Below are 576716 nucleotides of genomic sequence, written 5' to 3'. Positions count from 1 at the left end.
CCTTAGGGTGTCTACTTTCCGAAATGGGGTCATTTGTGGGGTGTTTGTACTGTCTGGGCATTGTAGAACCTCAGGAAACATGACAGGTGCTCAGAAAGTCAGAGCTGCTTCAAAAAGCGGAAATTCACATTTTTGTACCATAGTTTGTAAACGCTATAACTTTTACCCAAACCATTTATTTTTTTACCCAAACATTTTTTTTTTATCAAAGACATGTAGAACAATAGATTTAGAGCAAAATTTATATATGGATCTCGTTTTTTTTTGCAAAATTTTACAACTGAAAGTGAAAAATGTCATTTTTTTGCAAAAAAATCGTTAAATTTCGATTAATAACAAAAAAAGTAAAAATGTCAGCAGCAATGAAATACCACCAAATGAAAGCTCTATTAGTGAGAAGAAAGGGAGGTAAAATTCATTTGGGTGGTAAGTTGCATGACCGAGCAATAAACGGTGAAAGTAGTGTAGTGCCGATTTGTAAAAAAGGGCCTGGTCATTAGGGGGGTATAAACCTGTGGTCCTTAAGTGGTTAATACTGTATTACAAAAACAATTGATGTCATTTTAGTTGCATTTGGTTCTTTAAAAAGTCCTTGTAAGATTTCATTCTGAACACAATTACAAATGTACACTAAATTCCCTAAAACCCTTTACAGCATTGGGGGTTGAATAATTTTGAACACAACTGTATAAGGAGCATTTTGCAGACTGCACCATAGAGCATATACTCCCATATAAAAGCATGAATAAGCAAGAATGTATGTTCCAATGGAATGTGTATCCACCGTGTATGCAAAACGGCAGCACACTAATTGGTCCCCAGGTCTTGACAGTGCAGTCTGCATCTGTAATGAGTACACTGCAGACTACACTGTAGAGCATATATTCCCATATAAAAGTATGTAAGGAATGTCTATTCACTGTGTATATAAGACGTTAGCACAGGGTATGGTCCCCATGCTTTGATTTGCGCCGACTGTAAATTCAATACTAATTTTATGGACATCAATAGTATAGTAACTAGGTATATACGGGCCTGGACATGGTATATATAACTAATTCCCCCCCCCCTCTCTCTCTTTCAATTCCTGAACAATCGCTCTATAGCGTTCAGGACATACAGGGTTAATCTATAGGTAGCTAGTGGCATCTCACATTCTTCCCTTAAATCAAAGCCGAGCCCAGAATGACACCGAGTGATCATAAACAAGGTCTTGCTGTACGGAAGATCAGCCGGGGACGCGGTGCTAGGTCCCCATAGCAACTAAACACGACCACAAACCATGTCACTTCCGGTCAGTGACGGAGCACAGCGAGCCCGGCCTTGGAAGGAGGCGGTACCTCGTGACACTGTGTCTCCGTCTGGATTGGACATGCAATCGTGGGGGGAGTAACCAACGTGCAGCGCACGAACGGGGCCTACTGGCCAATCTAACTGTGGGCGGAGCGGCGCGCATTTAAAAGAGACGCAAGAGCATTACCAGACTGCCACTGCCGTGAGATGAAAACAGGTGCACAGCCATCCATATCCCTGATGAGCCAAGTCCCTACCTGGCGACACGCGTCGGATGATGGTACAGAGAAGATCTACTAGGGAGGTAAGAGCATAGGGATTTACAGTATAGGCCCGAGGTTCCTGAGGCTGGGGATCGTCCTTCTAAGGACGAGTGCCCCGACTACAGCCATTGAGGTATTCATACTCATAAGACTAGGCCAAGTAGGGTGAGCACTCAGGGTGAGTTACTGGCCTCATCAGCAGGCTCCTCCCCACTACTCCCCCTCCTTATACACTAGGAACTTAACTAGGCCTATTCTGTATATATAGACCCTATCCTCCCTCCCTATATAAACGCAGGAGTTCATTATACTCTATTGTCTTATTTATATTAGAAGACACTAATAAAAGTTAAATCTTAATTTAAATACAAGAAGGCATACTCAGTTCAGCAAACATATATTTAGAGACCACTGAGATAATTCACTAGTAGGTCCATTAACTGTAGACCCCAACTAAAAACGTATGGTTTTATATGTTACTTGGTTTTTGTACATTTACTTGCGTGTGCTAGTTGAGACCTGCTGTGATTGGGTTTTAGTTAGTTATTAAATGCTAACATGACAGTTTTTTGGTTTTGCACATTATTGATGATTGTATTTCATGACTACTCTTCTAAGGGTATTGCCTTCCTTTATACTGCAGTTCTCCTGTACCACTCTGACTGCGACTTTTAGCAGTTTAAGCAGTAATTTATGATTTTCTTTTGCTCTCAATAAATCTTGTGTAAAGGGAATCTGTCACCGGGATTTTGTGTATAGAGCTGAGGACATGGGTTGCTAGATGGCCGCTAGCACATCCGCAGTACCCAGTCCCAAAAGCTCTGTGTGCTTTTATTGTGTAAAATAAAACTATTTGATACATATGCAAATTAACCTGAGATGAGTCCTGTCCGTGAGATGAGTCAGGAACAGGACTCATCTCAGGTTAATTTGCATATGTATCAAATAGTTTTTTTTACACAATAAAAGCACACAGAGCTATGGGGACTGGGAATAAAAGCACACAGAGCTGTGGGGACTGGGTATTGCGGATGTGCTAGCAACCCATGTCCTCAGCTCTATACACAAAATCCCGGTGACAGGTTCCCTTTAACGGGAACCTGTCATGTGGATATTTGATTATATTCTAACTAATTATATACAATCATTAACTACTAAAAAGTGCCTTAGATGTATTCACTTACTGGTGTGACAGATGGTTACCTCATAATATACACACAAAGATGCCACATGCCGCATGCTAATGAGCTGATTTGAGTCCAGCGTGATGTCAGTGAGTCCAGCGTTTTTTTAATTCAGAGATATAGCCACTCCCCTGCCCACCTGCTGCTGATTCATATGGAAAATAACTGTCAATCAGCAGCAGTTAGGCGGGAAGAGTCAGGAGCTCATGAATATTCAGGACTCATCATTATGAGCTGGAGCTTTTCAATACAAGATGTTGGCAGATTGACTGGGTCAATTAAAGAAAGTGACCCAACATTTTGCTAAGAGAATCAGTCACTTATTTATGTTGCCCTTAGTTAGGACACCATAACACTGGTGACAGGTTCCCTTTAAGCATAAAAAAAAGAAAAAAAGGTTTTTTTGACACTCGCCCTGAGAGAAATTTTACCTAGAAACTCCACTGAATAAAACCAATTGTTTAATGAATTGTTGTGGGACCTAACTATGTTCAGTCCTCTAATTTAACATCCAGCAGGTGAGAAATCTGAATGTGAAGGGAACCTTAAATCCAGTGATCGAGTGCATCTAAAGATACCATCCACCTACCTTATTCATCCACGCTCCTATGGAAAGCGTTTGAGCTGCGCGGTCTTTTTTTGTACAAATGTGCATAACTATTCATCCCCCTAAGGTCAATACTTTGTAGAGCCACCTTTTGCGGCAATCACAGCTCCAAGTCGCTTTGGATAAGTCTCTATGAGCTTGCCACATCTTACCACTGGGATTTTTGCCCAGTCCTCCTTGCAAAACTTCTCCAGCTCCTTCAAGTTGGATGGTTTGCGCTTGTGAACAGCAATCTTTAAGTCTGACCACAGATTTTCAATTGGATTGAGATCTGGGATTTGACTAGGCCAATGATGGCGAACCTTTTACAGACTGAGTGCCCAAACTGCAACCCAAAACCCACTTATTTCTCGCAAAGTGCCAATATGGCAATTCACCCTGAATACTACAGTCCAGTCTAGTATATCTTCCATGTACTTTATCACTTAGCTATAATAGCTGCCTACATACAATGCGCTGCCTGCGCTGTTCATAGTGTGCTGCCTGCGCTGATGAATGGCAGGAGAAGTCTAAGGCATATTGGTATGTCATAGACTGTTTCCACGTGCCATAGGTTCGCCACCACTGGACTAGGCCATTCCAACACATTTACATGTTTCCCCTTAAACCACTCAAGTGTTGCTTTAGCAGTGTGTTTGGGGTCCTTGTCTCAAATCAGGCACAGTGTGGTACAGGTTTTGCTCAAGAATATCCCTGCATTTAGCACCATCCATTTTCCCTCAACTCTGACCAGTTTTCCAGTTCCAGCTGCTGAAAAACATCCGCACAGCATGATGCTGCCATCACGTCTCACTGTGGGGATGGTGTTCTTTGGGTGTTGTGATGTGTTTGGTTTGCGCCAGACAGTGTTTTCTTTTATGGCTGAAAAGTTCAATTTTAGTCTCATCAGACCAGAGAACCTTCCTCCATACATTTTGGGAGTCTCCCACATGCCTTTTCGCAAACTCACAACGTGCCTTTTTGTTTTTAGCTGAAAGTAATGGCTTTCTTCTGGCCACTCTGCCATAAAGCCCAACTCTATGGAGAGTACGACTTATTGTCGTCCTATGAACAGATACTCCAGTCTCTGCTGTGGAACTGCAGCTCCTCCAGGGATACCTTAGGTCTCTGCACTGCCTCTCTGATTAATGCCCTCCTTGCCTTTAATAACCTAACCCTGACTTGTACTTCTCAACAACATTGTCCCTTACTTGTTTGGAGAGTTCCTTGGTCTTCATGGCAGTGTTAGTGATGCCTCTTGCTTAGGTGTTGCAGCCTCTGGGGCCTTTGAAAAAAGGTGTGTATATGTAATGACAGATCATGTGACACTTAGATTGCACACAGGTGGACATCATTTCACTAATTATGTGACTTCTGAAGGTAATTGGTTGCACCAGAGTTTTTTTATGGGCTTCCTAACAAAGGGGGTGAATACATACGCACAATTTTCTGTTTTCTATTTCTTTTTAAATCAGATACGTTTTTATTGATTTATGAAAATAACCATTGACATGTTACAATTTTTTGCATCAGTTGCTTTGTTCAATACAATTCGAAGACAATATTTGTAAAATGCAAAACAGCCAACATATAAAATTCTTTGTATACACACCCCAACAGAATACCCCCCAATCCATATTGAGACACTTACTATGAAAATGAGACAACCATCTTATGCCTATGTATAAAATCCCAACTATGAGATATATACTTCATATTAAGAAAGAACATAAGCAATAGCCGACTAATATGCCATTTTCTGAAGATTATTTCAGAAAAATTCTGTACATATATCCCCAAACAACCTTTACCTACCCCCACCGGTGTCACCTGGTAACAATCCTGAATCCACTGTGGAAAGTCAGCCATGGGCTACAAACTCCAGATTTGTCCATCCATGGGCCCCAGATATTTTCATACTTTGAAAGGCAATTACGCTTCATATAAATTCCCCCTTCCAACCGTATAACTACATTCATTCTTGCAATAAATTCAGAGATGCTCGGGGGAAGCGGCTATATCCATTTAGCAGCAAGAGTTCTGCGTGCCTGATAGAAAATTCTATTGATTCCAACCGTAATATACGGTTGCAAATTATCTGATTCAAATATCCCAAGTAAGCACAATCTGGGATCCAGTTTATAATAAGCACTATATATTTTGTTTATCAGATTAATTACACCTGTCCAATTTCCCTGCAAGGCATTGCAACTCCACATCATATGGAACAAAGCAGCCCCTTCCTCCCTGCATCTCGGACAAAAGGAGTCAGACCTATATCCCACCTTCCATAAAAAGATTGGGGTTCTATACACCCTATGTACCATAAAAAGTTGGGATAATCTAGCTGCTTCAATGAGGGACAAAGTAGGAGTCAGTGCAAGTATCTCCTCCCATTGGGTATCCGTGATGGGGCCTACATCCTTCTCCCATTTCGCCTTAACCGTAAGTGGGAAGTTTTTCAAATATTCACTTTGTAAAGCCTTGTAAGTACTAGATATAGCTCCCTTCGCAGAGCCTGGTTCCACCAATTTTTTAAAGGATTTGGTGAGAGACAAATTGCAAAGAAGACGCTTTAAGTCTTGAATTTATAGCATGTATTAGCTGAAGGTATTTATAAAAATTAGTAGACTCTAAAGTAAACCGAACTCAGAGCAGAGTTGCATGAATTGTTTCAGGAGGCCTTGAGAATAAACTTGCCCCATATTCCATAACCCTTTTTGCTCCCATACAGAGAATCCCTGTAATTTGGAAAGTTCAATTAAGTTAGAATTATTCCAAACAGGAGACAAATCATGTAGGTCCAAGACTCCCAGAATTTCCCTAGATTTTCCGCATTAATCTAATAGTTGGGAGGGATTTGAAAGGGTCAAGTAAGTCTTTTTCTAAAATTGAAATAGGAGGGCAATACCCAGATGCCCACTTTACCAGTTCTCCGCTCCTTCCCACCTTTCCCGATACACCCCAACCTTTAAAATGTTGCAATTGAGCCAGGAAAAATAGGAAGGGGTTGGGCAAAGCCAATCCCCCCATTTCTTTATCTCGCTGCAACGTTTCATACCGGATTCTACTATGTTTATTTTTCTACAACAAAGATCGGAATATTTGTTGTATCTTATAGTAATATTGCATGGGTATCCATATTGGTGAGTTATGTAGGATGTAAAGTAGCTGCGGCATTAAAATCATTTTAAGAAGATTACCTCTACCTATTATATAGATAGTGAGAGTTTATGCCAAGTAGCCGTTTTCATTTTAAACCTAGCCAGTAACGGTGGAAGGTTGTCTATAATGTATGGCATTCAAATTATGGGTTCATGAGACAGCAGGTTTTTATTTAATTTAAAATACCATAAAAAATATAAATGAGCATAAAATAATAGATAACAATACTATAACAACAATTAATGGCTATAGGCTAAAATAAAACAGTATTAATATTATAGCAGCAATATCATAGAAACAACAGTTAATAAATAGCAATTAATAAATAGCAGCAATGTTAGTAGCCGTTGAAAGCAATAAGTAGCAGCTGTTGAGAACAATAGGTAGCAGCAAAAGTCTAAACAGCAACAATGTATCAGTAACAATGTAGCAACAATGTTCTTAATTGCAGCAACTGTGGGATTAGAGGTAGCTGAAAATGATAGCTTGATGTCTCCTTTTTCCATGCGGTAACAATGTAGCAACAATGTTCTTGTTTGCAACAACTGTGGGAATTTCGCTATTTAGAAGTAACTGCAAATAATAGCTTGATGTCTCCCTTTTTTCTTATGCGATGCAGATGATTTTTGCTGCTACCTATTGTTCTCAACAGCTGCTACCTAATGCTTTCAACTGCTACTAACATTGCTGCTATTTATTAATTGCTATTTATTAACTGTTGCTATGATATTGCTGCTATAATATTAATACTGTGTTTTATTTTAGCCTATAGCCATTAATTGTTGTTATAGTATTGTTATCTATTATTTTATGCTTATATATATTTTTTATGGTATTTTAAATTAAATAAAAACCTGCTATTCATGAATCCATAATTTGAGTGCCTGCCCTCCATTATTCTATTTTTTAACATATATACAATTGACGAGGGTGAGCCATATTGGGCAAGAGCACCTATTTCCAGAAAACCAGTGGAGAGACGCATTTTTTTGTTATACTGTCTATAATGTATAACTGGGGATTATAATATTAATTCCAAGATAATTGAAGGAGGAGACTACTTTCAAATTAGTGTGGTCCAAAGAGTTTGCGGAATGGGGGACAGTGGAAGGATAACAGACTTGTTCCAGTTAATATGTAAGCCAGATTGTCTCCCGAAATCTGATATTAATGATATAATGGGATCTATAGATGAAGCCAGATCACACACATATAGCAACATATCATCCACGTATAGCAAAACTTGTTCCTCCACATCCCCTCTTCCCAAGCCTCTGTTTTCTATTTCTAAACAAGTTTTAATTATATATTTTTCTCATTTAACTTCACCAACTTAGACTATTGTGTTCTGATCCATCAAATAAAATTCAGATTAACAAAACATTGAACTTAAGGCTGTAATTAACAAAATACGAAAAAAAAGTCAAGGCACTGTATATATAGGCACTGTATATATATATATATATATATACACACACACTCACACACTCACCTAAAGAATTATTAGGAACACCTGTTCTATTTCTCATTAATGTAATTATCTAGTCAACCAATCACATGGCAGTTGCTTCAATGCATTTAGGGGTGTTGTCCTGGTCAAGACAATCTCCTGACCTCCAAACTGAATGTCCGAATGGGAAAGAAAGGTGATTTAACCACCTCAGCCCCCCTAGCTTAAACACCCTTAATGACCAGGCCACTTTTTACACTTCTGACCTACACTACTTTAACCGTTTATTGCTCGGTCATGCAACTTACCACCCAAATGAATTTTACCTCCTTTTCTTCTCACTAATAGAGCTTTCATTTGGTGTATTTCATTGCTGCGGACATTTTACTTTTTTTGTTATTAAATCGAAATTTAACGATTTTTTTGCAAAAAAATGACATTTTTTCACTTTCAGTTTGTAAAATTTTGCAAAAAAAATGACATCCATATATAAATTTTTCTCTAAATTTATTGTTCTACATGTCTTTGATATAAAAAAAAATGTTTGGGTAAAAAAAAAAAATGGTTTGGGTAAAAGTTATAGCGTTTACAAACTATGGTACAAAAATGTGAATTTCCGCTTTTTGAAGCAGCTCTGACTTTCTGAGCACCTGTCATGTTTCCTGAGGTTCTACAATGGCCAGACAGTACAAACACCCCACAAATGACCCCATTTCGAAAGTAGACACCCTAAGGTATTCGCTGATGGGCATAGTGAGTTCATAGAACTTTTTATTTTTTGTCACAAGTTAGCGGAAAATGATGATTTATATTTTTTTTCTTACAAAGTCTCATATTCCACTAACTTGTGACAAAAAATAAAAACTTCTATGAACTCACTATGCCCATCAGCGAATACCTTGGGGTGTCTTCTTTCCAAAATGGGGTCACTTGTGGGGTAGTTATACTGCCCTGGCATTCTAGGGGCCCTAATGTGTGGTAAGTAGTTTGAAATCAAAATCTGTAAAAAATGGCCGGTGAAATCCGAAAGGTGCTCTTTGGAATGTGGGTCCCTTTGCCCACCTAGGCTGCAAAAAAGTGTCACACATCTGGTATCCCCGTACTCAGGAGAAGTTGGGCAATGTGTTTTTGGGGTGTCATTTTACATATACCCATGCTGGGTAAGATAAATATCTCGGTCAAATGCCAACTTTGTATAAAAAAATTGGAAAAGTTGTCTTTTGCCAAGATATTTCTCTCACCCAGCATGGGTATATGTAAAAAAAAAGACACCCCAAAACACATTGCCCAACTTCTCCTGAGTATAGGGATACCAGATGTGTGACACTTTTTTGCAGCCTAGGTGGGCAAAGGGGCCCACATTCCAAAGAGCACCTTTCGGATTTCACAGGTCATTTACCTACTTACCACACATTAGGGCCCCTAGAATGCCAGGGCAGTATAACTACCCCACAAGTGACCCCATTTTGGAAAGAAGACGGACATCTGAATGCAGCCTTACAGGGGGGTGATCAATGACAGGGGGGTGATCAGGGAGTCTATATGGGGTGATCACCCTCGTCATTGATCACCCCCCTGTAAGGCTCCATTCAGACGCCTGTATGTGTTTTGCGGATCCGATCCATGTATCCGTGGATCCGTAAAAAACATACGGACATCTGAATGCAGCCTTACAGGGGGGTGATCAATGACAGGGGGGTGATAAATGACAGGGGGGTGAACAGGGAGTCTATATGGGGCGATCACCCCCGTCATTGATCACTCCCCTGTAAGGCTCCATTCAGACGTCCGTATGTGTTTTGCGGATCCGATCCATGTATCAGTGGATCCGTAAAAATCATACGGACGTCTGAATAGAGCCTTACAGGGGGGTGATCAATGACAGGGGGGTGATCAGGGAGTCTATATGGGGTGATCAGGGGTTAATAAGTGACAGGGGGGGGGTGTAGTGTAGTGTGGTGTTTGGTGCTACATATTACTGAGCTACCTGTGTCCTCTGGTGGTCGATCCAAGCAAAAGGGACCACTAGAGGACCAGGTAGCAGGTATATTAGACGCTGCTATCAAAACAGCGTCTAATATACCTGTTAGGGGTTAAAAAAATCGCATCGCCGCTGGCAGGCTGGAGAACCACTCGCTTACCTTCCGATCCTGTGAACGCGCGCGCCTGTGTGCGCGCGTTCACAGGAAATCTCGCGTCTCGCGAGAGGACGCGTATATGCGTCCAGGAGGAATGAATCAACCACCTCCAGGACGCGTCGCTGCGTTCGGCGGTCCGGAGGTGGTTAAGCAATTTTGAGCGTGGCATGGTTGTTGGTGCCAGACGGGCCGGTCTGAGTATTTCACAATCTGCTCAGTTACTGGGATTTTCACGCACAACCAGCACCTTGTTGAATCAATGCCACGTAGAATTAAGGCAGTTCTGAAGGCAAAAGGGGGTCCAACACCGTATTAGTATGGTGTTCCTAATAATTCTTTGTGTGTGTCACTGCTTGAGAAAAATCCCATTGAGAGGATTGAAACGTCGCATGCTTGGTGAATAAAGCTTCTGTTTACTTTTTCATTATCTGGATGTGCTGCGGAGTTCATTTTTTCTATATATATATATATATATATATATATATATATATATATATATATATACACATACATACACACACACATACATACATACACACACACATTATATATATATATATATATATATATATATATTATATATATATATATACATACATACATATATCAAAAAACGGAACAGCACCTCCTGTGACAAATCGCAGGTGCAAGCTACCCGGCAATAATACAGCAAACAAAAAACAGTAGCAGCACATCACTATATGCGCTAAGAATAAGTGAACAGGTGAATGTGTGAACAGGGTCAAATACATGACGCCATATAGTTACTGCAAAGCAGTGGAGAAGCTCTTAGCGCATATTATTGATCAAAAATATGTCGGGCCCACCTACCAGACGGCAAGGTCGCTTCTCATCAGGTGGGACCTACTCTAACACGGAATGTCCAGCTCCATTGTTTCTCTGATTAAAAGCACCAAGGGGTGGGGGATGGGCGAGGAGTGCTAAGTTCCACAGAGGATGCCTAGTCCTCTATACTATATATATATATATCAAAAAACGGAACAGCACCTCCTGTGACAAATCGCAGGTGCAAGCTACCCAGCAATAATACAGCAAACAAAAAACAGTAGCAGCACACCACTATATACATATATACATACACACACACTCACCTAAAGAATTATTAGGAACGATACTAATACGGTGTTGGACCCCCTTTTACCTTCAGAACTGCCTTAATTCTACGTGGCATTGATTCAACAAGGTGCTGATAGCATTCTTTAGAAATGTTGACCCATATTGATAGGATAGCATCTTGCAGTTGATGGAGATTTAAGGGATGCACATCCAGGGCACGAAGCTCCCGTTCCACCACATCCCAAAGATGCTCTATTGGGTTGAGATCTGGTGACTGTGGGGGCCATTTTAGTACAGTGAACTCATTGTCATGTTCAAGAAACCAATTTGAAATGATTCGAGCTTTGTGACATGGTGCATTATCCTGCTGGAAGTAGCCATCAGAGGATGGATACATGTTCTCATTCTGTTTACGCTAAATTCGGACTCTACCATTTGAATGTCTCAACAGAAATCGAGACTCATCAGACCAGGCAACATTTTTCCAGTCTTCAACAGTCCAATTTTGGTGAGCTCGTGCAAATTGTAGCCTCTTTTTCCTATTTGTAGTGGAGATGAGTGGTGCCCGGTGGGATCTTCTGCTGTTGTAGCCCATCCGCCTCAAGGTTGTGCGTGTTGTGGCTTCACAAATGCTTTGCTGCATACCTCGGTTGTAACGAGTGGTTATTTCAGTCAACGTTGCTCTTCTATCAGCTTGAATCAGTCGGCCCATTCTCCTCTGACCTCTAGCATCCACAAGGCATTTTTGCCCACAGGACTGCCGCATACTGGATGTTTTTTCCCTTTTCACACCATTCTTTGTAAACCCTAGAAATGGTTGTGCGTGAAAATCCCAGTAACTGAGCAGATTGTGAAATACTCAGACCGGCCCGTCTGGCACCAACAACCATGCCACGCTCAAAATTGCTTAAATCACCTTTCTTTCCCATTCTGACATTCAGTTTGGAGTTCAGGAGATTGTCTTGACCAGGACCACACCCCTAAATGCATTGAAGCAACTGCCATGTGATTGGTTGACTAGATAATTACATTAATGAGAAATAGAACAGGTGTTCCTAATAATTCTTTAGGTGAGTGTATATACACACACACACACACACACAGTGGATATAAAAAGTCTACACATCCCTGTTAAAATTTCAGGTTTCTGTAATGTAAAAAAAATGAGACAAAGATAAATAATTTCAGAACTTTTTCCACCTTTAATGTGACCTATAAACTGTACAACTCAATTTAAAAACAAACTGAAATCTTTTAGGTAGAGGAAAGAAAAAAATATAAAAATAAAATAATATGGTTGAATAAGTGTGCACACCCTTAAACTAATACTTTGTTAAAGCACATTTTGATTTTAGTACAGCACTCAGTCTTTTTGGGTATGAGTCTATCAGCATGGCACATTTTGACTTGGCAAGATTTGCAAAAACACGCCAAACCTGTCAGATTGCGAGGGCATCTCCTGTGCACAGCCCTCTTCAGATCACCCCACAGATTTTCAATCGGATTCAGGTATGGGCTCTGGCTGGGCCATTCCAAAACTTTAATCTTCTTCTGGTGAAGCCATTCCTTTGTTGATTTGGATGTACGCTTTCGTTGTCATGCTGAAAGATGAAGTTCCTCTTCATATTCAGCTTTCTAGCAGAAGCCTGAAGGTTTTGTGCCAATATTGACTGGTATTTGGAACTTTTCATAGTTCCCTCTAGCTTAACTAAGGCCCCAGTTCCAGCTGAAGAAAAACAGCCCCAAAGTATGATGCTGCCACCACCATGCTTCACTGTGGGTATGGTGTTCTTTTGGTAATGTGCAGTGTTGTTTTTGCGCCAAACATATCTTTTGGAATTATGGCCAAAAAGTTCAACCTTGGTTTCATCAGACCATAACACCTTTTTCCACATGCTTTTGGGAGACTTCAGATGTGTTTTTGCAAAATGTAGCCTGGCTTGGATGTTTTTCTTCATAAGAAAATGCTTTCGTCTTGCCACTCTACCCCATAGTCCAGACATATGAAGAATACAGGAGATTGTGGACACATGTACCACACAGCCAGTACTTGCCAGATATACCTGCAGCTTCTTTAATGTTGCTGTAGGCCTCTTGGTAGCCTCCCAGACCAGTTTTCTTCTCGTCTTTTCATAAATTTTGGAGGGACGTCCAGTTCTTGGTAATGTCACTGTTGTGCCATATTTTCTCCACTTGATGATGACTGTCTTCACTGTGTTCCATGGTATATCTAATGCCTTTGAAATTCTTTTGTACCCTTCTCCTGACTGATACCTTTTAACAATGAGATCCCTCTGATGCTTTGGAAGCTCTCTGTGGACCATGGCTTTTGCTGTGGGATGCGACTAAGAAAATTTCAGGAAAGACCAGCTAGAGCATCTGAACTTTATTTGGGGTTAATCAGAGGCACTTTAAATGATGGCAGGTGTATGCTGACTCCTATTTAACATGATTTTGAATGTGATTGCTTAATTTTGAACACAACTACATCCCCAGTTATGCACACTTATGCAACCACATTATTTTAGTTTTTTTTGTTTTCTTCCCTCTACCTAAAAGATTTCAGTTTGTTTTTCAATTGAGTGGTACAGTTTATACGTCACATTAAAAGGTGGAAAAAGTTCTGAAATGATTTATCTTTGTCTCATTTTTTTTTTACATCACAGAAACCTGAAAATTTAACAGGGGTGTGTAGGCTTTTTATATCCACTGTAATTATATATATACTTACATACATACAGTACAGACCAAAAGTTTGGACACACCTTCTCATTCAAAGAGTTTTCTTTATTTTCATGACTATGAAGGCATCAAAACTATGAATTCACACATGTGGAATTATATACATAACAAACAAGTGTGAAACAATTGAAAATATGTCATATTCTAGGTTCTTCAAAGTAGCCCCCTTTTGCTTTGATTACTGCTTTGCACACTCTTGGCATTCTCTTGATGAGCTTCAAGAGGTAGTCACCTGAAATGGTCTTCCAACAGTCTTGAAGGAGTTCCCAGAGATGCTTAGCACTTGTTGGCCATTTTGCCTTCACTCTGCGGTCCAGCTCACCCCAAACCATCTCGATTGGGTTCAGGTCCGGTGACTGTGGAGGCCATGTCATCTGGCGCAGCACCCCATCACTCTCCTTCATGGTCAAATAGTCCTTACTTTCAAAGTTTTCCCAATTTTTCGGCTGGCTGACTGACTGACCTTCATTTCTTAAAGTAATGATAGCCACTCGTGGTGAGCTACGCGTGCAGCATGATGTGAGCGTGCTGCGGGCTCCGCCCCCCCCCTCCTACCTCTGACCGCTCGACCTCTCCCCTTCCTTGCCGTGCTGACCAGTGTGCGGCTAGTTGTTAGTAACGGGATGCCGGTCTGAACGAGGTGCCGCTCCTGTGTTGTCCTCCTTCCTTCTCGCTTCTTCGCCGCAGCTGACTGAGCGGTGTGTGTCGGGCTGCCGGGCTGATTGGAGTGCCGCCCTCTGCTGCTGATGTCTGGTTCCTGAAATCGGCTCTCCACTGGGTAACCTGCGGTTTGGATGGTTCGGGGGGCTGATTGAGCGGTGGGTGTGGGACGTGCAGTGTGGCGTGCAGTGGGAGCTCACTGAGACCGGCCAGCATTATACAAGAATCATTAAAGAACCCCAGGAGGGTGGAAGTGACCATCTGTGTGCGGTGAGAGCGCACTGCAGCAGGCCTCCGTGTCGTAATTCCCTAGGGAAACATTAATCTGCTGCATGGACGAAACCCACCAGTACGTACCGGAGTAGTGAGATCCTATGATCATAATTTTCCCGTCTTATCATTACAGAAGACAGCAGAACCCAGAGACACCGAAGAGTGGGACCGCATCCAATGTCTGTAAAGTGGAGCCATTTACGGGTTTGAATTCATGGACTGGCTGCGCTTAGGATGGGCAAGTAGAGTGAAAGTCACTCGTTTGACTGTTTAATATTGTCAGTATTGTCAATAATACCCGATAAATTCACTAACCAAAAAAAAAAAAACCTCTATTATAAAGTCACCATGGGTAACCCCTTAACAATACTAACAAAGTTACACTATTAAATGATCTAAGGGGTACGATTGACTCCTTGGTTCCAGTTTGAGGGACCAATTATTATATCCAAGGGGACATTCTGAAGGAGACGTGGAGTCGGGTGGAACCACCGGGACCTGGGCCAGACTGCGGAGTTACTGCTTTGGAGTGTTGCGGCCATTCAAAGATCTGATTATGGCCCCTAAAGCCCCAAACAGGAAATCTGTGGGCACTATGTCCCCAAAAGGGTCAGAAAATAAAAGCCCTAGACAAAACATAGAGAGGTATTTAAGAGCTTCCCCTACAAAAACAAGAGGAACATTGAAACCTATTGCCCGCCAAGAGGAAAAGGAAGAGCCTAGAAAAACCGTAATGCCCTCAGACTATAGCTATAAGGAAGACATGGATACTCGGATCCACTCGCGTATGGAAATAATTGAGCAAAAATTGGGGGATATTCTGGACACTTTAAAAATTACCAATCAAGTCTTAGGAACGCTTACAACTACCGTATGCTCTATGCAAACTGACATCTCTCTCCTTAGGGACGATATGGACAAAATCCGCGGTAGCGTAAATGAAACCAAACAATCCCTAACTGACACTAAAAATGAAGTTTCCTCAATGGGGAAAAAAATTGAAAGGATTGAGTTAGAGCATAGGGCCCTCAAAGAAAAATTGACCGATTTAGAGGATAGGTCACGTAGGGGGAATATCTGATTGATAGGCTTCCCTGAAGGATCAGAGGGGGACAACCCAGGGGGACTTATACAGAAATGGTTGGGGGACTCCCTGGGCCGAGATTCCTTTTCATCATTATTTATGGTTGAACGAGCACATAGAGCCCCCAACAAAAGACCGCCCCCTGGCGCCCCGCCCCGCGGCCTTCTTGCTAAAATTCTGTGCGCTAGCGACAGAGACAAAATATTATGCCGAAAAAGAGAGCTAGGCGATTTGGTGTATAATGGGAATAAAATCTCGATTTACCCTGATTATTCCTTCTCCACCCAGCTTAAAAGAAGGCAAATTGGGGAGGTCAAGAAACGCCTTATCAACGCTAATATTAAATATTCAATGTTATTTCCGGCCAAATTAAGAATAGTATATAATGATTCTGTTTCCTTTTTCGCAAGCTCTGAGGAGGCCTCTGCTTGGTTGGATGCTAGGGGGATATGAGATGAGAGATATGAATACTCGCTCTGAGGCGTCTGTCTTTCTTTCTCTTACCTCTCTTTCCCTTTATGGCTAAACATGAAGCATCTATTCAAAAGCCGCCATTTTGTTTTGGGGTTTAAGTTGCTGTCTTTCACTGTTTATATGGTGGGTAAGAAAGGTGAGGGATGAGGGAAGGGGGGGGGGGGGGGGTGGGGGTGGGTAAGAAAGGTGAGGGATGAGGGAAGGGGGGGGGGGGGAAGGAGGGGAGAGGGGGGGAAGGAGGCCTAGGCGATGTGTAAGAGGAGCATGGGTCTTAATTGTCCCGTGCACCATGGGAAGGGGGGATTGGGGTGGGAAGGACTGTTTCACTGCTGCGGGATATAGAGTCAGGAGGGGAGCGGAGGGTATGGACCAGCCTCCAAATCGGGGTAAATGGCACGTATTTTGACATGGAATGTCCGCGGATTGGCGGACAAACTCAAACGGAGGGTGGTCTATGATACCATCTTTAGACATTTACCTGCCATCGTGGGGCTGTTGGAGACCCATTTAACTGCTGAAAGATTGTACTATATGCGAAAGTCTTGGACACAGTACGAGTACCACTCCCACTATTCGGCCTATTCGCGGGGAGTAAGTGTCTACATCCACAGAAATGTGGACTATGACCCATATAATCAATGGATTGACAAAGAAGGCAGATTTGTATTTCTGTATGGCCGATGGATGGGACTGGTGTGCGTGCTCGCGTTTGTATATATCCCCCCCCTCTTTTCTTCTGAGGTGTTGAGGAAACTTGCAGAATATATTGGGAAATGGGACCCGTGTCCCATATTAGTTTCGGGAGATTTCAATGCCGTTATGGATAATAGGGACAGGGTATCCATGATTAGTGGAGGGGGGAGTGTAGATGATCAGTCTACGGCCCTAAGCAGGATCTGCCAGGAGTTAGGCCTTATAGATGTGTGGCAGTCTCTGTATGGAAAAAAAAAAAAGTGCCTTCTCCTGTTTTAGCAGATCCTGCAGGGTCATGTCTAGGATAGATATATCCCTGGCGACCCCAGGATTTTTGGAACGGATACAAAAAATGAAGTACGAGCCACATGGTATATCCGACCATACTCCAATGCTGTTATCAATGTTCGATTCTGCGCAAAGGGGCAGAAAACCTTTTAGGTTAAATCCACATTGGATACATCTGGTTGGGGACCAAGAAAGTATTGGGGAGGATATTTCAGAATTCTGGGGATTAAACTATGGTTACACACATATACACTTTGTATGGGATTCCCTGAAGGCCATGATAAGAGGGATATATTGTAAGAGGATTAAAAGAAAAAGGGCGGAATACGCCAAGACGGAAAAAGAATTGGCAGAGGGGGTTGGGGCTTTAGAGGCAGATTTGGCCAGACAGAACAGGGAAAGGGCTCGTATATTATTAATAGAGGCTAAGAGGGAACATCAGATTTTCTTATATGAAAAAGCGCAACACAAGGCCTTTTTTGCAGGACAGCGTGCCTTTTTTGAAAAAGGGAAAACAGGCAGATTGCTGGCATCTGTAGTTGCTAATCAAAAGACCCAAACCCTGATAAAACAAATTAAGTTACCTTCTGGCGCCTTAACTAATGACTACCTGTGATGCTGCTGAATATCCTGTCAAGGGATTTTCAGGGGCCATATGGAGACATTTTCTCTATTTTGGAGACTGGGCATCCAGGAAAAAGAAAAAAACAGTGTTTAATCAGTGACACGTTAGATAGGGTCTGGAATAAAACTAAAAAGATATTGGGTGTAAGCAGCCCCACACTTTTTACTCCACTTTGGCATAATTACTATTTAAAAGAGTTCAGGTTAATTGAAGATTATAAGTATTGGAATTCACGCGGTATTAACCGCTTAACTCAAATAATGTTACATGGAAGTATTATCCCTTTTGATGAATTAATAAAGGGTATAAATGTCACCTCTTTAGATAGATACAGATATGCACAAATTAGACACGCATACACGAACACCCAGGATAAAGATTCTTTCATCACCAGGGCAAATTCCTTTCTGGATTATTGTTTTAAATTTCGGGATACACAACTCACTCTGTCACAAATATATTGTAGATTCCGGGACTGCTTAGGAGAAACAATATCAATATCCCAAAAATACAGATTAATCCAGTTCAGGATTGTACATCGCCTGTATTACTCCCCCGCCTTCCTCGCCAAAATATATAGAGGAAGAAGGGATACGTGTTGGAAGTGTTTGGCTGAAAACGCAGGTTTAGCTCACTTGCTATGGGATTGCCCAGAAATAAATGGATTTTGGACCAGAATATATGAAGAACTATATAGTAGATATAAGATTAAACTGAACCGCTGCTTTGAGCAAGCAATATTAGGTCTTATCTCCCATGTGGATTTAACGCCCTATCAGACTAAAATCTCCTTGGAGAGCTTTATGGCCGCAAAGGCCTTGATTCTTAAATATTGGGGCACAAAAAATAGCCCTACTTACTCTGAGTGGAGGGCTCGGATAGAAACCATTGATGTTTATAGAAGGATGGTAAGAAAAACAGAGTAGTCCTGGAAGGGGCAGGTTTTTGACACCTCTTCTTTGCCTCCTCTTTGCTCCAAATAGCTTGACCGTTTGTGGTATTGATCATGAGAAACAATGGGAGACGGTTGGATCCCGCAGCAGTGAATCAAGGGATGGGGGGAATAACGGGGCCAACTATGTGGATTGATGTATGATCATCTGTTATTTTTAAACTATGTGTAATGGAATTCACACTTTTTGGTTCAGAAAAACAATAAAGAATTTATATAAAAAAAAAAAAAAAATGATGGCCACTCGTTTTTCTTTACTTAGAATTTGCATTATGGCAAGAAAAAAGCAGCTAACAGTCTATTCAGTAGGACTATCAGCTGTGTATACACCTGACTTCTCAATGCAACTGATGGTCCCAACCCCATTTATAAGGCAAGAAATCCCACTTATTAATCCTGACAGGGCACACCTGTGAAGTGAAAACCATTTCAGGGGACTACCTCTTGAAGCTCATCAAGAGAATGCCAAGAGTGTGCAAAGCAGTAATCAAAGCAAAAGGTGGCTACTTTGAAGAACCTAGAATATGACATATTTTCAGTTGTTTCACACTTGTTTGTTATGTATATTATTCCACATGTGTTAATTCATAGTTTGATGCCTTCAGTGTGAATGAGAAGGTGTGTCCAAACTTTTGGTCTGTACTGTACATACATACACACACAGTCAGGGATATTTGGCTTTCAAGTGAAATTAATGGAAACCGTGAAAAAGTTCACGCTACAGTGATATTATATCATGAAAGTAAGGCATTTAAGTAGAAGAATGCAATGGTGATTTCCTCATCTCAAACAATTTATTGAAACAAAAGCCAACAACAGTGGTGGGTATACCCCCACAAAAAATGTCAGTGTCTCAATAACTTGTCATGTGGTCTTGCACATCAATTACAACTCGACAACGACGTCTCATGCTGTTCACAAGTCGACTTATTGTCTGCTGAAGCATGGCATCCCATTCTTCTTGAAGGGCAGCCCTCAGGTGATTGAGATTCTGTGGTACAGAGTCACAAGCCTCTACACGGCGACTCAGCTGATCCCATAGGTTTTCAGGTCTGGAGAAAGTGCAATCCACTCCATTTGAGGTACCCCAGTCTCCAGCAGCCATTCCATAATGATGCGACCTCGATGAGCTGTCGCAGTGTCGTCCATGAAGAAGAAATTAGGCCTGTGTTATTCATGCAGAGGCACAACTACTCCTGACATGCCTGTTTTAATAGCGTCATGCATTCCCCATTTAACAATTCTGGAGCATCTATTCTTATGGCTCTATGTTGTGCTATTCCTTTATTATTTCTCCTAGAAGTTATGAATGAATTGCTAGCAGTCTGCAGTAAGGGTACAGAGGGGTGGTTACAAGTTAGGGGGGGGGGGGGGGGGGTACCTGCACAGTCTGCAAATGGCACCACTGATTGGAAAGGGAGAGTCTGTGCAGGTAAAACACCCAACTGGATACCACCCCACTTAGAGTGCAGACTACTAGCAATTGGTGAAAGGTTCTCTTTAATGATGTTATTCAAGTTGTATGGGCTTGTCACTGTACCATTCACAATGTATAGGGCAGTCGTGTATTTTCTAGACACACCTGCCCACATTGTAACCCCACCACCACCAAAGGCTTGTCTGTGGGTTATGCATGGTGCTCTCCATTATGTCTTCAACATAGTTGGCAGCCATCATTTCTGCTCAGTGTGAATCGACTTTCATCAGTGAACGGCACTGAGGCTCACTGGTCCCCTGTCCAGCGTAGATGCTCCCTGGCTCATGCAAGACAATGATGCCTGACCTTGGTGGTGTGGTCAGGTACCCTTGCAGGTCGTCTAGCATGCAGAGCACACTTATGTAAATGGTTTCAAATGGTCAGACGTGACACTTGGGTGCCTCTCGCCTCCCTTAAATGTGCCTGGAGCTGAGTGGCATTCAGCATCCGGTTCCACAGGGCATTGTTCACAATGAAGCAGTCATCGGTGTGGGATGTGGCCAAAGGACGTCCACTTCTATGCCTTTCTTTGACTCTTCCAGTCTCATTGCATCTCTGTTGCAACCTGCTGATAACACTGACACTCTAAGCTCAGTGGCCACTTCTGTCTGTGAGGCTTCAAGCAGGATTTTCTCAATAGCGAGGTACCGTTGATCAATTGTTAGGGGTCGTCTTGGTCTCATGTCAAAATGTGCACAGCATGATGATGACGATTGTTGCAATACCAATTCTAATTGAACCAGGAAATTTACTGAGCAATTTTTGTTGGATCAAACACCGGTTGTAACATTTTTTTGTTAAGCTCCTTGTTAGAGAACAGCAAGTTGTGCAAAAAGTACTGAAACTTTGAACAGTTGGACATGTGCTCTCAAAAGTTAGAGAAGGTCACCTGTAAGGGTTAGAGTGCATTTTATCCGCAAGCCAAATATCCCTAGTGTTTTGTGAGTAGTGTATGGTGAATGTTAATAAGTATTTTATGAGGTATCACTATCTGTCTTAACCGCCTCCGGACCGCCTAACGCAGGATTGCGTTCTGGCGGCGGTCGATTTGTTCCTCCTTCACGCATCGGCGCGTCATCTCGCGAGACGCGAGATTACGTGCATAGCCGGCCCGCGCATGTGCAGTGCGGGCCGGCAAAAGTTACAGGAGGAGTTCGTCACCAGCTTGCCAGCCAATGATCATCGCTGGCAGGTTGGTGACTTTAAAAAAATCGAATCACAAGCCATTTAACACATTATATTTATAAATATAATGTGTTAAATGCCTTCTGTGCTCCTCTGCTGGTTCCTTTTCGTCGGTTGGTCCCAGCAGAGAGCACACATCACTGTGAGTACACCAAGCACAACACATTTAGCCCCAGATAACCCCCCGTCACCCCAATTAACCCCTTGATCACCCCTGTCAATCACTAGTGAAAGGGAAAAAAGTGATCATTGTAAACTGTCACTTTTTTCCCCCACCAGTATTGACTGTTAGGTTTAGGATAGTTTAGGTCCCTTTGGTAGGTAGTTAGCGTCAGTTAGCGCCCAGCCCACCGCACCGCAGTCACTGATTTGCTGATTAGCGTATCGCTACTCAGCATTGCTACTTTTATAGTATCTGTAAGTGATCAGAACTGATCACAGTCAGATCTATAATAGTATTAGTGTCACCTTAGCTCGCCCTCCACCCAAAACGCAGTGTTTGCCCGATCAGGCCTGATCGGTCGCCCACACGTGCGTTCACCCGAGCCCGCAGTGACCAAATTTATTTATTTTTTTTAATCACTGCACATTCACTACACAAGCGCTGCGGCGATAAAAAAAATCTGTTTTGATATTTTTTATCAATTGCAGCGGCTTCCTGTACTTCACTAGCCTCTCATTTGTAAGACAGGCTTGCTTTTTTTCTTGGGTAGTCTCAGGGAATACCCCCTAAATTTAGTTGACCAAATGGCAAGTAAGGGGTATTCTTCTGTAGAGGCCTACAGGCTTCTGACCCAGTCGGATGAGGAATGGGAACCCTCATCTGACGAATCCAGCGGGTCAGAATACGAACCTGTAGAAAGCAGTGGCAGTCTGACCCAAAGTTCGGACGATGAGGTTGAGGTCCCCGATACCACCAGGCGTACCCGGCCCCGTGTTGCTAGACCACAGGTTGCACAGGATCCGCTTCAAGGGCAGCAGAGTGGGGCTGGCGCTGTCAGATTACGTGGTGAGGCATACACCAGCAGCGCAGCCCATCCTGGACCTAGTACCAGCACTGCCGTAGAACATGGTGAAGTGGCGAGCACCAGCAGGGCAGTTGAAGCTGGTACGGTGGCACGTGCAATAGTTACCCCGTCGCAGCCACCGCACAGAGAGGCCCGAGAGCCCCTAGAGTCCCTGAGGTGCTGGCAAACCCTGATTGGCAGCCGCCAACTTCAGCTGCACCAGTAGTTCCCCCTTTCACCGCCCAGTCTGGAGTTCGGGTTAAGACAGCTCAGATCGGATCGGCACTGGGGTTTTTTGAGCTGTTCTTGACTGCGGAGCTCTTGGACTTAGTCGTGGCAGAAACAAACCGGTATGCCACTCAATTTATAGCCGCAAACCCGGGAAGCTTTTATGCCCAGTCTTTCCGGAGGAAACCCGTCCAAGTTTCCGAATTTAAAACTTTTCTGGGCCTTCTCCTCAACATGGGCCTGACAAAAAAGCATGAATTGCAGTCATATTGGTCCACGAACCCAATTCATCACATGCCGAGTTCTCTGCTGCCATGTCCAGGACACAATTTGGGAGCATCCTGCGTTTCCTGCACTTTAGTGACAATAGCACCTCTCATCCCAGAGGCCATCCAGCTTTTGACCGGCTCCACAAAATTCGGCCCCTCATAGACCACCTTAACACCAAAATTGCAGATTTGTATACCCCTGAGCAAAACATCTGCATAGACGAGTCCCTGATACATTTTACCGGGCGCCTTGGCTTCAAACAATACATCCCAAGCAAGCGCGTCCGGTATGGGGTCAAATTGTATAAGCTCTGTGAAAGGGCCACAGGCTATACGCACAAATTTAGTGTCTATGAGGGTAAAGATCAGACCCTGGAGCCGGTCGGTTGCCCTGACTACCTGGGGAGCAGTGGGAAGACAGTCTGGGACTTGGTGTCACCCTTATTTGGCAAGGGGTACCACCTTTATGTGGACAATTTCTACACAAGTGTGCCCCTCTTCAGGCATTTGTTTCTAGAACAGATTGGCTGCTGTGGCACCGCGCGACCTAGTCGCCGGGGCTTCCCCCAACGGCTCGTTACCACCCGTCTTGCAAGGGGGGGGGGGGGGGGGAAGAGGCTGCCTTTGGTAACGAAGAACTGCTCGTGGTGAAATGGAGAGACAAGCGTGACGTTTACATGCTCTCCTCCATTCACGCAGACACGACAATCCAAATTGAACGAGCACCAGTGTCATTGAAAAACCCCTCTCAGCCTATGTCCTGGCAGATGCCTTTCCCCTCCCTTTTTTTTTGGGCAGAGATTTTTTTCATCCACATTGATCGATCGAATGAAAAAAATCTGTGGCTTTCATTTTTCTTCAGCCCAGAGGCTGAACGGAAAAAAAAAAATCTCATTACCCATATGCTCAATATAAGGAGAATAGCAGAAACTCCTAATGCTGGCCATACATGTAATGATTGCGGAGACCCTCAAATGCCAGGGCAGTACAAACACCCCACAAATGAGCCCATTTTGGAAAGAAGACACCCCAAGGTATTCGCTGAGGGGCATATTGAGTCCATGAAAGATTGAACTTTTTGTCCCAAGTTAGCGGAATGGAGACTTTGTGAGAAAAAACTAAAAAAATATAAATTTCCACTAACTTGTGCCCAAAAAAAAATATCTTCTATGAACTCGCCATGCCCCTCACGGAATACCTTGGGGTGTCTTCTTTCCAAAATGGGGTCACATGTGGGGTATTTATACTGCCCTGGCATTTTAGGGGCCCTAAAGAGAAGAAGTCTGGAATCCAAATGCCTAAAAATGCCCTCCTAAAGGATACTCATTGGAATTTGGGCCCCTTTGCGCACCTAGGCTGCAAAAAAGTGTCACACATGTGGTATCGCCGTACTCAGGAGCAGTTGGGCAATGTGTTTTTGGGTGTCTTTTTACATATACCCATGCTGGGTGAGAGAAATATCTCTCTAAAATAACAACTTTGTATAAAAAAAATGGGAAAAGTTGACTTTTACAGAGATATTTATCTCACCCAGCATGGGTATATGTAAAAATACACCCCAAAACACATTGCCCTACTTCTTCTGAGTACGGCGATACCACGTGTGACACTTTTTTGCAGCCTAGGTGCACAAAGGGGCCCAAATTCCAAAGAGTATCTTTACGATTTCACAGGGCATTTTTTACGCATTTGGATTCCAGACTTCTCACGCTTTAGGGCCCCTAAAATGCCAGGGCAGTATAAATACCCCACAAGTGACCCCATTTTGGAAAGAAGACACCCCAAGGTATTCCATGAGGGGTATGGCGAGTTCATGTAAAATGTTATTTTTTGTCACAAGTTAGTGGAATATGAGACTTTGCAAGAAAAAAATAAAATAAAAAAAATAAATCATTTTCCGCTAACTTGTGACTATGGATAGTTTTATTTGAAAAATTTTACAACTGAAAGTGAAAAATGACATTTTTTTTGCAAAAATTTCGATTAACAAAAAAAAGGTTAAAATGTCAGCAGCAATGAAATACCACCAAATGAAAGCTCTATTAGTGAGAAGAAAAGGAGGTAAAATTAATTTGGGTGGTAAGTTGTATGACCGCACAATAAACCGTGAAAGTAGTGTAAGGCAGAATTGTAAAAAGTGGTCTGGTAATTAAGGGGGTTTAAGCTAGGGGAGCTGAGGTGGTTAAAAGGGTTCTCTGGCACGTACTTTAAATTTAGGCCATCATAATTACCTGTGGAAGGAAGAATATTACAGGTATACTTACCCTCTGCAGCGCAGGATCTTCATGGGTACAGGACTACTCCTGCAGCATTATCGGGTCTTCTGTTCCCTCTCTATATTCTCGTCTTCCTCTCTGAAGGCAGGAGACGGCGCATCATCGCTCATATCATTTCCTCCTGTCGGCCTTCCCATGTCCCTGCGCATGTCTTTTGAGTGTACAGGCCTTTATGAGAAGCCTGTACTGACTCATATACAGAGCTCTTACATCACGCTGTGTGAGTGTCAGCATAGCGATCAGTCACAGAGGTTGATCGCTATTCTGTGCATGTCACTGGAGCACTGTAGATGGCAAAAGGGGCACTGGATGGCACACAAGGGGCACTGGATGGCACATGAGGGGCACTATGGAAGGCAGTAGTGGCACTGGATGGCACACAAGGGGCACTGTGGATGGCAAAGAAAGCACTGGGTGGCACATAAGGGGTACTCTGGATGGCAAAGCAGGCACTGGATGGCACAGTATGGCAAATGAGACACTGGATAGTACATGAGAGACATTGTGGGTGGCAAAAGGGGAACTGGTTGGCACGTGAGGGGCAATGTGGATGGCAAAGGGGGCACTGGATGGCACATATGGGGCCCTGTGGATAGCAAAGGGGGCACTGGATGGCACATGAGAGGCCCTGTGGATGGTGAAGGGGGCATTGGATGGCACATGATGGGCCCTGTGGATGGCAAAGGGGGCACTCAATAGCACATGAAGGGGGACTTAGGATGGCATTGGGGGCACTGGATGGCACATGAGGGGCAATATGGATTGCAATGGGGGCACTGGATGGCACGAGGGGCACTATGGATTGCAATGGGGGCACTGGATGGCACGAGGGGCACTATGGATTGCAATGGGGCACTGGATGGAACAAGAGGCACTGTGGATGGCAAAGGTGGCACAGGATTGCAAACAAGGGGCACTGTGGATGATGCATGAGGGGCACTGTTGATGGCACATGAGGGGCATTGTGGATGGCAAAGGGGGTACTGGATGGCACCTAAGAGGCACTGTTGGTGGCCCCCTGAGAAAAGTCTCCTCCACCCTGTACCGATGCTATTAATTAGCATACAGAGTGCCAAAACAGAGGGAGGGGCACAGCACCAGAACGGATCATCAAGTAAAAATCTCCTAATCATAAGCACCAGCCTGATGTTTTGATTTAATAAAGTATAAATTGGGCTAATTGATAACAAAAGGACTATATTGGATTTTTTTTTTTACGCAGCATAAAATCCCTTTCTCGTTCATTGGGGGACACAGCAACGACCTTGGGTATAGCTGCTGCCACTAGGAGACGGACACTAAGCAAAAAACTGTTAATTCCTCCTACCAGCTACACCCCTGCAGACACTGAGCTAATCAGTTTGTACAGAAGCAGTAGGAGAGAAAACATGAGCAATAAGAAAAAAAACTATGCAACCAATAATATGTTCGAACCAAAGATAAAACAACCCAACAAGGGTAACATGTACAGAGCACCGTGTAGAGAACAGAAAGTATGCAAGAGGGGTGGTTGCTGTGTCCCCCAATGAATGACACGAGTAAGGGATTTTACAGTGATTAACAATGCACTGCTGCAGATAGACTTTTAGTTCCCAGACCACGTCCAACGTGTGAAGTGCATTTTCCCTGGGATGAACTGGGGCTGGACAGACTGAAGAGAGGATTATCTCCTCGTTCAGATGGAATGAGACCACCTTTGGCAGAAAGGAAGGAACTGTTTGCAGGACGACCTTGTCCTGATGCAGAACCAAAAACTGACACTTAGCAGAGACCGCCACAACCTTGGAAACTTGCTGTATGGACATGCTGGCTGCAAGGAAAGCGACTTTCCAAGAAAGACTGCAGAGGGGAATCTCCCAGAGGGGTTCAAAGGGGGACCGCTGCAGAGAGTCCAGAACTAAATTGAGGTCCTATGAAGGGATAGCCTAACAGTATGGGGGGTACCAGTCAGGTAACACCCTGGATAAAAGGTATGGACTGCTGAGGAAAGGACTGATAGCTGGCCTTTGAGTGTTTGAGTGAGCTGAGGGCCAACCCCAAAACGAGACCTTCCTGAAGAAAGGCGAGAATACGAGGGATAGAAAAATAAAAAGAGGATGAAAGTGCTGGCCCTCACATCAGCGATAAAAAAAAAAGATCTTCAAGTGCCATTGTATATCTTGGAGGAGGTCTAATTTCTAACTCTTACCATTGTTCGGATCACCAATTCCTTAAGATGATGGTGGATTCAACTACCACCCCGTCAAACGAAGTGTGACTGAATGCGGGTGGAAGATCAGATCCTGAGAGAGAAGGTCCTCTCTGGCAGGTAGTGGGCATGGGGTGTCTGCCAGCAGGGCTACCAGAACGACTGCCTGGGCCAAACCACAGTGATGACAATTGCTGGGACAGCTTCTGCATGGAGCTTCTTAAGGACTCTGGGGAGCCACGGTGGGGAGGGGCTTCGGGGAAAATATGTACAGGAGCTTGAACTTGTGCCAGGGAATCACCAAGGCATCCACCGCTACCACTTGGGATTCCTGGTAACGGGCCACGAAGTGTGGCAACTTGTTGTTCAGCCTGGAGGCCATCATGTCGATGTCTGGTCTCCCCCATCTGGAGCAGAGTTAGTCAAAGACTTCAGGATGGAGGGACTATTCTCCGGGGTCTATACATTCCCAGCTCAGTAAGTCTGCTATCTAGTTGTTCACTCCCAGAATGTGGACTCCTGACAGAGCTGGAGCAGTTTTCTCAGCCCACTTGAAGATCTTTGCAGTCTCTTCCATTGCAGCTTGGCTGCGAGTTTCCCCTTGGTGATTTAGGTAGGCCACCATAGTTGCATTGTTGGATTGAATCCTGACTGGGAGGCCTGTCAACAGCCAAATCCTGTGTCTGAGAGGTAGAAGAATCGCTCGGAGCTCCAAAATGTTGATTGGCAGCCATTATGCAGGACCACTGGCCATGGACTATGTGGTCGAGAATGACCCCTCCGCAGTCACTTAGACTTACATCTGTAGTTATGATCACTGAGAGAGGAAGGAAGGATCTGCTCCTGGATAGGCTGGAGCCACTAGTGAAGAGAGTGTCGAGCTGCCGCTGAAAGAAGCATGGAACGATCCAGGGAGGTCACGGGTTTGTCCCAAGAACAGAAGATCCCCCTATGTAGGGGACAAATGTGGAACTGTGCGAAAGGCACAGTTTCCATTGACTTCACCATGAGACCTAAAGTTCACATACACTTGCTAATTAGGTTTGGGTGAGGTGGCAGAACTGCCTTGACCACTTCCCTGAAAGATTGCCGTTTCTCCAGGGTAAAAAGGACCTTTATTGACTGTGTATCCATAGTCATCACCAGGAATGTGATGGAGATGGATAGATGGAGAGACAATTTCTTGTGGTTCACAATCCAACCGAAGCGTACCAGGGTGTCCAACATAATTTGGGTGCTTTCCAAGTTGGTCTTCTGGGTGTGCACCTTGATTAAGGTGTCGACGAGGTAAAGGATAACTGTTACCCCCCTGGCATGGAGAATAGCCATGACTGGTGCCAGAATCTTTGTAAAGACCCTGGGAGCCATTGCTAAGCCGAAGGGCAGGGCCACAAACTGGTAGTGATCTTCCAGTATGGCGAAGTGCAGGAATCTCTGGTGGGTGAGTGATCCCGATGGACACGTGGAGATAAGCATCTTTGATCTATACTGAGGACACAAATTCCCCATGGAGGCTCATTGATTTCAAGAACTCCATTATGAAGAGGCGCAGGTTAACAAATCGGTTAAGACCCTTGAAATCTAGTAGTGGCTTAAATGATGGCCTCTTCTTGGTCTCCTGGGTATTTCTTTTAGAGGAAGAGCCTGGGCTGGAACAGCGACGAAAGGGGTGAATGCACGATCTGGACCGTGATGGATTTTTCTCATGAAGCAAGATGCTGTGGCGTCCGAGATGATTTCGTCCAGGTGGGAACCGAACAAGCGGTTACCCTGGAAAGGTGGGCTGTAAGGGACTTCTTTGATGACTGATCCGCTGCCCTGTCTTCTAGCCAAGGAGTCCTACGAATGGTCACAGACATAGCTGATGCTCTTGCCACCATCCTGGCCACATCAAGGTAGGCCTCACAGATACACACTAGCCTGTGTAACCTGGATTGCTAACTCAAACAAATCTTCCCAGGAAGTAGTGGCCAGTAGGCCCTGCCTAAGCTGTTCAGCCCAGTCCATGGTAGCCCTGCTGCTCCACGAGGAGGCAAATATTGGGAGGGGTGCTGACCTAGTTGCCTCAAAGGAGGATTTAGCAAAAGACTCAATCTTTTTATCTTTTGGGTCTTGGAAAGAGGTGTTGCCAGCAAGGGGAAGGGTGGTGTGCTTGGACAGGTGTGAGACTGGGGGGACTCTACCGATGAGGGCAAGTTTGTAAAACCTTCACCGGGAAGGAGTACATGAGATCCAGACACTTAGGTTTAGAGAAATGCTTATCTAGGACTGCCTACCCCTATTCCATAGCCGACTCGAAGTCCTGATGAGAGGAGAAAATAAAAAATTACTCTTACCGGTAATTGTTTTTTCCAATAGCCTCCACAACGGCACTTATTGGAGGAGTGTCCCCGCCTCGGACAGGAAACAACGACGTAGAAGCAGAAGATTTAAGAACCTCCTCCCCCTTTACCTAGTCAGTCAATAAGAGAGGACACGGAAGTGATGCCAAAATAAATCATGTATTAATAACCAAGGACAATTACATCATTTAAAGAAACAATAAGTTTTTTCAAAACTTAGACCCAAGTAATAATATATCAGGGAGGGAATCCCAGTGCCGTTGTGGAGGCTATTGGAAAAACCAATTACCGGTAAGAGTATTTTTTTATTTTCCCTAACGCCTCCACAACGGCACTTATTGGAGGATTAACAGAGTAATAGGATTCAGGGAGGGACAGCAGCAGAAAGTACCCTGCGCCCAAAGGATAAGTCCTGGTTCTTAAGGATATCTAACCTATAGTGATTGGAAAAAGTCATAGGATTGGCCCAGGTTGCGGCTCTACATATCTGTTCTAATGATACTGATGCTGCCTCCGCCCATGAGGATGATACTGCTCTGGTGGAGTGAGCCCTTATTCCAACCGGGGGTTGGAGATCTTTCTGCAGGTAAGCTAACTGGATCATATTTTTTATCCATCTGGATATCGTAGGTTTGCTTGCCCCGTGACCTTTGTTGGGCCCTTAGTACTGTAAGAACAGTTGGTCTGAGTGCCTGAAAGATGAAGTTCTGTTGAGGTAGCAGATTACCACCCTTCTTACATCCAAGTTGTGGTAACTCTTCTCCTTTTCAGAGGTTGGTGAAGGACAGAACGAGGGCAGCGATATTTCTTGTTCGCATTGAAATCTTGACACTACCTTAGGTAGGAAGGCTGGGCAATGTTTCAGAATTATGCGATCATCGAAGATTGTTAGATAAGGAGGTTTATATGACAAGGCTTGTATCTCCCCGACTCTTCTAGCCGTTGTAATGGCCGTAAGGAATACTGTCTTCAACGTTAGAAGTCTCAGGGATATATCTTCTATAGGTTCAAACACAGGAGACATAAGTACAGACAGCACTAAGTTGAGGTCCCAGGGAGCAATGGTCGGACGGGCTACAGGAGACTTTCTCGTTGTGCCCTTGACAACTTGACGTCCAAAAACACACTTAGGGCTGATACCTGCACTCTAAGGGTTGCTGGCCTGAGGCCTTTGTCAAGTCCGGCTTGAAGGAACTGCAGAATTTGAGGAATGTTGGGCAAACCCGCGTCACCCGCGAATTTCTAAAAGGCTTTCCAGGTCCGCAAATAAATTCTGGATGTTATGGGTTTTCGGCTGAGCATGAGAGTAGAGATAACTGAATCCGAGAGTCCCTTCTTTCTTAACGTGTTGCGTTCAGTCTCCAGGCCCTCAGATTCAAGTTTTTGACGCTTGGGTGATCTACTGGGCCTTGCTGAAGGAGATCCGGAATGGATGGGAGGACCCAGGATTCCCCTGCTGAAAGGTGAAGTAATAAGGGGAACCAGGATCTTCTCGGCCAGTGAGGGGCTATAAAGATTACCTTGGCCTTCTCTTCCTGTACCTTTATCAGAGTCTTTGATATTAGGCTGAAGGGAGGAAAGGCATAGAGAAGGCAGTTTGGCCATGGTCGGGATAGGGCATCTATCCATAGTGGCTGGTCCCTTTGGGAGAGGGAACAGAACTGTTTGGTCTGTTTGTTGGACCTTGTCGCAAACAGGTCTATTTCTGGAGTCCCCCACTTGAGACACAATTGGTGAAATATTTGTGGATTTAGGGACCACTCTCCTTCTCTCAGAGTCTGACGGCTGAGGAAGTCGGCCAAAGTATTTTCTTCTCCTCTGACATGTAAGGCTGTAAGGGAAATTAGGTTGCTCTCTGCCCAGGAGAAGATTTTTTCGCTTACGGCTGCTAGGGAGCGACTCCTGGTTCCTCCCTGTTTGTTTAAATAGGCGACCGTAGTAGTATTGTCTGAGAAGACTTTTATACTTTTTGGTGATGCGGGCGTAAAGAGAGCGACCATGACCTTGTATACCGCAGAGTGTTCTTTTAAGTTGGAGGAGGCTTGTAGTAGATCCGCTCCCCAAGTGCCTTGGACCACTCTCCCGCCTGAGTGACCTCCCCAGCCGATGCTGCTGGCGTCTGTGGTTATGATCATTTGATCTCCTTGTCTCCAGGAAACACCCGTCTGAAGGTGTTTTCTGATTCTCCACCACAGAAGAGATGTTTTTACCGATTTCGGAATCAACACTCGCTTTTCTAGGGCCGAGGAGGTGCCATCCCAGGAAGATAGGAGGAACGCCTGAAGTGGTCTTGTGTGGTGTTGGGCCCACCTTACTGACTGGATCGTGGACGTAAGGATACCTAGAATGGTCATGAGGTTCCTTATCGTTGTGGATCTTTGACTGCAGAATAGTGAGACTTTTTCCTGGAGCTCGATCTGTTTGTTCTGTGGAAGAAAATCGATGGGAATCTAATGTTACCCCTAAAAAGGTTTTCCTTTGTGCTGGATTCAGGTCTGACTTTTTGAAATTTATTATCCATCCTAGGGTGGTAAAAAATTTCTGAACGTCTGCTAGGTGGGACAGACTCTCCCGCCTTGGATGGTCTTGGGGATGACGGCATTCTTAGGTCTACTGCCGCATTCACTTCTTCCTTAATTATTGACCTCATGGACTCGAGCAGGGAAGGGGATTCCTCTGAGACAATTTTTTTTGTGCATTTGGGGCACAGAGGTTTTTTTGATTTGGAGGAGAGTGCTTTGCGACAAATGGCACATTTTTTCCGTGCCAAATCTCCACCAGGCGGTTTCAGGGTCGCGGTCTCTCTCGTCTAAGATCAATTATACAAAAGAATGGGGCATATTTAGAGACCAGTGGCTTAGAAATTGTTTAGGAGGCCAGACCCTTCACCGGTGGTGGAAAGCAGCAAGCACCAAGTGTGTACATACTTTAGGTAAGAACAGAAACACACACTATTAAGCATATCTCTCCTCTGGGAGGAGGATTACCGGGCTGAGGGCAGAGGCTGAAGGATCCACTGGTTTTCTAGCGGTGTCCATATCTCCAGGGCTTTGCATCGTCCTCGTAGCACGAGGACGCTGTGTCTGAGGAACTCTTTTTAAAATCTGCGCCGCTGGAGCTCCGCCTTCTCGCGAGATTCTCCTGTCCAAGGAGAATCTCACCCGCTGACGTCACACGCCGGATCCCGCGATAGCTCCTGGCAACTACCGCGCATGCGCCCGGGGACGCCTGCAACCAGGACTTACTCCAAGGAACAGGAAGGGAGGCCATGCGTCCCCGTTCCCTGCTCCAGCCCTCCCACATGAAGTGGGGAGAACCCCAGGATCGAGGTGAGGCTGGGCGGAAGAAAAGTTACTCCTGCAACAGGAGCGGCTTCCACGTCTTCCGTCGGACAGGAAACAACGACTGGCTAGGTAAAGGGGGAGGAGGTTCTTAAATCTTCTGCTTCTACGTCGTTGTTTCCTGTCCGAGGCGGGGACACTCCTCCAATAAGTGTCGTTGTGGAGGCGTTAGGGAAAAACCTATGCTCCTTGTGAACCTGGACGTGCAGGGTGTCATTTGCTGCCGCAATAAGGCTGTCTACCTTAGAAGCGAGACTAGAGGATTGATCCTCCTCTAGGGAGTCGTCCGAGTCAATAACCTCTCCATGGGAGATGTTGCCATTTCTGTTTTACACATCAGCTCAGCTCTCTAAGAGCAGGTGTAAAATAGAGGAGGGAGGAGACGCAGATCTCGAGATGACACTGGGGATCTGGTCCGTTTACGGCAAGGATGGCGAACCTGTGGCTCTTCAGCTGTTTTAAAACTACAATTCCCACCATGCCCTGCTGTAGGCCGATAGCTGTAGGCAGCCTGGGCATGCTGGGAGTTGTAGTTTTGAAACAGCTGGAGAGCCGCAGGTTGGCCATCCCTGGTTTACGGGATCGGTCCCTGGGCAAAAACTTAGCGTCCCGTGAAGAAGGGGCCTGCTGCGAGGATTATACAAGGAGTGCACATATTCGAGTTCCGGACCCTGGGAGTGAGGTCGCCAAATTTTAATTAGCTAAGAACCAGCAGGGAGGAGGGGAGCCACCTAAGGCAGAGCCTAAACGTTTGTAGAGCTGAGGGTCCCAGGAGCAGGCCAGAACACATGTACCTTCAGCCAAGAGGAAGAGAAGCCAAAAGGGAGGTGGAGGCAAGGACCAAGGACAAACCAATCCAGGAGTGATGTCTTGGCACTCTGGCCGATAGGTGGAGCTGTGCCAGGCCCTCCCCAGCGTGGGAGGGGCCTAGGAACCACAAAAACACTGCAGGAGCCAAAGTGGTCTAGCCGAGGAGGAGGCTGGGGCCTAAAGTAGGTGCTGGCGGGCTGACTGAAAGTGAGGGTTAGGTGGTGTCACGGCATAGTTGCAGGAGCACATAGTATTGCCAAAGCAAAGGTGAAGATGGCAGAAATAAGCCTGGGGGGGGGGGAGCTATGGGGGGTGGAAGGGAATTGGTGGCGGTCGGGGCTTTGTCTCCATAATCCTGATTCCTAAAGTCCAGTCTTTGTTTCAGCAAGGTCCTTTCGACTCTCAGGTCGCTCCCTTTGGTGGGGAAGGACCGGTGCCATAGGTAGAGCAGACCCGAGGCTGGCAGGCGGTGGAGGAAAATGTCCTGGCCACTAGGGATGTTTGGAGGCATCACGCTGTGTTGCCAGGTGGGTAACTGGGGGACCATTCCACCCTGGGCCCAAGTGTGAGAAAAAAATGAAAACCGGCAGAGCAGTTGTCTGCCTCCTACTGACACTAAGCTAAAACAAATTGATTAGCTCAGTGTCTGCAGGAGGGGTATAGCTGGTGGGAGGAGTTAACACTTTTTTTCCTTAGCGTCCGCTGCCTAGTGACAGCAGCTATACCCAAGGTCTTTGCTTTGTACCTCAATAACACAAAGAAAAAAGGGGTTATCTGATCCTGTAAACACCCCCTGAAATGCCCGGGTCCCTCATACAGAACATACTTACCTGGTGATGGGGAGATGCAGCGGCAGCTGTGCAGGGATCCAGAGGGATGCAGGCAAGTATGTTCTGTATGAGGGATCCGGGCATTTCAGGGGGTGTTTACAGGATCGGATAACCCCTTTAATGAAATATGTATTTTTAATGCTTTTGTATGAAGTACGGTATATTTATTCAATTATTCTAAGAATTAGAGGTTATTTATAAATTATATTACAATTATGGAAAATGCAAATGCACCTACATACGGGTTGTGCTGACTCAACCACCCACATTTTTTATATTACAATTATTTTGATACGATGTTGGTATTTATTATATTAATGATTAGCTATAAATACTCTACCTCCTCACACATGAGTAATGGTGCATGTTCGTCCAAACATCATGTGGCGGTGGAGGTGGTCCGAGCGATGTTCATCTTGGTGTCCCTCATGGTATATGTTTCTATGGTAGAATGGACTTTTATAAATCAATAAAGAATACGATGCAGTAGATACAGTTGTGTTGTTCGGGTGCCAGGAAAACGGCAGAACAGCTAATCAGTGGCAGTGCCAGGTGTTGGACCCCCGCCAGTCTGATACTGGTGACCTAGCCTACGGATAAGCTACCAATATAAAAATTCTGTGAAGCTCCTTTAAGCATTGTATGTACTTTAAAAAAAAACTTCAAGACCGGGCAATTCAATTATTTTTTTTGTACTTCCAGCCTTCTGAAAGCTTTTTTATTTTTCTATTCACATTACCGTATGTGGGCTTGTTTTTTGCATGACAAGTTGTATTTCTAATGACACTATTTGCGGTTGAATACAATGTAGTGAGAAAAAAAAATTCCAAATGGGGTGGAATTACAAAAAACACAATTCTGCCACAAATTTATGGGTTTTATTTTTACAGTTCCCTATGCAGTAAAACTGACCTGTTCCCTTCATTTTCTGGGTCAGTAAGATTACAATGTTACCAAATTTTTTATTCTTTGCATGAACATATTCTGACCCCCATAACTTTTTTTTTTATGTGTGTGAGGGTTAATTTTTTGCGGAGTGATCTTTACTTTTTACTGATACCATTTCGGAATGAGTATAACTTTTTGATCACTTTTAATTCAATTTTGTGTGGGAGGTGAAGTGACCAAACAATGGCGAATCATTTTGACTTTTTTTCCCCCATTTCGCTGTTGGCCATACAGGATAAATATTTTTATACTTTAATAGCATAGTGTTTTCACATGCAGCGATGCCCATAATGTTTATTTTTTTTATGTTGATTTGAGGAAAGGGAGGCGATTTGGATTATAATTATATATATATATTTTTTAAACTTTTTTTAGGCTCTCGATAGGAACTAATGCGCAGCAGTCTCTTGTCAGAGGCTGCTGCACACACACCCCTGCTCCGCTGATCCTGTTCACTTGAATGGAGCTTAGCCCCGCCCACACTAGTTGATACTAGTCGTGACGTCAGTGGGCTGGCGGTAAACAGTGAGAAGGCCGCGCCACTGCCTTCTCAAACAGCTGATCGGCGGGGGTCCCGGTTGTCGGACCCCTGCCGATCAGAAGCTGATGATATATCCCGGGGATAGATCATCAGTTAAATGAAAGTGCAGAACCCCTTTAAAGAGTTTTTCCAAGACCTTTTAAAAATTAGCACGTAGCTGGGGGCTTTCTAAAGAAAAAGCCTTACCGTATATACCGGCGTATAAGACTACTTTTGAGCCCTAGAAAATATTTTTTAGAGTGGGGGGGGTCGTCTTCTACGCCGCAGGGGGGGCATATGCCGTGGGTTACATCGCAGCTCTCAGCTGCTGGGGATACAAGGCAATAGCCCGGGCTCTCTCTGTTGATAATTCGGGCGTCCCGGCACTGCAGCGCCGGGTATGGCGGGCGCTGCAGTGCCGGGACACCCGAATTATCAACAGAGAGAGCCCGGGCTATTGCCTTGTATCCCCAGCAGCTGAGAGCTGCGATGTAACCCACGGCATATACCGCCCCCTGCTCTGTACCTTGTATGCCTCCCCCTGCTCAGTACCTTTGTGCTCCTTGTACCGCCATCCTCCCGGCCGCTCGCATCTCGCTCCTACGCATGTGCGAGCTTTCATGCGGCAAACGTGGATACACGGGATCCTCACGGCCGCTCGCATCTCGCTCCTGCGCGAGATCTCCGTGCGGCGTATCTAAGTGCGGCGCATATGTAAATGTGAATATGAAGAATAACATAACAAAAACATGTTCAGGGTATAGGTGGCACATGTTTAGGGTCTGGGAGGGAGGACAAGGAAGGTGGTGGGATGCAGGGATGGTGGTGATACCTAGGGATGGCATGCAAACAGCATGTCATACTTATTTGAATTAAAATTACCATATTGAAATCAGATCTAATGCTTTTTACATTTTTCTTTGGTGTGTGTTGAAAAAGGGGTAGTCTTATACGGCGAGTATATCCCAAACTCTATATTTTCAGTGTAAAAGTTGGGGGTCGTCTTATACGCCGGCATATACGGTACTTTTTAAAAGCCATGCCACTCCTGTGCCAATTGTGCCAGCCCCTGCTGGTTTTGCAGTGATGAAGTTGTGTCCATAGTTCACTGGCCACAGAAGTCACATTTATATGAACAGTACGTGACTGGCTAAGGCCAGTACTTGCAAGCAGTGGTCTCCTGTATGATAGACATGCATGACCAGTGGATAGCAGAGTGCCTGCGATCAATGAAGTGGTACTGAATCAATGGCATAACGGAAAGGTGAGAAAGGGTTTTGTTCTATATTTCAGACAGCCCCTTACTATTTGCTAATATTTAAAATCTTAGAAAAAGCAAGTTGGCGCATTCAAACTTTCTTCTCATCTGTTTACTGAGAGTAACACTTTATGCTTTAGGAGAAATAATGAGACAAACGTTGCATTTGTTGCCTGATTAACAGACTAGGTTACTTGACATTTATAAGTACAGTCACATTTAAAAAATCAAATATGAGAACTTATATAAAAAAAAAAAAGAAAAACACTTAAGACAACAATGTCCCATTAAAAAGTAAATCCAGAAGATGTACATCACTTCTAGCCTTCCCACTACAGAGGTATTATACATTATCAGCTGTTAACTTGTGGAGAACTTTGTGTCTAAGCAGATTTGACTTCTGTGTAAAACACTTGCCACAATCAGGACAAGAGTAGGGCTTCTCACCTGAATGAACTCTCTGATGTGCTAGGAAACTTGCTTTCAGTCGGAAACTTTTGCTGCAATCTGAACATTGAAAGGGCTTTTCACCAGTGTGTATTGTGAGATGATGAAGGAGGTTGGTTTTCTGGTTAAACCGTTTGCCACAATCAAAACATGAAAATGGCTTCTCACCTGTGTGAATAATCTCATGCTTCATGAGCTCTGATCTGTACATAAAGGACTTTTCACATTGAGAACAATGAAAGGATTCCTCACGGGCTGGGACCTTGTGATTCATAGAACCGTTTGACTTCTCACAATTCAAGCCCTCCAAACCTGTGTGATATTTTAGGGGTTCATCAAGAGAATCCCCATCAATACCAGACTCTTGGCACTCTGGACAAGACATTGGCTCCTCCTCTTGACAGTTTGATGCTTGCATAAATTGTTTACCACAATCTAAACAAGAAATGGTCTTCTCATATGTGTGTACCTTTTGATGCATGACAAGTCCTGACCTCTGGGTAAAAGACTTCCAACATTTAGAGCATGTAAACGGCTTCTCTCCTGTGTGGATCCTGTGGTGCTCCACAAGAATAGACTTGCGCGAAAAAGATTTTTTGCACTCAGAACATGAATACGGCTTTTCACCGTTGTGAATTTTCTCATGGGTGTTAAGTTTAGATTTGTTAGTAAAACACCTTCCACACTCAGAACACGTGAATGGCTTCTTGCTTACGCCATGTTCTACAGATTCTGGCTTCTGTGTAGCCTTCTCCCTGCAGTAAAAGCAGGAGATCTCTTCCCCCTTTGTGTAACTATTCAATCTCTCTGTAAAACCTTTCCCGCAATAGGAACAAATAAAGGATTCCTCTTTTGCATGGATGCGCTGATGCACAGCAAAACTTGACTTCTGCGTAAAACGTCTACCACATTCACCACACAAAAATGGCTTCTCCCCTGTATGAATTCTCATATGCTCCACAAGGATTGATTTGCGTGTAAAGGATTTACCACATTCAGAGCATGGAAAGGGTTTCTCCCCTGTGTGACTTCTCTGGTGCCTAATAAGTGCTGCATGCTGGGTAAAACATTTATCACATTCAGTGCATGGAAACATTTTACCACCATTGCTACCACAGTGTATAGTCTCCACGTTACTGTCAACACATTCATCCTGATCAGAGAGATCCGTGTCCTGAAGGACTGAATGGGAATACTGCATGAAGTCATCATCTTCTATCTTACAGTTCAACGTGAAAGAAAGTTGGCTATCCGAGGAGCTCCTGCTGTCCTCCAGATGTTCTTCTGTTGGAAATACAATATAGATTTATATACATATAAAAGTATGGAGCACCTGGAAATTTGTCATGGTCACATGATTTCTGAGCTTCAGCATAGTAAGAGACCATCTTTACTAATCTCATTTGCACTGCATTGACCCAATATACTAATTCTCATCCGTTTTTAGACCAACAAAGAAAGTTATGACAAAAATTATGGAAAGTATGCAATAGGATTACAGGAAGACTATATTTTAACTAGCCAATAAACTGTACATACAAGCACTATGTTTATGCTGTGGGTATGTGTGAACATGCCCTAAATTAGAGGTTGATTCTGTGATACCTGCCATGGTCTGCACAGCTGGGACATGCTCTAAGTAGGACACATTTGTAAAAAAAAACTAAAACAATGGAAATGCTATGATGAAAAAAGACTGTGTGAAGGAGCTGTAAAAGAGGCTACTGATGCTCTATTTAATAATGTTTCCTAAAATGTGTACCAGCATTATCAGATACATAGGAGGGTGTACAATAAGAGATTTCACCTTGCTAGAGTAAAGCATCAAATTACCTATCTGGCTTTTCTATGCTTAGCTGTCCAGTGTGCAATCCTACTCAGTGATTTGTGCATACAGCGATAGCTGCCAGTCATGCAGGGGAGACTGTCCATCAAAAAGTAGGAACGCCCAAATGACACCCAAGCATAAAAAGAGCAAATATTTTAATAAAGTTCAGATTATCCTGAATCTTTACCCACAAAAATATATTTCAATCTACTCAAATATTCCTACCATATAACATGTTACCTACAGATTGGACTGCATGTTCATGGCAACAAGTTCACTTTAACTTCTTATTCCCACTAGGGGAACTTCATTGCAATGTATCATGCCTTTGCCATGGCTTAATAAGAGTAGAAATAATGACAGACCTGTGGGCTATCGTGTAAGCCCATCTGCAAACTCTCTCTCGACTGTTTAATCACTTAGATGCTGCAGTCACTGGAGCTAACTCCCACCATGACCGCTGCAGCAGGGTGTCAGTGGTAGGTCACAGCTGCACCATGAATATATACCGTATGGCAAGATAAACCGTATGGGAATGCCATGAGCCATTACATACACTGCCTTGCAGAAAGTGGTAAATGGTCAGTACTCACCTCTATCCATATCTCTAGTTGCTTCATCCTGTTCAATGCAAACAGGAATCTCTTCTTCTTCATTTTTAATCTCTTCTTTAATAATGATGTGCAAACTCTGAAGACCATCATCCTATTTAAAAACATAAAAATAATGAAAGCATGAAGTCACAACACAAAGTAAGAATTTGTTATAATGTGAAGTTCTGTTTACCTCATCGTCTGGAAAATCTTGGGAGGAAAGAAGATTAGAACATCTCTCTGGGGAGCCGTCTGGAAGAATAACGGAATCATTTTATTTCATTTCCAGCAGTAGCTTTAGTTTTGCTATAAACCTTTGTATTAACTTTAGGTAGCCTTCAACCTAACTTTGCAGATTCCACATGTTCTGCCTACTCCATACAAGTCCAACACTGAAATATTGCTAACTAATATGTTTAAAGGGTACCTTAATCTTTATGCAAAGCACGAAAGGAACGTCTCCGAATAATCTATATTTCACTTGCATCGGCTCTGATCTGAATTTGCAGCATGTGGGAGTATGGATCCAAAGATTGTATACAGAATCCATGCTCTGAATGGTGTAGAAGCAGAACAGGACCAATGCAAGTGGAAGGTGTAGATCACTCCAACATTTGCATGAATGTTTTGATACCCTTTGAGGCCCTATTAGGCTAAACGATATTCGGAAACTGTGTAATCATTTGTAGAACTGAATAAGGGTGGTAAAATTGCAATCATTCCTCCCACATTAAATTGGCCTGTGTAACGTCTCGATAGATGTGCTCATCATCCATCAGCACTTATCTTGTCCGCATCTGGGACAGTCTAATATGGTCTTTAGGATATGCTTGTATTTTCTTAATATTCTTTTCAGAGCAGTGAGCACCACCTTATCTTATCTATGTTGTCTAAGTAATACAGACAGTGTTGTACGTGCATCTTATAAAGCATCTGTCCTCAGGATCAACCCTCTTAAACCAGAAAATGCCTGGTAGAGAGCAGCTTGCTGAGGGAAATGACCAGTCTGTTTAAATTTGTGGTCCCATGTTTGATCTGGTAGAGAGCAGCTTGCTGAGGGAAATGACCAGTCTGTTTAAATTTGTGGTCCCATGTTTGATCTGGTAGAGAGCAGCTTGCTGAGGGAAATGACCAGTCTGTTTAAATTTGTGGTCCCATGTTTGATCTGGTAGAGAGCAGCTTGCTGAGGGAAATGACCAGTCTGTTTAAATTTGTGGTCCCATGTTTGATAAATCTGAGTTTTATTGCATAAGCTAACGAGGTCTTCAAGGGTGGGCCTAGCCTTCAGAACACCGATTCACTGCCGCCAATACTTTCCCCTCCTCTTGAGCAACAGGGCCAGGCATCTCATGCGTGCCCCTGTAAATGTTCAATTAGTTCATGCAATGTACAGTTCACTCATCTTTCCCTGAGGATGAAATCCAAACTGTGCATACATCGATTAAACATGCATTGGCGCATGAACAGTATTACAGGGCCAGACAGTAAGACAGTGTTCTGTTCTTGAGTACAAGTACTAGTCAGGTGCAGAATGGCAAATGAACGCAGCCAGCGCATGAGCAGTTACAGGCGGCAGAAAAAGATGCTCTTTTATATACTCTGTTGATACTGGGGCAGCTTCAGTAAGACTGGGGGACAGCACAAAGGCATGCATGCTTGTATAGATCACACAACTGCTTATGGCAATTTCAGAAATGCCACTGAAAATTGGTCAATCTTTTAAAAGAAGGAAAACGAAAGTCTGCCGTACTAACCAATACATAAATGTCAGTGCTTGCATGCACGTTGCCCATGGTGATTAATAAAGCCTGAATTCATGGATCAGTGAATTCGGCAGGCTCTCGTTTTCTTAGTGGTGACAATGTGTGCACTCTACCTCTGTGACTGCCATAGTGTGGGAAGAGACTGCTGGAGCCTGGAATAGCTGATCTTTTTTGCCCTTACACATTAGACTGAGGTCAGCTGAACATTAATTTGGTGAGACAATCCAACCAGCTATATGTGTATGAGATGTTCAGACAATTTATTTGGCATCTGACAGGGTGAGAAGGAAACTGGGCAGGTTGTCTGGCATCAGCCTAGTCCCCATCACATGCCGGCTCATCCAAAACTAATGTGTATGGGGTTTTGTTAGGATTAGCCAGACAGGTACTGAAAAAGTGTATGGCCACCTTTAGATTCTAGAATGGACAATGTTTTGCTTAGTGTGACCAAAAATTAGATATATGCTTGTATATGGCCTCCTTTATCACTGAGCCAGGGGACCTTGGATGTAAATGCACAATACTAGTAGGTTTTATAATCTGGACTGATCAGAAGACTAGTTGTCCAAGGAGTTAAGGAACATACAGTATAGGAGTGAGGTAATAGCTAACTGAACCTAAGAAGGCAGCAAGTCAAAGAAAAGGAAACACAGAGTTGACTTCCCTGACTCCCAGTATGTCTGTGTTGGAGATCAACCTTTCACATATCAGGCTCTCCTGAATTTCTGGCAAAAAGTAACACATGGCAAAAGTAACCTAGTAAGAACATACAAAAGAACTCAAAGTGCAATGAGAACTGGAAAGATAAATTGAGACATCAGTGATCATCAGACACCACATTACTGTTCTCTCCTTTACCATCAATGATCACCTCTTCATACCTAGTGATGTGAGAAGTTTGCGAGTCTCCATCATAATGTTCTTTTTTAGATCCTTGTGTCCTTCTGAATACTCCCATTCCTCCATGCAAAAAGACAGTGACAAAAAAAAAAAAAATGAAAGCAGTATACATATTCCAAAAGTATATGTACATAAAACAAAATGAAAATCATATATTGTATAGTAGATGACAACCTCTTTCTAACAAAGCTAGAACCAGCCCTGTACCTCACATGGATCCATAGATCTCCTCATTCATCGCTACAATTGCCCTGTTAGTTAGTTTTATATCAAGCTGAAAGCTCAAGCGAAGCATCTCTTCTGCGGCAGCTCAGGCGGCGTGTCTTAGCTCTCCCTATCACAGCTCAGGAGGCAGTCAAAGGATGAAACTGAGCATGTGCGGCCATCTCAGTGAGCAGGACAAAGAAATAAGAAAAACAAATGGCAGGTGGCGCTATACAGATACATTTTAATGTATATCTCAGTGGCTAAGTTTTTAATTACATGCAATTACAAAATAATTCAGATCTAGGTGCTGGTTTGAAAACTGTAGAATATTTTTCGTGGGACAACCCCTTTAACTACTCTAGAGGTCGCAGTCCTGAAGCCTTTTGTGTTTTGGTTCATGACCTACCAGCTTCAGTACAGTGACTGGTATATTAGAGTAACTTTCCTCCTTCCTAAAGTGCAGAAATTATGCACGAGGACCAAACAGTGGAGACAGAATCTACTCTTCGGTGTCCTGGCCCTCTAAATACTCCAAGTCGAGTCTGTCCCCAGTTCTGTTACGTTACTCTGCACTCAATCCTTGCCCTTGTCTCTTCAGTTTGCACTAAGGCCACCCTCAGACATAGCAAAATACCTACGTTTTTTCCACAAGGATTCCCAATGTGGAAAAACCGCAGTGTATTGCAGTACCAGCAGAGTGGGTGAGATTACACAAATCTCGTGTACACTTTGCAGATTCTTTCAGAGCAGAAATTGACCTGCAATGCAGTTTTCAAATTTAATAGCATGTCAATGATGTTTGCGGTTTTAGCTGTGGAGTTTACAGCTTTCAATGGAAGATTGAGATCTGCAGCAAAACCACATGACATCTGCCCAAAAAACGCTGTTAAACATTGCGGATTCTGGTGCAGATATGCTGCAGAAAAGCACATAAATCTGCATGAAAATTTGCAAATCTTATGTGCTTTCACCCACATTCGAGTGCAGGTGGCCTAAATATTGGCTTCATTAGAGACTGAACCTGCCCCAATTGTGAAGGAATAGACAGGACCCCAGGGTTTTCTCTTCCGGTTTTATAATGGACACAGACAAGCCAAAACCAAACACCACAGATTATTCTTTCTGTATTACAACTGGACACACACCGCTCCTGTATTATAATCACTAGACAGGATAGCAGATCTGCCCCTTCCATGTTATATAACCGCACACAAGCCTGTATTATACACCACCATAATTTACACTATAGCAGTAACGGAGGGTGTTACATGAAGTGTCAAAGTTTCAAGATCCTTACATTACATAAAGATGCTTCACAGACTTGTCTGGCATCACAATTCTGTCTTTCGTCTTCTCTCTTACAGGACTGTTGATTGGGTATTGTTGAAGTGTTCAGGGTGTCTGTTAGACCAAGTCGAGCACCACTTGTGCAAATAACGGACTTTGAAAAGGGCCAAACAGTGGTCAAACGAGGGCAATCAGACAAGTAGTGGGTTCTGGATGGTCTAGACAGACCGAGGCACACCAAGATCACCATAGAAAAGCTGCTGTATGTGAAAGAACAGTCAAGGCATCAGAAATTGGTTCTGCAGTAGCCCCTGTAGTGAACACCCGGACCATTAGAAACAGTCTACTTAAGCAGGACTGCATTCACGCACTCCACTAGCTTATTTGCCACTGACCTCATCTCCAAGAACACCTGCACCGGTGCAGTGAGAAAGCCGATTGGAGGCATGAATGGCAAACAATAGCGTTCAGTGTTGAAAGAAGGTTCTGGTACTAATGATGGCTGCATCAGAGTTTTGAGGCGGACTGGGGAGCGGCAATTACCATCATGCGAAGTGCTGAGACACACAGGACCAACATCAGGTGTCAAAGTGTTGAGCACCATTAGCTACTATGGCTGATCCTGTATTTGTGGAGGGAACATTGACGAGCCTTCAGTAGATCCAAGACATCATGGAAGCAGTACTGCCTTCTGTGACTTAGTTAGGTGACATGGAGTTCCAACATGATAACGCTCGTCTACACACTGCCCGCACTATACAACATACTCTTCGGGATATCAAGCAGTTCCCCTGGCCAGCTCAATTGCCACATCTCTCCCCTATTGAGAACGTCTAGAGCAAAGGATCTCCGATGCACTGCAGCCAACAACCATCTTGGCTGAACTGGTTGAAAGAGCTTGGAATGACATACCACAGGAAGATAAAATGCCAGACTGGTAGCCTGCGTCGCAGCAAAGGGAGATACTGCCCAGCATTAATGTTACCCTGAAACAACACGCACCCAGCTACAGAACTCAGAATAAAGGGGCACCAACTTGGTTGTGAGATAATTAACTAAGCACTAGTGTTGAGCGAACTTGTGTTTTAAGTTCGGCGTCTAAAATTCGAGTTCAGGTTATCGAAGTATCCCGTTATGGATTCTAAATTCCGTTATGGTCCATGGTAGCGGAATCTATAACGGGATAATTCGATAACCCGAACTTTAGACGCCGAACTTAAAACACAAGTTCGCTCAACACTACTAAGCACCACCGGCAGGTTATACGTTAGCAATCTCAGCTCAATCACATTAAGTATTCCAAAAGTTTTATTTTCATTTTCCAGAAGTATATAATGTTAACTAGCCACAGAAAGGACACCAGGGTCTGCTCCTCCTGTATTATACAGACAGGACACCAGGGTCTGCTCCTCCTGTATTATACACCTATAGACAGGACACCAGGGTCTGCTCCTCCTGTATTATACACCTATAGACAGGACACCAGGGTCTGCTCCTCCTGTATTATACACCTATAGACAGGACACCAGGGTCTGCTCCTCCTGTATTATACACCTATAGACAGGACACCAGGGTCTGCTCCTCCTGTATTATACACCTATAGACAGGACACCAGGGTCTGCTCCTCCTGTATTATACACCTAAAGTCAGGACACCAGGGTCTGCTCCTCCTGTATTATACACCTAAAGTCAGGACACCAGGGTCTGTTTCTCCTGTATTATACACCTATAGACAGGACACCAGGGTCTGCTCCTCCTGTATTATACACCTATAGACAGGACACCAGGGTCTGCTCCTCCTGTATTATACACCTATAGACAGGACACCAGGGTCTGCTCCTCCTGTATTATACACCTATAGACAGGACACCGAGTCCGCCTCACCTGTATTATTGGACAATGGACGCCAGGGTCTGCTTCTCCTGTATTATACAGACAGGACACCAGGGTCTGCTCCTCCTGTATTATACAGACAGGACACCACAGTCTGTTTCTCCTGTATAATACAGCAACAGACAGGACACCACAGTCTGCTCCTCCTGTATTATACACCTACAGACAGGACACCAGGGTCTGCTCCTCCTGTATTATACACCTACAGACAGGACACCAGGGTCTGCTCCTCCTGTATTATACACCTACAGACAGGACACCAGGGTCTGCTCCTCCTGTATTATACACCCATAGACAGGACACCACAGTCTGCTCCTCCTGTATTATACACCCAAATACAGGACACCGAGTCCGCCTCACCTGTATTATTGGACAGTGGACGCCAGGTTCTGCTCCTCCTGTATTATACACCTACAGACAGGACACCACAGTCTGCTCCTCCTGTATTATACAGCCACAGACAGGACACCACAGTCTGCTCCTCCTGTATTATACAGCCACCGACAGGACACCACAGTCTACTCCTCCTGTATTATACACCTATAGACAGGACACCACAGTCTGCTCCTCCTGTATTATACAGCAAGAGACAGGACACCAAGGTCTGCTCCTCCTGTATTATACAGCAAGAGACAGGACACCAAGGTCTGCTCCTCCTGTATTATACAGCCACAGACAGGACACCACAGTCTGCTCCTCCTGTATTATACAGCCACAGAACGGACACCACCGTCTGCTCCTGCTGTAATTTACACCTATAGACAGGACACCACAGTCTACTCCTCCTGTATTATACACCCAAATACAGGACACCGAGTCCACCTCACCTGTATTATTGGACAGTGGACGCCAGGTTCTGCTCCTCCTGTATTATACACCTACAGACAGGACACCACAGTCTGCTCCTCCTGTATTATACACCTATAGACAGGACACCAGGGTCTGCTCCTCCTGTATTATACACCTATAGACAGGACACCAGGGTCTGCTCCTCCTGTATTATACACCTAAAGACAGGACACCAGGGTCTGTTTCTCCTGTATAATACACCTATAGACAGGACACCAGGGTCTGCTCCTCCTGTATTATACACCTATAGACAGGACACCAGGGTCTGCTCCTCCTGTATTATACACCTATAGACAGGACACCAGGGTCTGCTCCTCCTGTATTATACACCTATAGACAGGACACCAGGGTCTGCTCCTCCTGTATTATACACCTATAGACAGGACACCGAGTCCGCCTCACCTGTATTATTGGACAATGGACGCCAGGGTCTGCTTCTCCTGTATTATACAGACAGGACACCAGGGTCTGCTCCTCCTGTATTATACAGACAGGACACCACAGTCTGTTTCTCCTGTATAATACAGCAACAGACAGGACACCACAGTCTGCTCCTCCTGTATTATACACCTACAGACAGGACACCAGGGTCTGCTCCTCCTGTATTATACACCTACAGACAGGACACCAGGGTCTGCTCCTCCTGTATTATACACCCATAGAAAGGACACCAGGATCTGCTCCTCCTGTATTATACACCTACAGACAGGACACCAGGGTCTGCTCCTCCTGTATTATACACCTACAGACAGGACACCAGGGTCTGCTCCTCCTGTATTATACACCTACAGACAGGACACCACAGTCTGCTCCTCCTGTATTATACACCTACAGACAAGACACCACAGTCTGCTCCTCCTGTATTATACACCTACAGACAGGACACCACAGTCTGCTCCTCCTGTATTATACACCCATAGACAGGACACCACAGTCTGCTCCTCCTGTATTATACAGCCACAGAACGGACACCACCGTCTGCTCCTGCTGTAATTTACACCTACAGACAGGACACCACAGTCTGCTCCTCCTGTATAATACACCTATAGACAGGACACCACAGTCTACTCCTCCTGTATTATACACCCAAATACAGGACACCGAGTCCGCCTCACCTGTATTATTGGACAGTGGACGCCAGGTTCTGCTCCTCCTGTATTATACACCTACAGACAGGACACCACAGTCTGCTCCTCCTGTATTATACAGCCACAGACAGGACACCACAGTCTGCTCCTCCTGTATTATACAGCCACCGACAGGACACCACAGTCTACTCCTCCTGTATTATACACCTATAGACAGGACACCACAGTCTGCTCCTCCTGTATTATACAGCAAGAGACAGGACACCAAGGTCTGCTCCTCCTGTATTATACAGCCACAGACAGGACACCACAGTCTGCTCCTCCTGTATTATACACCTACAGACAGGACACCAGTCTGCTCCTCCTGTATTATACACCCATAGACAGGACACCACAGTCTGCTCCTCCTGTATTATACAGCCACAGAACGGACACCACCGTCTGCTCCTGCTGTAATTTACACCTACAGACAGGACACCACAGTCTGCTCCTCCTGTATAATACACCTATAGACAGGACACCACAGTCTACTCCTCCTGTATTATACACCCAAATACAGGACACCGAGTCCGCCTCACCTGTATTATTGGACAGTGGACGCCAGGTTCTGCTCCTCCTGTATTATACACCTACAGACAGGACACCACAGTCTGCTCCTCCTGTATTATACAGCCACAGACAGGACACCACAGTCTGCTCCTCCTGTATTATACAGCCACAGACAGGACACCACAGTCTGCTCCTCCTGTATTATACAGCAAGAGACAGGACACCAAGGTCTGCTCCTCCTGTATTATACAGCCACAGAAAGGACACCACAGTCTGCTCCTCCTGTATTATACAGCCACAGAACGGACACCACAGTCTGCTCCTCCTGTATTATACACCTATAGACAGGACACCACAGTCTGCTCCTCCTGTATTATACAGCAAGAGACAGGACACCAAGGTCTGCTCCTCCTGTATTATACAGCCACAGAACGGACACCACCGTCTGCTCCTGCTGTAATTTACACCTACAGACAGGACACCACAGTCTGCTCCTCCTGTATAATACACCTATAGACAGGACACCACAGTCTACTCCTCCTGTATTATACACCCAAATACAGGACACCGAGTCCGCCTCACCTGTATTATTGGACAGTGGACGCCAGGTTCTGCTCCTCCTGTATTATACACCTACAGACAGGACACCACAGTCTGCTCCTCCTGTATTATACAGCAAGAGACAGGACACCAAGGTCTGCTCCTCCTGTATTATACAGCCACAGACAGGACACCACAGTCTGCTCCTCCTGTATTATACAGCCACAGAACGGACACCACAGTCTACTCCTCCTGTATTATACACCTATAGACAGGACACCACAGTCTGCTCCTCCTGTATTATACACCTATAGACAGGACACCACAGTCTGCTCCTCCTGTATTATACAGCAAGAGACAGGACACCAAGGTCTGCTCCTCCTGTATTATACAGCCACAGAACGGACACCACCGTCTGCTCCTGCTGTAATTTACACCTACAGACAGGACACCACCGTCTGCTCCTCCTGTATAATACACCTATAGACAGGACACCACCGTCTGCTCCTCCTGTATTATACACCCAAATACAGGACACTGAGTCTGCCTCACCTGTATTATTGGACAGTGGACGCCAGGTTCTGCTCCTCCTGTATTATACACCTACAGACAGGACACCACAGTCTGCTCCTCCTGTATTATACAGAGAGGATAGCACAGTCTGCTCCTCCTGTATTATACAGAGAGGATAGCACAGTCTGCTCCTCCTGTATTATACAGAGAGGATAGCACAGTCTGCTCCTCCTGTATTATACAGAGAGGATAGCACAGTCTGCTCCTCCTGTATTATACAGAGAGGATAGCACAGTCTGCTCCTCCTGTATTATACAGAGAGGATAGCACAGTCTGCTCCTCCTGTATTATACAGAGAGGATAGCACAGTCTGCTCCTCCTGTATTATACAGAGAGGATAGCACAGTCTGCTCCTCCTGTATTATACAGAGAGGATAGCACAGTCTGCTCCTCCTGTATTATACAGAGAGGATAGCACAGTCTGCTCCTCCTGTATTATACAGAGAGGATAGCACAGTCTGCTCCTCCTGTATTATACAGAGAGGATAGCACAGTCTGCTCCTCCTGTATTATACAGAGAGGATAGCACAGTCTGCTCCTCCTGTATTATACAGAGAGGATAGCACAGTCTGCTCCTCCTGTATTATACAGAGAGGATAGCACAGTCTGCTCCTCCTGTATTATACAGAGAGGATAGCACAGTCTGCTCCTCCTGTATTATACAGAGAGGATAGCACAGTCTGCTCCTCCTGTATTATACAGAGAGGATAGCACAGTCTGCTCCTCCTGTATTATACAGAGAGGATAGCACAGTCTGCTCCTCCTGTATTATACAGAGAGGATAGCACAGTCTGCTCCTCCTGTATTATACAGAGAGGATAGCACAGTCTGCTCCTCCTGTATTATACAGAGAGGATAGCACAGTCTGCTCCTCCTGTATTATACAGAGAGGATAGCACAGTCTGCTCCTCCTGTATTATACAGAGAGGATAGCACAGTCTGCTCCTCCTGTATTATACAGAGAGGATAGCACAGTCTGCTCCTCCTGTATTATACAGAGAGGATAGCACAGTCTGCTCCTCCTGTATTATACAGAGAGGATAGCACAGTCTGCTCCTCCTGTATTATACAGAGAGGATAGCACAGTCTGCTCCTCCTGTATTATACAGAGAGGATAGCACAGTCTGCTCCTCCTGTATTATACAGAGAGGATAGCACAGTCTGCTCCTCCTGTATTATACAGAGAGGATAGCACAGTCTGCTCCTCCTGTATTATACAGAGAGGATAGCACAGTCTGCTCCTCCTGTATTATACAGAGAGGATAGCACAGTCTGCTCCTCCTGTATTATACAGAGAGGATAGCACAGTCTGCTCCTCCTGTATTATACAGAGAGGATAGCACAGTCTGCTCCTCCTGTATTATACAGAGAGGATAGCACAGTCTGCTCCTCCTGTATTATACAGAGAGCATAGCACAGTCTGCTCCTCCTGTATTATACAGACAGGATAGCACAGTCTGCTCCTCCTGTATTATACAGACAGGATAGCACAGTCTGCTCCTCCTGTATTATACAGACAGGATAGCACAGTCTGCTCCTCCTGTATTATACAGACAGGATAGCACAGTCTGCTCCTCCTGTATTATACAGACAGGATAGCACAGTCTGCTCCTCCTGTATTATACAGACACAGACAGGATACCACAGTCTGCTCCTCCTGTATTATACACCTATAGACAGGACACCACAGTCTGCTCCTCCTGTATTATACACCTATAGACAGGACACCACAGTCTGCTCCTCCTGTATTATACACCTATAGACAGGACACCACAGTCTGCTCCTCCTGTATTATACACCTCCAGACAGGACACCACAGTCTGCTCCTCCTGTATTATACAGACAGGATAGCACAGTCTGCTCCTCCTGTATTATACACCTACAGACAGGACACCAGGGTCTGTCCTCCTCCTGTATTATACAGCCACAGACAGGACACCAGTCTGCTCCTCCTGTATTATACAGCCACAGACAGGACACCAAGGTCTGCTGATCTAGTATTATAAACACATAGACAGGACACCAAGGTCTGCTCCTCCTGTATTATACACCTATAGACAGGACACCAGGGTCTGCTCCTCCTGTATTATACACCTATAGACAGGACACCAGGGTCTGCTCCTCCTGTATTATACAGAGAGGATAGCACAGTCTGCTCCTCCTGTATTATACAGAGAGGATAGCACAGTCTGCTCCTCCTGTATTATACAGAGAGGATAGCACAGTCTGCTCCTCCTGTATTATACAGAGAGGATAGCACAGTCTGCTCCTCCTGTATTATACAGAGAGGATAGCACAGTCTGCTCCTCCTGTATTATACAGAGAGGATAGCACAGTCTGCTCCTCCTGTATTATACAGAGAGGATAGCACAGTCTGCTCCTCCTGTATTATACAGAGAGGATAGCACAGTCTGCTCCTCCTGTATTATACAGAGAGGATAGCACAGTCTGCTCCTCCTGTATTATACAGAGAGGATAGCACAGTCTGCTCCTCCTGTATTATACAGAGAGGATAGCACAGTCTGCTCCTCCTGTATTATACAGAGAGGATAGCACAGTCTGCTCCTCCTGTATTATACAGAGAGGATAGCACAGTCTGCTCCTCCTGTATTATACAGAGAGGATAGCACAGTCTGCTCCTCCTGTATTATACAGAGAGGATAGCACAGTCTGCTCCTCCTGTATTATACAGAGAGGATAGCACAGTCTGCTCCTCCTGTATTATACAGAGAGGATAGCACAGTCTGCTCCTCCTGTATTATACAGAGAGGATAGCACAGTCTGCTCCTCCTGTATTATACAGAGAGGATAGCACAGTCCGCTCCTCCTGTATTATACAGAGAGGATAGCACAGTCCGCTCCTCCTGTATTATACAGAGAGGATAGCACAGTCCGCTCCTCCTGTATTATACAGAGAGGATAGCACAGTCCGCTCCTCCTGTATTATACAGAGAGGATAGCACAGTCCGCTCCTCCTGTATTATACAGAGAGGATAGCACAGTCCGCTCCTCCTGTATTATACAGAGAGGATAGCACAGTCCGCTCCTCCTGTATTATACAGAGAGGATAGCACAGTCCGCTCCTCCTGTATTATACAGAGAGGATAGCACAGTCCGCTCCTCCTGTATTATACAGAGAGGATAGCACAGTCCGCTCCTCCTGTATTATACAGAGAGGATAGCACAGTCCGCTCCTCCTGTATTATACAGAGAGGATAGCACAGTCTGCTCCTCCTGTATTATACAGAGAGGATAGCACAGTCTGCTCCTCCTGTATTATACAGAGAGGATAGCACAGTCTGCTCCTCCTGTATTATACAGAGAGGATAGCACAGTCTGCTCCTCCTGTATTATACAGAGAGGATAGCACAGTCTGCTCCTCCTGTATTATACAGAGAGGATAGCACAGTCTGCTCCTCCTGTATTATACAGAGAGGATAGCACAGTCTGCTCCTCCTGTATTATACAGAGAGGATAGCACAGTCTGCTCCTCCTGTATTATACAGAGAGGATAGCACAGTCTGCTCCTCCTGTATTATACACCCAAATACAGGACACCGAGTCCGCCTCACCTGTATTATTGGACAGTGGACGCCAGGTTCTGCTCCTCCTGTATTATACACCTACAGACAGGACACCACAGTCTGCTCCTCCTGTATTATACAGCCACAGACAGGACACCACAGTCTGCTCCTCCTGTATTATACAGCAAGAGACAGGACACCAAGGTCTGCTCCTCCTGTATTATACAGCCACAGACAGGACACCACAGTCTGCTCCTCCTGTATTATACAGCCACAGAACGGACACCACAGTCTGCTCCTCCTGTATTATACACCTATAGACAGGACACCACAGTCTGCTCCTCCTGTATTATACAGCAAGAGACAGGACACCAAGGTCTGCTCCTCCTGTATTATACAGCCACAGAACGGACACCACCGTCTGCTCCTGCTGTAATTTACACCTACAGACAGGACACCACAGTCTGCTCCTCCTGTATAATACACCTATAGACAGGACACCACAGTCTACTCCTCCTGTATTATACACCCAAATACAGGACACCGAGTCCGCCTCACCTGTATTATTGGACAGTGGACGCCAGGTTCTGCTCCTCCTGTATTATACACCTACAGACAGGACACCACAGTCTGCTCCTCCTGTATTATACAGCAAGAGACAGGACACCAAGGTCTGCTCCTCCTGTATTATACAGCCACAGACAGGACACCACAGTCTGCTCCTCCTGTATTATACAGCCACAGAACGGACACCACAGTCTACTCCTCCTGTATTATACACCTATAGACAGGACACCACAGTCTGCTCCTCCTGTATTATACACCTATAGACAGGACACCACAGTCTGCTCCTCCTGTATTATACAGCAAGAGACAGGACACCAAGGTCTGCTCCTCCTGTATTATACAGCCACAGAACGGACACCACCGTCTGCTCCTGCTGTAATTTACACCTACAGACAGGACACCACCGTCTGCTCCTGCTGTAATTTACACCTACAGACAGGACACCACCGTCTGCTCCTCCTGTATAATACACCTATAGACAGGACACCACAGTCTACTCCTCCTGTATTATACACCCAAATACAGGACACCGAGTCTGCCTCACCTGTATTATTGGACAGTGGACGCCAGGTTCTGCTCCTCCTGTATTATACACCTACAGACAGGACACCACAGTCTGCTCCTCCTGTATTATACAGAGAGGATAGCACAGTCTGCTCCTCCTGTATTATACAGAGAGGATAGCACAGTCTGCTCCTCCTGTATTATACAGAGAGGATAGCACAGTCTGCTCCTCCTGTATTATACAGAGAGGATAGCACAGTCTGCTCCTCCTGTATTATGCAGAGAGGATAGCACAGTCTGCTCCTCCTGTATTATGCAGAGAGGATAGCACAGTCTGCTCCTCCTGTATTATGCAGAGAGGATAGCACAGTCTGCTCCTCCTGTATTATGCAGAGAGGATAGCACAGTCTGCTCCTCCTGTATTATACAGAGAGGATAGCACAGTCTGCTCCTCCTGTATTATACAGAGAGGATAGCACAGTCTGCTCCTCCTGTATTATACAGAGAGGATAGCACAGTCTGCTCCTCCTGTATTATACAGAGAGGATAGCACAGTCTGCTCCTCCTGTATTATACAGAGAGGATAGCACAGTCTGCTCCTCCTGTATTATACAGAGAGGATAGCACAGTCTGCTCCTCCTGTATTATACAGAGAGGATAGCACAGTCTGCTCCTCCTGTATTATACAGAGAGGATAGCACAGTCTGCTCCTCCTGTATTATACAGAGAGGATAGCACAGTCTGCTCCTCCTGTATTATACAGAGAGGATAGCACAGTCTGCTCCTCCTGTATTATACAGAGAGGATAGCACAGTCTGCTCCTCCTGTATTATACAGAGAGGATAGCACAGTCTGCTCCTCCTGTATTATACAGAGAGGATAGCACAGTCTGCTCCTCCTGTATTATACAGAGAGGATAGCACAGTCTGCTCCTCCTGTATTATACAGAGAGGATAGCACAGTCTGCTCCTCCTGTATTATACAGAGAGGATAGCACAGTCTGCTCCTCCTGTATTATACAGAGAGGATAGCACAGTCTGCTCCTCCTGTATTATACAGAGAGGATAGCACAGTCTGCTCCTCCTGTATTATACAGAGAGGATAGCACAGTCTGCTCCTCCTGTATTATACAGAGAGGATAGCACAGTCTGCTCCTCCTGTATTATACAGAGAGGATAGCACAGTCTGCTCCTCCTGTATTATACAGAGAGGATAGCACAGTCTGCTCCTCCTGTATTATACAGAGAGGATAGCACAGTCTGCTCCTCCTGTATTATACAGAGAGGATAGCACAGTCTGCTCCTCCTGTATTATACAGAGAGGATAGCACAGTCTGCTCCTCCTGTATTATACAGAGAGGATAGCACAGTCTGCTCCTCCTGTATTATACAGAGAGGATAGCACAGTCTGCTCCTCCTGTATTATACAGAGAGGATAGCACAGTCTGCTCCTCCTGTATTATACAGAGAGGATAGCACAGTCTGCTCCTCCTGTATTATACAGAGAGGATAGCACAGTCTGCTCCTCCTGTATTATACAGAGAGGATAGCACAGTCTGCTCCTCCTGTATTATACAGAGAGCATAGCACAGTCTGCTCCTCCTGTATTATACAGAGAGCATAGCACAGTCTGCTCCTCCTGTATTATACAGACAGGATAGCACAGTCTGCTCCTCCTGTATTATACAGACAGGATAGCACAGTCTGCTCCTCCTGTATTATACAGAGAGGATAGCACAGTCTGCTCCTCCTGTATTATACAGACAGGATAGCACAGTCTGCTCCTCCTGTATTATACAGACAGGATAGCACAGTCTGCTCCTCCTGTATTATACAGACAGGATAGCACAGTCTGCTCCTCCTGTATTATACAGACACAGACAGGATACCACAGTCTGCTCCTCCTGTATTATACACCTATAGACAGGACACCACAGTCTGCTCCTCCTGTATTATACACCTATAGACAGGACACCACAGTCTGCTCCTCCTGTATTATACACCTCCAGACAGGACACCACAGTCTGCTCCTCCTGTATTATACAGACAGGATAGCACAGTCTGCTCCTCCTGTATTATACACCTACAGACAGGACACCAGGGTCTGTCCTCCTCCTGTATTATACAGCCACAGACAGGACACCAGTCTGCTCCTCCTGTATTATACAGCCACAGACAGGACACCAAGGTCTGCTGATCTAGTATTATAAACACATAGACAGGACACCAAGGTCTGCTCCTCCTGTATTATACACCTATAGACAGGACACCAGGGTCTGCTCCTCCTGTATTATACACCTATAGACAGGACACCAGGGTCTGCTCCTCCTGTATTATAAACCCATAGACAGGACACCAGGGTCTGCTCCTCCTTTATTATAAACCCATAGACAGGACACCAGGGTCTGCTCCTCCTGTATTATACACCTACAGACAGGACACCAGGGTCTGCTCCTCCTGTATTATACACCCATAGACAGGACACAGAGTCCGCCTCACCTGTATTATTGGACAGTGGACGCCAGGGTCTGCTCCTCCTGTATTATACACCTATAGACAGGACACCAGGGTCTGCTCCTCCTGTATTATACACCTATAGACAGGACACCAGGGTCTGCTCCTCCTGTATTATACACCCACAGACAGGACACCAGGGTCTGCTCCTCCTGTATTATACACCCATAGACAGGACACCAGTCTGCTCCTCCTGTATTATACACCCATAGACAGGACACCACAGTGTGCTCCTCCTGTATTATACACCTATAGACAGGACACCAGGGTCTGCTCCTCCTGTATTATACACCTACAGACAGGACACCAGGGTCTGCTCCTCCTGTATTATACACCTACAGACAGGACACCAGGGTCTGCTCCTCCTGTATTATACACCTACAGACAGGACACCAGAGTCTGCTCCTCCTGTATTATAGTAACCAGACACTAGATACCATAGTCTGCTATCCTTGTATTATAACACCAGATACAGGACACCAGAGTCTGCTCCTCCTGTATTATACACCTACAGACAGGACACCAGGGTCTGCTCCTCCAGTATTATACACCTACAGACAGGACACCAGGGTCTGCTCCTCCAGTATTATACACCTACAGACAGGACACCAGGGTCTGCTCCTCCTGTATTATAGTAACCAGACACTAGATACCATAGTCTGCTATCCCTGTATTATAGTAACCAGACACTAGATACCATAGTCTGCTATCCCTGTATTATAACACCAGATACAGGACACCAGAGTCTGCTCCTCCTGTATTATAGTAACCAGAAACTAGATACCATAGTCTGCTCCTCCTGTATTATAGTAACCAGACACTAGATACCATAGTCTGCTATCCTTGTATTATAACACCAGATACAGGACACCAGAGTCTGCTCCTCCTGTATTATAACACCAGATACAGGACACCAGAGTCTGCTCCTCCTGTATTATAACACCAGATACAGGACACCAGGGTCTGCTCCTCCTGTATTATAGTAACCAGACACTAGATACCACAGTCTGCTATCCCTGTATTATAACACCAGATACAGGACACCAGGGTCTGCTCCTCCTGTATTATAGTAACCAGACACTAGATACCATAGTCTGCTATCCCTGTATTATAGTAACCAGACACTAGATATCATAGTCTGCTATCCCTGTATTATAACACCAGATACAGGACACCAGGGTCTGCTCCTCCTGTATTATAGTAACCAGACACTAGATATCATAGTCTGCTCCTCCTGTATTATAGTAACCAGACACTAGATACCATAGTCTGCTCCTCCTGTATTATATAGACAGGACACCAGAGTCTGCTCCTCCTGTATTATAGTAACCAGACACTAGATACCATAGTCTGCTCCTCCTGTATTATAGTAACCAGACACTAGATACCATAGTCTGCTCCTCCTGTATTATATAGACAGGACACCAGAGTCTGCTCCTCCTGTATTATAGTAACCAGACACTAGATACCATAGTCTGCTCTCCCTGTATTATAACACCAGATACAGGACACCAGAGTCTGCTCCTCCTGTATTATAGTAACCAGACACTAGATACCATAGTCTGCTATCCCTGTAGTATAACACCAGATACAGGACACCAGAGTCTGCTCCTCCTGTATTATAGTAACCAGACACTAGATATCATAGTCTGCTCCTCCTGTATTATAGTAACCAGAAACTAGATACCATAGTCTGCTATCCCTGTATTATAACACCCAGATACAAGACACCAGAGTCTGCTATCCCTGTATTATAACACCAGATACAGGACACCAGAGTCTGCTCCTCCTGTATTATAACACCCAGATACAAGACACCAGAGTCTGCTATCCCTGTATTATAACACCAGATACAGGACACCAGAGTCTGCTCCTCCTGTATTATAGTAACCAGACACTAGATACCATAGTCTGCTATCCCTGTATTATAGTAACCAGACACTAGATACCATAGTCTGCTATCCCTGTAGTATAACACCAGATACAGGACACCAGAGTCTGCTCCTCCTGTATTATAGTAACCAGACACTAGATACCATAGTCTGCTATCCCTGTATTATAGTAACCAGACACTAGATACCATAGTCTGCTATCCCTGTATTATAGTAACCAGACACTAGATACCATAGTCTGCTCCTCCTGTATTATAACACCAGATACAGGACACCAGAGTCTGCTCCTCCTGTATTATAGTAACCAGACACTAGATACCATAGTCTGCTCTCCCTGTATTATAGTAACCAGACACTAGATACCATAGTCTGCTCTCCCTGTATTATAACACCAGATACAGGACACCAGAGTCTGCTCCTCCTGTATTATAGTAACCAGACACTAGATACCATAGTCTGCTCCTCCTGTATTATAGTAACCAGACACTAGATACCATAGTCTGCTATCCCTGTATTATAGTAACCAGACACTAGATACCATAGTCTGCTATCCCTGTATTATAACACCAGATACAGGACACCAGAGTCTGCTCCTCCTGTATTATAGTAACCAGACACTAGATACCATAGTCTGCTATCCCTGTATTATAGTAACCAGACACTAGATACCATAGTCTGCTATCCCTGTATTATAGTAACCAGACACTAGATACCATAGTCTGCTCCTCCTGTATTATAACACCAGATACAGGACACCAGAGTCTGCTCCTCCTGTATTATAGTAACCAGACACTAGATACCATAGTCTGCTCTCCCTGTATTATAGTAACCAGATACAGGACACCAGGGTCTGCTCCTCCTGTATTATAGTAACCAGACACTAGATACCATAGTCTGCTCTCCCTGTATTATAACACCAGATACAGGACACCAGAGTCTGCTCCTCCTGTATTATAGTAACCAGACACTAGATACCATAGTCTGCTCCTCCTGTATTATAGTAACCAGACACTAGATACCATAGTCTGCTATCCCTGTATTATAGTAACCAGACACTAGATACCATAGTCTGCTATCCCTGTATTATAACACCAGATACAAGACACCAGAGTCTGCTCCTCCTGTATTATAGTAACCAGACACTAGATACCATAGTCTGCTATCCCTGTATTATAGTAACCAGACACTAGATACCATAGTCTGCTATCCCTGTATTATAACACCAGATACAGGACACCAGAGTCTGCTCCTCCTGTATTATAGTAACCAGACACTAGATACCATAGTCTGCTCCTCCTGTATTATAACACCAGATACAAGACACCAGAGTCTGCTCCTCCTGTATTATAGTAACCAGACACTAGATACCATAGTCTGCTCTCCCTGTATTATAGTAACCAGATACAGGACACCAGAGTCTGCTCCTCCTGTATTATAACACCCAGATACAAGACACCAGAGTCTGCTATCCCTGTATTATAACACCAGATACAGGACACCAGAGTCTGCTCCTCCTGTATTATAGTAACCAGACACTAGATACCATAGTCTGCTATCCCTGTATTATAGTAACCAGACACTAGATACCATAGTCTGCTATCCCTGTAGTATAACACCAGATACAGGACACCAGAGTCTGCTCCTCCTGTATTATAGTAACCAGACACTAGATACCATAGTCTGCTATCCCTGTATTATAGTAACCAGACACTAGATACCATAGTCTGCTATCCCTGTATTATAGTAACCAGACACTAGATACCATAGTCTGCTCCTCCTGTATTATAGTAACCAGACACTAGATACCATAGTCTGCTCTCCCTGTATTATAGTAACCAGACACTAGATACCATAGTCTGCTCTCCCTGTATTATAACACCAGATACAGGACACCAGAGTCTGCTCCTCCTGTATTATAGTAACCAGACACTAGATACCATAGTCTGCTCCTCCTGTATTATAGTAACCAGACACTAGATACCATAGTCTGCTATCCCTGTATTATAGTAACCAGACACTAGATACCATAGTCTGCTATCCCTGTATTATAACACCAGATACAAGACACCAGAGTCTGCTCCTCCTGTATTATAGTAACCAGACACTAGATACCATAGTCTGCTATCCCTGTATTATAGTAACCAGACACTAGATACCATAGTCTGCTATCCCTGTATTATAGTAACCAGACACTAGATACCATAGTCTGCTCCTCCTGTATTATAACACCAGATACAGGACACCAGAGTCTGCTCCTCCTGTATTATAGTAACCAGACACTAGATACCATAGTCTGCTCTCCCTGTATTATAGTAACCAGATACAGGACACCAGGGTCTGCTCCTCCTGTATTATAGTAACCAGACACTAGATACCATAGTCTGCTCTCCCTGTATTATAACACCAGATACAGGACACCAGAGTCTGCTCCTCCTGTATTATAGTAACCAGACACTAGATACCATAGTCTGCTCCTCCTGTATTATAGTAACCAGACACTAGATACCATAGTCTGCTATCCCTGTATTATAGTAACCAGACACTAGATACCATAGTCTGCTATCCCTGTATTATAACACCAGATACAAGACACCAGAGTCTGCTCCTCCTGTATTATAGTAACCAGACACTAGATACCATAGTCTGCTATCCCTGTATTATAGTAACCAGACACTAGATACCATAGTCTGCTATCCCTGTATTATAACACCAGATACAGGACACCAGAGTCTGCTCCTCCTGTATTATAGTAACCAGACACTAGATACCATAGTCTGCTATCCCTGTATTATAACACCCAGATACAGGACACCAGAGTCTGCTCCTCCTGTATTATAGTAACCAGACACTAGATACCATAGTCTGCTATCCCTGTATTATAACACCAGACACTAGTTACCATAGTCTGCTCCTCCTGTATTATAGTAACCAGACACTAGATACCATAGTCTGCTATCCCTGTATTATAACACCAGATACAAGACACCAGAGTCTGCTCCTCCTGTATTATAGTAACCAGACACTAGATACCATAGTCTGCTATCCCTGTATTATAACACCCAGATACAGGACACCAGAGTCTGCTCCTCCTGTATTATAGTAACCAGACACTAGATACCATAGTCTGCTCTCCCTGTATTATAGTAACCAGACACTAGATACCATAGTCTGCTCCTCCTGTATTATAACACCAGATACAGGACACCAGAGTCTGCTCCTCCTGTATTATAGTAACCAGACACTAGATACCATAGTCTGCTATCCCTGTATTATAACACCAGATACAAGACACCAGAGTCTGCTCCTCCTGTATTATAGTAACCAGACACTAGATACCATAGTCTGCTATCCCTGTATTATAACACCAGATACAGGACACCAGAGTCTGCTCCTCCTGTATTATAGTAACCAGACACTAGATACCATAGTCTGCTATCCCTGTATTATAACACCAGATACAGGACACCAGGGTCTGCTCCTCCTGTATTATACACCTATAGACAGGACACCAGGGTCTGCTCCTCCTGTATTATACACCTATAGACAGGACACCAGGGTCTGCTCCTCCTGTATTAAACACCTATAGACAGGACACCAGAGTCTGCTCCTCCTGTATTATAGTAACCAGACACTAGATACCATAGTCTGCTCTCCCTGTATTATAGTAACCAGACACTAGATACCATAGTCTGCTATCCCTGTAGTATAACACCAGATACAGGACACCAGAGTCTGCTCCTCCTGTATTATAGTAACCAGACACTAGATATCATAGTCTGCTCCTCCTGTATTATAGTAACCAGAAACTAGATACCATAGTCTGCTATCCCTGTATTATAACACCCAGATACAAGACACCAGAGTCTGCTATCCCTGTATTATAACACCAGATACAGGACACCAGAGTCTGCTCCTCCTGTATTATAGTAACCAGACACTAGATATCATAGTCTGCTATCCCTGTATTATAACACCAGATACAGGACACCAGAGTCTGCTCCTCCTGTATTATAGTAACCAGACACTAGATACCATAGTCTGCTCTCCCTGTATTATAACACCAGATACAGGACACCAGAGTCTGCTCCTCCTGTATTATAGTAACCAGACACTAGATACCATAGTCTGCTATCCCTGTATTATAGTAACCAGACACTAGATACCATAGTCTGCTATCCCTGTATTATAGTAACCAGACACTAGATACCATAGTCTGCTCCTCCTGTATTATAACACCAGATACAGGACACCAGAGTCTGCTCCTCCTGTATTATAGTAACCAGACACTAGATACCATAGTCTGCTCTCCCTGTATTATAGTAACCAGACACTAGATACCATAGTCTGCTCTCCCTGTATTATAACACCAGATACAGGACACCAGAGTCTGCTCCTCCTGTATTATAGTAACCAGACACTAGATACCATAGTCTGCTCCTCCTGTATTATAGTAACCAGACACTAGATACCATAGTCTGCTATCCCTGTATTATAGTAACCAGACACTAGATACCATAGTCTGCTATCCCTGTATTATAACACCAGATACAAGACACCAGAGTCTGCTCCTCCTGTATTATAGTAACCAGACACTAGATACCATAGTCTGCTATCCCTGTATTATAGTAACCAGACACTAGATACCATAGTCTGCTATCCCTGTATTATAGTAACCAGACACTAGATACCATAGTCTGCTCCTCCTGTATTATAACACCAGATACAGGACACCAGAGTCTGCTCCTCCTGTATTATAGTAACCAGACACTAGATACCATAGTCTGCTCCTCCTGTATTATAGTAACCAGATACAGGACACCAGGGTCTGCTCCTCCTGTATTATAGTAACCAGACACTAGATACCATAGTCTGCTCTCCCTGTATTATAACACCAGATACAGGACACCAGAGTCTGCTCCTCCTGTATTATAGTAACCAGACACTAGATACCATAGTCTGCTATCCCTGTATTATAGTAACCAGACACTAGATACCATAGTCTGCTATCCCTGTATTATAGTAACCAGACACTAGATACCATAGTCTGCTATCCCTGTATTATAACACCAGATACAAGACACCAGAGTCTGCTCCTCCTGTATTATAGTAACCAGACACTAGATACCATAGTCTGCTATCCCTGTATTATAGTAACCAGACACTAGATACCATAGTCTGCTATCCCTGTATTATAACACCAGATACAGGACACCAGAGTCTGCTCCTCCTGTATTATAGTAACCAGACACTAGATACCATAGTCTGCTATCCCTGTATTATAACACCCAGATACAGGACACCAGAGTCTGCTCCTCCTGTATTATAGTAACCAGACACTAGATACCATAGTCTGCTATCCCTGTATTATAACACCAGACACTAGTTACCATAGTCTGCTCCTCCTGTATTATAGTAACCAGACACTAGATACCATAGTCTGCTATCCCTGTATTATAACACCAGATACAAGACACCAGAGTCTGCTCCTCCTGTATTATAGTAACCAGACACTAGATACCATAGTCTGCTATCCCTGTATTATAACACCCAGATACAGGACACCAGAGTCTGCTCCTCCTGTATTATAGTAACCAGACACTAGATACCATAGTCTGCTCTCCCTGTATTATAGTAACCAGACACTAGATACCATAGTCTGCTATCCCTGTATTATAACACCAGACACTAGTTACCATAGTCTGCTCCTCCTGTATTATAACACCAGATACAGGACACCAGAGTCTGCTCCTCCTGTATTATAGTAACCAGACACTAGATACCATAGTCTGCTATCCCTGTATTATAACACCAGATACAAGACACCAGAGTCTGCTCCTCCTGTATTATAGTAACCAGACACTAGATACCATAGTCTGCTATCCCTGTATTATAACACCAGATACAGGACACCAGAGTCTGCTCCTCCTGTATTATAGTAACCAGACACTAGATACCATAGTCTGCTATCCCTGTATTATAACACCAGATACAGGACACCAGGGTCTGCTCCTCCTGTATTATACACCTATAGACAGGACACCAGGGTCTGCTCCTCCTGTATTATACACCTATAGACAGGACACCAGGGTCTGCTCCTCCTGTATTAAACACCTATAGACAGGACACCAGGGTCTGCTCCTCCTGTATTATACACCCATAGACAGGACACTGAGTCTGCCTCACCTGTATTATCGGACAGTGGACGCCAGGGTGTACTCGCCTAGTTTACCAGCAACAGAATGGAGGTCAGTCTGTCTGACCAGATACATGCAGTGTGCGAGAGCCTGCACTTTTTACATTACAGTAACCAGAGGCGGACATTGCTCCACACACTGCGCCTTCTGAACGAAAAATCCCCCGCTATCCTTGCAGGATATAATAAAATGATACAACAAGAAGAATCACCTTCCGCCCTGCTCAAGCAGTACTGACTAGAATGGAGTTGCTCCTTGTAGGCGTGATGTCACAGGAAGAGGCGGAGTCTCTGCGGCTAGTGGGAGGGGCCTCGCTATGGCCGGAGAAACTTCAGGCACGTGGGTAAAGAGGGCAGCTGTGGTTGCTGCGTAGTATGTAGATATGTACACAATGACTATTTTTTTCTTTTCTTATACTTGGGGCCATTTTTCAGATGGTTGAAGAGGAAGAGTGATGTTTATTTCCACACATATATATATATATATATATTATTTTTTTTACATGGGACTGTATGTCAGAGGGGCTGCAGGGAGGGGAGTGATGCATTTTACATGGGACTGTATGTTGAAAGGTGAAGAGGGGGAATGCTTTTCTTTATTTATTTTTTTTACATGGGACTGTATGTTGCAGGGGTTGTAATGTGATTTTTTTTAATATGGGGTTAAATGCAGGGGGTGTGGTGTCTGTTTGCTTAAAAGGGATTTTTAAGACCTTAAAGAGGACCTTTCACTAGAATAAAACATCTAAACTAACTATACAGACATGGAGAGCGGCGCCCGGGGATCTCCCTGCACTTACTGTTATCCCTGGGCACCGCTCCGTTCTCCCGGTATAGCCTCTGGTATCTTCATAGTTAGGCTCCACCCAGGAGAACCTGCCGGCGTCTCATTCTCCCATGCTGTAGCGCTGGCCAATCGCAGCGCTCAGCTCATAGCCTGAGAGAGAAAAAAGCCTCTCTATGGATAGAAACATAGAAACATAGAATGTGTCGGCAGATAAGAACCATTTGGCCCATCTAGTCTGCCCAATATATCTGAATACTATGGATAGCCCCCGCTCACAGGAACGGAAGGTAAGAGTTGATCTCCAGCCTGCCAGCGGCGATCGTTCGCTGGCAGGCTGGAGATGTGTTTTTTTTTAACCCCTAACAGGTATATTAGACGCTGTTTTGATAACAGCGTCTAATATACCTGCTACCTGGCGCTCTGGTGGTCCCCTTTGTTTGGATCGACCACCAGAGGACACAGGTAGCTCAGTAAAGTCCCACCAAGCACCACTACACTACACTACACCCCCCCCCCCCCGTCACTTATTAACCCCTTATTAGCCCCTGATCACCCCTGATCACCCCATATAGACTCCCTGATCACCCCCCTGTCATTGATTACACCCCTGTCATTGATCAACCCCCTGTAAAGCTCCATTCAGATGTCCGCATGATTTTTACGGATGCACTGATAGATGGATCGGATCCGCAAAACGCATCCGGACGTCTGAATGAAGCCTTACAGGGGCATGATCAATGACTGTGGTTATCACCCCATATAGACTCCCTGATCACTCCCCTGTCATTGATTACCCCCCTGTCATTGATCAACCCCCTGTAAAGCTCCATTCAGATGTCCGCATGATTTTTACGGATCCACTGATAGATGGATCGGATCCGCAAAACGCATCCGGACGTCTGAATGAAGCCTTACAGGGGCGTGATCAATGACTGTGGTTATCACCCCATATAGACTCCCTGATCACACCCCTGTCATTGATCAACCCCCTGTAAAGCTCCATTCAGATGTCCGCATGATTTTTACGGATGCACTGATAGATGGATCGGATCCGCAAAACGCATCCGGACGTCTGAATGAAGCCTTACAGGGGCATGATCAATGACTGTGGTTATCACCCCATATAGACTCCCTGATCACCCCCCTGTCATTGATCACCCCCCCTGTCATTGATTACCCCCCTGTAAAGCTCCATTCAGATGTCCGCATGATTTTTACGGATCCACTGATAGATGGATCGGATCCGCAAAACGCATCCGGACGTCTGAATGAAGCCTTACAGGGGCGTGATCAATGACTGTGGTTATCACCCCATATAGACTCCCTGATCACCCCCCTGTCATTGATCAACCCCCTGTAAAGCTCCATTCAGATGTCCGCATGATTTTTACGGATGCACTGATAGATGGATCGGATCCGCAAAACGCATCCGGACGTCTGAATGAAGCCTTACAGGGGCATGATAAATGACTGTGGTTATCACCCCATATAGACTCCCTGATCACCCCCCTGTCATTGATCACCCCCCCTGTCATTGATTACCCCCCTGTAAAGCTCCATTCAGATGTCCGCATGATTTTTACGGATCCACTGATAGATGGATCGGATCCGCAAAACGCATCCGGACGTCTGAATGAAGCCTTACAGGGGCGTGATCAATGACTGTGGTTATCACCCCATATAGACTCCCTGATCACCCCCCTGTCATTGATCAACCCCCTGTAAAGCTCCATTCAGATGTCCGCATGATTTTTACGGATGCACTGATAGATGGATCGGATCCGCAAAACGCATCCGGACGTCTGAATGAAGCCTTACAGGGGCATGATCAATGACTGTGGTTATCACCCCATATAGACTCCCTGATCACCCCCCTGTCATTGATCACCCCCCCTGTCATTGATTACCCCCCTGTAAAGCTCCATTCAGATGTCCGCATGATTTTTACGGATGCACTGATAGATGGATCGGATCCGCAAAACGCATACGGACGTCTGAATGAAGCCTTACAGGGGCGTGATCAATGACTGTGGTGATCACCCCATATAGACTCCCTGATCACCCCCCTGTCATTGATTACACCCCTGTCATTGATTACCCCCCTGTAAAGCTCCATTCAGATGTCCGCATGATTTTAACGGATGCACTGATAGATGGATCGGATCCGCAAAACGCATCCGGACGTCTGAATGAAGCCTTACAGGGGCATGATCAATGACTGTGGTTATCAACCCATATAGACTCCCTGATCACCCCACTGTCATTAATTACACCCCTGTCATTGATTACCCCCCTGTAAAGCTCCATTCAGATGTCCGCATGATTTTTACGGATGCACTGATAGATGGATCGGATCCGCAAAACGCATACGGACGTCTGAATGAAGCCTTACACGGGCGTGATCAATGACTGTGGTTATCACCCCATATAAACTCCCTGATCACCCCCCTGTCATTGATCACCCCCCCTGTCATTGATCACCCCCCCTGTCATTGATCACCCCCCCTGTCATTGATCACCCCCCCCTGTCATTGATCACCCCTCTGTAAGGCTCCATTCAGACATTTTTTTGGCCCAAGTTAGCGGAATTTTTTATTTTTTTTTCTTACAAAGTCTCATATTCCACTAACTTGTGTCAAAAAATAAAATCTCACATGAACTCACCATACCCCTCACGGAATCCAAATGCGTAAAATTTTTTAGACATTTATATTCCAGACTTCTTCTCACGCTTTAGGGCCCCTAGAATGCCAGGGCAGTATAAATACCCCACATGTGACCCCATTTCGGAAAGAAGACACCCCCAGGTATTCCGTGAGGGGCATATTGAGTCCATGAAAGATTGAAATTTTTGTCCCAAGTTAGCGGAACGGGAGACTTTGTGAGAAAAAAAATAAAAAATATCAATTTCCGCTAACTTGTGCCCAAAAAAAAAAATTTCTATGAACTCGCCATGCCCCTCATTGAATACCTTGGGGTGTCTTCTTTCCAAAATGGGGTCACATGTGGGGTATTTATACTGCCCTGGCATTCTAGGGGCCCCAAAGCGTGAGAAGAAGTCTGGTATCCAAATGTCTAAAAATGCCCTCCTAAAATGAATTTGGGCCCCTTTGCGCATCTAGGCTGCAAAAAAGTGTCACACATGTGGTATCGCCGTACTCAGGAGAAGTTGGGGAATGTGTTTTGGGGTGTCATTTTACATATACCCATGCTGGGTGAGATAAATATCTTGGTCAAATGCCAACTTTGTTTAAAAAAATGGGAAAAGTTGTCTTTTGCCAAGATATTTCTCTCACCCAGCATGGGTATATGTAAAATGACACCCCAAAACACATTCCCCAACGTCTCCTGAATACGGCGATACCACATGTGTGACACTTTTTTGCAGCCTAGGTGGGCAAAGGGGCCCACATTCCAAAGAGCACCTTTAGGATTTCACAGGTCATTTACCTACTTACCACACATTAGGGCCCCTGGAAAATGCCAGGGCAGTATAACTACCCCACAAGTGACCCCATTTTGGAAAGAAGACACCCCAAGGTATTCCGTGAGGGGCATGGCGAGTTCCTAGAATTTTTTATTTTTTGTCACAAGTTAGTGGAAAATGATGATTTTTTTTTTTTTTTTTTTTCATACAAAGTCTCATATTCCACTAACTTGTGACAAAAAATAAAAACTTCCATGAACTCACTATGCCCATCAGCGAATACCTTGGGGTCTCTTCTTTCCAAAATGGGGTCACTTATGGGGTAGTTATACTGCCCTGGCATTCTAGGGGCCCAAATGTGTGGTAAGGAGTTTGAAATCAAATTCTGTAAAAAATGACGAGTGAAATCCGAAAGGTGCTCTTTGGAATATGGGCCCCTTTGCCCACCTAGGCTGCAAAAAAGTGTCACACATCTGGTATCTCCGTATTCAGTAGAAGTTGGGGAATGTGTTTTGGGGTGTCATTTTACATATACCCATGCTGGGTGAGAGAAATATCTTGGCAAAAGACAACTTTTCCCATTTTTTTATACAAAGTTGGCATTTGACCAAGATATTTATCTCACCCAGCATGGGTATATGTAAAATGACACCTCAAAACACATTCCCCAACTTCTCCCGAGTACGGAGATACCAGATGTGTGACACTTTTTTGCAGCCTAGGTGGGCAAAGAGGCCCATATTCCAAAGAGCACCTTTCGGATTTCACAGGTCATTTTTTACAGAATTTGATTTCAAACTCCTTACCACACATTTGGGCCCCTAGAATGCCAGGGCAGTATAACTACCCCACAAGTGACCCCATTTTGGAAAGAAGAGACCCCAAGGTATTCGCTGATGGGCATAGTGAGTTCATGGAAGTTTTTATTTTTTGTCACAAGTTAGTGGAAAATGAGACTTTGTATGAAAAAAAAAAAAAAAAAAAATCATCATTTTCCACTAACTTGTGACAAAAAATAAAAAATTCTAGGAACTCGCCATGCCCCTCACGGAATACCTTGGGGTGTCTTCTTTCCAAAATGGGGTCACTTGTGGGGTAGTTATACTGCCCTGGCATTCTAGGGGCCCAAATGTGTGGTAAGGAGTTTGAAATCAAATTCTGTAAAAAATGACCTGTGAAATCCGAAAGGTGCTCTTTGGAATATGGGCCCCTTTGCCCACCTAGGCTGCAAAAAAGTGTCACACATCTGGTATCCCCGTACTCAGGAGAAGTTGAGGAATGTGTTTTGGGGTGTCTTTTTACATATACCCATGCTGGGTGAGATAAATATCTTGGTCAAATGACAACTTTGTATAAAAAAATGGGAAAAGTTGTCTTTTGCCAAGATATTTCTCTCACCCAGCATGGGTATATATAAAATGACACCCCAAAACACATTCCCCAACGTCTCCTGAATACGGCGATACCACATGTGTGACACTTTTTTGCAGCCTAGGTGGGCAAAGGGGCCCACATTCCAAAGAGCACCTTTAGGATTTCACAGGTCATTTACCTACTTACCACACATTAGGGCCCCTGGAAAATGCCAGGGCAGTATAACTACCGCACAAGTGACCCCATTTTGGAAAGAAGACACCCCAAGGTATTCCGTGAGGGGCATGGCGAGTTCCTAGAATTTTTTATTTTTTGTCACAAGTTAGTGGAAAATTATGATTTTTTTTTTTTTTTTTTTTCATACAAAGTCTCATATTCCACTAACTTGTGACAAAAAATAAAAACTTCCATGAACTCACTATGCCCATCAGCGAATACCTTGGGGTCTCTTCTTTCCAAAATGGGGTCACTTATGGGGTAGTTATACTGCCCTGGCATTCTAGGGGCCCAAATGTGTGGTAAGGAGTTTGAAATCAAATTCTGTAAAAAATGACGAGTGAAATCCGAAAGGTGCTCTTTGGAATATGGGCCCCTTTGCCCACCTAGGCTGCAAAAAAGTGTCACACATCTGGTATCTCCGTATTCAGTAGAAGTTGGGGAATGTGTTTTGGGGTGTCATTTTACATATACCCATGCTGGGTGAGAGAAATATCTTGGCAAAAGACAACTTTTCCCATTTTTTTATACAAAGTTGGCATTTGACCAAGATATTTATCTCACCCAGCATGGGTATATGTAAAATGACACCTCAAAACACATTCCCCAACTTCTCCCGAGTACGGAGATACCAGATGTGTGACACTTTTTTGCAGCCTAGGTGGGCAAAGAGGCCCATATTCCAAAGAGCACCTTTCGGATTTCACTCGTCATTTTTTACAGAATTTGATTTCAAACTCCTTACCACACATTTGGGCCCCTAGAATGCCAGGGCAGTATAACTACCCCACAAGTGACCCCATTTTGGAAAGAAGAGACCCCAAGGTATTCGCTGATGGGCATAGTGAGTTCATGGAAGTTTTTATTTTTTGTCACAAGTTAGTGGAAAATGAGACTTTGTATGAAAAAAAAAAAAAAAAAAATCATCATTTTCCACTAACTTGTGACAAAAAATAAAAAATTCTAGGAACTCGCCATGCCCCTCACGGAATACCTTGGGGTGTCTTCTTTCCAAAATGGGGTCACTTGTGGGGTAGTTATACTGCCCTGGCATTCTAGGGGCCCAAATGTGTGGTAAGGAGTTTGAAATCAAATTCTGTAAAAAATGACCTGTGAAATCCGAAAGGTGCTCTTTGGAATATGGGCCCCTTTGCCCACCTAGGCTGCAAAAAAGTGTCACACATCTGGTATCCCCGTACTCAGGAGAAGTTGAGGAATGTGTTTTGGGGTGTCTTTTTACATATACCCATGCTGAGTGAGATAAATATCTTGGTCAAATGACAACTTTGTATAAAAAAATGGGAAAAGTTGTCTTTTGCCAAGATATTTCTCTCACCCAGCATGGGTATATATAAAATGACACCCCAAAACACATTCCCCACCTTCTCCTGAGTACGGAAATACCAGATGTGTGACACTTTTTTGCAGCCTAGGTGGGCAAAGGGGCCCATATTCCAAAGAGCACCTTTCGGATTTCACAGGTCATTTTTTACAGAATTTGATTTCAAACTCCTTACCACACATTTGGGCCCCTAGAATGCCAGGGCAGTATAACTACCCCACAAGTGACCCCATTTTGGAAAGAAGAGACCCCAAGGTATTCGCTGATGGGCATAGTGAGTTCATAGAACTTTTTATTTTTTGTCACAAGTTAGTGGAATATGAGACTTTGTAAGAAAAAAAAAAAAAAAATCATCATTTTCCGCTAACTTGTGACAAAAAATAAAAAGTTCGATGAACTCACTATGCCCATCAGCGAATACCTTAGGGTGTGTACTTTCCGAAATGGGGTCATTTGTGGGGTGTTTGTACTGTCTGGCCATTGTAGAACCTCAGGAAACATGACAGGTGCTCAGAAAGTCAGAGCTGCTTCAAAAAGCGGAAATTCACATTTTTGTACCATAGTTTGTAAACGCTATAACTTTTACCCAAACCATTTTTTTTTTACCCAAACATTTTTTTTTTATCAAAGACATGTAGAACAATAAATTTAGAGCAAAATTTATATATGGATGTCGTTTTTTTTGCAAAATTTTACAACTGAAAGTGAAAAATGTCATTTTTTTGCAAAAAAATCGTTAAATTTCGATTAATAACAAAAAAAGTAAAAATGTCAGCAGCAATGAAATACCACCAAATGAAAGCTCTATTAGTGAGAAGAAAAGGAGGTAAAATTCATTTGGGTGGTAAGTTGCATGACCGAGCAATAAACGGTGAAAGTAGTGTAGGTCAGAAGTGTAAAAAGTGGCCTGGTCTTTCAGGGTGTTTAAGCACTGGGGGCTGAGGTGGTTAATGATGCTTAGTGTTGAGCAAGTTCGGTGTACAGGGTTCGGGTTATCTAATTATTCCGCTACCACGGACCCTAACGGAATTCTATGACGGCATGCGCCACGGAAGCCTATAAGAGGCATAATTCCGCTATAATAGAAGTCTATGCTGGCCATTGGCTTCTGAGGTTTATGCCATCATAGAATTCCGTTAGGGTCTGTGGTAGCGGAATTATTACATAACCCGAAACTTGTACGTCGAACTTGAAAACACAAGTTCACACAACATTACTGATGTCCTCTCCTCAGGGAAAAAAACGGGACGTCACACAGATATCGTCCATGTGGCCAGGCCCTAAGTGATAGAACCTGTCCGATTCTTGTCTGTTTTGTGGACAAAAATAAGCTTTTTTTTACAGTGATGTATGTTACCTAGGACTTTATGTTTTGAGGGGCTTAACGCTGAAAGGTGGAATTTTTTTTTACATGAAAAGGTATGCTGGAGGGGACAAAGGCAGGGATGTCATGTTATTTATACATGGGACTGTCATATGTGATATTTACATGGGACTGTATGTTGGAGGGGAGTGATGTTATGTGGAACTGTATGTTGGTGGAGGCTTGAGGGAGGGGAGTGATGTTATTTACATGGGACTGTACATTGTCGGGTTTAGATGTTTTGCAGAATGGGACTGTATATTGGAGGTGGCCCACAAAATGGAGCTGCTTTAGATTGGTATAAAGCAGGGGTGGCCAAACTTACGGACACAAAGAGCCAGAATTCTTTTTTTTTTATGACTACCAGGATCCACAAGCTATACATCGCGCGGTTGTGATTTATTTTTTTCTGTTACGGCGTTCACCGCATAGGAAATATTTTTTAATATTTTAATAGTTCACACTTTTTCGGACATGGCGATATGTAATATGTTTTTTTTTTTATTGTTTGTAAATTTTATATGTAAAATTGGGAAATGGGCGTGTAACGTTACATTACCCTACTTCGGGAGATTTCCCTACCTCCTAACTAACGGTCGCACCGCTAATGACGTGAGGAGGCGTTCCTGAGTTTTGATGATCTGCGCATGCGCAAACGGACAGTTTAGGGAATAATCTTACAGCGGAGTTCAGCTGCAGTGTCCCACTGCGCATGCGCCGGAGAGCCTCAGTAGGGAAATATTACGGCCCATTACGCAAGCGCTGCTAACTCCAAAACATCCATTTGATCTCCGTGCCTGCGCAGTGTTGGGGGTAGGGAAAATATGGCCATGAGATCTCCCTACCCCCACACTGCGCAGGCGCGGAGATCGGATGGATGTTTTGGAGTTGCTTGCGCACTGGGCCATAATATTTCCCTACTAAGGCTCTCCGTCGCATGCGCAGTGGGACACTGCAGCTGAACTCCGCTGTGAGATTTTTTCCTAAACTGTCTGTTTGCGCATGCGCAGATCGTCAAAACTCAGGAACGCCTCCTCACGACCGGAAGTTAGGAGGTAGGGAAATCTCACGAAGTAGGGTAATGTAACGTTACAGGGGATTTAAACTTTTTGTATTTTGGTGTGTGTTTTTTTTATTTTATTTACTATTAGCCCCTAGAACCCTTGTCCTATTCACCCTGATAGAGCTCTATCAGGGTGAATAGGACTTCACACTCTTCCTGTTGCCCTGTGCATAGTACACACAGCAGCAGGGAGCTGACTATGGCAGCCAGGAAGTCTCACCTGTGGAAGCACTAGATTTCAGGGCTAAGCATCCGAACAGTGAGAATTCCTCACCCTGTAATCATGCCATGAAGGTGATTGCAATGAGGGGGGATAAGGAGATCAAGCGGTGCTTGGAGAGACTAGGCCAGCTCCCCAGTGCTCCAAACACGAAGGATGAGCGAACTTCAGTTTTTGAAGTTCGGGTATATGCTGAATTGTGTTATGGATTCCGTAACCACGGACCATAATGTAATGCCATGATAGAATGCACAATGTAATGCCTCTAAAGGCATAGTAGAAGTATATATACACTGCGTGCAGAATTATTAGGCAAATGAGTATTTTGACCACATCATCCTCTTTATGCATGTTGTCTTACTCCAAGCTGTATAGGCTCGAAAGCCTACTACCAATTAAGCATATTAGGTGATGTGCATCTCTGTAATGAGAAGGGGTGTGGTCTAATGACATCAACACCCTATATTAGGTGTGCATAATTATTAGGCAACTTCCTTTCCTTTGGCAAAATGGGTCAAAAGAAGGACTTGACAGGCTCAGAAAAGTCAAAAATAGTGAGATATCTTGCAGAGGGATGCAGCACTCTTAAAATTGCAAAGCTTCTGAAGCGTGATCATCGAACAATCAAGCGTTTCATTCAAAATAGTCAACAGGGTCGCAAGAAGCGTGTGGAAAAACCAAGGCGCAAAATAACTGCCCATGAACTGAGAAAAGTCAAGCGTGCAGCTGCCAAGATGCCACTTGCCACCAGTTTGGCCATATTTCAGAGCTGCAACATCACTGGAGTGCCCAAAAGCACAAGATGTGCAATACTCAGAGACATGGCCAAGGTAAGAAAGGCTGAAAGACGACCACCACTGAACAAGACACACAAGCTGAAACGTCAAGACTGGGCCAAGAAATATCTCAAGACTGATTTTTCTAAGGTTTTATGGAAAGATGAAATGAGAGTGAGTCTTGATGGGCCAGATGGATGGGCCCGTGGCTGGATTGGTAAAGGGTAGAGAGCTCCAGTCCGACTCAGACGCCAGCAAGGTGGAGGTGGAGTACTGGTTTGGGGTGGTATCATCAAAGATGAGCTTGTGGGGCCTTTTCGGGTTGAGGATGGAGTCAAGCTCAACTCCCAGTCCTACTGCCAGTTTCTGGAAGACACCTTCTTCAAGCAGTGGTACAGGAAGAAGTCTGCATCCTTCAAGAAAAACATGATTTTCATGCAGGACAATGCTCCATCACACGCGTCCAAGTACTCCACAGCGTGGCTGGCAAGAAAGGGTATAAAAGAAGAAAATCTAATGACATGGCCTCCTTGTTCACCTGATCTGAACCCCATTGAGAACCTGTGGTCCATCATCAAATGTGAGATTTTCAAGGAGGGAAAACAGTACACCTCTCTGAACAGTGTCTGGGAGGCTGTGGTTGCTGCTGCACGCAATGTTGATGGTGAACAGATCAAAACACTGACAGAATCCATGGACAGTGTCCTTGCAAAGAAAGGTGGCTATATTGGTCACTGATTTGTTTTTGTTTTGTTTTTGAATGTCAGAAATGTAAATTTGTGAATGTTGAGATGTTATATTGGTTTCACTGGTAAAAATAAATAATTGAAATGGGTATATATTTGTTTTTTGTTAAGTTGCCTAATAATTATGCACAGTAATAGTCACCTGCACACACAGATATCCCCCTAAAATAGCTAAAACTAAAAACAAACTAAAAACTACTTCCAGAAATATTCAGCTTTGATATTAATGAGTTTTTTGGGTTCATTGAGAACATGGTTGTTGTTCAATAATAAAATTAATCCTCAAAAATACAACTTGCCTAATAATTCTGCACTCCCTGTATGGCCAGCATAATGGATCCGTCTAGTTCCCATTATGCAGGACTCTCCTGCATATACCTGAACTCGAATTTCAAAACTTGAAGTTCACTGATGCCTACCCATCACCTAATTTGAAAATGAATAAAAGTAAAGATTTTGCAGCGACAGTACATCTTTTAGCAGCAATAGAGGGCTCATTTAATTTACCATGATCAATTCTACCAGGCACTATGCCTGCTTTAAAGGAAACCTGTCACATTAAGGCTGCATTCACACGTCCGTGGTGTGTTGCGGACCCGCAAATTGCGGGTCCGCAACACACTATCCCGGCACCCCCATTGAAATGCCTATTCTTGTCTGCAAGCTGCGGACAAGAATAGGACATGCTCTATCTTTTTGCGGAGCTGCGGACCCAAAGATCGGGGCCGCGCACCGCAAATGCGGACAGCACACTGTGTGCTGTCCGCATCCATTCCGTCCCCATAGAGAATGAATGGGTCCGCACCCGTTCCGCAAAATTGCGGAACGGATGCTGACCCATTTTGCGGACATGTGAATGGAGCCTAAACGTGGTGTATGAGCTGGAGGCAGAATGAGCTGAGCAGATTGATATATAGCTTTTATAGGAATAGATTCAGTATAATTTGTAATGTATACATTTATAGCTTTACTTATTCTGAGCATTGAAGTTAATGAGGTGATAGCCTCCCCTCTATGTGCATACACAGAGAGAGCTGTCAATCACTGATAGGACTGCTTTCTTGACTTCAGAGCCCAGAATAAGCAGAGCTATAAATGTAAAAAATTACAATTTGTACTGAATCTATTCCCATAAAACTACCATATTTTTTGCCCCATAAGACGCACACACCCCTACACAAAGTGGGGGAAAAATGTCCCTGCGTCTTATGTGGTCAATACTAATGAGCGCTTCCATTATGGAAGCGCTCATTAGTACCGGAGGACCATGAAGCGGTGAAGGCTCTGTACTCACTGCTTCCTGGTCCTCAGCTGTTTTGAGCTGGAGGGCGCTCTGTGACCTTACACTGTGCGCGTCGGGTCACAGCTGCGGCAGGAAGGAGAGAGAGAGAGGTGGAGGTGAGAAGTGGTGGCGTCTGGAGCAGGAAAGGTAAGTGTATTTTTTTATTTATATTATGTGCTCTGTGGTATGGGGTGCTCATCTGAGGTCTGAAGGGGGGTCCTTATTTATATTGGGGCTCTTATCTGAGGTCTGATTGGGGGTCATTTACATTGGGGTCTGAGCTGAGGTTTGATTGTGGGCTTAACATTGGGGGTCTGATTGAGGGTCTTTTTAATATCGGGCGTCTGATTGGGGCTGTGAGCTGAGGTTTAATAAACATTGGGGGTTTGATTGCTGGTCTGATCTGAGGTCTAATGAAAAATATAATTTCTTATTGTCAGGGGGAGATGAAAGGTCCTTAGAAATGATTTTAGGGAAATAGGAGAGAAGCTCAAGTTCAGAAATGCTACCAGTGCCATGCGCGTCACTAGAGAGACCACGGGAGCTTAGGGAGTTAAATAAGTGGCTCAGAAGCTGGTGCAGGAAGGAAGGGTTTGGGTTCATGGAGAACTGGGCCGACTTCTTTGTCGGTTACAGGCTCTACTATAGGGACGGGCTGCACCTTAATGGGAAGGGTTGCTCTGGGGGAAAGAATGTTATGATCCTAAAATTTAATATGGAAGGATCCGCATGGGATTTTGATCATGACAAGGTCATTAGGTGAGGTTTTGGCGGGGGGTTTTCCCGCCGAAAGTGGTGGCCAGGGTGGCTAATTTTAGCCAGTGCTGCTGGGGGGAGGTCAAGGGTTGGGGATTGGCTAGTTAGGGTACCTATAGAGGACGGTTGCTGGGCAGTTTAATTGTTGATGCCCAGCAACAGTTAGGGCATTGGATGTTGATTTGTGGGGATGGGGTCTGCCTGTGTATACAGGGTGGGCCATTTATATGGATACACCTTAATAAAATGGGAATGGTTGGTTATATTAACTTCCTGTTTGTGGCACATTAGTATATGTGAGGGGGGAAACTTTTCAAGATGGATGGTGACCATGGTGGCCATTTTGAAGTCAGCCATTTTGAATCCAACTTTTGTTTTTTCAATAGGAACAGGGTCATGTGACACATCAAACTTATTGGGAATTTCACACGAAAAACAATGGTGTGCTTGGTTTTAACGTAACTTTAGTCTTTCATGAGTTATTTAGAAGTTTCTCTTTGTTTACAGCCATTGACATGTCGCCGAGGTTAACACGTGAGGAGCGGATAGAAATTGTGTTGATGTCTGGTGAACGCAGTAACCGGGTCATTGCAGCAGATTTCAATGCAAGACACCCTACGAGACCACCCATCTCCCATGCTACAGTTAGCAAACTGCTTGCTAAGTTTCGTGAAACTGGTTCAGTGTTGGATTTGCCAAAATGTGGAGGCATGAAATCTGTCTCTAATGAAGAAACATCAGTGGCTGTCCTAGCTTCATTCAGCAAGAGCCCACAGCGTAGCACTCGCTGCATGTCACTGGAGAGTGGCATTAGTCGAACATCCCTTCGGTGGATATTAGCTACTCACAAATGGCACCCTTACAAACTCCAGCTACTGCAGCATCTCAACGAGGATGACCCAGATCGGCGCACTGAATTTGCAGAATGGGCAAAACAAAAATTGGAACAGGACCCTCAGTTTACGCAGAAGATTTTGTTCAGTGATGAGGCAAACTTTTATGTGAATGGTGAAGTTAACAAACAAAACCACTGCTATTGGTCTGACACTAACCCACATTGGATAGATCCCTCCAAGACTGTTTGATGGTATGGTGTGGTATATGGGGTACAAAGATAGTGGGGCCATTCTTCATCAATGGAAACCTCAAGGCCACTGGATATGCGAAATGCTACATGATGATGTGTTTCCCTCTTTATGCACTGAAGCTGGCACGTTCCCTGAGTTTTTCCAGCAAGATGGTGCACCACCACATTATTGGTGTCAGGTCCGAGCATTCCTAGATGAACAGTTTCCTGGAAAGTGGATTGGTCGTCGTGGGCCAGTTGAATGGCCCCCGAGGTCTCCCGATCTGACCCCCTTAGACTTTTATCTTTGGGGTCATCTGAAGGCAATTGTCTATGCTGTGAAGATACGAGATGTGCAGCACCTGAAACTACGGATACTGGAAGCCTGAGCTAGCATTTCTCCTGCGGTGTTGCTATCAGTGTGTGAAGAGTGGGAGAAGAGGGTTGCATTGACAATCCAACACAATGGGCAGCACATTGAACACATTTTATAAGTGGTCAGAAACTTGTAAATAACTCATGAAAGAATAAAGTTACGTTAAAACCAAGCACACCATTGTTTTTCTTGTGAAATTCCCAATAAGTTTGATGTGTCACATGACCCTCTTCCTATTGAAAAAACAAAAGTTGGATTCAAAATGGCCGACTTCAAAATGGCCGCCATGGTCACCACCCATCTTGAAAAGTTTACCCCCTCACATATACTAATGTGCCACAAACAGGAAGTTAATATCACCAACCATTCCCATTTTATTAAGGTGTATCCATATAAATGGCCCACCCTGTATATTGCGGTGGCTGTCAGTGATCCAGCTGTCAGCCAAGCCGCAAGTGTGGAGCTGCACCCGCCCGCCCAATTTTGCGATATTGTCACGCTTTATTAGAAGGAGGGGTAAAGTCGCTCACTGAAATGGTGAGCGGACGAGTTATTCGGGTATTTAGGCCGAGCTTATGGCTGGTCTAATCTATGGTTTTAAGCTGGATGGTCCGAGCTTATGGCTGGGCCGTTATGTGGTTATAAAGGTTATATTGGTACATGGTTTAATGTTTATATGGTTTAAGCTGTTCTTTAATAAAGCTGGTCATGGCCAAAATCTTCCACCATATAAGTTGTCCACGTGTCTTATTTATTTATTTATTTATCTCAGTTGTATTGGTAAGAAGTTTAGATGCGTGTTTTTGTATGATCTATAATCCCATAGTTAGACGGCTGGGGGAGCCTTTAAACTATGATCTGGGGGAGGCAGGGGGGTCATATTAATAAGGGGGTAGATAGAGAGTGGGATATAGGTGGGGGCTGGGGTTAGTGAGTAAAGTAGGCAGAAGACTGGGCAGAGCTGTACACAGATGAAAAATAGAGCCAAAATTCCCAGATATTCACTTTATAAGTAATAGTAATTTAAAATGTGCTGGAGGCTATGGTACTAGAGGAACACAGACGTAGTTGGTGTGGCTGAGATATGGTTGGACTCTTCGCATGACTGGGATGTTATTATTTAGGGTTTTACACTATTTAGGAAAGACAGGGTCAATAGAAAAGACGGTGGTATATGCCTGTACAGTATGTGAGGAGTGATCTGAAGGGGAGTGTGAAAGAGGCAATTGTGGGTGAGGATGTTGAAACCTTATGGATAGAATTACAAAGGGGTATCAACACTAAAAAAAATAATACTTGGTGTAATCTATAGACCCCTTAACATCACAGAGGAGATAGTAGTTCAACTGTATAACCAAATAGAGTGTGCTGCACAGGCTGGTACAGTGGTCATAATGGGAGATTTTAACTTCCCAGACTGACTGGGGTCATGGTTCTGCCTCAACTGCAAAGGGGAGAAGGAATCAGAGCATCATTGTTTAAGCGTGAGATGTTTAATTCAATATCTGCAGGTCACGCAGCCATGGAGGTCTTCCTCCCGTTTGTTGCTTTGCTTTCAGGGTAGTAAGAAGGACTCTGCTGCATCTTCCCAGACTATCGCTAGATGGATTAGGCAGGCTATTTACTTAGCATAATCTTCCAAGTGAGCTGTTCCACCATCGGGGTTCTGGGCTCATTCTACTAGATCAGTCTCTACTACGGAGAAATTTTATCCAGCTCACCTTCCTGGTGTGGTATATAATCCCGGCTCCAGAGGCCCTGGGGGAGTTCCCGTAGCAGGCTGCAGACAAGTGAAAAAAGGTTCCGGAGACAATAGAGATCCTCTTACAGCTCTTCTTTATTGGTATTCATATATAAAAACGGACATAGCCACTTGATACACGGCATGGGCGTTGACGCGTTTCCGGTGAGTACCCTTAGTCGTAACACTTTGCTATGTGTGACCCCACAATATAAAGAAGCTAGAGTGCGCCTCCTCCAAAATCCAGAGAGGAAACTCTAGCCCCATAGGCTGCCACAACTGAGGCACACCTCTTCATTTGGTTCATCAATTACAGGTATAATTAGTAACACACTGTGGAGGCATTCTCAGAACATATTAACCCTGGATATACCAAGGTGCTCACTCCTTACGGGAAAAGCCGCACAGTGTGAATATACTATTGTTCAACAGATTAAAAACATATAATACAAACAACCAAAAAATGGCCCTTTATCCTGTAATATATTACAGTAGATTGTAACCCGACAATTGCATAAAAATTGTTATGGAAAACATAGTTAAAGACAACGGCGGAAACAGATTGATATTAAAGTACTTGTTGCAAATTAGGATATCTAGTAACATAGTACATAAGGCCGAAAAAAGACATTTGTCCATCCAGTTCGGCCTGTCATCCTACAAGTTGATCCAGAGGAAGGCAAAAAAACCCTGTGAGGTAGAAGCCAATTTTCCTCACTTTAGGGGAATAAAAAATTCCTTCCCGACTCCAATCAGGCAATCAGAATAACTCCCTGGATCAACGACCCCTCTCTAGTAGCTATAGCCTGTAATATTATTACACTCCAGAAATACATCCAGGCCCCTCTTGAATTCCTTTATTGTACTCACCATCACCACCTCCTCAGGCAGAGAGTTCCATAGTCTCACTGCTCTTACCGTAAAGAACCCTTTTCTATGTTTGTGTACAAACCTTCTTTCCTCCAAACGCAGAGGATGTCCCCTCGTCACAGTCACAGTCCTGGGGATAAATAGATGATGGGATAGATCTCTGTACTGCCCCCTGATATATTTATACATAGTAATTAGATCTCCCCTCAGTCGTCTTTTTTCTAACGTGAATAACCCTAATTTTGATCATCTTTCAGGGTACTGTAGTTGCCCCATTCCAGTTATTACTTTAGTTGCCCTCCTCTGGACCCTCTCCAGCTCTGCTATGTCTGCCTTGTTCACAGGAGCCCAGAACTGTACACAGTACTCCATGTGTGGTCTGACCAGTGATTTGTAAAGTAGTAGGAATATGTTCTCATCACGGGCATCTATGCCCCTTTTGATGCAACCCATTATCTTATTGGCCTTGGCAGCAGCTGCCTGACACTGTTTTTTGCAGCTTAGTTTGCTGTTTATTAAAATTCCTAGATCCTTTTCCATGTCAGTGTTACCGAGTGTTTTACCATTTAGTATGTATGGGTGACTTGCATTATTCCTTCCCATGTGCATAACTTTACATTTGTCAGTGTTAAACCTCATCTGCCACTTATCTGCCCAAGCCTCCAATCTATCCAGATCCCTCTGTAGTAGTATACTGTCCTCTTCAGTGTTAATTACTTTACACAGTTTAGTGTCATCTGCGAAAATTGATATTTTACTATGCAAGCCTTCTACAAGATCATTAATAAATATATTGAAGAGAATAGGGCCCAATACTGACCCCTGAGGTACTCCACTAGTGACAGTGACCCAATCTGAGTATGTACCGTTAATAACCACCCTCTGTTTTATATCATTGAGCCAGTTACTTACCCACTTACAGACGTTTTCTCCGAGTCCGAGCATTCTCATTTTATATACTAACCTTTTATGCGGTACAGTGTCAAATGCTTTGGAGAAGTCCAGATACAGGACATCCATTGATTCGCCGCTGTCAAGTCTAGAACTTACCTCCTCATAGAAACTGATTAAATTAGTTTGACATGACCGATCCCTCACGAAGCCATGCTGATATGGCGTTATTTGCTTATTTCCGTTAAGATGCTCTAACATAGCATCTCTCAGAAAACCTTCAAACAGTTTACCCACAACAGATGTCAAACTTACCGGCCTATAGTTTCCAGGCTCTGTTTTTGGACCCTTTTTGAATATTGGCACCACATTTGCCATGCGCCAATCCTGTGGGACATTCCCTGTCAGTACAGAGTCCGCAAATATCAGAAATAAGGGTCTGGCTATGACATTACTTAATTCCCTTAGGATACGGGGGTGTATGCCATCCGGTCCTGGCGATTTGTCTATTTTGATATTTTTAAGTCGCTGTTGTACTTCTTCCTGGGTCAGACAGGACACTTTTAATGGCGAATTTATTTCAACCTTCAGCATTTCATCTGACAGTTTATTTTCCTCAGTGAATACATTGGAGAAAAAAAATATTTAACAGCTTTGCTTTCTCCTCGTCGCTCTCTGCGACTCCCCCCTCATTACTCTTTAAAGGGCCGACACCTTCAGATTTATACTTTTTAACATTTATATAATTGAAGAACATTTTAGGGTTAGTTTTACTCTCTTTGGCAATTAATCTCTCGTCTCTAGTTTGGCCGCTTTTATTTGTTTTTTACATGTTCTGTTTTTTTCCTTATAGTTTTTCAGTGCTTCCGTGCTACCCTCCTGTTTTAGTGTTTTATATGCTTTCTTTTTGTCATTTATTGCTTTCTTTACAGTTCTGTTTATCCACATTGGTTTCTTTTTGTTCCTTAACCTTTTATTCCCATACAGTATGTACCTCTCACAATGAGATTTTAGGATGTTTTTAAAGATATCCCATTTTTTGGCTGTATTTTTATTTTTGAGGACTCTGTCCCAGTTAGTTAGGCCTATGGCCTCTCTTTAGCTTTTTTGAAGTTTGGTATTTTTGTTCCTCCCTGTAGGAACGCTCTTTTGAATGATAATTGGAAGGTTATTACTTTATGGTTTCTATTTCCTAGGTGTCCCCCAACCTGCACGTCTGTTGTTCTGTCAGGTCTATTGGTTAATATTAAGTCCAGTATGGCCGTCCCTCGGGTCCTGAACCAGTTGGGAGAGATAATTGTCTTTGGTTATTGCCAAGAATCTGTTTCCTTTATGAGATATACAAGTTTTAGTTTCCCAGTCTATATCTGGGTAGTTGAAGTCCCCCATAATAACCACCTCATTATGATTTGCCGCCTTGTCTATCTCGTTTAGTAGTAGATTTTCTGTGGACTCTGGTATATTAGGTGGTTTATAGTAGACTCCTATTAGTAATTTATTGTTGTTTTTAGCTCCATGTATCTCTACCCATAGTGACTCCACATGTTCATGTCCCTCACTTATATCTTCACGGAGTGTGGGCTTTAGACAAGACTTTACATAAAGGCAGACCCCTCCACCTCTCCGGTTTTGACGATCCTTTCTAAACAGACTGTAACCTTGTACATTAACTGCCCAGTCATAGCTATCATCCAGCCATGTCTCAGTTATTCCCACTATGTCATAGTCCTCCTCACACATCACTAATTCCAGTTCACCAGTTTTATTAGTCAGGCTTCTGGCATTAGTATACATACATTTGAGAGGTTTATGTATATTTTTTACCCTACACCTTTCCTTCTGAACTGTTCTAGTCCCTCCTTCCATTCCTCCCCCAGTCCCACTACCTTGCCCCCGGTCTCTATCTGCACTATCTTCCCCTTCTATAGTGTAATTACCCTCCCCCCCCAGTCCCTAGTTTAAACACTCCTCCAACCTTCTAGCCATCTTCTTCCCCAACACAGCTGCCCCTTCCCCATTGAGGTGCAGCCCGTCCCTACGATAGAGCCTGTAGCCGACAGAGAAGTCGGCCCAGTTCTCCAGGAACCCAAACCCCTCCATCCTACACCAGTTCTTGAGCCACTTGTTAATTTCCCTAATCTCCCGCTGCCTTTATTGTGTGGCCCGTGGTACAGGTAGTATTTTGGAAAATACTACCTTTGAGGTCCTTGCCCTAAGCTTTTGACCTAAATCCCTGAAATCATTTTTAAGGACTCTCCACCTACCCCTAACTTTGTCATTGGTTCCGATATGGACCATGACCGCTGGATCTTCTCCAGCCCCTCCCAGTAATCTGTCAACCCGATCCGCGATATGTCGAACTCTAGCACCAGGAAGACAGCACACTGTTCGGCGATCACGGTCTTTGTGACAGATTTCCCTATCTGTTCACCTAATAATTGAGTCTCCCACTACCAGCACCTGTCTGGCCTGCCCTGCTCTCCTGGTCCCCTGCTTACCGGAGCTGACATTCCCCTGACTGGCAGAGGAAGTGTCCGGCTGCGGCAGTGCCGTCCCTGGACTGATATCCCCCTCATCTGCCAAACGTGCAAACTTGTTGGGGTGTGTCAGATCAGGGCTAGCCTCCCTGGCACTCTTCCCTCTACCCCGCTAGCTACCTCACTTTCCTCAGCCTCCTCTCTGTCACCCTCCCCCTCATCTACCCCAAAGAGTGCTTGCTCGGTGAGAAGCAAACTTTTTTGCAAATTGTCAATGCCTCTCAGTGTTGCAACTTGCCCATTTAGAGACTCGATTAGCAATTCCAAACGGGTAATTTGCTCACATCTTGAACAAAGATATACACCCTCGAACGGCTGTTTCAGGACTGCATACATCATGCAAGATGTGCACTGGACTGCGTTGTCAATTGTGCAACACATACTAAATGGGGATTACACCACAAAAGCAAAAAATACAATACAATGTAGTAATAAGATACAGGCTAATTGCAGTCCCCCACTGAAGACCCTGAATCTAAAGTCGCTTAATCTTAAGTCACACACTTACACAACCACACTTAATCAACCACGCGTCGCGGTCAAACTCGCGTTATATATCTGCTTATATTAATATAAATGCAGCTCACTGCACCAGCCTGGTTTGCTTCCCCTCTGGAATCAAAAAGGCTGTGCTGCTCTTACTGCTGAGTTTTTAAAGTCTCCTAATTAGACAGCCACACCCTAATTAAACAGCCACACCCTAATTGCTCACCTGTGCAACCCCTGGAGAAGGAAAAAAAAAAGTGTTATCACAGCACAAAATACAGTCAAACACAGCCCCTCTGGAATCAAAAAAAGGAGTGTTCACGGGCTATACAGTCTGAATGTAGGTGACATGGAAAAGTAACTTCCGACTGACCCTAGGTCCGCCAGATCAATTAGTGCTGCGTGTAGATCAGACTGGGGGAAAAGAACCGCACCATGTAGCCAGCGTCCTGAGCAGTAATGAACAAATGCGTGTACTGCCTTCGGACAAATCCAGTCTTGCTCTACCTTATCTAGTGGGGGAGATTCATCCGGTAAGCATAAGTTAAGCCTTCATATTAGACTTTCAATAGGTGTGTATATCAAATCAGTCCGCATATTCAATACGTCAATGGTAAATATACATCAGTTCTTTTTTCAAGTTGAGACCTACTGGAATCCTAGAACCAAGTCTAAAAATCCAGTAGGCCTCTCGGAGAAGGATTTTTTTCCGATGGTCACCGCCCCTTCTGGGTGCCAGGACTGTTTCTATAGCATATGCTTGAAAAAACGACACCTGACGGGCATGTTTTTGTATGAAGTGCCTGGCTATGTTTGAAATATTGAGGATGTTCGGGTTGCTAATATAATTCAATAAAGAAGAGCTGTAAGAGGATCTCTATTGTCTCCGGAACCTTTTTTCACTTGTCTGCAGCCTGCTACGGGAACACTCCCCCAGGGCCTCTGGAGCCGGGATTATATACCACACCAGGAAGGTGAGCTGGATAAAATTTCTCCGTATTTCTTAAGTGTTGTTTTCCGTGCTACGCCTCTGGTCTCCCGAAGAGATGATATTACCTCTGGCTCTATAACCTATTTCTTATTACGGACTGCCACTGATTGTACACGTGCATACCTGTCATAATGGCCTTTTGTATCCTGCCGGATCGACAATCCAAGGCGGATTCAGTTTTCTCTGTTGAAGACCGGACTGGTTCCGGTGATCTGGACTTAAAAAGTGCAATGATTAATTTGGAACGGTTATTGAACCAAGAAACCCGTGTTTGGTGGGACTGTATCACCCTCACAAAATATAAAGAAAAAAACATGATCCCACGGGGTCTAAGAATTAAAAAAGTTCCCACCACTGTTTTCTCAGATGACTTTGTGTGCAGATGGAACAACATTTTGTCGGACTGTTCGATTGAACTCATGAAACTTATCATAGATTTTGAAAATAAAAAGCTAACAGTATTACAGCGGAAGATTCAATCTACCAGAGAATCACTTGCCAAATACAGCAGCAATAAGGAATATACTTCAATGGACGAAGATATTAAGTTATCCATCACCAAACTAGAGGACACTATTATGGAGTATAAACATTCTAAATATCAACGGGATTTGTATGATTACACCCATAACCAGGTTTATGAATGGGGGAGGAGGGATAATTTCTATTCCACACCTAAATCTATCCTAAAAAAGAAAAAGAAAATACCCAAACGAGTGTCCAGGGTCAGTTTCTCCTCAGATGCAGAGGGGTCTGAATTTTCACATGCGGCCAGTGAGTTGGAGCCGGGATCCGCCCTTCCTCTTGTACCTGATGAGATTAGCAATTTTGCTTCCTATTATAAAAGGTCCAGAATAGAAAAGGACAAGGGAGATACGGCAAATACCTCAAAAAACGTGGAACCAGGGGTGGACGGAGGCATCGGTCAGCGGCATCCAAGATCCACCCGATTGCAGATGAAACAAAAATAAATTGTGAACAGCTAAGTGTTGTAAATTTATCTAGTGTTGTCCTGAGCAGTGAACAGAGGTGTGTACTTTCCCTTGGTCTTAATTTTGCACCAACAGGTCATTTTGATATGTTTTCTACTTTACTTGACATTAATAAATTTGTACGCAATATTACGGTATCCCGACATTTTCATGACATTCCATCTTCTCCTGACCCCCCACACGACAATACACAGACCTATGAAGAAAATTCATTAAAGACCTTTTGTTTAATGAACAGGTAGCATTGTGTTGTCTTGAGGGTCTTCAGGAGGAGCAGGGAATTAGGGATTTACCCAAATCCGCAAATAAATTCCGTATACGAAATGCGAAGTTTTACCCTGTTATGTCGCGCACGGGCAGTATGGATGTTTTCCAGGAGGTCCTGGAAAAAGAATTAAGGAGAATAGAATTAGATAGTAAAAAAACCAATAATCATAATAATCTTAGTGCATCCCAAGCCCAAGCGCTTCAGCAACTACAACAGTGTGATACTTTGGTTATTAAAATGGCGGATAAGGGGGGGGGGGGGGGCGGTGGTCGTCATGGATAAGGAAACTTATGGCAATCAATTACGGGAGATGCTGGCTGATACATCCACGTACAAGAAATTATTGAGAGATCCGTTACAAGAATATATGGATAGCTATATGTCATTTCTACTGAAAGGAAAGGAGTTGGGTGCTTTCGGTGACAGTGAATATAGATACTTGTGCGTGGATGTTCCAGTCACCCCTATTATGCATGCTTTGCCTAAAATCCATAAAGGCGTCCACCTTCCCCCCCCCCTCCGCCCCATAGTCTCTGGCATGGGTTCTCTGATGGAGCGCCTGGGCAGTTGGCTGGACAATATTCTCCAGCCTCTGGTCAGGCGCACCCCAGGGTTCCTAAAAGATACTTCAGATGTATTACGAGCTATGTATAATTTTATGTGGAAAGAGAACTATAGGTGGATCACAGCGGATGTTGTTTCTCTCTATCCCTCTATTCCCCACGGGGTTGCTCTGCTGGCAATGGAGTACCACCTCCATCGATACACTGGATTTAATCCTGGTTTTATTGATTTTGTTTGTGAAGTCACATCATACCTGCTGACCCACAACTACTTCATGTTTGATGGTGTGCACTACCTATAGACCCGCGGAGTGTCAATGGGGGCCAGGTTCTCACCATCATTGGCCAACCTGACAATGTCTTATTGGGAAGAAAAGTACATCTATAGTCTGGACAATCCGTTTGGGCCTGGTTTGGTCTGGTACGGCAGATACATCGACGACGTGCTCATGGTATGGGCGGGTGGTGTGTCTGCCGTCCCAGACCTCCAGGCTTATTTAAACAACAACGATTATAACTTACAATTCATTTGTTCAGTACATGAATCCCATACTAATTTCCTTGATTTGGCACTCCGCGGGTACCCAGGGGAGGCGGTGCACACCCTCACATACAGAAAGAAGGTGGCTGGTAATTCGATTCTCAATGCGAAAAGTCACCATCCAATGCATACCATCAGAGCAATCCCCGTGGGTGAATTTGTGCGTACCGTTAGAAATTGTAGTGAGGCAGAGAAACTAGAGGAGGAGTTTGATAAGGTAGCTCAAAGACTGAGGGACAGGAACTATCCAGCTTGGATGATAAAAAGGGGGAGAGAGATTGCATTACAGAAGGACAGAAAAGACATGTTATTTGGAAAGCCAAAATACAAGCGAAATAAAAGGGCCCCTGCTGGCGGTTTAGTGGTATGTGGAGATAGTGACCAGGACAGCGTTCCTATTCTATCTTTGACATATAGCAGTGAATTCAATGCAATCAGTTCTGCAATAAAAAAATGTTTGCCGATATTATTTGACGACGATATATTATATCAAGCTCTCAAATCTGGTTGCAGAATTGTTTCCAGAAGAGCTACTACTCTGTCCTGCTCGCTGTCTCCATCCCTCTATACTGCCAGCAGTATAGGAAAAAACTTCAAACCAAGCTGGCTTTGTTACAAAGGATTCACAAAATGTGGAGGTAATCCTTGTAAGACTTGTAATTACGTATTGCCTACTAAATCATTCGACAATTCAACACATACATGCAAATTTCCCATCCGTAGCTATATTAATTGCAACACGGAGGGTGTTGTCTATGTCATCAGATGCACCCATTGTGATCTGATGTACATAGGCAGCACAGCCCGTAAATTCAAGAGTCGTATTCTTGAACACTTGAATTATATTAGCAACCCGAACATCCTTAATATTTCAAACATAGCCAGGCACTTCATACAAAAACATGCCCGTCAGGTGTCGTTTTTTCAAGCATATGCTATAGAAAGAGTTCTGGCACCCAGAAGGGGCGGTGACCATCGGAAAAAAATCCTTCTCCGAGAGGCCTACTGGATTTTTAGACTTGGTTCTAGGATTCCAGTAGGTCTCAACTTGAAAAAAGAACTGATGTATATTTACCATTGACGTATAGAATATGCGGACTGATTTGATATACACACCTATTGAAAGTCTAATATGAAGGCTTAACTTATGCTTACCGGATGAATCTCCCCCACTAGATAAGGTAGAGCAAGACTGGATTTGTCCGAAGGCAGTACACGCATTTGTTCATTACTGCTCAGGACGCTGGCTACATGGTGCGGTTCTTTTCCCCCAGTCTGATCTACACGCAGCACTAATTGATCTGGCGGAAGTTACTTTTCCATGTCACCTACATTCAGACTGTATAGCCCGTGAACACTAGATATCCTAATTTGCAACAAGTACTTTAATATCAATCTGTTTCCGCCGTTGTCTTTAACTATGTTTTCCATAACAATTTTTATGCAATTGTCGGGTTACAATCTACTGTAATATATTACAGGATAAAGGGCCATTTTTTGGTTGTTTGTATTATATGTTTTTAATCTGTTGAACGATAGTATATTCACACTGTGCGGCTTTTCCCGTAAGGAGTGAGCACCATGGTATATCCAGGGTTAATATGTTCCGAGAATGCCTCCACAGTGTGTTACTAATTATACCTGTAATTGATGAACCAAATGAAGAGGTGTGCCTCAGTTTCCTCTCTGGATTTTGGAGGAGGCGCACTCTAGCTTCTTTATATTGTGGGGTCACACATAGCAAAGTGTTACGACTAAGGGTACTCACCCGAAACGCGTCATCGCCCATGCCGTGTATCAAGTGGCTATGTCCGTTTTTATATATGAATACCAATAAAGAAGAGCTGTAAGAGGATCTCTATTGTCTCCGGAACCTTTTTTCACTTGTCTGCATCAGTCTCTACTACTTAGGCCTCATGCACACGACCTGTCCTATTTTTTTGACGGACAACGGTTCACGGACCCATTCAAGTCAATGGGTCCGTGAAAAAACACGGATGCACACAAGATTGGCATCCGCGTCCGTGATCTGTGGCCGTAGGCTACTTTCACACAGACGGATCGCAGATCCGTCTGCATAAAAGCTTTTTCAGAGCTTCGTGAAAACTCAGATCCGACAGTATATTCTAACACAGAGGCGTTCCCATAGTGATGGGGATGCTTCAAGTTAGAATATACTAAGAACTGTGTGCAAAGAAAAATTTTTTTAGCAGCTCTCACCTCTGGCCACCTGCGTGAAACACGGAAGGAAAGTGACTTGAACCTAGCCACGCTTGATGAGTCCAAAAAACAAAGAGGTTGATTCCAGCTTTTGACATATAAAAAGTATTCTTTATTCGGCTTGCAGTATTAAGATCCAACAAATGTCACATGGAGAGACACAAATAGATTGTGACGCGTTTCGGGCTATGGTATTGAGCCCTTCATCAAGACATCAAAAGCTTTTTCAGAGCTTCGTGAAAACAAAGATCCGACAGTATATTCTAACACAGAGGCGTTCCCATAGTGATGGGGATGCTTCAAGTTAGAATATACTAAGAACTGTGTACATGACTGCCCCCTGCTGCCTGGCAGCACCCGATCTCTTACAGGGGGCTGTGATCCGCACAATTAACTTCTCAGGTGCCGCACCTGAGGGGTTAATTGTGCATATCATAGCCCCCTGTAAGAGATCAGGTGCTGCCAGGCAGGAGGGGGCACACCCCCCTCCCTCCCCAGTTTTAAATTCATTGGTGGCCAGTGGGCCCCCCTCCCTCCCCTGTATTACTGTACATTCATTGGTGGCCAGTGCGGCCCCCCCTCCCTCCCCTGCATTACTGTACATTCATTGGTGGCCAGTGGGCCCCCCCTCCCTCCCCTGTATTACTGTACATTCATTGGTGGCCAGTGGGCCTCCCCTGTATTACTGTACATTCATTGGTGGCCAATGGGCCCCCCTCCCTCCCCTGTATTACTGTACATTCATTGGTGGCCAGTGCGGCCCCCTCCTAATTAAAATCCCCCCCCCCCATCATTGGTGGCAGCGGAGAGTTCCGATCGGAGTCCCAGTTTAATCGCTAGGGCTCCGGTCGGTAACCATGGCAACCAGGACGCTACTGCAGTCCTGGTTGCCATGGTTACTTAGCAATTTTTAGAAGCATTATACTTACCTGCGATGTCTGTGACCGACCGGGCGCTCCTCCTACTTGTAAGTGACAGGTCTGTGCTCTAAGCAATGCGCAGCACAGACCTTTCACTTACCAGTAGGAGGAGCGCCCGGCCGGTCACAGACATCGCAGGTAAGTATAATGCTTCTAAAAATTGCTAAGTAACCATGGCAACCAGGACTGCAGTAGTGTCCTGGTTGCCATGGTTACCGATCGGAGTCCCAGCGATTAAACTGGGACTCCGATCGGAACTCTCCGCTGCCACCAATGATGGGGGGGGGGATTTTAATTAGGAGGGGGGGCCCACTGGCCATCAATGAATGTACAGTAATACAGGGGAGGGAGGGGGGGCCCACTGGCCACCAATGAATGTACAGTAATACAGGGGAGGGAGGGGGGGCCGCACTGGCCATCAATAAATGTACAGTAATACAGGGGAGGGAGGGGGGCCGCACTGGCCACCAATGAATTTAAAACTGGGGAGGGAGGAGGGTCTGCCCCCTCCTGCCTGGCAGCACCTGATCTCTTACAGGGGGCTATGATACGCACAATTAACCCCTCAGCTGCGGCACCTGAGGGGTTAAATGTGCGGATCACAGCCCCCTGTAAGAGATCGGGTGCTGCCAGGCAGCAGGGGGCAGTCATGTACACAGTTCGTAGTATATTCTAACTTGAAGCATCCCCATCACTATGGGAACGCCTCTGTGTTAGAATATACTGTCGGATATGAGTTTTCACGATCTAACTCAAATCCGATGGTATATTCTAACATAGAGGCATTCCCATGGTGATGGGGACGCTTCAAGTTAAAATATACCATCGGATTGGAGAAAACTCCGATCCGATGGTATAATAGGGACTCCTGACTTTACATTGAAAGTCAATGGGGGGACAGATCCGTTTCCAATTGCACCATATTGTGTCAACGTCAAACGGATCCGTCCCCATTGACTTGCATTGTAAATCACGACGGATCCGTTTGGCTCCGCACGACAAGGCGGACACCAAAACTACTTTTTCCATCCTGTCCGTGGATCCTCCAAAAATCAAGAAAGGCCCACGGAAGAAAAAACGGACACGGATCATGGACCTAAGGACCCCGTTTTTGCGGACCGCAAAAAAAAATGGTCGTGTGCATGAGGCCTTAGGCAGAGAGGGCTTCCACTTCTATAGAGCAGATTTGCAGGGCTGCCACATGGAGTTCCCCACATACTTTTTTCAAACATTATAAACTTCAGCTGCATTCTAATGAAGGCCTGATATTTGGCCGTAAAGTACTTCAGGCCGTTGTCCCACCCTAGATAGATCTCGCTTATATCTCCATGGGTGCTGTCATAGGCGAGGGGCAAAAATTAGATTGCACTTACCAGTAATCGGTTTTCTTTGAGCCTATGACAGCACCTGGCTAATTCCCTTCCCAAAAAAAAAAAAAAAAAAAAAGATATGTATGTCTTAGTTCTCGGAAAAGGACTGGAGGTGGAGAGGGTGGTCCCTCTTTTAAAGCGGTTTCTATTTCTTGTCCTGAGGAGTAGGAGGCGGTCTCTCCATGGGTTCTGTCATAGGCTGAAAGAAAACCGAACCAGTAAGTGTAATCTCATTTTTTCGAGAAACATCTTCTAATTGTGACCACTATATAATTATATTCCCCTGAACTATAAGAAGCAAAATCTGGCTGGTAGAGCAAAAACAATGAATTTTAAAAAGGCCAATTTCCCCAGTTGAGGGCAGCATTTCAGGACATGGTTAACCTATACAAATATATAAATGGGCCATACAAAAAAATACAGTGAAAAACTGTTCCATGTAAAATGCCCTCAAAAGACAAGGGGGCACTGCCTCCAACTGGAGAAGAAAAAGTTCAGTCCAGAAGGGTCAAAGTTTCAGAACTGTGAATCTGTGGAATAGACTTTATCACAGCAGGAACAGTGGACAGTTTGGAAAAAGGGCTTAGATGAATTCTTTAAAGTAAGGCTACTTTCACATTAGCGTTTTCAATTCCGCTAATGAGATCTGTGATAGGATCTCTATAGCGGAATAGAACTATACTTCAGTTTTGTCCCCATTCATTGTCAATGAGGACAAAACTGAACTAAATGAAACTGAATGTACCAAAATGCATTCCGTTCCGTTTGGTTGCGCTCCCATCGCAGACAGAATAAGGCTACTTTCACACTAGCGTTCGGAGCGGGTCCGTCTGATGTTTCATCAGACGGATCCGCTCCTATAATGCAGACGTTTGCATCCGTTCAGAACGGATCCGTCTGCATTATAACTTTGAAAAATTTCTAAGTGTGAAAGTAGTCTGAACGGATCCGTCCAGACTTTACATTGAAAGTCAATGGGGGCGGATCCGTTTGAAGATTGAGCCATATAGTGTCATCTTCAAACGGATCCGTCCCCATTGACTTACATTGTAAGTCTGGACGGATCCGCTCGCCTCCGCACGGCCAGGCGGACACCCGAACGCTGCAAGCAGCGTTCAGGTGTCCGCTTGCTGAGCGGAGCGGAGGCTGAACGCCGCCAGACTGATGCATTCTGAGCGGATCCGCCTCCACTCAGAATGCATTAGGGCTGGACGGATGCGTTCGGGGCCGCTTGTGAGACCCTTCAAACGGAGCTCACGAGCGGAGCCCCGAACGCTAGTGTGAAAGTAGCCTAACGCTGCAAGCAGCTTTTTTCTGTCCGCGTTGTGTGGAGCAAGACGGATCCGTCCTGACACACAATGTGAGTCAATGTGGACGGATCCGTTTTCTATAACACAATAGAAAACAGATCCGTCCCCCATTGACTTTCAATGGTGTTCATGACCGTAATGGCTATAGAAGACCTAATACAACCAAATCCGTTCATGACGGATGCGTGCGGTTGTATTATGGTAACGGAAAAGTTTTTGCAGATCCATGACGGAATCCGCAAAAAACGCTAATGTGAAAGTAGCCTAAATCACATTAATGCTTATGAAAGTGTGTAGAAATCTCTTGCTTCCTTCTGGGATTCACATCTCCACCTATCCCTTGGTTGAACTTGATGGACTTGTGTCTTTTTTCAACTGTATTAGGTATGTAAATATGTCCTACTCTAAAACCTAGTTGCCTCTTATGGGCAGGTGCGCCCTATAGGACAAAAAATACGGTACATACCAGTTAAGCAACTTCTGCTCTATCACATGCTGCCTGGCAATTACTTCAAATTTTTATGGTGACAGATGCTCTTTAAAGAGGTTATCCAATACTAAGAAAGTGGTCCAGACCTGCCCAACCCAGAGTGGGAGTGATGCTCACCTGATCCCCGCCGCTGGATCTGGTCTGTTTGCCGACACTTCCACTCCCACGTGCGCTGAGGACATCTGTCGACGGAAGCACATGTGACCGCTGCAGCCAATAACAGACTGCCCTCCCACCCCTGTCGAAGGATGTTGTCCTCGTAACAGCTTGTCCGGGAGCCGAACAGACTGGATCCAACCAAGTGAGCATCAACCGTACACTGGGTAGGGCAGGTCTAGGCCACTCTTTTACAGTTGGATAACCCCTTTAAGTATTACACTTAAACATATTTCTATCTTTCCAATGTGTGGTTTGTGGTTATATATTTTAATAAAACAGTTGAAAGTTTAGATTTTTCCGATTTTATTACAACAATAAAGCTGGAATGAAACTAGAGTGAAAATATATGTTTTTCAGAGATCTTTTTACTGATGACCTATCCTGTGGATCCCCTCCTATCAGCTGTTTAACCACCTCAGCCCCCAGTGCTTAAACACCCTGAAAGACCAGGCCACTTTTTACACTTCTGACCTACACTACTTTCACCGTTTATTGCTCGGTCATGCAACTTACCACCCAAATGAATTTTACCTCCTTTTCTTCTCACTAATAGAGCTTTCATTTGGTAGTATTTCATTGCTGCTGACATTTTTACTTTTTTTGTTATTAATCGAAATTTAACGATTTTTTTGCAAAAAAAATGACATTTTTCACTTTCAGTTGTAAAATTTGCAAAAAAAACGACATCCATATATAAATTTTGCTCTAAATTTATTGTTCTACATGTCTTTGATAAAAAAAAAATGTTTGGGTAAAAAAAAATGGTTTGGGTAAAAGTTATAGCGTTTACAAACTATGGTACAAAAATGTGAATTTCCGCTTTTTGAAGCAGCTCTGACTTTCTGAGCACCTGTCATGTTTCCTGAGGTTCTACAATGCCCAGACAGTACAAACACCCCACAAATTACCCCATTTCGGAAAGTACACACCCTAAGGTATTCGCTGATGGGCATAGTGAGTTCATAGAACTTTTTATTTTTTGTCACAAGTTAGCGGAAAATGATGATTTATTTATTATTATTTTTTTTCTTACAAAGTCTCATATTCCACTAACTTGTGACAAAAAATAAAAACTTCCATGAACTCACTATGCCCATCACGAAATACCTTGGGGTCTCTTCTTTCCAAAATGGGGTCACTTGTGGGGTAGTTATACTGCCCTGGCATTCTAGGGGCCCAAATGTGTGGTAAGGAGTTTGAAATCAAATTCTGTAAAAAATGACGAGTGAAATCCGAAAGGTGCTCTTTGGAATGTGGGCCCCTTTGCCCACCTAGGCTGCAAATAAGTGTCACACATCTGGTATCTCCGTATTCAGTAGAAGTTGGGGAATGTGTTTTGGGGTGTCATTTTACATATACCCATGCTGGGTGAGATAAATATCTTGGTCAAATGCCAACTTTGTATAAAAAAATTGGAAAAGTTGTCTTTTGCCAAGATATTTCTCTCACCCAGCATGGGTATATGTAAAAAGACACCCCAAAACACATTCCCCAACTTCTCCTGAATACGGAGATACCAGATGTGTGACACTTTTTTGCAGCCTAGGTGGGCAAAGGGGCCCATATTCCAAAGAGCACCTTTCGGATTTCACTCGTCATTTTTTACAGAATTTGATTTCAAACTCCTTACCACACATTTGGGCCCCTAGAATGCCAGGGCAGTATAACTACCCCACAAGTGACCCCATTTTGGAAAGAAGAGACCCCAAGGTATTTCGTGATGGGCATAGTGAGTTCATGGAAGTTTTTATTTTTTGTCACAAGTTAGTGGAATATGAGACTTTGTAAGAAAAAAAATAATAATAAATAAATCATCATTTTCCACTAACTTGTGACAAAAAATAAAAAATTCTAGGAACTCGCCATGCCCCTCACGGAATACCTTGGGGTGTCTTCTTTCCAAAATGGGGTCACTTGTGGGGTAGTTATACTGCCCTGGCATTTTCCAGGGGCCCTAATGTGTGGTAAGTAGGTAAATGACCAGTGAAATCCAAAAGGTGCTCTTTGGAATATGGGCCCCTTTGCCCACCTAGGCTGCAAAAAAGTGCCACACATGTGGTATCTCCGTACTCAGGAGAAGTTGGGGAATGTGTTTTGGGGTGTCTTTTTACATATACCCATGCTGGGTGAGAGAAATATCTTGGCAAAAGACAACTTTTCCCATTTTTTTTTAGACAAAGTTGGCATTTGACCAAGATATTTATCTCACCCAGCATGGGTATATGTAAAATGACACCCCAAAACACATTCCCCACCTTCTCCTGAGTACGGAGATACCAGATGTGTGACACTTTTTGCAGCCTAGGTGGGCAAAGGGGCCCATATTCCAAAGAGCACCTTTCGGATTTCACTCGTCATTTTTTACAGAATTTGATTTCAAACTCCTTACCACACATTTGGGCCCCTAAAATACCAGGGCATTATACCTACCCCACAAGTGACCCCATTTTGGAAAGAATAGACCCCAAGGTATTCGCTGATGGGCATAGTGAGTTCATGGAAGTTTTTATTTTTTGTCACAAGTTAGTGGAATATGAGACTTTGTATGAAAAAAAAAAATTAAAAAAATAAATCATCATTTTCCACTAACTTGTGACAAAAAATAAAAAATTCTAGGAACTCGCCATGCCCCTCACGGAATACCTTGGGGTGTCTTCTTTCCAAAATGGGGTCACTTGTGGGGTAGTTATACTGCCCTGGCATTTTCCAGGGGCCCTAATGTGTGGTAAGTAGGTAAATGACCAGTGAAATCCGAAAGGTGCTCTTTGGAATATGGGCCCCTTTGCCCACCTAGGCTGCAAAAAAGTGTCACACATCTGGTATCTCCGTACTCGGGAGAAGTTGGGGAATGTGTTTTGGGGTGTCTTTTTACATATACCCATGCTGGGTGAGAGAAATATCTTGGCAAAAGACAACTTTTCCATTTTTTTATACAAAGTTGGCATTTGACCAAGATATTTATCTCACCCAGCATGGGTATATGTAAAATGACACCCCAAAACACATTCCCCAACTTCTCCTGAGTACGGCGATACCAGATGTGTGACACTTTTTTGCAGCCTAGATGCGCAAAGGGGCCCAAATTCCTTTTAGGAGGGCATTTTTAGACATTTGGATACCAGACTTCTTCTCACGCTTTGGGGCCCCTAGAATGCCAGGGCAGTATAAATACCCCACATGTGACCCCATTTTGGAAAGAAGACACCCCAAGGTATTCAATGAGGGGCATGGCGAGTTTATAGAAATTTTTTTTTTTTGGCACAAGTTAGCGGAAATTGATATTTTTTATTTTTTTTCTCACAAAGTCTCCCGTTCCGCTAACTTGGGACAAAAATTTCAATCTTTCATGGACTCAATATGCCCCTCACGGAATACCTGGGGGTGTCTTCTTTCCGAAATGGGGTCACATGTGGGGTATTTATACTGCCCTGGCATTCTAGGGGCCCTAAAGCGTGAGAAGAAGTCTGGAATATAAATGTCTAAAAATTTTACGCATTTGGATTCCGTGAGGGGTATGGTGAGTTCATGTGAGATTTAATTTTTTGTCACAAGTTAGTGGAATATGAGACTTTGTAAGAAAAAAAAATAATAATTCCGCTAACTTGGGCCAAAAAAATGTCTGAATGGAGCCTTACAGGGGGGTGATCAATGACAGGGGGGTGATCAATGACAGGGGGGGTGATCAATGACAGGGGGTTGATCAATGACAGGGGGTTGATCAATGACAGGGGGGTGATCAATGACAGGGGGGTGATCAATGACAGGGGGGTGATCAATGACAGGGGGGGTGATCAATGACAGGGGGGGTGATCAATGACAGGGGTGGTGATCAATGACAGGGGGGTGATCAATGACAGGGGGGTGATCAATGACAGGGGGGTGATCAATGACAGGGGGGTGATCAATGACAGGGGGGTGATCATGGAGTCTATATGGGGTGATAACCACAGTCATTGATCACGCCCGTGTAAGGCTTCATTCAGACGTCCGTATGCGTTTTTGCGGATCCGATCCATCTATCAGTGGATCCGTAAAAATCATGCGGACGTCTGAATGGAGCTTTACAGGGGGGTGATCAATGACAGGGGGGTAATCAATGACAGGGGGGTGATCAGGGAGTCTATATGGGGTGATCACCACAGTCATTGATCATGCCCCTGTAAGGCTTCATTCAGACGTCCGGATGCGTTTTGCGGATCCGATCCATCTATCAGTGGATCCGTAAAAATCATGCGGACGTCTGAATGGAGCTTTACAGGGGGGTAATCAATGACAGGGGGGTAATCAATGACAGGGGGGTGATCAGGGAGTCTATAATGGGTGATAACCACAGTCATTGATCATGCCCCTGTAAGGCTTCATTCAGACGTCCGGATGCGTTTTGCGGATCCGATCCATCTATCAGTGCATCCGTAAAAATCATGCGGACATCTGAATGGAGCTTTACAGGGGGGTGATCAGTGAGTCTATATGGGGTGATCACCACAGTCATTGATCATGCCCCTGTAAGGCTTCATTCAGACGTCCGGATGCGTTTTGCGGATCCGATCCATCTATCAGTGGATCCGTAAAAAATCATGCGGACGTCTGAATGGAGCTTTACAGGGGGTAATCAATGACAGGGGGGTGATCAATGACAGGGGGGTGATCAGGAGTCTATATGGGGTGATAACCACAGTCATTGATCATGCCCCTGTAAGGCTTCATTCAGACGTCCGGATGCGTTTTGCGGATCCGATCCATCTATCAGTGGATCCGTAAAAATCATGCGGACATCTGAATGGAGCTTTACAGGGGGTTGATCAATGACAGGGGGGTAATCAATGACAGGGGGGTGATCAGGGAGTCTATATGGGTGATCAGGGAGTCTATATGGGGTGATCAGGGCTAATAAGGGGTTAATAAGTGACGGGGGGGGGGGGTGTAGTGTAGTGTAGTGGTGCTTGGTGCTACTTTACTGAGCTACCTGTGTCCTCTGGTGGTCGATCCAAACAAAGGGGACCACCAGAGGACCAGGTAGCAGGTATATTAGACGCTGTTATCAAAACAGCGTCTAATATACCTGTTAGGGGTTAAAAAAAACACATCTCCAGCCTGCCAGCGAAACGATCGCCGCTGGCAGGCTGGAGATCAACTCTCTTACCTTCCGTTCCTGTGAGCGCGCGCGCCTGTGTGCGCGCGTTCACAGGAAATCTCGCGTCTCGCGAGATGACGCGTATATGCGTCCACTCGGAATAAATCAACCACCTCCAGGACGCGTCTGTGCGTACAGCGGTCCGGAGGTGGTTAAGAAGGCACTCGCATGCTGTGGCCTTTAACTTCAATCGGGCTGAGCTGCTTCTAGGCCATGTGACCAATGAACGTGACATCAGATGGCCTAAGGAAAACTGAGAAAGCTACTGTAAGCGTCAGTGCCTTCTCATACAGCTAATTGACAGGGGTTCTGGGTGTTAGACCTCCATCGATTAGATACTGATGGCCCCTTTAACGTCCAGTAGGATCTTTATTATTGATGTTTGTGGACATAGGCTCCTTTCCTTCACGTACCATTTTTCTGGCATGTGTTTACGCCTAAAAGTGCTTGTATTATATATTTTTTGTGGTACCTGTGGAGATTTTTTCAGACATTTTCACACAGTGTGCCCAGAGCTCCAGCATGCTGTAGTTGAAAACACGTCAGACCAAAAAATCCCATCTAAGGGTACTTTCACACTTGCGTTGTTGGATTCCGGCCTGGCAATCTGTATGCAAACGGATACCATTTGTAGACGGATCAGTCTCACAAATGCATTGCAATACCGGATCCATCTCCCTGGTTGTCATCTGGAAAAACAGATCCGGTATTTATCTTTTTCACATTTTTAAAGATCTGCGCATGCACAGACCGGAAAAGCGCATTTCAATGCAAAATTATGCCGGATCTGGCATTCCGGCAAGTGTTCTGGAATTTCGGACGTAGAAAATACAGCCGTACAGTGACTGAACTGAAGACATCCTGATGCAGACTGAACGGATTGCTCTCCATTCAGAATGCATTAGGATAAAACTGAGGTTTTTTTCCGGTATTGAGCCCCTAGGATGGAACTCAATACCGGAAAAGAATAACACTAGTGTGAAAGTACCCTTATTAACACAAAATCCAGGAGCACTTGTGTGTGCTGTGTGTTATATTTTCCATGGACCTTCAGCTAACATCTGGGGCTAGTGGTTTTACCACAAAAATGCAGGTGCAAAAAACAAACAAAAAGAACCACAAAACTGCATTTCAGGGAAAGATCCAAACTGTTAGGGCTGTTTCACACGAGCGGATGCTGTGCGTGTCATCCGCAGCGTGAATGACAGCCAAGCACTGTTCCAGACAGCAGAGACATGGAGCGTTAACATGGTTGATAATGCTCCGTGCCTCTCTGTGATCTTTTTACTACAAAATCACAGTGAGATAAAGTTGTCACTGTGATTTTGTAGCAAAAAGATCACAGAGAGGCAAAGAGCATTATCAATCATGTTAATGCTCAGTGTCTCTGCTGTCCATTGCGGGGCTTGGCTGTCTTTCACACTGCGGATGACACGCACGACATCTGACTCGTGCGAAACAGCCCTTAAATAACTGCAAATTACCTGAGAGGCTCTTGAGCTTGATCCACAATTATTACCAGGTTTGCCTAAAATACCAATAGTTTCTTAATGTTCTGCAATTTTAAAGCAGGTCCACCCGTCAAGAAGAGTGGGATGCCATGCCTCAGCAGACAATAAATCAACTTGTGATCAGCATGAGACATCGTTGCCAATTGATTCTCAAGGCCACATGACAAGTTTTTGAGACACTGAAATTTTTTGTGGAGGTACCGTATACCCACCACTGTTTTTGGCTTTTGATTCAATAAATTGAGATGAGGAAATCACCATTGCTGCTTCTACGTAAATGCCCTACTTTCATGATATAATATCACTGTAGCGTGAACTTTTACGTTTTCCATAAATTTCACCCAAAAGCCAAATATCCCTAACTTTTTGTGAGTAATGTAGAAAAAGAAGGCTATGGAGAAAAATGTGGTTAAAATAACAGGGTAATTATCCATGTTGTCTGCATAGGTGTAAATATGTAGAGCAGGGTAAGGAATTTACCATATAATATTCAGACAAAACATATAAAAACTGAAATATGTGAATGTACCTATGTTGTCTATTCTAAATGGTGGGCTGCAAAGAATGGAGGCTGTACCACCCGCAAGCTAAAAGTAAGAGAAAGTGAGCGTATAGCTAATACCATTCCCAAAGTGTTTGACAGAAACTTGTCAGCAGAGTCTAAACACTTCAGAGATTGTCATTTGGTCAGCTTAAAGGGGTTCTGCAGGTTTTTTTTTTTTTTTTTACTGATCCCCTAGATCAGGCATGCTCAACCTGCGGCCCCCCAGCTGTTGCAAAACTCCAACTCCCAGCATTCCCAGACAGTCTACAGCTATCAGCCTGCAGCAGGGCATGGTGGGAGTTGTAGTTTTACAACAGCTGGAGGGCCACAGGTTGAGCATCCCTGCTCTAGATAGATCATCAGCATCTGATCAATCAGCTGCTTGAGAAGGAAATTCTCTGTTTTCCTCAAGTTCAGTGATGTAATGACTAGTATCAATGGCCTTGGTACGGCTAAGCCCCGTTCACTTGAATGGAATTTAGCCGCGCCCAGACCAGTGATACTACCGTGTTTCCCCAAAAATAAGACCTAGCCCTATTTTGCAGGGTTTTGGGAGTAGGGCTTATATTTAAGCCCTACTCCAAAAATAAGCCCTAGATAAATTTTATATTTATGGAAGTGTGGGTGATTCAGCAGCTCAGGAGCGCTCACTAATGGCTCCTGAGCTGCCAGGGCGGGCAGGACCTCGGCGCCGGAAATCTCCGCTCTCCCAGCTGATCGGAGGCAGGCAGGAGTTACAGTAGCGCAGGCTGCGCATACATCGCGGCTGGCGGCTTCACTAAATGCTAAATTATGCCGGCAGCCGCACTTCCATCTACCGTACGGGTACATCGCTGGACGGCTTCTCTACCCTGTACTGCCGCCAGCCCGCACGTTCTAACTTACCCCTACCGTAGATGAATGACGCAGCCGGAGGATGTCCTTCTCCGCTGCCAGGAGCTGGCAGTGCTGATTGGTGGTGAGCGCGTCCTGCTCCCTCCCCCGCCTTCACCGATCAGCACCCTGTCATCTCTCGAGCCAGATCTCCCTGGTAACGTACACATTGCTGCCTAGGGGTTCAGGGGCAGTGTACGTACCAGAAAGAAGTGTGGCATTGCCTCCCAGAGTACTGTACCGGTATCATAGTACTGTGCCACCTACTGATATTACCGTACACCATCCATTGTAAGTTACTGTAGGGTTATGGTTACTGACAGTTGCGTTGCCAATGCGCTACAAGCAGGCTACTTGGACAAGAGGTGCACATTTCAGGAAAGCGCTATAGCTAGACATGAGAAGTTGGGGCCAATGCTTTTGAAGGAAATGGAGAGTATGGAGAGTTATGCTGTTTTTCCAGAATGTGATGACCTGATTATACTGTATTTGAATAAATCTAGATTTTTTGTTCAAGCATAAATGTGTGATTGTTGTTCATGGAGCCAAAATAAGCCCTACCAGGATAATAAGCCCTAACCCTTTTTTCGGAGAAAAAAAATTATATAAGACCCTGTCTTATTTTTGGAGAAACACGGTAGTCGCGTCGTCACTGGGCCTGTGGTAAACAGTGAGACGGCTGAGACGCTGCTGGAGTGCTGCTACCTTCTCAAACAGCTGATTGGCGGTGGTCCCGGGTGTCGGACCCCGCTGATCAGCTGCTGATGATCTATCCAGAAAAGCATTTCAAGCTTTTGCTGGAGATCAGGTGACGTATGGGGCTCTTCATGGGTAAGCTAGACGAAGGCTTCCACCTAGCAGCCCAGTGACGTCACCGGGAACACTGCTAGGCGGAAGCCTCCACATAGCAGTTAAGACTAGTTTCACACTAGCAGCAGCCTTCTCAAGCAGGTGAACAGCCTGTCTAATCCATGCTGCCGCTGATGCACACGTGCCGCCGGAGGTCCTCTCTGGCCCTATTGACTATAATGGGGGCGGGCCGGAGTTCCGGCGGCAGCACGGCAAACATGCCGAGAGGCAGCCGGAATAAAACTACGACACGTATCCGACAGGCTGTTCACCTGCCGGAGAAGGCTGCCGCTAGTGTGAAACTAGCCTTAAAATTGTAAACTAAAAAGCCCTTGCGCGCAGGGCAAGTGAGAGCATCGGAGTCAGAGGGGCTGAGTGGGGGAAGAAGGGGATATGTCCGGGTTCAGCTGTGAACCTGGACATCCACTTTAAATTTCAAAACAGATCTTATGTATTTGTACTAATTAGTAAAACATAGCTATCCACATGTCTAGTGATTATTTGGGAGAGGTTATGTTTGCAAAAATGAGTTAAAGGGGTTCTCCGGGAATTAAAAAAATGAAAATACTTAAATATTACTTTATTATAAATATATTCCCAAATACCTTTCAGTAGTTATAATGGCTTATTTTGTCTAGGGAGCAATCATTAGGATTAATAAAATGGCCGCCGTCGTATTAGTACACACAAAACCTGTCCTAATCACACAGCAGGACAAGTTACTTCACAACACTGAGGTAAAGAGCTGCCTCATCCTCCTCTCTGCTCTACTTGTCAAGGATTATGATGCTGAATACAGTTTAATATGATCTTCAACTGAATCTCCATGGGAATGGAGACATGAAGTACAGAGAGGACGGACAGGACAGACTGTGGTAAAGGAGACTGCATACAAGTGCTACTGCTCATTACTACTCCTCATGAACTGTATTCCTACATAGATTAAGCTGAAGACCATATTAAACTATATTCAGGATCATAATTTCTGACAGTAGAGCAGAGAGGAGGATGAGGCAGCTCTTAACCTCAGTGTTGTGAAGTAATTTGTCCTGATGTGTGATTAGGACAGGTTTTGTGCGAACTAATAGGACACTAGCCATTTATTTTCCCTGATGATTGCTCCCTAGATAAAATGAGTCATTATGTAATGAAAGGTAATTGGGAATATATTTATAATAAAGTGATTTTCATTTTTGTATTTTCATTTTCTTAATTCCTGGAGAACCCCTTTAAGTCCCACCTATTTGTGCTTTGAATATCAGCACAGCTGCCATAACACTTCAGGCTATTATTACGAGATCAGTGGGTTCAAAACACGTAAGTGGTTTTATGGGTTGTGCACCGCAGCTATGCTTTAATGAAAATACAATAAAAATGTTGGTTTTAACGCAAGAGTCAGTGAGCGCTGAATGAAGTCTCTTTTTTGGTCCTTGTGCTGACAGGCGGCTCCCATGTACACATGCCAATCCTGCTCTAACATGAAGGGACATGAGACTAGGTCTAGGTTGACAATTATCCAGATATTCCTTGACAGTAAACTTGCAGGCCTTTTTCTATTTCCATAAAAAAAATAGATGTTTCCATGATTTATTTTGGGTTGGTGGCACTTGAGCGTGTATTTAACAGCTCACACTAAATGCTGGTAAAATGTTCAAATTAATATATTGAACTATAGATATGTATTACCATATTTTCCACTTTAAAAGACACATTTTTTTCCTCCCAAAAGTGAGCAATAGTACATGGCCGGGACATCACAGGCCGTGCTAAGCTGCATAGGCATAGAGGCCTATGATGTACCAGTTACACATGTGGTACATAGGGCCGCTATCAGGTGCCTGGTCAGAAGCTCCAGGTCGGGGGGGACCTGGAGGCAGAGCCTGGCGCAGTCAGAGCAGCCATCACATGTAAAATCTGATCAGTTCATCCCCTAGCATTGGTGCTGCATTGCTAAACTAATCACTGAGCTGTAAGCAGTACTCACTATGAAAGCATCGGGCAGGTAGGCAGTGTCACATCACTCATTAAGTCAGTCACGCTCCGCCCACTTCCAATAATTAAGTGGGTGGAGTCTGAGTGTGAATGCCCAGTGTAATTCCACAGATCCCCCATAATACTGCTTCATCCACAGTTACCCCATAATACTGCTTCATCCACAGTTACCCCCATAATAGTGCTTCATCCACAGTTCCCCCATAACAGTGTGTATTCCAGATTCCCCATAACAGTGCGTCATCCACAGACCCCCCCCCCCCCCCTTTAGTTCAAAAACCACCATAATTTGGTTCAAAATATTTTTTTTTCTTATTTTCCTCCTCAAAAACCTAGTTGCATCTTATCATCAGTTGTGTCTTATAAAGTGAAAAATATGGTACTTATAATCTTTATCTTTCATTATGGTTTTCCAATTTATGACAAATATAATGTTGGTTGCTTTTTTGGGGGTAAATTTATGAAAAAATCACAACGAATTCAATTTGGCAACACTGGACTATACCCAAACATAAGCAGCCTCCATTGAGCAACACTGTGCATGCACTACTTACCCAACAATACGCTGTAGTAGGGCTAATAACATCGATTGAAAAGCATAAAAAACCTCTTCTGAATTTAGGTAATTATCAAAAAGGCTCAGATATACTGGCTTGGCACAGTATTGTCAGGATTAGGCCTCCTGCACACGACCGTTGTGTGCACCCGTGGCCGTTTTCCGTTTTTTTTTTTCGCGGACCCATTGACTTTCAATGGGTCCGTGGAAAAATCGGAAAATGCACCGTTTGGCAGCCGCATCCGTGATCCGTGTTTCCTGGCCGTGAAAAAAATATGACCTGTCCTATTTTTTCACGGCCAACGGTTCACGGACCCATTCAAGTCAATGGGTCCGTGAAAAAAACACGGATGCACACAAGATTGGCATCCGTGTCCGTGGTCCGTGGCCGTAGGCTACTTTCATGCAGACGGATCCGAAGATCCGTCTGCATAAAAAAGCTTTTTCAGAGCTGAGTTTTCACTTCGTGAAAACTCAAATCCGACAGTATATTCTAACACAGAGGCGTTCCCATACATGACTGCCCCCTGCTGCCTGGCAGCACCCGATCTCTTACAGGGGGCTGTGATCCGCACAATTAACCCCTCAGGTTAACCCCTACAGACCCCCCTCCCTCCCCAGTTTTAATTTCATTTGTGGCCAGTGTGCGGCCTCCCCCGGCCCCCCCTTTATTGTATTATCATTGGTGGCCAGTGTGCGGCCCCCCCTCTATTGTAATATCATTGGTGGCCAGTGTGCGGCCTCCCCTCCCTCCCTCTATTGTATTATCATTGGTGGCACAGTGTGCGGCCGGCCCCCCCTCTATTGTGTTAATATCATTGGTGGCCAGTGTGCGGCCTCCCCGCCGATCATTGGTGGCAGCGGAGAGTTCCGATCGGAGCCCCAGTTTAATCGCTGAGGGCTCCGATCGGTAACCATGGCAACCAGGATGCTACTGCTGGCCTGGTTGCCATGGTTACTTAGCAATATTATAATATTAGAAGCATCATACTTACCTGCTGCGCTGTCTGTGACCGGCCGGGAGCTCCTCCTACTGGTAAGTGACAGATCATTAAGCAATGCGCCGCACAGACCTGTCACTTACCAGTAGGAGGAGGCTCCCGGCCGGACACAGACAGCGCAGCAGGTAAGTATGATGCTTCTAATATTGTAATATTGCTAAGTAACCATGGCAACCAGGCCCTCAGTAGCGTCCTGGTTGCCATGTTTACCGATCGGAACCCCAGCGATTAAACTGGGGACTCCGATCGGAACTCTCCACTGGCCACCAATGTATTAACACAATAGAGGGGGGGGGCTGCACACTGGCCACCAATGATATGAATACATAGAGGGGGGGCCGGGGGGGGGGCGCACACTGGCCACCAATGATAATACAATAGAGGGAGGGAGGGGGGGCCGTGGGAGGCCGCACACTGGCCACCAATCATAATACAATAGAGGGAGGGGGGCGCACACTGGCCACCAATGATATTCAAACTGGGAAGGGAGGGGGGGTCTGCCCCCTGCTGCCTGGCAGCCCCTGATCTCTTACAGGGGGCTATGATACGCACAATTAACCCCTTCAGGTGCGGCACCTGAGGGGTTAATTGTGCTGATCACAACCCCCTGTAAGAGATTGGGTGCTGCCAGGCAGCAGGGGGCAGTCATGTACACAGTTCGTAGGATATTCTAACTTGAAGCGTCCCCATCACCATGGGAACGCCTCTGTGTTAGAATATACTGTCGGATATGAGTTTCACGATGTAACTCAAATCCGATGGTATATTCTAACATAGAGGCGTTCCCATGGTGATGGGGACGCTTCAAGTTAAAAACTCCGATCCTATGGTATATTAACTCCTGACTTTACATTGAAAGTCAATGGGGGACGGATCCGTTTGCAATTGCACCATATTGTGTCAACGTCAAACGGATCCGTCCCCATTGACTTGCATTGTAAGTCAGGACGGATCCGTTTGGCTCCGCACGGCCAGGCGGACACCAAAACGACTTTTTTTTTCATGTCCGTGGATCCTACAAAAATCAAGGAAGACCCACGGACGAAAAAAACGGTCACGGATCACGGAAAAACGGACCCCGTTTTGCGGACCTTAAAAAAAACGGTTGTGTGCAGGAGGCCTTAGATTCACCAGCTCAGCAGGCAGCATCACATAGGTTAGATGGATGTATTGACTCAGTTGCAAGTATCATACATACTTAGGTACAATGAATCAGATGGATGATGAGATTGAGAACTGTACATCTGTGTGGTCCTCTCACAAACTCCCACAAATAATAATCATACACCTGCTCAGCAGCAAAATATCACAGAGACACACCTGGTGGCCACCCCAATCTTCACTTATTTTGCTAAGGCCATAATTTCCTTCACATTGTATTTAGTCAAACAAATGTTTAACATCCACAATGTATAAATTACCTTTTTTGGAAATTCAAAGAATAGAGAAAAATTCAAATACAGTTTAAGTCTACTTTCACACTGGCGTTTTGGCTTTCCGTTTCTGAGATCCGTCATGGGCTCTCACAAGCGGTCCAAAACTGATTAGTTTTGCCCTAATGCATTCTGAATGGAAAAGGATCCGCTCAAAATGCATTAGTTTGCCTCCAATCAGTCTCCATTCCGCTCTAGAGGCGGACACCAAAACGCAGCCTGCAGCGTTTTGCTGTCCGCTTGACGAAAATGAGCCAAACGGATCCGTCCTGGCACACAATGTAAGTCAATTGGGACGGATCCGTTTTCTCTGACACAATCTGGCACAATAGAAAACGGATCCGTCTCCCGTTGACTTTCAATGGAGTTCATGACTGATCTGTCTTGGCTATGTTACAGACAATACAAACGGATCCATTCATGACGGATGCATGCGGTTGTATTGGGGTCCATTCACACGTCCGCAAATGGGTCCGCATCTGTTCCGCAATATCGGGAACGGGTGCGGACCCATTCTTTCTCAATGGGGCAGGAATCGATGTGGAGAGCACACTATGTGCTCTCCGCATCCGCATTTCTGGAGCGTGGCCCCGAACATCCGGGACGCGGCTACGCAAAAAAAATAGAACATGTCCTTGTCTGCAATTGCGGACAATAGGCAGTTCTATGGGGGGTGCCGGTCGGGTGTATTGCGGAACCGCAATACACCATGGATGTGTGAATAGACCCTTATTGTAACGGATCCGTTTTTTGCAGATCCATGACGGATCCGCCCCAAAACGCGAGTGTGAAAGTTTTAACAAGCCTAATAATACTAGTACAATAATCCTAAAACAAAAATCAACTAGAATGAGTTTCACCGTTTTCTTCAAGATGGTCTCATCAGACCCAAGTCCAAAGTTTTGGGGCCACTTGTTTGTGACTTCCCACATATAAATTCTAAAACCCTCTGGATTATCGGTGCAGATGCATGTGTATTTTCTGATGACGGACAATGTCAGACTTGAGTTTGAAGCATTTCCCGCAATAACAACATGTGAATGGTTTCTCCCCTGTGTGAATAGTCTGATGTTTGAAGAGGATGGACCTCTGGGTAAAACACTTCCCACACTCTGCACAGGAGAATGGCTTCTCCCCTGTATGTATCCTCTGATGGTCGAGAAGGCTGGCCTTCTGGGTAAAGCATTTTCTGCAGTGTGAACAAGAAAATGGTTTTTCACCCTTGTGAATTCTTTGATGGGCAACAAGGTTTGGCTTATGAGTAAAGGATGAGCCGCATTCTGAACAGATGAACGGCTTTTCTCCTGTGTGGATCCTCTGATGCTTTACCAGATCTGGTTCCGTATGAAACATTTCCCACAGTCAGAACATGTGAATGGTTTCTCTCCAGTGTGATCCTCTGGTGTTTGCTCATATCAGACTTCCGGGTGAAGCATTTCCCACAATCAGGGCAAGGGAAATGGTTTTTCTCTGGTGTGAAATTTCTGATGGGCAACCAATGTTGATTTCTGGGTAAAGCATTTGCCACACTGCAGCAGGAATATGGTTTTTCGTTGGTGTGAATTCTCTGATGGACAACTAAATCAGATTTCTGGGTAAAACATTTTCCTCACTCGTAGCAGGCAAATGGCTTCTCCCCTGTGGATTCTCTCATGCCTGATAAGTGTGGCTTTCTGGCCGAAGGTTCTCCCACATGTGTAACACGGAAACTGCTTTTCGGTTACATGGAGATTCTGTTTGGACATTAAGTTTGTGTTCTGAGGAATACACTGAAACATGCTATCTATATGAGGTACTCTGCATGCAATAATGGAGTCATCACCATTATTAGCATGAGCTGGAGAGAATTCTGTAACAGGATGTTCTTCAGCAGATTCTTGGGCAACATCAATACCATCCAATTCATTGTCTGAAGATGACTCAAGATGTCTGTCCGATAGGGTCCATTGGTTGTGCTCTTCTACGGAAAATAAAAAAGTAATGTTAGGTGAAAACAGACATGAAATTGAAACAGTAGAGGCATTTAAAGTGAATGTCTTATCAGAAAAAAAGACATGTTTGAATCAGGGTTGTATGATATATATGAGGTCATATATCAAACTGGTATAAAGTAGAACTGGCTTAGTTAGATTCTCCTTTCATTTTCAAAGGAGCTCTCCAAAATAAATGGTGGAATCTGATTGGATGCTATGGGGCAAGTAAGCCAGTTTATACTTTACAGTTTGATAAATGTCCCCCATAGTTAAAAAATATATTGGCTGTGTTTCTATAATACCTATATAAAATAAACCCTTAACCCCTTGACGACATGTGTTACACACAGCAGACACCCAGGGCTAATGTCTGTGATCGGTGATAACCCCACAGATGCTGTGGTCAATTGTGACCAATGGCTTTGAAATGTATACAGTCACAGAATGAGGAAAGTCATCTTTTTCTCATTAAAAGGCGGGCAATTTAACCCTTTCCTGACATCCACCATACATATATGGCGCAGCAGGCAAAGAGTTCCTGCTTCACGCCATACATGTACAGGGCAGCGACCGGATGGCACAAGAGATGTTATTGACACCCAGGCCCCTGCTGTAACTTCCAGTGTCTCCAATGCCGGCCTTTTAACCCCTCAGTTACAGAGGTCAATGCTGACCACCACACCTTAGTGATTTAAAGAGGGAGGTGGCTCCCTCTCTCAACCCATCGCCTCCCCACGATGCCGATGGTTGTAATGGCAGCTGAAAGCCTTATAAAGTTATCCAGGTCTGCCAGCTACAGATGCCATTCAGGCATAGTGTCAGTGTAAAACTGACAGTTACAATGCCTTATTATACAGTAAGTATTGTAATGCATTGTACCAGCGATCATACCATCAAGTGGGACTTAACTACTTAAGGACACAGACTTTTTTCACCTTAAAGGATAACTGTCACACTTAGACCCTAATTTCAATTTTCATATATGTAGTTACTAATAACATGATATTCCAGAATCAGTTACCATTAGACTGACTTACCCCATATTTAATAAGATTCAGCCCTTAGCAACCAGTCTGCATAAAACTGCAATTTCACTATTCAGTTAAGATGGCCGCCACTGCCCTCACCCTGAGGCTAATCCCGCCTGCCCTCACTAGCCAGTAACAATAGCCCCCCCAAAAGTGTCAGTAACCAGAGCCCTCCCCCCTAAAGGGTTAATCTCCTGCAGCACAAAGGGGTCCTCTTACCACATCTTGCTTTCATTTATACACTGAGCACATGGCAGATCTCCCTTCCCTGGTCTGCGATGATTCAACTCTACTTCTCTAGCTCTGCTGAGTGAGGGAGCGTCTGCCAAGCGCAGGGACAGGGAGAAGTGCACACAGCCCAGGCACTGTTATCAGCTGCTGGGGAGGACCTGGCTTTAATCATTTACTTACAGTCCCTGGATGTCAGCTGCGTGCTTTTGCGTCCTTCAACAGATAGACGGACCATGCCTAGCAACCCTATTTTAAGCACAGGTAAAAGTAGGCAGTACAGGGAACAAAAATGTGGAATTAAGGGGTAATTGAATACACAGTGAAAAGTTGAAATAGGGCCACAAAGGTGATATTAATCACCACAATCCAATACTCCAAAAAAAAATAATATATGACAGTTATCCTTTAAGGACCAGGCCATTTTTGCAAATCTGACCAGTGTCCCTTTAAGGCTCCATTCACACGTCCGCAAAATGGGTCCGCATCCTTTCCGCAATTTTGCGGAATGGGTGCGGACCCATTCATTCTCTATGGGGACGGAATGGATGCGGACAGCACACAGTGTGCTGTCTGCAGGCGCAATTGCGGAGCGTGGCCCTGATTTTGGGTCCGCAGCTCCGCAAAAAGATAGAGCATGTCCTATTCTTGTCCGCAGCTCGCGGACAAGAATAGGCATTTCTATGGGGTTGACGTGCTGGTGTGTTGCGGACCCGCAATTTGCGGGTCCGCAACACACCACGGACGTGTGAATGTAGCCTAAGTGGTGATAACTTTAAAACGCTTTGACTTATCCAAGCCATTCTGAGATTGTTTTTTCGTCACATATTGTACTTCATGACACTGGTAAAATGAAGTAAAAAAAATTATTTTTATTTATTTAAAAATACCAAATTTACCAAGAATTTGTAAAAAATTGCAAATTTCCAAGTTTCAATTTCTCTACTTCTATAATACATAGTAATACCTACAAAAATAGTTATTACTTTACATTCCCTATATGTCTACTTCATGTTTGGATCATTTTGGGAATGATATTTTATTTTTTGGGGATGTTACAGGCTTAGAAGTTTAGAAGCTAATCTTGAAATTTTTCAGAAATTTTCAAAAACCCAATTTTTAGGGACCAGTTCAGGTCTGAAGTCACTTTGTGAGGCTTATATAATAGAAACCACCCCATTCTAGAACTACACCCTCAAGGTATTCAAAACTGATTTTACAAACGTCGTTAACCCTTTAGGGTTTCCATTTTAATAAATTTTTTTCCAGTAACAAAGCAAGGGTTAACAGCCAAACAAAATGCTATATTTATTGCCCTGATTCTGTAGTTTGCAGAAACACCCCATATGTGGCCGTAAACTACTGTACGGGCACACAGTAGGGCGTAGGGGGAAAGGTGCGCCGTATGGTTTTTGGAAGGCAGATTTTGCTGGATTTACACCATGTCCCATTTGAAACCCCCCTGATGCACCCTTAGGCTACTTTCACACCTGCGTTTGGTGCGGATCCGTCTGGTGTCTGCACAGACGGATCCGCACCTATAATGCAAACGCTTGGATCCGTTCAGAACGGATCCGTTTGCATTACCATGATTTTGTTCATGATAATGCAAACGGATCCGTTCAGACTTTACATTGAAAGTCAATGGGGGACGGATCCGTTTGAAAATTGAGCCATACTGTGTCAACTTCAAACGGATCCGTCCCCATTGACTTACATTGTAAGTCTGGACGGATCCGTTCGCCGCCGCACGGCCAGGCGGACACCCGAACGCTGCAAGCAGCGTTCAGGTGTCCGTCTGCTGAGCGGAGCGGAGGACAAACGCTGCCAGACTGATGCATTCTAAGCGGATCCGCCTCCACTCAGAATGCATTAGGACTGGACGGATCCGTTCGGGGCCGCTTGTGAGAGCCTTCAAACGGAACTCACAAGCGGAGCCCCGAACGCTAGTGTGAAAGTAGCCTTAGAGTAGAAACTCCATAAAAGTGACCCAATCTAAGAAACTACACCCCTCAAGGTATTCAAAACAGATTTTTGCAAACTTTGTTAACCCTTTAGGTGTTGCACAAGAGTTATTGGCAAATGGGGATGAAATTTTGAGAATTCAATTTATTGGCAAATTTTCCATTTTAATCTATTTTTTCCAGTAACAAAGCAAGGGTTAACAGCCAAACAAAATGCTATATTTATTGCCCCGATTCTGTAGTTTGCAGAAACGCCCCATATTGGCCGAAACTACTGTACGGGCACGACAGTAAGGGCGTAGAGGGAAAGGTGCGCTGTATGGTTTTTGAAGGCAGTGGGATAATTTTAATTGCCATGTTACATTTGAAGCCCCCCGATGCCCCCCTAGAGTAGAAAACTCCATAAAAGGGACCCCATTTTGAAACTACGGGATAAGGTGGCAGATTTATTGGACTAATTTTTAGGGTACATATGATTTTTGGAATCTGAAATTTCATCTCCATTTGCCAATAATTCTTGTGAAACACCTAAAGGGTTAATCTACGTTTGTAAAATCAGTTTTGGATACCTTGAGGGGTGTCGTTTCTTAGATGGGGTCGCTTTTATGGAGTTTTTATTCTAGGGGTGCATTGGGGGGCTTCAAATGGGACATGGTGCCAAAAAAAAAGGGCCATCAAAATCTGCCTTCCAGAAACCATACGGCGTTCCTTTCCTTCTGCGCCCTGCTGTTTGGTCATACAGCAGTTTACGACCACATATGGGGTGTTTCTGTATACTTCAGTATGAGGTTAATAAATATTGAGTTTTGTTTGGCTGTTAACCCTTACTTTGTTATTGGAAAAAAACTGATTAAAATGGAAAATTTGCCAAAAAAATTGCTTTTTTGGCACCATTTTTATTTTTTATTGTGTTCATCTGAGGGGTGTGGGGGGGGTATTTTTATAGAGCAGATCTTACGGATGCGGCGATACCTAATATGTCTTATCTTTTTATTTAAAAAAAACACATTTTAATATCTCCATAGTTTAAGAGTCATTATTTTTTAGTTTTTTAGGGGCTCATTTTTTGCAGGATGAGAGGACGGTTTTATTGGCACTATTTTGTGGGCATATGACTTTTTGATTGCTTGCTATTACAATTTTTGTGATGTAAGGTGACCAAATTGTAAGGTGACCAAAAAAAACTTTTTTTTGCACCGTTTTTATTTTATTTTTTTGACCGTGTTCATCTGAGGGGTTGGGGGGGTATTTTATAGAGCAGATTATTACGGACGCGGCGATACCTAATATTTATTTTAGTTTTACTAAATAATATTTTAGAATTTTTTCTTTTTCGTTTTAGTGTCTCAAGTCTGAGAACCAGTTTTTTATCCGATTGTCAGTGGCTAAATTGGGATATAAATTTAGTACTCCATGGAAGTGTGGTACTCCCTGAAGCAACCAATAATGCAGAGGCCCCGATGATCGGGGCACATGTCACATTGAGTAGTGGTGTCCTTCCGTATCCCCCTCCTGTGACACACTCTGCACTTTTTTGGGGTCCGTCCCTTCTTTCCAGTATAGGGGACCACACCTGGAAAGTGTTGGCCAGGGACGATCCAGGCGCCTACAGTTCCCGAGGTACTCCGGCCTGCTGTTTTCCCGGTCAGAAAAGATCAGGCCTTGCGGACTGCCTCATAGAACTGAATGAATGTCCCTGTGTTGCCAGCGCTCCGGGACAGCACAAATCAGTTGTACAAGGCAACCTGTACAAAGTAGACCGCAACTTTTTTGTACCATGCCCGGGTTTTGCACATGGCGTTATATGGCTTGATCACAGAGATCAACTCCTCCCATATACCGATTGTAGTCGACGATACAATCGGGCTTGAGGACCGTTGCCGCGGTACCGTCGCACAGGGACAGGGGTGATGCCATTACCATGAATTGTGGACAGTACAAGGACATCCCTCTTGTCCTTATATCTGACCAGCAACAGGTTTCCAATGGTAGGGGCATGGGTCTCACCCCTGGGGATAGGTACCTGGAGGGGGTAGGTAGAGAGCCGCGTTGATTTTTCTGCACGGTCCCACAAGCGGACGTGGATCTGGTGGCGAGGGACTTGAACAAGGGGATACTAGTATAAAAGTTATCCACGTACAGGTGGTAACCCTTATCTAGCAGTGGGTGCATAAGGTCCCACACAAGTTTCCCGCTAACACCCAGAATGGGGGGACATTCTGGGGGTTGAATACGGGAATCTGGCCCCTCGTACACACGAAACTTGTAAGTTGTACCCTAAGGTACTCTCACAAAGTTTGTACAGCTTCACGCCATAGACCACGCCCGCTTAGAGGGAACATACTGGCGGAAAAGGAGTCTCCCCCTTGAACGCAATGAGAGACTCATCAACCGCGACCTCCCTTTCAAAGTGATCGATGACCGGCCTGATTTTGTACAGGCGGTTATAGGCAGGATCACCTTGGGGGGGGGGGACATGCTGCATTATCTGAATATGCAGACATTTCCGGATGGCCTCAAACCGGGAGCGTGTCATGGCCGTACTGTAAAGTGGGGCCTGGCCTGACACTAGGTTTCTTGACTAGGCCCATATGCAGCACGAGGCCCCAAAATGTCCTCATCTCGGCTGCACTGACCGGAGTCCAGCCCCCGGGCCTAGCCAAAAAGGAGCCCGGGTTTGAGCAACAAACTGTTGGGCGTACAGGTTTGTTTGCTCCTCCATTAGATTTACAAAGTGGTCACTGAAAAAAAGACTAAAAAAGTCATATTCAGTGAAGCCCACTGTGGAAATCTGGATTCCTGATTGGCCTAAAAAAATCAGGAATCACGGGCTCATAATATTCTGGGGTACACCAGACAAGTTCACCGGCAGGGGGCTCGCGTGGATTTAACTGGTGGGCCGGAAAACTAGTACGAGCCCAGAGCTGCTCCGTACTAGGGTGGGCCACAGGGAGGGATCATCCTTGTCCTCACTGGGACTCTCGGACTCGGAGGCAAGCTGGGCGTATGCCTCCTCGGCCGAGAACATCCGGCAGGCCATAGGGGAGTGTGTGTTGCGTGTGTGTGTGTGCGGGGGCACGAGTGTTCGCGAACTCACCCTAACCTAACAGACAAAAAAAAAAAAAAACACGAGAATTTTTGTATTTCTTACAGTAAATCTCTTTCTCGCTCTTCCTTGGTGGACACAGGAAACCTTGGGTATAGCTCAACTCTCTAGGAGGCGTAACACTAAGTGAAAACTGTTAAGCCCCTCCTCCAGCAGCTATACCTTAAGCCTGGAGAGAGTGACTACCAGTTGTGTGTCCAAGTAGTGAAAGAAAGGCAATGACCAACCATGTAAAACCAAACAAGTCAACTACCCGACAGGGGCACTAAACCGTAATGGTAAACCAGAACAATGGGTGGGTGCTGTGTCCCCCAAGGAAGAGCGAGAATGAGATTTTACTGGTAAGTTATACAAAAATCTTGTTTTCTCGCCCAATTCCTTCGGGGACACAGGAAACCTTGGGACGTTCAAGAGCAGTCCAAGAGGGGAGGGACTACAGCCCAAGGCGAAAACCACCGGAGGTATCAAGAAACGCCGCCTGCAAGACCAGGCGGCCCAAAGCAGCATCCGCCGATGCATAGGTGTTCAGCCTGTAGAACTTGGTAATGGTGTGCAAGGAAGACCAGGTGGATGCCTTACACAGTTGTTCAGCCGAAGACCGATGCCTCTGAGCCCAAGAGGCACCGACCGCTCTGGTAGAATGAGCGGTAACACCAAAAGGCGTCTCCTTGCCTTGGTGCGGTAAGCCTCGGCAATAGCCATCTTGATGAAGCGGGCAATAGACACCCTGGACGCCGCCAACCCCTTGCGCGGGACCTTCCGGAACCACAAAGAGTTCGTGGGCCGAAAGGGTCCGGTGACTTCCAGGTAAATCTTCAGGGCCCTAACAACATCCAGGCGGTGAAGCTCCCGTTCTCGAGGATAAGAAGGAGACCGACAAAGTGAAGGGAGGACGATGTCCTTATTAAGCTCAAGGAGGAGAGCACCTTCGGGAGGAAGGAAGGAACCGGACGGAGAACCGCCTTATCCTGGTGGAAGACCAAAAGGGGCTCCGTGCAAGAAAGTGCCGCCAATTCAGACACCCATCGTAGGGACGTGATGGCTACAAGGAAAATGACCTTGCAGGACAAAAGGCGAAGAGAGACCCTCCGCAACGGCTCGAAGGGGTTGGACTGGAGCGCAGAGAGCAGAACATTAAGGTCCCAAGGTGGAATGGGTGAGCGATACGGGGGGAACAGAGTGAGCGACTCCCTGGATAAAGGTTTTGACAGGTCCGAGAGGGGCCAAAGGACGCTGGAAGAGGATGGAAAGCGCCAAGACCTGACCCTTTAACAAGCTGAGACCCAGGTCCAGACCAGACTGTAAGAAGGACAAGACAGTGGGAAGGGAAAAACGAAGGGGATGAACATCCAAACTCAGGTAAGACCGCCAAGTCCGGTAGTAAATCCTGGATGAGGCCGGCTTCCGTGCGCGGATCATGGTACGAACCACATCCGCCGAAAACCCCCGTCGCGTCAAAACTGCGGTCTCAATAGCCATGCCGTTAAACGTAGCGACCCTAAATGCTGGTGGAAGATCGGCCCTTGAGAGAGGAGGTCTTCTCTTAGAGGCAGCGTCTCCCAGGAGCAGCATTAGGTCGGCGTACCAAGGCCGGCAAGGCCAATCCGGGGCTATCAGGATCGTAGGCATGCCCTCTGTCGCGATTTTCCGGAGAACCGGTGGCCGAAGAGGGAGGGGCGGAAACACGTACAGGAGGGAAAATTCCGTCCACAGAAGAACGAGAGCGTCGGCGCCGTACGCCCTCGGGTCCTTGGACCTGGACAGGGAGGTGGGGAGCTTGTGGTTGAACCTGGAGGCCTTGAGATCCACATCCGGACGACCCCAACGGAGGCAAATGGACTCGAACACGTCGGGATGCAGAGACCACTCGCCCGGGTCGATTGTCGTCCGGCTGAGGAAGTCCGCAGCCCAGTTGTCCATCCCCGGGATGTAAACTGCCGACAGGGCCGGAACATGAGTTTCCGCCCAGCGGAGGATGTGAGACACTTCCCGCATAGCCGCTGCACTGCGAGTGCCCCCTTGATGATTTATATACGCCACAGCCGTGGCGTTGTCCGACTTGACATGGATGGGATGGCCCCGAAGCAGTGGAGTTCAGTGCCGGAGCGAGAGGAGAATCGCCCTCAGTTCCAGAATGTTTATCAGCAGTTTGGACTCCGATGGAGACCAAGTGCCCTGGACGGACCGGGGAGGAAACACCTCTCCCAACTCTGCAGACTGGCATCGGTGGTGACCACCAACCAGGTCATCGGCAGAAAGGATTTTCCCTGGAGGGGAGTCCGTAACCACCAGAGGAGGGAGGTCCGAGCATGGGGAGGTAGGAGGAAGGGCCGGTCCAGACTCTCCAGGGACTTGTCCCAGGCACACAGGATTGCCGTCTGGAAGATGCGGGAGTGATATTGCGCGAAAGGAATCGCTTTGAAGCAGGACACCATCTGTCCCAATAGCCGCATGCTGGACCGGAAGGACGGACGGCGGTGGAGAAGGAGGGTCCGAACCGAACGGTGAAGGAGCAGGCGCTTTTCCGGTGGGAGCCGAACCTCGGCCGCTTCTGTATCCAGTAGCATCCCCAGGAAGACGAGTTGTCTGGAAAGGGTAAGCGAAGACTTGGAAAGGTTGATTATCCAACCGAACCGCTCCAGGGTTTGCAGCGTGAGGTCCACGCTGGTGGACGTCTGGGAAAAGGAGGGCGCCTTGATGAGCAGATCGTCCAAGTAGGGAAGTAGAAAAACACCCCTGGAGCGGAGCAAGGCCAGGACAGGGGCAAGCATCTTGGTGAACACCCAAGGAGCCGTCGCCAGGCTGAAGAGGAGGGCGACAAATTGATAGTGGTCGTTCCCCACCGCAAAGCGAAGGAAACGCTGGTGACACCGAGTGATCGAGACATGGAGGTAAGCATCCTGGATGTCGATAGACGACAGAAACTCCCCTTTTTCCAGAGAGGCCACCACGGATGTGAGGGACTCCATCCTGAACCGACGAAGACGGAGAAAACGGTTTAATCGTTTGAGCTCCAATATCGGTCTTACCGAGCCTTCTTTTTTGGGGACCACAAAAAGGTTAGATTAGAACCCCTTGAATTTGTCCCTTGGAGGAACGGGAGTAATCACTCCCTTGACCAGAAGGGTGCGAATGGCTTCGGAGAAGGCGGCCGCACACTGGGGGTCCCTCGGGGCACGGAACCGAAAGAAGCAAACTGGAGGGAGGGACGCAAACTCGATTTTGTATCCGGAAGACACAACCTCGAGTGCCCAGGCGTCAGAGACGTGTGCCTGCCAGATTTCCCTGAACAGGAGGAGGCGGCCCCCCACCCGGGTGTCACGGATGTTGTTACAGAAAACTAGAAGACACAAATGAGATCCGACTGACTTGATCCAAAACTAAGGAACCAACGGGTAAGCCCTGTAACAACGCTAGCTCTCTCCCTTACTGCTCAGCCTATGCAAAAATCTCAATAGTAGAAATTTGCATACCCTCGTTCCTCGACTGTATGACACCTGAACACCCTATAATAGTGAGGGGACACGAACACCGGCTCCCTACACTTAATACGGAGGGAGTCAGGGTCACCTCGGATCAAGCAAACAGGAAAACAAAGATAAATGAACAGACTTATCTGTAGAAGCATCAGTTATAGCATCCAGCATGCACACACTCCAGGAAGTTGTATAAACGCAAAGTGATGCAGTATGGGAGGGGATTTAAAGGATGCAATCAGTGCAACTAGATGACAGCTGAAAGAGGGAAACAAGATGACAAAAGGAAAGCAAAACAAAAGAACCTCGAGCAGGAGGTTCTGAAGAACGTCTGTCAGAGCTTCTCAGATGTCTGGCGGTGACAGTACCCCTCCTTCTACGAATGGACTCCGGACACTCAGAGCCCACCTTCTCAGGATGGGACCTATGGAAAGCCCTGATGAGACGAGTGGCCTTAATGTCCGTCACTGGGACCCACATCCTCTCCTCAGGACCATAACCCTCCCAATGAATGAGGTACTGGAGAGAACCGCGAACAACATGAGAATCCACAATCCTAGAGACCTGAAATTCAAGATTACCATCAACCACAATCGGAGGAGGAGGCAAAGAGGAGGGTACAATGGGTTGGACATAAGGTTTTAATAGGGACTTATGAAAAACATTATGGATCTTCCAAGTCTGAGGAAGATCAAGACGGTAGGCAACAGGATTGATGACGGACAAGATTTTGTAAGGCCCAATAAACTTAGGACCAACTTCAGGAGGGAACCTTCAATTTGATATTCTTAGTAGACAACCACACCAGATCACCAACATTCAGGTCCGGACCAGGCACACGTCTCTTATCCGCCACACGCTTATATCTCTCACTCATGCTCTTTAGATTATCCTGAATCTTTTGCCAAATAGATGACAAAGACGAGGAGAATCTCTCCTCATCAGGTAAACCAGAAGACCCCTCTCCAGAGAATGTCCCAAACTGCGGATGAAACCCATATGCACCAAAAAATGGTGACTTATCAGAGACTCCTGACGACAGTTATTTAAAGCAAACTCAGCAAGGGAGAGAAAAGCACACCAATCCTCCTGATTCTCCGCCACAAACAGCACAGATATGTCTCCAGATTCTGATTGACGCGCTCCGTCTGGCCATTCGACTGTGGGTGGAAAGCAGAAGAGAATGAGAATGACAACCGAACCCCCAAGCGAGAACAGAAAGCCTTCCAGAATCTGGAAACAAACTGCGTGCCCCTATCAGAGACTATGTCTGAAGGAATACCATGCAATTTGACAATGTGATCAATAAATGCCTGCGCCAGCGTCTTAGCATTGGGCAACCCAGGAAAAGGAATGAAATGCGCCATTTTGCTAAAACGATCCACCACCACCAGAATCACAGTCTTCCCCGAGGAACGAGGCAGGTCCGTAATGAAGTCCATGGACAGATGTGTCCAAGGACGGGAAGGAATGGGTAACGGGAGGAGAGGACCTGATGGCCGTGAATGAGGGACTTTGGCACGAGCGCAGGTCTCACAGGCTGCCACAAAACCCTCAACCGACATACGAGGCGCCGGCCACCAGAATCTCCGAGTGATGAGATCCACTGTGGCTCTACCCCCCGGTGCCCAGCAAGGACAGTATCATGGTGCTCCTTAAAAACCTTGCGTCTTAAAGCGAGAGGCACAAACAACCTCCCAGGAGGACAAAGATCAGGAGCCTCTGCCTGGGCTGCCTGAACCTCTGTCTCCAATTTAGGATAAAGAGCAGAGACCACCACACCTTCAGCCAAAATGGGACCTGGGTCTTCAAAATTCCCACCTCCCGGAAAACAACGTGACAGGGCATCCGCCTTCACATTCTTAACCCCAGGGCGGAACGTGACAACAAAATTAAACCTTGAAAAGAACAAAGACCATCTGGCCTGTCTCGGGTTCAGACGCTTGGCTGACTCCAAGTAGGCCAGATTCTTATGGTCGGTAAAACACGATAATAGGGTGTCTGGCTCCCTCTAGCCAATTGGCGCCATTCCTCAAAAGCTAACTTTATGGCCAACAACTCCCTATCTCCCACATCGTAATTTCTCTCTGCGGAGGAGATTTTCTTCGAGAAAAAGGCACACAGTCGCCATTTGGCAGGAGAGGGACCCTGAGACAAGACCGCACCCACACCCACCTCAGAAGCGTCCACCTCAACTATGAAGGGCAGAGAGATATCAGGTTGTACCAAGATGGGAGCGGAAGCAAAACTCTCCTTGATGCTAGAAAAGGCCTTACGTGCCTCTACCGACCAGGAAAGAAAAATCTACCCACTTTCTAGTCATATCAGTGAGTGGTTTAACAACAGAGGAATAATTCAAAATAAACTTCCTGTAATAATTGGCAAAACCCAAAAAACGCATCAGCGCCTAATGATTCTCAGGAAACTCCCACTCAAGCACAGCGCGGACCTTCTCGGGGTCCATGCGAAAACCAGAAGCGGAGAGAAGAAACCCCAGAAATTGAATTTCTGGAACCGCAAACACACATTTTTCCAGTTTAGCGTATAATCTATTCTCCCGCAGGATGAGCAAGACCTGACGTAGGTGGTCCTTATGAATTTTGAAATCAGGAAAAAAAAAATCTAAATGTCATCTAGATACACTAGTACAAATTTCCCCATTAAATGATAAAAAAATGCTGTTCACAAAATGCTGAAAGACGGCTGGAGCATTCATCAAACCAAAAGGCATAACCAAATTCTCAAAATGGCCCTCAGGGGTATTGAAGGCCGTCTTCTATTAGTCTCCTTCTCTGACCCTGACCAGGTTGTATGCCCCTCTTAGATCCAACTTGGAAAAAACTTTAGCCCCAACAATCTGGTTAAACAGGTCCGGGATCAGAGGAAGCGGATAAGGGTCATGAATTGAGATACTGTTCAGCTCCCTGAAATCCACACATGGTCTTAAAGAACCATCTTTTTTCTTAACAAAGAAAAAACCAGCGGCAACAGGTGACTTTGAGGGTCGTATGTGTCCCTTTCTCAGGCTCTCAGAGATATAAGCACGCATAGCGACCCTTTCAGGTTGGGAGAGATTGTATAAACGAGATTTAGGCAGCTTGGCGCCTGGGATGAGATTAATAGGGCAATCGTACTCCCTGTGAGGGGGCAGCTCCTGAACACCACTCTCAGAAAACACATCCGAAAATTCAGAGAGAAAGATGGTACAGTCTTAGTAGAAACCTCTGAAACAGAATCAATCGAAAAAACAGGTATATCCTTTCCCAAAGTGCATACCTGGAAACCATGTGTTATAGCAAATTCATTATCAATGAGATTGACAGCTGCTCCACTATCTACAAAAATCTCACAAAAAATGTTCTTGCTCTCTAGCGCCACCCAGGCAGGTAGGACAAACGGGAACTACAAGCAACGGAAAACCTTCAATTTCCGCATCAACCTTGCCAATAGTAACAGATGGAACGTTTTTAGAGGATTTTTTTCTTTTTGTTTCTTTACTACTCTCAAATAACTGCCTGAATCTCCTAGAGGGATAAACATTTGCCAAATGATTTATACCTCCACAACAGAAACAAACCCTCCTCTGAGAGCTGAATCTTCTATTGTCAGAGGCAAGCAAAGCCAGCTGCATGGGCTCCTGCTCAGAGGGGATTGAGAGAGACTGAGACCCCTGCGCACTGAAAGAGACCGCTGCACTGTCCTTGGAGTGAGTATGACAGGAAGGGAGTGATCTCTCCTCTCTCTCTAAGACGCCTGTCAATACGAACGGCCCGAGACATGGCAGAGTCCAAGGAGGTAGGTCTCTCATGAAAGGCAAATGCATCTTTCAATCCCTCTGAAAGACCATGGCAAAATTGACTTCGGAGTGCAGCATCATTCCAACCAGTATCAGCTGCCCATTTCCAAAATTCTGAACAGTATATCTCTGTGGACTGTTTACCCTGGCATAAAAGACGTAGTCTAGACTCAGCCAGAGCAATACGATCCGGATCATCATATATCTGACCCAGGGCTAAAAAAAATTCATCCACTGAACGGAGGGGCCGTGCCCCCACTGGCAGTGAAAAGGCCCGGGACTAAGCGTTATCCCTGAGTAGCGAGATGATGATCCCCACCCCCGCTCCTCATCACCAGAGGAATGGGGAAGTAGGCGAAAATGGAGTTTGCAAGCCTCTCTAAAACAAACAAAATTCTCACTACCCCCGGAGAACGTATCCGGAAGCGAGATTTTAGGCTCAGAACAAATTCCACGAACGCAAGCAGAAACGGTCACCTCAAACTGAGAGACAGTTTTCTGGAGATCTGCTACCTCCAGTGAAAGACCCTGCATGCGGTCAATCAAGGTTGAAACCGGATTCATGCTTAAGACGGTTTTGGCGGTTTATAATGTCACAGATGGTATTACAGAAAACTAGAAGACACAAATGAAGATCCGACTGACTTGATCCAAAACTAAGGAACCAACGGGTAAGCCCTGTAACAACGCTAGCTCTCTCCCTTACTGCTCAGCCTATGCAAAAATCTCAATAGTAGAAATTTGCATACCCTCGTTCCTCGACTGTATGACACCTGAACACCCTATAATAGTGAGGGGACACGACCACCGGCTCCCTACACTTAATACGGAGGGAGTCAGGGTCACCTTGGATCAAGCAAACAGGAAAACAAAGATAAATGAACAGACTTATCTGTAGAAGCATCAGTTGTAGCATCCAGCATGCACACACTCCAGGAAGTTGTATAGACCGCAAAGTGATGCAGTATGGGAGGGGATTTAAAGGGATGCAATCAGTGCAACTAGATGACAGCTGAGAGAGGGAAACGAGATGACAAAAGCAAAACAAAAGAACCTCAAGCAGGAGGTTCTGAAGAACGTCTGTCAGAGCTTCTCAGATGTCTGGCGGTGACACCGGGTGGGTGGGGGGCGCACCTTCAGGCGGGGGTCTGCTTGGCCGTGGGAGGGCGAGCAGGTTGGAACTTAGGCCAAGAGGGTTGAGTCCGAAAAAAAAGGCTTTTTACGCCTATCCTGGGAGGAATTAGATGACGGACCGGTCGCGGATCGAGGGCCGGAGGACCTAAAACGAGAGAAACCAGGACGGCCTTGAGTGGTGCTCTTGGTCCTAGGCTGGGGAAGATGGGTGCTCTTCCCCCCCGTGGCTTCAGAAATGATCTCATCCAGGCGGGTCCCGAATAAGCGGGAGCCCGCAAAGGGAAGGCCAGCAAGAGACCGTTTGAAGCGGCATCCGCTGTCCAAACCTTTAGCCAAAGTTCTCTCCTGGCTGAGACAGCCAGAGCAGAGGAACGGGCCATGAGGGCACCCGCATCAAGGGAGGCCTCACAAATAAATTTCCCTGCCTAAACAACGAGCTGGGCTAAAGAACTGAGGTCCTGAATGGAGACGTCCTAATCAAGTTCCTGATCCAGCTGTGTAACGGACCGTTTCAGCAGACAAGGGGTTAAAATCCGTTTAGGCGATAAGCCCCTTTCTGAGAGACAGGCACAGCTACTGCAGGATACACCAAACTCCCGAACTGGATACAAAATAGCACTCCGAACTGGAACCTCACGAATAGCTGCTAGCAGACGAACAGGAAAAGCATACAATCCTGGCAATCGGTCTTCTAACAGCATACAGTGAATCCCCCCAATAACGAGACAAGGCTCCGTGTTGAGGGTCAAACAGTGGTCTGACTGTACTTCACGTACAGCCTCTTTTATTCATAAACCACAAACATAGTACTGCCCACAGGGGTTTGAAATACAACCAATCAGTAATTTACAACACATACAATGATACAACAGCAACCAATCGTTCACGCCCCCAGAGGACCAGAATGAAGACTGACATAGGACAACATATCCCCACAATGCATCATGGTCTCCTCCCCTCTGTCTGGAGACAACCTGAGGAGCAATCCAATTATCTCTCAGAACAAAGGGAGATCGCCAATACACATGTAGATACAACAGGACAGACATCACCATTTAAACACACAATGGCACAATAGAAACACACTCAGCATTTTCCTCCCAAGCTGACAAGTTACAATTATTATAGATTGTTTACAACTTTGTGAGTTTACATTGGCCATACATATAACTTACATTAATTCAAACAGTATAACGTGGGGACAAACCTATCCAAAATTCACTTGAATCGGTTCAGGGGTTTAAAAGTTAGTATATGGCCCATAATCCTGGGGCAAGAGGCCAGCAGCCAGTCCTCTCCAAAACCCAGTGGCGAGGTCAGTTTCGCCACAAGCTGGGAAGCCCATTCCGAGACCGCTTTCCCGGCCCAGGCGGAAGCAAAAACTGGCCTGAGGGCTGAACCAGAGGTGGCAAATATGGCCTTTGTAAGGGATTCCTTTCGCCTGTCCTCAGGGGACTGAAGAGAGGAGCCGTCCGCCACAGGAATGGTCATGCTTTTAGAGAAGCGGGCAACGGAAGGGTCGACTTTAGGCGGAGACGCCCAAGTGGAGATGCCATCCGCCGGGAAGGGATAACAGATATCTAACTTCTTAGGGGGGGTAAAGCGGGCATCAGGACGAGACCAAGCCTTATAGACCACCAACGAGAAGTCGGCGTGGAGGGGGAATACCGTGAACGCCTGCTTGGGGGGGAAAAACGACACACCGGCCTTGTCAGTGCTGGGAGGGTCGTCGTGAATTTTAAAGGTGGACGGTAATGCCGAGTCCATGTCCCAATCCGAATCCACTAATTCTCCCTCTGAGGGCATGTCCTGTGAGGAGGAGGGGGCCGACTGAGACCGTACCCTTGGAGGTGACAGGGATGCTTCCGAGGAAGACGCGCACTCCGCCCTGGACCGCTTCTGGAGGTGCCGGGCCCTGGAAGTGTTGCTGGGAGCGAGGGACCCAGACGGGTCGGCAGAAGTAGTGGACCCATAGGGTACGGCAGGGGGTGTAGCAGGCTGCGTATTTGCAAGGCGGCCCACGACATGAGTGAGGCTTTCCACGGCCTGAGACAGGGATCTTGCCCAATCAGGAGGATCCAAGAGAACAGGGGGCGGCACAGCAAGTGGCGGGCCCTGTATTGGGGCCTGGCATGCAGAGCAATGCGGGTCTGATTGCCCCCGTGGAAAGGGTGCTTCACAGGCGATGCAGGCGTGATACCAGGGACTAGAGGCCCCTGAGGGGTCAGACATGTTGGCAAAAAATGGGGATGGCCGTCCAGGTTAGGGGCTGCTGGCACTAGGAAGGGGTTAGCAGTCCTACCAGACCGAAGATCTCAGGGCAGTCCGCAGAAGGAGCAGCTTCGACACGATATCTCCTCAGGGGAGAAGCGGCAGCAGCGGTTGCTGGTCTCCTGGGATGATCAGAAGGTGGGATAATAGAGGAGCGGGAAGCGATAATAGAGAGAAAGGAAGGGACGGCCTGCGGCGCTGTAATGGCGCAGTGGATGCAGACTATTCTCTAATGTACAGCCGCCGCGTGATTGAGATAGAGATGAGGAGGGGGGGCCTGCGGGCTGTAATGAATGGTATGGCCGCCGCAGAAGAGATAATGTCCGCCCCCGCAGATAGAGCGACGCCGCGATCTTCCTGTGCGGCCGTCGCGATGCCGGCCGGCAGTGAAAGGGTGCCGGTCGTCCGATACTGCGGCAGGCCTTGCCTGCCTGCGATCCCTGGGTGCCGCTGCTGCTGCCAGCCTAGAAGGATTAAAGCTCTTCCCCCTGCCCTCTGTCACTGTAATATCACCCTCCTGAAGAGAGGCACCTAGCCTGAAGTGGGGTGATATCAGGGCGCTCTCTGTAGCCCCAGAACTTCTGTATCCAGCATACCAGACAGGAGAATGGAGGCCTTGGGTGCAGGAAGGGGGGGGGGAACAGCCACTCTCACCATCCCGACGTCTTCACCCTCTGTCCATTCCAGCAGGGTCGCTGGGCTGCCCTGGTCCTCCTTGTCTTCTGTGGGGGAGGCAGCAGTGCAGATGACCGGCACTGGCGCAGCTCAACCCCGGGAGAAACAGAGAGGTCCAGGCGTCTCTGTTGTCCCTGTGAATAGTAAAAAATAAAGAAATTTAATTAAAAATTTAAAATGAAGGAGAAAAAACAGCCCTGCAAAGCAGGGAGTGTCTTGCCTCCTTGGACACTAAGCAAAAACTGGTAGTCTCTCTCTCCAGGCTGAGGGTATAGCTGTTGGAGGAGGGGCTTAACAGTTTTCACTTAGTGTCACGCCTTCTAGGGAGTTGAGCTATACCCAAGGTTTCCTGTGTCCCCCAAGGAATTGGGCGAGAAATAAAAATTCTAAATCGCTGATCAACCGTCCGAAGTTGATCAGCGGTGGGGTGTGCGATGCGCTAACAGTGGCCGGACGCTAAGAGTGCTGGCCACAGTCAGCGTACGCACAAAAAAAACAACTGCCTGCACCCCAAAAAAGTTGGAGGGGGGGGCAAGCTGCAGCACCCCTGGGGGGTCTAGGGTCACACAATTTAGGGTGATGCAACCAAAACATTTAATTTTTATTTTTTTCTTCAACTAACTTTCCCTAAATATCCCTGCCTAATCTAACTTGTCCCTAGCCTTTCCCTAAATACCTGGTGGTGCTGGGGCACAGATGGGGTGCTGGCTGGATCCTGGGCTCTGAACAGATGGGGGGTACTGGCTCTGAGACACGACGCAGCGCTGCGATGATTTGAATGAACCGCCCGCCGAGCCGACTAATGAGAGCGATCCAGAGAGGTGATGTCACCATAACCTCTCAGGATCTAAGAATGGTGATTGGTGGTGTATTATCACACCACCGATCACCATCCTGTTCTGGGTTATCGGTGGTGTCGGTTATCGCCCTATGTCCGGAACAGGTTAAAGGGCCCATCTGGGAATTAATATTGATGACCTATCCACAGGATAGGACATCAATATCAGATCGATAGGGGTCTGGACACCCAAGACCCCACCGATCAGCTGTTAGAAAACTCTGGGGTGCTCGATGATCTTCCCCTTCTGAACCCTGCAGCGTACCCAAAACAGCAGTTTTTTTTTTACTCGTTTTATTGAACGAATTATCAGAAAAGTTCAGAGAACATCAGTATACATGAAGGTCGATAAGACATTCATGAACATAAACAGTACCATATACATACCATTATCAATAAAGGTGAGATGGCAATTCACGTTTGTGAAACATGTACAAATCAATTATATTTGACATAACACATGTGTGTGGTGGGCACATATCCATATTATCCTAGCACTGCGTTGGGATTATCAGAAAATCTAGGAGCTGAGTACATAGTTTGCATAGATGAGCACCATGTTCCCCATACCTTACCAAATTTCTGGGGACAACCTCGGTTTTTGAATACAATATTCTAATAGGATACCACATTATTCACTAGTATCTTCCATTGGTTGAGAGAAGGGTGTCTCTCACCCATCCAACGGATTGCAATTGCTTTCCGTGCGAGAAACAGTGTCTCTCTCAAGAAGATTCTAACATAGTGGGAATATACCTCTTCATCAACTATACCAAACAGGCATATTTGTGGAGTTAGTGGTACCGGGTGGTGTACAAGTATAGAGAGAAAGCTTGTAACATCAGACCAGAAGGTTTGTATGAATGGACACTCCCATATAAGATGCCAGAAAGCTGCCCCTTCTGAGTCGCACCTATGACACCTAGAGTGTGACAGTCTGCCCATCTTTTGTAACCGGACGGGAGAGAGATAGCTTTGGTGGATAATACATAACTGTATAAATTTATTGTTAATGGATGGGGAGACCAGTGCAGGAGATTCCAATATGTCACTAATTTCCTCATTTGTAATATCAGGGATTAGAGTTTCCCATTTGTAGAGTACTAGGAGGGGAGCTTTGTGCATTTAGGTGTTCAGTAAGTGAGTGTAAAGAGCGGAGATAAATCCCCTGGGGCCTTGGGAGCGCATGACACCGATCAGTGGGTACTCAGAAATTGTTATTGGGGTACCCCTAAAGTGTGCATTCATAGTATGTCGCAGTTGAAGGTATTTATAAAATGTGGTTCTAGGCAGGTCATAGTGGTCTTTCAGTTGTTCAAAGGTGTTAAACATATTATTAGTAAATAGGTCACCCAGAACGGTAATCCCATGATCCTTCCAAAAATGCTTATCCATCCCAGCCTGGAGAGAGGGGAACATAGGATTTTCCCATAAGGGTATATTGGGAGCCATTCCTTCATAAGAATGTAACCTCTTACTAGTATCCCAGACCTGAGTAGCTAATTTATGTATGGGCAGCCAAAACAGCAGTTTACTGCCATATATAGGGTGTTTCTTTATTAAAGAGAAAATGGGTAACAAATCATGGGGTGCTTTTTCTCCTGTTACCCCTGGTGACAGGAGAGAAAAACAACATTATTTGGTAAAAATTTAATTTTTCATTATCACACCTAAGTGTTTCTAAATTCAATGAAACAACTGTGTGATCACAGAGCTCAATACAAGGCTCAATAAATCTTGTGGGTGTAGTTTCCAAAATTGGTTCACTTTTTGGACATTTCCAATTAAGAGGTAGCTCAAGGTCTCTTCAAATGCAACATGGTACCCAAAAACCATTCCAGCAAAATCTGACCTCCAAATGCCAAATTACGCTCCTTCCCTCCTACCGGGTGGTTTATGACCACATATGGGGGTTTTTATGTAAACTGCAAAATCAGGGTAATATATATTGAGGTTTGTGCTGTTGTTGACCCTTGATGTGTAACAGAAAAATGGACTAAAATGGAAAATCTTAAAAAAAAAAAATAATACATTTCACCCCCGTTTTGCTTTAATTCCTGTGAAACACAAAGGGATTAACAAAGTTTCTAAAATCAGTTTCGTATAAATTAAGGGGTGCAATTTGTCATTTATGAGAAGTTTCTATTATGTGAGAGTACTTTCACACTAACGTTAAAGTTTTCCAGTATTGCGTTCCGTCCTAGGGGTTCAATACTGGGGAAAAAACGCTTCAGTTTTATCCTAATGCATTCTGAATGGAAAGCATTCCATTCAGTATGCATCAGGATGTCTTTAGTTCAGTCCCTCTTAGGCCCCTTTCACACGGGCGTTGCGGATTGGGGCCGGATGCGTTCAGGAAAAATGGTGCGATTTTGACACTAAAACAAGTCAGTTTTCACTGCGATTGCGTTCCATGTTTGCGTTTTTTCCGTGCGGGTGCAAAACATTGTAATGCGTTTTGCACGCGCGTGAGAAAAATCGGCATGTTTTGTACCCAGACCCGAACCTCTTCACAGAAGTTCAGGTTTGGGTTAGGTGTTGTGTAGATTTTATTATTTTCCCTTATAACATGGTTATAAGGGAAAATAATAGCGTTCTTAATTCAGAATGCATAGTACAATAGGGCTGGAGGGGTTAAAAAAATAATAATTAACTCACCTTAATCCACTTGATCGCGCAGCCCGGCTTCTCTTCTGTCTTCTTCTTTGAGGAATAGGACCTTTGATGACGTCACTGCGCTCATCACATGATCTTTTACCATGGTGATGGATCATGTGACGGACCATGTGATGAGCGCAGTGATGTCATCAAAGGTCCTTTTCCTGTGCACAGCAAAGAAGAAGACAGAAGAGAAGCCGGGCTGCGCGATCAAGTGGATTAAGGTGAGTTAAATTATTTGAATTTTTTTTTTAACCCCTCCAGCCCTATTGTACTATGCATTCTGTATTAAGAATGCTATTATTTTCCCCTATAACCATGTTATAAGGGAAAATAATAATGATCGGGTCCCCATCCCGATCGTCTCCTAGCAACCGTGCGTGAAAATCGCACCGCATCCGCACTTGCTTGCAGATGCTTGCGATTTTCATGCAGCCCCATTCACTTATATGGGGCCTGCGTTGCGTGAAAAACGCAGAATATAGAACATGCTGCGATTTTCACGCAACGCACAAGTGATGCGTGAAAATCACTGCTCGTGTGCACAGCGCCATAGAAATGAATGGGTCCGGATTCAGTGCGGGAGCAATGCGTTCACGTCACGCATTGCACCCGCGCGAAAACTCGCTCGTGAAAGGGCCTTACGGTATTTGGCCGAAGAAAATACTGCAGCATGCTGCAGTATTTTCTCTGGCCAAAATTCCGGAACACTTGCCGGAATGCCGACATTAATTTCCTTTGAAATGTATTAATGCTGGATCCGGTCTGCGCATGCGCAGACCCTTAAAAATGCAAAACAAGTAAATACCGGATACGTTTTTCCAGATGACACCTGAGAGACCGATCCAGTATTTCAATGCATTTGTCAGTCGGATCCATTTCCGGATTCGGCAGGTAGTTACAGCAACGGAACTGCCTGCCAGAATCCTCTAACACAAGTGTGAAAGTACCCTAAGCCCCTCAAAGTCACTTCCTTCTAACATCCTAAAAAATAAAATGACTTTTATAAAAAACGATGCCAACATAAAGTAGACATATGGAGAATGACAAAATCAATAACTATTTTGTGAGGTATCATCTGTCTTAAAAGTAGAGAAACGCATAGGGACGAACAGGTCCGACACTGGGGTCTCCCCCCACCTCTATTGACGAAGCTGGGCAGTCACTAGGCTGTATAGGGGAATTGATAGGGATACCCAGATAGGTGAGTTTTATTTATCCACTGAGGTCATCCTCAATAGGGTGATCATGGTGCTCCTCTGACAGGTATAAGCCCAGGTCAAATAGGGTAAGATAAGGGTCTGAGACCCAGCACTGGAATCACGGAGACCCCAGTGGTGGCACCACTTTAAAAGACTGTGGTAAGACTGTTCCTCTTTTACTGAGCACTGGTAATTTAGGCACATTCGTGCAGCACATATTCTTGTCCATTATTGTACTTATGGACTATTATTTTATATCTAGTGTTGATTAAAAGTTAAGCTTTAACAAGGTCACCCATTGTTGTTGTAATACATTGTGTGACAAAACAATCTCTCCTATCACTTGGATAATTAAAAGCATTCCAAAGCTAATACAACATAAAGTGAACTTCATATTTGCAAAATTAGGCTATTTCAGGAAGGGGAAACTGTCTGTGTCTGAAAGGGGTTAATGATGGCTCTAATGTATTGTTGGAAACCTGGATAAGGTGGAATAATAACACTATACGGATAAACCTATGTTTGTATCTCCTCTGGTCACTGGGGCTACACGCCATCCCTTCGTGAATAGTGTAAAATTCCTGTGTGAATTGACTCTCATTATGGGGTTTTCCGAGACTTTAATACGGATGACCTATCCTCATGATAGCTTGTCAGTATCTGATGAGTGACGAAACGTTCATTGTTCACACGGCCTAGGCGCAGCTCAGCCCCATACAAGCGAATGGGGCTGAGCTGCGATACCAAGCACAGCTGCTATACTACCGATCAGCGAAAATAGCCATGGAGCGAGCTGGGAGGAAACTGGCATCGGAGGCCAGGTAAATATGCACAATGTCGCAGGTCCAGGCATTGTAGTGGGGGTTATTCAGTCTTGGATAACCCCTTTAAAGGGACATTGTCACCTGGATTTCACTTACAGAGCTATTAACATCACCACATCAGTCTCCACGATTTAAAAATATACTAGTATTACTGTCCTGTGTCTTGTAATTTGACTATAAAATCGCTATTATTAACCCTTTCGCTAGCAGCGCTCGCGCGTGCAGTGGGCATCATGGCCGGCAAGTCTCTGCTTTTTCAAACATTACGCTATGAAGAAATTCAAAACATTAATGCTGCAATTCTTATGGCAGATGGCAGGCCAACATAAGAAATCAGCAAAATGCTAAGAAATTGTCATTTTCTAAAGGGAGTCTGTCATCAAAGTTTCACCTTTTTAAACCTTCCCATAGCTTTCTAGCAGCCTTACAGTTAATAAAAACATTACCTTTATGAGCAATCCTGGACTTATAAAACCGGCAAAAAACATCTTAGTAGCATATGCAAATGTGGGCTCGCAAGTGCCCAGGGGCGGCGTTACCCTCGTAGGTGCCCAGCTAGCTCAGCCTTATCGTCGCTTCCCCCGCCCATTTTTTCCCTCTGCCCGCCCATCCTTTCCCTCTGACCGCCCATCTACTTACTTCTTGTTTCGCCGAGATCCCGCGCCTGCGCACTCAGTCCATCGGCCGGCGCATGCGCACTGCAATTCCCATTCCTTGTATGGCATCACAGTAATTAATGCGCATGCGCCGATGGACCGCCTCCTTTGTAGTGCTTTCGCGCTGTTAGCCGGTGCATGCACATTAATTACTGTGATGCCGTACAAGGACTGAGTGCGCAGGCGCGGGATCTTAGCGAAACAAGAAGTAAGTAGATGGGCCGTCAGAGGGAAAGGATGGGCGGGCAGAGGGAAAGAATGGCCGGGGGAAGCGACGATAAGGCTAACGTTTTTATTAACTGTACGACTGCTAGAAAGCTATGGGAAGGGTTAAAAAGGTGAAACTTTGATGACAGACTACCTTTAAATCGCTTACAGATCAAAATGTAAAATTCAAAAACAATATTTATAAGATCATTTATGAGCCTTAAAATGATGATAAAAAAAAGTTTAAAAAAAATATATAAAAGTTTAAATCACCGTATAATAATAATAAAAAAATAATAATACCTAAATAACAATAAATATAAACATCCTGGGTATCACCGCGACCGAAAACGCCCATAATATTAAAATAAAAAATCCAATACGGTGAATGGCGTAACGGAAAAAAGGGTTAAAATGGCCGATTTGCCATTTTTTCATTGCTTCTCTTACCCAAATTTTTTTTATAAAATGTGATCCAAAAGTCATGCACACTCCAAAATGTTATCAATAAAAACTATGAATTGTCCCGCAAAAAATTAGCCCCTAAACAGCTCAGTAGACTTAAAGGGGTTCTGCACTTTCATTTAACTGATGATCTATCCTCTCCAGCAGCGCCGCGGCCTTCTCACTGTTTACTGCCGGCCCACTGACGTCACGACTGGTATCAACTAGCGTGGGCGCGGCTAAGCTCTGTTCACTTGAATGGAGCCTTAGCCGCGCCCACGCTAGTTGATACTAGTCGTGACGTCAGTGGGCCGGCGGTAAACAGAGAGAAGGCCGAGGCGCTGCTGGAGCGCCGCTGCCTTCTCAAACAGCTGATCGGCGGGGGTCCCGGGTGTCGGACCCCCGCCGATCAGAAGCTGATGATCTATCAAGAGGATAGATCATCAGTTAAATGAAAGTGCAGAACCTCTTTAAGTATAAAAAATTTAAATTTATTTTTTACACTATTTACACATAAAAAACCTATACATATGGGGTTTCATTGTAATCGTACTTACCCAGAGAATGAAGGGCATGGGTCAGTTTTGCTGTAAACAAAACGCCGTGGGAATAAAACCCATAAAACAGTGGTGGGATTGTGTTTTTTTTTCAAATTCCACCCTATTTGGAATTTTTTTCCCGCTTCCCACTACCATTTATGCATTAGAAAGTACAACTTGTCCCGCAAAAAAATAAGCCCTCATACAGCTATGTGACTGGAAATATAAAAAAGTTATGGCTCACGGAAAGTAGGGAAGAAAAATGAAAACGCAAAAAAAGAAAAACACTCCGGTATCCTAAGGGTTAACCCCTTAAGGACTCAGCCCTATTTCACCTTAAGGACGTGGCCATCTGTTACAGGACTGGCTTGCACCCCCCTCACCCCAGCAGAAGTGCTGGGATCAGTGCAGAACGCCGCTGGCCCCCAAGTAGCCCCAGCGGTTTGCCTAGCACACCAAGGGGAGACAGTAAGCCCCACAACAGTGCAGATGGGACCGTAGTCTCTGTACCTACACCACTGGGGATAGGGACAGTCTGGTGTCCTGGTCCACAACAACAGGACAATGTATTGAAGGAGAGGCAGTCTGTTTTCCCCTACAACAAGGGAGGGTGTCGCAGAGAGAGGAGGCTGTTACCCCTTCCCCCCAGCAACAGCTGTGTTCAACCAGGGGAGAGGGCACCCTGGTTACCTTTCCCCCAAGCCATGGATCTACAACTGGGCACAAGCGGCAGGGGGCCATAGGGACAACTACACCCTTTGAGAAGGCCGGCTGACTATCAGAGCCCCAAACCGCCTGGAGGTCTGGAGTCTGGATAGTCTCAATGGGAAAGGGGAGAAATGTGGCGGGGGGGGGGTTTAAAGTAGGTGTGCTGTTTTAACCCTCAAGGTGAAGTGTCGTCTCATTCTTGGGGGAGGATTTATTGCATGCTTGTCCCAGTTTGACTGCTAGGAGTGTAAACCTATTCGTATGGGGTCCTATTCAACTGTCTACAGCATTCAGATGCTTGAAGAGGATTTATAGGCTTCTTCGGTTCGTGATTGTGGTGTCTGCCAGAGTGCTTGGAAACCTCAGGAAAACGCTAGGAAACCTCCGTCAACGGAGGTACTCAGTCGGGGTGCCAGGTGATCCGTTACACCATCTTTTGCAAATCTGACCAGTGTCACTTTAAGTGCTGATAACTTTAAAACACTTTGACTTATCCAGGCCATTCCGAGACACATATTGTACTTCATGACACTGGTAAAATGAAGTCAAAAAAATAAAAAAAATTTATAAAAAAATACCAAATTTACCAAACATTTCTAAAAAAATTGCAAATTTCCAAGTTTCAATTTCTCTACTTCTATAATACATAGTAATACCTCCAAAATAGTTATTACTTTACATTCCCCATATGTCTACTTCATGTTTGGATCATTTTGGGAATGATTTAATTTTTTAGGGATGTTACAAGGCTTAGAAGCAAATCTTGAAAATTTTAAGAAATTTTCAAAAATCCAATTTTTAGGGACCAGTTCAGGTCTGAAGTCACTTTGCGAGGCTTACATAATATAAACCACCCAGATATGACCCCATTCTATAAACTACACCCCTCAAGGTATTAAAATTGATTTTACAAACTTTGTTAACCCTTTAGGTGTTCCACAAGAATTAATGGAAAATAGAGATACAATTTAAAAAAAAATTTTGGGCAGATTTTCCATTTTAATAATATTTTTCCAGTTACAAAGCAAGGGTTAACAGCCAAACCAAACTCAATATTTATGGCCCTGATTCTGTAGTTTACAGAAACACCCCATATGTGGTCGTAAACCGCTGTACGGGCACACGGCAGGGCGCAGAAGGAAAGGAATGCCATACGGTTTTTGGAAGGCAGGTTTTGCTGGACTGGTTTTATTGACACCATGTTCCATTTGAAGCCCCCCTGATGCACCCCTAGAGTAGAAACTCCATAAAAGTGACCCCATCTAAGAAACTACACCCCTCAAGGTATTCAAAACTGATTTTACAAACGTCGTTAACCCTTTAGGTGTTCCACAAGAATTTATGGAAATAGAGATAAAATTTCACATTTTTTGGCAGATTTCCCATTTTAATAATTTTTTTCCAGTTGCAAAGCAAGGGTTAACAGCCAAACCAAACTCAATGTTTATGGCCCTGATTCTGTAGTTTACAGAAACACCCCATATGTGGTTGTAAACCGCTGTACGGGCACACGGCAGGGCGCAGAATGAAAGGAATGCCATATGGTTTTTGGAAGGCAGGTTTTGCTGGACTGGTTTTTTTGACACCATGTCCCATTTAAAGCCCCCCTGATGCACCCCTAGAGTAGAAACTCCAAAAAAGTGACCCCATTTTAGAAACTACGGGATAGGGTGGCAGTATTGTTGGTACTAGTTTAGGGTACATATGATTTTTGGTTGCTCTATATTACACTTTTTGTGAGGCAAGGTAACAAGAAATAACTGTTTTGGCACCGTTTTTATTCTTTGTTATTTACAACATTCGTCTGACAGGTTAGATCATGTGATATTTTTATAGACCAGGTTGTCACGGACGCTGCGATACCGAATATGTATACTTTATCTTTTATTTATGTTAGTTTTACACAATGATTTCATTTTTGAAGCAAAAAAAACATGTTTTAGTGTTTCCATAGTCTGAGAGCCATAATTTTTTCAGTTTTTGGGCGATTACCTTGGGTAGGGTATGATTTTTGCGGGATGAGATGACGGTTTTATTGGCACTATTTTGGGGTGCGTGTGACTTTTGATCGCTTGCTATTACACTTTTTGTGTTGTAAGGTGACAAAAAATGGTTTATTTAGCACAGTTTTTATTTTTTATTTTTTACGGAGTTCATCTGAGGGGTTAGGTCATGTGATATTTTCATAGAGCCTGTCGATACGGACGTGGCGATACCTAATATGTATTATTTTTTTTATTTATGTAAGTTTTACACAATAATATCATTTTTGAAATAAAAAAAAATCTTATTTATAACACCAAAGGAGAGAGAGACTAGCACAAATTACAAAGAATATTAACTTTATTATAGTCTCAAAAAAGAGACAGAGAATCCAATAAAATGAAAAGACAATACAATGGTGAATGGAGAACACACAGGATGAAAACGGAACACCACTAGGTAAGGCAGTGCTTCTCAATTATTTTCTGTCATGCCCCCCCTAGGAAGAAGAAAACATTTTGCGCCCCCCGCGCGACTGTAAATAGTATCATTTGTCTATAAAATTGTTATAAGTACACCTCTGCATAACACTGTATCCTTATTAACGTATAAGAGAATAAAAAAAGAAAGAAATGTGGATCGGACACACACTTATGGGGGGATCTGTGGATGATGGACACTTATGGGGGGATCTGTGGATGACGGACACTTATGGGGGGATCTGTGGATGACGGACACTTATGGGGGGGATCTGTGGATGACGGACACTTATGGGGGGGATCTGTGGATGACGGACACTTATGGGGGGATCTGTGGATGACGGACACTTATGGGGGGATCTGTGGATGACAGACACTTATGGGGGGGATCTGTGGATGACGGACACTTAGGGGGGGATCTGTGGATGACGGACACTTATGGGGGGATCTGTGGATGACGGACACTTATGGGGGGATCTGTGGATGACGGACACTTATGGGGGATCTGTGGATGACGGACACTTATGGGGGGATCTGTGGATGACGGACACTTATGGGGGGATCTGTGGATGACGGACACTTATGGGGGGATCTGTGGATGACGGACACTTATGGGGGGGATCTGTGGCTGGCACTGTTACAGGGGGATCTGTGGCTGGCACTGTTATATATGTGCCATCCACAGACCCCCCACCCCATAACAGTGCCATCCACAGTGCCCCCCCCAGCCCATAACAGTGCCATCCACAGACCCCCACCCCTTAACTGTGCCATCCACAGATTCCGTGTGCCTGCCGCCGCCGTTTAAAGTTATTAAACATGCCCCCCTCACTCCTAATAGTACCGTATATCCGAATTTCTTCTGTATAATGCCGGCAGGCGGGCCGGGCGGCCGGCGCGTCCCTCAGTGACATCACTTGTCTGCGCCGCCTTCTTCATTCATAAAGCAGGCGGCGCAGGCACGTGACATCACTGAGGGACGCGCCGCCCGGCCTGCCTGCCGGCATTATACAGAAGAAATTCGCACACCCCAAAGGCCGGCCCTGAACGAGCCCCCCTTTACGGAGCCTGGCGCCCCCCACTATTTGAGAAGCACTGAGGTAAGGGATACACCAAAGTTGGGGAGGTCATAGAGATGCTACATAATACATAAATAACCCAGAGTGGGCATATAGTATATAGACCCAGCCAAGGCCGTCAGCACAATACTAAAACCAAATACAGTACCTAGATACAAAGTGCAAAGTACAGAGTACATAGATAATATAATGAACGGTTACTGAGAAACCATGGCATGAATACCTGAGTGGTGAACCAGAGAGCCCCGACGCACGTTTCGCGTAAGCTTCCTCATGTTTTAGTGTCTTCATATTCTGAGAGCCATAGTTTTTTCAGTTTTTCGTAGATTATCTTAGGTAGGGTCTAATTTTTTGCGGGATGAGATGACGGTTTTATTGGCACTATTTTGGGGTGCATATGACTTTTTGATCGCTTGCTATTACACTTTTTGTGTAATAGCAAAAATGGTTTATTTAGCACAGTTTTTATTTTTTACGGTGTTCATCTCAGGGGTTAGGTCATGTGATATTTTTATAGAGCCGGTCGATACGGATGCGCCAATACCTAATATGTATAGTTTTTATTTATTTATGTAAGTTTTACACAATAACAGCTTTTTTTTTTTTTTTAAATGATGTTTTAGTGTCTCCATATTCTGAACCATATTTTTTTTTTGGGTGATTGTCTCAGGTAGGGGCTCATTTTTTGCGGGATGAGGTGACGGTTAGATTGGTACTATTTTGGTGGGCAAACGCCTTTTTGATCGCTTGCTGTTGTACTTTTTGTGATGTAAGGTGAAAAAAAAATGGTTTATTTAGCACAGTTTTAATTTTTTATTTTTTACGGTGTTCATCTGAGGGGTTAGGTCATGTGATATGTTTATAGAGCCGGTCGATACGGACACGGCGATACCTAATATGTATACATTTCCCCCCCCCCCCCTATTTTTTGCCAATTTTTTTTAACTTTATTTGGGGAAAATGACGTTTTTAGAAACATAGAAACATAGAATGTGTCGGCAGATAAGAACCAATATATCTGAATCCTATGAATAGTCCCTGGCCCTATCTTATATGAAGGATAGCCTTATGCCTATCCCATGCATGCTTAAACCCCTTCACTGTATTTGCAGCTACCACTTCTGCAGGAAGGCTATTCCATGCATCCACTACTCTCTCAGTAAAGTAATACTTCCTTATATTACTTTAAACCTTTGCCCCTCTAATTTAAAACTGTGTCCTCTTGTGGTAGTTTTTCTTCTTTTAAATATGCTCTCCTCCTTTACAGAGTTGATTCCCTTTATGTATTTAAAAGTTTCTATCATATCCCCTCTGTCTCTTCTTTCTTCCAAGCTATACATATTAAGGTCCTTTAACCTTTCCTGGTAAGTTTTATCCTGCAATCCATGTACTAGTTTAGTAGCTCTTCTCTGAACTCTCTCTAGAGTATCTATATCCTTCTGGAGATATGGCCTCCAGTACTGCGCACAATACTCCAAGTGAGGTCTCACCAGTGTTCTGTACAGCGGCATAAGCACTTCACTCCTCCTACTGCTTATACCTCTCCCTATACATCCAAGCATTCTGCTGGCATTTCGTGCTGCTCTATTACATTGTCTTCCCACCTTTAAGTCTTCTGAAATAATTACTCCTAAATCCCTTTCCTCAGATACTGAGGTCAGGACTGTGTCAAATATTCTATATTCTGCCCTTGGGTTTTTACGCCCCAGGTGCATTATCTTGCACTTATCCACATTAAATTTCAGTTGCCAGAGTTCTGACCATTCTTCTAGTTTTCCTAAATCCTTTTCCATTTGGCGTTTCCCTCCAGGAACATCAACCCTGTTACATATATTTGTGTCATCAGCAAAAAGACAAACCTTACCATCGAGGCCTTTTGCAATATCACTTATGAAGATATTAAACAAAATTGGTCCCAGTACAGATCCCTGTGGAACCCCACTGGTAACATGACCTTGTTTTGAATGTTCTCCATTGACTACAACCCTCTGTTGTCTGTCACTCAGCCACTGCCTAATCCACTCAACAATATGGGAGTCCATGCTCAATGACTGCAGTTTATTGATAAGTCTTCTATGTGGGACAGTGTCAAAGCCTTACTAAAATCTAGATATGCGATGTCTACTGCACCTCCACCGTCTATTATTTTAGTCACCCAGTCAAAAAAAATCTATAAGATTTGTTTGACATGATCTCCCTGAAGTAAACCCATGTTGTTTTTCATCTTGCAATCCATGGGATTTTAGATGTTCCACAATCCTATCCTTTAATAGGGTTTCCATTAATTTGCCTACTATTGATGTCAGACTCACTGGTCTATAGTTGCTCGATTCCTCCCTACTACCTTTCTTGTGAATGGGCACGACATTTGCCAATTTCCAATCTTCCGGGACGACTCCTGTTACTAATAATTGGTTAAATAAATCTGTTAACGGTTTTGCCAGCTCACCACTAAGCTCTTTTAATAATTTTAGGTGTATCTCATCAGGCCCCTGTGACTTATTTGTCTTCACCTTAGACAGCAAACTTAGAACATCTTCCTCTGTAAAGATACATGCATCAAACGATTTATTAGTCATCCTTTCTAGTGGAGGTCCTTCTCCTTTTTCTTTTGTAAAAACTGAACAGAAGTATTCATTAAGGCAGTCGGCTAGCCCTTTATTCTCTTCTACATACCTTCCGTCCTTTGTTTTTAATTTAGTTATTCCTTGTTTTAATTTCCTTTTTTCATTTATATATCTGAAGAATGTCTTATCCCCTTTTTTCATAGACTGAGCTAGTTTTTCTTCTGCCTGCGCTTTAGAAGTTCTTATAACTTGCTTGGCCTCTCTCTGCCTAATCTTGTAGATTTCCTTATCTTCATTGCTCTGGTTTTTTTTATAATTACAAAATGCTAGCTTTTTATTTTTAATGATTTGGGCCACTTCTACTGAGTACCACAGTGGTCTCTTCCTTTTTTTTGCTTTTACTGACAAGTCTAATGCAATTTTCTGTTGCCTTCAATAATGCACCTTTTAAGTAGTCCCATTTCTCCTGGACTCCATGTAATCCGTTCCAGTCTGATAAGGACTCATTTATGACTAATTTCATTTTTGAAAAGTCTGTTTTTCTAAAATCTAAAACTTTAGTTTTTTTGTGGTTGGACTCTTTCACAGTTCTTATATTAAACCACACTGACTGGTGATCACTAGATCCCAAGGTTTCGCCTACAATGACATCATATACCGAATCCCCATTTGTGAATACCAAATCCAAAATGGCCTCCCTCCGGGTTGGCTCCTCAACCACTTGTTGTAGAGATAACCCCAGTAGGGAATTTAGAATATCTGTACTCCTGGTAGAACTTGCTATTTTGGTTTTCCAGTTTATATCTGGAAGATTGAAATCTCCCATAATGATAACTTCTCCTTTCATTGTCATTTTAGCTATTTCTTCAACTAGAAGATCATCTAGTTCTTTAACTTGACCAGGTGGTCTATATATCACACCTACACGAGTTACTGCATGGTTAGCAAACTGCAACGTAACCCAAACTGACTCTATGTTGGCCTCACCAACTTGTATTAGGTTAGATTTAATGCTATCTTTCACATACAGGGCCACTCCTCCTCCTTTCTTGCCTTCTCTGTCTCTTCTGTATAAAGAGTACCCTGGTATGGTTATGTCCCAGTCATTTCTTTCATTAAACCATGTCTCCGTAACAGCCACTAAATCTACATTCTCGGATGCCATTATTGACCCAAGTTCATAGATTTTTTTACCTAAACTGCGAGCATTTGTAGACAGGACTCTGAGCTTATCATTTCTTAACCTCTGTGCTTCTGACCTGTTCTGGCATTGTTTCGGGGGGCAATTGGACTCTTATTTTCACTCTTTTGCCCCCCCTTCCTAGTTTAAATACTCTTTCGCAAATTCTTGGAGTTGTTCACTAAGTACATTTGTTCCTTTGAGAGAAAGATGCAAACCATCTTTTTTGTACAGTTCCTTTCTATTCCAAGTAGAGCTATCATGAGAAACAAAGCCAAATCCTTGCTCTTGACACCATTTTCCAAGCCATATGTTGAACTCCTTTATGCGCCTCTGCCTATCATTCTGAACATTATGCACAGGCAGAACTTCAGAAAATGAAATGGTGGATGCAAAATCCTGTACGTCATTACCAAGTGTGATAAAAGATTTTTTCACCTCTGACACTTCATTGCAAGCCAGGTCATTTGTCCCTAGATGGACAAGAACATCCACGTCCCCTTCCTGCTTTGCTTGCTTAACAATATTAATAATACGTCTTCTATCTCTTCTAGCAGTAGCCCCAGGGAGACATCTCACAAAACCATTTTCTTTAAGCTCCACACTTCTTATGATTGAATCACCCAGCAACCGCTGCTTCCTTTGAGACTTCACTTTATCTTTTTTGTTGCATACATTAGACATAGGAGTCGATGGTTTCTCACCCTCTGTGCTTGAGTCCATATCCATGTTGTCCTTACATTCTGAGAGTGCTGCAAATGAATTATGGAGAACCACCGACTGTGGGACATGTCTTCTATCCACCACTCTAAGACTTCCCGAACCTACAGTAACCCATCTGCCATTTCTGGGGGTCCTCTGTGGCAGTGGCATTGCAGCAGTCCTAGCTGGAGTTTGTTTAACAGATAATTTAAATATTTCAGATTTCAAAAATGCAATTTCCTGCTGCAGTAAGGAGAACTGTCTACAGATCTGACAGCATCCGAATCTCCAAAGAGTGGAACATGAAATAAATGCACAACAATTCCTGCACTGAACCAAGTCTGCCATTTTAAAGAGGAGAAAAAAAAAAAAATTTTGGGGGGGAAACTTAATTTTTTCTATTTTTTTTTCACTTTATTTTTTGTCCCACTTTGGGACTTGAACTTTTGGGGGTCTAATCCCCTTTACAATGCATTCCAATACCTGGATAAAAACATGGTGCCAAGGGGACTGCGGTTAAGAAAAAAACCAACCACGATTTACTCTGAATCTTTTACAACACAATGGTATAATACTTTATCAGAATGCTCCATTAAACTAATGGAATTAATCATTTCACATGAAGAAATCACCCTGAAAGAAACCCACAATGAGATAAAAATACTGCAAGAGGATTTAAAACACCATGAATTGACTGAAAGCTTCCAAGAGATGGATGCCAAATTAAATGAAAATCTGAATAAATTGGAGGACATGCTCATTGGATTCAAACAGAGCAAATTCAATCGTGATCTCCTGGACTATAGCACAGATTCAGTGTACACCTGGTCCAATAATAAAACAGGAACTCTCCGATCCATTCTCAAAAAAAATGAATCGGTTCAAATCCAGAGCAAAGCGAAACACAGGTGTGTCATTTAGTTCTACAGATATGGACTCCATTGAATCCAATTCAGATAATGCGGAGAGCTCCAGCATTTATGTGGAGGGATTGACAACAGGAGGCACCTCTCACCGAATCCAAGCAAATAACGCAGGGCGGGGAGAAAACACCGAAAAAAGCAGGCGATATCCGAGCCGCAAGAAATAGCTGAGGATATACAGGTGATCAACCTCTCCTCAAAGCCCATCTCCCTTTTACAGGAGAGGGTTTTGAGGAAGGGTTTCTCTTTCTCCCCCTCCCGCAACTTTGATTTATACCATACAATCATAGATGTGAACAAACTTGCCAGGAAAATGACGTTAAAGAAACATTTTTCATCTATTAATGAGGACATTGGTATTGAAACAGAGAATGTATTAAATGAAAATAATGCACCTCATAAGGATGAGATGAAAAATGTATGTCCATGCTTTACTTTTGCTGACCTGGTACAGATCTCTTCACTCCAGGAGATGTGTGGGGTCTCGGATGGGGACTGTGTATATAATAGATCTATCACATATAAGACCTCTAATAAGAGCTTTTACCCTATACAGTCCCGATCCGAGGTCCTTGACAGATTCCAGGATTTGGTTCAGAGGGATCTTTGTGCTTTGAAAGCCATTTCAGATAAAAAAATGTATAAAAATAATCTTACGAAAAATGAATATAAAGCTTTTGAAGAGTTACAAAATATGCAAGATGTTGTCATACGGAGAGCTGACAAGGGAGGAGCGGTAGTGATCCTAGACAGCGAGCTATATAAAAATCTGATTCTGGACTTATTGAAAGATTCCAGTATCTATCTCGCATTGGATTGCAATCCTCTCCTCCCTTGTCAGAAAATGCTCAGTGCAATTTTGAATAGGGGCCGCTCCTTGGGCATTCTGTCTAAAAAAGAAACTGAATTCATATATGTGGAACATGCAATTACACCCATATTTCATGCACTCCCTAAAATTCACAAACCAGGTTTCCCTCCTCCATTACGCCCGATTGTGGCAGGCATCGGCTCTTATTCCGGAAATTTATCGGAATGGGCAGATTCCCTATTACAGCCACTTGTGCCACTGTTACCGGGATATTTGAGGGATACTGGTTCGGTTTTGGGCAATTTTCTTTCTTTTGACTGGCATAAGGATTACATATGGGTAACAGCAGACATCTCCTCATTATACACGAGCATACCTCACAAATCTGCCATTGTTGCTTTAAAATGGTTCTTAGAGTGTTACAGCAACTACACTCCAGAGCTGCAGGAATTTTTATGTTCATGTATAGATTTTTTGATGAAACATAATTTTTTTATGTTCAATAAAAAATATTACCTCCTGCAATCAGGATCCCTATGGGAGCTAAGTACTCACCTTCAATCGCAAATATATACATGGCGTGGTGGGAGAATAGATTCCTCTTTTCTGACAAAAATCCATATGGGGAGGATATAAAATGGTATGGTCGATTTATCGACGATATGCTGTGGGTATGGCAGGGGGACAAAGAGAGAATAGTAGAGTGCATAGAGTACTTGAATCACTGCACTACATCAATAAAATTAACGTTTTCCAGCGATCCGGAAAAAAATGTTTTTCTTGATCTCTGCCTGGAAGTGGATAATGGCACCAATAGGGTGGTTACATACACCCACAGAAAGCCTACAGCTGGTAATACTATTCTCTCTGCCTCCTCCTGCCATCCACCACACGTCCTAAAAAACATCCCTAAGGGAGAAATGATAAGGGCAAAAAGAAACTGCTCCACCCAGGAACTCTTTGAAAGAGAGGTCAAAAACATTGCAGGCAGACTTAAAATGAGAGGATATACCCAAACCAGTATAAACAGAGGTATAAATTTTGCTAGATCTAAAAATAGAGAAACCCTCATTTTTCCTGAAAAAAATAAAAACAAAAACAGGAATAAAAAGGAAAATGTCACTAATAAAGAGGAACCCATTACTTTTCACCACAAATTATAGCAGAGATTATTTTAAGATTTGCAAAATTATACGAAAACATCTTCATATTCTGAACTTTAATGAGGATTGGAAAAATATAGCATCCACAGGGATAAGATGTGTAGCGAAAAGAGCTCCCACAGTGGGCCAAAAAATTAGTCAAAGCCTATTCAGGGAAAATTTTCCTAGAATAAGCACCTGGCCAAAAACTAACGGAAACTACAAATGTGGCAGCAAAAAATGCATCTGCTGTCGACACATGCTCATCTCAAAAGAGGTCACATCTATGGCCAACAACAAACAACATATGTTAAAACAGTACATAAATTGCAATACAGATCATGTGGTATATGTTATAACATGCAAAACATGCAGTTTACAATATGTGGGCTGCACCACAAATGATTTGAAGGTGCGTATAAGAAAGCACTTAAGTGATGTCCCTCATTTTATGTCTCGCAATGTCTCAGCGGCAACAATGCATTTTGCCACTGTTCACAAGGGTGATATCTCTGCGTTTTCTGTACAGGGGGTGGAGGTTGTTTCCGCACCTATCAGAGGAGGTGATCGGAAACAAAAGCTTCTAAGTAGAGAAACATATTGGATGTTCATTTTGGAAACTTGTATACCAAAGGGTTTGAACAGGAAACATGATTTAACCTTGCAGTACATGTAATTCATCAGTATGTGATTTTGAATGTATAACACTGATTTACTGCTTCCCCGCCCACATGTTCCTGGGAGGATCTCCTAATCCTGGAACACCTGGGCCTGGGACGCAACCTCCATCCAATTAGAGAAGGAGGAGGAACCCTCCTGTGTTGTATATAAGTACCTGTTTTTAGCACACTATGTATTGTCTTGAAGAAGAGCTCAATACCACAGCCCGAAACGCGTCACAATCACTTTGTGTCTCTCCATGTGATATTTGTTGGATCTTAAACTATGCAAGCCGAATAAAGAACACATTTTTATACGTTAAAAGCTGGAATCAACCTCTTTGTTTTCGGACATTCCAATACTTCTGTATTGGAATGCATTGGCTGTATGAGTAATACTGTGTGTATTACTCATACAGCTTCTGGCCTGTGAGATCCAGGGGGCTGGATCTCACAGGCTCTTCACCGGAAGGCAGCGCTGATGCCTAAGGAAGGCATCACGCTGCCTTCCATGCCATCGGGTCCCCCCTACAGCCGCATGGGGACCTGATGGCACCACCCGCCGCAACCGCAGGTAAAAGCCGCAAACCGCAGGTCTGAATTGACCTGCGGTTTGCTGAGATCGCTGATGCGGGGGGTCACATGACCCCCCCAGACGTTGTGACAGGATGCCCGCTGAATGATTTCAGCGGACATTCTGTTCCGATTAACCCCCGTCACGCCACAATGTAGTTTTAAAGTTAAGACGTACCGGTACGTCCTGGGTCCTTAAGGACTCGGCAAACATGGCGTACCGGTACGTCCTAAGTCCTTAAGGGGTTAACCGCCTCCGGACCGCCTAACGCAGGATCGCGTTCCGGAGGCGGCAGCTGCAGGCAGAGTCACGCATATACGCGTCATCTCGCGAGACGCGAGATTTCGCTCAAAGCCGGGCCGCGGGCCGGCAAAAGTTAGAGGAGTATTTCGTCAGCAACCTGCCAGCCAATGATCGTCGCTGGCAGGTTGATGATTTTTAAAAAATCTATTCACAAGCCATCTAACACCTTATATTTATAAATATAAGGTGTTAAATGGCTTGTCTGCTCCTCTGCTGGTCCTTTTGGTCGGTTGGTTCCAGCAGAGGAGCAGACATCACAGTGAGTAGCCACCAAACCTTACACTTAGCCCCAGATCACCCCCCATCACTCCAATTAACCCCTTGATCACCCCTTGATTGCCCCTGTCAATCACCTAGTGAAATGGAAAAAAGTGATCAGTATAAACTGTCACTTTTTTTTTTCCACTGGTATTGACTGATAGTTTTAGGATAGTTTAGGCCCCTTGGTTAGGTAGTTAGCGATCGTTTAGCGCCCAGCCCACCGCACCGCAGTCACTGATTCGCTGATTAGCGTATCGCTAATCAGTATTTTTACTTTTATAGTATCTGTAAGTGATCAAAACTGATCACAGTCAGATCTATAATAGTATTAGTGTCACCTTAGCTCGCCCTCCACCCAAAACCCAGTGTTTGCCCGATCAGGCCTGATCGGTCGCCCACATGTGCGTTCAACCACGCCCGCCCCGCCGCAGTGACAAATTTTTTATTTTTTTTTATCACTGCACAAGCACTGCGGCGATAAAAAAAAATCTGTTTTGATATTTTTTATCAATCGCAGCGGCCTCCGGTACTTCGCTAGCCTCCCATTTGTAAGACAGGCTTGCTTTTTTTCTTGGGTAGTCTCAGGGAATACCCCTAAATTTAGTAGTCCAAATGTCAAACAGGGGGTATTCTTCTGAAGAGGCCTACAGGCTTCTGACCCAGTCGGATGAGGAATGGGAACCCTCATCTGACGAATCCAGCAAGTCAGAATATGAACCTGTAGAAAGCAGTGGCAGTCTGACCCAAAGTTCGGACGAGGAGGTTGAGGTCCCTGATAGCACCAGGCGTACCCGGCCCCGTGTCGCTAGACCACAGGTTGCGCAGGATCCGCTTCAAGGGCAGCAGAGTGGGGCCGGCGCTGTCGGATTACGTGGTGAGGCATACACCAGCAGCGCAGCCCTCCCTGGACCTAGTACCAGCCAGCACTGCCGTACAACATGGTGAAGTAGCGAGCACCAGAAGGGCAGTTGAAGCTGGTACGGTGGCACGTGCAATAGTTACCCCGTCGCAGCCACCGCACAGACAGGCCCGTAGAGCCCCTAGAGTCCCTGAGGTGCTGGCAAACCCTGATTGGCAGTCCCCAACTTCAGCCGCACCTGTAGTTCCCCCTTTCACCGCCCAGTCTGGAGTTCGGGTTGAGACAGCTCAGATCTGTTCGGCACTGGGATTTTTTGAGCTGTTCTTGACTGCGGAGCTCTTGGACATAGTCGTGGCAGAAACAAATCGGTATGCCACTCAATTTTTAGCCGCCAACCTGGGAAGCTATTATGCCCAGCCTTTCCGGTGGAAACCTGTCCAAGTTTCCGAATTAAAAAAATTTCTGGGCCTTCTCCTCAACATGGGTCTAACCAAAAAGCATGAATTGCGGTCATATTGGTCCACAAACCCAATTCATCACATGCCCATGTTCTCTGCTGCTATGTCCAGGGCACGATTTGAGGCCATCCTGCGTTTCCTGCACTTTAGCGACAACACCACCTCCCATCCCAGAGGCCACCCAGCTTTTGACCGGCTCCACAAAATTCGGCCCCTCATAGACCACTTCAACAACAAATTTGCAGATTTGTGTACCCCTGAGCAAAACATCTGCGTAGACGAGTCCCTTATACATTTTACCGGGCGCCTTGGCTTCAAACAATACATCCCAAGCAAGCCCGTCCGGTATGGGGTCAAATTGTATAAGCTCTGTGAAAGGGCCACAGGCTATACCCACAAATTTTGGATCTATGAGGGTAAAGATCAGACCCTGGAGCCGGTCGGTTGCCCTGACTACCTGGGGAGCAGTGGGAAGACAGTCTGGGACTTGGTGTCACCCTTATTTGGCAAGGGGTACCATCTTTATGTGGACAATTTCTACACAAGTGTGCCTCTCTTCAGGCATTTGTTCCTAGAACAGATTGGCTGCTGTGGCACCGCGCGACCTAGTCGCTGGGGCTTCCCCCAACGGCTCGTTACCACCCGTCTTGCAAGGGGGGAGAGGGCTGCCTTGTGTAACGAAGAACTGCTCGCGGTGAAATGGAGAGACAAGCGTGATGTTTACATGCTCTCCTCCATTCACGCAGACACGACAATACAAATAGAACAGGCAACCAGTGTCATTGAAAAGCCCCTCTCAGTCCACAACTATAATTCGCTCATGGGAGGGGTGGACTTCAATGACCAGACGTTGGCTCCTTATTTAGTTTCCCGACGCACCAGACTCTGGTATAAGAAGGTGTCTGTATATTTGATTCAATTGGCGATGTACAATAGTTTTGTTCTCTACAGTAAGGCTGGGAGAACAGGATCCTTCCTCAAATTTCAGGAAGAGATCATCGCGAACCTCCTGTAGCCAGGAGGTTCCGTGGCCCCAACCACCAGTGTAGTGAGCCGTCTACACGAGCGACATTTCCCCAATGTCGTTGCTTGCACCTCAACCCAACCGTCACCTCGAAAAAGATGTCGTGTCTGTAGCAGGAGTGGAATAAGGCGTGACACCCGCTATTTCTGTCCTGACCACCCTGCCCCATGCTTAGGGGAGTGTTTCCGGAAGTACCACACACAGGTACACTTAGCATAGGGATTGCATCTCACAGGACAGGCACACAGGGCTATTAGGGCCCTTTCACTCACAGCTGCTGCAAACCTCTCCTTTCACCTGGGATAAAGTGCATAATGTACTTCGCCACATCTTTGGGTGATTTGCGCTTTGCACATTGTCCCATGGGGAAGGAGAGGTTTGTCCAATAAAGGTAAAAAAAAACAAAAAAACACCGGTAAGCAAAAAAATTTACGTTCTGTTCAAAAAGTTAAATAAAGTTTATATGTCCCGTTCAAATGTTATTATAAAGTTAATAAATTTATTGCGTTGCGGCCTGGTTTTTTTTTTTTTACCTTCCAGTTGGACCAACCGATCGACTAGCTGCAGCACTGATGTGCATTCTGACAGAAGCATTGCGCTGCTGTCAGATTACACAAAAGTCGGTGTATGCGGCGCTGCAAGACGAGATTTCTCCTCTGCAGTAAAAGATACGTTTGCCGAGGCATATGAGCTGAGGAGGCGGCGGTGTTCATATACTTTGGCAAACACTTTGTATATAAAAAAAATAAAACATCCCGGCAATGATTTATTCATCCACATCGATTGATGTGAATGGAGAAATCGGGTTTGCCAGGGCATACGGGCTAAGTGGGTATGGATGTTGGGCGGAGCTCCCATGTCCTGGCAGACGCCTTTCCCCTCCTTTTTTTTTTTTGGCAGAGATTTTTTCATCCACATTGATCGATGCGAATGAAGAAATCTGTGCCGTTAATTTTTTATTTCAGCCCAGAGGCTGAACAGAAAAAAATATATCTCATTACCCGTATGCTCAATATAAGGAGAATAGCAGAAACTCCTAATGCTGGCCATACATGTAATGATTGTGGAGACCCTCAAATGCCAGGGCAGTACAAACACCCCACAAATGACCCCATTTTGGAAAGAAGACACCCCAAGGTATTCGCTGAGGAGCATATTGAGTCCATGAAAGATTGAAATCTTTGTCCCAAGTTAGCGGAAAGGGAGACTTTGTGAGAAAAAAACAAACAAAAATCAATTTCCGCTAACTTGTGGCAAAAAAAAAAGAAATTCTATGAACTCGCCATGCCCCTCATTGAATACCTTGGAGTGTCTTCTTTCCGAAATGGGGTCACATGTGGGGTATTTATACTGCCCTGGCTTTTTAGGGGCCCTAAAACGTGAGAAGAAGTCTGGGATCCAAATGTCTAAAAATGCACTCCTAAAAGGAATTTGGGCCCCTTTGCGCATCTAGGCTGCAAAAAAGTGTCACACATCTGGTATCGCCGTACTCAGGAGAAGTTGGGGAATGTGTTTTGGGGTGTCATTTTACATATACCCATGCTGGGTGAGATAAATATCTTGGTCAAATGCCAACTTCGTATAAAAAAAATGGGAAAAGTTGTCTTTTGCCGAGATATTTCTCTCACCCAGCATGGGTATATGTAAAATGACACCCCAAAACACATTGCCCAACTTCTCCTGAGTACGGCGATACCAGATGTGTGACACTTTTTTGCAGCCTAGGTGGGCAAAGGGGCCCACATTCCAAAGAGCACCTTTAGGATTTCACAGGTCATTTTTTACACATTTTGATTTCAAACTACTTCCCATCACTGGTGTATCTAATCCCATCACTGACCATTTGCAGGCTCTTCCCTCACCATCTCCAGAGAGTGAAAAACAGCTTGAATCAGCAAGCATATCCAATCACATCTCTATCTAATCCTATTCTGTGTGATACAGCCTGCTGAGCGGTGTATCTAATCCAATCACTGACCGTTTGCAGGCTCTTCCCTCACCATCTCCAGAGTGTAATAAACAGCTGGAATCAGCAAGTACATCCAAACACATCTGTATCTAATCCTATTCTGTGTGATACAGCCTGCTGAGCGGTGTATCTAATCCCATCACTGGCCATTTGCAAGCTCTTCCCTTACCATCTCCAGAGAGTGAAAAACAGCTTGAATCAGCAAGCATATCCAATCACATCTCTATCTAATTCTATCCTGTGTGATACAGCCTGCTGAGCGGTGTTTCTAATCCCATCACTGACCGTCCACAGGCTCTTCACTTACCATCTCCAGAGAGTGAAAAACAGCTTGAATCAGCAAACGTATCCAAGAACATCTGTATCTAATCCTATCCTGTATGTGTGCCTCATACACATCCTGTTCTGTGCGATACTGCCTGCTGAAGTGTGTATCTAATCCCATATTCTATGATACTGCCTGCTGAAATGTATATCTAATCCCATATTCTATGATACTGCCTGCTGAAATGTATATCTAATCCCATATTCTATGATACTGCCTGCTGAAGTGTGTATCTAATCCCATCTTCTATGATACAGCGTGCTAAAATGTGTATCTAATCCCATTTTGTATGATACTGCCTGCTGAGCTGTGTATCTAATCCCATTTCGTATGACATAGCCTGCTGAGGGGTGTATCTAAGCCTATCTTGTATGATCCTGTCTGCTGAGCTGTTTATCTAAACCCTTATGCACACGACCGTATCCATTTTGCGATCCGCATTTTTTGCAATCCCATTAAGTTCTATGGATTTGATGTCCTAATTTTGAAGACCAGAATAGGACATGTTCTGTCTTTACTGGAACTGATATACGGATGTAAAAAACACACTGATGACGTCCATGTGCTTTCCACATCCGTATGTCAGTTCTGCGAAAGATAGAACATGTCCTATTTTGGTCCTCATAATGCTGATCTAAAACCCATAGAACTCAATGGGACTGCAAAAAAAATGTGAATCGCACACGGACAGTAACCTTATTTAGTGGATCTGCGATTTGCAGTCCGCAAAACAAAGACGTCCACAGTGCCCCCATAACAGTGACGTCGACAGTGCCCCCCATAACAGTGACATCCACAGCGCCCCCATAAGTGACATCCACAGGTGTTCCATAACAGTGACGTCCACAGTGCCCCCCATAACAGTGACGTCCACAGTGCCCCTCATAACAGTGACATCCACAGCGCCCCCATAAGTGACATCCACAGGTGTTCCATAACAGTGACGTCCACAGTGCCCCCATAACAGTGACGTCCACAGTGCCCACATAACAGTGACGTCCACAGTGCCCCCCATAACAGTGACGTCCACAGTGCCCCCCATAACAGTGACGTCCACAGTGCCCCCCATAACAGTGACGTCCACAGTGCCCCCCATAACAGTGACGTCCACAGTGCCCCCCATAACAGTGACGTCCACAGTGCCCCCCATAACAGTGACGTCCACAGTGCCCCCATAACAGTGACGTCCACAGTGCCCCCCATAACAGTGACGTCCACAGTGCCCCCCATAACAGTGACGTCCACAGTGCCCCCCATAACAGTGACGTCCACAGTGCCCACATAACAGTGTCGTCCACAGTGCCCCCATAACAGTGACATCCAGTGCCCCCATTTGTCAGCAAGTGCCCCTTTGTGCCATCCAGTACCCCTTAGTACCATCCAGTACCCCCACTATGCCATGCAGTGCCCCCTTGTTTGCCATCCAGTGCCCCCTTGTGCCATCCATTGCCCCATTGTGCCATCCAGTGCCCATTTTTTCCATGCAATGCCGCCTTGTGCCATCCAGCGTCCCCATTGTGCCATCCAGTGCACTCATTGTGCCATTGTCACGACCCATGGTCATGGTTGTGACTCTGGAACCGCATGCAGTTGCCTGCGGTCTTGTCTTGTCGTCAACCACAGGTTGAGGGCTGTAGTATGTTGCCTCGCCTGTGGTTGCCGCTGGCAACATGATGTATTTGGCAGTTTGGCAGCCCGAGCTGGTGCTGGGCAGCTTGCTGTCAGGTGCATGCGGTTACACCTGGTTACTGTCACGGCTGAGGATGGGGGAAACCCTCAGCCGGGCAATGTCTCTCTGAAGTATAGCTGATAGGCCAGGACAGGAATCAGGGAGCTGGTCACCTCCTATCACATCCCTAATTCTGACCCTGTCTCCTAGCCGTATGAGCCGACCCTGATGGTGGGAGGGCTCATACACTGGAACCTGTAATTCCTACTAGCCCTCAGGGTGGCCCTGGACTAGGAGAAGGGTAAGACGACCTGTTCCTCCTAAACACGGAGCAACAGGAGTCTCACTGGCCAAGCTATAAAGGAGAAGGGGAACATATATAGACATATGGCAATGGCAGGTAGTTGAAACTAGTATCACACCTACCTGCCACAGACACACAGCCTGGAACCCATGCACAAGTGCTGCAGTCCACAACAACATAGACGGACACAGCCCACACCACACATCACACAGGAACCATAAGCTGCAATAAACATAAAGACACCACTAGACATATAATATGAAAGAACAATAATGTCTAACATAAGTTTATGACCACAAGGGTGGCCCTCACTGGCAGATGGTAAATACAAGGAGGGTGCCTCCAGCTTACAAACAAGGCTGAAGTACCCCTCAGACATCAGGTCTCAACTGAGGCTATATAGCCCAAAGTAGCCACACCCATACTCAGACACACCCAGTGTTCACACATAGAAGGAAATTAACCCTTCTCACACCAGGGAAGGGAAGACAGCAACTTAAAGGGAGAAAGTGCACACAAACACACTCACCTGTTACCGCCGGCAACGGCATGCGTGGCAATCATGTCCTGAAGAACAGCCAGCAGGCCGAGACACTGCCACCACATGCACACAACACCAGACGTTGCCGCGGACAACCACAAATGAAGGGGGGTGTCACAGTGCACACAAACACAACCTTGTGGACAACAAACAGACATAAAAAGTGCACACATACACACACACCCAACCAGGTGTAACCGCATGCACCTGACAGCAAGCTGCCCAGCGCCAGCTCAGGCTGCCAAACTGCCACATACATCATGTTGCCAGCGGCAACCACAGGCGAGGCAACATACTACAGCCCTCAACCTGTGATTGACGACAAGACAAGACCGCAGGCAACTGCTTGCGGTTCCAGAGTCACGACCATGACCATGGGTCGTGAAAGCCATCCAGTGCCCCTTGTGCCATCCAGTGCCCCTGTTTGCCATCCAGTTCCCCCATTGTGCCATCCATTGCCCCATTGTTTGCCATCCAGTGTCCCTGTTTGCCATGCATTGCCCCCTTGTGCCATCCATTGTCCCCATTGTGCCATCCAGTGTCCCCATTGTGCCATCCATTGCCCCCATTGTGCCACCCATTGCCCCCTTGTTTGCCATCCAGTGCCCCCGTGTGTCATCCACTATGTCCCAGTGAAATCCAGTGCCCCCATGTGCCATCCTCATTGCCCCAAAGTGCCATCCACAGTTCCATAATGCCACCCCATGTGCCAGTCAGTGCCCCCAGTGAGATCCACAGCATAGCGATCAGCCACTGTGACTGATCGCTATGCTGTCACTCCTGCACAGCGCTTACATTGCGTTGTGCAGGAGTCAGTACAGGCTTCACATACACTGTGTGCACAATTATTAGGCAAATGAGTATTTTGACCACATCATCCTCTTTATGCATGTTGTCTTACTTACTCCAAGCTGTATAGGCTCGAAAGCCTACTACCAATTAAGCATATTAGGTGATGTGCATCTCTGTAATGAGAAGGGGTGTGGTCTAATGACATCAACACCCTATATTAGGTGTGCATAATTATTAGGCAACTTCCTTTCCTTTGGCAAAATGGGTCAAAAGAAGGACTTGACAGGCTCAGAAAAGTCAAAAATAGTGAGATATCTTGCAGAGGGATGCAGCACTCTTAAAATTGCAAAGCTTCTGAAGCGTGATCATCGAACAATTAAGCGTTTCATTCAAAATAGTCAACAGGGTCGCAAGAAGCGTGTGGAAAAACCAAGGCGCAAAATAACTGCCCATGAACTGAGAAAAGTCAAGCGTGCAGCTGCCAAGATGCCACTTGCCACCAGTTTGGCCATATTTCAGAGCTGCAACATCCCTGGAGTGCCCAAAAGCACAAGGTGTGCAATACTCAGAGACATGGCCAAGGTAAGAAAGGCTGAAAGACGACCACCACTGAACAAGACACACAAGCTGAAACGTCAAGACTGGGCCAAGAAATATCTCAAGACTGATTTTTCTAAGGTTTTATGGACTGATGAAATGAGAGTGAGTCTTGATGGGCCAGATGGATGGGCCCGTGGCTGGATTGGTAAAGGGCAGAGAGCTCCAGTCCGACTCAGACGCCAGCAAGGTGGAGGTGGAGTACTGGTTTGGGCTGGTATCATCAAAGATGAGCTTGTGGGGCCTTTTCGGGTTGAGGATGGAGTCAAGCTCAACTCCCAGTCCTACTGCCAGTTTCTGGAAGACACCTTCTTCAAGCAGTGGTACAGGAAGAAGTCTGCATCCTTCAAGAAAAACATGATTTTCATGCAGGACAATGCTCCATCACACGCGTCCAAGTACTCCACAGCGTGGCTGGCAAGAAAGGGTATAAAAGAAGAAAATCTAATGACATGGCCTCCTTGTTCACCTGATCTGAACCCCATTGAGAACCTGTGGTCCATCATCAAATGTGAGATTTACAAGGAGGGAAAACAGTACACCTCTCTGAACAGTGTCTGGGAGGCTGTGGTTGCTGCTGCACGCAATGTTGATGGTGAACAGATCAAAACACTGACAGAATCCATGGATGGCAGGCTTTTGAGTGTCCTTGCAAAGAAAGGTGGCTATATTGGTCACTGATTTGTTTTTGTTTTGTTTTTGAATGTCAGAAATGTATATTTGTGAATGTTGAGATGTTATATTGGTTTCACTGGTAAAAATAAATAATTGAAATGGGTATATATTAGTTTTTTGTTAAGTTGCCTAATAATTATGCACAGTAATAGTCACCTGCACACACAGATATCCCCCTAAAATAGCTAAAACTAAAAACAAACTAAAAACTACTTCCAAAAATATTCAGCTTTGATATTAATGAGTTTTTTGGGTTCATTGAGAACATGGTTGTTGTTTAATAATAAAATTAATCCTCAAAAATACAACTTGCCTAATAATTCTGCACTCCCTGTAGAAGCCTGTACAATACAGAGAGCGGCCGGTCCTGCACATGCGCACTAGCATTCAGCATAGTGCGCTCGCGTGGCGAGTGAAGACGGCTGCCCGGCGCTTTCTTCAGCAGGAGACGGTAACGTCACTCGTAACGATCCATCTCCTGCTCAAGAAAGGAAGAGAAGACAGAAAGACAAGAAGACGGACTTCGGTCGGAAGAAAAGAAAAGCCACCTGGAATGTGACCAGGAGGCAGATCTCAAGAACGGCTGCACTCTGGAAGGTAAGTATGGGACCAATAATCTTTCCTCCACAGGTTAGCGTTTAATACCCAAAAAAAGGTTAAGCCCAGAGAACCCCTTTAATATGCTATTTAACGGTTGGAGCACAGCCGTTCCCATTATCTTGGAGCCCAGCACCGCCCCACTGCTAATTTATTCACTGCTCATCGCCGACCTAATGTTTTTTATTTGTGCCCGAAATCTCGCGCATTTCCGGGTTGAGCAAAGCTGGCCCATGCGCACTTCGTTCTGTGAGGCCGATGCCAGGACACCTCGCGGGCGTTGACATGACTATCCACGGCGTATGTGCGAGATTTCGGGCACAACAAACACATTACGTCAGCGATGAGCAGTCAATAAATTAGTAGTGGGGCGGTGCTGGGCTCCAAGATAATGGGCACGGCTGGGCTTCAATGGCCGGAGGGACAGCCCCTTGGGCTCTTAATTGAGACTTGCCGGCCATGACGCCCGCTGCACGCGTGAGTGCTGCTAGCGAAAGGGTTAATAATAGCGATTTTAGACAGATTACAAGACACAGGGCAGTAATACTAGTATATTTTAATATAAATCGTGGAGACTGATGTGGTGATGTTAATAAGTAAGTATTTCTGTAAGTGAAATACAAGTGACAGTGTCCCTTTAAATAGACATCACCTGTTAAATTCCAACTAAAGTACAGTGATTCGTTTAAAAGATGCTCATTAGCAATCTGCAATTTTTATCTCTACACTCACTTCCCCTCCTGCACATAATGGAGAAGACTCCATGAGTAATTCAAAGGACGCATCACATGCCCTGTTAGCTGGCCCACAGTAGGTGAATGTTGGCAAGTATAAAGGTAAAAATTACAGAACTGAAATCCGCCAAGCCTGTTCAATATATGATGGATGCAGGCTCTGTAATTATCCACAGCAAAAAAGTGATAGGCTGACCATCCATAGGAAATATTCCAAAGTTGCCACAAGGTGCAAGGAGGAAACTACAATCCTGGGTAGACCACAGGTAAATCATCATTTTCCCAAATATCCATAAACCTTCAGCACTCGATTGAAAGTCCATGACCTTTATTAGTATGTTTATAAAAACATCAAGGTCATCCGCCTGAGCTGCTTATGCTTATGGTGTGGAATTTAGATATATCCTTACTCCTATACTAAAGGCATGTGCATCACAGGTGATGTTTTTAAAGAAAATACTAGTACAGCACTAAAAATGTACTAATGAAGATCATGGTCTTTAAATTAAGTGCTAGAGGTTTATGTAAATTTCGGAACCCAACAGGCTGTGTAATGTTGCTGACACCCATTAGATATAACTTTGACCCCATTAACTAGAATATTCCACGGTAAATAATGATTGTGCCATCTGACAGGTTAGTGAGAGGGAGGGGCTTCCTCTGACTTCTGATTGGCACCTCTGTGGTGAAATTGTGGTGTGCCAATTGGTTGCTATGGCACCCTGGGGCCTTGTGAAGGCTCCCAGGCCTGCCATAGTAACATAGTAACATAGTACATAAGGCCGAAAAAAGACATTTGTCCATCCAGTTCGGCCTGTCATCCTACAAGTTGATCCAGAGGAAGGCAAAAAAACCCTGTGAGGTAGAAGCCAATTTTCCTCACTTTAGGGGAATAAAAAATTCCTTCCCGACTCCAATCAGGCAATCAGAATAACTCCCTGGATCAACGACCCCTCTCTAGTAGCTATAGCCTGTAATATTATTACACTCCAGAAATACATCCAGGCCCCTCTTGAATTCCTTTATTGTACTCACCATCACCACCTCCTCAGGCAGAGAGTTCCATAGTCTCACTGCTCTTACCGTAAAGAACCCTTTTCTATGTTTGTGTACAAACCTTCTTTCCTCCAAACGCAGAGGATGTCCCCTCGTCACAGTCACAGTCCTGGGGATAAATAGATGATGGGATAGATCTCTGTACTGACCCCTGATATATTTATACATAGTAATTAGATCTCCCCTCAGTCGTCTTTTTTCTAACGTGAATAACCCTAATTTTGATAATCTTTCAGGGTACTGTAGTTGCCCCATTCCAGTTATTACTTTAGTTGCCCTCCTCTGGACCCTCTCCAGCTCTGCTATGTCTGCCTTGTTTACAGGAGCCCAGAACTGTACACAGTACTCCATGTGTGGTCTGACCAGTGATTTGTAAAGTAGTAGGAATATGTTCTCATCACGGGCATCTATGCCCCTTTTGATGCAACCCATTATCTTATTGGCCTTGGCAGCCGCTGCCTGACACTGTTTTTTGCAGCTTAGTTTGCTGTTTATTAAAATTCCTAGATCCTTTTCCATGTCAGTGTTACCGAGTGTTTTACCATTTAGTATGTACGGGTGACTTGCATTATTCCTTCCCATGTGCATAACTTTACATTTCTCAGTGTTAAACCTCATCTGCCACTTATCTGCCCAAGCCTCCAATCTATCCAGATCCCTCTGTAGTAGTATACTGTCCTCTTCAGTGTTAATTACTTTACACAGTTTAGTGTCATCTGCGAAAATTGATATTTTACTATGCAAGCCTTCTACAAGATCATTAATAAATATATTGAAGAGAATAGGGCCCAATACTGACCCCTGAGGTACTCCACTAGTGACAGTGACCCAATCTGAGTATGTACCGTTAATAACCACCCTCTGTTTTCTATCATTGAGCCAGTTACTTACCCACTTACAGACGTTTTCTCCGAGTCCGAGCATTCTCATTTTATATACTAACCTTTTATGAGGTACAGTGTCAAATGCTTTGGAGAAGTCCAGATACACGACATCCATTGATTCGCCGCTGTCAAGTCTAGTACTTACCTCCTCATAGAAACTGATTAAATTAGTTTGACATGACCGATCCCTCACGAAGCCATGCTGATATGGCGTTATTTGCTTATTTCCGTTAAGATGCTCTAACATAGCATCTCTCAGAAAACCTTCAAACAGTTTACCCACAACAGATGTTAAACTTACCGGCCTATAGTTTCCAGGCTCTGTTTTTGGACCCTTTTTGAATATTGGCACCACATTTGCCATGCGCCAATCCTGTGGGACATTCCCTGTCAGTACAGAGTCCGCAAATATCAGAAATAAGGGTCTGGCTATGACATTACTTAATTCCCTTAGGATACGGGGGTGTATGCCATCCGGTCCTGGCGATTTGTCTATTTTGATTTTTTTAAGTCGCTGTTGTACTTCTTCCTGGGTCAGACAGGACACTTTTAATGGCGAATTTATTTCAGCATTCAGCATTTCATCTGACAGTTTATTTTCCTCAGTGAATACATTGGAGAAAAATATATTTAACAGCTTTGCTTTCTCCTCGTCGCTCTCTGCGACTCCCCCCTCATTACTCTTTAAAGGGCTGACACCTTCAGATTTATACTTTTTAACATTTATATACAGTGGGGGAAATAATTATTTGACCCCTCACTGATTTTGTAAGTTTGTCCAATGACAAAGAAATGAAAAGTCTCAGAACAGTATCATTTCAATGGTAGGTTTATTGTAACAGTGGCAGATAGCACATCAAAAGGAAAATCGAAAAAATAACTTTAAATAAAAGATAGCAACTGATTTGCATTTCATTGAGTGAAATAAGTATTTGAACCCCTACCAACCATTAAGAGTTCTGGCTCCCACAGAGTGGTTAGACACTTCTACTCAATTAGTCACCCTCATTAAGGACACCTGTCTTAACTAGTCACCTGTATAAAAGACACCTGTCCACAGAATCAATCAATCAAGCAGACTCCAAACTCTCCAACATGGGAAAGACCAAAGAGCTGTCCAAGGATGTCAGAGACAAAATTGTAGACCTGCACAAGGCTGGAATGGGCTACAAAACCATTAGCAAGAAGCTGGGAGAGAAGGTGACAACTGTTGGTGCGATTGTTCGAAAATGGAAGGAGCACAAAATGACCATCAATCGACCTCGCTCTGGGGCTCCACGCAAGATCTCACCTCGTGGGGTGTCAATGGTTCTGAGAAAGGTGAAAAAGCATCCTAGAACTACACGGGAGGAGTTAGTTAATGACCTCAAATTAGCAGGGACCACAGTCACCAAGAAAACCATTGGAAACACATTACACCGCAATGGATTAAAATCCTGCAGGGCTCGCAAGGTCCCCCTGCTCAGGAAGGCACATGTGCAGGCCCGTCTGAAGTTTGCCAATGAACACCTGAATGATTCAGAGAGTGACTGGGAGAAGGTGCTGTGGTCTGATGAGACCAAAATAGAGCTCTTTGGCATTAACTCAACTCGCTGTGTTTGGAGGAAGAAAAATGCTGCCTATGACCCCCAAAACACCGTCCCCACCGTCAAGCATGGGGGTGGAAACATTTTGCTTTGGGGGTGTTTTTCTGCTAAGGGCACAGGACAACTTATTCGCATAAACGGGAAAATGGACGGAGCCATGTATCGTGAAATCCTGAGCGACAACCTCCTTCCCTCTGCCAGGAAACTGAAAATGGGTCGTGGATGGGTGTTCCAGCACGACAATGACCCAAAACATACAGCAAAGGCAACAAAGGAGTGGCTCAAGAAGAAGCACATTAAGGTCATGGAGTGGCCTAGTCAGTCTCCGGACCTTAATCCAATCGAAAACCTATGGAGGGAGCTCAAGCTCAGAGTTGCACAGAGACAGCCTCGAAACCTTAGGGATTTAGAGATGATCTGCAAAGAGGAGTGGACCAACATTCCTCCTAAAATGTGCGCAAACTTGGTCATCAATTACAAGAAACGTTTGACCTCTGTGCTTGCAAACAAGGGTTTTTCCACCAAGTATTAAGTCTTTTTTTGTTAGAGGGTTCAAATACTTATTTCACTCAATGAAATGCAAATCAGTTGCTATCTTTTATTTAAAGTTATTTTTTCGATTTTCCTTTTGATGTGCTATCTGCCACTGTTACAATAAACCTACCATTGAAATGATACTGTTCTGAGACTTTTCATTTCTTTGTCATTGGACAAACTTACAAAATCAGTGAGGGGTCAAATAATTATTTCCCCCACTGTAATTGAAGAACATTTTAGGGTTAGTTTTACTCTGTTTGGCAATTAATCTCTCGGTCTCTAGTTTGGCCGCTTTTATTTGTTTTTTACATGTTCTGTTTTTTTCCTTATAGTTTTTCAGTGCTTCCGTGCTACCCTCCTGTTTTAGGGTTTTATATGCTTTCTTTTTGTCATTTATTGCTTTCTTTACAGTTCTGTTTATCCACATTGGTTTCTTTTTGTTCCTTAATCTTTTATTCCCATACGGTATGTACCTCTCACAATGAGATTTTAGGATGTTTTTAAAGATATCCCATTTTTTGGCTGTATTTTTATTTTTGAGGACTTTGTCCCAGTTAGTTAGGCCTATGGCCTCTCTTAGTTGGCTAAATTTAGCTTTTTTGAAGTTTGGTATTTTTGTTTCTCCCTGTAGAAACGCTCTTTTGAATGATAATTGGAAGGTTATTACTTTATGGTCACTATTTCCCAGGTGTCCCCCAACCTGCACGTCTGTTGTTCTGTCAGGTCTATTGGTTAATATTAAGTCCAGTATGGCCGTCCCTCTAGTCGGGTCCTGAACCAGTTGGGAGAGATAATGGTCTTTGGTTATTGCCAAGAATCTGTTTCCTTTATGAGATATACAAGTTTCAGTTTCCCAGTCTATATCTGGGTAGTTGAAGTCCCCCATAATAACTACCTCATTATGATTTGCCGCCTTGTCTATCTCGTTTAGTAGTAGATTTTCTGTGGACTCTGGTATATTCGGTGGTTTATAGTAGACTCCTATTAGTAATTTATTGTTGTTTTTTGCTCCATGTATCTCTACCCACAGTGACTCCACATGTTCATGTCCCTCACTTATATCTTCACGGAGTGTCGGCTTTAGACAAGATTTTACATAAAGGCAGACCCCTCCACCTCTCCGGTTTTGACGATCCTTTCTGAACAGACTGTAACCTTGTACATTAACTGCCCAGTCATAGCTATCATCCAGCCATGTCTCAGTTATTCCCACTATGTCATAGTCCTCCTCACACATCACTAATTCCAGTTCACCAGTTTTATTAGTCAGACTTCTGGCATTAGTATGCATACATATGAGAGGTTTATGTATATTTTTTACCCTACACCTTTCCTTCTGAACTGTTCTTGTCCCTCCTTCCATTTCTCCCCCAGTCCCACTACCTTGCCCCCGGTCTCTATCTGCACTATCTTCCCCTTCTATAGTGTAATTACCCTCCCCCCCAGTCCCTAGTTTAAACACTCCTCCAACCTTCTAGCCATCTTCTTCCCCAACACAGCTGCTCCTTCCCCATTGAGGTGCAGCCCGTCCCTACGATAGAGGCTGTAGCCGACAGCGAAGTCGGCCCAGTTCTCCAGGAACCCAAACCCCTCCATTCTACACCAGTTCTTGAGCCACTTGTTAATTTCCCTAATCTCCCGCTGCCTTTCTTGTGTGGCCCGTGGTACCGGTAGTATTTCGGAAAATACTACCTTTGAGGTCCTTGCCCTAAGCTTTTGCCCTAAATCCCTGAAATCATTTTTAAGGACTCTCCACCTACCCCTAACTTTGTCATTGGTTCCGATATGGACCATGACCGCTGGATCTTCTCCAGCCCCTCCCAGTAATCTGTCAACCCGATCCGCGATATGTCGAACTCTAGCGCCAGGAAGACAGCACACTGTTCGGCGATCACGGTCTTTGTGACAGATTTCCCTATCTGTTCCCCTAATAATTGAGTCTCCCACTACCAGCACCTGTCTGGCCTGCCCTGCTCTCCTGGTCCCCTGCTTACCGGAGCTGACATTCCCCTGACTGGCAGAGGAAGTGTCCGGCTGCGGCAGTGCCGTCCCTGGACTGACATCCCCCTCATCTGCCAAACGTGCAAACTTGTTGGGGTGTGTCAGATCAGGGCTAGCCTCCCTGGCACTCTTCCCTCTACCCCGCTTTCTAAATGTTACCCAGCTAGCTACCTCACTTTTCTCAGCCTCCTCTCTGTCACCCTCTCCCTCATCTACCCCAAAGAGTGCTTGCTCGGTGAGAAGCAAACTTTTTTGCAAATTGTCAATGCCTCTCAGTGTTGCAACTTGCCCATTTAGAGACTCGATTAGCGATTCCAAACGGGTAATTTGCTCACATCTTGAACAAAGAAATTCACCCTGGAACGGCTGTTCCAGGACTGCATACATCATGCAAGATGTGCACTGGACTGCGTTGTCAATTGTGCAACACATACTAAATGGGGATTACACCACAAAAGAAAAAATTACAATACAATGTAGTAATAATATACAGGCTAATTGCAGTCCCCCTCCGAAGTCCCTGAATCTAAAGTCACTTAATCTTAAGTCACACACTTACACAACCACACTTAATCAACCACGCGTCGCGGTCAAACTCGCGTTATATATCTGCTTATATTAATATAAATGCAGCTCACTGCACCAGCCTGGTTTGCTTCCCCTCTGGAATCAAAAAGGCTGTGCTGTTCTTACTGCTGAGTTTTTAAAGTCTCCTAATTAGACAGCCACACCCTAATTAAACAGCCACACCCTAATTGCTCACCTGTGCAACCCCTGGAGAAAGAAAAAAAAAAGTGTTATCACAGCACAAAATACAGTCAAACACAGCCACTTATCAATGTCCACAAATAATTTAGCTCTCAGATACTCCCTCACTTAATCTTAAGTCACACACTTACACAACCACACTTAATCAACCACGCGTCGCGGTCAAACTCGCGTTATACATCTGCTTATATTAATATAAATGCAGCTCACTGCACCAGCCTGGTTTGCTTCCCCTCTGGAATCAAAAAGGCTGTGCTGTTCTTACTGCTGAGTTTTTAAAGTCTCCTAATTAGACAGCCACACCCTAATTAAACAGCCACACCCTAATTGCTCACCTGTGCAACCCCTGGAGAAAGAAAAAAAAAAGTGTTATCACAGCACAAAATACAGTCAAACACAGCCACTTATCAATGTCCACAAATAATTTAGCTCTCAGATACTCCCTCACTTAATCTTAAGTCACACACTTACACAACCACACTTAATCAACCACGCGTCGCGGTCAAACTCGCGTTATATATCTGCTTATATTAATATAAATGCAGCTCACTGCACCAGCCTGGTTTGCTTCCCCTCTGGAATCAAAAAGGCTGTGCTGTTCTTACTGCTGAGTTTTTAAAGTCTCCTAATTAGACAGCCACACCCTAATTAAACAGCCACACCCTAATTGCTCACCTGTGCAACCCCTGGAGAAAGAAAAAAAAAAGTGTTATCACAGCACAAAATACAGTCAAACACAGCCACTTATCAATGTCCACAAATAATTTAGCTCTCAGATACTCCCTCACTTAATCTTAAGTCACACACTTACACAACCACACTTAATCAACCACGCGTCGCGGTCAAACTCGCGTTATATATCTGCTTATATTAATATAAATGCAGCTCACTGCACCAGCCTGGTTTGCTTCCCCTCTGGAATCAAAAAGGCTGTGCTGTTCTTACTGCTGAGTTTTTAAAGTCTCCTAATTAGACAGCCACACCCTAATTAAACAGCCACACCCTAATTGCTCACCTGTGCAACCCCTGGAGAAAGAAAAAAAAAAGTGTTATCACAGCACAAAATACAGTCAAACACAGCCACTTATCAATGTCCACAAATAATTTAGCTCTCAGATACTCCCTCACTTAATCTTAAGTCACACACTTACACAACCACACTTAATCAACCACGCGTCGCGGTCAAACTCGCGTTATATATCTGCTTATATTAATATAAATGCAGCTCACTGCACCAGCCTGGTTTGCTTCCCCTCTGGAATCAAAAAGGCTGTGCTGTTCTTACTGCTGAGTTTTTAAAGTCTCCTAATTAGACAGCCACACCCTAATTAAACAGCCACACCCTAATTGCTCACCTGTGCAACCCCTGGAGAAAGAAAAAAAAAAGTGTTATCACAGCACAAAATACAGTCAAACACAGCCACTTATCAATGTCCACAAATAATTTAGCTCTCAGATACTCCCTCACTTAATCTTAAGTCACACACTTACACAACCACACTTAATCAACCACGCGTCGCGGTCAAACTCGCGTTATATATCTGCTTATATTAATATAAATGCAGCTCACTGCACCAGCCTGGTTTGCTTCCCCTCTGGAATCAAAAAGGCTGTGCTGTTCTTACTGCTGAGTTTTTAAAGTCTCCTAATTAGACAGCCACACCCTAATTAAACAGCCACACCCTAATTGCTCACCTGTGCAACCCCTGGAGAAAGAAAAAAAAAAGTGTTATTACAGCACAAAATACAGTCAAACACAGCCACTTATCAATGTCCACAAATAATTTAGCTCTCAGATACTCCCTCACTTAATCTTAAGTCACACACTTACACAACCACACTTAATCAACCACGCGTCGCGGTCAAACTCGCGTTATATATCTGCTTATATTAATATAAATGCAGCTCACTGCACCAGCCTGGTTTGCTTCCCCTCTGGAATCAAAAAGGCTGTGCTGTTCTTACTGCTGAGTTTTTAAAGTCTCCTAATTAGACAGCCACACCCTAATTAAACAGCCACACCCTAATTGCTCACCTGTGCAACCCCTGGAGAAAGAAAAAAAAAAGTGTTATCACAGCACAAAATACAGTCAAACACAGCCACTTATCAATGTCCACAAATAATTTAGCTCTCAGATACTCCCTCACTTAATCTTAAGTCACACACTTACACAACCACACTTAATCAACCACGCGTCGCGGTCAAACTCGCGTTATATATCTGCTTATATTAATATAAATGCAGCTCACTGCACCAGCCTGGTTTGCTTCCCCTCTGGAATCAAAAAGGCTGTGCTGTTCTTACTGCTGAGTTTTTAAAGTCTCCTAATTAGACAGCCACACCCTAATTAAACAGCCACACCCTAATTGCTCACCTGTGCAACCCCTGGAGAAAGAAAAAAAAAAGTGTTATCACAGCACAAAATACAGTCAAACACAGCCACTTATCAATGTCCACAAATAATTTAGCTCTCAGATACTCCCTCACTTAATCTTAAGTCACACACTTACACAACCACACTTAATCAACCACGCGTCGCGGTCAAACTCGCGTTATATATCTGCTTATATTAATATAAATGCAGCTCACTGCACCAGCCTGGTTTGCTTCCCCTCTGGAATCAAAAAGTAAACTACCTACTAAAACCCTGCCTTACACGGGGCTTAATAGGAAGGTCAGAGAATTCTCATAGGCTGCAATAATATACTATTGCATTCTAATGTGTAAGCAATCCAATTCTATTGCATTCTAATGTGTAAGCAATCCGATTGTTGCATGTTCAAGTCCCCTGGGGAGTTTCCAAAAATATTAAAAACCCTGAACAATTAAAATTTCAAATCCTCCCACTTTCCAAATTTCCATATAAAATGCGATTTAGGGCTCTTTCACACTTGCGTTGTTGTGTTCCGGCATAGAGTTCCGTCGTCGGGGCTCTATGCCGGAAGAATCCTGATCAGGATTATCCCCATGCATTCTGAATGGAGATAAATCCGTTCAGGATGCATCAGGATGTCTTCAGTTCCTTAAACTAAACGTCGTTTCGGCGCATTACCAAATCCGACGTTTAGCTTTTTCTGAATGGTTACCATGGCTGCCAGGATGCTAAAGTCCTGGTTGCCATGGTAAAGTGTAGTGGGGAGCGGGGGAGCAGTATACTTACCGTCCGTGCGGCTCCCGGGGCGCTTCTGAGTGACGTCAGGGCGCCCCACGCTCATGGATGACGTGTCGCATGGATCACGTCATCCATGCGCATGGGGCGCTCTGACATCATTCTGGAGCGCCCCGGGAGCCGCACGGACGGTAAGAATACTGCTCCCCCGCTCCCCACTATTACTATGGCAGCCAGGACTTTAATAGCGTCCTGGGTGCCATAGTTACACTAAACGCATTTTGAAGACGGATCCGTCTTCAAATGCTTTCAGTTCACTTGCGGGCACCTCCGACAAATGGAGTGCACGACGGATCCGGACAACGCAAGTCTGAAAGAGCCCTTAAAAATACATAATAGGTAGAGTATGACAATTATGAAAATGTATCCTGTACAGTGAATGCCATAACAGGAAAAATTTCCCAAATTCAAATTTTCCACTGAATTTGCCTTGTCTACTGAAAAAAAAAATGGAATAGACAGTGACCAAGAAGTTATGTGGAACCCAAATTGTAAAATAAAAATTATATATACAATTCTTATGATTGCATTATACTAATTTGGGGCTAAAAATCATTTTTTCAATTTGTCTTTATTAAAAATATTGAGCTGTTCTGTCACAAAGGGTTAACTGGTTTTCTAGCTGTGTGCATCCTACTTTCACTTTGTGACAGTCATTTAATAACCCTTATCTCTAAATTACTAAGAGGTCATAAACACAGTCTTATGCTTATAAAGATTGAGCTTTGATGAGTGTTTATAAGATCTGAGAGCAGAGCTAAGGAACCCGTCAGCTCCCTGCCTGACGGAAGAGAGAAAATTCTGATCCTGCTAGTACAGCAGCTCAGCCCTGTACAGAGAAAAAGATTCCATCTTTTTAATAAAGACCTATTGAAAAAAAGATTTTTACCTCATAATCAGTACATTGCACTAATTAAAGAAAATTGTCCCCAATGGTGTACATAGCCTTTAAGTGTTTATGACCTCTTAGTAATTTAGAGATAAGTTTTACTAGATGATGCACACAAAGTGAAAGTACCAGTCATGCAGCTAGAAAAACAGTTTAGGCTACTTTCACACTAGCATTTCTATTTTCCGGTATTGAGATCCGTCATAGGATCTCAATACCAGAGAAAAACGCTTCAGTTTTGTCCCCATTCATTGCCAGTGGGGACAAAACGGAACTTAACAGAACGTAACGCTCCAAAATGCATTCTGTCCCGTTTGGTTGCGTTCCCATACTGGAGAGCAAACTGCAGCAAGCTTGGGATGTCGGATCAGGCAAAAACACAAGTGTGAAAGTAGCCTAACTCTTTATAATAGAACAGCTTAATATTTTAATAAAGACCAACAGAAAAAAATGGTTAAGGCTACTTTCACACTAGCGTTGTTTTAATCCGGCGTTCAATTCCGACACCGGAACTGCCCGCCAGATCCGGAAAAACGTGTGAAAACGGATTACATTTCAATCCTGATCAGAATTTTGATCACAATGAAAAAATGCATTGGAAAAAACGGATCCGCCATTTATGGACTTTAACTTTTTTTTCACATTTTTCGGGTTTAACATGCAAAAGCCGGATCCGGTTTGACTGAACACACAGTGCCAGATCCGGCGTTAATGCAAGTCAATGGGAAAAAGACCGGATCCGGCGTTCAGTCAAAGTGTTCAGGATTTTTGGCCGGAGGTAAAAATACAGCATGCTACGTTTTTTTGAAAAGCCTGATCAGTCAAAAAGACTGAACTGAAGACATCCTGATGCATCCTGAACGGATTGCTCTCCATTCAGAATGCATTAGGATAAAACTGATCAGTTCTTTTCCGGATTTGAGCCCCTAGGATGGAACTCAGCGCCGGAAAAGAAAAACGCTAGTGTGAAAGTACCCTTACCCAAAAGGAGTAAAATGCAAATCATAAAAAAAAAATTGCACCCAAAATTGTACATAGCCTTTAACCCGCCCTTAAACAGTGCCCAGTGTTCCATAATGGAAATGCAAAAAAATCTGGGAGGAAAAAAATGTCAATTGCATATACAGAAAGAATATAGTATATAGTTAAGCAGTAACTACCTCTCCTACCCGTAGTTTTTTTTTTTATCTCCGTATGTCATTTACCTCTATCCCTAGAGACGTATGAACAATGATTTTCATTAACTATTTTGCCTTCTGGCCATATATAACAGAGGGCACCACATATGATATGTGTGATGCTAGACAAGTCCAGGAAATGTGCTAAGATTTTAGTTACCTATACTAAGTAAAAATAACATGTCAGTTTAAGTGAGGCAACAATAGCCTATGGTGACGGATGCTTCTGTATGGCCTCGGCTAAAGAGATGCCGGAGAAACCTCCTGCGATCTCACTGCCCTTATATGCGAAGACTGCAGAGGGAGTAGGCCGAGTAATGGAAAGCAGCGATGTGCATGCATATGGGATGTAAGGGACTGCCTGTTTCCAAGGTGTAGAGCCTCTAGCAGATGGTTGGTGGCTATTTAACTGCAGGGCTGCTTTATAATGGGGGGGAGGCAGGGCCTGAACACACTACATTATAGCTTTGATCTTCTGCTGCCTTTGGTGGGGAAAAGGTTAAGTGAGGGAAGCAGAGGCTCCTCATGCGACTCCTCTGCTCTCCTACCTATTCAGTGCATGGGTCCTGGGTGCCATGCAGGGAACTCCTGGAATGTCCTTTGATGCTGTGCTCTTGATCCTCAGGACTGGTAAATGGGGGAAGGGATGTATGGGCAATGCATCCCATTGTATGCCTCTGACGAAGGCTCAAAACGTGATGTGACCAGTCCTTTAGATGAATTCTTGGGATTAAGTGACATTAAAGCAGCATATTCTCAGTCACTGCTAGAATATGCCATCAATGGCAGATAGGTATCTACCTCAGGAATGGGCCCCCTTAAAGTGAAGTTGAACGCACCTATTTCCGGCAGTCCCATAGAGGTGAAAGGAGAGGTCGCTATGCATGTGCTGTGTGCTCTCCATTCACCATATGGAACTTCCAAAAATAGCCGCAGCTCCAATGGCAGTGAATGGAGAGCACGCTGTGCATGTGTGGTGCGCTCTCGTTCACTTTGGGGGCCCTGTTCTTGAAATAGGAGTGGGTCCCAGAGGTGGGACCTGCACCGGACATTGATAGACATATCCTAGCGATATGTCATTAATGTCTAAGATGGGTATAATCCTTTCATGCTTGTGAAAATGGGTAGAATCCTGGTCTCTAACTCACTTTCCCTTATTTCACATCCCCTCTCATCCCCTTGGTTAACTAAGGCTACTTTCACACTAGCGTTTCTGTTTTCCGGTATTGAGATCCGTCATAGAGTCTCAATACCAGAGAAAAACGCTTCCATTTTGTCCCCATTCATTGTCAATGGGGACAAAATGTAACTGAAGAGAACAAAATGCTCCAAATGCATTCCGTTCCATTTGGTTCTGTTCTCATACATTTCTTTCCGTCATGGGATGCGGAGCAGGCGGATCCGTCCCCCATTGACTTTCAATGGAGTTCATGACGAATCTGTCTTGGTTATGTTAAAGATAATACAACCGGATCCGTTCATAACGGATGCAGATGGTTGTATTATCAGTAACGGAAGAGTTTTTTTGCTGAACCCTGCCGGATCCAGCAAAAACGCTAGCGTGAAAGTAGCCTTAAAGGGAACCTGTCCCTGGGATTTTGTGTATAGAGCTGAGGACATGGGTTGCTAGATGGCAGCTAGCACATCCGCAATATCCAGTCCCCATAGCTCTGTGTGCTTTTATTGTGAATAAAAACGATTTGATACACATGCAAATTAACCTGAGATGAGTCCTGTCCCTGACTCATCTCACATACAGGACTCATCTCAGGTTAATTTGCATACGTATCAATCGGTTTTATTCACAATGCACAAAAATCATCTGTCAGCAGCACATCGCCCTGTGTAAGTAGGGATATGCTGCAGTCAAACCATGCAACTGTATGGGGAATTAACTCTCCTTATGGAGAGAGCACCTTAATCAGTGTGAGGAGACTTATAGGCCATACATGCTCCTCTGGAATTCTGGGAGGGAAGGGATGCAAATGAGCTCTTAACAAGCTCTGCCTCTAATGCCACCAGATGTAAGGCTCATTTGCATCCCTTCCCTCCTAGAATTCCAGAGGAGCATGTATGGCTTATAAGTCTCCTCACACTTATTAAGGTGCTCTCTCCCTAAGGAGAGATAGTACCCCCCCTAACCCTGACAGGCCTCTCACCCAGTTAAGCCAGTACTCTCTGCTCTGCACTGATGAGGAACAAGCACCCCGAAACAGCTGCTGGCTTATTTAATATCCAGGTCATGTCTCATAGAAACATAGAATGTGTGGGCAGATAAGAACCATTTAGCCCACCTAGTCTGCCCAATATACTGAGTACTATGGATAGCCCCTGGCCCTATCTTATATGAAGGATGGCCTTATGCCTATCCCATGCATGCTTAAACTCCTTCACTGTATTTGCAGCTACCACTTCTGCAGGAAGGCTATTCCATGCATCCACTACTCTCTCAGTAAAGTAATACTTCCTGATATTAGTTTTAAACCTTTGCCCCTCTAATTTAAAACTATGTCCTCTTGTAGCAGTTTTTCTTCTTTTAAATATTCTTTCCTCTTTTACCTTGTTGATTCCCTTTATGTATTTAAAAGTTTCTATCATATCCCCTCTGTCTCGTCTTTCTTCCAAGCTATACATGTTAAGGTCCTTTAATATTTCCTGGTAAGTTTTATCCTGCAATTCATGTACTAGTTTAGTAGCTCTTCTCTGAACTCTCTCCAAAGTATCAATATCCTTCTGGACATATGGTCTCCAGTACTGAGCACAATACTCCAAATGAGGTCTCACTAGTGCTCTGTAGAGCGGCATGAGCACCTCCTCTTTCTACTGGTAATGCCTCTCCCTATACACCCAAGCATTCTGCTAGCATTTCCTGCTGCTCTATGACATTGTCTTCCTACCTTTAAGTCTTCTGAAATAATGACCCCTAAATCCCTTTCCTCCCATACTGAGGTTAGGACTGTATCACAGATTTTATATTCTGCTCTTGGGTTTTTACACCCCAGGTGCATTATCTTGCACTTATCAACATTAAATTTTAGTTGCCAGATTTTTGACCATTCCTCTAGTTTTCCTAAATCCTTTTCCATTTGGTGTATCCCTCCAGGAACATCAACCCTGTTACAAATCTTTGTGTCATCAGCAAAAAGACACCTTACCATCGAGGCCTTCTGAAATTTCGCTGATAAAGATATTAAACAATATGGGTCCCAGAACAGATCCCTGAGGTACCCCACTGGTAACGAGACCATGGTCTGAATATACTCCATTGACTACAACACTCTGTTGTCTGTCCCTCAGCCACTGCCTAATCCATTCAACAATATGGGAGTCCAAGCCCAAAGACTACAACTTATTGATAAGCCTTCTATGTGGGACAGTATCAAAAGCCTTACTAAGGTCCAGATAAGCGATGTCTACTGCACCTCCGTCACCTATTATTTTAGTCACCCAATCAAAAAAAATCAATAAGATTAGTTTGACATGATCTCCCTGAAGTAAACCCATGCTGTTTTTCATCTTTCAATCCATAAGATTTTAGATGTTCCACAATTCTCTCCTTAAGTATGGTTTCCATTAATTTCCCCACTATTGATGTCAGGCTTACTGGCCTATAGTTGCCCGATTCCTCCCTACTACCTTTCTTGTGAATGGGCACAACATTTGCCAATTTCCAATCTTCTGGGACGACTCCTGTTGCCAGTGATTGGTTAAATAAATCTGTTAATGGTTTTGCTAGTTCACCGCTGAGCTCTTTTAATAGCTTTGGGTGTATCCCATCAGGCCCCTGTGACTTATTTGTATTCATTTTAGACAGCTGACTTAGAACCTCTTCCTCTGTAAAGACACATGCATCAAAAGATTCATTAGTCTTCTTTCCTAACTGAGGTCCTTTTCCTTCATTTTCCTTTGTAATAACTGAACAGAAGTATTCATTGAGGCAGTCAGCTAGTTCTTTATCTTCTTCCATATACCTTCCTTCTTTTGTTTTTAATTTGGTAATTCCTTGCTTTAGTTTCCTTTTTTCATTTATGTATCTGAAGAATGTCTTATCGCCTTTTTTCACTGACTGAGATAATTTCTCTTCTGCCTGTGCTCAAGGCTTATTTTAACCACCTCAGCTCCTATAGCTTAAACACCCTTAATGACCAGGCCACTTTTTACACTTCTGACCTACACTACTTTCACCGTTTATTGCTCGGTCATGCAACTTACCACCCAAATGAATTTTACCTCCTTTTCTTCTCACTAATAGAGCTTTCATTTGGTGGTATTTCATTGCTGCTGACATTTTTACTTTTTTTGTCGTTAATCGAAATGTAACGATTTTTTTACAAAAAAAATGACATTTTTCACTTTCAGTTGTAAAATTTTGCAAAAAAAACGACATCCATATATAAATTTTGCTCTAAACTTATTGTTCTACATGTCTTTGATAAAAAAAAATTTTGGGGTAAAAAAAAATGGTTTGGGTAAAAGTTTTAGCGTTTACAAACTATGGTACAAAAATGTGAATTTCCGCTTTTTGAAGCAGCTCTGACTTTCTGAGCACCTGTCATGTTTCCTGAGGTTCTACAATGCCCAGACAGTACAAACACCCCACAAATGACCCCATTTCGGAAAGTAGACACCCTAAGGTATTCGCTGATGGGCATAGTGAGTTCATAGAACTTTTTATTTTTTGTCACAAGTCAGCGGAAAATGATGATTATTATTTTTATTTTTTTTCTTACAAAGTCTCATATTCCACTAACTTGTGACAAAAAATAAAAACTTCTATGAACTCACTATGCCCATCAGCGAATACCTTGGGGTGTCTTCTTTCCAAAATTGGGTCACTTGTGGGGTAGTTATACTGCCCTGGCATTCTAGGGGCCCAAATGTGAGGTAAGTAGTTTGAAATAAAAATCTGTAAAAAATGGCCGGTGAAATCCGAAAGGTGCTCTTTGGAATATGGGCCCCTTTGCCCACCTAAGCTGCAAAAAAGTGTCACACATCTGGTATCTTCGTACTCAGGAGAAGTTGGGCAATGTGTTTTGGGGTGTCATTTTACATATACCCATGCTGGGTGAGATAAATATCTTGGTCAAATGCCAACTTTGTATAAAAAAATGGGAAAAGTTGTCTTTTGCCAAGATATTTCTCTCACCCAGCATGGGTATATGCAAAATGACACCCCAAAACACATTGCCCAACTTCTCCTGAGTACGGAGATACCACATGTGTGACACTTTTTTGCAGCCTAGGTGGGCAAAGGGGCCCACATTCCAAAGAGCACCTTTCGGATTTCACCGGTCATTTTTTACACATTTTGATTTCAATCTTCTTACCACACATTTGGGCCCCTAGAATGCCAGGGCAGTATAACTACCCCACAAGTGACCCCATTTTGGAAAGAAGACACCCCAAGGTATTTCGTTATGGGCATAGTGAGTTCATGGAAGTTTTTATTTTTTGTCACAAGTTAGTGGAATATGAGACTTTGTAAGAAAAAAAAAAAAATCATCATTTTCCACTAACTTGTGACAAAAAATAAAAAATTCTAGGAACTCGCCATGCCCCTCACGGAATACCTTGGGGTGTCTTCTTTCCAAAATGGGGTCACTTGTGGGGTAGTTATACTGCCCTGGCATTCTAGGGGCCCAAATGTGTGGTAAGTAGTTTGAAATCAAAATGTGTAAAAAATGGCCGGTGAAATCCGAAAGGTGCTCTTTGGAATGTGGCCCCCTTTGCCCACCTAGGCTGCAAAAAAGTGTCACACATGTGGTATCTCCGTACTCAGGAGAAGTTGGGCAATGTGTTTTGGGGTGTCATTTTACATATACCCATGCTGGGTGAGAGAAATATCTCGGCAAAAGACAACTTTTCCCATTTTTTTATACAAAGTTGGCATTTGACCAAGATATTTCTCTCACCCAGCATGGGTATATGTAAAATGACACCCTAAAACACATTCCCCAACTTCTCCTGAGTACGGCGATACCACATGTGTGACACTTTTTTGCAGCCTAGATGCGCAAAGGTGCCCAAATTCCTTTTAGGAGGGCATTTTTAGACATTTGGATACCAGACTTCTTCTCACGCTTTGGGGCCCCTAAAATGCCAGGGCAGTATAAATACCCCACATGTGACCCCATTTTGGAAAGAAGACACCCCAAGGTATTCAATGAGGGGCATGGCGAGTTCATAGAAAAAAAAAATATTTGGCACAAGTTAGCGGAAATTGATTTTTTTGTTTTTTTTCTCAGAAAGTCTCCCTTTCCGCTAACTTGGGACAAAAATTTCAATCTTTCATGGACTCAATATGCCCCTCAGCGAATACCTTGGGGTGTCTTCTTTCCAAAATGGTGTTATTTGTGGGGTGTTTGTACTGCCCTGGCATTTGGGGGTCTCCGCAATCATTACATGTATGGCCAGCATTAGGAGTTTCTGCTATTCTCCTTATATTGAGCATACGGGTAATGAGATTTTTTTTTTCCGTTCAGCCTCTGGGCTGAAAGAAAAAAATGAACGGCACAGATTTCTTCATTCGCATCGATCAATGTGGATGAAAAAATCTCTGCCAAAAAAAGAAAAAGGAGGGGAAAGGCGTCTGCCAGAACATAGGAGTTCCGCCCAACATCCATACCCACTTAGCTCGTATACCCTGGAAAACCAGATTTATCCATTCACATCAATCGATGTGGATGAATAAATCATTGCCGGGATTTTTTATTTTTTTTATATATACAAAGTGTTTGCCAAAGCATATGAACACCGCCACCTCCTCAGCTCATATGCCTCGGCAAACGTATCTTTTACTGCAGAGGAGAAATCTCGTCTTGCAGCGCCGCATACACCGACTTGTGTGTAATCTGACAGCAGCGCAATGCTTCTGTCAGAATGCACATTAGTGCTGCAGCTTGTTCATCGGTTGGTCCACCTGGAAGGTAAAAAAAACTAAAGAAAAAAGAAAAAAACAGATCGCAACACAATAAATTTTATTAACTTTATAATAACTTTTGAACAGAACATATAAACTTTTTTTTAACTTTTTGAACTGAAGTTAACTTTTTTGCTTACCTTTTTTTTTTTTTTTACCTTTTATAGGACAAACCTCTCCTTCCCCATGGGACAATGTGCAAAGCGCAAATCGCCCAAAGATGTGGCGAAGTACATTATGCACTTTATCCCAGGTGAAAGGAGAGGTTTGCAGCAGCTGTGAGTAAAAGGGCCCTAATAGCCCTGTGTGCCTGTCCTGTGAGATGCAATCCCTATGCTAAGTGTACCTGTGTGTGGTACTTCCGGAAACACTCTCCAAAGCATAGGGCAGGGTGGTCAGGACAGTCAGGACAGAAATAGCGGGTGTCACGCCTTATTCCACTCCTGCTACAGACACAACATCTTTTTCGGGGTGACGGTTGGGTTGAGGTACCAGGAACGACACTGGGGAAATGTCGCTCATGTAGACGGCTAACTACACTGGTGGATGGGGCCACGGAACCTTCTGGATACAGGAGGTTCTCGATGATCTCTTCCTGGAATTTTAGGAAGGATCGTGTTCTCCCAGCCTTACTGTAGAGAACAAAACTATTGTACAGAGCCAATTGAATTAAATATACAGACACCTTCTTATAGCAGCGTCTGGTGCGTCGGGAAACTAAATACGGAGACAACATCTGGTCATTGAAGTCCACCCCTCCCATGAGCAAATTATAGTCGTGGACACAGAGGGGCTTTTCAATGACACGGGTTGCTCGCTCAATTTGGATTGTCGTGTCTGCGTGAATGGAGGAGAGCATGTAAACGTCACGCTTGTTTCTCCATTTCACCGCGAGCAGTTCTTGGTTACACAAGGCAGCCCTCTCCCCCCTTGCAAGACGGGTGGTAACGAGCCGTTGGGGGAAGCCCACGCGTTTAGTTCACGCGGTGCCACAGGCGCAAATCTGTTCTACAAACAAATGCCTAAAGAGGGCCACACTTGTGTAGAAATTGTCCACATAAAGATGGTACCCCTTGCAAATAAGGGTGACACCAAGTCCCAGACTGTCTTCCCACTGCTCCCCAGGTAGTCAGGGCAACCGACCGGCTCCAGGGTCTGATCTTTTCCCTCATAGATCAGAAATTTGTGGGTATAGCCTGTGGCCCTTTCACAGAGCTTATACAATTTGACCCCATACCGGGCACGCTTGCTTGGGATGTATTGTTTGAAGCCAAGGCGCCCGGTAAAATGTATTAGGGACTCGTCTACGCAGATGTTTTGCTCGGGGGTATACAAATCTGCATATTTCTGGTTGAAGTGGTCTATGAGTGGCCGAATTTTGTGGAGCCGGTCAAAAGCTGGGTGGCCTCTGGGACGGGAGGTGGTGTTGTCGCTAAAATGCAGGAAACGCAGGATGGCCTCAAATCGTGCCCTGGACATAGCAGCAGAGAACATGGGCATGTGATGAATCGGGTTCGTGGACCAATATGACCACAATTCATGCTTTTTAGTTAGACCCATGTTGAGGAGAAGGCCCAGAAAAATTTTAATTTCGGAAACTTGGACTGGTTTCCACCGGAAAGGCTGGGCATAATAGCTTCCCGGGTTGGCGGATATAAATTGTGTGGCATACCGGTTTGTCTCTGCCACGACTAAGTCCAAGAGCTCCGCAGTCAAGAACAGCTCAAAAAATCCCAGGGCCGAACCGATCTGAGCCGTCTCAACCCGAACTCCAGACTGGGCGGTGAAAGGGGGAACTAATGGTGCAGCTGAAGTTGGTGACTGCCAATCAGGGTTTGTCAGCACCTCAGGGATTCTAGGGGCTCTACGGGCCTGTCTGTGCGGTGGCTGCGACGGGGTAACTACTGCACGTGCCACCGTACCAGCTTCAACTGCCCTTCTGGTGCTCGCCACTTCACCATGTTGTACGGCAGTGCTGGTACTAGGTCCAGGGAGGGCTGCGCTGCTGGTGTATGCCTCACCTTGTGATCCGACAGCGCCAGCCCCACTCTGCTGCTCTTGAAGCGGATCCTGCGTAACCTGTGGTCTAGCGACACGGGGCTGGGTACGCCTGGTGCTATCAGGGACCTCCACTAAATTGAACATCAAATAATAGTCGGCTATAACACCCCAAATACTGTTCCCCCTCCCCCCCTACGAGACCATCACAATGACAGTTAGATTGTACAAGGATCCTTGCAAAAGGATAGAAACAGAACCCCAAATGTGACTCCTTGAGCGAGAGGAGTGACAATCGGAAAGCTGTTGCTCCCCCGGGACAGCGGCACACCCCAGCAATCAAGCCACAGTCAGAGTTTCATCTTCTCCAACTCCCAGCCTCAGAGTCTCTTCTTACTAGAGGTGTACAGCTACCCTAGCAAGTGCCAGCCACGGACTACAAAGACCGGATCTGTCAATCCAGGGTCCCCATATAGCCTTAAATTTAAATTAAAGCCTTGAAGCGGATCCTGCGTAACCTGTGGTCTAGCGACACGGGGCTGGGTACGCCTGGTGCTATCAGGGACCTCCACCTCCTCGTCTGAACTTTGGGTCAGAGTGCCACTGCTTTCTACAGGTTCATATTCTGACCCGCTAGATTCGTCAGATGAGGGTTCCCATTCCTCATCCGACTGGGTCAGAATCCTGTAGGCCTCTTCAGAAGAATACCCCCTGTTTGACATTTGGACTACTAAATTTAGGGGTATTCCCTGAGACTACCCAAGAAAAAAAGCAAGCCTGTCTTACAAAGGGGAGGCTAGCGAAGTACCGGAGGCCGCTGCGGTTGATAAAAAATATCAAAACTGATTTTTTTATCGCCGCAGCGCGTGTAAAGTAAATGTGCAGTGATCAAAAAAAAAATATTTTTTGTCACTGCGGTGGGGCGGGCGTGGGTGAATGCACGTGTGGGCGACCGATCAGGCCTGATCGGGCAAACACTGTGTTTTGGGTGGAGGGCGAACTAAAGTGACACTAATACTATTATAGATCTGACCGTGATCAGTTTTGATCACTTACAGATACTATAAAAGTACAAATGCTGATTAGCGATACGCTAATCAGCAAATAAGGGACTGCGGTGCGGTGGGCTGGGCACTAACTGATCCCTAAACTACCTAACCAAGGGGCCTAAACTATCCCTAAAACCTAACAGTCAATACCAGTGAAAAAAAATAAAAAATCACAGTTTACACTGATCACTTTTTTCCTTTAACTAGTGATTGACACGGGGGCGATCAAAGGGGTGATCAAAGGGTTAATTGGGGTGCAGGGGGTGATCTGGGGCTAAAGTGTACTGTTGGTGCTACTCACTGTGAAGCCTGCTCCTCTGCTGGATCCACCCGACGAAAAGGACCAGCAGAGGAGCAGACAAGCCATATAACAGATCATATTTACTAATATGATCTGTTATATGGCTTGTGATTAGTTTTTTTGAAAATCGCCAACCTGCCAGCCAATGATCGTGGCTGGCAGGCTGGTGACGAACTTGTCCTCTAACTTTTGCCGGCCCGCGCTGCGCATGCGCGGGCCGGCTTTGAGCGAAATCTCGCGTCTCGCGAGATGACGCGTATATGCGTGACTCTGCGCAGCGCTGCCGCCTCCGGAACGCGATCCTGTGTTAGGCGGTCCGGAGGCGGTTAAGAGCTGAACATTAACTTATAGTATAGCTGCCTTACATCTGGTGGCATTAGAGGCAGAGCTTGTTAAGAGCTAATTTGCATCCCTTACCTCACTGTATGGGGACTAACAACCGTATGTAGCAGCGTTCAAGACTGCATGTAAATGCAGTTATAGAGCAACCAATGATCACAAATGAATACTCCTATGAAAGTGACCTTACTCTTTAACCCTTTCAAGACTGAGTGATTTTCCTTTTTTTGTTTTCTACTCCCAGCCCTCCCAAAGCCATAACCTTTTTATTTTTCTATTCACATCGCCCTATGGGGGCTTGTTTTTTGTGGTACAAGATGAACTTTCTAATGGCACCACTTACGGTTGCTTACAATGTGGTGGGAAACTAGAAAAAAAATTCCAAATGGGGTGGAATTATAAAAAAAAAAAAACACCATTCTGCCACAGTTTTATATAAAAAAAAAAATTGTATCAGATATCTTTTTATTAATTTTCTTTCAGGTAGACAAATAAAATACACATTATGTTCATAGTTGCAAGCATAATTTAGACACAATCAAGTACCACTTTTTTTGTTTTAACATAACAAACTAAATTGAACATCAAATAATAGTCGGCTATAACACCCCAAATACTGTTCCCCCTCCCCCCCTACGAGACCATCACAATGACAGTTAGATTGTACAAGGATCCTTGCAAAAGGATAGAAACAGAACCCCAAATGTGACTCCTTGAGCGAGAGGAGTGACAATCGGAAAGCTGTTGCTCCCCCGGGACAGCGGCACACCCCAGCAATCAAGCCACAGTCAGAGTTTCATCTTCTCCAACTCCCAGCCTCAGAGTCTCTTCTTACTAGAGGTGTACAGCTACCCTAGCAAGTGCCAGCCACGGACTACAAAGACCGGATCTGTCAATCCAGGGTCCCCATATAGCCTTAAATTTCCAGAGGTTGTTATGCTTAAGATAGACCCCTCTTTCCAATCTAATAACTGTATTCTGTCTTGCTACATATTCAATAATAATAGGAGGCGAAGGCTAAATCCTTTTTGCTGCCAGTGTTTTACGTGCTTGATATAACACCCTTTTGATTCCCGTATTAACAGGTGTCTGTAAATGCTCAGAGTCATAGATACCGAGCAAACACATCTTTGGGTCAGGAGAGAAATTTGCACAATACACCTTATTAATGAGTTGCATTATTTCCCTCCAGTATATCGTCAATGACTTACATTTCCATAGCATATGAAACAGACCAGCTTCTGATTCATTACAATCATAGATTTCCCTATAACCAATTTTAAATATATATCAGAGTTTTGTACACCCTGTGGATTAAAAACAACTGGGATAACCTGGCAGCTTTACTAAGGGATAGATTCGGGGTAAGCACCAGCATCTCCTCCCATTGGGTATCAGTAATGGTCCCAACGTCCCTTTCCCATTGCATCTTAACTTTAAGGGGTGAGGCCTTCAAAAATTCCCCATGTAGTGATCGATATATATTCGAGATAGCTCCTCTTGCAGATCCAAACACGCTACAGCAGATACAAGCTTCTGGTTGGAAACATATTGCAGTGGTGATAATTTAGACTGGGCCTCTAGTGCATGTCTTATTTGCAAGTATTTATAAAAGTGAGCAGAGGGTAGGCTAAACTCAGAACACAATTGTTGAAATTGTTTTAGGAGACCCTGAGAATACAATTGTCCAATACTCCAGATTCCTTTCTTTTCCCATAGGGAAAATTCTGTCAGTCGTGAAAGTTCTGGCAAAGCAGGATTGTGCTATATGGGAGATATGTTTAAAAGTCCTGTGACCCCTAGAAGTGTTTTGGTTTTAGTCCACACTTTCTTCATTAGTTCCAAAGTTGGGGGCGGATCCTAATCCTGAGTCTACCTCCTCTTCTATTGCCGCTAGAGGCGGGGAGCGTCGCGACGCCCACTTCACCAGTCTGCCACTCCTTCCTGTCCCTTAAGCCACACCCCATCCCTTAAAATGTTGGAGCTGAGCCGATAAAAAATATAATAGAGGGTTAGGCAGTGCTAGGCCTCCCGAGTCTTTGTCCCTTTGCAGCATCTCATACCTAATTCTACCCCTTTTATTTTTCCATAATAAAAAACGGAAGATTTGTTGTGTTTTATAAAAGTAGTGCATTGGAATCCATATCGCCCTGACACATCGTGCTGCCTTCCGGTGAAGAGCCTGTGAGATCCAGGCCCCTGGATCTCACAGGCCGGAAGCTGTATGAGTAATACACACTGTATTACTCATACAGCCAATGCATTCCAATACAGAAGTATTGGAATGCATTGTAAAATGGATCAGACCCCCAAAAGTGGGACAAAAAATAAAGTAAAAAAAAATTGAAAAAATAAAGTCCCCCCCCCCCCCAAAATTAAAAGTTTCACGTAAAAATAAACAAAACATTTTCCCCAAATAAAGTTAAAAAAAAATTGGGAAAAAATAGGGAAAAAAAAAAAGTATACATATTAGGTATCGCCGTGTCCGTATCGACCGGCTCTATAAACATATCACATGACCTAACCCCTCAGATGAACACCGTAAAAAATAAAAATAGTACCATTCTAACCGTCACCTCATCCCGCAAAAAATGAGCCCCTAACTCAGAATATGGAGACACTAAAACATCATATTTTTTTTCAAAAATGATATTATTGTGTAAAACTTACATAAATAAAAAAAAAGTATACATATTAGGTATCGCCGCGTCCGTATCGACCGGCTCTATAAAAATATCACATGACCTAACCCCTCAGATAAACACCGTAAAAAAATAAAAATAAAAACTGTGCTAAATAAACCATTTTATGTCACCTTACATCACAAAAAGTGTAATAGCAAGCGATCAAAAAGTCATATGCACCCCAAAATAGTGCCAATAAAACCGTCATCTCATCCCGCAAAAATCATACCCTACCTAAAGTAATCGCCCAAAAACTGAAAAAATTATGGCTCTCAGACTATGGAAACACTAAAACATGATTTTTTTTGCTTCAAAAATGAAATCATTGTGTAAAACTTACATAAATAAAAAAATAAGTATACATATTAGGTATCACCGCATCCGTGACAACCTGGTCTATAAAAATATCACTTGACCTAACCTGTCAGATGAATGTTGTAAATAAAAAATAAAAACGGTGCCAAAACAGCTATTTCTTGTTACCTTGCCTCACAAAAAGTGTCATATAGAGCAACCAAAAATCATATGTACCCTAAACTAGTACCAACAAAACTGCCACCCTATCCCGTAGTTTCTAAAATGGGGTCACTTTTTTGGAGTTTCTACTCTAGGGGTGCATCAGGGGGGCTTCAAATGGGACATGGTGTAAAAAAAAAAATAGTCCAGCAAAATCTGCCTTCCAAAAACCGTATGGCATTCCTTTCCTTCTGCACCTTGCCGTGTGCCCGTACAGCGGTTTACGACCACATATGGGGTGTTTCTGTAAACTACAGAATCAGGGCCATAAATATTGAGTTTTATTTGGCTGTTAACCCTTGCTTTGTTACTGGGAAAAATGGATTAAAATGGAAAATTTGCCCAAAAATTTAAATTCTGAAATTTCATCTTATTTGCCAATAACTCTTGTGGAACACCTAAAGAGTTAACGACCTTTGTAAAATCTGTTTTGAATACCTTGAGGGGTGTAGTTTATTAGATGGGGTCACTTTTATAGAGTTTCTACTCTAGGGGTGCATCAGGGGGGCTTCAAATGGGACATGGTGTAAAAAAAAACAGTCCAGCAAAACCTGCCTTCCAAAAACCGTATGGCATTCCTTTCCTTCTGCGCCCTGCCGTGTGCCCGTACAGCGGTTTACGACCACATATGGGGTGTTTCTGTAAACTACAGAATCAGGGCCATAAATATTGAGTTTGGTTTGGCTGTTAACCCTTGCTTTGTAACTTGAAAAAAATTATTAAAATTGAAAATCTGCCAAAAAAGTGAAATTTTGAAATTGTATCTCTATTTTCCATTAATTCTTGTAGAACACCTAAAGGGTTAACAATGTTTGTAAAATCAGTTTTGAATACCTTGAGGGGTGTAGTTTCTTAGATGGGGTCACTTTTATGGAGTTTCTACTCTAGGGGTGCATCAGGGGGGCTTCAAATGGGACATGGTGTCAAAAAAAAACAGTCCAGCAAAACCTGCCTTCCTAAAACCGTATGGCATTCCTTTCCTTTTGCGCCCTGCCGTGTGCCCGTACAGCGGTTTACGACCACATATGGGGTGTTTCTGTAAACTACAGAATCAGGGCCATAAATATTGAGTTTGGTTTGGCTGTTAACTCTTGCTTTGTAACTGGAAAAAAATTATTAAAATGGAAAATCTGCCAAAAAAGGGAAATTTTGAAATTGTATCTCTATTTTCCATTAATTCTTGTGGAACACCTAAAGGGTTAACAAAGTTTGTAAAATCAGTTTTCAATACCTTGAGGGGTGTAGTTTCTAGAATGGGGTCATTTTTGGGTGGTTTCTATTATGTAAGCCTCGCAAAGTGACTTCAGACCTGAACTGGTCCATAAAAATTGGATTTGCTTCTAAACTTCTAAGCCTTGTAACATCCCCAAAAAATAAAATATAATTCCCAAAATAATCCAAACATGAAGTAGACATATGGGGAATGTAAAGTAATAACAATTTTTGGAGGTATTACTATGTATTATAAAAGTAGAGAAATTGAAACTTGGAAATTTGCAATTTTTTACAAATTTTTGGTAAATTTGCAATTTTTTTATAAATAAAAATGAATTTTTTTTACTTCATTTTACCAGTGTCATGAAGTACAATATGTGACGAAAAAACAATCTCAGAATGGCCTGGATAAGTCAAAGCGTTTTAAAGTTATTTAAAGTGACACTGGTCAGATTTGCAAAAAATGGCCAAGTGAAATAAATGAGTCCTTAAGGGGTTAAAGAATCTGCTCATGTCTTCTATACATAGCACTCAATGAGCACTATGCAGTGAATAGGCTATGCTGCTTCCTCTATTGGATCTGGTGATGACTTCCGGTGTTCTGTCAGCATACTATACCTTATCAGAATGCTATACCCTCGTCACTTCCGGTGACGCGGCCGCAGCGGAAGTGACGAGAATCAGCTGGAGGAGGGGGTGTGCGGCGCTGCGCAAGTGCAGATCCATAGGTAAGTGAAAATTATAGCACCGCTGCGGGAGAAGCACCCACTTAATACGCATGCGCGAATCCGGCCAGGAGATACTGTGCCTGCACCCGGAGCCACGGCTGGGTAGGAGAGGGTGCGCACCAGAGGCTATATACTTCAGTCGGCCACACACATCAGGATTAAACCGCGCATGCGCACTCAGCGGTAGAGAGATCTGATGGAACGTTTTGCACTGTCAAATCTACCTACCCATGAGTGCGCACGCGCGGTGTAATCCTGATGTGTGTGGCCGACGGGAGTATATAGCCGCACGTGCGCACCCTCTCCTACCCAGCCGTGGCTCTGGGCGCAGTATGTCCCGGATGGTTTTGCGCATGTGCATTAAGTGGGCGCTTCTCCTGCGGCGGTGCTATAATTTTCACGTACCCGTGGAACTGCGCTTGTGCAGCGCCGCACCCCTTCCTCCTCCAGCTGATTCTCGTCACTTCCGGTGCGGCCGCGTCACCGGAAGTGACGAGGGTATAGCATTCGGATAAGGTATAGTATTCTGACAGAACACCGGGTGTCTCAGATATAGCATAGAGTTGATCAACTCTGCCTGTGTACAATGTCCCCACAGGGGTCTGTTTTTCCCTGTAAATACAGTAGAAAGGTACATAATACAAAAGAAAAAAAAAGAAAAAATGTCGCCCAGAGGTCTTTTAAAGGACTTGTCCCGTTTTCCATATTGATGACTAGGTGAGTGTTATTTTAAAAAGCTCCTAACATTTAAAAAACATTTAAAGGGAATCTGGTTTGAGCATATTAAGGTGTAACTACTGCCATGTACAATAAAATACCTTATTTCTTGCTGTAGTCTTTATTTTTTGTTTCATGGTTTCATTAGCGATAAAATCCACTTTTTATGTTATGCAAATGAGTGTCCAAATCTCACGCAGGTGCAGTACCGTGAAATGCCTGCACCTGTGCGATGTAGAAGCTCCTGAGGGCAATAGCTTTAAATTTGTCACTGGGCTCGGTGCATGCTCGGCGCATGCCCAGTGACAGATTTGAAGCTGTTGCCCTCAGGAGCTTCTACATCGCGCAGGCAGTCCACGGTACTGCACCTGTGTGAGATTTCACATAGCGGAGGGGGGCGGCGGCAAAGAGTTAGGGTGTGGGCAGTTACTTATGCTGGAAGAGGCGTGATTGGGCTCTAAAGGAAGGCGGGCTGGGCACTGTACGGGGGGAGTTTCTGGGCTCCAGATTAGGATAATAACGCCCTTCTGGGCACTTTGGACACTCATTTGCATAACATAAAGTGGATTTTATCGCTAATGAAACCATGAAACAAAAAATAAAGACTACAGCAAGAAATAAGGTATTTTATTGTACATGGCAATGGTAAACCCTTAATATGCTCAAACCAGGTGACAGATTCCCTTTAAGAAAAATACTCTTTCACATAACTACAAACCTGTACCAATATCTCTTGAGATATCCTCCTCCTTACACTGCAGTTCAACTCTTACATACGTCTCTTCTTCAACTCCCGTGTTCTCCTCCTTAACATAAGAGAATAGAAAACTGTTATACAAATGTGCATATGAAATTAAAAATGAAAAAATCAAATAAACAAAGAGGTTTGGACAAAGGGTGTATACCCAGAATATATAAAGTGACAGGGAGCCAGGAAGGTGGATAGTAGATACCAGAACACAGAGAAGGAATAAACCCTATGGGGAAATGTTAAATATTTAAGGGAAGGCAGCCACGTGGTCAGGGTATAGCAATGCTAACCGGCAGAACGAGTAAATTGTCACGGTCTGGGTATGGGTAATTGGGGCTCAGTGATAAGCCTCCCAAAAAACCTAAGGGGACCATCAAATTGTGACCCACTAAAAGGTGCCACGCCTCAACCAAGATATTTACACCCACTGTGGTGTGTGGTGAAAAAAGGAGTATTATCTTATAATTAGAATACAACCTCTGTATAGAAATTGAGATATGACTGTTGAGAAAAAACATATGTAGCACCCCCTTTACTGGGGAGGATGTCTGTTGGATAAAGCTCAAGACACCTCCAGACAGAGCCCCCCTAAGCTGGGTTCACTTCTAAGATGGTGGAGAATGATGGCAGCCGTAAATCCAGCGTCAGATTGATTTTCCTTTATTCAACACACATGGCACTTAACGCGTTTCGGGGGTCTGAAATCGCCCCCTTCTTCAGGAGTAGTTACAAATACAGTCTATATACATATCACTAAAATAACAGGTTTTATACCTTTAAGAAGAAGCTTGGCACATGTTCAAATCGCTGGAACCGGCCCAGAAGGGATGTGTGACGCACGTCACTTCCAGTAATGTGCGCTCCAAAGTGGAACACATCGCGATATTTATCTAAAAGAATTCTTAAATAAAATAAAGTAAAATAATATATATATATATATATATATAAAAATTCCCATCGTTGCAGGGCTATATGGGGGACTTTTTTTGTGTGTGTGGAGCCTCCGGCCGCAAATGTATATGCGCGCAAGAAGGCTCCAAAGACCGGAAGTGTCGCTGGTCAGGACGTCACTTCCGGTACTATGCGTTCCAGGGTGAGATGCTTAGGCGCATTCAATCAGAGGAACTGGGGGAGTGTTAGAGTGGAACGCATATGAATAAATGTGCGTTTCACTGTAGAACATGCCAGATGATACATACAGATAATGATATTAATTATAACTATCCACTTCTTTATATCTATATCTATATCTATATATATATATATATATATATATATATATATATATATATATAAAGACGAAAAGCGGACAGCACTCCGGATAAAAAACAATTGATGTGAAAACCAGAGGGTCTCTGCTGAGAGACAAAGGACAAAGCAAGGTTCCCATCCACTCCGTGGGGAGTACGGTACTGTGCCTTAAAACTTTCTATGTGATTTTTGAGATTCAAGACTGAACTGTTTTTCTTTAAGTGTCAGCTGAAGTAAGCTGATCACTACCGCCTGTTGAATTATGGTGTGCCAACAATAAAAGACATTTATTACTTTGATTTCCACCACTAAAGGGCTACTGTGTATTTATCTGAAGGCTACCATTTGGGAAATCCCTACAATTGGTGGAGGATGCGTGCACACCCAGGATTGCTTGAAGCAGCAACAAGTTAAATGTCAGAAGCTGTTTTTTTTTTCTCTGGTTGGACTCTAAAAGGGGCCTTAAACAATGTGGGGGTAGTAAATGGGGCACCTCAAGAGCCAGGGGCAGACGAAAGGTACCCTCACTTTGCAATGAATGAAAACTTGTTGTACCGGGTGACTAAAATCCGGGAAGAATTAGTTGAACAGCTCGTGGTTCCTAAAGCATACCGACGCATGGTAATGGACCCGGCACATAACCATGTATTAGGGGGACACTTAGGGGCTGAGAAAACGCTTGAAAGGGTTTTGCAGAGGTTTTATTGGCCCGGGTGTTACAGGGAAATTAAGGATTACTGCCAATCCTGCCCCACGTGCCAAGTAACCCCTCCAGTCGCAAACTTCCGCAGCCCTCTAATACCATTACCAATTATCGAGATACCATTCGAGAGAATTGCGATGGATTTAGTCGGGCCTTTGGTAAAATCCGCAAGGGGGCACCAATATATATTAGTGGTAATGGATTATGCTACCCGATACCCTGAGGCGGTGCCCTTGAGGAAAGCTACCTCTAAAGTTATAGCCAGAGAACTGTTTCAGATTTTCTCCAGAACAGGGCTGCCCAAGGAGATCCTGACTGACCAGGGGACCCCGTTCATGTCCAGGGTCATGCAGGATCTCTGTAAAGTATTAAAAATTAACCAGTTGCGAACCTCAGTGTACCACCCACAGACAGATGGCCTGGTGGAACGCTTCAATAAAACTTTGAAGGCCATGTTGAAAAAAGTGGTTGAGAAAGATGGCAGAGATTGGGATTACCTGTTGCCTTATCTACTGTTCTCAATCAGAGAGGTACCCCAAGTGTCAACAGGTTTCTCGCCTTTTGAGTTGTTGTATGGAAGGCATCCACGAGGCCTGTTAGATATTGCTAAGGAGACCTGGGAGAGTGAGGTCACGCCTTACAAAAGTGTCATTGAACATGTGACTACATTGCAGGAGCGAATAGCTCAAATGACACCTATTGTGAAAGAGCATATGCTCCAAGCACAGGAGGCGCAAGCGAACGTATACAACAGGACCGCCCGTTTTAGACAGTTTAGTCCTGGGGACCGTGTTTTAGTCTTAGTCCCCACAGTGGAGAGCAAGTTCCTGGCCAAGTGGCAAGGGCCCTATGAGATAACTGAGAGGGTGGGCGAAGTTAATTACCGGGTATATCAGCCAGGTAGGAGAAAGCCCTATCAAATCTACCACATCAACTTGTTAAAACCATGGAAGGATAGGGACCCTCCTGAGAGCCCATGTCTGTTGACCCAACCAGACGCCACCATCGACAATGTAAAAATTGCCGAAACCCTGTCCCCTTCCCAAAAATACCAATGCCATCTCCTGTTACAGCAGAATAGGGACTTGTTTACAGAAACCCCTGGCTTAACCAAGGTCGTGGAACATGAAATTCTAACAGAACCTCAGGTGCGAGTAAATTTAAAACCGTACAGGATACCTGAGGCCCAAAGGGAGATAGTTTCCAAAGAGGTCCAGAGAATGTTAAAACTGGGGGTAATTGAGGAATCAAAAAGTGGGTGGTCTAGTCCCATAGTGCTAGTCCCGAAGCCCAATGGAGAATGGCGATTTTGTAATGACTACCAAAAATTAAACGAGGTGTCCAAAGTAGATGCTTATCCCATGCCCCGGGTGGATGAGCTCATTGAGAGGCTAGGGCCAGCTCGATACATAACGACCCTGGATCTTACAAAGGGATACTGGCAAGTTCCGTTGTCGAGAGAAGCTAGGGAAAAAACTGTGTTTGCTACACCGGAAGGGTCCTTCCAGTACGTTAGGATGCCGTTTGGGTTGCAAGGGGCCCCTGCCACCTTCCAGAGAGCTATGGATCAAATCTTACGCCCACATCGGGAATATATGGCCGCTTACTTGGATGATATAGTGATCTTCAGTCAAGATTGGGAGAGTCACCTCAGTAAAGTTCAGAGCATCCTAGATGCACTACGAAAGGCCGGGTTCACTATAAATCCAAGTAAGTGTGCCATGGGGTTGGAAGAGGCTCGATACTTGGGATATATCATAGGAAGAGGTATAATAAAACCCCAAGTAACTAAAGTGGAAGCTATCCAAAAATGGCCCCGCCCACTTACCAAGAAACAGGTCAAAGCCTTTCTCGGTATTGTGGGATACTACAGGAGATTTGTTCCTAAGTTTGCAGAAATAGCAGTACCCCTGACCGACCTTACAAAAGGGGGGAAGTCTGCTGTGATCAAGTGGTCCCCGGAGGCTGAAGAGGCCTTCCAAAAACTTAAGTCCGCCCTCTGTAGACAGCCCATCTTGGTAGCCCCTGACTTCTCCCGGGACTTTATTGTTCAGACAGATGCATCAGAAGTAGGCATAGGGGCAGTAATGTCTCAAGTCATAAATGAGGAGGAACATCCCGTGTGTTACCTCAGCAGAAAACTGTCCCCGGCAGAGCGGAATTACTCTATAATTGAAAGGGAATGCTTAGCCATTAAGTGGGCCCTTGATTGTCTCCGATACTATCTCCTGGGACGGAGATTTACACTGGTCTCGGATCATGCCCCTCTGCAATGGTTAAGAGAGAAAAAGGGTAAGAATGCCCGTGTCACCCGTTGGTTTCTAGCTCTACAGGACTTTAGGTTTTCGGTAGAGCATAGGCCGGGAAGGCTACAAGGAAATGCGGATGCCCTATCCAGAGTACACTGCATGTTTGCTGGAGTTGCCCAGACCCCCGGCTTTGGGCAGAGGGGGGGGATATGTAGAAAGGCACAAGGGACCATCATAGATGGAAGATATGTGTCACCGAGGTTCCTGGCCTCGGTGAAGTAGGAGCCAGTAGTGCAAATGTCCGCAGCAGTTGCTGATGGACACTTTGATAGTTAGCATAGCTGTGAAAAGCTAATCCGGGCCGGCTCTTACTGGGAGCAGCCAAAGTGCAGGGAGGGTTGGCTGTTCCCCATGGTCCAGGCCGGGTTTTGACGGGCTTACAAAAAGTCAGCCAGCAGGGTCAGTGGTGTGATTACCTGGCTGATGGTGAAGCTCTGTGTAGCTGTGTGTTTTTGGAGCCGAGTGAAAACCAGAGGGTCTCTGCTGAGAGACAAAGGACAAAGCAAGGTTCCCATCCACTCCGTGGGGAGTACGGTACTGTGCCTTAAAACTTTCTATGTGATTTTTGAGATTCAAGACTGAACTGTTTTTCTTTAAGTGTCAGCTGAAGTAAGCTGATCACTACTGCCTGTTGAATTATGGTGTGCCAACAATAAAAGACATTTATTACTTTGATTTCCACCACTAAAAGGCTACTGTGTATTTATCTGAAGGCTACCATTTGGGAAATCCCTACAATATATATATATATAATTTTTTTATTATATATATTGTGACAGGACCAGGGGGAAAGTGGTAGAAGGAGTCTACATTTCACCTAGGTTCCTGTCCTATACGTTCTAAAAAGCAGCCAGGGAATTGACAGCAAGGAAAACTAGGTTTTCTCTTTGCAAGGGTTTTGTTAAAAACCTGGTTAGAAGGGCCTGGCTGCTTGGAGCAGGGAGAGTTGGGTGGGTCCCTGCTCCAATTAGCCACTCCAGGTATTCAGGGTAACTGTGGCTAATCACCTTGGAACCTGAGTGTGCTATAAAAGGGCAAACAGCTCACTAGCTGATCTCTCTGCTCCTGGGAAGAACCCTTATGTGTGAGTAAAAACAACAGTGTGTTTTGTTGATGGAGCTGGGCACAAGGCTCAGTTTCATGTATTTAGGGACTACTGCCTGTCTAGAAGTAGTGGCCAGACGGCCAGGTATTTCATTTGTTTTGAACTGTTTTGTTTAATTATTTTTCTGCAAAAGTCAATAAAACTGGCTGAGGCCAGTTGCACCATACTTGCTTGGACTGGACTGTGTTTTATGTGCCTATAGCGCCCGTCTATCCCAGGAGACGGCGGTCCCGTGAGCTAATCCCGCTACATATGGTGGAGGCTGCGCTGGCACAAAAATCCAGCAAGTTTTATGTCCTGGGTTAAGTCTGCTGTTCTGAAAAAAACAAACAGTGCAGATATGGAGGAAGTGCTGAAACAGCTGATCCAGGCTAACATACAGCTCCAAAAGGCGAATGCTAACCAGCAGGAAACCAATCGGTTGTTCATGGAGACTACGCAAGCTGGTTTCAGAGAACAGCAATCGCTTAATAAAAGTCTGGTGGAGCAGATAGCGGTGCTGGCTGAAAGGCCCCATGTCCAGGAGGAATCCATCTCTGTGGGGAGGAGAGTGCAAGCTTCCCTTCAAAAAATGGTAGCAGGGGATGATGTGGAGACCTACCTTACCATTTTTGAAAGAGCCGCTGAAAGAGAGAAACTCCCAGCCGAACAGTGGGTAGACACCCTTGCTCCATTTCTGAGTGGGGAGCCACAGAAAGCCTACTATGATTTGAGTGAGCAGGATGCCAGACAGTACCCAAAACTGAAAGCAGAAATTCTCGCTCGCTTGGGTGTAACATCTGCGGTCAGAGCCCAGCGAGTGCACAACTGGACTTTCCAATTGGATAAACCAGCGAGGTCGCAAATGTATGATCTCTTTCACCTGGCAAAAAAATGGCTACAGCCAGAGGTATCTACAGCCACTCAGGTGGTGGAAAGAGTGGTCCTGGACCGGTTTGTTTGTGCTCTACCAGTTCGGATACAGCGCTGTGTGGGACAAGCGGACCCCAGGGATGTGGATCAGCTCGTCGCCCTAGTGGAGCGGTATCTGAACACCGAGGAGTATCTCCAAGACCTCTCTCCTACTTGGCCGGCCCCAGGGAGCCAGAAGTCTACTGATCGCGGTAAGACTGTTCCTAATCTAAAGGGGGCGAGGGAGGGCCGTAAAGTAGGAACTGAGACTGACCTATTAGCCAGACCTCTTAAGCCAGTTAGCCCTAGACAGCCTTGGGCGTTCAAAAACATTGTTTGCTGGCGATGTCAAGGACTGGGCCACGTGGCTGCCAACTGTCCTTTGGCTGAGCCTATGGAGTGTGACAATGGGCGGAGGAGGTCATTGTTTGCGGGACCTGCCTACTCTGCCTTGCCGACCCCAGATATGGAGCAACAAACTTGCAGCTTGGTGATTGAAGGACACTCAGTTCAAGCTCTGTTGGACTCTGGTAGTCTAGTGACTCTTGTGCATGGCAGCCTGGTGGACACTAGGAAGCTGCAAAAGAGACAGATGGGGGTCATCTGCATACATGGGGATACAAAAGAGTACCCCACTGCTATAGTCTCTTTTGAAACCCCGTGTGGGAAAGTAACCCATGAAGTGGGGGTTGTAAACAGTCTGTTGCATACTGTCATTGTGGGGTGTGATTTTCCTCTGTTTTGGAAAATGTGGAATATGCTTGATAAGTGTTTAAGTGGGTCTGCTGTAGATCCCATTCCCCTGGCTGAGACTGAAAATGTGCAAACAGTAGGGGTGACCCAGAGTGAAACCGAGAGTTTTCCCTTAGCAGTGCTTGCAGGTGATACTGATGATGTCCCGGAAATTGGTCTCCCTGACTTGCCAGTCTCCAATGATAACTTTGGGACAGCTCAACTCAGGGACCCAACATTAACCCACGCATGGCAAAGTGTGAAAGTAGTCAATGGGGTACCTCAAGATACTGGGGTAGAGAAAATATTTCCCCATTTTTCTATAGAGAATGAACTCTTATATAGAGTTGATGAGCAAAATGGGCAGGTTGTGGAGCAACTTGTGGTCCCAAATTCACATCGCCAAAAGGTGATGGATCTAGCCCATTCACATGTGCTAGGAGGGCACTTGGCTTATGAAAAAACCAAAGACCGGATTTTGCAGAGGTTTTATTGGCCCGGGGTACATAAAGAGATAAAAGAATACTGTGATTCATGCCCAGAGTGTCAATTACACAACCCGGTAGCGACCTTTAGGAGTCCGTTAGTACCACTCCCGATTATTGAAACTCCCTTTGAGAGGATTGCAATGGATTTGGTGGGACCTCTTGTTAAGTCTGCCAGAGGTCACCAATACATTTTGGTTGTCCTTGATTATGCTACCCGCTATCCTGAAGCAATACCTCTAAGGAAAACCTCTGCAAAAGTGATAGCCAAGGAGTTGTTCCAGATGTTTACTAGAGTGGGCATACCTAAAGAAGTACTCACTGACCAGGGGACGCCCTTTATGTCAAAGGTTACAAAAGAGTTGTGTAAACTGTTGAAAATAACTCACTTGCGTACCTCAGTTTATCATCCCCAAACGGATGGATTAGTTGAAAGGTTCAACAAAACCTTAAAAGGGATGCTCAGAAAAGTGGTGGCACAGGATGGGAAAGACTGGGATTGTCTTTTACCATATCTTATGTTTTCTGTACGGGAGGTGCCTCAAGCATCTACCGGATTTTCTCCGTTCGAGCTAGTGTATGGTCGGCACCCTCGGGGTCTTTTGGATATTGCCAAAGAGACCTGGGAGAGTGAGGCTACACCCTACAAAAGTGTGATTGAACACTTGTCCCAAATGCAGGAAAGGATTGGAAAAGTAATGCCCATTGTAAAAGAACACTTGCTGCAGGCCCAGGAGAGTCAGTCCCGGGTTTACAACAGGTCGGCTAAAGTAAGAAACTTCAACCCTGGGGATAGGGTATTAATCCTTGTCCCCACAGTAGAAAGTAAATTTTTGGCCAAATGGCAAGGACCTTATGAAATAGTTGAGAAGGTCGGAGAGGTGAATTACCGGGTTCACCAACCAGGTAGACGTAAGCCCTACCAAATTTATCATGTGAACCTAATCAAACCCTGGAAGGACCGAGAGGTGTTAGCAGCTTACAGCAGTGGGAAGAAGGAATGTAGCATTGAGATACCAGAGGTAAAAATTGCAGACACTTTGTCGGGATCTCAAACCCAAGAGGCAAAGGAGTTTGTACAGAAAAATAAAGATGTATTTTCTGAGCTACCTGGTCGAACAGATATAATTAAACATGATATTGTAACCGAACCAGGGGTCAGAGTCAACCAAAAGCCTTATAGAATACCTGAGGCTAGACGTAAAGCTGTCTCCCAAGAAGTCCAAACAATGCTTCAGTTAGGGGTTATAGAGGAGTCCCATAGTGACTGGTCTAGTCCTATAGTCTTGGTTCCCAAACCTGATGGCACCGTACGTTTCTGTAATGACTTCAGGAAACTGAACACTGTCTCAAAGTTTGATGCTTACCCAATGCCTCGAGTGGATGAGCTGATTGATAGGCTTGGTAATGCTAGGTTCTTTACCACATTAGATCTTACAAAAGGTTACTGGCAAGTACCGTTGACTGAGGGGGCCAAAGAAAAAACTGCTTTTAGTGTCCCTGATGGCCATTTTCAGTATGTAGTCCTTCCCTTTGGTTTGCATGGGGCCCCGGCCACATTTCAGAGGATGATGGACAAAATTTTAAGACCACATCGTAGATACGCAGCTGCCTATTTAGATGATGTGATAATCCATAGCACGGATTGGGAAAGTCATCTACCCAGGGTAGAAGCCGTCCTGAATTCTATTAGGGAAGCAGGGTTAACAGCGAATCCAAAAAAATGTGCCATTGGGCAAGAAGAGGCAAAGTACTTGGGGTACATGATTGGGCGAGGAGTTATAAAACCTCAAATAAACAAAGTGGAAGCCATCCAGAGCTGGCCAAGGCCTTTGAACAAAAAACAAGTCAGAGCATTCCTAGGTTTAACTGGTTATTATAGGCGTTTTATTGAAAATTTTGCCAGCATTGCGAGCCCTTTAACAGACCTTACAAAAGGGAAGGATTCAACCATGGTCAAATGGACCACAGAAGCGGAACAGGCCTTTCAGAACCTGAAGCAGGCTCTATGTGCCCACCCAGTGTTAGTCACACCAGATTTTAAAAAGGAGTTCATTGTGCAAACAGATGCCTCGGATGTTGGTATAGGGGCTGTGTTGTCGCAAGTAAGGGCTGGGGAAGAGCATCCTGTAGTATACCTGAGTAAAAAGTTAAATGAACATGAAAAGAAATACTCCATTGTAGAAAAGGAGTGTTTGGCAGTTAAGTGGGCCATAGAAGCTCTCAGGTATTATTTGGTAGGGAGAACATTTAAACTGGTAACTGACCATGCACCCCTTAAATGGATGTGCCAAAACCGTGAGAAAAACAGGCGAGTGACCCGATGGTTCATGTCTCTTCAAGATTATAGTTTTACAGTTGAACATAGGCCCGGGCGTCAGCTTGGAAACGCAGATGCCCTGTCCAGGATGTACTGTTTAAGGGCACAGAGTGTTCCTACCCCAAGGTCGAAACAGGGGGGGAGGATATGTGACAGGACCAGGGGGAAAGTGGTAGAAGGAGTCTACATTTCACCTAGGTTCCTGTCCTATACGTTCTAAAAAGCAGCCAGGGAATTGACAGCAAGGAAAACTAGGTTTTCTCTTTGCAAGGGTTTTGTTAAAAACCTGGTTAGAAGGGCCTGGCTGCTTGGAGCAGGGAGAGTTGGGTGGGTCCCTGCTCCAATTAGCCACTCCAGGTATTCAGGGTAACTGTGGCTAATCACCTTGGAACCTGAGTGTGCTATAAAAGGGCAAACAGCTCACTAGCTGATCTCTCTGCTCCTGGGAAGAACCCTTATGTGTGAGTAAAAACAACAGTGTGTTTTGTTGATGGAGCTGGGCACAAGGCTCAGTTTCATGTATTTAGGGACTACTGCCTGTCTAGAAGTAGTGGCCAGACGGCCAGGTATTTCATTTGTTTTGAACTGTTTTGTTTAATTATTTTTCTGCAAAAGTCAATAAAACTGGCTGAGGCCAGTTGCACCATACTTGCTTGGACTGGACTGTGTTTTATGTGCCTATAGCGCCCGTCTATCCCAGGAGACGGCGGTCCCGTGAGCTAATCCCGCTACAATATATATTTCTTATAATATATGCATATACAGAATATTCCCCCTCTCAGTTACATGCATCCTTAGAATAAACCTTATTCTTTGTCATTTCAGTTCTTTCTAATAAATTTTTATCTCTTTGGGTATACATTTTTTGAAATTTTGCCTACCGTCAACTTTTATACTACAATAATGAAGTTCCTTATCTTATTGAAATATTAATTAATATCATTATCTGTATGTATCATCTTGCACGTTCTACAGTGAAACGCACATTTATTCATATGCGTTTCACTCTAACACTCCCCCAGCTCCTCTGATTGAATGCTCCTAAGCGTCTCACCCTGCAACGCATATTACCGGAAGTGACGTCCTGACCAGCGACAATTTCGGTCTTTGGAGCCTTCTTGTGTGCATATACATTTGTGGCCGTAGGCTCCACACAAAAAAAAAATCCCCCATATAGCCCTGCAACGATGGGAATTTACATATATATTATTTTACTTTATTTTATTTAAGAATTCTTTTAGATAAATATCGCGATGCGTTCCACTGTGGAGCGCACATTACCGGAAGTGATGTGCAGGACACGTCACTTCCGGTCCAGTTCCCATGATTTGAAGATGTGCCAAGCTTCTTCTTAAAGGTATAAAACCTGCTATTTTAGTTATATGTTTATAGACTGTATTTGTAACTACTCCTGAAGAAGGGGGCCATTTCAGACCCCCGAAACGTGCCGTGTGTTTTGAATAAAGAAAAATCGATCTGACGCTGGATTTACGGCTGCCATCATTCTCCACCATCTTAGAAGCGAACCCGACTTAGGGGGGCTCTGTCTGGAGGTGTCTTGAGCTTTATCCAACAGACATCCTCCCCAGTAAAGTGAGTGCTACATATGTTTTTTTTCAACAGTCATATCTCAATTTCTATACAGAGGTTGTATTCTAATTATAAGATAATACTCCTTTTTTCACCACACACCACAGTGGGTGTAAATATCTTGGTTGAGGAGTGCCACCTTTTAGTGGGACACAATTTGATGGTAAGCTGTCTTACAATTAGAAGTGGTGGAGGATCTGTCAAAGTTCTGAAGAGGATCCACTGTCAGTGCAGGGGTTTATTAAGACCAGTGTCTAAAACCGGTCTTAATAAATGTGCCCCTAAATGTTTATGAAGCAGGACACAATAAAAAAAAAAAAAAGATCTGTCGTCAGACTATGCTGTCCTAAGTAAGGGCACTGTAGTATAGGGGAAGGGTCTGTTCGCCTATTAACCAAAAAGGCACACAAAAGATGAAAATTACTCTCCAGGGATAGGAAACAATGTAGACATCAATCAATAAAAGCCCCCTCCCCTTTACCTGTTCCGGTGAATAACGGACTATGAAATTGATGCAATAAATCTATTTATATTATAAAATCAAAATGTAACAAAACAAGGCAGAATATAGACAAATCAAAAGAAGGGTGGGAATACCAGTGCCGTTGTGGAGGCTACAGGTAAATCCAATTACTGGTAAGTATAATTTTCCTCTTTTCCCTGCGCCTTTACAATGGCACTCAGAAGGATTATCAGAGAAAAACCTCTAGGGTGGAACTACGGCAGTCAGAATTTTACGAACAAATGATAAATCCTGATTCTCAAGCACATTTAACATAATGTTTAAAAAGATAGACGGGGAAGGCCAAGTAGTTGCTTAACAGATTTCATCTAATGAGGCTGTAGCGGTTTCAGCCCAAGAGCTTGACACTAAGCAAGTAGAATGGGCCTTCAACCCTTCCGGGGGAGTAATGTTCTTTGAAAGCATATTACAATAGTTGACGTAATCCATATGGCTTTCTGCCTGCGCCTTATTTGGTCCAAAAAAACGGAATATAGATGATCTGACTTCAGAAAACTCTTTATAGCTTGTAAGGTAACTTAGTACACATCTACAGACATCCAGGTTATGAAACAGTTTTTCTTCCTTTGATTCGATCGGAGAACAAAAAGAAAGGAGATACCACCTTTGGCAGAAAAAAGAGAAAATGTTTATAGGGGTTATCCCGTAACTAATGTAAAAAATTAAAATCAGACATCATATAGTACACAACAATTTCTTTCTAACAAAGCTAGAACCTGCCCTGTACCTCACATGGGTCCAGAGATCTCCCCATTCATTACTCTGCTGGATTTATATCAAGCTGACAGCTCAAGGGGAGTGTCTTCTCTGCTACAGCTAAGGGGGCATGTCCATGCTCTCCCTATCACAGCTCAGGAGGCAGCTGAAGGATGAAACTGAGCATGTGCGGCCTTCTCAGTGAGCAGGACAAAGAAATAACATTTTTTAATTTTCCGTTCATAAAGTCATTTGAGGCTTATTTTTTTTGCAGGATACAGTTGTATTTTTTAAAAGCACCATATAATTTACAACATCTTGCATTGAAAAAAGGGGGAAAAAAATTGTCGAAAAATATAAAAAGCTCACAATATATACAATTTTGATATTACGGTGTTAATTGCATGCTAAAAATGACATGATGTCCTTATTCTGCGGCTCAATACGAATATGGCTATAGCAAACTTGTATAGTTTTTTTTTCTACTTCAAACATAAAAACCTTAAAAATCAATAAAACCATTATATATATTTCTTTGCATTGTCCTTTTCTGACAGCCATCACTTTTATATTTCTGTATGAGGGCTTGTTTTTTGCAGGACGAACTGTAGTTTTTATTGATACTATTTTGGTGGGAACATTTTTTTTATCACTGTTCAATTTTTTTGGGGCGATAAGGTGACCAAAAATGGCGAATCACATGTCTTACACTGCAGCGGAAAAAAATATTTATACATTTTAATAGTTGAGACATTTTCAGAGGCAATGATACTTGTCTATTGTTTTATTGTTTAAAATTTTTATATGGAAATTTTTTTATTTTTTTTGTAACATTTTTTTAAAACTTTTTTTAACAGTAATGTTTAGCCTTCTTAGGATGCTAGAACCTAGGATATTTTGATCCCTTGTCCCAGTTTAGAACTGAGAAACTCAATTTTTCTGCAATCTGACTGAAGATTTTCCCTGCTCAGAAAGTCCACTATCTAGTTGTCTTTCCTTTTTAGATTGACTGCGGAGATAGAGGCTAGATTTTTTTTCTGCCCAAGAGAAAATTTATGCCGACACTAAGGCCTCCTGCACACGAACATGTGCTGCCCGTTGCTGTATTACAGACCGCATTTGCGGATCCGCAATACATGGGCGCCGTTCCGTGGGCATTCCGCATCACGGATGCGGACCCATTCACTTCAATCGGTCCGCAAATCCAGAGGTGCGGAACGGAAGCACGGAGCGGAACCCTACGAAAGCACTACGAAGTGCTTCCGGGCGTTTCGTCCCGTACTGTCAGTTCCGCAAAAAGATAGTAAATGTCCTATCTTTTTGAGGAACGGGCGGATCGCGGACCCATTAAAGTGAATGGGTCCGCGATCCGCTGCCCCACGGTCGGTGTTCGTGCATTGCGGCCCGCAGCACAGCCACGGGGCACACACGTTCGTGGCTGGAGGCCTAATGATAAGGCTTTGCGTTTTGTCCACCCTTTGTTCATATTGTCCAAAAGTACCTTTACATGTCTTGTTCTGATCTCCAGAAGAAGGGCCTTCAAAGATTCCCAAACTGCAAAGAGTTCTCTTAGATTTGATGATCCATAAGCTATGGTGTAATCCCATCTGCCTTGAACTACCAACTGAGAAGAGTGAGCTCCCCAACCCCAGCTGCTGGCACCCGTGGTTACCGTCATAAGTCTCCACTTTTACTTGAGGAGGAATCTTGACTCTCTTTTCTAGAGAGAAAATATTTTTGTCCCAGCTCATTAAAGAGGACCTTTCATGGATTTTTTTGTTAGTTTAATTAAATACCTTTCCTTGGCATCACAGCGGAGAGCGCCACAGCCAGGGAGAAGGTGAGCTTTTTTTTCTCCCTGGCTGTGCCGCCGTCCAATCGCAGCAGAGAGTGTGAGGCTGCGATTGGACCGCGGCACAGCCAGGGAGGAGGAGACGCCAATTGAGAAACGCTGGTGTCTCCTCCTCCCTGTACTGATGCTCAGTATTAGCATACTGAGCGGGAAAACAAGCACGGGGGCAAATATTTGAAAAAAAAAAAACAGGCAAGATGGCAGCATCAGCGGGGAATACCCAGCAAGGAAAGGTATTTAATTAAACTAAAAAAATCCATGAAAGGTCCTCTTTAACAAAAAACACTAAAGAGGCCTTGAAAGTGCCTGGGCCCACTTCTCCGCTGGGATTGTTAAAATTATGAGCCCTAACACTGTCATAAAGTCTCAAAATGATACCAGCTTGGCTCTGCAGAGCAAGGAGATTATTTGGATTATCTTTATTTGTTTTTCCTCTGGAAGAAAGGAGGTTAGCTGATGTGAATCTAGGAGTACTCATAAAAAAAAATCTTCCATTTACATGACTGGAGATCCAATTTTTCTAGGTACACTATCTAACCTAACTCTCTCAGGGTCTGTTGAACCATGTCCACATGCTCCTGAAAAATTTCTCTTGAATTTGGAGCTACAATTCATCCAAATATAGGTTGAGTAATATCCCCTTCTGATGAAGATGGCTTAACACTTCCACCATTACTTTGGTGCAGATTCTCAGAGCTGATGTCCGTCAGAATGGGAGAACCTGGAACTGATAATGACACAGGACCCCATCCATCAACAAGGCAATCCGAATAAATTTCTGATGGCATTCGTGAATGGGAATATGGAAATATGCATCAGTCAAGTCCAGGGTTATCATATAGCAGATCTGTGTCAAGTGATTTATTGTGGACTGCACTGTTTACATTTTGAATTTCTTGTATTGGATGTGATGATTTAAAGATTTCAGATTGATAATGTACTTCGTTACTGAAAAAAAATGGCGAGTAAAACCCTAGTTCGTGCTCTTCTTTTGGGACTATTTTTAGTGCTTCTTTTTGTAGAAGAATTGAAACCTGATCCTTTTTGATTCCTGACATTTGTTTATTACAAATTTTTCTGGTGTGAGAGAAGAAAATTCTAGAAGATAACCTGACTTTATTATAGATAGAACTAAAGGAGAATTGTACACTTTTTGCCAGGCCTTAAACATATATATATATATAATTTTTTTGTAAATTCTTTATTTAAGATTTTCCATTTTCAATTACCAAAAATCAAGACAAGTCATGAATCAGATATTGAACAGAGTTCACAGAGTAAAGCGAAAATATAACAAATGACAATTGTTTAGGCAAATAAGCACAGTACCCAATGGGATACCACACAGATATATGTGGAACAATTTGAAGAAACTGGATCACAGACAGACGTATAAAGGAAAAGAAAGAAAGGGAAGGGATGAAAATACTAGAGAGAAAGGGAAGGGGGAGGGGGGAGAGGAAAGATAACAACAAACCTCGCCCTCATGTCTGGGATAAAAGTGATCTACATTCTGCAGAGTCATAGAATTCCAACCAATGACTCCAAGCAGGGGCGTAGCTAGAAATGCATGGGCCCCATAGCAAAAAAAATTTATGGGCCCCCCCCCCTCTGTGCCATCCACAGATCCCCCTCCCCTAAATAGTGCCATCCACAGATCCCCCTCCCCTAAATAGTGCCATCCACAGATCCCCCTCCCCTAAATAGTGCCATCAACAGATCCCCCTCCCCTAAATAGTGCCATACACAGATCCCCCCTCCCCTAAATAGTGCCATCCACAGATCCCCCCTCCCCTAAATAGTGCCATCCACAGATCCCCCTCCCCTAAATAGTGCCATCCACAGATCCCCCTCCCCTAAATAGTGCCATCAACAGATCCCCCTCCCCTAAATAGTGCCATACACAGATCCCCCCTCCCCTAAATAGTGCCATCCACAGATCCCCCCTCCCCTAAATAGTGCCATCCACAGATCCCCCTCCCCTAAATAGTGCCATCCACAGATCCCCCCTCCCCTAAATAGTGCCATCCACAGATCCCCCTCCCCTAAATAGTGCCATCCACAGATCCCCCTCCCCTAAATAGTGCCATCCACAGATCCCCCTCCCCTAAATAGTGCCATCAACAGATCCCCCTCCCCTAAATAGTGCCATACACAGATCCCCCCTCCCCTAAATAGTGCCATCCACAGATCCCCCCTCCCCTAAATAGTGCCATCCACAGATCCCCCCTCCCCTAAATAGTGCCATCCACAGATCCCCCCTCCCCTAAATAGTGCCATCCACAGATCCCCCTCCCCTAAATAGTGCCATCCACAGATCCCCCCTCCCCTAAATAGTGCCATCCACAGTTCCCCCTCCCCTAAATAGTGCCATACACAGATCCCCCTCCCCTAAATAGTGCCATCAACAGATCACCCCTCCCCTAAATAGTGCCATCCACAGATCCCCCTCCCCTAAACAGTGCCATCCACAGATCCCCCTCCCCTAAACAGTGCCATACACAGATCCCCCTCCCCTAAATAGTGCCATCCACAGATCCCCCTCCCCTAAATAGTGCCATCCACAGATCCCCCTCCCCTAAATAGTGCCATCCACAGATCCCCCTCCCCTAAATAGTGCCATCCACAGTTCCCCCTCCCCTAAATAGTGCCATACACAGATCCCCCTCCCCTAAATAGTGCCATCAACAGATCACCCCTCCCCTAAATAGTGCCATCCACAGATCCCCCTCCCCTAAACAGTGCCATACACAGATCCCTCTCCCCTAAATAGTGCCATCCACAGATCCCTCTCCCCTAAATAGTGCCATCCACAGATCCCTCTCCCCTAAATGGTGCCATCCACAGATCCCCCTCCCCTAAATAGTGCCATACACAGATCCCCCTCCCCTAAATAGTGCCATCAACAGATCCCCCCTCCCCTAAATAGTGCCATCCACAGATCCCTCTCCCCTAAATAGTGCCATCCACAGATCCCTCTCCCCTAAATAGTGCCATCCACAGATCCCTCTCCCCTAAATAGTGCCATCCACAGATCCCCCCTCCCCTAAATAGTGCCATCCACACTCCCCTAAATAGTGCCATACACAGATCCCCCTCCCCTGAACAGTGCCATCCACAGTATCAGGTGCCTCTCTCCCCCCCCCCCCCATGTGCCAGTATCAGGTGCCAAACCCCCCCCCCCCCAGGTGCCAGTATCAGGTCAGGTGCCAACCCCCCTCCCCCTATGTGCCAGTATCAAGTGCCCCCCCCACGCTCCCCCCATGGCAGTAACAGTCGGGTATTAAAAAAAAAAAAAATAAACACTTCTACTTACCTCCATGTCAGCGATGCGATGCAGCCTCTTCCTGTGTCCCTCCCTGTATTGTGTCCCGCCCTGTATGTCCATATATGGAGTCACTGCTTGTATTTCAGAAAAGGTTTCTGTTGGGATTCGAACCCACGACCTTCTGTATCAGAGGCAGAGCACCTACCCTCAAGACCATAACAGCTGCCTTGCTGCTGACTGAAAAATTATGAGACTTCTACTGTTATAGCTGGCTAAGTGTACATCTATACACATAGCTGCTCAAATATAGAGATATAGCAGAGCTGAGTGTGCTGGGATAGCTGTCATATAGAGATATAGCAGTGCTGGGTGTGTTGGGGCAGCTGTCATGTGTATAGATGTACACTTAGCCAGCTATAACAGTAGAAGTGTCAAATTTTTTCAGTCAGTTGCAATGCCTTCTTTATGGCTGTGAGGGTTAATGCTTTGCCTCTGATACACTGATACATTGGAGGTTGTGGGTTCGAATCCCAGACACATCAGGAGACTTTAGTATATACAGTAAGATTAGAGCACATTAGCGAGGGAACATTAAGACCGCTGCTGTGAAGGGGCCCTGAACAGTAAGACATCGATATTTAACTAACTTGAAAATAAACTGTCGGGCCCCGAAGCAGCTGCTTCCCCGGTAGTTACGCCACCTCCTGGCTGCCTGTGTGTAGTGTCTGTGTGTGTTAATAAAAAAAAAAAAAAAAAAAAAAAAAATTTGAATGCGGTCGGACGGGCCCCCTAGTGGCGTAGGGCCCCATAGCCACTGCTATGGTTGCTATGGCGATCCCTACGCCACTGACTCCAAGTTTTAGTAAACCTCTTCTCAGTGTGCCTTAATGACGAGGTGAGATCTTCTATTCTCATGGTCTCTTGGATTTTGTTGATCCACATGGTTACAGAGGGAACAGATGGTTGCCTCCAGAGACACGGGATACAAGCTCTTGCAGCGTTTACTAGATGTCTAACCACAGATCTTTTATAAGTGGAGAGGGGAATCTCGCACTGATGGAGCAGGAAGAAAGCAGGCGTCTTAGGGAGGGTATAGGAGGTGAATTTAGATGTAATCGACCACACCGAATCCCAAAAAACCGAAAGATGAGGACAGCTCCAGAATGTGTGTAGGATAGTGCCTCTCTCAGAGCCAAAACGCCAACATAAAGGCGAGATTTGCGGAAAAATGGAGTGAAGTCTAGTAGGGACCCTATACCAACGGGACATAAGTTTGAATCCAGCTTCCTGGACATTGCTAGCAATAGATGTTTTGTGAATGCATGTATACAATCTTAATCTTTGTTCCGATGAAAGTGCAACATCTAGATCAGCTTCCCATTGAGCGATATAGTTGGGAAGAGGTTGATTGGTTGGATTGAGTAGTAGGTTGTACATTCGAGAAAGGGTGCGTCTTGACACACCTGATTGGTCGCATAGAAACTCAAAGTCTGTCTTCTCATGGACATAAGACGCTGCTGGAGGAAGAGTGGCCATGAAATGTTTAAGTTGACGAGACTGCCAGGGGTTAATGTTAGGGGTACCAGACATCTCTGAGATTTGTTGGGGGGTGAGCCACAAATTCAAGGCGATCAGATGATGGGCCCTGAATTTGTTGCAATTCACCAGAACACAAAAAGGTCCGTGTTCCATCCCAGGGGGAAATTGTGGATTACCCAGGAGAGGAAACATAGGAGAGGGGGACGGGGAGATACTGGGGTGATTTTGAATAGTAGAAAAGACCTTCAGGGAAGGGCCTATGGTCGGATGTAAGCGAGCCTCCAATGGTATGTGGACGGCCAACCATGGAGTAGCAGGCAGTGGAGTAGACAGAAAAGATTGTTCGACCGAGATCCATTGTTTATAGGCTTTGTGGCGACACCAGTCTACAATTCTAAGGAGATGTGATGCTCTGTGGTAGGAAAGGAAGTCTGGCAGCCCTAGTCCTCCTTCCAGTTTGGGGCGAAAAAGTATTGACCTGGCTATTCTGGACGGTTTGCCGGCCCAAATAAAATGAGTCAACATTTTCAAAAGATTGTGAAAAAAAAGTCTAGGAATATGAACCGGAAGGGCTTGAAAGAAGTAAAGGATTTTTGGCAATACGTTCATTTTAAAAATAGAAATTCTACCAAACCATGAAAACGTGCTTTTATGCCACCTGTCTAAGTCTGATTTTATGGTCCGGAGAAGAGGCGGGTAGTTAACCTGATATAGGTCATAGAGTGTAGGGGTCAGAAATATTCCAAGGTACTTTAAAGACGAGCGTGCCCATTTAAAGGGGAAGTTCTCCTCTAATCACAAATATTAGAGGGGAAAGGGGGCAACCCTGTCTCGTTCCATTGCGGATGGATAGGGGCGAGGAAAATTGGCCATTCACTTTGACAACTGCCGTAGGGTTGGAATAAAGATTAATAATTCTAGACATCATCTTCTCACCTAGTCCTATGTGACGTAGGGTCTCAAACATGAATTTCCAATTGACCCTATCAAATGCCTTTTCGGCATCAGTTGATAGGAGTAATGTCGGGATCTCAGAGGTAACAGCTTGGTAAATCATGTTTATTGCTCTTGTTGTATTATCACGGGCTTCTCTCAAGGGTAAGAACCCAGTTTGGTCTAAATGGATTAATTTTTGGAGATGAGGTAGGAGGCGTGTAGCAAGTATTTTAGAGAACAGTTTTAGGTCCACATTAATCAATGAAATGGGACGGTAACTTTGGCATTGTGAAAGGTCCTTCCCTTCCTTGGGGATGACCGTAATGCAGTGGTGTATCTTGGTTTTGTGCTGCCCTAGACGAGACTAAACTCGGGCACCCCCCTAATATAAATTTGACCCACCCCTTCCTGTCAAGGCCAAACCCCTTTCTCTCTAAACCCCACCCCTTCCTGTCAAGGCCAAACCCCTTTCTCTCTAAACCTCACTAGCTGAAAGTACTAGCTTCAAGTACTACATTAAGTACTAGTAAAGAGATATTGCAGGAGATAGTCAGGAGGTAGGCTGGAAGGTGGAAACAATACAAAAAAAAAAAGGTAAGATTTGTTTGATTTAAAGTTACAAATTTATTTATTTATTTTTTTTTTTCTCCTCTTTAAAATGGCAGACTTGGTTCAGTGCAGGAATTGTTGTGCATTTATTTCATGTTCCACTCTTTGGAGATTCGGATGCTGTCAGATCTGTAGACAGTTCTCCTTACTGCAGCAGGAAATTACATTTTTGAAAGCTGAAATATTTAAATTATCTGTTAAACAAACTCCAGCTAGGACTGCTGCAATGCCACTGCCACAGAGGACCCCCAGAAATGGCAGATGGGTTAATGTAGGTTCTGGAAGTCTTAGAGTGGTGGATAGAAGACATGTCCCACAGTCGGTGGTTCTCCATAATTCATTTGCAGCACTCTCAGAATGTAAGGACAACATGGATATGGACTCAAGCACAGAGGGTGAGAAAGCATCGACTCCAATGTCTAATGTATGCAACAAAAAAGATAAAGTGAAGTCTCAAAGGATGCAGCTGTTGCTGGGTGATTCAATCATAAGAAGTGTGGAGCTTAAAGAAAATGGTTTTGTGAGATGTCTCCCTGGGGCTACTGCTAGAAGAGATAGAAGACGTATTATTAATATTGTTAAGCAAGCAAAGCAGGAAGGGGAGGTGGATGTTCTTGTCTATCTAGGGACAAATGACCTGGCTTGCAATGAAGTGTCAGAGGTGAAAAAATCTTTTATCACACTTGGTAATGACGTACAGGATTTTGCATCCACCATTTCATTTTCTGAAGTTCTGCCTGTGCATAATGTTCAGAATGATACGCAGAGGCGCATAAAGGAGTTCAACATATGGCTTGGTAAATGGTGTCAAGAGCAAGGATTTGGCTTTGTTTCTCATGATAGCTCTACTTGGAATAGAAAGGAACTGTACAAAAAAGATGGTTTGCATCTTTCTCTCAAAGGAACAAATGTACTTAGTGAACAACTCCAAGAATTTGCGAAAGAGTATTTAAACTAGGAAGGGGGGGCAAAAGAGTGAAAATAAAAGAGTCCAATTGCCCCCCGAAACAATGCCAGAACAGGCCAGAAGCACTGAGGTTAAGAAATGATAAGCTCAGAGTCCTGTCTACAAATGCTCGCAGTTTAGGTAAAAAAATCAATGAACTTGGGTCAATAATGGCATCTGAGAATGTAGATTTAGTGGCTGTTACGGAGACATGGTTTAATGAAAGAAATGACTGGGACATAACCATACCAGGGTACTCTTTATACAGAAGAGACAGAGAAGGCAAGAAAGGAGGAGGAGTGGCCCTGTATGTGAAAGATAGCATTAAATCTAACCTAATACAAGTTGGTGAGGCCAACATAGAGTCAGTTTGGGTTACGTTGCAGTTTGCTAACCATGCAGTAACTCGTGTAGGTGTGATATATAGACCACCTGGTCAAGTTAAAGAACTAGATGATCTACTAGTTGAAGAAATAGCTAAAATGACAATGAAAGGAGAAGTTATCATTATGGGAGATTTCAATCTTCCAGATATAAACTGGAAAACCAAAATAGCAAGTTCTACCAGGAGTACAGATATTCTAAATTCCCTACTGGGGTTATCTCTACAACAAGTGGTTGAGGAGCCAACCCGGAGGGAGGCCATTTTGGATTTGGTATTCACAAACGGGGATTCGGTATATGATGTCATTGTAGGCGAAACCTTGGGATCTAGTGATCACCAGTCAGTGTGGTTTAATATAAGAACTGTGAAAGAGTCCCACCACACAAAAACAAAACTTTTAGATTTTAGAAAAACAGACTTTTCAAAAATGAAATTAGTCATAAATGAGTCCTTATCAGACTGGAACGGATTACATGGAGTCCAGGAGAAATGGGACTACTTAAAAGGTGCATTATTGAAGGCAACAGAAAATTGCATTAGACTCGTCAGTAAAAGCAAAAAAAGGAGGAGACCAATGTGGTACTCAGCAGAAGTGGCCCAAATCATTAAAAATAAAAAGCTAGCATTTTGTAATTATAAAAAAACCCAGAGCAATGAAGATAAGGAAATCTACAAGATTAGGCAGAGAGAGGCCAAGCAAGTTATAAGAACGTCTAAAGCGCAGGCAGAAGAAAAACTAGCTCAGTCTATGAAAAAAGGGGATAAGACATTCTTCAGATATATAAATGAAAAAAGGAAATTAAAACAAGGAATAACTAAATTAAAAACAAAGGACGGAAGGTATGTAGAAGAGAATAAAGGGCTAGCCGACTGCCTTAATGAATACTTCTGTTCAGTTTTTACAAAAGAAAAAGGAGAAGGACCTCCACTAGAAAGAATGACTATTAAATCGTTTGATGCGTGTGTCTTTACAGAGGAAGATGTTCTAAGTTTGCTGTCTAAGGTGAAGACAAATAAGTCACAGGGGCCTGATGAGATACACCCAAAATTATTAAAAGAGCTTAGTGGTGAGCTGGCAAAACCGTTAACAGATTTATTTAACCAATCATTAGTAACAGGAGTCGTCCCGGAAGATTGGAAATTGGCAAATGTCGTGCCCATTCACAAGAAAGGTAGTAGGGAGGAATCGAGCAACTATAGACCAGTGAGTCTGACATCAATAGTAGGCAAATTAATGGAAACCCTATTAAAGGATAGGATTGTGGAACATCTAAAATCCCATGGATTGCAAGATGAAAAACAACATGGGTTTACTTCAGGGAGATCATGTCAAACAAATCTTATAGATTTTTTTGACTGGGTGAATAAAATAATAGACGGTGGAGGTGCAGTAGACATCGCATATCTAGATTTTAGTAAGGCTTTTGACACTGTCCCACATAGAAGACTTATCAATAAACTGCAGTCATTGAGCATGGACTCCCATATTGTTGAGTGGATTAGGCAGTGGCTGAGTGACAGACAACAGAGGGTTGTAGTCAATGGAGAACATTCAAAACAAGGTAATGTTACCAGTGGGGTTCCACAGGGATCTGTACTGGGACCGATTTTGTTTAATATCTTCATAAGTGATATTGCAAAAGGCCTCGCTGGTAAGGTTTGTCTTTTTGCTGATGACACAAAGATATGTAACAGGGTTGATGTTCCTGGAGGGAAACGCCAAATGGAAAAGGATTTAGGAAAACTAGAAGAATGGTCGGAACTCTGGAAACTGAAATTTAATGTGGATAAGTGCAAGATAATGCACCTGGGGCGTAAAAACCCAAGGGCAGAATATAGAATATTTGACACAGTCCTGACCTCAGTATCTGAGGAAAGGGATTTAGGAGTAATTATTTCAGAAGACTTAAAGGTGGGAAGACAATGTAATAGAGCAGCACGAAATGCCAGCAGAATGCTTGGATGTATAGGGAGAGGTATAAGCAGTAGAAAGAGTGAAGTGCTTATGCCGCTGTACAGAACACTGGTGAGACCTCACTTGGAGTATTGTGCGCAGTACTGGAGGCCATATCTCCAGAAGGATATAGATACTCTAGAGAGAGTTCAGAGAAGAGCTACTAAACTAGTACATGGATTGCAGGATAAAACTTACCAGGAAAGGTTAAAGGACCTTAATATGTATAGCTTGGAAGAAAGAAGAGACAGAGGGGATATGATAGAAACTTTTAAATACATAAAGGGAATCAACTCGGTAAAGGAAGAGAGCATATTTAAAAGAAGAAAAACTACCACAAGAGGACACAGTTTTAAATTAGAGGGGCAAAGGTTTAAAAGTAATATAAGGAAGTATTACTTTACTGAGAGAGTAGTGGATGCATGGAATAGCCTTCCTACAGAAGTGGTAGCTGCAAATACAGTGAAGGGGTTTAAGCATGCATGGGATAGGCATAAGGCCATCCTTCATATAAGATAGGGCCGGGGGCTATCCATAGTATTCAGTATATTGGGCAGACTAGATGGGCCAAATGGTTCTTATCTGCCGACACATTCTATGTTTCTATGTTTCTATGTTTCTTCCTATGTGCCATCCACAGATCCCCCTCCCCTAAACAGTGCCATCCACAGATCCCCCTCCCCGAAACATTGCCATCCACAGATCCCCCTCCCCGAAACAGTGCCATCCACAGATCCCCCCTCCCCGAAACAGTGCCATCCACAGATCCCCCCTCCCCTAAACAGTGCCATCCACAGATCCCCCCTCCCCTAAACAGTGCCATCCACAGATCCCCCTCCCCTAAACCGTGCCATCCACAGATCCCCCTCCCCTAAATAGTGCCATCCACAGATCTCCCCCCCTAAACAGTTCCATCCACAGATCCCCCTCCCCTTAAACAATGCCATCCATAGATCCCACTCCCCTAAATAGTGCCATCCACAGATCCCCCTCCCCTAAACAGTGCCATCCACAGATCCCCCTCCTTAAACAGTGCCATCCACAGATCCCCCTTCCCTAAATAGTGCCATCCACAGATCCCCTTCCCCTAAATAGTGCCATCCACAGATCCCCCTACTTAAACAGTGCCATCCACAGATCTCCCCCCTAAATAGTGCCATCCACAGATCCCCCTTGCCTAAATAGTGCCATCCACAGATCCCCCTCCTTAAACAGTGCCATCCACAGATCTCCCCCCTAAATAGTGCCATCCACAGATCTCCCCCCTAAATAGTGCCATCCACAGATCCCCCTTCCCTAAATAGTGCCATCAACAGATCCCCCTCCCCTAAATAGTGCCATCAACAGATCCCCCTCCCCGACGCTCACAGGAGAACATTTATAAAAGAATCATTAACTTTAACTTTAATCATTGCTAATCTCTTTACTGGATATCTTACTCTGTCTTGACTCTTAGCTATGGTAAAACAGCAGGCAGTGCGGGCGGCGCTCACTCACTGACGTCACGCACCTGCTCCTCCCACTAGGCGGCGCAGGCGCGTGACGTCAGTGAGTGAGCGCCGCCCGCACTGCCTGCTGTTTTACCAGAGCTAAGAGTCAAGACAGAGTAAGATATCCAGTAAAGAGATTAGCAATGATTAAAGTTAAAGTTAATGATTCGTTTATAAATGTTCTCCTGTGAGCGGCGTGGCCCTGTATATTCTAACCCCCAGGCAAGTGTCCCTGTCACCATGGGAACGCCTGGGGGTTAGAATATACCATCGGATTTGAGTTTTTACGATCTCACTGAGATTGTGAAAACACAGATCCGATGGTATATTCTAACACCCAGGCAAGCGTCCCCGTCACCATGGGAACGCCTGGGGGTTAGAATATACCATCGGATCTTCTGAGTATACCGGCGGCAACATATAAGACGGATGGGACAGGGGCAAACAAGGCATTTTGCCGCCCCATTGGCAAGTGCCGCCCTAGGCAAATGCCTTGTTTGCCTCGTGATACGCCACTGCCGTAATGTGTGCTCTAAGGGTATCGTTGGGGAGAGTACGGGACATATCAAATGAGTTAAAGGCAGCTAAAAAATGAGTAGATAAAATGTCCCCAAATTGTTTATAGTAGGGTAGCGTGAGTCCATCTGGACCAGGAGCCTTCCCAGTTTGAGAATCTTTAATAGCAGCCTGTAGCTCAGATAGCGATATGGGCGTCTCTAATACCGAAACCGCTTCTGGAGGGAGAGATGGAAGGCCCGCAGACTCGAGATAAGTCCTCATTGAGGGCATTGATCCATGGGCAGTGGACTGATGGGATTCATCTAAATTATACAGTGTGTGATAGTAGGATCTGAACGCTTCTGTTATTTCCCGTGGGAGGGAGACCTTTGAACCGGAAAGGGTAGACACGTGTAGAACGTAAGAGCATAGCCTAGTTTTCTGTAGATACCGGGCTAGGGTTCTGCCTGGTTTATTCCCATGTTCATAATAATGTCTACGGCATTTGGCTAAGGTCGCTTTCGCTTTTGAGAGGCAAAGAGAACGAACCTGATCTCGGAGTTGGGTGAGCTCTGCTCCCAGCTGCGAGTCCAGGGTCTGTTTGTGTTGCTGTTCTAACGCGTGAATGCGCGACAGAAGGGAAGTTATCTTTGCCGCTCTCTCTTTTTTCAACTGTGAACCTAATTTTATAAAGGAGCCTCGAATAAAGCATTTATGAGCTTCCCAAATAGTAAGGGGATCACTCTCTGGTGCCACATTAGTCACAAAGTATTCAGTCAAGTCTTTCCGGATTTCAGAAGAGACCTGCAGGTCTTGTAGGAGTGAGTCATCTAGTTGCCAACGCCAGGCCCTGGTTTGGTGGGTCGGGAAAGAAAGCGATATAGAGATTAGGGCATGGTCAGACAAGGCTATTGAATCAATCTCCGCCCTAGTAAGAAGGTCTAGTCTTGCATGATTCAGGAGGAAATAATCCAACCTGGAGTAAGAGTTGTGTGGGTGAGAAAAGAACGTATAGTCTCGGGATGTCGGGTATAATATGCGCCATGTGTCTGCGAGTTGCTGGGAGAAAAGGAGCTCTTTGAGCTTGGAAATGGTTGAGTGGGGATAAGAAACCTGACCCCTGGAGGAGTCCAAGCGAGGATCTAGAACGATGTTAAAGTCACCTCCAAGAATCAGGAGGCCCTCGGTGAAGTCCTCCAAGGCTCTAAGGGTCTTGGTCAGGAAACTAATCTGTCCCGTGTTAGGGGCATAAACAGACGCCATTGTAACTAAAGTACCTGCTAACTTTCCTTTTACAAACAGGTACCTGCCAGCTCCATCAGTGCGAGAATCAACTAGGTCCCAGGAGATTGCGTTGGAGATAAGGATTGAGACTCCTTTCGTCTTAGAATCAGGGTCAGAACCGTGGTAGACATGAGGAAAACGTCTATCGGAGAGCCTCGGAGTAGAAGAGGAGCGGAAATGTGTTTCTTGGATAAATGCCACATGTGCTCGTTTTCTCCAAAGGAGACGCAGAAGAGAAGATCTCTTTTCAGGCAAGTTCAAACCCTGTACATTAAGGGAGACCAATAAAACGTCAGACATATTGAACAGCAGGAGATAAAAAGCAAATGCGTACAAAGTACCTTTGTGAGAGAGAAGTGTGTTGTCAATAGGGGAGGGGGGGGAAAAGGGACTAGGGTAGGAAAAGGCGGAAAGGAGAGAAAAGTGGAGAGGGGGGGGGGGGTTCTAGGTATAAGCAGGAAAAGCTGCAAAAATAAAAGTAACTGTGAGTAACCTGTCCAGAAGGGTATTAAGGAAAGGACTCACAGTGCCCTAGTAGGGGAGGTAGAACGGATAGCGTCTAGAAGACAAGATGGAACCTAATCTCAGGGAGAATGCCTAGTGACCTAAAAGTGAGGCAGAACATTTTTGCATCCGGGAGACCCCTTCCTAGAATGTAAAGTGACATTGACAGTGGAGAGAGGTAAGGGTAGGTGTAGGGGTTTTATACCTATAAGGCAGAGAAAATGGAGGTAGCCAAAGAGGTTAACAAGAAACACAGAGGATAAAATAAGAACAGAGTCATAAGACCATTAACGTCCTCGGAGGTTGAAGGGACATGGAGAGGATCTCAGCAAAGTCCCCTTCAGGAATGCAGGTGAAGAGTCGCATCAACAGAGACGAGGATGGCGAATCAACGGGGAGACGGTGGAAGTCGTCTTGAAGGCTGGTAGTGAGGCCTGGATGAACGGCCGCGGGAGAAGCTGGAACGGCCAGGAGATGTGCGTCTCGAGGAAGGAGATAATGATCGTCGAGGGAAATCCGGCCTTTGTGATGACTGCAGGAGTGGAGGCAATGTCCAATTAGGAACTGCAAATGGTTGGATATCCAGGAACTTGAAAAGATCCGAATGATCGGCTGGAGAGCGGACTAGCATTGACTGACCGTTAGAGTACCGGACAATGATGTGGAACGGATGACCCCAGCGGTAAGATGCTTCTGCTTCTTTAATTGCCTCTAGCAGAGGTCTAACCATTCTCCGCATAGATAGGGTTAGGCGGGACACATCTGGCAAGATAGTAATCGGAGTGTCCTCAAAGAAAAGTTCCTTCTTTTCCCAGGCTTTGCGTAGAATTCGCTCTTTCACCGTGTAAAAATGGACTCGGCAGATGACATCACGTGGCCTCTCCAAGTCACGATTTCTGGGTCCAGCGGTCCTGTGAACTCTGTCTAGCTCAATTTTGGTCAAAGGTGGATTATCAAGGACAGAGTTGAATATGTCGACCACAATGGAATGTAGCCGGTCGCTGGAGACAGACTCCGGGATGTTACGGAGATTAAGGTTGTTCCGGCGGCCTCTATTTTCCACATCATCAAGATGTAAAGAGAAGTCCTGCAATTGAGAGGTATGTGCAGACAGGGTCGCGGAATGAGAGTGGACCGTAGATGCTGTGGCCGCGTAGCGGTGTTCTAGTGATGACAGCCGGATGTCTAGCTGATGTACATCATCACAAACTGTCTGAAGAGCCTGGGCCTGTTTGGTCTCAATGCGGGCCACTTGTGCCTCTAAATCAGATTTTGTGGGCAATGCTCTCACCATTTCCCAGAGTTCTGCCAGTGTGCGATCAATGGTAGATGGGGGTGAGGGGAGCCCTTGAGATTCCTCAGGTTGCTGCGACTGCGAGGAGAAAATGGCTGGTATGCCTTGACTGGGAGAAAGAGTGTCAGGGCCAGGCAATATGTGACCCAGAGTAGGAGCAGGGTTCAGCAGGGCCTGTGGCGTCCCCCCAGCGAGACCCCTTGAGGGGCTAGCAGTATGAGAGTGGCTCTGAGTTTTATCCCTCCCGGGAGTTTGCTGTGGCTCATTTATTGCCGAGTGAGGCGGAGAGGCGCGGGCTTGCAGGCCTTCATTAGGCCTCGATCTCGCCTGAATAGCGGTACCTGGAAGCTCCGGCTGATATGGAGCTGTGTGGCGTAGCGGGGGACCCGGTCGGGTGTCCATCTCGCTTAAGGAGGCTGGGGCTGAGTGACAGCAATGAGGAGGAAGCGGCGGCCATTATAGGCGACTCTGAGCCTCCTTGCTGTGTGGATCGGAGGAAACGGCCGATGGAGTGCTCGGGAGGGACCGCGGGTTGGCTTCTCGACCTTCTCCCCTTAGTAATGGCCAGAAGGAGGTGAGTAGGAAGGTGGTCTCACTTGTTTCCCTGAGGCAGGTCACGGAGCTCTCCTAACATGCGTCCTCACGCCGCCATGCCGAAGCCACGCCCCCTAAACATATTTTTTCGTTTTCCAGCCAAAAGTCCTCTGGTGTAATTGGTTTTGTTGTTGTTGAGAGGGATTTCCTGTACCTAATAGGAAACCCTTACCCCTTCCTCTTGATGCCTGCCACCTCTTTTTGTCTTCTAGTGGTGTTCGACAGAGCTGCAGATCTAGCAGCTAATGTAAGAATATCAGCAGATGCATCAGCTAAAAAGATTGAAGACTGCTTCAAGACCAGTAAGGAAGCTATAATTTCTTCCCTAGGAGTATCCGCCACCAGATGCTCCTCCATCTGATTAATTCAAAGGGAAAGAGATTTTTCTGGTCAAGTGGCAGTATATTCGGTCTGAAAATGGCGGTTGAAGATTCCCATGAGTTTTTTTTTTTTAAAGGGATTCACACCTCTTATCCATGGGATCTCTAAGAAGGCCAATATTTTCAAAAAGTAGTGCTGAATTTTTCAAATCCTGGCTACTGGTGCATGTACTTTAGGACATATTTAGGGATATTTTTTTTTAAAATATCCTGGAAACTCCTGCTTTCTTTTCAGGATCTTTCCATTCTCTAGCAATTCATTTAGAAATATTAGCATTAAAGGGAAAAACTATTTTCCTTTTTATCTCTAGTCCTCTAAACATCAGATCATCATCAGAGCACAAATCTAGGTTCTTTAAAAGTCATTGTTGCCCTAATTGTTTTTAAAAGAGATTCAGTCTCTTCAACAGAGCAAAGCGGTTGCCCCAAGTAGTCTTCAGATCTAAATCAAGATCTAGCTCTGGATGAGTCCTTGCATATGAGGTGGTGGGTTTTGGGGGACAGAGAAGATATCCTAGAAACCAAGGCAGTATTCACTTTCTATTTGATTATTGTTCTTATATTTTCCAACAAGGAGGGAGATTCATCAAAAATCACTTTATCTGTGCATTTAGAACACAGCGGATTTTTATATATAGTGGCCATGTTTTGCATATAGCACACTTCTTAGATTGATGAAATCCCTCACTGCCTGGTTTCTTGCCTAAAGAAACATTTAAACCATAATCGGGGTCCTATTTCTAAATATATTTTTAAAGAATATGGACTCGCCAACTAGGGGAGATTAGAGAAAAAACACTGATAAATGGTGAAAAAAAACCTGAAGTGGTAAACCCCTATACCATAGCCGAAACTAAAACCCCTCAAGGGGATGGCTTACTGGGCTGACGGCTCTGGGTGGGTCTGTAAGCTGGCTCTGTTTCCCTCGGTCCTGATATTCTGGCACTCTGAGCAGACATGCAGGGTTAGCAACCTGAGGGCACAACACTTGACCCGGATGCCACTGCATCTTTACACCACATGACGCCCACTGGTCTTCACAGCGTAATGCTGCCTGACCCAGCCCGGGGCAGCCTCCACCGAAGGACTTATGCCAAAAGATGGTAAGAGCTGCAACATGCTCAGTGGCACCCTCTATCTGCCACAGCCCTCCTGGCTTGATACCAGGACTGAAATGTCAGACTAGGCGAATAGAAAGTTATAGGCACCTCTGCACCTGCAGGCGACTTCCAAGCATCTCAGAGGCACACAAAGCAACTGGAATAGGTGTGGAGGTGCAGGGAAATTAGTCAAAAAAAAATGTTGTCTTTGGAGAGAAAGATGCTCCACAATGCAGGCAGAATCCAGCGATTGAGTGGTGAAGTGTAATGTGGAGGTCTTAGCTTCATCTGCGCATGCACCAGATGCTGCAGAAGCTGGCTTGTAAAGACGTAAATTAGCCTTAGTGTGACTCATCAGCAGGGTGCTCCATGTCCATTACTTAAACTATGTCATTTACAGTTGCAAGAAAAAGTATGTGAACCCTTTGGAATGATATGGATTTCTGCACAAATTGGTCATAAAATGTGATCTGATCTTCATCTAAGTCACAACAATAGACAATCACAGTCTGCTTAAACTAATAACACACAAAGAATTAAATATTACCATGTTTTTATTGAACACACCATGTAAACATTCACAGTGCAGGTGGAAAAAGTATGTGAACCCCTAGACTAATGATATCTCCAAGAGCTAATTGGAGTGAGGTGTCAGCCAACTGGAGTCCAATCAATGAGATGAGATTGGAGGTGTTGGTTACAGCTGCCCTGCCCTATAAAAAACACACACCAGTTCTGGGTTTGCTTTTCACAAGAAGCATTGCCTGATGAGAATGATGCCTCGCAAAAAAAGAGCTCTCAGAAGACCTAAGATTAAGAATTGTTGACTTGCATAAAGCTGGAAAAAATATAAAAGGATCTCCAAAAGCCTTGCTGTTCATCAGTCCACGGTAAGACAAATTGTCTATAAATGGAGAAAGTTCAGCACTGCTGCTACTCTCCCTAGGAGTGGCCGTCCTGTAAAGATGACTGCAAGAGCACAGCGCAGACTGCTCAATGAGGTGAAGAAGAATCCTAGAGTGTCAGCTAAAGACTTACAAAAGTCTCTGGCATATGCTAACATCCCTGTTAGCGACTCTACGATACGTAAAACACTAAACAAGAGTGGATTTCATGGGAGGACACCACAGAGGAAGCCACTTCTGTCCAAAAAAAACATTGCTGCACGTTTACAGTTTGCACAAGAGCACCTGGATGTTCCACAGCAGTACTGGCAAAATACTCTGTGGACAGATGAAACCAAAGTTGAGTTGTTTGGAAGAAACACACAACACTATGTGTGGAGAAAAAGAGGCACAGCACACTAACATCAAAACCTCATCCCAACTGTGAAGTATGGTGGTGGGGGCATCATGGTTTGGGGCTGCTTTGCTGCGTCAGGGCCTGGACGGATTGCTATCATCGAAGGAAAAATGAATTCCCAAGTTTATCAAGACATTTCGCAGGAGAACTTAAGGCCATCTGTCCACCAGCTGAAGCTCAACAGAACATGGGTGTTGCAACAGGACAACAACCCAAAGCATAGAAGTAAATCAGCAACAGAATGGCTTAAACAGAAGAAAATACACCTTCTGGAGTGGCCCAGTCAGAGTCCTGACCTCAACCCGATTGAGATGCTGTGGCATGACCTCAAGAAAGCGATTCACACCAGACATCCCAAGAATATTGCTGAACTGAGACAGTTCTGTAAAGAGAAATGGTCAAGAATTACTCCTGACCGCTGTGCACATCTGATCTGCAACTACAGGAAACATTTGGTTGAAGTTATTGCTGCCAAAGGAGGTTCAACCAGTTATTAAATCCAAGGGTTCACATACTTTTTCCACCTGCACTGTGAATGTTTACATGGTGTGTTCAACAAAAACATTGTAACATTTAATTCTTTGTGTGTTATTAGTTTAAGCAGACTGTGATTGTCTATTGTTGTGACTTAGATGAAGATCAGATCACATTTTATGACCAATTTGTGCAGAAATCCATATCATTCCAAAGGGTTCACATACTTTTTCTTGCAACTGTACATAATGCAAAATCCAATAATACATACAGGGGCACATTTAAAAAGCTAATCCTCCTTACAGTATAAGGCAGTGGTGGCACTTTAGTGGCGTAACAGCTACTGATGGGTTCTTTAAGGCACTTAGCTTTGTGTCTATATTTACTTGAGGCATTAATTCAAAATCTAACATAAAAATGGCATTAGTAAAAATTGGATAGAACCGGCACTCAAACAATTCGGAATACACGTGGAAATCAAATAAAATTATTTATTAAACAATCAATATGTGTCCTGTGTGCACCAGGATAAAATTCATAAAATGACATAAAACGTATATATAGCTTATGTGTAAGCCAGAGAGATGGGTATCTCTAATATATCAAGTTCTGACCGCTGGCCGCAGCAGGCTGCATCCGTGTCCCTCCTATTAGGTAGGGCTATTGGATCACAGTCGTCTGCGAGGCAAACAGAAGCTGATAGATGTTGCACTTCAAATGAATTCAATAATGATTATCTGATACAGATGTATTCAACACTTCATAATCTCATATAAAGCTACACAATCCTAAATGCGAAGCAATCATCTGAAATACAAGATATTAAATGTTCTGGGATGAAATATTATTTTAGACCAAGATCAAATTGTCCATCATCTATAGCGGTATCGGGGTCTCAGTATGCTAGATGTACAAAGTCAATTGTCCAGCACGTTTATAATCTCAGTGCTGATACCGCCTTTCTTGTAGCGGTTCGGTATATTTCCACTTGTATTTAATATTACTCACTGCGTCCTCTGTGGGCTCACTCGCTCAGGTCTGCGGAGGACTTCTGCCGTGGCGTCCCACGCTTCAGCCTTTCTCCGCTACGCTTGTCTCGGGTCCGGTCTTTGCTTGGATCCCGTCTCAACTCTCGTGAGAGACCTGGATTGCCTACTGCGCTTGCGTGAGTCTTCCAATACTTCGTTTGTCTTTCGTGGGTAAGTGGATATCGTCTCCGTCCTTTAGTACATGGCCATGTACCGCTGATATAATTTTTCACAGGTAATACGCTCAGACGCGTTTCGAGATACCTTATCTCTTCCTCAGTGGGTATGACCTGTGAATGTTAGTCTCGTATCTTATATACTCTCTTCTCAATTAGCTAATTGAGTACACCTGTTTCGAAGTTTCTATGGGAGAATGGACACTTTGCTTTTCATTAACCTATTCTTTGCCATGTAGTATTTCTATTTCAAAGGTCCTCTTTCAAAGAAGGTTATAATACTTCCAGATATCTTAGAATAAATATATATGCACATATAACAGCCATATATTCGAATATTTAAAATATATAAATAATTACACAAGTTTATTACACAGATTTAAAACATAATAAAGAAATGGTAGTGTGTCGATCCCGACATATCCCATTAATATTATAAAATATATTACCAGACATTTGACATCCTATAATACAGGGAAATATCTTTCTATCAGTCTTCTAAAGTAGCGAACAGTCTACATGTTCCAAATATATGTATACCAGATGTCTAATTTTGAGGTGTAGCTATCCACAGTCATCTCATAAGAGATCTGTTGCATGTCAGTGCTATGGGTTTGTATCGTTCACTATCCTCTTGAGGGCTGATTACCTCAATCTAAACCTGCTGTGACAGCCTTAACAATTTTCTTACCTCTATATTTTTCTTTTGCCGTAACCTTTATTTCTTAATTACAATATAATTTATGCATGCAACTAATCCGCAATTTTTATGCATATTGCGTTTTCGTTGAGGTTTTTTTCTTGCGGTTTTTTTGTTTGCAGTTTTTTGGGATGCGTTTTTTTGAAAAAAAAATTTGAACATTTTTCAAAAAATAATCGAAAAATAATTATTCCATTAGTTATCTTATCTAATTTCAATTTGTTTGATATTTTTACTTCTATATTCTATTTTTATTTTTCTATTTTTCAGATCTTTATTTATTTTTCAACTTTTTTTTGTTATCTATCCTACTAGAGGAGAATTTCGCCCCAACAATTTAAATAAAACCAAAAATTTCCAAATCTGAATTTAACCCTGCAGGGAGAAGACTGCCAAAATCGTAAATTCTTCTGGACTCAGCCCGCGACATCCTCATAATGTGATTTCCTCCTCTCTAGTGTACATCTACCTTCTCCAGGGCCACAAAAGAGAAACCCCTGGGGTCACTATTATGCGACACTTTAAAGTGTTTGGATAGAGAGTGGTTTTCATATCCTTTTCTGATATTATTTAGATGTTCCGTAATTCTCACTCTCAGGGGTCTCTTAGTTCTGCCAATGTACTGTTTTTGGCAGGGGCACTGGAAAAGGTAGATGACACTGGAGGAGTCACATGTCAGGCAACCCTCAATATCCAATGAAAATTGATTTTGAGTAGATTGGACCCTACTTGTCTTTTTTGGGAATGTTGAGTTTTTACACCCCAAGCACCTCCCACATCTATAGAAACCATCCATCTTCAGCCATTTTTGAAGTGTGGGTGCCTCTTTTTTCTTTTGATTCTTTATTGAGGGTGCTATTTTTATACTTAAATTAGGTGCCTTGGTAAAAGTGATTAGTGGAGATGTTTCCTTAATTTTGGACAGAAAAATCAAATTTTTATCATTATGGTTCAGGGCCTCTAGGAATTCTTGCAGTTGGCACTCATCTTTTGTCCATACCTGGCCCTATGGCGTCGTTACATAGACGATGTTTTATTTATATGGACAAAAGATGAGTGCCAACTGCAAGAATTCCTAGAGGCCCTAAACCATAATGATAAAAATTTGATTTTTCTGTCCAAAATTAAGGAAACATCTATAGAGTTCCTGGACATTCAGATCGTACAGCGTGACGATAAATATAAGTGCAGCACTTATTATAAACCAACAGCAAAGAATAGCTTTATTCCATTTATGAGCTGTCACTTACCCCAGTGGTTGCTGAATATTCCCTCTGGCCAGTTTCGCCGTATAAAGCGAAACTGTACAGAGGAAGCTGATTTTGAAATTGAGGCCCTGAAAATGAAAGAACAATTTGAATGTAAAGGGTACCCCGAAAAAGTCCTTACAGATGCTCTAGTGAAAATTAGAGAAACAGAGAGAGAGACCTTTTTTCAGCCAAATACTCACAAAAACACAAATAAGGAGGGTGAATTAAGATTAATTCTACCCTATAACTCACAATCAAAACAAATACGTCACATTATCAATCAACATTGGCACTTTTTATTAAGGGACAAGGTCATTGGACCTATGTTACACACTTCTCCACTAATCACTTTTACCAAGGCACCTAATTTAAGTATAAAAATAGCACCCTCAATAAAGAATCAAAAGAAAAAAGAGGCACCCACACTTCAAAAATGGCTGAAGATGGATGGTTTCTATAGATGTGGGAGGTGCTTGGGGTGTAAAAACTCAACATTCCCAAAAAAGACAAGTAGGGTCCAATCTACTCAAAATCAATTTTCATTGGATATTGAGGGTTGCCTGACATGTGACTCCTCCAGTGTCATCTACCTTTTCCAGTGCCCCTGCCAAAAACAGTACATTGGCAGAACTAAGAGACCCCTGAGAGTGAGAATTACGGAACATCTAAATAATATCAGAAAAGGATATGAAAACCACTCTCTATCCAAACACTTTAAAGTGTCGCATAATAGTGACCCCAGGGGTTTCTCTTTTGTGGCCCTGGAGAAGGTAGATGTACACTGGAGAGGAGGAAATCACATTATGAGGATGTCGCGGGCTGAGTCCAGAAGAATTTACGATTTTGGCAGTCTTCTCCCTGCAGGGTTAAATTCAGATTTGGAAATTTTTGGTTTTATTTAAATTGTTGGGGCGAAATTCTCCTCTAGTAGGATAGATAACAAAAAAAAGTTGAAAAATAAATAAAGATCTGAAAAATAGAAAAATAAAAATAGAATATAGAAGTAAAAATATCAAACAAATTGAAAGGAGATAAGATAACTAATGGAATAATTATTTTTCGATTATTTTTTGAAAAATGTTCAATTTTTTTTTCTCAAAAAAACGCATCCCAAAAAACCGCAAACAAAAAAACCGCAAGAAAAAAACAGCAACGAAAATGCAATATGCATAAAAATTGCGGATTAGTTGCATGCATAAATTATATTGTAATTAAGAAATAAAGGTTACGGCAAAAGAAAAATATAGAGGTAAGAAAATTGTTAAGGCTGTCACAGCAGGTTTAGATTGAGGTAATCAGCCCTCAAGAGGATAGTGAACGATACAAACCCATAGCACTGACATGCAACAGATCTCTTATGAGATGACTGTGGATAGCTACACCTCAAAATTAGACATCTGGTATACATATATTTGGAACATGTAGACTGTTCGCTACTTTAGAAGACTGATAGAAAGATATTTCCCTGTATTATAGGATGTCAAATGTCTGGTAATATATTTTATAATATTAATGGGATATGTCGGGATCGACACACTACCATTTTTATATTCTGTTTTAAATCTGTGTAATAAACTTGTGTAATTATTTATATATTTTAAATATTCGAATATATGGCTGTTATATGTGCATATATATTTATTCTAAGATATCTGGAAGTATTATAACCTTCTTTGAAAGAGGACCTTTGAAATAGAAATACTACATGGCAAAGAATAGGTTAATGAAAAGCAAAGTGTCCATTCTCCCATAGAAACTTCGAAACAGGTGTACTCAATTAGCTAATTGAGAAGAGAGTATATAAGATACGAGACTAACATTCACAGGTCATACCCACTGAGGAAGAGATAAGGTATCTCGAAACGCGTCTGGGCGTATTACCTGTGAAAAATTATATCAGCGGTACATGGCCATGTACTAAAGGACGGAGACGATATCCACTTACCCACTAAAGACAAACGAAGTATTGGAAGACTCACGCAAGCGCAGTAGGCAATCCAGGTCTCTCACGAGAGTTGAGACGGGATCCAAGCAAAGACCGGACCCGAGACAAGCGTAGCGGAGAAAGGCTGAAGCGTGGGACGCCACGGCAGAAGTCCTCCGCAGACCTGAGCGAGTGAGCCCACAGAGGACGCAGTGAGTAATATTAAATACAAGTGGAAATATACCGAACCGCTACAAGAAAGGCGGTATCAGCACTGAGATTCTAAACGTGCTGGACAATTGACTTTGTACATCTAGCATACTGAGACCCCGATACCGCTATAGATAATGGACAATTTGATCTTGGTCTAAAATAATATTTCATCCCAGAACATTTAATATCTTGTATTTCAGATGATGTTATAAGACCTTAATTGCTACGCATTTAGGATTGTGTAGCTTTATATGAGATTATGAAGTGTTGATAATCATTATTGAATTCATTTGAAGTGCAACATCTATCAGCTTCTGTTTGCCTCGCAGACGACTGTGATCCAATAGCCCTACCTAATAGGAGGGACACGGATGCAGCCTGCTGCGGCCAGCGGTCAGAACTTGATATATTAGAGATACCCATCTCTCTGGCTTACACATAAGCTATATATACGTTTTATGTCATTTTATGAATTTTATCCTGGTGCACACAGGACACATATTGATTGTTTAATAAATAATTTTATTTGATTTCCACGTGTATTCCGAATTGTTTGAGTGCCGGTTCTATCCAATTTTTACTATATCCATTAGAACTAAGGGGGTGTTTCTTTGAACCTGCGCACCTATCGTGACAAATCAGAGTGAGCCATCTGCTTATCACTTTTTGTATATAAAAATGTCATTGTCAGGGATATTTTTATTTTGTGTTTTTATTGTGTCTGTAAGGTAAATAAAATGAAAATAAGCTCTTACCGAGGACAGAAGCTGTCTCTCTAGGGCCCCCTATAAGACCTTATTTACATTCCCTTTTTCAGAAGGACAATTGTCTGACCTTTAAAACTCTCAATGCCAGTGGTTTCTACAAGGAAAAACTTAAGGGGTTCTCCGGGAATTAGTAAAATGAAATGACAAAAAATAACTTTATGATAAACACATTCCCATATAGCATTTATTATTAATAATGGCTTGTTTTTTTTCTACAGGGCAAGCATTTTATTTGCCCTGATGACTTCCCCCTAGAAAAAATTAGCCATTCTAAATAGTAAATATTTGGGAATGCATTTATAATAAACTAATATTTAGGTAAATTCATAAATTTTATTAATTGTCGGAGAATCCCTTTAATTTTTAATTTCACCAGAATGTGGTTAATGAAAGTGATTGGACCAGTGGTTGAATCTTCCTTAGATGTGAATTAACACTTTAGGGTGGGTGGGTTCCCATTTTGTTTTTCCCATCATTTAACATACACAAAAACGGATCCCTCAGACAGATGTCATACAGTGGCATCCGTTCACCATAGAGTTCCATTGTAAACCGGACTCTGCAGGATACAAAAACTTTTATTTTATTTTTTTCAGGTATATGTCAAATGGACACATAAAACACGATGTGAACCAACCCTTACATTTTCACTATGCTATGAACTCCTAAAATTCTATAACAGTATTGTGTCAAGCTGAAGACACATAGAAAATCCTGATACAACCATTATCCAGGCATCCCACTTCCCAGCATTCCTACCTCTACAGTCAGCAGATGAATGATCTTGTGGGCAAGTTCTAGAACCTTCTGTTCATTATCATGTGTTAGTGAGTGGCACGGAAGAACTGTGGTACATCGCAGAGTCCTTCTTAAACCCCCCATCAAATGAAGGCTGCTGGTAGAGGCCACATCCTTACTGGACTTTTTCACTAATGTGTAGTCCTGTATATAGAAAATATTGGTTAAATAAAAATATATAAAATCAAAGTGATGTCTCCGGGGTCCCATGTTCAGGAATCTCTGACCTCTCCAGTCAGCAAGTAGATGATATCCAGGGTGATTCTTAAAATCTTCTCAGTCATGTAACTCTTGTCCTTCTCCATATAGAGACGATGACGCCAAGCTGACCTCTGAAAGAATTTAACATATAATGATCACATAAGATCAGTTTAAGCCATGTTCTGTCGAAAATTCTATTTAAGGCCTCTTTCACACGGGCGTGTGTGCCCCGTGGTCGTGCTGCGGCCCGCAATGCATGAGCACAGTTCGTGGGGCAGCTGCAGCGGACCCAGTCACTTGAATGGGTCCGCGATCCGGCCGTTCTGCAAAAAGATAGGACATGTTCTATCTTTTTGCGGAACGGAAGTACAAGATGAAACCCCACGGAAGCACTCCGTAGTGCTTCCGTAGGGTTCCGTTCTGTGCTTCCGTTCCGCATATCTGGATTTGCAGACCTATTGAAGTGAATGGGTCCGCATCCGTGATGCGGAAATGCGGTCCGCAATACAGGAACGGGGTGCACACGCCCGTGTGAAAGAGGCCTAAGGGGGATTCATAAAAATGAACCAATTGGCGTTAATCAACATGTGGTTCCTGCGGACAAGCTGCACTGTTTGCAGAGGCGACCTCATGGCAGAGCGGGAGCCCAGAGAATCTAATCAGATTGCACCTCTCAATCCACAGAGGCTGTGGAAAGATTACTTATAATATGACTGGATTCCATGGATTTGACAGGGAAAATAGTGATGTACACAGCACTATTCTTGCCGTCAAGTTTGACAGGATCTGCAATGGAGACTCCAAATGGAGCCTCTGATGCAGATGTGAACTGAGGCCTAGAGAAAAATAGGGGGTCATTTATAAGGCTGAAATACACCTATATTAGGAATATTTCAGGTGCAGATTGTGGCGCAACTGTGGGTTCATTCTGCTCTAGGTTCCAGTTTTGGTTTCGGCATACTGTTTCTCCTCCTACTGCTCTGGCACACACTGATTTAGCTTAGTCCCTTGGGAAGTTTATAGCTGATGGTAGGAGTGAACACTTATAACTCCATATTGTCTGCCTCCTAGTGGCAGCAGCTAAACCCAAGATCTCTCTGTGTCTTCCAGTGAACGGAAGAGAAATTTTACGGTAAGTGACAGTCTATTTTTTACATCCTTGTGGTCTAGGGTAGTGAAATGATTAATAGCAATATCTCTAGTGATCTAAGGTAGTAAAAGCCTTAGGAGGGAATTAATTATTTCATTATTATTTACACCATTTTTTGGCATAAAAGAGGCCTTTTCATGTCAGAAAATAGCAGAAATAATGACTAAAATCTACATCCGGCGCACGGACTGCCAGAGGAGGCATGTCATTTATGATTAGGCTTGTGCCTAGTCATAAATTAAATGCCTCTTTCGTCAGCGCAGGACTCATTGAGGCCAGCCCCAGTAGATTCCAGTTTTGATGACTGAGGGCCTTAATGCTCACTTTCCTGTTGATCTTAGCTAGTTAAAGTGATCACCTCAGATTTGTAGAGGGTTTAATTCGTTTTGCTCAAACAGAATTGGTCAGCCTGATCCAGCAGGAGATAGTGGATTTGGAGGCCTCCAGACCATTCCTAGGAACGTTAGGGATAATGAAAAGAGACTTTGAGCTGCTAAAAAGGAGTTGTGGAGGAGGGGTAAATGCATATTGCTCAAACTACATCCAGAGAATGGAGGGCCTGTTCTTTAACCCAAGTAGAGTCTGGACAAAATGAGGGCAAGACTACATCGTCATTAAGATGAAAAGCCGTCGCAACTTTCAGAATTAATGAGGTAACCAGACGGAGGACAACCTTGTCCTAGTGAATGACCAAGAAAGGAGAATTACGGTACACGATAAGGCCCCCAGTTCTGAAACTCTACAGATAGATGTGATGGAGACCAAGAAAGCTACCTTGAATGACAGGAAGCAAAGAGAAATGTCCTGTAAGCAGTGATGGCCAGTTCGCCCGCGAACACATGCGGGCTGCCATCTTAAATCACAAGTCCGGCGAGGCACAGGTAAGTCCTTACCTGTGCCTGCGCCGCGAGCCGGTCTGAAACAAATGCGGTCATCGGGAGCAGGCTGTTCTCGGAACTGCCTGCTCCCGGTGACCGCATTTGTTTCAGACCGGCTCGCGGCGCAGGCACAGGTAAGGACTTACCTGTGCCTCGCCGGACTTGTGATTTGAGATGGCAGCCCGCATGTGTTCGCGGGCGAACTGGCCATCACTGCCTGTAAGTGTTCAAATGGAGACTACTTCAATACGTCTAGGACAAGGTTGAGGTCTAATGGAGGCAAAGGGCATAGGTAAGGGGGCATAACCTGAAAAAAAGGTTTGAACCGCCAAACTGGATGCTAGAGACTGCTGAAAAGAATAGACAACTCGAAAACGTATCCCTTGAGAGAAAGGAGTCCGAGACCCAGATCCACCTGAAGGAAGGATATGATGGCAGGCAGCGAACAGTATGGGAGAACAGTGCACTTGTTCACACCATTTCAAAAAGGACTTTCACGTCCTGTGGTAAATACGGAAGGAAGCAGGTTTCCTAGCTCTGAGAATGATGGCTTCAGCAGCCATGCCATTAAAGAGGACCTTTCACTAGATTAAAAAATCTAAACTAAGTATACAGACATGTAGAGCAGCGCCCAGGGATCCCCCTGCACTTACTGTTATACCTGGGCGCCGCTCCGTTCGCCCGGTATAGCCTCCGGTATCTTCACCCAGGGGAACCTGCCGGCGTCTCCTTCACCCAGCTCATAGCCTGAGAGGGTTTTTTTTCTCTCAGGCTATGAGCTGAGCGCTGCGATTGGCCAGCGCTACAGCATGAGAGAAAGAGACGCCGGCAGGTTCCCCTGGGTGGAGCCTAACATGTGAAGATACCGGAAGCTATACCGGGAGAACGGAGCGGCTCCCAGGGATAATAGTAAGTGCAGGGAGATCCCTGGGCGCCGCTCTACATGTCTGTATACTTAGTTTAGATTTTTTAATCTAGTGAAAGGTCCTCTTTAAAAGGGGTTGTCCGAGTTATTTTTTTGTTCTTTGTATGTTTCTAACTAATCAAATGTAAAGGCTTTACCATGCACTTACTGCATATAGAGTTGCTGCTTTCTCAGATTTCACTGATGGTCACATGACCTGTGATGTCAACTTCTCTCCCTGCTCTAATGATGTTTCGTGCACAAGCCTGAGAGACCAGATATGTGTCTGTACACAAGACGTCACTGTGTTGGCCATGCCCCCCTGCAATGCCTGTCTGCTCTCTCCCTGGATTCTTAAGGACAAAACTTTAACCCCCTTCAGCAGAACAGACTCAGGGATGAAGGCTTTACTGAGTAGCTGCAGGCAGTGAGGAGATAATTGCTGGGCACAGGAGCTGACAGACTAGAGGAGTTCTGCAGAGCACTGTTCAAGAACAGGTAGGGGGAAGATCCTGTGTGTATCAGCAGTGTCATTGTACAGCTGGGACTTGTAGTCCTACACATACAACATGCTGCTGAGTATCCCAACAGGCAGACATTTCACTCAGGGCAGACTTATTCACTACCTTTGCAGAGCAGAGGGAGGGGCAGAGATTGTTGTTATTGCAGGTAAACAAAGGGCCAGAAGAGAACCAGGGAAATTAGAAAATATTTTTATGCCTAAAACTTGCTTAGGTTAGTTATATATTGCTCACCATCAGCTTTACAGTGCTATATATTTTTTTTTTTCAAAACTCGGACAACCCCTTTAAACACAGAGGAGGTAACTTTGGGTGATTCCAAGGTCCTTGGGAAAGAAGATCTTCCTGTAGAGGAAGGGGCTAGGGTTGATCTGCTAGAAGAGCGATCAGAGAGTCATACCAAACCTGTTGAGACCTCAGTGACTAAAATTACTGACAGACCCTCTGCTTGAACCTTGAGGAGGAGCTGAGGTAACAGAAGAATTGGAGGGGAAACAAGAGGTAATCTGAATTGGTTCCAAAGAATGACTAGAGAGTTTACTGTCAGAGTGAGGAGGTTGTAAAACTTAGCGATGAAGGCGGGATGTTGACAGGCGGAAATCCGGTGAACCTCAATGGTTGCATATTTCCCAAAAAAGGGGTTGAAGCTTCCATTCTACAAAGTCCACTCGTTTTCTGCTTCTATTCCAGGAATGTAGACAGCTGACAGAGCTGGCACATGGATTTCCACCCATCTGAAGTCCGCGTTCCCCTTGATGGTTGAATTCCACGGCTGTAAAATTATCTGTCTGGATGCGGACTGGGTGTCCAGTCAGCTGGTTAGTCCAATGCACCATGATCAACCGTATGGCTCTCAACTCCAATATGTTGATTGGAAGAGAAGACTACTGTGGAGACCATACAGTCTGCACCGCCTGGGATTGAAGGACTCCTCCCCAACCATGAAGACTACTGTCTGTTATCACTAAAAATCAAAAGAGGGATAAAGAATAAACCCATTGGCAACATGGGGGAGTATAGCCATCACTTGGAAGGCGCGACAAACTGATGTTGGTAGGCATATTAGAGCATATACGGATGTTGGAGACCTGTTCTACTTAGGTAGAATCGCATGTTGAAGAACTCAGGAATTAATCTGAACGCACGGGACCGCTTCCATGGCTGCCCCCATGAGCCTGATGACTTGCATGCACAGGCGAATTGAAAATGGGTAAGGATGGCGAATCTGAAGAATACTGTTACATAGGGGAACTATTTTTTCCTGGGGAAGAATGACTCTTACCAGACAGATGTCGAAGCACATCCCCAAGAATACAAGCCATTGGAGAGCCTCAGGTTGGATGTCTGGATCAGCTATCCAAATTGTTGAAGAGCATACAGGACTATCATTAGGCTGGCAAGGTTGGAAGACCTGAAGGGCGCTTTCATCAAGATGTTGTCCAGTTCTGGAATCCCAAAAATCCTTGTGGAGTGAGGAAGACCCATGAATGACACAAAGACTTTGGTAAATGTCCGCAGGAATAATGCCAGACCGAACGGAAGTGCCAGAAATGGGAAGTGGATGTACCCAACTGCAAATATTAAGTACTGCTGATGCTTGGGATTGGTATGTAAACATAGGTGTCTTTAATGTCCACTTCCATGGAGGCTATCACGGATGTCAGGGACTCCACGTGAAAATGTTTGGTTCAAACGATTTGTTGAGTAACTTAAGGTTGAGCAACGGGCAAACAGTCCCCTCTTTTTTGGGAATTCTAAACAGATCAGAAGAGAAACCACGGAACCTCTCTTGATGTGATACCAGAACAATTGTAGTAGAATATGGATGGTTTAAAAAAAGCCCAAAGCCTTGGTTGGGGAGGCTGGGATGGCATTCAAAGCATGAGGGGAGAACAGAGAAAAATTCTTCTTTGTACCCGTCCAAAATTGGCTCTCATACCCAGACATTTGAAATGTGGGTACGCCCGACCTCCCGATAGAGATGCTAACGGCCATGAAGTAGACTTGGAGGAGGTTGGTTTGGAGGGTGAAGTTTAAGGGAGGGTTTCCTCTTCTGTTCCTGAGAAGTCTTAGACTCTGATGCTCGAGGTCTACTTTAAAAAACATTTTGGTGGTGTCAGCCGCCCAGCAAGAAAGTCAGAATCCTACTGATGGGAACCAGAAGTGCTTAGGAGCATGACATTAATCTGGCCACATCCAGTTAGGCTTCACAAATGTTGGAACTAGCATGAATAATTTAAAGTGCGCAATCCGCCAGCTCCTTTGGAGATTTGCCCATGAGAATTCCAGCACGGAGGTGAGAAACTCATTCAGCCCTCACCTTGCAGACCCATGCAGAGGCAAAGATGGGACGGAGAGCTGATTCTAGGGCAGGGATCAGCAACCTTTGACACGTCAGCTGCTGTGAAACTACAACTCGTAGCAGGCACTTGGCTGCTCTTGTAACTCCTATAGACATGAAGAAGGATTTTGAGAGCTGTAGTTTCAGAACAGCTGGAGTGCCGGAGGTTACTGATCCCTGGCTTCGAATGATGATTCTGAAAACAATTCAAGGTTCCTATCTTTTTGGTCAGGAAAAGAAGCCACGTCCGCCATGGGCAGGTTGGTATGCTTTGCTAGTTAGGAAACCAGTGGGGATAGGGAGAGAGGACCATTTTTAACAAGGTTCTCTGGAAAAAGGGTAGAGCAGTTCAAGGTTTTTTGGCATGCCGAAATGCCTGTCCAGAAGATCCCATTCCTTGGGCAGAGAAATATCGAAGTCCGAGTGGTTTAAAAAATATTTTCAGGAACGACGTGACGAGCCAAAAAAAAAAAAAAAACTTTTCTTGGGAGAAAGAGGATTTCGTATCTTTGAGTCTCAATTACAGCCAAGATCAGACTGTCAATTATAGGGAAGCGCTTGGAGGACCGCTCCTCGATGACAGAGGGGTAGATTTCCAATACGGAGGAGCAAACTCAGTGGTCCTTATCAGGAGAGGACACCTCAGACCCACTAGTCATAAGCGAAGTTCTGAGGTGCTTTTTGGTGTGTCCCCTGTATGGTGGTTCCTCGGAATCTTCACTATGGTCTTATTAGTAAGAGAGATGTCTCGGAAAATTTTGGTAAGAGATTGTGCCAAGTTGAAGTAGACGTCATCTGTGCAGGAGCTGAAGACCACCAGCAGGGGGGAGACAGGACATACAGAGGGGGTCTGAATGACTGCACTGAAGTTAGTGTGACAAGAAAAGCATGCAAAATGAGTGCCGCAGGTCACCACCTGCCTAGATTCTGTTTTTGGGTCTGCAGAAAGCTGCAGAATAGGCATGACCCAAGGCATGAGAACAATATGGCTTGATCCTCACTACAGGAAGGGGGAGGGGCCTAGGATAGAGATATTGAGGTTCCTCGCTGGGCCAGATGCAACACGGATCAGACCATTTTTAACTGGCTAGGAGAGATTCCCAGGTGGTAGGCGGACAAGCTGTTGTGGATACTCATCTGTCCGTCACAGGTTTGTTATACCCAGGACCAGCAGGATCATCTTTCTCAGTGTATTTCCCTTTGGGGAGGGCAGTTACACTGGCAAAGTGGGGGTCCAGAGAATTTAGGTAATCCTATGGTTGGTGGGAAACAGTGGATTTAGGTCTTTGGCATACCTTCTTTGTTTTCTAGAGGTGGGGAAGGAGAAGGGGCATTGATGTTCCACTGATCTCCCCTTCCGAGTAGTGCAAAACAAGAAGCAGTACTGCCTGCAAACCCTCTGGTAAGGGTACTTTCACACTTGCGGCAGAGGATTCCGGCAGGCAGTTCCGGCGGCAGATCCGTCAAAAGTATGCAAACTGATGGCATTTGTCAGACGGATCAGGATCCTGATCTGTCTGACAAATGCATTGAAATGCCGGATCCGTCTCTCCGGTGTCATTCGGAAAAACTGATCCGGCATTTATTTATTTTTACATTTTTTGCGGTCTGAGCATGCGTAGACCGCAAAAACGGATACGGCATTAATGCATTTCAATGGGAAAAAATTACGGATCCAGCATTCCGGCAAGTGTTCCGGAATTTTGGACGGAGATAAAACCGCAGCATGCTGCAGGATTATCTCTGTCCTGAAAAGGCAAAAAGACTGAACTGAAGACATCCTGATGCAGACTGAACGGATTGCTCTTGTAATGACCGACGACACGCACAGGGAGGAAAACAGGGAGAGCCCTGCCCAAGGGAGAGGGAAAGGTGGTGACCCCTAACTCACCTTGCGGCTGGCACCTGACTGCCCTGACGTCCCTAGACGGGTTCCTCACCCGTGCGGCGATCGCGTGCCTAAACCCTGGCTTTCCCTAATATGAGCCCTGGATAGTGAACAGGCCGGTGGGATCGCTAGTCCACACCACTATCACTAAGAGGGAAACACCAGGGAGAGGACAGACAAAACAGACAAACACATACACCCAGGTGGGCGACCACAATAAACCAAAAAGGTCCAACAGGGATCTGGAGGGTAGCGTACTGGACCAACTACCAGCGAACGCAGCAACACACCTCCAGAAGGTCAGAATAGATGTCCAGGCAGGAAGCTCTATCTCTGGCAACCAGAGAAGTGTGAGAGAGAAATATAAGGAGGTCTGGGAGTGCTGGACAAGGAACAGCTGAGGAGAAGGAGCTACGGATCCCTGAGTGAGCCAAAAGGGTTTGCTAAGCAAACCCAGAAAGCTACCATAAGGAAAACAGCCCTATCTTAAATAGAGCGTGCAGCCAACCGCTGCGACTTCCTGACCCCGGGTATAACGGAGTCAGGCATGGTCCTCGACACCCTCGTGACAGTACCCCCCTCTCTACGAGGGGCCTCCGGACACTCAGGACCAGGTCTCCCAGGATGAGAGGCATGAAAAACCCGAACTAACCTGTCGGCGTTTACCTCAGACGCAGGAACCCACATTCTTTCCTCGGGACTGTAACCTCTCCAATGCACCAGATATTGAAAAGAGCGGCGGACCCGACGAGAATTAACAATTTTGGATATCTGAAATTCTAGGTTACCATCCACGACAACAGGAGGGGGTGGCAGCGGTGATGGTTCTAGAGGTGGAACATATTTTTTGAGTAACGACTTATGAAAAACATTATGAATTTTAAAAGTCTGAGGTAACTCCAGGCGAAAAGCCACGGGGTTGATGATGGCTACAATTTTGTAAGGGCCAATAAACCTAGGACCCAGTTTCCAAGAGGGAACCTTCAATTTAATATTCCTAGTAGACAACCACACATAGTCATTCACTCCTAGGTCCGGACCTGGCGACCGTCTCTTATCAGCCATGCATTTGTATTTACCTCCCATATTTTTCAAGTTAGCTTGCACCTTCTGCCATACCGATGAAAGAGATGACGAAAACCGTTCCTCTTCGGGAACCCCAGAAGACCCCCCCTCTTTGAAAGTACAGAATTGGGGATGAAAACCATATGCACCAAGAAATGGTGACTTGCCAGTGGATTCCTGACGACGATTATTTATGGCAAACTCAGCTAACGGTAAATATGATGACCACAACTCTTGGTTTTCAGACACAAAACATCTTAGATATGTCTCAAGGTTTTGGTTGGTACGCTCAGTCTGTCCATTCGACTGAGGATGGAAAGCAGAGGAAAAGGACAAGTGTACCCCCAAACGAGAACAAAAAGCTTTCCAAAATTTAGAAATAAACTGGGTACCCCGATCCGAAACAACATCGGAGGGGACCCCGTGAAGCTTCACGATTTCACTGACGAATACCTGAGCAAGAGTCTTAGCATTAGGTAGTGCGGGTAACGCAATGAAGTGTACCATTTTGGTAAACCTGTCCACTACTACCAAAATAACTGTTTTACCCGCAGACAAAGGTAAGTCAGTGATAAAATCCATTGACAGATGTGTCCACGGTCTATTGGGAATGACGAGTGGTAATAGGGACCCTGCAGGACGTGTATGTGAAACTTTTGCACGCGCACAGGTAGAACAAGAAGACACAAAATCCAATACATCCTGACGCAACCTTGGACACCAAAAACGACGAGACAATAGTTCCAAGGTTGCTTTACTACCCGGGTGCCCAGCAAGTGCCGAATTATGATGTTCCTTTAATAATTCGAAACGTAAGTTCAACGGTACAAACAATTTCTCTGAGGGGCAAGAGACCGGGGCGTCCCCCTGGGCCTCCAACACCTTCCCCTCTAAAACAGAGTGTACCGCAGAAACAACCACTCCTCTTTGAAGAATGGGTACCGGATCACTCACATTACCCCCTCCAGGGAAACAACGAGATAGTGCATCAGCCTTGGTGTTCTTTGCCCCAGGACGATAGGTAATCACAAAGTTAAACCTGGTAAAAAATAGCGACCACCTAGCCTGTCTAGGGGTGAGACGCTTAGCTGATTCGAGGTACAGAAGATTTTTGTGGTCCGTAATTACAGTGACGGGGTGGACTGCCCCCTCTAAGAAATGACGCCACTCCTCAAACGCAAGTTTAATAGCTAATAGTTCCCTATTGCCAATATCGTAGTTCTTTTCTGCTGCAGATAGTTTTTTAGAAAAGAAAGCACAAGGACGCCATTTGCCAGGAGACGGACCCTGAGACAGCACCGCCCCCACTCCCACCTCTGACGCATCGACTTCAACAATAAAAGGCTGAGAGACATCAGGTTGGACCAGTACAGGTGCTGAGGTAAACCTCTCTTTTAGAGAGGAAAAAGCAACTTTAGCGGCGTCAGACCATTTAGAAAAATCAGTCCCCTTCCTAGTCATGTCAGTAAGCGGTTTTACAATAAGTGAATAATTTTTAATGAATTTCCTATAGAAATTCGCGAAGCCCAAGAACCGTTGTAGTGCTTTGAGGTTCTCAGGAAGATCCCAATCTAAAATTGCCTGGACCTTCCTAGGATCCATACGGAAACCTGACGCAGATAAAAAATAACCTAGGAATTGTATCTCCTGAACGGCGAAGACACATTTTTCAATTTTAGCATATAATTCATTCGTCCGTAGGACCTGCAGTACTTGTCTGACATGCACCTCATGTGTTTTCAGATCGGACGAATAAATTAAAATATCATCTAGGTATATTACCACAAACCTGCCGATTAGATGACTAAAAATGTCATTAACGAAATGTTGAAAGACGGCAGGAGCATTGGTCAGACCGAAAGGCATAACTAGATTTTCATAATGCCCCTCAGGGGTGTTAAACGCTGTCTTCCACTCATCCCCCTCCTTAATACGAATCAGATTGTAGGCACCCCTAAGATCAAGTTTGGAGAACCACCTAGCACCCGCAATCTGATTAAACAGGTCAGGAATGAGAGGAAGAGGGTATGGGTCTCGGATGGTTATCTGATTTAATTCGCGAAAATCTAAGCAAGGACGCAGGCCCCCATCTTTCTTTTTAACGAAGAAAAACCCTGCAGCCACGGGTGAAGAAGAGGGTCTGATGTGTCCCTTAGCCAAGCTCTCGGAGATATAATCTTTCATGGCTTGTCTCTCTGGACCCGAAAGATTATATAACCTGGTCTTGGGTAATTTTGCGCCGGGAATAAGGTTAACCGGGCAATCATAAGGACGATGAGGTGGTAACTTCTGACAACCCTTTTCAGAAAAAACATCCTCAAAGTCCGAAATAAATGTAGGTAGGGTAGTTATGGAGGCGACTAAGCAATTGCTATTTAAGCAATTTTCTCTGCACTGCTCACTCCACTCCAATATCTCCCTGGCCTGCCAATCCACCACTGGATTGTGCGCTACCAACCAGGGAAGACCCAGCACTACCGGAGTGGGAAGCCCCTCCAGAACATAACCTGAAAGCATCTCGTTATGGTGGTCCCCTACCCGAAGGTGTAAATTATGAACCATGTGCGTGAGGTTTCTCTGAGACAGGGGAGCAGAATCAATAGCGAATATGGGAATGGGTCTCTGTAAAGTACAGAGAGACAAACCCAAAGTGCGGGCAAAATGGGCATCTATCAAATTTACCCCTGCTCCACTGTCTAGAAAGAAAGAAATAGTCTCCGTCTTATCACCAAAAATAATAACCGCTGGCAACACAAATTGCGATGTACGTATGGAGGAAACGTATACCCCCCGGCTGACATCCTCCACACAGCCTGGGGTTAGTAGTTTTTCCGACGGTCTTTTGTTTCTGAGGAAAGAAGGACAGACATTAATGAAATGACCCCTCTCCCCACAAAAAAAACAAACCCCACGCCTACGGCGAGCCTCAGGAGGACGGACCTGACGAGTAGTTCCTCCTAGCTGCATAGGCTCGTCTAAGTCCGTACAGACTAACTGCTGCTTGGGAGGGGTTACCAATTGCTCCGGTTTTTTCAACCTGACCCTAAGGCGTCTATCTATTCGGATAGAAAGGGACATAACCGCATCAAGGGAAAAGGGGGTCTCATATAATGCAAGCGCATCCTTAACCCTTTCGGATAACCCAGAGCAGAACTGACTCCTGAGAGCCGGGTCGTTCCATTGGGTATCCGTAGCCCACCTACGGAATTCAGAGCAATACTCCTCTACCGGCCGCTCTCCTTGTAAGAGTCTCCGTAATCTTGATTCAGCCAGGGCGACTCGGTCAGGGTCATCATATATGAGACCCAAGGCCCCAAAAAACTCATCCACTGACCGAAGAGCCTGGGAATCAGTAGGTAAAGAGAACGCCCAGGACTGCGGATCCCCCTGCAGCAGGGAAATAACAACCCCCACCCGCTGATCTTCATTACCAGAGGAGTAAGGGCGCAGTTTAAAATATAACTTACAGGCCTCACGGAATGTCAAAAACTTGTCCCTTCCCCCAGAAAATCTGTCAGGGAGAGGGATCTTGGGTTCCGCAACAACCTGGTTACCAGTAGCAACCGCTGGGCTTGCAGTCAGTTGTAATTGCTGCTGTTGCTGGAGGACCGACGCCTTCAATCCTACCACCTCCAAAGACAGGCCATGAAATTGTTTGGACAGAGCAGCAATTTGATCCATACTGGATTCTAAGTAGGTAAAAAATTTTTTTTTTTTTTTACCTACACAAAATAAGGGCCAGAGATAATGTAATGACCGACGACACGCACAGGGAGGAAAACAGGGAGAGCCCTGCCCAAGGGAGAGGGAAAGGTGGTGACCCCTAACTCACCTTGCGGCTGGCACCTGACTGCCCTGACGTCCCTAGACGGGTTCCTCACCCGTGAGGCGATCGCGTGCCTAAACCCTGGCTTTCCCTAATATGAGCCCTGGATAGTGAACAGGCCGGTGGGATCGCTAGTCCACACCACTATCACTAAGAGGGAAACACCAGGGAGAGGACAGACAAAACAGACAAACACATACACCCAGGTGGGCGACCACAATAAACCAAAAAGGTCCAACAGGGATCTGGAGGGTAGCGTACTGGACCAACTACCAGCGAACGCAGCAACACAGCTCCAGAAGGTCATAATAGATGTCCAGGCAGGAAGTTCTATCTCTGGCAACCAGAGAAGTGTGAGAGAGAAATATAAGGAGGTCTGGGAGTGCTGGACAAGGAACAGCTGAGGAGAAGGAGCTACGGATCCCTGAGTGAGCCAAAAGGGTTTGCTAAGCAAACCCAGAAAGCTACCATAAGGAAAACAGCCCTATCTTAAATAGAGCGTGCAGCCAACCGCTGCGACTTCCTGACCCCGGGTATAACGGAGTCAGGCGTGGTCCTCGACACCCTCGTGACAGCTCTCTATTCAGAATGCATTAGGATAAAACTGATCAGTTTTTTCCCGGTATTGAGCCCCTAAGACGGAACTCAATGCCGGAAAAGAATAATGCTAGTATCAAAGTACCCTAAAACAAAGAAGAAAATTAAATTAAAAATGAGCTGAAACTGATTTTGCTTAGTCTCTCTAGGAAGGGTATAGCTGATGGGAGGAGTGAACACGTTTAACTGCTTCCTAGTGGCTATACCCAAGGTTTCTCTATGTCCCCAAATTATACGGATGAGAAAATGACATACTTCACTGTCCTAGACAAACAGAATTGTTGGCATAGACCATGCAATCTTCTTAGACTCCCAGTGAAGCTGGCATTAACCCCTTGATTGCCTTAGACACTAGAGGTGCCATTAACCTTAACATATGTCTTTAATTCCAGTAGACCACGAGAAAATCAACTTTTTTGGGGTCATTTATCAAAGTGGTGTAAAGTATAACTGGCTTAGTTGCCCATAGCAACCAATCTGATTCCACCTTTCATTTTTAACGGCTCCTTTGGAAAATGAAAGGTGGAATCTGATTGGTTGCTATGGGCAACTAAGCCAGTTCTACTTTACACCACTTTGATAAATGACCCCATCTGTGTCTAGATTCTAAATTACTATGGTGCAGATTTATCAACATAGGTATGCTAGCGATAGAGGCCATATTTATTATGGCTCTGGGGAATTTTATTCTGACACATGCAACTTTGTTATGAAACGTTGTCAGGCTTCAGAGTACTACTTACTATATTAAAGGGGTTTTCTGAGATTTTGATATTTATAACCTATCTATAGAATAGGTCATCAATATAAGATCGGTAAGGGTCCCAAGTGTCAGCTATTTGAGCAGGTCATGGCCTCCTCTCAGTTTACCAAGCACAGTGCTATCTATTTAATAGTGGCCATGCTTGGTATTGCAGCTTAGCCCCATTGACGTGACCAACATTGGCCTAGGAAAAGCCAGCAGCGTTCAGCACAGCACAGCACTGTGCCTCTTTAAGCAGTGGAGGATAGGTAATTAATATCACAATGTCAGTCTAGACCTCACCTGACTACTTTAACCCTTTCAAGACCGGCTGATTTTAAATTTTTTTTATTTTTTACTCCCAGCCCTCCCAAAGCCATAACTTTTTAATTTTTTGATTCACATCGCCATATGAGGGCTTGTTTTTTGCAGGATAAGATGTACTTTCTAATGGCACCATACAATGTGGTGGAAAGTGGGAAAAAAAAATTCCAAGTCGGGAGAAAGTATAAAAAAAAACAAAAAAAAAAAAACACCATACGGTCACAGTTTTATGTTGTTTTTTTTCATTTATTTTACAACGTTTCCTATGCGGTAAAACTGGACTGTTACTATTATTCTGTGGGTCATTATGATTACAACGATACCCCAAATGTAAAGTTTATCTTGCATTTTAATACTGAAAATATACTTTTATTACTTTACTTTCTGAGGGAGGAGAATGGGGAAAAAAACAGCAATACTTTTATTTTATAAATTTTGCAGTATTCATTTTTCGGCATAAATGACATAATAACTTTATTTTCTGGGTCAAATTACACTGATACCAAATATATATAGTCCAATACCAAATATATATAATACACTGCTCAAAAAAATAAAGGGAACACAAAAATAACACATCCTAGATCTGAGTTAATTAAATATTCTTCTGAAATACTTTGTTCTTTACATAGTTGAATGTGCTGACAACAAAATCACACAAAAATAAAAAAATGGAAATCAAATTTTTCAACCCATGGAGGTCTGGATTTGGAGTCACACTCAAAATTAAAGTGGAAAAACACACTACAGGCTGATCCAACTTTGATGTAATGTCCTTAAAACAAGTCAAAATGAGGCTCAGTAGTGTGTGTGGCCTCCACGTGCCTGTATGGCCTCCCTACAACGCCTGTGCATGCTCCTGATGAGGTGGCGGACGGTCTCCTGAAGGATCTCCTCCCAGACCTGGACTAAAGCATCTGCCAACTCCTGGACAGTCTGTGGTGCAATGTTGGTGGATAGAGCGAGACATGATGTCCCAGATGTGCTCAATTGGATTCAGGTCTGGGGAACGGGCGGGCCAGTCCATAGCATCAATGCCTTCGTCTTGCAGGAACTGCTGACACACTCCAGCCACATGAGGTCTAGCATTGTCTTGCATTAGGAGGAACCCAGGGCCAACCGCACCAGCATATGGTCTCACAAGGGGTCTGAGGATCTCATCTCGGTACCTAATGCCAGTCAGGCTACCTCTGGCGAGCACATGGAGGGCTGTGCGGCCCTTCAAAGAAATGCCACCCCACACCATTACTGACCCAATGCCAAACCGGTCATGCTGGAGGATGTTGCAGGCAGCAGAACGTTCTCCACGGCGTCTCCAGACTCTGTCACGTCTGTCACATGTGCTCAGTGTGAACCTGCTTTCATCTGTGAAGAGCACAGGGCGCCAGTGGCGAATTTGCCAATCTTGGTGTTCTCTGGCAAATGCCAAACGTCCTGCACGGTGTTGGGCTGTAAGCACAACCCCCACCTGTGGACGTCGGGCCCTCATGAAGTCTGTTTCTGACCGTTTGAGCAGACACATGCACATTTGTGGCCTGCTGGAGGTCATTTTGCAGGGCTCTGGCAGTGCTCCTCCTGTTCCTCCTTGCACAAAGGCGGAGGTAGCGGTCCTGCTGCTGGGTTGTTGCCCTCCTACGGCCTCCTCCACGTCTCCTGATGTACTGGCCTGTCTCCTGGTAGCGCCTCCATGCTCTGGACACTATGCTGACAGACACCGAAAACCTTCTTGCCACAGCTCGCATTGTTGTGCCATCCTGGATAAGCTGCACTACCTGAGTGTCATGCCCCGCTCTGACGATGTGCGGAGGTCGGCCAGGATAGCAGCACGAGTTTAGTGTTTGTTTTGGAGCTGTGCTGGATCCGCCTCTCATCAGGTGCACTGGGTGGAGTCATTAGTTTAAATAGCACACCATCCAAGTGCTCTGAGCGGATTATAGGAATCATTGTGGTCTTGGAAGCTAGGAAGGAAGGTTGTCTGTTCCAGCTCAGAAAGATAAGTGTGATTTCAAGTTTGGTTGTTTTGTGTCATCTCTCCCATCCAGGTTCTGTGAGAGCAGGCTGCTCCTATTTCCCCTCTTCACCATCTTAGGGAATTTAGGGTATTTCAGCCCAGGCACGGGGACACATCATACCTACCATTAAGGTCTGCATGTGGGCTGAGCAGTGCAGGGAAAGAGGTCAGGGATTAGCTAGGAGGTGACCCTTCCCCTGTCTCTCGCCCAGAGCCTGGTTGGTGGGTTATCTGTGAGTCTGAGTGCACGCCCGCCATGACATTATAATCCGCCATACTGTGACTGCCATTACTCAGCGGTTTTGTGATGGCATCAATTGAAGCATTAGTTGACCGCATGCAGGGGCTAACTGTCACGACCGCTAGCCCAGCAGCAGTCGTGTCGCACCAGACGGAGGGGAAGGGGGACCCTTATCTACGGATGGGAATAGTATGGCCACCCCTGACTAACCCTAAGCTGGCACCTGTCTGCCCTGATACCCTAGATGGGGTGTGAACCCGTGCGGCGAGCAGGATGCCTAAACCCTCAGTCACCCTACCAAGCCTAGAGTGGGGAAAGGCCGATGGGAGCACTAGTCACCATCACTCATGTCTAGGAGAACAGCAGGGGAAGACAGCAACAAACAAACTATAGCAGAGATAGACTTATCCAGTCACGAGCAGAGAAGGCGATCCCAATCACGACAGTCCACGCCGGACAAGAGCTCCACAGCAACACCATCAAACGATCTCCTTCAAAGGTCAGAATAGAACTGGAAGTAAGGACTATATCTGGCAATGACTGCAAGTGAAACTGAAACTAATATAGTAGCTGGGAGTGGCAGACAGGACTCACCTGAGAAGGATGCCTACAAACTCCCAGTCAGGACAAAAAGGTTCACAAGGCAAAACCCGGATGACATACCCTGAACCATGGAGCAAACTCACAAGATATCGCGAGTAGCAAGTCGCTGCGACCTTCTCCTCCCAGACCTGTCTGGATCAGTCACAGTCGTGACAGTACCCCCCTTTCTACGAGGGGCCCCCGGACCCTCAAGACCAGGCCTCTCCGGATGGGAGCTATGAAAAGCCTGAATGAGTCTGTCCGCTTTTATCTCTGAAGCTGGAACCCACATTCTCTCTTCGGAACCATAACCTCTTCAGTGCACCAGGTACTGAAGAGAGCGGCGAACATATCGTGAGTCAACAATCTTTTCTACCTGAAACTCAAGACTGCCATCAACAACCACCGGTGGAGGCGGTAGTGGCAATGGTTCAGGAGGTTCTACATATCTCTTAAGCAGAGATCTGTGGAAGACATTATGGATCCTTAGAGTCTGAGGTAGCTCCAGACAAAAAGCCACCGGGTTAATGATCTTAATTACCCTATAAGGACCAATAAATCTCAGACCTAATTTCCATGAGGGAACCTTCAACTTGATATTTCTGGTAGACAACCACACCAAGTCATTCACCCCAAGGTCCGGACCTTCAGAGCGCCTCCTATCAGCCACACGTTTGTATCTACCACCCATTCTCTTCAAACTTTCTTGCACACTCTGCCACACTGAAGAAAGTGAATACGCAAATCATTCCTCCTCGGGAATCCCAGACGGCCCCCCCTCACTAAACGTACAAAACTGAGGATGGAAACCATACGCACCAAAAAATGGTGACTTATCGGTGGATTCTTGACGACGATTATTAATGGCAAACTCGGCTAACGGTAAATAAGATGACCATTCCTCCTGATTTTCGGAAACAAAGCATCTCAAATATGTCTCTAGGTTTTGATTGGTACGTTCAGTCTGACCGTTGGACTGTGGATGGAAAGATGAAGAAAATGACAGATGAACCCCTAAACGAGAACAAAAAGCTTTCCAAAATTTAGAAACGAATTGGGTACCACGATCCGAAACAATATCGGAAGGGACCCCGTGAAGCTTCACGATGTGGTCAATAAAAACCTGAGCCAGTGTGTTAGCATTAGGCAATGCGGCAAGAGCAATAAAGTGCACCATTTTACTGAATCTGTCAACAACTACAAGAATAACAGTTTTCCCCGCTGATACTGGTAGATCCGTAATGAAATCCATTGATAGGTGCGTCCAAGGCCTGTTGGGGATGGTTAGAGGTAAAAGACGCCCTGCCGGACGAGTATGATCTACCTTAGAACGAGCACAGGTAGCACATGCAGACACAAAATTCAACACCTCCTGGCGTCACTTAGGCCACCAGAACCGATGAGACACTAATTCAGAGGTTGCCCTACTACCTGGGTGTCCTGCCAGTGTGGAGTTATGGTGTTCTTTTAGTATCTCCAGGCGTAAATTTTCTGGCACAAACAGTTTACCCGAGGGGCAGGAGGCCGGGGCGTCCCCCTGAGCTTCCAACACCCTCCCCTCTAAACCTGAGTGTAATGCAGAGACCACCACCCCCTTTTGTAAAATGGGCTCTGGTACCTCAACATCACCCCCTCCAGGAAAACTTCGAGACAATGCATCCGCCTTAGTATTTTTTGCCCCCGGGCGATAGGTTATTACAAAATTAAACCTAGTAAAAAATAACGACCACCGAGCCTGTCTAGGGGTGAGACGTTTAGCAGACTCCAGATATAATACGTTTTTGTGATCAGTAATCACCGTGACGGGATGAACCGCCCCCTCCAAAAAATGACGCCACTCCTCAAAAGCCAACTTAATAGCCAAAAGTTCCCTGTTGCCAATATCATAGTTCCTTTCTGCAGTAGACAATTTCTTCGAAAAGAAAGCACACGGACGCCATTCACCAGGGGACGGGCCCTGAGATAGTACCGCTCCCACCCCCACCTCAGATGCGTCAACCTCTACAATAAAAGGAAGCGAGACATCTGGCTGTACGAGAATAGGGGCCGAGGTGAATCTCTCCTTCAGAGATGCAAAGGCAGTTTTGGCTGCATGTGACCATTTGGAAAAATCGGATCCCTTTCGGGTCATGTCCGTCAGTGGTTTGACCACCAAGGAATAGTTCTTTATAAACTTTCTATAAAAATTGGCAAACCCCAGGAAGCGTTGCAATGCCTTCAGGTTCTCAGGCAGATCCCAGTCTATAATCGCCCGGACTTTCTCTGGATCCATGCGGAAACCTGAATCTGACAACACATACCCCAGAAATGGCAGTTCTTTTACGGCGAACACACATTTTTCTAACTTAGCAAACAATTTGTTGGCCCTTAATATCTGCAGCACTTGTCTCACATGGATCTTATGTGTATCCAGATCCGGGGAATAGACCAGGATGTCATCAAGATATATCACAACAAATCTCCCGATAAGGTGACTAAAAATATTGTTGACAAAATGTTGGAATACCGCAGGCGCATTAGTAAGACCAAATGGCATGACCAGATTTTCATAATGCCCTTCCGGAGTATTAAAAGCCGTCTTCCACTCATCCCCCTCTTTGATGCGAACCAGGTTATAGGCTCCTCTGAGATCCATTTTGGAGAACCATTTAGCACCAGCAACCTGATTAAAGAGGTCGGGAATGAGAGGAAGAGGATAGGGATCTCGGATAGTTATCCGGTTTAATTCCCGGAAATCCAGGCAAGGACGTAGGCCCCCCATCTTTCTTTTTAACGAAAAATAACCCTGCAGCCACAGGTGAAGAAGAGGGTCTGATGTGTCCCTTAGCCAAACTCTCCGAAATATAATCTTTCATAGCCTTCCTCTCCGGGCCGGAAAGATTGTATAACCGGGTTTTAGGTAGTTTGGCCCCAGGTAGTAGATTAATCGGGCAATCATATGGACGATGAGGTGGTAACCCCTGACAACCCTTCTCAGAGAACACATCCATAAAATCTGACAGAAAGGCAGGTAAAGATGTTACAGAGAGTGTAGAGCACCTACTACTCAAGCAGTTGTCCTTACAATGTTCACTCCACTCCACAATCTCCCCGGCCTGCCAATCCACCACTGGATTGTGAGTCACCAGCCAGGGAAGCCCCAATACCATAGGAGCCGGAAGACCGTCCAGGACATAACAAGAGATATGCTCTTTATGGAGGTCCCCTACCTGCAGATGGATATTATGGATGATCTGAGTTAACTCTTTCTGAGTAAGAGGGGAGGAGTCGATGGCAAAAACAGGAATAGTTCTGCGTATCGGTTCCGGAGTAAAACCCAGAGCCTGAGCAAACCGTGAATCCAAGTTGACCCCCGCCCCACTGTCCAAAAAGACGGAACAGATCTCAGTTTTATTGCCCGCCTCAACGATAGCGGACAACAAAAACTGAGACATGCGTATGGAGGAAACGAATACGCCCAGACTGTTATCCTCCGCACAATCTGGGGACTCTAGTTTTCCGGCGGCTCCTTTGTTTGTGGTCTCTTGGGTTCTGAGGGACAAACCTTTACAAAATGACCCCTCCCCCCACAACGAAAACAAACCTCTGACCTACGGCGGAACTTAGGAGGATTCACCCGTCTAGTGGCGCCCCCTATTTGCATTGGTTCGACTGGATCATAACAAACCGATCCCTGCCCTATAGAGGCCTCCGTAAAATTTAATAGTCTCTCCCTGAGTCGTCTGTCGATTCTTATGGACAGAGACATAGCAGCCTCCAGAGACCCAGGGACCTCGTATACCGCCAGCGCGTCTTTTAATTTTTCAGACAACCCCTGGCAGAACTGACTCCAAAGGGCCGAGTCGTTCCATAACGTATCAGTAGCCCACCTACGGAATTCGGAACAATATAGTTCAGCAGACCGGTTCTCTTGCCGAAGTCTACGTAGCTTAGACTCAGCCAGTGAGACCCTGTCTGGGTCATCATATACGAGACCCAGGGCTTCAAAAAACTCCTCCACTGATCGTAAGGCCAGAGAGTCTGATGGTAGGGAGAAAGCCCAAGCCTGCGGATCTCCTTACAGGAGAGAAATTACAATGCCCACCCGTTGTTCCTCACCGCCGGAGGATCTAGGGCGTAACCTGAAGAACAATTTGCAAGCTTCTCTGAAGGTTACAAATTGGTCTCTCCCTCCTGAGAACCTATCAGGTAAAGCCACTTTTGGCTCAGGAGTACCTTGGTTTCCCGTAGCAACGGTGGAACCCAAGGATGGCTGCTGCTGCTGCAGCACTGTTGCTTTTAATCCTGCCACTTCAAGGGATAATCCCTGTAATTGTTTCGCCAAAACCGTAACCGGATCCATAGTGGAACAGAAAAATACAAAGCAAAACAGCAAGCAAAAAAAAAAGAAATGTCACTTTTTTTTTTTTTTTTTTTAAAAGGCCAGATATACTGTCACGACCGCTATCCCAGCAGTAGTCGTGTCGCACCAGACGGAGGGGAAGGGGGACCCTTATCTACGGATGGGAATAGTATGGCCACCCCTGACTAACCCTAAGCTGGCACCTGTCTGCCCTGATACCCTAGATGGGGTGTGAACCCGTGCGGCGAGCAGGATGCCTAAACCCTCAGTCACCCTACCAAGCCTAGAGTGGGGAAAGGCCGATGGGAGCACTAGTCACCATCACTCATGTCTAGGAGAACAGCAGGGGAAGACAGCAACAAACAAACTATAGCAGAGATAGACTTATCCAGTCACGAGCAGAGAAGGCGATCCCAATCACGACAGTCCATGCCGGACAAGAGCTCCACAGCAACACCATCAAACGATCTCCTTCAAAGGTCAGAATAGAACTGGAAGTAAGGACTATATCTGGCAATGACTGCAAGTGAAACTGAAACTAATATAGTAGCTGGGAGTGGCAGACAGGACTCACCTGAGAAGGATGCCTACAAACTCCCAGTCAGGACAAAAAGGTTCACAAGGCAAAACCCGGATGACATACCCTGAACCATGGAGCAAACTCACAAGCTATCGCGAGTAGCAAGTCGCTGCGACCTTCTCCTCCCGGACCTGTCTGGATCAGTCACAGTCGTGACACTATCCCTAGAGGTTGTGGAGCTACGGGGTTCGGTCACACGGTGTCCGAATGCTCTGGCAGCTGGTGCAGGTCAAATTTGTGTGGAGCCTAAAGTGGTTCTTCCTGATCGATTTTCAGGAGGTACGGATGACTATCCGTTTTAGAGAATCCTGCAAATTGTACTTTCGGCTGCGTCCATTGTCGTCAGGTGATGAGAGTCAGAGGATAGGTATAGTTATTTCTCTGCTTAAAGGGGACGCGCAATCCTGGGCCTTTTCTCTGCCACCTGGTTCTCGGGCCCTCCGGTCGGTGGATGAATTTTTTAAGGCTCTGGGATTAATCTACGATGATCCAGATCGGGTCTCGATGGCAGAGTCGAGATTACGTAATTTGTTTCAGGGGGAACTTACTGCAGAGGCTTACTGTGTTGAGTTTAGGAGGTGGGCTACTGAATCAGAGTGGAATGATCCCGCGTTACGTAGTCAGTTTTGTCAGGGGTTATCTGAAAGATTGAAGGATGCCCTTGCTTTTCATGAATACCCAGACTCTTTGGAGAATGCCATGTCTTTAGCAGTACGGCTAGATAGACGTATCAGAGAGAGGTATAGGGCTCCATCCGTGCAAGCTACCCCTTCTGTGAGTGGTTTCGTCTCTACTGCCTCCCCGGGTGATGTTACAGGTAACTCTGGGGTAGCGGAGGAACCCATGCAGTTTGGTCAGGTTTCTTGCCATTCTGATAGTAGAAACTTTAGGAAAGTGCACAAACTATATTACTATTGTGGAAAGAGGGCTCATTTTATTTTTGCTTGTCCTTATGTTAAACCACAGGTGGAAGAGAAAAAGAAAAAAAAACTTCCCTGACACTTGGTAGTACGAATGGTGTGGTGGAGCAGGCAGGTATGCAAGCTCCCTGCAGTTCCCGTTTTCTCCTTCCAGCTATGGTGGCGCTAGAGTCAAAAAATGTTTTTGTTGATGTATTCCTTGATTGTGGTGCTGGGGTAAACCTAATTGACTTTCTTTTCCTTCAAAACCTAGGACTAAGTACTTGCACTTTAGAGAATGAGATTCGTGTTTTTGCAATTGATTCTTCCCCTCTTTCTCAAAGGAGCCTTACTCACATTGTTCATGGTATTCACTTAAGGGTGGGTGATTCACATGTTGAAATTATTTCTTGTTTTGTCATGAAGGATTTGCCAGCCCCTATAGTTTTGGGGTTGCCATGGTTGACTAGACATAACCCAATTATAGACTGGCAAGCGAGACAAATCATTGGTTGGAGGGAGTTTTGTTCGGATAATTGTCTTGGCACATCTATCTCTGGTGTGTCCATTACGGCTTTACCTCAGTATCTCTCGGATTTTGCGGATGTCTTTTCGGAGGGTGGGGCTCAGGAATTGCCCCCTCATCGAGACTATGATTGTCAGTTAATCTCATTCCGGGGGCTAAGTTGCCAGAGTCTCGGCTTTACAACCTCTCTCAACCCGAAAGAGAGGTCATGCGAAAGTATGTCGCCGAGAGTTTGGCAAAGGGTCATATTAGACCATCTAAGTCTCCAGTGGCAGTAGGTTTGTTCTTTGTGAAGAAAAAGGATGGATCACTGAGACCGTGTTTGGATTTCCGGGAATTGAACCGTATTACAGTCCGGGATCCATATCCCCTGCCTTTGATCTCTGATCTTTTTGATCAGATTGTTGGAGCCAAGTTGTTCTCCAAGTTGGATTTGAGAGGGACCTACAATCTGATCAGAATCAAGGAGTGGGATGAAAACGGCCTTCATTACGCACGAGGGTCATTTTGAGAACCTGGTTATGCCTTTTGGGTTGACGAACGCGCCAGCAGTATTTCAGCGATTCGACAATTACATTTTTCCATCATTTGGTGGGGAGATTCGTAGTAGTTTACCTGGATGACATTTTAATTTATTCTCCTGATCTGAAGACCCATCAGGATCATGTGAGACAGGTTTTGACGATCCTTCGGGAGAATAAATTATATGCCGAATTGGAGAAATGTTTGTTTGCGGTGCAAGAGCTTCCGTTCTTGGGATACATGCTTTCTGATTCTGGTTTTCGTATGGACCCCGAAAAGGTCCGGGCGGTTCTGGAGTGGGACCGACCAGAGAATCAGAAAGCTTTGATGCGGTTCTTGGGGTTTACGAATTATTATAGAAAATGTATTTCGAATTATTCCACCGTAGTAAAACCTCTCACTGATATGACCAAGAAGGGCGCCGATGTCTCTGTCTGGTCGGATGAGGCATTGCAGGCCTTTTCGGCTATTAAGGAGCGTTTTGCGTCTGCTCCCATTCTGGTGCAGCCGGATGTGTCTCAGCCATTCGTAGTGGAGGTTGATGCATCAGAGGTGGGGGTTGGAGCGGTGCTGTCACAGGGTTCATCTCCTGGCAAGTGGGTACCGTGTGCCTTTTTCTCCAAGAAGCTCTCGGTCGCCGAGAGGAATTATGATGTTGGAGATAGAGAGTTGTTGGCTTTCAAACTGGCCTTTGAGGAATGGCGTCACTGGTTGGAGGGGGCGTCTCACCGACACTGAGCCACTTGTGTGGGTTGTAGACTCCGTCTCATGCTACCACTAGAGTGAAAGCACCGCCAGCATTCAAAAGTGACCAAAACATCAGCCAGGAAGCATAGGAACTGAGAAGTGTCTGTGGTCACCACCTGCAGAACCACTCCTTTATTGGGGGTGTCTTGCTAATTGCCTATAATTTCCAACTGTTGTCTATCCCATTTGCACAACAGCATGTGAAATTGATTGTCACTCAGTGTTGCTTCCTAAGTGGACAGTTTGATTTCACAGAAGTGTGATTGACTTGGAGTTACATTGTGTTGTTTAAGTGTTCCCTTTATTTTTTTGAGCAGTGTATATATAGTAAAAAAAAAAAAAAAAGAAAAACAAAATGCATCTCTGCATTTATTTTTCTTTCTACGGAGCGCCGGGAAGGCTTGATTTTGTTCGGGGCGACTTGTAGTTTTTATTTGGTGGAGAATAAGCAAACAGCGGCAATTCTGGCATTTTTTTTTTTTACGGTGTTCACCGTACAGAATAAAAAAATTGTGTAGTGCAAGTCGATGTGGATGCGGCGATACCAAATATGTTCAGGGTGTTTTTTTGCATATTTTTTTTCCATTGAAAAGCACTTATTCCATGGAAAAAAGTATAGATTTATTTACTTGGCATTTTTTTTATTTCATTTATTTATTTTAACTATTTGACAGTCCCTCAAGGGAACTTTAATAGGTGATCTTTTGATCGAGACTATAATTCTCCTGTATTACTTATGCAGTACAAAAAAATTATAATGTCAGTTCTATACTGACCAGCAAACTGTGCAAGAGGGGGTGGCCTGCTAGGATAAATGGCAGGCACAGCTGGGCCCTTCATTAGGTTCCAACCCGCCATCGGCATCTTGTGATATCATTCGCAGGATACTGATGAGAGACAAAGGGTGTTGCTCCCTCTGTATACCACTTAGATGTCGCAGTCACTATTGATCGCAGCACCTAAGATCTGCAAGTGACACGTGTGGATTTTGGTTCAGCCTAATGCTTGCTTGTTTCTATAACTCTCATAAAAGTACAGAGCCACGGACATGCGCAGCCACCACTCCATTCACTTGGATGCAGCAGCTGCATCACTAGAAATAATGGGGTGATGGACCAGTGCCTGCAGGGTATCAAAGCCTCCAATGGTTCAGTCCCAACGATGGAGACCCCAAGGTATTACAGAATCCTTCCACTGCACCATCGTAGAAGAACCTCTAGATAGGCCACCAGGCATCAGACACCCACCTTCAACTACTGATAACTAAACTCCTCGTTTGGACAAAGTCAATAAGAAAAAATATCCTTCCTACATAAATTACTGATTCCAGCCTAAATCACCAATTACATAAACCCCCAAAACACAGATCGCTGTTGTCACCAGTAGAAGGTATATGTCCCGAAAACTGGACAACCAGAGATTACATAAAGGGACCTACTAAAAGGAATGACAGAATGGAATGCCCATAGAGAATAATGGAAATGTAATATTTAAATTAGAGACAAAACCATTTGACATATCTAATAATTATTTAGCAGGCTTACTCTCCAAGTTCAGAGGGATTATTTAATGTTCAGATTAAGTGGAATTATCACTGTTTTCTGCAGAATGACGAGGGTGAATGACACAAAAGAAATGCCCATAGACTTTAACAGGAAAGTGGAATGCCCATAGAGAATAATGGACCAGAGTGGAATGCCCATAGAGAATAATGGACCAGAGTGGAATGCCCATAGAGAATAATGGACCAGAGTGGAATGCCCATAGAGAATAATGGAAATGTAATATTTGAATGAGAGACAAAACCATTTGACATCTCTAATAAATATTTAGCAGGCTTACTCTCCAAACTCGGTGGGATTATTTTAAATTAAGATTAAGTGGGATTATCATTGGTTTCTATGGAATGACAAGAGGAAGGACAGAATGGAATGCCCATAGAGAATAATGGACCAGAGTGGAATGCCCATAGAGAATAATGGAAATGTAATATTTGAATTAGAGACAAAACCATTTGACATATCTAATAATTATTTAGCAGGTTTACTCTCCAAATTCAGTGGGATTATTTAATGTTCAGATTACGTGGAATTATCACTGTTTTCTGCAGAATGACGAGGGTGAATGACACAAAGGAATGCCCATAGACTATAATGGAAAGTAAACTATGAGCTCATTTGCAGGTAAATCTGTGTTATGTAGGACATTAACCTTTACCGCAAGTGTTCCCTGGGTAGAGTAGCATATTGTAAAATGAAAATTACCTTGGATTATAACCGTTTTCTATAGAATGCAAAGGTGATGGAATGCCCATAGACTATAATGGGAAGTAAAACGTGATTTGGTGCCTGAACCATTCAACATATCAAATAAAGCTGTAGCAGGCTTACTCTTCAAATTCAGTGGGATTATTTAAAATTGAGATTAAGTGGTATTATCATGTTAATGCCCTACATAACACAGATTTACCTGCAAATGAGCTCAGAGTTTACTTTCCATTAAAGTCTATGGGCATTCCCTTGTGTCATTCACCCTCGTCATTCTGCAGAAAAAGGTGATAATTCCACTTAAAGGGTTTCTACCACCAGATTTTGAGATTTTTCGCTGACTGACACTAGCGATCTGCTAGTGTCTGCACTAACTAACAGTGCTCTTGTATCCCCTTTGTCTGCTGCCGTTAAGCTTAAAAACATACTTTTATTGATATGCAAATGAGCCTCTAGGTGTTATGGGGGCGTCTTTTCAGCACCTAGAGCAGGGGTGTCCAAACTTTTTTCGAGGAGGGCCAGATTTGATAAAGTGAACATGTGCGAGGGCCGACCATTTTGCCCAACATTCTTTGAACCATTAAAATTACATGCAAATGAACTATTTTATGCAAATTTTATTGCAAACGGCATACCTTTCATTTTGTGACTTGGATTACAAATCTAAACAGGTGTTAAATCACTCTGCCTTCAATATAAAAAACAGGAGGCAGAAATATGTCGGAAACAGTACATTACAAGGTTGTCTGTTAACTTTTAAATTCCAAAAATGTGAACAGGAACATAACACAAAGTATACACATATGTTCAAATATATTTATAACTGATTGACCAACTGACATTGAAGGGAACCTGTTATCAACTTTATTCCGCCCATACTATACTAAAGGCAGAATAAAGTAGAAACAGGTGAGTTGATTTCAGCGGTCGGTCATTTATAAGTTAAAAGTAAGTGGTTGCCGAGAACCAACATCACAATCATTGCAGACTAGGACTGGAAAAGAGTCCTGGCCTCCTGAGAAGAGTCCTGGTTATTCATAGATTCCTGCTCTCCCTGCCCACCTGCTGATGACTGACAGTCTCCTACGTAGTTTTCTCCCTTTCTCTCTAGGAGAGAACTGCCAATCATCAGCAGATGGGCGGGAAAACAGAAGATTATGAATAACCATGACTCTTCTCAGGTAGATTTGACTCTTTTCAAGGCCTGTGCTGCAATGGTTATGATGCTGGTTCTCAGCAACCACTTACTTTTAGCTCATGAGTGACACACCGCTGAAATCAGCATTTATGTCACAAATTTATGCTGCCCTCAGTGCAGTCAGCATAAAGTTGATGACAGGTTCCCTTTAACTGAGATTTTACAACGTATTCTTCTCAACTGAAAAAAATCTTGCCTGCACTAATGTGAAGGGTGAAACTGAGATCTGGACTGCAGCAGATAGGCTAGATCTGGTTCAAAGGCTGTGGTTTTGATGCGCAAAATATCACGCAAGTGAGAGTCACTTAGTCTTGTCCGCATGCGATTCTTGTTAAGGTTCATAACAGAGAATGTCTTCTCACACAAATATGTTGAGCCAAACAAGCTCAGCATTTTCTTTGGTCGCTCTGGCCTTGTGGCTGTAAGTGTGGAGGCGCAGGGAGAAGGAAAGGCGACGTTAATTGGTGATGACTTTGATTATTATGTTTGGACCTGTAACTCAGCGCTAGAACGCAGCCAGAAATGTTTTAATAATTTTTTTCTTCTACATTTGGGACCTTACATAGTAACATAGTAACATAGTACATAAGGCCGAAAAAAGACATTTGTCCATCCAGTTCGGCCTGTCATCCTACAAGTTGATCCAGAGGAAGGCAAAAAAAAACCCTGTGAGGTAGAAAAAAACCCTGTGAGGTAGAAGATAGACCTTCACACTGTATAAATGTCCTCTGGGGGTAATGTGACCGTGGAGGTAGGAGACCTCCACAAACTGCAACTTAATCGATCACAATTATATTTTATGTTCAGTATGACCGATATTCTGGCCTTACAAGAGAAGAAAAGCCGAGATCTCGCGATGTCCGAGATCTCGCGATGTCCGAGATCTCGTGACGTCAGAGATCTCGTGACGTCAGAGATCTCGTGACGTCAGAGATCTTGTGACATCTGAGATTTGGGCTTTCCTTCTCCCTGAGCCCAAATCCCGCGAGATCTCGGACGTTGTGAGATCTCGGCTTTCCTTCTCTGTGAAGGCAAAGACCAAATCTCGCGTGATCTCGGACGTCGCCGCGAGATTTGGCCTTTGCTGATGCAGCCTCTTCCTGTGAAGCTGTGGGCTCCCGGTGAGTAGCTGGCGGTGACTGCCGAGAGGGGCCGGAATACCCACGATTTAATCAAACCTCTGGGGGGCCGTTTTACTCCGGACCGCGGGTTGCAATTGGCCCGCGGGCCGGACTTTGGACATGCCTGACCTAGAGGCTCCGTCTACTCACTATTTCTGCCACCCAATGCATCCCTCTAGCCCGCCCCTCTTGATTGACAGCCAACCTCGCTCCATCTCGAATTCCAGCACCTGCGCCGTGCGCTTCTGTATTCGGCGCAGGCGCAGTGACTGTCGGACCGCTCCCTGCGCCGGCATCTTCACTGCGGTCCAACAGTCACTGCGCCAAATACAGAAGCGCACGGCGCAGGTGCTGGAATTCGAGATGGAGCGAGGTTGGCTGTCAATCAAGAGGGGCGGGCTGGAGGGATGCATTGGGTGGCAGAAATAGTGAGTAGACGGAGCCTCTAGGTGCTGAAAAGACGCCCCCATAGCACCTAGAGGCTCATTTGCATATCAATAAAAGTATGTTTTTAACCTCTTAAGGACACATGACGTACCGGTACGTCATGATGTCCTGGTACTTAAGGACACATGACGTACCGGTACGTCATGAATGGTTCCGATCACTGCCGCTCGGCCGGCGGTGATCGGAACCCGGTGCCTGCTCAAATCATCGAGCAGGCACCTGGGGCAAATGCGTCGGGGGGTCCTGTGACCCCCCCATGTCGGCGATCGCAGAAAACCGCAGGTCAATTCAGACCTGCGGTTTTCTGCGTTTCCGGGATATTCGGGTCTCTGAAGACCCGATAACCCGGAACAGGATGGTGATGGTGGTGTGATTTCACTCCACCAATCACCATCCAGCGATCCTGAGTGGTGATGGTGACATCACCACTCAGGATCGCTTTCTGATTGGTCTGTGGGCGGTCCGGCGGCAAATTCAAAAGAGGCAGGCGCTCCTCTCCTCCTCCTTTTGTGTTCCGGAGCCGGAGGAGAGAGGAGCTGCCTGCACGTGTCTCTGCCAGCACCCCAGGACCCGATCTGTGCCCCCAGGACCCGATCTGTGCCCCAGCACCCCCCATCAGGTACATAGGGACAGCACAGGGAAAGTTTGGTTTAGGCAGGGAAAAAAAAGGGAAAGTTAGTTTGTGAACTTTTATTGCATCACCCTAGTTAGGGTGTCTGGGGTCCACAGCACAGCTGTGTGACCCTAGACCCCCCAGGGGTGCTGCCACTTCCCCCCCCACTCCCTGCCCCCCCCCCCCACCTTTTTTGGGGTGCATTTTTTTCTTTTTTTTTTTCTTTTTTGGTGTACGCTGACTGTGGCCGGCACTTAGTGTCCGGCCGCTGTTAGCGCATCGCACACCTCACCGCTGATCAACTTCGGACGGTTGATCAGCGGTTTTGAATTTTTTTTTCCACATTTTTTGGCCTTTTTTTAGTTAGTTGTTTTTTTTTTTTTTCTGTTAGTTTTAGGGTTAAGTCCGCGAACACCCGTGCCCCCACACACACGCACACAAAATAAAGAGTTACACACACGCACATACACGCAGACACACACTCCCCTATGGCCCGCCGGACGTTCTCGGCCGAGGAGGCATACGCCCAGCTTGCCTCTGACTCCGAGAGTCCCAGTGAGGATGAGGATGACCCCACATTCCTGTTGTCATCCGCGTCCTCCTCATCATCTAGCGATGATGATGAGCCCCCAAGGCGGCGGAGACGCCGCCAGGCGGAGCAAGGGGACCGCCATGTTAGGGACCCTGTGGCCCAGCCTGGTACGAGCAGCTCTGGGGCTCGTACTGGTTTCCCGGCCCACCAGTTAAATCCACCGGAGCCCCCTGCCGGTGAACTTGTCTGGTGTAGCCCAGAGCGATACGAGCCTGTGATTCCTGATTTTGTAGGCCAATCAGGAATCCAGATTTCCACAGTGGGCTACACTGAATATGACTTTTTTTGTCATTTTTTCAGTGACCCACTGGTAAATCTGATGGTGGAGCAGACGAATCTGTACGCCCAACAGTTCGTCGCTCAACACCCGGGCTCCTTTTTGGCCAGGCCCGGTGGCTGGACGCCGGTCAGTGCAGCCGAAATGAGGACATTTTGGGGCCTCGTGCTGCATATGGGCCTGGTCAAGAAACCCAGTGTCAGGCTGTACTGGAGTGGGGACGTCCTATACCAGACCCCACTTTACAGTACAGCCATGACACGCTCCCGGTTTGAGGCCATCCGGAAATGTCTGCATTATTCCGATAATGCAGCATGTCCACCCCGAGGTGATCCTGCCCATGACCGTCTGTATAAGATACGGCCGGTCATCGATCACTTTGGGGCCAAATTCATGGAGGCCTATGTACCTGGAAGGGAGGTCGCAGTTGATGAGTCTCTCATTGCGTTCAAGGGGAGACTCATTTTCCGCCAGTATGTGCCCTCCAAGCGGGCGAGGTATGGCGTAAAGCTTTACAAAATTTGTGAGAGTACCTCAGGGTACACTTACAAATTTCGTATATACGAGGGGCGAGATTCCCGGATTCAACCACCAGAATGTCCCCCCACTCTGGGTGTTACCGGGAAACTTGTGTGGGACCTTATGTACCCACTGCTGGATAAGGGTTACCACCTGTACGTGGATAACTTTTATACCAGTATCCCCTTGTTCCAGTCCCTTGCCGCCAGATCCACGTTCGCTTGTGGGACCGTGCGGAAAAATCAACGCGGCCTCCCTGCCCTCCCCCTCCAGGTACCTATCCCCAGGGGTGAGACCCGTGCCCTTACCACTGGAAACCTGTTGCTGGTCAGGTATAAGGACAAGAGGGATGTCCTTATGCTGTCCACAATTCATGGTAACGGCATCACCCCTGTCCCTGTGCGAGGTACCGCGGCAACGGTCCTCAAGCCCGATTGTATCGTCGCCTACAATCGGTATATGGGAGGAGTTGATCTCTCGGATCAAGTCCTCAAGCCATATAACGCCATGCGCAAAACCCGGACATGGTACAAAAAAGTTGCGGTCTACTTGGTGCAGGTTGCCATGTACAACTCTTTTGTACTATCCCGAAGCGCTGGCAGCACAGGGACATTCCTGCAGTTCTATGAGGCAGTCCTCATGGCCCTGATCTTTTCGGACCGGGAAAGAGCAGGCCGGAGTACCTCGGGAACTGTAGGTGCCCGGATCGTCCCTGGCCAACACTTTCCAGGTGTGGTCCCCCATACTGGAAAGAAGGGACGAACCCAAAAAAGGTGCAGAGTGTGTCACAGGAGGGGGATACGGAAGGACACCACTACTCAATGTGACACGTGCCCCGATCATCCGGGCCTCTGCATTATTGGTTGCTTCAGGGAGTATCACACTTCCATGGAGTACTAAATTTATATCCCAATTTAGCACTGACATCGGAAAAAAAAACTGGTTCTCAGACTTGAGACACCCAAAAAAATGAAAATAATTTATTAAAAGTAGACATGTTAGGTATTGCCGCGTCGGTAATAATCTCCTCTATAAAAATACCCCATGATCCAACCCCCCAGATTAACACGGTCAAAAAAAAAAAAAAAAAAAAATGCAAAAAACGATTATTTTTTGTCACCAAACATAACAAAAAATTTAATAGCAAGCGATAAAAAAGTCATATAGCCCCCAAAATAGTGCCAATAAAACCGTCCGCTCGTCCTGCAAAAAATGAGCCCCCACATAAGATAATCGGATAAAAAATAAATAAAAAAATGACACCTAGACTTTAGAGATCCAAAAATTTTCTTTTTGTATCAAAAAGGATAATATAGTCAAAAACCTAAATAATTGTAAAAAAAAAGTAGACTTATTAGGTATCGCCGCGTCCGTAAGAATCTCCTCTATAAAAATATCCCATGACCTAACCCCCCAGATTAACACGGTTAAAAAAAATAAAAAAAACGGTGCCAAAAACGCAATTTTTGGCACTTTTCCATTTCAATCCGTTTTTTCCGGTAACAAAACGAGGGTTAACAACCAAACAAAAGTTAAAATTTATTACCCTGATACTGCAGTTTACAGAAATGCCACATTTGTGGTCGTAAACTGCTGTATCAGTAAAAGGGAGGCCGCAAAAGGAAAGGACCGACATGGTTTCTGGAAGGCCGATTTTGATGGCCTTTTTTATTGACACCATGTCCCTTTTGAAGACCCCCTGATGCCCCCCTAGAGTAAAAACTCCCTAAAAGTGACCCCATCTAAGAAACTACACCCCTCAAGGTATTCAAAACTGATTATACAAACTTTATTAACCCTTTAGGTGTTTCTCAACAGTTAATGGCAAATGGAGATGAAATTTCAGAATTTCAATTTTTGGTAACCTTGCCTCACAAAAATGTAATATAGAGCAACCAAAAATCATATGTACCCTAAAAATAGTCCCCCAAAAAATGCCACCTTATCCCCTAGTTTCCAAAATGGGGTCACTTTTAGGGAGTTTCTACTCCAGGGGGGCATCAGGGGGGTTGAAACAGGACACGGTGTAAATAAACCGGTCCATAAAAATCAGCCCTCCAAAAACCAAACGGCGCACCTTTCACTCTACGCCCCGCTGTGTGGCCGTACAGTAGTTTACGGCCACATATTGGGTGTTTCTGTAAACGGCAGAGTCAGGGCAATAAAGATACAGTCTTGTTTGGCTGTTAACCCTTGCTTTGTTAGTGGAAAAAATGGGTTAAAATGGAAAATTAGACAAAAAAATGAAATTCTCAAATTTCATCCCCATTTGCCAATAACTCTTGTGCAACACCTAAAGGGTTAACGACGTATGTAAAATCAGTTTTGAATACCTTGAGGGGTGTACTTTCTTAGATGGGGTCACTTTTAGGGAGTTTCTACTCCAGGGGGGCATCAGGGGGGTTGAAACAGGACACGGTGTAAATAAACCGGTCCATAAAAATCAGCCCTCCAAAAACCAAACGGTGCACCTTTCACTCTACGCCCCGCTGTGTGGCCGTACAGTAGTTTACGGCCACATATTGGGTGTTTCTGTAAACGGCAGAGTCAGGGCAATAAAGATACAGTCTTGTTTGGCTGTTAACCCTTGCTTTGTTAGTGGAAAAAATGGGTTAAAATGGAAAATTAGACAAAAAAATGAAATTCTCAAATTTCATCCCCATTTGCCAATAACTCTTGTGCAACACCTAAAGGGTTAACGACGTATGTAAAATCAGTTTTGAATACCTTGAGGGGTGTACTTTCTTAGATGGGGTCACTTTTAGGGAGTTTCTACTCCAGGGGGGCATCAGGGGGGTTGAAACAGGACACGGTGTAAATAAACCGGTCCATAAAAATCAGCCCTCCAAAAACCAAACGGCGCACCTTTCACTCTACGCCCCGCTGTGTGGCCGTACAGTAGTTTACGGCCACATATTGGGTGTTTCTGTAAACGGCAGAGTCAGGGCAATAAAGATACAGTCTTGTTTGGCTGTTAACCCTTGCTTTGTTAGTGGAAAAAATGGGTTAAAATGGAAATTTAGACAAAAAAATGAAATTCTCAAATTTCATCCCCATTTGCCAATAACTCTTGTGCAACACCTAAAGGGTTAACGACGTATGTAAAATCAGTTTTGAATACCTTGAGGGGTGTAGTTTCTTAGATGGGGTCACTTTTAGGGAGTTTCTACTCTAGGGGTGCATCAGGGGGCTTCAAATGGGACATGGTGTAAATAAACCAGTCCATAAAAATCAGCCCTCCAAAAACCAAACGGCGCACCTTTCACTCTACGCCCCGCTGTGTGGCCGTACAGTAGTTTACGGCCACATATTGGGTGTTTCTGTAAACGGCAGAGTCAGGGCAATAAAGATACAGTCTTGTTTGGCTGTTAACCCTTGCTTTGTTAGTGGAAAAAATGGGTTAAAATGGAAAATTAGACAAAAAAATGAAATTCTCAAATTTCATCCCCATTTGCCAATAACTCTTGTGCAACACCTAAAGGGTTAACGACGTATGTAAAATCAGTTTTGAATACCTTGAGGGGTGTAGTTTCTTAGATGGGGTCATTTTTGGGTGGTTTCTATTATGTAAGCCTCGCAAAGTGACTTCAGACCTGAACTGGTCCCTAAAAATTTAGTTTTTGTAAATTTCTGAAAAATTTCAAGATTTGCTTCTAAACTTCTAAGCCTTATAACATCCCCAAAAAATAAAATATCATTCCCAAAACAATTCACACATGAAGTAGACATATGGGGAATGTAAAGTCATCACAATTTTTGGGGGTATTACTATGTATTACAGAAGTAGAGAAACTGAAACTTTGAAATTTGCTAAATTTTTCCAAATTTTTGTTAAATTAGGTATTTTTTGGTGCAAAAAAAAATAATTTTTTGACTTCATTTTACCAGTGTCATGAAGTACAATATGTGACGAAAAAACAATCTCAGAACGGCCTGGATAAGTCAAAGCGTTTTAAAGTTATCAGCACTTAAAGGGACTCTGGTCAGATTTGCAAAAAATGGCCTGGTCCTAAGGTGTAAAAAGGCTGTGTCCTTAAGGGGTTAAGCTTAACGGCAGCAGACAAAGGGGATACAAGAGCACTGTTAGTTAGTGCAGACACTAGCAGATCGCTAGTGTCAGTCAGCGAAAAATCTCAAAATCTGGTGGTAGAAACCCTTTAATCTGAACATTAAATAATCCCACTGAACTTGGAGAGTATGCCTGCTAAATAATTATTAGATATGTCAAATGGTTTTGTCTCTAATTCAAATATTACATTTCCATTATTCTCTGGTCCATTATTCTCTATGGGCACTTTCCACTCTGGTCCATTATTCTCTATGGGCACTTTCCACTCTGGTCCATTATTCTCTATGGGCACTTTCCACTCTGGTCCATTATTCTCTATGGGCATTCCACTCTGGTCCATTATTCTCTATGGGCATTCCACTCTGGTCCATTATTCTCTATGGGCATTCCACTTCTATGGGCATTCCTTTGTGTCATTCCTTTTAGTAGGTCCCCATAAAATGTTCACCTCCAAAGAGCTGTGACCCATAACCGGGGACTCCTGGCTGCAAGGACCACTTGGAGAGGCTTTGCTTTAGTAGAATTCTTACAGAATCCCCCGTCCATGTAACAAGCCACTGACTACTGCACTTACCCCCGAAGGTTCAGGTGACCTCCAGTTATATATAGGGTGTTCTGAGAATGATGTATGGCTTCATAAGGTTGGCTGCTATGGGTAGTTGCAGCACTTTCATCTCTGGCATCAGTTTTGAGGACACCCCTCAAGTGTGCGACAGCCCCAAATGACTAGTGCCGCAGGGTGCTGGTAATGGACACATATCATGATGACACCCCATTCAATAGACATAGCTAGGTGACCCTAGTACACACAGCGCAGTCATCACACACGTCAGTCACTAGGCACAGGTGACCCGATGACTATACACAGGTCACACACCTGTCAGCAGTGACCCGTCTTATACCCAGCGGGTGTAGGGGTGTATGCAGGCAGAAATCTCGCTGTCGCCACCCGCCAGTGTCGCTGCTCTTCTCACAGCCGGTCACTAGATGTATTGCACAATCTAGGCTCAACCAGTCAATCCTGCAATAGTTAGGCCCCGCCCACTAGTCGACGAGTCTCCGCCTTTCCTGTGACATCATACCTACCACGAGCAACTCCATTCTAGTCACTACCGTAGCACCAGGGTAATATTTGAAACGCAAAACCGGAAGTGAAACACCGGCAGACCGGAAGGTTTATCTTGTGGACGTCCTGTTCACTACAGATGGGTGATAAAGGAAAGAAGCCGCAGCCCATGTGAATTACGCCAGGTGACTGGTATTTGTCTTCTTATTTACCTCTGCTGCCATGATTCACAGGAAGGGGAGCGGATTTCAGCTTTGTATTCCCAGTATTATGTAGTAATTCACATTATACACCCATCAGAACCAGTTATAGCAATGACAATTACATCTCACATATACTTATTAGGTTAGGGCTACAGCAGCGACTTTGGTCATGGGACAGTAAGATCATAAATGTCGTCCTACTTAATCAAAAATAATGGTGATGTGGTTGTGTTGAAATACGGCAAATTTGGATTTGCCCCTGTGGTGTCTCCGGCGCATTGTAATACAGTCACATTCATTATCTGTGATTTAGGGTACTTTCACACGTTATTCTTTTCCGGCATAGAGTTCCGTCTTAGGGGCTCAATACCGGAAAAAAACGGATCAGTTTTTTCCTAATGCATTCTGAATGGAGAGCAATCCGTTCAGGATATCTTCAGTTCAGTCTTTTTGACTGATCAGGACGGAGATAATACCGCAGCATGCTGCGGTTTTATTTCTGTCCAAAATTCCGGAACACTTGCCGAAATGCCGGATCCGGCATTTCTTCCCATTGGGGGACCTGTTACCTCGATCTAATTGACCGAACCCCCAAGCCGGCTTCAGAGTCAATTATATGTATATATCAATACAGGCCACTAGGTGGCAGCCTTGTATAGATGTGTGAATGAGGCCTTGTATCGTTGGAACCGTACTGACCTGGAGAATGAAGATAACAGATCAATTTTACTGCATAATGTACAGTGAAAAAAAAAAATCTTTATCAGAATAGCGTTTTTTCCCAATTCTACCCCATTTGGAATTTTTTTCCCGCTCCCTACTACATGGTATGCAACCGTAAATGGTGCCATTGGAAATTACAACCTGTCCCGCAAAAAATAAGCCCTCATAAGGCTATGTGAATGGTAAAATAATAAAGTTATGACTATGGGAAGGCGGGGATTGAAAAACGAAAACGCAAAAATGAAAAATCCCAGGGTCCTTAAGGGGTTAAGAAAGGTACCTAATTGCACTGAAACGTTGCATAATAGAATCTGGAAACACCTCATGTCTTCATGCTGAGAAGAACGTTTTCTGTATCTGACACTGTTAGGCCTCTTTCACACGTGAGTTGAACGCATTGCACCCGCACTGAATACCGACCCATTCATTTCTATGGGGCTGTTCAGATGAGCGGTGATTTTCACGCATCACTTATGCGTTGCGTGAAAATCGCAGCATGCTCTATATTCTGCGTTTTTCACGCAACGCAGGCCCCATAGAAGTGAATGGGGTTGCGTGAAAATCGCAAGCAAGTGCGGATGCGGTGCGATTTTCACACGGTTGCTAGGAGACGATCGGGATGGAGACCCGATCATTATTATTTTCCCTTATAACATGGTTATAAGGGAAAATAATAGCATTCTGAATACAGAATGCAAAGTAAAATAGGGCTGGAGGGGTTAAAAAATTAAAAATTTAACTCACCTTAGTCCACTTGATTGCGTAGCCGGCATCTCCTTCTGTCTCCTTTGTTGAATAGGACCTGTGGTGAGCATTAAATACAGTTACAGGACCTTTGATGACGTCACTCCGGTCATCACATGGTACGTCACATGATCTTTTACCATGGTGATGGATCATGTGATGACCGGAATGACGTCACCAAAGGTCCTGTTGCTGCACAGAGATCAGATGAAGACAGAAGGAGATGCCGGGCCGCGATCAAGTGGACTAAGGTGAGTTAAATTATTATTATTATTTTCTTAACCCCTCCAGCCCTATTGTACTTTGCATTCTGTATTCAGAATGCTATTATTTTCCCTTATAACCATGTTATAAGGGAAAATAATACAATCTACAGAACACCGATCCCAAGCCCGAACTTCTGTGAAGAAGTTCGGGTTTGGGTACCAAACATGCGCGATTTTTATCACGCGCGTGCAAAACGCATTACAATGTTTTGCACTCGCGCGGAAAAATCGCGGGTGTTCCCGCAACGCACCCGCACATTTTTCCGCAACGCTCGTGTGAAACCAGCCTTAGGGTGCTTTCACACTAGCGTTATTCTTTTCCGGCATTGAGTTCTGTCCTAGGGGATCTATACTGGAACTGATCAGTTTTATCCTAATGCATTCTGAATGGCGAGCAATCCATTCAGGATGCATCAGGATGTCTTCAGTTCAGTCCCTCTTACATTTTTTGGACGGAGAAAATACCGCAGCATGCTGCAGTTTTCTCTCCGGCCAAAAATCCTGAACACTTGCTGGAATGCCGGGTCCAGAATTTTTTCCCATTGAAATGCATTAATGCCGGATCCGGCATTGCGGTCGGCGCACGCACAGACTGGAAAAATGTGGGGAAAAAATGAATGCTGGATCCGTTTTCTCAGACACCGGAGAGACGGATCAGGATCCGTCTGACAAATGCAATCAGTTTGCATACATTTTGACGGACCCGGCAGGCAGTTCCGGCGACGGAACTGCCTGCCGGAATTCTCTGCCGCAAGTGTGAAAGTACCCTTAGACCGTAGTCAGAAATCAGTGAATCATGGACCTGTGCAATCTGTGTTGTCCACAGACAGCTCACGTACCCATTGATTTTAATGTGTGTATTCACACTTCCGTGATCTACCCTGGTCTGGGGTTACACCAAGGAAGAATGCCCTATTTTTGTCCATGTTTAAAGATCCATCATGCCCGTTATAGTCCATGGGGTACTGAGAGATGCTCTTGAAATTAATTTTCAGCTGAGCAGTGTCCATGAAATACAGATGACACACTGAGGGCAAAAAAACGGAAACGCGGACCAGATGAACCACTGACAACTTGTCACTGATGTGATCACAGGTGTGTGAATGAGGCCTTACACGGTTTGTTTTTACTCAAATCAATGTGGTTTACATTCCAAGAAGACTGCCACAAATTTCTCTAGTGTGATATTTGGACTGGAGAGTCCTTCTGCGAGCGTCTTTGAGTATTAGGAATGCCTCTTTACTAGCTATACTGAGGCTAGGCCATCAATATTAACCCCTTCAAGACCAAGCCAGTTTTCATCATAAGGACCAAGCCACATTTTGCAAATCTGACATGTCACTTTATGTGGTAATAACTCAGGAACACTTTTATTTATCCAAGCCATTCTGAGACTGTTTTCTCGTGACACATTGTACTTCATGTTAGTGGTAAATTTGAGACAATGTGTTTCACCTTTATTTATAAAAAAAAATGGAAATTTTAATGTTTCTGCTTTTAAAGCAGATTGTGATACCTCATAAAATAGTTGTTACTGTACATTTCCCAGATGTCTACTTCATGTTAGAAGGCTTAGAATTTTAGAAGCCATTCTTAAAAATTTTAAGAAAATTTCCAATCACTTTGTGAGGCTTACATAGTAGAAACCACCCATAAATCACCCCATTTTAGAAACTACACCCCCAAAGTTATTCAAAACTGATTTTACAAACTTTGTTAACCCTTTAGGTGTTCCACAAGAATGAAAGAAAAAATGGAGTTAAATTTCAAAAAAAATTTACTTTTTTTGCAGGTTTTCCATTTTAATCAATTTTTTTCTGTAACACAGCAAGGGTTAACAGCCAAAGAAAGCGCAATATTTATTACCCTGATTCTGCAGTTTACAGAAACACCACATATGAGGTTGCTGGGATACTTTTAAGTTGCCATGTCACATTTGAAGCCCCCCTAGAGTAGAGACTCCAAAAAAGTGACCCCATTTTGTAAATTACGAAATGAGGTGAAAGTTTTATTGGTACTATTTTGGGGTACATAGGGATCTACTGATATTGATTTTTTTTTTACAGGCGATATCGATAACCTGTGAACTTTCAGGCCAATAGCTGATAACTTATACCGATATTCTGTGCATTTTTATAAAAAAAAAATAACGGCGTTCACCACATAGGAGATTTTTTTATTTTATATTTTAATAGTTTGGACTTTTCAAACGTGGCAATATGTGATATGTTTGTTTATTTATTGTTTACACTGCGTGCAGAATTATTAGGCAAATGAGTATTTTGACCACATCATCCTCTTTATGCATGTTGTCTTACTCCAAGCTGTATAGGCTCGAAAGCCTACTACCAATTAAGCATATTAGGTGATGTACATCTCTGTAATGAGAAGGGGTGTGGTCTAATGACATCAACACCCTATATTAGGTGTGTATAATTATTAGGCAACTTCCTTTCCTTTGGCAAAATGGGTCAAAAGAAGGACTTGACAGGCTCAGAAAAGTCAAAAATAGTGAGATATCTTGCAGAGGGATGCAGCACTCTTAAAATTGCAAAGCTTCTGAAGCGTGATCATCGAACAATCAAGCGTTTCATTCAAAATAGTCAACAGGGTCGCAAGAAGCGTGTGGAAAAACCAAGGCGCAAAATAACTGCCCATGAACTGAGAAAAGTCAAGCGTGCAGCTGCCAAGATGCCACTTGCCACCAGTTTGGCCATATTTCAGAGCTGCAACATCCCTGGAGTGCCCAAAAGCACAAGGTGTGCAATACTCAGAGACATGGCCAAGGTAAGAAAGGCTGAAAGACGACCACCACTGAACAAGACACACAAGCTGAAACGTCAAGACTGGGCCAAGAAATATCTCAAGACTGATTTTTCTAAGGTTTTATGGACTGATGAAATGAGAGTGAGTCTTGATGGGCCAGATGGATGGGCCCGTGGCTGGATTGGTAAAGGGCAGAGAGCTCCAGTCCGACTCAGACGCCAGCAAGGTGGAGTACTGGTCTGGGCTGGTATCATCAAAGATGAGCTTGTGGGGCCTTTTCGGGTTGAGGATGGAGTCAAGCTCAACTCCCAGTCCTACTGCCTAATTTCTGGAAGACACCTTCTTCAAGCAGTGGTACAGGAAGAAGTCTGCATCCTTCAAGAAAAACATGATTTTCATGCAGGACAATGCTCCATCACACGCGTCCAAGTACTCCACAGCGTGGCTGGCAAGAAAGGGTATAAAAGAAGAAAATCTAATGACATGGCCTCCTTGTTCACCTGATCTGAACCCCATTGAGAACCTGTGGTCCATCATCAAATGTGAGATTTACAAGGAGGGAAAACAGTACACCTCTCTGAACAGTGTCTGGGAGGCTGTGGTTGCTGCTGCACGCAATGTTGATGGTGAACAGATCAAAACACTGACAGAATCCATGGATGGCAGGCTTTTGAGTGTCCTTGCAAAGAAAGGTGGCTATATTGGTCACTGATTTGTTTTTGTTTTGTTTTTGAATGTCAGAAATGTATATTTGTGAATGTTGAGATGTTATATTGGTTTCACTGGTAAAAATAAATAATTGAAATGGGTATATATTTGTTTTTTGTTAAGTTGCCTAATAATTATGCAAAGTAATAGTCAGCTGCACACACAGATATCCCCCTAAAATAGCTAAAACTAAAAACAAACTAAAAACTACTTCCAAAAATATTCAGCTTTGATATTAATGAGTTTTCTGGGTTCATTGAGAACATGGTTGTTGTTCAATAATAAAATTAATCCTCAAAAATACAACTTGCCTAATAATTCTGCACTCCCTGTATATATTTTATATGTAAAATTAGGAAAGGGGGTGATTTATACTTAATATTTTTGGTGTTTTTTTTTTACTTTTTATTTTATACCTATTTCCCCCTTAGGGGCTAGAACCTGGGATCTTTTGATCCCTTGTCCTATTCACCCTAATAGAGATCTATCAGGGTGAATAGGACCTCACACTCTCCCTGCTGCCCTGTGCATAGTACCCACGGCAGCAGGGAGATTACCATGGCAGCCAGGGCTTCAGTAGTGTCCTGGCTGCCATGGTAACCGATCGGAGCCCCAGGATTACACTGCTGGGGCTCCGATCAGAAGCTGCCACTGCACCACCAATGAGAAGGAGGGGAGAGGGAACCCTGTGGCCACTGCCACCAATGACTTTAATACTGGGGGGGGGGCACTGCGCCACCAATGATTTTAATACTGGGGGGGAGGGCGCACTGCGCCACCAATGATAATTAACGTTTAATACAGGAGATGGGTGTGTTGACGCAGAATCACATAGCCGGCACCCTGCCTCTGACAGGGAGCTGCGATCAGCGGCAGCAGTTAACCCCTCAGGTGCGGCACCTGAGAAGTTAACTGCCGTTTATCGCAGCTTCCTGTCATATAAGCTGGGCTCCGCCTCCTGTATTTGTATTAGACATTAATTATCATTGGTGGCGCAGTGCGCCCGCCCCTCCTTTTCCCGTCTCTCCTTATTGGCAGCGTGGCACAGGGGGAGAGAGAGTGACTCCTTCTCCCCTGTGCTGCTGATGGAACATGGAGTGCGCTGACAGCGAGCTCATGTTCTGTGATAGCACGCTGGACGCATTATCAGCAAGGTTAGATGCCGATACCAATAACTTTAAAAATCATGAATATCGGCTGTTGATATCGATAACTCCGATAATCGGTCGATCCCTAGTACATATGATTTTTGATCGCTCGATATTATGCTTTTTGTGAGGCAAGGTAACCAAAAAAAGGCTGTTGTGGCACAGTTTTTATTTTTAGTTTTTTACGGAGTTCTCCTGAAAGGTTAGATCATGTGTTGTTTTTATACAGCAGGTAAATGCGGACGTGACAATACCAAATATGTGTATTTTTGTTGTTGTTTGAGTTTTACATACTAGGGGCTAAATGGCCAAGACTGCAGTTATCTCCAGTCCCAGCTGCAGCAGTATGAAGTATTTTACATTAAAACACCTAAAAAAAAGGCAATACTCCTCTTTTGACCCAAACAAATCCAGAGCTGGCATTCCCCCTAGTCTTTGAAGACACATCTTGTACTACTAGAAGTAGTGTGGAACTATGATTCCAGGCTCTAGAGGCTAATGTGTCACTGCTACAGACTCAAAGGGGGTTTCCTATCTCAGACACTGATGGCATATCGCTAGATTATGCCATAAATGTCAGCTAGGTTTGGTTCCCAGGTCGGGTCCCATATCGGTGAATGGAGTCACATCTCCATTTACCGCTCTGGGTTTGCTGGAAATGATTAGCGCTAGTGACTGGTGAATGGATGGTGGCGTCACTTGTGTGGTGCGCTCTCCTTCATTTCAAGGGCGGGGACTGTTCTGGAGACAGGAGCGGATCCCAGAAGCGGAAACTGCACCTATATGATATTGATGGCATATCCTAATGATATGTCATTAATATATGACATGGGTATACCCCTTAAAAACACCTGAAGAAATCATGGCACCCTAACACCACGTGACCCAGTCCCAGAGAAGGGAGAATGCAGCCTGATTTTAAAAGTAAGGGCTCTTTCACACCTGCGTTGTTGTGTTCCGGCATAGAGTTCCGTCGTCGGGGCTCTATGCCGGAAGAATCCTGATCAGGATTATCCTAATGCATTCTGAATGGAGAGAAATCCGTTCAGGATGCATCAGGATGTCTTCAGTTCCGGAACGGAACGTTTTTTGGCCGGAGAAAATACCGCAGCATGCTGCGCTTTTTGCTCCGGCCAAAAATCCGGAACACTTGCCGCAAGGCCGGATCCGGAATTAATGCCCATTGAAAGGCATTGATCCGGATCCGGCCTTAAGCTAAACGTCGTTTCGGCGCATTGCCGCATCCGACATTTAGCTTTTTCAGAGTGGTTACCATGGCTGCCGGGACGCTAAAGTCCTGGCAGCCATGGTAAAGTGTAGTGGGGAGCGGGGAGCAGTGTACTTACCGTCCGTGCGGCTCCCCGGGCGCTCCAGAGTGACGTCAGGGCGCCCCAAGCTCATGGATCATGTGATCACATGGATCACGTCATCCATGCGCATGGGGCGCTCTGACGTCATTCTGGAGCGCCCGGGGAGCCGCACGGACTGTAAGTATACCGCTCCCCCGCTCCCCACTACTACTATGGCAACCAGGACTTTAATAGCGTCCTGGGTGCCATAGTAACACTGAACGCATTTGGAAGACGGTTCCGTCTTCAAATGCTTTCAGTACACTTGCGTTTTTCCGGATCCGGAGTGTAATTCCGGCAAGTGGAGTACACGCCGGATCCGGACAACGCAAGTGTGAAAGAGGCCTAAGTTAAGTTAAAAGTTATTGATTGTTAGGTGTGTGTGTGTGTGTGTGTGTGTGTGTGTGTGTGGGGGGGCGGGGGGGCGGGGATAAAATAAGTTAGAAAACACCTTTTAATGTTTCATGAATAAAGTCACTGTGTAGCTCTATCATTTTACACAGTGGAGTCAGTTGTCACTACCATCTGATAAATGTTTTACAATGTATTAAAGGGAATCTGTCACCGGGATTTTGTGTATAGAGCTGAGGACACGGGTTGCTAGATGGCCGCTAGCACATCCGCAATACCCAGTCCCCAAAGCTCTGTGTGCTTTTATTGTGTAAAAAAAACTATTTGATACATATGCAAATTAACCTGAGATGAGTCCTGTACGTGAGATGAGTCAGGGACAGGACTCATCTCAGGTTAATTTGCATATGTATCAAATCGTTTTTTTTACACAATAAAAGCACACAGAGCTATGGGGACTGGATATTGCGGATGTGCTAGCGGCCATCTAGCAACCCATGGCCTCAGCTCTATACACAAAATCCCGGGGACAGGTTCCCTTTAAGCCTGTAATACCAATATATCACAAATTATGCATATTACAAACAGTACCATTATTACCTTATAACGAACAATGTATATACTTGTCACATTTCTTGCACTTCTTTTTTTATAGGTAGATTAATACATGTCAAAGGGAAATCTACTTTATTAAGTGTCCTGTTCTCGTGGGAAGATGGAGAAGGATAGACTTTACATGGCTGAGAGGATATTTAATATCACCCTAGAGATAATCTGTCTGCTGACTGGAGAGGTGGGTGATTGGTGGTCTTCAGAAGAAACCTTGAGGAATAATTGCAGATATGAGATTATGAAATGTTCTACTACGTAATAGTAGTTTTGGGCTTGGATAGAATAAAAAGATGAAAAGACTGCCTACCATTATACTGTATTACCAGTGCAGCCACTTGGCTGACATTTACTCCTGTAAATTGTACATTTGGCACATCTCATTTTAGACACATTTCTGAATAATCCACTGCATGTCATCCACCAAGCGGGCATGGCTTACGCTGCAACATCGAATTGTCACAAAGTAAGCCAACCAGTCGGACAGTCTAAAGGTGCGCCAGATTTATCCTCCGTCATAAGCCCCCGCCTAGTTTACTTTCTTTCTTACTGTGGTAGTGCACGTGCATAACCACCGCTCTGTTTAAAGGAAATGTGTCACTGAAATAGTTTTCTGCCAGTTAAAACCAGATAGCAACACATCATTTTTTTCTAACTTGTTTTCATTTTCTGACTACAGATTTTCTTATTCTAAGTTTTGAGCATGATTATGGCGGCTGCCATTTTGCCTGAGCTGTTCTTAACAGCTTTCATTGATATGCTTTACAGCAGCCGCTCATTGATGACATTTTATGATGACACTTACCCCTTAAACTTCCCTGAAACCAGGGCTCGGGATTGTGTCTGTCCCAGCGGTCATACTTTCAGCAATTATACATTTATCACTTATTCTGTGGATAGGGTTTTCATGAGCCATCACCACCTACCATTCTAACCCCTTCACTACACCCGCTGTACATGTACGGCGGATGTCGGGTCTTTAAAGATGTCTCCTGGAGCGGAGTGAGCGCCATGGTGATTGCAGACATTTAACCTCTCAGATGCTGTGTTCAAATGTGACCATAACATCTAAGAAGTCGGAAGTGTGTGCTTCACAATTTTGAACGCCTTCCCCCAGCGGAGATCGGGGAAGGCGTAATGAGCCTGAGCATGTATTAGGCTTCCAGGCTTATTATTTGTATATTACTGTTCAGGCCAGCAGGTGGCAGCACTGAACTGTAATATACCTATTTCTGTATAGGATAATGGAGAAAATGTTGTGATCCACTTGGGGACCTAATAAAAACAAAAAAAAGTAAAAAAATATATATATATATAAAAATTCATATCACCCCTCTTTCCCCAAAATCAAAATACTTAAGCAATAAAAAAAAATCAACATCATGGGCATCGTCACGTGTGAAGACACCTGTACTATTAAAATATAAAGAATTCAGTGATCGTCCCGCAAAAAAATGAGCCCTCGCACATCTCCGTAGACATAACTATAATAAAAAAAATGGGTCAGAATATGGTGATGAAAAGAAAAACTATTTTCACAAGTTTTTATTTTTTTCAGTTTTAAACCACAAGAAAAACTATACATACCGTATGTAGTATCGCCATAATCATACTGACCTGGAGAATGAAAAGCACAAGTCCGTTTTACTGCATAGTGAACTCAAATTCTACCCCATTTGGAATTTTTTCCCCCTAAATTGTATGCCATATTAAATTATGAAATTAGAAAGTACAACTTGTCCACCAAAAAACAAGCCCTCATACAGCTATGTGAACAGAAAAATAAAATAGCTATGGTTCCGGAAAGGCAGGGAGTGAAAAACGGAAACACAAAAACGGAAAACCCCTGCGTCAGGATGAGGTTAGAGAGCTGTTATTGTCACCACTCTCGACATGCCTGTTTTAGTAAATGCTTGTTTTTCTCATGAATTAACGATACTGGATCATCTTTTCTTAGCATGCCTCTGCTATTCCTGGTGGAAGTGTATCAGTAAATTGATCACTGGCTAGTGATAGGCATTATAAGCATCAGCACCGATATCCAATGGTTTAATATGACTAATTTAAGGTTATTTACAGGACTGCTCACCTGGTTCCTGTACTTCAGCGGCCTCCATTCACTTACACTGGGGACAGAGTGCTCATGGGCTAGTTCCCCTATCTGTCCCATTGAAAGTGAATGGAGGCCGCTGAAGTAGAGGATTCAGATGAGCAGTGCTGCAAGCATAAATTAGGCACATTAAACCATTGGATATCGGTGCCGATGCTTAGAATACCTCTCACGAGCTGCATGCATGCGCTGTTCCTAGCACATGTGCAGCTAGATACAGATAGTGGCCAACCCCTTTAAGCACCAAACGATATACTAAAGGTGAAGATGCTTAAAACTGGAAGCATGCATTCTGGGAGCGCAGCAGGTGGGCAGACCTGCAGGAAAACATAAATTAGGAAAAATAGAAAAAAAACACCACGACACTCACCAATCTAATCAGTCCCATTAGTTAGTCCAAAAGAGCACTATGCTTCTGGGACTGGATAAGAGATGGCACTGGCCTAGGCTGTTTCATGCCTCCTGAATCTTTCTCAAGACCTGATGGGACCAAGCGTAATTATGCCTAAATCCCCAGCCGCCAATGTACCATCATTAACCCTTCGAAGACACAGCGACAATACAGGTCACAGTTAATGGGATTGTCTCACTTAAGCAAGTGGCATTTATAATGTAGAGAAAGTTAATACAAGTCACTTACTAATGTATTGTTATTCTCCATATTGCCTCCTTTGCTGGCTGGATTCATTCTTCCATCACATTATAAACTGCAAGTTTCCATGGTTTCAGACCACCCTGCAACCCATCAGTGGTGGTCGTGCTTGCACAGTATAGAAAAAAGCACTAGCCTATGTGCGCTCCCTTGGTCCCGGCCACCAGAGAGGCTGACACTTTTTCATATAGTGTGCAGACACGACCATCACTGATGGATTGCAGGGTGGTCTGTAACCATGGAAACGAGCAGTGTATAATGTGATGGAAATATGAATCTAGCCAGCAAAGGAGGCGATATGGACTAATTACATTAGTAAGTGCCTTGTATTAACTTTCTCTTCATGATAAATGCCACTTACTGAAGTGAGACAACCTCTTTAAGGAAGCGGGGTACTGTGGAGGTGACAGTTAAGGGGGTGGGTGCTGTGGAGGTCACTGTTAAGGGGGGGAGGTCACTGTTAAAGGGGTTGTCCGGGTTCAGAGCTGAACCCGGACATACCTCCATTTCCCCCTGGCAGCCCCCCTGACTTGAGCATCGGAGCAGTTCATGCTCCAATGCTCTCCTTTGCCGTGCACTAAATCGCGCGGGGCAAAGGCATTTTCAGGAGTTCCGGTGACGAACCGGGCTTTCCATGGGGCTGCCAGGAAGCCCGGTGAAGTCACTGGCACTAATGGGCAGGCTTTAGCGCTGCCCTAGTCAGTAAAACGGCTAGGACAGCGCTAAAGCACGCCCATCAGAGCCGGTGACGTCACCGAACACACTGCCGGGTGGAAACCTCTGCCCGGCAGTGTGTTATTCTAAACGAAAGAGCCCGTGCCCTGCGAGATCTAGCGCAGTGCCCTGCGAGATGCTCCGATGCTAGCATCAGGAGGCCTGCCTGGGTAAAAATATGGTTATGTTGGGTTCAGCTCTGAACCCGGACAACCCCTTTAAGGAGGCAGGGTGCTGTGGAGGTCACCGTTAAGCGCGTGGAGTGCTGTGGAGGTCACTGTTAAGGTGGTTTGTTGCTGTGGAGGTCACTGTTAATGGGGCATGGTCTTGTGGAGATCAGTGTAAAGGGAGGAGGACACTGTTAAGGGGGTGTGGTCGTCATCCAGTAACACCTCACATAATGGGCAAAATGGGGTTAATGTGTGGGTACATGATGGGGGTCACTTACAATTAATATGAGGCATATGGAGGTCCAAATTGATTAAACCTTGTGCCTCACATTAATAATAAGCAATTCAATCATGTACCTCTTCACATTAACCCCATGTTGCTTATTGTGTGAGGAGGTACTTAAATAAGGTTACTATTAATGTGAGGCATATGATTTTATCAATTTGCCTCACATTAATAGTAAGTGACCATATCAAGTACCTCCTCACATAATGGGCAACATGAGGTTAATGTCTGGGTATTTCTATTTTAATTTTTTTAGGGTACTTTCACACTTGCGGCAGAGTGATCCGGCAAGCAGTTCCGTCGTCAGAACTGCCTGCCAGATCCGGCAAAACGTATGCAAACTGATGGCATTTGTCAGACTGATCTGGGTGCGGATCCGTCTGACAAATGCATTGAAATGCCGGATCCGTCTCTCCGGTGTCAACCGGAAAAACTGATCCATTTTTCCGGAACACTTAATGCCGGTTCCGGCACTAATACACTTTAATGTAAATTAATGCCGGATCCAGCATTCCGGAATTTTGGAAGGAGATAAAACCGCAGCATGCTGCGGTATTTTCTCCGTCCTGAAATGGCAAAAAGACTGAATTGAAGACATCCTGATGCAGACTGAACGGATTGCTCTCCATTCAGAATGCATTAGGATAAAACTGATCAGTTCTTTTCCAGTATAGAGCCCCTAGGACGGAACTCCATACCGGAAAAGAATAACGTTAGTGTGAAAGTACCCTTATTTGTGCAAACTATTGATTTGGTATCGAAAGCGAAGTCCAAATCATGTCTAGATTGTGGCAAGGCAAACCCCTTTAATGCTAGGTCTTTGATATGCCATTATCTAGTCAGGCTATACTGTTGTAAATGGGAGATAGGGATAGACCTTGACATCCCAAAACATGAGAGACTTGTCTCCATAGACAATGGTATGCAAACCAAATTACTGATCACACAAAACATACTTGCTAGAATCTTAAGTTACACTCATTGACAAAAAAAAATAACACACCAAGAAGGAGATGTTGGAATCAAATGAAACTTTCTATGTCTGAATGTAATTATGGTACTTACTGTATGTGTAAGTGATTACAATATTAGAGCGAAAGGATACGTTTATTGGGGAAAGTGTACAATTGCAAGGAGGCTCTAGTACCCTGTTGGCCGCCTCTAGCCTGGATACAAGACGAGATACATTTGGGCATGGAGGCACACAGATTACATATGGTATCTGTGAGGAATATGGATTAATATTTACTGTCAGCCATGGCCTCACACCCCCATTTGCTGACAGATAGCGGAGGTAGTGAACTCCACAGGAGGGCCCTGCTTCAAAGCCCCAGGCCTGATTGTCATCTGATGCACCTCTCGGCATGTTCAGTGTACATGCAAAATTAGTTTCCACCCCCCAGCCACCTGAGTGTCAGAAGGCAAGGAAGAAAGCCCCCCCCCCCCCCAGGGGATCCAGGCTTCAAGGAGAATGTCACACCTCACCTCCACCAGTTTGGAGCTAACTGAATCCTGTTGGCACCTACCTTTCATAAGGAATTATGAACCGCCTGGCCATTGCAGGCGCAAACCGGATAAATATTTGTGTCCCGGTGGCCACGAGGTACGTTCCCATGGTCTTTGGTTAATGGGACGATGTCGGGGTAGGGAGATATCCGTATCTCCCCATAGAAACCACATAACGGTACCAGGTTTGGGCTCTACTTGTAGCCGGAACCCAGGCAGGTCCATTGGTCCCAGAACCATCTTCCTATGACCCTCTGGTCTGGAGCTATGAACCCTAAAGGGTTTTGTGGGTCATTTGCTGCCAGCCCAGAAGAGGGGGAGTGGACCCCTCCCTGAGGCCGGGAGGGGAGGGGCTGGCTACAGGTTAAAAGTCTGGTGCCAGCAAGTAGGCGCGTCTTTCTCTGAAGAGGGGTCACATCCTACAAATGTGTTTAGAGGGACCCAGGAAATAGCTGAGATCACGGCCCTTCATGTGGACTCCAGCAAAGAACATCTCAAAACTAAAAGGAACTTTCATCTTATCCGGTAACTGACTTTTACACTGCTTAACCCTGTTGTAACCATATAACCTGTAATCTGTAACCTCAGACCACTGTATATATTGTCTGTGTATATTGTGTTATATCTAGTGTGCCCATACGGCGATTAAATCTATAATTTAATCTTGTGCTATCTTGTATCTCGATCACGAATCCCCACGTCCGTGTTTTGGCCTAGTTATAAGCTACCGCGGGTTGGTTTCTGACCCTATATAATCCCGTTAGCGTATCGGGCTTATATCAAACTAGAACTGGTGGCAGATACCCAGGCTGAGGAGTCGCTGTTTCACTGCGGCAGTGAAAAGGCTCTCTCAGCTTGTTGCCTCTCTGTGCCCGCGTGGACAGGAGGTGTGTGTAAGCTATACCAAGCTGACCTTACGTGCTCCACTGGAGGGCGTAACTTCACGTTTTTGGCAGACCCGTGACCATACCACGTCTCGTGAGCTCGACGTAGTTGACGTCAAGTGGGCACGAGGTGTGGTATTCATCACATATTGGTGGCAGCAAAGTGGGATCGAGATACTATTGTGTGTGAGTGTGAGACCCATACTCCCAGACACTAAAGACGACCAGCAGTAGCTCTTGCCGCTGGAGTCTTAAGATCAGCTCAACACTAGACAGTCTGAGTGCAGATACAATAAGGTGTGTGGGCATCAGGTTGCAGTCGGTGTCAGTGACCATCCGTTGCAATGACTGCCAGTATCACAAGGAGCAAAGCTAGGGAGATGGCCGATGCTTTGAATGGTGGTGGAGAGGAGGTGGAAGGCGAGGGGGAGCACAGCCAAAGCTCCCCAAGGAGCCAGTCGCCAGAGGTGAGGTCCGCGGTGGCCCTCACTCCACCTGCCCATCCCCCCAGCCAAGCTGGCTCAGCTGCTCTCCTACAAGCTGCCATGGACCATCTCCAGGCTGGAGACCAGGCAGCATCTGAGCTCCTCCTGGCGGCTGCAGAGCGTTGCGAGCGAGCAGAGGCTGCAGAGCGTCGCGAGCAAGCACAGGCCGAGCGTGAGCACCAGCTTCAAATGATCAAGCTGAAGCTTCAATTCCAGCAGCCCTCCCCAGCCCAATATGAGTCTCCAGAGGTCCGGATTACCAAACTGCGGGCGGAGGACTTTCCCCTACTGGACAAAGATGGGGACCTGGACACTTTTTTTGTTGGCATTTGAGACAGCCTGCCATCAATACCAGCTGCCAGAGGACCAGTGGGTCAGATTCCTCACGCCATGGCTCAGGAGAAAAGCCCTTGAAATCTTTGGGTACCTGCCCAGCGAGACCATCCTGAGCTATGAGGACATCAAACAGGCTCTGGTCAGGCAGTATAACTTAACCCCTGAGTCGTACCGGAAAAGGCTCAGGAATTTGCACTGGGGTTCTACTCAGAGCTGGGCCGATCACATGCGGGCCTTGCTGAGAGCGGTCGACCAATGGACCACCGGGTTGGAGCTCTCCACCGTCCAGCAGCTGAAGGAGCTCATCGCCACAGAACAGTTCTTGTTGAACTGCCCAGAGGATCTCCAGCAGTACCTCCGTGACCGGAAGCCAAAGGGGGCCTCCGCAACAGCAGCCCTGGCCGATGAATACACCAACAACAGGACTTCAGAGGCCCGGAAACCTGTCGGCTGGAGAGGGGGTAAGACGCACGCTGCACCTGCTACCCCTGCCCCTAGGCCCAAGTGGGCACCGGCCCCTGCTGCACTTTCCACGTCGGTGGGGGAACCCCGCCTGTGTCACCTGTGTAAGCAGCCAGGACACTTCAAAGCCATGTGTCCCCAGCGCCCGAGGGATCCGTCCCAGTCATCAACCCGGAAACCGTCCACTGTGTTGTGTGTGGGTGGGGGTGGTGGGAGGTCCCTTGACAATGTTCAACCGGTCACCGTGGACCAGGCCGTGGCCATGGGACTTAGAGACACCGGCGCTGAAATGACACTGGTACGGCCTGAGCTGGTGGCACCCCATGATTTACTGCCCGGGAGATCCCTCATTGTCTCCGGGATTGGAGGAGTAGAACCGGCGCTGCCCGTCGCCAAGGTCTATTTGGACTGGGGCGCCGGTCGAGGAGTAAGGGAGGTGGGGGTATCCGCAAATATCCCCGCCAGTGTTTTGCTGGGGACAGACGTGGGGTGGCTTGTGTCTAAGTATGTGGCCGCTGACCCCCCGATATCCGATTCCCCAGAATGTGATGTACCTGTAATGCCCCTCCTGATGATACTGTGAATGTACCTACCATGCCTGTTTTTGGGGATGTGGGGGTGGGGGATGTAATGAGTGCCTCTCCCCTTAGTGGGGAGGGGGTCATTCCTGCCAGCTGGGCTGAAACCCCAGGCTGTGGCCAGCAAGCCTGCTGGACCCTGTTGTCCTCCAGTGTGGTGACTGAGGCGACAAGCAGGGGGCAGACAACTGTGGGGGGGGGGGGGGGATGCAAATGAGGTCAGGGCTGTCCCAGGAGAAGAAGGGCTGCCAGGTGAAGCCTCAGTGCAGGGTTCCTCCCCCACTGGGATGTCAGAGGGCCAGGTTAGTCCGTCTGGACTGGCGACTTGGCCGGGAGCCGAGGGAAAGCAGGCACTACCAGCAGTGGCAGCGGCCATAGCTGCTGTCACGCGCAGTGGGAATGCTGGGGCCCTAGGGGCCCCTCAGGGGTCTGATGGCTTTCCCCCTTCCGACCAAGTGGCTGCCGAGTCAGAGGGAGGCCAGGAGTCAGGTCCCGGGGACCTGACAGGGGACTTGGCAGTCTCGTCTATTCTGGCCACGTCCAGTCAGGAGTTTCAGGCAGCGTTAGCAGCTGACGTCAGCCTGAACGCTCTCAAGGAGCAAGCGGAACAGCCCCCTTCGGACTCAGACCTCGAGCGGATGGTCTGGGACCAAGGACGGCTGTACCGGGTCACGGTCCAGCCGGGCTCACGTGAGGCGTGGCCTAGGGACCGACAGCTAGTGGTACCCTATCAGTTCAGGACGGAGTTGTTGCAGGTTGCGCATGAGATTCCGATGGCTGGACACCTAGGGATCGCTAAGACAAGGGCCAGATTAGCCCAGCATTTCTACTGGCCAAAGATGGGGGCTGATGTGGTTGCCTACTGCCGTTCATGTGACACCTGCCAGCGGGTGGGGAAGGCGGGGTGGCGCCCCAAAGCCCCACTGGTAACGCTGCCCATAATTGAAGAGCCTTTCAGGAGGGTGGCTGTGGATCTCATTGGACCGCTGTCCATTCCCAGCAGCTCCGGGAAACGCTTCATATTGACGGTAGTAGACTATGCCACCCGGTACCCGGAGGCGGTAGCCTTGTCATCCATTCGGGCCGACAAGGTGGCTACTGCCTTGCTGGAGATTTTCTCCAGAGTGAGCTTTCCCCAGGAAATGCTCACCGACCGGGGGACCCAGTTCATGTCGCAATTGATGGAGTCCCTCTGTAGGCAAACAGAAGCGATGGTATGACCAGAATGCTTGTGAGAGGACCTACCAGGTGGTTCAGAAGGTATGGGTACTGGTCCCCGTACCTCAGGACAACCCTTCAGCGGCCTGGGAAGGCCCGTACCTCATGCATCAGCGCCTCAATGCCATGACGTACCCGGTCACCCTCGACCACGCCCGAGGAAGGCAGAAGGCCTTCCACGTGAACATGATGAAGGCTCATCATGAGAGGGAGGCATGTGCCCTCCCTGTCTGCAACCTCCCCGAAGAGGGGGAGGAGGAAACCCTCCTGGACATGCTCACCCAGGTGAAGGCGGGTGGGTCCATCGAGGATGTGGAGGTGGGCCGTCCATCATGTGGACACTAGGGATCACCCCCCAATGCACCTTGGAGGTGCAGCAACACATGCGCCAGGAGATTGACGAGATGCTGAAGCTGGGGGTCATCCAGGCATCCAACAGCGATTGGGCCTCGCCTGTGGTCCTCGTCCCAAAGAAGGACTGGACCACCCGGTTCTGCGTGGACTACAGGGGATTCAACGCTGTCTCGGTCACCGATGCGTACCCTATGCCACGCATCGATGACCTGCTCGATCAGTTGGCCGGGGCCCGGTACCTGACCATCATCTATCTGATCCGGGGGTACTGGCAGATTCCCCTGACCTAGGAGGCGCGGGAACGCTCTGCCTTTATCACCCCCTTTGGATTGTAGGAATCCACGGTGATGCCGTTCGGCATGAAGAATGCCCCTGCCACTTTTCAGCGGATGGTCAACACGCTGCTTAAGGGACTTGAAGAGTATGCGGCCGCGTACCTGGATGATACCAGGCAGGCTTGACCATCAAGCCGGAAAAGTGCCAGCTGGGCATGAGCGAGGTCCACTACCTGGGGCACCGGGTAGGCGGGGGGACCCTTAAGCCAGAGCCTGGGAAAGTGGATGCTATTGCATCCTAGCCCACTCCCAGGACCAAGAAACAGGTGATGCCCTTCCTGGGCACCGCCGGGTACTATAGGAGGTTCATCCCCCACTATAGTAGCCTGGCGAAGCCCTTGACGGACCTCACCAAGAAGAAGCTGCCCTCCGCAGTCGATTGGACGAACGACTGCGAGACGGCCTTCCGAGCGCTGAAGGCCGCCCTCTCGAGCTTCCCTGTACTACAGGCGGCCGACTTCACGCTGCCGTTTATAGTGCAGACCGACGCCAGTGATTTTGGCCTTGGTGCCGTACTCAGCCAGGTTGACACTACGGGCCAGGAACACCCCGTTCTGTACCTGAGTCGGAAGCTCCTGCCGAGGGAAGTGGCGTACTCCACAATGGAGAAGGAGTGCCTGCCAATTGTCTGGGCCCTGCAACGGTTGCAGCCGTATTTATACGGTCGCCACTTCACGGTGGAGACCGACCACAACCCCCTCAGCTGGTTAAACACCGTATCCGGGACGAATGGGAGGCTGCTACGCTGGAGCCTAGCTCTCCAGCAGTATCACTTGACCATTCGCCACAAAAGGGGCCGTGACCACGGGAACGCCGATGGGCTATCCAGACAAGGAGAGGGTGCGGATGGGCGCACAGGGGAACACAGGAATGTGCTGCTCCCTGGCGCCCTCTAAAAGGGGGAGGTGTGAGGAATATGGATTAATATTTACTGTCAGCCATGTCCTCACACCCCCATTTGCTGACAGATAGCGGAGGTAGTGAACTCCACAGGAGGGCCCTGCTTCAAAGCCCCAGGCCTGATTGTCATCTGATGCACCTCTCGGCATGTTCAGTGTACATGCAAAATTAGTTTCCACCCCCCAGCCACCTGAGTGTCAGATGGCAAGGAAGAAAGCCCCCCCCCCAGGGGGTCCAGGCTTCAAGGAGAAGGTCACACCTCACCTCCACCAGTTTGGAGCCAACTGAATCCTGCAGGAAAACCACCAGCAGGGGGTATCAGCCCTTGCCCCGGATCAATGAGACCTCCCAGACATGTTGGCACCTACCTTTCATAAGGAATTATGAACCGCCTGGCCATCGCAGGCGCAAACCGGATACATATTTGTGTCCCGGTGGCCACGAGGTACGTTCCCATGGTCTTTGGTTAATGGGACGAGGTCAGGGTAGGGAGATATCCGTATCTCCCCATAGAAACCACATAACGGTACCAGGTTTGGGCTCTACTTGTAGCCGGAACCCAGGCAGGTCCATTGGTCCCAGAACCATCTTCCTATGACCCTCTGGTCTGGAGCTATGAACCCTAAAGGGTTTTGTGGGTCATTTGCTGCCAGCCCAGAAGAGGGGGAGTGGACCCCTCCCTGAGGCCGGGAGGGGAGGGGCTGGCTACAGGTTAAAAGTCTGGTGCTAGCAAGTAGGCGCGTCTTTCTCTGAAGAGGGGTCACATCCTACAAATGTGTTTAGAGGGACCCAGGAAATAGCTGAGATCACGGCCCTTCATGTGGACTCCAGCAAAGAACATCTCACAACTAAAAGGAACTTTCATCTTATCCGGTAACTGACTTTTACACTGCTTAACCCTGTTGTAACCATATAACCTGTAATCTGTAACCTCAGACCACTGTATATATTGTCTGTGTATATTGTGTTATATCTAGTGTGCCCATACGGCGATTAAATCTATAATTTAATCTTGTGCTATCTTGTATCTCGATCACAAATCCCCACGTCCGTGTTTTGGCCTAGTTATAAGCTACCGCAGGTTGGTTTCTGACCCTATATAATCCCGTTAGCGGACCGGGCTTATATCAAACTAGAACTGGTGGCAGATACCCAGGCTGAGGAGTCGCTGTTTCACTGCGGCAGTGAAAAGGCTCTCTCAGCTTGTTGCCTCTCTGTGCCCGCGTGGACAGGAGGTGTGTGTAAGCTATACCAAGCTGACCTTACGTGCTCCACTGGAGGGCGTAACTTCACGTTTTTGGTAGACCCGTGACCATACCACATCCCGTGAGCTCGACGTAGTTGACGTCAAGTGGGCACGAGGTGTGGTATTCATCACAGTATCCTACGGAACCTTTTGCTCTTAAATGTTACAGCTGGGCCTGTAGGTCCTACACGCTTGTAGGCTGCCCGAAGCTGGCATCTCAGCTAGTCCCATAAATGCATGATTGGTGATAAATCTGGCGACTGGGCAGGTCAAGAAAGTGTTGCAATGTGGCAGAGACATTCCTAGGAAACCCTCGCTGCATTATCCTGCTGAAAAATGCCACTTGGAAGCCCTGCCATGAGAGGCAACACATGTGGCCGCAGGATGTCCTATACTTATCACTGAGCTGTTAGTGTCTGTTATGCAAGCGGGTGTGGACCCACTGCGCCACTGACTGTGTATACTCTGGAGGGGCATAACTAAGCCACTACCAGGTCTTCACTGGAGCCTCTGATGGTGAGGATAGGCTTGGGCCGTTAGGGTAGTTGCCAGGGGCTACTCCAGAGCAGCACCCAAGTCAGTGGCAGCTGACCAAGGGGTCAGAGTACACTCTTTGCGAGGTTGGTGTTTGTTCACACCGAGTAGAAAGTTTGTGCATAACAAAAAACGGCACCTTATCGGAGGTTCTGTCTCCAGCAGTCCATATGCAGGCTTTAGGTGGCCTGCTCTCCCAACACACAGGTCTCAGCTTTTCAGCCCAGCACAAGGCTCAGTTCCCACACCAGCTAAGACTACTTTCACATTAGCGTTTTTCTTTTCCGGCATAGAGTTCCGTCACAGGGGCTCTATACCGGAAAAGAACTAATCAGGCATATCCCCATGTATTCTGAATGGAGAGTAATCCGTTCAGGATGCATCAGGATGTCTTCAGTTCAGTCATTTTGACTGATCAGGCAAAAGAGAAAACCGTAGCATGCTACGGTTTTATCTCCGGCGAAAAAAACAGAAGACTTGCCTGAATGCATTTTTTTTCATAGGAATGTATTAGTGCCAGATCCGGCATTCAAAATACCGGAATGCTGGATCTGTCCTTCCGGTCTGCGCATGTGCAGACCTTTAAAAATGAGAAAAAAATAAATACCGGATCCGTTTTGCTTGATGACACCGGAAAAACGGATCCAGGATTGCAATGCGTTTTTCTGACTGATCAGGCATTTTTCTAACTGATCAGGATCCTTTCTATTTTTCTATTCGGGAGTACTGTGTCAGAAGCTGCCAGGTCTAGCACACATTAAGCACCGCCCCTCTCCCAAGAAGCTCCGCCCCTCACAGACATCTCCTTTGCCAGGAGCAGATCCAGAGATCGGACTAAACACTACAATGTGGTTACAGGACCTGTGGTGATGTCACAGTCATGTGATCAGCCATGTGTGTGGGAGGAGTTAGGGGAACACAGGCTCTGTGTAGGACTGTGCTGGTGGAGAATGCAGAGGTACTTTATGTATGGAAGGTGTGTATAAAGCAGGGCTATGTCAGTGTAACCAGTATTGTACAGTTTTCTGTGTGTAATGTGCACACAGTAGTTCTATTGGCGCTGTGTATGGCAGCGTCAGATGGGCGCTGTGTATGGCAGCGTCAGGTGGGTGCTGTGTATGGCAGCGTCAGGTGGGCGCTGTGTATGGCAGCGTCAGGTGGGCGCTGTGTATGGCAGCGTCAGGTGGGCGCTGTGTATGGCAGCGTCAGGTGGGCGCTGTGTATGGCAGCGTCAGGTGGGCGCTGTGTATGGCAGCGCCAGGTGGGCGCTGTATCTCGCTGTGTTATGGCGGCAGTGGTATTATTTTTTTTCTTATTGCTATTTCTGCACAGAAGACATTATAGAGGAGACTAGCAATGGTTTCCCTGCAGAAATAGCATCTTCATAGTTATATAGGACTATGTATTATATATATGATTTACCGCAAAATTCGTTCCCCTCCTCAGCTAAAAATATTTCTCAAAATTGTGAAGAGGAGTATGTTTATTCTTCTGGAAAAAATGTATTGCGACCTCTGGATGAATCCTCTCTACTGGTGGTCTGTTTGGCTCTCCGGAGTCTGTTTGCTGTGTGTGCACGCCCTCACATCACCACAGGTCCCAACACCACCTAACAGCTCGGTCAGAGCAGCATAGAATTTAAATCACTCCCTTTCCCCATTTTACAAATTAGAAAAAGAATAAAGATCACTGGTATTGTTGCATCCGAAAATGGTAGAATCCTTGCAGGATAACAGGCCGAACTGGATGGACAAATGTCTTTTTTCGGCCTTATGTACTATGTTACTATGTTACTATAAAAGTATTTATCCCATATGGTGAATGTCGTAATAGACAAAAGTGTCTGAGTTGCCGTTTTTTGGTTCACCTTCCAAAAAGATTGAATGAAAATTGATTAATAATTCATAAATAGAAACTACAGATCACCCCACAGAAATGAGCCCCTTGACAGCTCTATAGACTTAAATATAAAAAAGTTATGGATGTCAGAATATGGCGGTGCAAAGACATTTTATTTTGTTATTCAAAGTATTTTTTTTAGGTACCGATATTAAAGAAAAAGAAAAACAATAAAAATGTGATATTGATGTAATCGTTCTGGACCACAGAATGAAGTTAAGGCTGCATGCACACGACCGTGTGCCCCCCGTGACCGTATTGCGACCCGCATACAGCGGGTCCGCAATACACGGGCATCGGATGTGTGCATTCCGCATCACGGATCGCGGACCCATTCACTTGAATGGGTCCAAAATCACGGAGATTCTGCAATCACAGAGGCACGGATCGGAACCCCAAGGAAGCACTACGGAGTGCTTCCCTGGTGCTTCTGGCCGTGCCTTTGCACAGCAAAAAAGTAGCGCATGCACTCATTTTTTGCGGTGCGGACCGTCTGATGTGGATCGCGGACCCCATTCAAGTGAATGGGTCCGCATGCGGCTGCCCCACGGTCTTTGCCCGTGCTTTGCGGTCCACGAAGCCCTAACGTTCATGTGCATGTAGCCTTACATGTCAGTTTTACCGCATAGGGAACACTGTAAAAATGAAACTCCTTAAAGAATGACAGGTGGCATTTTTTCCCCAAATCCATACCATTTAGATTTCACAGCTTCTTACTAAGTCATATGGAATATTAAGTGATGCCATTACAAATTACAACTTGTCCCACAAAAAAATAGCTCTGAATTTGCTATGAGAACAAAAAAAGTAAGCCATGTCTCCTGGTATGCAGAGGGCAAAAAAATAAGTGCTAGTTCCATCAGTGTGAGTTTCAGGATGGAGACTCAACTTTCTTATTCCTATTTCATGCACTAAAGTCATATACAACTCTATATAACCTGCGTATATATATATATATATATATATATATATATATACACTCACCTAAAGAATTATTAGGAACACCATACTAATACGGTGTTGGACCCCCTTTTGCCTTCAGAAATGCCTTAATTCTACGTGGCATTGATTCAACAAGGTGCTGATAGCATTCTTTAGAAATGTTGGCCCATATTGATAGGATAGCATCTTGCAGTTGATGGAGATTTGATGGATGCACATCCAGGGCACGAAGCTCCCGTTCCACCACATCCCAAAGATGCTCTATTGGGTTGAGATCTGGTGACTGTGGGGGCCATTTTAGTACAGTGAACTCATTTTCATGTTCAAGAAACCAATTTGAAATGATTCGAGCTTTGTGACATGGTGCATTATCCTGCTGGAAGTAGCCATCAGAGGATGGGTACATGGTGGTCATGAAGGGATGGACATGGTAAGAAACAATGCTCAGGTAGCCCGTGGCATTTGAACGATGCCCAGAAAACATCCCCCACACCATTACACCACCACCACCACCAGCCTGCACAGTGGTAACAAGGCATGATGGTTACATGTTCTCATTCTGTTTACGCCAAATTCGGACTCTACCATTTGAATGTCTCAACAGAAATCGAGACTTATCAGACCAGGCAACATTTTTCCAGTCTTCAACAGTCCAATTTTGGTGAGCTTGTGCAAATTGTAGCCTCTTTTTCCTATTTGTAGTGGAGATGAGTGGTACCCGGTGGGGTCTTCTGCTGTTGTAGCCCATCCGCCTCAAGGTTGTGCGTGTTGTGGCTTCACAAATGCTTTGCTGCATACCTCGGTTGTAACGAGTGGTTATTTCAGTCAACGTTGCTCTTCTATCAGCTTGAATCAGTCGGCCCATTCTCCTCTGACCTCTAGCATCCACAAGGCATTTTTGCCCACAGGACTGCCGCATACTGGATGTTTTTCCCTTTTTACACCATTCTTTGTAAACCCTAGAAATGGTTGTGCTTGAAAATCCCAGTAACTGAGCAGATTGTGAAATACTCAGACCGACCCGTCTGGCACCAACAACCATGCCACGCTCAAAATTGCTTAAATCACCTTTCTTTCCCATTCTGACATTCAGTTTGGAGTTCAGAAGATTGTCTTGACCAGGTCCACACCCCTAAATGCATTGAAGAAACTGCCATGTGATTGGTTGACTAGATAATTGCATTAATGAGAAATAGAACAGGTGTTCCTAATAATTCTTTAGGTGAGTGTGTGTGTGTGTGTATGTATATATATATATATATATATATATATATATATATATATATATAATTTGAGATTTTGATATATAGTATTTTGGTCCAGAAAGCTAAGTACAGCCTTACAGAGTGATGCTTTATATTAATAGGACTGTACAGTTGTAAACAAGTGTGGTGAACGTGTGACACCTAGCAGCCATTCCTATTTGACAAGAGGATGTAGAAGGACCCAGAGTTCCATTATATTGTTAGATAAGGAGAACAATGATCAGAAGATCCTGGACCTCACCAACAAAATTATTGAGCTGCTGACTGGAGAGGTGAGCGCTGCTGGGAATACTGGGAGATTATACAGTAACATCAAGAGAGATGTCTGAATGATGCCTGTATCATTGTCATTGTTTGTGTCAGGTTCCTATAAGATGTCAGGATGTCACTGTCTATTTCTCCATGGAGGAGTGGGAGTATTTAGAAGGACATCAGGATGTGTACAAGGACATCATGATGGAGAATTGCAAGCTTCTCACATCACCAGGTAAAAGAAGAACAATCCCATTGCATTACATACAAAGTATTATCACTGTTACTAGCAAATTAGGCACAGTTTGGGTCACATGGATGTCTAAATTTTAAGCAGATACACACATCTTGTAACTATTGTGCTGCTTCTACCTGTGCCTGTCTCTTGTATTCTGCAATCATCTATTGAGCATCCTTTACCATCTACACAGCATAATATGATTCATTAAAAGGTGTCAAGGTATATCTTTTATATAAAATATAAATATTTTATATAAAAAATAAAATGTCAATAAAATATGGAAATCAGTCAGGAAATCCACTAGGCGAACATAAAACGCCTTTTCTTTTATCTTGAGACTCTAAATTAAATTTATGCAATTAATGAAAACAAAGGGGCAATCAATTATGCAAAATACATGTAATAATTTATTTATAAATGAGTAAAAATCCAATATAAAACAGACATAAGATCAATGGATAGGTAAATTGACGCAGTACCAACAAACCACCACTAGATGGTGGTGTAACCCTCTATCACTTTCTCACCAGCACAGAATTATTTAAAGTAACATATGATAAGATATAAATGCTATATCTTTATCAAAATAAAAAGAGAAAAGTCAGTCCTGTGTCCCAACACGGACAGTTACTTGCTCTGCTGCTGGTCCCGGAGTAGTGTGGTAGGTAATTCACACCGGATATATATATATATCTTTATCAAACAGACAAATAATTAATACATCAAGAGAAGCTCAGGATTTTCTGTTTACCAACAGGTTATAACATGACAAAAACACAGATTAATACAGGAACAAAAAAATGTTGTCCCTTGACTCTGTCTCAGCCTATGACAATCCAAAAAATATATATATATATATATGATATTAATATGATATTATACCCCACTTGGCAATCAGACTATGGAAATATAATTTCCCAGAGTTTTGCCTCTAATCTCCCATTAGCAATATGCATCTTTGCTAAGAGGACAACTAGCATTTAGGGAGGTGTTTAACACTATACGTTCCCACAGTATGGGAACTCTTGACTATATGCTGAGAGGAATATCTTATTAATATCACAAGCAAAGAGTATAACATACGTTACCAAGTCAAGGATGGACAGAGTTTCAGATGGGACCAGTTCTCAGGAGTTCTCTAGTAGTCAAAAATATAATTCAAGTTTCCTTTGATATCCTTTCTTATGATCTGATCTGATGGTTTGATCTGATGGTTTTTTATTTTTTTTTAATTCTGTTTATTTGGAGCAGATTCACAGAATACAAGGCAAGGGTCATGAACCCGTATAACATACATTAAACACGCTTTCTCCCCCTGGCTTCTAAAGGAAGTCAGGGAGTCACATACAGTAACTTAAGGAACATGAGTTTAATATACATGAATCTGACTGCATTTTTTATTTTAATTCAAAAGTAGTAGGAGACAGAAATAATAAAGAAAAGAAATGGAAGAGGGGTAAGGGAGAGAGGTATAGGGGGGAAGGGAGGCAGGACTATACTGCCAGGGGTCCCAGAGTATTACTTAGAGATGCTTTAAGGTACCATGAAGTGTACTGAAAGGGTTTAACCAATTCTCTAATTCTACCATATTAAAGTGTGTCATAACAAAAGTGCGCCACTTATTAAAGAATTTGGAAGCTGAACTTTCTTTGTGCCTAGATGCTTCAATCCTTTCATATCCTAAAAGTATTTTCAATTCAGAAATCACAGCAGGAATGTCCGGCATGGCATCTGTGAGCCATCTCTGGAGCAAGACCCTTTTGGCTACTAACAAAACCGAGTGTAATAAAATCGGTATCTTAGTTGGGTTCTCCAAACGGATATAATGGAAAACCAAGGTCTGGGGTTCCATAGGTAATTCCACCAACCAGTTAGTCTTGATATACTCAATCACAGCGACCCAAAATTTGACTACCTCAGGACATGTCCAGATGCCATGCCAGAAATCCGTAGCAGCCAATTTACAATTAGGACAATGTGTGATACGGTCTGGAAACTGGGGAGAGGCTGGAAAGTTAAATCCATAGATTGCCCGATGCATCATTCTAAAAAACGTTTCACGCCAAATCTCACCAATCACGCACTGACGTACCTTACTCCAACCTTCCAGGATCTTTACCCCAATCTCATCATCCATAGTGATGTGCTCCCACTTCTTAAAAAGAGTGGAAACCTTGGCTTTCGTGAAATTTCCTGAAAAGGCCCTATACAACCTAGAGAGGGAAACTGTTTGGGGAGAGAAACTAAGGATCTCATCAGAGTTTTTGGTCACCTCCCTCGATAGATCACGCAATCTATGTGAGCAGAAACCCACAATCTGCATTATTTGCAAGAAATGGGAATCCGGTAAGGCATATTTTTCCTTCAGTTCTTTTGGAGTTAGCCAACGTTTCTCCCCTTGATGCATCAGATGTTCCGCCCTAGTCAAACCCCTAGATATCCACAACTCAGAAGGTCTCAGACTAGTTCCTGACGGAAATTCTGGATGACCCCATAGCGGCATCCATTTAGAGATTGCATGAGGCAGATTTACTGTTTTCCTAACCGCCTTCCAGGTTGCTATCGTATCTCTCAATAAAAGCGAGGATTTAATTTCCCCGGGTAATGCGGCCAAATTAGAGTGGAGGCACGCTACCAGGTTCCATGGAGCTACCAAGTTCTGTTCTACTTCCCTATTAGAGAAAAGATCTGTATCATGCACCCAATCCGAAACATGACGCATAAGACATGCCAGATTGTAACCCCGTACATTCGGGAATTTCACTCCTCCTTCAGGCTTCCATAACATAAGCTTCGAAAGAGAGATACGAGGGCGTCTACCTGACCACAAAAAAGTGGTAAAAGCCTTGTTTAGAGCAGTGACATCTGTATGTTTCAGTAGAATCGGAAGCGTTTGGAGGGGGTAGAGTAACTTAGAAAAACTCATCATCTTAATGAGCTGGCACGTTCCTAGCAGAGATAAGGGAAGTGAATGCCATTTCTGTAGTTCAGATATTATTTTCGCTATGAGGGGAGGATAGTTTAGTGAGTACAATGACCCCGGAAGCTTACCAATTTTAACCCCTAGGTACGTGACATATTTCTTAACAGCAGATAAAGAGAGACCTATATCCTGCCAAAACTGCGGTGGGTTAGTGGCGTGAAGCTCTAGAATCTCACTTTTAGACGAATTTATTTTATATCCTGAGAAGGACCCAAAAAAACTCAAAAACTCCATTAGGGGGCCTAAGTGTCGCTGTGGAGTGTCCATGAAAATCAAAAGATCATCCGCATATAAAGTTAGTTTGACCTCTTTCTTGCCTATGGTAATACCCGTATATAAGTCAGAATCCTCTAAAAATCTAGCTAAGGGCTCAATGGCTAGGTCAAAGAGGAGGGGGGAAAGCGGACAACCCTGTCTAGTCCCTCTCTGGAGGGGGAACACCCGAGACAGGAAACCTCCCGTATGTATGCGCGCCGCTGGGCTGGAATAGAGACCCTTCAAAAAGGTACGGATGTCCCCCAAAATCTTGAATTTATCAAGTACCGCCCCCAGCCAGTCCCAACGCAGTGAGTCAAAAGCTTTTTCCGCATCTAACGCCAACAAAATAGGGGTTCCGGCTGGCTGAGGGCGGCGCCGGATCCAATCCAAGGTTGCCAACACCTTCCTAATATTTGCTACCCCCGACCTCCCTTTAATGAAACCCACCTGGGAGGGCCCTATCAGGGTAGGCATTAATAGGCTCAGTCTGTCAGCCAGTATTTTAGTCAATATCTTGAGATCCTGATTGATGAGCGAGATCGGGCGGTACGAACCTGGATCTTGTGGGTCCTTATTTGGTTTAAGTATCAATTTAATGTGGGCAACATTAACATGGGCAGGGAAACTACCTGTGTGTAAAAGATGGTTAAAATATTCCATCAGTGTGGGGGCAAGATTTTCTTGTAGCACTTTGTAAAATTCTCCTGAGAATCCGTCAGGGCCTGGCGCCTTTCCATTATGTAGGGAGCGTATTATATGTAGCACTTCCTCAGCCGTTATTTCCGCATTTATAGATCCCTGCTGTTCCTCCGTCAGGGAAGGTAATTTGACGTTTGTCAAAAATCTCCTACCCTTTTCAGGGTCTTCTGGGGTGTCGCTATAGAGACGCTCATAATATTTTCCTAGCAAATCATTTATCAATTTAGGATTTGTTTGGACCACTCCCCCCTCCCCTTTCAGGGCTGTGATGACTGTAGGAGCCCTCCTGCCCCGTGCTAAGTTGGCCAACATTTTGCCTGACTTATTCCCAAATCTGAACAGATCCGTCTGGAATTCTGACCTATACATTGCCTCCCGTTTATCTACCCAAACTTCAAAGGTATTTCTAGCTGCAATCCAGGCCTCCTTGTGCTGAGTGGTAGCCACCCGGAGAAATTGAGTGTATGCCTGTCTAAGGGCCGAACTAGCCTCCTGATATTGTTTAGCGACCACCTTGCGTAAATTACTAACATAACCGAGAATTCGACCCCTCAGAACCGCTTTTGCAGCCTCCCAATGGGTCGAAACATCTGATGCATCTCGGGGATTGTCACCCTGAAACTCCCACCACCAACCTTGTAGTGTATCTTTGAAATTGTCATCCTTCGCAAGAAAGGAAGGAAAGCGCCATATAAAATCAGTTCCTCTAGGGTAGGTATCCTGCAAGGAAATGGAGACACGCGAGTGGTCAGAAATAAGTAAGTCATGAATTTCAGCGGAAACCACCCTAGATGACATATGCAGGGGAAGGAAAAGATAATCAATACGAGACCATACATTATGTGCGTGTGAAAAATGCGTATACTCCCTGTCGTCAGGATGTAGAGAGCGCCAGGTATCATATAAACCTGTAGAAGTTAGAAAGGGAGGTATAACCTTGTCAGAGAGTCTTTGTGATCTGACCATCCCCTCCTCTCTCTTCCGGTCTTCCAGAACAGAAGCGACTGAGTTAAAATCACCACCCACAATTCTGTTGTGAGTTCCATCCATATGCAGTCTGTTCTCCAGAAGAGCGTAAAAGGGAGCATTATTTTCATTTGGGGCATACACATTATGAATGCTATAAGAAATCCCTCCTATCTCTACCACTAACCTATGCCATCTGCCCTCACTGTCATGAGACTCTGAAAGTATTTTCCCTGAGAAATTTCTATGTACTAAAGTGAGTACTCCAGCTTTGCGCTCCCTGGCTGAGGATCCAACCACAGAACCCACCCAAAATTTTTTCATACGGAAGAAATCTTTATCCTCCAGATGCGTCTCTTGCAGGAGAACTACATCAGGTTGAAGACGCTTTAGGTGACGTAAAATCTTTGACCGCTTCTGCGGGGAGCGTAAGCCCTTGACATTCCAGGAGATAATTTTCATTTCAGTTCCGGTATGTACGGATCCCCAGACAGAGAAAGCCAAGGAAGAAGGGAGGAGGGAAGGAAAAAGGGGGGGAGGGAAAGAGAACAGAAAACACAAGCAAAAATCAATATAAGTACAACCAAATAGAACTGCCTAGGTGTGTGGCAGCAGGTACCAGTCCACTGGACCGGGTACGGCTAGATGGTGTCAGCCGTCACTAAATCTAGTTATAGACTTTCCTTTTTTCCGCCATGGCAGAACTCTCACATACCTAGCCTAAACAATTGCAATCTGTACAACTGAACAATAACGGCCCTAGTATGGAGCATAAAGCAGAATAATAAAACATTCTTAATCTGGAACAGCTTAGCAGCATTAACAAGATTCTACCCCTAAGGGTTGAGTTTCAACCACATTTAGAATTGAGGAATGTCAACGTCCTCTTCTGGAGGGCCTTTCCTGGCCATTGCGCGAACGGTCATTCCCTCGTCGAACAGCTGGAACCAATGAGTCCTTCAAGGTAGACCGTTGGGGAGAGAGTGGTATATCATGCTGCTCTGAATCAATAATCTCATCCAAGCCCTCCTCTGCCTCAGTGGGAGATCTAAAAGTGATAGTCCCTCCTTGTGCTCTGTGAATCTTTAGAACCGCCGGGAAAAGAAGCTGAAATCTGATGTCCCTTTGGTAGAGTGCAGTGCAGACCGGGCTAAAGGCCTTGCGTTTCTTCGCCACCTCAGCCGAGAAGTCCTCAAACAATAAAATTTTGTGGCCCCTTATGGTTATCTGGTGTCGCCTTCTACGAAAACTGCGGAGTAAAGCCACCTTATCATTGAAATCCAACAGTTTAAAAATAACTTGGCGAGGTCTCCCATCTCCACTGCGGGGAGACTCCGAATTAGAGTCCCTAGTGGCGCCTCTTTCCGGACCAATCCTGTGGGCCCTCTCCACTCGACAGAAAAACTTTAGGCCCAGGGCCTCTGGCAGTTCTTTCTCACATATATCTAAAAGGTCCAATTGTTTAATGGACTCAGGCAGCCCAACCACCCTCAGGTTGTTGCGGCGTGACCTGTTTTCCAGGTCATCCACCTTAAACCGCAGGTATTCCAAGGCGTGCTGCTGGGATTTCAATATAGACTCAGTGTCCCCCGCTTGCTGCTGCAAGGACCGCAGCTTTCTCCAGAGCCCCAACTTGTATGCTGGTCTGATTTACCTCTTCCCTCAGGGAGTTAAAAGAGGCCAGTATTGTCGTTTCCAGTGTTTTCTGGATGTCCGGTATTATACGCATTGCCACTTCAATGGCTAGTTGTTTATAATCTATTGTGGCCGTGCCACCTAGAGGGGACCCCTCTCCCTGGGTACTCTGAGAGCCCTCCTCCCTGAATACTAGTGGCTGAGTGTCCGCCATTTTTGCCGCGCTCTGTGAGGCTGCTAGCTGCGCACCTGTGATCTTCTGCCCGCTCCGGAGGAGATATCTTTCCATCGGCTCCTAGATGCAGGTAAGTGGTGTCAGTCGGACGTCCTTTAGGGCTGAAAAGCAGTTCCCTGCGCTCCAAAATGACAATGATGTTCGGCGGTATGCAGGAGCTCTGAGCGCTGCGTCCTCACATGGTGGCGCCGGAACCGGAAGTCCTGATCTGATGGTTTTGATCTGATGGTTTGATCTCCCTCCATGTTCCTATCCAGCAATACTTATCCTCCCTGATATCTTACGTTACCTCCTCCTGGATTATGATCTCCCAATCAACTGAGGAGGGTGTAACGTATGTTAATATTACTTTGATGTAATCTTAACCCTTGATATGCTGGAGAAAACAAGTTATAAAATAATATAATATCGTACATCTACCTCTAGATGGCAGTGTTGTACCACATAACAATTTCAACATTAATTCTAAATACCTAATAATACGTTCATTTGACCTTTTCAACCTCTCGAATATATATCAGTATTAGGGTTTTTTCCTGACATTTTAATTACCCCTAATCTAGACATGTTGGAGTCACCATCTCCTACTGTCTTCTTAGGGACAATGGACAATGGTTCCTTTTACTTGACATCCGGGTTCATTAACTTGCCCACATGGCTGGCTAATAATATTCAGCTCTCCTCATGAAACCCATTTAGTAGGAAGACAACTTCAATACTTTCTAAACCTTAAAAAGTCTATATGGTCAGTGGGATACACACGGCATAAAATATATATTCTAAATGATGTAAATATATATATATATCGACACACTGTTATACATAGATTACATATTATATAAGTCATTGGTTAAGATATGTTGCAAATTTAAATACACCACACAGGAATATATAGAATATAATTATGAAGACATGAATGGGACATTCACACACCCAATGTTTCTATAAGGTCGACTTCCCTAATGACTTTGTAATGAAGTAAAATAATACATTGCTATTCAAATGGTTCTCTCTCACAGACACATGTCTGTAGGACCCATCATAGCATTAACAGATATACCACATCTGCTCATAATAATTTTAAGAGACAATACACTCTATGTCCCTACAAACATGTTACCCAAATTGAACTCAGCATAACCTCATCTCGGCCTATAGAAAGATATTAGACTCTGGTTCAGTCTAACTTTACACTTAAAGGCAATGAGCATTGTTATTTAGACTATAATATCTTCAGATAACACTTATGAAAATGCATGACAAATCCCCCTTCATTCCAAAATGTTCCATAAAGTGTGAATATATTTGGAATGTTCAAAAGGGCTTTTCATATGTCTTCTTCATGGGTCACCAGTGGCATCGCTACAGGGGGGCAAGGGGGGGCAATTCCCCCCCCCAGGTCATTCCTTGCCCCCCCCAACGCTAATTAGTAATCGCTGCGCCGGCCGCCCGCACTACTGACTCAGTGTCAGTGATTAAAGTTAAAGTACACACTACACAGAGAACACACAGATACATACAGTCAGTCTATGAGAGTCACATGACAGATGGGGGTGGGGGCGGCGTTCAGACCCAGCGGACTCGCAGAGGCAGAGCGTGCAGGGCGGGTGCAGGCTGGGAGTGTGGCAGCCGCAGAGACAAGTTGACGACTTGGCGTTACGGTCGTCAGCGCGTAAGGCTGCGCTGCTGCGTGCCTGCCCGCGCGAACGGACTTTGCAAATTGCTGCCAGTGAGTGCCTTCATGTTCTCTCTGCTCCTGCGTGCTGCGTCACTCTGCTAGCTAGTCTAGTGACACTGTGACTTCTTCTTAGACTAGTGTGAGCCAGCAGCTGTCTGAGCCTGACCTGTCTACAGGTGCCCACACTGTCTAGGGCTAGGCCCCAGCTTGGACTGTCAGGAGAGGAGGACAGGAGTGGACTCAGCCGACTGTGTCTGTGGCTGCTGTGGCATTGCAACTTCCCAACTCTGCCTGGCCCTAGAGAAAAGAAAACAAAGTAAGAATAAAAAGTTTTTAAAAAAGTATGTACCCCTATACCCCCACTACCTCGACTCATGGCCTGCCCTCCCTCCTGCTTGGTTTGCGCCCAGCCCCTCCTCAACCTGTCCCTGATACGGTTACCCCTATAACTTAGGGTATCATGGTACATTATACAGGGGTAATATAACTAAGGACCCCTGTATAATGTCCCCACTCCCCTGATAGCACTGAGTCCTCATCAGTTATATTACCCTTGTATAATGTACCCTGATACCCCTTAGTTATAATATTACCCATAATGTCCCCTGACTGATACCCCTCAGTTATATGACTGAGGGTAATCAGGGTACATTATACAGGGGGTTATATAACCAAGGGGTATCAGGGTACATTATACAGGGGGTAATATAACTTATATTACCACCGTATAATGCCTGATAGGCCTCCTGAGTTATATTACCCTTGTATAATTATGTACCCGAATTCCCCTTAGTTATATGATCCCGGCGGGGTCATATAACTAAGGGGTATCAGGGTACATTATTATACAGGGGTAATATAACTTAGGAGGCCTATCAGGCATTATACGGTTGCAATATAGCTTACATTACCCCTGTATAATGTCCCATCATAGCCCTCCTCAGTTATATTACATTTACCCTTGTATAATGTACCCTGATACCCCTCAGTTATATTACCCCTGTGTAATGTACCCTGATATCCCTTAGTTATATAATATAACTAAGGGGTATCAGGGTGCATTATACTGGGGTAACCAAACTGAGGAGTGCTATCCTATCAGGGACGTAATACAGGGGTAATGTAAGCTATATTACCCCTTTATAATGTCTGATAGCCCTCCTCAGTTATATTACCATTGTATAATGTACCCTGATACCCCTCAGTTATATTACCCCTGTGTAATGTACCCTGATATCCCTTAGGCTACTTTCACACTTGCGTTCAGAGCGGATCCGTCTGGGGTCTGCCCAGACGGATCCGCTCATATAATGCAGACTTGGGATCCGTTCAGAACGGATCCATCTGCATTATATTGTAGAAAAAATTCTAAGTGTGAAAGTAGCTTCAGACGGATCCGTCCAGACTTTACATTGAAAGTCAATGGGGGACGGATCCGTTTGAAAATTGAGCCATATAGTGTCAAATTCAAACGGATCCGTCCCCATTGACTTACATTGTAAGTCTGGACGGATCCGTTTGCCTCCGCACAGCCAGGCGGAGACCCGAACGCTGCAAGCAGCGTTCAGGTGTCCGCTTGCTGAGCGGAGGCTGAACGCTGCCAGACTGATGCATTCTGAGCAGATCCGCATCCACTCAGAATGCATTGGTAGCTGGACGGATGCGTTCGGGGCCGCTTTTGAGACTCTTCAAACGGAGCTCACAAGCGGAACCCCGACGCTAGTGTGAAAGTAGCCTTAGTTATATAATATAACTAAGGGGTATCAGGGTGCATTATACAGGGGTAACAGAACTAAGGAGTTCTATCCTATCAGGGACGTAATACAGGGGTAATGTAAGCTATATTACCCCTTTATAATGTCTGATGGCCCATCTCAGTTATATTACCCTTGTATAATGTACCCTGATACCCCTCAGTTATATTACCCCTGTGTAATGTACCCTGATATCCCTTAGTTCTATAATATAACTAAGGGGTATCAGGGTGCATTATACAGGGGTAACATAACTAAGGAGTTCTATCCTATCAGGGACGTAATACAGGGGTAATGTAAGCTATATTACCCCTTTATAATGTCTGATAGCCCTCCTCAGTTATATTACACCCAATGTACCCTGATACCCCTTAATTATATTACCCCGGCGCCAGGGGCGTAGCTGCAGGGGAAGCGGCTGCTTTAGTATTTTTCTGTAGTATGATTAGCTGGTGAAAATTATTAGTGCCCCCCCATTTTTGACTGTGTATCTTCTGTGCCCCCCCTATATATTGATCCTAGAGTCGCCACTGTGGGTCACGGTGCGTAGACCTTGTTTACGGTGTTTTAGCCATAGTTTACTTGTTTATGGTGTTTTAGCCATAGTTTAGTCTTTTTGAAGAACCTTATCCAACGCACTGTTTTGGATGGTCAGCAAACTCAACCATTCCATAGATCCTGCAAAACAGTATATAAGTTCGATGAATGTTTGATTTGATTCACCATTTCCGCATGAATACTTAGTAAGTTACTTTTCAGTGAACCGATCTCCAGTTATAATGTTTTAATGGAGATGGAATTGTCAACTGTTACACCTGTGGCAATGACAGCGCCCACTATGCTAAAGATTATAGCGGTAACGATGGCAGAAATAAATCGTCTCGGTCTTTGACTCGTAGAAAACTGCTCTCTGATCAAGGTCTTTCTCGCTTGCTCCAGGATCTGCGTAATCCGTCTTGGGAATATCCAATGTGCGTTTGGTACTAGGATTGGATCTCTGGTGACAGGATCTCGGACACGTTGAATTGTTTTTCGATGAAGATGCGTGGATCCAGGCTGATGTAGATCTTCTGGGACAAAATCCTCTTGTTCGTCAGAATGAACCCCACAGTGTCCTGTAGCATGATTCCGGACGAAGGACCTGGCACAACAATCGGCTCGACGTGGAACTCCTTCCCCAAGATCAGGATGACATAGATGATGGCAATCATCTTAGTCGGCATCTTGCGCCTAAAATATTATATGACACATATGAGTACATACATCTTTCACTTTTTATCCTGTAAGAAAAGAGGTTAATGCTATCATATATTTTTGATTGGCATAGGTTATTTTCTTGAACAGGGTAAGTTCCTTGTTTTAGAGGTCAGTTAAGAGATGTTTAGTTATAGAGGAAACACACGTGAGGACGGCTTAGTATACACGTTTGTTCATACAATACCAATCCTAATTTCCGTCTTTAGCTGGAACTGTAAAATCTCTTCACCTCTCCTCCTCAGACTCCTTCTATCTCTCGAAATCGTGAGCTAGGATGACAAACACGTAGTTGATTAATGTGCACCCATTTTTCCACAAATTCATCCCCCTTAGGGATTTTTATCTTGTATACCACTGGTGACAACTTTTCAATAATGACATAAGGTCCTTTCCATGAAGTTAAGAATTTTCTCTCCTTCACTTGATCCCGAGAGAAGTTATAGAGGTAAACCTGATCGACAATTTGATACTCCTTCTGAGTAGTTTTCAGATCGTAGTATGTTTTAGCACTCTGCGGCTTTCTCTATATTCTTCTGGGCTAACGCAAAAGCATGCTGAAGGTGCTTGCATAAATTTTCCACATATTGATGCGATGTTGTAGCATTTATCAAATTATGATCTGTTGTCCGGTATAATAAATGCTGGGGTAACACCATCTTCCTTCCTGTGATCATCTCGAAGAGAGAAGGTTTGGTTGCTGCGCTTGGGGTGGCCCTGATGGCCATGAGAACCAAAGGCAACTTAACATCCCAGTCTTTACCGGATTCATTGACAATTTTTTTAGAATGTTCACAATGGATTGGTTGTAACGCTCCACTCCACCACTAGAGGCTGGCCGATAAGCTATATGTAGCTTCCCCAACGGACTCGATCCGTTGGGGAAGGCCAAACCTGGAGAATATGTGGTTAATGAGCAGAGATGCACATACGCTTGAACTGCATGTTTTGCACGGCAAACATTCCACCCATTTTGTGAACAAACAAGTTACGGTTAACATTTATCTGTTGCCTTTTGATGACGTGGTTACTGGTCCAATGAAATCAATTTGGATGTCTGACCATGGCATGGACATCCCCCTTTTCATCAGCGGTGCCCGATGAGTGGGTCCTTGTGGCTGGAATTGAGGGCATATTAGACATCCTTGAAAATATGTTCGAACGTCTTGTAACATATGTGGCCCTTAGTAACTCGTATGTTAGTTTCTCACCTTGATGTCCAGCTGTTGGGGCATCATGGGCATGTTGTAGCATCAGACCTCGATACGCTGCGGGTACTACCCATTGCGTGATACCGTTCTTTGAGGTCCTTATCAGCAATCCATCCTGTAATGAGAATTGGGACTTACCATTCATCTCAAAATCCGTAACTCCTCTTTTACATCATAGTCTTCCGTATTTATGGGACAATTCTGTGGATCCTCAATGTGGTTATAAAAGATACCGATAACTGGATCCCCCTTTTGGCTCGCAATGAGATCCTCACTAGGAGAATCTTGGCTCCATTGTACCACATTAGCTTCAGTTCCCTTTTGGGCCTGACTCCTTGTCGTTGCGTCCACTTGGACTTCTCCGTCAATGGCTGCTTGTTTGGCGAGGGAATCTGCTAGGTCATTCCCTTCCTTATCCACACCTGGATATTTTGAATGACCTCTTACCTTCTTCCAATAAATTGTAAGACCGTGGGTGGTAACCATCTCGTCAATCTTACAAAACATTTTACCATGCTTGACTGGCTTGTTATTGCTTCTCATCATGTTGGATCTTTTCCATCTGGGGAAATATTCCACAAAGCTATTTCCAACATAATCAGAATCCGTGATTATGACAAACTCTTTAATATCATATTCGATAGCCATTTGTACGGCTTTGTACACAGCTGCAAGTTCTGCAACCTGGCTACTTTTAGGACCGATTTTGTATCCGACGGATATCTCTGGGAACATATTATTCCACACGATTCCGACACCTACAACCAGCGTGCATTCCGATCCTACATCGGTATGGAAGGAACAGCCGTCTACATATACACATGGTAATGATTCGCAGTACTCCTCTTCGTAAGATTTATATGGGGATGATGATTGTTCCTCCAGGAAATCATTCTCCTGTGACTCACCTTTATGTTCCGCATTGGAACAATCATGGAGTTCTGCTAATCCTTGAGCAACTGGGTTTTTATTATTTTGTTTGTACCTGATCTCCAATGGCCATCCCATTAAAGACATTGTCCAGGCGGTTATCCTGCTATTTGACAGGTTTCCATCTCTTATCCGATCACTCTGCAAGTATTGCAGTGGTTGGTGTGCAGTCTCCACAATGATCCTTTCACCTTGGATAAAAGTCCTGAAATATTGCAAAGCCCACACAGTTGACAATAATGCTTTTTCACAATTATTGAATTTTGCCTCAACCGGTGATAAGGATTTGCTGGCATAGGCAATGATTTTGTTCAACTTTTCCTGTTTTTGGAAAAGGACTGCACTCATGCTCTTGTCAGTGAAACCTGTTTCCACGAAGAAAGGTTTTCCCCCTTCTGGATAGGCAAGGCATGGAGCCTGGATAAGTTTGGCCTTGAGTTCATTTACAGCTTGCTCATGACGCTCACTCCATTCCCATTTTACTCCTTTCTTCAGTAACTGCAAAAGAGGCTTTGTAATTTCGGCATAATTATCTATGAACTTACGTGAATAGTTCATCATGCCCAAGAATGATCTCAATTCCTTGAGATTTGTAGGTGACTTGGTATTGATCACTGCTTCCACCTTCTTCTGCTGTGAGTTGATTCCATCAGCAGTGATTTCGTGACCTAGGAAATTAACCTTGGCACGACACCATTGAGCCTTCTGAAAAGAAAGTTTCACACCAGCTTTTCTCAGTTGGGTTAGTACATACCTCAGTTCTACAATGTATTCCTCAAAAGTCGTGCTTTTGATTAGAATGTCATCCACATAGGATAAGGTACCTCGTTCAGTGGCATCAGGCATTGCCTTATGCATGAACACAGCAAATTCATGGCCCGCATTTATGTACCCGAAGGGCAGTCGGGTCCATGCATATTGTTGCTTTGCAAATGTGAAGGCCAGTTTGTACTGATCCCTCTCGTCAACTTTAATCGTCCAATATCCTTGTGCACAGTCAAGGGCGGTGAAAATTTTTGATCCTTGAATTTGTGCCAAACATTGGTCAATATACGGCACGGGCCATCCGGACATGTAAACACGTTTGTTTAATTGTCTTAGGTCCGAGCAGAGACTAAATTGACCATTGGGTTTGAGGACTCCAAGTATAGGATGGTTGAACGAGCTATGTATTGGACGGATAATGCCCCTCCTCTCCAGGTTCTTAACGATTTCCGATAGTGACTCATAAGCCGCCAGCGGAAGTCTGTATTGTTTGACAAAGACAGGGGGTGCATCGGGATCTGTCTGGATTCTTGCAACAAGTAGGTCTGTTTCTCCACAGTCATAAGAATCCTTGGCGAACATGTCCTGGAACTCTGTGAAGAGCTCTTTTAGCTGTTGACACTCTGACTCATCGGAGCATGCATCAGCTATAGAGACTTGTTCTTCCACCCGCTTCTGAAATTCTGAAAAGATTTCACGCTGACTTAACTCGTAAGCTTCTTCAAGCTCACTGGTTAAGTCATTTTGGGTGTAGCGTACCTTATCCTTTCCCTTTTGGCAGGACTCGTACTCCTTCTCATCGATTTCATGGTTGAAAACCAATGATGTTTCCTCGCTGTGGCATGTACCTTCAGAGCTGAAACGATAAACAGAGTGCATATTGAATAACCCCTCAGGGGTTGAGGAAAAACTTTGTTCTACTATCTGTTCTTCTGTTAGGAGGTATTCATCAGGAATAAGTCCAATGACATCATTCTGGAATCCAAAGGTATAGTATTCTGAATCCATAGCTAGACCAATAACGGTGTGATTTCCTCCTTCAAGAGAAATAGTCAATACATCAGCATCCAGGGTTACCTTTTCGATTCTGTCCCTTTGGATGGTAATTATGTGAGCGGCACCGTTGACAGCTTCCACGGGCTTACCATTTTTCAGGAGCGTGACATCCGGCGTTTGATTGTTCCTGAAATAACCTTCAATAGAGTTAGGCCTCTCTTCAATCACGTGACAACTGTGTTGTGTTTGTGCATTGCAAGAGAATTCATAGGCAATGGGTGTCTTCACCTGAGTCCAGACTGCTTTCATTAATGAAGTCTATTATGGTACTCAACCTTTTCATAAGGTCAATTCCTATGATCAGCCAATCATATGGAAGATCCACAAACAATGTGGGGTGTCTAATGGTCTTCTTGCCAATCCTAAATGTCAACCATGCTGTACCTTTTACCTGTAAAGCATCTCCACCTACACTTATCAAAGAGCCATCAAATGATGTTAATCTCGGCTTCTATGTAGTCAAATCCAGAACCTGTTGGAAATAACTATAGGATAAGATGGTGGCTTGTGATCCGGTGTCGAGTAAACTTTTGATTGGTCCGATAAGTTCATTTTGGAGATATGAATCCACAAAATATCGCCATCAACCTGGAATAAATCACACAAGAAATTAGAATGTTTGCTCATATGATTCCTCTGGAGGGTTTGACCTCTCTGCAGCTTCGTGACCTCTGCATTCCTGTGTCTCACAGGAGAAGTTGGAGGAGCAGCGTCAGCCCCCACCCTTGGGGAAAACTAGATTATATCACAGTTTACAGCTGGTTCATGACTAGAGGCTGGAACACTGGGATCACACACTGGAACAGATGCATGGTCGCAGGGATCGACATGATTAGACTGCAAGACAAATAACATATTAGACACCTCCTCCCTGGCCCCAATCTCAGGGTCAGGGGTACTGCAAGGAGAAATGGTATTAGTAATCACATCAGATTCTTTCACATCTATCTTAAAAGCCTTGCAGTGGCCTGGGTTCTGACCCGGCCCAATCTGCTTTATGATGTTGAGCTGGGACCTGGAGTTGCCCCTAAAAAAGGTTCAGGCTGTTTTCCTGGGGATACCTGGGACAACTTTCTCACAATGTCACTCAACTGGGCCACTTGTTCTGCCAGCTGATCAAACCTGTTTGGTTTGCGCATATTTTGGTTTTGTGGGGCGCCCTGATTATTGGTGTGTGACCTACTCCTAGGTGAATTTGAGAGATCCTGCCTATCTTCCCTCTGTCTGGGCCTGTTATTCCAGCGCCTGTAACCCTGGGAATCCCTATTGTAATAGGACCTATATCCCTGGGGACACTTATTGTAATAGGGACAGTAGTTAGACCTCCCAGCACCAGAATTATCCCCCTCTGACCCGTTGGGATTTTGGGGCTTGGTTTGCTTGCGTCCTACCTGTTGTTGCTGGGTTTGTTGGACAGGTCCTGTAGACTGAGGGGACTTACGTGGCTGTGTTTCAAATCCCAAGCTAGGGTCCTTAGCTTCAGCTATATTTTGCTCTGGGGACTTTTTAAATCTTCTCTCACCTGTTTCATGGCATTCACTGATATTATACAGCGTGGTGGCAGGCGTCACCAACCTATCCAAGGGAGCTTCAATATCCAGATCTCTGGCTAGGCTAAGTTTGATCGGGGTTGGCATAGCATCATAGAACAACTGCTTAAACTCTTCAGATTCCCAGTTTGGGGACCTATATGCTTAACCCATAGGCATTTTTAAGGACAGAAAGGAATTCACGGGGACTTTGATTGGGCCTACATGTAAGCTTATATATGTCCCGTTTTGCAGCAGTAATGGTTCGGTAAGGTCCGAATTCCACCAGTTTAACTTCATGCAAGACACTTGGCCAATCTTAAATTCCTCTCTCCCTAAATGAGGTAAAGTAATGACGATACTTATCATCAAATGCCCATGGAAGGAATCTGATCCTGTCAGCATCAGAGTATAATTTTAAAGAAACTATAGTGGGTTCATACAGTTCTAGGTGATTCGCTATCTGAGAAGAACCTTTCTTAGAGAACTTGGACACAGTGGTATTTAAAAACGTAATTATGCTGGATGAACTTTGATCCTTTTCTGAATACTGGTAATTTTTCTTCCTAGAAACCACCTCAGCATATGATGGTCGTATGGGACCCTGATCCTCTTTGTGGGAAAACACCTGCCTGAGTGGCAGGGAGTAAGATACACGCTTTCTTACATCACTGTCAGACTCACATGCCCTTTCCCCACTCTCATGAGACACATATTGCACAGGTGATTTAACCCTAACCCTAACATCTCTATACAGGGGAATATGAGGAGAGACACTTCTAGGGGCTTCCGTGTTACCCGCACCTAGTAAGGCGGTTACAGTTTGGAACGCCCGACTCAATTGGGTTAATGCCTCCTGTGTAATCACGCCAACACTTTCAGGTTGCTGAGTGTCTTGGATGGGGTTTGCTTTAAGAGCATGTGATGACATGTCTGGATATTGGGGAGTAAGAAATGGAGGGTCAGGAGATCCCACAGTGTTAGATGGATCCCTTTCAGCATTGACTAGATTATGGGCTGATCCATCAGTCTGCTTAATTTTGGAATACTGGAGATGTAAATCCTCTAAATCACTTTTTGCCTTTTGGTATGCATCATGGCTGTGACTAAGGTTGTACTCTAAGTCTTTGATCTTCCCTTCTGCGGATTTTAGTTCTGATTCCATCTTGGATACATATATTTTTGTACCCATTATAGACTCATACCTATCTTGAGAAAGAGTACTGACCGCCAATAATGCATACAAAACAGGTGGCAAAGCGCATAATAGGTGTTGGTCTCTCTTGGTATTACTTTGTGTTAAATCTATGTATGTCAGGTATCTATCAACCATGCCACCTAACTTCCATATATCCCCACGTTCTTCATAGGCTCTTTCCTGCAGCTCATTAGTCCATTCAGTCATCTCCTTATCAATTTTAACCTGTGAATATATATATTCGATAGTCTTATGGACTATCTGTTCCGGGTATGATGGATTATCTGCTATAGCCTGGCTATTACCTGGGTTGCTGCCTGTTACACTCATGATTCTGATCAATAATCAATACAGCACCACCACTAGATGGGGGTGTAACCCACTATCACTTTCTCACCAGCACAGAATTATTTAAAGTAACATATGATAAGATATAAATGCTATATCTTTATCAAACAGACCAATAATTAATACATCAAGAGAAGCTCAGGATTTTCTTTTTACAAACAGGTTATAACATGACAAAATACAGATTAATACACAAACAATAAATGTTGTCCCTTGACCCTGTCTCAGCCTATGACAATCAAAAATATATATATATATATATGATATTAATATGATATTATACCCCACTTGGCAATCAGACTATGGAAATATAATTTCCCAGAGTTTTGCCTCTAATCTCCCATTAGCAATATGCATCTTTGCTAAGAGGACAACTAGCATTTAGGGAGGTGTTTAACACTATACGTTCCCACAGTATGGGAACTCTTGACTATATGCTGAGAGGAATATCTTATTAATATCACAAGTAGAGTTGAGCGAACACCTGGATGTTCGGGTTCGAGAAGTTCGGCCGAACTTCCCGGAAATGTTCGGGTTCGGGATCCGAACCCGATCCGAACTTCGTCCCGAACCCCATTGAAGTCAATGGGGACCCGAACTTTTCGGCACTAAAAAGGCTGTAAAACAGCCCAGGAAAGAGCTAGAGGGCTGCAAAAGGCAGCAACATGTAGGTAAATCCCCTGCAAACAAATGTGGATAGGGAAATGAATTAAAATAAAAATAAAAAAAATAAAAGTTAACCAATATCAATTGGACAGAGGTCCCATAGCAGAGAATCTGGCTTCACGTCAGCAGAGAATCAGTCTCTTCATGCCATAGCAAAGAATCTGGCTTCATGTCAGCAGAGAATCAGTCTCTTCATGCCATAGCAGAGAATCTGGCTTCATGTCAGCACAGAATCAGTCTTCATGTCATAGCAGAGAATCAGGCTTCACGTCACCCACCACTGGAACAGGCCACTGTCACATATTTAGGCCCCGGCACCCAGACAGAGGTGAGAGGTCCCGTAACAGAGAATCTGGCCTTATGTCAGCACAGAATCTGTCTTCATGTCATAGCAGAGAATCAGGCTTCACGTCACCCACCACTGGAACAGGCCACTGTCACACATTTAGGCCCAGGCACCCAGGCAGAAGAGAGCGGTCCCGTAACAGAGAATCTGGCCTTATGTCAGCGCAGAATCTGTATTCATGTCATAGCAGAGAATCAGGCTTCACGTCACCCACCACTGGAACAGGCCACTGTCACACATTTAGGCCCCGACACGCAGACAGAGGAGAGCGGTCCCGTAACAGAGAATCTGGCCTTATGTCAGCGCAGAATCTGTCTTCATGTCATAGCAGAGAATCAGGCTTCACGTCACCCACCACTGGAACAGGCCACTGTCACACATTTAGGCCCAGGCACCCAGGCAGAGGAGAGAGGTCCCGTAACAGAGAATCTGGCCTTATGTCAGCACAGAATCTGTCTTCATGTCATAGCAGAGAATCAGGCTTCATGTCACCCACCACTGGAACAGGCCACTGTCACACATTTAGGCCCCGGCACCCAGACAGAGGAGAGCGGTCCCGTAACAGAGAATCTGGCCTTATGTCAGCGCAGAATCTGTCTTCATGTCATAGCAGAGAATCAGGCTTCACGTCACCCACCACTGGAACAGGCCACTGTCACACATTTAGGCCCAGGCACCCAGGCAGAGGAGAGAGGTCCCGTAACAGAGAATCTGGCCTTATGTCAGCGCAGAATCTGTATTCATGTCATAGCAGAGAATCAGGCTTCACGTCACCCACCACTGGAACAGGCCACTGTCACACATTTAGGCCCAGGCACCCAGGCAGAGGAGAGAGGTCCCGTAACAGAGAATCTGGCCTTATGTCAGCGCAGAATCTGTCTTAATGTCATAGCAGAGAATCAGGCTTCACGTCACCCACCACTGGAACAGGCCACTGTCACACATTTAGGCCCCGGCACCCAGACAGAGGAGAGAGGTCCCGTAACAGAGAATCTGGCCTTATGTCAGCGCAGAATCAGTCTTCATGTCATAGCAGAGAATCAGGCTTCACGTCACCCACCACTGGAACAGGCCACTGTCACATATTTAGGCCCCGGCACCCAGACAGAGGTGAGAGGTCCCGTAACAGAGAATCTGGCCTTATGTCAGCACAGAATCTGTCTTCATGTCATAGCAGAGAATCAGGCTTCACGTCACCCACCACTGGAACAGGCCACTGTCACATATTTAGGCCCAGGCACCCAGACAGAGGAGAGCGGTCCCGTAACAGAGAATCTGGCCTTATGTCAGCGCAGAATCTGTCTTCATGTCATAGCAGAGAATCAGGCTTCACGTCACCCACCACTGGAACAGGCCACTGTCACACATTTAGGCCCCGGCACCCAGACAGAGGAGAGGTTCATTCAACTTTGGGTTGCCCCGCAATATAATGGTAAAATGAAATTAAAAATAGTATTGAATGAGGAAGTGCCCTGGAGTAGAATAATATATTGTTAAGGGGAGGTAGTTAATATCTAATCTGCACAAGGGATGGACAGGTCCTGTGGGATCCATGCCTGGTTCATTTTTATGAACGTCAGCTTGTCCACATTGGCTGTAGACAGGCGGCTGCGTTTGTCTGTAATGACGCCCCCTGCCGTGCTGAATACACGTTCAGACAAAACGCTGGTTGCCGGGCAGGCCAGCACCTCCAAGGCATAAAAGGCTAGCTCTGGCCACGTGGACAATTTGGAGACCCAGAAGTTGAATGGGGCCGAACCATCAGTCAGTACGTGGAGGGGTGTGCACAGGTACTGTTCCACCATGTTAGTGAAATGTTGCCTCCTGCTAACACGTTCCGTATCAGGTGGTGGTGCACTTAGCTGTGGCGTGTTGACAAAACTTTTCCACATCTCTGCCATGCTAACCCTGCCCTCAGAGGAGCTGGGCGTGACACAGCTGCGTTGGCGACCTCTTGCTCCTCCTCTGCCTTCGCCTTGGGCTTCCACTGGTTCCCCTGTGACATTTGGGAATGCTCTCAGTAGCGCGTCTACCAACGTGCGCTTGTACTCGCGCATCTTCCTATCACACTCCAGTGTAGGAAGTAAGGTGGGCACATTGTCTTTGTACCGGGGATCCAGCAGGGTGGCAACCCAGTAGTCTGCACACGTTAAAATGTGGGCAACTCTGCTGTCGTTGCGCAGGCACTGCAGCATGTAGTCGCTCATGTGTTCCAGGCTGCCCAGAGGTAAGGACAAGCTGTCCTCTGTGGGAGGCGTATCGTCCTGTGTTTCCCCCCAGCCACGCACCAGTGATGGGCCCGAGCTGCTTTGGGTGCCACCCCGCTGTGAACATGCTTCATCCTCATCCTCCTCCACCTCCTCCTCATCCTCGTCCTCCTCGTCCTCCAGTAGTGGGCCCTGTCTGGCCACATTTGTACCTGGCCTCTGGTGTTGCAAAAAACCTCCCTCTGAGTCACTTCGAAGAGACTGGCCTGAAAGTGGTAAAAATGACCCCTCTTCCTCCTCTTCCTCCTGGGCCACCTCCTCTTCCATCATCGGCCTAAGTGTTTTCTCAAGGAGACATAGAAGTGGTATTGTAACGCTGATAACGGCGTCATCGCCACAGGCCATGTTGGTGGAGTACTCGAAACAGCGCAACAGGGCACACAGGTCTCGCATGGAGGCCCAGTCATTGGTGGTGAAGTGGGTCTGATCCGCAGTGCGACTGACCCGTGCGTGCTGCAGCTGAAACTCCACTATGGCCTGCTGCTGCTCGCACAGTCTGTCCAGCATATGCAAGGTGGAGTTCCACCTGGTGGGCACGTCGCATATGAGGCGGTGAGCGGGAAGGCCGAAGTTACGCTGTAGCGCAGACAGGCGAGCAGCGGCAGGGTGTGAACGCCGGAAGCGCGAACAGACGGCCCGCACTTTATGCAGCAGCTCTGACATGTCGGGGTAGTTGCGAATGAACTTCTGCACCACCAAATTCAGCACATGCGCCAGGCAAGGGATGTGCGTCAAACCGGCTAGTCCCAGAGCTGCAACGAGATTTCGCCCATTATCGCACACCACCAGGCCGGGCTTGAGGCTCACCGGCAGCAACCACTCGTCGGTCTGTTGTTCTATACCCCGCCACAACTCCTGTGCGGTGTGGGGCCTGTCCCCCAAACATATGAGTTTCAGAATGGCCTGCTGATGTTTACCCCGTGCTGTGCTGAAGTTGGTGGTGAAGGTGTGTGGCTGACTGGATGAGCAGGTGGAAGAAGAGGAGGAGGAAGCTGAGTAGGAGGAGGAGGAGACAGGAGGCAAAGAATGTTGCCCTGCGATCCTTGGCGGCGGAAGGACGTGCGCCAAATAGCTCTCCGCCTGGGGCCCAGCCGCCACTACATTTACCCAGTGTGCAGTTAGGGAGATATAGTGTCCCTGGCCGTGCTTACTGGTCCACGTATCTGTGGTTAGGTGGACCTTGCCACAGATGGCGTTGCGCAGTGCACACTTGATTTTATCGGACACTTGTTTGTGCAGGGAAGGCACGGCTCTCTTAGAGAAGTAGTGGCGGCTGGGAACAACATACTGTGGGACAGCAAGTGACATGAGCTGTTTGAAGCTGTGTGTGTCCACCAGTCTAAATGACAGCATTTCATAGGCCAGTAGTTTAGAAATGCTGGCATTCAGGGCCAGGGATCGAGGGTGGCTAGGTGAGAATTTACGCTTTCTCTCAAATGTTTGTGAGATGGAGAGCTGAACGCTGCCGTGTGACATGGTTGAGATGCTTGGTGACGCAGGTGGTGGTACATCCCATGTTTGCTGGGTGGCAGGTGCCAACGTTCCTCCAGAGGCGGAGGAAGAGGCCGAGGCGGCGGCAGCAGCAGAAGAGGCCAAGGCCGCAGCAGCAGAAGAGGTAGCAGGGGGAGCCTGAGTGACTTCCTTGTTTTTAAGGTGTTTACTCCACTGCAGTTCATGCTTTGCATGCAGGTGCCTGGTCATGCAGGTTGTGCTAAGGTTCAGAACGTTAATGCCTCGCTTCAGGCTCTGATGGCACAGCGTGCAAACCACTCGGGTCTTGTCGTCAGCACATTGTTTGAAGAAGTGCCATGCCAGGGAACTCCTTGAAGCTGCCTTTGGGGTGCTCGGTCCCAGATGGCGGCGGTCAGTATCAGGCGGAGTCTCTTGGCTGCGGGTGTTCTGATTTTGCCCACTGCTCCCTCTTTTGCTACGCTGTTGGCTCGGTCTTACCACTGCCTCTTCCTCCGAACTGTGAAAGTCAGTGGCACGACCTTCATTCCATGTGGGGTCTAGGACCTCATCGTCCCCTGCATCGTCTTCCACCCAGTCTTGATCCCTGACCTCCTGTTCAGTCTGCACACTGCAGAAAGACGCAGCAGTTGGCACCTGTGTTTCGTCATCATCAGAGACGTGCTGAGGTGGTATTCCCATGTCCTCATCATCAGGAAAAATAAGTGGTTGTGCGTTAGTGCATTCTATCTCTTCCACCCCTGGGGAAGGGCTAGGTAGATGCCCTTGGGAAACCCTGGCAGCAGAGTCTTCAAACAGCATAAGAGACTGCTGCATAACTTGAGGCTCAGACAGTTTCCCTGATATGCATGGGGGTGATGTGACAGACCGATGGGCTTGGTTTTCATGCGCCATCTGTGCGCTTTCTGCAGAAGACTGGGTGGGAGATAATGTGATCGTGCTGGATCCACTGTCGGCCACCCAATTGACTAATGCCTGTACCTGCTCAGGCCTTACCATCCTTAGAACGGCATTGGGCCCCACCAAATATCCCTGTAAATTCTGGCGGCTACTGGGACATGAGGTAGTTGGTTCACTAGGACGTGTGGCTGTGGCAGAACGGCCACGTCCTCTCCCAGCACCAGAGGGTCCACTAACACCACCACGACCATGTCCACGTCCGCGTCCCTTATTAGATGTTTTTCTCATTGTTCCCGTTCACCACAATTTTGAGAATGGCAAATTTGGGAATGCTTTTTCAACCCAGAACAAAAAGTCTGCTTTTACGGTCACTACAAATAACTTGACCAGCTAAGACTGTGCAGATTTGGTTGAATAGAGATGTGAGACCTGTTTTTTTTTGCGCTGTGTGACAGTTATAGGTTTAATCACAGAATGACACTTCTATCAGCACGCTAGCGTGTGTCTTAGGTTTTTCTGAATGATACTATCAATAACTTCAATGTAAGTTTTTCTTTTTGGGATAGATTTCAAGTAGGCCTGAAATACCACAAACTAGTTATTTTCAGAATGGCAAATTTGGGAATGCTTTTTCAACCCAGAACAAAAAGTCTGCTTTGACGGTCACTACAAATAACTTGACCAGCTAAAACTGTGCAGATTTGGTTGAATAGAGATGTGAGACCTGTTTTTTTTTTGCGCTGTGTGACAGTTATAGGTTTAATCACAGAATGACACTTCTATCAGCACGCTAGCGTGTGTCTTAGGTTTTTCTGAATGATACTATCAATAACTTCAATGTAAGATTTTCTTTTTGGGATAGATTTCAAGTAGGCCTGAAATACCACAAACTAGTTATTTTCAGAATGGCAAATTTGGGAATGCTTTTTCAACCCAGAACAAAAAGTCTGCTTTGACGGTCACTACAAATAACTTGACCAGCTAAAGCTGTGCAGATTTGGTTAAATAGAGATGTGAGACCTGTTTTTTTTTTGCGCTGTGTGACAGTTATAGGTTTAATCACAGAATGACACTTCTATCAGCACGCTAGCGTGTGTCTTAGGTTTTTCTGAATGATACTATCAATAACTTCAATGTAAGATTTTCTTTTTGGGATAGATTTCAAGTAGGCCTGAAATACCACAAACTAGTTATTTTCAGAATGGCAAATTTGGGAATGCTTTTTCAACCCAGAACAAAAAGTCTGCTTTGACGGTCACTACAAATAACTTGACCAGCTAAAGCTGTGCAGATTTGGTTGAATAGAGATGTGAGACCTGTTTTTTTTTGCTCTGTGTGACAGTTATAGGTTTAATCACAGAATGACACTTCTATCAGCACGCTAGCGTGTCTCTTAGGTTTTTCTGAATGACACTATCAATAACTTCAATGTAAGATTTTCTTTTTGGGATAGATTTCAAGTAGGCCTGAAATACCACAAACTAGTTATTTTCAGAATGGCAAATTTGGGAATGCTTTTTCAACCCAGAACAAAAAGTCTGCTTTGACGGTCACTACAAATAACTTGACCAGCTAAAACTGTGCAGATTTGGTTGAATAGAGATGTGAGACCTGTTTTTTTTTGCGCTGTGTGACAGTTATAGGTTTAATCACAGAATGACACTTCTATCAGCACGCTAGCGTGTGTCTTAGGTTTTTCTGAATGATACTATCAATAACTTCATGTCATGGTCTTACCTTCTTGCTGTTCTCCTTCGTTTGACATGTGCTGGCGGCCATCTTGGTTTCTGGGTTTCTTGTAGCCTCCCACCCTGCGGCTTCTCCTTCCCACTGGGAGGAGCTGGATGCCTAGCTCATATATATAGGAGGTCTGTGGCTTCAGTTCCTTGCTTGGTCCTCCTGTGTTCACATGCTTCTAGACTGCTGCTGCTTCTGGTTCCTGATCCTGGTTTCGTCCGACTACCCTGCTGGTTCCTGATCCTGGTTTCGTCCGACTACCCTGCTGGTTCCTGATCCTGGCTTCGTCTGACTACCCTTCTGGTTCCTGACCTGTGGCTTCGCAAAGACTCTGCTTCGGTTTCGCCATCCGTTTGGACTTTTGCTTTACAGCTTTATTTTCAATAAAGCCTTCTTATTTTCACTTATCCCTTGTTGTACGTCTGGTTCATGGTTCCGTGACACTTCAATGTAAGATTTTCTTTTTGGGATAGATTTCAAGTAGGCCTGAAATACCACAAACTAGTTATTTTCAGAATGGCAAATTTGGGAATGCTTTTTCAACCCAGAACAAAAAGTCTGCTTTGACGGTCACTACAAATAACTTGACCAGCTAAAACTGTGCAGATTTGGTTGAATAGAGATGTGAGACCTGTTTTTTTTTGCGCTGTGTGACAGTTATAGGTTTAATCACAGAATGACACTTCTATCAGCACGCTAGCATGTGTCTTAGGTTTTTCTGAATGATACTATCAATAACTTCAATGTAAGATTTTCTTTTTGGGATAGATTTCAAGTAGGCCTGAAATACCACAAACTAGTTATTTTCAGAATGGCAAATTTGGGAATGCTTTTTCAACCCAGAACAAAAAGTCTGCTTTGACGGTCACTACAAATAACTTGACCAGCTAAAACTGTGCAGATTTGGTTGAATAGAGATGTGATACCTGTTTTTTTTTGTGCTGTGTGACAGTTATAGGTTTAATCACAGAATGACACTTCTATCAGCACGCTAGCGTGTGTCTTAGGTTTTTCTGAATGACACTATCAATACCTTCAATGTAAGTTTTTCTTTTTGGGATAGATTTCAAGTAGGCCTCAAATACCACAAACTAGTTATTTTGAGAATGGCAAATTTGGGAATGCTTTTTCAACCCAGAACAAAAAATGTGCTTTTACGGTCACTACAAATAACTTGACCAGCTAAAACTGTGCAGATTTGGTTGAATAAAGATGTGAGACCTGTTTTTTTTTTGCGCTGTGTGACAGTTATAGGTTTAATCACAGAATGACACTTCTATCAGCACGCTAGCGAGTGTCTTAGGTTTTTCTGAATGATACTATCAATAACTTCAATGTAAGATTTTCTTTTTGGGATAGATTTCAAGTAGGCCTGAAATACCACAAACTAGTTATTTTCAGAATGGCAAATTTGGGAATGCTTTTTCAACCCAGAACAAAAAGTCTGCTTTGACGGTCACTACAAATAACTTGACCAGCTAAAACTGTGCAGATTTGGTTGAATAGAGATGTGAGACCTGTTTTTTTTTGCGCTGTGTGACAGTTATAGGTTTAATCACAGAATGACACTTCTATCAGCACGCTAGCGTGTGTCTTAGGTTTTTCTGAATGATACTATCAATAACTTCAATGTAAGATTTTCTTTTTGGGATAGATTTCAAGTAGGCCTGAAATACCACAAACTAGTTATTTTCAGAATGGCAAATTTGGGAATGCTTTTTCAACCCAGAACAAAAAGTCTACTTTGACGGTCACTACAAATAACTTGACCAGCTAAAACTGTGCAGATTTGGTTGAATAGAGATGTGAGACCTGTTTTTTTTTGCGCTGTGTGACAGTTATAGGTTTAATCACAGAATGGCACTTCTATCAGCACGCTAGCGTGTGTCTTAGGTTTTTCTGAATGATACTATCAATAACTTCAATGTAAGATTTTCTTTTTGGGATAGATTTCAAGTAGGCCTGAAATACCACAAACTAGTTATTTTCAGAATGGCAAATTTGGGAATGCTTTTTCAACCCAGAACAAAAAGTCTGCTTTGACGGTCACTACAAATAACTTGACCAGCTAAAACTGTGCAGATTTGGTTGAATAGAGATGTGAGACCTGTTTTTTTTTTGCGCTGTGTGACAGTTATAGGTTTAATCACAGAATGACACTTCTATCAGCACGCTAGCGTGTGTCTTAGGTTTTTCTGAATGATACTATCAATAACTTCAATGTAAGATTTTCTTTTTGGGATAGATTTCAAGTAGGCCTGAAATACCACAAACTAGTTATTTTGAGAATGGCAAATTTGGGAATGCTTTTTCAACCCAGAACAAAAAGTCTGCTTTGACGGTCACTACAAATAACTTGACCAGCTAAAACTGTGCAGATTTGGTTGAATAGAGATGTGAGACCTGTTTTTTTTTGTGCTGTGTGACAGTTATAGGTTTAATCACAGAATGACACTTCTATCAGCACGCTAGCGTGTGTCTTAGGTTTTTCTGAATGACACTATCAATACCTTCAATGTAAGTTTTTCTTTTTGGGATAGATTTCAAGTAGGCCTCAAATACCACAAACTAGTTATTTTGAGAATGGCAAATTTGGGAATGCTTTTTCAACCCAGAACAAAAAATGTGCTTTTACGGTCACTACAAATAACTTGACCAGCTAAAACTGTGCAGATTTGGTTGAATAAAGATGTGAGACCTGTTTTTTTTTGCGCTGTGTGACAGTTATAGGTTTAATCACAGAATGACACTTCTATCAGCACGCTAGCGAGTGTCTTAGGTTTTTCTGAATGATACTATCAATAACTTCAATGTAAGATTTTCTTTTTGGGATAGATTTCAAGTAGGCCTGAAATACCACAAACTAGTTATTTTCAGAATGGCAAATTTGGGAATGCTTTTTCAACCCAGAACAAAAAGTCTGCTTTGACGGTCACTACAAATAACTTGACCAGCTAAAACTGTGCAGATTTGGTTGAATAGTGATGTGAGACCTGTTTTTTTTTGCGCTGTGTGACAGTTATAGGTTTAATCACAGAATGACACTTCTATCAGCACGCTAGCGTGTGTCTTAGGTTTTTCTGAATGATACTATCAATAACTTCAATGTAAGATTTTCTTTTTGGGATAGATTTCAAGTAGGCCTGAAATACCACAAACTAGTTATTTTCAGAATGGCAAATTTGGGAATGCTTTTTCAACCCAGAACAAAAAGTCTGCTTTGACGGTCACTACAAATAACTTGACCAGCTAAAACTGTGCAGATTTGGTTGAATAGAGATGTGAGACCTGTTTTTTTTTGCGCTGTGTGACAGTTATAGGTTTAATCACAGAATGACACTTCTATCAGCACGCTAGCGTGTGTCTTAGGTTTTTCTGAATGATACTATCAATAACTTCAATGTAAGATTTTCTTTTTGGGATAGATTTCAAGTAGGCCTGAAATATCACAAACTAGTTATTTTCAGAATGGCAAATTTGGGAATGCTTTTTCAACCCAGAACAAAAAGTCTGCTTTGACGGTCACTACAAATAACTTGACCAGCTAAAACTGTGCAGATTTGGTTGAATAGAGATGTGAGACCTGTTTTTTTTTGCGCTGTGTGACAGTTATAGGTTTAATCACAGAATGACACTTCTATCAGCACGCTAGCGTGTGTCTTAGGTTTTTCTGAATGATACTATCAATAACTTCAATGTAAGATTTTCTTTTTGGGATAGATTTCAAGTAGGCCTGAAATACCACAAACTAGTTATTTTCAGAATGGCAAATTTGGGAATGCTTTTTCAACCCAGAACAAAAAGTCTGCTTTGACGGTCACTACAAATAACTTGACCAGCTAAAACTGTGCAGATTTGGTTGAATAGAGATGTGAGACCTGTTTTTTTTTGCGCTGTGTGACAGTTATAGGTTTAATCACAGAATGACACTTCTATCAGCACGCTAGCGTGTGTCTTAGGTTTTTCTGAATGATACTATCAATAACTTCAATGTAAGATTTTCTTTTTGGGATAGATTTCAAGTAGGCCTGAAATACCACAAACTAGTTATTTTCAGAATGGCAAATTTGGGAATGCTTTTTCAACCCAGAACAAAAAGTCTGCTTTGACGGTCACTGCAAATAACTTGACCAGCTAAAACTGTGCAGATTTGGTTGAATAAAGATGTGAGACCTGTTTTTTTTTGCGCTGTGTGACAGTTATAGGTTTAATCACAGAATGACACTTCTATCAGCACGCTAGCGTGTGTCCTAGGTTTTTCTGAATGATACTATCAATAACTTCAATGTAAGATTTTCTTTTTGGGATAGATTTCAAGTAGGCTTGAAATACCACAAACTAGTTATTTTCAGAATGGCAAATTTGGGAATGCTTTTTCAACCCAGAACAAAAAGTCTGCTTTGACGGTCACTACAAATAACTTGACCAGCTAAAACTGTGCAGATTTGGTTGAATAAAGATGTGAGACCTGTTTTTTTTTGCGCTGTGTGACAGTTATAGGTTTAATCACAGAATGACACTTCTATCAGCACGCTAGCGTGTGTCCTAGGTTTTTCTGAATGATACTATCAATAACTTCAATGTAAGATTTTCTTTTTGGGATAGATTTCAAGTAGGCCTGAAATACCACAAACTAGTTATTTTCAGAATGGCAAATTTGGGAATGCTTTTTCAACCCAGAACAAAAAGTCTGCTTTGACGGTCACTACAAATAACTTGACCAGCTAAAACTGTGCAGATTTGGTTGAATAGAGATGTGAGACCTGTTTTTTTTTGCGCTGTGTGACAGTTATAGGTTTAATCACAGAATGACACTTCTATCAGCACGCTAGCGTGTGTCTTAGGTTTTTCTGAATGATACTATCAATAACTTCAATGTAAGATTTTCTTTTTGGGATAGATTTCAAGTAGGCCTGAAATACCACAAACTAGTTATTTTCAGAATGGCAAATTTGGGAATGCTTTTTCAACCCAGAACAAAAAGTCTGCTTTGACGGTCACTACAAATAACTTGACCAGCTAAAACTGTGCAGATTTGGTTGAATAGAGATGTGAGACCTGTTTTTTTTTGCGCTGTGTGACAGTTATAGGTTTAATCACAGAATGACACTTCTATCAGCACGCTAGCGTGTGTCTTAGGTTTTTCTGAATGATACTATCAATAACTTCAATGTAAGATTTTCTTTTTGGGATAGATTTCAAGTAGGCCTGAAATACCACAAACTAGTTATTTTCAGAATGGAAAATTTGGGAATGCTTTTTCAACCCAGAACAAAAAGTCTGCTTTGACGGTCACTACAAATAACTTGACCAGCTAAAACTGTGCAGATTTGGTTGAATAGAAATGTCAGGTCTATTTTTTAGGCGCTGGGTGACAGGCTCAACTTGCCCCTGATGTAATATATGGCCAAAAAATAACCAGACTGTTGATGGTTAAATGCACTTCGGTGACACAGGCTCAGCCTGCAGCTGATGTAGTATATGGCCAAAAAATAATCAGACTGTTGATGGTTAAATGCACTTGGGTGAAACAGGCTCAGCCTGCAGCTGATGTAGTATATGGCCAAAAAATAACCAGACTGTTAATGGTTAAATGCACTTCGGTGACACAGGCTCAGCCTGCAGCTGATGTAGGATATAGCACAAAATAACCACACTATCGATGGTTAAATACACTTGGTGATAGCTCGTGCTGGCGCACCACAAGTCACAAAATGGCCGCCGATCACCCCAGAAAAAAAGTGATCTAAAAACGCTCTGGGCAGCCTCAAAAAAGTGAGCAAGTCAATAATAGCACTTCAATGATCCACAACTGCAGATCGATCACAGAATGAAGTCTTTTGGAGGAGTTAATCTGCCTAATCTCGCCCTAACGTCGCAGCTGCAACCTCTCCCTATACTGATCATAGCAGAGTGACGTGCGGCGCTACGTGACTCCAGCTTAAATAGAGGCTGGGTCACATGGTGCACTGGCCAATCACAGCCATGCCAATAGTAGGCATGGCTGTGATGGCCTCTTGGGCCAAGTAGTATGACGCTTGTTGATTGGCTGCCTTGCAGCCTTTCAAAAAGCGCCAAGAAAGCGCCGAACACCGAACCCGGACTTTTACGAAAATGTTCGGGTTCGGGTCCGTGTCACGGACACCCCAAAATTCGGTACGAACCCGAACTATACAGTTCGGGTTCGCTCATCCCTAATCACAAGCAAATAGTATAACATACGTTACCAAGTCAAGGATGGACAGAGTTTCAGATGGGACCAGTTCTCAGGAGTTCTCTAGTGGTCAAAAATATAATTCAAGTTTCCTTTGATATCCTTTCTTATGATCTGATGATCTGATCTGATGGTTTGATCTCCCTCCATGTTCCTATCCAGCAATACTTATCCTCCCTGATATCTTACGTTACCTCCTCCTGGATTATGATCTCCCAATCAACTGAAGAGGGTTTAACGTATGTTAATATTACTATGATGTAATCTTAACCCTTGATATGCTGGAGAAAACAAGTTATAAAATAATATAATATCGTCCATCTACCTCTAGATGGCACTGTTGTACCACATAACAATTTCAACATTAATTCTAAATACCTAATAATACGTTCATATGACCTTTTCAACCTCTCGAATATATATCAGTATTAAGGGTTTCTTCCTGACATTTTAATTACCCCTATTCTAGACATGTTGGAGTCACCATCTCCTACTGTCTTCTTAGGGACAATGGTTCCCTTTACTTGACATCCGGGTTCATTAACGTGCCCACATGGCTGGCTAATAATATTCAGCTCTCCTCATGAAACCCAATTAGTAGGAAGACAACTTCAATACTTTCTAAACCTTAAAAAGTCTATATGGTCAGTGGGATACACACGGCATAAAATATATATTCTAAATGATATAAATATATATATATCGACACACTGTTATACATAGATTACATATTATATAAGTCATTGGTTAAGATATGTTGAAAATTTAAATACACCACACAGGAATATATAGAATATAATTATGAAAACATGAATGGGACATTCACACACCCAATGTTTCTATAAGGCCGACTTCCCTAATGACTTTGTAATGAAGTAAAATAATACATTGCTATTCAAATGGTTCTCTCTCACAGACACATGTTTGTAGGACCCATCATAGCATTAACAGATATACTGTACCACATCTGCTCATAATAATTTTAAGAGACAATACACTCTATGTCCCTACAAACATGTTACCCAAATTGAACTCAGCATAACCTCATCTCGGCCTATAGAAAGATATTAGACTCTGGTTCAGTCTGACTTTACACTTAAAGGCAATGAGCATTGATATTTAGACTATAATATCTTCAGATAAGACTATGCACTTATGAAAATGCATGACAAAGGATATTCCAGTCATAAGCACTAGTGTTGAGCGAGGCGAGCTTTGGATGTTTCGAGGTACCAGTTGGAAGCGAAGCAGAGTTTGGTTTCAAGTTTTAAAGTGATTTTCCACTTCGAGAATCAGGGCCGTCTTTACCGCAGGGCAAAAGGGGCAGCTGCCCCGGGCCCAGTTGCTCCTGGGGGGCCCAAGCAGCATTTTACTTGGATTTTACTTGGGCCCCCTATATTTTGTTGCCGCCGCCCATGTAACATAACAAAGTCACGGTCCGGACCGGACTATAGAAAGAGACTGAGTGAGGAGGGGGCGGGGCCCGCGGCCGCTCTGCGCTCCGCTCTGCTGCCTGGCCTGCCTGTCTCTTTAACAGAGCAGACCAGTGGCTGCTGGAGTGTGACGCAGCTGCCGCACAGGCAGAGAGAAGAAGGAGGCGGAGCCCCAGCCGGCAGCCACAACAGACACTGAGCCAGCCAAGCAAGTTCAACTAACAGAACTTACAGGTATTTGGTAGCCATGAGGGGGGGGGGGGGGGGCTCTCATATAGGACAGGGGGGGGCTCTCAGATAGGACAGGGGGGGGGCTCTCATATAGGACAGGGGGGGGGGCTCTCATATAGGACAGGGGGGGCTCTCATATAGGACAGGGGGCGGGGCTCTCATATAGGACAGGGGGCGGGGCTCTCATATAGGACAGGGGGGGGCTCATATAGGACAGGGGGGGCTCATATAGGACAGGGGGGGCTCATATAGGACAGGGGGGGCTCTCATATAGGACAGGGGGGCTCATATAGGACAGGGGGGGCTCATATAGGACAGGGGGGGCTCATATAGGACAGGGGGGGGCTCATATAGGGGAGGGGGTGCTCATATAGGACAGGGGGGGGGCTCATATAGGACAGGGGAGGGGGGCTCATATAGGACAGGGGAGGGGGGGCTCATATAGGACAGGGGGACAGTGTGTGCTTTCCTGCTACTACATCAACCCCCCCCCCCAGGGATCTTGGTGGCCATTAAGGGTTGGACTTTAACTCCTTGCTGCTGATGTGTGTGTCCGTCCCTGTGTGTGTGACTGTCCGTCCCTGTGTGTGTGTGTGTTTGTCCGTCCCTGTGTGTGTGTGTCTGTCCCTGTGTGTGTGTCTGTCCCTGTGTGTGTGTGTCTGTCCCTGTGTGTGTGTGTCTGTCCCTGTGTGTGTGACTGTCCGTCCCTGTGTGTGTGTGACTGTCCGTCCCTGTGTGTGTGTGTCTGTCCCTGTGTGTGTGACTGTCTGTCCCTGTGTGTGTGTGACTGTCCGTCCCTGTGTGTGTGACTGTCCGTCCCTGTGTGTGTGTGTGTTTGTCCGTCCCTGTGTGTGTGTGTGTCTGTCCCTGTGTGTGTGTGTGTCTGTCCCTGTGTGTGTGTGTCTGTCCCTGTGTGTGTGACTGTCCGTCCCTGTGTGTGTGTGTTTGTCCGTCCCTGTGTGTGTGTGTGTGTCTGTCCCTGTGTGTGTGTGTCTGTCCCTGTGTGTGTGTGTCTGTCCCTGTGTGTGTGTGTCTGTCCCTGTGTGTGTGACTGTCCGTCCCTGTGTGTGTGTGACTGTCCGTCCCTGTGTGTGTGTGACTGTCCGTCCCTGTGTGTGTGTGTCCGTCCCTGTGTGTGTGTGTCCGTCCCTGTGTGTGTGTGTCCGTCCCTGTGTGTGTGTGTGTGTGTCTGTCCCTTTGTGTGTGTGTGTGTCTGTCCCTTTGTGTGTGTGTGTGTGTCTGTCCCTTTGTGTGTGTGTGTGTGTCTGTCCCTTTGTGTGTGTGTGTGTGTCTGTCCCTTTGTGTGTGTGTGTGTCTGTCCCTTTGTGTGTGTGTGTGTGTCTGTCCCTTTGTGTGTGTGTGTGTCCGTCCCTGTGTGTGTGTGTGTCCGTCCCTGTGTGTGTGTGTGTCTCTCCCTGTTTGTGTCACCATGCCCACAGTGTTCCTATGTCTTGACGCAGCTGCTTCAGAACGTTCTGTGCGGGACAAGAGGAAGAAGATGGAAGAGGAGGCAGCGCCAGCATGGAGTCCGTGCGATAGACACAGGGAGGCACACTAAGGACGAAGGTAACACTTCCACATGATGTACACTAGTGTTATCTGTGGTTTTACATAGGACTGCAGGTAACACTACTACATTATTTAGCACTAGTGTTATCTGTGGTTTTACATAGGACTGCAGGTAACACTACCACAAGGTTAGCTCGCACAGGGCGCCTGAACACCTAAGGCCGGCCCTGGCTGCGCACCCCAGCGCCAAGGGATGACGTCACTGATGTAATATGCCTCTTATATGTGGAGAGCGGTGATGTCACAGATGTAATATATCACCCATATATGGACAGCGGTGATGTCACTGATGTAATATATCACTTATAAGTAATATATTACATCAGTGACATCACCACTCTCCACACATAAGTAATATATTACATCAGTGACATCACTGCTGTCCACATATACCGGTAAGTAATATATTACATTAGTGACATCACCGCTCATCACATATATGTGGAGAGCGGTGATGTCACTGATGTAATATATCACTTATATGTGGAGAGCAGTGATGTCACTGATTTAATATAACATTATATGTGGACAGCGGTGATGTCACTGATGTAATATATCATTATATGTGGAGAGTGTTCATGTCACTGATGCAATACAGCGCTCCAGATGGCGAGCAAAATGGTCGCCAATGTGCCCTAAAATTTGCAGATGGCGACAAGACTTGTCATAGACTACAGGCCTGAGGTCTATTTGGTAGTGAAATCCCAGCGCAGGCAGGCGTGATGATGTCATCACGCCCGCCTGTGCCAGGACGCGGTGAGGTGTGCGCGTCTGCGTTGCACCATCCCTCGCCGTACCAGCAGCTAGTGAGCGCCAGTGAAAGGAAACAGGTGAGTATAAGATTTTTGCTTTTTTTTAAGGTGTGGGAAGGCGGGATCCAAGGGGCCCAAGTAAATTCTTGCCCAGGGTCCAATCAATATTAAAGACGGCCCTGTCGAGAATAACTTACTTCAGCTCATCGGAGCCCATAGATTCTAATACTGTACGGAGACGGATCTCCGTACAGTATTATTCCGAAGTTTTAGAATGAAGTGACTTTGTATGAAGCATCCGAAGCTTGCTTCGCTCAACTCTAATAAGCACTTTTACCTTTCCACTGGATAGGTGAAAAGTACAGTGTTCTCTTAAGTTACAATATTAATTGGTTCCACAATGACCATTGTAAGGATACTTTCACACTTGTAGTAGCAGGGTTCGGCAGCCTGCTGGATCCGTGCTAACGCTAGCCCACCGTGCCGCCGGAAGTCCACTTCGGCCCCATTCACTATAAAGGGGGTGGACTGGAGGTCCGGCCGCAGCACAGCAAACATACTGAGAGGCGGCCGGACAAAAACTACAGCATGCCAGACCCTGCTACCGCAAGTGTGAAAGCAGCCTAAAACTATTGTAACTTGAATTCAGAACTTTATGGAAAACTAGTATTTGGTTTCAAAGCTCCAAAATGTCATCCCAGGATAAAGGGAAATGAAGATTTAAGAAAAATAAGCCGATAACTATGACAGTTAAGCAGTTCCTTACATATAACAGTCAGTAATTGATGCTGGAAGCTTTAAATCACTTTCTATGAGGAGAGAAGGAGCTTTTCTACACAGTCCTTTATAGCACCCAGTGTATCAGAAAAATAAAATGGTGCTGCCGTCATCTGGCACCCGAAAGAGCAGCTTATCTTGGCACAGAGGGCAGTACAGGACATGTAGTACTGAACTGTACTGTAAATGGAACCAACCAGACAGCCGATACAGGTGTTTTACCAGAGAAATGGCTAGGTTGATTGGTTGGATCTGAGTCTGAGGTAATGTATGTTGAGTCTAGTTTCAACTTATGACTGCTCATAAGATATCATAGTAGGTTAAAAATATTGTAATATTGTATTATTTTGATGGACCACTGGGTTAGATTGGCGGGGGACCAACTAGAATGGACTTAACTCTGTCAACAACCCCTCCTCCTTCCTTCAAAACTCCACAAACCACGCACTCCATTACCTAAAAGTCATTAAACCTTGGTAAGTAGAAATTTTGAATGGATTGGTAGTCAAGCATTCCTCAAATTCATGAAGGCCAAGCTGAATGCTCTGATAATTTTCCCCACTTTGTATTACATGTACCCAGCTGGGATATAGAATTTAGTCAACCTTTGTACAACAAGAACATTCACTATTCTTCATTAACCATTCTGAGATCCTTACCATTGTAGCATTCATATGGTCTTAAACAAGTGGGTGTAGAGAATGAATGTATGAAATGAATGGTGCTAATCTATAATACCACACACAATCTGTGAACAGGTCTGGTCCTGTTTTTGGAAGAAAGCAGGCATATTTTTCTGATCCTTGACAACACATTTAATATTGTAGACAGTAGGTATTCACCCCTTAATGACGGCCACTATGCCTTTTTACATTAGTCATTAAGGGGCCTTATTCTAGGCTGCCACCTTCCCACAACAGCGTACAATAAGCGCTGCTTGGGTCTCCCATGGTTTGTGTATGACAGCCAGGCTCCTTCCCTAATGGCCCGGATTGGCAGAAGTGCCTATCCCGGCTGTTTAACCCTTTACATGCCTCTGTCAGAGGTGGTTTCAGAGGGAGGGGCTCCCTCTGTCAGGCATCGGCTCCACTGTGAATGAGATTGTGGGGATCCAATATCTGTACACTGCAGCTGGGGCTCCAATAAAGGTCTGCCCTGTGTATATGCCCTATTAGGCTGTTCCAGAGGTGCAGCCTAATAGAGTGCCTGTCAGTATCATACTGACAGCATAGTACACTGCACTACAAAAGTGTGAGCAGTTAAAGGATCGCATGTGAAAGTTGCCTTGAAGGACTAATAAATGATGAAAAAATAAGTAATTCAAGTTTTATTTAAAAGTATATCTCCGAGGTTAAAACACACACCCTTTTTCCATTGAAAAACTGCTTTTCAGTGAAAAAAATAGAAAAAAAATAAGATCCCTTCCACGTATTTTGTATTGCCGCATCCGTAAAGACCCGAACTATATAATTTTCAGGTAATTTATCCAGTTGAACGTAATTACAGGAAACATGGAATTAAAAGCAGTGGAATCTTATGTATCCCAAAATGATACCAATGAAAACTACAAGTTGCCCTGCAAAAATCAAACCCTCACACAGCTCCATAGAAATAAAAATAAAAAAGTGATGGGTCTTGGGATGTGGCAATGCAAAAACATTTTTTAAAGGGTTGTTTTATCTATATATATATATATTTGCAAAAGTAGTATCTGTATATCTATATAACCTTAAACTATATGGATTTGGTATCACTGTAATTATATATAGTTAGGCTACTTTCACACTTGCGGCAGGACGGATCCGACAGGCTGTTCACCATGTCGGATCCGTCCTGCGGCTATTTCGCCGTGCCTCCGGACCCCCGCTCCATCCCCATTGACTATAATGGGGACGGGGGCGGAGCTCCGGCGGAGCGCGGCGAAAGGCCGCCGGACAAAGATTACTGCATTTCAGGCTTTTTAGTCTGGCGGCTTTCGCCGTGCACCGCCGTGCTGCACCGGAGCTCCGCCCCCATTATAGTCAATGGGGACGGAGCGGCGGTCCAGTGGCACGATGAAATAGCCGCAGGACGGATCCGACATGATGAACAGCCTGTCAGATCCGTCCTGCCGCAAGTGTGAAAGTAGCCTTACATAGTTGTTAAGGTTGGAAAAAGTCAAACAAGTCCTACCTGGAATTCTACTATATTGATCTGTGGATCAATGTCATTCTTCCCTTTAAAAAGGGGTTGGGCCAAAGAGAAAGGGTGTGTAGAACAAGATTTCGATACATTGTCATAAGCCTCAAAGTTATTTTGAATTAAAAAGTCATCTAAACCTTTTTTGAAGTCATATACTGTATTTGCTGTGACCAGCTCCTGCAGCAGGCTATTCCAGAGATTTGCAGATCTTACTGTAAAGAATACTTGTCACCTCTTATGACTCAATCTTTTTTTCTCCAGCTTCCTTCGATATTTTTTTGTATGGTCCATTTATATATTTGTACAGGTTAATCATGTCCCCCCTTAGACATCTTTTTTCAAGGCTAAACGAATTCCATTTGTTTAATCTTTGCTCATAGCTAAGAATTTCCAGGCCCTTTATGAGTTTAGTCGCTCTCCTTTGCACTTCGTCTAACTCCAGGGCATCCTTTTTATGGATTGGTGCCCAGAACTCGACCGTGTATTCCAGATGAGGCCGTACCAATGCTCTGTATAGTGGCAATATTATACCCCTGTCCCGCGAGTTCATACCTCTTTTAATACAAGACAAAATTCTCTTGGCCTTAGAGGCAGCTGACTGGCATTGCATGCTGTTTAGTCTATGATTTACTAATACACCCAGATCCTTCTCAACCAATGATTCTACTTTACATTTATCTATATTGAACCTCATTTGCCAAGTGGAGCCCCAAACAGTAAGTTTGTCCAAGTCAGTTTGTAACTTATTAACATCTTCCATAAACTGGACTGTATTACAAAGTTTGGTGTCATCTGCAAAAATAGAAACAACACTATTAGGCTGCATTCACACATCCGTGCTGTGTTGCGGACCCGCAAATTGCGGGTCCGCAACACACCAGCCCGGCACCCCCATAGAAATGCCTATTCTTGTCTACAAGCTGCGGACAAGAATAGGACATGCTCTATCTTTTTGCGGAGCTGCGGACCCATAGATCGGGGCCGCGCACCGCAAATGCGGATGCAGACAGCACACTGTGTGCTGTCCGCATCCATTCCGTCCCCATAGAGAATGAATGGGTCCGCACCCGTTCCGCAAAATTGCAGAACGGATGCGGACCCATTTTGCGGACGTGTGAATGGAGCCTTAATCCCATCCTGTCATTAATGAATACGTTAAATTATAGCTGACATAGCACCGAACCTTGGGGTACACCGCTTATAACTGGAATCATTTAGAGTAGGAATCATTGACCACAACTCTTTGGATACAACCGTGAAGCCAATTTTCAATCCAATTCCAGAGAGTAAAGTTATCACATTATTTATGCTGCAAACGTTGGAAAATTTGCAACGTAAAATGTCAGTGGTGATATTGCTGTTTTTTGTTTTTTCTATTCTTCCCCAGAAAGAGTTAATAAAAGTTAATAATTATATCTACCCCAAAATTGTGCCATTAAAAACTAATACTAGTCCTGCAGAAATCAAGCCTCCATACAGCTACTTAGACAGAAAAATAAAAAAGTCATAGCACTTGGAATGCGATGATGAAAAAATGTTAAGAATTGCTTGGTCACTAAACTACAAAATGCATACAAGGGAAAGGGGTTAAATATGGTCATTTCTACAGATGTATTCAATGTATGTTGCCCAGATCTGTTTTTAAGGCTTGGTGTATAGAAAACACCACTTTCAGCAGCATACTACATAGACAACCCTGGGCTTGAGTTTAGCGTTGTTCTTCTTTTTTTTTTTTTTCTTTTTTTTTTTTTAGGTGTACCAGAAGCCAAAATTAAGGAGAAATTGTCCTCACCAAGAAATGTTAACCTCACGGCCACTGACATTTATGTACCCACACAATATCCATCTACTGATATGAATTCAAAATCTTTCTTGTGTGATGGAGGAAATTCATCAGACACTGACTTTTATATAGAATGTCCAACTATTCATATTAAAGAGGAATCCGAGTCGGATGAAGATGAAAATGTCACAGACACTTATGCAGACAATATTCAGCTTTATCCGTTGACTCTTACTAAAGAGAAAACGACCTCTTGTGAAAAAGGAGATGTAACTGATATTGACATTTACACAGAACAAACCTACTATTCCTCTGCTGACCAAGGAGCAGACGCTGAGTTTCAGAATTATTACCCCGACAATGTTGATCTTCGTAAGAATGAAGCTGTTCAAGAAGAGCCACCATCTATTATTTGTTCTGAATGTGGAGAATGTTTTTCCACTGACTCGATGCTTGTTCTTCATCAAAGAGTTCACGGAGGGCGGAAGATACATTGTTGTCCAGAATGTGGAATGTGTTTTAGCAACAGCACGTACCTTAGCAGTCATCTAAAAAACCATACTATAGAAAAGCCATTTGCTTGCTCTGAGTGTGGGAAACGCTTTGCCAACAATGAAGACTGTGTGAAGCATGAAAACGCTCACACCGTCAGGAGACCTTATATCTGCAATGTATGTGGAAAGTATTTCTCCAACAACTCAAACCGCGTTAGACACCAGAAAATACATACAGACGAAAAGCCATTTTCTTGCAATGAGTGTGGAAAAAGTTTTCGACGTAAGACGCATCTCACCATACATAGTAGGGTTCATACAGGAGAGAAGCCATTTAATTGCTTGGAATGCGGGAAGTGTTTCAGCTGTAGTGCTCACCTTACCGCACATCGCCGTATTCATAGAAGAGAAGCTGTTTTCTTAGTTTGAAGAAACCAGGAATTTTTGGGGTCGTCTACAGCAGGCAAGAAGAGATTAGATATCTTTGGATACAAGGGCTGTAAAAATCACAAAGGCTATGGCAATTCTGACAAGTGTTTTAGCCGTAAATGGCCTACATCCCACACATTAGGTATTTTACGTACCGTATATTAAATAAGATTATTGTTTTAAAAGTATTGCCTACATGACTCAAACATACCAGGAATTTTATTCCCATCATGTATTTGGAGCAAGGAGTACTTAAATTGTGCTCAGGATTGCAAATCACATGTGACAAACACTGAACAGTGGTGCTGCGCAATGTGTTTTCTCCATCCTCTGTAGTTGGTGTAATTTGTGGATGTTACATAATAGCTCAGAGCTCACTGCTTTGTGCCATAAGGCATATTTTACCAAAGCAGTCTTAAAATGTATTCAAAAATGCTGTTGTAACTGGTCTCATGAGTCTGTGAGTAAAATAGGTTTGGACACATTTAAAGGCTATGTACACTCATTACAGCTCAATCCTTATCTTATTGATAAGAATGTGGCTTAAATAAGTGTTTATGACCTCTCTGTCTAGAGATAAAGGTGATTAGATGACTAGCACAAAGTGAAAGTGAAAGTACCAGTCACACAGTTAGAAAAACAGTTAACCCTTTGTGACTGAACAGCTCAATATTTTTAATAAAGGCCAATTGAAAATATGATTTTTAGCCAAAAATAAGTTAAATGCAATCATAAAAAAAATATGACTCCAAAAAGTGTACATAGCCTTTAAAGGGAATTTGTCGACATATAGTGTAAGTGGTGCTGAGTCCGATGATGTAATTTGTATCTTCATACTCACTCCTATTTTGACGCTGTGCTCAAACAAACCAGGAGTAAAATGCATTGAGAGGACTCCTAAGATCACATACATAATGGAGAGGGCTCTTCTCAATGAATTTTACTCCTGGTTTGTGGGAGAACAGCGTCGGAATGCAAGTCAGTATGAAGATAGAAATTACATAATCTGACTCAGTACACTTACACTATACTCCACTTACTCTAGTTTGGGGGGTGTTTCGGAGCTGACAGATTCCCTTTCAGTAGCAACATTACTTTCTTTGCATACCCACAAGAGCCCCCCTTATTGTGTGGGTGGTTTGTAGCTTTACTGTGACTTGCTAGTTACATGGTGTAGTCCTGATCAGTTGTAGCTCCTAATAAATTGTCAGCATTGTTCTTCATTTGCAAAGGTTAAAGAGCATCTGTCAACAGGATTGACCCATTAACCCAGGCATACTGTTTGGTAGGGTTGATCCTGCTGAAATGTTACCTCAATTTTGCAGATCCGTTGTGCCATTCCAGAGTTACTTCACTTTTTATTAATATGTTAATCAGGTCTTTGGTGCACCAAGGAGCATGCACTTTCCCCTCAGAGCACCAGAGCTCCTCCACTGTGCACTGATAGCCACTTCAACCCTCTTGATTGACAGGGTCAGGCATCTTGTGTGAACCTGTAATTTCGTGCCTGTGATGTAGAATACACTATCTGCGTATGCACAGTACATCTGCTTCCCAAGTATCGCAAGTGACTATTGCACATGCCTCTTTTAATAGGGTTTATCCTGCTGAAAAATGCTCTTTAAAGTGTAACTAACCTTTTATTTAAGTCTATTTTAAACTGTTGTAAATGGTCTATTGTAATATACTTTATTTACTCTTTTAGTGACCTAATAGGCATCCAAAGTTCAGGTGTCTATAGTGCTTTGGAATCTGTACACTAGTACACTGCTGACATGTCAGCAGTGTATGGGTGTATGGATTTCCCTGTGGGGCCACAGTAAGTGATGTACAGGAAGGACAACACCTAATAAACAACTGAATTACAGGTGTCAATAGGGATCTGGAATCCGTACACTCAAGTACATATCAGCAGTGTGCTGGTGTACCGATTGCACATGTGGTGCTTCTACTGGATAGGCATGAGAACTGACATTGAAACCTGGTGTCAGTAGTGTCCCACTTATGCTGTGGCTAGAGGGGAAAGACATGACCAGCGAGCCCCCTTTCATACGATAGTGAGTAGGAGTCCTCTGGAAATCATGGCCATCGACCACGTGAAACTGGAACCCAGCAGTGAGCAATGTACAGGCAGGCAGGGGCACACATCGCTGCTCCTGCCTGTGCACACTCCGCTAAAGACTGGCATACCACATCACGTACATTTTAACACTAAAGTTTCACATACAGTTTAACACTGGAGTCTTGGAGTTGCTTCCTACATCTTTGCACCATTTTTGGAGTTCTAAGGGTGGAATTTATCATAAAACTGGCATTATACAATAGTATATGATATCACCTGCGCTGCTGGAAGATGTGCCTAATTTATGACAATGCGCACACCTCATCATAAATTAGGCGCATCCTCAGGCACTCTGTGCAACTAAACTGAAATCTACGGTAGCTCAAAGCTGCCGTAGATTTCAGTCTTTTTCGTCAAAGTGTTGTGGCGATTTAGGCACAATGGCATTTAAAAAGTCACAAACACAAAGTTTGCAACTTCTTTTCCATAGCATCATCACGACGGCATACAAGGAGATTGACCCCTGACCTCTGTAGGGGCAGGAACAGAGAAAGGTTAAATACCCCCCTCCCACCACCAACACCAGTGTTTCTTGTCACTACAGAGGACAGGGCAGAGAAAGGTCTCCCTGTATGCAGGGAGATGAAGCTAGGAACTACAATGATTTCTTTATTACCTTACAAAATAGCTGGCATCCTGCCATGGCGTCCCCCTGCCCTCCCGCAGTCCCAGTACTAACACTGGGCAGGGGTGTTATGGGAATACTCCCAGGACGATGGCTCCCTCCTGGCCTACGAGGCTTCAGCAGGGTTGCGCGCCCGGCGCCTGTGGCGCATATGTGGTGACGTCACGTCCGGAGTGACGTAGATGGCGTCCGGCTCGAAGCCGAGGCCCCGACACTCAATGGATGCTCCTGACCTGAGAAGTCTATGGCCCCTCACCTGCCTCCATAAAAAAAGTAACATCCGCAATCTACCTTAAAATCTGGAAGCGCTTCTGCTCCTGGAGTGGCAAAAAATCTCCACACCTGCATAGACCCAACATTCAAATAATCCTGGATTTACTGCAGCAGGGTCTCTACCTGGGGCTTAGACCCTCTACCCTGAAGGTCCAAATCTCAGCCCTAAATTGTTTTTTCAACCAAAATATAGCTAGTCATCGTTGGGTCAGAAGGTTCATTAGAGCAGCTACCAGACTTCGTCCAACAATCCTCTCCCGTGTCCCCTCCTGGGATTTAAATACTGTCCTTACGGGTCTCACTCTACCACCATTTGAACCCATTGCCGATTGTCCAATAAAATTATTGTCCCTAAAAACCGCCTTCCTAATTGCAATAAACTCAGCCCGCAGATTAGGCGAGTTACAGGCTCTATCCGTTAGGGAACCCTACAATCCTGGATGATAGGATCATTCTCCGACTCGACCCAGGCTTTCTCCCTAAAGTTGTATCCAACTTTCATCGGAGCCAGGAAATTACCCTGCCTTCCTTTTGCCAACACCCCTCTAATAACAGAGTCTTACTTCCACTCTCTGGACGTTAGACGGGCAGTTCTAGACTATATATCTGCTACAGAAAAGTTCAGTTAATCTGACAACTTACTAGTACTATTTGCAGGAAAGTACAAGTGCCAGAAGGCCTCCCGGTCTTCTATAGCGAGATGGATCAAGGAAACCATTTGCCTGTGTTACCAAATTCAAAATCTTCCATGTCCAGTCAACATTAGGGCCCATTCCACTAGGGCCATGTCTTCCTCTCAGGCAGAGCGAGCTGGCGCCTCCCTGGAAGAAATATGTCGAGCTGCCACTTGGTCCAGCATCCATACATTTATAACACACTACCACCTGGATCTTTCCAGATCCTCTGATCTGTCCTTTGGACAGAAAGCCCTCCAGGCCATAGCCCCCCCTTAACTGATATATTTTGTATATCTCCTTGTATGCCGTCGTGATGATGCTAGGGAAAAACCGGAATCAGACTTACCCGTAATTCAGTTTCCATGAGATCATCACGACGGCACCTTATTCCCTCCCTACATATATTTCTAAATTTGTAACTTTTGGAGGGTCTCCAGAAGGTATGAAGTAATACCTTCTCCATTGTTTGTTGTTTTTTCACCACCGGGTTACTCTGTGTGATTTTGGAATTACTGGTGTTGGTGGTGGAAGGGGGGTATTTAACATTTCTCTGTTCCTGCCCCTACAGAGGTCAGGGGTCAATCTCCTTGTATGCCGTTGTGATGATCTCATGGAAACTGAATTACCGGTAAGTCTAATTCCGTTTTTTTTTTACACCAGAAAACTGGAGTAGTGTAATGATAAATTATTGTCCCCAAAATTATTTGATAATGCAAGAGATCTGCTCGACGGGGTAAAATGTATTTTCATAAAATATACAGATCAAATTCCAGTATGTCTAATGATAAAACAAATATGTAAAAATCATCCACATCCTATATAAAATCAATGTAAACTATGTTATTCGAATGCCAGGAATATTTGACACCAAAACTATCTGCTGAGCCCTAGCGGAACAGCATTGTGATATCACAACAAAGTAATTCAAACTCAGCATCTGCAAAGTTACAAAGCACATGTGAGAAGTTTCGGAGTGCCAAGTCGCTACAGAGAGAGTGGAGTACTGAGGAGACGAGCGTGGGTGAGATGTGCAGGGAGCTGAGACTTATGGATATTATCAGTCTGTCAATCCAAGTTATACAGAGTTGCACTCATCACATTTCAGCACTCTGACAACTATTTACCACATAGGTTTGTTTGTCAAGATCAATACTGAATATTGGGACAGCAATATTATCAATACTTTATCAATGCATTTTATCCACATGATGTAGTTGGTTGTTGGCTGGCCTATGGTCTGATATTATTATTGCCTATTTGTTTGGATTGTATAGTAAAAGTTATTAATTATATGCAATGATGGCCAGTTCGCAGTGTTCGCTCGCGAACACATGCGGGCTGCCATCTTGACTCACCCACCCGGCGATGCACAGGTAAGCCCTTACCTGTGCCTGTGCCGCGAGCCGGTCTGAAATCAAATGCGGTCACCGGGAGCAGGCAGTTCCGAGAACAGCCGCCGGGGGCCTTCATCGGGCTGTTCCTGGAACTGCCTCATCCCGGTGACCGCATGTGAAGCCACCATAGTCATATTCCCTTTGTCACTACTGTAAAATGCTGCGGATTTGCCTATGTTTATCTGCCATGGCAAATCTACAGTGTTTTAGTCCCATGTGGACAGGCCCTTAAAGGGGTTGTGCAGTGGCTTAATATTAAATCTCGGCCCCTAGTGATCAGATGTTCATAGGGTTGTGGCACTCTTGCCAGTGCTGCTTCTTCTTGAAAATCTACCTGAGTGTTGTCTCCTTTGTAGCAGTAGCTTAGTGTAATTACAACTACTCCATCCCATTCAAGTGAATAGGACGAGCAATTGTAACTACACTGCACCGCCACTGCAAAGGTGATGGTGTGCAGGTAATTTTGAAGAGGAAACAGTACTCGCACAAGCACTGCAGTTGATCATCGAGGGTTCCTGGGAGTCGAATTCCCACTGATCTGATATTGTTGACCTTTCCTGAGGATAGGTCATCAATATTAAGCCACTGCACTAGTTTTTAACTGATGGATCCACTCTTGGTTTTGGATAGCAAATATTGATGCAAAATACTGACAAAAATATGCAAGTTGGTTACGAATAGTCGGGTGGCACTGCGTGAAGGTTAGCGTACGTCACTCCGGATGCTTAAATGAAGGAAGAGATCGGCACTCCTTGGTACTGCAATTGTATCGGGTTTATTCGCCGCTCATAGAAGAGAAGGTGACGCGCGTTTCGACACATGCAAGTGCCTTTATGAAAGCAATGTGAGCTCACATTGCTTTGATAAAGGCACTTGCATGTGTCGAAAACGCACGTCACCTCTTCTATGAGTGGCGAATAAACCTGATATAATTGCAGTACTAAGGAGTGCCGGTCTCTTCCTTCATATAAAAATATGCAAGTGTGAACATTTCTTTACTCCCAGTTGTTAGATACTGTGGAAGATAAGGACATGAAAAACAGATGTAACGCTCTCTTTTATCTACAGAATAGGGTTCAGGGTTTTGTTCAGTTCCTTATGTTTCCTTGGCTGCAGCCCATTGATTTTTAATGTAATTGTGTAATACGTCAATTCCACTGTGGCGCTGTAGGAGACAAAAATTTGGTACAAAATGAAGGGGACCCTCTAATAAAAAGGTGTTGTCCCAGACAACCTCTGCAAATAACTACTGACACCACTTACAGAAAGGATTCTTCACAATACTCCAGGTTTTCCATGTTGATCGCACTGTCAAGAACACACCAACATTCCCCACTCTGGCAATAATTTTTATAACTGAGATTACACGCACTTACTTTTCCTTCTTTGTTCAGACCTCTTTTTGCTCATTTTATATAAAATACAATTTAACATAGTGACCATTCTGCTATTTTATATGTAGCATCTCCTTTATAAAATAGCTTTACATCCCTTTGATGTGGACTAGACAATAGAGGTTAACTTTTGGTGCTATGAAATCCCTGGGATGGCTCATAGTGTACTGTCAGCCAATTCAACTAAGATTGATGGTTACCGCGATCTCATCACAACTGTAAGTTAAGGAGATCATACTTTTAATGCTTAGACTGGAGAGGCAGAACAGTCAAAAGATCGGTGAAATGATCTTTGAAGATCAGCCAAATATCTTTCAAAGGATCTTTACTAGCTATGCATGTATAGTGAAATGTACAGTCAGGTCCATAAATATTAGGACATCGACACAGTTCTAACATTTTTGGCTCTATACACAACAATCCACCACAATGGATTTGAAATGAAACGAACAAGATGTGCTTAACTGCAGACTGTCAGCTTTAATTTGAGGGTATTTAAACCCAAATCAGGTGAACGGTGTGGGAATTACAACAGTTTGCATATGTTCCTCCCACTTGTTAAGGGACCAAAAGTAAATGGACAATCGGGACATCTCAGCTGTTCCATGGCCAGGTGTGTGTTATTCCCTCAATATCCCAATTACAATGAGCAGATAAAAGGTCCAGAGTTCATTTCAAGTGTGCTATTTGCATTTGGAATCTGTTGCTGTCAACTCTCAAGATGAGATCCAAAGAGCTGTCACTATCAGTGAAGCAAGCCATTAGGCTGAAAAAATAAAACAAACCCATCAGAGAAATGGAAACAACATTAGCCGTGGCCAAAACAACAGTTTGGAACATTCTTAAAAGAAAAAGAAATGCATCGGTGAGCTCAGCAACACCAAAAGACCAATTGTGGTTGTGTATAGAGCCAAAAATTTTAGAATTGTGTCAATGTCCCAATATTTATGGACCTGACTGTACATGTTTTTATTTTTCAGGCTTGTGTCTCTGATGAAGACCTGACAATCTGCAACTAGTTGCTGACCATATACTAAGGCCACTTTCACTTGTTAGTATTTGGTCAATGAATTCCATCAGTGATTGTGAGTCAAAACCAAGAATGGAGCCTCCAAAGAGGTAAGGTATAATGGAAAGATTTGACTCACAATCACCATCCTTCCTATAAGCCCCATTGCATAACCTTAGAAGAAAATACTTTTTCCCCTGAGTTTTATACAAATTTGGCAAAGACAAATGATTATATATTAAAATTCAGGGGCATATTTTAATATTTTATTAACAAGACTGGAGTGTTTATTGAAAGGCTGAAGTATTTGTGTTTTAATGATTTTTAGTTACAATAATAATAATCTTTATTTATATAGCGCCACCATATTCCGCTTTACAATTCAGAGGGTTCATGTACAAAAGTTACTGGCTAATTTACAACTGAAACACTAGGAGTGAGGGCCCTGCTCACAAGAGCTTACAATCTATGAGGAAGTGGGAGTGACAAAAAAGGTAGTTGATTGTTATATTAAGTAGTCCAGACAACTTTCTACTCAACGGAGTGGTTTTATAAGCCGATCTGCGTGTGCTAGTGCTTTGGGTGTAGGACTGTGAAAAGATTAAGTTCAGGTCTGAAGAGTTGGGGAGGGGGACGGTTACTGGGGGAGAGTCAGTTTAGGAAGCATGATAAGCCTGCATGAAAAGATGTGTTTTTAAGGCACATTTGAAGGCAGGGAAGTTGGGAATTGACCTCATATTTAGTGTTTAGTTAGAGTTTAGTGAGAGGGAGACCGATTAGAAATGAGTTGCAGTACTCAAGACGAGAATGAATCAAGGCAACAAGAGTTTTGGCCATTTCCACCGTAAGAAAAGGGCGGATTATGGAGATGTTCTTGAGGTTCAGACTACAAAAGTGATTGGATATGGGGAATAAAGGAAAAATCCAAGTTAAACATGACCCCAAGACAGTGGGTGCGCTGCCCGGGATTTATAAAAGTACCGCAGACCGAAATTTAAATATCAAGTTTAGGTGGATTAGTAGATGGGGGTAAGAAGTTCAGTTTTTGAGAGGATTAGTTTTAGATACAGAGAGGACATGATGTTAGAGACAGCTGCCAGACAATCACTGGTGTTTTGGAGTAAAGCAGGGGTGATGTCAGGGAATGAAGTGTATATTTCATGTCAGCATAGAGATGGTACTGAAAGCCAAATATACTTACTGAAAGTCTGTCCAATGGGTCTGTGTAGAGAGAGAAGAGTAGAGAACCTAGGACCGAACCCTGAGAAACCCCAACATCAAGAGGAAGAGGAGAAGAAGTAGAATGATACACTAAAGGAGTGGCCAGAGAGATGGGAAAAGAACCAGGAGAGAACAGTGTCCTTTAAGCCAACTGAGTGGCGCATGGTGAGGAAGAGTTTGGTCTACCGTGTCAAATGCTGCAGAAAGATCCAGAAGAATTAGTAGAGAATAGTTGCCATTCCTTTTTGCTGGCAGGAGATCGTTAGACACTTTAGTAAGGGCAGTTTCTGTAGAGTGGAGAGTGCAAAAGGCAGATTGTAAGAGGTCAAGAGGAACGTTTTCAGAAAGATAGCTTATTAAAGAGGACCTTTCATCTGTTTTTACTTATAGGAGCTAAATACCTGTACTTGCATGGTACCCCCCGCTGATGCTGCAACCTAGTTTTTTTTTTAACCCCTTCCCGACCGCAATCTGTATATATACGTGATAGCTGCACATACCCCGTGCAGCTACCACGTATATAGACGTCAAGCCAGCTCTTTAATCCAAGCGCTGCAAAGCGCTTGGATTAAAGTTTCTGCCCCTGTCCTGCTGCTGTCACGGACAGCATACAGTTCAGTAATTCCGGCAAGGGACCAATCAGAGTGGCCCCTTGCCGACATTCGATCCGATTGGTTAGTCTGTGCAGACTAACCAATCGGATCGCGGCAGTGAAAAAATGCCGGTTTCAGGCTCTGATCTGCGCTCTGCAGATCAGAGCCTGAAATCAGGTAATGTGTCCTCGTGCCCCCCCTCCCCGATTTGTGCCCCCCATGTGTGCCCCTTCAAGCCCCCCCTTGTGTCCGCCTGCCGCTGAATCCTGCTGCTTATCTCCTGCGGTCCGCCCCCTCCCCGCCCCATACATTCCTCCTGCCCCCTCAATGCTGGCCGTGACTCACTCAATGCTGGCCCCTCAATGCTGCCCCCTTTCCAGCGCTGCCCCCATGCCGTGCGGTCCCCCTGCTGTGTGTGATGGTGGCGGCTCCATTCCTGAGCCGCCGCCATCAGCAGAGAGTGTCAGCTCTATGCTGACACTCTGCTGTAATCCCATAGATGCCGCGGCAGCGGCATCCATGGGGTTAATAGAGGGAGGGGTTCCCTCTCTCCACCATCGGCGCTGCTGCGCTGCGATTGCAGCCCCCGATGGTTGCCATGGCAACCGGACGCTTTGCAAAAGCGTCCGCTGTTGCCACCTACAGGGCATCTGATTGTATTATACTTTGCAATGCAAGAGCATTGCAAAGTATAGTACAGCCATCAGCCCCACTGGATCTTCAAGATCCAAGAGGGACTTGATAAAAAAAAAAATGTGAAAATAATAAAAGTAAAAATAAATAAATAAAAATGTAAAATTAAAAAAAGAAATTGCTTTTTCCTATAAAAAATTAAAAAATAAATAAAAAAATACACATATTAGGTATCACCGTGTCCGTAACGACCGTCTCTATAAATATATCACATAATAGACCCCGTCCGATAAACACCATAAAAAAAAAAACGGTGTAAAAAAAGCCATTTTTGTCACCTTACATCACAAAAGTGCAACAGTAAGCGATCAAAAAGGCTTATGACCCCCAAAATAGTACCAATCAAACCGTTACCCCATACCGCAAAAAATGATACCCTATTTAAGACAATCGCCCAAAAAAGAAAAAATCTATGGCTCTCAGACTATGGAGACACTAAAACATAATTTTTTGGGTTTCAGAAATGCTATTATTGTGTAAAACTTAAATAAATAAGAAAAAGTATACATATTAGGTATTGCCACGTCCGTAACGATCTGCTCTATAAGGCTACTTTCACACCTGCGTTTAGGTCGGATCCGTCTGGTATGTGCCCAGACGGATCCGCACCTATAATGCAAACACTTAGATCCGTTCAGAACGGATCCGTTTGCATTACCATGAACAAAAAAAAAAACAAAAAAAATTTTTTATTTTTTTTTTTGTTCATGATAATGCAAACGGATCCATTTTGACTTTACATTGAAAGTCAATGGGAGACGGATCCGTTTGAAAATTGAGCCATACTGTGTCAACTTCAAACGGATCCGTCCCCATTGACTTCCATTATAAGTCTGGACGGATCCGTTTGCCTCTGCACGGCCAGGCGGACACCCGAACGCTGCAAGCTGCGTTCAGGTGTCCTCCTGCTGAGCGGAGCGGAGGACAAACGGAGCCAGACTGATGCATTCTGAGCGGATCCGCATCCATTCAGAATGCATTAGGGCTGGACGGATCCGTTCGGGGCCGCTTGTGAGCCCCTTCAAACGGAACTCACAAGCGGAGCCCTGAACGCTAGTGTGAAAGTAGCCTAAAACTGTAACATGACCTAACCCCTCAGATAAACGTTGTAAAAATAAATAAATAAAAACTTCCAAAACAGCCAATTTTTTGATCACCTTGCCCCATAAAGTGTAATAATGAATGATCAAAAAATGTACCCAAAAATGGTACCAATAAAAACCTCAACTCGAGCCCCTGCACAAGACGATCGGCAGAAAAATAAAAAACATATGGCGTTCAGAAAATGGAGACACAAAAACATAATTTCTTTCTCAAAATTGCTTTATTATGTAAAACTGAAACAAACAAACAAAGAAAGTAGACATATTTGATATCATTGTGTCGGTAACAACCTGCTCTATAAAAATAGCACATGATCTACCCTGTCAGATGAATCTTGTAAAAAAAAAAAAAAAAACGGTGCCAAAACAGCCATTTTTCAGTTACCTTGCCTCACAAAAAACTTAATATAGAGCAATTAAAAATCATATGTACCCCAAAATAGTACCAATAAAACTGGCACCTTATACCCTAGTTTCCAAAATAGGGTCACTTTTTGGGAGTTTCTACTGTATGGGTGCAAAATCTGCCTTCCAAAAACCATACGGCGTTCCTTTCCTTCTGCGCCCTGCTGTGCGCCCTTACATCAGTTTACAACCACATGTGGGGTGTTTCTGTAAACCGCAGAATCAGGGTAATAAATGTTGAGTTTTGTTTGGCTGTTAACCCTCAATGTGTTAAAGAAAAAAATTTAATAAAATGGAAAATCTGCCAAAAAAGTGAAATTTTGAAATTCATGTCCATTTTCCTTGAATTCTTGTGGAACACCTAAAGGGTTAACAAAGTTTGTAAAATCAGTTTTGAGTAACTTGAGGGGTGTAGTTTCTACAATGGGGTCATTTATGGGGGGTTTCCACTATGTAAGCCCCACAAAGTGACTTCAGACCTGAACCTGGTCCTTAAAAAGTGGGTTTTGGAAATTTTCTTAAAAATTTGAAGAATTGCTTCTAAACTTCTAAGCCTTCTAACGTCCTAAAAAAATAAAATTACATTTCCAAAACGATGCCAACATAAAGTAGACATATGGGAAATGTTAAGTAGTAAATATTTTATTAGGTATGACTTTCTGTTTTAGAAGCAGAGAAATTGAAATTTTGAAAATTGTGAATTTTTCTATTTTTTTTTATAAATTTGGTACTTTTTCATAAATAAAGGTGAAATATATTGACTCAAATTTATGACTATCATGAAGTACAATATGTCACGAGAAAACAATCTCAGAATGGCTTGGATAAATAAAAGTGTTCCAAAGCAATTACCACATAAAGTGACGCATGTCAGATTTGTAAATTTTGACCTGGACACTGGGGCATCAATGACCCTTGGTCATGAAAGGGTTAAACATCGCCTCTGTGCCCTACTGAAGTTTTCGCGCTCAGTATATACTTACTGAGCATTGGAACAGGGAGGAGGAGACGCCAGGGTTTCTCAATGGGCATCTCCTCCCTGGTTGTGCCGCGATCCAATCACATCGGAGAGCGTCACAGACAGTCTCCGATGTGATTGGTTGTGGCACAGCCAGGGAGAAGGAGACGCCCATTGAGAAACCCTCTCCTCCTCCCTGTTCCAATGCTCAGTTTTTACATACTGAGTGCGAAAACTTCAGGAGGGCGCAGTGGGGCATAGGAGCGATGTTTAAAAAAAAACACGGGTGGCAGCATCAGCCCCCCGCACCCCAAAAGTACAGGTATTTAGCTCCTATAAGTAAAACAGATGAAAGGTCCTCTTTAAGCAAGAGTAGACGAGACGTTCCAGGAGTTTACAGATGAAGGGGAGTTTAGAAACAGGTCGATAGTTAACAGTACAGGTCGGGTCAAGTGATGTTTTTTTTTTTTTTTGTAGTGGGGTTATAACAGAATGTTTGAAAGAGGACAGAAAGATACCAGAAGAGAGAGAGGTGTTAAATATTGTAGTAAGGTGAGTAGTGACAGCCAGGGAGAGGGACTGAATGAGGTGTGAGGGAAGAAGATCACTGCTGCAGGTCATGGGTAGAGAAGAAGAGAGAAGCCTGGAGAATTCTTAATCTGTTATAGGGTTAAAAGAGGAGAGAGAGCATGTGGAAGTGTGAAGGAGGATTGAAATTGGTTGGGCAATGGGAGATTATTTCCTGCCGGAGGTTACCAATATTGTCTCTGAAGTAAGTGGCCATGTCATCAGTGCAGAGGTCAGTGATGGTTTCATGAACTTAGGGCTTAGAAGGGAATGAAAAGTGTCATAGAGTCGTTTTGGGTTAATTGAGAGTGAGGATATGAGAGAGGTGAAGTACTTCTGTTTGGCAAAGTTGAGGGCCGTATTGTATGTTTCAACCATAAGTTTATGATGATGGAAGTCTGCTGATATAAGCGTTCTGCACATCTGGAGCATCGCTGGAGAAAACATGTTTCAGATGTGTGCCAGGGTTGATGTGTTCTGTGTTGGGAGGGTTGTTTTTATATTGGAGCAGCTTCATCCAAGGTGGTATTGAGGGTATGGTTGTAACGATTGGCAGCCCGATCTGGACAGAAGAGGGAAAAGATTGAGGCAAGAGCTAACTGTAGGGTGTCAATGAGTTGCTGACAGTTAATGATGTGTAGGTTTCTATAAGTGTGCTAAGTAGAAAGGTTGTGAGGAGAGTGAGAGGTCTTTATACCAAAGGAAAGAAGATTGTGGTCAGAAAGTGGGAAGGATGAGTTAATAAAGTTTGAGACTGAGTAGTGACAGAATAATCAGCAAGTGTATTGCCATCTTCGTGCGTGGCAGAGGAATTAAGTTGTGATAGGCCAAGAAAGGAGGTTATAGAAAGAAATTGAGAGGCTGATGGGGAAATAGGATCATCAATGGGGATATTAAAATCACCCATAATAAAAGTTGGTGATTCAGAAGATAGGAAGTGAGGAACCCAAGCGGCAAAGTGATCCAGGAATTGGAGGAGGAGCCTGGGGAACGATAGAAAACAGCAACTCGTAGGGGGAATGGGTGGAAGAGTCTAATGGTATGGATCTCAAAAGAGGGGAATGTGAAATTGTTTTAAAATCTTTTCAAGGATTTCAAATAAAAGATCTGGTTCCTTATATATGACCTGGTTTCAAAGTAGCATGTCAGTGTATGTATGTGTATATACATATAATTTATTTATTTTACGCATTTATATAGCTCTACTATATTCCGCAACACTTTACAGACATTAGCATCACAAACTAAGTTGACTCTCAGTATGTCTTTGGAGTGTGGGAGGAAACAGGAGTACCCAGAGAAAACCCACGCAAGCATGGTGTATATATACACTATACAGTATGTATACATATATATAGTTTGTGTGTTAACCCTGCTACATCCGTACTTTATATACCCACCAAGTCAGCTCACAACACGTGAGTCAATCACACTTCTGTGAAATCAAACTGTCCACTTAGGAAGCAACACTGAGTGACTGTAACGGTCGCGTACACACACACACACAGGGGGGAGGGAAGTGACCACTGCGCTCCACCCTTACCCTGCCTACTTGCCTCGCGAGTCCTAATGACAGGGGACAACTGGACGGCAATCCCTAACTTGGAATAAGTGCAGGGATGACAGACAGACAAACAACAGGACGTGAACGGACCGAGTCAATACCAGGAAAGCTACAAAGTACAAATGGAGCAAGCAGAGAATTGTCAGGAGAAGCCGGGGTCATAAATACTAGGAGAGACGTGAAGTACCAAAGGAGTCAGCAGAGGAACGTCAGGAGGAGGCCAGGGTCAGAATACCAGGATAGCAGCAAAGTACACAAGGAGCAGGCAGAGGATCGTCAGGAATTCAGCAGGAGGTAAGTACGCCAGGAAAGACCAAATCACAGGTGGAACCTAAATTAACAGGCAACCTGTGGCCAGCAGGCGGCCTGTATTTATAGTGGGGAGTGAGGGTCATGTGATGTGGCCAGCGTCACATGACCGACAGACCAACCAGTCGAGCACCGAGTGATCAGCTCGGCGCTCAAGGCAGACTAGGTGCAGGGAGCCACTCAGGGAATGAGGTCAAACACAGATCCTCATTCCCAAAGCTAAGCAACAGGTCTGCGGGTAATGGGGGACCGAGTGCACCTTCGGAACCCCGTTACAGTACCCCCCTTTTACGAGGGGCCACCGGACCCAAGACTTCAGGCGATGGCTTTTCAGGGTGTTCTAAATGAAATTTTCGAACAAGTCTAGGAGCATGAACCTCCCTGACAGGTACCCAAAATCTCTCTTCAGGTCCATACCCCTTCCAGTGAATCAGGTACTGCAAGGAATTACGCACCTTCCTGACATCCACTATTTTAGACACCACATACTCGATAGCATCATTAACAAGAACCGGCGGAGGCGAGGCTTTTGATGGTACTACCGGTTCAAAATATTTTTTAAGTAGAGACTTACCCTGGGTTCACACCTGAGCGTTTTACAGCGCGATCCTACGTGCTGTAAAACGCACAACAGGCAAGAACCAATGATTCCCTATGGGAATGGTTCACACTTGAGTGTTTTACAGCGCGTTTGAACGCGCTGTAAAACGCCCTACGCTCAAAAAAGTACTTGAGCTTCTTTGAGGCGTTTTGTCGCACGTTCCCGTACATAGACTTTCGGTAACGCGCGACAATGTGGGTTTGCTTGTCTCTGTATGCGCGATTGTAAACGCCGGTACAATCGCGCATACAGAGCGCTCCTTTCAGAACGCTCAGGTCTGAACCCAGGGTTATGGAACACATTATGAATGTGGATTGACTCGGGCAGCTCCAACCTAAAAGATACCGGGTTAATCACCTCCGTGATCTTATATGGTCCAATAAAACGAGGAGCAAACTTTTTAGAATCTACCTTAAGAGAGAGATTCTTGGAGGACAACCATACCTTATCCCCAACCTGAATATTTACCCCCCTTGAACGTCTCCCATCGGCCTTGAGTTTCTGAGAACTTTGAGCCTTTTCTATGTTCGATTGAACCCGGGCCCAAACTGTGCACAGTTCAGAGGAGAGCCTATCCGCCTCAGGGTTAGAGGAGGAGGCGGATGACCCAGAATGAAAACAGGGATGGAAACCATGGTTACAAAAGAAAGGTGAAACCCCAGTAGAAGAATTGACACGGTTATTCAAAGCAAATTCAGCCAATGGAAGAAATTTCACCCATAATTGCTGGTCATCAGCAACATACGACCTCAAGAATTGTTCGACAGACTGATTAAGGCGTTCAGTCTGCCCATTACTCTCAGGGTGGTAGGCAGAGGAAAAAGACAATGAAATTTTACATTTTTGACAGAAGGCCCTCCAGAATTTGGACACAAACTGCACACCCCTGTCAGAAACAATATTTTCCGGGATACCATGCAATCGAACAATTTCTTTCACAAAAATAGACGCCAGTGTTTTGGCACTCGGGAGTTTGGAGAGGGGAATGAAATGGACCATCTTGCTAAACCTATCGACCACTACCCAAACTACAGTCTTACCCTCCGCCGGCGGTAGGTCAGTTATAAAGTCCATCGAGATATGGGACCAGGGTCTACTGGGAATGGGTAGGGGTCGTAGGTTACCAGCAGGGCGAGTCCTAGGTGTCTTGGACCTGGCACAAACCTCACAGGCTGACACGTAGGACTTGACATCCCTAGTTAGAGTGGGCCACCAATAAGATCTAGAAACCAGATCCGTAGTGCCCTCAACACCCGGATGTCCGCAAAAGGCAGAATCGTGACACTCACCCAACAGCTGGAGACGAAATTGTACGGGAACAAACAACTTATCTGTTGGGGTGGATACCGGTGCCAGATGTTGTTCAGACCTAATGCGAGCCGAGATATCCTGGGTAAGAGCTGCTAAGAAGATTTTTGCTGGTAGGATGGATTCAGATGGTACCTCAGTAGTTTGAAAAGCCTGGAAGCTCCGAGATAATGCGTCCGCCTTCACATTTTTACTTCCCGGCCTGAACGTGATGGAAAAATCGAAACGAGTAAAAAACAGAGCCCATCTGGCTTGACGGGGATTCAACCTCTTAGCAGACTCGAGAAACATAAGGTTTTTATGGTCAGTGACAACAGTTACACAATGCCTTGCCCCCTCCAGAAAATGCCTCCACTCCTCAAATGCCCATTTAACCACCTCCGGACCGCCTAACGCAGGATTGCGTTCCGGAGGTGGCAGCGCTGCGCAGAGTCACGCATATACGCGTCATCTCGCGAGACGCGAGATTTCGCTCAAAGCCGGCCCGCGCATGCGCATCGCGGGCCGGCAAAATTAAAAGAAGTATTTCGTCACCAGCCTGCCAGCAACGATCATTGGCTGGCAGGCTGGCGATTTTCAAAAAATCCAATCCAAAGTCATATAACAGATCATATTAGTAAATATGATCTGTTATATGGCTTGTCTGCTCCTATGCTGGTCCTTTTCGTCGGTTGGATCCAGCACAGGAGCAGACTGAACTGTGAGTACACCAACACTACACCTTAGCCCCAGATCACCCACCTACACCCCAATTAACCCTTTGATCACCCCTTTGATCGCCCCTGTCAATCACTAGTGAAAGGAAAAAAAGTGATCAGTGTAAACTGTCACTTTTTTTTTTTCACTGGTATTGACTGATAGGTTTTAGGGATAGTTTAGGCCCCTTGGTTAGGTAGTTAGCGTCAGTTAGCGCCCACCCCACCGCACCGCAGTCACTTTTATTCGCTGTTTAGCGTATCGCTAATCAGCATTTGTACTTTTATAGTATCTGTAAGTGATCAAAACTGATCACGGTCAGATCTATAATAGTATTAGTGTCACCTTAGCTCGCCCTCCACCCAAAACGCAGTGTTTGCCCGATCAGGCCTGATCGGTCGCCCACACGTGCGTTCACCCACGCCCGCCCCACCGCAGTGACAAAAAATATATATTTTTTGATCACTGCACATTCATTTTACACGCACTGCGGCGATAAAAAAATCAGTTTTGATATTTTTTATCAACCGCAGCGGCCTCCGGTACTTCGCTAGCCTCCCCTTTGTAAGACAGGTTTGCTTTTTTTCTTGGGTAGTCTCAGGGAATACCCCTAAATTTAGTAGTCCAAAATGTCAAACAGGGGGTATTCTTCTGAAGAGGCCTACAGGATTCTGACCCAGTCGGATGAGGAGTGGGAACCCTCATCTGACGAATCTAGCGGGTCAGAATATGAACCTGTGGAAAGCAGTGGCTCTCTGACCCAAAGTTCGGACGAGGAGGTGGAGGTCCCTGGCAGCACCAGGCGTACCCGGCCCTCATGTTGCTAGACCACAGGTTACGCAGGATCCGCTTCAAGAGCAGCAGAGTGGGGCTGTTGCTGCCGGATCACGTGGTGAGGCATACACCAGCAGCGCAGCCCTTCCTGGACCTAGTACCAGCACTGCCGTACAACATGGTGAAGTAGCGAGCACCAGAAGGGCAGTTGAAGCTGGTACGGTGGCACGTGCACTAGTTACCCCGTCGCAGCCACCGCACAGACAGGCCCGTAGAGCCCCTAGAGTCCCTGAGGTGCTGGCAAATCCTGATTGGCAGTCACCAACTTCAGCCGCACCAGTAGTTCCCCCTTTTACCGCCCAGTCTGGAGTTCGGGTTGAGACGGCTCAAATCGGTTCGGCCCTGGGATTTTTTGAGCTGTTCTTGACTGCGGAGCTCTTGGACCTAGTCGTGGCAGAGACCAACCAGTATGCCACACAATTTATAACCGCAAACCCGGGAAGCTATTATGCCCAGCCTTTCCGGTGGAAACCAGTCCAAGTTTCCGAACTTCAAATTTTTTTGGGCCTTCTCCTCAACATGGGCCTGACAAAAAAGCATGAATTGCGGTCATATTGGTCAACGCACCCAATTCATCACATGCCCATGTTCTCTGCTGCTATGTCCAGGACACGATTTGAGACCATCCTCCGTTTTCTGCATTTTAGCGACAACACCACCTCCCGTCCCAGAGGCCACCCTGCTTTTGACCGGCTCCACAAAATTCGGCCCCTCATAGACCATTTCAACCTGAAATTTGCAGATTTGTATACCCCTGAGCAAAACATCTGCGTAGACGAGTCCCTAATACATTTTACCGGGCGCCTTGGCTTCAAACAATACATCCCAAGCAAGCGTGCCCGGTATGGGGTCAAATTGTATAAGCTCTGTGAAAGGGCCACAGGCTATACCCACAAATTTCGGATCTATGAGGGAAAAGATCAGACCCTGGAGCCGGTCGGTTGCCCTGACTACCTGGGGAGCAGTGGGAAGACAGTCTGGGACTTGGTGTCACCCTTATTCGGCAAGGGGTACCATCTTTATGTGGACAATTTCTACACAAGTGTGGCCCTCTTTAGGCATTTGTTTCTAGAACGGATTTGCGCCTGTGGCACCGCGCGAACTAGTCGCGTGGGCTTCCCCCAACGGCTTGTAACCACCCGTCTTGCAAGGGGGCAGAGGGCTGCCTTGTGTAACGAAGAACTGCTCGCGGTGAAATGGAGAGACAAGCGTGACGTTTACATGCTCTCCTCCATTCACGCAGACACGACAATCCAAATTGAGCGAGCAACCCGTGTCATTGAAAAGCCCCTCTGTGTCCACGACTATAACGCTCATGGGAGGGGTGGACTTCAATGACCAGATGTTGTCTCCGTATTTAGTTTCCCGCAGAACCAGACGCTGGTATAAGAAGGTGTCTGTATATTTGATTCAATTGGCGCTGTACAATAGTTTTGTTCTCTACAGTAAGGCTGGGAGAACAGGATCCTTCCTCAAATTCCAGGAAGAGATCATCGAGAAGCTCCTTTACCCAGGAGGTTCCGTGGCCCCATCCACCAGTGTAGTTAGCCGTCTACACGAGCGACATTTCCCCAGTGTCGTTCCTGGTACCTCAACCCAACCGTCACCCCGAAAAAGATGTCGTGCCTGTAGCAGGAGTGGAATAAGGCGTGACACCCGCTATTTCTGTCCTGACTGTGCTGACCATCCTGCCCTATGCTATGGAGAGTGTTTCCGGAAGTACCACACACAGGTACACCTAGCATAGGGATCACATCTCACCAGGACAGGCACACAGGGCTATTAGGGCCCATTCACTCACAGCTGCTGCAAACCTCTCCTTTCACCTGGGATAAAGTGCATAACGTACTTCGCCACATCTTTGGGCGATTTGCGCTTTGCACATTGTCCCATGGGGAAGGAGAGGTTTGTTCTATAAAGGTAAAAAAAACTAAACAAAAAAAAATATACCGGTAAGTAAAAATGTTAAACGTTCAGTTAAAAAAGTTTAAAAAAAGTTTCTATGTTCTGTTCAACAGTTAATAAAGTTATTGCTTTGCGGCCTGGTTTTTTCTTTTTTGTTTTGTTTTTTTTACCTTCCAGGTGGACCAACCGATCGATTAGCTGCAGCACTGATGTGCATTCGGACAGAAGCATTGCGCTGCTGTCAGATTACACGCAAGTCGGTGTATGCGGCGCTGCAAGACGAGATTTCTCCTCTGCAGTAAAAGATACGTTTGCCGAGGCATATGAGCTGAGGAGGTGGCGGTGTTCATATACTTTGGCAAACACTTTGTATATATAAAAAAAAAAATCACGGCAATGATTTATTCATCCACATCGATTGATGTGAATGGAGAAATCTGGTTTGCCAGGGCATACGAGCTGAAGTGGGTATGGATGTTGGGCGGAGCTCCTATGTCCTGGCAGACGCCTTTCCCCTCCTTTTTCTTTTTTTGGCAGAGATTTTTTCATCCACATTGATCGATGCGAATGAAGAAATCTGTGCCGTTTATTTTTTTCTTTCAGCCCAGAGGCTGAACGGAAAAAAAAATCTCATTACCCGTATGCTCAATATAAGGAGAATAGCAGAAACTCCTAATGCTGGGCATACATGTAATGATTGCGGAGACCCTCAAATGCCAGGGCAGTACAAACACCCCACAAATAACACCATTTTGGAAAGAAGACACCCCAAGGTATTCGCTGAGGGGCATATTGAGTCCATGAAAGATTGAAATTTTTGTCCCAAGTTACCGGAAAGGGAGACTTTGTGAGAACAAAATCAAAAAAATCAATTTCCGCTAACTTGTGCCAAATTTTTTTTTTTTCAACGAACTCGCCATGCCCCTCATTGAATACCTTGGGGTGTCTTCTTTCCAAAATGGGGTCACATGTGGGGTATTTATACTGCCCTGGCATTTTAGGGGCCCCAAAGCGTGAGAAGAAGTCTGGTATCCAAATGTCTAAAAATGCCCTCCTAAAAGGAATTTGGGCCCCTTTGCCCACCTAGGCTGCAAAAAAGTGTCACACATCTGGTATCTCCGTACTCAGGAGAAGTTGAGGAATGTGTTTTGGGGTGTCTTTTTACATATACCCATGCTGGGTGAGATAAATATCTTGGTCAAATGCCAACTTTGTATAAAAAAATGGGAAAAGTTGTCTTTTGCCAAGATATTTCTCTCACCCAGCATGGGTATATGTAAAATGACACCACAAAACACATTCCCCACCTTCTCCTGAGTACGGAGATACCACATGTGTGACACTTTTTTGCAGCCTAGGTGGGCAAAGGGGCCCACATTCCAAAGAGCACCTTTCGGATTTCACAGGTCATTTACCTACTTACCACACATTAGGGCCCCTGGAAAATGCCAGGGCAGTATAACTACCCCACAAGTGACCCCATTTTGGAAAGAAGACACCCCAAGGTATTCCGTGAGGGGCATGGCAAGTTCCTAGAATTTTTTATTTTTTGTCACAAGTTAGTGGAAAATGATGATTTTTTTTTTTATTATTTTTTTTCATACAAAGTCTCATATTCCACTAACTTGTGACAAAAAATAAAAAATTCTAGGAACTCGCCATGCCCCTCACGGAATACCTTGGGGTGTCTTCCTTCCAAAATGGGGTCACTTGTGGGGTAGTTATACTGCCCTGGCATTCTAGGGGCCCAAATGTGTAGTAAGGAGTTTGAAATCAAATTCTGTAAAAAATGACTTGTGAAATCCGAAAGGTGCTCTTTGGAATATGGGCCCCTTTGCCCACCTAGGCTGCAAAAAAGTGTCACACATCTGGTATCTCCGTACTCAGGAGAAGGTGGGGAATGTGTTTTGGGGTGTCATTTTACATATACCCATGCTGGGTGAGAGAAATATCTTGGCAAAGGACAACTTTTCCCATTTTTTTATACAAAGTTGGCATTTGACCAAGATATTTCTCTCACCCAGCATGGGTATATGTAAAATGACACCCCAAAACACATTCCCCACCTTCTCCTGAGTACGGAGATACCAGATGTGTGACACTTTTTTGCAGCCTAGGTGGGCAAAGGGGCCCATATTCCAAAGAGCACCTTTCGGATTTCACAGGTCATTTTTTACAGAATTTGATTTCAAACTCCTTACCACACATTTGGGCCCCTAGAATGCCAGGGCAGTATAACTACCCCACAAGTGACCCCATTTTGGAAAGAAGAGACCCCAAGGTATTCGCTGATGGGCATAGTGAGTTCATAGAACTTTTTATTTTTTGTCACAAGTTGGAATATGAGACTTTGTAATAAAAAAAATAAATAAAAAAAAATCATCATTTTCCGCTAACTTGTGACAAAAAATAAAAAGTTCTATGAACTCACTATGCCCATCAGCGAATACCTTAGGGTGTGTACTTTCCGAAATGGGGTCATTTGTGGGGTGTTTGTACTGTCTGGGCATTGTAGAACCTCAGGAAACATGACAGGTGCTCAGAAAGTCAGAGCTGCTTCAAAAAGTGGAAATTCACATTTTTGTACCATAGTTTGTACCCAAACCATTTTTTTTTTACCCAAACATTTTTTTTTTATCAAAGACATGTAGAACAATAAATTTAGAGCAAAATTTATATATGGATGTAGTTTTTTTTGCAAAATTTGACAACTGAAAGTGAAAAATGTCATTTTTTTGCAAAAAAAATCGTTAAATTTCGATTAATAACAAAAAAAAGTAAAAATGTCAGCAGCAAAGAAATACCACCAAATGAAAGCTCTATTAGTGAGAAGAAAAGGAGGTAAAATTCATTTGGGTGGTAAGTTGCATGACCGAGCAATAAATGGTGAAAATAGTGTAGGTCAGAAGTGTAAAAAGTGGCCTGGTCTTTCAGGGTGTTTAAGCACTGGGGGCTGAAGTGGTTAATGGCCAGCAGCTCCCTATTCCCTATGTCGTAGTTTCTCTCCGTGGGAGAGAATTTCCTGGAGAAGAAGGCACATGGTCTCAGATTAGTGAGGCTAGCAGGACCTTGTGAAAGGACTGCTCCTGCGCCGTCCTCGAACGCATCCACCTCCACAATAAAAGGTTTCTCCTGATCAGGCTGGAACAGAATGGAAGCGCTACTGAATGCTTTTTTTAATTTTTCAAATGAAGAAATGGCCTCAGTAGACCAATTCTCCAAATCCGCCCCCTTCTTAGTAAGGTCGGTCAACGGTTTAGCAATTACGGAAAAATTTATAATAAATTTACGATAGTAATTGCCGAAACCTAAGAACCGTTGTAAGGCTTTTAAGGATGAAGGTCTTACCCATTCCTTAATTGCTAGTACCTTACCAGGATCCATCTTGAAGGCGTGAGGAGTCAGAACATGCCCTAGAAACAGAATCTCCTGTACACCAAAGACACATTTCTCTCGTTTAGCGGATAGCTGATTCTCCCTCAACACCTCTAATACTTGTTTAACATGAGACACATGGGATTCGAAGTCAGGAGAGAATATCAAAATGTTGTCAAGATAGACAATAACAAATTTACCTAAGAACTCCCTAAGAATGTCATTCATGAAGTTTTGGAACACAGCTGGGGCATTGCTGAGTCCAAAAGGCATCACCTGATATTCAAAGTGTCCTACCGGAGTATTGAACGCCGTCTTCCATTCGTCTCCCTCCTTGATTCGGATTAGATTGTATGCCCCTTTCAGGTCAATTTTGGAAAACCAGGTTGCCCCCAGAACCTGGTTAAATAAATCCGGAATCAATGGGAGGGAGTATCTATTCTGGACAGTGATTTTATTTAATCTCCGGTAATCGATACATGGCCACCATATTTTTTCTTAACAAAGAAAAACCCTGCCCCCATAGGAGAGACAGAAGGTCTAATATGCCCTTTACCAAGGCTCTCCTTAATATAATCTTACATGGCCTTGTGTTCGGGCATAGAAAGATTATAAATTCGTCCTTTAGGAAACTTGGCCCCCTCTACTAGCTCTATGGTACAATCATAAGGTCTATGGGGGGGTAGAACCTCCGGGGTTGGTGATGAGAATACATCAGAATATTCTTTAACAACAGTGGGTAAAGTATCAGACTTTACTGAGACCCCAGCCTGTACCACGGACAAGCACGAGTCACACTTAGGCCCCCATCTCACCAACTCCCCATTGGACCAATCTATAGTGGGGTTATGTAGTCGGAGCCAAGGCAACCCTAGTACCACCTCAGCCGGTAGGTTCTCCAGGACTAGAAGCGAACATCTCTCTGAGTGGCACACACCCACGGTTAGAGAAATCTCCGAGGTACATGAGCTCACCGTACCACCAATAAGAGGAGTAGCATCAATAGCCATGACATGGATAGGAGTTGGTAAGGCAAACATAGGAATACCCAATCTTACAGCATACTCAGAGTCAATAAAGCTAGCCGCTGAGCCAGAATCAATAAAGGCCTTACCCGGCCATTTATCTACTCCCAGAGAAATCGTAATGGGTACCGAAAGCTTACATTTCGAAAATTCAGGGTATACCTGGTCTTTAGGTTGCCTTGCCTTAGGAGACTTGACAGAGAGGACCTTCTTAGGACACTGGTTGATCCAATTGTCAGGATCTCCATGTCTGCGGCGATGATTCCCTCGGGTCATGCCAACCTGCATGGGTTCCTCAGTGGAGACCTTAGCCTTGTCTCTGGGATAGGCCTCTGGCTGGACCACCATCTGGGAAGAGAACTGTTGTTCCTGTCGTCTCTCTCTAACCCGTCGGACAACAAGGGTCATCATCTCCTCTAAGGTCTCTGGAAGTTGATAACTGACCAGAAGATCCTTTAATTTATCAAACAGACCTGACCTGAACTGACTCTTCAGGGCTGGTTCGTTCCATCCTGAGGGGACACACCACCTTCTGAATTGGGTGCAATAATCCTCCGCTGGTAAATTGCCCTGAACCAGTGCCTTTAGAGCCGTCTCGACTACTAGAGCCCTGTCTGGTTCATCATAGAGGGTACCCAGGGCCTGAAAGAACCCCTCCACAGAATATAAACAACTGGCGCCAGCAGGTAAAGAGAACGCCCAGTCCTGGGGATCACCCTGTAATCGGGAAATGATAATGCCCATGCGTTGACTCTCTGGGCCAGAGGACACGGGGCGCAAACGGAAGTAAAGTTTGCAACTCTCCTTAAAAGAGAGAAACTTCTTCCGGTCTCCAGAAAAGGGTTCTGGGAGCTTAATCTGGAGCTCAAAATGCGGACTGGAGGCCTGAGGAGTGGAAGAACTTTGCCCTAACTCAAAAGAACTGAGTTTTTCCCCTAACTCCTGCACCCTCTGCGTCAGATTAGAGACATGGTCAGTCAGGGTCACCAGAGGATTCATTAAACAGTGGTTATTGGGCCTGTTAATCTGTAACGGTCGCATACACACACACACAGGGGGGAGGCAAGTGACCACTGCGCTCCAGCCTTACCCTTGGCCCTTCCTACTTGCCTCGCGAGTCCTAATGACAGGGGACAACTGGACGGCAATCCCTAACTTGGAATAAGTGCAGGGATGATAGACAGACAACAGGACGTGAACGGACCGAGTCAATACCAGGAAAGCTACAAAGTACAAATGGAGCAAGCAGAGAATTGTCAGGAGAAGCCGGGGTCATAAATACCAGGAGAGACGTGAAGTACCAAAGGAGTCAGCAGAGGAACGTCAGGAGGAGGCCGGGGTCAGAATACCAGGATAGCAGCAAAGTACACAAGGAGCAGGCAGAGGATCGTCAGGAATTCAGCAGGAGGTAAGTACGCCAGGAAAGACCAAATCACAGGTGGAACCTAAATTAACAGGCAACCTGTGGCCAGCAGACAGACCAACCAGTCGAGCACCGAGTGATCAGCTCGGCGCTCAAGGCAGACTAGGAGCAGGGAGCCACCCAGCTAGTAAAGCCGCCCTGGGAATGAGGTCAAACACAGATCCTCATTCCCAAAGCTAAGCAACAGGTCTGCGGGTAATGGGGGACCGAGTGCACCTTCGGAACCCCGTTACAGTGACAATCAATTTCACATGCTGTTGTGCAAATGGGATAGACAACAGGTGGAAATTATAGGCAATTAGCAAGACACCCCCAATAAAGGAGTGATTCTGCAGGTGGTGACCACAGACCACTTCTCAGTTCCTATGCTTCCTGGCTGATGTTTTGGTCACTTTTGAATGCTGGCGTGCTTTCACTCTAGTGGTAGCATGAGACGGAGTCTACAACCCACACAAGTGGCTCAGGTAGTGCAGCTTATCCAGGATGGCACATCAATGCGAGCTGTGGCAAGAAGGTTTGCTGTGTCTGTCAGCGTAGTGTCCAGAGCATGGAGGCGCTACCAGGAGACAGGCCAGTACATCAGGAGACGTGGAGGAGGCCGTAGGAGGGCAACAACCCAGCAGCAGGACCGCTACCTCTGCCTTTGTGCAAGGAGGAGCACTGCCAGAGCCCTGCAAAATGACCTCCAGCAGGCCACAAATGTGCATGTGTCTGCTCAAACGGTCAAAAACAGACTCCATGAGGGTGATATGAGGGCCCGACGTCCACAGGTGGGGGTTGTGCTTACAGCCCAACACCGTGCAGGACGTTTGGATTTGCCAGAGAACACCAAGATTGACAAATTCGCCACTGGCGCCCTGTGCTCTTCACAGATGAAAGCAGGTTCACACTGAGCACATGTGACAGACGTGACAGAGTCTGGAGACGCCGTGGAGAACGTTCTGCTGCCTGCAACATCCTCCAGCATGACCAGTTTGGCATTGGGTCAGTAATGGTGCGGGGTGGCATTTCATTGGAAGGCCGCACAGCCCTCCATGTGCTCGCCAGAGGTAGCCTGACTGGCATTAGGTACCGAGATGAGATCCTCAGACCCCTTGTGAGATCATATGCTGGTGCGGTTGGCCCTGGGTTCCTCCTAATGCAAGACATAGAAACATAGAATGTGTCGGCAGATAAGAACCATTTGGCCCATCTAGTCTGCCCAATATACTGAATACTATGGATAGCCCCCGGCCCTATCTTATATGAAGGATGGCCTTATGCCTATCCCATGCATGCTTAAACCCCTTCACTGTATTTGCAGCTACCACTTCTGCAGGAAGGCTATTCCATGCATCCACTACTCTCTCAGTAAAGTAATACTTCCTTATATTACTTTTAAACCTTTGCCCCTCTAATTTAAAACTGTGTCCTCTTGTGGTAGTTTTTCTTCTTTTAAATATGCTCTCTTCCTTTACCGAGTTGATTCCCTTTATGTATTTAAAAGTTTCTATCATATCCCCTCTGTCTCTTCTTTCTTCCAAGCTATACATATTAAGGTCCTTTAACCTTTCCTGGTAAGTTTTATCCTGCAATCCATGTACTAGTTTAGTAGCTCTTCTCTGAACTCTCTCTAGAGTATCTATATCCTTCTGGAGATATGGCCTCCAGTACTGCGCACAATACTCCAAGTGAGGTCTCACCAGTGTTCTGTACAGCGGCATAAGCACTTCACTCTTTCTACTCCTTATACCTCTCCCTATACATCCAAGCATTCTGCTGGCATTTCGTGCTGCTCTATTACATTGTCTTCCCACCTTTAAGTCTTCTGAAATAATTACTCCTAAATCCCTTTCCTCAGATACTGAGGTCAGGACTGTGTCAAATATTCTATATTCTGCCCTTGGGTTTTTACGCCCCAGGTGCATTATCTTGCACTTATCCACATTAAATTTCAGTTTCCAGGGTTCTGACCATTCTTCTAGTTTTCCTAAATCCTTTTCCATTTGGCGTTTCCCTCCAGGAACATCAACCCTGTTACCTATCTTTGTGTCATCAGCAAAAAGACAAACCTTACCAGCGAGGCCTTTTGCAATATCACTTATGAAGATATTAAACAAAATCAGTCCCAGTACAGATCCCTGTGGAACCCCACTGGTAACATTACCTTGTTTTGAATGTTCTCCATTGACTACAACCCTCTGTTGTCTGTCACTCAGCCACTGCCTAATCCACTCAACAATATGGGAGTCCATGCTCAATGACTGCAGTTTATTGATAAGTCTTCTATGTGGGACAGTGTCAAAAGCCTTACTAAAATCTAGATATGCGATGTCTACTGCACCTCCACCGTCTATTATTTTATTCACCCAGTCAAAAAAATCTATAAGATTTGTTTGACATGATCTCCCTGAAGTAAACCCATGTTGTTTTTCATCTTGCAAACCATGGGATTTTAGATGTTCCACAATCCTATCCTTTAATAGGGTTTCCATTAATTTGCCTACTATTGATGTCAGACTCACTGGTCTATAGTTGCTCGATTCCTCCCTACTACCTTTCTTGTGAATGGGCACGACATTTGCCAATTTCCAATCTTCCGGGACGACTCCTGTTACTAATGATTGGTTAAATAAATCTGTTAACGGTTTTGCCAGCTCACCACTAAGCTCTTTTAATAATTTTGGGTGTATCTCATCAGGCCCCTGTGACTTATCTGTCTTCACCTTAGACAGCAAACTTAGAACATCTTCCTCTGTAAAGATACATGCATCAAACGATTTAATAGTCATTCTTTCTAGTGGAGGTCCTTCTCCTTTTTCTTTTGTAAAAACTGAACAGAAGTATTCATTAAGGCAGTCGGCTAGCCCTTTATTCTCTTCTACATACCTTCCGTCCTTTGTTTTTAATTAAGTTATTCCTTGTTTTAATTTCCTTTTTTCATTTATATATCTGAAGAATGTCTTATCCCCTTTTTTCATAGACTGAGCTAGTTTTTCTTCTGCCTGCGCTTTAGAAGTTCTTATAACTTTCTTGGCCTCTCTCTGCCTAATCTTGTAGATTTCCTTATCTTCATTGCTCTGGTTTTTTTTATAATTACAAAATGCTAGCTTTTTATACAAAATGCTAGACCTCATGTGGCTGGAGTGTGTCAGCAGTTCCTGCAAGACGAAGGCATTGATGCTATGGACTGGCCCGCCCGTTCCCTAGACCTGAATCCAATTGAGCACATCTGGGACATCATGTCTCGCTCTATCCACCAACGTCACGTTGCACCACAGACTGTCCAGGAGTTGGCAGATGCTTTAGTCCAGGTCTGGGAGGAGATTCCTCAGGAGACCGTCCGCCACCTCATCAGGAGCAATCACAGGCGTTGTAGGGAGGTCATACAGGCACGTGGAGGCCACACACACTACTGAGCCTCATTTTGACTTGTTTTAAGGACATTACATCAAAGTTGGATCAGTCTGTAGTGTGGTTTTCCACTTTAATTTTGAGTGTGACTCCAAATCCAGACCTCCATGGGTTGAAAAATTTGATTTCCATTTTTTTTATTTCTGTGTGATTTTGTTGTCAGCACATTCAACTATGTAAAGAACAAAGTATTTCAGAGGAATATTTAATTAATTCAGATCTAGGATGTGTTATTTTTGTGTTCCCTTTATTTTTTTGAGCAGTGTATATGTGTGTATATATATATATATATATATATATATATATATACAGTCGTGGCCAAAGATTTTGAGAATTACACAAATATTCGTTTTCACAAAGTTTGCTGCTAAACTGCATTTAGATCTTTGTTTCAGTTGTTTCTGTGATATAGTGAAATATAATTACACGCACTTCATACGTTTCAAAGGCTTTTATCGACAATTACATGACATTTATGCAAAGAGTCAGTATTTGCAGTGTTGTTTGGAGGGAATGCGGTGGCTCTCCTGTGTGGGCAATATGCTAGGTGCACGTGTCTAAGCTGACTCACCCAGTCAGAAAAGGCAGGCGTATAGGAACATAGGAAGACAGGCACTCTATATGATGTCACCAGCATATGAGCAGATATCAACAAAGGACAAGGGATAGTGTGTATATGATAAAAACTATATTTATTTGGGTAGTAATAAAAATGTTATCAATATAGGTCACTCCCAATGTACGGGGAGAGGAGTGGGTGGTGTAAAATAGATGAATGGATAAATGAATAAAGAAAAAGAAAAATAATGTGAAAATGTGATGATAAAACACCCTGTATTGGGCTATAAGTCCAGAATTATGGTATGTAGAACTTTAAATGTTAGACAAATATAGTCAATAGTCTGAGATGGATTCAGTAGATAAAAATAGGTAAAAAGTTAGTACAAAGATCTAAATTGTGACAGGTTTAAAAGAATATATCAGCAGCATTCCAAATCTGATGTATGTGTATACACAGCTATGCGAAAGTTATTTTCAGCGAACCAGTGCCTGGTGGCGTCCCACCTAAAATTGGCTATCTGGTCGCTGTTACCTTTCTGGAGGATCGTCGGTTCTTCTATGTGGGTGTCTCCGCGCAGGATCCTCTGTGTGCTGTGGATGCTTAGTGCGGTTATGGATAGACTGGGCCGGCAGCGCGGTTGCAGATGGATGCGATGACCGCGAATCTCGACAGGAAAACTTTCTTTGAAACCACTACTAAAAGAAGAGAGGATACAAAGGATGAAACACGAATCATTTTACTATTCAATGCAGAACACAAAAGGATTGAACACATCATACGGAAACACTGGCACTTCATACTTGAGGACAAACTACTAAACTCCATCTTCCCTACACATCCAAAAATCATCTATACCAAAGCTCCTAATCTAGGAATCAAAATTGCCCCATCAATCAAACCACCACAAAAATATACCAAAACCACAGACAACTGGCTCCACTTCAAAGGATTCTACCGTTGTAATCAATGCAGCAATTGCAAAATTACCACATTTAAAAAGAAAACAGATACCATTCTCTCCACAACCAATTCCTTCCTACATAAAATTAAAGACTTCCTAAAATGCAACAGCACCGGGGTGATCTATTTGATACAATGCCCATGTGGGAAACAATATGTGGGACGGACGAAAAGGACCCTAAAGAAAAGAATTTCTAAACATATAAATAACATCAAAACAGGCTACATGAATCACTCAGTGTCAAAACACTTCAAAATATACCATAACCAGGACCCTAAGGGGATAATATTTACGGCTGTAGAAAAAGTACCTAAAAACTGGAGAGGAGGAAACTTCATAAAACAAATGTCCCGAGTAGAATCGAAATACATCTTTGAATTCAACACACTTGCACCAGGAGGTCTAAACGCTGAATTGGAACTATTTGGCTTCCTATAGAGACTAGGTGGGAGGCCCCTGACTGATGGCGGATCGAGTGTCGGGCTGCTTACCAGCACCTCGATCCCCCCTCGGTCTCGGGCCCCCATCCACACAACACTCTACCCTCAACCAACAAACAACTACATATATTGAGATCACATAATTGACTCCGACCCTTCACCCTCAGACCCAAACTCCCCTCAGGAGACATAAATGCCACTAATGGGGTCTACAATCCACAGCACCTTTAAGAAACAACGACAATTTAGACATATAGCCAAGAAGATCTACTAAAAACTACCAAAAACCATTAAAAACAGGAGAAGAGACCACTAAAAACAGTAGATGAGAATATTAAAAACAGTGGAATAAACTGTTGAAAACACACACATACAGTCAAATCTCACCCCCCACCTCTTTACCTTCAATACCCAGAGGTAACTATGCACACACCCATGAACAGAAATACATATATTCCTGCCCCGCTCCTCACCAATCACTGGGGCACACATGTCAAATCACTGACACAAATTATCACCATCACTTACGCACACAAAAGACAACATGATTCAAAGACACACAAGCATGAACCATCAATTATATCTACCCTCTATCCATATAGATTTTTCATTGACATCTGTAGTCATTTATTTATTTCTATCAACTGTACAAAGCTATGACATATCAATTATATCGCAACAATACCCACCCGCTGCAGAGATAGAGAAACACATTATGCAGCTAATGTGTTCACACATACACAACAACTTCTAGACAATAAATACAAATGTTATTTATTATTTTTTTACTTTTAGATAATAAAGTTTTTTGTTTTTTTTCCCGCCCCTTTTTCCCCGCTCTTTTTTTCCTGCCCTTTTCAATCCATCCCGGTTTTTTATGCAACCTGATGAGGACATTTAAACCCTGGCAGGCTGTTACACGGGCTACCACTGATGAAGAAGGCTGCAATCCTTCGAAACGCATATGGTTATCCAAGCCCTGGGAAGCGCTTCCAAACTCCCCTGCACCATCAGGCTGCCTCCATCCATTGACAACACCGGGAATTAAAACCCGCGCTGAACTGACGCACATGGCAAGAACGCCAGACACAGTCAGCAGCCCTCTGACCAGAGGAAAAGACAGCAACATTCGCACCGACAGACCGATCCACAAACAGCAGCCCTTCGCGGTCATCTCATCCATCTGCAACCACGCTGCCGTCTATCCATAACCGCACTATGCATCCACAGCACATAGAGGATCCTGCGCGGAGACACCCACATAGAAGAACCGACGATCCTCCAGAAAGGTAACAGCGACCAGATAGCCAATTTTAGGTGGGACGCCACCAGGCACTGGTTCGCTGAAAAAAACTTTCGCATAGCTGTGTATACACATACATCGGATTTGGAACGCTGCTGATATATTCTTTGAAACCTGTCACAATTTAGATCTTTGTACTAACTTTTTACCTATTTTTATCAACTGAATCCATCTCAGACTATTGACTATATTTGTCTAATATTTAAAGTTCTACATACCATGATTCTGGACTTATAGCCCTATACAGGGCGTTTTATCATCACATTTTCACATTATTTTTCTTTTTCTTTATTCATTTATCCATTCATCTATTTTACACCACCCACTCCTCTCCCCGTACATTGGGAGTGACCTATATTGATAACGTTTTTATTACTACCCAAATAAATATAGTTTTTATCATATACACACTATCCCTTGTCCTTTGTTGATATCTGCTGGTGACCTCATATAGAGTGCCTGTCTTCCTATGTTCCTATTTGCAGTGTTGGCCCTTCTTTTTCAGGACCTCTGCAATTTGACTGGGCATGCTCTCAATCAACTTCTGGGCCAATTCCTGACTGATAGCGACCCATTCTTTCATAATCACTTCTTGGAGTTTGTCAGAATTAGTGGGTTTTTGTTTGTCCATCCGCCTCTTGAGGATTGACCACAAGTTCTCAATGGGATTACGATCTGGGTAGTTTCCAGACCATGGACCCAAAATGTCAACGTTTTGGTCCCCGAGCCACTTAGTTATCACTTTTGCCTTATGGCACGGTGCTCCATCGTGCTGGAAAATGCATTATTCTTCACCAAACTGTTGTTGGATTGTTGGAAGAAGTTGCTGTTGGAGGGTGTTTTAGTACCATTCTTTATTCATGCCTGCTTTTTTGGGCAAAATTGTGAGTGAGCCGACTCCCTTGGATGAGAAGCAACCCAACACATGAATGGTCTCAGGATGCTTTACTGTTGGCATGACACAGGACTAATGGTAGCGCTCACCTTTTCTTCTCCGGACAAGCCTTTTTCCAGATGCCCCAAACAATCGGAAAGAGGCTTCATCGGAGAATATGACTTTGCCCCAGTCCTCAGCAGTCCATTCACCATACTTTCTGCAGAAGATCAATCTGTCCCTGATGGTTTTTTTTGGAGAGAAGTGGCTTCTTTGCTGCCCTTCTTGACACCAGGCCATCTTCCAAAAATCTTCGCCTCACTGTGCGTGCAGATGCGCTCACACCTGCCTGCTGCCATTCCTGAGCAATCTCTGCACTGGTGGCACTCCGATCCCGCAGCTGAATCCTCTTTAGGAGACGATCCTGGCGCTTGCTGGACTTTCTTGGACGCCCTGAAGCCTTCTTAACAAGAATTGAACCTCTTTCCTTGAAGTTCTTGATGATCCTATAAATTGTTGATTGAGGTGCAATCTTAGTAGCCACAATATCCTTGCCTGTGAAGCCATTTTTATGCAACGCAATGATGGCTACACGCGTTTCTTTGCAGGTCACCATGGTTAACAATGGAAGAACAATGATTTCAAGCATCACCCTCCTTTTAACATGTCAAGTCTGCCATTTTAACCCAATCAGCCTAACATAATGATCTCCAGCCTTGTGCTCGTCAACATTCTCACCTGAGTTAACAAGGCGATTACTGAAATGATCTCAGCAGGTCCTTTAATGACAGCAATGAAATGCAGTGGAAAGGTTTTTTTGGGATTAAGTTAATTTTCATGGCAAAGAAGGACTATGCAATTCATCTGATCACTCTTCATAACATTCTGGAGTATATGCAAATTGCTATTATAAAAAGTTAAGCAGCAACTTTTCCAATATTTATCTAATTCTCAAAACTTTTGGCCACGACTGTATATATATATATATATATATATATATATATATATATATATATATAGTAGGAAAAAGGCATCACTCCAAAGAAATAAAATTTAAAAAACTCTTTATTCACCTCAGTGGCAATGGCGACGTTTCGGCTCTGCACTAGAGCCTTTCTCAAATTTTGGAGGGTTTGAGAAAGGCTCTAGTGCAGAGGCGAAACGTCACCATTGCCACTGAGGTGAATAAAGATTTTTTTTATTTGATTTCTTTGGAGTGCTGCCTTTTTCCTATTTATTATTGTTGGATTGGCTTTTCCCAGCGGGCCGTGCACTCACATTTGGCTTTAGGCTGTGCTGCCTTTTTTTCAATATTATATATATTAGGGCTGCACGATATGGGAATTTTGTGCGATTGCGATTAGGGCCCTAAAAATTGCGATAACGATATGCGATGCGATATTTTAAGGGAATTGTGCTTGGATTTTCCCATATGAGCCACTGACGCGGCTGGGTATGACATAGTTATGGGGGATCTGTGGATGATGCGCTGTTATGGGGAATCTGTGGAGGACGCGCTGTTATGTGGGATCTGTGGAGGACGCGCTGTTATGGGGTGGATCTGTGGAGGACGCTGTTATGGGGTGGATCTGTGGAGGACGCTGTTATGGGGTGGATCTGTGGAGGACGCTGTTATGGTGGATCTGTGGAGGACGCTGTTATGGGGTGGATCTGTGGAGGACGCTGTTATGGGGTGGATCTGTGGAGGACGCTGTTATAGGAGATGTGTGCTATGACACATAGGGCCATGAGGGGGGCCAGCATAAGACATATAGCATCTTATGCTGGTCCCCCTCATGGCCCTATGTGTCCTAAACTGCGCACATAACTGGATTTTTCTGTAAAGTATTTTACTAGTGTGTAAAACAATCTCTCTCCTATTGATAACATGGCCAGCCTCTGTACTCACTGTCACTAAGAATGCACTACAGCGAGCTGGCCGGCCGGCGCGTTACTAAGTGACGTCAGTCACGCGCCGGCCGGCTCGCTCGCTGCAGTGCATTCATCGTGACAGTGAGTACAGAGGCTGGACCTGTTATCAATAGGAGAGAGATTGTTTCACACACTAGTAAAATACTTTACACACAAAGCCAGTTATGTGCGCGGGGCCCCTTCATATATAATCGCGGCATTTTCGGGTCGGCCAAATTGCCATATCGCATTTGCCGATTATCGCGATTCGATTAATTTTGCGATATATCGTGCAGTCCTAATATATATATATATATATATATATACACTCACCTAAAGAATTATTAGGAACACCATACTAATACGGTGTTGGACCCCCTTTTGCCTTCAGAACTGCCTTAATTCTACGTGGCATTGATTCAACAAGGTGCTGATAGCATTCTTTAGAAATGTTGGCCCATATTGATAGGATAGCATTTTGCAGTTGATGGAGATTTGAGGGATGCACATCCAGGGCACAAAGCTCCCGTTCCACCACATCCCAAAGATGCTCTATTGGGTAGAGATCTGGTGACTGTGGGGGCCATTTTAGTACAGTGAACTCATTGTCATGTCCAGGAAACCAATTTGAAATGATTCGAGCTTTGTGACATGGTGCATTATCCTGCTGGAAGTAGCCATCAGAGGATGGGTACATGGTGGTCATGAAGGGATGGACATGGTCAGAAACAATGCTCAGGTAGACCGCGGCATTTAAACTATGCCCAATTGGCACTAAGGGGCCTAAAGTGTGCCCAGAAAACATCCCCCACACCATTACACCACCACCACCAGCCTGCACAGTGGTAACAAGGCATGATGGATACATGTTCTCATTCTGTTTACGCCAAATTCGGACTCTACCATTTGAATGTCTCAACAGAAATCGAGACTCGTCAGACCAGGCAACATTTTTCCAGTCTTCAACAGTCCAATTTTGGTGAGCTTGTGCAAATTGTAGCCTCTTTTTCCTATTTGTAGTGTAAATGAGTGGTACCCGGTGGGGTCTTCTGCTGTTGTAGCCCATCCGTCTCAAGGTTGTGCGTGTTGTGGCTTCACAAATGCTTTGCTGCATACCTCGGTTGTAACGAGGGGTTATTTCAGTCAACGTTGCTCTTCTATCAGCTTGAATCAGTCGGCCCATTCTCCTCTGACCTCTAGCATCCACAAGGCATTTTTGCCCACAGGACTGCCGCATACTGGATGTTTTTTCCTTTTCACACCATTCTTTGTAAACCCTAGAAACGGTTGTGCGTGAAAATCCCAGTAACTGAGCAGATTGTGAAATACTCAGACCGGCCCGTCTGGCACCAACAACCATGCCACGCTCAAAATTGCTTAAATCACCTTTCTTTCCCATTCTGACATTCAGTTTGGAGTTCAGCATTGAAGCAACTGCCATGTGATTGGTTGACTAGATAATTGCATTAATGAGAAATAGAACAGGTGTTCCTAATAATTCTTTAGGTGAGTGTATATACACAGTGGATATAAAAAGTCTACACACCCCTGTTAAAATGTCAGGTTTCTGTGATGTAAAAAAATGAGACAAAGATAAATAATTTCAGAACTTTTTCCACATTTAATGTGACCTATAAACTGTACCACTCAATTGAAAAGATGTTTTTTCATCACATATTGTACTTCATGAAACTGGTAAAATGGAGTCCAAAAAATTCATTTTTATTTATAAAAAAAATACCAAATTTGCCAAAAATTTCAAAAAATTTGCAAATTTCCTAGTTTTTAATTTCTTTACCTCTATAATACATAGTAATACCTACAAAAATTGTTATTACTTTACATTCCCCAATAGTCTACTTCATGTTTTGGATCATTTTGGGAATGACATTTTATTTTTTGTGGATGTTACAAGGCTTAGAAGTTTAGAGGCAAATCAAAAACCCACTTTTCAAGGACCAGTTCAGGTCTGAAGTCACTTTGTGAGGCTTACATAATAGAAACCACCCAAAAATTACCCCATTCTAGAAACTACACCCCTCAAGGTATTTAAAACTGATTTTACAAACTTTGTTAACCGTTTAGGTGTTCCAAAAGAATTAATGGAAAATAGAGATACAATTTAAATATTTCTTTTTTTTGGCAGATTTTCCATTTTAATAATTTTTTTCCAGTTACAAAGCAAGGGTTAACAGCCAAACAAAACTCAATATTTATGGCTCTGATTCTGTAGTTTACAGAAACACCCCATATGTGGTCGTAAACCGCTGTACAGGCACACTGCAGGGCCCAGAAGGAAAGGAATGCCATACGGTTTTTGGAAGGCAGATTTTGCTGGACTGTTTTTTTGACACCATGTCTCATTTGAAGCTCCCCTGATTCACCCCTAGAGTAGAAACTCCAAAAAAGTGATCCCATTTTAGAAACTATGGGATAAGGTGGCAGTTTTGTTGGTACTATTTTAGGGTACATATGATTTTTGGTTGCTCTATATTACACTTTTTGTGAGGCAAGGTAGCAAGAAATAGCTGTTTTGGCACCGTTTTTATTTTTTGTTATTTACAACATTCATCTGACAGGTTAGATTATGTGGTATTTTTATAGATCAGGTTGTCATGGACGCGGCGATACCTAATATGTATACTTTTTTTTATGGAAGTTTTTCACAATGATTTCTTTTTTGAAACAAAAAAAATCATGTTTTAGTGTTTCCATATTCTGAGAGCCATAATTTTTTCAGTTTTTGGGCGATTATCTTGGATAGGGTATGAGTTTTGCGGGATGAGATGACGGTTTGATTAGCACTATTTTGGGGTGCGTGTGACTTTTTGATCACTTGCTATTATACTTTTTGTGATGTAAGGTGACAAAAAATGGCTTTTTTTTTTACACCGTTTTTATTTTTTTACGGTATTCACCTGAGGGGTTAGGTCATGTGATATTTTTTTAGAGCAAGTTATTACGGACGCTGCGATACCTAATATGTATACTTTTTTTTATTTATGTAAGTTTTACACAATGATTTCTTTTTTGAAGCAAAAAAAATCACGTTTTAGTGTCTCCATATTCTGAGAGCCATAATTTTTTCAGTTTTTGGGCGATTATCTTAGGTGGGTTCTGCGGGATGAGATGACGGTTTGATTGGCCCTATTTTGGGGTGCATATGACTTTTTGATCGCTTGCTATTACACTTTTTGTGATGTAAGGTGACAAAAAATGGTTTATTTAGCACAGGTTTTTTTTTTTTTGGTGTTCATCTGAGGGGTTAGATAATGTGATATTTTTATAAAGCCGGTCGATACGGACGCGGTGATAGCTAATATGTACACTTTTTTTATATTTATGTAAGTTTTACACAATAACAGCTTTTTTAAAACAAAAAAAAATGATGTTTTAGTGTCTCCATATTCTGAGCCATATTTTTTTTTTTTTTTTTGGGGGGCGATTTTCTCAGGTAGGGGCTCATTTTTTGCAGGATTGGTGGGCAAACGCCTTTTTGATCGCTTGCTGTTGTACTTTTTGTGATGTAAGGTGACAAAAAAATTGTTTATTTAGCAGAAAACCCCACCTTTGACCGCCATGCTGGGTATAATGACCTCTGACCCCATGCTGGGTATAATTACCAGATGTTGATTCAGTTACATATTTATTCCCAGAGAATTCTTGTACAGTCACTCAGAATTGAGAAAGCTGTTGGAAGAACGAGTGAAACGTTTTCAAGAAATCTACAGTAAGTCCAGTTGCCTTGATTTATTCTTTACAGATATACCATGACCTGGATAAATGAGAACCTTCACAGATTTATTTAGCACAGTTTTTATTTTTTACGGTGTTGATCTGAGGGGTTAGGTCATGTGATATGTTTATAGAGCTGGTCTATACGGACGCGGCGATACCTAATATGTATACTTTTTTTTCCCCCTATTTTTTACCAATTTTTTTTTACTTTATTTCGGGAAAATGACATTTTTGTTTATTTTTACTTGAAACTTTTAATTTTTTGGGCGGAAAACTTTTATTTTTTGTCCCACTTTTGGGGGTCTAATCCTTTTACAATGCATTCTAATACTTCTTTATTGGAATGCATTGGCTGTATGAGTAATACAGTGTGTATTACTCATACAGCTTCCGACCTGTGAGATCCAGGGGGCTGGATCTCACAGGCTCGTCACCGGAAGGCAGCGCCAATGCCTAAGGAAGGCATCGCGCTGCCTTCCATGCCATCGGGTCCCCCCTACAGCCGCATGGGGACCCGATTGCACCACCGACCGCAACCGCTGCTGCATGCAAAAGCCGCAAACCGCAGGTCTGAATTGACCTGTGGTTTCCGGCGATCGCCGACACGGGGGTGTCAGGGGACCCCCCTGCTCATTTAGCCAAGGTGCCTGCTCAATGATTTGAGTAGGCACGTTGTTTCAATCACCGCCTGCCGGTGTCCTTAAGTAACGGGACAACATGTAGTACCAGTACGTCATGTGTCCGGAAGAGGTTAAAGAAACTGCAGAAATATCTGGCAAGTACTGGCTGTTTGGCACATGTGACAACAATCTCCCGTATTCTTCATATGTCTGGGCTATGGGGTAGAGTGACAAGATGAAAGCCTTTTCTTATGAAGAAAAACATCCAAGCAAGGCTACATTTTGCAAAAACACATTTGAAGTCTCACAAAAGCATGTGGGAAAAGGTGTTATGGTCTGATGAAACCAAGGTTGAACTTTTTGGCCATAATTCCAAAAGATATGTTTGCCGCAAAAACAACACTGCACATCACCAAAAGAACACCATACCCACAGTGAAGCATGGTGGTGGCATCATCATGCTTTGGGGCTGTTTTTCTTCAGCTGGAACTGGGGCCTTAGTTAACCTAGAGGGAATTATGAACAGTTCCAAATACCAGTTAATATTGGCACAAAACCTTTAGGCTTCTGCTAGAAAGCTGAACATAAAGAGGAACTTCATCTTTCAGCATGACAACGACCCAAAGCATACATCCAAATCTACAAAGGAATAGTTTCACCAGAAGAAGATTAAAGTTTTTGACTGGCCCAGCCAGAGCCCAGACCTGAATCCGATTTAAAAATCTGTGGGGTGATCTGAAGAGGGCTGTGCACAGGAGATTCCCTCGCAATCTGACAGATTTGGAGTGTTTTTGCAAAGAAGAGTGGGCAAATCTTGCCAAGTCAAAATGTGCCATGCTGATAGACTGATACCCAAAAAGACTGAGTGCTATAATAAAATCAAAAGGTGCTTCAACAAAGTATTAGTTTAAGGGTAGGCACACTTATGCAACCATGTTATTTTATTTTTATATTTTTTCTTTTCTCTACCTAAAAGATTTCAGTTTGTTTTTCAATTGAGTTGGTCACATAGGTCACATTAAAAGTTCTGAAATGATTTATCTTTGTCTAATTTTTTTGCATCACAGAAACCTGACATTTTAACAGGGGTGTGTAGACTTTTTATATCCACTGTATATATATGGTCAAGTCACATTATTTTGACTACTTTCTAAATTGCCAGCCCATAACACATGAAGGAAGTCACGTGTTGTGAGCTGACTTGGTGGGTATATAAAGTACGGATGTAGCAGGGTTAACACACAAACTCTTAACTCAAATTTCTTAACTCATTGCGTATGCTTGAATCAAAAGCCATTGAAAAGCAATTGAAAGTATTAACTCTACTACATCTGTATGTGATAGGCTGTGTACAGTCGTGGCCAAAAGTTTTGAGAATTACATAAATATTGGAAATTGGAAAAGTTGCTGCTTAAGTTTTTATAATAGCAATTTGCATATACTCCAGAATGTTATGAAGAGTGATCAGATGAATTGCATAGTCCTTCAATGCCATGAAAATTAACCTAAATACCAAAAAAAACCTTTCCACTGCATTCCATTGCTGTCATTAAAGGACCTGCTGAGATCATTTCAGTAATCGCCTTGTTAACTCAGGTGAGAATGTTGACGAGCACAAGGCTGGAGATCATTATGTTAGGCTGATTGGGTTAAAATGGCAGACTTGACATGTTAAAAGGAGGGTGATGCTTGAAATCATTGTTCTTCCATTGTTAACCATGGTGACCTGCAAAGAAACGCGTGTAGCCATCATTGCGTTGCATAAAAATGGCTTCACAGGCAAGGATATTGTGGCTACTAAGATTGCACCTCAATCAACAATTTATAGGATCTTCAAGAACTTCAAGGAAAGAGGTTCAATTCTTGTTAAGAAGGCTTCAGGGCGTCCAAGAAAGTCCAGCAAGCGCCAGGATCGTCTCCTAAAGAGGATTCAGCTGCGGGATCGGAGTGCCACCAGTGCAGAGCTTGCTCAGCAATGGCAGCAGGCAGGTGTGAGCGCATCTGCACGCACACGAAGACTTTTGGAAGATGGCCTGGTGTCAAGAAGGGCAGAAAAGAAGCCACTTCTCTCCAAAAAAACCCATCAGGGACAGATTGATCTTCTGCAGAAAGTTTGGTGAATGGACTGCTGAGGACTGGGGCAAAGTCATATTCTCCGATGAAGCCTCTTTCCGATTGTTTGGGGCATCTGGAAAAAGGCTTGTCCGGAGAAGCAAAGGTGAGCGCTACCATCAGTCCTGTGTCATGCCAACAGTAAAGCATCCTGAAACCATTCATGTGTGGGGTTGCTTCTCATCCAAGGGAGTCGGCTCACTCACAATTTTGCCCAAAAAAGCAGGCATGAATAAAGAATGGTACCAAAACACCCTCCAACAGCAACTTCTTCCAACAATCCAACAACAGTTTGGTGAAGAACAATGCATTTTCCAGCACGATGGAGCACCGTGCCATAAGGCAAAAGTGATAACTAAAAGGCTCGGAGGCCAAAACGTTGACATTTTGGGTCCATGGCCTGGAAACTACCCAGATCTTAATATCATTGAGAACTTGTGGTCAATCCTCAAGAGGCGGGTGGACAAACAAAAATCCACTAATTCTGACAAACTCCAAGAAGTGATTATGAAAGAATGGGTTGCTATCAGTCAGGAATTGGCCCAGAAGTTGATTGAGAGCATGCCCAGTCGAATTGCAGAGGTCCTGAAAAAGAAGGACCAACACTGCAAATACTGACTCTTTGCATAAATGTCATGTTATTGTCGATAAAAGCTTTTGAAACGTATGAAGTGCATGTGATTATATTTCACTACATCACAGAAACAACTGAAACAAAGATCTAAAAGCAGTTTCTCAGCAAACTTTGTGAAAACTGATATTTGTGTCATTCTCAAAACTTTTGGCCACGACTGTGTATGTATATGTATATATATATATATATATATATCACTTGTTACTGTCATGGTTAAAAGGTGCGATTTGTCAGACTTGCAAAATTGGATAATTATTGGCTTTTGGGCCAAGGGTAGCAGTATTTTTTAACCTTTGCAAATAAGCGACGTGGAAACTCCATATGCCATTTATGTGAGAGGTGAACGTCGGCTACAAAGGTGCGCAAGGATGGAACGACACGCTACAATAGAGCAGGTCACTGCCAGAATGAACTAGGGGGCTACCAGACAAGTGTCTAAAATAACAGTTCAGTGAACCCTACTTAGTATGGGGCTCTGCTCTGCCTCTCCAGTCTAAGCATTGAAAGTGTGATCTCTGTAACTTACAGTTGTGATGAGATAGCGGTAACCATCAATCTTAGTTGAATTTGCTGACAGTGACTCGATCCAAACGACACCTTGTAGATCGTGAAGAAGTTTATTCCAAAACTGTGCAGATCATACACCGATGAACAAATAGATAGGTCAAAAGATCATGCTGTGAGCAGCTAACAGATAGATTCATGTGGAAGAGATGCAAGGTGAAGCCAGAATGAAAAGAGGGGAGGGGAGGAAACTAGGGGAAGAGAGAAGGGACACACAGGATAAAAAGGCTAACCATGCATATGTAACATGACATTCCCTGTTGAAATCTATGATTTCTAATAACAATAATAAACTTTAGCTCAAGTCCATGTATAATAGATGTTTCTTCTTCTGGAACATCTCTCTAGCATCAGGTCGGTGTGAAGAGTTAATCTTTCTGTTTAGGTAGAAGCAGTATTAGTTAGTTTATGGGTCTAAAGTAGTGTCTTGCAGAACCTTCTTTCATTACTTTAACTTCTGCTTTCCGCACCTTGACATCGTTACTTGGAATAGTTTTTGTAATAAGACCCATAGGTCAATTGTTACAATGAGCATCCCTTTCTTTCAGGAGAACAATGTCCCCGACTTGCAGGTCGGGTTTGCTGACTTGTTATTTTCAACGACTTTGAAGGTTGCAAAGGTACTCCATCTTCCAACGGCTTTAAAATGCCTTAGCAATACAACCTGTTTTCATTGGTGTTTGTAAACATTTGGACAATCAAATTCCCGAGGAGGAATAGTGGCTATCCCAATCTTTTGAGTTACAAGGGTAGCTGGAGTTAGCAATACTGGAGACTCTGGGTCTGTGGAAACAGTAAAAAGTGGTCTGGCATTGATTATGGCGGACACCTCTGCAAAGAAGGTGACCAAGACTTCATGTGTGAGCTTGGAAGATTTGTGGTCCAGCAGCATAGAGTCCAGGATTTTTCTCGAAATCCCAATCATGCGTTCCCAAGAGCCTCCCATATGTGAGGAATGTGGCAGGTTGAATTCCCATTTGCACTTGTTGGCATTGAAGAAGTTCTCTATCTTCTCTGCTCCTGTAAAATTTGTCCCGCAGTCGGATCTAAGTAACTTTACAGGTCCACGTATGGAAGCAAATCTTCTGAAGGTGTTATTGAAACAAGAAGAGTCCATTGATTCTATAATCAATGGACTCACGGCCCAACACTTATTGTTAACGACTCTGCAATGAGTCCTACGTGTAACAACAGTTTAGGGGCCGAAAATGTATATGTAGACATTGGTAAAGGGTGGTTCAGTGCTTAATCTGTCTGTTGGAAGCTCTGCCATCTGTTGACTTAGATGTTTTCCTCTTAGTTATTGGCACTTGACGCATTTATGGAGTTTTTATCCTGACTATCCAGAAACCTGCAGACCTTACTGCTCCCTCTGTGAAGTGACGGCCTTGGTGTTGCATTTGCTCATGGTAATGTCTGACTAGCAGAGCAGTAATGTGGTGACGTCCTGGAATGATGAGGGGATTTTGCTCTTCGCTCCAATTCAAAGTAGTTTGTTCTGATCAATTATTGAATTCAACTGGTATAGAGGGCTATCTTTAGATAGGTTGAGTCCCTTTGACATACTGTGAATCTCTTGCGAATATACTTCATGTTGGACACATTGGATGATAAGTCTTTCCGCTTGAGCAACCTCTGCAATTGTGGGGGGCCCTTTACAGATATGCCACTTACGACATTCTTCATTAGTGTTTCTGCGGTTTGCAAAGTGATGAGCAATGTGAATAAGACGTGTAGTCGCTCGTACAGCAGACTACTTGGAAAAAACGTTCAAAACTGTGAGATTTCAGTTTTACCTTTGCCTGCACGGAGGTATTAAGTGTAACTACAATGGCCTTGATTTCCTTATCAGACTCCAGATGGATAAGTTCAAAGGTAGACTTTACAGGGCTTGAGAAGAATTCATCATTCAAGAGTACTGGTGGAGATATCCATGATGTATCCAGAAAAGCAGCAGCAGGTACTGCATGACTACCTAGGTCGGCAGGGTTAAGATCAGTGGGTACATGGTGCCATTGCTTGGGAATGGGGAATTTCCTAATGTGTTCCACTCGATTGCCGACGTACACATGGAACTGTCTTGATTGTGTTTGTATCCTAGCAGGATTTTGCTGTCTGTGTAAAAGTCAAAGGAGTAAAATGATAAGAAAAAGGATTGCGCTGCAAGGGAGGATTCTTTTGGATGTTCCTATTATATTCTCTTTCTTATGTTCAGAAAAATCTTCAGTTAAATGGACCACATTCAATCATAATATTCAACAGTTGCATGGAAACCTGAAATGCAGTGAAAAAAACGCACTATGGTGTAGTATGTTCAAACACCTGTCGCATCAAATGTATGCGATATACTCACAAAGATCACTTGTAATGCGCATAGAGAGAGACCGGCGTGTCTTCAGTCAGGGAGCTCTAGTTGTAGGGTAGGTAAGGACCAGGAGCCGTCAATTCAAAAGATCCTTGTCTGAACTGTGATCCTACCAGGAGAGCGTCACTTCGAGATGTCACCCGTCTCACACTTCCATAAAGCTCGACAAAGGAGGAAGGCGCAGAAATGGTGAAGTACGTATCAGTGGTTGCAAATGAAAAGGGTTTATTGTACTTACAAAAACACAGGAATAAAATCGTGTTAAAAACAATGTTTGCTGCCCGACCCGGGTTTCGCCATAATGCTTTGTCTGGGGCGTTGATTGTTGAGTGGAAACAGCTGAATTTAAGTTTACACAGGGTACCTCCCTCCTAGTGTGCAGCACCGTGATCACTCAACATATTTTAGAACTTTTAATTGTGATACATAAAAAAAGGGGTGGAAAAAAAGAGCTACCAGGTTCCAACTACACATATGCAAAATCGGACATTAGCGTAAGGACTTAATGACAGGAATACAACAGTTACAGGACCTATAATGCCTCATATTTTAAAATCGCTCACTTCTTTCTTAGTGCTTAAACTATACAGGCATTGACATCACATTCTATATTCAAACCATGAGGTTGAATTGTATTAAGCAGATACATCCACTCTACCTCCCTCCTATTTAAAATTGCAACAAAATCTCCTCCACGTATTGGATTGTGGACTGTCTCGATCCCAGTAAAACGCAAACCCCTAGGATTTTTTTGATGATGGATTTTAAAATGCAAAGAGACACTATGTGACTCGAGTCCCTTTCTTATATTGCAGATGTGTTCCTGAACTCGGGTCTTGAGACTCCGTGTGGTCCTACCCACGTATTGGAGGCCACAGGGGCACTCCAACAGGTAGATAACACCCACATTGTTACAGGAGATGTTACCTCTTATTTTAAAAATAGCTCCATCTCTTTTGTTAGACCGTATAGTTTCCACAGACATTGCTCGATCTTTTTGGATGCGGTTTCTGCAGGGTATACAGAAACTGCACCAAGTGAATTTACTCTTATTTGTTACCATGCGTTTTTTATTTGTTGCGAAACTGCCGCTGTGGACCAGCCTGTTGGTCAGGTTTCTCGCTTTCCTAAAAATTATGGGGGGTTTGTCTGGGACATAAACCCTTTTCATTTGCAACCACTGGTACGTACTTCACCATTTCTGTGCCTTCCTTCTTTGTCGAGCTTTATGGAAGTGTGAGACGGGTGACATCTCGAAGTGACGCTCTCCTGGTAGGATCACAGTTCAGACAATCAAACTACAGATGCTTCCTCCCACATCTGGCCATTGCGCTGTTGTGGCAGGGTCGGATGGTTACTGTGGCAACTGGACGCCTTCACAGGCTTCCGGCTTGCCATGGTATAGCTGATCAGGCTCCTGCTAAGGCTTAGGGAGCATTCACACGACCGTGTTGGTTTTGCGGTCCGCAAATCACAGATCCGTATGTTCCGTATGTCTTCAGTTATGTTTCCGTTCTGTAAGTCCGTATAATACGGACGTGGTGCTTCCGTGTGTCATCCGTTTTTCACGGTCCGTAAAAAACTGAAATGTGGTTTCCTAGAATGTTTTCAGTCCAGGGGTCCGCAAAAAACGGATGACATACGTATGCATTTCCGTGTGCTATCTGTTTTTTACGGACCCAATGACTTTCTATGGGGCCACGGACCGCAATTTGCGGCCAAGTATAGGACATGTTCTAAAATAAAAGCAACGGACACACGGAATGGACAGCACATGGATGACAATGAAAGGCATTCCGCAATTTTTGCGGACCCATAGAAATAAATGGGTCCGTGCATTGTCCGCAAAAATTGCGGAATGGACACGGAAGAAAAACACGGTCGTGTGAATGGTCCCTTACTGTGAGTGACAATGCCCTGCAGTACACTATAGAGTGTCTTGCAGTGTATTGTAAACCATCAGACCCACTGGATCGTTAAGAACCAAGTGGGTCAGGGTAAAAAAAAAAAAATAATCTAATTTAATCACGTGACAAGTCAGCATTCTCTACCTTCGTTTGGTGTGGCTTTTGTTTGGGCCCGTAACAGCAGGACGTACTACTTACTTAGGCCTCATGCACACGACCGTTGTGTGCATCCGTGGCCGTTGTTCCGTTTTCCGTGATTTTCTGCGGACCCATTGACTTTCAATGGGTCCGTTGAAAACTCGGAATATGCACCGTTGTTCATCCGCGGCCGTGATCCGTGTTTCCTGTCCGTCAAAAAAATATGACCTGTCCTATTTTTTTGACGGACAACGGTTCACGGACCCATTCAAGTCAATGGGTCCGTGAAAAAACACGGATGCACACAAGATTGGCATCCGCGTCCGTGATCCGTGGCCGTTGGCAACTTTTACACAGACGGATCACAGATCCGTCTGCATAAAAGCTTTTTCAGATATGAGTTTTCACTTCGTGAAAACTCATATCCGACAGTATATTCTAACACAGAGGCGTTCCCATAGTGATGGGGACGCTTCAAGTTAGAATATACTGAGAACTGTGTACATGACTGCCCCCTGCTGCCTGGCAGCACCCGATCTCTTACAGGGGGCTGTGATCCGCACAATTAACCCCTCAGGTGCCTCACCTGAGGAGTTAATTGTGCGTATCATAGCCCCCTGTAAGAGATGAGGTGCTGCCAGGCAGGAGGGGGCAGACCCCCTCCCTCCCCAATATTATATTTATTGGTGGCCAGTGCGGCCTCCCCTCTCCCCCCCCCCCAGTTAAAATCTCGTTCCGAATCCCCCATCATTGGTGGCCAGTGCGGCCTCGCATCTCCCCCCCCCTAGTTAAAATCACGTTCCGAATCCCCCATCATTGTTGGCCAGTGCGGCCTCACATCTCCCCCCCCCCCCCCTAGTTAAAATCACGTTCCCCCATCATTGGTGGCAGTGGAGAGCTCCGATCGGAGTCCCAGTTTAATCGCTGGGGCTCCAATCGGTAACCATGGCAATGACACTACTGCAGTCCTGGTCGCCATGGTTACTTAGCAATTTTTAGAAGCATTATACTTACCTGCGAGCTGCGATGTCTGTGACCGGCCGGGCGCTCCTCCTACTGGTAAGTGAAAGGTCTGTGCGGCGCATTGCTTATAGCACAGACCTTTCACTTACCAGTAGGAGGAGCGCCCGGCCGGTCACAGACATCGCAGCTTGCAGGTAAGTATAATGCTTCTAAAAATTGCTAAGTAACCATGGCAACCAGGACTGCAGTAGCGTCCTGGTTGCCATGGTTACCGATCGGAGCCCCAGCGATTAAACTGGGACTCCGTTCGGAACTCTCCACTGCCACCAATGGTGGGGGAACATGATTTTAACTAGGGGGTGGGGAGATGTGAGGCCGCACTGGCCACCAATGATGGGGGATTCGGAACGTGATTTTAACTGGGGGGGGGGAGATGCGAGGCCGCACTGGCCACCAATGATGGGGGATTCGGAACGTGATTTTAACTGGGGGGGGGGGAGATGCGAGGCCGCACTGGCCACCAATGATGGGGGATTCGGAACGTGATTTTAACAAGGGGGGGGAGATGTGAGGCCACACTGGCCACCAATGATGGGGGATTCGGAACGTGATTGTCACGAGGGTGTCAAGAGCCACGCCTGACTCCGTTATACCCGGGGTCAGGAAGTCGCAGCGGGTGGCTGCGCGCTCTATGTAGAAAGATTGTGCTGTTTCTTTATGGTAGCTTTCTGGGTTTGCCTTTGAATCCTTTTTGGCTCACTTAGGGATCCGTATCTTCTCCTCCTCAGCTGTTTCTTGTCCAGCAATCCCAACCTCCTTATATTCCCCTCTCACACTTCTCTGGTTGCCAGATATAGAGCTTCCTGCCTGGACTTCTATACTGACCCACTGGAGCTGTGTAACTGTGTTCCCTGGTTGTTGTTCCAGTACGTTACCCTCCGGATCCCTGTTGGGCCTTCGTGGTCTGCTGTTGTCGCCCACCTGGGATTATATGTTTGTCTGTATTGTCTGTCCTCTCCTTGGTGTTTTCCTCTTAGTGTCAGTGGTGCGGACTAGTGATCTCTTACAGGGGGCTATGATACGCACAATTAACCCTTTAGGTGCGGCACCTGAGGGGTTAATTGTGCGGATCACAGCCCCCTGTAAGAGATCGGGTGCTGCCAGGCAGCAGGGGGCAGTCATGTACACAGTTCGTAGGATATTCTAACTTGAAGCGTCCCCATCACTATGGGAACGCCTCTGTGTTAGAATATACTGTCGGATATGAGTTTCACGATCTAACTCAAATCCGATGGTATATTCTAACATAGAGGCGTTCCCATGGTGATGGGGACGCTTCAAGTTAAAATATACCATCGGATTGGAGAAAACTCCTATCCTATGGTATATTAACTCCTGACTTTACATTGAAAGTCAATGGGGGACGGATCCGTTTGCAATTGCACCATATTGTGTCAACGTTAAATGGATCCGTCCACATTGACTTGCATTGTAAGTCAGGACGGATCCGTTTGGCTCCGCACGGCCAGACCTCACACTGTGCGCCACGATACACAGCCAGCCGACAGCAGGATGAAGAGGATCGCAATGGTGACCAGGAGCAGGAGAGGCAAGTGTTTTTTTTTTTTTTTATTATTTGCACTGGGGGCTGACATAAGGGGCTGATGGCTCACATATGGCTGATGGCTGACATAAGGGGCTGATGGCTGATATGGGGGGCTGATGGCTGATATGGGGAGCTGATGGCTGACATGGGGGGCTGATGGCTGACATAAGGGGCTGATGGCTCACATATGGCTGATGGCTGACATAAGGGGCTGATGGCTCACATATGGCTGATGGCTGACATAAGGGGCTGATAGCTGACATGGGGGCTGATGGCTCACATAAAGGGCTGATGGCTCACATAAAGGGCTGATGGCTGACATAAGGGGCTTATGGCTGACATAAGGGGCTTATGGCTGACATGGGGGGCTGATGGCTGACATAAGGGGCTGATGGCTGACATATGGCTGATGGCTGACATAAGGGGCTGATGGCTCACATATGGCTGATGGCTGACATAAGGGGCTGATAGCTCACATGGGGGTCTGATGGCTCACATAAGGGGCTTATGGCTGACATGGGGGCTGATAGATGGCTAAAGGTTGGGGGGTTGATCTGAGGCATTGGGGGTCTGATCTGAGGTCTGATTAACATTGGGGGTCTGATTGCTGGTCTTACCTGAGGTGTAATGAAAAATATTTTTTCTTATTGTTCTACTCTAAAACCTAGGTGTGTCTTATAGAGAGAAAAATACGGTACAGTGCAGCAGAGACCAGTGCAGCAGAGACCAGTGCAGCAGAGACCAGTGCAGCAGAGACCAGTGCAGCAGAGACCAGGTGCAGCAGAGACCAGTGCAGCAGAGACCCTAGTCAGTTTATATAGTCGTTATATTGTGTTATATATTTTAACCTCCGGACCGCTGTACGCACAGACGCGTCCTGGAGGTGGTTGATTCATTCCGCCTGGACGCATATACGCGTCATCTCGCGAGACGCGAGATTTCCTGTGAACGCGCGCACACAGGCGCGCGCGCTCACAGGAACGGAAGGTAAGAGAGTTGATCTCCAGCCTGCCAGCGGCGATCGTTCGCTGGCAGGCTGGAGATGTGGTTTTTTTTAACCCCTAACAGGTATATTAGACGCTGTTTTGATAACAGCGTCTAATATACCTGCTACCTGGTCCTCTGGTGGTCCCCTTTGTTTGGATCGACCACCAGAGGACACAGGTAGGTCAGTAAAGTAGCACCAAGCACCACTACACTACACTACACCCCCCCCGTCACTTATTAACCCCTTATTAGCCCCTGATCACCCCATATAGACTCCCTGATCACCCCCCTGTCATTGATCACCCCCCGGTCATTAATCACCCCCCTGTAAAGCTCCATTCAGACGTCTGCATGATTTTTACGGATCCACTGATAGATGGATCGGATCCGCAAAACGCATCCGGACGTCTGAATGAAGCCTTACAGGGGCGTGATCAATGACTGTGGTGATCACCCCATATAGACTCCCTGATCACCCCCCTGTCATTGATTACCCCCCCTGTCATTGATTACCCCCCTGTAAAGCTCCATTCAGACGTCCGCATGATTTTTACGGATCCACTGATAGATGGATCGGATCCGCAAAACGCATACGGACGTCTGAATGAAGCCTTACAGGGGCATGATCAATGACTGTGGTGATCACCCCATATAGACTCCCTGATCACCCCCCTGTCATTGATTACACCCCTGTCATTGATCACCCCCCTGTAAAGCTCCATTCAGATGTCTGCATGATTTTTACGGATGCACTGATAGATGGATCGGATCCGCAAAACGCATCCGGACGTCTGAATGAAGCCTTACAGGGGCGTGATCAATGACTGTGGTGATCACCCCATATAGACTCCCTGATCACCCCCTGTCATTGATTACCCCCCTGTAAAGCTCCATTCAGACGTCCGCATGATTTTTACGGATGCACTGATAGATGGATCGGATCCGCAAAACGCATCCGGACGTCTGAATGAAGCCTTACACGGGCGTGATCAATGACTGTGGTGATCACCCCATATAGACTCTCTGATCACCCCCCCTGTCATTGATCACCCCCCCTGTCATTGATCACCCCCCTGTCATTGATCACCCCCCCTGTCATTGATCACCCCCCCTGTCATTGATCACCCCCCCTGTCATTGATCACCCCCCCTGTCATTGATCACCCTCTGTAAGGCTCCAGACATTTTTTTGGCCCAAGTTAGCGGAATTTTTTTATTTTTTTTCTTACAAAGTCTCATATTCCACTAACTTGTGTCAAAAAATAAAATCTCACATGAACTCACCCTACCCCTCACGGAATCCAAATGCGTAAAATTTTTTAGACATTTATATTCCAGACTTCTTCTCACGCTTTAGGGCCCCTAGAATGCCAGGGCAGTATAAATACCCCACATGTGACCCCATTTCGGACACCCCCAGGTATTCCGTGAGGGGCATATTGAGTCCATGAAAGATTGAAATTTTTGTCCCAAGTTAGCGGAACGGGAGACTTTGTGAGAAAAAAATTAAAAATATCAATTTCCGCTAACTTGTGCCAAAAAAAAAAAATTTCTATGAACTCGCCATGCCCCTCATTGAATACCTTGGGGTGTCTTCTTTCCAAAATGGGGTCACATGTGGGGTATTTATACTGCCCTGGCATTCTAGGGGCCCCAAAGCGTGAGAAGAAGTCTGGTATCCAAATGTCTAAAAATGCCCTCCTAAAAGGAATTTGGGCACCTTTGCGCATCTAGGCTGCTAAAAAGTGTCACACATCTGGTATCTCCGTACTCAGGAGAAGTTGAGGAATGTGTTTTGGGGTGTCATTTTACATATACCCATGCTGGGTGAGAGAAATATCTTGGTCAAATGCCAACTTAGTAAAAAAAAATGGGAAAAGTAGTCTTTTGTCAAGATATTTCTCTCACCCAGCAAGGGTATATGTAAAATGACACCCCAAAACACATTCCCCAACTTCTCTTGAATACGGCGATACCACATGTGTGACACTTTTTTGCAGCCTAGGTGGGCAAAGGGGCCCATATTCCAAAGAGCACCTTTAGGATTTCACAGGTCATTTACCTACTTACCACACATTAGGGCCCCTGGAAAATGCCAGGGCAGTATAACTACCCCACAAGTGACCCCATTTTGGAAAGAAGACACCTCAAGGTATTCCGTGAGGGGCATGGCGAGTCCCTAGAATTTTTTAGTTTTTGTCACAAGTTAGTGGAAAATGTTGATTTATTTATTTTTTTTTTTTTTCATACAAAGTCTCATATTCCACTAACTTGTGACAAAAAATAAAAACTTCCATGAACTCACTATGCCCATCAGCGAATACCTTGGGGTCTCTTCTTTCCAAAATGGGGTCACTTGTGGGGTAGTTATACTGCCCTGGCATTCTAGGGGCCCAAATGTGTGGTAAGGAGTTTGAAATCAAATTCTGTAAAAAATGACCTGTGAAATCCAAAAGGTGCTCTTTGGAATATGGGCCCCTTTGCCCACCTAGGCTGCAAAAAAGTGTCACACATCTGGTATCTCCGTACTCAGGAGAAGTTGGGGAATGTGTTTTGGGGTGTCATTTTACATATACCCATGCTGGGTGAGAGAAATATCTCGGCAAAAGACAACTTTTCCCATTTTTTTATACAAAGTTGGCATTTGACCAAGATATTTATCTCACCCAGCATGGGTATATGTAAAAAGACACCCCAAAACACATTCCTCAACTTCTCCTGAATACAGAGATACCAGATGTGTGACACTTTTTTGCAGCCTAGGTGGGCAAAGGGGCCCATATTCCAAAGAGCACCTTTTGGATTTCACAGGTCATTTTTTACAGAATTTGATTTCAAACTCCTTACCACACATTTGGGCCCCTAGAATGCCAGGGCAGTATAACTACCCCACAAGTGACCCCATTTTGGAAAGAAGAGACCCCAAGGTATTCGCTGATGGGCATAGTGAGTTCATGGAAGTTTTTATTTTTTGTCACAAGTTAGTGGAATATGAGACTTTGTATGAAAAAAATAAAATAAAAATAAATCATCATTTTCCACTAACTTGTGACAAAAAATAAAAAATTCTAGGAACTTGCCATGCCCCTCACGGAATACCTTGGGGTGTCTTCTTTCCAAAATGGGGTCACTTGTGGGGTAGTTATACTGCCCTGGCATTCTAGGGGCCCAAATGTGTGGTAAGGAGTTTGAAATCAAATTTTGTAAAAAATGACCTGTGAAATCCGAAAGGTGCTCTTTGGAATATGGGCCCCTTTGCCCACCTAGGCTGCAAAAAAGTGTCACACATCTGGTATCTCCGTACTCAGGAGAAGTTGGGGAATGTGTTTTGGGGTGTCATTTTACATATACCCATGCTGGGTGAGAGAAATATCTTGGCAAAAGACAACTTTTCCCATTTTTTTATACAAAGTTGGCATTTGACCAAGATATTTCTCTCACCCAGCATGGGTATATATAAAATGACACCCCAAAACACATTCCCCACCTTCTTCTGAGTACGGAGATACCAGATGTGTGACACTTTTTTGCAGCCTAGGTGGGCAAAGGGGCCCATATTCCAAAGAGCACCTTTCGGATTTCACAGGTCATTTTTTACAGAATTTGATTTCAAACTCCTTACCACACATTTGGGCCCCTAGAATGCCAGGGCAGTATAACCACCCCACAAGTGACCCCATTTTGGAAAGAAGAGACCCCAAGGTATTTCGTGATGGGCATAGTGAGTTCATAGAAGTTTTTATTTTTTGTCACAACATAGTGGAATATGAGACTTTGTAAGAAAAAAAAATCAAAAAAAAAAATCATCATTTTCCGCTAACTTGTGACAAAAAATAAAAAGTTCTATGAACTCACTATGCCCATCAGCGAATACCTTAGGGTGTGTACTTTCCGAAATGGGGTCATTTGTGGGGTGTTTGTACTGTCTGGGCATTGTAGAACCTCAGGAAACATGACAGGTGCTCAGAAAGTCAGAGCTGCTTCAAAAAGCGGAAATTCACATTTTTGTACCATAGTTTGTAAACGCTATAACTTTTACCCAAACCATTTTTTTTTTTACCCAAACATTTTTTTTTTATCAAAGACATGTAGAACAATAAATTTAGAGCAAAATTTATATATGGATGTCGTTTTTTTTGCAAAATTTTACAACTGAAAGTGAAAAATGTCATTTTTTTGCAAAAAAATCGTTAAATTTCGATTAATAACAAAAAAAGTAAAAATGTCAGCAGCAATGAAATACCACCAAATGAAAGCTCTATTAGTGAGAAGAAAAGGAGGTAAAATTCATTTGGGTGGTAAGTTGCATGACCGAGCAATAAACGGTGAAAGTAGGGGGGCTGAGGTGGTTAATATACACTGGGGGCTGAGGTGGTTAATATGCATCTTGTGTTTTGTTATGCGTGTGAATCAGTCAGCGCCGACTAGCACCCCATAAGCCCCGCCTACCCGCCTAAGCCCCGCCCCAGAACCCCCAGCGCTTTCCCCCCACCTGGTCCCTGGGAAAATTGTCTTGCATGAAACTGGTCCTTTTTTTTCATGTCCGTGGATCCTCCAAAAATCAAGGAAGACCCACGGACGAAAAAACGGTCATGGATCACGGACCAACGGAACCCCGTTTTGCGGACCGTGAAAAAATACTGTCGTGTGCATGAGGCCTTATACTGAGGACAGTATTTCCATCTGAAGACCTCAGGACAGGTAATAAGTGGTGCTGGTCTCGCACAGCCGTGGGACGCCTCGGCGTGTGGATTATCAGTACCGCACCACATTTACCGAACTTTGTTTGGATTTAACTATTGCTGTGGGTCCCTTTTGACTGGCAGGTTTTTATCAGTATCTCTCTGTGCACATTTATGGTGTTTCATATGCATCAGCCCGTTTAAAGTTGTATCAACTTTATTCATCGTTGCCAGGACGTTTATTCTCTTAGGAAATACGCTCCCAAGCACAAGCACTTTATATAGAGTACATCCCCAACTGGAGTCTCATTATACGGGTTTAAATTATTATTATATATATTTTTTTTTTTTTTCAGTTTTTATTGTATTAAATTTTGATGTTTATTAAATGTTTTTTATTAAGATTTTCGTTCCATATGCTCGTATGTGAGTGCTCGGACAATACTATACTTTATATACCTTTTCCCTAGTTGACTAGGCGGGTCAATTCAGTTCTTGTATCACCATTGCACGATATAGGCTGGGTGAGCCTCAATATCTATATTCCTTCTAAATATTGAGTTTTTCCAGGCCACATATCCATCCTTGATTAGAGTGCGAGACCTCCTAGGGGACTCTGGTATTCGTCCTATGACTGACTTATCTCACATATTGGCGGGTTCCCAGGGTCAATGGTTTCTCTACTTCCAGCTGCGCATCTTCCTACGCTCTTTGGCTCCTGGATCGCAGCTATCGGCTCCCTTGACTGACTTTGAGAAGCTATGCCTTGCAGACTCCAGTCCTGGACATGCTATCTCTATCATTTATGGCATGTTGGGTGCTAGGGAGATCGGGGATGGGCCACTCACGGCCCAACTTGCAAGAGCTAAGTTTGCTCCTGATTGGGAGAAGGACTTGAATACTTTGTTAACCGCTGATCAATGGAGCAGAGCTCTTCTGTTCACGCACAAATCTACTGCGTCATGTCGCTTGCAAGAACTTAATTATAAGATACTGATGAGATGGTATAGGACCCCTGTGAAAGTTCACCGATTTTATCCCTCAGTCTCTGACACTTGTTGGCAATGTAATTCAGCGGTGGGCACTATGCTTCACATATGGTGGGAATGCCCCGGGGTTTCCTCCTTGTGGTTAGACATCTTCACCTTATATAACGCCTTATACCATTCTAATGTCTCTCCCTCCCCTCTGATTGCTCTACTGTCCATTTACCCAGGACGGCCCAAACAGGTAAAGAGAGGGGTACTCAGAACCTTTGTACAAGCTATGAGACAGATTATTCCCCGCAGATGGAGGTCCACAGACCGCTTGCTGAGGATAACCTGGGTTTCTGCGCTAGATATCCTGGTTCGCATGGAGGAACTAGGGTCAGAATCCCATAACCAAGTACCAACTTTCTCGCGCTCTTGGGAGCCATGGCTCCAATTTCGGAACTCATCCTGTTTTAATGATTGGTTAGCTACCGGGTGTATTAGGCCTCGAGATCCTAATGTGTAATACGTTTGCCTTGCGGTGTTAGGAATACCTCATTTTCCCTCCCCTTGCCTTCCTAGCCTCCCCCGCCCCCCTCCCAATGTCAGTGTGTTTGTCATACCCGATTTGTCTTTCACAAGATAAACTGTTTGGGCTTATGTTAGCCTTGCTTTGTACCTGTTTATTTGAACTACTGTTGTTCTTTTCTTGAAAAGTACGAACATGCTTGTCATTTTATCCTCTTTTCAATAAATTCTGATTCAACCATAAATATTGAGTTTTGTTTGGCTGTTAACCCTCGATGTGTTAAAGAAAAAAATTGATTAAAATGGAAAATCTGCCAAAAAGTGAAATTTAGAAATTTCATCTCCATTTTCCTTTAATTCTTCTGGAACACCTAAAGGGTTAACAAAGTTTGTAAAATCAGTTTTGAGTAACTTGAGGGATGTAGTTTCTACAATGGGGTTATTTATGGGGGGTTTCCACTATGTAAGCCCCACAAAGTGACTTCAGAACTGAACTGGTCCTCAACCACCTCAGCTCCCCTAGCTTAAACCCCCTTAATGACCAGACCACTTTTTACAATTCTGCACTACACTACTTTCACGGTTTATTGCTCGGTCATACAACTTACCACCCAAATGAATTTTACCTCCTTTTCTTCTCACTAATAGAGCTTTCATTTGGTGGTATTTCATTGCTGCTGACATTTTTACTTTTTTTGATATTAATCAAAATTGTTTTTTCAATAGGAAGAGGGTCATGTGACACATCCAACTTATTGGGAATTTCACAAGAAAAACAATGGTGTGCTTGGTTTTAACATAACTTTATTCTTTCATGAGTTATTTACAAGTTTCTGACCACTTATAAAATGTGTTCAATGTGCTGCCCATTGTGTTGGATTGTCAATGCAACCCTCTTCTCCCACTCTTCACACACTGATAGCAACACCGCAGGAGAAATGCTAGCACAGGCTTCCAGTATCCGTAGTTTCAGGTGCTGCACATCTCATATCATCTGAAGGCAATCGTCTATGCTGTGAAGATACGAGATGTGCAGCACCTGAAACTACGGATACTGGAAGCCTGTGCTAGCATTTCTCCTGCGGTGTTGCTATCAGTGTGTGAAGAGTGGGAGAAGACCCTTAGGCCCCATTCACACGTCCGCAATTCTGTTCCGCATTTTGCAGAACGGAATTGCGGACCCATTAATTTCTATGGGGACAGACTTTGTCCCGCTCGGATCCGGAATTGCGGATCTGCACTTCCGGGTCCGCACTTCCGTTTCGCAATAATATAGAACATGTCCTATTCTTGTCCGCAATTGGTGACAATAAAAGGCATTTTCTATATAGTTATGGCAATGTGCACATCCACAAAATGCGGAAAGCACATTGCTGGTGTCCGTGTTTTGCAGATCCGCGGATCCGCAAAACACATACGGACGTCTGAATGGAGCCTTACAGGGGGGTGATCAATGACAGGGAGTCTATATGGCGTGATCAGGTGTTAATAAGGGGTTAATAAGTGACGGGGGGTGTAGTGTGGTGCTTGGTGCTACTTACAGAGCTGCCTGTGTCCTCTGGTGGTCGATCCAAGCAAAAGGGACCACCAGAGGACCAGGTAGCAGGTATATCAGACGCTGTTAACAAAACAGCGTCTGATATACCTTTCTGGGGTTAAAAAAATCGCATCTACAGCCTGCCAGCGAATGATCGCCGCTGGCAGGCTGTAGATCAACTCTTTACCTCCCGATCCTGTGAACGCGCGCTCCTGTGTGCGCGCGTTCACAGGAAATCTCGTGTCTCACGAGATGACGCGCCGATGCGTCAAGGAGGAATAACCCGGCCGCCCGCAGGACGCATCCCTGCGTTAAGCGGTCGGGAGCTGGTTACAAAGTGGGTTTTGAAAATTCTCTTAAACATTTTAAGAATTGCTTCTAAAATTCTAAGCCTTCTAACGTCCTAAAAAATTTAAATGACATTTACAAAATTATGCCAACATAAAGTAGACATATAGGAAAGGTTAAGTAATAAATATTTTATGAGGTATCACTTTCTTTTTTGACAGCAGAGAAATGGAAATTTTGGAAATTTGCGAATTTTTCAAGATTTTGGGTAAATTGGGGATTTTTTCATAAAGGTGAAATATATTGACTCAAATGTACAGTCCTGATCAAAAGTTTAAGACCACTTGAAAAATGGCAAAAAATCATATTTTACATTGTTGGATCTTAACAAGGTTCCAAGTAGAGCTTCAACATGCAACAAGAAGAAATGAGAGTGAGACAAAACATTTTTTGAGCATTCAATTAATTGAAAATAACGATTAAACTGAAACAGGCTGTTTTTCAGCTGATCCAAATTTTAGGACCACATGCCTTTAAAAGGCCAAATCTGTGCAAATATGTGGATTCATTGTCATTTTCTGTAAGGTAGTCACATGTGATGGCGAAGGCAAAAAAAACTCCCTTTTTGAACTTGGACGGGTTGTTGAACTGCATAAGCAGGGTCTCTCACAGTGCACCATCGCTGCTGAGGTGGGACGCAGTAAGACATTTGGAATTCCTTAAATGATCCTGAGGGTTATGGAACAAAAAAGTCAAATGGAAGACCCAAAAAAATTTCACCAGCACTAGGGGTGCACCGAAATGAAAATTCTGGTCCGAAACCGAAACCGAAAATTCAGGATGCCCTTGACCGAAAACCGAAACCGAAACCGAAACTGCCTTTTTGCCCAAATACTTTTAAAATACTTTTTTTTAAATGATTTTATTAATAATTCTTTTTCATGAATGAAATTCATCTGTGGGTGGCGCTGTTATGGAGAGGGGGATCTGTGGGTGGCGCTGTTATGGAGAGGGGGATCTGTGGGTGGCTCTGTTATGGAGAGGGGGATCTGTGGGTGGCGCTGTTATGGAGAGGGGGATCTGTGGGTGGCGCCGTTATGGAGAGGGGGATCTGTGGGTGGCGCCGTTATGGAGAGGGGGATCTGTGGGTGGCGCCGTTATGGAGAGGGGGATCTGTGGGTGGCGCCGTTATGGAGAGGGGGATCTGTGGGTGGCGCCGTTATGGAGAGGGGGATCTGTGGGTGGCGCCGTTATGGAGAGGGGGATCTGTGGGTGGCGCTGTTATGGAGAGGGGGATCTGTGGGTGGCGCTGTTATGGAGAGGGGGATCTGTGGGTGGCGCTGTTATGGAGAGGGGGATCTGTGGGTGGCGCTGTTATGGAGAGGGGGATCTGTGGGTGGCGCTGTTATGGAGAGGGGGATCTGTGGGTGGCGCTGTTATGGAGAGGGGGATCTGTGGGTGGCGCTGTTATGGAGAGGGGGATCTGTGGGTGGCGCTGTTATGGAGAGGGGGATCTGTGCACTGTTATGGGCATAACAGTGCACAGATCCCTTTCCCCATAACAGTGCACAGATCCCTTTCCCCATAACAGTGCACAGATCCCCCCTCCCCATAGCAGTGCACAGATCCCCCCTCCCCATAGCAGTGCACAGATCCCCCCCTCCCCATAGCAGTGCACAGATCCCCCCTCCCCATAGCAGTTCCATAGACCGATCCCCCCTACCCATAACAGCCCCGGCCCTGCTGCTCACAGCATCTTTATTTTACCTTACAATCGTGAGGCTCCAGTAACTAACAACTCTGCAGGCAGAGCGGAGGGCGGCGTAACGTCACTTACTCACGTGACGCACCTGCTCCGCCCACTTTATGAATGAAGGAGGCGGAGCAGGCGCGTCACGTGAGTAAGTGACGTTACGCCGGCCTCCGCTCTGCCTGCAGAGTTGTTAGTTACTGGAGCCTCACGATTGTAAGGTAAAATAAAGATGCAGTGACAAAGTAAACCGCCCGCCCGCAGATGGTGGGTGACAAATCCCACACCCCATATTTTCGGCCGATATGTAACAATATCGGCCGAAGTGGATTAGGTGCATTTTCGGCCGATATTTTCGGCTGCCGAAATTTCGGTGCACCCCTAACCAGCACTGAGTCGGAGGATTCAATTGGCTGTCCGTCAGGACACTGGACGATCCTCGACCCAAATTAAGGCCCTTACTGGTGCTGACTGCAGCCCCATAACCATCAAACGGCATCTGAAACTGAAGGGCTTCAAAAACAAAAAACTTCTTCAAAGACCTCGTCTCCTTGAACGCCACAGAACTGCTCGTTTGGACTTTGCAAGAGAGCACCAAACATGGGACATTCAAAGGTGGAAGAAAGTTTTATTCTCTGATGAGAAAAAATTTAACCTTGATGGTCCTGATGGTTTCCAACGTTACTGGCATGACAAGCAGATCCCACCTGAGATGTTTTCTACGTGCCACAGCGGAGGGGGCGCCATAATGGTCTGGGGTGCTTTTTCCTTCAGTGGAACAATGGAGCTTCAGGAAGTGCAGAGGCGTCAAACAGCCGCTGGCTATGTCCAGATGTTGCAGAGAGCATTCCTCATGACTGAGGGCCCTCGTCTGTGTGGTAACGACTTGGTTTTTCAACAGGACAACGCTACAGTACACAATGCCCGCAGGACAAGGAACTTCTTCCAGGAGAATAACATCACTCTTTTGGCCCATCCTGCTTGTTCCCCTGATCTAAATCCAATTGAGAACCTTTGGGGATGGATGGCAAGGGAAGTTTATAAAAATGGACGACAGTTCCAGACAGTAGATGGCCTTCGTGCGGCCGTCTTCAGCACTTGCAGAAATGTTCCCACTCACCTCATGGAAACGCTTGCATCAAGCATGCCGAATTTTTTTTTGAAGTGATAAACAATAACGGCAGATCTACTCATTACTGAGTTCATGTTTGGAAGTTGGATTTCTGTTTTTTTTGGGGGGGGGGGTTTAGTTTTTTTTTGGAGGTGTGGTCCTAAACTTTTGATCACCTGAAAAACATCCTGTTTCAGTTTATTCGCTGTTTTCATTCAATTGAATGCTCAAAAAATGTTTTGTCTCACTCCCATTTCTTCTTGTTGCATGTTGAAGCTCTACTTGAAACCTTGTTAAGATCCAGCCATGCTAAATATGATTTTTTGCCATTTTTCAAGTGGTCTTAAACTTTTGATCCGGACTGTATGACTATCATGAAGTACATTGTGTCATGAGAAAACAATCTCAGAATGTCCTGGATAAGTACGTTTTCCAAAGTTATTACCACATAAAGTGACACATGTCAGATTTCCAAAATTTGGCCTGGTCATTAAGGTGAAAAATGGCTGTGTCCTGAAGGGGTTAAAAGTTCCTTACGTTCTTGTAGAACTTTCTTTCTGAAGCCGATGCATTTCTTAAGTGGATGTGGCTTGTTATGTATGGGGCATTAGCGATTTGGATCCTCAAGTTTCTTGTTTTGCCCAGTCCTTTGAAGAAACGTAGCAGGTGCAGGTTAAACATCAGTCTTTTTCACTGATACTGGGCCCCTGTGGTCTCTGTGCGTTATACGTGTGTTTGCAAGTCCTGGAGAAGGTGGACTGAGAGGGTTACCGTCACCGTAGAAGAAACTTGGGTCATTGTTGGAGTCTGCGATTTCCTTTATGAAGTCACAGAAGTAGGAAAAAGGAGGAAAGGCAACTGTATTTTTTCTTGTAAATGAATCCCCAACTAACCAATTTTTCTTGAATGCCATATGGTAGCTGAAGGATAATAGGGTTGATGCCACGAGGGGTGTTGAGGTAACTGAGCTCAGGTAGGTGGGTGTCGACTCTAGCAAGTAGAAGCTCTGGTAGAAGATCACTGAGTTCTTGAAGCTTTAGATTGTCTTTAGCTGTAATCCTTGAAACCTTTTGAATAAGGCATCTTCAATGACCTCAGAGCTGCCAAAGCTATGTTCAAGTCTGTCCCAAGCAGCGTTGAGACCTGCAGCAGGATTTTAAGTGTAAACTGTTTTGTGTCTCTTGATACGTTCGGCAGACTGGGGACTTAGCCACCTGATGAGTAGATCCAGTTCTTCTGCAGCTGTGATATCTAGCCTGCCTTTGTAATTTTCAGGTTTGTCATCAAACGTGGTGAGGCCCATCCTAGTGAGTTCTCTGCGAAGCATGTATTTAGCAAACTGACATGTCTGTGTTTTCAGACTTTGGGTATACAGTTGCAGGTGGGACAGAGTTAGTTGCAGTGGCTGGTACACTGATGTTGAGTGACTAGGGGACATAAGATGGTGCTAAGGCATTCAACACAATCTGGCATACAGTGTGTGTTGGTTTGGGTGTGTTGGTTTGTAGCTATATAGTAGTGTGTTTGTTAGGAGGTAGTTAGTTAGTGCCATAGTAAGGTAGAAAGTCTTTTCTATCCGTATCAATTTCCGCCGCTTGAGAAGGTGCAGTAGGTGCAGAGAAAACACCTTGGTTGAGTGCTTTGGCTGCTATAACAGAGTGATGGAGTTCTGAAGAGGTCCGTGATGAATCGGATGTGTAAGATGTAACAGAGTGACTGCTACTGATACCTCTTTCATTGTCACTTGCGGCCTGCTCTAAGACTCTTAGTCTTGCCATGTCTTCGGTATGCCCATATTGTTTTTCCAAAACTTCCATCTGTGCTTTCTTCCGTGCAGCTTCAGCTTCCATCTCTGCTTTCTTCCGTGCAGCTTCAGCTTACATCTCTGCTTTCTCTTGGGCGAAGGCTGCCTGGTTTTTAGAAGCTTCTGCATCAGGGCGGGCTTTGATGAGTTGTTGGCTGAGAGTAGAAAATGTTGATCGTAAGGATTTGGAAGATCTTGTTGAGCACCTAGAAGTTGTGGAGAGATGGGATCTGAATTCATGGAGATGCGCGATTTTTACTTCTGCTTTTGTCCTTACTAAATCGTCTCTTGCAAGATTGAGCTCATTCAATTCCTTTAATTCTTGTAAGGAATCTTCTGTGTTGTACCGCTTTAAGAGATCAGCATATTTGGCAGACAGTCAATAGTTCTCATAAGCTGAATTCAATTGCTTTACCGCGCCCTCTAGGTGCAATACCTCATGAGTTGGTTGAGACAGAGCTGACATGCATTCAACAGTGTTAGACCATCAGTGACTGATGTTACACAGCAGTTCCTCTTTGTCAGCCTCATAGTTCTGTTGAACTTTCCAGGTTGGTTTTACTAAACGTTTTTGTTTTATGTGGCTTATAGGCAGTGATGGCCAGTTCGCAGTGTTCGCCGACGAACACATGCGATCTGCCATCTTCACTCCCAAGTCCGGCGATGCAGTGGTAAGTCCTTACCTGTGCCTGCGCCGCGAGCCGCTCTGAAACACATGCGGTCACCGGGAGCAGGCAGGCCCGATCTGAAGGAAGTTCAGGTTCTTGCTGTGTGTTAGGTTCCTCAGATTGTACATTGCCTTGCTGGTGCATTTTGCCGTGCCACCGGACCACCGCTCTGTCCCCATTGACTATAATGGGGATGGAGGCGGAGCTCTGGCGTAAAAAGTCAGACATGCAGTGCTTTTAGTCTGGCGGCCTCTCGCCGTTCACTGCCGTGCTGCGCTAGAGCTCCGCCACGTCCCCATTATAGTCAATGGGGACGGAGCGGCAGCACGGCGAAATAGCGGGAGGATGGATCCGACACGGTGAACAGCCGTCCAGCCGCTAGTGTGAAAGTAGCCTTAGTTTGGTTATGGCTGCTTGCCAAGTTACTTTCGTTTGCATTACAGAGCTTATATTCACTTGCAGGTAGAAATGCATGTGGCAATACAGACAGTGTAGAAGCTGATTATACACTGCTCAAAAAAATAAAGGGAACACAAAAATAACACATCCTAGATCTGAATTAATTAAATATTCTTCTGAAATACTTTGTTCTTTACATAGTTGAATGTGCTGACAACAAAATCACACAAAAATAAAAAAAATGGAAATCAAATTTTTTAACCCATGGAGGTCTGGATTTGGAGTCACACTCAAAATTAACGGGGTGTCTTGCTAATTGCCTATAATTTCCACCTGTTGTCTATCCCATTTGCACAACAGCATGTGAAATTGATTGTCACTCAGTGTTGCTTCCTAAGTGGACAGTTTGATTTCACAGAAGTGTGATTGACTTGGAGTTACATTGTGTTGTTTAAGTGTTCCCTTTATTTTTTTGAGCAGTGTATAACAGTTGCATGAACAGTCCTTTCAATCAATCTGTGCTGAAAACTGATCAATCCTATGCTGAGATTTGCTTGCTGGCTGGAGTATGCAGGCTTGCTGCTATATTCCAGTGTCCATATACAGTCAGGTCCATAAATATTGGGACATCGATCCAATTCTAACATTTTTTACTCTATACACCACCACAATGGATTTGAAATGAAACAAACAAGATGTGCTTTAACTGCAGGCTGTCAGCTTTAATTTGAGGGTATTTACATCCAAATCAGGTGAACGGTGTAGGAATTACAACAGTTTGCATATGTGCCTCCCACTTGTTAAGGGACCAAAAGTAATGGGAAAGAATAATAATCATAAATCAAACTTTCACTTTTTAATACTTGGTTGCAAATCCTTTGCAGTCAATTACAGCCTGAAATGATGCTCTGCCAGGCCTCTACTGCAACTGTCTTCAGTTCCTGTTTGTTCTTGGGGCATTTTCCCTTCAGTTTTGTCTTCAGCAAGTGAAATGCATGCTCAATCGGATTCAGGTCAGGTGATTGACTTGGCTATTGCATAACATTCCACTTCTTTCCCTTTAAAAAACTCTTTGGATGCTTTAGCAGTATGCTTTGGGTCATTGTCCATCTGCACTGTGAAGCGCCGTCTAATGAGTTCTGAAGCATTTGGCTGAATATGAGCAGATAATATTGCCCGAAACACTTCAGAATTCATCCTGCTGCTTTTGTCAGCAGTCACATCATCAATAAATACAAGAGAACCAGTTCCATTGGCAGCCATACATGCCCACGCCATGACACTACCACCACCATGCTTCACTGATGAGGTGGTATGTGTCACGGCGGACAGGATACCAGATACACAGAAAAATAAACAAACAAGTGTCTAGGCGAGAAGCCAGGGATCAAGGTCACCTCCTGACAAATCCCTACTAGCTCTCCCCATACTTATATGCCCACGTTCAGACCCTGAAGGTGGGAATAACGTGTCCTCGTGCCTGGGCTGAAAATTCCCTAGAATCCCTAAGATGGTGAAAGGGGGATAGAGGCAGCCTGCTCCCTCAGAACCTGGAGGGGGCAGGAGTCTCTCTAACAGCCTAGACAGCCAACCACAAGAAAACAAAAACCAACTTATCTTTTCTGAGCAGGAACAGCAAATCCTTCCTTCCATTCACAGAGCCAGACAGAAGCTATAACCCGCACAGGACACTGGGAGGGGGTGTAATTTAAGCTTAAACCAACAACCCCACCCAGTGCACCTGAAGGGAGGTGGATCTAGCTCAACTCCAAAATAAAACAAAAGGCTACACACGTGCTGCTAATCTGGCAGACCTCCGCACATAGCCTGAGCAGGGCATGACAATATGCTTAGGATTATGAGCAGTTCCTTTCCTTCTCCATACTCTTCTCTTCCCATCTCTCTGGTACAAGTTGATCTTGGTCTCATCTGTCCATAGAATGTTGTTCCAGAACTGTGAAGGCTTTTTTTAGATGTTGTTTGGCAAACTCTAATCTGGCTTTCCTGTTTTTGAGGCTCACCAATGGTTTACATCTTGTGGTGAACCCTCTGTATTCACTCTGGTGAAGTCTTCTCTTGATTGTTGACTTTGACACACATACACCTACCTCCTGGAGAGTGTTCTTGATCTGGCCAACAGGGAAAGAATTCTTCGGTCATCCACCACAGTTGTTTTCCGTGGTCTTCCGGGTCTTTTGGTGTTGCTGAGCTCACCGGTGCGTTCCTTCTTTTTAAGAATGTCCCAAACAGTTGTTTTGGCCACGCCTAATGTTTTTGCTATCTCTCTGATGGGTTTGTTTTTTTTTTTTCAGCCTAATGATGGCTTGCTTCACTGATAGTGACAGCTCTTTGGATCTCATCTTGAGAGTTAACAGCAACAGATTCCAAATGCAAATAGCACGCTTGAAATGAACTCTGGACCTTTTATCTGCTCATTGTAATTGGGATAATGAGGGAATAACACACACCTGGCCATGGAACAGCTGAGAAGCCAATTGTCCCATTAATTTTGGTCCTTTAAGAAGTGGGAGGCATATATGCAAACTGTTGTAATTCCTACACCGTTCACCTGATTTGGATGTAAATAACCTCAAATTAAAGCTGTCTGCAGTTAAAGCACATCTTGTTTGTTTGATTTCAAATCCATTGTGGTGGTGTATAGAGCCAAAAATGTTAGAATTGTGTCGATGTCCCAATATTTATGGACCTGACTGTACATCTCACTATACATGCATAGCTAGTAAATATCCTTTGAAAGATATTTGGCTGATCTTCAAAGATCATTTCACCGATCTTTTGACTGTTCTGCCTCTCCAGTCTAAGCATTGAAAGTGTGATCTCTGTAACTTACAGTTGTGATGAGATAGCGGTAACCATCAATCTTTGTTGAATTGGCTGACAGTGACTCGATCCAAACGACACCTTGTAGATCGTGAAGAAGTTTATTCCAAACTGTGCAGATCATACACAGATGAACAAATGGATAGGTCAAAAGATCATGCTGTGAGCAGCTAACAGATACATGTGGAAGAGATGAAAGGTGAAGCCAGAATGAAAAGTGGGGAGGGGAGGAAACTAGGGGAAGAGAGAAGGGACACACAGGATAAAAAGGCTAACCATGCATGTGTAACATGACAGGTTCTGAAGCAGACAGATGGTCACTGCACCTCTTAACCAAATTGCATTGGCAGAAAAAGCTTCAATTTTCGTGGCAATATTGGAATTGGACCGCCACTGATTGGTAAAGGGTTGGCTTCTCCGATGAGCCACTTATTCTGGTTTAACGAACGGATGTATGTTGGCGTGTCAGGTGAGAATCATCAGAGATCAAACACACTGCTACGACTTCCGGTTCCGGCGCCATCAAGTTAGGCAGCATGTGTTAGGAGCTCCGATACTTGGGGCACAGCGGACACAAAATCACTGCTATACTGGCCAGAACAATCATCCAGAGTGAGAAGAGTACCTGTTTATGGACCGCTTTCTCATACACATGGGAAACAAATCCAAAAAACCCCCAGCCAAGCCTATCACTGCAGCGGCAGATGACAAGATGGCGGCGACGACAGTTGAAATACAACAACCTAATTCCTTGCCTTGTAAGGATCTGATTGAACACAGCACAGATCCGGAGCTAGATAAAACTGATCTGGACTACAAACACCTAGCGATAGAAGTGGCATCACGTATCCTTCCAGATCTACAGGAAGCTCTATCATCTACCATTGCTCAATCGTTTGCAGCACTACAAGCTGAAGTTACATTCCACTCCACTAAACTGGACGAACTGGAGCTGAAAGTGCAAGGGTTAGAAACGCAAACTGAATCACTTCAATCGCAACTACAGAAAACCCTGGCTGAAAACAACAGGCTATGGGATAAACTAGACGACCTCGAGAATCGATCGAGGCGCAGCAACCTGAGAATTGTCGGTCTCACCGAAACCATTCCGGCCAAAGACCTGGTCACAATATGTGAGTCAGAACTTCCTGAAGGCCTAGGCATAACGTATTGCTGCAAAGCTGAGAGAACCCATAGAGTGGGCATGAGCTCGCCCCCTATTGTGGACTCCAGGCGGACGTACAGTGACGCACTACAAGCGCCCAAAAAAGCCAGACCGAGACAAGTCATAGTTAAATACCTGGACTACTCGGATAAAGCTGCTATCTTGAGGGCTTACAAGCAAAATGGTGGCCAGCTCTTGGTAAGAAACCAGCGCATTCTAATCTTTGGAGACTTTTCCGCTGAAGTATCTAGAAGCAGACGCGCCTTTATTCCTATATGCTCAACACTAGTTAAACAAGGCACTCGCTTTGCACTGATGTTCCCGGCTGTCCTGAAGATCTTCAACCCCGATGGATCCACCACAACATACGCGGACCCGGAGACAGCATCGAAAGAATTAAAGATCTTCTACCAGAGACCGTAGAATCTACAAGCACTCACTTTTATGGAGGCACCAGATTTATCACGAGATGCCTTACCACAACGCAGAAGACCTGATCTACGCCCAAGACCCCCCAGGTCACCTCGCCCGATTGACAGGGATAACTCATCACTTCTCAGCACAGGAGCGGGCTGACTTTTCTGCGACATGGCTCCATTTTGTCTGATAAGTATTCATTGAACAAGGCTGACAGTTATGGGGCAGATGTACATTTTCCCCCTCGTCAATGTGAATGTCTTATAGGAGTCATTGTTCATTTGTCGCTGAGATGTTTCAGTACTAGTTATATGTTTAAGAATGTACATTGGTTCGCTCTGAGTAATTGGCAGAGGCGGGAAGATACTTCCGCGCCGGCGGGAATTTAGCCACAACCTTAAGAGCCATTCCCTTATTGAAATACGCCCGATTGTTACTAAGCATTGGGTATTTGGGTGGAATATACAGAGTGATGTTTGTTAGATGGGGCAAATATGCTTTTCTTTTCTTTCTTGGCTATATATGGTTCAGACCCGGGTTCCCCTGACATGTGATCATATTTATCCAATGTAATCCTTACACCAAGTACGTGGGGTGAAGGAATGCGGCTTCTGGCCTTGTCCTGTACATGGGAGCTATTGTATGGCCCCCGCGTGCCGGATGATGCCCGACCTTGAGACATGTAGACCTCATGGAAAAAAATAAAATAAAAAATATAATAATAAAATCCTGCTATACTGACGCATGTCTCGGGCCCCCAGGGAATAAGTGATCACCACTTATTGTGGTGAAGACCGAATTCATGGTTTGAAATGTATGTTTTTCAGTTGAGGGCTGAGGTGAGGGTTATCACCTTTTGTACCTTCATGAAGTTACTATTTTATGTTGATGTTAAGGGAAGGGGAGTGGGAGGGTGGGTTTGGGGTTTCTCTCCAATATATCAAGGTCGCGTGTCCTATCTCAATCGGGTATTCTCAATGGCTGATCACATAAAGATAGTTTCGTGGAACGTCAAGGGTCTCCGGTCTCCATGCAAAAGAATGATGATACTGAAACATCTGAAACGTCTGCATACAGATATCGCACTACTGCAGGAGACGCATTTGACACTAGCCGACTTTCCACAAATGAAGCGCCTCTGGGTGGGGGGAAGTCCTAGGATCACCTGCGGAGGGGAAAAATGCGGGGGTTCTCATTCTGCTGAAGAGAGGTCTTACATATAATGTGGCGAATCATGATTATGACGACAAGGGTCGGGTATCACCCATCTCACGTCACCCTCAGGTGATCTGAGCATATACAACATTTACGGCCCTAACACTAATGATGCTGATTTATTTACAGCCTTAGGACACCAAATATTACAGGACCCTATCAAACAAAAAATTGTTGTAGGGGACATGAACACAGTTCTTAACCATTTGGAGGACAGGCAAAGGGGGAGTCTTTTCCACACACCCTCATCTCCAGGTGACAATAGATTAACAGTCTTTTTGAAAGATACTGGTCTGATAGACATGTGGAGAACTTTTAATCCTGAGGGCAGGGAATACACTCATTTCTCACATGCACACGGTTCCTGGTCGCGCATTGACTACATTTTAGCTGGCAGAGATTGTATTGGCCAGTTTTCCAGACCTACATGTACAATAGAAGAGATGGTAATCTCTGATCATGCACCAATATCACTTTTGCTACACAGGAATTCCCCTAAGGGCACAGATTTTATATGGAGATTTCCCTCATCCTTAATACAAGATGAAAACTTTAGGGACCTCCTCAGAGGATGGTGGCTTGAATATAAGTCAGATAACGAGTTATCTACTAGCCCCCAATTGCTATGGGATGCAGGAAAAGCGGTCCTTAGGGGTCGAATCATGGCATACATGTATGAGACAACACAACCAAAATGAATGCCGGTCAAGCAATTGAAAATAAATGGCGCCCAATTAATAGAGAATTTGAAAGATTGAATACTGGATAGCCTTAAAACATATATATCTTTATTAAATTATTTAAAATAATAGGCCCAACGATAAGGTATGTATAAATATAACACCCCAATCAAGAGGTACCGTCTGCCAACCAGAAGTGAACTGGTAGGGAAAAATAATAAATGAGCCAGGCGGTGTGTACTCTGGTTCACTCAGAGGGTGAGTTAGGAAATATAGGGATAGAGATATGAGAGGGAGACAGATGCTGGGACTCAACCCCTCAAAAATCCCTATATCCTCACTGTAAAACAAACCCTCTCTGACTGCCCCTAGATGGCCCTTAAGCTTATCCTAATGACTGCCCAGCTTCGTCAGAAGCAAAAAGGACCAGTCACTCATAGGGCAGGCAGACAAATAAGTACAATTAAACAGAACTAACAAAAACGTCCCTACGCGTTTCACTGACCTCAGTCAGATCATCAGGGGACCAGGATGTAATAAATCGGGACATAGGCTGGCAACAACAATGCAGTATATGCCTGTTATATCCTAAATCATAGGTTGCGGCAGTTAAATTAAACAATCCACAGGGTATAACTGGATGTACTTAACTTGCCCATGTATACAGCCGATGTCCGCGGTCCGCACCTCTCCAGCATATTAAAAGATGCTTCGACTTAGAGAGAGTGGAGGCAGATACCCTTAGAGGTAAACGCATCAATTTATTTTTTAAGAGATGGGAAGAATATATGCAAATAGTTTACTCAGATTTGGAATTGAGGGAACTAATGAAACCTTTCTTAACCTCGGAATGGTACTTAAAAGAGAAAAACCGCAGGGACCCTAGGGAGACTTTTATCTGATTGAAGTCTAGCGGCTATTAGGGAATGATATATGGAGAGACATATAAAGTTACGGGTGGGGGGGAGTTTGTTTTTGATTTGTTCTGGTTGCAAAACTAGTTTTTGTCAATATCTTGAACAGGTTTACAAGGCCGAAATGTGTGTGTGGTACTCATTATATTACTGCTCTGTACATTTCTATGTATAATTGAGATTGCTTCAGATGTATCATGTATCATACCTGTTAAGTCTTTCTACTTTTGTGATATATTTATAAAAAATTAAAAAAAAGTAAAAAATCTAATAAAGATTATATACAAAAAAAACACACAACAACACACTGCTACTATTGCTGAAGAACACAAGCTAGTGGTGACAGCGTTATGGTATGGGGAGTGTTTTCATGGCATTCTCTGTGTACATTTGGCACTCTCAACTGATGTGGGTACAAGTCCATCCTTGCAGATCACATACACCCATACATATGATTGTGCATGGCTAGAAATATCTGACATTCGTTGAAAGAGCATGACCAATACTTTCAAGTGCTACTCTGGCCCCTCATTCCCCAGGCTTGGACCCAATTGAGCAACAGTGGGTCCACCGACCATCGAAGGCCGTGTTTGTTCCATAGAACCTCCCCCAAGCACTCCAGCAGCTGTGGCATCAATGTACTGCAATCAGCATGGCTCCAGATACCTGTGACAAAAAAGATTGAGTCACTCCCAGCATCTAGAAGCCATCCGTGCGGTTACTCTGGATATTAGCTGGTGATCCTAATAATGTGACCGACGTGACTGTGTGTATTAGGGCTGCACTATATGGGAATTTTGTGCAATTGCGATTAGGGCCCTAAAAATTGCGATAACGATATGCGATACGATTTTTAATGAAATTGTGCTAGAGGTCTATTTGCACTTTTATGTAGCGGATCTGTGGATGACACTGTTATGGAGGGGTTCTGTGAATGACACTGTTATGGGGGATCTGTGTATGGCACTGTTATGGGGGATCTGTGAATGGCACTGTTATGGGGGATCTGTGAATGGCACTGTTATGGGGATCTGTGGATGGCACTGTTATGGGGGATCTGTGGATGACACTGTTAGGGAGGGGATCTGTGGATGACACTGTTATAGGGGATCTGTGGATGACACACTGTTATGGGGATCTGTGGATGACACACTGTTATGGGGGATCTGTGGATGACACACTGTTATGGGGGATCTGTGGATGGCACTGTTATGGGGGCTCTCTGGATGGCAGTGTTATGGGGATCTCTGGATGGCAGTGTTATGGGGGATCTGTGGATGACACTGTTATGGAGGGGATCTGTGGATGACACTGTTATGCAGGGGATCTGTGTATGGCACTGTTATGGGGGATCTGTGAATGGCACTGTTATGGGGGATCTGTGGATGGCACTGTTATGGGGGGATCTGTGGATGACACTGTTAGGGAGGGGATCTGTGGATAACACTGTTATAGGGGATCTGTGGATGACACACTGTTATGGGGGATCTGTGGATGACACACTGTTATGGGGGATCTGTGGATGGCACTGTTATGGGGGCTCTCTGGATGGCAGTGTTATGGGGATCTCTGGATGGCAGTGTTATGGGGGATCTGTGGATGACACTGTTATGGAGGGGATCTGTGGATGACACTGTTATGGGGGATCTGTGGATGGCACATTGTTATGGGGGATCTGTGGATGGCACATTGTTATGGGGGATCTGTGGATGGCACTGTTATGGGGGATCTGTGGATGGCACTGTTATGGGGTATCTCTGGATGGCACTGTTATGGGGTATCTCTGGATGGCACTGTTATGGGGTATCTCTGGATGGCACTGTTATGGGGTATCTCTGGATGGCACTGTTATGGGGATCTCTGGATGGCATTGTTATGGGGATCTGTAAATGACACTATTATGGGGAATGTGTGGATGACACACTGTTATCGGGGATCTGTGGATGACACACTGTTATCGGGCATCTGTGGATGACACTGCTATGGGGGGATCTGTGGATGACACATATATAGCATCTTATACTTTGTGCCATCCACAGACCCCCCTCCCCCCTTAATAGTGTCCCTGCAGTGTGAAGGGGCTGGGGGCCGGCATGTGTATTAGGAATGACAGTGGGGACCGGTGCAGTCCCTGTATTCTAATACACCGGCCCTGCTCACTGTATATTATCTAACATGTAGGCATTGTTAAAATATAATAATCCTGTAAAATCCAGCTGTATTACTTACAGCTAAGTTCCGTAGAAGAGAGGAGGGAAGAGGCAGGACGGGCGGGCGACGCGTCTCTCACTACGTCACGTGCCTGCGCCGCCTGCTTCATTCATAAAGTGGGCGGCGCCAGTGCATGACGTAGTAAGTGACGCGCCGCCCTCCCGGCCTGCCTCCTTCCTCCTGTCTTCTACGGAACTTAGCTGTAAGTAATACAGCTGGATTATACAGGATTATTATATTTTAACAATGCCTACATGTTAGATAATATTATACAACAGTGAGCGGGGTCGGTGCATTAGAATACAGGGACTGCACCGGTCCCCGCTGTCATTCCTAAAAACAGATGCCAGCCCCCAGCCCCTCCTCCCTCTGTGTATAGGTAATCGCAGCATTTTTGGGTCTGCCAAATCGCCATATCACAATTGTGGATTATCGCGATACGATTGCTTTGGCGATATATCGTGCAGGCCTAGTGTGTATGTACAGTCGTGGCCAAAAGTTTTGAGAATTACATAAATATTGGAAATTGGAAAAGTTGCTGCTTAAGTTATTATAATAGCAATTTGCATATACGCCAGAATGTTATGAAGAGTGATCAGATGAATTGCATAGTCCTTCTTTGCCATGAAAATTAACTTAATCCCAAAAAAACTTTTCCACTGCATTTCATTGCTGTCATTAAAGGACCTGCTGAGATAATTTCAGTAATCGTCTTGTTAACTCAGGTGAGAATGTTGACGAGCACAAGGCTGGAGATCATTATGTCAGGCTGATTGGGTTAAAATGGTAGACTTGACATGTTAAAAGGAGGGTGATGCTTGAAATCATTGTTCTTCCATTGTTAACCATGGTGACCTGCAAAGAAACGCATGCAGCCATCATTGCGTTGCATAAAAATGGCTTCACAGGCAAGGATATTGTGGCTACTAAGATTGCACCTCAATCAAAAATTTATAGGATCATCAAGAACTACAAGGAAAGAGGTTCAATTCTTGTTAAGAAGGCTTCAGGGCGTCCAAAAAAGTCCAGCAAGCGCCAGGATCGTCTCCTAAAGAGGATTCAGCTGCGGGATCGGAGTGCCACCAGTGCAGAGCTTGCTCAGGAGTGGCAGCAGGCAGGTGGGAGCGCATCTGCACGCACAGTGAGGAAAAGACTTTTGGAAGATGGCCTGGTGTCAAGAAGGGCAGCAAAGAAGCCACTTCTCTCCAAAAAAACCATCAGGGACAGATTGATCTTCTGCAGAAAGTTTGGTGAATGGACTGCTGAGGACTGGGGCAAAGTCATATTCTCTGATGAAGCCTCTTTCCGATTGTTTGGGGCATCTGGAAAAAGGCTTGTCCGGAGAAGAAAAGGTGAGCGCTACCATCAGTCCTGTGTCATGCCAACAGTAAAGCATCCTGAGACCATTCATGTGTGGGGTTGCTTCTCATCCAAGGGAGTGGGCTCACTCACAATTTTGCCCAAAAACACAGCCATGAATAAAGAATGGTACCAAAACACCCTCCAACAGCAACTTCTTCCAACAATCCAACAACAGTTTGGTGAAGAACAATGCATTTTCCAGCACGATGGAGCACCGTGCCATAAGGCAAAAGTGATAACTAAGTGGCTCGGGGACCAAAACGTTGACATTTTGGGTCCATGGCCTGGAAACTCCCCAGCTCTTAATATCATTGATAACTTGTGGTCAATCCTCAAGAGGCGGGTGGACAAACAAAAACCCACTAATTCTGACAAACTCCAAGAAGTGATTATGAAAGAATGGGTTGCTATCAGTCAGGAATTTGCCCAGAAGTGGATTGAGAGCATGCCCAGTCGAATTGCAGAGGTCCTGAAAAAGAAGGGCCAACACTGCAAATACTGACACTTTGCATAAATGTCATGTAATTGTCGATAAAAGCCTTTGAAACGTATGAAGTGTGTGTAATTATATTTCACTACATCACAGAAACAACTGAAACAAAGATCTAAAAGCAGTTTAGCAGCAAACTTTGTGAAAACTAATATTTGTGTCATTCTCAAAACTTTTGGCCACGACTGTATGTGTGTGTGTGTGTATATATATATATATATATACAGTTGCAAGAAAAAGTATGTGAACCCTTTCGATTGATATGGATTTCTGCACAAATTGGTCATAAAATGTGATCTGATCTTCATCTAAGTCACACCAATAGACAATCACAGTCTGCTTAACCACTTAAGGACCACAGGTTTATACCCCCCTAGTGACCAGGCCCTTTTTTACAAATCGGCACTCCACAACTTTAGCGGTTATTGCTCGGTCATGCAACTTGCCACCCAAATGAATTTTACCTCCTTTTCTTCTCACTAATAGAGCTTTCATTTGGTGGTATTTCATTGCTGCTGCCATTTTTACTTTTTTTGTTATTAATCGAAATTTACCGATTTTTTTGCAGAAAAATGACATTTTTCACTTTCAGTTGTAAAATTTTGCAAAAAAAAACAACATCCATATATAAATTTTTCTCTAAATTTATTGTTCTACATGTCTTTGATAAAAAAAAAAATTTGGGTAAAAAAAAAATGGTTTGGGTAAAAGCTATAGCGTTTACAAACTATGGTACAAAAATGTGAATTTCCGCTTTTTGAAGCAGCTCTGACTTTCTGAGCACCTGTCATGTTTCCTGAGGTTCTACAATGCCCAGACAGTAGAAAAACCCCACAAATGACCCCATTTCGGAAAGTAGACACCCTAAGGTATTCGCTGATGGGCATAGTGAGTTCATAGAACTTTTTATTTTTTGTCACAAGTTAGCGGAAAATGATGATTTTTTATTTATTTATTTTTTTCCTTACAAAGTCTCATATTCCACTAACTTGTGACAAAAAATAAAAACTTCCATGAACTCACTATGCCCATCATGAAATACCTTGGGGTGTCTTCTTTCCAAAATGGGGTCACTTGTGGGGTAGTTATACTGCCCTGGCATTCTAGGGGCCCTTATGTGTGCTAAGTAGTTTGAAATCAAAATCTGCAAAAAATGGCCGGTGAAATCCTAAAGGTACTCTTTGGAATGTGGGCCCCTTTGCCCACCTAGGCTGCAAAAAAGTGTCACACATCTGGTATCGCCGTACTCAGGAGAAGTTGGGCAATGTGTTTTGGGGTGTCTTTTTACATATACCCATGCTGGGTGAGAGAAATATCTCGGCAAAAGACAACTTTTCCCATTTTTTTTATACAAAGTTGGCATTTGACCAAGATATTTCTCTCACCCAGCATGGGTATATGTAAAATGACACCCCAAAACACATTCCCCAACTTCTCCTGAGTACGACGATACCAGATGTGTGACACTTTTTTGCAGCCTAGATGCGCAAAGGGGCCCACATTCCTTTTAGGAGGGCATTTTTAGACATTTGTATCCCAGACTTCTTCTCACGCTTTAGGGCCCCTAAAATGCCAGGGCAGTATAAATACCCCACATGTGACCCCATTTTGGAAAGAAGACACCCCAAGGTATTCAATGATAAGTATGGTGAGTTCATAGAAAAAAAATTTTTTTGCCACAAGTTAGCGGAAATTTTTTTTTGTTTGTTTTTTCTCACAAAGTCTCCCTTTCCGCTAACTTGGGACAAAAATTTAAATCTTTCATGGACTCAATATGCCCCTCACGGAATACCTTGGGGTGTCTTCTTTCCGAAATGGGGTCACATGTGGGGTATTTATACTGCCCTGGCATTTTAGGGGCCCTAAAGCGTGAGAAGAAGTCTGGAATATAAATGTCTAAAAAAATGTACGCATTTGGATTCCGTGAGGGGTGTGGTGACTTCATGTGAGATTTTATTTTTTGACACAAGTTAGTGGAATATGAGACTTTGTAAGAAAAAAATAAAATAAAAAATTTCCGCTAACTTGGGCCAAAAAAATGTCTGAATGGAGCCTTACAGGGGGGTGATCAGGGAGTCTATATGGGGTGATCACCCCCCTGTCATTGATCACTACCCTGTAAGGCTCCATTCAGACGTCCGTATGTTTTTTACGGATCCACGGATACATGGATCGGATCCGCAAAACACATACGGACATCTGAATGGAGCCTAACAGGGGGGTGATCAATGACAGGGGGGTGATCAGGGAGTCTATATGGGGTGATCACCCCCCTGTAAGGCTCCATTCAGATGTCCGTATGTGTTTTGCGGATCCGATCCATGTATCAGTGGATCCGTAAAAATCATACGGACGTCTGAATGGAGCCTTACAGGGGGGTGATCAATGACAGGGGGGTGATCAATGACAGTGAGGTGATCAGGGAGTCTATATGGGGTGATCACCCCTGTCATTGATCACCCCCCTGTAAGGCTCCATTCAGACGTCCGTATGTGTTTTGCGGATCCGATCCATGTATCAGTGGATCCGTAAAAATCATACGGACGTCTGAATGGAGCCTTACAGGGGGGTGATCAATGACAGGGGGGTGATCAATGACAGGGGGGTGATCAGGGAGTCTATATGGGGTGATCTGGGGTGATCAGGGGTTAATAAGGGGTTAATAAGTGACAGGGGGGGGGGGTGTAGTGTAGTGGTGCTTGGTGCTACATATTACTGAGCTACCTGTGTCCTCTGGTGGTCGATCCAAACAAAGGGGACCACCAGAGGACCAGGTAGCAGGTATATTAGACGCTGTTATCAAAACAGCGTCTAATATACCTGTTAGGGGTTAAAAAAATCACATCTCCAGCCTGCCAGCGAACGATCGCCGCTGGCAGGCTGGAGATCCACTCGCTTACCTTCCGTTCCTGTGAACACGCGCGCCTGTGTGCGCGCGTTCACAGGAAATCTCGGCTCACGCGAGATGACGCCAATCGGCGTTAGCGTAGCCTGGGAGAGCCGCCGCAATGACGCCTTTCGACGTTACATGTGCAGCAAGCGGTTAAACTAATAACACACAAATAATTAAAGGGTTTCTATCACTTCGTTTCACCTATTTAGCTTTCAGACACTAGCGATCCGCTAGTGTCTGCTTTATCTAACCATCCTAATATAAGAGCTTATTGTCCTGCCGTTTAGCTAAAAAAATAACTTATATAGATATGCAAATGATCCTCTAGGTGCTATGGGGGCGTGATTAGCACCTAGAGGCTCCGTCTACCTTAACAAACTGCCGCCGCCCAGCGCGTCCCTCCAGCCCGCCCATCTCCTCCGGAATGCGATGCTCCTCGTATTCGGCGCATGCGCAGTGAATGTCTGATCGCTTCCCTGCTCAGACATCTCCACTGCGCCTGCGCCGATGACGTCATAGTGCTCCGAGGAACAGGCGCAGTGGAGATGTCTGAGCAGGGAAGCGATCAGACATTCACTGCGCATGCGCCGAATACGAGGAGCATCGCATTCCGGAGGAGATGGGCGGGCTGGAGGGACGCGCTGGGCGGCGGCAGTTTGTTAAGGTAGACGGAGCCTCTAGGTGCTAATCACGCCCCCATAGCACCTAGAGGCTCATTTGCATATCTATATAAGTTATTTTTTTAGCTAAACGGCAGGACAATAAGCTCTTATATTAGGATGGTTAGATAGAGCAGACACTAGCGGATCGCTAGTGTCTGAAAGCTAAATAGGTGAAACGAAGTGATAGAAACCCTTTAAATGTTACCATGTTTTTATTGAACACACCATGTAAACATTCACAGTGCAGGTGGAAAAAGTATGTGAACCCTTGGATTTAATAACTGGTTGAACCTCCTTTGGCAGCAATAACTTCAACCAAACGTTTCCTGTAGTTGCAGATCTCACGTGCACAACGGTCAGGAGTAATTCTTGACCATTCCTCTTTACAGAACTGTTTCAGTTCAGCAATATTCCTGGGATGTATGGTGTGAATCGCTTTCTTGAGGTCATGCCACAGCATCTCAATCGGGTTGAGGTCAGGACTCTGACTGGACCACTCCAGAAGGCGTATTTTCTTCTGTTTAAGCCATTCTGTTGTTGATTTACTTCTATGCTTTGGGTCGTTGTCCTGTTGCAACACCCATCTTCTGTTGAGCTTCAGCTGGTGGACAGATGTCCTTAAGTTCTCCTGCAAAATGTCTTGATAAACTTGGGAATTCATTTTTCCTTCGATGATAGCAATCCGTCCAGGCCCTGACACAGCAAAGCAGCCCCAAACCATGATGCCACCACCACCATACTTCACAGTTGGGATGAGGTTTTGATGTTGGTGTGCTGTGCCTCTTTTTCTCCACACATAGTGTTGTGTGTTTCTTCCAAACAACTCAACTTTGGTTTCATCTGTCCATAGAATATTTTGCCAGTACTGCTGTGGAACATCCAGGTGCTCTTGTGCAAACTGTAAACGTGGAGCAATGTTTTTTTTTGGACAGCAGTGGCTTCCTCTGTGCTATCCTCCCATGAAATCCATTCTTGTTTAGTGTTTTAAGTATCGTAGATTCGCTAACAGGGATGTTAGCATATGCCAGAAACTTTTGTAAGTCTTTAGCTGACACTCTAGGATTCTTCTTCACCTCATTGAGCAGTCTGCGCTGTGCTCTTGCATTCATCTTTACAGGACAGCCACTCCTAGGGAGAGTAGCAGCAGTGCTGAACTTTCTCCATTTATAGACAATTTGTCTTGCTGTGGACTGATGAACAGCAAGGCTTTTGGAGATACTTTTATAACCCTTTCCAGCTTTATGCAAGTCAACAATTCTTAATCGTAGGTCTTCTTAGAGCTCTTATGTGCGAGGCATCATTCACACCAGTTGGATGACACCTCACTCCAATTAGCTCTTGGAGATGTCATTAGTCTAGGGGTTCACATACTTTTTCCACCTGCACTGTGAATGTTTACATGGTATGTTCAATAAAAACATGGTAACATTTAATTCTTTGTGTGTTATTAGTTTAAGCAGACTGTGATTGTCTATTGTTGTGATCACATTTTATGACCAATTTGTGCAGAAATCCATATCATTCCAAAGGGTTCACATACTTTTTCGTGCAACTGTATATATATACACTCACCGAAAGAATTATTAGGAACACCTGTTCTATTTCTCATTAATGCAAATATCTAGTCAACCAATCACATGGCAGTTGCTTCAATGCATTTAGGGGTGTGGTCCTGGTCAAGACAATCTCCTGAACTCCAAACTGAATGTCAGAATGGGAAAGAAAGGTGATTTAAGCAATTTTGAGTGTGGCATGGTTGTTGGTGCCAGACAGGCCGGTCTGAGTATTTCACAATCTGCTCAGTTACTGGGATTTTCACGCACAACCATTTGTAGGGTTTACAAAGAATGTTGTGAAAAGGGAAAAACATCCAGTATGCGGCAGTCCTGTGGGCAAAAATGCCTTGTGGATGCTAGAGGTCAGAGGAGAATGGGCCGACTGATTCAAGCTGATAGAAGAACAACGTTGACTGAAATAACCACTCGTTACAACTGAGGTATGCAGCAAAGCATTTGTGAAGCCACAACACGCACAACCTTGAGGCGGGTGGGCTACAACAGCAGAAGACCCCACCGGGTACCACTCATCTCCACTACAAATAGGAAAAAGAGGCTACAATTTGCACAAGCTCACCAAAATTGGACTGTTGAAGACTGGAAAAATGTTGCCTGGTCTGATGAGTCTCGATTTCTGTTGAGACATTCAAATGGTAGAGTCCGAATTTGGCGTAAACAGAATGAGAACATGTATCCATCCTCTGATGGCTACTTCCAGCAGGATAATGCACCATGTCACAAAGATCGAATCATTTCAAATTGGTTTCTTGAACATGACAATGAGTTCACTGTACTAAAATGGCCCCAACAGTCACCAGATCTCAACCCAATAGAGCATCTTTGGGATGTGGTAGAATGGGAGCTTCGTGCCCTGGATGTGCATCCCTCAAATCTCCATCAACTGCAAGATGCTATCCTATCAATATGGGCCAACATTTCTAAAGAATGCTATCAGCACCTTGTTGAATCAATGCCATGTAGAATTAAGGCAGTTCTGAAGACAAAAGGGGGTCCAACATCGTATTAGTATGGTGTTCCTAATAATTCTTTAGGTGAGGGTGTGTATATATATATATATATATATAATATATATATATATATACACTAGCAGAAGGACCCGGCTTCTCAAGGGTATATTTCATCTATTTAATTTAATGTTTGAGTGTGTCGTTTAAAGATATCGACAGTATCCACTAAACACAGTGACATCTACAGTGACCTCCACAGTGGTCATCCCTCTTAACAGTAACATCCACAGTGCCCTCCCATTTAACAGTGACCTTCACAGCGGCCTGCCCTTTATTAGTGACCTCCACTGTACCCCGTCTCATTAAGGCTCCATTCACACGTCCGCAAATGGGTCCGCATCCGTTCCGCAATTTTGCGGAACGGGTGCGGACCTATTCATTTTCTATGGGGACGGAATGGATGCGGAACGCAGCTCCGCAAAAGATAAAACATGTCCTATTCTTGTCCGCAGCTGCGGACAAGAATAGGCATTTCTATAGGGGTGCCGGGCGGGTGTGTTGCGGATCCGCAACACACCACGGACATGCGAATGGAGCCTTACAGTGATTTCCACAATAACCCGCCCCCTTAACAGTGAACTCCACAGAGCTCCGTTCCTTTAAAATGTGACCTCCACAACACCCCACCCCCTTAACAGTGACCTCTACAGCACCCCGTCCATTAACACTGACCTCCATAACAGACTGTCTCCTTAACTGTGACCTCCATCGTTCTCGGCCCCCTTAACAGAAACTCTTTAACAGTGACCTTCACCACACCCTTAACAGTGACCTCCACAACAGTTAGCCCCCTTAACAGTGACCTCCACAGCAGCTGCCCCTTTAACAGTGACCTCCACAGCATCCCGCCCCCTGAACAGTGACCTCCACAGCAGCCGTCCCTTTAACAGTGACCTCCACAACAGCCGCCCCTTTATTAGTGACGTCCACAGTACCCTATCTCCTTAACAGTGATTTCCACAACACCCCGTCCCCTTAACAGTGGCCTCTACAGCACTCTGACCCTTAACACTGACCTCCATAGCGGAGCGTCACCTTAACTCTGACCTCCACAGCAGCCTGCTCCTAGGTTGGCCAGAGGTCCGCTTTTAGGCCAGACAGTCCGGCTTTTAGATTCCCTGTTCCCCGTCCGGCGCAGGGCCTGGATGGACACAGGGATGTCCTTTTGAACAGCTCACTCTCAGACAGCAGCACGGTGCTGTCTGAGCATGAGCTGCAGGGAGAAAGTCAACCTCCCTTCCACCCCTGCAGCTGACAGAAGTTGGTTTTTGCCTTCATTTTTTCAATCCCCATCGGCTAGGGGGTAAGCTTGGCATAACTAGGTCAGGGTCGTGGCTCAGCGGGACCTGGGCGCGGAGGTATTAAGTCTGTCTTTTAAATGGCTACTCTACCTGCCCCCTGAACTGTGACCTCCACAACTCCGCAACCTTAACAGTGTCATTCACAGCTCCCTGCCCCTTTAAAGCTGACCTACAGCAGTGAAGAAAAATGGCTGGGTTGTTATGGAAACCTGGTGTAAAACTGTGTGTATGTGGAGACTAAGGGCCTGCGAGCTTCTATTGGCTGATAAGGGTCATGTGACCAGGCTTCTATTAGCTAATGCATTTTTTGGGAATATCTCAGGAACAGTACGTCCTAGAGAGCTGAGACCATGTCTAAAACCTTCCCGGGCACCTGATGCACCTGTGTGCTAAATTTTGTTATTGTAAGTGCGACGGTGCGGATTCCTTTAGCGGACATACACACATACACTCAGCTTTATATATGAGGGTACTTTCACACTAGCGTTATTCTTTTCCGGCATTGAGTTCCGTCCTAGGGGCTCAATACCGGAAAAGAACTGACTAACTTTTATCCTAATGCATTCTTAATGTTCAGGATGCATCAGGATGTCTTCAGTTCAGTCTTTTTGCCTTTTCAGGAAGGAGATAATACCGCAGCATGCTGCGGTTTTATCTCCGGGCAAAATTCAGTAACACTTACCCATTGAAATGCATTAATGCCAGATCCGGCCCCGGCATTGCGGTCTGCGCATTGCGGATCCGGCATTGCGGTCTGCGCATGCTCAGACCGACCAAAATTTGAATTTTTTTTTTTTATGCCTGATCCGTTTTTCCGGATGACACTGGAGAGACTGATCCGGCATTTCAATGCATTTGTCAGGCGTATCAGGTTATATGGACATTGCATGGAGTGAACAAACACCAAGACTGTGAACGGTCATTTTTATTTTTTTTTATGTGTGAATAAACACCGAACTGTTTAAGTTAAAGGAAACCTGTCACCTGGATTTTGGGTATAGAGCTGAGGCCATGGGTTGCTAGATGGCCGCTAGCACATCCGCAATACCCAGTCCCCATAGCTCTGTGTGATTTTATTGTGTAAAAAAAACTATTTGATACATATGCAAATTAACCTGAGATGAGTCAGAGCTTGAAAATGACTCTTATGTTAATTTGCATTAAAGGCGGGAAGTACAAAAATGCATAATACTTATTGAATTCGTCTGCAAATGAAATTAAAAGTGTAATTTATATGTTTAGGGTAACACAATAAACATTTAGAAACGCTCAGTGAGGGTAGCATAGTAGAGGTGACAGGTTCCCTTTAACTGCTTCCCGACCGCCTAACGCAGGGATGCGTCCTGGCGGCGGTCGATTCATTCCTCCTAGACGCATATACGCGTCATCTCGCAAAACGCGAGATTTCCTGTGAACGAGCGCACACAGGCACTGCAGGTAAGCGAGTGGATCTACAGCCTGCCAGCGGCGATCGTTCGCTGGCAGGCTGTAGATGCGATTTTTTGAACCCCTAACAGGTATATTAGACGCTGTTTTGATAACAGCGTCTAATATACCTGCTACCTGGTCCTCTGGTGGTCCCTTTTGCTTGGATCGACCACCAGAGGACACAGGCAGCTCTGTAATAAGTAGCACCAAGCACCACACTACACTACACCCCCCCCTGTCACTTATTAACCCCTGATCACCCCATATAGACTCCCTGATCACCCCCCTGTCATTGATCACCCCCCTGTCATTGATCACCCCCCTGTAAGGCTCCATTCAGACGTCCGTATGTGTTTTACGGATCCATAGATCAGATCCGCAAAACACATACGGACGTCTGAATGGAGCCTTACAGGGGGGTGATCAATGACAGGGGGGTGATCACCCCATATAGACTCCCTGATCACCCCCCTGTCATTGATCACCCCCCTGTCATTGATCACCCCCCTGTAAGGCTTCATTCAGACGTCCGTATGTGTTTTGCGGATTCGTGGATCCGCAAAACACGGACACCGCGGATCTGCAAAACACATACGGACGTCTGAATGGAGCCTTACAGAGGGGTGATCAATTACGGGGGGGTAATCACCCCATATAGACTCCCTGATCACCGCCCTGTCATTGATCACCGCCCTGTAAGGCTCCATTCAGACATTTTTTGGGCACAAGTTAGCGGAAATAGATTTTATTTTATTTTTTTCTTACAAAGTCTCATATTCCACTAACTTGTGACAAAAAATAAAATCTCACATGAATTCACCATACCCCTCACGGAATCCAAATGCGTAACATTTTTTAGACATTTATATTCCAGACTTCTTCTCACGCTTTAGGGCCCCTAAAATGCCAGGGCAGTATAAATACCCCACATGTGACCCCATTTCGGAAAGAAGACACCCCAAGGTATTCGCTGAGGGGCATATTGAGTCCATGAAAGATTGAACTTTTTGTCCCAAGTTAGCGGAAAGGGAGACTTTGCGAGAAAATAAAAAAAATAAAAATTTCCGCTAACTTGTGCCAAAAAAAAAAAATCTTCTATGAACTCGCCATGCCCCTCATTGAATTCCTTGGGGGGTGTTCTTTCCAAAATGGGGTCACATGTGGGGTATTTATACTGCCCTGGCATTTTAGGGGCCCTAAAGCGTGAGAAGAAGTCTGGGGTCCAAATGCCTAAAAATGCCCTCCTAAAAGGAATTTGGGCCCCTTTGCGCATCTAGGCTGCAAAAAAGTGTCACACATGTGGTATCGCCGTACTCAGGAGAAGTTAAGCAATGTGTTTTGGGGTGTCATTTTACATATACCCATGCTGGGTGAGAGAAATATCTCGGTCAAATGCCAACTTTGTATAAAAAAATGGGAAAAGTTATCTTTTAGAGAGATATTTCTCTCACGCAGCATGGGTATATGTAAAAAGACACCCCAAAACACATTGCCCAACTTCTCCTGAGTACGGCGATACCACATGTGTGACACTTTTTTGCAGCCTAGGTGGGCAAAGGGGCCCACATTCCAAAGAGCACCTTTAGGATTTCACAGGGCATTTTTTACACATTTTGATTTCAAACTACTTCTCACGCATTAGGGCCCCTAAAATGCTAAGGCAGTATAACTTCCCTTACAAGTGACCTTATTTTGGAAAGAAGACACCCCAAGGTATTTCGTGATGGGCATAGTGAGTTCATGGAAGTTTTTATTTTTTGTCACAAGTTAGTGGAATATGAGACTTTGTAAGGAAAAAAATAAAATAAAAAAATCATCATTTTCCGCTAACTTCTGACAAAAAATAAAAAATTCTAGGAACTCGCCATGCCCCTCACGGAATACCTTGGGGTGTCTTCTTTCCAAAATGGGGTCACTTGTGGGGTATTTATACTGCCCTGGCATTTTAGGGGACCTAATGCATGAGAAGCAGTTTGAAATCAAAATGTGTAAAAAATGCCCTGTGAAATCCTAAAGGTGCTCTTTGGAATGTGGGCCCCTTTGCCCACCTAGGCTGCAAAAAAGTGTCACACATGTGGTATCGCCGTACTCAGGAGCAGTTGGGCAATGTGTTTTGGGGTGTCTTTTTACATATACCCATGCTGGGTGAGAGAAATATCTCTCTAAAAGACAACTTTTCCATTTTTTTTTATACAAGTTGGCATTTGACCAAGATATTTCTCTCACCCAGCATGGGTATATGTAAAATGACACCTCAAAACACATTTCCCAACTTCTCCTGAGTACGGCAATACCACATGTGTGACACTTTTTTGCAGCCTAGGTGGGCAAAGGGGCCCACATTCCAAAGAGCACCTTTAGGATTTCACAGGGCATTTTTTACACATTTTGATTTCAAACTACTTCTCACGCATTAGGGCCCCTAAAATGCCAGGGCAGTATAACTACCCCACAAGTGACCCCATTTTGGAAAGAAGACACCCCAAGGTATTTCGTGATGGGCATAGTGAGTTCATGGAAGTTCTTATTTTTTGTCACAAGTTAGTGGAATATGAGACTTTGTAAGGAAAAAAAATAAAAATAAAAATCATCATTTTCCGCTAACTTGTGACAAAAAAATAAAAAGTTCTATGAACTCACTATGCCCATCAGCGAATACCTTAGGGTGTCTACTTTCCGAAATGGGGTCATTTGTGGGGTTTTTCTACTGTCTGGGCATTGTAGAACCTCAGGAATCATGACGGGTGCTCAGAAAGTCAGAGCTGCTTCAAAAAGCGGAAATTAAAATTTTTGTACCATAGTTTGTAAACGCTATAACTTTTACCCAAACCATTTTTTTTTATCAAAGACATGTAGAACAATAAATTTTGAGAAAAATTTAAATACAAATGTAGTTTTATTTGAAAAATTTTACAACTGAAAGTGAAAAATTTCATTTTTTTGCAAAAAAATCGTAAAATTTCGATTAATAACAAAAAAAGTTAAAATGACAGCAGCAATGAAATACCACCAAATGAAATCTCTATTAGTGAGAAGAAAAGGAGGTAAAATTCATTTGGGTGGTAAGTTTCATGACCGAGCAATAAACCGTGAAAGTAGTGTAGTGCAGAATTGTAAAAAGTGGTCTGGTCATTAAGGGTGTTTAAGCTAGGGGAGCTGAGGTGGTTAAAGACTTTGTGATTGCCTCTATACTGCGTCCACTAGCCTGTCTACCAGAGCAAAACCGCATAATTGGTGTCGGATGCGGGCAAATGCAGTGAGGCAGACCTGAAGGCCGAAAAGTTTTTTTTTTTTTCCCCCCGGCATAAGTGCATGTCCTATATTAAGCCGGCAAGGCTACGACCCTTGTCCCCAAATAAAATGGAGGCGGTCGTGAAAGCCCTCGTGGAGGCTAAGGCTACTTTCACACCTGCGTTAGGTTCGGATCCGTCTAGTATCTGCACAGATGGATCCGCACCGATAATGCAAACACTTGTATCCGTTCAGAACGGATCCGTTTGCATTATTCTTTTAAAAAAAAGTCTAAGTTAAACGGATCCGTTTTCAATTGCACCATATTGTGTCAGTGAAAACAGATCCGTCCCCATTGACTTACATTGTAAGTCAGGACAGATCCGTTTGCAAGCAGCGTTTTGGTGTCCGCATCCAGAGCGGAATGGAGGCGGAACGGAGCCAAACTGATGCATTCTGAACTGATCCTTATCTATTTAGAATGCATTGGGGCTGAACTGATCTGTTTTGAACCGTTTGTGAGATCCCTGAAACGAATCTCACAAATGGAATTCAAAACGCCAGTGTGAAAGTAGCCTAACTTGCAGCAGCAGGAGGCTAACAAGCAGTAGCAGGAAACTAACCAGCTGCTATTACAACATGTAATGGCGTTGTAAGCAGCCGACTACCCGACTGTGAAAGGTGAGATCCTGGCGAGACTGGGGGTGAATGTATTGGTCTGGGCTCAGCTGGTGCACCAGTGGGAATTTAACTTGGCTGAACCCGCCAGAACACAATATTATGTCCTGCTAGAGCGGTTGCAGAAATGGCTGCAGCCTGACATATTGACTCCCACTGCTATGCTGGACCGTCTGTTGGCGGATGTGTTTTGGAGGGCTTTGCCGTTCCCTCTCCAGCACTGGATCGGCCAGGTGTCTCCTGGTAATGCCTTAGAGATGGTCGACCTGGTGGAGCGCTACGAGGCCACCAGAAATCTGCAGGGGGGTTCTTTTGGGAGGGGGCCATTCAAACCCCGGAACTCTCCATTCCAGACCTGGCGGCCGGTGCCAGTCAAACCCGCCCGGGACGTATACCCTGCAGACCCAGCCCCGGTGGTTTGCTGACGGTGTCATGAGCCTGGACACATAAGGGCCGACTGTCCCCATCGGGGTGAACCCATGGATATCAACTATGGCTACTGCCACTCATTGTATGCCAGGAAACTGTGTGCCACAGGTACCTCCCAGACTGTAGACAATAGCCACCTGTGCCAGGTGGAAGTGTGGGACATTCTGACGGTGGCACTGCTGGATTCAGGGAGCCTGGTGTCCCTGGTAAGAGCTGCCCTGGTGCGGCCCGTCGAGTATACTGGCCAAATGGTTGGCGTTGTGTGCATTCATGGGGACTTAAAGGACTATCCCACCGCCCTGGTCTCTATATCAACGGTGGCCTGCAGATGGACTCATGAGGTCGCCGTTGCCACAAAATTACCTTATGAACTAATAATTGGGAGAGACTACCCCGGCAAATTGGCCGGACACGAAAGATACCAAAACCTGTGAGACAGATGTGACCCTAGCAGAGTGGCCCGACTCAGGGGGGAGACCAGAACCCTGGAAACCTGAGTCCAAAGGGCCAGCGGTAGGGGTGACCGCCATTTCGGTGGAAGCGGGGGAGACAAGCCCGCTAAGTGTGATAGTGGGAGACATGGAGGACTTGCCACCAGGTTCGGAGCGAGCCGACCTCAATGTCTCCAGGGATAATTTTGGTACTGCACAACATCGGGACCCAACCCTATACCGAGCCTGGGAAAATGTAATATAATAGATGGGGAACCACAGCAACCAAGGGCAGAGTCGGTGTTTCCCCGTTTTGTGGTTCATCATGAGATGTTGTATCAAGTAAACCAGCTGCGAGGTGAATCCATTGAACAGTTGGTGGTACCCCAGGCTTATCGCAAGCTCGTGTTAGAGTTAGCCCACCAGCATGTTCTCGGGGGTCATCTGGGAATGCAAAAAATGCAGGACCGGATTCTACAGCGGTTTTACTGGCCCACTGTGTTCAGAGAGGTGGAAGAGTATTGCAAGTCTAGCCCAACCTGCCAGATAACCAGCCCCCAGCCACATTTCCGTAGTCCCCTGGTCCCTTTCCTGATTATTGACATCTTAGTAGTCCTGGACTATGCCACTCGGTACCCGGAAGCGGTGCCGCTGCGACATACCTCGGCCAAACTCATAGCCAAAGAGTTAGTTGAGATGTTTTCCAGAGTAGGCCTACCGAGAGAGATTCTGACCGACCAGGGGACCCCTTTTGTGTCAAAAGTCATGAGGGAACTCAGTAAACTACTACAGATCAAACAGTTGCGGACGTCCGTCTATCACCCGCAAACGTACGGCCTGGTAGAATGATTTATTCAAACCTTAAAAACATGTTAAAGCAGGTGGTGTCTAAAGATGGGAGGGATTAGGATCTTCTACTGCCCTATCTCATGTTTGCAGTGCGAGAGGTGCCCCAGGCCTCTACTGGGTTCTCGCCCTTCGAACTGCTGTATGGCTGACATCCGCGTGGTTTGTTGGACATAGCCAAAGAGGCGTGGGAACAAAAACCCACACCGCATAAAAGTGTGATCAATGATGCAAGAACGGCTGGAGACGGTGTTACCGCAGGTTAAGGAACATATGGAGGCAGCCCAGTGAGCTCAGAGTAGGGTCTATAATCGCCAAGCTCGGGTTCAGAATTTTAACCCGTGAGATCGGCTTTTGGTTCTGGTGCCGACGGTGGACAGTAAGTTCCTGGGAGGTAACCTACAGTACAGGGTACACCAGCAAGGGCGGAGAAAGCCGGAGCAGGTGTACCATGTAAACTTACTGAAACCGTGGAAAGATAGGGAAACCTGTACTGAAGACAGCTCGTGGCCAGGTTTTCTAGGGGAAGCGGTTTTGGTCCCACAGTCTGATACAAGGGAAGCAATTGCCACAGTAAAGATTGCTGACAACCTTTCCCCTTAACAGACTCAGGAGGCCAGGGAGTTCGTTAGCAGGAACACGGATGTGTTTTCGGACCTCCCTGGACGCACTTCTATCTGACATGACATTGTCACTGAGCCTCAGGCCAGAATCCGGTTGAAACCATACTGGGTACCTGAGCCGCGGCGACAAGCCATCTCGGAAGAAGTGCAGTTACAGCTAGGTGTCATCGAGGAATCAAAAAGTGAATGGGCCAGTCCGATAGTTTTAATACCAAAGACGGACGGGACGTTACGATTCTGTAATTACTTCCACAAACTTAATGAGGTTTCCAAGTTTGACGCATATCCCATGCCCCGAGTGGATGAGCTTATTGAGAAGTTAGGCCAAGCACTGTTTTTTTCTATTTTGGACCTCACCAAAGGGTACTGGCAGGTACCCTTGATGGAGGCTGCCAAGGAAAAACAACTTTCATAACACCAGAGGGTCTGTATCAGTACAAGGTATTACCCTTTGGTCTACATGGCGCTCCCGTCCACATCATCGGTACGCTTCGGCGTACCTGGACGATATCATTATCCACAGCACCGACTGAGAAAGTCACACACCTAAAGTACAGGCTGTAGTGGACTCCCTTAGGAAGGCTGGCTTAACTGCTAACCCAAAAAAGTGTGCAATAGGGTTAGAAGAGACCAAGTACCTGGGGTATTTGATTGGGCTCGGAATTATCAAACCTCAGGTGAACAAATTTGAGGCAATTCGGAATTGGCCCCGACCTGTCGCTACTCGGCAAGTAAAGTCGTTCCTGGGAATGGTGGGATACTATATGAGATTTGTCCCCCAGTTTGCTACAGTGGCCGCACCATTAACAGGCCTTTCGAAGGGATGCAAGTCAGTGACGGTACACTGAAATGAGCAGGTGGAAAAGGCTTTCTCCGCTTTGAAGTCAGCCCTGTGTGGGTCCCTGGTTTTTGTGACGCCCGACTTCAAAAGGGAGTTTATAGTGCAGACCGATGCCTCCGAGGTAGGTCTCGGTGCTGTACTGTCTCAGGAGGTGTATGTGACACAGCAAGGGATTTTGTATGGGAAGGCAGGTATTTTCCTCCCAACATGTGCAGCTAGGCTGGTTTCCAGCCAGGTGAGCTCAAATACCGGACCGGAGTTTAAGTGGGCTCAGAGTCAGTTTAAGCTGGGCTCAGAGTCAGGGCTGTGTCTGTGTATGAGGCTTGTGGCTGGATGCATGCCTGCGACCTGTCTGGGAGGACAAGGGAACGACATCCAGCACTGGGACTCTTTAAGCGGTACCCGCAGCATGCAGTGGCATACATATAGGGGTCGCAGTTGCGACTGGGCCCGGCACCCCAGGGGGCCCGGCCGCCTGCGGACCCCTGGCCCCTGCTGCTGCAGCTGCGTGTGCGCTAGACTGACTCTATCATCTCACTTGCCTTGCGGTCAGCGCCAGGAGCGAGCACGGCGTCAATCCCGCGAGACCTGTGAACTCCTGTGGCAGGTCTCGCGGGAACATGCGCGCGCGCCTGAACTCACGCAGCAGACGCGATCCGGACGTGAGAGAGGACGGACGAAGAATGAGGACCGCTGACCAGAAGAGTGAAGACAGTTCCCCTACCGCCAGCCGGTAAGTAAGGAAAAGCCGCGGCACAGTGCACTGAGTGACTCACTATGACACTGGAGTTGGAGTAGTGAGGGCCCCCATGACCCCCCCTGGCAGATGACCGGGGGGGGGCGGGTTTGCACTGGCACTCTGGCAGGAAAAGCCCGCCTCAGGGCACTGACTCGAGTAGTGAGGGCCCTGGCCTGAGAATAATGACCAGCCCGGTTGTGTGGGGGGCTGAATTTATTGATGGGATTGGGGTCTTTGGGGCCTGGGCTGATCTGATCATCTGAGGGGTCTTTGTGGGGGCCCTGGCCTGAGAATAATGACCAGCCCGGTTGTGTGGGGGGCTGAATTTATTGATGGGATTGGGGTCTTTGGTGCCTGGGCTGATCTGATCATCTGAGGGGTCTTTGTGGGGGCCCTGGCCTGAGAATAATGACCAGCCCGGTTGTGTGGGGGGCTGAATTTATTGATGGGATTGGGGTCTTTGGGGCCTGGGCTGATCTGATCATCTGAGGGGTCTTTGTGGGGGCCCTGGCCTGAGAATAATGACCAGCCCGGTTGTGTGGGGGGCTGAATTTATTGATGGGATTGGGGTCTTTGGGGCCTGGGCTGATCTGATCATCTGAGGGGTCTTTGCTTTCGGCTGATGATTGATCTGGTGGCTGATGGGGGGGGGGTCTTTGGGCTGATCTGAGGTCTGATGGGCATGGGGGATGACTGGGGGGGGTCTTTGGGCTGATGATTGATCTGGTGGCTGAGTGGGGGGTCTCATGGGGGGGTCTTTGGGCTGATCTGAGGTCTGATGGGCATGGGGGATGACTGGGGGGCCGGGGGTCTTTGGGCTGATGATTGATCTGGTGGCTGAGTGGGGGGTCTCATGGGGGGGGGGGCTTTGGGCTGATCTGAGGTCTGATGGGCATGGGGGATGACTGGGGGGGGTCTTTGGGCTGATGATTGATCTGAGGTCTGATGGGGATTGAGGTAGCTGATATGAGGTCTCTTTGCAGTGGCAGAGAGACTCACTGAGGCCAGCAGAAGCCATTTTAGTCAGATTACAGCTACTCTGCAGCTTTGTCTCTAATCTGACTGAAATGGCTGCTGCTGGATTCAGTCTCTCTGCCACTGCTGCTTTTAGGGTGGCCAGACGTCCGGTTTTAGGCCTGACAGTCTGGTTTTTAGACTCCTGGTCCCACGCAAGGCCAGGACGGACGGCCATAATAAGTCACACTTTTTTGTTGTTAAAGATGATGGGACGGCTGGTCCGGCTTAGGCATAGTCACTGCTCGTCTGCCACTGCCCCCTTGCCTGACTCTATACTACAGTCACTCACCCGACCTCATTCTCTCTCTCTCTGCCAGCAGCCAGACATTTCTGCCAGCCTGAACCTGGCCCAGGAGCAGCACTCATTCAGCCAGCCAGGGCCCACACTGAGCCCAGCCAGCCTCCAGCTTTCAGCCGGAGCCAGCCCAAGTAATAGTTCTTATCTGGCCTTGGTATGTTCTATATATTATTATATGTGAGCTGGCCTGGTATAAGGTATACATCTTCTGGTATATTAACATGTATAGCTGATACCAGCTGCCCAGCTGTACATATATAATCATATAAGGAGGTACCAGGTTATACCAGCATGTATAAGATGTATAAGTTATACCAGCTGTACATATATAATTATATACATAACAGGAGATGTCCAGGTTATACCAGCTGTACATATATAATTATATACAGGAGATGCCCAGGTTATACCAGCATGCTCCATATTGGAGAGACACATGGAGGAGTTGGGGACGCATATTCAGGGCTGCAGTTTATGGTGGAATTATAAGAATAATTAGGTTAAGGTTTTTTTTTTAACTTTATTTACAGAAAACTAATTTTTCAAAATATGTCATCCTATCAACATAAGAGTGGTGCTCAGAAATGTAAACAGAAAAGGGAAGACAGTTTGAGAACTTCCAAACTTCCAAAAATAAGCAGCTACTTTTCCCACTCCTACACCTGCTAGTGTTCCCCCTGTACAGAGTAAGGCCTCATGCACACGACCGTATTTTTTCACGGTCCGCAAAACGGGGTTCCGTTGGTCCGTGATCCGTGACCGTTTTTTTGTCCGTGGGTCTTCCTTGATTTTTGGAGGATCCACGGACATGAAAAAAAAAGTCGTTTTGGTGTCCGCCTGGCCGAGCGGAGCCAAACGGATCCGTCCTGAATTACAATGCAAGTCAATGGGGACGGATCCGTTTGACGTTGACACAATATGGTACAATTTCAAACGGATCCGTCCCCCATTGACTTTCAATGTAAAGTCAGGAGTCCCTATTATACCATCGGATCGGAGTTTTCTCCAATCCGATGGTATATTTTAACTTGAAGCGTCCCCATCACCATGGGAACGCCTCTATGTTAGAATATACTGTCGGATATGAGTTAGATCGTTAAACTCATATCCGACAGTATATTCTAACACAGAGGCGTTCCCATAGTGATGGGGACTCTTGTAGTTAGAATATACTACGAACTGTGTACATGACTGCCCCCTGCTGCCTGGCAGCACCCGATCTCTTACAGGGGGCTGTGATCCGCACAATTAACCCCTCAGGTGCTGCACCTGAGGGGTTAATTGTGCATATCATAGCCCCCTGTAAGAGATCAGGGGCTGCCAAGCAGCAGGGGGCAGACCCCCCTCCCTCCCCAGTTTGAATATCATTGGTGGCCAGTGTGCGGCCTCCCTCCCTTTATTGTATTATCATTGGTGGCCAGTGTGCGGCCTCCCCCGGCCCCCCCTCTCTCCCTTTATTGTATTATCATTGGTGGCCAGTGTGCGGCCCCCCCGACTCCCCTCCCTCTATTGTAATATCATTGGTGGCCAGTGTGCGGCCTCCCCCGGCCCCCCCTCCCTTTATTGTATTATCATTGGTGGCCAGTGTGCGGCCCCCCTCCCTCTATTGTAATATCATTGGTGGCCAGTGTGCAGCCTTCCCTCTCCCCCCCCATCATTGGTGGCAGCGGAGAGTTCCGATCGGAGTCCCAGTTTAATCGCTGGGGCTCCGATCGGTAACCATGGCAACCAGGACGCTACTGCAGGCCTGGTTGCCATGGTTACTTAGCAATATTAGAAGCATCATACTTACCTGCTGCGCTGTCTGTGACCGGCCGGGATCTCCTCCTACTGGTAAGTGACAGGTCTGTGCGGCGCATTGCTTAAATGATCTGTCACCAGTAGGAGGAGCTCCCGGCCGGTCACAGACAGCGCAGCAGGTAAGTATGATGCTTCTAATATTGTAATATTGCTAAGTAACCATGGCAACCAGGCCTGCAGTAGCGTCCTGGTTGCCATGGTTACCGATCGGAGTCCCAGAGCGATTAAACTGGGACTCCGATCGGAACTCTCCGCTGCCATCAATGATCGGGGGGGGGGGTAGAGGGGAGGCCGCACACTGGCCACCAACGATATTAATACAATAGAGGGGGGGCCGGGGGGGCTGCACACTGGCCACCAATGATAACACAATAAAGGGAGGGAGGGGGGGCCGGTGGAGGCCGCACACTGGCCACCAATGATAATACAATAAAAGGGAGGGAGGGGGGGCCGGGGGAGGCCGCACACTGGCCACCAATGATATTACAATAGAGGGAGGGGGGACCGCACTGGCCACCAATGAAATTAAAACTGGGGAGGGAGGGGGGTCTGCCCCCTGCTGCCTGGCAGCCCCTGATCTCTTATAGGGGGCTATGATATGCACAATTAACCCCTCAGGTGCAGTCATGTACACAGTTCGTAGTATATTCTAACTTGAAGCGTCCCCATCACTATGGGAACGCCTCTGTGTTAGAATATACTGTCGGATATGAGTTTTCACAAAGTCAAAACTCATCTCTGAAAAAACTTTTATGCAGACGGCTCTTCGGATCAGTCTGTATGAAAGTAACCTATGGCCACGGATCACGGATGCCAATCTTGTGTGCATCCGTGTTCTTTCACGGACCCATTGACTTGAATGGGTCCGTGAACCGTTGTCCGTCAAAAAAATAGGACAGGTCATATTTTTTGGACGGATCACGGATGCGGCTGCAAAACGGTGCATTTTCTGATTTTTCCACGGACCCATTGAAAGTCAATAGGTCCGCGAAAAAAAAAACGGAAAACAGCAAAACGGCCACGGATGCACACAACGGTCGTGTGCATGAGGCCTAACACTGAAAGTGAAATGTCTGTGGAAAGTGCTGTTGATGTCAGAGATGTGGAAATCAGCGAGTGCACTTACTCCAGTTCTTTAGATGTAGCAGGTGACGATAATCCCGATGAAGGTAGTAGCACAAGTCTACCAACTAAAGAAATAGTGCAGTCAACAGAAAGCACCAAATCAGGTGATGATTTTGAATTGTTGAAATCTACAGAGGTTTCTATAGAAAGTATTGTTGTGGGAGAGAAACATGTTACTGATAGGGGACATTACCCTATTACAATAATGGATTCAAATATCAAAAGATTTATAATAGCTCATGGCCCGTGCCGACCTCCAGGACCTTTTCCACGAGATGATGAGAGAAGGTGCTTTTCTGAAAGCTATTATGAACGAGTTACAAAAACAGGCCTTAAGATCCCTGTGATCCCTGTGACTCACCTAAACTTAACGTAGCCTACTGTGAACCATGCTGGCTGTTTGGGGACCGTAAAAAGACAGGATTTGAACCTGCATGCGCAAAAGGAATACAGAAATGGCAAAGGCTTTCTGCAAGAATTCAGGCTCATGAGTCTTCCAAAACTCATATAGAAGCCTGTATAGTGTATGAACAGTGGAGGAAGAACAAAACAATAGATGAGGAAAATGAAAAGCAAATTAGACAGGAAAAAAACTATTGGAGACAAGTATTACATAGGATTGTCAATGGCTAATCTTTCCTTCCGCGGTCATAGAGAAAAACTTGGCGAGGTAAACAATGGGAATTTTCTCTCTATTATAGAGCTGCTCGCGGAGTATGACCCTGTTCTAAAGCAACTACTCCAGTTACCCCAAAAATCTGTAAGATACTTGAGTCTTAGAATCCAAAATGAAATTATAGACATACTTTCAAAATAAGGTCCGGAACATCATTGTGTCTGAAATAAAACAGGCACCTTTTTTTTCTATTATAATGGATACTATACAGGATATATCAAAAGTGGAACAAATGAGTCAAATAATAAGATATGTTTCTGTGGAAAGAGATGAAAGCCAGAGAGCAACTAGTGTGGAGATCAAAGAGGTTTTCCTAGGGTTTCATGCCGTTGAGGACCAGAGTGCTGCAGGCCTTGAACATGACATTGTCTCGTGCATAGAGAGCAACGGCCTCAATAAAAAAAAATGTCGTGGCCAGGGGTATGATGGGGCAGCGACAATGAGTGGGGTGTATTCTGGTGTTCAGGCTCGAATTGCACAGAGAGAAAAAAATGCCTTGTATGTACACTGTGCAGCTCACAATCTGAACCTGGTACTTCAGGATGCTGTTGGGAACATACTTGAAATTTCAAGTTTTTTTTTTTAAGTGGTCCAGGAATTGTATGTTTTTTTGGGGGAAAGCATACGCAGATGGAACTTTCTTTCATCATTCTCTACAGAGTCCTCAATTACATTGAAAAAACTTTGCCCCACTCGATGGTCATCTCGCCATGATTCACGTTTTCGTTTTGTGGATATTATGCAAGCTTTAACAAAATAAACTTGATGTCACCCAAGCCAAAAGAAAGGGATGATGCTGCTCGCCTTAGAATTTTTTTTGGATCTTTTCAATTTGTTTGTCTCATTGTACTGCAAAGCAAGATTTTTGACACCATAAATGTGGTTTCTAAATTGTTGCAGTCAAAAAATATGGATTTATCCAGTGCAGCACATCTTATACAAAAGGCAGCTCAAGTCCTTTCAAAATATAGGGATAATTTTGATGGAGCAAAACAAACGGCGGTAGAACTGGCAGAAAAGTGGGACATCCAGCCGCAGTTTGAAAACAAGAGAATAAGAAAAGTGAAGCGTCAGTTTGATGAACTTTCAATAGATGAAAGGTTGCACGATCCAGAACAATGCTTTAAAACCGGTGTGTTTTATAGGTGTTTAGACGTTGTGACCAACCAGCTGTCTAACCGATTTGCTGGAATGAGCAATGTCATGCAGCGATTTAATATACTACAGCCTACAGTACTTGCCTCTGAAACCGATGATGATTTGTTCAAACCTGCTTCACAGCTACAGGAATGCTACCCAGAGGATATGTCACTAGCTTTCCCAGCTTCCGATCAACATTTCAGGAAGAGATTCGTAGATGCTCCACTGTAAAGGACCTTTCTCACCTTCTAATTGTTAAAAATTGTGCCTTGTCATCCAATCTACAAGATGTGTGCATAGCGTTGCTGCTGTTCCTCACCATTCCACTTACAGTTGCAAGTGCAGAAAGGTCCTTTTCGAAATTAAAGTTTATAAAAAATTACTTGAGAAGCACCATGTCCCAACAGAGACTTTCTGGCCTAGCTCTGTTAAGTATTGAAAATCAGAGAGCTAGAAGACTTAACATTGAAGCCATTGTGGACAACTTTGCTGAAATGAAAGCACGGCAGCGTCCATTTTAAAGAGATTCGTAAGTTTTCAGTTCGGCCTTGAGTTCGGCCCTCAGTTCTGCCTTGTGTTCGGCCTTGAGTTCGGCCCTCATTTCTGCCTTCAGTTCGGGCCTCGTTTTGGCCCTTAGTTTGGCTTGCAGTTTTGAGTTTATACTAACCTTTGTTGCATGGTTTTAAATTGTTGTACTAACCAAGTGATTTAACAGTTTATTCTTTCTTTCTTGCTTTATTGTTACTAAAAGGTGCTAATACATGGTTGTTCTTTGGTTACTTTCTGCAGATCGGTCTTCTCGTTGTGTTGTGGATGTTTGTTGAAAAGTTCTGTTAAAGAAGAATTTAATGTTACAAAGCTGGAAGGCATCATGTTTGAATTTACCAAGTTGGAAGTTACCATTGTTTGTCTTGCAATCCTGTTTCATGAATAAGATTCCTCGTTATGGAAGATTTGAGTAAGTTACTTCTATTATGTAAACGCAAAATACAAATGCAATAGCACTCTGCAACCAGCATTCTGCCCTGCCTCTATGCTGGATGAGGCATTGGTGTACATTTTGGCCAAAGCGTAATAAGCCACTCACCACGTCAAGGTCGCCTCTATGGAGTGGTCCCTAACACTAGTTCCTACCTGTTTATGGGCCATGACAGCCACACAAAGTCCAGGGAATGCAGGTGCAGCATGCACGCCAAGCACACTCTGCTTTTAACCCCGTCCGGTGCCATTACAGCTTTCATCGGATCCAGGGATGCAAGTACCAACATGCATGTTGAGCCCACTATATACTTCTCCTGGAGCCAAATGGCTACTGGTAGGTGCTATATAAGCAGACTCAGTTTTATACTGACACTTTATGTGTCTGAACTACAGTGGAAATAGAATAAAGTGGTAAGTTATTGCTTTTTCTTATTTCTGCAGGTTCAGACTTCATCCAGCTTGCTGTAGCAAATAAAATACGGTTTGGAACCAGCGGAGAATTTGAGTAAGTTGAGTTTTGTTTTTTTCTTGGTCCAATTGTACAATAATTGTCACAATAGAGGCAAAGGCAAAAGGATGGTAAATAAAAATGTCTTTTAAATTGGTGAATGAAAATAAGCTTCATAGACTAGTTTATCACAACAGAATTAAATTTCCTGTATGAATGTGTCTGCCTTTTCTTATTTTTCTCTGGCAATTCGCTCAGAGGTAGAGCTTGGCAGGACAGCAAGATTGGCATTCAAAATCAGACTTTACTGCACAAAGTGGTACTATTGGGACTGGAGGCATGTTGGGTGAATGGTAGTGGAGGTAGTGGGGGTGGGTGCGGCGGCGGGTTGGGGGGGCCATGGATCAATTTCGCACCGGGGCCCCATGGATTGTGTGTACGCCACTGGCAGCATGGGGTGTCTTGGGGTGTCTTCTTTCCAAAAGGGGGTCACTTGTGGGGTATTTATACTGCCCTGGCATTTTAGGGGCCCTAAAGCGTGAGAAGAAGTCTGGAATTTGGCCGCTTTGCGCACCTAGGCTTCAAATAAGTGTCACACATGTGGTATCGCCATACTCAGGAGAAGTAGGGCAATGTGTTTTGGGGTGTCTTTCTCTCACCCAGCATGGGTAAAAATATCTCTGTAAAATGACAACTTTGTATAAAAAAAATGGGAAAAGTTGTCTTTTACAGAGATATTTATCTCACCCAGCATGGGTAAATGTAAAAATACACCCCAAAACACATTGCCCTACTTCTCCTGAGTACGGCGATACCACGTGTGACACTTTTTTGCAGCCTAGGTGCGCAAAGGGGCCCAAATTCCAAAGAGTATCTTTACGATTTCACAGGGCATTTTTTACGCATTTGGATTCCAGACGTCTTCTCACGCTTTAGGGCCCCTAAAATGCCAGGGCAGTATAAATACCCCACAAGTGATCCCATTTTGGAAAGAATACACCCCAAGGTATTCCGTGAGGGGTATGGTGAGTTCATGTAAAATTTTATTTTTTGTCACAAGTTAGTGGAATATGAGACTTTGTAAGAAAAAAAATAAAAAATTAGAGATGGGACTGGGGATTCGTCGAATCCACGAATCCCTCGAATCTTGCTGGATTCGTGGGATTCGTGGACTTGAATCCCGACGTAATTTGCCTGAAACGAATCCGACGAATCCGGTGGGAGGGACTGGGAGGCGGAGCTGGTGGCCGGTGCGTTCACTGTGCCCCGGCCCTCCGCTCCAGTACAGTTATAAAATGTGTAATTCTAAATTAATAATCATGCTGCCCCCTCTGTCTGTAGTATAACATTCAATGAATCTTACTTACAGGGCTACTGCTATCGTAATGCAGGCAGACGAGCGGCAGCGGCAGCGTCACTGACTGACGTCACCTGCTTGCGCCGCCTGCTTCATTCATAAAGCAGGCGGCGCAGGCAGGTGACGTCAGTCACTCTGCCGCTCGTCTGCTCAGCCGGCCTGCATTACGATAGCAGTAGACCTGTAAGTAAGATTCATTGAATGTTATACTACAGACAGAGGGGGCAGCATGATTATTAATTTAGAATTACACATTTTATAACTGTACTGGAGCGGAGGGCCGGGGCACAGTGAACGCACCGGCCACCAGCTCCGCCTCCCAGTCCCTCCCAGAATTACACATTTTATAACTACTGGAGCGGCAATGGGGGGGTCTGTGGATGACACTGTTAAGGGGTGGGGGGTGGGTCTGTGGATGGCACTGTTATAGGGTGGGGGGGTCTGTGGATGGCACTGTTATGGGGTGGGGGGGTCTGTGGATGGCACTGTTATAGGGTGGGGGGGTCTGTGGATGGCACTGTTATGGGGTGGGGGGGTCTGTGGATGGCACTGTTATGGGGTGGGGGGTCTGTGGATGGCACTGTTATGGGGTGGGGGGGTCTGTGGATGGCACTGTTATGGGGTGGGGGGGTCTGTGGATGGCACTGTTATGGGGTGGGCTGGGTCTGTGGATGGCACTGTTATGGGGTGGGCTGGGTCTGTGGATGGCACTGTTATGGGGTGGGCTGGGTCTGTGGATGGCACTGTTATGGGGTGGGGGGGTCTGTGGATGGCACTGTTATGGGGTGGGGGGGTCTGTGGATGGCACTGTTATGGTATGGGGTGGGGGGCTCTGTGGATGGCACTGTTATGGGGTGGGGGGGTCTGTGGATGGCACTGTTATGGGGTGGGGGGGGTCTGTGGATGGCACTGTTATGGGGTGGGTGGGTCTGTGGATGCACTGTTATGGGGTGGGGGGGTCTGTGGATGGCACTGTTATGGGGTGGGGGGGGTCTGTGGATGGCACTGGTATGGGGTGGGGCGGGTCTGTGGATGGCACTGTTATGGGGTGGGGGGGTCTGTGGATGGCACTGTTATGGGGTGGGGGGGTCTGTGGATGGCACTGTTATAGGATGGGGGGATCTGTGAATGCCAGGGGGAGAGGTGAGAGGCACTATGATACTACTGGCACATTGGGGGGAGGCACTATGATACGGGCACATTATGGGGGGAGATGGCACTATGATACGGGCACATTATGGGGGGAGATGGCACTATGATACGGGCACATTGGGGGGGAGATGGCACTATGATACCGGCACATGGGGGGAGGAGAGAGGCACTCCGCACTTGATACTGGCACATGATTAGGGGGGCATCTATGGGGACACTTACTGGCACATTATTGGGTGGCACTGTGGGGCCACTTCTTATTGGCACATTATTGGGGGGCACTATGGGGGCATCTACTGAGGCCACAAAGAAGGGGTATTTTATATGGGGGGCTCTGTGTGGTACTAGTATTATCAGGGGTATTATCTGTTTCTGCAGTATAGTATTGGGGAGCACAGCGGAACAGTATTGGGGGTGTTAGGATGATTTGTCCAGAAGATGGGAGGATGATGGAAAAGTAGTAAACTAAGATTTTTTTTTTGTCAAGCTGCAGAGACGAAAAATGGCTGAAAAATGGTGGTCTAGTCTGAAGGTCTGAAAGGAGAAGATGAGGAAAGAGAACATCTACATGAGACGTCGCTGAATGTAAGAGGTATGTGGCTGTATTACCCTGTATGTTCTGTAGTGATAGGAGCAGGGGTCATCGCGTTCATATAGGGTGCGACTGTGACTGGGAGGTGGAGGTTCAGACAAACTGACGCGGTCTGACTTTGTTTCTTACACCGTGCGTTCACACAATTATGTACAGGATTCGTAGGATTCGAGATTCGAAAGATTCGATATATTCGAGAACCTTTTTGGATTCGGATTCGTCCCACCTCTAATAAAAATAAATCATTTTCCGCTAACTTGTGCCAAAAAACAAAATATTCTAGGAACTCGCCATGCCCCTCACGGAATACCTTGAGGTGTCTTCTTTTCAAAATGGGGTCAAAATGGGGTCACTTGTGGGGTATTTATACTGCCCTGGCATTTTAGGGGCCCTAAAGCGTGAGAAGTAGTTTGGAATCCAAATGCGTAAAAAATGCCCTGTGAAATCGTAAAGATTCTCATTGGCAGCCCAGCTTCTCTTCTTTCTTCTTCTTTGAGCAATAGGACATAGGGGGGCATCTATGGGGACACTTACTGGCACATTATTGGGTGGCACTGTGGGGCCACTTCTTATTGGCACATTATTGGGGGGCACTATGGGGGCATCTACTGAGGCCACAAAGAAGGGGTATTTTATATGGGGGGCTCTGTGTGGTACTAGTATTATCAGGGGTATTATCTGTTTCTGCAGTATAGTATTGGGGAGCACAGCGGAACAGTATTGGGGGTGTTAGGATGATTTGTCCAGAAGATGGGAGGATGATGGAAAAGTAGTAAACTAAGATTTTTTTTTTGTCAAGCTGCAGAGACGAAAAATGGCTGAAAAATGGTGGTCTAGTCTGAAGGTCTGAAAGGAGAAGATGAGGAAAGAGAACATCTACATGAGACGTCGCTGAATGTAAGAGGTATGTGGCTGTATTACCCTGTATGTTCTGTAGTGATAGGAGCAGGGGTCATCGCGTTCATATAGGGTGCGACTGTGACTGGGAGGTGGAGGTTCAGACAAACTGACGCGGTCTGACTTTGTTTCTTACACCGTGCGTTCACACAATTATGCACAGGATTCGTAGGATTCGAGATTCGAAAGATTCGATATATTCGAGAACCTTTTTGGATTCGGATTCGTCCCACCTCTAATAAAAATAAATCATTTTCCGCTAACTTGTGCCAAAAAACAAAATATTCTAGGAACTCGCCATGCCCCTCACGGAATACCTTGAGGTGTCTTCTTTTCAAAATGGGGTCAAAATGGGGTCACTTGTGGGGTATTTATACTGCCCTGGCATTTTAGGGGCCCTAAAGCGTGAGAAGTAGTTTGGAATCCAAATGCGTAAAAAATGCCCTGTGAAATCGTAAAGATTCTCATTGGCAGCCCAGCTTCTCTTCTTTCTTCTTCTTTGAGCAATAGGACATTTGATGACGTCACTGCGCTCATCACATGATCTTTTACCATGGTGATGGATCATGTGACGGACCATGTGATGAGCGCAGTGATGTCATCACAGGTCCTTTTCCTACTGCACAGCAAAGATGAAGACAGAAGAGAAGCCGGGCTGCGCAAACAAGTGGATTAAGGTGAGTTAAATTATACTTTTTTTTTAAACCCCTCCAGCCCTATTGTACTATACATTCTGTATTAAGAATGCTATTATTTTCTCTTATAACCATGTTATAAGGGAAAATAATAATGATCGGGTCTCCATCCGCATCTGCACTTACTTGCGGATGCTTGTGATTTTCACGCAGCCCCATTCACTTCTATGGGGCCTGCGTTGCGTGGAAAACGCACAAAGAGGAGCATGCTGCGATTTTCACGCAACGCACAAGTGATGCGTGAAAATCACTGATCATGTGCACAGCCCCATAGAAATGAATAGGTCCGGATTCAGTGCGGGTGCAATGCATTCATCTCACACATTGCACCCGCGCGGAAATCTCGCCCGTCTGAAAGAGGCCTAAGAGTCTGTGATTGCTGACCCCACCACAAGCACACAGATCCCTACTATATATATATATAATCAAAAGTGAATGTTTTTATATATTATGGCCCATGGCAAAACTACTCAGACACATTCTGTAGAAATTATTTGTGTAGAGGTCCTTTTGTTTAGAAGTAGTTGATAGTAGATGTATTTGTTCCTGCTTGTGGTAGCAACTGTGCTGAGACTCCCTTTTTTCTTTTTTTTTTCTTTTGCATTGTACAAAATACAGTAAATATGTGACTTTTATGATCTGGATGACATTTTGCTTTTTTACTATTTCAGTGAGTCTTTTGGTATTTGGTATTTTTTTCCAGATCCTCCCACCAATATACTGACTTCATTTCATTTGTATCACCTACATGAGTACATAATAACTTTGAATTTAAAGGGGTTATCCAAGAAAAGATAGTTGTGACTTATCCTCAGGGCAGGACATCAGTATCAGATCTGTGGGGGGTGCAACACGCAGGATCCCCGCTGATCAGCTGTTATAAGAGGCTTTGAATGCTGCAACCTCTTCCTAGGCCAGTAACATCAATGTACATCAGTCACATGGAATATTTACAGCTCAGTCCCATTCAAGTCAATGGGTCTGAGCTGCAATACCAAGCACTGCCATTATACGATATATGGCTGCCGGGAGCTTGCATCACTCACCAGAGCTTCGGTGAGCGCAGTGGCTCCCTGAAACCGCTGATAAGTTGGGATGCCGGGACTTGGACCCCACTGATGTGATAATGATGATCTAGTCATAATTATCTTTTCCAGGATGACCCCTTTGAAATTTGGGAGTTTGCGTAGCTCCTATTCACTGCTATGGGAGTTTTGGAAATAGCAAGGTGCTGGCCATTTCCGTAATTCCGCCTTCCATGGTTATTCCTATGTTGGCCATAAAAAGTCAAGATGGGGCAACCCATTTAAAGGGGCTTTTTTTTATTTATTTTTCTTGGGGGGGGGTTGGTGGGTTAATCCCTTAGTGACCAGCCTGTGTTGGGCCTTTGTGATAGGGTGGCCATTTGCTTCACCCTCAAATGCCAGACACTGTAACCATGCCCCTGGAGCCTGCCAAGCCACACCCCCATTTGCCGGGTAAATTGAAGGGGGGGGGGGTTAGACCTGGAGGAGTGCTTCTCTTCCCCGTCAGTCAGTCAAAGAGAGCCATGTCCGCTGTCTCTAGGGACTGACTGGAGGTGAGAGAAGCCTCAGTCAGTTAATATGTCACTGCAGCTCACGCTCGAATGGCACAATGCTGCTGTCTAAGTGTGAGCTGCTGAAAGGGAGGGCATCCCTGCGTCCGTCCAGGTCCTGTGACCAAAGGACAGGGAGCCAGAAAACCGGACGTCTGGCCACCCCACTTTGCGACCAGCAATTTGTTTCATTAAGAATATGATGGAAAGTTCATAACAGTCTTCATTTCATGTGATCAACTGTATATAGTAACATGTATATAAAAAAGAAGAAAATAAATGAATCGCACATCCAGCTGTTATGCTTTGATCTCATCCCTGCTTCTTTTGCAGAAGATAGCACTAAATAGCGCATGTGTACCGCCTCCTGTGCTACATGCTGAATGAGGCATTAGTGTACATTTTGATCAAAAGGCATAAGCCCACTCACCACGCCAAGGTTGCCTCTATGAGTGGGTCCTAACCTAAAATTGGCGCGGCGCTGCACGGCGACCACCGGCGCTGTGGCGCCATCCCGGCCTGCGGCGGTACCCAGCAGCCAAACAGAACCCCTGCTGCCTGACTATGCCATACCTAGCACTGGGCCCCACCAACCCGCCAAAAAAACAGCACAGTGGCCCCCGTGCAGCACCACACCATGTGAACAGTTGTCAAAGCTCACCTTACCTGAAGCTCTCAGGAACTCCAACTGAGAGCATGGTAGGGTAATTTAACCCCTACTGCAGAATGCTTGGCTAATTCAAATCACCTGGCCGAATGGAAGGATTGCTGATCCAGGGACAGAATATCTATATATGTATATAAAAAAGAAAAGAAATGAATCGCACATCCAGCCTTTTGATCAAAATGTACACTAATGCCTCATTTAGCATGTAGCACATGTAGCACAGGAGGCGGTACACATGCGCTATTTAGTGCTATCTTCTGCAAAAGAAGCAGGGATGAGATCAAAGCATAACAGCTGGATGTGCGATTCATTTCTTTTCTTTTCTCCCTTTATAATATATATATATATATATAGTAACAACTGTGATATCTATAGTCCAATCACCATGTGAAAAATGGTAAAAAAAAATATAAAAAAGGCACACACATGAAGAAGAATCTTAACACATCGTACATGTATGGCGATGTAGGCAGTGACTTGAAGCCGCAGCTCCGTCACTTTAAAAGCCAGTGGGGAGCTGCAGGTTGCCTCAGACGGGTGATTGCTGCTGAAATAGACAACACCACTCACCCCCAAGGTTAGGCAGGGACACCAGTGTTTGGGTCCCCTGTCAGTGCTGCTATTGGCTGATACAACACACCAGCCAATGGCAGCGCTAGAGCAACAGAACAGAAGGAATACCTCTGCACTCTGCCATTGTATCTTCTGACTGCATGTAGAGAGGTTCTGTGCCCTTCTGTGCTGTTGGTTGGCTTGCTGGGACTTGGGGTGCACCTGTTCCACAGCGCTCTTCAGTGTTCCTGTAAAAAGAAGAAATCTCTAGAAATGCTGCAGTGATAAAATTTTGTATTCATCTGCAGTTCCAGATCCCTAATCCGTACCCCCTAAATCCCAATCCCTTTCACTATTCCACCCCCCTTCCCTCTGTCCGCTTATGGCGAACTCCAAGCAATCTGCGACCACTTTTTTGTTTTTTGCCTTTTTTTTTTTTTAAACCATAGCTCCACTTTTTCTGTGTGCGAGCTGTCAATGCCAAGCACTGATTAGTGCATACGTGACTCATTAGTAGTATAGATTAGTGTTGAGCGAGCATGCTTGGCCGAATACCAGTTCGGCTCGAGCATCACTATGCTCGGCACATGGCGGTACTCGGCCGAGTACCGCATGTGCTCGAGCGCAATGCTCAAGTCTCCTTCCCGCATGTTTCGCGGCTGCTAAGCAGCCAGTACACGTGAAGGTAAGTACTGCCATCACTGTAATGCCAGTAGACATGTTGGCTACTGGCATTACAGTGATTGGCTGGCCGGAACTTGTGTTCGGCTCATTCCTAGTCAGGGAGACCTGAGCATAGGAAGGGACAGAGAGTGTAGGGAGTGTAATTGAATTACATTTTTCTACAAAAACGTTTCAGAGACCCAAAAGTCCTTGTAAGAACTATTGTGTGTGACAGCAGCAATATATGTTTGTGGTCCTGGCTACGGTGGGAGCAGAGTGGACGAACTGAGTTGGGGAGGGGTGACTGATTGTCAACTATCAATGGCTGAGGTGTGCCGGAAGCCATGGCCGTGTGCGAGCTAAATGAGGGGGAAGCCTGATGGTGAGAGAGGTGAAGAAAGGGGAAGGGTGGGAGGGGTAGAGCGCGGCGTCCATGATGGGAGAGCGAGGCGGCGCTATATAGGTCTCCTTCGCCCCTCCCACAAACACAGGCTGATCTTCAGCCTTGCTACTTGTGGTCCTGGCTACGGTGGGAGCAGAGTGGACGAACTGAGTTGGGGAGGGGTGACTGATTGTCAACTATCAATGGCTGAGGTGTGCCGGAAGCCATGGCCGTGTGCGAGCTAAATGAGGGGCAAAAATCAATCGGGTAGGAAAGATTAATGCGGAACTCGTAAAGCTAAGCTGGTGAAGGCTCCGGCAACCTCAACCTGCGGGTTCGGAACGTAGTGCGTGAAACGGGAAGATTGCCATCTGCCCATTTTCTGGATGACGTGCGCTGGGACCCCATGACTTGACGCTGCGGATGCCGCCCCTATGCGGAATGAATGTCCCGAAATGGCCTTGGCATCGAACCCTAGTCCGAAGCTAAGATTCTGATGTGGTGAACGAACTGTGACGCCGTGAGATGTTTAGAGTTGAAAGGGAAAAGAGGGCTGCCCGGCGCGGGATCTTTTGCAGTGGCGAATAGCTTTTGAACACGGCAACCGGGCACCAGTCATTGAAGGTCTGGTAGTAGCGAATTTTGACTGGCGGTCCCACTTGAGAAGTTTTGGTGAAGTGGAGTGATAGGGTGCAATGCGTCTGCTGCCAGGCTAGTTGATCTAAAGTGGGGCCTGCGTGTCCTGGAGAGCTGCTGAATTCCCCGGGCCGTAAGAACCCGTAAAGACACTATGCTTTTATATGGCCCGAAAGGATCATTGTCTAGGGAGGTGGAAAAGGCCCTGAACATTGCCCCGGTGACTGGTTTCCTGCGGGACTCTGGCTTGCTGCTGTTCTTTTGAATCTGGCATTACCTGATGAGCTGACCTAGATTACCTGGACTTGGCGTACGAAACCGTGGAACAGGAACGACCTGGATGGAAAGGGACCTGAGACTGGTACCTGGATGAAATCACCTAAGCGAAATTTGAACAAAATAGACCTCTGGGATGACCCTGGAAAAACATGGGATGAGGCTTGAGAGATGCTGGAGATAAAGTAGAACCTGACGTGGATCAGGGAGCGGGAGCGCGCGTTGTCAATTAACTTAACCGTGCCTGATACATGCGAGGCCAGAGAGCGAAACGAAAGACCTGATCCGTGTCAGGTGGTCGAGCTCGTGAACTAGCTGTGTGGCTAGTGGCAAGTGCCCCTGAGGCGCACCAGGGTCCAACCGGGCTGAAACGGCCTGATGCGTGTCAGACGACTGACGTACCTGCTGCGTGGCAGGACCGTGGAGAAGCACATGATGCGAGTCAGGAATATGAAATATGACATGAAAGAAAACCCTGTCCCTGATGCGTGTCAGGGCGGTAAATGAACCTCATGCGTGTCAGGAAAATAAAACATGAACTGCTGCGTGGCAGATATAAAGCGAATGAACCTGATGCGTGTCAGGAAAATAAAACACGAACTGCTGCGTGGCAGACCAAATATCGAATGAACCTGATGCGTGTCAGGAAAATAGAACATGAACTGCTGCGTGGCAGATATAAAGCGAATGAACCTGATGCGTGTCAGGAAAATAAAACACGAACTGCTGCGTGGCAGACCAAATATCGAATGAACCTGATGCGTGTCAGGAAAATAGAACATGAACTGCTGCGTGGCAGATATAAAGCGAATGAACCTGATGCATGTCAGGAAAATAAAACACGAACTGCTGCGTGGCAGACAAAAGATCGAATGAACCTGATGCGTGTCAGGAAAAATAAAATGACATGAATCTGCTGCGTGGCAGACAAATGACCGGATAAGATCGATGCGTCTCTGGAAAATAAAATCACATGAATCCGCCGCGCGGCAGACAAACGACAGAACAAACCCAAGCGTCTCAGTAAATTAATGACGTGAATCTGCCGCGCGGCGGACAGACGACCGGACCCATCTTTTTTTTTTTTTTTTTTTTGAACGGAAGTGACCTGGATGAAAAAGGGGGGCCTAGGATTGGTACCTTGAGGACTTCGCCTAGCGAATTTTTGAACCTAGACGAACCTCCGGGGTGACCCTAAAAACATGGGGTGAGGTTTGAGAGATGCAGAAGAAAGGTAGAACCTGACATGAATCAAGGAGCGGAAGCTGAGGGTCAAGCTTGACCGTGCCCGATACATGTGAGGCGCCCTTGAATGACCTGATGCCTTGCGGGCGGCCGGAACCCGTGAACTAGCTGCGTGGCTAGAGGCGAAGCCCCTGAGGCGCATCAGGGTCCGACCAGGTTAGAACGGGCCGAGTAGGGCGGCCGATGCACCTGCTGCGTGGCAGGACCACGACAGCACCTGATGCGTGTCAGGAAGTGCAAACGAGACGTGAGAACCAGACCCTGATGCGTGACAGGGCGGTGGATGAACCTGATGCGTGTCAGGAAAACTAACATGGACTGCTGCGTGGCAGACCAAAACTGAGAACCTGATGCGTGTCAGGGAAAGAAACGAGACCGGAAAGGGCATCTGCTGCGTGGCAGACGATTACGTGGATGAAACATTAAATGAGATAGAAAATTGACATGAATCTGCTGCGTGGCAGACAATTGCGTGAATGAACCTAAAGCAAGAAATTAAATTGACATGAATCTGCTGCGTGGCAGACAATAGCGTGCATGAACCTAAAGCAAGACAGAAAATTGACATGAATCTGCTGCGTGGCAGACAATAGCGTGCATGAAAACCTGAAAGCGAAACCGGAAAATTGACATGAATCTGCTGCGTGTCAGACAATTGCGTGAATGAACCTAAAGTAAGACAGAAAATTGACATGAATCTGCTGCGTGGCAGACAATAGCGTGCATGAAAACCTGAAAGCGAAACCGGAAAATTGACATGAATCTGCTGCGTGGCAGACAATAGCGTGCATGAACCTAAAGCAAGACAAAAAATTGACATGAATCTGCTGCGTGGCAGACAATAGCGTAAATGAATCCAAGGAAAAGATAACTTTTTGACATGAATCTGCTGCGTGGCAGGCAATAGCGTGGATGAACCTAAGGAAAAATTGACATGAATCTGCTGCGTGGCAGACAATAGCGTAAATGAATCTAAGGAAAAGACAAAATTGACATGAATCTGCTGCGTGGCAGACAATAGCGTGGATGAACCTGAGGAAAAATTGACATGAAACTGCCACGTGGCAGACAATAGCGTGAATGAATCTAAGGAAAAGACAAAATTGACATGAATCTGCTGCGTGGCAGAAAATAGCGTGAATGACACAGACCAAATTGACATGAATCTGCTGCGTGGCGGACAATAGCGTGGATGAACCTGAGGAAAAATTGAAATGAAACTGCTGCGTGGCAGACAATAGCGTGAATTAATCTAAGGAAAAGACAAATTGACATGAATCTGCTGCGTGGCAGACAATAACGTGGATGAATCTAAGGAAAAGACAAAATTTGACATGAATCTGCTGCGTGGCAGAAAATAGCGTGAATGAAACAGACAAAATTGACATGAAGCTGCTGCGTGGCAGACAATAGCGTGGCGGACAATTTGACCTGAATCTGCCGTGTGGCAGACACTGACGTTTTAGTAGAGATCTTAAGAATGGTGGAGAACTGCATAATTGACGAGCTACCATGGAAATATGAACAATTAGCAAAGCTTGATAGCAGCAGAGGATAAGAGAAGTTGCAGGACAATGCTATATGATCTATGTACAGATAAGCAGATACATGCTGGTGAAGATCGCTGCGATCGTACCATTATAATGTAATGATATAGCAGAGCTGAGTTTGACTTTTGGAAGGAAGCATGAGAGCTGGACTGCCTGCTATGTGTGGTCCTATACAGGACGGCATTCATTACTGTGGTGCAGCACCAAAGAGAGTTCTTCAGGAACCTATCTCCACTTACAGATGAGGGAATTGATTCTAAACTAATTGGATTTGGGAGGTGGGGCCAGCAGGCAGACGTGTGGAAGCGTCGGCGTTGCCTGGAGACCAGTGCGGGGGGTGAGGCCAGCAGGCAGACATGTGGAAGCGTCGGTGTTGCCTGGAGACCAGTGCGGGAGGTGGGGCCAGCAGGCAGACAAGTGAAATCGTTTGAAGAGCGCGGCGCCGAGGCTCCCAGGAAAGGGAGCAGCTCAAGGCGCCGCTTCGCTTACCAGGGGAGCGCGGTTCGGGAAGGTTGAGAACTTCCGACCGGAGGCAGGAACGAGCAGGAACGAGCACAAGCAGGAACAGGAACGAGCAGCAGCGGTAAGCGGCAGCGTCGGCACTGAAACCGGAAGTGCAGAGACGTCACGGTAGAGCGCGGCGTCCATGATGGGAGAGCGAGGCGGCGCTATATAGGTCTCCTTCGCCCCTCCCACAAACACAGGCTGATCTTCAGCCTTGCTACTTGTAGTGCAACCTGCGCTAAATTGCTCAGTGTTAGGGAGAGCTGTTCATAGGAAGGGACAGACAGTGTAGGGAGTGTAATAGGAAGATTTTTATACAAAAAACTTTTCAGAGACCCAAAAGTCCATTTAAGGACTATTGTGTGTGACCGCAGCAATATATATTTTTATAAACGCACACTTGGGCCCTTGCTAGGACCCTCTGGATAATTACTGACAATAAACAAAACAGTCCTCTGACCAAAAAATCCCTTTAGGGGTCCTAACGATATACAGGTGAAACTTGAAAAATTTGTATATCGTGCAAAAGTCCATTTATTTCAGTAATGCAAATTAAAATTAATTGCATTAATGCAGCTTAAAACTAGAATATTGTGAAAAGGTTCAATATTCTCGGCTCAAAGTGTCACACTCTAGTCAGCTAATTAATCCATATCTCCTGAGCAAAGGGTACCTCAAATTGTGACTTTGGAGTTTCATAAACTGTAAGCCATAATCATCCAAATTAGAACAAATAAAGGCTTAAAATATCTCGCTTTGCATGTAATGAGTCTATCTCATGTAATACAAAATCACAGAAATATAGTGGCAAATATGGGGGAACTGCTCAAACCCCAAACACTGTTACGTGTTTCTCATTGGGGGAGCAGTCCCACCGCATGTGGACCGCAGCAAACGACCATCCCCAGCAAAAAATGCGTACAATGGAGGATGCTGACGCGGTCCACATGCACCACAAAGGCATCCTACACAAAACGGAGCATTGTGCGGATGAAAATATAATTATATAAATCACTGAAAAAAATGCACCAAACGGATATGCCACTGTCTATACTGGCTAGTCATACAAGCAGATATTAAAAGCTGAGACTTTTGCCAATATATTCCTGTCAGGAACACATCGGAGCCCATCATGCACCACGTCACGGTCTCTCAGCATGGCAAGGGGTCCTACCACTACGCTAACTATGGTGTGAACAAGGTCTAAAGGTGATGTAATCCAGCTCACAGCCAAGCTATATTGGCAAAAGTCTCAGCTTTTAATATCTGCTTGTATGACTAGCCAGTATAGTCAGTGGCATATCTGTTTGGTGCATTATTTTCTGTGATTTATATCTCATGTAATAGTTTCACCTTTTAAGTTACATTACTGCAATAAATGAAACTTTCACGATATTCTAATTTTTCGAGTTTCACCGGTATGTATCTAAAACTACATCTTTTATTTGAGGTCTGTGTTATAAGATGTGCATATTTTAAAACGTGCGTACTGTATATTGGAGAGGAATGATGATCCCCCGAGCATCTGGACCCCCTTCCACTCACTGTTTGTATTTATTATATGTATTTTTGAATTTCGGAGAGGAGAGGTGGTGACCCTGGTCATCTGAACCACCGGTCCCCTCCGATGGTCTTTTCGATACTGTTACTGTATATCTATTACCTTTCCCTGGTCAGGGTTAATCTAGGGATTTGACAGTTGTAGGTTCGGGGACAGGGAACCTCCACCATCAGGGGGTTACCCTGGGCTGAGCAGTTTTTAGGGCTTTTAGGGTAAGCATCCTGTCTGCCCTGCCCTCCTCAGACCGTGTGCTATATTTTTTGATTTGATCCTCGAACCGCCTTAGTCTACTGACAGTTTTTGTATCACTAGCATATGTGTTAGTCAGGGGTCACTACTCCCCTGTCAAAAGAAATTTATATATAATCCTTTTGAAATTGTAGTACACTTTGTTGGTATGTACATACCTATACCCGCACTATAACAAAATAAAGGTATTTTTAAAAGTCACTAATTCCGAATAGCAATTTACATCTTTTATTATATTCACTTAAAACTGCTATTATAGAAAAGAAAAAATGTGTATGATTAAAACTATCAGGACTTAGTAGAGGGTATCAGTTTTATCACCAGTATATGGCAGTACTAAGATATGTGCTCTTTGTTGTAACACTGTGTTTGATAATAAATACTGCTTGTTGAAAACGGAGTGGTGTCTTTTTTTTGTATTATTATAATATCAACAGATCCATATATAACCTTTTTGTATATTCACTTTTGCACACTATATGGTATTGCGGTGTATAGTGTAATGTGTTGCTGGTAACAGGAACAATATGTTCTAGGGGTGGTTATATTAATCGTTTGATGTACTATCACCTACACATTTGTAATCCACTACTATGTTAGTATAGCAGTAGTCCATTCAGTGCTTTATTTTATAGCACTATTTTGCTAATAAACACTGTTTTCAAGGGACGAACAGTGTGTCATTATTATGCAATAGCCTTTTAATGTATTGAACTTTGCAGCCTGTTTAGACTTGCAATGTATGACACGTTGTGCTATGGGGGTGAGAGACTCACAGTTTAATGCTACTGCGGTATTCACCGCTAAGTGTGCTATTACATGCGCACTGATTGTACACTCTGCTCGTTCACATTTGCTATGTGGATTGTGATTTGAAGCACTGAGCGGATTGGTCACATACACAGTTCACTACACACACAGCACACTATCCATCTAAACTTTCCTATCAATTCCAATTGGTACCCCACTCCCCTGACGAAGCCGCAAGCAGCGGTGAAATATGTCGGGAGGGGTAGTGTTTGCTGTTGTATTTTAGACAGGGAAAAGCAGAGGGCATCAATTGGAATTCCTAGGAAAGTTTAGATGTATAGTGTGCTGTGTGTGTAGTGAACTGTGTATGTGACCAATCCGCTCAGTGCTTCAAATCACAATCCACATAGCACATGTGAACGAGCAAAGTGTACAATCAGTGCGCATGTAATAGCACACTAAGGCCCCTTTCACACGGGCGAGTATTCCACGCGGGTGCAATGCGTGATGTGAACGCATTGCACCCGCACTGAATCCTGACCCATTCATTTCTATGGGGCTGTGCACACGAGCGGTGATCATAGAAGTGAATGGGGCTGCGTGAAAATCGCAAGCATCCGCAAGCAATTGCGGATGCGGTGCGATTTTCACGCACGGTTGCTAGGAGACGATCGGGATGGAGACCCAATCATTATTATTTTCCCTTATAATATGGTTATAAGGGAAAATAATAGCATTCTGAATACAGAATGCATAGTACAATAGCACTGGAGGGGTTAAAAAAATAAAAATAATAATTTAACTCACCTTAATCCACTTGATCGCGCAGCCCGGCTTCTCTTCTGTCTTCTTCTTTGCTGTGTGCAGAAAAAGGACCTGTGGTGACGTCACTCCGGTCGTCATATGATCCATCACTATGGTAAAAGATCATGTGACGGACCATGTGATGACCGGAGTGACGTCACCACAGGTCCTTTTCCTGCACACAGCAAAGAAGAAGACAGAAGAGAAGCCGGGCTGCGCGATCAAGTGGATTAAGGTGAGTTAAATTATTATTATTTTTTTAACCCCTCCAGCGCTATTGTACTATGCATTCTATATTCAGAATGCTATTATTTTCCCTTATAACCATGCTATAAGGGAAAATAATAATGATCCGGTCTCCAACCCGATTGTCTCGTGGCAACAATGCGTGAAAATCACACCGCATCCGCAATTGCTTGCAGATGCTTGCGATTTTCACGCAGCCCCATTCACTTCTATGGGGCCTGCATTGCGTGGAAAAAACGCACAATATAGAGCATGCTGCGATTTTCACGCAACGCACAAGTGATGCGTGAAAATCACCGCTCGTGTGCACAGCCCCATAGAAATGAATGGGTCAGGATTCAGTGCGGGTGCAATGCGTTCACATCACGCATTGCACCCGTGTGGAATACTCGCCCGTGTGAAAGGGGCCTTAGTGTGCTATTACATGCGCACTGATTGTACACTCTGCTCGTTCACATGTGCTATGTGGATTGTGATTTGAAGCACTGAGCGGATTGGTCACATACACAGTTCACTACACACACAGCACACTATACATCTAAACTTTCCTAGGAATTCCAATTGATGCCCTCTGCTATTCCCTGTATATAACCATGCTATAAGGGAAAATAATCTACAGAACAGCGATCCCAAGCCCGAACTTCTGTGAAGAAGTTCGGGTTTGGGTACCAAACATGCCGATTTTTCTCACGCACGTGCAAAACGCATTACAATGTTTTGCACTCGCGCTGAAAAATCGTGCATGTTCCCGCAACGCAACGTCCATGTGAAAGGGGCCTTAGCGGTGAATACCTCAGTAGCCTTAGGCTCCATTCACACGTCCGCAAAATGGGTCCGCATCCTTTCCGCAATTTTGCGGAAAGGGTGCGGACCCATTCATTCTCTATAGGGACGGAATGTGCTGTCCGCATCCACATTTGCGGATCCGCACTTCCGCATCCGTGCTTCCGTTTCCGCAAAAAAATAGAACATGTCCTATTCTTGTCCGCAATTGCGGACAAGAACAGGCATATTCTATTATGTCGGCAATGTGCGGTCCGCAAAATGTGGAACGCACATTGCCGCTTTCCGTGTTTTGCGGATCCGTGTATCCGCAAAACACATTGCGGACGTGTGAATGGACCCTAATACTGTGAGTCTCTCACCCCCATAGCACAACGTGTCATACATTGCAAGTCTAAACAGGCTGCAAAGTTCAATACATTAAAAGGCTATTGCATAATAATGACACACTGTTCGTCCCTTGAAAATAGTGTTTATTAGCAAAATTATGCTATAAAATAAAGCACTGAATGGACTACTGCTATACTAACATAGTAGTGGATTACAAATGTGTAGGTGATAGTACATCAAACGATTAATACGATTGTTACCAGCAACACATTACACTATACACCGCAATACCATATAGTGTGCAAAAGTGAATATACAAAAAGGTTATATGGAGGTGTTGATATTATAATAATACAAAAACTACACACCACTCCGTTTTCAACAAGCAGTATTTATTATCAAACACAGTGTTACAACAAAAAGCACATATCTTAGTACTGCCATATACTGGTGTTAAAACTGATACCCTCTGCTTAGTCCTGATAGTTTTAATCATACACATTTTTTCTTTTCTATAATAGCAGTTTTAAGTGAATATAATAAAAGATGTGATTTTAGATACATATATAGTTAGGACCCCTTAAAGGATTTTTTGGTCAGAGGACCATTTTGTTTGTTGTCAATATATATTTTTAGCGCATCCTGCGCAAAATACCGTGTGATAGGCCGCTGCGGACAGTTAAATTATTTGCGACACATCTCCTGTGTAAATTGTGCGCATCCCTAAAATATCTGTGACATCCAGTGCAGTTTTTCTGTAGACTGTGTCCACTGCGGACTGTTAAATTATCCTCGCCAAATCTCCTGTTTAAAGTGTGCGCATCCCTAAAATATCAGTGACATCCAGTACACTTTTTCCGTAGACACTGCGAAGTGTGACATTACCTGTGTTACCTGTTCTGTATAACGTTTCCTCATCACAAATACCTTTGTACATTTTTTGCACATACACTTCCAAATCCTACGCTACTGTACGTGTGACATACTTTCAAGCATATATCACATTTAAAATTAAGAAGGCGAGCAGTGAGGGATGGGGAAGTGGCCGTGATGCTGATGGTGCATGCAGAGGCCGTGGCCCTGGACGCGGAGAAACAGTTCCTGCTGCCAGAGCACAAGAAAAACAATCATCCAAGATACCTAGCTTCATGTCCCAGTTTGCAGGGCGGCGCAGGACACCACTTTTGAAGTCAGACCAGTGCGACCAGGTGGTCGGTTGGATTTCAGCAGATAATGCTTCCAGTCAGTTAAGCACCACCCTGTCTTCCACCAAGTCCAGTCTCAGTAGCCAGGAGTCTGGTCAACACAATCCTCACCCTGATCCTCCTTCCTCCCACCATTTACAGTCTGGCCAAACAAGTGATCCCACACTTGGATATTCCGAGGACCTCTTTTCATCACAATTACTTGATTTGGCCCTCTCGCCAAGCACGCTTGAAGAGGGACATGAGATCTTGTGCCCTGATTCCCAACCTCTTGAGCATCCACAGTCACAAGAACATGACAGTGGGGAACGGCAATTAGTCTTTAATGAGGTGGATGATTATGAATCACAGTTGCCAATGAGTCAACGCAATTACTGTCTCAAGAGATTGATGAAGAGGATGAGACACAGTTGTCAATCACTGAAGTTGTGGTTAGGTCAACAAATCAGGAGGATGATCAGAGTGAGGAGGTGGTGGACGATGAGGTCACTGACCCAACCTGGGAAGGTGGAAAGCCGAGCGAGGACAGCAGTACAGAGGGGGAGGGATCTGAAGCACTGGAAGAGGCAGTGGGGTGGAAAAAGGTAGAAGGGGGCCACACCACACAGGCCCACAACTGTTCCACGGAGCAACCCCTTACGGAAATCTCCCTTGCCAAGGGGTAGATATTCCGAAGTATGCCTTTTTTTTTAGGAAAGTGCGGACGACAAAAGAATAGTAGTTTGCAACCTGTGTCGGGGCGTGAACACTAGAATTCTCCCCACCACCAGCATGATCAGTCACATGGCATCCAAGCACCGTAATAAGTGGGATGAACGCCTGGGTCCACAATCTGTGTCTGCGGGTCACAACAATGCCTCCTCTTCCCCTATGTTACATGCTGGCCAATCCCCTGTCGAAGGCGCAGGCCCGGATACCTCCCGCCCTGCACCTGGACCTTCATAAGCACCATCAGCAACCACATCCACTTCTGTTACCCAGTCCAGCGTACAAATGTCCTTACCCCAGGCATTTGAACACAAGCGCAAATACCCAGCCACCCACCCACAGGCCATAGCACTAAATGCGCAACTTTCCAAATTACTGGCCCTGGAAATGTTGCCATTTAGTCTTGTGGACACTGAGGCCTTCCACAGCCTGATGTCGGCGGCCATCCCTCGTTACGCAGTCCCCAGCCGCCACTATGTTTCACTGTGTGCCGTGCCCGCCTTACACCAACATGTGTCCCATAACATCACACGTGCCCTGACCAACGCAGTTACTGGGAAGGTCCACTTAACCACGGACACATGGACAAGTGCATTCAGCCAGGAATGCTACATTTCCCTGACGGCACACTGGGTCAACGTTGTGGAGGTCGAGAGCGAGTCGTACCCTGGGATGGCATAGGTGCTACCGACGCCAAGGATTGCGGGCCCTACGTCGATCAGGGTTTCCGCCAGCACCTATGTTAGTGGCTCCAACCCCCACTTCTCCGCCTCCTGCTCCACTTCCACCTCCAAATTATCCGCATGAAGCACCAGTCAGCCATCAGTTGATAGCTGGAAGCAGTGTAGCACTGCAGTGAAGAAGCTGCAGCACACCGTGCTGAAGTTGATATGCTAAGGGGACAAACAGCACACCGTCGCAGAGATGTGGCAGGGGATAAGAGACCATACTGAGCTGTGGCTCTTGCCACTCAACCTAGAACCAGGCATGGTTGTGTCTGATAATGGCCGTAACTTGGTGGCGGCTTTGGAGATCGGCAAGCTCAGATACATCCCATGCCTAGCCCAGGGTGCGCCGCGTGTATGCACATTTCTGTAAGTCACCAACAGCTTCAGCCAGTCTGCAGCAGCACTTGAAATTGCCAGCTCACCGGCTGTTGTGCGACGTGAGCACGCACTGGAACTCCACATTCCACATGTTGGCCAGGCTTTGTGAGCAGAAGAGGGCAGTAGTGGAATACCAGCTGCAACATGGTCGTCGCCTTTCCAGTCAGCTTCCGCTATTCACAAGCGATGAGTGGGCATGGATGTCTGACCTCTGTGAGGTTTTAAGAAACTTTGAGGAATCAACACAGATGGTGAGCGGCGATAACGCTATTATCAGCGTAATCATCCCACTTCTGTGTCTACTTAAACGCTCGCTGCTCACAATTATGGAAGATGCTTTACATGTGGGAGGTGGAAATGGGGGAAGACATTACACAGTTTGTCTTCTCAGCGCGAATTGGACGATGAAGAGGAGGAGGAGCAGGAGACAGCTACCTCCTCTACAGAGAGTAGTACCCATGGAAGTTTAATTCCATCTGTTCTGCGTTGGTTGGCAGAAGAAGAGGATGAGGAGATTGAGAGTGATCCTCCTGATGACGACAGCGAAGTGTTGCCTGTTGGTACTCTGGCACACATGGCTGACTTCATGTTAGGCTGCCTTTCCTGCGACTTGTGCGTTATACGCATTTTAGTCAACACGGATTACTGATGATTCACCCTTCTCGACCCCCGCTACAAAGAGAACTTCTCATCCCTCATTCCTCAGGTGGAGGACGAGCAAAACAGTGCAATACCAGAAGATCCTTGTTGAAAAATTGCTCCAAAAATTTCCATCTGACAATGCTGGCGGCAGAGTCTGTAGTTCCTTGGCCAACCAAGGAGGGGAGACAAGGGGAACACACAGCAATTCCAACAGAGGCAGGGCAACACTCTCCAAAGCCTGGGACAGTTTCATGACACCCCACTGAAAGGGTCTTTCTTCTGCACCCTGCTTTCCCTTCGGACGTCCGGAGAGTATATTTCAAAGAGACACAGATACACGCTTCTAGTGTCACTACAAATAACTCAAATTTTATCTGTGTTCTCTCAGTCTTATATACATTCATTCTAACAATCATTAACAGGTGTGGTTTACATATACAAGGTTGCTGAGTACAAACAATTCCCTATATAGGCTATTGCAAACATACTTGACTGATGTCCTTGGTACAGATCAAATAGCATTTCTTTATAAAACTCCTCACTACATAGCATATGGCTTGCTTTATTTAACCCTTCAATCCCCTCTTAAGTCATGAATATGACTTATCTTCTTTCTCTCAAAGAGAGGTAAGTAGCATATGGTTGTCCAGGATCTGTGGGTTTTGGACACATTGCATAAAACATCTGAATGAGAGAAGGAATACATTGAATACAACAGCATATGATAATCAAGGAAACAATTATGATTATAAAGCTGATAAATAATGTTCTTAACCAATTCAAATCCGGCAGCCAGCTCAATAACTAGTCCCACCAGGAGGATGAATCAACATCCTTCTTAATATTATTATCAATTTCATGTAACACTTGAATATGGGACTGGATTGATCTGGAATGGTCAGATAGATTAAAGCAACACATTCCTTTGAAATCTTGACATCCTGTATTATGTTTAAGTAACAGATAATCTACAGCAAACTTAGTTTCTAGCACTGCTCCTCTTATGCCTTGTAAATCTAAAAGTATGTCTGATAAAGCGATAGAGGTATGATTCAGAGATTTAGCCAAGGCACATGCAATAGAATTTATAGTACGAGCATTATATATAGCCAGTCCGGGCACTCCTAATATAGAGGCACCCAAACTTGTATATTCTGCACGGCTGAGAAGGGGTAAAGTAGAGTCACAGTCTTCTGATAAAGTCTTGGTAACCGATCTGTGAGCTCTCCTGAAGTTTAATTCCATCTGTTCTGCGTTGGTGGGCAGAAGAAGAGGATGAGGAGATTGAGAATGATCCTCCTGATGATGACAGCGAAGTCTTGCCCGTTGGTACTCTGGCACACATGGCTGACTTCATGTTAGGCTGCCTTTCCTGCCACTTGTGCGTTATACGCATTTTAGACAACACGGATTACTGATGGTTCACCCTTCTCGACCCCCGCTACAAAGAGAACTTCTCATCCCTCATTCCTCAGGTGGAGGACGAGCAAAACAGTGCAATACCAGAAGATCCTTGTTGAAAAATTGCTCCAAAAATTTCCATCTGACAACGCTGGCGGCAGAGTCCGTAGTTCCTTGGCCAACCAAGGAGGGGACACAAGGGGAACACACAGCAATTCCAACAGAGGCAGGGCAACACTCTCCAAAGCCTGGGACTGTTTCATGACACCCCACTGAAAGGGTCTTTCTTCTGCACCCTGCTTTCCCTTCGGACGTCCGGAGAGTATATTTCAAAGAGACACAGATACACGCTTCTAGTGTCACTACAAATAACTTTAATTTTATCTGTGTTCTCTCAGTCTTATATACATTCATTCTAACAATCATTAACAGTCTTCTGATAAAGTCTTGGTAACCGATCTGTGAGCTCTCCTGATAGGGGGTTGACTGGGAAGGGCCAGAGTCAGCCTGGCTAACGCACAGGGACCTCCAATAACGTTAGCAGGAATGTAATTGTAAGTGCTGTTACCACAAGACAAAAAACATCCCTTAGGGAGCATTAAATTATAGATAAAACTATGGTCTTATTACAACTCATGGAATTATTCAGGGAGCTAGCAAGCCTACTATCCTTTTTACAGGTGTCGTCAATGTAATCATACACCAGGGATGGCTAACCTGCGGCTCTCCAGCTGTTGTAAAACTACAATTCCCACCATGTCCTGCTGTAAGCTGATAGTTGTAGGCTGTCTGGGTATGCTGGGAGTTGTAGTTTTGCAACAGCTGGAGAACCGCAGGTTGGCCAGCCCTGATATACACTATTCTTAGGTAATCCACTTTTTATGTCTCTACCATCACAATATAAAGTCATATCCTGGGAAAAGGTGAAACAGGTCTCTGCTGCAGTCACATTGATAGTAATTATCCTAATATTATCCCGGCTATCTCCTAATTTCTGGCACTCCCCACAGAGGTCATACAAGGGAATAAAAGATTGTGTATTGTTAGCCATTGACCAAACTTCAAGGAGGGATTCATCGGGTGTAGGCACAGCAATAACACATGTTTGTATAAGATCCTGTGGGCTCTGTAAGTCTTTAAGGCACAATAAACTAACATTTAGGGCATTTGCCATCCTAACTATACTGTTCTGTTCAGAATAAAAGGGGCCAGAAACAAAGGGATCTTGTTCCTGAGCTCTTTTATGTACTGTCCGATTATTTAGTGCACCACAGAAGAAACTCCTCTCCTCTGGGTGATAAATACATGTAGTAATAAGCCCGACTGGCAAGAAAACACAAAGACTAATAATTATCAGCAGACAAACAAATCTCCCAGAATATTGTGGTGTCATCATCTTCAGCCCGTGGCAAGGCACTTTTCAGGGGAACTTCTTCTGAGCTCCCCTCTTTGTTCAGGGATTTCACACCTGCTTCACCCTCTTTGTCTTTATCCGTAACCGGAGAGGAAACCTCTGGGACCCTTTTTATCCTGCTAGCGTGAATCCTGATTGGAGTCTCTTCAGTGAGAATCGCTGTTCTGGTGACTGCTACAACTCAGGTGGGTGGTCCAAACGGGAACTCAATCTGTTTTTGTCCTTTTGCCAGGCGCTGGACTATCACCACATCTCCTGGTTGGAAAGGATGCGTAGGTTCCTATGGAGAGAAAGGAGAGGCACGAGCAACATTTTGTTCAATTTGATCTAAAGTTTCTACAAGTTTTTTCACATATTCTGCCTGTACTACTTCTAGATCCCCTTGTTCTATTATGGGGGCTTTTGGACCCCAAGGGGTGGGGAAGGGTCTTCCCATTAGGACCTCAAATGGTGAGTAGCCAGTATTCTTATTAGGCGGCATCCTAATTTCTGCTAGGGCTATAGGCAAGAACTTTTTCCAATTAGTGAATGTGCCTCCAGTAATTTTCCTTATTTTTTCTTTATTGTTCGATTCATCCTTTCTACTAATCCGGAACTCTCTGGGTGATACGGGAGGTGGAATTTCCAGTCAATCCTAAGGGCTTTGGAAAGCTCCTTACATACCCTGGATGCAAAAGCTGGGCCATTATCTGAGTTAATTTGAACAGGACACCCCCATCTGGGGATGATCTCTTGTAACAAGATTTTTACCACAGTTTGTGTGGTTTCATTGGTAGTGGGAAAAACCTCCGGACATCTAGAGAACATATCCACAATTACAAGGGCATACTCCTGCTTACTTCCTGTCTTTGGGATATGGGTAAAGTCAATTTGTAAGTGAGTGAATGGCGAAGTTGGGTAATTCAGATGCTGGTGTTGGGCCTTCTTTGAATTATTTGGGTTGTTTCTGGGACATATAATACACCGTGAAACATAAGATTGTACCTTTGACCTAAGATGTGGTATAAAAAAATCTCTCCGAATGAGGTCAGTGGTTGCCTGTGCTCCCCTATGGCCAAGACCGTGATATTGTGCAATTAAAATTGGGGCCCTTGCAACTGGAATACATGGTTTCCCCTCTTTGCAGATAAGACCCGTATCAGGGTCTTGTACTGCACCTACCGACTGCCATTCCCTCTTGTCACTACTGGTAGCCAAATCCTGGAGGCTGAGCAATAGATTGTCAGCGAGGGTAATTTCTGGAACTAGGGAGGGCATTTGAACAGTCGCTGGCTTTCTAATGGCAGCTTCTTTTGCTGCCTGATCAGCCAGGGCATTCCCTTTAGCCATGTGCGTTTGGAGACCAGTATGTGCCCTGCAATGGATAATAGCAACTTTGCGTGGTAATTGGATTGCGGCCAGGAGATCATGTACTAGGGTGGAATGTGAGATTTGCTTCCCATCTTCAGCTATGAAGCCTCTTCTCTGCCAGATTACCCCATGATCATGGACAACCCCAAAGGCATATTTGGAATCTGTGTATATATTTACATCTCTTGCCTCAAAAAGACAACAAGCTCTAGTGAGGGCAATCAGTTCAGCTGCTTGGGCTGACTGAAAAGGTATAGGATTTGATTCCAGAATGACATCAGGGAGTTGAACCACAGCGTATCCTGCATGATAAGTGTTGTCATTAGGGCGGGAACAGGATCCATCCATAAAAACATCAGGTGCTCCTTCATGGATGTGGACTGTAAGTCAGGCCTAGGTGAGGTATGTTCATGTATAAGCTCAGTACAGACATTTGGAGGAGGCAAATCATCCTGCTCTCCCTTGTATCCAAGTAGGGCATTCAGTATAGCCATTGAACCGAATGTGGGGGCTGAGTATTTGATATGAAGTTGAGGATTAGAGAGCAACAAAACTTCATATCCACTCAGTCTTTGTGCTGACATATGTTGAGTATGTATGTTCTTCAACAGGGCCTGAACATTGTGTGAGGTATGCAGAGTGGTAGGATGACCTAGGGTGACAGGCGTAGCCATCTCAGCGACCATAGTGCAAGCTGCCAAACTCCTGAGACACGCAGGCATGCCCTGAACCTGTACGGGAACTACCTTTGAGAAAAAGGCAACAGGGCGGAATTTGCCTCCATGGTCTTGCGCCACGACTCCTGCCATGGTTTTACAATTGTCCCTGGCAAATAAGTAAAACATCACACCATAGTCGGGTAAGCCCAAACCACGACTTGAAACATTGCAAATTTCAAATCACTAAAAGCTTGTAACATTTCATCAGACCATGTAATGAAGTCAGGCATATCAGTATGAGTGGCTTGTCTCAGAATATTATCATAGTAGGAACAATCAGAGTGAATGCTGGGATACTGTCCCCCGGGCATCCTCATTGTGATGTCTGCTGCCCCCAGGCTACAGGAAAGCGAGGGGTATTATTCTGGGGCTGTGGCAGTGGTGGGGGAAGATCTCGGATCTGAGCTTGTGGATATCTTTGGGAGCCTTGAGCTTGGGTATCATTTGGGGCATGTTGTCTGAGTGGGTAAGGGCATCGACTGATCCAGTGGTCAGTCTTACCACAATTAAAGCAACCTGCAGGACGATTTCTATTATACCCCCCTTTCCCAGAGTATTGCCCTTTACCCCTTCTACTGCCTCTTCCCTTATTGGGCTGATTCGTGGGACAATTCCTATCCTGAGTTTGGAAATGTGCCTCTTTAGGTCTCACCATGTCAAAACAACCAGCCGCATCTTTTTCCATTAACTTATTTTGGAATTGATCTTTATTAAGACTAGGCCATTCAGAGATCATTCGTTTAACAGTAAGCTGGAGATGTGGCTGTAGATTGGTAAGGAAAGTCTGAATGAGCATAGAATGCATATTATCCTGAATACTCATTCCTGCCTCCAGAGTCCAAACTTCATTAAACCTTTTCCAAAAGTCTAAAACAGACTCTCCTGATTTTTGTTTACAGGCTACAGCAGTCGGCAGCGAGGACCTAGTCTGAAAACACCTCTCCATTTCACACTTAATTTCTTCCCACATTGTGTCTATGCCCGCCTCAGTATTTAATTGATAATTTCCAGCCGGGGTATTCGGGGGCTCTATAGTGCTTATAGAGGGAACCTTGCTCCAATCCCAGGGGGAATTGTGCCCTACTATCCCATCTATTATAAGGCGCATATCCTCCTGTGTCAGACATCTCCCTTTACAAGCTCTCTTCAAATAATGAAATGTCCCAGATGAAGATGAAGAGGGTTTAGGGCAGTGCTTGACAATCTTATTAATATCATCTACATCAAGAGGTTTCTTTAACAAGATATCCCCTACAGTCATAAAAGGGAACTGTTCCTCTGGGTTACTGTCAGGAAGAGGTATATGTTCAGGTTTGGGAAAATACTTTTGTGATCTAAGGCGCATGGGAGATATGACATCCCCATCACTGACAGCACCAGCCGCTGGATCCTGACCACTTTGATCAGGCATAGGTTGGGGCAACTGCGGAGGCGGCTGCGGGAGCTGGGGAGCTGTAGGTGGTTGGATGTTAGTTGCAGTATACGCTGCCAGTAGATCTAAATCATCTTTTGAGAGGGATGGATATATCTTTGGGATATTTGCTAAATAGGGAGGAGGGGGCTTCTGAAGTGAACCCCTTGTCAATTCTTTTTCTAACTCATGTTTCTTTTTATATCCCTCCTGGTTCTCTGCCTTCTGTTTCTTAACCTTTTTATTTGATCTGTCATACCAATATGGTGCATAAGTAAGCCAATTTTCCCCTCCCAACTTCATATACTGCATGTCCCACTGAGGGTCTGGACCATAATATGGGTAAGCTTCAATGTCACCCAAACATAACCCTTTTACCATGTCCATATGGAAGGTGTCATTAGCCCCTTCCCAAGGGAACGGATTTATACTCTTCATCCGCTCTGTCCATCCTGCCATATTATCCACCCAGGGAGTAACTAAATAATGATTAGTCCCACAGACCCGGCCTACATAATCCTTGCATGTTTCTCCCACATGCGGGGGGGTGGAGAGACGTTTCCTTGCTTTGCACCCATTTTTTATAATTTAATTGAGACGGAAGCAGTGCAGAACTCTTTCCAGGACTGGCTGTATTGAACCGTGAAGGCTCTGACAAGTCCTGTCAACTGGGTAGAGGACTTATGTCTGTGCTCAACTTCCTTCTCAACTGCCTATTAGTATTATGCCTTAAAAACCGTCACTTGCTTTCACCAGTTTCTGGGTTAGCGGGTTTCCCCTCGCCAGAGTGGTGGGGCGTCTTACGGTTCTCCAGGACACACACAATAAAGTTAGTACATTTTTTACAATATCATTGGCTGCTTACCTTCAGCATAAAATAAAATTACTTAATGTTTCATAACATCATAACATAACAGAGAGCACAAGAAAGCGACAGATAAGAAGCGGTAGACATGGAGTGACAAGAGAGACCAGGGTGCAGACAATATTTGAATTCTTGCCAAAAGAATTTCTGTTTTCTAAATCCTTCCCAAAAGGATTGCTCTATCTGCCATTAGTCTATATAAAAGTCTACCTTGCCAAAAGATAGATTAATCCTTACCGAAAGGATTGCGCTATTAAATTCTTACCAAAAAGAATTTATCTTTTAGACTTGGCCTCTATTCTATCTTGCCTAAAGATAGATACTATTCCTTTCAGTGTATCTGAAGTGGATTCAAAATAGAAACAACAGTGAATTTTCGGAAAGCATCGAAATCTCCCAATCCTGAAGGCAGGGATTTTCCATAGTTACCGAATTCCTATATGTTCTATCACGAACTCGAGCCCCCAGCTGAAAGGGTCTTTCTTCTGCACCCTGCTTTCCCTTCGGACATCCGGAGAGTATATTTCAAAGAGACACAGATACACGCTTCTAGTGTCACTACAAATAACTCAAATTTTATCTGTGTTCTCTCAGTCTTATATACATTCATTCTAACAATCATTAACAGGTGTGGTTTACATATACAAGGTTGCTGAGTACAAACAATTCCCTATATAGGCTATTGCAAACATACTTAACTGATGTCCTTGGTACAGATCAAATAGCATTTCTTTATAAAACTCCTCACTACATAGCATATGGCTTGCTTTATTTAACCCTTCACCCACCAGCACCCTCACCCTGATGCGTGGCCTAGTGTCACAAGGAGGGAAAAATTTTGGAAGATGGTGAAGGAGTACACAGCATACCGTGTCAGCATCCTCATTGATCCCTCAGTGCCTTACAACTACTAGGTGTCCAAGCTGGACATGTGGCACAAACTGGCGCTCTATGCCTTGGAGGTGCTGGCCTGCCACCAGCGTTTTGTCTGAGCGGGTATTTAGTGCTGCAGGTGGCATTATAACAGATAAACGTATCTGCCTGTCAACTGAAAATGCTGACAGGTTGACTCTTATAAAAATAAACAAGGCCTGGAGTGACCATGACTTCTCGACTCCACCAGAGGAAAGCGGCTGAACATAAAGGCACTTTAAATGTGTTGTTTATAATGTACTGAATACACTGTATTCCCATGCACCCCTTCCACCACAAACAAGGGTATATGGTTGAATCTTCCTTTTCTCCTCCTCCTCTTCCATCATATCAACATGCTTATTCGTCACATATAATGCCCTCACATATATGCCCTTCGCATATAATGTTTTACAGGGTCAGCTCACCTGCAGGCCCTCGCATATAATTTTTTAGAGGGTCAGCTCACCAGCAGGCCCTCACCTACAATCTTTTACAGGGTCAGCTCACCTTCAGGCCCTCGCATATAATTTTTTAGAGGGTCAGCTCACCTGCAGACCTTCACCTACAATCTTTTACTGGGTCAGCTCACCAGCAGGCCCGCAAATAATATCTTTTACAGGGTCAGCTCACCAGCAGGCCCACACCTCAAATCTTTTACAGGGTCATCTCACCAGCAGGCCTGCACCTCAAATCTTTTACAGGGTCAGCTCACCTGAAGGCCCTCGCATTAAATTTTTTAGAGGGTCAGCTCACCTGCAGGGCCTTGCATATAATGTTTTACAGGGTCAGCTCACCTGAAGGCCCGCGCATGTAATGTCAGCTCACCAGCAGGCACGCACCTAAAATCTTTTACAGGGTCAGCTCACCAGCAGGCCCTTGCATATAATTTTTTACAGGGTCAGCTCACCAGCAGGCCTTCACCTACAATCTTTTACAGGGTCAGCTCACCAGCAGGCCCACACCTAAAATCTTTTACAGGGTCAGATCACCTGCAGGCCCTCACCTAATTATACCTAATAGGTAATTTGTGCGCATGCTGCCTTGCTTGGATGTGGTAGCCGTAGCTGTTTCTCAGGCTCCCTCTCAGAAATCGAACCATGATTCCCCCGTTACCCATGGTCTACGTGGTTTCAGCTGAAAATAACATCGATAGTTGATAGGGCAGACATCCGAATGGATCGTCGCCGTCACGGGGATGTGCGATCGTCCCCAGGTTATCCAGAGTCATCAAAGCGGAAGCATGCCATCACCCATAATGTTTTAGATGAACAGATCAGCAGGCCCTTGCTCCAAATGTTTTTGAGGGTCACCAGCAGGCCATCAATCATAATTTTTCAAGGTCGTGTATGAAGCCCTCCTTTATGTGTAACAAAGGGTGTATTGCCAGTCCCTTGTCATTTTTGGCAGCCCTTTCACTTAGTGCATAGGCTTTATGAGTGTAGGATTTAAACTACATGAACAATTGTACCACAATGTGAATGAGGCCCTCCTTTATGTGATATACAGGTTGTATCGGAGTGCCTCTTCCTTGTGATTTTTGGCAGCGCTTGCACCGTATATACAAGTAAATATATAGGAAAGAATGTTTCCTATCAATTTTTCCTCTAAAATCGTTTTTCTTTTTTCGGTTTTGTGCGTATTATTGTCGGTCTGTAAAAGTGGCGTACTATTCGGACAACATCGTTCCCAGCAGCGACCTGTGAGTACAAGATACATCCAGACATCCTCCCCATGATGTTCCAGAACCATTTCGATGGTGATTCCATTGATTTCTGACATTTTCCTATGAACCAGGCACCCTCCCCTCTTCAGAGCAGGCGGTACCTGGTTTAATGGTTGGGTTCTTCCATTGACTTCCATTATACTCGGGTAGTCGGTCCCGATGTGTTCTGCCCGAGCACTACGGTGTTCGATCAACACTAGTCTAGATATGTTAATTTTTAGTTCTTTCACATATTTTTTTTTTACTTCAGTTTTTGCAAGGGCGCACAAAACATCTGCTTGCTTGCACCCTGCAACCTACTGAGCACCAATCAGTACCATATTTTTTACTGATGGTGTGTGTGCTCTGTTTTCAGTGCTCTTTTTAGGGGGGGATTGTACTTGGTGTTTTCAGACTATAAGACGGGGGAAAAGTGGCAGTGCATCTTATAGTGTGAATGCTAATAACCGCTTACATTATGGAAGTGGTCATCAGCATGCGGGGGAGGCACAGGGAGGTGAGGGCAGCACTGCTCTGGCTGTACTGTCCCTCCCTGGTCATCTTTCTGGTCCTGCTGTGCACTGTGTCCTGACTGCGTACAGCGTCAGGACATAGTGCTCGCCTAGGTACACTATGACCTGACGCTGTGCGGTGTGGTAAGTCCTGCATGTGCAGCACCGTCCGGAGGAAGCGAGGTGAGTTTGATGGATGCTGGGAGGGTCTGATTGGAGACTCATCTGAGGCTGATGGAGCTTGGGGGTCTGATTTTGGGGTCTCATCTGAGGTCTGATAAAGAATGGTGGTCTGATTTGGGGGTCTGCTGTGAGGTCTGATGGAAATTATTTTTATTTTCCTCCTCCAAATCCTAGTTGCATCTTATAGTCCAAAAATTAAGGTATATACACTGCTCAAAAAAATAAAGGGAACACAAAAATAACATCCTAGATCTGAATTAATGAAATATTTTTCTGAAATACTTTGTTCTTTACATAGTTGAATGTGCTGACAACAAAATCACACACAAATTAAAAAATGGAATCAAATTTTTTAACCCATGGAGGTCTGGATTTGGAGTCACACTCAAAATTAAAGTGGAAAAACACACTACAGGCTGATCCAACTTTGATGTAATGTCCTTAAAACAAGTCAAAATGAGGCTCAGTAGTGTGTGTGGTCTTTGTATGACCTCCCTACAACGCCTGTGCATGCTCCTGATGAGGTGGCGGACGGTCTCCTGAGGGATCTCCTCCCAGACCTGGACTAAAGCATCTGCCAACTCCTGGACAGTCTGTGGTGCAACGTGACGTTGGTGGATAGAGCGAGACATGATGTCCCAGATGTGCTCAATTGGATTCAGGTCTGGGGAACGGGCGGGCCAGTCCATAGCATCAATGCCTTCGTCTTGCAGGAACTGCTGACACACTCCAGCCACATGAGGTCTAGCATTTTCTTGCATTAGGAGGAACCCAGGGCCAACCGCACCAGCATATGGTCTCACAAGGGGTCTGAGGATCTCATCTCGGTACCTAATGGCAGTCAGGCTACCTCTGGCGAGCACATGGAGGGCTGTGCGGCCCTCCAAAGAAATGCCACCCCACACCAATACTGACCCAATGCCAAACCGGTCATGCTGGAGGATGTTGCAGGCAGCAGAACGTTCTCCACGGCGTCTCCAGACTCTGTCACATGTGCTCAGTGTGAACCTGCTTTCATCTGTGAAGAGCACAGGGCGCCAGTGGCGAATTTGTCAATCTTGGTGTTCTCTGGCAAATGCCAAACGTCCTGCACGGTGTTGGGCTGTAAGCACAACCCCCACCTGTGGACATCGGGCCCTCATATCACCCTCATGGAGTCTGTTTCTGACCGTTTGAGCAGACACATGCACATTTGTGGCCTGCTGGAGGTCATTTTGCAGGGCTCTGGCAGTGCTCCTCCTGTTCCTCCTTGCACAAAGGCGGAGGTAGTGGTCCTGCTGCTGGGTTGTTGCCCTCCTACGGCCTCCTCCACGTCTCCTGATGTACTGGCCTGTCTCCTGGTAGCGCATCCATGCTCTGGACACTACGCTGACAGACACAGCAAACCTTCTTGCCACAGCTCGCATTGATGTGCCATCCGGGATAAGCTGCACTACCTGAGCCACTTGTGTGGGTTGTAGACTCCGTCTCATGCTACTACTAGAGTGAAAGCACCGCCAGCATTCAAAAGTGACCAAAACATCAGCCAGGAAGCATAGGAACTGAGAAGTGGTCTGTGGTTACCACCTGCAGAACCACTCCTTTATTGGGGGTGTCTTGCTAATTGCCTATAATTTCCACCTGTTGTCTATCCCATTTGCACAACAGCATGTGAAATTGATTGTCACTCAGTGTTGCTTCCTAAGTGGACAGTTTGATTTCACAGAAGTGTGATTGACTTGGAGTTACATTGTGTTGTTTAAGTGTTCCCTTTATTTTTTTGAGAAGTGTACATATATTTATATACAACATATTTTATGCCCATACCAGGTGACCAGAACAATGCTGGAGGGAGTGGGAGAAGGCTAGTTCTACCAAATGGCATCACCTAGGTAAGACAACCCATGCCGATGTTTGTGTTCATAACAATATTGTTACGGTTGTTTTACCTTTGATGCAGGGGTATATACAGACACACTGTTGGAACTGTACGCTGCAGGTGTTGGTCTCATAGTTATGTTGAATATGCAGAGGAGTGAGGCTTGCATAGAAGGATGGGGTTACAACTAAGTAGCATGGGGGGGCGCCTTTAAACTGTTGCTGTGTGGCATAGTCATTTCTACTTACCACAATCATTAGATGGCAATGTTGCACTCACATATACTTTATATTTATCACATGAATGGCAGATAGCAATTATGTAAGTGATTACTTAATGCTAATATATTTTTACTAAATGCCATCTGCATGGTGCTGTAATTGAGTATTACGGTAAATTATGTCCAATTTGAGAAAATAGAATAGTTTTCATATATTAGCAACCATGTGTGAGCTGGTGGTGCAGCTATTGCATCATCTACTATATGGTAGCAGCCAAGTGTTTTAAAGTCAGTGTATTTTAAAACACTTTTTTATTTTCTCTCTCTCTCTCTCTCTCTCTCTCTCTCTCTCTCTCTATATATATATATATATATATATATATATATATATATATATTTTTTATAATTTGCAAATATGTTTGTTTAGAGGGCCAGTGACACCATATGACTGCTTGATTAAAAAAAAAAAACATGTGTATGCCACTAACGTAATATTAATATAGTCCATAGTAGTGTATGAGGTAACAATATCAACTATGAGATCATACTGTGTGCTGCTCTAACCATTTATACATATGTGCATTAAAGGTGTATGGTAATATATATATTGAAAGTTCATAATGTTGTGTTTATGCAGTGTGAAGAGTGAAGACCCGATGGCAATGATGCTATGATCAGTTTTGGCAGGAACTAGTGATGTCACAGGCACACAGTGGCTATGGGGGCTTCCTACCTATACTTTACACCCACCAGCTTGAGTTTTTGAGACCCGTGCTGGATATAAGGCCGTAAGTACATAATGTATTTAGAAACATAGAATGTGTCAGCATTTAGTGTATTGTATAATAAAATATATGCTACTTAATAGTAATCTTTGATTGTGTGTGAATTTTTATGGTATTGTTTGTGTTGTGGTGCTAACATTACACATGTTTTTAACAAAAATATTCTCCTTCACAGCACCATGGACAACCTTGTGGGCCAAGGAGGGAATGTCAACTGATGATGAACAAGCAGCCACCTGGCTAGATTCCTCTCGTCCGGTATTGGGAGAAGAAGAATCCAGCCCCCTGGGGCAACCCGATGGTCCTGAAGGACAGGAAGAGTCCTCTGCTGTGGATGGAGTGCCAGCACTTCCATTGAGTCCAGAACCGCACCAGTCATGTCTGAGAAGGGGGGCTAGGCTCAATCCTGTTTCTGGCTCAGATACTCGAAACCTGATTGATAGTCAGGTGCTTGAGTATTTGTGCCAGAAAAGGAATTAAGGCAAGGAGGAACAGATGATGCATGGCCTAGCTCCCCTAATTCAAAACCTCTCTAATGACAAACAAAAACTTTTTGTCAACATTGTATCTTTGTTAGCCGCAATCCTAGACTCAACTATGGATCCACTTGAACTGGTGTGCAATGTAGTTCACATGAAGCACCAGGCTTTGGCAATGTCCTGCAACCACTTGGCACTGGTTATTGTAGAATAAAGAGGACTGTGCACACCTTTCTAAGTGTGAGGTGCTGTGGATAACAGGAATAGAGTGATAAATCACAATAAAGTTGATTATAAACATTCCAGCATGTTAGACTAATAATCGATATTCATGAAAACATGATCGATCTAGTATCCAACTGTGAAAAATATGTGACTTTTTGACTGTCAGACGTTTCGGTCCATCCCAGACCTTTATCAATGAGTCGCTGCAAATAAAGAGCTCTTATTAATAAATATAATCTTGTAGCAATGTGGTATCCAAGCACTATGGACAAATAGACATGTACTACAGCTAGATAAAAAAAAATAGGGTAAAGTAAAACAAAATAGAGTCTAATCAGGAACTTTATGACTATCCAAAAGAGAATATAATGGTATGTAAGGCAAAAAATAATAGCTGGTGAATATAGGTTCCCAAGTATAGGTAGACAGTCCAAACTTGGCAAGGAAGGGTCCTTAACCCCTTAAGGACTTAGGACGTACCGGTACGCCCTATTTCCCGAGTCCTTAAGGACTCAGGACGTACCGGTACGTCCTAACTTTAAATCGCGATTGCGGCGCGGCGGGGGTTAATCGCAACAAGATGTCTGCCGGGTCATTTGACCCCCCCGTATCGGCGATCGCAGGAAACCGCAGGTCAATTCAGACCTGCGGTTTGCTGCGTTTCTGGTCCATTCGGGTCTCCGGTGACCCGATGAACCGGAAAAAGACTGTGATCGGTGGTGTGATTACACACCACCAATCACAGTACGAACATTTGGGAGAGGCGGTGCTGGCCATGGTGCTGAATGCCGCTGTCCAGTGTGCTGATTGGTGCAGGGAGAGAGGCGCGAGATTCAAACTTCCAGCGCTCCTCTCTCCCCTCCTCTTCCTGTTCAGCACCTGCACCGTGCAGCACCGTCCTCACCAGGCTCCTGCGATCCCCCCATCGGCACCCATCACCCTCCTGCACCCATCACCCTCCAGGTAGGTTAGGGTCAGTGAGGAAGAGGCACTGTTAGGCAGGGATAGAAGGGAAAAGTTAGTTAGGAAAAAAACACTTTATCTGAATCTATTGTTTTCTAGCTTTCAGACCCTAGACTTGTCCCCCCCAACACCACCAGCTCGCCCCCCCCCACCACGAGCTCCCCCTACCCCCACCACGAGCTCCCCACCACCACGAGCTCCCCCACCACCGCTTTTTTATTTTTTTTGCGTGCGCTGACTGGCCGGCACTCTTAGCGTCCGGCCACTGTTAGCGCATCGCCCGCCCCACCGCTTATCAGCATTGTACCGCTGATCAGCGTTGTACCGCTGATCAGCAAGTTTGAACATTTTATTTTTTTCCTAACACTTTTTATTTTACTTTTTACGCACATACAATAAAGTTTTACACGCACGCACATACACACACATACCCATGGCCCGCCGGATGTTCTCGGTGGAGGAGGCATACGCCCAGATTGCCTCCGACTCCGAGAGCCCCAGTGAGGATGAGGATGACCCCACGTTCCTCTTGTCATCCACATCCTCCTCATCATCATCTTATGACGATGAGCCCCCAAGGCGGCGGAGACGCCGCTTGGCGGAGCCAGGGGCCCCACGTGCTAGGGACCCTGTGGCCCACCCTAGTACGAGCCGCCCTGGGGGTCGTACTGGTTTCCCGGCCCACCGGAGCCCCCTGCCGGTGTACTTAGCTGGTGTCCCCCCGTGGATTTTGAGCCCGAGATTCCAGATTTTGTTGGCAATCCAGGAATCCAGATTCCCACAGTGGGGTTTACTGAAATGGACTTTTTTAGTTTTTTTTTCAGTGACCCATTTGTGAATCTGATGGTGGAGCAGACGAACCTGTACGCCCAACACCCATGTGCTCAGCACCCGGGCTCCTTTTTGGCTAGACCCGGTGGCTGGACGCCGGTCAGTGCAGCCGAGATGAGGACATTTTGGGACCTCGTGCTGCACATGGGTCTAGTGCAAAAACCCGGTGTCAGGCAATACTGGAGTGGGGACATCCTCTACCAGACCCCACTCTACAGTATGGTCATGACACGTCCCCGGTTTGAGGCCAGCCGGAAATGTCTGCATTATTCAGATAATGCAGCATGTCCCCCCCGAGGTGATCCTGCCCATGACCGTCTGTATAAGATACGGCCGGTCATCGATCACTTCGGGGCCTACGTACCTGGAAAAGAGGTCGCGGTTGATGAGTCTCTCGTTGCGTTCAAGGGGAGACTCCGTTTCCGCCAATATATTCCCACTAAGTGGGCGAGGTATGGCGTGAAAATGTACAAAATTTGTGAAAGTACCTCAGGGTACACTTACAAATTTTGTGTGTACGAGGGGCGAGATTCCCGTATTGAACCCCCAGAATGTCCCTCCACTCTGGGTGTTAGCGGGAAACTCGTGTGGGACCTTATGTACCCACTGCTAGATAAGGGTTACCACTTGTACATGGATAACTTTTATACTAGCATTCCCTTGTTCAGGTCCCTTGCCACCAGATCCACGTTCGCTTGTGGGACCGTGTGGAACAATCAACGCGGCCTCCCTACCTATCCCCTCCAGGAACCTATCACCAGGGGTGAGACCCGTGCCCTTACCAGTGGAAACCTGTTGCTGGTCAGGTATAAGGACAAGAGGGATGTCCTTATACTGTCCACAATCCACGGTAACAGCACCACCTCTGTCCCTGTGCGAGGTACCGCGGCAACGGTCCTCAAGCCAGGTTGTATCGTCAACTACAATCGGTATATGGGAGGAGTTGATCTCTCTGATCAAGTCCTCAAGCCATATAATGCCAGGCGCAAAACCCGGGCATGGTACAAAAAAGTTGCGGTCTACTTGGTACAGGTTGCCTTGTACAACGCTTTTGTACTATCCCGAAGCGCTGGCAGCACAGGGACATTCCTCCAATTCTATGAGGCAGTCCTCAAGGACCTGATCTTTTCAGGCCGGAGTACCTCGGGGACTGGAGGCACCCGGATCGTCCATGGCCAACATTTTCCAGGTGTGGTCCCCCATACTGGAAAGAAGGGACGAACCCCAAAAAAGTGCAGAGTGTGTCACAAGAGAGGGATACGGAAGGACTCCACCACTCAATGTGACACTTGCCCCGATCATCCGGGCCTCTGCGTTATCGATTGCTTCAGGGAGTATCACACTTCCATGGAGTACTAAATTGTTATAATGCCCAACAGTCCCCTAGAGAACATAAAAAACTATGGCTCTCAGACTTTGGAGACACGGAAACAATTTATTTTTTTCCCAAAAATATTAGTTTTAGTGCAGGCATCCTCAAACTGCGGCCCTCCAGATGTTGTAAAACTATAACTCCCAGCATGCCCAGACAACCTACAGCTATCAGCAGGGCATGGTGGGAATTGTAGTTTTACAACATCTGGAGGGCCGCAGTTTGAGGATGCCTGCTTAGTGTCTCCAAAGTCTGAGAGCCATACATATTGGGCATCGCCGCGTCTGTAAAAATCTTCCCTATAAAAATAACATTTAACCCCCCCCCCATCCCAGATGAACAGCGTTAAAAAAAAAAAAAGCCATTTTTTGTCACCTAACATCACAAAAAGTGAGCCATCAAAATGTCATATGCACCCTCAATTAGTGCCAATAAAACTGCCATCTCATCCCGCAAAAAATGAGCCCCTACATTAGATATTCGCCCAACAAAAAAAAAAAATAGCTCCCAGGCTATAGCGATACTAAAATAATTTTTTTGGGTTCCTAAAATGATAATATAGTGTAAAATCTAAATAAATTTTAAAATGTAGACATATTAGGTATCGTCGCGTCCATAAGAATCTGCCCTATAAAAATAACATTTGACCAAACCCCTCGGATGAACAGCGCTAAAAATATAAAATAAAAACGGTGCCAAAACACCAATTTTTTGGCAAAATTTCCGTTTGAATCCTTTTTTTCCGGTAATAAAGCCTTGCAGAAACACCCCATATGTGGTCGTAAATGGCTATATAGCCACACGGCAGGGCATAGAACGAAGGGAACGCCATATGGTTTCTGGAAGGCAGATTTTGATGGACTGGTTTATTTACACCATGTCCCATTAGAAGCCCCCCCCCCTGATGTAGCCTAGACTAGAAACTCCAAAAAAGTGACCCCATCTAAGAAACTACACCCCTCAAGGTATTCAAAAGTTACTTTACAAACTTTGTTAACCCTTTAGGTGTTCCACAAAACTAAATAGCGAATGTAGAAACTATTTTAGAATTTAAATTTTTTGTTACCTTGCCTCAAAAAAGTGTAATATAGAGCAACCAAAAATCATATTTACCCTAAAATAGTCCCAAAACATCAACCACCTTATCCCGTAGTTTCCTAGATGGGGTCACTTTTATGGAGTTTCTACTCTAGGGGTGTATCAGGGGGCTTGAAAGGGTACATGGTGTAAATAAACCAGTCCAGCAAAATCTGCCTTCCAAAAACCATATGGCATTCCCCTTCTTCTATGTCCTGCCGTTTAGCCAAATAGTAGTTTACGACCACATATGGGGTGTTTCTGCAAACTACAGAATTAGGGCAACCCATATTGAGTTTGGTTTGTCTGTTAACCCATTTTTTCCAGTAATAAAGTAAGGGTTAAAATAGAAAATTTTCAAAAAAATAGAAATTCCAATATTGTTTCTCCATCTGCCATTAACTCTTGTGGAACACCTAAAGGGTTAACAAAGTTTGTAAACCCAGTTTTGAATACCTTGAGGGGTGTACTTTCTTAGATGGAGTAACTTTTTTGGAATTTCTATTCTAGGGGTGCAACGGGGGGCTTGAAATGGGACATGGTATAAACAAAACCAGTCCTGCAAAATCTGCCTTACAAAACCCATATGGCGTTCCCCTCCTTCTATGTCCTCCCGTTTGGCCAAACAGTAGTTTACGACCACATATGGGGTGTTTTTGCAAACTACAGAATCAGGGCAACCCATATTGAGTTTTGTTTGGCAGTTAACCCTTACTTTAGGGTTAAAATAGAAGATTTTCCAAAAAAATTTAATTCCAAAATTGTTTCTCCATCTGCCATTAACTCTTGTGGAACACCTAAAGGGTTAACAAAGTTTGTAAACCCAGTTTTGAAAACCTGGGGTGTTTCTGCAAACTACATAATCAGGGAAACCCATATTGAGTTTTGTTTGGCAGTTAACCCTTGCTTTGTTCCTGGAAAAAATGGATTATATTGGAAAATTTTCAAATAAATCGAAATTCTTAAATTTTATGTCCATTTGCCATGAAGTCTTGTGGAAGACCTAAAGGGTTAACAAAGTTTGTAAAATCTGTTTTGAATACCTTGAGGGGTGTAGTTTCTAAAATGGGGTCATTTTTGGGTGGTTTCTATTATGTAAGCCTCACAAAGTGACTTCAGACCTGAACTGGTCCATAGAAAGTGGGATTTGGAAAATTTCTGAAAATTTTTAAAATTTGCTTCTAAACTTCTAAGCTATGTAACATCCCCAAAAAATAAAATGACCTTCCCAAAATGAAGTAGACATATGGGGAATGTAAAGTCATCAAAATTTTTGGGGGTATTACTATGTATTACAGAAGTAGAGAAACAGAAACTATGAAATTTGCAAATTTTTTAAATTTTTTGGTAAATTTGGTATTTTTTTGTGTAAAAAAATGTACTTTTTTGACCCAATTTTAGCAGTGTCATGAAGTACAATATGTGACGAAAAAACAGTCTCAGAACGGCCTGGGTAAGTCAAAGCGTTTTAAAGTTATCAGCACTTAAAGTGACACTGGTCAGATTTGCAAAAAATGGCCAAGTCCTTAAGGTGAAATAGGGCTGAGTCCTTAAGGGGTTAAAGACGATAGAGCTTACCAAAGAGGCAGCATGGACGTGTCTGGGTGGTGCTGGTGCGTGCTGCCATAAGGTAATGGAGGATTTAAATAGTGTGTACTAGACATGCGCTCCTGTCTATGACGAGCAGCATGCCATAAAGAGCTGAGTGGAGGAAGGCATTAGGCATGCGTGAATAAATGGGGGTCCTGCGGTATGGGATAACAGCGCAGAGGAATCGGGAGCATGTGGTGTTTGTGTCTATGGCCGCAGTGGCCATATTGGAAATGGTAATGCTTGGAGAAACTAGGTTGCCCGTGCATAGTATTAGTTATTGCAGGCGCCATATTGTTGAATAGGGAGAAAATAAGGGGAGGGACATAAATGTAATGATAGAATGATAGAAAAATGAATAAAAAAAGAAAGAATTCACAAAAAATGGAAAAAAAGGTTTTTATAAAATGAGAAAAAGAAGAAGAATAAACAAAACAAAAAATGTGCAAAAAAAAGGAAAGGCAAAGGAAAAATTTTATAAATGAAAAGTGAAAAAATAAATAAATAATGCAATTTAAAATATAACAGGAAAAATTATGAGAAAAGAAGGTGAGGAAAATGTGAGGAAATAGAAGAAGACCAGTAAAGTAAGTAAATGAAAGTAGGACCCTTTGCGATATATTACCTGGGGGAATGGGCATAACTCAGCGAGTCTAGGAGAAAATTAAGTTATCAAAATAGAAGATAATACATATCAGGGGGGTTAAGGTGTCCAACGCATGGATCCAATAGGCCTCGTGTTTTTTGAAAAGTTTGATGTGGTTTAACCCCTCGTCATGGACGGGGGACATGTTCAATAACCTGGTATCGGAGTTGGGAATTGTTGTGTCCTGATTTTTAAAATGATCTGGTATTGGAAGCCAAGTTTTCTTACACTAGATGGTGGATTTGTGACTGCCAATTCAGTCCCAAATAGGTTGAGTAGTCTCGCTGATGTACAGAACTCCACATGGGCATTTTATGAGGTATACGATAAAAGAGGTATCGCATGTATAGAAATCATTAATAAAGAATGTCTTGCCGATGTGTGGATGGTGAAATGTGTTCCCCTTGATTACGTTTGTGCAACTGGTACAGTGTAGACAAGGAAATGGATAAAAGAGAAAAACAATCCAGCACTCCAGTAAATTTTGAGCCGTCGGTTCTTTTATTGCGGTGATAAAAATTTGTACAGTGGTACAACCTGCATTAGTGTCATTCGCAGTCTACACGTTTCAAACTAAGCAGTTCTTATTCATGACTCCATGTGAAACTTTAATCCATGTAAAATATACACTCACCTAAAGAATTATTAGGAACACCTGTTCTATTTCTCATTAATGCAATTATCTAGTGTAACCAATCACATGGCAGTTGCTTCAATGCATTTAGGGGGGTGGTCCTGGTCAAGACAATCTCCTGAACTCCAAACTGAATGTCAGAATGGGAAAGAAAGGTGATTTAAGCAATTTTGAGCGTGGCATGGTTGTTTGTGCCAGACGGGCCGGTCGGAGTATTTCACAATCTGCTCAGTTACTGGGATTTTCACGCACAACCATTTCTAGGGTTTACAAAGAATGGTGTGAAAAGGGAAAAAGATCCAGTATGCGGCAGTCCTGTGGGCAAAAATGCCTTGTGGATGCTAGAGGTCAGAGGAGAATGGGCCGACTGATTCAAGCTGATAGAAGAGCAACGTTGACTGAAATAACCACTCGTTACAACCGAGGTATGCAGCAAAGCATTTGTGAAGCCACAACACGCACAACCTTGAGAAGAAGGCCCCACCGGGTACCACTCATCTCCACTACATATAGGAAAAAGAGGCTACAATTTGCACGAGCTCACCAAAATTAGACTGTTGAAGACTGGAAAAATGTTGCCTGGTCTGATGAGTCTCGATTTCTGTTGAGACATTCAAATGGTAGAGTCCAAATTTGGCGTAAACAGGATGAGAACATGTATCCATCCTCTGATGGCTACTTCCAGCAGGATAGTGCACCATGTCACAAAGCTCGAATCATTTCAAATTGGTTTCTTGAACATGACAATGAGTTCACTGTACTAAAATGGCCCCCACAGTCACCAGATCTCAACCCAATAGAGTATCTTTGGGATGTGGTGGAACGGGAGCTTCGTGCCCTGGATTTGCATCCCTCAAATCTCCATCAACTGCAAGATGCTATCCTATCAATATGGGCCAACATTTCTAAAGAATGCTATCAGCACCTTGTTGAATCAATGCCACGTAGAATTAAGGCAGTTCTGAAGGCAAAAGTCTATTATGTCATCCTCAGCTTTATGTCATGTAATTTTCGATTGCCTTACATCAAATTCAATGCACATGACACAGATTATCGGACCACTGGACAAGCATATGGCCTAGATCCAGCTTTTCGATCATTTTATTTGTGAATATATATATGTAATTTCTTTCACTTTATTCTGTTTTAACTGTGTTTTGTATTTTCACTGTTGGGAATCACAGTTTTAATTAATCACATGTGAAAAGGTTTTCAACCACCATGTGGACTTTGGATCCAGCTAGATAATTAAAACACCTGAGTGGTCTCCTCCCCTACAGAGGAGGAACCCTTTTCCCTCAGGAGTCTATATATATTTTACATGGATTAAAGTTCCACATGGAGTCGTGAATAAGAACTGCTTAGTTCGAAACGCGTAGACTGCGAATGACACTAATGGAGGTTGTACCACTGTACAAATTTTTATCACCGCAATAAAAGAACTCACGGCTCAAAAATTACAGGAGTGCTGGATAGTTTTTCTCTTTTATCCTTGTCTCAAGAGGTCTCACCATGTGTCACAGCTATGACTGATCCAGACAGGTCTGGGAGGAGAAGGTCGCAGCGACTTGCTACTCCCGATAGCTTGTGAGTTTGCTCCGTGGTTCAGGGTATGTCATCAGGGTTTTGCCTTGTGAACCTTTTTGTCCTGACTGGGAGTTTGTAGGCATCCTTCTCAGGTGAGTCCTGTCTGCCACTCCCAGCTACTATATTAGTTTCAGTTTCACTTGCAGTCATTGCCAGATATAGTCCTTACTTCCAGTGCTATTCTGACCTTTGAAGGAGATCGTTGGACGGTATTGCTGTGGAGCTCTTGTCTGGCGTGGACTGTCGTCATTGGGATCACCTTCTCTGCTCGTGACTGGATAAGTCTATCTCTGCTATAGATTGTTTGTTTGTTGCTGTCTTCCCCTGTTGTTCTACTAGACATGAGTGATGGTGACTAGTGCTCCCATCTGCCTTTCCCCAGTCTAGTCTTGTTAGGGTGACTGAGGGTTTAGGCATCCTGCTCGCTGCACGGGTTCACACCCCGTCTAGGGTATCAGGGCAGACAGGTGCCAGCTTAGGGTTAGTCAGGGGTGGCCGTTCTATTCCCCATCCGTAGATAGGGGTCCCCCTTCCCCTCCGTCTGGTGCGACACGACTGCTGCTGGGATAGCAGTCGTGACAGTATATCTGGCCATTTAAAAAAAAAAAAAAAAGTGACATTTCTTTTTTTTTTCCTGTTCCACTATGGATCCGATTACGGTTTTGGCAAAACAATTACAGGGGTTATCCCTTGAAGTGGCAGGATTAAAAGCAACTGTGCTGCAGCAGCAGCAGCAGCAATCCTTGGGTTCCACCGTTGCTACGGGAGACCACGGTACTCCCGAGCCAAAAGTGGCTTTACCTGATAGGTTCTCAGGAGGGAGAGACCAATTTGTAACCTTCAGAGAAGCTTGTAAATTGTTCTTCAGGTTACGCCCTAGATCCTCCGGCGGTGAGGAACAACGGGTGGGCATTGTAATTTCTCTCCTGCAAGGAGATCCGCAGGCTTGGGCTTTCTCCCTACCATCAGACTCTCCGGCCTTACGATCAGTGGAGGAGTTTTTTGAAGCCCTGGGTCTCGTATATGATGACCCGGACAGGGTCTCACTGGCTGAGTCTAAGCTACGTAGACTTCGGCAAGAGAACCGGTCTGCTGAACTATATTGTTCCGAATTCCGTAGGTGGGCTACTGATACATTATGGAACGACTCGGCCCTTAGGAGTCAGTTCTGCCAGGGGTTGTCTGAAAAATTTAAAGACGCGCTGGCGGTATACGAGGTCCCTGGGTCTCGTTCAAGGGTTGTCAGGGGTTACCACCTCATCGTCCATATGATTGCCCGATTAATCTATTACCTGGGGCAAAACTACCTAAAACCCGGTTATACAATCTTTCCGGCCCGGAGAGGAAGGCTATGCAAGATTATATTTCGGAGAGTTTGGCTAAGGGACACATCAGACCCTCTTCTTCACCCGTGGCTGCAGGGTCTTTTTCATTAAAAAGAAAGATGGGGGCCTGCGTCCTTGCCTGGATTTTCGGGAAATAAACTGGATAACTATCCGAGATCCCTATCCTCTTCCTCTCATTCCCGACCTCTTTAATCAGGTTGCTGGTGCTAAATGGTTCTCCAAAATGGATCTCAGAGGAGCCTATAACCTTGTTCGCATCAAAGAGGGAAATGAGTGGAAGACGGCTTTTAATACTCCGGAAGGGCATTATGAAAATCTGGTAATGTCATTTGGTCTTACAAATGCGCCTGCGATGTTCCAACATTTTGTCAACAATATTTTTAGTCACCTTATCGGGAGATTTGTTGTGATATATCTTGATGACATCCTGGTCTATTCTCCGGATCTGGTTACACGTAAGATCTATGTGAGACAAGTGCTGCAGATATTAAGGGCCAACAAATTATTTGCTAAATTAGAGAAATGTGTGTTCGCCGTAAAAGAACTGCCATTTCTGGGGTATGTGTTGTCAGATTCAGGTTTCCGCATGGATCCAGAGAAAGTCCGGGCGATTATGGACTGGGATCTGCCTGAGAACCTGAAGGCATTGCAACGCTTCCTGGGGTTTGCCAATTTTTATAGAAAGTTTATAAAGAACTATTCCTTGGTGGTCAAACCACTGACGGACATGACCCGAAAGGGATCCGATTTTTCCAAATGGTCACATGCAGCCAAAACTGCCTTTACATCTCTGAAGGAGAGATTCACCTCGGCCCCTATTCTCGTACAGCCAGATGTCTCACTTCCTTTTATTGTAGAGGTTGACGCATCAGAGGTGGGGGTGGGAGCGGTACTATCTCAAGGCCCGTCCCCTGGTGAGTGGCGTCCGTGTGCTTTCTTTTCGAAGAAATTGTCTACTGCAGAAAGGAACTATGATATTGGCAACAGGGAACTTTTGGCTATTAAGTTGGCCTTTGAAGAGTGGCATCATTTTTTGGAGGGGGCGGTTCATCCTGTCACGGTGATTACTGATCACAAAAACTTATTATATCTGGAGTCTGCTAAACGTCTCACCCCTAGACAGGCTCGGTGGTCGTTATTTTTTACTAGGTTTAATTTTGTAATAACCTATCGCCCGGGGGCAAAAAATACTAAGGCGGATGCATTGTCTCGAAGTTTTCCTGGAGGGGGTGATGTTGATGTACCAGAGCCTATTTTGCAAAAGGGGGTGGTGATCTCTGCATTACACTCAGGTTTAGAGGGGAGGGTGTTGGAAGCTCAGGGGGACGCCCCGGCCTCCTGCCCCTCGGGTAAACTGTTTGTGCCAGAAGATTTACGCCTGGAGATACTAAAAGAACACCATAACTCCACACTGGCAGGACACCCAGGTAGTAAGGCAACCTCTGAATTAGTGTCTCGTCGGTTCTGGTGGCCTGAGTGGCGCCAGGAGGTGTTGAATTTTGTGTCTGCATGTGCTACCTGTGCTCTTTCTAAGGTAGATCATACTCGTCCGGCAGGGCGTCTTTTACCTCTGGCCATCCCCAACAGGCCTTGGACGCACCTATCAATGGATTTCATTACGGATCTACCAGTATCAGCGGGGAAGACTGTTATTCTTGTGGTTGTTGACAGATTCAGTAAAATGGTGCACTTTATTGCTCTTGCCGCATTGCCTAATGCTAACACACTGGCTCAGGTTTTTATTGACCACATCGTGAAGCTTCACGGGGTCCCTTCCGATATTGTTTTGGATCGTGGTACCCAATTTGTTTCTAGATTTTGGAAAGCTTTTTGTTCTCGTTTAGGGGTTCATCTGTCGTTTTCTTCATCTTTCCATCCACAGTCCAACGGTCAGACTGAAGGTACCAATCAAAACCTAGAGACATATTTGAGATGCTTTGTTTCCGAAAATCAGGAAGAATGGTCATCTTATTTACCGTTAACCGAGTTTGCCATTAATAATCGTCGTCAAGAATCCACCGATAAGTCACCATTTTTTTGGTGCGTATGGTTTTCATCCTCAGTTTTGTACGTTTAGTGAGGGGGGGCCGTCTGGGATTCCTGAGGAGGAACGATTTGCGTCTTCACTTTCTTCAGTGTGGCAGAGTGTGCAAGAAAGTTTGAAGAGAATTGGTGGTAGATATAAACGTGTGGCTGATAGGAAGCGCTCTGAAGGTCCGGACCTTGGGGTGAATGACTTGGTGTGGTTGTCTACCAGAAATATCAAGTTGAAGGTTCCCTTGTGGAAATTAGGTCTGAGATTTATTGGTCCTTATAGGGTAATTAAGATCATTAACCCGGTAGCTTTTCGTCTGGAGCTACCTCAGACTCTAAGGATCCATAATGTTTTCCACAGATCTCTGCTTAAGAGATATGTAGAACCTCCTGAACCATTGCCACTACCGCCTCCACCGGTGGTTGTTGATGGCAGTCTTGAGTTTCAGGTAGAAAAGATTGTGGATTCACGATATGTTCGCCGCTCTCTTCAGTACCTGGTGCACTGGAGAGGTTATGGTTCCGAAGAGAGAATGTGGGTGCCAGCATCAGAGATAAAAGCGGACAGACTCGTTCAGGCTTTTCATAGGTCCCATCCGGAGAGGCTTGGTCTTGAGGGTCCGGTGGCCCCTCGTAGAAAGGGGGGTACTGTCACAGCTATGACTGATCCAGACAGGTCTGGGAGGAGAAGGTCGCAGCGACTTGCTACTCGCGATAGCTTGTGAGTTTGCTCCGTGGTTCAGGGTATGTCATCGGGGTTTTGCCTTGTGAACCTTTTTGTCCTGACTGGGAGTTTGCAGGCATCCTTCTCAGGTGAGTCCTGTCTGCCACTCCCAGCTACTATATTAGTTTCAGTTTCACTTGCAGTCATTGCCAGATATAGTCCTTACTTCCAGTGCTATTCTGACCTTTGAAGGAGATCGTTGGACGGTATTGCTGTGGAGCTCTTGTCTGGCGTGGACTGTCGTCATTGGGATCACCTTCTCTGCTCGTGACTGGATAAGTCTATCTCTGCTGGAGATTGTTTGTTTGTTGCTGTCTTCCCCTGTTGTTCTCCTAGACACGAGTGATGGTGACTAGTGCTCCCATCTGCCTTTCCCCAGTCTAGTCTTGTTAGGGTGACTGAGGGTTTAGGCATCCTGCTCGCCGCACGGGTTCACACCCCGTCTAGGGTATCAGGGCAGACAGCCAGCTTAGGGTTAGTCAGGGGTGGCCGTTCTATTCCCCATCCGTAGATAGGGGTCCCCCTTCCCCTCCGTCTGGTGCGACACGACTGCTGCTGGGATAGCAGTCGTGACACCATGGTTTCCTGTGCACCCAAGGACTGCAATACATGTGGCAGGTGAGCTGGTTTACCCTACAAGTCTTAGACAAGGAAATGTTCCCTTCTTCCTGGTACTAAGGAACTTCTTCTGGGAACTTTAGTTTGGCTCACAACATCCACTCTAATAGTCTCTAATGTTCTTGGGTCTCTTGAGGCACATGAGGCCGGTTTGCTACATTCCTTAATTCCCAGATAAGCTCTGTGTAAAAGAGGCCATTGTTTCCTAAAGGTTTGCTGTAACATGGGTACTATTGGATGGTAAGTATGTACAAAAGGAATGCAATTTGTTCGTGTTGGTCGGTTATTGGGACTGCTCTGATTTGAGATTCTTGTGAGTTCCTTTGATAGTAGTGTAGGTGGGTATCCTCTCTCTGAATTTTTCACTCATCTTGTGAAGTTAGGCCTGCTTAGATTTTGGGTCTGAAACTATAAATTGAATACGGGTAAATTGAGACCTGGGTAGGAAGTTTTTTTGTGTTGCATGGAGGACAGCTTGTGTAGTGTATAAGGCCATTTTTGTCAGTTGGTTTGGTGTAAAGGTCCGTGGATATGAAGTGTCAAGAAAACTGATAGATGCATAATTGAAATGTGAGGTAACTTTCAATTCTGGTCTGATGTTATTGATGTTGTCTACAAATGTCAAGAGGGTTATGCAGAAGATATCGTCTATATAGCGATACCAACACATTGCATATATGATAAAGAGGAAATTACGTAGACGAAAGGGGGTGCTACATAAGGGGGTGCTACATTTGAACCCATAGTGGTCCCACATATCTGTATGAAAAACTTGATTGAATTCAATGTGAGTAGAATTGTTAGTTAACTCCTTAACAACCCGCGCCGTAGATGTACGGCGGGCTGATCGTGCAGGAACTGCGCCCGCCCGATCAGCGGCACGGACCCGGCCGTCAATGACAGCCGGACCCTGCTGCATATGCCGGCATCAGTGAAAACACCGATGCTGGCGTATTAACCCCTTGTATGCCGCGGTCAAAGCTGACCGCGGCATACAGAGGGTTTGCGGAGGGTACGGTGCCCTCCGCATCTCCATCGGGTCCCCGCGCTAGATTGGTGGGGACCCAATGGCAGAGAAGGAAAGCCCGATGCCTTCCATAGGCATCGGGGCTTGCCTTCTACGGAAGCCTGTGAGATCCAGCCCTTAGGCTGGGTCTCACAGGCAGGCTGTCAGCATAAAAGCTGACAGACAATGCATTACAACACAGGTTGTATTGTATTGCATTGCAGAGGGAATCAGACCCCAGAAGTTGAAGTCCCAGAGTGGAACAAAAATAAAAGTAATAATAATAAATAAAAATGTTTCAAGTAAAAAAAAAAACATTTCCCAAAATAAAACACATAAAATTGTAAAAAAAATATAGAAACAGACATATTGGGGATTGACGCATCCATAACGACTGGATCTATAAAAATATTACATGATCTACCCCCTCACCTGAACGCTGTAAAAAAAAAATAATAAAAACTGTGCTAAAACAAACTTTTTTTTTGTCACCTTACATCACAAAAAGTGCAACCCCAAGCGATCAAAAAGGCATATGCCCCCCAAAATAGTACCAATCAAACAGTCATCTCAACTCGCAGACAATGAGACCCTACCTAAGACAATGACCCCCCAAAAAAAAAAAACTATGGCTCTCAGAATATGGAGACACTAAGGCTACTTTCACACTAGCGTTCGGGGCTCCGCTTGTGAGCTCCGTTTGAAGGCTCTCACAAGCGGCCCCAAACGCATCCGTACTGCCCCAATGCATTCTGAGTGGATGCGGATCCGCTCAGAATGCATCAGTCTGGCAGCGTTCAGCCTCCGCTCCGCTCAGCAAGTGGACACCCGAACGCTGCTTGCAGCGTTCGGGTGTTCGCCTGGCCGCGCGGAGGCAAACGGATCCGTCCAAACTTACAATGTAAGTCAATGGGGACGGATCCGTTTGAAGTTTACACAATATGGCTCAATTTTCAAACGGATCCGTCCCCCATTGACTTTCAATGTAAAGTCTGGATGGATCCGTCTGAACAACTTTCACACTTAGAATTTTTTCTAAACTATAATGCAGACGGATCCGTTCTGAACGGATCCAAACGTCTGCATTATAGGAGAGGATCCGTCTGTGCAGACACCAGACGGATCCTCTCTGAACGCTAGTGTGAAAGTAGCCTAAAACATGATTATTTAGTTTTGTTTTAAAAATGCTTTTATTGTGTAAAACTTAAATAATAAAAAGTATACATATTAGGTATCGCCACGTCCGTAACAACCTGCTGTATAAAAATATCACATGATGTAACCCCTCAGGTGAACACCGTAAAAAAAAAATTCAAAAATGCCATATTTTGTCACCTTACATCACAAAAAGTGTAATACCAAGCGATCAAAAAGTCATATGCACCTTAAAATAGTACCAATCAAACTGTCATCTCATATCGAAAAAAATTAGCCCCTACATAAGACAGTCACCCAAGAAGTAACAAAAAAATATGGCTTTCAAAATATGGAGACACTAAAAAATTATTTACAAAAATGCTTTATTATGTAAAACTGAAACAAACAACCAAAAGTAGTCATATTTGGTATTGTTTCATCTGTAAAAACCTGCTCTATAAAAATAGCACATGATCTAACCTGTCAGATGAACACTGTAAAAAATAAAAACAGTGCCAGCTGTTTTTTTGTCACCTTGTGTCACAACTAGACAGCTGAGAAGCTCTGACAGGAGCTTTCCAGATCCTCCTCCTTGAGTTTCTTTGTTTTGGTTAAGTTCCTCATCTCGTTAGTTTATCTCAGCTGTCATGCAGTTGGACTGATTGCTTCCCTTTTAAGTTCCTCCCCATGATGCATTAGGTTGCGGCTTATACAACTTCCTGGAGTGTGTGTGCATGCTGTTTCTATTCCCCAGTCCTCTGCAACCTAAGTGCTGTTCCTTTATTTGTGATTTTCTGTCTGCTGGATTTTCAGGTGACCCTGACTCCCTCCGTGTCTTGTGTAGGGAGCCGGTGGTCGTGTCCCCTCACTATTGTAGGGTCTTCAGGTATTAGATAGCCGAGGTACGTGGATATGCGCCCATCCACCTTTGGGGTGTTCGCATAGGCTGAGCAATTAGGGAGAGTGGCAGGTCTCATGTAGGGGTCTGCCTTTTGTTCCTTAGTTGTGGATCCAGTGAATCATTAATTGTATTGCATTGTCTTGTTTCCTGTACACCATCCGTGACACCTTGCCTCACAAAAAGTATATAATTATATAAATATAGAGCAACCAAAAATCATATGTACCCTAAAATAGTACCAACAAAACTGCCACCTTATCCCGTTTCCAAAATGGGGTCACTTTTTGGGAGTTTCTACTCTAGGGGTGCATCAGAGGGTCTTGAAATGTGACATGGCAACTTAAAATTATCCCTGTGAAATCTGCCCTCCAAAAACCACATGGCGCTATTTTCCTTCTGCACCCTGCCGTGTGCCCGTACAGCAGTTTACGATCACAAATGGGGTGTCTCTGTAAAGAAAAAAATCAGGGTAATAAATATTGAGGTTTGTTTAGCTGTTAACCCTTGCTTTGTTACTGGAAAAAAAATGGATTAAAATGGAAAATCTGCCAAAAAAGTGAAATTCATTTTCCTTTAATTCTTGTGGAACACCTAAAGGGTTAACAAAGTTTGTAAAAATCAGTTTTGAATACCTTGAGGGGTGTAGTTTCTAAAATGAGGCCATTTATGGGTGGTTTCTATTATGTAAGCCCCACAAAGTGACTTCAGACCTGAACTGGTCCTTAAAAATTGGGTTTTGGAAATTTTCTTCTAAACTTCTAAGCTTTTTAACGTCCCAAAAAAAGAAAATCTCATTTACAAAATGATCCAGACATGAAGTAGACATATAGGAAATGTAAAGTAATAACTATTTTAGGACTATCTGTTTTAAAAGCAGAGAAATTGAAATTTAGAAAATTGAGAACTTTTAAAAATTTTGGGTAAATTTGGTATTTTTGATAAATAAAAATGAAATATTTTGACTTAAATTTACCACTCTCATGAAGTAGAATATGTCACGAGAGAAATGGCTTGGATAATGGCTTGGATAAGTAAAAGCGTTTTAAAGTTATCACCACATAAAGTGACACATGTCAGATTTGCAAAAAATGGCCTGCTCTTTAAGGTGAAAAATGGCAGGGTCCTGAAGGGGTTAAAATTGTCCTCAATGCTCCAAGGCCTAAATCGTGTGTTATGGAGGTGTATAAATTGTTGACGTCAAGAGTGATTAAAACGCTCATGAGAGGAACCTACTGTATGCAATGTCTATGAGTATCTATAGGAAATGTCCGGTATCTAAAATGAAACATTTGGTGTTTTTAACTAAAGGCATACATATTTTTTCCCAAAAAAATAGAGAGGGGTAAAAAGATCAAATCAGTTGGGGCAACAATGGGTCTACCGGGTGGTTTAATCAGTGAAATCTTGGGAGAATATAGAAAACTTGGGTAATGAATGGATTAATGAGGAAATTGTAGTTAGTTTTTTTTTAATCAATTATCTATTTGCTATACTGTCCAGAATTAGTTAAAATTTATTGTGGATGGAGGGCAAGGGGTCATGGGTAGTTCTGGAATATGTTGTGGTATCAGATAATTGACGGATGTTCACCAGCTATTATTTTTTTCCTTACATACCATTATATTCTCTTTTGGATAGTCATATAGTTCCTGATTAGACTCTATTTTGTTTTACTTTTTCTTACTTTACTTTTTTTTTAAATCTAGCTCTGGTACGTGTCTATATGTCCATAGTACTTGGATATGGCATTGCTACATGATTATATTTATTAATATGCGCTCTTTATTTGTAGTGACTGATTGATAATGCACTGTATATTCCTCATAGTTAGATACTATATGGATCATGTTTTCATGACTATTGATTATTATTCTAACACACTGGAATGTTTATAATCACTCTGTTCCTCACGGACACGTGTTTTGTTGCATCTCATCTAATAGATTGAGGGTGCGTGGAATCTTCCACTTTATTTCCACTTACCACTGATCACTTTTCCGTGCAGAATTATATGTGTGTGTGTGTGTGTGTGTGTGTGTGTGTGTGTGTGTGTGTGTGTGTGTGTGTGTGTGTGGGGGAAAGACTTTGTTGGTGTTTGAAAGAATTTTATTTTCTAAATTTTATCGTAATTTTTTTTTCTTTCTCCTAAATTCTATTTCAAATTAAAATCACACTTTACACATGTTAAGTCACATGACATACACACCCCAGTAAAAATGGCCCATCAATTCCAATGAATTTATTCAGCTGAGGAGGCATACTCCATTCTTGCCTCTGACACTGAGATGGCGAGTAAGGGAGAATAGGATTCCACATTCCTATACTCCTTTTCCCCCTCTTCCTCATCATCCAGTGATGAGGGACCCTCAACAAGGCGCCCCAGTACCGGGGCTGAGGCAGCCTCCCCAGAGTGATCCCATATGGACCCCACCTCCAGAGGATTATGAGCCCCAAATTCTGAAGTTTGTGGCAGCTCTGGAATCCAGATAGAGTGTACTTTTTTTTTTCAAAATATTCTCTCAAGACTTTGTAAATTTGATGGTGGCCCAAACAAATGTATATGTCCAACAATTTATTTTCCAGAATCCCACATGGCCATTTGCTCAATCCCTGAGTTGGACCCCAGTAAATGCAGCAGAGACGATGATGTTTTGGGACTTGTGCTGCATATTGGTCTTGGTAAAAAGCCAGAAATTAGACAGTATTGGAGTACATAAGTTTTGTACCAGACTTCAATTTACAGTAATGCCATGGCTCGGAATCGATTCAAATCGATCCTGAAATTTTTAAATTACAATGACAAAACACAATGCCCGCCCCAAAATGACCCGTGATTTGACTGTCCAAGATTAGGCCAGCCCTTGACAACTTTAACACCAATTTTGCTGAGGTGTACACTCCAGAAAAAAATGTCTACGTAGTTGAGTTCCTAATTTATTTTAAAGGGAGGGTAAAATTCTGCTAGTACCTGCCCAGTAAACGGACAAGGTATGGGATTAAAATGTACAAGTCGTGTGAGAGCACCTCTGTGTACACCCACAAGTTCCTTGTTTATAAAAGGAGGAGTATTCCTCTGTTTAAGCCCCTAGGTCCCAGAGATGCTGTAGCTTCTGGCACGATACGCAAAAATCTGAGAGGCTGCCTTAGATCTCTGCTAGGGCAACCTATTAGAAAGGGTGAAAAGAGGGCTCTCCTCAATGGGAACATGCTGGGGGTAAAGTACAAGAACAAGAGGGACGTCCTTATACTGACCACCATTCACGGTAACACCAGCTTCCTTGTCCCTGTATGAGGAACCACTACCACTACTCCCAAACCAAACTTCATCCTGCACTACAATGTCAACATGGGAGGGGTTGATCTTTCAGATCACGTTTTTAAGCCATACAGTGCCATGCGAAAAACCATGGTGTAGTACAAAAAGCTGGCTATGCACATTGTACAGATGGCACTGTATAATGGTTTGCTATTTAGATCTGTAGGCGAGTTTCAAGAGGTAGTAAAGGCTGAGGCTCCCAGTACTTCTGGAAGTTATGGTGCCTGTGTTGTACCATTTCCCTGGTAAAGTTCCCAAGCAAGGAAGGGAAGGACCCCAAAAAAGTTGTAGAATGTGTTTCAAAAGGGGAGACAAAAGGACAGCATTTTTTCACTGAGAAGCCTGGACAGTGAAACCATAGACAGTTGCCCCCTAAAATAATTTCGCTAAGCTCATACTGTGCCAGGGTCCCCCCACAGTAATAGTGCTCCCAAAACTCCCACCAATATAAATAATTTTCATCCAGGAATGCTGTTACTGTTAACGGTGCCCCCAATAGTAATAATGCACCCATTGTGTCCCAGAAGTAATAATGCACCCATAGTGCCAATACTAGTAATCATGTTCCCCCAGTAGTAGTAAAGCCCACCATAATGCCCCCTAGTAGTAATAATTCCTCTTATAATGTGTGCCAGTGCAAAAAGTATCTCCTTATAATGTATGCCAATACAAAAATGTCCCCTTATAATGAGTGCCAATACAAAACATACCCCCTTATAATGTGTACCAGTAAAAAAGCCCCCTTATGTGTGCCAGTACAAAAATCTCCCCTTATAATGCATGCCAATACAAAAAAATGCCCCTTATGTGTGCCAGTTCAAAACAAAGCCCTTTATAACGTGTTGTAGTACATAAAATACGCCTTATAATGTGTGCCAGTGCACAAAATGCTCCCTTATAAGTTGTGCCAGTTCAAAAAAATAATAAACTTTAGTGTCCTGAGTAGAACTATGGTCCCCATAGTGCCCCCGTTATGTGTGCCAGTACAAAAATGCCCCTTTTTAGAACTCCAATGTCCCCATAGTGTTCTCCATCCCCATAGTGGCCCAAAAGTATGCTGCAAAGGAAAAATAATAAACCAAAATACTTACATGAAATGCAGCTGTCAGGATACAGTGCAGGACACAGGTCTCTTCTTTTCGCTGTATGCCACCCGGCTCAGGTAGCACAATGATGATGACATTGCGCCACCTGCGCTGGCCATGGTTAGGCTACAGGTACTAGACATTGCTCAGGTACCCTGTTGGAGAATCAGGATTAAATCTGATGGTCCCATGTTGTCTTAGTCACAGATCTTATATTTCTATCTTAAAGCTTAGCTAAAGAGTCACATTGAATACTGATATAATGTTGCTAAGTAAATAGAGAACCTTAGTGGATCATTTAAAGCATATGTTTTCTGATTAGGACGAGCTCGTTATGAGATCATGGAGTCAGTGACATATTTATGTACTCCATAGCTTCTATTAGATACTTGGTTAGTGGACACTTGTCAGCTTCTTTAGTTTATGGCCTTCAAGGATAATGGAATCAGAGGACGAGGGATCAAATGTTAAAGATACGTTAGATATTCATTCTCATACGTATTAGAATTTTTTTAGCCAATTAACTATCATGAAGTATAAAGAGATGTAAGTCTTCCTTATGCATATTGAGGTCACATGTTATGTAGACTGAACAAAAATATAAACGCAACACTTTCGGTTTTGCTCCCATTTTGCATGAGCTAAACTCAAAGATCTGAAACATTTTCTACATACACAAAAGACCCATTAATCTCAAATATTGTTCACAAATCTGTCTATATCTGTGTTAATGAGCACTTCTCCTTTGCCGAGATAATCCATCCCACCTCACAGGTGTGGCATATCAAGGTGCTGATTAGACAGTATCAATATCAGTATCTGGTGTGGCCACCATTTGCCTCACTCAGTGCTATACATCTCCGTCGCATAGAGTTGATCAGGTTGTTGATTGTGGCCTGTGGATTGTTGGTCCACTCCTCTTCAATAGCTGTGCGAAGTTGCAGAATATTGGCAGGAACTGGAACACTCTGTCGTACACCCCGATACAAAGCATCCCAAACATGCTCAATGGTGAACATGTCCGGTGAGTATGCTGGCCATGCAAGAACTGGGATTTCAGCTTCCAGGAATTGTGTACAGATCCTTGCAATATGAGGCCGTGCATTATCATGCTGCAACATGAGGTGATGGTCGTGGATGAATGGCACAACAATGGGCCTCAGGATCTCCTCACAGTATCTCTGTGCATTCAAAATGCCATCAATAAAATGCACCTGTGTTCGTTGTCCATAACATACGCCTGCCCATACCATAACCCTACCGCCACCATGGGCCACTCGATCCACAATGTTGACGTCAGCAAACGGCTCACCCACACAACACCACACAGGCTGTCTGCCATTTGCCCTGAACAGTGAAAACAGGGATTCATCTGTGAACAGAACGCCTCTCCAACGTACCTGGCGCCATCGAATGTGAGCATTTGCCCACGAGCATGCAGATGAGCTTCCCTGAGACGGTTTCTGACAGTTTGTGCAGAAATTCTTTGGTTATGCAAACCAATTGTTGCTGCAGCTGTCCGGGTGCCTGGTCTCAGACGATCATGGAGGTGAACATGCTGGATGTGGAGGTCCTGGGCTGGTGTGGTTACGCGTGGTCTGCGGTTGGATGTATTGCCAAATTCTCTGAAACGCCTGTGGAGATGGCTTATGGTGGAGAAATGAACATTCATTGCACGGGCAACAGCTCTGGTAGATATTCCTGACGTCAGCATGCCAATTGCACACTCCCTCAAACGTTGCGACATCTGTGGCATTGTGCTGTGTACTGCACATTTCAGAGTGGTCTTTTATTGTGGGAAGTCTAAGACACACCCATGCAATATTCATGCTGTCTAATCAGCACCTTGATATGCCACACCTGTGAGGTGGGATGGATTATCTCAGCAAAGGAGAAGTGCTCACTAACACAGATTTAGACAGATTTGTGAACAATATTTGAGATTAATGGGTCTTTTGTGTATGTAGAAAATGTTTCAGATCTTTGAGTTCAGCTCATGCAAAATGGGAGCAAAACCAAAAGTGTTGTGTTTATATTTTTGTTCAGTGTATAATAATGATGCAATGATGTAATTTAGGTGTGCTACCATTCACTCTTATGGATTGCGTCACACTGCGGCAAACCTATATTAAAATTAAAATTATTTCTTTGTTCTCTGGGGTATAAAAAAAGCGTATCTGGACACACACACACACAGCACTGCCATTTTTCTACTGCTGTTTCACACCTCCATCTACATCATGCCATATTCTGCCTGACTTTTATATTTATTTCTACGCTATCTTGCTGCTCTTTTCTCTGAATAAACGAAAAAATCTTCTCAAGAAGTGGTCTCAAGAAGTCTTGTGTTGCTGCGGCCAATTTCCAACATACCCCACCGCAGCATTTAACTACGGTATATCACCTTCCTTAAGAATCGCTTAATTCCCCACAGCCCTGTTGCCACCCTGCACTTGTCCATACATGGTTCCACCTGAGGCAATCGCCTCACCTTGCTAATTGGCGGTACGCCCCTGATTACCTCCCATTTCATTGTACCTATGTCTGTCAGCAGTTGGTATAAAGTACAATAAAAAAAAAAGTCAGGCACAGATGCACTCTGCGATGCACACAGATATTTTTAACAGGTCTCACTGATACTCCCTCACTTCCCTCAATCTCAAGTCTTAAGACAAAACACACTTGGGATCAAAACACACTTGCAATCTCGATTTTTCAGCCTGCTTATAAAGCTGTTTTTCTCCACTGCAGTCTCCAGATTTTCATCAGAATCAGTATCTGATTGATGGGGTTCTGACTCTCGGTATTAAAACCAATCATCAGTTTAAACAGTTTAAAGAGGTTGTCCTGCAGCCTCTTTCTAACCCAATGATGTCATGTTCATTGGTCACATGGCCTATGGGCAGCTCAGTCCCATTCAAGTGAATACAGTGTACAGAGCAGTGCTTGGTGTTGTTATAGCAGCAGCTGCCTCACTTACCTCACCTAGCAGCTCAGACCAGTCTCCCAGCCACTGGGTCTGCTCTGTCCTTTTATGCAGGCTGTGGCCTGCTTGCTGGCAAGGTGTCACGTCTTTTGCTGTGTGCGCCATGACACTGGTGCCATGCTTGCTGCTGCCGGTGGCAACGTGTTGCTGTTAGGGCATGTGGTGGCAGTGTCTCGGCTTTGGCTGTGTGCGCCGTGACATGGTTGCCACGCATGCTGTTGCCGGGGGCAATGTTGTGGCTGGTGTGTGCACTTCCCCTTTAAGTTGTAGCCTTCCCTCTGCCTGGTGCTGTAAGGGTTAACTCCCTGACTGGGTGTGGTCACTAGGGTTTTATCCCCTGTGGCTCCCTCGCTGGAGTCAGTTGTACTTCAGCAGGGTGTTCCATCTGTCCAGTGAGGGCCACCCTTGTGGTCATCTATTTTATCCCGGTGTCTCCTTCCCTTCCTGTCCCTATTTGTATGGAGTGGCTTATGTTCAGGGTGTTTGTATGTCTAGTTTGGTGTTACATGTCTAGTGGTGTTTGGTGTCCAGCATGTTTACTAGACATTCCCCTGTCTCATGTTATTGCAGCTATGGTGTCCTGGGTTCCTGTGTGGTTTTGTGGTGTGTGCTGTGTCCTTTAATGTTGGTGTGGACAGCAGCACTAGTGCACGGGTTCCAGTCAATGTGTCTGTGGCAGGTAAGTGTGTTAATGGTTTCGCTTACCTGCCATCTCCATATGCTGTATGTGTTCCCCTCTCCTTGCAGCCTGGCCTCAGATAGAGACTCCTGTTCCTCCATTACTGGGATGAACAGGTTGTCTCTTCCCTGCTCCTTGGTGAGGGATTACCAGGGCGACTTAGGGTCTCTAGGAATCCTGAGTATGAGTCGTCCTACCATCGGGGTCCGCTCATACGGTGAGGAGTCAGGGAGAGGATTAGGGAAGCTGTAGGAGGTGACCTGCTCCCTTATTACTCCTTTTGGCCAGGCTGATTCCCTTTTACCCTTTGACACTGCACGGTGGGGGGTTTCCCCCACTCCCCGCCGTGACACAAGGCCTATCCTTCTTTGCATGTAGGGCATGCACACGTTCTTCTAGCTCTTAAAGGGCGAGTGGACACACCTTAATCTTTACTAGCCAATGGCTAGCAACCCTGGGCCCCATAGCAAAAAAATTTACGGCCCCCCCCCCTTTAAATAATGCAGCTGTGCCTGCCAGGCTTGAGGTACAGCCGGATCTCAGCATCTTCCCTATTCACACATATACCTGCTGTCACGAGGGTGTCAAGAGCCTCGTCTGACTCCGTTATACCCGGGGTCAGGAAGTCGCAGCGGGTGGCTGTGCGCTCTATGTATAAAGATAGTGCGGTTTCTTAATGGTAGCTTTCTGGGTTTGCCTTGCAACCCTTTTTGGCTCACTCAGGGATCCGTAGCTTCTTCTCCTCAGCTGTTTCTTGTCCAGCACTTCCAACCTCCTTATATTCCCCTCTCCCACTTCTCTGGTTTCCAGATATATAGCTTCCTGCCTGGACTTCTATACTGACCCACTGGAGCTGAGTAGCTGAGATCCCTGGTTGTTGTTCCAGAGTGTTACCCTCCGGATCCCTGTTGGGCTTTTGTTGTCTGTTGTAGTAGCCCACCTGGGATTATATGTTTTGTCTGTATTGTCTGTCCTCTCCTTGGTGTTTTCCTTTAGTGTCAGTGGTGTGGACTAGTGATCCCACCGCCCTGTTCACTACGTAGGGCTCATCTTAGGGAAAGCCAGGGTTTAGGCACGTGATCAGCGTACGGGTGAGGAACCCGTCTAGGGACGTCAGGGCAGTCAGGTGCCAGCCTCAAGGTGAGTCAGGGGTCACCACCTTTCCCTCTCCCTTGGACAGGGCCTTCCCATTTCCCTCCCTTCGTGTGACGCCGGTCATGACATTATATCTGGCCCTTATTTTGTGTAGGAAAAAAAATAAAAAATATTTTTTTTTTCTTTTTCTGCCTATTTAGAACCCAATATGGATCCAATTACTGCTTTGACAAAGCAACTTCAAGGCCTGTCTTTGGAGGTGGCAGGATTGAAGGCGTCGGTCCTCCAGCAACAGCAGCAATTGCAACAGACCGCAAGCCCAGCGGTTGCTACGGGTAACCAGGTTGTTGCGGAACCCAAGGTTGTTCTTCCTGACAGATTTTCTGGGGGAAGGGACAAATTTGTGACGTTCCGTGAGGCCTGTAAATTATATTTTAAGCTGCGCCCTTACTCCTCTGGTAATGAAGAACAGCGGGTGGGGATTGTTATTTCCCTGCTGAAGGGGGACCCGCAATCCTGGGCGTTCTCTTTACCTACTGATTCCCAGGCTCTCCGGTCAGTGGATGAGTTTTTCGGGGCCTTGGGTCTCATATATGACGACCCTGACCGAGTCGCACTGGCTGAATCAAAATTACGGAGACTCCTACAGGGAGAGCGGCCAGCAGAGGAGTATTGCTCAGAGTTCCGTAGGTGGGCTACGGATACCCAGTGGAACGACCCGGCTCTCAGGAGTCAGTTCTGCTCTGGGTTATCCGAAAGGATTAAGGATGCGCTTGCGCTGTATGAGACTCCCTTTTCCCTTGATGCTGTTATGTCCCTTTCTATCAGAATAGACAGACGCCTGAGGGACAGATTGAAAAATCCTGAGCAATTGGTAGCCCCTCCCAAGCAGCAGTTAGTCTGTATGGACTTAGACGAGTCTATGCAGCTAGGAGGAACTACTCGTCAGGTCCGTCATCCTGAGGCTCGCCGTAGGCGTGGGGTTTGTTTTTTCTGTGGGGGGAGGGGTCATTTCATTAATGTCTGTCCTTCCTTTCTCAAAAACAACAGACCATCGGAAAACTACTAACCCCAGGCTGTGTGGAGGATGTCAGCCGGGGGGTATACGTTTCCTCCATACGAACATCTCAATTTGTGTTGCCAGCGGTTGTTGTTTTTGGTGTTAAGACGGAGACTATTTCTTTCTTTCTAGACAGTGGAGCAGGAGTAAATTTGATAGATGCCCATTTTGCCCACACTATGGGTTTGTCTCTCTGTACGCTACAGAGACCTATTCCCATATTCGCTATTGATTCTGCTCCTCTATCTCAGAGAAACCTCACTCACATTGTCCATAACTTACACCTTCGGGTAGGGGACCACCATAACGAGTGTCTTTCATGTTATGTTCTGGAGGGGCTTCCCACTCCTGTGGTATTGGGTCTTCCCTGGTTGGTAGCGCACAATCCAGTGGTGGATTGGCAGGCCAGGGAGATATTAGAGTGGAGTGAGCATTGCAGAGAAAATTGCTTAAATAGCAATTGCTTAGTCGCCTCGATAGCTACTCTACCTAAATTGGTTTCGGACTTTGAGGACATTTTTTCTGAAAAGGGTTGCCAGAAGTTACCACCTCACCGTCCTTATGATTGCCCGGTTAATCTGATTCCCGGTGCAAAATTACCCAAGACCAGGTTATATAATCTTTCAGGTCTGGAGAGACAAGCCATGAAAGATTATATCTCCGAGAGCTTGGCTAAGGGACACATCAGACCCTCTTCTTCACCCGTGGCTGCAGGGTTTTTCTTCGTTAAAAAGAAAGATGGGGGCCTGCGTCCTTGCCTAGATTTCCGCGAACTAAACCGGATAACCATCCGAGACCCTTACCCTCTTCCTCTCATTCCTGACCTGTTTAATCAGATTGCGGGTGCTAGGTGGTTCTCCAAACTTGATCTTAGGGGGGCCTACAATCTGATTCGTATCAAGGAAGGGGATGAGTGGAAGACAGCTTTTAACACCCCTGAGGGGCATTATGAAAATCTAGTCATGCCTTTCGGTCTGACCAATGCTCCTGCTGTCTTCCAACATTTCGTTAATGACATTTTTAGTCATCTTATCGGCAGGTTTGTGGTGATATACCTAGATGATATTTTAATTTATTCGTCTGATCTGAAAACACATGAGGTGCATGTCAGACAGGTACTGCAGGTCCTACGGACGAATAAATTATATGCGAAAATTGAGAAGTGTGTTTTCGCCGTTCAGGAAATACAGTTCCTAGGTTATTTATTATCTGCTTCAGGTTTCCGTATGGATCCTAGGAAGGTCCAGGCAATTTTAGATTGGGATCTTCCTGAGAACCTCAAAGCACTGCAACGGTTCTTGGGCTTCGCAAATTTCTACAGAAAGTTCATTAAAAATTATTCGGTGATTGTCAAACCCCTTACTGACATGACTAGGAAGGGGACTGATTTTTCTAAATGGTCTGACGCCGCTAAAATTGCTTTTTCCTCTCTAAAAGAGAGGTTTACCTCGGCACCTGTACTAATCCAACCTGATGTCTCCCATCCTTTTATTGTTGAAGTAGATGCGTCAGAGGTGGGAGTGGGGTCTGTACTGTCTCAGGGTCCGTCTCCTGGCAAATGGCGTCCTTGTGCTTTCTTTTCTAAAAAACTATCTGCAGCGGAGAAGAACTATGATATTGGCAATAGGGAACTATTAGCTATTAAACTAGCGTTTGAGGAATGGCGTCACTTTTTAGAGGGGGCAATCCACCCCGTCACGGTGATTACAGACCACAAAAACCTTCTGTACCTCGAATCAGCTAAGCGTCTCACCCCTAGACAAGCTAGGTGGTCGCTATTTTTTACCAGGTTTAACTTTGTTATTACCTATCGTCCTGGGGCAAAAAATACCAAGGCAGATGCATTAACTCGTTGTTTCCCTGGAGGGGGTAATGTGAGTGATCCGGTAGCCATTCTACAAAGAGGAGTGGTTGTCTCTGCGGTACACTCTGTTCTGGAGGGGAAGGTGTTAGAGGCCCAGGGGGACGCCCCAGTCTCTTGCCCCTCAGAGAAATTGTTTGTACCGTTAAACCTGCGTCTCGAATTATTAAAGGAACATCATAATTCGACACTTGCTGGGCACCCGGGTAGTAAAGCAACCTTGGAACTATTGTCTCGTCGTTTTTGGTGGCCAAGGTTGCGTCAGGATGTTATGGATTTTGTGTCTACTTGTTCTACTTGTGCGCGCGCGAAAGTCTCTCATACACGTCCTGCAGGGTCTTTATTGCCACTTGTCATTCCCAATAGGCCATGGACACATCTGTCAATGGATTTTATTACTGACTTACCTTTGTCTGCGGGTAAAACAGTTATCTTGGTAGTAGTAGATAGGTTTAGCAAGATGGTACACTTCATTGCGTTACCCGCACTACCTAATGCTAAGACTCTTGCTCAGGTATTCATCAGTGAAATCGTGAAGCTTCACGGGGTCCCTTCCGATGTTGTTTCGGATCGGGGAACCCAGTTTATTTCTAAGTTTTGGAAAGCTTTTTGTTCCCGTTTGGGGGTACACTTGTCCTTTTCCTCAGCTTTCCATCCTCAGTCAAATGGACAGACTGAGCGTACCAACCAAAACCTTGAGACATATCTAAGGTGTTTTGTGTCTGAAAACCAAGAGGTGTGGTCATCATATTTACCGTTAGCCGAGTTTGCCATAAATAATCGCCGTCAGGAATCCACTGGCAAGTCACCATTTCTTGGTGCATATGGTTTTCATCCCCAATTCTGTACTTTCAAAGAGGGGGGTCTTCTGGGGTTCCCGAAGAGGAACGGTTTTCGTCATCTCTTTCATCGGTATAGCAGAAAGTGCAAACTAATTTGAAAAATATGGGAGGTAAATATAAATGCATGGCTGATAAGAAACGGTCGCTAGGTCCGGACCTAGGTGTGAATGACTATGTGTGGTTGTCTACTAGGAATATTAAATTGAAGGTTCCCTCTTGGAAACTGGGTCCTAGGTTCATTGGTCCTTACAAAATAATAGCCATCATTAACCCCGTGGCTTTTCGCCTGGGGCTACCTCAGACTTTTAAAATTCATAACGTCTTCCATAAGTCGTTACTCAAAAAGTATGTTCCACCTCTAGAACCATCACCGCTGCCACCCCCTCCTGTTATTGTGGATGGTAATCTAGAGTTTCAAATATCCAAAATTGTTGATTCTCGCCGGGTCCGCCGCTCTCTTCAATCTCTGGTGCATTGGAGGGGTTACGGTCCCGAGGAAAGAACGTGGGTTCCAGCGTCTGAGGTAAACCCCGACAGGTTAGTACGGGCTTTTCATGCCTCTCATCCTGAGAGACCTAGTCCTGAGTGTCCGGAGGCCCCTCGTGGAAAGGGGGGTACTGTTACGAGGGTGTCAAGAGCCTCGTCTGACTCCGTTATACCCGGGGTCAGGAAGTCGCAGCGGGTGGCTGCGCGCTCTATGTATAAAGATAGTGCGGTTTCTTAATGGTAGCTTTCTGGGTTTGCCTTGCAACCCTTTTGGCTCACTCAGGGATCCGTAGCTTCTTCTCCTCAGCTGTTTCTTGTCCAGCACTCCCAACCTCCTTATATTCCCCTCTCCCACTTCTCTGGTTGCCAGATATAGAGCTTCCTGCCTGGACTTCTATACTGACCCACTGGAGCTGAGTAGCTGAGATCCCTGGTTGTTGTTCCAGAGTGTTACCCTCCGGATCCCTGTTGGGCTTTTGTTGTCTGTTGTAGTAGCCCACCTGGGATTATATGTTTTGTCTGTATTGTCTGTCCTCTCCTTGGTGTTTTCCTTTAGTGTCAGTGGTGTGGACTAGTGATCCCACCGCCCTGTTCACTACGTAGGGCTCATCTTAGGGAAAGACAGGGTTTAGGCACATGATCGGCGTACGGGTGAGGAACAGTGTTCCCTCTAAGCTGCGCGGGTGGGCGGCCGCGCAGCAATTATTGTGGCCCCGCTCACAATTTTATAATGCCCGCTCACTCAGCCTACAGCGTGCCGCTAAGTTCGCTAACGCTGCTGGTAAAATGCCAGCACTTGTCGTCAGACTCATCTGCGTGACGGCGCCGACGTCCTCCTCGTAGTCTTGTGCGGCTCAGCACAGCGGGGCGCCGCCTACCAGCTACCACGTGCTACTTCTGCCTCCTCCTTCTTTTTGCAGGAAGAGGAGGACTGAGCAGCAGCAGCAGGCAGTAAGGTGCGATAGTGGCGGCGGCACCGCCATCTTAGAGCCAGGCCAGAGGCACACAGTGAGAGTGAGTTTCTCTTATGGGCTACCTACAATAAGTAAAATCCTAGAAACCGTCATTGATTGCTGAGCTGGTCTGTCCTGGTATTTCTAGAGTGTGAACTCGTGACAAGAAGTGGAGAACAGCAGGGGACAATAGTGGCACTAGTAGACTACTAGTGCCACTATTGTCCCCTGCTGTTCTCCACTTCTTGTTACGAGTTCACACTCTAGAAATACCAGGAGAGACCAGCTCAGCAATCAATGACGGTAGAATGTCAGTAGTAGGGGAGAACACTAAACAATCAAAGTTATTTTTAATCCTATAGGCTAGAGTGAGTGAAGTGAATGCGTCTCTGGCCTAGCCTGATAGTGATAAGTCCTTCATGTGGGCAGCAGGAGCTGTGTCTGTGAAAGCAATGAAAACAGCATGTTCTGTATGGGAGGTTTTATCACAGCAGACTCGCCAATGCAAAACAAGGGAATGCTGGTTGGCGCCGCCATCTTAGAGAGGCTAAAGTGAGTCTCTCTGGAACAGCATTGCATTCCCTTCAGGTTTTGCATTGGCAATGTTGCTTGTCTCAGCCAAGGAAAATGGGGGGAAAAGTAACATATATAACTATATAAAACAGGAAGTAAAAGGTCCCCCCTGCGCTCCTATTGTTTGGATGTGTAAATCTACCTTAATAGGAAGATCCCGCTGCTTGCTGTCTATCAAGGAGCTATTGTTCTCCTTAGGAAAGTATATATAAAATGGTATATCACCCATGGGTGATGCGAGACAAAAAGCGCTTTTTGTCTCACATCACCCACGGGTGATATACCATTTTTTATATACAACAGGAGATGCCTGGGTTATACCAGCATGTCCCATATCACTGTATACAAGAAGATGTATAACTTATACCAGCTGTACGTATATAATTATATACAGAAGATACCCAGGTTATACCAGCATGCTCCATATCACTATATATAAGAAGATGTATAACTTATACCAGCTGTACATATATAATTATATACAGGAGATGCCCAGGTTATACCAGCATGCTCCATATCACTATATACAAGAAGATGTATAAGTTAGATGTCCTACCAGTGTCAGGTTAGCACTTAGCAAGGTCTTTCTTCACTCCGCAGGAGACATTTTGTGTGCGGTTCTGTTCTGACCCTTATGTTAACCCCTTAAGGACACAGCCTTTTTACACCTTAGGACCAGGCCATTTTTTGAAAATCTGACCAGAGTCCCTTTAAGTGCTGATAACTTTAAAACGCTTTGACTTATCCAGGCCGTTCTGAGATTGTTTTTTCGTCACATATTGTACTTCATAACACTGGTAAAATGGAGTCAAAAAAATAATTTTTTTTGCACCAAAAAATACCTAATTTAACAAAAATTTGGAAAAATTTGCAAATTTCAAAGTTTCAGTTTCTCTACCTCGGTAATACATAGTAATACCCCCAAAAATTGTGATGACTTTACATTCCCCATATGTCTACTTCATGTTTGAATTGTTTTGGGAATGATATTTTATTTTTTGGGGATGTTATAAGGCTTAGAAGTTTAGAAGCAAATCTTGAAATTTTTCAGAAATTTACAAAAACTCAATTTTTAGGGACCAGTTCAGGTCTCAAGTCACTTTGCGAGGCTTACATTATAGAAACCACCCAAAAATGACCCCATCTAAGAAACTACACCCCTCAAGGTATTCAAAACTGATTTTGCATACGTTGTTAACCCTTTAGGTGTTGCACAAGAGTTATTGGCAAATGGGGAGGAAATTTGCGAATTTCATTTTTTTGTCTAATTTTTCATTTTAACCCATTTTTTCCACTAACAAACCAAGGGTTAACAGCCAAACAAGACTGTATCTTTATTGCCCTGACTCTGCCGTTTACAGAAACACCCAATATGTGGCCGTAAACTACTGTACGGCCACACAGCGGGGCGTAGAGGGAAAGGTGCGCCGTATGGTTTTTGGAAGGCTGATTTTTATGGACCGGTTTATTTACACCATGTCCCATTTGAAGCCCCCTGATGCACCCCTAGAGGAGAAACTCCCTAAAAGTGACCCCATCTAAGAAACTACACCCCTCAAGGTATTCAAAACTGATTTTACATACGTCGTTAACCCTTTAGGTGTTGCACAAGAGTTATTGGCAAATGGCGATGAAATTTGAGAATTTAATTTTTTTGCCTAATTTTCCATTTTAACCCATTTTTTCCACTAACAAAGCAAGGGTTAACAGCCAAACAAGACTGTATCTTTATTGCCCTGACTCTGCTGTTTACAGAAACACCCAATATGTGGCCGTAAACTACTGTACGGGCACACAGCGGGGCGTAGAGTGAAAGGTGCGCCGTTTGGTTTTTGGAGGGCTGATTTTGCTGGACTGTTTTTTTGGCACCATGTCCCATTTGAAGCCCCCCTGATGCACCCCTAGATTATAAACTCCATAAAAGTGACCCCATCTAAGAAACTACACCCCTCAAGGTATTCAAAACGGATTTTTACAAACTTTGTTAACCCTTTAGGTGTTGCACAAGATTTAATGGAAAATAGAGATACAATTTCAAAATTTCACTTTTTTGGCAGATTTTCCATTTTAATATTTTTTTTCCAGTTACAAAGCAAGGGTTAACAGCCAAACAAAACTCATTATTTATGGCCCTAATTCTGTAGTTTACAGAAACACCCCATATGTGGTCGTAAACCGCTGTACGGGCACACGGCAGGGCGCAGAAGGAAAGGAACACCATATGGTTTTTGGAAGGCAGGTTTTGCTGGACTGTTTTTTTTTACACCATGTCCCATTTGAAGCCCCCCTGATGCACCCCTAGAGTAGAAACTCCAAAAAAGTGACCCCATTTTTGAAACTACGGGATAGGGTGGCAGTTTTGTTGGTACTAGTTTAGGGTACATATGATTTTTGGTTGCTCTATATTACACTTTTTGTGCGGCAAGGTAACAAGAAATAGCTTTTTTGGCACCGTTTTTTTTTTTGTTATTTACAACATTCATCTGACAGGTTAGATCATGTGGTAATTTTATAGAGCAGGTTGTCACGGACGCGGCGATACCTAATATGTATACAATTTTTTTTATTTATGTAAGTTTTACACAATGATTTCATTTTTAAAACCAAAAAAATGTTTTAGTGTCTCCATAGTCTAAGAGCCATAGTTTTTTCAGTTTTTGGGCGATTATCTTAAGTAGGGTCTCATTTTTTGCGGGATGAGATGACGGTTTGATTGGCATCTATTTTGGGGTGCATATGACTTTTTGATTGCTTGCTATTACACTTTTTGTGACGTAAGATGACAAAAAATTGCTTTTTTTACACCGTTTTTATTTTTATTTTTTTACGGTGGTCATCTCAGGGGTTAGATCATGTGATATTTTTATAGAGCCGGGCGATACGGACGCGGCGATACCTAATATGTATACTTTTTTTTTATTTATGTAAGTTTTACACAACGATTTCATTTTTGAAACAAAAAAAATGATGTTTTAGTGTCTCCATAGTCTAAGAGCCATAGTTTTTTCAGTTTTTGGGTGATTATCTTGGGTAGGGTATGATTTTTGCGGGATGAGATGACGGTTTGATTGTTACAATTTTGGCGTACATGCGACTTTTTTGATCACTTTTATTACCTTTTTTGGGAAGCAAGGTGGGCAAAATTTCAATTTCATCATAGTTTTTTATTTTTTATTTTTATGGTGTTCACCGTTCGGGTAAAGTAACATGACCGTTTATAGATCAGGTCGTTACGGACGCGGCGATACCAAACATGTGTAGGGAATTTTATTTTTTTCATTTTTTATCAGTGATAAATGTGTTTTTTGATTTTTACTTTTTTTTTCACTTTTATTCACTTTTTTTGGACCCAGACCCACTTGGTTCTTGAAGATCCAGTGGGTCTGATGTCTGTATAATACAGTACAGAACAATATATATTGTACTGCACTGTATTTTACTTACACTGAACAGATCTATGCCTTTCAGCACAGATCTGTTCAGCACCATGGACAGCAGGACGCCTGAGAGGCGTCCTGTTGCCATGGGAACCTTCCCCGTCTGCTCAGAACTTCGCAGACGGGGAAGGGTAAGGAGGGGATCTCTCGGGGGGCTGTCTGGGGGCTCTCTCCCTCTCCATCGGGGGGCTGCAAAGGCACAGCAGCCCCCCGATGGGAGAGGGAGGGAGCTCCCTGCGCTGTTAACCTTTTCCATACAGCGGTCCGTACGGACCGCTGTATGGAAAGGGTTAAACGGCTGACATCGCATCGCAGATGTCAGCCGTTTATACCAGGGTGCCAGCAATGTGCTGGCACCCTGGTATACCCACTGAACACCAATGAATTTTCAAGGGGAGGCGGGCGGGGGATCGCGATCCCGCCTGCCGCACCGCCCGCCTCCCGCACCGCCCACACCGCCCGCAACCCTCCCCCTGCACCTCCCGCCACCATAAAAATCATTCGGGGGTGCAGGGGGTGGTGAATAAAACTTTTTTTAGGCATATAAAGTTTCTAATCCCCGCGGTCAGGGACCGCGGGGACCAGAAACTGCAGAAATCGCAGCAAACCGCAGGTCTGAATTGACCTGCGGTTTGCCGCGATCGCCGACATGGGGGGGTCACGGGACCCCCCCGCGCATTTAGCCTAGGTGCCTGCTCAATGATTTGAGCAGGCACCGGGTTCCGATCACTGCCGGCCGGGCGGCAGTGATCGGAACAACACATGACGTACCGGTACGTCATGTGTCCTTAAGTACCAGGACATCATGACGTACCGGTACGTCATGTGTCCTTAAGAGGTTAAAATATAACTTTCATTTGATTGCTTTAATACCTAAAGGAAAAAAATAATTTTAAAAACCTGCTGTTTCTCTAGATGACCTTATGTTTATGGTAGTGGTAATAGAGTCTCAAGGGTCTATAAAAGCAGCTACACTATTTTTACAGACCTTTGAGACTCTATTAACACTACTATTAACATAAGGTCATCTAGAGAAAAAGCAGGTTTTTAAAATTCTTTTTTTCCCCGTTTAGGTGTTAGAGCAATCTAATTAAAGTTATGTTTTAACACCTAAAGAGAAAGAAAAAAAAGAAAAACCTACTGTTTCTCTAGGTGACCTTATGTTGATAGTAGTGTTAATAGAGTCTCAATGGTTTGTAAAAAATAGTGTAGCTGCTTTTATAGACCCTTGAGACTCTATTACCACTACTATTAACATAAGGTCATCTAGAGAAACAGCAGCTTTTTAAAAAAAATAAAAAAATATTTAGGTGTTTAGGTATTAAAGCAATCAAATGAAAGTTATGTTTTAACATAAGGGTCAGAAACTGGGTTTTGTTTAGCCTCTTGGTTATTAGTTTTTCTATGTAAGTTCTCTGGATCAAAGATTTTTTTTCCCTGTATGGTTTTTATATGGAGAGCAATGTCCAGTGATCACAGAGAGGACTATACTGTATATTGTATGGGATGGCGCAGGGGTTATACTGTATTGTATGGGATGGCGCAGAGGTTTGTATGCTCTTTGAAGTGACAATTATCTTAGGTTTTCCTATCGCCCACCTTTGATGGCGCTGTGCACAGCTCTGAGCCGACCCCGCTCAGCAGCTGCCAAGGCTTAGAGGGAACACTGGTGAGGAACCCGTCTAGGGACGTCAGGGCAGTCAGGTGCCAGCCTCAAGGTGAGTCAGCGGTCACCACCTTTCCCTCTCCCTTGGACAGGGCCTTCCCATTTCCCTCCCTTCGTGTGACACCGGTCATGACACCTGATCAAGTCTCGCAAGCGCAGCTGCATTATTTATTTATTTATTTATTTATTTATTTGTGTGGTGTGGTAATGGTTAATGGCATTTTGGCGAAATTTGCGGCAGTGTGATCTGGCAGGCAGTTCCGTCATCGGAACTGCCCGCTGGATCCGCTGATTTTGATGTGACTGAAAGCATTTGTGAGACGGATCCAGATGAGGATCCGTCTCACAAATGCATTCTAAGAACGGATCCGTCTCTCCGCTTGTCATGCGGACAGACGGATCCGTCTTGTATTTATTTTCACATTTTTACTGGTCTGCGCATGCGCAGGCTGGAAGGACAGATCCGGCACTAATACATTCCTATGGGGAAAAATGCCGGATCCGTCCTTTTGGGCCCTTGGGCGATAAAGTCTCAGTGGGCCCCCTTACATAGTGATAACTCTCTGAGTATAGATAATGTAGTAGATATCACCTGCAGCCCTATGTAACAACACAGATAACACAGTACTGGCTATCTGAGTACAGAAAATGTAGTAGTGTTACCTGCAGTCCTATGTAAAACTACAGATAACACTAGAGCTGATAATGTGGTAGTGTTACCTGCAGTCCTATGTAAAAACCACCTATAACGCTAGAGCTGATAATGTGGTAGTGTTACCTGCAGTCCTATGTAAAAACCACAGATAACACTAGTGTAGATCATGTGGTAGTGTTACCTGCGTCCTTAGTGTGCCTCCCTGTGCCTCTCCCATGGGACTCGATGCTGGCGGTGCTGCCTCCTCTTCCATCTTCTTCTTGCCCCACACAGAACGTCTGATGCAGCTGCGTCAAGACAAAGGGAACACTGTGGGCATGGTGATGGTGACACACAGGGAGAGACACACAGACACACAGGGACAGACACACACACACACACACACAGGGACAGGGACACGCACAGGGACAGACACATACATATGGACAGACACTTATACGATGGTGAGATCGTTACAGCACCTGCTGTGTATGGGGCAGGCTCACCGCCGCAGTCCGCTCCATCCATTGTCTCAGCACCGCATAGTGAGTGGAGCACTACACCGCCTGCATGGCCTGGCTTATCATAAGCTGAGCCATGCAGGCAGCCGCCTGAGACAGCGGTGAAAACCCAGTGACAACTCAGGCTTCTTTCACATCACCGTTCAGCCTTTCCGTTCTCCTGCTCCATTTAGGAGCAGGAGAATGGACAGGACGGATTCGGCACATAACTGAGCCGAACCGATCCTAAGGACCCCATAGACTATAATGGGGTCTGTTAGGTGTTCGCTCAGAAGAAGATTTTTGAAGCGGAGACAAAAGTCCTGCATGCACTACTTTTGTTTCTGCTCCAAAATAATCTTCTGAACGGAAACCTAACAGACTTTATTATAGTCTATGGGATCCGTAGGCTCTGTTTGGCTCCGTTATGTTCCGAATCCGTCCTTTCCATTTTCCTGCTCCTAAACTGAGCAGGAGAACGGAATGGCTAAACGGTAATGTGAACGAAGCCTCATACTGATCCTTTCTATACGGGCCCCCTTCTTCTCTCTCTGTACAGGGAACACTGACAACTGTTGCGGTCCGCATCCTTTGCAGCCTGATTGAAATGAATGGGTCCGCACACATTACGCAAAATTGTGGTACGGAGGCGAACCCAGAATTACGGTCGTGTGACTGGACCCTAAAGGTGGGTCATCAGTGATACTTGGTGGTGACAGCAGCGCTGAGTGACAGTAACTACTGACAACACCTACTAAGGACACACTCTAAAGATTTAGCATGGACAAGTACTACTTCTCCATGCTAAATCTTACAGCGTGTCCTAATTATAAGTAAATGGGACATCATGGGAGGGGAGTGGTGCTGGCTGAGACTCACTATTTGGCTAATGGAAAAAGCTCAGTCACTGTGACATGGCTGAGCCTCAAGGGGTTAAAATGAAACAACTGGACAAAAGAAAAAAAAAAAAAAGGACCTTACTAGCTTGAAGACAGGCCAGCAGCAAGCAGGACAGGAAACAACTCTGCAGGGATGGTAGAAAGGCAGGAGCAGCCACACTGGTCACCCTCTGGTGATCACAGAAGAACGTGGGGCATGTCAGGAGCACAGAGGACTACAGAAGGAGGAGGCAATGATCGGGTTATTTTCCTGGGACCCGGCCCCTCCTCCTGCAAGTCTCTCTCTCTCAAGGCTCCCGAGCTCTCTTCCCTGGCTGTGTGAGGAGGCGGAGCCAGGAGGCAGCATCGCACAGTGAGTGAGAGGCAGCAGCACACTGCCTGCATGGCCGGGCTTATTATAAGCCGGGACATGCAGGCAGCCTCCCGCGACATTTGGGACCTATGCAGCTGCAGGAGTGAGCTGGCACAGTGGGCCCCCCCAGGAGCAGTGGCCCCCTGCTCTTGACCCACACACTCCAGAAGCTCATCTTGCACGCAGCTTCCTATTCTTGAAAGTGCCGCTCCAAGTCTGCGACTCCACCTCCTCCACTTCCGGCCAATCACCTCCCAGACTGCCTCTCTACCTCCGCCCTCCAGCTCCGAGTCCGACCGCCCCCTATCCGCCCCCTATCACAGCACCACGTCCGGCCCACTCGCCACATGAATTTTATTTTTATTATTTTAATCCTCAGTCGGCGGCGGGCCCCCAGTGGCGTAGGGCCCCATAGCCATTGCTATGGCTGCTATGGTGATCCCTACGCCACTGCCTGGGGTACTTTAGGCACCTTTCCCCATGGAAGGATGCCTAAGCAATAGGTTCCTTAGCTTGCTAAATTCCTGTAAAGGTGCACTGTATTCTGTTGTCTGCCTGTGTACCGACTCTTTGTTTATTGGATTCTAAAATTTGTTCTTTCACCTCCGCATTTCAAAAAACATACTGTATTTTTCGCTTTATAAGATGCACTCCCCCCCCCCCCCCCCCCAAAGTGGGGAAAAAATGGCCCTGCATCTTATAAAGTGAATACTAATGAGCACTTCAATTATGGAAGCGCTCATTAGTAGGCTCTGTACTCACCGCTTCCTGGTCCTCGGCTGTCGGCTGTGCTGTGGCTGCGCACAGCGTGAGGGCGCTCTGTGACCTCAGGCTGTGCGCATCGGGTCACAGCACAGCCGCAGCAGGAAGAAGACAGAGCGAGCTGGAGGTGAGGAGCGGCGGCGTCCAGGAGCAGAAGAGGTAAATGTTTTTATTTGATCTGTGGGATGGGGGATAATAAATGGCACTGGGGGCTAATAAATGACACTGTGGACTCATAATGGGGGCTAATAAATGACATGGGGCTAATAAATGGCACTTGGGGATCATAATGGGGGCTAATAAATGGCACTGTGGACTCATAATGGGGGCTAATAAATGACATGGGGGCTCATAATGGGGCTAATAAATGGGGGCTCATAATGAGGGCTGATAAATGGTAGGGGGGCTGATCTGAGGCATGGGATGCTGATCTGAGGTCTTACTGGGGTCTTATTAACATTGGGGGTCTGATCTGAGGTCTGATCGAGGGTCTGATTAACATTGGGTGTCTGATTGCTGGCCTGATCTGAGATCTAATGAAAAATATTTTTTTCTTATTGTCCTCCTCTAAAACCTAGGTGCGTCTTATAAAGCGAAAAATACGGTAACTTGCTTTTTCAGCTACATAGCTGTTAGCTTGATTTTGCAGGATGAGCTCTTTTTAAAATGACAGCATTTTGGTGCATTGTATCGTATAACTTTTACAAATTTTTGATTGCTATGAAGAGAAAAAGGACAGCAATTCTGCTCTTTTTGGGTTTTGTTTTATGGCTTTCACCATGTGATATAACTGACTTTTGTTAATTTTATTCTGCAGGTCAGTATGATTACAGCTAAATTAAATCTCTTTATTTATGTTGCTGCATTCAGAGAGCCATATTATTTAATGTTTGCAACAATGTGGCTGTGTGAGGGCTTTTTTGCAGGACAAGTTAAGGTTTTCATTACCAAACATATAGATGACATGTAAAAACTGTAGTACCGTATTTCTATTTCCTTGAAAGTGGACAATCTCTTGTAAAGGTTCCACCAATCAAAATATTTGAAATAATGAAAATATAAAATTGTTTATAACCCTTTCATGACACATTTAAACAGATTGACAATAAACATAACCAGTTCATTTTATACACATCCCATGATTAATAGGTTTGTTCTTGCGTGAACTGTGGGCATATTCATAATAACAGAACTGATCGAGTGGGCTTCATCAATCCATGGGATTAATCTAAAAACAGACATTTGAAATTGTGTTGAATTGCTCAAGAATTCATTAGAACACTTATACTGACACTTATGGCATAATGGACTCCAGACCTGTAAATCACTCTGTGGCCGCATTCACATTACTGTATTTTTAGTCTGTTCTCTTATGGAATCTGCCTGAGAAAAATATTGTACAGTAGCTCTAGGATAAAATGGATTTTCAGGAGCGCTTGCTGGAATGATGACATGGAGTGAGAATTTATTTATCTTTATATGGGCTACACATTTCAGCACTGTGCTTAGAGGCCTGAGGAAGACCACTTTAAGGAATTTCTTAATCAATGCTGCTAAATGCAGCTGTACCTAAACCTATACAGTATATCCCAAGACACACATTTCATGGTGCCGAATGCGTACTTGTTTTACCTACAAATAAATAGTGCTCAGCTTAATGGGGTTTTCTGGGATTTTACAAGTGATAGCCAATTGGTCGGAAACTTCTTCCGATCAGCTGTTCTTCAGTAGCTCCAATGTCTACGCAGTTCTGTCCATTGTGTAGAGGACAGAACTGGTAACTGTAACACTGCTGCAATTGAAGTGAATGGGAAGAGAACTGCATTAACCAGCTATGTCCACTAAAATCTTTGAAAATCCCTTTAAGGGTGGGTTCACACTAGCGTTAGGGATTCCGTTATAACGGAAAATAACGGAATCCATAAGACGGAAGGACGGATCCGTTCTTCTGCCCATAGACTTGTATTATGACGGAATGCAAAATGGAAGCCTTTAAAAGGCATTCCGTTTGTGTCATGCCCCGTCCTGACGGTGTGTGGAGGTCGGCCAGAATAGCAGCACGAGTTTAGTGTTTTGTTTTGGAGCTGTGCTGGATCCGCCTCCCATCAGGTGCACTGGGTGGGGTTATGAGTTTAAATAGCACTCCACCCCAGTGCTCTGAGCGGATTATATTAATCACTTTGGTCTTGGAAGCTAGAAAGGAAGGTTGTCTGTTCCAGCGCAGAGAGATAAGTGTGGTTTCTTGTTTGATTGTTTGGTGTCATCTCTACCATCCAGGTTCTGTGCGAGCAGGCTGCTCCTATTTCCCCTCTTCACCATCTCAGGGAATTTAGGGTGTTTCAGTCCAGGCACGAGGACACATCATACCTACCACAAAGATCTGCATGTGGGCTGAGCAGTGCAGGGAGAGAGCTCAGGGATAAGTAAGGAGGTGACCCTTCCCCTGCCTCTCGCCTAGAGCCTGGTTGGTGGTTTAACTGTTAGTCTGAGTGCACGTCCACCGTGACATTATAATCCGCCCAAAACTTTGACTGTCATTGCTCAGCGGTTTTTGTAATGGCGTCAATTGAGGCATTAGTTGACCACATGCAGGGGCTATTCCTAGAGGTTGCGGAGCTGCGTGGTTCGGTCGCACGGTGTCAGAGTGCTCTGGCATCAGGAGGAGGTCAAGTTTGTGTGGAGCCTAAAGTGGCTCTTCCTCATCGATTTTCAGGGGGTACGGATGACTTTGTCCGTTTTAGAGAGTCCTGCAAATTGTACTTTTGGCTGCGTCCATCTTCATCAGGTGATGAGGGTCAGAGGATAGGAATAATTATTTATCTGCTTAAAGGGGACGCGCAATCCTGGGCCTTTTCTCTGCCGCCTGGTTCTCGGGCCTTCCGGTCGGTGGAGGAATTTTTTAAGGCTCTGGGATTGATCTACGATGACCCAGATCGTGTCTCGATGGCAGAGTCGAGATTACGTAATTTATTTCAGGGGGAACATACTGAAGAGGCTTATTGTGTTGAATTCAGGAGATGGGCTACTGAATCAGAGTGGAATGATCCTGCGTTACGTAGCCAGTTTTGTCAGGGGTTATCTGAAAGACTGAAGGATGCCCTTGCTTTTCATGAATACCTAGACTCTTTGGAGAACGCCATGTCGTTAGCAGTACGGCTAGACAGACGTATCAGAGAGAGGTATAGGGCTTCTCCTGCACGAGGTATCCCTTCTGTGAGTGGTTTCGTCTCTACTGCCTCCCCGGGTGATGTTACAGGTAACGCGGGGGTAGCGGAGGAACCCATGCGATTGGGTCAGATTTCTTTCCATTCGGATAGTAGAGACTTTAGGAAATCGAACAAACTATGTTACTATTGTGGAAAGAGTGGTCATTTTGTTTTTGCTTGTCCTTATGTTAAACCACAGGTGGTAGAGAAAAAGAAAAAAAAAACTTCCCTGACACTTGGTAGCATGGTGGAGGAGGCAGGTATGCAAGCTCCCTGCAGTTCCCGTTTTCTCCTTCCAGCTATGGTGGCGCTGGAGTCAAGAAAAGTTTTTTTTAGAGGTGTTCCTTGATTGTGGTGCTGGTGTAAACCTAATTGACTTTCTTTTCCTTCAAGATTTAGGACTAAGTACTTGCACTTTAGAGAACGAGATTCGTGTTTTTGCAATTGATTCCTCCCCTCTTTCTCAAAGAAGCCTTACTCACATTGTTCATGGTATTCACTTAAGGGTGGGTGATTCACATGTGGAAATTATTTTTTGTTTTGTCTTGAAGGATTTGCCAGCTCCTATAGTTTTGGGGTTGCCATGGTTGACTAAACATAACCCAATTATAGACTGGCTAGCGAGACAAATCATCGGTTGGAGTGAGTTTTGTTCGGATAATTGTTTTGGCACTTCTATCTCTGGTGTGTCCACTTCGGCTTTACCTCCGTATCTCTCAGATTTTGCTGATGTCTTTTCGGAGGGTGGGGCTCAGGAATTGCCCCCTCATCGTGACTATGATTGTCCAGTCAATCTCGTCCCAGGGGCTAAGTTGCCAAAGTCTCGGCTTTATAACCTTTCTCAACCCGAAAGAGAGGTCATGCGAAGGTATATCGCCGAGAGTTTGGCAAAAGGGCATATTAGACCATCTAAGTCTCCAGTGGCAGTGGGGTTGTTCTTTGTGAAGAAAAAGGATCGATCACTGAGACCGTGTTTGGATTTCCGGGAATTGAACCGTATTACAGTCCGGGATCCATATCCCCTGCTTTTGATCTCTGACCTTTTTGATCAGATTGTTGGAGCCAAGGTGTTCTCCAAGTTGGATTTGAGAGGGGCCTACAATCTGATCAGAATCAAGGAGGGGGATGAGTGGAAAACAGCTTTCAATACGCATGAGGGTCAATTTGAGAACCTGGTTATGCCTTTTGGGTTGACGAACGCGCCAGCAGTATTTCAGCGATTCGTCAATGACATTTTTCATCATTTGGTGGGGAGGTTCGTAGTAGTTTACCTGGATGATATTTTAATTTATTCTCCTGATCTGAAGACCCATCAGGATCATGTGAGACAGGTTTTGACGATCCTTCGGGAGAATAAATTATATGCTAAATTGGAGAAATGTTTGTTTGCGGTGCAAGAGCTTCCGTTCTTGGGATACCTGCTTTCTGATTCTGGTTTTCGTATGGACCCCGAGAAGGTCCGGGCGGTTCTGGAATGGGACCGACCAGAGAATCAGAAAGCTTTGATGCGGTTCTTGGGGTTTACGAATTATTATAGAAAATGTATTTCAAACTATTCTACCATAGTAAAACCTTTCACTGATATGACCAAGAAGGGCGCCGACGTCTCTGTCTGGTCGGATGAGGCATTGCAGGCCTTTTCGGCTATTAAGGAGCGTTTTGCATCCGCTCCCATTCTGGTGCAGCCGGATGTGTGTCAGCCATTTGTAGTGGAGGTTGATGCATCAGAGGTGGGGGTTGGAGCGGTACTGTCACAGGGTTCATCCCCGGGCAAGTGGGTCCCGTGCGCCTTTTTCTCCAAGAAGCTCTCGGTCGCCGAGAGGAATTATGATGTTGGAGATAGAGAGTTGTTGGCTATCAAGTTGGCCTTTGAGGAATGGCGCCACTGGTTGGAGGGGGCAGTTCACCCCGTTACGGTATATACAGACCATAAGAATTTGGCATACCTGCAATCTGCCAAGCGTCTGAACCCTAGGCAAGCCAGATGGTCACTGTTTTTTACCAGGTTCAATTTTGTGGTTACCTTTCGCCCAGGGGTCAAGAACGTCAAGGCAGATGCCTTGTCTCGCAGCTTTCCTGGGGGAGGTGATTCAGAGGATACTGCGCCGATTTTAGCGGATGGGGTGGTGGTCTCTGCTCTATACCCTGAATTGGAGATGGAGGTGTTGGGAGCCCAGGAGGGGGATCCTGGTTCTTGTCCGCCAGGGAGGTTGTTTGTTCCTGAGGGCCTGCGATACAAGGTGTTCAAGGAACATCACGATACTGTCCTTGCTGGACATCCTGGTGGTAAGTCCACCTGTGATCTGGTGTCCCGGAGGTTCTGGTGGCCAGGGTTACGTAAGAGCATTGAGAATTACGTGACAGCCTGTGAAACCTGCGCTCGGTCAAAGGTTGCTCATAGTCGACCGGCTGGTTCACTTTCTCCATTGTCTATTCCGTCTCGTCCTTGGACGCATTTGTCTATGGATTTCATTACGGATCTGCCGAGTTCCTCCGGGAGAACAGTGATTTTGGTGGTGGTTGACCGTTTCAGTAAAATGGCTCACTTTATATCACTAACTAGTCTGCCTAACGCTAAGACTCTGGTGCAGATTTTTGTGGATAATATTGTGAAATTGCATGGTATTCCTTCAGATGTGGTCTCTGATAGGAGCACGCAGTTTGTCTCCAGGTTTTGGAGGGCGTTCTGCTCTCGGCTTGGCATTCAACTTTCTTTCTCTTCGGCTTTTCATCCGCAGTCGAATGGTCAGACGGAGCGTACTAATCAAAACCTGGAGACCTACTTGAGGTGTTTTGTGGCTGAGAATCAGGAGGACTGGTCTTCATTCTTGTCCTTAGCAGAATTTGCGTTGACTAACCGTAGGCAGGAGTCCACGGGTAAGTGACCATTTTTTGGCGCATACGGTTTTGTCACGGCCACGGTTTTGGCCGTGACTCCTTGGGAGCCGCATACAGTTGCCCGCGGTTTGGGTTGTTGTTTCAACCGCAGCTTGAGGCTTGATGTTGTTTGCCTCAAGTGCGGTTGCCGTGGACAACAGGTATGTGTGCGGTCCCTTTGGAGTTTGTGTGCGTGTATGTATGCACTGTTGTTAGTCTGTGTGCACTCTGTGTATTGTGTGGTGTGCACGGACACCTTTCCTGCACTGTGGTTGCCCGTGGCAACGTTTGTCGTTGTGTACATGTGGTGGCAGTGTCCCGGCCTTGGGGTTGACTCCCAGGACACGGTTGCCACTCATGTCGTTGCCTGCGGCAACAACCACAGTGTGTTTGTTGTGTTGGACACTTCCCCTTTAAGTTGGTGTTTTCCCTTTCCTGTGGTGCTAGAAGGGTTAACTCCCTTCCCAGTGTGTGTGATGTCACTGGGTGTGTCTGACCGTTGGGTGTGGCCTCTTAGGCCTATAAAGCCTCTCACTTTGGCATGGCTCGGTAGGTTGCATCAGTCATGCTTTGCTGTTGCAGCCTCCTGTGATTTCCATCTTCTTGTAAGGGCCACCCTTCCGGTCATAAGGTCTAATACCGTGATGTGTTGTTGATGTCTTGTGTCTTTGGTTTTTGTGCAGCTATGGATGTCCTGGTCCCTGTGTGTCTTCATGTGTGTGCTGTTTACCTTTGTCTGTGTGGACAGCCTTTCCTTAGCACGGGTTCCAGTCAGCAAGGCTGAGACAGGTTTGTGTGGAACTGTTTGGTTCACCTGTCTTATCCATAGTCCTGTTTATGTACCCCCTTCTTTATGCTGCTTGGCCAGTGAGACTCCTGCTCCTCCGTGCCTAGGAGGAGTGGGTTGTCTTACCCTGCTCCTTAGCCCAGGGACCGGTCGGAGGGTAAGTCAGGGATCCGAGGTTCCTGCGCATGGGTCCTCCTACCATCAAGGTCGGCCCATGCAGCTAGGAGACAGGGTCAGCATTAGGGACGCAACAGGAGGTGACCTGCTCCCTGATTCTGTGTACCTGGCGAGTAGCGACTGGACATCTTCCGCCACCGCACGGCTGAGGATTTCCCCCATCCTCAGCCGTGACAGGTTTCCATCCTCAGTTTGGTACCTTTTCTGGGACTGGTTCCTCTAGGATGCCAGAGGAGGAGAGATTCTCTTCTGCCTTATCCTCCATGTGGCGGAGGATTCAAGGGAATTTGGAGAAGATGGGTGAGCGGTATAAACGAATGGCTGACAAGAGACGTGTGACTGGTCCGGACCTGTGTGTGGGTGATCTGGTATGGTTGTCCACTAAGAATATCAAGTTGAGGGTGCTATCTTGGAAACTGGGTCCAAGATTTATTGGTCCGTATAAAATTTCTGCGGTGATCAATCCTGTAGCGTTTCGGCTGGATCTTCCGCAGACTTGGAGGATCCATGATGTGTTCCACAGGTCGTTACTAAAAAAATATGTGAAACCAGTGGAACCATCGCCATTGCCTCCTCCTCCTCTTCTGGTCGAGGGAAACTTGGAGTTTGAGATCTCCAGGATTCTCGACTCTAGAATTCTTTGGGGTTCCCTTCAGTACCTGGTGCACTGGAGGGGATACGGCCCTGAGGAGAGGACGTGGGTTCCAACGCTAGATGTCAACGCCAGCCGACTGGTGAGGGCTTTTCATAGGTCCCATCCGGATAAGGTTGGTCCGGGGTGTCCGGAGGTCACCCGTAGAAGGGGGGGTACTGTCATGCCCCGTCCTGACGGTGTGCGGAGGTCGGCCAGAATAGCAGCACGAGTTTAGTGTTTTGTTTTGGAGCTGTGCTGGATCCGCCTCCCATCAGGTGCACTGGGTGGGGTTATGAGTTTAAATAGCACTCCACCCCAGTGCTCTGAGTGGATTATATTAATCACTTTGGTCTTGGAAGCTAGAAAGGAAGGTTGTCTGTTCCAGCGCAGAGAGATAAGTGTGGTTTCTTGTTTGATTGTTTGGTGTCATCTCTCCCATCCAGGTTCTGTGCGAGCAGGCTGCTCCTATTTCCCCTCTTCACCATCTCAGGGAATTTAGGGTGTTTCAGTCCAGGCACGAGGACACATCATACCTACCACAAAGGTCTGCATGTGGGCTGGGCAGTGCAGGGAGAGAGGTCAGGGATAAGTTAGGAGGTGACCCTTCCCCTGCCTCTCGCCTAGAGCCTGGTTGGTGGTTTAACTGTTAGTCTGAGTGCACGTCCGCCGTGACAGTTTGCTTTCCATCCTAATAGAAGTCTATGGGAATCAAAACTGATCTGTCTAGGTCCCGTTATGCAAGACGGAAAACAAAGTCCTGTCGACAGAACTTTGTTTTCCATCTTGCATAACAGGACCCAGACGGATCCGTTATGCTTTTCCCTAGACTTCTATTAGGACGGAAAGCAAATGGAATGCCTTTTAAAGGCTTCCGTTTTGCATTCTGTCTGGGCATCCTGTTATTTTCTGTTATAACCATGTTATAATGGAAAGCCATAATGGAATCCCTAACGCTAGTGTGAACCCACCCTAACTGACATAATTTTCTAGAACTGGAGAAGAAGATGTTAGTTTTGGCTATGCATCTAAATACCAGACGCTACAAGCCAGAATACAGTATGTATGCAGCAGATGCTCCACTTGTCAGTTCAAGTTTATAACCAAATCACTGAAACCTCAATTATATTTGGATAGTAGTATTAATGTAACCACAGAAAAACCCTGTCACTGAAAATGTAAATAAAACATAACTTTTAAAAGTTGTCTGATAAAATCACATCCTTGCAACTCAAAATAGCAATAAAAAGACAAACGCAACAATAATGGTGTCAGGGAACAGTTGAATCAATAATATTGGGCAAGGCGTGGGTGAGGGGGGAAGATACATTTTCCTTAACCCCTTAAGGACCCAGGACGTACCGGTACGCCCTATTTCCCGAGTCCTTAAGGACCCAGGACGTACCGGTACGTCCTGACTTAAAATCTGTATACTGGCGCCCCAGGGGTTAATCGGAACGGGATTTCGGCTGAAATCATTCAGCCGGCATCCCGTAACAATGCAGGGGGGGGTCATTTGACCCCCCCGTATCGGCGATCGCAGCAAACCGCAGGTCAATTCAGACCTGCGGTTTGCTGCGCTTTTTGCAGTTTCTGATCCCCGCGGGCCCTGACCGCGGGGATCAGAAACTTTTGAGTGCTTAAAATCATTATTTTTCACCCCCCCCTGCACCCCTGCACGATTTTATGCCGGTGGGTGGTGCGGGGGGGGGTGTCGCATGCGGTGGGGGCGTTGCGGGAGGCGGGTGGTGCGGCAGGCGGGATCGCGATCCCCCGCCCGCCCCCCCATGAATGATAGTTGGCTTCTAGTGGTTATACCAGGGTGCCAGCACATTGCTGGCACCCTGGTATAAACGGCTGACATCTGTGTAGATGTCAGCCGTTTAACCCTTTCCATACCGCGGTCCGTACGGACCGCTGTATGGAAAAAGTTAACTGTCATCGGTCAGGGAGCTCCCTCCCTATCCATCGGGGGGCTGCTGTGCCTTTGCAGCCCCCCGATGGAGAGGGAGAGAGCCCCCCGACAGCCCCCAGAGAGCCCCCCTCAGCCCTGTGCTCACCCTTCCCCGTCTGCGAAGTTCTGAGCAGACGGGGAGGGTTCCCATGGCAACAGGACGCCTGCTCAGGCGTCCTGCTGTCCATGGTGCTGAACAGATCTGTGCTAAAAGCATAGATCTGTTCAGTGTAAGTAAAATACAGTACAGAACAATATATATTGTACTGTACTGTATTATACAGACATCAGACCCACTGGATCTTCAAGAACCAAATGGGTCTGGGTCACAAAAATGTAAAATAAAGTGAAAAAAGTTAAGATAAAAAAAATAAACATTTATCACTGAATAAAAATTAAAAAAATAAAATACACTACACATATTAGGTATCGCCGCGTCCGTAACGACCTGATCTATAAAACGGTCATGTTACTTTCCCCGCACGGTGAACGCCATAAAAAAAAAAAAAAAAAAACTATGAGAAAATTGAAATTTTGCCCACCTTACTTCCCAAAAAAGGGAATAAAAGTGATCAAAAAAGTTGCATGTACGCCAAAATAGTACCAATCAAACCGTCATCTCATCCCGCAAAAAATGAGACCCTACTCAAGATAATCGCCCAAAAACTGAAAAAACTATGGCTCTTAGACTATGGAAACACTAAAACATGATTTTTTTTGTTTCAAAAATGAAATCATTGTGCAAAACTTACATAAATAAAAAAAAAGTATACATATTAGGTATCACCGCGTCCGTATCGACCGGCTCTATAAAAATATCACATGACCTAACCCCTCAGGTGACCACCGTAAAAAAATAAAAACAAAAACGGTGTAAAAAAAGCCATTTTTTGCCATCTTATCAAAAAGTGTAATAGCGAGCGATCAAAAAGTCATATGCACCCCAAAATAGTGCCAATCAAACCGTCATCTCATCCCGCAAAAAATGAGACCCTACTCAAGATAATCGCCCAAAAACTGAAAAAACTATGGCTCTTAGACTATGGAGACACTAAAACATTTTTTGGGTTTTAAAAATGAAGTTATTGTATAAAACTTACATAAATAAAAAAAAATAGTATACATATTAGGTATCGCCGCGTCCGTGACAACCTGCTCTATAAAATTACCACATGATAAAACCTGTCAGATGAATTTTGTAAATAACAAAAAAAAAAAAAGTGCCAAAAAAGCTATTTCTTGTTACCTTGCTGCACAAAAAGTGTAATATAGAGCAACCAAAAATCATATGTACCCTAAACTAGTACCAGCAAAACTGCCACCCTATCCCGTAGTTTCTAAAATGGAGTCACTTTTTGGAGTTTCTACTCTAGGGGTGCATCAGGGGGCTTCAAATGGGACATGGTGTCAAAAAACCAGTCCAGCAAAACCTGCCTTCCAAAAACCGTATGGCATTCCTTTCCTTCTGCGCCCTGCCGTGTGCCCGTACAGCGGTTTACGACCACATATGGGGTGTTTCTGTAAACTACAGAATAAGGGCCATAAATAATGAGTTTTTTTTGGCTGTTAACCCTTGCTTTGTAACTGGAAAAAAAATATTAAAATGGAAAATCTGCCAAAAATGTGAAATTTTGAAATTGTGTCTCTATTTTCCATTAAATCTTGTGCAATACCTAAAGGGTTAACAACGTTTGTAAAATCAGTTTTGAATAGCTTGAGGGGTGTAGTTTCTTAGATGGGGTCACTTTTATGGAATTTCTACTCTAGGGGTGCATCAGGGGGCTTCAAATGGGACATGGTGTCAAAAAACCAGTCCAGCAAAACCTGCCTTCCAAAAACCAAACCGCGCACCTTTCACTCTACGCCCTACTGTGTGGCCGTACAGTAGTTTACGGCCACATATGGGGTGTTTCTGTAAACAGCAGAGTCTGGGCAATAAAGATACAGTCTTGTTTGGCTGTTAACCCTTGCTTTGTTAGTGGAAAAAATGGGTTAAAATGAAAAATTAGACAAAAAAATGAAATTCTCAAATTTCCTCCCCATTTGCCAATAACTCTTGTGCAACACCTAAAGGGTTAACAATGTATGCAAAATCAGTTTTGAATACCTTGAGGGGTGTAGTTTCTTAGATGGGGTCATTTTTGGGTGGTTTCTATTATGTAAGCCTCGCAAAGTGACTTTAGAGCTGTAGTGGTCCCTAAAAATTGAGTTTTTGTAAATTTCTGAAAAATTTCAAGATTTGCTTCTAAACTTCTAAGCCTTGTAACATCCCCAAAAAATAAAATATCATTCCCAAAACAATTCAAACATGAAGTAGACATATGGGGAATGTAAAGTCATCACAATTTTTTGGGGTATTACTATGTATTACAGAAGTAGAGAAACTGAAACTTTGAAATTTGCAAATTTTTCCAAATTTTTGGTAAATTAGGTATTTTTTTTGTGCAAAAAAAAAAAAATTTTTGACTTCATTTTACCAGTGTCATGAAGTACAATATGTGACGAAAAAACAATCTCAGAACGGCCTGGATAAGTCAAAGCGTTTTAAAGTTATGAGCACTTAAAGTGACACTGGTCAGATTTGCAAAAAATGGCCTGGTCCTTAAGGTGAAAATGAGCCCGGTCCTTAAGGGGTTAATATAAACCCTAAAACAGGGGTCCTCAAACTATGGCCCGCCGAGGACACTGATCCGGCCCACCGGGTGTTTTGGCCGTTTCAGCAGTTCTGTAGGCAGTGGTGGCGGCTGCAGGGCACAGCAGGAGATGAGCGCTGCGCTTCCATTGCGCTCATCTCCATAGTGATCTGTATCGCCGTCCTCAGGACAGCGATACAGATTGCTGTGCTGTGGCAGGGGATGGAGATGCGTCTCCCTTCCCTGTTCCTCTGATAGGCTGCGGGCCTTGTGCCGGCAGCCTATCAGAGGCCAGTGCAGGCGGCGCGATGACGTCATTGCGCCACCTGAGCAGTATAGAGCGGGACACAGGCCAGAAGAGGCCTGCATCGCACCGCATCGCAGGAGGTAAGTATGAGTGGGTTTTTTATTTTATTAAATCGGCCAATTTTTCTGCCACACTTATTACTGGCACATGGGGCGGGGGGGGGGGTCAGCAGAGAGGAGACTGGCACATGATGGGGGGGAGAATTGGCACTTATTACTGGCACATGGGGGGGTGGCAGCAGAGAGGAGACTGGCACATAATGGGGGGGGGAGAATTGGCACTTATTACTGGCACATGGGGGGTGGCAGCAGAGAGGAGAGTGGCACATGATGGGGGTGGAGAATTGGCACTTATTGGCACATGGGGTGGAAGCAGAGATGAAACTGGCACATGATGAGTGGGGGGGAGAATTGGCACTTATTACTGGCACATGGGGGGGTGGCAGCATAGAGGAGACTGGCACATGAGTGGGGGGAGAGGAGAGTGGCACTTATTACTGGTACATGAGTGGGGGGAGAGGCACTTTTCAGTAGCACATGATTGGGGGGCATCTATGGGGGCACCTCTTACTGGCACATTATTGGGGGGCACTATGGGGACATTTACTGAGGCCACAAAGAAGGGGTATTTTATATGGGGGGCTCTGTGTGGCACTAATAATATCAGTGGTATTATCTGTTTCTGCAGTATAGTATTGGGGAGCTCTGGATCCGCCACTGGTTCTATTCGTCTTGCCGCGCAGGCGCAACTCCTTCCAGACCTGTGAACCTCATGTGCAGCTGCGTCACAGGAATTCCGGAGAAGAAGAAAGGAGAAGGAGACGTTCAGGGGTAGGGAAATGTGTTTTTTAGCGAATATTTACTTACCATTTCCTCATCTTGAGTTGATTTTCTGTTTTGGAATGGCTGTATAAGCAGGACCACTGTAGTTTCTGTCATCAGTAGCTTCCTTGAACAGCTTAACCACAGCTATGGTCTGGTTGAGACCATATCTCCCACCATTATCTGACCTGTTGAAATGCAGACTGGCACCCTGATATTTCATTATCCAAGTCTCTTTGAGGAAGAAATGAGAGAATGCCAACCCAGCCAACTGCCATTTTTCTTTCCAGGGGCCAACCATGATACTAAAATAGCATCTTCCTGCTTATATAGCCATTCCAAACCAGAAAGTCAACTCAAGAGTAAAAAAAAACAAAACATTACTGAAACTTAAAGGGGTTTCCTTGATAAAAAAAACTTAAATTTGATATACGTTTCCTTTTCAGTGTTCAGATTTAGATATCAATCTGGCCCGTTATATAGGGAAATATAACAGAACCCTGTCAGGGACTGAGCTGGTCTGCATAGAAGAGCCTGCAAGAAGTGTCCACGTCGGGGGAAGAGACCTGCAAGTGGGGGTTCATAAACTGTGTGTGTGTGCAGGGCTGGCCTTAGGTGTTCAGGCGCCCTCTGCGAGCTAATCTCGTGCCCCCCCCCCCCCCCCCCCCCCGTTCACCTAAACATACACAAAAAGGAAAACAATCTTTGTAACAAACAGTTTTCTTTAATTACAGATAATTTAAGTGCAAGTGCAAACAAGTACAATCATACCCAGTGTCACCCATAGCCAGTCTCCTGCCCCCCTTAATCATACCCTGTCACCTTTACCCAGTCCCCTGTCCTTCTTAATCATACCCAGTGTCACCCTTACCCAGTCCCCTGCCCCCTTAATTAGACCCTGCCCCCCTTAAATTAAGGGTGACAGACACTGGGTATGATTAAGGGGGAAGGGCACTGGATAAGGGTGACACTGGGTATGACAAAGGGGCAGGGGACTGGCTTTAGTTGACACTGGGTATGATTAAGGGGGGCAGGGGACTGGGTAAAGGTGAAAGGGTATGATTAAGGGGGGCAGGGGACTGGCTATCGGTGACACTGGGTATGATTAAGGGGGGCAGGGTCTAATTGAGGGGGCAGGAGACTGGGCAAAGGTGACACTGGGTGTGATTAAGAAGGGCAGGGGACTGTGTAAAGGTGACAGGGTATGATTAAGGGGGGCAGGGGACTGGGTAAGGGTAACAGGGTATGATTAAGGGGGGCAGTGGACTGGCTCTGGGTGACACTGGGTATGATTAAGGGCTTAAATCATACCCAGTGTCACCCATAGCCAGTCCCCTGCCCCCCTTAATCATACCCTGTCACCTTTACCCAGTCCCATGCCCTTCTTAATCATACTCAGTGTCACCCTTACCCAGTCCGCTGCCCCCCTTAATCATACCCAGTGACTGTCACGGTGTCACCCACCTTATCCAGTCCTCTGCCCCCTTAATCATACCCAGTGTCTGTCACCATTAGCCTTATCCAGTCCCCTGCCCCCAGGCCCCATTTAAAGAAAGATATTTGGTAAAAAAAAAAAAAAAGAGTACCGCACTATACCTGTTACATCCAGTGACATCTCCTGTGATGTAGACTTTCCTCAGCATCTTCATTCGGAGATAGGACCGTCATGATAACTTCTTTCAGCCGCGTCTCATCTCTGCAGAGTTTCACAGAAAATTTTGGGGATTTCTCACTTTACTATCATCCTCAGATAACAGACCTCCCCTCCCCCGTAGTGCCCATAACTATAATGCCCTCTGTATAATTATAATATATACTGGCCCCTCTATATCATTATTATTATTATTATTTCCTCCTCTGTATTATTATTATTATTATTATTATTATTATTATTAATATTATAATGGCCCCCTCTGTAGTATTATAGTAATAATTATGCTCCCCCCTCAGCCCCTCCAGCATACAGTCCCATGTAAGATACAACCTTCCCCCTGCCTTCAGCCCCTCTAGCATACAGTCCCATGTAAGACACATTACTTCCCTGCCTTCAGCCCCTCCAGCATACAGTCCCATGTAAGGTAGATCACTCTCCTGCCTTCAGCCCCTTCAGCATACAGTCCCAAGTAAGGTACATCACTCTCCTGCCTTCAGCCCCTCCAGCATACAGTCTCATGTAAAATACATCACTCCCCGCCTTCAGCCCCTCCAACATACAGTCCTATGTAAATAATATCACACTCCCTCTCTTTGCCGCCTGCCTTCAGCCCCTCCAGCATACAGTCCCATGTAAGATACATCACACCCCTGCCTTCCAGTCCTTCTTGCACAGTCCCATGTAAAATGCATCACTCATCCTGCCTTCAGCCCCTCCAGCATACAGTCCTATGTAAAATACATCACTCCCCCTGCCTTCAGCCCCTCCAGCATACAGTCCAATGTAAAATATATCACTCCCCCTGCCTTCAGCTCCTCCAGCATACAGTCCCATATAAGATACAACGCCCCTCCAGCATACAGTCAGTCCCATGTAAGACACATCATTTCCCTGCCTTAGCCCCTCCAGCATACAGCCCTATGTAAAATAATATCACCCCCTTGCCTTCAGCCTCTCCAGCATACAGTCCCATGTAAATAATATCACCCCAACTACCCTCTCTTTAGACCCCTCTAACATACAGTCTCCAGTACAAAGATGATTCCTTCTCCCTTCAGCCCCTGCAAAAAGCCCCCCAAGTAAAAATAACAGTCACTATTCTCCTCCACATACTTACCTGCAGACTTTGCTCCTGCTCTGTAGAATCTCCCGCACATCTTTAGGCCCCGCCCCCTGGATGACGAGACTCCGCCTCTTCCCCTGACATCATACCTCCTAGGATCAACTACATTCTAGACACTACTCTCGCTCTACTGCCTCATAGGCTTCAGGCGCTGAAGCATATGAGGAAGAACGGAGGGGACTGGAGCCATAGGCTCCCATGATCCTCATTTTAGTGTTTGCTGCCTGGCGCCCCCTGCAATTTTGCGCCCAATCTCGGCTCAGGTCGGGCCGGCCAGGTGCTGTAGCCTGTAGAGACTGACTGCGAGCTGTGTCGGCCGCCGGGCGCCCCTGTTGCCATGGCGCTCTGTGCGGCCGCACAGCTCGCACACCCCAAAGGCCGGCCCTGTGTGTGTGTGTGTATATATACAGTACAGACCAAAAGTTTGGACACACCTTCTCATTCAAAGAGTTTTCTTTATTTTCATGACTATAAAGGCATCAAAACTATGAATTAACACATGTGAAATTATATACATAACAAACAAGTGTGAAACAACTGAAAATATGTCATATTCTAGGTTCATCAAAGTAGCCACCTTTTGCTTTGATTACTGCTTGGCATTCTCTTGATGAGCTTCAAGAGGTAGTCCCCTGAAATGGTCTTCCAACAGTCTTGAAGGAGTTCCCAGAGATGCTTAGCACTTGTTGGCCCTTTTGCCTTCACTCTGCGGTCCAGCTCACCCCAAACCATCTCGATTGGGTTCAGGTCCGGTGACTCTGGAGGCCAGGTCATCTGGCGCAGCACCCCATCACTCTCCTTCATGGTCAAATAGCCCTTACTTTCAAAGTTTTCCCAATTTTTAGGCTGACTGACTGACCTTCATTTCTTAAAGTAATGATGGCCACTCGTTTTTCTTTACTTAGCTGCTTTTTTCTTGCCATAATACAAATTCTAACAGTCTATTCAGTAGGACTATCAGCTGTGTATCCACCTGACTTCTCCTCAACACCACTGATGGTCCCAACCCCATTTATAAGGCAAGAAATCCCACTTATTAAACCTAACAGGGCACACCTGTGAAGTGAAAACCATTTCAGGGGACTCTTGAAGCTCATCAAGAGAATGCCAAGAGTGTGCAAAGCAGTAATCAAAGCAGAAGGTGTCTACTTTGAAGAACCTAGAATATGACATATTTCCAGTTGTTTCACACTTGTTTGTTATGTATATAATTCCACATGTGTTAATTCATAGTTTTGATGCCTTCAGTGTGAATCTACAATTTTCATAGTCATGAAAATAAAGAAAACTCTTTGAATGAGAAGGTGTGTCCAAACTTTTGGTCTGTACTGTATATATATATATATATATATACACACACACACACACACACATATTGGTATTTTACTAATAGCAATTTTGAATCCCTAGGTAACAATGATGTCAAGAAAAAGAAAAATTGACTCTGAGTGTAAGATATTCAAAGAACAGTGGACTTATGATTACTTTTTCATGCGGTACAAGGAAAGAGCTGTGTGTCTGATATGCCAGAATATAGTTGCTGTGTTTAAACAATACAATTTGCGTCGCCACTATCAAACTCAACATAAAGATAAATATGATTGTTTGGTCGGAGAAGTGAGAAAAGATAAAATATTAAAACTGAAAAATACATTGACAACTCAGCAAAATACTTTTGTGAAGCAGAAGCAGCTAAATATTTCATCACTGCTGGCAAGTTTTCAAGTTACCAAGCTAATAGCACAAACTGGCAGATCATTTGTGGAGGGAGAATTTGTTAAAGAATGCCTTCTTTCTGTTGCCAAAGAGATGTGTCCAGAGAAGGCCGATTTATTTAGTACAGCGAGTCTTTCAGGACCTACAATTACACGAAGGATTGAAGAAATGGGAGACAATTTGCATCAGCATTTGCAAAACTACGCAAAAAAACATAGCTATTTTTCCTTGGCACTCGGCGAAAGCAATGATGTTCGTGATTCTGCCCAACTTCTCATTTTTATTCGTGGGACGAATGACTATTTCAAAGTCACAGAAGAGCTTGCTGCACTGCAAAGCATCAAAGGTACAACCACAGGAGCGGATATATATGAAAAGCTTTGCCAAACTGTGAATGGTTTGGAGCTGGATTGGGCTAAACTAGCCAGTGTGACATCTGATGGTGCTCCTAGCATGGTGGGGTCTAAGAAAGTAATTGCTCACATTAAACAAGAGATGGACAAACATAACCATCCTCATCCAATAACCATACACTGCCTCATCCACCAACAAGCGCTGTGTTGTAAATCACTGAAGTGGGAGTCTGTTATGAAAATTGTGGTATCTTCTGTTAACTTCATTAGAGTTCATGCACTAAACCACAGACAATTTCAGGAATTTCTGTCTGAGCTAAATGTTGCCCATGAAGATGTTCTGTACCACACAGAAGTACGTTGGTTGAGTCGAGAGAGAGTTTTGAAACGTTTCTATGACTTACTTCCACAGATTACAGCTTTTCTACTTTCAAAAAACAAAGAAGCACCAGAGCTCAATGATGCAGAATCGAAATGGCACCTTGCCTTTCTGACAGATATAACAGAGTTACTCAACAGTTTCAATCTGCAACTTCAGGGAAGCTCATCTGTGATATGCAATCACATGTTAAAGCATTTGAAGTAAAATTAGGCCTCCTCATCAAACAAGTGAAGGAGGAAAACTTCTGCCATCTCCCCACAACTCAAAACCTGTTAGCGGAAAAACCATTGGTTGCATTCCCAAACAAAACATGTGTAGATTCACTGGAAACGTTGCAAAAGGAGTTCAAATTTAGATTTAAAGAGCTTCATCTCCATGAACAGGACATACAGCTTTTCCGTAACCCATTTTCTATTGACATTGAAAATGTCCATACAATTTACCAAATGGAACTGGCTGAACTGCAGAATTGTGACTCTCTGAAAGACGCATTCAAGTCAAGGAGCCTTCCTAATTTCTATGCATCTCTCCCCTCTGAGACATATCCTAATCTCAGGAACCATGCACTCAAAATGGTAACTATCTTTGGCAGCACTTATGTCTGTGAACAGACTTTTTCCAGAATGAAACATCTGAAATCTCCAACCAGATCTAGATTAACTGACGCACACTTGCATCACTTGTTACGACTAGCAGTGACAAATATGGAACCGGACATTGACCATCTCATTAGCCAAAAGCAGGCCCACAGTTCCCATTAAAGTACTGGTAAGTCTGTTGATTTAACTTTACAAGTTCTTAATTTTATTTATATCGTATTTGTTACCTTTTTGTTTTTTCACTTCAAAATAAGATATGCGCAGTGTGCATAGGAATTTGTTCATAGTTAAAGGGGTTTTCCCATCTTGGACAATGGGGGCATATCGCTAGGATATGCCCCCATTGTGCTATAGGTGCGGGTCCCACTGCTGGGACCCGCACCTATATAGAGAACGGAGCCCCGAAAGTGAAGGAGTGCGCACTACACATGCGCAGCTGCGCTCCATACATTTCTATGGGGTTGCCGAAAATAGTCGAGCACTGGCTCGGCTATTTCCGTCGGCCTCATAGAAATGAATAGGAGCATGGGCAGTGCATGCGCGGTACGCTCCCATTCACTTTCGGGGCTCCGTTCTCTATATAGGTGCGGGTCCCAGCGGTGGGACCCGCACCTAACGATATGCCCCCATTGTCCAAGATGGGAATACCCCTTTAAACTATAGTCTGGCCCTCCAAAGGTCTGAGGGACCGTGAACTGGCCCCCTGTTTAAAAGGTTTGAGGACCCCTGCCCTAAAACAACCCCTGCACACGGAGTAACACCCTGATGTTGAATACACTCTACACTCCAACCTATCCCTGGGTACCCTGATGAACAAAACGGAATGCAGTTCCTAAAACAAAAACAAACAAAAAACAATGCTGCCATCAAAATTCTTGTCCCAACGGGTTGCCCCCTTGTCTGGGTTAATCAGGGGGACCGAGTCATGATCGTATGAAAACAGCAGCGACAGTACAAGTCAAAATCATAGATAAAGAAAGTGAAACCAAGAAATACATTGGTGATTTAATGAACAGAGGCTCAGGATTGAGCCACTGACGCTGTCCTCATGCTAATTGCAATGATAGTAGGCAAATACAATAAAACCGTAGGTATAATGAACCAGGGTTCATGATAGAGCCACTCACTCTGTCCTCATGCTTATAGCAAGTGCAGGTCAATTGCATGGATGTCGGGCACAGGCAGGGGTAGATTGGCCATAGACTTCACAGGAAAATTTCCCCGCGAATGCCCAAGGGGCCACCCAAGCTTTCCTCTCTGCCTCTGGCTGGGTACATAATGAGATCTCAGTAGTAATTAACTCTGTGAGAATAAGGTACTCATGTTCCCAGCCAGCAACCACACATGTCCTCCTGAATTAAACTACTGTGGCCCGCATCTCACCTCAATTTTAGTTCCTGTGAGGCAGTGACAAGAGTAATTTATGATGGGAGATATGTGTCACCCAGAATGCTGCAGGAAGCATTCTAAAAGAGGTTTTGTTTTCACCGGGAACGTGTCACCAAGGTGCCCAGCCTTGGTGGAGTAAAGGCCCCTAGATTAGGTGTTCACTAAGGTAGTTGGTGGACACCATGATAGATAGCATAGCTGGGTGCCTGTTCCCCATGCTCCAGTCTGGGACTTGGGGCATGCTCATGTCCAGGGATTCTATTTAATCCTGCTGCTGGACTAAGGAGGTGTGTCTCAGTCTGGGGAAGAAGGTAGACAGTGTGAGTTAACACTGTCAGTGTGTGCTGTGTTTGTTGGACCGTCTGTGGTCCGGATTTATCGGCTGTTTTTGGACAAGCCTAAATAAAGAAGACTTTGATGAACTGTGGTGTCCCTGCCTCTGTACACTGGTCAAGTGAGTATGGTTCCTTAAACCCCCTGCTCCATATCTTAATCAGAGATGAGAAGAGGACGACAGAAAATGACAGCTGTTGATGGCCACCACAGAGGGACAGATTTTGGGGCAATATATTGTGCTGCACTGTGGTATATGGTTCATCTGGGACAGTATTTTGTGCTATAGTTTTGCTGACCCCGCCTACTTGTGTTGCCCTGCCTTCTTTCAATTTGGACCCCGTCCCCCCACACACACACACACACACAACATAGGGCCAGGTTTTTTCCAGAGCCACTTGAACTTTCCACTCTGCCCCGGCTTGCAGTATGGATATACAGTATATGGACACTAACAAGATGGAATAAAAAAAAGCTGCAAATAAAGGCAAACATGAAAAAAGATGAGTATAGTTAAAAATGTATGAGTATATTTATAAAAGCAGAATAGCCTAAAGAAAAACTCTCTATCCTGTTGCAAAGTAGATTGGAAAGCTGTATGAAGAATAGATGAGAGATAACCCCTAGCTTTAAACCTGGAGCACACGTTCCTTGCTTCAATGTGAAATTTATGTACAGAGGAACAATTTCTACATACCCTGAGGTATTGACCTTTGGGGGTACCTCTGCGTAGGGACAGGGGATGCCAGTGGAGGAGACTTTGGGCTTGTGAAAAATAGATGAATTAAGTTTCCCCTCTGTCCATGTGACCCTTACATACAAAAATTTTATTGTATTAGGATGAATCTCCAAAGTGAAAAATAACCCAATCTCATTGATGTTTAAAGAAGAGATGAAATGGTGGAATTCATCTCTGGTACCTGTCCACAACAGAAACACATCATCCATATATCTTTTCCAAAGAGCAATCTTGTTGCTCCACCATGCATTGTCAGCTGGGAACACCACAGTATCCTCCCACCATTCCAGGAGGAGATTAGCCTAAGTGGGGGCACAGGGGCATCCTATCGTGGTCCCCCTAAGCTGGTGGTAGTACAGAGAATCAAGCAAGAAGTAGTTGCGGGTGTGTATGAATTCAATTAATCTCAAAATGAAACCGTTGTGTCTCTCAAAGTGATTTCCCCTTGTATGGAGGTAGTAAGAGGCGGCACATAGCCCCGATTTGTGTGGGATCAAGACATAAAGTGACTTAACAAATGCTGCTAAATACTGGAGTTTTGGGCCCTAGTTGGAGTTACAAGGATGTGATTTTATCTGAGAATTATTAGGAGGTATGTTTTGTTTGTTCTTTTAGTTCAAGGTTATCCCTGTTATGGTTGTGTAGACAATAAGAGTCTCAACAGAAAACTGTGATGACTCACTATTATGTTTCATCCAGTAACATTAGACTCAACTATTGTACTTAAAGGGGTTGTCCCATTACAATAACATACCATATCCATAGGGGCTAAGTTTGGGGACCTATGTATTTGAATGGAGCAGTGGACACGCAGACATACCTGCCACTCCATTGAAGCGGAAGAACGCATTCTCGTTATCGGCAGGCATTTGACTACTGGAACCTCCACAGATCTTAAGACACTTATCTCCTATCCTGTGGATATGGGATAAGTTGTTGTAATGGGACAACCACTTTAATATTAGCTGTAAATATCCGATTGTTCACTTCATTTCACATTTGATTTTTAAATCAAGGTAAAATGCTACAATATGGACACAAAACATGCATCACGTTACTATAAGAACAAATTACAACATAATCCATTGCAGCCAAAGAAACAACTCATGACTGTTGCAAGGCAAATAGTAATTTTAGGGGTGTGTGGACTTTCTGGTGTGTAACAAGAGTGGATTTTTGTGTAAAACACCTCCCACACTCTGAACATGCAAATGGTTTCTCCCCTCTGTGGATCCTCTGATGTATGACCAGAGTAGACTTCTGGGTGAAACTTTTTCCACATTCAGAACATGAAAATGGTTTCTCCCCTGTGTGGATTCTCTGATGGACCACAAGATCTGATTTCTGGGTGAAACATTTTCCGCAATCTGAGCATGAATATGGTTTCTCCCCTGTGTGGCTTCTTTGGTGCACAAGAAGAATGGACTTCTGAATAAATGATTTCCCACACTCTAAACATGAGAAGGGCTTTTCGTTACTGTGATTTCTCTGATGCTTTACGAGGTGGGACCTCAGTGTGAAGACCTTCCCACAATCTTCACAGGAAAATTGTTGACCTTCTGTTTGTTTGAATTGTTTTATCACACAATCATCTTTCACTCCAAGATTTTTCTCTTGATTAAAGCTGGACAGCTGTTGGTCAACTGTGTGAATTTTCTGGTGTTCCACAAGTGTAGTTTTGCGTGTGAAACTTTTGTGACACTGAGAACATGAATACGGCTTCTCGCCTGTGTGAATTCTCTGGTGTCTTACTAAACTTGACTTCCGGGTAAAACGTTTATCACACAGAAAACAAGGAAATATTTTGTCACCTCTGTGGGTCGTAGTTTGTGTAACAATGCCCAAGTTATTGGGGAGCCATTCTCCATACATAGCGACATCTGATGAAAGTTCTTCACTGTGAAGCACTGATTGTATTTTTGGGCCACTTTCTGTTAAAGGATCTTCATTGATGCTGCCTTCCATGGCACAATCTTGAGATAAAACCATATGTGTGCTGTTGTGTCCTACAGTAAATAAAATATATTCATGCAAATGTGAAAGAAAACATGGTAGTTGTTAGTAGAAGATTAAGTGTCCAGACAGAGAGGCTAGGCATACATAAGGGAAACAATGAAGGCAATGTATCATTAAAAAGTCTAACTATTTAAATCAGGATTTTATTATAAAATAGTTTTTACAATTTTGGTGGTGTTTTCATTTGAGACTGTCCACACAAAAACACTGCAATATGCCAGCAATTTTCCACACTGCCCACTACAGCAGTCAGAGTAAGCAGCCACTTTCTTTTTTACAGGTAGGAAATGTATTTATCCAAAATGGCAGCCCCAAGGGAAGTTTACAAAAATACAAAACAGTGTGCCTAAACATTATAAAAAAAGTGGATGGTTATTTCTCACGGTAAAATCTCTTTCTCGTAGTCTTCACTGGGGACACAGGAAACATATGTATATTCTGCTGCCACTAGAAGGCTGACACTAAGTAAAAAAATGCTATCTGCTTCCATGTAGAATATATCCCGCCTTCTGAAACTGAGCTAATAGAAGACGCTATTCCAAAAAACAACAGATGTCAGAAACACCAAAGAACAGAAACTACAAAAAGACAACTCCTACAAGAAATTCTGAAAATGTGTGGGAAAGGATCAGCATCTGTCTCCTACTGACGCTAAGCTAAAAATGTATATGGTAGTTCAGTGCCTGTAGACTGGGGGTATGGTATGGTGAGGAGTAGGTAACTCTTCCTTACTGTCAGCTTTCTCATGGCAGCAGCCTATATCCAGGGTTCCTATGTCCCCAATGAAGCAACCAAGAAATATCAAACTATTTCTCTTCTACAGATTTAAAGGGAACCTGTCACCAGTTTTATGGTGTCCTAACTAAGGGCAACATAAATAAGTGACTGATTCTCTTAGCAAAATGCTGGGTCACTTTCTTTAATTGACCCAGTCAATCTGCCAACATCTTGTATTGAAAAGCTCCAGCTGATAATGATGAGTCATGAATATGTATGAGCTCCTGACTCTCCCTGCCTACCTGCTGCTGATTGACAGTTATTTTCCATATGAATCAGCAGTAGGTGGGCAGGGGAGTGGCTATAGCTCTGAATTTAAAAAAACGCTGGACTCAATGACATCACGCTGGACTCAAATCAGCTCATTAGCATGCGGCATGTGGCATCTTTGTGTGTATATTATGAGGTAACCATCTGTCACACCAGTAAGTGAATACATCTAAGGCACTTTTTAGAAGTTAATGATTGTATATAATTAGTTAGATTATAATCAAATATCCACATGACAGGTTCCGTTTAAGATTTGAGTTGCATGGAGCAAGTGTGACAGTGGTGGATGCTGAAAGTGACCGCTCCCTGCTGTAGTAGATTGTGGCCCCTCATTCAGGTAGCAATAAAAATAAATAAAAAAAACAGACTTCTTCCCCTTTTATCTTGACTGACAAGTCCAGATACAGAGCCAAGACTGATGATTTAAAGGAAAGCTGGACCTGGAAGGGATCACTGACCAAAAGTCAGCACCTTTCTTGCTTGCAAAGCCCAGTGGACACTTGCCAGTATGGCACAAGAGAGGATAAAAAAATAAATTTTTCAAAGTAGTGAAACATAATAGAAACTATGGGGGTCTGGCACAGATTACGGTGCTCAATCTGCAGCTTTTCCCGCTCACCCCAGGTCTAAAAAAGTGGGCGTGGTGTGGGCAGGGAAAGGAACAGGTCGGTAGGGCTGTCTCATTCATCCTTTTCTAGGCCTGTTTTAGGAACAGGCGTAGAAAGCTGGCTTACATTTAGACTGGCGCTGGATACGCCAGTCTGGATATGATCGATCCACCTCCAGCTATAGGGGATATTAAGATCAGCGTCTAAAATGCCGGTCTTAATAAATGACTATATATATATACAGTACAGACCAAAAGTTTGGACACACCTTCTCATTCAAAGAGTTTTCTTTATTTTCATGACTATGAAGGCATCAAAATTATGAATTAACACATGTGGAATTATATACATAACAAACAAGTGTGAAACAACTGAAAATATGTAATATTCTAGGTTCTTCAAAGTAGCCACCTTTTGCTTTGATTACTGCTTTGCACACTCTTGGCATTCTCTTGATGAGCTTCAAGAGGTAGTCCCCTGAAATGGTCTTCCAACAATCTTGAAGGAGTTCCCAGAGATGCTTAGCACTTGTTGGCCCTTTTGCCTTCACTCACCCAGCTCATCCCAAACCATCTCGATTGGGTTCAGGTCCGGTGACTGTGGAGGCCAGGTCATCTGGCGCAGCACCCCATCACTCTCCTTCATGGTCAAATAGCCCTTACTTTCAAAGTTTTCCCAATTTTTCAGCTAACTGACTGACCTTCATTTCTTAAAGTAATGATGGCCACTCGTTTTCCTTTACTTAGCTGCTTTTTTCTTGCCATAATACAAATTCTAACAGTCTATTCAGTAGGACTATCAGCTGTGTATCCACCTGACTTCTCCTCAACGCAACTGATGGTCCCAACCCCATTTATAAGGCAAGAAATCCCACTTATTAAACCTGACAGGGCACACCTGTGAAGTGATAACCATTTCAGGGGACTACCTCTTGAAGCTCATCAAGAGAATTCCAAGAGTGTGCAAAGCAGTAATCAAAGCAAAATGAGGCTACTTTGAAGAACCTAGAATATGACATATTTTCAGTTGTTTCACACTTGTTTGTTATGTATATAATTCCACATGTGTTAATTCATAGTTTTGATGCCTTCAGTGTGAATCTGCAATTTTCATAGTCATGAAAATAAAGAAAACTCTTTGAATGAGAAGGTGTGTCCAAACTTTTGGTCTGTACTGTATATACACTCACCTAAAGAATTATTAGGAACACCATACTAATACGGTGTTGGACCCCCTTTTGCCTTCAGAACTGCCTTAATTCTACGTGGCATTGATTCAACAAGGTGCTGATAGCATTCTTTAGAAATGTTGGCCCATATTGATAGGATATCATCTTGCAGTTGATGGAGATTTGAGGGATGCACATCCAGGGCACGAAGCTCCCGTTCCACCACATCCCAAAGATGCTCTATTCGGTTGAGATCTGGTGACTGTGGGGGCCATTTTAGTACAGTGAACTCATTGTCATGTTCAAGAAACCAATTTTAAATGATTTGAGCTTTGTGACATGGTGCATTATCCTGCTGGAAGTAGCCATCAGAGGATGGATACATGTTCTCATTCTGTTTACGCCAAATTCGGACTCTACCATTTGAATGTCTCAACAGAAATCGAGACTCATCAGACCAGGCAACATTTTTCCAGTCTTCAACAGTCAAATTTTGGTGAGCTCGTGCAAATTGTAGCCTCTTTTTCCTATTTGTAGTGGAGATGAGTGGTACCCGGTGGGGTCTTCTGCTGCTGTAGCCCATCCGCCTCAAGGTTGTGCGTGTTGTGGCTTCACAAATGCTTTGCTGCATACCTCGGTTGTAACGAATGGTTATTTCAGTCAACGTTGCTCTTGTATCAGCTTGAATCAGTCGGCCCATTCTCCTCTGACCTCTAGCATCCACAAGGCATTTTTGACCACAGGACTGCCGCATACTGGATGTTTTTCACTTTTCACACCATTCTTTGTAAACCCTAGACATGGTTGTGTGTGAAAATCCCAGTAACTGAGCAGATTATGAAATACTCAGACCGGCCCGTCTGGCACCAACAACCATGCCACGCTCAAAATTGCTTAAATCACCTTTCTTTCCCATTCTGACATTCAGTTTGGAGCTCAGGAGATTGTCTTGACCAGGACCACACCCCTAAATGCATTGAAGCAACTGCCATGTGATTGGTTGACTAGATAATTGCATTAATGAGAAATAGAACAGGTGTTCCTAATAATTCTTTAGGTGAGTGTATGTATATATATATATATATATATATATATACACGCACACACAGTATTTCTGTAATTGTACTTATCCACAGAATAACTGTCATGTCATTTTAGCACCCAGTGAATGCCACAATATCAAACCTAAAAAACCTTGGTGGAATTGTCTTTAATGATAGCTCCCACTCGCGAGCATAGTGGGCACGATAACTGCTGAGTTTCTGCTGTTTTACACAATAGAGGCCCAGGGCTAATGTCTGCAATCGGCAATAATGCAGATCGCAGCCATTTATCCCCTCAGATGCTGTGGTCAAATATAAAGAAAAGAAAACAACACGAAATAAAAAAAAAATAAAATAAGAAAAAAAACAATGCAGCAGTACTCTGCAAACCAAATAAAATACAATCATGCCACAGTAATAGAAAATATTCTGGTACTAATGCTACACTTATTTTGTACATTTGAGATTCTTGGCAAATACATTTTGTACAAAATTATTTGGGCCTGTCTGCCACACGTCAAGGCGATCTCTGTAAGACGGGAACCTAACACTAAATGCTACCTGTTATGTGCCATAACGGCCACCATAAAATTCAGGGAGTGCAGGTTCCACATGGATGCTGGGTCCACTCTGCTTTTTATCATTTTTGGTGGTCAAATATAGCCATGTGTTACCAGGACTAGTCTGCTTTCCCTGGCTGAGATCGAGGAAGGCGTCCCATACTAGTAATGAACTGAACCTGTGCAAGGCTTCCAGGCCAATTATTAATATATTGCAATGCAGGCCTGCATTCTTCATAGATATTCATTACAGGAATACAAGAGGCAATCTAATGATTGCATGTAATAGTCAACTAAGGTGACTTAAAAAAAAGTCAAAAAAAGTTTATAAAAAAAATACAAATATATAAAAATTCAAATCTCCCCCTTTCTCTAGAATAGAAAAATAAATAAACAAAAAAATGAAATATCATGGGCATCACCACATCCGAAAAAGCCTGTGCTATTAAAATATAAAAATATTCTTCCCATACAGCAAATAATGTGGCGTGAAAAAAAGAATCTAAATGGGCGAAACTACAGATGGTCTCACAAAAAAATTTGCACTCATACAGCTCCGTAGACATCCCTGGAAAACTGTTATGGGGGTCAGAATATGGCGATGTTTTTATTTTTTTCCCCAGTATTAAGATACAAAAAAAACTATTCATAAACGTATTCATACTGACTTGGAGAATAAAGGTAACTGGTCAGTTTTAACACATAGGGAATACCCCAAACAAAACCCATAAAACTGTAGCGGAAGAGTTTTCTTTTCACATTTTTTCCTATTCCACTCCCATTTTTACAGCTTCGTACTACATTGTATGTACTTCAGATTTTGAGGCCCCCCCCACTTTTCATTTTTCCGAGGGCAATATTTTGACTAAAATCAACCCTGCGTGTGACCTTTCTAACAATGCAGTTTTTTAGTAGCATGAAAAGTACTCACAAACACTCATTTAACCTAAATTCTGTTCAGAGATAAGGGCTTCATATTTAGCTGTCAGAGCAACTGTCTGACGGATTCTCTGCAAACATAAAGTAAGATAATCTTCAGACACATTGAAGCTGAAAGCTATAGAACAGAAACTGTTGAAAATGTTTAATAATTACTAAATGAAAAGATTTTTTTTTAGCCCGTTAAAAAAATGCCACATTGTGGGGATTATATCTTATTCAATGGCTATTACCTACCTTGGCTTATTTCTCTAGGAAACTCTTCCTTGCAAATGTGAATATCTCTTCCATACATTTCTTCATCTCCACATACATCTTCCACCTTAACTACAATAAGGTCATCTTCCTAAACAGTCATAAAAATACTGATGATTCAAGTATAAAAGACAACATATCTTAAGGACAGATCTTTAATAAACTCTCCATTTTTTTATTACAAAGTGGCTGCCTATCACATGTATAAAAATCTATGGAAATAAAGACCCCAAAAATATTATTGACATTCGCACAGATTTGCTGCTTGTTAAAGTTCTTGATTTGAGCTCCTGACACTTTGTATTACCATGCCTACTACTTTACAAATATGTAAATATGTCAGAAATTTAAGAAATCTTTAAGACATTATTATTGTCTTACAAACGTGTTTTTGGGGAGGGTGGTGCCTTGAAACCCCTTTTAACCACCTCAGCCCCCTTAGCTTAAACACTCTTAATGACCAGGCCACTTTTTACACTTCTGACCTACACTACTTTGACCGTTTATTGCTCGGTCATGCAACTTACCACCCAAATGAATTTTACCTCCTTTTCTTCTCACTAATAGAGCTTTCATTTGGTGGTATTTCATTGCTGCTGACATTTTTACTTTTTTTGTTATTAATTGAAATTTACCGATTTTTTTGCAAAGAAAATTACATTTTTCACTTTCAGTTGTAAAATTTTGCAAAAAAAACGACATCCATATATAAATTTTTCTCTAAATTTATTGTTCTACATGTCTTTAATAAAAAAAAAAATGTTTGGGTAAAAAGAAATGGTTTGGGTAAAAGTTATAGCGTTTACAAACTATGGTACAAAAATGTGATTTTCCTCTTTTTGAAGCAGCTCTGACTTTCTGAGCACCTGTCATGTTTCCTGAGGTTCTACAATGGCCAGACAGTACAAACACCCCACAAATGACACCATTTCGGAAAGTAGACACCCTAAGGTATTCGCTGATGGGCATAGTGAGTTCATAGAACTTTTTATTTTTTTGTCACAAGTCAGCGGAAAATGATGATTATTATTATTTTTTTTTTTTCTTACAAAGTCTCATATTCCACTAACTTGTGACAAAAAATAAAAACTTCTATGAACTCACTATGCCCATCAGCGAATACCTTGGGGTGTCTTCTTTCCAAAATGGGGTCACTTGTGGGGTCACTCTGAATGGAGCCTTACAGGGGGGTGATCAATGACAGGGGGGTGATCAATGACAGGGGGGTGATCAGGGAGTCTATATGGGGTGATCACCCCCTGTCATTGATCACCCCCCTATAAGGCTCCATTCAGATGTCCGTATGTGTTTTGCGGATCCGATCCATGTATCAGTGGATCCGTAAAAATCATACGGACATCTGAATGCAGCCTTACAGGGGGGTGATCAATGACAGGGGGGTGATCAATGACAGGGGGGTGATCAATGACAGGGGGGTGATCAGGGAGTCCATATGGGGTGATCACCCCCCTGTAAGGCTCCATTCAGATGTCCGTATGTGTTTTGCGGATCCGATCCATGTATCAGTGGATCCGTAAAAATCATACGGACATCTGAATGCAGCCTTACAGGGGGGTGATCAATGACAGGGGGGTGATCAGGGAGTCTATATGGGGTGATCAGGGGTGATCAGTGGTTCATAAGGGGTTAATAAGTGACAGGGGGGGTGTAGTGTAGTGTAGTGTAGTGGTGTTTGGTGCTACTTTACTGAGCTACCTGTGTCCTTTGGTGGTCGATCTAAACAAAAGGGACCACCAGAGGACCGGGTAGCAGGTATATTAGACGCTGTTATCATAACAGCGTCTAATATATCTGTTAGGGGTTAAAAAAAAATCACATCTCCAGCCTGCCAGCGAACGATCGCCGCTGGCAGGCTGGAGATACACTCGCTTACCTTCCGTTCCAGTGAACGCGCGCCTGTGTGCGCCTGTCTCGCGAGATGACGCGCCGGCGCGTCCAGGAGGAATGAATCAACCACCTTCCGGACGCATCTGTGCGTTAGGCGGTCCGGAGGTGGTTAAGTCAAGAAACCGTTCAGATCAGTTTATTCCCTTGTCTAGGGTACCCAAAAGGAGCAGTCCACAACTACGTCATATATGTGTTTAAATTGTAACTGTCATGATTGTAATTTTTTTGCTAATGTGTAGGGACAGAGATAGGGAACATTTTTCTAATATAGTTTATTTAGAGATTGTTTACATTTATAATAGAAAACATGGCTACAAATGTCCCTTAGCAGCACTCTCTTAAGCGCTCTTTCTAATACGGTATAGTGCAGCACTGACTGTGAAGACGGGCTGGGAGCTGCTGGGCGCCTGCCCTCACTGCCCCCTCATATAGTGGACAATAAACAAATATCTGTTGATTAAATCTATATTTATTTCCCTTGCTCTCTCACTGATCAATGTAGCTAGTGCTGTCAGTGAGTGCTTCTGCTATATTCCCGGCAGGCTGAGTAACTAATCAGCCGCCGGGAGATATGTGTCAGTCAGCAGTAAGCGCTTGCTATTGTCAATGCAGGAAGGGAGGGATAAGCGGTTCTACTGTATATAGGGATAGTCAGAGTTTCAATAACTACAACTACTCCCAAAAAAGGGTACCACACAGACAGGGGCATACATACAAATCACTGAGCCTCATAGCAAGAATCTGAATTGGGCCCCCATGCCCTATTCACAGTCAATTCCACTATCCATTTCTAGCCCCTCTACTTGCTCCATGAACTGTGCTTGCTGCTGCATGTTATATAGTGTGCCATCAGGGCCAGTTTGGGAGTACAAAAAGCCCTGGCACACAAACCCCACCTGCCACATTGCATAAAAATAATAGTGTAATGCACACTGAGGAGGTGAATTTTGCATTACTTGGTCATGCCACTATGTAAACCATTAATACAAGAAAGGAAATAAAAGTGGAACACAAAAATGTCTAATCACATAGTTGGGGACATTACCCTCCCCAGCAGCAATACATACATGATAAAGCTCAACATACTGTACCTCCTACCATAGATTTAACTCAATATCTCCCCAACTAGCCTATGTGACAAACTCCTTTCAGAGCTGTTTGTATTGAGCAGTTCAGTATTGGGAAGGTGAGAGTTCAGTATTGGGGAGGCGTTACAGTGGAATAACCTTGTCAATTGGGCTAAAGGCAGAATTTAAAGGGGTTTTTACAGTTTGCAGCAACATCCTTTAGAAGATAGCTGTGATTTTGTAATGTATGTCTTTTAACTTTATTACTCTTATTTTCCATTTTGCGTTGTCCATGTCCTTGCAGCTATTTTTATCTGTGATGTTATTATGTCCTTGGGCATGTCAAAGCCTCAACAGAAGCAGTGATAGTAAAGTGTCTATGTACCTAGCTGGGTGGGAGGAGCTATATACTAGCTGGGCACTTTTTGGAGGTTTCCACTATAGGGGTACCTCAGGGTCTCTTCAAATATGAAACGGTGCCCAAAAACCATCCCTGCAAAATCTGCCCTCCAAAAACCATATGGCACTCCTTCCTTTCAGACCCCTTTCATGTGCCTATAGAACAGTTTATGAACACATATGGGGTGTTTATGTATATTGCAGAATCAGGGTAATAAATATTGAGGTTTGTTTTGCTGATAATCACTTGCTGTGTTACAGGAAAAAAATTGATTAATAGAAAATATGCCCAAAAATTTAATTTTGATATTTTATCTCTATCTTTAATTCTTGTGGAACACCCCAAGGGTTAACAAAGTTTGTGACATCAGTTTTGAATGATTTGAGTAGGTGTACTTCATTTATGGAATATTCTATTACGTAAGCCCCTCCAAATCACTTTATAACTGAAATGGTGCTTAACCCCTATTTCACCTTAAGGACTTGGCACTTTAAGTGCTGATAACTTTAAAACCCTTATACTTACCCAGGCCGTTCTGAGATAGAAGGAGGGAAAGCCATATGGGTTTTGGAAGGCAGATTTTGCTGGACTGGTTTTGTTTATACCATGTCCCATTTCAAGCCCCCCGTTGCACCCCTAGAATAGAAATTCCAAAAAAGTGACTCCATCTAAGAAAGTACACCCCTCAAGGTATTCAAAACTGGGTTTACAAACTTTTTTTTAACCCTTTAGGTGTTCCACAAGAGTTAATGGCAGATGGAGAAACTATTTTGAAATTTCTATTTTTTGGAAAATTTTCCATTTTAACCAGTAATAAAGTAAGGCTTAACTGCCAAAGAAAACTCAATATGGGTTGCCCTGATTCTGTAGTTTGCAAAAACACCCCATATGTGGTCCTAAACTACTGTTTGGCCAAATGGGAGGACATAGAAAGAGGGGAACGCCATATGGGTTTTGGAAGGCAGATTTTGCAGGACTGGTTTTGTTTATACCATGTCCCATTTCAAGCCCCCCGTTGCACCCCTAGAATAGAAATTCCAAAAAAGTGACTCCATCTAAGGAAGTGCACCCCTCAAGGTATTCAAAACTGGGTTTACAAACTTTTTTTAACCCTTTAGGTGTTCCACAAGAGTTAATGGCAGATGGAGAAACAATTTTAGAATTTCAAATCTTTGGGGGAAAATTTTCCATTTTAACCCTTACTTTATTACTGGAAAAAATGGGTTAACAGCGAAACCAAACTCAGTATGGGTTGCCCTGATTCTGTAGTTTGCAGAAACACCCCATATGTGGTCGTAAACTACTATTTGGCTAAACGGCAGGACATAGAAGAAGGGGAACGCCATATGGTTTTTGGAAGGCAGATTTTGCTTGACTGGTTTAGGCCTCCTGCACACGAACGTATTTTTTTGCGGTCCTCAAAAACGGGTCCCGTTTTTCCGTGATCCGTGACCGTTTTTTCGTCCGTGGGTCTTCCTTGATTTTTGGAGGATCCACGGACATGAAAAAAAAAGTCGTTTTGGTGTCCGCCTGGCCGTGCGGAGCCAAACGGATCCGTCCTGAATTACAATACAAGTCAATGGGGACGGATCCGTTTGACGTTGACACAATATGGTGCCATTTCAAACGGATCCGTCCCCCATTGACTTTCAATGTAAAGTCAGGAGTCCCTTTTATACCATCGGATCGGAGTTTTCTCCAATCCGATGGTATATTTTAACTTGAAGCGTCCCCATCACCATGGGAACGCCCCTATGTTAGAATATACTGTCGGATATGAGTTAGATCGTGAAACCTCATTTCCGACAGTATATTCTAACACAGAGGCGTTCCCATGGTGATGGGGACGCTTCTAGTTAGAATATACTACAAACTGTGTACATGACTGCCCCCTGCTGCCTAGCAGCATCCGATCTCTTACAGGGGGCCGTGATCAGCACAATTAACCCCTCAAGTGCCGCACCTGAAGGGGTTAATTGTACTATCATATCCCCCTGTAAGAGATCAGGGCTGCCAGGCAGCAGGGGGCAGACCCCCCCCCCCTCCCCAGTTTGAATATCTATTGTAATAAATCGTTGGTGGCACAGTGTGCGCCCCCCCGCCCCCCCCCCCTTCCTCCCTCTATTGTAATAAATCGTTGGTGGCACAGTGTGCGCCCCCCATCGCCCCCCCCCCCTCCCTCTATAGCATTAACAACATTGGTGGCCAGTGTGCGGCCTCCCATCTCCCCCCCCCCCCCATCATTGGTGGCAGCGGGTCACTAGCAAAGATTCATACTTACCTGGGATCTGCGATGTTCGTGTCCGGCCGGGAGCTCCTCCTACTGGTAAGTGACAGTTCATTTAGCAATGCGCCGCACAGACCTGAGGCTGTCACTTACCAGTAGGTGGAGCTCCCGGCCGGACACGAACATCGCAGCAGCAGCCAGCAGCAGGTAAGTATGAATCTTCTACTATTGTACTATTGCTAAGTAACCATGGCAATCAGGACTGTAGTAGCGTCCCGGTTGCCATGGTTACCGATCGGAGCCCCAGCGATTAAACTGGGACTCCGATCGGAACTCCGCTGCCACCAATGATGATGGGGGGGGGGGGGGGGGAGATGGGAGGCCGCACACTGGCCACCAATGTTGTTAATGCTATAGAGGGAGGGGGGGGGCCGATGGGGGGCGCACACTGTGCCACCAACGAATTATTACAATAGAGGGAGGGAGGGGGGGCGCACACTGTGCCACCAACGAATAATTACAATAGAGGGGGGGGGGGGGCCGCACTGGCCATCAATGATATTCAAACTGGGGAGGGGGGGGGGGTCTGCCCCCTGCTGCCTGGCAGCCCTGATCTCTTACAGGGGGATATGATAGTACAATTAACCCTTTCAGGTGCCGCACCTGAAGGGGTTAATTGTGCTGATCACGGCCCCCTGTAAGAGATCGGGTGCTGCCAGGCAGCAGGGGGCAGTCTTGTACACAGTTTGTAGTGTATTCTAACTAGAAGCGTCCCCATCACCATGGGAACGCTTCTGTGTTAGAATATACTGTCGGTTCTGAGTTTTCACGAAGTGAAAACTCAGCTTTAAAAAAGCTTTATGCAGACGGATCTTCGGATCCGTCTGTATAAAAAGTAACCTACGGCCACGGATCACGGACACGGATGCCAATCTTGTGTGCATCCGTGTTCTTTCACGGACCCATTGACTTGAATGGGTCCGTGAACCGTTGGCCGTGAAAAAAATAGGACAGGTCATATTTTTTTCACGGCCATTAAACACGGATCACGGATGCGGCTGCAAAACGGTGCATTTTCCGTTTTTTCCACGGACCCATTGAAAGTCAATGGGTCCGCGAAAAAAAACGGAAAACGGCACAACGGCCACGGGTGCACACAACGGTCGTGTGCAGGAGGCCTTATTTACATCATGTACCCTTTCAAGCCCCCTGATGCACCCCTAGAGTCAAAACTCCATAAAAGTGACCCCATCTAGGAAACTACGGGATAAGGTGGTTGTTGTTTTGGGACTATTTTAGGGTAAATATGATTTTTGGTTGCTCTATATTACACTTTTTTGAGGCAAGGTAACAAAAAATTTAAATTCTAAAATTGTTTCTACATTCGCTATTTAGTTTTATGGAACACCTAAAGGGTTAACAAAGTTTGTAAAGTAACTTTTGAATACCTTGAGGGGTGTCGTTTTTTAGATGGGGTCACTTTTTTGGAGTTTCTAGTCTAGGCTACATCAGGGGGGGCTTCTAATGGGACATGGTGTAAATAAACCAGTCCATCAAAATCTGCTGTCTAGAAACCATATGGCGTTCCCTTCGTTCTATGCCCTGCGGCTATATAGCCATTTACGACCACATATGGGGTGTTTCTGCAAACTACAGAATCAGGGCAATAAATATTTAGTTTTGTTTGGCTGTTACCCCTTGCTTTATTACTGGAAAAAAATTATTCAAATAGAAATTTTGCCCAAAAATTGCTGTTTTGGCACCGTTTTTATTTTAGATTTTTAACGCTGTTCATCCGAGGGGTTTGGTCAAATGTTATTTTTATAGGGCAGATTCTTCCGGACGCGGCGATACCTAATATGTCTACATTTTTACATTTATTTAGATTTTTCATTATATTATCATTTTAGGAACAAAAAATAATAATTTTTGTATCTCCATAGCCTGGGAGCTACAGTTTTTTTTTTTTGTTGGGCGACTATCTAATGTAGGGGCTCATTTTTTGCGGGATGAGATGGCGGTTTTATTGGCACTAATTGGGGGTGCATATGACATTTTGATAGCTCGCTATTACACTTTTTGTGATGTTAGGTGACAAAAAATGGCTTTTTAAAAAAAAAATATATATATATTTTTAACGCTGTTCATCCGGGGGGGGGGGTTACATGTTCTTTTTATAGAGAAGATTTTTACGGACGCAGCGATGCCCAATATGTATGGCTCTCAGACTTTGGAGACACTAAGCAGGCATCCTCAAACTGCGGCTGTCATGCCCCGCCCTGACTATGTGCGGAGGTCGGCCAGATTAGCAGCACAAGTTTAGTGTTTTGTTTTGGAGCCATGCTGGATCCGCCTCCCATCAGGTGCACTGGGTGGGGTCATTAGTTTAAATAGCACTCCAGCCCAGTGCTCTGAGCGGATTATAGGAATCACTTTGGTCTTGGAAGCTAGGAAGGAAGGTTGGATGTTCCAGCTCAGAAAGATAAGTGTGGTTTCTAGTTTGATTGTTTTGTGTCATCTCTCCCATCCAGGTTCTGTGCGAGCATGCTGCTCCTATTTCCCCTCTTCACCATCTCAGGGAATTTAGCCCAGGCACGGGGACACATCATACCTACCACTAAGGTCTGCATGTGGGCTGAGCAGTGCAGGGAGAGAGGTCAGGGATTAGCTAGGAGGTGACCCTTTCCCTGCCTCTCGCCTAGAGCCTGGTTGGTGGTTCATCTGTTAGTCTGAGTGCACGTCCACTGTGACATTATAATCCGCCTAAAACTTTGACTGTCATTACTCAGCGGTTTTGTGATGACGGCAATTGAAGCATTAGTTGACCGCATGCAGGGGCTATCCCTAGAGGTTGCGGAGCTGCGTGGTTCGGTCGCACGGTGTCAGAGTGCTCTGGCATCAGGAGGAGGTCAAGTTTGTGTGGAGCCTAAAGTGGCTCTTCCTGATCGATTTTCAGGGGGTACGGATGACTCTGTCCGTTTTAGAGAGTCCTGCAAATTGTACTTTCGGCTGCGTCCATCGTCGTCAGGTGATGAGAGTCTGAGGATATGTATAATTATTTCTCTGCTTAAAGGGGACGCGCAATCCTGGGCCTTTTCTCTGCCGCCTGGTTCTCGGGCGCTCCGGTCGGTGGAGGAATTTTTTAAGGCTCTGGCATTAATCTACGATGATCCAGATCGGGTCTCGATGGCAGAGTCGCGATTACGTAATTTGTTTCATGGGGAACATACTGCAGAGGCTTACTGTGTGAAATTTAGGAGATGGGCTATTGAATCAGAGTGGAATGATCCCGCGTTACGTAGCCAGTTTTGTCAGGGGTTATCTGAAAGATTGAAGGATGCCCTTGCTTTTCATGAATACCCAGACTCTTTGGAGAACGCCATGTCTGTAGCAGTACGGCTAGACAGACGTATCAGAGAGAGGTATAGGGCTCCCCCTGCGCAAGGTATCCCTTCTGTGAGTGGTTTCATCTCTACTGCCTCCCCGGGTGATGTTACAGGTAACGCGGGGGTAGCGGAGGAACCCATGCAATTGGGTCAGATTTCTTGCCATTCTGATAGTAGAGACTTTAGGAAATTGCACAAACTATGTTACTATTGTGGAAAGAGTGGTCATTTTGTTTTTGCTTGTCCTTATGTTAAACCGCAGGTGGTAGAGAAAAAGAAAAAAAAAACTTCCCTGACACTTGGTGGCATGAATGGTGTGGTGGAGCAGGCAGGTATGCAAGCTCCCTGCAGTTCCCGTTTTCTCCTTCCAGCTATGGTGGCGCTGGAGTCGAGAAATGTTTTTGTTGAGGTGTTCCTTGATTGTGGTGCTGGGGTAAACCTAATTGATTTTCTTTTCCTTCAAAATCTAGGACTAAGTACTTGCACTTTAGAGAACGAGATTCGTGTTTTTGCAATTGATTCTTCCCCTCTTTCTCAAAGGAGCCTTACTCACATTGTTCATGGTATTCACTTAAGGGTGGGTGATTCACATCTTGAAATTATTTCTTGTTTTGTCTTGAAGGATTTGCCAGCTCCTATAGTTTTGGGGTTACCATGGTTGACTAAACATAACTCAATTATAGACTGGCAAGCGAGACAAATCATCGGTTGGAGTGAGTTTTGTTCGGATAATTGTTTTGGCACATCTATCTCTGGTGTGTCTATTACGGCTTTACCTCAATATCTCTCCGATTTTGCGGATGTCTTTTCAGAGGGTGGGGCTCAGGAATTGCCCCCTCATCATGACTAAGATTGTCGAGTTAATCTCATCCCAGGGGCTAAGTTGCCAAAGTCTCGGCTTTACAACCTTTCTCAACCCTAAAGAGAGGTCATGCGAAAGTATATCGCCGAGAGTTTGGCAAAAGGTCATATTAGACCATCTAAGTCTCCAGTGGCAGTGGGTTTGTTCTTTGTGAAGAAAAAGGATGGATCACTCAGACCGTGTTTGGATTTCCGGGAATTGAACCGTATTACAGTCCGGGATCCATATCCCTTGCCCTTGATCTCTGATCTTTTTAATCAGATTGTGGGAGCCAAGGTGTTCTCCAAGTTGGATTTGAGAGGGGCCTACAATCTGATCAGAATCAAGGAGGGGGATGAGTGGAAAACGGCCTTCAATACGCATGAGGGACATTTTGAGAACCTGGTTATGCCTTTTGGGTTGACGAACGCGCCAGCAGTGTTCCAGCGATTGGTCAATGACATTTTTCATCATTTGGTGGGGAGGTTCATAGTAGTTTACCTGGATGATATTTTAATTTATTCTCCTGATCTGAAGACCCATCAGGATCATGTGAGACAGGTTTTGACGATCCTTCGGGAGAATAAATTATATGCTAAATTGGAGAAATGTTTGTTTACGGTGCAAGAGCTTCCGTTCTTGGGATACTTGCTTTCTGATTCTGGTTTTCGTATGGACCCCGAGAAGGTCCGGGCGGTTCTGGAATGGGACCGACCAGAGAATCAGAAAGCCTTGATGCAGTTCTTGGGGTTTACGAATTATTATAGAAAATTTATTTCGAACTACTCTACCCTAGTAAAACCTCTTACTGATATGACCAAGAAGGGCGCCGACGTCTCTGTCTGGTCGGATGAGGAATTGCAGGCCTTTTCGGCTATTAAGGAGCGTTTCGCGTCTGCTCCCATTCTGGTGCAGCCGGATGTGTGTCAGCCATTTGTAGTGGAGGCTGATGCATCAGAGGTGGGAGTTGGTGCGGTGTTGTCACAGGGTTCATCCCCTGGCAAATGGATACCGTGTGCCTTTTTCTCCAAGAAGCTCTCGGTCGCCGAGAGGAATTATGATGTTGGAGATAGAGAGTTGTTGGCTATCAAGTTGGCCTTTGAGGAATGGCGTCACTGGTTGGAGGGGGCGTCTCACCCTGTTACGGTATATACAGACCATAAGAATTTGGCTTACCTGCAATCTGGCAAGCGTCTGAATCCTAGGCAGGCCAGATGGTCACTGTTTTTTTACGAGGTTCAATTTTGTGGTTACCTTTCGCCCAGGTGTCAAGAACGTCAAGGCAGATGCCTTGTCTCGCAGCTTTCCTGGGGGAGGTGATTCAGAGGATACTGCGCCGATTTTAGTGGATGGGGTGGTGGTCTCTGCTCTATACCCTGAATTGGAGATGGAGGTGTTGGGAGCCCAGGAGGGGGATCCTGGTTCTTGTCCCCCAGAGAGGTTGTTTGTTCCTGAGGGCCTGCGATACAAGGTCTTCAAGGAACATCACGATACTGTCCTTGCTGGACATCCTGGTGGTAAGTCCACCTGTGATCTGGTGTCCCGGAGGTTCTGGTGGCCAGGGTTACGTAAGAGCATTGAGAATTACGTGACAGCCTGTGAAACCTGCGCTCGGTCAAAGGTTGCTCATAGTCGACTGGCTGGTTCACTTCTTCCATTGTCTATTCCATCTCGTCCTTGGACGCATTTGTCTATGGACTTTATTACGGATCTGCCGAGTTCCTCCGGGAGAACAGTGATTTTGGTGGTAGTTGACCGTTTCAGTAAAATGGCTCACTTTATATCGCTAACTAGTCTGCCTAACGCTAAGACTCTTGCGCAGATTTTTGTGGATAATATTGTGAAATTGCATGGTATTCCTTCGGATGTGGTCTCTGATAGGGGCTCGCAGTTTGTCTCCAGATTTTGGAGGGCGTTCTGCTCTCGGCTTGGTATTCAACTTTCGTTCTCTTCGGCTTTTCATCCGCAGTCGAATGGTCAGACGGAGCGTACTAATCAAAACCTGGAGACCTACTTGAGGTGCTTTGTGGCTGAGAATCAGGAGGACTGGTCCTCATTCTTGTCCTTAGCAGAATTTGCGTTGAATAACCGTAGGCAGGAGTCCACGGGTAAGTCGCCATTTTTTGGCGCATACGGTTTCCATCCTCAGTTTGGTACCTTTTCTGGGACTGGTTCCTCTAGGATGCCTGAGCAGGAGAGATTCTCTTCTGCCTTATCCTCCATCTGGCGGAGGATTCAAGGGAATTTGGAGAAGATCGGTGAGAGGTATAAACGAATGGCTGACAAGAGACGTGTGACTGGTCCGGACCTGTGTGTGGGTGATCTGGTATGGTTGTCCACTAAGAATATCAAGTTGAGGGTGCCATCTTGGAAACTGGGTCCAAGATTTATTGGTCCGTATAAAATTTCTGCGGTGATCAATCCTGTAGCGTTTCGGCTGGATCTTCCGCAGACTTGGAGGATCCATGATGTGTTCCACAGGTCATTATTAAAAAAAATACGTGGAACCGGTGGAACCATCGCCATTGCCTCCTCCTCCTCTTCTAGTCGAGGGAAACTTGGAGTTTGAGATCTCCAGGATTCTCGACTCTAGAATTCTTCGGGGTTCCCTTCAGTACCTGGTGCACTGGAGGGGATACGGCCCTGAGGAGAGGACGTGGGTTCCGGCTCTAGATGTCAACACCAGTCGACTGGTGGGGGCTTTTCATAGGTCCCACCCGGATAAGGTTGGTCCGGGGTGTCCGGAGGTCACCCGTAGAAGGGGGGTACTGTCATGCCCCAGCCTGACTATGTGCGGAGGTCGGCCAGAATAGCAGCACGAGTTTAGTGTTTTGTTTTGGAGCCGTGCTGGATCCGCCTCCCATCAGGTGCACTGGGTGGGGTCATTAGTTTAAATAGCACTCCAGCCCAGTGCTCTGAGCGGATTATAAGAATCACTTTGGTCTTGGAAGCTAGAAAGGAAGGTTGTCTGTTCCAGCTCAGAAAGATAAGTGTGGTTTCTAGTTTGATTGTTTTGTGTCATCTCTCCCATCCAGTTTCTGTGCGAGCAGGCTGCTCCTATTTCTCCTCTTCACCATCTCAGGGAATTTAGGGTGTTTCAGCCCAGGCACAGGGACACATCATACCTACCACTAAGGTCTGCATGTGGGCTGAGCAGTGCAGGGAGAGAGGTCAGGGATTAGCTAGGAGGTGACCCTTCCCCCTGCCTCTCGCCTAGAGTCTGGTTGGTGGTTCATCTGTTAGTTCGAGTGCACGTCCACCGTGACAGCGGCCCTCCAGATGTTGTAAAACTACAATTCCCACCATGCCCTGCTGATGGCTGTAGGTTGTCTGGGCATTCTGGGAGTTATAGTTTTACAACATCTGGAGGGCCGCAGTTTGAGGATGCCTGCACTAAAACTAATATTTTTGGGGGAAAAAAATGGTTCCGTGTCTCCAAAGTCTGAGAGCCATAGTTTTTTATGTTCTCTAGGGGACTGTTGGGGATTATAAAAATTTAGTACTCCATGGAAGTGTGATACTCCCTGAAGCAATCGATAACACAGAGGCCCGGATGATCGGGGCAAGTGTCACATTGAGTGGTGGTGTCCTTCCGTATCCCCCTCTTGTGACACACTCTGCATCTTTTTTGGGTTCGTCCCTTCTTTCCAGTATGGGGGACCACACCTGGAAAATGTTGGCCAGGGACGATCCGGGTGCCTCCAATTCCCGAGGTACTACGGCCTGCTCTTTCCCGGTCTGAAAAAATCAGGTCCTTGAGGACTGCCTCATAGAATTGGAGAAATGTCCCTGTGCTGCCAGCGCTTCGGGATAGTAGAAAAGAGTTCTACAAGGCAACCTGTACCAAGTAGACCGCAACTTTTTTGTACCATGCCCGGGTTTTGCGCATGGCATTATATAGCTTGAGGGCTTGATCAGAGAGATCAACTCTTCCCATATACCGATTGTAGTCGACGATACAATCGGGCTTGAGGACCGTTGCCGCGGTACCTCGCACAGAGACGGGGGTGGTGCTGTTACCGTGGATTGTGGACAGTACAAGGACATCCCTCTTGTCCTTATACCTGACCAGCAACAGGTTTCCACTAGTAAGGGCACGGGTCTCACCCCTGGGGATAGGTACCTGGAGGGGGTGGGCAGGGAGGCTGCGCTGATTTTTCCGCACGGTCCCACATGCGAACGTGGATCTGGCGGCAAGTGACCTGAACAAGGGAATGCTAGTATAAAAGTTATCCATGTACAAGTGGTAACCCTTATCTAGCAGTGGGTACATAAGATCCCACACGAGTTTCTGGCTAACACCCAGAGTGGGGGGACATTCTAGGGGTGAAATACTCGGCCCTCGTACACACGAAATTTGTAAGTGTACCCTGAGGTACTCTCACAAATTTTGTACAGCTTCACGCCATACCTCGCCCGCTTAGTGGGAATGTATTGGCGGAAACTGAGTCTCCCCTTGAACGCAACGAGAGATTCATCAACCGCGACCTCCCTTCCAGGTACGTAGGCCTGCGCAAATTTGGCCTCAAAGTGATCGATGACCGGCCGTATCTTATACAAACGGTCATGGGCAGGATCACCTCGGGGGGGGGGACATGCTGCATTATCTGAATAACCGGGGACGTGTCATGACCATACTGTAGAGTGGGGTCTGGTAGAGGACGTCCCCACTCCAGTATTGCCTGAAATTGGTGGAGGAGGGGGGGGGGGCAAGTGGCAAGGGGGGTCTAGGGTCTCAAAGCTAGAAAAGAAAAAGTTTAGATAAAGTGCTTTTTTTTTCGTAACTAACTTTTCCCTTCTATCCCTGCCTAACGATGCCTCTCCCTCACTGACCCTAACCTACCTGGAGGGTGATGGGTGCAGGAGGGTGATGGGTGCCGATGGGGGGGATCGCAGGAGCCTGGTGAGGACGGTGCTGCAGGGTGCAGGTGCTGAACAGGAAGAGGAGGGGAGAGAGGAGCGCTGGAAGTTTAAATCTCGCGCCTCTCTCCCTGCACCAATCAGCACCCTGGACAGCAGCATTCAGCACAACGGCCAGCACCGCCTCTCCCAAATGTCCGTACTGTGATTGGTGGTGTGTAATCACACCACCGATCACAGTCTTTTTCCGCTTCATCGGGTCACCGGAGACCCGAATGGACCGGAAACGCAGCAGACCGCAGGTCTGAATTGACCTGCGGTTTTCTGCGATCGCCGATACTGTGACAGGATGCCCGCGATACGGCATTGTGACAGGATGCCCGCTGAATGATTTCCGATTAACCCCCACGGCGCCGCAATCGCATTTTAAACTCATGACGTACCGGTACGTCATGGGTCCTTAAGGACTCGGGAAACATGCCGTACTGGTAGGTCATGCGTCCCTAAGGGGTTAAAAAAATTGGTTTTGGAAATGTTCTTGAAAATTTTTAAAATTGCTTCCTAAAAACTAAAGTTACATTTACAAAATGATGCCAACACAAAGTAGACATATGGGGAATGTTGATTGATAACTACTTTTGAAGTATTACTATCTGTCTTAAAAGTAGAGAAATTCAAATTTTAAAAAATTTCATTTTTCCAAATGTTTTGCTAATTATTATAATTTTTTTTTTATAAATAAAGGCTAAAATATTGACCCAAATTTACATGAAGTACAATGTGTCAAAAGAAAACAATCTCAGAATCGGTTAGATAAGTAACACAGTTATTACCACATAGTGACACATGTCAGATTTGCAAATAGGCTTGGGGAGGAAGGTGAAAACTGGCCCGGGTAAAAGGGTTTAATAACGTATGCAGTTTGTATTGGGAAATCTGGTGACAATTACTGATTAACAAAAACGTATTTTAGCATATCATCCTATACCTCATTTCGTGAAACACCATGACTTTCTTTTGTGCAATCCTGCGAATAGGGGGAACTAAGATATCTGTCTGAAATATTTCCATTACTGGATCCATCTGTATGAAAAACATAAAGCCTAGTTAATATGCGTCAAGAACAGATCATGGTTGTATCAAAGTGACCCTCTAAACTGTTCCCTCATTAACAGTCAGTCATTTTCCTCTCACCTAGTGATTTTAGGTTTCGTACCTTCTTCCTCAGCACTTTTTGGTTCAAATCTTTTTCTTCTTCAATATCCTTGGTGGAGATAAAGACAATTAAACATGCATTTAAATTCTCATGTTATACTCATATGGCCCTCGAGTCAGGATCTCAGAAATGATATGCAAAAGTACATCCACATGTGGAGAGTCCAAATCCACAACAGATCTGGAAAAAAACTGTTGGAATTGCCTGAAAAGGATTCCCAATGGCATCGCTGACAGGATTGCAGTGGGTCTTCCCTGGTAAAACGCGCAGCATATTTTGACATGCTGCGAATTGAAGATGTGCAGTGCAATTCAGTTTATGCTGTGGGTTTTATCTGCACTGTGTGGAACTGTACAATGATGCAGATCTGCCGCATTCAAATCCACAGCGGCAAACCTGCAGTATTTACACCACATGTAGACAGTAGTCAGTACCTAAAAGAGATGATGAGCTGCTATTTATTTTCTTTTTAGCTCAGCTGTACTAGAGCAGACCTTTGATAGGGCAGATTAGCTACAGCGCCTGGTCTGAGGTAGTCTTAGACACACACCCTAACTAATCATTGAGTCAGACTGCAACAGAGCAGCAGAAGAAATAAATAAAATGCTATATTAACCATGGTGGAAACTGCAGTGTTTGCCAACAGATGCATTTGAATAAAGATACAGTTGCATCTAAATAAATTAGAATATCATCGAAAAGTTAATTTATTTCAGTAATTCATTTCAAAAAGTGAAACTCATATATTATACAGATTTATAACATACAGAGTGATCTATTTCAAGAGGGTTTTTCTTATGATGATTACAGCTTATAGCTAATGAAAACCCAAAAGTCAGCATCTCAGAAAAGTAAAATATTATATAAGACCAATTAAAAAAATTATTTTAAAACAGAAATGTTGGCCTACTGAAAAGTATGTGCACTCAATACTTGATAGGGGCTCTTTTTCCAAGAATTTCTGCATCAATGCGGCGTGGCATGGAGGTGATCAGCCTCTGGCGCTGCTGAGGTGTTATGGAAGCCCAGGGTGCTTTAATAGTGTCTTTTAGCTCGCCGGCACTGTTGGGTCTGTTGTCTTATCTTCTTTACAACATCCCATAGATTCTCTATGGTGTTTAGGTCAGGTGAATTTGCTGGCCAATCAAGCACAGTGATACCATGTTTATTAAACTAAGTATTTGTACTTTTGGACAGGTGCGAAGTCCTGCTGGAAAATGAACTCAGCATCTCCTTAAAGCTTGGCAGCAGAGGTAAGCATGAAGTACTCTAAAATTTCCCGGTAGATAGCTGCACTGACTTTGAACTTCATTAAATACAGTGGACCAAGACCGGCAGATTACATGACTCCCTAAACCATCACTGACATTGGAAACTTTACACTGGACCTCAAGCAAACTCTGGGACCTTGATTTCCAAATGAAATGCTAAATTTACTTTTTATCTGAAAAAAGTTTTTGGGACACTGAGCAAGTCAAGTCCTTTTTCTCCTAAGCCCAGATAAGGCACTTCTGACGTTGTCTCTGGGTCATAAGTGGCTTGACACAAGGAATGCAACAATCGTAGCCCATGTCCTGGATTTTTCTGTGTGTTTGGTGGCTTTCGAGGCACTGACTTCAGCTGCAGTCCACTCCTTGTGATTCTCCTCCAAATTCTTGAATGATAATTTCTTGACAAACCTTTCAAGGCTACTGTTGCTTGTGCACCTTTTCTACCACATTTTTCCATTAATATGCTTGGATACAGCACTCTGTGAATTGCCAGCATCTTTAGCAATGGCCTTTTGTGGCAATGATCGTCTTCTGGACAACTGTCAAGTCAGTAATCTTCCCTATGTTTGTGTTGCCTACTGAACCAGACGGAGGGACCATTTAATGGCTTAGGAAACCTTTGCAAGTGTTTATGGTTGTTAATATCACCAGTTGAATGCAGACTTCCAGAGAATAGCAAGGAGGGATAAGAAGGCCTTAGTAAATGAGCAATGCAAGGAAATAGAAAAAAACAACAGAATGGGAAAAACAAGAGATCTTTTCAAGAAAATTAGAGACATCCAGGGAACATTTCACACTAAAATGGTCATGATAAAAGACAAAAATGGTAGGGACCTAACAGAAGTGGAAGATAAGATGGCAAAAATATATAGAAGAACTATACAAAAAAAAAGATCTCAATTTACTGATAACCCCGATAGTATGAGCATTGACCTAGAGCCAGACATTCTAGAGAGTGAAGTTAAGTGGGCTTTAGAAAGCATTGCCAACAAGGCTAGTGGAGGTGACTGAATTCCAGCTGAGCTTTTTAAAATAGTAAAAGATGATGCTGTTAAAGTGCTGCACTCAATATGCCAGCAAATCTGGAAAACACAGCAATGGCCACAGGACTGAAAAAGGTCAATTTACATCCTAATCCCAAAGAAGGGCAATGCCGAAGAATGTTCAAACTACCGAAAATTGCCCTCATCTAACATGCTAGCAAGGTTATGCTAAAGATTCTGCAAGGTAGGCTTCAGCAATATGTAAACCGAGAACTACCGGAAGAACAAGCTGGTTTTTGAAGAGGCAGGGGAACCAGAGATCAAATTGCCAACCTTCGCTGGATTATGGAGAAAGCAAAAGAGTTCCAGAAAAACATCTACTTCTGCTTCATTGACTACACCAAAGCCTTTAATTGTGTGGATCACACACAATCAAAGGCTTTAATTACAATAAATTATGGCAAGTTCTTAAAGAGATGGGAGTATCGGATCACCTAACATGTCTCCTGAGGAACTTCTATGCAGGTCAAGAAGCAACTGTGAGAACTGTACATGGAACAACTGATTGGTTCAATATCGGAAAAGGAGTACAACAAGGCTGTATATTATCACCCTATTTATTTAACTTATATGCAGAATATATCATGCGAAATGCTGAATAAAGAAAAAGTTGGAAGAAATATCAACAACCTCAGATATGCAGATAATACGACTCTTATGGCAGAAAGCGAAGAAGAATTAAAGGGAACCTGTCATCAACTTTATGCTGACTTCACTGAGGGCAGCATAAATTAGTGACAGAAATGCTGATTTCAGCAGTGTGCCACTCATGAGCTATAAGTAAGTGGTTGCTGAGAACCAGCCTCATAATCATTGCAGAACAGGCCTTGAAATGAGTCAAATCTACCAGAGAAGAGTCATGGTTATTTATAATCTCCTGCACTCCCCGTCCATCTGCTGATGATAGGCAGTTCTCTGCTAGACAGAAAGGGAGAAGACTAGGCAGAAGACTGTCAGTCATCAGCAGGTGGGCAGGGAGAGCAGGAATTCATGAATAACCATGACTCTTCTCAGGTGGCCGTGACTCTTTTCCAGGCCCAGTCTGCAATGATTGTGATGTTGGTTCTCGGCAACCACTTATTTTTAACTTTTAAATGACAGACCGCTGAAATCAACTCACCTGTCTCTACTTTATACTGCCGTTAGTATGGGCAGCATAAAATTGATGACAGGTTCCCTTTAAGGAGCCTCTTGATGAGGGTGAAAGAGGAGAGTGCAAAGATCATGGCATCAGGATACATCCCCTCCTGGCAAATAGAGGGGGAAGAAATGGAAGCAGTATTAGATTTTGTTTTCTTGGGCTCAAAGATCACTGCAGATGGTAACTACAGCCATGAAATTAAAAGACCTTTGCTTCTTGGAGGGAAAGCAATGATAAACTTGGACATTGTAATTAAAACCAGAGATGTCACCTTGCCAACAAAAGTTTGTATGGTCAAAGCCATGGTTTTTCCTGTAGTAATGTATGGCTTTGAGAGCTAGACCATAAGGAAGGTTGAGCGTAGAAGAATCGACGCCTTCGAACTGTGGTGATGGAGAAGACTTTTGAGCATTCCATGGACTGCAAGAAGATTCAATCAATCAATTCTTGAAGAAATTAACCCTGATTGTTCATTGGAAGGAGCAATACTGAAGCTGAAGCTGAAATACTTTGGAAACATAATGAGAAGGCAGGAGTCATTGGAGAAGAGCCTGATGCTGGGAAAGATCGAAGGCAAAAGGAGAAGGTCCCCTTCTCCTTTTGCCTTTGATCTTTCCCAGCATCAGGCAGAGAATGAGATGGCTGGACAGTATCATGGAAGCAACAAACATGAGCTTAGGCAAGCTTCAAGAGACAGTGGAAGATAGAGGGGCCTGGCGTGTTGATAAGCTGATTAGAGTGTGACACCACGAGCCTACAGTATTTAACTTTTCCACAATATTCTAATTTACTGAGATACTGACATTTGGGTTTTCATTAGATGTAAGCCATAATTATCAACATTAAAAGAAATAAATGCTTGAAATAGATCTCTGTGTGTAATGAATCTATATATAATTAACTTTTTGATGATCTAATTTATTGAGATGCACATGTATATTAGATATATATTTGATTGGAAACAATGGCAGTTTGGACCAGATGACTAGAAGTAGACATCTTAGATCAGTAAAATAGAATAAAGAGACGATTCACTGTATTTTCTTCCCATAAAATCTTCCTCTTTATTGATTTACAGTATTAGTATGCGGACAGTTTCACAGACAAGCAGTTGTTTACGCGTTTCAGAGACCTTCTCCTTAGTCGTAACAATGTGATCTGGGGGTTTGAAAAATTTAAGGACCCATGTACCCTCCCCCATCTAGTGGGTGGTGGTAACATGACATCATAGCTTAATCAACCCACAGGCTCACACCTGTAGTATCATTCTCAATGAACACATTAATTAAAATAGCCCCACACGATGTGCTCCGCACTACCCTGCGCTTGGACTACAGTCGTGGCCAAAAGTTTTGAGAATTAGATAAATATTGGAAATTGGAAAAATTGCTGCTTACGTTTTTAATAATAGCAATTTGCATATACTCCAGAATGTTATAAAGAGTGATCAGATGAATTGCATAGTTCCTTCTTTTCCATGAAAATTAACTTAATCCCCAAAAAACCTTTCCACTGAATTTCATTGCTGTCATTAAAGGACCTGCTGAGATCATTTCAGTAATCGTCTTGTTAACTCAGGTGAGAATGTTGACGAGCACAAGGCTGGAGATTATTATGTCAGGCTGATTGGGTTAAAATGGCAGACTTTAAAAGGAGGGTGATGCTTGAAATCATTGTTCTTCCATTGTTAACCATGGTGACCTGCAAAGAAACGCTTGCAGCCATCATTGCGTTGCATAAAAATGGCTTCACAGGCAAGGATATTGTGGCTACTAAGATTGCACCTTAATCAACAATTTATAGGATCATCAAGAACTTCAAGGAAAGAGGTTCAATTCTTGTTAAGAAGGCTTCAGGGCGTCCAAGAAAGTCCAGCAAGCGCCAGGATCGTCTCCTAAAGAGGATTCAGCTGCGGGATCGGAGTGCCACCAGTGCAGAGCTTGCTCAGGAATGGCAGCAGGCAGGTGTGAGCGCATCTGCACGCACAGTGAGGCGAAGACTTTTGAAAGATGGCCTGGTGTCAAGAAGGCCAGCAAAGAAGCCACTTCTCTCCAAAAAAAAATCAGGGACAAATTGATCTTCTGCAGAAAGTATGGTGAATGGACTGCTGAGGACTGGGGCAAAGTCATATTCTCCGATGAAGCCTCTTTACGATTGTTTGGGGTATCTGGAAAAAGGCTTGTCCGGAGAAGAAAAGGTGAGCACTACCATCATTCCTGTGTCATGCCAACAGTAAAGCATCCTGAGACCATTCATGTGTGGGGTTGCTTCTCATCCAAGGGAGTGGGCTCACTCACAATTTTGCCCAAAAACACAGCCATGAATAAAGAATGGTACCAAAACACCCTCCAACAGCAACTTCTTCCAACAATCCAACAACAGTTTGGTGAAGAACAATGCATTTTCCAGCACGATGGAGCACCGTGCCATAAGGCAAAAGTGATAACTAAGTGGCTCGGGGACCAAAACGTTGACATTTTGGGTCCATGGCCTGGAAACTCCCCAGATCTTAATCCCATTGAGAACTTGTGGTCAATCCTCAAGAGGCGGGTGGACAAACAAAAACCCACTAATTCTGACAAACTCCAAGAAGTGATTATGAAAGAATGGGTTGCTATCATTCAGGAATTGGCCCAGAAGTTGATTGAGAGCATGCCCAGTCGAATTGCAGAGGTCCTGAAAAAGAAGGGCCAACACTGCAAATACTGACTCTTTGCATAAATGTCATGTAATTGTCGATAAAATCCTTTGAAACGTATGAAGTGCGTGTAATTATATTTCACTACATCACAGAAACAACTGAAACAAAGATCTAAAAGCAGTTTAGCAGCAAACTTTGTGAAAACTAATATTTGTGTCATTCTCAAAATTTTTGGCCACGACTGTATATATATCACCATGGCTAAAAAGCCTTTACATATCAGGAACTCAAGCACATGCACAAGGTGTGGGGAAACGCATCATGTGAATAAGGCATATACAAAATATCATATAACATGTAAAAAAATAAACTGTAGACAACTCTACATGCGAAATGGGGGGGATGGGTTTTGCATGGCCACAGTCTCCTACTTATTATGGTGTGAATAAACATGTCAGGTTTTACATATAAAGATTATGATGAACCATAATTGACAGACATATAATGGAGTATTTTTCCATCTAGTGACACACTGAGAGATCAGGTACAAACATCAGATACAAATGATTACTGATAAATATACATTAGTTCTTTCTTTTGGTTGAGACCTGTTGGCACCCTCGTATTTAAAAGGAAAATCCAAAAAGCCTCTCTCAAGAGTATTTTCTTTTGATGGTCTCCTCCCCTAGTTGGCACCGTTACCATTTCAATTGCAAATGCACGGAGGGATCCCGTCTTGCGGTTGTGTGTGTGGATGAAGTGTTTGGCAGCACCAGATATATTGAGAATGGATGGATTTGAAATATAGTTCAGATGTTCCAATATTCTATTTTTGAACTTACGTATGGTGCTGCCAACATACATCAAATCACACTCCACACATTGGATGACAAAGACCACCCCCGTGCTATTGCAATTGATATATCTTTTTATAGGAAAAGTTGTGGAATGATCAGCATTTTGAAAGCTTTTTTTGACTGATACATAATTGCATGTGACCCACTTGTATTGTGGATTCCAAACAAAATTGTACATGACAATATTGTTTGGAATCCACAATACAAGTGGGTCACTGCGGATGTGGAAGCTTTATATCCATCGATCCCCCACAAAGTGGCCCTTTTGGCTTTAGAATTCCACCTCCACATTCAGATGACTTCATTGATTATGTCTGTGAAATTACATCTTTCCTACTCACACACAATTATTGTATGTTCAACAATATGTACTATTTGCAGATACGAGGCGTGTCAATGGGGGCAAAATTTTTGCCCTCATTGGCAAACCTCACGATGGCATACTGGGAGGAAAAATATATATACAGTGTAAGTTGTCCTTTCAGTCGGTGTTTGGTGTGGTACGGCAGATACATCGATGACCTGCTCATTGTATGAGACGCCGATGTGTCTGCCGTATGGTATTTCAAACACTATCTGAATGACAGTATGTACAATCTACGTTTTACTTGCACTGTGGAGGTGGAGTCTATTACTTTCCTGGATTTGAAATTAACTGGTGTTCCGGATGAACTAATCTATACGGAGACCTATAGGGAAAAAAACAGCAGGAAATTCCATACTACATGCTAACAGCCACCATCCGGCGCATGTGATAAGGGCCATACCTGTAGCGGAATTTATGCGCGCACGCAGAAACTGTAGCACAGAAGTAGCTTTTCAAAAGGAATGTGATGCAATTAAAAGGAGATTAAAAATCAGGGGATATCCAATATGGATGTTAGAAAGAGGGATCAACATTGTGTCAAACAAATCCAGATACGATTTATTATTTAGATCCAAAAATCCCTTGAGCAATATTGCAAACCAAAAAGTTAGTGAAAATGTGAAAGTACCAAATCAAATTAGCAAGAAAGCAACAAATATGGATAAGATGCAGGTGAGGGACAAACGTAAAAGGGAAATAGAAGAGAAAGATTCACCAACATTGGTTTTGACATACAGCCGGCAGTTCAATAAAATACAAAGCATTGTACAGAAATGTCTGCCTATCCTATTTGATGACAATATTCTATACAATGCTTTAAAATACGGCTGTAAAATAATACCCAGAAAAGCAGTAACTATGGCAAGTTCCCTTTCCCCTTCCTTGTACATGGCCAATAAAGATAAAAAATCACAGAGTATGTGGATTAAATATAAGGGCTTTACGAAATGTGGTAGTTATCCGTGTAAAACATGCAATTATGTATCAGTCAAAAAAAGCTTTCAAAATGCTGATCATTCCACAACTTTTCCTATAAAAAGATATATCAATTGCAATAGCACGGGGGTGGTCTATGTCATCCAATGTGTGGAGTGTGATTTAATGTATGTTGGCAGCACCATACGTAAGTTCAAAAATAGAATATTGGAACATCTGAACTATATTTCAAATCCATCCATTCTCAATATATACACTTCATCCACACACACAACCGCAGTATGGGATTCCTCCGTGCATTTGCAATTGAAAAGGTAACAGTGCCAGCTAGGGGAGGAGACCATCAAAAGAAAATACTCTTGAGAGAGGCTTTCTGGATTTTCCGTTTAAGGCTACTTTCACACTAGCGTTCGGGTGTCCGCTCGTGCGCTCCGTTTGAAGGGGCTCACGAGCGGCCCCGAACGCATCCGTCTGGCCCCAATGCATTCTCAGTGGAGGCGGATCCACTGAGAATGCATCCGCCTGCCAGCGCTTAGCCTCCGCTCCGCTCAGTGAGCGGACACCTGAACTCTGCTTGCAGCGTTCGGGTGTCCGCCTGGCCGTGCGGAGGCGAGCGGATCCGTCCAGACTTACAATGTAAGTCAATGGGGACGGATCCGCTTGAAGATGACACCATATGGCTCAATCTTCAAGCGGATCCGTTCCCCATTGACTTACAATGTAAAGTCTGAACGGATCCGCTCAGGCTACTTTCATACTTAGAAAATTTTCTAAGTTTTAATGCAGACGGATCCGTTCTGAACGGATGCGAACGTCTGCATTATCGGAGCGGATCCGTCTGATGAAACATCAGACTGATCCGCTCCGAACGCTAGTGTGAAAGTAGCCTAAAGAGGACCTTTCACTAGAATAAAAAATCTAAACTAAGCATACAGACATGGAGAGCGGCGCCAAGGGATAATAGTAAGCGCAGGGAGATCCCTGGGCGCCGCTCTCCATGTCTGTATGCTTAGTTTAGATTTTTTATTCTAGTGAAAGGTCCTCTTTAGGCTACTTTCACACTAAAAAATCTAAACTAAGCATACAGACATGGAGAGCGGCGCCCAGGGATCTCCCTGCGCTTACTATTATCCCTTGGCGCCGCTCCGTTCTCCCGGTATAGGCTCCGGTATCTTCAGATTTTCAGCTCAACTGGGAGGAGCCTGCCGGCGTCTCCTTCTCCCAGGCTGGAGTGCTGGCCAATCGCAGCGCTCAGCTCATAGCCTGAGAGAGAAAAAAAAACTCCGGGAGAACAGAGCGGCGCCCAGGGATAACAGTAAGTGCAGGAAGATCCCTGGGCGCCGCTCTCCATGTCTGTATACTTAGTTTAGATTTTTTATTCTAGTGAAAGGTCCTCTTTAAATAGGAGGGTGCCAACAGGTCTCAACCAAAAGAAAGAACTAATGTATATTTATCAGTAATCATTTGTATCTGATGTTTGTACCTGATCTCTCAGTGTGTCACTAGATGGAAAAATACTCCATTACATGTCTGTCAATTAGGGTTCATCATAATCTTTATATGTAAAACCTGACATGTTTATTCACACCATAATAAGTAGGAGACTGTGGCCATGCAAAACCCATCCCCCCATTTCGCATGTAGAGTTGTCTACAATTTATTTTTATTTTTTTACATGTTATATGATATTTTGTATATGCCTTATTCACATGATGCGTTTCCTCACACCTTGTGCTTGTGTTCCTGATATGTAAAGGCTTTTTAGCCATGGTGATACATATAGTCCAAGCGCAGGGTAGTGCGGAGCGCATCGTGTGGGGCTATTTTAACTAATGTGTTCATTGAGAATGATACCACAGGTGTGAGCCTGTGGGTTGATTAAGCTATGATGTCATGTTACCACCACCCACTAGATGGGGGAGGGTACATGGGTCTTAAAATTTTTCCAACCCCCAGACCACATTGTTACGACTAAGGAGAAGGTCTCCGAAACGCGTAAACAACTGCTTGTCTGTGAAACTGTCCGCATACTAATGCTGTAAATCAATATGAGGAAGATTTTATGGTAAGAAAATACAGTGCCGGAATCGTCTCTTTATTCTATTTTGTCTACACATCCAGGAACTTGCTGGTTTGACTCCGGGCACACGGGATAATACATGTCAAGCAGGTGAGCTGGACAAACGTATTTTAATATCTTAGATCAGTAGCCTACAGCTCGGTTCAGGACCGCATTGTGACTATCATTTATAATGAAAGCCACAACGTTCTGCTGGATCTTACAGATACCAGTGCTGCCCGTGGCTCACACTGATTTATAATGAGGTCTGTTGGTTTTCGATTAGGTGTCTATCGTTTTGACAAGAAAAAAGCACAGATGTGAACAGTGCCTAACTGACTGTAATATAGTAACATAGTTTATAAGGCTGAAAAAAGACATCTGTCCATCCAGTTCAGCCTGTTATCCTGTAAGTTGTTCCCGAGGAAAGCAAAAAAAAAACATGAGGTAGACGCCAATCAGACAATCAGAATATCTCCCTGGATCAACGACCCCTCTCTAGTAGCCATAGCCTGTAATATTATTACACTCCAGAAATACATCCAGGCCCCTCTTGAACTCTTTTAGTGAACTCACCATCACCCCCTCCTCAAGCAGAGAGTTCCATAGTCTCACTGCTTTTACCATAAAGAATCCTCTTCTATGTTTGTGTACAAACCTTCTTTCCTCCAGACGCAGAGGATGTCCCCTCGTCACAGTCACAGTCCTGGGGATAAATAGATGATGGGAGAGATCTCTGTACTGACCCCTGATACAGTGGCGTACCGTCAATATAGGCAGACCACGCACTGGCTATGGGGCCCGTGAGGTTAAAGGGCCCGGCCAGGCTGCATGGCTCTGCCCCCTTTCTGACCTGACTACACGCTGCAACTGTGTACAGTGTAGACACGTAAAACCTTTTAACCAATCACAGCGCTCCACACCACGCTCCCCCATCGCTTAGCAACTATCCCAAAGTTTCCCGAATGCTCCCCGCAGAAGCTGCCCATAGCAAAGCCGCATTACACACAGCCTGACTGGGAATATTCGGGAGCTTTCTAGTCAGTCTGAAGCTTGACCAATAGGAGCGGCGGCTGTCTGTGATGTCACTGAGCAGAGAGAATTTTTGCGGCGGCGCTGACAGTCAGAGAACTTCTCAGCCAATCAGCGCGATGAAGGGGCGTGTGAGACATCTCCAGAAGAGTCTGGAAAATGCCCGGAGACTGACAGGGAGCGGCGATTATCAGTGATGAGAACGTTCTCGGTTGTTCTCGTCCCATCTGCTGTGTGTGAGGGGAGGACGCTGAGATAAGTGTATGAGGAATGTACAAGGTTGGGATGATGTGTGTATAGATATAGATATTGCAGTTTTTCCCTAACTGGTATAAAATATTGGGAGACATCCCTGGGGGTCTACAGCAGTGAGGGGGTTAATGTGCTCCTTCTAGGGGTAATGGGGTCAGAATGGATGAGGACACTATTGGGCGCCGTCATCTCCTACTGATATTGTAAATATCGTCCTCTAATGTCTGTCCTGAAAAACCTCTTAAAGGGATGTTCCAGCAAATACCAATTACCTTTAAATCATCTCACATAGGAGGACCAGAAAACCCCCCATACTTGCCTCACTGACCCCCAGCACTCCTGTTCGGACTCAGGATAGTGCACCGCCCCATCATTTAACCTCTCAGGTGCCACGATCAATGCTGATCGCGGCACCTGTGAGTGAAGGCAGAGGAATGCGGTTCCCTCCAATAAAAAAAAAAAATAATAATTTATCCGTAACGGTTTCAAAAGGTTATTCATAAATTGAATTTCTTTATTTATTAGCAAATGGGTGTGGTGGGGGAGGAGCCTGGGCCAGGAGTGGGTAATGGGCGGAGTTAGGGGGCCCAATTCTGATTCTTGCTATGGGGCCCAATGATTTTTATGTACGCCCCTGCCCTGATATATTTATACATAGTAATTAGATCTCCCCTTAGTCATTTTTTTTCTAAAGTGAATAAGCCTAATTTTGATAATCTTTCAGGGTACTGTAGTCCACCCATACCAGTTATTACTTTAGTTGCCCTCCTCTGAACCCTCTCCATCCCTGCTATGTCTGCTTGTTCATAGGAGCCCAGAACTGTACACAGTACCCCATGTGTGGTCTGACAGGTGATTTGTAAAGTGGTAGGACTATGTTCTCATCACGGGCATCTATGCCCCTTTTGATGAAACCCATTATCTTATTGGCCTTGGCAGCAGCTGCCTGACACTGGCACTGACACTGGTTTCTACAGCTTAGTTTGCTTAGTGTATTACCATTTACACTGACCAAAAATATATACGCAACACTTTCGGGTTTTGCTCCCATTTTGCATTAGCTGAACTCAAAGATCTGAAAGATTTTCTATATACACAAAAGACCCATTACTCTCAAATATTGTTCACAAATCTGTCTAAATCTGTGTTAGGGAGCACTTCTCCTTTGCCGAGATAATCCATCCCACCTCACAGGTATGGCATATCAAAGTGCTGATTAGACAGCATGAATATTGCACAGGTGTGCCTTAGACTGCCCACAATAAAAGGTGCAACACATCTCCGTCGCATAGACTTGATCAGGTTGTTGATTGTGGCCCGTGGAATGTTGGTCCACTCCTCTTCAATAGCTGTGCGAAATTGCAGAATATTGGCAGGAACTGGAACACGCTGTCGTATACGCTAATACAGAGCATCCCAAACATGCTCAATGGGTGACATGTCCGGTGAGTATGCTGGCCATGCAAGAACTGGGATGTTTCCAGCTTCCAGGAATTGTGTACAGATCCTTGCAATATGGGGCCATGCCGTGGGTGAATGGCACAACAATGGGCCTCAGGATCTCGTCACAGCATCTCTGTGCATTCAAAGTGCCATCAATGAAATGCACCTGTGTTTCTTGTCCATAACATACGCCTGCCCATACCATAACCCCACCGCCACCATGGGCCACTCGATCCACATCGTTGACGTCAGCAAACCGCTCACCCACACGACATCACACAAACTGTCTACCATCTGCCCTGAACAGTGAAAACCGGGACTCATCCGTGAACAGAACACCTCTCCAACGTGCCAGACGCCATCAAATGTGAGAATTTGCCCACTCAAGTCGGTTACGACGACGAACTGCAGTCAGGTCCAGACCCCGATGAGGACGATGAGCATGCAGATGAGGTTCCCTGAGACGGTTTCTGACAGTTTGTTCAGAAATTCTTTGTTTATGCAAACCGATTGTTGCTGCAGCTGTCTGGGTGGCTGGTCTCAGACGATCATTGAGGTGAACATGCTGGATGTGGAGATCCTGGGCTGGTGTGGTTACATGTGTTCTTCGGTTGTGAGGTTGGTTGGATGTACTGCCAAATTCTCTGAAACGCCTTTGGAGACGGCTTATGGTAGAAAAATGGACATTCAATGCACGGGCAACAGCTCTGGTACACATTCCTGCAGTCAGCATGCCAATTGCACACTCCCTCAAATGTTGCGACATCTGTGGCATTGTGCTGTGTGATCAAACTGCACATTTCAGAGTGGCATTTTATTGTGGGCAGTCTAAGGCACACCTGTGCAATATTCATGCTGTCTAATCAGCACCTTGATATGCCACACCTGTGAGGTCGGATGGATTATCTTGGGAAAGGAGAAGTGCTCACTAACACAGATTTAGACAGATTTGTGAACAATATTTGAGAGTAATGGGTCTTTTGTGTGAAAATGTTTCAGATCTTTGAGTTCAGCTCATGCAAAATGGGAGCAAAACCGAAAGTGTTGGGTTTATATTTTTGGTCAGTGTAGTATGTACTGTTGACTTGCATTATTCCTTTCCATGTGCATAACCTTACATTTGTCAGTGATAAACCTAATCTGCCATTTCTCTGCCCAAGCCTCCAATCTATCCAGATCCATCTGTAGCAGTATACTGTCCTCTTCCGTGTTAGTTACTTTACACAGTAATCAGCTAAAGGAGTTTCCTGTTAGTACTTACCTGACAAAGAGGTGGTGTAAGCCTTCAAATGTGTTGTCGACTTGATTATTAAAAGTATTATTTATTTAATGAGTCATCTTCTGCTGGTCTGCATTTGCATCTCTATGGTTATTTAGGAAGTAGTTTAACACTGGTTCCAGGAAACTCTTTTATCTATGTATCTCCCCCACAAGGTGGGCATCCTTGCTGACAGGGGTAGTTATTCCTATACCTGAGCAATTCTACGATGTGAGCTTTTAGTATTATTAGGACATAAAATTACCTGTATTGAACGTACCCCTCATAGCGCATTCTGTCTATGAACTGAAATTAGTCGCAGATTATACAATGGGATGTGTGGGCAACTGTCTGGAACCGAAGTTCCTAGGAAGGAGCCATGGCCATCCAAAGTGCCCATATGATAATCCACTACTGGTTTACACCTATTGCAACCTCATATATGGCCAACCGCCATCACTGCAATACAGCCACAACTACCATCAGAGATTATCAAAATTCTGAAGTTAAACAGGCCTCTATTGTCTCACTTAGTCTCACAGAGACCATGCTTCCTTCCTTCCCCCTTTTCAGTCTTACAAACTATGTTGCTATGTTATTTTGCTGCCCAGCAAAAAAGTCAAAGTTATATGGATACGTTTTTTTTTTTAAATAGAACCTTATGGTGATTGATGCCACTGCATGGCATCCAATTGAGGCACCCAGTTTAACATATATACGTTGTGAATACTTTAAACGCGGGACAAAAATATAACGTGACCATAGCCTTACATGGAAAACCACAAAGCAAAGAGAAACTATGTATCAAAGCTAGATGTCATGAATAATGTGTTACATCATACTTGTCAAGATATTTAGCCTCCTGATGTTAAGAATTATGTATAATATCGTATCTGGTGCTAAACTATACTAACCTGCTTTGTGTTCCTCTCTGGCTGACTTCCAAGTTTGAGATCCACACATCATTCATAATGCTTACCTCTCTAGACAGCAGCTCAATGATCTTGTTGGTGAGCTCTAGGATCTTCTGCTCATTGTTTCTTTCTGTAATTAGAGGTGAGGATTTCATTATGGGGTACTGGATCCTGCGCAGTCCTCCTGAAATACAGTTGCTGCTGGTTGTCAGAAGCTCCCCAGATATTTTCTTCACAACCACATAGTCCTATATACAGGAAACATAAATACCCAATGCAAAATGTATAAGCAGTGTAAACAACCTATATATTTAGATAATTTTTTTTTCAAATCTATTTTACTGCAATATAAGTAAGATTATTCAGCATAGTTCCCAGAATCCCTCACCTCTCCAGTCAACAGGTAGATGATCTCAAGGGTGATGCTTAATATCTTATTAGTTTTTTCCTTCTTGTTTCTGTCCATCTCTTGCCGTTTATTCAATGTACATCAAGATGGGGGTTGATCAAAGGTTGAAGCTGACCACCTAATTCAGAACAAATTTACAAATTTCTGTAATTCTCTGACATCACAAACACTTTCCTATAATTGTTTTGGCAATTTACAATACTGTACATCTCCCTTCAACCACCAAAAGTTTTACTTCACAACTTAAAGCCCATCCCATTTCTCAAACTGCAGTGAGGTGTCCCACTCTTGTTGGTGCAGCTGGAGTTGTAGTTTGGGGTGATGTTACAACATAACTGTGTCCTTTTAAGTTCTATTTCATTTTAACTTAAACTAAAACAAATTACAAGGAACACGTCACCATATTCTGGTTAGTGGGCAGCACTAGAAAAAGGTAATGAAGCTCTGATCTACACCATGCTCAGCAGAATCTGACTGGCAATAACGTTTTAATGAGCATGATGATCTACAATGTAAAAGTTCTGTGTGATTGCAAAGGACAAAGATGGAATGTTCAGTTTATTTGTCACTGTTTCACTGGAAGTTGTCACATAGACAATAAATTGCATTACAAGTGTAATACAGTAAAATGATAATAGTTTGGTACTAGTGGGACTGCTGACAATCATGATCGTCAATGATTGTCAGTGCTCAATGGAGGTCTGGGACCTGGTGTACCCACTATGGAGGCAACAACATAGTTTTTGCATGCTGATGACCAAGTTGGATGTCAGCATCTTGAGGCCCACAAATTATCTTCCTGATCCAGCAGTAAGGACCCCCAGCATGTGGATTTGTGTGAAAATAATTGACTAAGGTGATTATCCTGTTAATTTGGCATGTTTTTGCAGCACACCATATTAGTAGTACTTCAGGAGTGCCAAATTAATGGATAAACATTATAATTCAAACACTGAAGCTTTTCTTCGGAGTCAGTCCAGACGATTAAGAAAGCTACTAAGGTTCCATGAGACATAGGGAAATAAACTTTCTGGACACTACCATAAGTATTCAAAATAACTTAAAACAGACATCCCTATATCAGAAACCCATTGATCACCTTACACACCTGAGATGGGACAGCTTCCACCCCAAGCACATTAAAAATTCCATTGTCTACAGCAGGGGTGGGGAACCTCTGGCACGTGGGCCACATATGGTCCGCAGGATCATTTCATGTGGCCCCCAGCTCCCTGCCCCCAGGTCAAAGCATATAGTGCAAATGCTTCAATTATGGAAGTGGTCATTAGCATGTGGAAGGTACAGGAAGGTGAGAACAGTGCTGCACTGGCAGTACTCACGTTCCCTAGTCTTCTTCCGGGCCCTGCTCCGTGTCCTGACACGTACAGTGCATGTAGGCACACACTATGACCTGAGGCTGTGCGCCTCAGGTCACAGTACAGCACAGCGGGAAGAAGACCATTGAGGGTGAGTGAATCTGCCGAGTGGCATGGCTGTCCAGAGCTGGGGCTGAGGGTCTGATCTGAGGCTAATGGGGGATGGAGAGGGTCTGATCTGAGGCTGGGGGTCTGATCTGAGGCTGGGAGTCTTCTCTGATCCTGGGGGGTTTGATCTGAGGCTGACCTGAGGCTAATGGAGTGTGGAGAGGGTCTGATCTGAGGCTTGGGGTCTGATGCGGCTGATCTGAGACTAATGGAGGGTGGAGAGGGTCTGAGGCAAATGGAGGCTAGGGAGGGTCTGATGGGGGTGTGATCTGATGTTGGGTGGGTTGATGACGGTGTGATCTGAGGCTATTGGAGAATGGGGAGGGTCTGATGGAGATATAATCTGAGGCTGGGGGGTCTGGTCTGAGGCTGATGGAGACTTTGGGGGTCTCATGGGGCCTGATCTGAGGCTGATTAGGAAGGGTCTGATGTGGGGGTCTGATCTAATGGAGACTTTGGGGGGTCTGATGGGTGCTGATCTGAGGCTAATGGAGGCTAGGAAGGGTCAGATGGGGGTCTAGTCTGAGGCTGGGAAGGGTCTGATCTGAGGCTGATGAGGACTGATCTGAGGCTAATGGAGGCTAGGAAAGGTCTGATGGGGGTGTTATCTGAGGCTGAGGGGTCAGATGGAGGTGTGATCTGAGGATGATGTAGGCTGGGGAGTCTGATGGGAGGCTGATAGAGGTGAGGGGTAGATCTGAGACTGAGGCAGGGACAGTTGCAAAGGCAGGGACAGTGTCAGGGAGAGTGAAAGCTGGGCAAACCCCTCTCTGGACCATTAATGCCAAATAAAGAACTAAATATATAACATTCTTGTGGTGACCTACAACCCACAACTAGAGGTACAAAGAAAAACTGCAAGGAAACTACAGAATACTCTACTCAAAGATGACAATATTTCCAGACCATCCCATGCTATGCTTCAGACAATAACACATTTTTATACTTTTTTTTTTTTTTGTCCCACTATGGGACTTAGGGTCTGATCCTTGAATTGTCAATTTTACACTGTTGGGAAGGGGGGGAACTCCTTTCCAAAAGGGAGAAGAGCAGAACTGCTCTTCCCACATTTGGTTAGGAATTTATGTAAGTATGGTGATCCCTCAAGATACAATAGCCTCAGGATACAATGTTTTCAGAATACAATGGGCCATTGTAAGTTGAAACTAGACTTAAAGGGGTTGTCCAAGTTATATTTATTGATGATCTATCCTCAGGATAGGTCATCAATATCAGATCGGCTGGGGTCTGACACCCAGCACCCCCGCCGATCAGCTGTTTGAAGAGAAGGTGCGCGCCGTGCCAGCGCCGCCTCCTCTTCACTGTTTACCTTCTCGCCGTTGCATCTGCAGCGGTGAGCAGGTGTAAATACACCCAAGCCGTCCCATTCATTTCAATGGTTCGGATCGCTCCTATACAAGTGTATGGGAACGATCCGTCTCATTGAAATGAATGGGACGGTTAGGTGTTATTACACCTGCTCACCACTGCAGATGCAATGGCAAGAAGGGGGCGGGGGTGCTGAGTGTCAGACCCCAGCCGATCTGATATTGATGACCTATCCTGAGGATAGGTCATAAATAAATATAACTTGGACAACCCCTTTACCATACAAGACCTCAGACTCAGACCCAACCAATCAACATGGCCATTTTACTGGTAAAACACGTTTATTTGCTGTCTAGTAGCTCCTTTGTGGTACTATATGTTCTGTACTGCCCCTGTCTGTGCCAGGATGAGCTACTCCTTTGGAAACCAGGTGAGCTATGGCTTCTTTTTATTTTTCTGGTACATGTATGTAGTATGCAAGCAGTGGCATAGGGATCGCCATAGCAGCCATAGCAATGGCTATGGGGCCCTACGCCACTGGGGGCCCGGGCCGCCGGCTGAGGATTAAAAAAATAATAATTCATGCGGCGAGTGGCAGTGCGATGGGGGGCGGCCTCCCCCCCATCATTGGTGGCAGCGGCAGTTCCGATTGTGAAATCAACAAATTCGGCACAGCAACTATATTTACTGTTACAGCGGAGCAAGGAAGAACTCTAGGACCTAGAAGATACGCTCTGCCACCTGCCTCCGTCACATGGGATGCCACAAGGAGACAGCCGGCTCACGTGGGACGCCGCATAGGTCCTGGCAGATCACAAGAAAATAAATATTCTCGAGACGATAAGACCGAACACAAACCAGGAGTGGTAAAGTACCAACACTTACGTTGTCATTAGTTTGTCATATGCAGTATATTGACCACATATTGATCGCATATATTGAATGAACATTTGTTGCGATTTATGGTACATATTGCGATTGTATGAACACTGAGATTGTGGACGCAAGAAAGAGAACTTTGACCAAGTGGAATACCAATAGCTGGTCGATATCTAATCAATGATCACTTATATTGAGTGAACATTTTTTGCGAGTTATGGCACACATTGTGACTGCATGCACGTTATGAAAGAGGACTTTGATCAAGTAGTATACCAGAAGCTGGTCATTACTACACTATAACAGCGGATGTTTAGTTTATGTTTTTATAGTTTATGTTTTTATGTTTCTATGCTTCTTGAGTATTTATTGTATTTATGGTATAGTACCAGAACTCTCATTGGCAGGAGTTTTATATGTTCTTATGGGTTTGAAATAAATAGTTATAGATATCCATATGGCCAGATATTGAGTGCCCTCTGTACATACATATCTTTATTTTGGTTGTGGCTTTGGCATAGGGTGAGCCAGTGGAGTGTGCACCGTCTCTGTCTCCAGGTGAGCCACTTAGATTTTAGTTTGTTCAGTAACAATATATTCACAAATACATTACAAGCAAAATGATGTGAACTAGGGAGATGCTGCACATTATCTGTCTAGCATGGCCATTAGAAGAGCTCACAATCTTGTCAATGTTATCACAGTGTAACAAAAACCTATGACTGAAAATGTCTGCAGGCTATTCTCAGTATTACAGCTAATATCCTCAATATTTGCATGCTCCATAGTAGAGTTTGGGATCATGGAGAAAGAAAACCATATGATTGCAATGAGTTCAGGGTTTTTTCATTATTACAATCTCCACAATAATCTCAGGCTCCCTTTAACAGTGTATGTTGGGGAAGAATTTCAGGGCCCCCTCTTTCAGCCTAGAAAAGGGGACACATCGGACTCCCTCCATGAACTTGTTAGTACTGCCATTGTAATTCTTACCTTATTCTCCCTCTCCCCTTTGGTGCTAAAGTACTTACCAAGTCATTTTTAAGGACCAGTGTCAGTGGCACAAATCAGCTTTGCTAGAAGCGTCTGGATTTTATTGGAGCTTTTGGAAATTGACTCCTGATCGGCTCCTTTGATATAGGCAGGAAAGTCAACTTGCTATAAAATTCCTCAACTCTATCTGGATACAGCCTGCTTTAATGTATGAAGATGAGCAGCTCACATAAAGCTTGAGAAAGCAGAGTCTGCTGGAGGAGAAGAATGGTTAAGAAGAGCCTTATGCCTTGAAGAGCCTTCACAGCAGCCTTCTGGATTTAAGGAGATGACATCACAGGAAATAGTTATGGCTGTAGGAGGGACTGAGGAAGTAGAAGAGGTGGCAGTCAGTGATGATGAGGAAATGGGGGCTGACCCAGCTAAGAGAAGCAGATCTCCTAACAACAGCTATTCTCCTCCTTCCTTTCAAGAGAGGAAACAGTCTCGGAAGAAGGCAGGAGCTGTTCA

The 576716-nt window shown here is 44.7% G+C and overlaps 4 protein-coding genes, 1 long non-coding RNA gene and 1 other non-coding gene across 12 annotated transcripts; 3 read left to right on the top strand and 3 right to left on the bottom strand.

Annotated features, from left to right (window-relative positions):
* Positions 1-37733: 37733 nt before the first annotated feature.
* Positions 37734-65610, bottom strand: LOC121004749 (zinc finger protein 420-like). 3 transcript variants are annotated; one of them, XM_040437086.1, is made up of 5 exons: positions 44667-45691; positions 43139-43217; positions 40688-40746; positions 40495-40606; positions 37734-39357 (listed from the first exon to the last, which is right to left on the bottom strand). In XM_040437086.1, exons 1-5 carry the CDS (start codon positions 44694-44696, stop codon positions 37970-37972), a joined length of 1668 nt encoding a protein of 555 aa, XP_040293020.1. In that variant the 5' UTR covers positions 44697-45691; the 3' UTR covers positions 37734-37969. The 3 variants fall into 3 exon arrangements, with proteins under 3 accessions (XP_040293020.1, XP_040293021.1, XP_040293022.1); XM_040437087.1 differs by lacking the exon at positions 44667-45691 and adding an exon at positions 65549-65610 and having other exon boundaries at positions 37735-39357; XM_040437088.1 differs by lacking the exon at positions 44667-45691 and adding an exon at positions 65327-65542 and having other exon boundaries at positions 37735-39357.
* A 45814-nt stretch (positions 65611-111424) lies between these two features.
* On the bottom strand, positions 111425-267435 carry LOC121003959 (zinc finger protein 73-like). Of its 2 annotated transcripts, none has more exons than XM_040435943.1 (5): positions 267330-267435; positions 230690-230794; positions 230424-230606; positions 190560-190647; positions 111425-112332 (listed from the first exon to the last, which is right to left on the bottom strand). In XM_040435943.1, the coding sequence occupies exons 2-5, from the start codon at positions 230765-230767 to the stop codon at positions 111956-111958; spliced, it is 726 nt and encodes a 241-aa protein (XP_040291877.1). In that variant the 5' UTR covers positions 230768-230794; positions 267330-267435; the 3' UTR covers positions 111425-111955. The 2 variants fall into 2 exon arrangements, with proteins under 2 accessions (XP_040291877.1, XP_040291878.1); XM_040435944.1 differs by having other exon boundaries at positions 190566-190647.
* Positions 267436-267625: 190 nt separating this feature from the next.
* On the top strand, positions 267626-335923 carry LOC121005093 (oocyte zinc finger protein XlCOF8.4-like). Of its 2 annotated transcripts, none has more exons than XM_040437636.1 (5): positions 267626-267703; positions 276432-276569; positions 293363-293533; positions 293625-293748; positions 334550-335923. In XM_040437636.1, the coding sequence occupies exons 2-5, from the start codon at positions 276492-276494 to the stop codon at positions 335500-335502; spliced, it is 1326 nt and encodes a 441-aa protein (XP_040293570.1). In that variant the 5' UTR covers positions 267626-267703; positions 276432-276491; the 3' UTR covers positions 335503-335923. The 2 variants fall into 2 exon arrangements, with proteins under 2 accessions (XP_040293570.1, XP_040293571.1); XM_040437637.1 differs by having other exon boundaries at positions 267671-267710.
* A 9299-nt stretch (positions 335924-345222) lies between these two features.
* LOC121006169 lies at positions 345223-345308 on the top strand. Its single transcript, XR_005780036.1, has one exon. It is a non-coding gene; the product is annotated as a small nucleolar RNA SNORD71 (small nucleolar RNA).
* A 123956-nt stretch (positions 345309-469264) lies between these two features.
* Positions 469265-471009, top strand: LOC121005095. The gene is made up of 3 exons (XR_005779869.1): positions 469265-469328; positions 470180-470323; positions 470496-471009. It is a non-coding gene; the product is annotated as an uncharacterized LOC121005095 (long non-coding RNA).
* Positions 471010-532376: 61367 nt separating this feature from the next.
* On the bottom strand, positions 532377-576480 carry LOC121005091 (zinc finger protein 501-like). 3 transcript variants are annotated; one of them, XM_040437631.1, is made up of 8 exons: positions 576245-576480; positions 571501-571639; positions 571178-571360; positions 555877-555946; positions 555671-555765; positions 539976-540084; positions 533451-534363; positions 532377-533409 (listed from the first exon to the last, which is right to left on the bottom strand). In XM_040437631.1, the coding sequence occupies exons 2-7, from the start codon at positions 571576-571578 to the stop codon at positions 533462-533464; spliced, it is 1437 nt and encodes a 478-aa protein (XP_040293565.1). In that variant the 5' UTR covers positions 571579-571639; positions 576245-576480; the 3' UTR covers positions 532377-533409; positions 533451-533461. The 3 variants fall into 3 exon arrangements, with proteins under 3 accessions (XP_040293565.1, XP_040293566.1, XP_040293567.1); XM_040437632.1 differs by lacking the exon at positions 576245-576480 and having other exon boundaries at positions 571501-571728; XM_040437633.1 differs by lacking the exon at positions 576245-576480 and having other exon boundaries at positions 571178-571296; positions 571501-571728.
* Positions 576481-576716: the final 236 nt, after the last annotated feature.

This window comes from Bufo bufo, chromosome 6 (assembly GCF_905171765.1).
Source record: "Bufo bufo chromosome 6, aBufBuf1.1, whole genome shotgun sequence".
Taxonomy (NCBI): Eukaryota; Metazoa; Chordata; class Amphibia; order Anura; family Bufonidae; genus Bufo; species Bufo bufo.
The sequence above is the reverse complement of the archived record's forward strand: the minus strand, read 5'-3'. Positions and strand labels throughout refer to the sequence as shown.

Bases quoted from the DNA above. Each gene is read 5' to 3' on its own strand.
- LOC121004749 (XM_040437086.1), bottom strand. From the start codon at position 44,696: ATGCCAGACAAGTCTGTGAAGCATCTTTAT. The intron at 40,747-43,138 runs GTATGAAGAGGT...TTATTCTTCCAG, and splicing joins CAAACTTCTCACATCACTAG to ACGGCTCCCCAGAGAGATGT. The intron at 39,358-40,494 runs GTGAGTACTGAC...TATTTCCAACAG, and splicing joins AACTAGAGATATGGATAGAG to AAGAACATCTGGAGGACAGC.
- LOC121003959 (XM_040435943.1), bottom strand. From the start codon at position 230,767: ATGGAGAAGGACAAGAGTTACATGACTGAGAAGATTTTAAGAATCACC. The intron at 190,648-230,423 runs GTAGGAATGCTG...TCTTATGTTAAG, and splicing joins TTCATCTGCTGACTGTAGAG to GAGGAGAACACGGGAGTTGA. The intron at 112,333-190,559 runs GTTTGTAGTTAT...TATTTTCCGTAG, and splicing joins CTCAAGAGATATTGGTACAG to AAGAGCACAACCAATGGACC.
- LOC121005093 (XM_040437636.1), top strand. From the start codon at position 276,492: ATGGAGAAGGATAGACTTTACATGGCTGAGAGGATATTTAATATCACC. The intron at 276,570-293,362 runs GTGGGTGATTGG...TTATATTAATAG, and splicing joins TCTGTCTGCTGACTGGAGAG to GACTGTACAGTTGTAAACAA. The intron at 293,534-293,624 runs GTGAGCGCTGCT...TGTTTGTGTCAG, and splicing joins TTGAGCTGCTGACTGGAGAG to GTTCCTATAAGATGTCAGGA.
- LOC121005091 (XM_040437631.1), bottom strand. From the start codon at position 571,578: ATGGACAGAAACAAGAAGGAAAAAACTAATAAGATATTAAGCATCACC. The intron at 540,085-555,670 runs GTATAGGATGAT...ATGACTGTTTAG, and splicing joins ATGGTGTTTCACGAAATGAG to GAAGATGACCTTATTGTAGT. The intron at 534,364-539,975 runs GTAGGTAATAGC...TATTTACTGTAG, and splicing joins TCCTAGAGAAATAAGCCAAG to GACACAACAGCACACATATG.